Below are 508,514 nucleotides of genomic sequence, written 5' to 3'. Positions count from 1 at the left end.
TGCCCATGCCTCCCCCGTTATCTGATTCTCACCCCCTCCCCTTACCTTCTTCACCTCTCCCTTCACTATTTATTTGCGTATCCATCCCTCTGTCCTTCCCTGTCCCTCTGTCCTCTTCTGTGTGTCTGTGTGTGCCCTACCTGTGCTGTATCCATGGCTGTGGTGTGTGTGTGTGTCTTCTCTGTGCTCACACAGCAGCGAAGGAAAGGGAGGCAGCGTGGAAATAACCTCAGTGTATGTACCCTGTCTTCCCCATCTCTCCCCCTTTTTTTCTCTCTCACTCACTGATTCACTCCCTCACGATAACCATTTCTCTCTTTCTCTGTCTGTCTCCATCTCTGCCTCTCTCTCCTCATGTCATCTCCTAACATGCTTGTGAATTTCTAAGTCAGTTAAACACAAGGTTCTTAGTTGATTCAACTGGATTTCATAAGTTCAGACAATTTGATTAATTATAGTCATCTGAACTTTTTTTGTCAACACAGCAGTTATGTTGCTTCAGTTGATTTGACTTCATGGTTGTGAATTTCTAAGTTGAGTTCACACATAGTGCATAGCCGATTCAACTTAAAAAAATTGCAACTCAACAAAGGTTGTTGACTTGGCTATATACAATTAGTCATTTTGACTGAATCTCAATATGTTTTTGTACAGTGTATGTCTCCCCCTCTCCCTCACCTCTCTCTCTCTCTCTCTGTCCTCTCTCTGAGTTTATCCATGTACAGTGCCTTGCGAAAGTATTCGGCCCCCTTGAACTTTGCGACCATTTCAGGCTTCAAACATAAAGATATAAAACTGTATTTTTTTGTGAAGAATCAACAACAAGTGGGACACAAACATGAAGTGGAACGACATTTATTGGATATTTAAAACTTTTTTAACAAATCAAAAACTGAAAAATTGGGCGTGCAAAATTATTCAGCCCCCTTAAGTTAATACTTTGTAGCGCCACCTTTTGCTGCGATTACAGCTGTAAGTCGCTTGGGGTATGTCTCTATCAGTTTTGCACATCGAGAGACTGACATTTTTTCCCATTCCTCCTTGCAAAACAGCTCGAGCTCAGTGAGGTTGGATGGAGAGCATTTGTGAACAGCAGTTTTCAGTTCTTTCCACAGATTCTCGATTGGATTCAGGTCTGGACTTTGACTTGGCCATTCTAACACCTGGATATGTTTATTTTTGAACCATTCCATTGTAGATTTTGCTTTATGTTTTGGATCATTGTCTTGTTGGAAGACAAATCTCCGTCCCAGTCTCAGGTCTTTTGCAGACTCCATCAGGTTTTCTTCCAGAATGGTCCTGTATTTGGCTCCATCCATCTTCCCATCAATTTTAACCATCTTCCCTGTCCCTGCTGAAGAAAAGCAGGCCCAAACCATGATGCTGCCACCACCATGTTTGACAGTGGGGATGGTGTGTTCATGGTGATGAGCTGTGTTGCTTTTACGCCAAACATAACGTTTTGCATTGTTGCCAAAAAGTTCAATTTTGGTTTCATCTGACCAAAGCACCTTCTTCCACATGTTTGGTGTGTCTCCCAGGTGGCTTGTGGCAAACTTTAAATGACACTTTTTATGGATATCTTTAAGAAATGGCTTTCTTCTTGCCACTCTTCCATAAAGGCCAGATTTGTGCAAAATACGACTGATTGTTGTCCTATGGACAGAGTCTCCCACCTCAGCTGTAGATCTCTGCAGTTCATCCAGAGTGATCATGGGCCTCTTGGCTGCATCTCTGATCAGTCTTCTCCTTGTATGAGCTGAAAGTTTAGAGGGACGGCCAGGTCTTGGTAGATTTGCAGTGGTCTGATACTCCTTCCATTTCAATATTATCGCTTGCACAGTGCTCCTTGGGATGTTTAAAGCTTGGGAAATCTTTTTGTATCCAAATCCAGCTTTAAACTTCTTCACAACAGTATCTCGGACCTGCCTGGTGTGTTCCTTGTTCCTCTGAGACTATCACAGTGCAGGTGCATTTATACGGAGACTTGATTACACACAGGTGGATTGTATTTATCATCATTAGTCATTTAGGTCAACATTGGATCATTCAGAGATCCTCACTGAACTTCTGGAGAGAGTTTGCTGCACTGAAAGTAAAGGGGCTGAATAATTTTGCACGCCCAATTTTTCAGTTTTTGATTTGTTAAAAAAGTTTGAAATATCCAATAAATGTCGTTCCACTTCATGATTGTGTCCCACTTGTTGTTGATTCTTCACAAAAAAATACAGTTTTATATCTTTATGTTTGAAGCCTGAAATGTGGCAAAAGGTTGCAAAGTTCAAGGGGGCCGAATACTTTCGCAAGGCACTGTGTGTGTATCTTGTCTTTCCTCTCATTTCTCTCTTTTCTCAAACAATAGCTGGTACTCCTCCCCTCCTATTTGTCTTTGACAACCCTGTTTGTTGACACATAAGACTGACTGATTGCAGGGTAGGAGCTTCAAGCTCTGATTCTTCCACTAACTGATTTCAATTCAGTTTGAATCAAATGTGTTTTATGGCATGATTACTCAAATGCTAAATCCCAAATTGACCCCTATCCTCTAATGTAGATCTTATCTGAAAAGATTGGTTACTGTATGTACACTGAGTATACCAAAAATGAGGAACACCCAGTGGTGGTTTTAGAATGTCAATCTTGGTGGGAGTATGTTTGTTTATTTTATTCATGCCAGCAAAGCCACTACACAACACAACACTAAACAATACATTCATTGCGCTATAACGGTGACAAACGGTGCACACAAACTGTTAGGGCCTACATAAAGCTGTTCCAACAGCAGAGCTTTCTTTTCAGCACCATGGAGTGAATCCTTACCACTGCTACACTTGGCTATCAGTAGTGCCTTGTCTAGCAGCGAAACAGTTCATTCAGCCTCATTTACTGCCTTTTAAAAAACATAACTGACATGGCAGACTTGCTTAAATAAATGTGGTTTCTACTGGTAATTGAGAGGTACAAACTATGGCATAAGGGGACGATGAGAGGCAATCCGTAATTTTGATTCCGACATTAATGAGCTAGCTAAGACGGACGTAGCCAATATAACTATTTGTTCAGCGACAGAAATGTACACCGACAGAAATCAGAACAAGAGCCGTTCTTACATTATTCTCCCTGTACACCAAGTCAGAACCGTAGGAAAAATAAAGGGGGCATATAAGCCTAGTTAAATAAAGGTTAAATAAAATAATAAACAAATAAATAAGCAGACAATTATGATGACATTTCTCTAAAACAGGCTATAGGCTACATGTGCACCACCAAGTCAGAACAGTAGGCTAAGTTATGAGAGGGAAAGGGACAAAATTATTAAAGTGAGGCACATGGGCTACTAACAGCTTACTACACAACATACACTTAGTATTACTTCATTAGCTACAGTATACATTTCTCCCTGGCATATTACATCATTTATGCAGCAGCATACAATACATTTTTGGACTCACCGTTCTGCTGTGCTCACTTGAACAGGAAGGTGGCTCGGTGGTCCTTCTTGTGGGCAAATTTTGTCATGAAACATTGTCATCAAAGTCTGGCTTTCTCTGGATTTATGGTGCTTTCAAGACAACTGGGATTCGGCAAAAACAAGGCAGAATCATGACGTCAGTGATCTTCAGGTCTGAGCTCTAGAAAGAGGCCCGAGTTCCCGACTTGGAATTCTGAGTTGGATGACCGTTCAAAACGTATTTTCCCAGTCAGAGCTCCTTTTTTTCCAGAGTTCCCAGTTGTCTTGAACTCACTGAAATCTGACATTTCGGGGTTCCGAGTTGCCAGGTGTTTTGAACGCGGCAGAAGTCATGCTGGACTGACAACATGGCCAATGTATTCAACCTTTTCTGGCCCAGGGTGTTGTGTGTGAATGTTTATCCTTTTAAGCTTGAAAAAGAGACCCTTAAACCCAGACTTGGCCCACACACCCTTTCCACCGAATAGCAGGCAGAGGAAGCAAAATAGTAATTGGTTTGCAACATTTATATTTAGCCACTGATTCCTTCCAAACCTCTCATTGTTGAATTTGTGATTTCCAACTTGTTGTGTAATGTTTATGTCCAATGGCCAATGAGCACAGATACATTTTATCTATAATTTCTCTTCATATGACAAAGATTGAAAAGGATTTGCCTGTAGATTGTCGACGTGATTCATGATGATGACTGCTTGTCTAACTTGCTAGCTAAGACTTTGAAAGCATGACGTTGACATGATCAGTCCATTCAGCTACGGTAGATATAACGTGATTTGACGTAATTTTATCTGTGGCCAATGACCTTGAGCCTTCTTGGATGGGCACTTCTAATGTAGATCTATGGCAGCACCCAAGGCGGCTTGAACTTTCTAGGTCTTCCTGTAGATTTTGCGGTGACGTAGTGTCCCCATGAGTGACAGAACACTAAGCCAATCACAGCGCAACTGGAGAAGATTGCCAACCCCTATGCTCTGTATTTTCCGCTGGCTGCCCCACCCCCACAGAAAGCACTGAGCTAGGCTGAAACATCTGCTGTGTTTTGGAGCTGCCTTACTCAAGAAAGCAAAAAATAAACCATGTTTGTATGTGGCTTTATTAAATCAATAAAATATTTTTTTACATTGTTTGCAAACTGATATGTGACATGTATTAATTCCAAAAGAACATGCAGAACAGGCAAAAAATATAGAAATATATATATATAGATGGGGCTCAAAACAGGTGGGGCTCTGAGTTGGACCCCCTTTTTTGTTCTTGACCCAAACTGGTGCGCCTGGCACCTACTACCTTACCCCGTTCAAAGGCACTTAAATATTTTCTCTTACCCACCCTCTAAATGGCACACTTACACAATCCATGTCTCAATTGTCTCAAGGCATAAAAATCCTTTAACCTGTTCCCTCCCCTTCATGCACACTGATTGATGTGGATTTAATAAGTGACATCAATAAGGGATCCTAGCTTTCACCTGGTCAGTCTATGTCATGGAAAGAACAGGTGTTCTTAATGTTTCGGATACTCAGTGTCTATGCAAAATATAAGCAATATGGCAATAGCTCCACCCTGCCCTCTGATAAGCCAGATGGATTTTTTCCATAATACTTACATCTTGCCTGGTGAATGTGATTATGCGAGGTCAGGATGTTGGAACACGGCTAATTTACTTACCTCTCTAGTCCTTGTGCCAAGCGGTTAGGGTCAAGGTGTTGATTTGAGATTGGCAAACTCTGCACCCTCTCTCTGTCTCTCTCTCTTCCTGCTGCTGCTGCTCTGTGTTGGGTGTGCCATGTGTGTTGCGTGTATCATGCCTGTGTGCTTGTCTGTGCTGATGTATTGGTGTTGGTGTTGCATGCATGCCAGGAGTATGTGTGCCCTTGTTGGAGTGATTTTGTGCGTGTGTGCATGCATGTGTGTGTTTGCCTGTGTGTGAATGCTTGGTGAGTGTGTTTGTTGTGTGTGCTTGGTGTGTGCTTGGTGTATGTGTCTCCATGTGTGTTTGTGTGTGTGAGGGTATCCTAGCTACACACTGTCTGGTGGTTTCAGTCCATTATCATCTATTCTGGTTTCAACCTGGAATACCAGGGGAGTTAACTCTACATCCAAATGATCCCTTCTTCAATAAAGAATTGGAAACCAGCAGACACTGGTGGACTAGTCCTTAGCAGGCCTGGTATATACAGTATGCAGGTGTGTACCAGTAGCATTATAGGCACTGTCCTGGTGTCCAGCAGCCCTAGGAGGTCAGAGCGGCTCCCCGTGCCCCAGAAAGAGAGCTTCTGAGTGGGGCTGAGGACTCGGGACAGCTCCTATGTGAACGCTGGCAGAGGGGGCTGGCAGAGGATTGTGTTATGATTTTGGGGTAGGGATTGGGTGGGGATGGGGTGGGTTAGTCTTTTGGGGGTGATTAGGAGATACTGACCTATCTTTCCAGATGAAGTCCTGGGTGCATGTCAGGCATGGCCTATTGCCTCCCTTTCATCTCCCTTTCTTCTTACTTTTACTGTTGTTTGTCTTCTTCCTCTTCTCTTTTTATTCTCTCAATCTCTCTCTGTCTCTTTTTTTATCTCTCTCTCTCTCTCTCTGTCTCTCTCTCTGCCTGAGGCAGCATGATGTATATATGATACTAATACAGGCATGTGTGTGAAACAGTATGGGGGTGTTATCATGGGTTACCTGGTGCCCACCTCTACAAGGTTATACTGTATATGGTAGGAATGTAGAAGCACACACATGTAAAAGTCAGGTAAACAACTATACAGTATATACACACACACACAGGTCGACACACACACACACACACACACATACACACACACACACACACACACACACACACACACACACACACACACACACACAAGTCCCTTCGTTTCCCCATTATGTCTGGAGACTAGAAAGGAGACATGAGGAAAGTAAACCTGAGAAGCCTGCTGTGTGACTACTCTTCTCCTCTCTGTCCACTCTCCCATCATCCCTCTCTCTCTCTTTCTCCATCCCTCTCTCTCTCTCTTTCTCCATCCCACTCTCCCATCATCCCTCTCTCTCTCTTTCTCCATCACACTCTCCCATCATCCCTCTCTCTCTTTCTCCATCCCACTCTCACATCATCCCTCTCTCTCCATCCCACTCTCCCATCATCCCTCTCTCTCTCTCTTTCTCCATCCCACTCTCCCATCATCCCTCTCTCTCTCTCTTTCTCCATCCCACTCTCTCATCATCCCTCTCTCTCTCTCTTTCTCCATCCCACTCTTCCATCATCCCTCTCTCTCTCTCTTTCTCCATCCCACTCTCCCATCATCCCTCTCTCTCTCTTTCTCCATCCCACTCTCCCATCATCCATCCCTCTCTCTTTCTCTATCCCACTCTCACATCATCCCTCTCTCTCTCTTTCTCCATCCCACTCTCCCATCATCCCTCTCTCTCTCTCTTTCTCCATCCCACTCTCACATCATCCCTCTCTCTCCATCCCACTCTCCCATCATCCCTCTCTCTCTCTTTCTCCATCCCACTCTCAATCCCACTCTCCCATCATCCCTCTCTCGCTTTCTCTTTCTCCATCCCACTCTCCCATCATCTCTCTCTCTTTTTCCGTCCCACTCGCCCATCATCCCTCTCTCGCTCTCTTTCTCCATCCCACTCTCCCATCATCCCTCTCTCTCTCTCTTTCTCCATCCCACTCTCCCATCATCCCTCTCTCTCTCTTTCTCCATCCCACTCTCACATCATCCCTCTCTCTCTCTTTCTCCATCCCACTCTCCCATCATCCTTCTCTCTCTTTCTCCGCCCCACTCTCCCATCATCCCTCTCTCTCTCTCTTTCTCCATCCCACTCTCTTATCATCCCTCTCTCTCTCTCTTTCTCCATCCCACTCTCCCATCATCCCTCTCTCTCTCTTTCTCCGCCCCACTCTCCCATCATCCCTCTCTCTCTCTCTTTCTCCATCCCTCTCTCTCTCTCTTTCTCCATCCCACTCTCCCATCATCCCTCTCTCTCTCTTTCTCCATCACACTCTCCCATCATCCCTCTCTCTCTTTCTCCATCCCACTCTCACATCATCCCTCTCTCTCCATCCCACTCTCCCATCATCCCTCTCTCTCTCTCTTTCTCCATCCCACTCTCCCATCATCCCTCTCTCTCTCTCTTTCTCCATCCCACTCTCTCATCATCCCTCTCTCTCTCTCTTTCTCCATCCCACTCTCCCATCATCCCTCTCTCTCTCTCTTTCTCCATCCCACTCTCCCATCATCCCTCTCTCTCTCTTTCTCCATCCCACTCTCCCATCATCCATCCCTCTCTCTTTCTCTATCCCACTCTCACATCATCCCTCTCTCTCTCTTTCTCCATCCCACTCTCCCATCATCCCTCTCTCTCTCTCTTTCTCCATCCCACTCTCACATCATCCCTCTCTCTCCATCCCACTCTCCCATCATCCCTCTCTCTCTCTTTCTCCATCCCACTCTCAATCCCACTCTCCCATCATCCCTCTCTCGCTCTCTCTTTCTCCATCCCACTCTCCCATCATCTCTCTCTCTTTTTCCGTCCCACTCGCCCATCATCCCTCTCTCGCTCTCTTTCTCCATCCCACTCTCCCATCATCCCTCTCTCTCTCTCTTTCTCCATCCCACTCTCCCATCATCCCTCTCTCTCTCTTTCTCCATCCCACTCTCACATCATCCCTCTCTCTCTCTTTCTCCATCCCACTCTCCCATCATCCTTCTCTCTCTTTCTCCGCCCCACTCTCCCATCATCCCTCTCTCTCTCTCTTTCTCCATCCCACTCTCCCATCATCCCTCTCTCTCTCTTTCTCCGCCCCACTCTCCCATCATCCCTCTCTCTCTCTCTTTCTCCATCCCACTCTCTTATCATCCATCTCTCTCTCTCTTTCTCCATCCCACTCTCCCAGACTATAACAGATAATAGTCCTATGAAGCGCTCGGCCTCCTCCCTTGGTCACAGTCGATCTGGGAGGGGCCAGAGGGAAAGGGGAGGGGCCGATGATTATGCAATGGAGTATGTGATCCCCGAGGAGGGCGGAGCACCGAGGCACAGCCACCGACGCCGCGACCGAAGCCACCGGGCCTCCGAGCGGTCACTGTGTCGATATACAGACGCAGATACAGGTCAGAGACAGAATGAGTGTGCATGCGTTGGTCAGGAACGGTTCAGAATGTGTGTGAGTCAGAGAGTGTGTGAGAAGAACGTGCTTAGTTCCCTGAGTTGCTACTGTATCAAAGTGTGTTTGATGTTGTCATGTTGTCATGGTTACAAAGACACTAGAGATACCATGATGACAACAATAACTGGCCTCCATTCCAGCAGGACTGGGCACAGACTTGAGCACCACCGCTCAGTCAGGTGACCTGCCACCCAAGGAGAAGGACCGTGACCGCGACAGAGACCGCGGTCGGCAGAAAGACCGCAAACACCACCACCATCACCACCACCATCACAGCGGCTCTGTGGACAAGGAGCGCTACACACCAGACCGTGCCGACCGCGCCGACCGGGGGGGAGAGCACGGTGGTCACAGACAGCCCCGAGGAGACAGAGACCACGACCGGGATAGGGAGCACGACCGTCGCTGGTCACGGTCACCCAGCGAGGGCAGAGAGTGCATGACACACAGACAGGTGGGCTTCTATGATGTGTGTCAACATTGAACCACCTTCCTAACTGTTTTAGCCTCAGGTTCTCCTTTTAGTTCTACCTTGAGTGTCTCCCCCATCTCCTTGGCCTAAATATCTTTAGGCGGCTGACTTTCCCTTTTTGACACTTCCATACATTGTCTATTCATTAACTATTGTTGTTTATAGGATTCAGCAGTTTAGACACACACTTACACACAGAGGTGATTGGTTAACAACCTAGATTCAGATAAGAGACAGACTGAACAAGGCAACAACATTGAAAGAGTGCATTGTGGGAACCTTCACAATCACCATTTTGAGGCCTACTGTGTCAGATCTGATCTCTTCTTTTCTTTTCTCCTGTTGTTTTTGTGTCCTCTCTTTATTCTTCATGACTCATCGCTTTTCTCTGTTTTCTACGGTGTATGCTGACTCCCATCATTTTCTATATATCTCTTCTCTTTCTTTCTTGCTTTTTTATGTCTTTCTTTTCCCGGGATGCTTCCTTCCCCTCACACTCTCCTGATTGCTCTCTTCTTCTTCTTCTTCTTCTTCTCGTTGCTGTTGTTGTTCTTGTTGTTATTGTCTGTTGTTCTCTCTCTCCCTCTCTTTATTTATTTCTCCTTGTATTTCTCTTTCTTTCTTTTTCTCTCTCCCTTTCTTTTCCCTCCCTCCCTCTCTCTTCCTCCCTCCCTCTCCCTCTTCCTTCTTACCTCCCACCCTCCCTCCCTGACTCCCTCTCCCTCTTCCTCCCTTTCTCTCTTCCTTCCTTCCTTTCTCTCTTCCTCCCTTTCTCTCTTCTTCCCTCTCTCTGTTCGTGTCGTCGTTAATTTTATGGTTCTTTTTTTATTTGCCTTCAATGTTCGTGTAGGGCAGTAGTTCGGTGAGCGAAAGTCCCGCTCCCTCTACCTCGGGGACCAGTACCCCGAGACGAGGCCGTCGGCAACTCCCTCAGACCCCGGCAACGCCCCGCCCACACGTCACCTACTCTCCTGTTGTCCGTAAAGCCATGGCCACACCTCCCGGGGCCCAGCCCCAGGTGCGCAATTCCGCCCCCGCCCCCGCCCCTCACCGCTTCTCCCCTGAGCCCCCCCAGGGACCTCCCCCGCCCCACCATGGCTCACCCAACCAAGCCTGCCACCCCCCTCCCCGCTGGGGGGATGGGGGAGGAGGAGGAGGAGAGAGTGGGTCGCTGGAGGGCGACGGCTGCTTCTACAACCAGGACTACCAGGATTACGACCGTGAGCACCACAAACCGCCTCCCTACGAGCAGAGCCCCACACAGGGCAACCCTCACAAGCCTCACCCCCTCAACCACCCTACTCTCCCCGTGCTAAACCATCCCCCAACCCCACAGCAGCAGCACCCTATCAACCCGCACCCAAACAACCCCCACCCCAACAACCCCCACTCCCGCACCTCGCCCAGGACTTCCCGCCACGCGCCCCCACCCAACACCACCCCCACCCCCCAAGGGCAGCAGCCTCCCCCCACTCGACGCATCCCCAACGGCTACCGTGCCTCCTCCCCCTCCTCGCAACACCACCACGGCCCCACCCACCCCGGGCCCCACAAGGTCCCCCCTCCCCAGCCTAGAGGGCCCCGCACTAAAGACCTGCACGAACCCTACAACAACATGGATGACAACAGGTGCTAGCCTCTGGAGACTATGGAGGGATGGATGGATGGAGGGAGGGAGGGCTCAACCACACTGTCTGAGTTATCAGTCCCTACCTCCCAGCCCAGGAAAACACACAGCCAGATCACTGATCACCATGAGACAGGGGAAACCAAGGCATGATTCTTTCTTTCCTTATTTCCGTTTGTTTTTCTTTTCGTTTTTTCTGCTGCTCAGTGTTTCCCGGGGATGGAGGGAGTGAGGAAGGGGTAGTTAGAATAAAGGGATGAGGAGGAGGACCACTGAAGGATGAGTGGAAATTAGTGAACAGGGTATGGAGTACAAACCAATTCCTCCTCCAAAAACTATGGAACCCAGCTCATCAGATACAAGGAGTTTTTCAAAATGGATGATTTCAAAATGGATGATATGGGGACGGATGCTTTTCTCACCGTATCATGATGCTACGCCTCTGGAAACAAATTAAAAACCGCCACAACGACCAAGACGTCATCACGTAATCAACGCAAGAAACTATGACATTGCGGAGAACTAAGTGGAGTTGCGTTAGTTGCAAAAACCAACCACCAACCCCGATGATGGGGAGATATTGATGAGTTTTATCATCTGTGTTTACTGTTAATAAGGACATCAGTGATGATGAGCCTTCCACCTGAGTGTGGTGGGGGGAGTGGGGGGGACACCGGGACACACACCCTAACTCTGAACGAGAGATGGGGTTATGTAGGCGGAATCTATCCATTCCAACCCCCCAACTCCCCAAAAAAGATTCCGCCCCAACCGAGTAGAGAAGAAACATAAAAAAGTGGATGGTGAACATAAAAAAAAAGAAACTTAAAAACAAACATTTTCTTCAGTATTTCTTCTTCTACTCCTGCGGCTGCTACTTTTCCCTCTTCCTCTTCTTCTTCTTCTTCGAAACATTGAAGCTTGATTCTTCTGTTGCACCCGCACAGCTTCGTTGGAACTTGCAGAGTTTAAAAACCTGTGGAATCCTGCATGATTGATACAAAAAAATGATAACAAAGAGAAACTACTGTAATGTGGGGGAAACTATTCCTGGGTCCTTTCTATATTAGTCTGTGGGGTTCTCTCTTTTTCCTGTAATCCCTTTGTTTCTCTCTCTTCTCCCTGAGGCGTCCCTCTCTCTCTCTCTCTCTCTCTCTCTCTCTTCCTGTGCTGGATGTATAATCAGGATAGTTAGGATGGATGGAGAGATGAGGCGTCTCTCTCTCTCTCTTCCTGTGCTGGATGTATAATCAGGATAGTTAGGATGGATGGAGAGATGAGGCGTCCCTCTCTCTCTCTCTTCCTGTGCTGGATGTATAATCAGGATAGTTAGGATGGATGGAGAGATGAGGCGTCTCTCTCTCTCTCTCTTCCTGTGCTGGATGTATAATCAGGATAGTTAGGATGGATGGAGAGATGAGGCGTCCCTCTCTCTCTCTCTTCCTGTGCTGGATGTATAATCAGGATAGTTAGGATGGATGGAGAGATGAGGCGTCCCTCTCTCTCTCTCTTCCTGTGCAGGAGGTATAATCAGGATAGTTAGGATGGATGGAGAGATGGGGCGTCCCTCTCTCTCTCTCTCTCTCTCTCTCTCTCTTCCTGTGCTGGAGGTATAATCAGGATAGTTAGGATGGATGGAGAGATGAGGCGTCCCTCTCTCTCTCTCTCTCTCTCTCTCTTCCTGTGCTGGATGTATAATCAGGATAGTTAGGATGGATGGAGAGATGGGGCGATGAGGAAGAGAAGCACAAGGTCCAAGCCTTTTTTATGCAGAGGGACAGGATGATCTATTTCCCACTTTGTTCTTATTGAAATGCTCTGTGCCAAATTATAACTGTTGATGTGGCTGAGATTGCACAGTCATTTTCAAGGAAGTAGATATTTTGTTACATGGCCTACTTTTATTTCATGGAAGGAAAGAAGGCAGGAAAGTATGAAAACGCAGACCCCACATATTATAGGTTCATATTAAAAGGGAGTTGAAACTGGGGGAGGAAGTTACAAGCACGCTCCATGGTCCTTATTGGCTCTTCATCTGCTGATGCATAGCCTCGTTCAAACCAGAGATATGTCTCTAGTCTTCCAGGGTTTGTGTTTGAAAGAGCGATGAAAAGAGAGAGAGAGAAAGAAAGGCCGATGAAAGGAGGGAACCTCTTCACCTTTCGTTTATTTGTTATTAATAGTGATAATGGTTCTATAGATACTGATAACAATACTATTGATGATTATGATAATAATGATGATGATAATAATAACGATGATAATAATGGTGATGATGATGATGACGATGTTCATGCTTGTGAGACAGAATTATTTTAGTCTTGTATTTGTGTTTGTTACTTTCGAGTCGATTGTGCTCAGCGCGTCACCATCTTTGTTTAGTGAGACGTTCTGTCTGGTTGGTGGTCCACTGGTCCGGCTGGTGGGCGGAGCTTTGTCAGAGAGGTGCATTGTGGGAACAGGAGTAATCATAGGAATGACTCTGATACAGTGTAATACGGTGGGGAAGGGAAAGGGAACTTAAAAAGGAACTTTAAAAAAAAACAATGTCAAACATCATACAGGAAATCATGTATCTGACATGTATTGGACAGTTGTTTACATATATTAATCATTTGGGTAAATATAGGGCAGCTAAATGGTCTTGCTTAGGTAACGGGGTCTACAGACTAAAGTAGACCAGATAAAGCAGTAATGAGACAGAGCTCCTCTACCAGTTTGGCCCTCTAGGTGGCACTGTATGCAATACATTGCATCCCTGTCCTATTGTATCATTGGATCACCCCTTCTATTTTGACTGTCGGATTCCAATGTTTTCGTATCTGTCTTTAAACTGGGAGCATAAGGTTAAAGTGTTGTCTGTCACTGGTGGATCACCTCCTTTGTGTTCAGGACATGTAACACAGCCAATCACAAATACACAGGACATGTATCACAGCCAATGAAAATGCATGGGAGAAACAATGACTTGGTCTTTTCTGCCAAACCTCTGTGTCCTGTTTCACCCTATTCTCTTTTTGTGTGTCTTTGTGCCCCTCAACCTAACATCCATCCTAATACCCACCACTGTCCCGTACAGTGTCTCTCTCACAGTTGCCGGACTTTGAGGATTGCCATAGTGAACCATTAATTTATGAGAATTATGTCATTATTATTCTTATTATTACACTCCATGTCAAAACCATTAGCGTCAGGTAACAGTGTTTGTTCACGGCTGCCATAGATATAGCGCAGTTAGATCTGCACATATCTGGATTCTGATGTACTGTAAAGACATATCCCATGATTCTATGTACCACACTTTGACCAGAAAGTGCACAGGCACATTGCCTTTACAGTATTCATCTAACGTAGGAATGTCATAGACGTGTATAAGTCACATCACAACACTGATAAGATAGGAATATACAGATACACTCTCAGTATGTAGCTCTTGGCTGTAGCAAGTATGCATGTACGTGCGTATGGCGTGTGTGCGTTTGCGTGTGTGTCTGTGTATGAATGCGTTCTTTTATAGCAAGAATGTGTGTGTACATTCAATGTGTGTGTGTACATCAATAGCTAGCTGTTTTCGTTGGATATTTAATTTCATTTGTTTATTTGCTTTGAATATTTTGTGATGACATTTGAGTTGGTGAGTGTGAGTGTGAGTGTGAGTGTGAGTGTGAGTGTGTGTGTGTGTGTGTGTGAGTGTGAGTGTGTGTGTGTGTGTGTGTGTGTGTGTGTGTGTGTGTGTGTGTGTGTGTGTGTGTGTGTGTGTGTGTGTGTGTGTGTGTGTGTGTGTGTGTGTGTGTGTGTGTGTGTGTGTGTGTGTGTGAGTTAGCCTGTGTTTGTGAGCGAGTGTCAGAATGTTTGTGTGTCTGTGTGCAAGATGAAATAAGATGTCAATCACCCTACAATTGAAACTATGAGAGGCCCTAACATTCACTGTCAATCATTGTGTCCTGTACTGACCAACCATCCACTAACAACACATATTCTAAATAACCCCACTGTTACTTCAAAAAGCAATGTATGAGCTGCTATGGAAAACATAGAAATAAAAGCATTTTAAGTACCAAAAAAATACCAAAAAAAGGGAAAATATCTACTTCCAGAACTGCATGTGCTATGTGCATGCCACACCGTGGGTGAACAGTCATCTTCAGGAATCAAAAAATAAGAATATGAATTCAGATTTTAAAAAATATATGAATATAGATAGATGTTTTTACTAAGCAACATGTTTTCTTTTTTCCTTCTATTTTTGAGAACAAAAAAGGTTTAAAAAATCTATTTAAAAAAAAAATGTCAAAAGAGCGACATGATGACTTTGGTGAGAATCAAAGTTGGTTTGTTTATTTATGTTGCCAGCTGTTAACTGTAAACATGGAGGTGAGACAATACACAACCATGTTCAGGACACTACAAAAAAAGAGAACTCCTGTTTTTAAAGAAGAGAATCAAATTAAAAGAGATGGGGATATCCCTGCCTACTTTTGGGTGGGGCCAGGAGCCAGCCAAATCTGATGATGTAACCCTTAAAACTCTGGCTGTGGGATCTTTTATCTCTCACTCACTCCCTCTCTATTTCTCTCTCACTCTTATCTCTCACACTCTCAACCTATCTCACCGCTATTTCTACCCGTGCATTTTGTAATTCCAGACAGAATTCTTCCTAATGAATAAAAACCAGAGAGAATGCACACTGTTGGTCTGGAGAGACTTCCGTTTCTTTTTTTGTGTGTGTTTTCAAGTGTATGCTTGAATGTGTGCGTATGTTTGAGTGAAAAGGTGTATTATAGTGAGAATGAGAGTGTGTTTGCGTTGGGGTTATAGATTTGGAGAAGTAGAGACATTTGATGTGTGTAACGGAGTGTATTGTTATGTGTAAGGTAGTGTGTATAAGTGCATTTAGAAGTGTAAATATTGTGTCTCTGCTATCTCCCTCTGCTTCTAGTGTTCCCCCTGCCTGCCCTGTCCCACTGGGTACAGACATCAATTCAACCTCTATTCCAACTGAATTCAATTGAAATGACATGGAAACAAAGTTGATTCAACCATTGTGTGCCCACTGGTCTGTTTCTATTGTTCCTCCAGCCTTCCCTGTGTGTTCTGGTCTTTTTCTAGTGTTCCCCCTGCCTAGACTGTGTGTTCTGGTCTGTTTCTAGTGTCCCCCCAGACTACCCTGTAGGTGCTGGTCTGTTTCTAGTGTTCCCCCTGTCTACCCTGTGTGTTCTGGTCTGTTTCTAGTGTCCCCCCTGTCTACCCTGTGTGTTATGGTCTGTTTCTAGTGTCCCCCCTGTCTACCCTGTGTGTTATGGTCTGTTTCTAGTGTCCCCCCTGCTTGCCCTGTGTGTTCTGTTTACTTTAGAGAGGACAGCTTCAGATCAGATTGCTGCCGGAAACATTAGCAGTACAATCAATGGGCCGGATGTCACATTCCACACCTCTACTCCCCTCCTATTCTCCACTACTTCCACCTTTCCCTAAAACCCCCACATTCTTTCCCTCAACCGGCCGCTCTCTGCTCCCCCAATGCCCCCAATCTCTTCTCTCCTCACACATTCCTCCACTGCATTCCTCCTTTTTTTCTCCACTGTACTTCCTCCCTCCTGTCTAAAAACATGTATCCTCTCTGTTCACCTTTTCTCTCCTCTCCTCACATTTCAGTTCATTCTGCTGTTGCATGATGCACTCATCTAAAAGTGAATATGTAGGTGACAACCGTATTAAAAGCCTTATAGTAAGACATCATAAAAACGTATGCATGTGTATAACAAGTTATAAAGCAGTATGCAGACTTTCAGTTGTTACCTATATTTTATTGAGACATTGTCTGTACATCAAATGGAAGAACACAGGAATAAATACTGTGCAGGTGAGATGGAAACCCTGAAACTGGCTCATAGAAAACCCTCCAATAATTGATAGGAAAAATCTGTATTATCAGGATAACTAACAAAAGTTTTATTTCACTCTGCTTCCTTTATTAATCCAATTAGCTGTGCTACTGACATGTCATGTAACTGCCAAAGGTACACAACCCCTCGCTCTCTCCCTCCTCTCCATCCCTCCCTTTTCCTGGTGCTGCCTGTTGGCCAGATGTGAGCCAGGCGGATGTGTGAGGTGTTCTGTTCTAATGTCTGTTCTATTTATAACACCCTAATACTTCACTCCTCCCTCCCTCCCACACACACACACACACACACACACACACACACACACACACACACACACACACACACACACACACACACACACACACACACACACACACACACACACAGACACACACACACACACACACACACAGACACACACACACGTCCTCCCCCGCATTCTGCTGCCAGCTCCACTTCCTGTATCCTGCCCCCCTCTATTTCCCCCGCTCTCTCGCTCCCCCTCCCTCTCTCCTTCATTTCTCTCCCCTACTTCTTCCACACCCGGGCCAGACCAAAAACACAGCTAGGGTGGAAGGCAGATTTAACAACATTGTTCACACCCCACGGGCTAGTATAGCCTACTCTCCAAGGGGCCGATTCCGATATAGGAAATATATACCTTTCCTACGCACACCTTTCAAATCAAATCAAATGTTATTGGTCACATACACATATTAACAGATGTTATTGGTCACATACACATGTTAGCAGATGTTATTGGTCACATACACATGTTAGCAGATGTTATTGGTCACATACACATGTTAGCAGATGTTATTGGTCACATACACATGTTAACAGATGTTATTGGTCACATACACATGTTAGCAAATGTTATTGGTCACATACACACATTAACAGATGTTATTGGTCACATACACATGTTAGCAGATGTTATTGGTCACATACACACATTAACAGATGTTATTGGTCACATACACATGTTAGCAGATGTTATTGGTCACATACACACATTAACAGATGTTATTGGTCACATACACATGTTAGCAGATGTTATTGGTGACATACACACATTAACAGATGTTATTGGTCACATACACATGTTAGCAGATGTTATTGGTCACATACACACATTAACAGATGTTATTGGTCACATACACATGTTAACAGATGTTATTGGTCACATACACATGTTAGCATATGTTATTGGTCACATACACACATTAACAGATGTTATTGCAAGTGAAGTGAAATGCTTGTGTTCCTAGCTCCAACAGTGCAGTAGTATCTAACAATTCACAAAAATACACACAAATCTAAAAGTAAAAGAATGGAATTAAGAAATATATAAATATTAGGACGAGCAATGTCGGAGTGGCATTGACTAATATACAGTAGAATAGAATACAGTAAATACATATGAAATGAGTAAAGCATGTAAACATTATTAAAGTGACTAGTGTTCCATTATTTAAATGGCCAGTGATTCCATGTCTATCTATATAGGGCAGCAGCCTCTAAAATAAAATATAATAAAATGAAATTGTATTTGTCGCATGCGCCGAATACAACAGGTGTAGACATGACAGGGAAATGGTTACTCACAAGCCATTAACCAACAATGCAGTTTCAAGAATATATATATATTTTTAAATAATAATAATTAAGGAGCAACAGTAAAATTACAGTAGCAAAGCAATTTACAGCAGGTTCCGGTAGAGAGTCAATATGGAGGCTATGTACAGCAGATTACGGTACAGTCAATATGGAGGCTATATACAGCAGGTTCCGGTACAGAGTCAATATGGAGGCTATATACAGCAGGTTCCGGTACAGAGTCAATATGGAGGCTATATACAGCATGTTCCGGTACAGAGTCAATATGGAGGCTATATGCAGCAGATTCCGGTACAGAGTCAATATGGAGGCTATATACAGCAGGTTCCGGTACAGAGTCTATATAGAGGCTATATACAGCAGGTTCCGGTACAGACTCAATATGGAGGCTATATACAGCAGATTCCGGAACAGAGTCAATATGGAGGCTATATGCAGCAGATTCCGGTACAGAGTCAATATGGAGGCTATATGCAGCCGATTCCGGTACAGAGTCAATATGAAGGCTATATACAGCAGGTTCTGGTACAGAGTCAATATGGAGGCTATATGCAGCAGATTCCGGTACAGAGTCAATATGGAGGCTATATACAGCAGGTTCTGGTACAGAGTCAATATGCGGGGGCATATTGAGGTAATTGAGGTAATATGTACATGTAGGTGGAGGTAAAGTGACAATGCATGGATAATAAACAGAGAGTAGCAGCAGCGTAAAAATGGGGCGTGGGGTGGGGACAATGCAAATTGTCCGGGTAGCCATTTGATTAACTGTTCAAGAGTCTTATGGCTTGGGGGTAGAAGCTGTTGAGAATCCTTTTTGACCTAGACTTGCCGCTTCGGTACTGCTTGCCATGCAGTAGCAGAGAGAACAGTTTATGACTAGGGTGGCTGGAGTCTTTGGCAATTGTTGGGTCTTCCTCTGACACCGCCTGGTATAGAGGTCCTGGATGGCAGGAAGCTTGGCCCGAGTGATGTACTTGCCGTACATATTACGCTCTGTAGTGCCTTGTAGACGGAGGCCGAGCTGTTGCCATACCAGGAGGTGATGCTCTCGATGGTGTAGCTTTTGAGGATCTGAGGACCCATGCCAAATCTTTTCAGTCTCCTGAGGGGGAATAGGCATTGTCCTGCCCTCTTCGCGACTGTCTTGGTGTGTTTGGACCATAATAGTTTGTTGATGTGGACACCAAGGAACTTGAAGCTCTCAACCTGCTCCACTACAGCCCCGTCGATGAGAATGGGGGCGTGTTCGGTCCTCTTTTTTCTTTAGTCCACAATCATCTACTTTGTCTTGATCACGTTGAGGGAGAGGTTGTTATCCTGGCAGCATATTGCCAGGTCTCTGACCTCCCTATTGGCTGTCTCGTCATTGTCAGTGATCAGGCCTATCCCTGTTGTGTCATCGGCAAACTTAATGATGGTTTTGGAGACATGCTTGGCCATGCAGTCATGGGTAAACAGTAAGAAACAGAAGGGGACTGAGCACGCACCCCTGAGGGGCCCCTGTGTTGAGGATCAGCATTGCAGATGTGTTGCTACCTACCTTACCACCTGGGGGAGGCCTGTCAAGAAGTCCAGGATGCAGTTACAGAGGGAGGTGTAGTCCAAGGGTCCTTAGCTTAGTGATGAGCTTAGAGGGTACTATGGTGTTGAATGCTGAGCTGTAGTCAATGAATAGCATCCTCACGTAGGTCTTCCTTTTGTCCAGGTGGGAAAGGGCAGTGTAGAGTTCAATAGAGATTGCATCATCTGTGGATCTGGTGGTATCCAAATTGGAGTGGGTCTAGGGTTTCTGAGATAATGGTGTTGATGTGAGCCATGACCAGCCTTTCAAAGCACTTTATGCTACAGGCGTGAGTTCTACAGGTTGGTAGTCATTTAGGCAGGTTACCTTGATGTTCTTGGGCACAGGGACTATGGTGGTCTGCTTGAAACATGTTGGTATTACAGACTCGGTCAGGGACAGGTTGAAAATGTTGATGAAGACACTTGCCAGATGGTCAGCACATGCTTATAGTACATGTCCTGGAAATCCATCTGGCTATGTGGCCTTGTGAATATTGACCTGTTTAAAGGTCTTACTCACATCGGCTACGGAGAGCGTGATCACACAGTCATCCGAAACAGCTGATGCTCTCATGCATGTTTCAGTGTTGCTTGCCTCGAGTGAGCACATAAGTTATTTTGCTCACCTGGTAGGCTTGTGCCACTGGGCAGCTTGCGGCTGTGCTTCCCTTTGTAGTCCCTAATAGTTTGCATGCCCTGCCACATAAGACGAGCATCAGAGCCGGAGTAGTATGATTCAATCTTAGTCCTGTATTGACGCTTTGCCTGTTTGATGTTTCGTCGGACTGCATAGAGTGATTTCTTATTAGCGTCCGTGTTTGAAAGTGGCTCATTGTTTAGCTCATTGCGAATGCTGCCTGTAACCCATGGTATGTACGTATGGTCACTGTGGGGATGACGTCATCGATGTACTTATTGATGAAGCCAATGACTGATGTGGTGTACTCCTCAATGCCATTGGAAGAATCCCGGAACATATTCCAGTCTGTACTAGCAAAACAGTCCTGTAGCTTAGCATCTGCGTCCTCTGACCACTTCCTTATTGAGCGAGTCACTGGTATTTCCTGCTTTACTTTTTGCTTGTAAGCAAGAATCAGGAGGATAGAGTTATTGTCAGATTTGCTAAATGGAGGGCGTGTGTGTAGTAAAGGTGGTACAGTGCCCCCCCCCCCCCCCCCCCCCTCCCTGATTGCACATTTAACATGCTGGTGGAAATGAGGTAAAACAGATTTAAGCTTGTCTGCATTAAAGTCCCCGGCCACAAGGAGCGCCGCCTCTGGATGAGAATTTTTCTGTTATCTTACGGCCCTATACAGCTCGTTGAGTGCCATCTTAGTGCCAGCATTAGTTTGGGGTGGTAAATAGACAGCTACGAAAAATATAGATGAAAACTCTCTTGGTAAATAGTGTGGTCTACAGCTTATCATGAGATATTCTATCTCAGGTGAGCAAAACCTTGAGACTTCTTTAACATTAGATTTCGTGCACCAGCTGTTATTTACAAATAGACACAGACCGCCACCCCCTGTCTTAGCAGAGACAGCTTTTCTATCTTGCTGATGGACCAAAAACCCCACCAGCTGTATGTTATCCATGTCGTCATTCAGCCACGACTCGGTGAAAAACATAGGATATTACAGTTTTTAATGTCCCGTTGGTCGGATATCCTTGATCTGAACTCATCCATTTAGCTATCCAATGATTGCACGTTGGCTAATAGGACTGATGGTAGAGGGGTTTAACTCACTAGCCTACGAATTTTCAGAAGGCAGCCCGACCTCGGCACCCTTTTTCTCTGTCTTTTCTTCACGCAAATGATGGGGATTTGGGCCCGTTCCAGACAGAGCAGTATATCCTTCCGTCGGACTGGTTAAAGAAAAAATGGTTGTCCAGTTCGAGGTGAGTAATCGCTGTTCTGATGTCCAGAAGTTATTTTTGGTCATAAGTGATGGTAGCAGCAACATTATGTACAAAAAAATAAAAAATAAGTTACAAACAATGTGACAAAACAAACAAAATAGCACAGTTGGTTAGGAGCATGTAAAATGGCACCCATCCCCTCTGGCACCATTCTCTAAGGTGCAGGGTTGAGTAACCGGGTCTCCCATACGGACTCGGGAGATGTGAAGGTTGAGAGCCATGCTTCCCCCGAAACACGACCCCTCCAAGCCGCACTGCTTCTTGACACACTGCTCGCTTAACCCGGAAGCCATCCGCACCAATGTGTAGAAGGAAACACCTTACAGTTGGCGACCGAAGTCAACGTGCATGCACCCGGCCGCCACAAGGAGTCTCTAGAGTGTGATGGGACAAGGACATCCCAGCCGGCCAAACCCTCCCCTAACCCGGATGATGCTTGGCCAATTGTGCACCGCCTCATTGGTCTCCCGGTCCCGGCTGTCTGCGACAGAGCCCGGGATTGAACCCGGATCTGGAGTGATGCATCTAGACCGTTGTGCTACTCGGGAGGTGGGGTCGTTTATATCATTGATGATATTTTTGGCCTTCCTGTGATATTGGATGCTACAGGTAAGGTAATGTGCCCCCGGTGATGTGTTGGGCAGACAGCACCACCCTCTGGAGAGCACTGCGGTTGCGGGCGGTGCAGTTGACGTACCAAGCGGTTATACAGCCCGACAGGATGCTCTCAATTGTGCATCTGTAAAGGTTTCTGAGGGTCTTAGGGGCCAAAGCAAATTTCTTCAGCCTCCTGAGGTTGAAGAGGCGCTGTTGCGCCTACTTCACCACACAGTCTATGTGTGTGAACCATTTCAGATTGTCAGTGATGTGTACACCGAGGAACTTGAAGCTTTCCACCTTCTCCACTGCGGTCCAGTCAATGTGGATAGGGGCGTGCTCCCTCTGCTGTTTCCTGAAGTCCATGATCAGCTCCTTAATTTTCTTGACATTGAGGAAGAGATTATATTCCTGGCACCACTCCGCAAGGGCCCTCACCTCCTCCCTGTAGGCTGTCTCATCATTGTTGGTAATCAGGCCTAATACTGTTGTGTCGTCTGCAAACTTGATGATTGAGTTGGAGGCGTGCATGGCCACGCAGTAATGGGTTGACAGGGAGTACAGGAGGGGGCTGAGCACGCACCCTTATGGGGCCCCTGTGTTGAGGATCAGCGAAGTGGAGGTGTTATTTCCTATCTTCAACACCTGGGGGGGGGGGGCCCGTCAGGAAGTCCAGGACCCAGTTGCACAGGGCTGCATTTTGACCCAGGGACCTGAGCTTAATGATGAGCTTGGAGGATACTATGGTGTTGAAAGCTGAACTATAGTCAATGAACAGTATTCTTACATAGGTATTCCTCTTGTCCAGATGGGATAGGGCAGTGTGCAGAGTGATGGCAATTGCATCGTCTGTGGACCTATTGGGGCGGTAAGAAAATTTAAGTTGGTCTAGGGTGTCAGGTAAGGTTGTGGTGATATGATCCTTGATTAGCCTCTAAAAGCAGTTCATGATGGCAGAGGTGAGTGGTGCGGGGCGATAGTCATTTAGTTCAGTTACCTTTCCTATTCAATTCTCAGTAGTTGATATTCAGACTTACCTTATGCAGGTGTGTAACGGGCTTTGCAGGTGTGGTTCCCTTGACTACATTTCATTCAACCTCTGAAAACCCTCCCACTTGCTTGCAAACAGATTTTCTTGTGGAGGTTTCATTCAATAGTGTTATCAGTACATTTATCTTAAGCCGTCCCTTTAAATACGGTGTACCTTTAATTTGAATTTTGTTAACTGACTCACTAGATTACATTGAGAATAGAATACAATGGGTTCAGAATATAGGGATCAATGAAAGAAACCCACCAAATACTGTATATGCATATTTGACTCTGTTTCAGCAACTGGTAGATTTCAAAATACTCTGATCTTGTATTTTTGGGGTTAGGAGAGCCTTTACACATGAAATATATTGATTAATCCAAATACATTGGTTTGATTCATCCTGAAAGTTGTCATATCCAAGGTCAAACCATGAGCTATTGGAAGGTGGAAACAAGTGTACAATAAGGGTTGAACAATAGTCCTTGTGATGGCCACTCCAATACCGTGACTTTGTTGTCCTTAAGCCATTTTGCCACAACTTTGGAAGTATGCTTGGGGTCATTGTCCAATTGGAAGACCCATTTATAACCAAGCTTTAACTTTCCGACTGATGTCTTGAGATGTTGCATCAATATATCCACATAATTATCCTCCCTCATGGTGCCATCTATTTTGTGAAGTGCACCTGTCCCTCCTGCAGCAAAGCACCTCCACAACATGATGCTGCCACCCCTGTGCTTCACGGTTGGGATGGTGTTCTTCGGCTTGCAAGCCTCCCCTTTTCCCTCCAAACATTACAATGGTCATTATGGACAAACAGTTCTATTTTTGTTTCATCAGACCAGAGGACATTTCTCCAAAAATTACAGTCTTTGTCCCCATGTGCAGTTGCAAACCGTAGTCTGGCTTTTTTATGGCAGTTTTGGAGCAGTGGCTTCTTTCTTGCTGGGCGGCCTTTCAGGTTATGTTGATATAACTTCACAAGGTCATTTCCTGTTGTTCTGGGATTGAGGGGATCTCTAGGAGACAGAACGCGTCTCCTTCCTGAGCGTCATGACGGCTGCTTGGTCTCATGGTGTTTATATACTTGCGTACTATTGACCCACTGGAATTGTGATACAGTGAATTATAAGTGAAATAATCTGTCTGTAAACAATTGTTGGAAAAATGACCTGTGTCATGCATTAAGTAGATGTCCTAACCGACTTGCCAAAACTATAGTTAACAAGAAAATTGTGGAGTGGTTGAAAAACAAGTTTTAATGACCCCAACCTAAGTGTATGTATACTTCTGACTTCAACTGTATGCTGAGCACTTGTTGGCTGCTTTTCCTTCACAAAGAAAGTAGAGGTTTTTACACTTGGAACCGGCAGGTGTGCTCGACCTTATTTATGGTTTCCTCGCACATAAAAGTGGTGGAAATGAGGGAATTAGTGAAGGTCATTATACAGAATATCTGCAAAAACACCTCCACCACACCTTCATTTCTTACATCTCCACCCATAATGAATTGCAGGTGCTATTCTCATTCAATTCAAGGTCAGAAAAAGCATAGAGAAAAAAGTGCATACAAAGGGAATTCCATTCCATTTACATGCCCTTAACTTGGTTCGGAATCGGCCCCCAGCAGCGAAAAAACAAACACCCATTTGTAAACCCTCATGAAAGCAGCTCCAGGCAGCCCCTTATTGCCGTTTCACACTGTCTTTTTGTCTGATTATCTGACCAGAATCTTGGTCCAGATGCATGGGCCAGTCGTGCAGTCATGCCCAGATTGTGATTGGGGTGGTCAGGGCCGATGCCCCTGCATGCCACTAGGAGAACAGTGTCCCATGTCTGACTGTACTACACAGCTGCCAGGGTGGCACAATAGACCCTCTCTCTCAATTTTCCCTAGGTGAAAAACAAAAGTGATACATTGTACCCATTCCTAACGTAATTTCATGACCGGGAAATAGTGTTTGTCCTGCGTCCCATTCTTTACAGCAGCGTAACCTCCTGGAAATATAACCTGTGTGTGTGTGAGAGAGAGAGAGCAAGAGAATAGCGATGACACAGCGTGCTTCCGACTCATCACACCCATTGCTGTTTCCTCCCCACACACTCCACGGGGCAATATTCTTACTACCCTTGTTTCTTTAATCACGCGGACTCCATACCACACCCACATCCGCCCAACCACTGGGTACAGATGTCAGCTTAACGTTCATTTTTTATTTACGTTTGGTTGAGTTGTCAACTAACGTGAATTCAACAAAAATGTGACCATGTCATCAGGATTTAAGTTAAACGTTGTGTATAAAAAAAATCCAATCAGTCTTCCACGTTAAAACAGATTTTTTGGGGGTTGAAATGAAGTGGAAACAACGTTGATTCAACCAGTGTGTGCGCAGTGGGCACCCATGTCATGATGAAGTTTCCACAGGGCTACAACAAGTTAAAAGGAAACAAGAAAAGGTTGAAGTTCATTATAAAACGTTTTAATAAATAAAACTGAGGTAGTGTCATTGGAATGGTTTGTTTCACAGTTTTGGTTATCAGTGTCCATACAATTCATTTAGGTTCCTATGGAAGAAAAGTTCCACAAAAGTTCCAATTAACGTACAATTTCAAATTAACTAAATATACATGTGAATGTATCATACGGTAGAACATTCAGAACATTTAATGGATCAATTTATGTAATAGGTCAAATGTTTAGATTACTAGGACCCACGGCAGTGATTAATAGCAAATGGTTGGTCTAGTATTTCCAGCATCATGGCGCACGTGTAGGCTATAAAAGTCCTTGTAACCAGCACTATTCAGTCGGTTTAGGCTTGTGCTGTGTATAGTATGCAGTCCTTTTCGACCAGGCCCAGCCCTAGAAAGTATTAGACCAAACAATGTTCTTCCATCTCCCTCTTTTGGCGCACAGCCAGCAGGGAAAGTCACAGCGGGAGAGCATGAACTCTTTTACTGTAACGATCAGTCACCTCTTTCACAGAACAAGCTCCAATTTTCCAAGAAATCTCCACTGAGTTCCCGGGACAGCCCCGTTTCCAACATTAGAGACCTATAGTGTCTGAACGCATATGCTGCCTCCTGTCTCTCTACCCGGCTCATACACGGATAGTTTTGCCCATGACGCATTCCTCCTGCTCGGTCACAAAATTGTATTTATGAACCCAAATCAAAGCAAACTCTTCATTGTCCCTTCAAAACGCTGCAATGGCTCTTAACATGGGCACCGGTGTAGCCAATGAGTCCCCACCGACACGGTAGCAGTTCACAGAGCTCGGTATGACGGTATTTCTCCCTTGCTCCATTTTCGCTTTCTTGCAGGGGAGGAAGTCTGGCTCCGCGGCCGCCTTGCCCCGTCTCTTCCTGACGTTACGGTCAGGCCTCGACGGGCCCCGGTTCTCCTTGTCTTCTCTACCTGCTGTTACACTGCAGTGCAGCGGGTGAGAGTTCGTTTCGTCCTCGGAGGATACTGCAATCTCCTGGGGCTGGGGGGTCGCGGGTAGTCCAGACAGAGACGAGGAAACCTCCCTCTCCAAACGATCTCCAGTTGTTTCCTCCATCGGCGACTCTTGCTGGATCGGCTCTGCTGCTGTCGTGGTTTCACAACTGGCCTGCGATGCGTGGTAGATATCCCGGGCGGACTGCATTACGAGCGTGAGCAGCAGGCTCCGGTGGAGACGGTGTCCCCCGCGCTGGGCGCGCGAGCTGTATAGTTTGCCTAGAGCGTGGACCATAATCCTCTTGGCCTCAGCGCTGACCTCCATGTTGTTGCTTATTATTGATCTTAAGACGTTTAGAGACTCTTTAATTTGATTGCCACAACTTTGGACCTTCCTTTACCGTTAGGGCCTAGATTCTCCAAACTTCACACACACAGACATGAACGTGCCGCTTTATTATAACTTCGCTGACGTCAGTGGCTCGCTGTCATCTGAGAGGTGTAAATTATTCCATGAGCTCCTCCTATTCCAAAAGCCCCACAAGAGCTGCGGATAACATGTAGTAGCCTCCTACACTACTATTTATGACCAGACATGTGTAGGTTGTGTTGAGGCTGTGTTAATTTGTACCACATTTGTTTGCATAATTGTGTAATTTGAACAACCGAATATGAATGCAAATCTGACTACTGTCAACAGGTCATATACACTGTACACTAGGCTAATGAAAAAACAGAAACTGAGAAACCAATGAAATTCATAAAATATCAGTGCCGTTTAGTTGTTGCATTGTCTTACTATCACTAGGCTAATTGTGTGTGTGTGTGTGTGTGTGTGTGGCATCTATTATTAAGTGGAAGGGCATTGCATTTAGTTTTCTTGTGTAAGTGGACTGCTGCTTTCTTGAACATGTCTCTCTTGCAAAATAGATTAGCCTCTAGGCTAATTAAAGGTTACATTTAAAAAAATGCATTTGAGACTGTTCCAAATTTTTTAATGAATCCTTTGAACAAAAATGATATGGCTAAAAGAATAACAGCCATGCCTCAATAGCCTTATATTTAGCTACTGGTATCAGGTCAAGACCACCAATCAAAGACATTATATCATGATTTTCTTCTTGGAAAAGCTATGTTGATAAATTACACTTGAATCTTCATGTTTTTCTTGTTTCACATTACTATAACATTACTCCCACGGAGGCTGTTTTTCAGAGAGGTTATCAACAGATGCCCAAAAAAGTACATCCGACGGGTAACCGAGGCGCGCGCACTGCCGTGGAAAACCCATGACGCCTAGGAGACCCTCGCTTCCATTGGCCATATAAAGTGTGAACCATTAGGGATTGCGTCAGAACACATCTCCTTATTTGGTGTTGTCAAGACTGTGCGCTCTGCTTCCCTGTGCCCAAATATGGGCATCGGGAGCGCGCTTAATCCAGTGGTGGCGCGTTTTGGGGTCAACTCAACTCATCTATTTTGGGATGCACATCTGGCAGCAAGGATGCGGCTGGAAATCTGACATTGATGAAAGGAGCAAGCAAGCCATGCTTCTCAGTGCTAATCAAACTATCAGTCAACTGTCTCTGGATTGGCAAAGAAAACGTTCTCCCTCAGCAAGCTTTCATTCATTTCACAACTTGTTCTCAACTGGCCTACCTGGTTAAATAAAGGTGAAATATATATATTTTTTGCATGACTTTTACATGGTTTCTTCAAGACCTAATACTTTATATTACATGAAAGGTAAACCAAACACTGAAATATAATGGTTCAGTTTCATATATGTTCATCCATGACAATGACAGACCTATGCTGTGTTCTATTAATACAGAAAGACCAGTTCAGACTGTGTTATTGTAATTTAGAGACTTTGTTTTGTATCCCATCAATCCAAAATCACACCTCTAGTATTTCCTGTCCTATCCTCCATCTGGACTCTTCGGTTCAATATGTCCCTGTCCAATAGAAGTTGTATGCATCATTTCTAAGTCAAGGTCCAAATGGAACCAAGAAGCATTCATTTGATGAGCTGTGATTTGATTCACTTACTATGCACTCCCTTGCCCACATTCCATTTAGTGCTCACTTTAAATGGCCCATCTTCATTATTGCCAAAATCACCACAACAGAGTGACCTTTGATCATGTCTAATTACAGCAGGTCGCAAACCTATAATTTACAAGTCAATCTTGTCAGTGGTACAAATATTTGGGAAAAAAGGAGCAAGGTCACAAATAATTTGTTACAAACCTTTTATTAAGATAGTTTTTTTTTAATCCATGTTGACATTTATCTTCATGATTTTTCTTTACAGTAGTTAATGTGCAATTACCTTGAATAATATTGGGTCACAGTTAAGGGGTTTCACAAAGTTATTGGCACTTGGAAAACAATGAGAACAGAATGAGCACTGGCGCTACAGGGTCACGGAGGGCAAGGAGCAGGGGCAGAGACATTGGGGACACTACTGCACTGGTTTCAATAAGCGGTGTGTGGGTATATACCTCATGCTGAGAGTGCACGACTAACAATTCAACTTTAGTGCCTCTATGTATAATATACAGTATATATCTATACATATATTCATATTTATATATGTATATGTGAAAAAGGTCCTTCTCCAAGCCTATATACACCACACTGGATACTGCCTTTGTTTGTCCATCCTGTTGAGATGTGTATGTTGGGGGAGGAGGGACATCTACCTGTAGGGATGGAGGATGGATGAGCTTGAACTGTCCTGTCCCACACAAACAAACATTCCTTTCTGTTCCTATAGTCTTGTGCTTCAGAGCTAAGAGAAGTAACCCTCTCCAAAACACACAAAACTGAACTTTGATCACTTAGTAACCAACTCAGTCATTGACTATGGTCGGTGGGGGAAATACTGTCATCTGGTGGTGGCTCCAGTACCACATGTGAACAGCAGGATGGTGAACAAGACTGGATCTGACCTTGTCCATAATATCATGGGATCTGTTCAGCAGGGTGAAATCAGACCCTGGTGTATAGGTTCAATAACAGGTGCAAAGTTTGTAATTCAGACCTCTATAGCGCCACACACCCACTACTACCCACCCACCTCCCCAAAAATCATTCCTACCAATAGACAAGAGACAGAACAGTGCCCTAGTCTTCCCATCACCCCTCCTGGAAGAACCTCTCATGGAACCCTCATCACAAACAATGAAAAAAATATACAGTTCTCTGTCTAGCTATCGGTGCTCTGTCTAACTATCGTACAGTTATCTTTCTTTCCTTTACAATTTTTTCTTCAGCAAGAAGTTGGTAAATCATTCACCACCTTCAATTAGTAGCATTTCTTTAAGGTCTTTACAGTACACGTTTCTTTAAAGAAAACAGAAAACATTAGCAATACAAGAAAACAAAGAAGAAAAAAACATAGTAAAAATGAACATTCTGATGGAGAGACAGTCTACAGCCATGACACCTATCTCCCTCCCTTCAGTCACACCAACTCAGTAGCACATTAGGCCAAAGCAACCATCATCATCCTCCTCCTCCTCTGACCTGTAGGCCAAATGCATGCTGGGAGCTCACACACACACACACACCAGTCTCCATGACATCTCGACAACACGCGAGACCAAGTAAAAAATAAAAAATATATTAAAAAAACAGTCCTCTTTCATCGCTTCCACACTGTTACACAATCACCCTACATAGGAAATCGCTAGACGAGCGTAGAAAGAAAGTCAGCTCAACGGTCCCAATATTTACAACAGGAGTCATCCCAGTGCATCCCACATCCACAGATCTGAGACGCAGGCTATGTTCCTATACTCTCTAAATGCACCCTTAAGTCCCTTCCCTGAAGTGCTTACATCAAGGAAAGGGAGGAAGGATGCCACTTAAAAGTATTTGAACAAGGCCATGCCTTTGCATGACCCTTGGGTTGATTCTCCACACAACACATCAAAACCCTTTATCAAAGGTGCAGGAAACATGGGTTCATCCCATTTAAAAAGGTGCTTCACCCCGCCTTTAACATATCCACCATTGTCCATTTTGGATTTACCAAGCGTGAGAGAGTGTTAAACAACAGCAATCAGGACAGAAATGTCATGCATAGAGTGGACCTGCTTCTCTGCCGTATGGAGAAAAGTGAATTGTGTCCGCTCTATACATCACTTTTCTATCTGAAGGTGTCTCACATCTTTTGGATTGCAAAGGTGTATGGAAGATGGTGTAGGTCATCGTTCACAAAGACAAGTGTCCCAGCAGAGGGAGTCTTAAACCAATCCAAAAGACTACCAGGTGGAGGACACACACACGTAAAAGCACACTCACTCACACACACGCACATCCACGTAAAGCGCACTCACACACATCAATCGCACAGGAACAAATATACTTTTCAGTCACATTCAAGGAATGAACACAAATGCTTGCTCTCGCACATATATGAGACTGTTTAAAACACACCAACATACTCCACCGGAATGCCAAACCCCCTGACCTCACCCCATCTCTCTTTGGAACACGTGTGTGTGTGTGTGTGTGTTACAACTCTGTCTCAAGCTGAACGACCTGCCACCTTTTAAACCCCATTCTACTCCCTCCTTCCCAACATCAACATAAGCAGGACCCACCCCTGCATATCCATGTCGATTAAAAAAGGCACATTCCATTATTCCAAAATGTTTTGCGGTCATTGAATCACCACCTCATGATGTGTAATGATGTCAGTAGTCTGCTTCAGAGCAAGTCACTAACCAACAGAGGGGTTAGCTAGCTAGCACGATAGTTGCAGCAGTCGACCAGTTGATTCAAGCTGTGCATTTTTACATTTAGCTGTGACTTCCGAGTAAGCAGTTTAGCTAGCATAGTAACGTCGCTAGCTCGCTAGCAAGCATAACAAAGTCAGTCATTGTTGTGAAAAGCCACATAGGTAGGCTTCCTTGACAATTTCCATAGAGAAAAAGGACAAGAATAAGATAATAAGCTATATTGGATTGCCGCAGGTAGAAAGTGCCCAGTTCTGTCTTAAAAACAGATATTTTTCAGTTCAATAGTTTGTCAAAACAAAAAACTCAAAAGGCCCTACGTTAAGACTTTTCTGGCCACTTGATCAATACCATATTTCTATGCAAAAATAGCACTTTTATTTATTTGCTTTTAAATCTTATTTTTCGGCGCAGGACTTTCTTTGCAAAAACAGCTGTTCAAAATACAATAAAACAACAGATTTAAAACCAATCCCTCTCTTTCTCTCTGTACACACCCACGGTTGTATAAATACATATTCAAAAAAAATATGACCGTCTTTTTCTGTTCCCCTTGGATTTCTTTACAATTATGGTACAACCTGTAGTCCTCATCTCTGGATCCATCGTATGTTACAAACAGACAAACGAGCTGTGATCAGAAAAGCTACAAGAAGAGAGACAGTACATTAAAACTGAGGGCATAATCATTTTGTTCTGGTCACAGAAGGGTGTGGGGTTGGTGGGTTAGGGGTCTTTCTATCGCTCCCTCTCTCCCCTTTTCTCTTTCTCTCATTCTAGAGAGAAACTACAGTCTCTCTCATATCCATAGAGTAGTTATCTTTCTGTCGGTTTGTTTTTCCTCAAGAGGTTGGGATACAATCGTTCAGACTGACATTGTGCAATGCTGCTGACATCTACATTCAAAACCAGGGGAATGTGTTTTGATATGGTGAGGCAGGAATTTGGTTAATCCCCCAAAAATACTGCATCCCCACAAACCCATCACCCTTTCTCTACCCCCATACTAATATACAGCAGAAACCATATTGGAAGTTACGATTGCTTGGACTCTCGCTTTCAAAATTAAAGCATAGCTTCCTGGTTAACATCCAGGTAACAACCCCTGTTTCCCCTAGCAACGTTTCAGAGTCACATGTCGGAGGTGGAGGATCAAAAGGCCAAAGGGTCAGGGGGATGGGCCACACCACCAGAGGAGAAGAAAGGAGTACAGGGAAATATAGGTATTCATCATCATCATCATCGTCTTCTAAACACTTCTGTACTCCACCTCCAGATCTAAAACAAAGTGCCTCCGTCGCTGCCCACCCCCTGCAGCGACTCGCCGGACGAGCCGCCCGTCTCGGCGCCCTCCAGGGAGTTGGGTTCAAAGGTTGGCTCCGCCCCTAGGGCGTCGGCCTCCATCTTGGCGTCGGGGAGGAAGGCGGAGTACGCGTCACCCTCGGCCATGAGCAGCTTCAGCTTGGGGATCCAGCTCTTGCGGACGACGCGGCGGGCGTTGGTGCACATGTCCGCCGCGATGGCGTTCATCTCGCTCTCCTTGAAGCTTGTGGCGAAGTTCTGGCTGTAGACTGATGGAGGGAGGAGAGAGAGGGGAGGAAGGAATGAGGGAGGGAAGCAGGGGAATATAGAGAGAATAAGAGAGAAAAGAGGAAAAGACCAGAGAGTTAGGATTGATGAGCCCAATCATAAATCAGCCGTTCATTTGTACTAACAAAAAGGCACTTGTGTTTAAGTGAAACACTCACATTTGACTGCGTGCAACACTCTGTTGTCCAGGGGCTTGCGGCTGGGGTCGTTAGTGGAGGAGCGGATTCCTGTTCCACAGCTGTTAGCCAGAGTATTCCTGACAGGGAGAGAGTATAATGATACCTTTATAAACATACAGACATCCATCAACTGTTAACACACACACACACACGTCAGACGTATAAATACACGGTGGCAGGCAGGCAGGCACACACACAAGTATAAACATACACACACATCAGACGTATAAACACACACACACACACACAGTCAGACGTATAAACACCACTTGTCAGACGTATAAACACCCACACTTGTCAGACGTATAAACACCCACACTTGTCAGACGTATAAACACCCACACTTGTCAGACGTATAAACACCCACACTTGTCAGACGTATAAACACCCACACTTGTCAGACGTATAAACACCCACACTTGTCAGACGTATAAACACCCACACTTGTCAGACGTATAAACACCCACACTTGTCAGACGTATAAACACCCACACTTGTCAGACGTATAAACACCCACACTTGTCAGACGTATAAACACCCACACTTGTCAGACGTATAAACACCCACACTTGTCAGACGTATAAACACCCACAGACACGTCAGACGTACAAACACACACAGACACGTCAGATGTGTGAGAGAGAGAGAGAGAGAGACACACTAACCTGTCGAAGAAGGCAGCCAGCAGCCTCCTGAGCAACACCTTGTGTCTGGTCCCTGCACTCACATGACAGTTCATCAGCTGGGCTCGAGATATGAACACACACGTACCTGCAGAGACACACACGCACACACACTAGTGAGAATCATCAACAAAAACAAAAACACAGAACAGTGTCACCATGGACTACTCCAGACACTACCCCTATTGAAATTCTACACACACAAACCTGGATATACCCCTCAAACACCACACACACACCATCTGTAAAACACACACAGACACGTCCTGTTTCAAAGAAGAACACACACACTGAAACATAGACCCAAACACCCATCCTGGGTCTGACTCGGCATAATAAACAAACAAGCAGCAGGCCAAACAGATGGGAATACTTGACTGTAGTCCACATGTAGACTGACAGTGTACTCTAGGACAAGGTGGCAGTGGAACGTAACATAGGCTCCCAGAGAGGCCTCGACGTGGCTAATATTAACCACACTGACACATGCCTCATCTCTTACATACAGTCATCTCACAGTAAGGACCACTCTCAGTGTACTGCAGAACCAGGCCATGTCCCATTTCACTAGTCATGTAAGGACCACTCTCAGTGTACTGCAGAACCAGGCCATGTCCCATTTCACTAGTCATGTAAGGACAACTACTACAGTAGACTATAGTAAACACTAAGAGTACCAAACATTATGAACACCTTCCCAAATATAGAGTTGCAACCCCCTTTTGCCCTTTTGCTCAATTTGTCGGGACAAGGGGTCAAAAGTGTTCCACAGGGATGCTGGCCCATGTTGACTCCAATGCTTCTCACAGTTGAATCACGTTGGGTGGTGGACCATTCTCGATAGACACAGGAAACTGTTGAGCATGAAAAACCAAGCAGTGTTGCAGTTCTTGACCCAAACTGGTGCCCCTGGCACCTACTACCATACCCCGTTCAAAGGCACTTAAATATGTTGTCTTGCCCATTCACGCTCTGAATGGCACACATACACAATACATGTCTCAAGGCTTAATTATGCTTGTTCAACCCATCTCCACCCCTTAATCTACACTGATTGAAGTGGATTTAACAAGGGACATCAATAAGGGATCATAGCTGGTCAGTCTGTCATTGAAAGAGCAGGTGTTCTTAACGTTTTCTACACTCAGTACACTGCTTATACCCTATCTTCATTTGATCACTGTTGTTGCAGAGAAGATGCAAACTAGTGTTTGTTTCCTTTAAAAAGGCTTCCATTTTAACATTTCAGACTAGATTCACCCTAACGGAAAATCTATCAACCCCTACAACATGTCCATTCATTATAATCCTCATAATAATTCACATTTCCTGTTGGTGCAGGATTAGTTTCCTGCTGTTCAAATTAAGATCTTTAACAAGGCCACAATCCACTTCGGTCCCTAGACCCTTCTCTGACCCTTCTCCTACTCCAGTTCTGAAATGACAGAATGGATCCACACACACTGACCTGAGACAAGCTCTAGTTTCTCTGCGGGGTCCCCCTCCTCGTATAGTTTGGGGTGGCAGCGGTTGCCTATCTGTGTGATGAGCTCAGCGGGGAGAGACGACAGGTCCTGGCGACCCCGCATACGACCCCGGGTCTCTGAGTGGTCCGGCAGGGCCTCCACACGCTCACCAGCTACCAGAGGGAGAAAGACGTGTGTTAGATCTGGTCTGACCTTACACACACACACACACACACACACACACACACACACGTCGGTACCTGCGGCACCCACGTTGAGCATGCTGTACATGGTGTACATGTTACAGATCTGCCTGTACTGCTCCTCCGTCTGCTCCTCCGTCACCTCCTCCTCTTCCTCCTCGTCATGGTAACTGATAGGCGAGTCACTGGTGTAGGCGCTCATCGTGCCCGGGCTGGCGCCCTCCGATGCCACGTTGCTCATGGAGACCACACTCCCGTTGGACCCGCTGCCGTGACCCCCAACCCCTGATCCTATCCCCGCCCCGCTGGCCCCCATCCCCATGGCCAGTGCCAGCGCCCCCGAGCTCTGGATGGCACTCCCTCGCACGGACTCCTGGGAAAAGCGGGCGGCCTTCCTGGACCCGCCTCCACCTGAGCCCCCTCCACCCCCGTCTCGGCTGCTGCCGCCCTCCCACAAGCGCTTGGCCACAGGGGTGCACACCACCGAGTAGGGCGAGGCTTCTGATTGGTTACCCTGCTGCTCTGTCTTCACCCGCATTACGAGGGGGAGGGGGGTAAGGCAGGAGGCGGGGCGACTGCCAGTCCCCGCGGCAACAGTTTGAGTGACGGGGCTCTGGGGTTCGGAGGGCGGAGCCTCCTCGGCTTGCAGGCCCTGGGAGTCACAGCTGGGCGAGGAAACCTGGAGGAGGAATATGGAGAGAATACATTTATCAATAGTTTATTATGGAAATATAAATATACTGTATATGCAAATACTTGCAATGATTGTGATAAGTGGTTGTTTACGCATCTCAGTTGAGTGTACTGTCGCTCTGTAAACGCCTGGTAGAGTTCTGCTAAACACGTTCAAAATGTATCAGGGTTTCTGAACATGTGGCGCCGGACACTTGATCAGCAACATTTTCATTTACCGGAAACATTTGCATTTGGTGCATAGCGTGATTAGGGCGTCCACCCACGGTGCTCAGAACGACAGCAATCACATTTAGAATACGGTCATTCATATTAACAGAACATGCAAGTCGAGGATGCAACGATGTGCGGTCCTTCTGATGTGCACTTCAAACACATTTACTTTTCCTCAGCCAACAAGATGAGTAACCAACAGCAAAATCACTAGCTTGTGTCAATCTACTATAGTAAAAATGTTTAGGCTACCTACCTATTCTATTGGTCAGCTTGTTGAGAATAAATAGCCTATTTTAAACAGACTCTGGGCCAGTTGTGGGCCGAAATTCATCAGTAGGCCTAAGCTACATAAAACGCAATGAGTCTGAGACAACAGATCACAACGTTTAGTTTAAAATGTCGATAAACTATTATTTCTTCACATTATAAGCGCAGCACTGTGCACAAGGCAGTAGGCTATGCACGAATGTTTGTTCCATAACGCAATTAGCAGGAAAACAGCATTATCAAAAGGCCACTACACATGCGAGCGGTTTCATGTAACAGATGAAAATATCCGTTAGAAATTTAGAACGAGAGGAGATCTAATAGGCTACTTTGAAGCAACGTAAGACATGCCGAAATGTGTATTAAAACATTCAGGTTTCAAACAATTAAGTATATATTTTCAAAATGCATACTGCCTCCAGCTCATTGCAAAGTGGTGTGTGACGCGCTGATGAAGCCTGCCTTCTGTTGCCGTGTGATGCAGCGTTCAAAGCAACTGAGAAATCTCTGACTTCTGACTTCAGTGCGTTCAAGACAACTGGGAACTGGGGAAAAAAACAAGCTCTGACTGGGAGAAGAGTTTTGAACAGTCATCCAACTCGGAATTCCAACTCAGGAAATCAGGCCTCTTTCCAGAGCCCCGAAGTCGTAATAATTTGACCTCGTATTTTAAAGATACTGTACATACAAATATACTGTACACACGTACCAATTTACTTCCACTAAATTATGCAGATTACCCAATAGACCGATAAGCATGACCCGTCAAATGTATTTCCATCAATAAATAGGCTGAAAAGCATTATTTCACAATTGGATTTTCTCTTCTCCCTAGCAGTTGGCCGACGCAAATGTTATTTATCTGCATTATTTTTTTTATACGGACAAAAGCAATCTATTACAGGCTAACAGAAACCCTGGTATGTATGTGCGTATTATTCTAAGACCTCTGAATAAAGAGCACAGAATAACGGCACAACCTGTGGTCACTGTGTATGATTGTGATGCAGGACAAGGCTCCCCTTTGAAGGAGGCCTCCTACCCTTAAAGGAAAACTCCACCCAAAACCAATATTTTGGTAAAATGTTTTGCAGCCGGTATCACATGATGCAAAATGCATCATAAAGTCTGTATTTCTGTATTTTGAAAGTTATATATCTTGAAAAGTTGATTGCTGACATGCAAAACATTTCTGGACTATATCAACAATGGACTAATGAAACAAATACCAAAATATCGTTTTTGGGTGGAGTTTTCCTTTAAACATGCTTGGGTTGTTAAAAAGGCTATATAAAACCCATGTATTATTACCTTGAGGAAGAACTCTGTGCCCTTCTCCATGATCTGCTGGATCTGCAGGAAGCCTGCGGTGTACATGAGGAGGAACTGGTCTCCCACTGTCATGCTGAGGCGGCCTGTGTAGCAAAAGGCCAGGATCTGCTGGAAGCTCTGGGGCTGGACGGCCGGGGGGAGTTCCACCACTGTGGGGGTCTTGGAGCCGCTGCCTCCCCCAGTGCTGAAGAGGTCCCGGAAATAAGAGCTGCTGGCCGCAAGCACGGCACGGTGAGCCTGGAGGAGAAGGAGGGAGGAGTAAGAAGATTCTATAGAGTTATGAGTTATATAAGGAATGTTTCCTTTGTTTGAACGATACATTTATTTTAAAACTGTGTGGTTGATCTTTTGGGAGGTGCAAAATGTCATGATTCTGATCATTCAGATTCTGATTCAGTGAATCGATTTTCTCTGTTATTTTTCTAACATCAATAAATGTTGACCAATAATGGCAAGTCATGAAGGGCAACGGGATAATAAACTCATAAAAATCAATCCGTTACCGCCGGGATAGACCCATAGATAAATAATGGGTCTTGTACATCAGAACACTAAAAAACGAAATGTACATTATAGTACACAATCTACGTAATTCACACAGTAATATCCCACCTTGAAGGCGTGTCCCTTGACGACCACGGAGACGTCGCAGTAGAGCCCCTGGAGACGCTGCTCGTTCAGACACTCCAGGACGTTGTTGCCAAAGTTAGGAATCGCCATCTGAAGGGTCTGGGCCATGGTGCGCTACGCACACCACCACAGGGTCTGGAGGGAGAGAGAGATATCAGCAACATATTTTAAAAGAGCCAATTAAATCAGTTACCAATCTTCTGCATGAGGCTGACCCATTTGTCCCCAACCTAATGAAGCAACAAACAGTAATGCCCTGTACTTAACCTATATCATGGATTCCGGCACCATTGGTACAATGAACAAAAATATAAATGTAACATGTAAAGTGTTGGTCCCATGTTTCATGAGCTGAAATAAAAGATCCCAGGAATGTTCCATACTTACAAAAAGCTTATTTATCTCAAATGTTGTGCATCATTTTTGTATGTCTCTTAGTGGGCATTTCTCCTTTGCCAAGATAATCCATTCACCTGACAGGTGTGGCATATCAAGAACCTGATTAAACAGCATGACCATTACACAGTTGCACCTTGTGCTGGGGACAATAAAAGGCCATTTAAAATGTGCAGTTTTGTCACACAACACAATGCCACAGATGTCTCAAGTTTGGAGGGAGTGGGCAATTGGCATGTTGAATACAGGAATGTCGACCAGAGCTGTTGCCAGATAATTGAATGTTCATTTCTCTACCATAAGCGGTCTCCAACGTCGTTTCAGAGAATTTAGCAGTACGTCCAACCAGCATTACAACCGCAGACCACATGTAAACACGCCAGCCCAGGACCTCCACATCTGGCTTCTTTACGTGGGGGATTGTCTGAGACCAGCCACCTGGACAGCTGATGAAACTGAGGAGCCTTTCTGTGTGTAATAAAGCCATTTTGTGGGGAAAAACTGATTGGCTGGGCCTGGCTCCCCAGTGGCTGGGCCTGGCTCCCCAGTGGCTGGGCCTGGCTCCCCAGTGGCTGGGCCTGGCTCCCCAGTGGCTGGGCCAATGCCCTCCAAGGCCCACCCATGGTTGCACCTCTGCCCAGTCATGTGAAATCCATAGATTAGGGCCTAATTTATTTATTTCAATTGACTGATTTCCTTATATAAACTGTAACTCTGTAAAATCTTTGAAATTGTTGAGCTCATATTTTTGTTCACTATAACAAGTAACATGGTACTAGTGGTGCATGTTACAATCAATGAGAAACCACTAAGAAGGAGGGCCTAATTATCAAGTAATTTAACTACTATTACCATATCATTTCTAAGGAGACCAGGTAGATAGAGGGCTGTAAAATAATGCCCAACCATAGTACCCATCATACGGAGAGGAAATCCTATCAGCTCATCACTGACCTTAACACTAACAGACAGCACCCTCCAATGGACAAAACATGTTTAGTGATGATACCCATTTGGAAGCAACTGAAGTGAACCTAACGCTTTCATTTGTCATTCAGACAAAGTAAACCATTTCACAGTGTGTTTTGAGCAGAAAGGAGACCCTTAAAATACTATTTGAAAAGCCTACTTTTCCATATGTAGCAAATGTCAATTCCCATACACACCTACACACGTCTTATTATTCTGAAAAGTGAAAGCATATCACTTCTATCTGCTATATATATAGGCCTAAAACTGTCTAAAACCAATTCAGAGATGTTATTTGATTGTAAAATGTGTGTTTACATCTGTGTAAATATCCTACTCCTACAGTACTACCATGTGGGTTTGTTTGAATTGCCCATAACCTATTCTCTCAAACATACAACAACCTAAACCTGCAGCCCACTAATATTTCATAGGCCTATGCTCTAAAGTCAATAGAAATTAAAGGTCTGTCATTCCTCTCGACAACATCATATAGAATGGCGTGTGTGGATGAAGAGGAGGAGACAAAGACAGTGAGCCACTCTGAACTATTAAGATACACTGAACTTTTTAAGGGTGCAGGCACCTCCTCTCCCCTCCCACTATCTCTGAAGCTCAGCACAGACATCCACCTCAGCTAACCCCATAACAACCATAAACAGCACAGACATCCACCTCAGCTAACCCCATAACAACCATAAACAGCACAGACATCCACCTCAGCTAACCCCAAAACAACCATAAACAGCACAGACATCCACCTCAGCTTACCCCAAAACAACCATAAACAGCACAGACATCCACCTCAGCTAACCCCATAACAACCATAAACAGCACAGACATCCACCTCAGCTAACCCCAAAACAACCATAAACAGCACAGACATCCACCTCAGCTTACCCCAAAACAACCATAAACAGCACAGACATCCACCTCAGCTAACCCCATAACAACCATAAACAGCACAGACATCCACCTCAGCTTACCCCAAAACAACCATAAACAGCACAGACATCCACCTCAGCTAACCCCATAACAACCATAAACAGCACAGACATCCACCTCAGCTTACCCCATAACACGGGCATGGGGCCACCCATACTGAATGTGTCACTGTCAACTAGTCACTTTTCATAAAAGCATCTGATTCGCTAACTGATGCTATAGGCTATTATTGCATACATTACACATGCATGTTCTAGCATGCATCTATGAACCCACACGCAGTCACCTGCTTATAGACACACACACCATTGACGGGGTGGATACTATGTGGCAGCATTAACAGACCGTTAGAATCTTCTCACCTAGTGAAACACAAGATTTACAAGAAGTCTGACTAACATATTAAAGGTGAAGTAAGCGGCCCAACATATAAGCCTCGTTTTGGGATCCAGCCAGCCACACTGGTAAAAGAAACACCGTCTTTGTCTCCATCCCTCTCTCTTATGCCCTCTCGCAAAAACACAGATGCGCACTCACACACACCAACGCAAACAAACACACACACATTCACACACACACACTAAACAATACTGCCTGTTTACAGTTTGGCAGGACACACACACAGAATAGAATAAAGCCTGGGTGTGTTTGTGGAGTTTGCACTGAGAGAGCGACCAAGGAGGGTAGGAGAGGGGCCTGAACAAGGGCTGTGCCCAGAAAAGGGGTCATGTCAGGCACAGCAGCCAGGTTAGAGGGCAGAGGAGGAGAAGTTCAGTTCACCCACTGCCTCACATCTCATACCGGGCAGTGGAGTCAGTCACAAAACTAGGTCACACAGTGTCAACATAAGTGCCAGTCTTTTCACAGGAGCCTCAAGAATGTTTTACCAGCATTTAAAATGCAGCCACAGCTTATGTGATGTTGTGATGGACCAAGGACCGACGTATTTGTGATCTTATAGAAAGTAAAAATATTTTCCAGTTTATCCACACTCCTAGACGATAGTCTGTGAAAACACCAACTGCTAAATTAATTTAGATTGCCTTACAGATTATTAGAGAGGGTTGCATGGGTGGTGGCCAGCAGCATACCACCCTGCATCCCACTGTTGGCTTGCCTCTGAGGCTAAGCAAGGTCCTGGTCAGTCCCTGGATGGGAGTAGGGGGCACTACTGCCTCTGGTTGAAGGAGATCCCAATGCCCCAGGGCAGTGATTGGGGACATTGCCCTGTGTAGGGTGACATGTTTCAAACGGGACATTAAGCAATGACTCTCTGTGGTCACTAAAGATCCCATGGCACTTATTGTAAGAGTAGGGGTGTTATGTTAACCCCGGTGTCCTGGATACATTTCCAAACTGGCATCACCAGCTTTCACACATTCACACCTCCCCTCTCCTCTTTAACAATATCCAGGTCATTGCTTTAAATTAGAACGTGTTCAGTCAATTTACCTGGTAAAATAAAGGTAAAAAAAATAAGGTGCTGGCACAACTATTTTATAGGCATTTCCTGGTTTCAAAACCCATGTCTACTGTAAGGATATAGCTTGCCTGCTATAAATGTTGCCTACACACAATGCAACTATCAATTCAATGTTTACTTTTCTTATTGAAGGGCTACTGATCATCATTGAAATACATTATTCATCGTTTCAATGAATTCGAGTAGCATGCAAATTGATATAGGCATGCTCAAATTGATCACATCGAAAACTGTTCCCGAACCACATTCATTAAATACCAATTAAATTAAACAGTTCAAAGCAAACCTCTTAAGTGATAGCTAGCTGTTACTAGCTATAAATTGTATCTCCAGCGAGTTGCGTTTTGACCAGGATACAAGATCAAACCGCGGCGATAGCTGTCTGTGTACGGAGGTGACCGCCGCGCCGTGTGCCAGTCTGCCCGCTCGGAGTGCTCCACTGGCACGGGCCGGGGGGCGACAGAGAATGGCAGTGACTGCAGCAACACGCGATCCAGGAGCGCCACGGCGTTTGCCAGCTGTCAAAAAAGTATACGGATATAATAACGAACTTTAATCAGTTTGAAAAGGTCCACATCTTTCGCTTTTAGTCCCGTCTTTCATTGCAATATACGCATCCCATCCGCAGGCCTGTGAATCGGGTGCCTGTCAGGACTAGCTAAGCTAGCTAAACTAGCAAGCTAACATAGCACTGCTAAAATATTTTGGGCTCGCCCCAGCGCACCATCCACCTCATGCACTCAGACAACCGCACAGTATCCGCTGCTTCCGCGATTACCCACGAATTAAAAACAACAGATTGTCACAAACTGTATCGATGAGGTTGACAGTTGTCCCACGGTGTCAGCTATCGATTCCAAATCGTATTTATTTAAATATTTTGGGGATGGGGAAATGACTCCCACTGCTATACTCCATTTTACCGACATCAACAGGTCATCTCAGGACACGCAGCAGCTGAGGGCGAGCCAGACGGAACCAGGGCGGCACAGAACAGGGGTGTTTCAAGTCGGTAGACAAGACATCTATTTAACCACTTCTCACCAATGTGATAGATGGCCAAAATATTTGTCTCTGAAACGTACAATTATTTTAATCGTTTAGCTCACGTAAATTCTTACAATTGACGGTACATAAAAATATTTGATCGTGCACTGTAAAAAGTTTTCGATCATATGCCGAGGAGAAAGTAGCCACAAAGGCATGTGGGGCTCGGAAGTCGCAAACCGGTGAGGTGTTTAAAGTTTGTGATGGTGCCATCCTCTTACCAACCCATCCCCCATCGCACACCTTTCCCAAAACAATAGTTTACCCCCACGAAACATTCCGAACCCATCTGATATCTGCCCCAAACCGCGGTGCCAACTAGGGACACCGGTCTAGCCCCGGCGTCGTAGCCCACCGCCCCAGCATCCTCGTACGACCCCAACAGACATCCTCATTCTCCAGCAGATACTCACCCCCTAGCTGGGAAACTGATCCAAAGCGTTTCAATGGAGGATTCGATAGTCCTCTCCCCGCAATATCTTGCTACAGGCAGCCAGCCATTCGTTGTGAGCAATGGCGAGACGCCGATCGCAGAGCTATCGAGGGCGGAACAGTGTCCCAGGGGATTGCGGAGCTCCGAGTCACCGATCGCGCAGAACAGAAAGACAAGCATGACGCGCTCATCATTCAATCGCATGATCGTCTCAAGCACAGCCTCAATTTGGGGAGACCTATCCCACGGCGTGATGTGTTTGCGCATTGGCACAGCAGCGTGCAGAAACCGCCTCTCTCCCTTCTTCCTGTGCTGTGTGTGAGATAGAAATGGGAAAGTAAGCTGTGTGTGTGCGTGCGCTTGTGTCTAGACTACATTCATTTAGGTGAACCCAGTGCGTGCAAATAATAAATAATCATGCCTGCAAGTAACGGGTACGGGGAATCAAATAAAAACACATTCTGCTTAGAGAGAGATGGAGCCCTGAGTTCTACCATTGCATGGGGAATATATATGTTTTTTTTGGGGGGGGGGGGGGGTTCTTCGTATCGTTCATCCCCTATAGTTGTATTGGCAGTCAATCATATTCAGGCTACCTACACTTTAAAAAGTCACTGGCTAACTCATTAATGAAAATGAGTAGTGGCTACTCAAACATCTCCAACCCTCAGTAGAACTCAAATCATAAAAGTGGTACTAAATCGTGTGTCAATAAGATTTCATATAATTTCATGTTTTTGAGTACTGTTAACAAATATGAACTTACTGAGTAAATAACTGTATTTATTTGTGTTCAGCTAATGTAAAGTTAATGATTATTTAATATTTTAAAGTCAATTGAACATTTCTTAAATAAGTTAATCTTACTTGATTCTATTATGTTTTGTATCTTTACTTAAATGATAAGAGGCTGCCAGCCCTCTTTTAAGGTCCTAACTACAGTGTCTATTCCAGATGCGTAGGAGTCAAAATAAGAATACTGTCGAAAAAATAAATAAATGTCTTAAAATATCAAAGTAGTAGTCAGACACGTTGATATTTGAGTAAAAAACACTTGATTTATCTGTGTTTTGCTGATATAGAATTATTACGTTTCTGCAAGTTATGTTTTTTGTTGTTGAATTTAGGATACTTTTACACAATGTTGTATGCATGTTTGAAGAAAGAAAAGTAATGAAGGTAAATAATTAAGTAGAAGCAATCCTGCATGTTTATGTTCAGTACATCACATAATGTTCAGGTAACTTCAATCGTTAATTTTCAGAATACATAATACAATTTAGTGTTAAAAAGTCAATAGAACACAAAACAGTTAAGTATTTAGAACTTAAAAAGAACCATATGGTTGGTGATGTCACTTTATTACTTTAAGTCTTGAACACTGTAATACTTTGGGTTACTCAAATGGTTCTAGGCAATGGGTTTCCTCCAAAAAATGTAGTTAGCTGAACTAATAACTTTTTACAGTGTGGGACATATGCTTCAGCCTATACCAGCATTTCCCAAACTCGGTCTTCGGGACCCCAAGGGGTGCACGTTTTGGTTTTTGCTCTAACACTACACAGCTGATGCAAATGATCAAAGCTCGACAATTTGTTGATTATTGGAATCAGATGCGTAGTGCTAGGGCAAAAACCAAAACATGTCCTCGGGACAAACCCACTGTCGCTGGACCAGAGGACCAAGTTTGGGAAACCCTGGCCTATACTGTTACCTGTCATCTCCCCCAACATGATCAATAGAGCACTACAGACCTTATACAATGTAAATGTTTTTACTAATATGGAAGCCATCAGTATGAAGGGTGTAATGTAAAAAATGATTCACAGCACCAGATATATCTCAAAGTGAGTTTGCCTCCATTTTCACATGTAGTCCTATGTATTTTCAGGTCTGTATTAACATACAGCTCCACAACGCATTTATGTATGCATTCATACATGTTTGTATGTCTGCACACACATATATATATTCATCATTATGTTCATGCATACATATTTTCATACACATATACGAGCATGGATGCACACCCTGCAGATAGGCCTACAGTCATCATACATAAACTCAGCAAAAAAAGAAACGTCCTCTCACAGTCAACTGTGTTTATTTTCAGCAAACTTAACATGTGTAAATATTTGTATGAACATGACAAGATTCAACAACTGAGACATAAACTGAACAAGTTTCACAGACATGTGACTAACAAAAATTGAATAATGTGTCCCTGAACAAAGGGGGGGTCAAAATCAAAAGTAACAGTCAGTATCTGGTGTGGCCACCATCTGCAATAAGTACTGCAGTGCATCTCCTCCTCATGGACTGCACCAGATTTGCCAGTTCTTGCTGTGAGATGTTACTCCACTTTTCCACCAAGGCACCTGCAAGTTCCCAAACATTTCTGGGGGGAATGGTCCTAGCCCTCACCCTCCGATCCAACAGGTCCCAGACGTGCTCAATGGGATTGAGATCCGGGCTCTTCGCTGGCCATGGCAGAACACTGACATTCCTGTCTTGTAGGAAATCACGCACAGAACGAGCAATATGGCTGGTGGCATTGTCATGCTTGGGTGTCATCTCAGGATTAGCCTGCAGGAAGGGTACCACATGAGAAAGGAGGATGTTTTCCTTGTAATGCACAGCGTTGAGATTGCCTGCAATGACAACAAGCTCAGTCCGATGATGCTGTGACACACCGCCCCAGACCATGACGGACCCTCCACCTCCAAATCGATCCCGCTCCAGAGTACAAGCTTCGGTGTAACGCTTATTCCTTTGGCGATAAATGCGAATCCGACCAACACCCCTGGTGAGACAAAACCGCGATTCAACAGTGAAGCACTTTCTGTCAGTCCTGTCTGGTCCAGCGACAGTGGGTTTGTGCCCGTAGGCGACGTTGTTGCCGGTGATGTCTGGTGAGGACCTGCCTTACAACAGGCCTACAAGCCCTCAGTCCAGCCTCTCTCAGCCTATTGCGGACAGTCTGAGCACTGATGTAGGGATTGTGTGTTCCTGGTGTAACTTGGGCAGTTGTTGTTGCCATCCTGTACCTGTCCCACAGGTGTGATGTTCGGATGTACCGATCCTGTGCAGGTGTTATTACACGTGGACTGCCACTGCGAGGACGATCAGCTGTCCGTCCTGTCTCCCTGTAGCGCTGTCTTAGTATGGACATTGCAATTTATTGCCCTGGCCACATCTGCAGTCCTCACGCCTCCTTGCAGCATGCCTAAGGCACGTTCACGCAGATGAGCAGGGACCCTGGGCATCTTTCTTTTGGTGTTTTTCAGAGTCAGTAGAAAGGCCTCTTTAGTGTCCTAAGTTTTCATAACTGTGACCTTATTTGCCTACCGTCTGTAAGCTGTTAGTGTCTTAATGACCGTTCCACAAGTGGATGTTCATTAATTGTTTATGGTTCATTGAACAAGCATGGGAAAGTGTTTAAACCCTTTACAATGGCGATCTGTGGAGATATTTTGATATTTACGAATTATCTTTGAAAGACAGGGTCCTGAAAAAGGGACATTTCTTTTTTTGCTGAGTTTATTTCATGTATGAATACACAAACAATACACAACACATGAATAACATGGAAGTCTGCATTTAATGCATTTATTAATAGATTACTGAGATGAGTGACTCCATGCGGGAATTTAAGGACGAGACAATACGAGTAGAATGCATGACAGTGAATGGACATGGCACAAATACTATATGCCATCAATCTGGATATAGCCTACTGTAAACATTGTCATGGAAATTCTACAGAGGGACACTGGAAGTCAATCTTAAATGAATCATTCTTTACTATCAGCGTGCTGGAGAGGTTCCAACCAACTCAATGCACCAAGTACACATGTCAATCAGGTGCTCTACTGGGGCAGTCCAGTTAGTTCTCTTATATACAGACACGTTATATTTGAATGATTTAGCTTATTCATCATTCATAATTAATTAATCATTAACATTTGCTTCATTTATGTGACCGTCATATACTGGGTCATGCACGTGACAGACCAATACCTCACGAGGCTTCTTCTCTCTAAGATGAGACCTTGAAACTGAGATATCTTTTGTTCTCAAAACAAGAGTCTGGGCGTACTAACAAATTGCAGATACTGCGAGTGAGGATTCGTTCAATCAATCACTTGCATGAACACAGAAATTGATTATTAGAAAAGCACAAACATAGAACACAAAAATGGGTTAACCTCTTTCAGCTAGGGGGCACTATTTTTATGTTTGGAAAAATAACGTTCCCAAGGTAAACTGACTATTTATCAGGCCCAGATGCTAGAATATGCATATAATTAGGATAGAAAACACTCTAAAGTTTCCAAAACTGTCAAAATATTGTCTGTGAGTATAACAGAACTGATTTTGCAGGCAAAAACCTGAGGAAATCCAACCCGGAAGTGCCTTTTATTTGGAAAAATCCCTGTTCCATTGCTTCCCCATCCTCCATGTAAAGGGGTAATAACCAGATTCATTTTCCAATGGCTTCCTCAGGCTGTGACCAGGCTTTAGACATAGTTTCAAGCTTTTATTTTGAAAAATGAGCGAGATTTATCAAAACGCATCAGGTGTCCTTTGATTAGTTTATGCGCCCGAGAGGTATAGCTCGACATTTTCTTTCTCTCTAGTATTGAATAGTTTACCGTCCGGTTGAAATATTATTGATTATGTAAATAACCTGAGGATTGATTATAAAAAATGTTTGACATGTTTCTACGAACATTACGGATACTTTTTGGAATTTTCGTCTGCCCTCGTCTGCCCTTCAGGACCGGGACGAACATGTGGTTTCTGAACATAACGCGCAAACCAAATTGAGGTTTTTGGTTATAAAAATAATCTTTATCGAACAAAAATAACATTTATTGTGTAACTGGGAGTCTCGTGAGTGCAAACATCTGAAGATCATCAAAGGTAAGCGATTCATTTTATTGCTTTTCTGACTTTCGTGACCAAGCTAATTTGCGGCTAGCTGTTCTTACTGTTTTGACTAGTGATTGATAAACTCAACGCTTGGATTGCTTTCGCTGTAAAGCATATTCTCAAAATCTGACACGATAGGTGGATTAAAAACAAGCTAAGCTGTGTTTTGGTATATTTCACTAGTGATTTCATGATTATAAATATATATTTTATTTGTATTTTTTATTTGGTGCTCTGCAATTCAGCGGTTGTTGACGAAAATGATCCCACTAAAGGGATCCGTGCGTCAAGAAGTTAAAAGAAAAGCACAAACATACCATTTTTTAAAATCACGTTCCCTCCTTGTATCACTCAATCTGTGATAATTATCATTACAAATTAAGCATTATATTATAACTTCTATCAAAAGGTCTATTAAAGTAAGGGAAATCAACACATAAAACCAGACACTTCATCATTTCAAACCCTTCATTCTGGGTTGTACAATCCTTTTTGTAAAACCATGATTTATTAACTTCTTCGAGATAGGGGGCAGCATTTCCACTTTTGGATAAATAGCGTGCACAATTTCAACTTCCTGCTACTCATTCCAGGAATAAATTATATGCATATGATTAGTAGGTGTGGATAGAAAACACTCTGAAGTTTCTAAAACTTGTTCAATCATGTCTGTGACTATAACAGAACTTATGTAGCAGGCAAAACCCCAAGGAAAAACTGTTCAGAATATATATATATTTTCCTCTGGCAGTTACCTCAGTTGTCTTTGCCAAGGGAAATTAGATAGCACCCATTTTACAGTTCCTACGACTTCCACAGGATGTCACCAGTCTTTGGAATTAGGTTGAAGTTAATCATTGGTGAAATGAAGAAGAGGCACATCCTGGAACAACGTTACACTGTTGATAGTTACGCAAGAGGGAAAATGGTGCATGTTTTGTTTACTTTCTCTATTGAATACAGTTTGTCCCGTCTACAATATGATCGATTATTAACGTTTAAAAATACGTAAAGTTGTATTACAAAAGTAGTTTGAAATATTTTGGCAAAGTTTATAGGCAACTTTTGAAATGTTTTGTAGTGACGTGTTTTGGAAAGCTGTTTTTTTCGGATCAAACCTGCTTTATAAATGGACATTTTGGGTATACATGGACGGAATTAATCGAAAAAAAGGACCAATTGTGATGTTTATGGGACATATTGGAGTGCCAATAAAGAAGCTCGTCAAAGGTAATGCATGTTTTATATTTTATTTCAGCGTTTTGTGTAGCGCCGGCTACGCTAATTATTTTGTTTACAACTCGTTCAGGTGGTTCAGGGGGGTGCATGCTATCAGATAATAGCTTATCATGCTTTCGCCGAAAAGCATTTTTAAAATCTGACATGTTGGCTGGATTCACAACGAGTGTAGCTTTAATTGAGTACCCTGCATGTGTGATTTAATGAAAGTTTGAGTTTTATCGTATTTTATTTGAATTTGTCCCTATGCATTTCCCGAGGCTATTGGCCACTTGAGACGCTAGCGTCTCACTATCCCTAAGAGGTTTTAACCTCTACGGGATCAGTGTGCCCCCATGGGACGGTTGAGCTAACATAGGCTAATGTGATTAGCATGAAGTTGTAAGTAAAAAAAATTATCCCTGGACATAGACATATCTGATATTGGCAGAAAGCTTAAAGTATTGTTAATCTAACTGCACTCTCCAATTTACAGTAGCTATTACAGTAAAATAATATCATGCTATTGTTTGAGGAGAGTGCACAATTTTGAACATAAAAATATATTAATAAACTATTTAGGCACATTTGGGCAGTCTTGATACAACATTTTGAACAGAAATGCAGTGGTTCATTTGATCAGTCTCAAACTTTGCACATACACTGATGCCATCTAGTGAACATAATTTAAATTGCACATGGGCTGGAGTAATACATCATGGCCTTTCTTTTTAATTTTTTTCATCCACTTTGAACATCCTTTCATCTGCACAGATGTGAAATACCTATTGCTTCCACATATCTTGTGTGCTCAGATCTGTTCAGGTTATTAATGACAAATCAGTATTTCAACGCATTTCTAGTCTAAAGTGATATACATTTCGCAGTGTGGAGACCTCCACAATCAACCTGAGAGAGAATAAAGTAGATGGCACACGTCAAATGTATGGTTTATGACCCTATGTCAGGAAGACGTGTGCACGCCCATATTTGGGCATCCGGTCAGGACATCCTGTTCCTGTTCTCACGCCTTACAGGGCGCGTGAAATTATGTATGTGATCACGTGCTCTAGGGAATGCCCATATTTGGGCATCCGGTCAGGACATCCTGTTCCTGCACGCCTTACAGGGTGTGCTAATTTATGCATATATTGTATTTATTCCTTTGAAGTAGTCATGATGATTGATGTGTAGGGACCTGGTTGAACTGGTTGAATTGTGGTTGAATCTGTGTTTGAACATTTGAAAGAGAAGGGCCCCACACCCCTATTTTAGTGCCCTTAGGGTTGTTATCTATGAAGCAGGAATGTCTGGGAGGGTGATTGTGTGTGTATGTCTCTGCCTGGGGTGTTAGAAACAAGGTCTCTTCGCATTGTGTACATTTCAAGCTTTCAACAACAATAAAACAGCCATCTAAATAATGTTTCTTGGCCTAACACACTGTTGAGTTTCCTATTTAGTTGTCTTTATATGTACATGCACCGAGCTCCAGGTGGCTCCAGCCTATGGATGTTCGGTGCATGTACACCGGGGGGATCAAAAGTGTATAATCTACACACATGTTTATTGACTTTTAAAAAGACCACAGTAACATGACAGATATAGTGGAGATGCAACAACAATCTGCTAGTGGATATTCAATGTACAACAGTAGTCTTTGTTAACAAGCAATACGTGTTAAATATGTGTCACAGTCAATCATGACAGCCTCTTTATGAAAGGACCTTACTTATGACTTAAACAGATGAATTTTCTACCCATTTTATTAATTAGGACCTACATGCCGGACAGATTATCTACCCATGGAGGGAAAACTTACGGAGCTTTGATGGAGCGTGCAAGAATGTCATGGCGTAGGGGGAATTGGAAACGGATGCAGGTCAGGGCTAACCAGTCCCTATATCTGTAAGAAAGGAATAGTAAAAAGGTTTAATTATGGCATGCTTTAAACTGTATGTACTTAATATTTTGAATTAAATAAATGGTATCTCACCCTTTAACGAAAGGGGATCTCTTGTTTTCTCTCGCCCGGTCTGTCGTGGAGAAATGTAATGTCTTAAAAAAACGATGTAATATTTTATAGTCTTTCCTACAACGGTATGTTATAAACATTAAAGGTTATTCAAGTTTAGTACTGGGGTGTTGTAATGATGTACAACTGTAGGCTGCCAATGTTTTTACATAAAACACTTGTGCATGTTTAAATATTGCGCAGTAAGATTGGGTCATTAATTCTAACATGTCTTAAAGTTTGTACTAAATATTTTGGAATTAATAAAAGGAATTTAGAACAGTATCTCACCTTGTTTTTTTTTTGTTTTTTTTGTGTTTTTTTTACCCCTTTTTCTCCCCAATTTCGTGGTATTGTTGTAGTAGCAACTATCTTGTCTCATCGCTACAAAGTTTGAAAGTCATGCGTCCTCCGATACACAACCCAACCAAGCCGCACTGCTTCTTAACACAGCACGCATCCAACCCGGAAGCCAGCCGCACCAATGCGCCGGAGGAAACACCGTGCACCTGGCCACCTTGGTTAGCGCACACTGCGCCCAGCCCGCCACAGGAGTCGCTGGTGCGCGATGAGACAAGGACACCCCTACCGACCAAGCCCTCCCTAACCCGGGCGACGCTAGGCCAATTGTGCGTCGCCCCACGGACCTCCCGGTCGCGGCTGGTTACGACAGAGCCTGGGCGCGAACCCAGGAACTCTGATGGCACAGCTGGCGCTGCAGCGCCCTTAACAACTGCGCCACCCGGGAGGCCCAGTATCTCACCTTTTAACGATAGGAATATGTCCTTTCCATCTATCACCCCAGTCTGTCCGAAGAAAAAGACTTAGGGAAAGCCATGTGCGTGTGCGGACACCCCCCAAGGTGCTAACCCTGAGGATGCAGGAAATCAAAAAGCAATACATGCATACAAAATGTGTGTGCGTGTGCCGGGACAGGGGGAGTGTGTGTTCCAAAAACAAAAGGGGTATTGGGGTGTGTGTCTCTGTAGGGATCGTTTGAATTCAAGGCTCGCACTATCATGCATACTTTATGTCCAGATATCTGCCTACCCCCCCATCAGAAAGTGTGTGACGGCGTCTCTTAAAATGGGCACTTTCGATTCATTAACACATAGGTCTTTCAAATCCAAATTTCTCACCCCAGAGGATGTGGGGGGGGGTAAACAGTCAAACACCCCAGAGGATGTGGGGGGCTAAAAAGTCAAACACCCCAGAGGATGTGGGGGGGTAAAAAGTCAAACACCCCAGAGGATGTGGGGGGGTAAAAAGTCAAACACCCCAGAGGATGTGGGGGGGTAAAAAGTCAAACACCCCAGAGGATGTGGGGGGGTAAAAAGTCAAACACCCCAGAAAGAATACAGTATTTTTTTATTTCACCTTTATTTAACCAGGTAGGCTAGTTGAGAACAAGTTCTCATCTGCAACTGCGACCTGGCGAAGATAAAGCATAGCAGTGTGAACAGACAACACAGAGTTACACATGGAGTAAACAATTAAAAAGTCAGTTCGCAGTGGTGGGTGGTATAAGGTTCTTTAGTGACAAAACGGATGGCACTGTGATAAACTGCATCCAGTTTGCTGAGTAGAGTGTTGGAAGCAATTTTGTAGATGACATCGCCGAAGTCGAGGATCGGTAGGTCAGTTTTACTAGGGTAAGTTTGGCGGCGTGAGTGAAGGAGGCTTTGTTGCGGAATAGAAAGCCGACTCTAGATTTGATTTTCGATTGGAGATGTTTGATATGAGTCTGGAAGGAGAGTTTACAGTCTAGCCAGACACCTAGGTACTTATAGATGTCCACATATTCAAGGTCGGAACCATCCAGGGTGGTGATGCTAGTCAGGCGTGCGGGTGCAGGCAGCGAACGGTTGAAAAGCATGCATTTGGTTTTACTAGCGTTTAAGAGCAGTTGGAGGCCACGGAAGGAGTGTTGTATGGCATTGAAGCCAAAAAGTCAAACACCCCAGAGGATGTGGGGGGGTAAAAAGTCAAACACCAAGAGGATGTTGGGGGGTAAAAAGTCAAACACCCCAGAGGATGTGGGGGGGGTAAAAAGTCAAACACCAAGAGGATGTTGGGGGGTAAAAAGTCAAACACCCCAGAGGATGTGGGGGGGTAAAAAGTCAAACACCCCAGAGGATGTGGGGGGGTAAAAAGTCAAACACCCCAGAGGATGTGGGGGGGTAAAAAGTCAAACAACCCAGAGGATGTGGGGGGGTAAAAAGTCAAACACCCCAGAAAGAATACAGTATGTCTAGACCGACCCCCGGGGTCAAACATTGATATTTCTAATGAGCGCCCGTGCCCCCACCCCGGTCTTTAAATTTACATCGGACACCCCCCAAGGTGCTAACCCTGAGGATGCAGGAAATCCATCCTAATGGAGCTTTCTGAAGGTGAGTTCGTGAAAAAATATATTTTAAGATTTGGACTCGGGAATTGTTTGAATATTATGGATATTATTGTAATATTAAACAGGAGTTGTGTTTTAAACCGATGACAGATTTATTTTTAATGTAAAATGCCCATATTCTTGTAATTTAAAAAATGTGCATATATATCGTATAACATGTTAATATTATCTAACGTTCGCAGGATATCCAGAGGCTACCGGACATAATTGATTGGGAAGCGACAGTTAGACGGGGATAGACGGGGATTCTCAGAAGCAAACTGCGCCTGGTCCTTTACGTAGCCCTTCAACATCCCACTATTTTCGGCGTTTGTCCCAAAAAATAAAATCCATAATAAAATGTATACATTGAAAACAGAAAGTGTGCACCCTATTTTAAAAGCTGTTTTTGTGTTTACAGCGGACAGCCAACAAACAGGGATACATGCAGTATTAGGGACTCTGAACGACTTCGGAAGAGCAGATGAAACAGATGCTATTCTACGTTTTTGTACTAACGGCCTTACCCGAACTCCAAAACACGATAATCGGGGAATCCTTCCTTCCTCAAGGAACTTTTTGAAGGGGAGTTGAATATCCAAGGTGATGTTTGTATATAGATATATATTATTTAAGAGCGATAGGTATTAATTCTAGGCATTTACATGTATGTTTTAAAAAATGAAGGCTATTTATACAATGAAACTTTGTTTTTATTCATACTGTTTGTAAACAATAGCTTCTGCCCTCTTAGGGTCTACTTAACCCGCTTATTGATTAGAAAGTATGATTAGAAACCAAGGCCAACTATATTCAATCTGTGATTAGAAACGATAATTAGAAGCTATGACAAAACTATGATAATAAACTATAAACAACTATGAAGACAGGACTGTGTGTGCGTGAATGATGACCTATTATTTAAGTGTGGAATATATTCTCTCTCTCAGGCTATGAAAAAGACAAAAGATAGGACATTGACTCCTGAGTGTTGAACTTATGTCCACTCTACAGCAACCCTGGTTGTTATATGACCCTGAGGGTCATCTACGAACGTTGGAACATCTACAACTAATGAAGATGCAAAAAGGGGTTTTCAGAAATACATTTGGTTTGCAGATATGTATTATTATAAAAAAGAATATAACATTATCATAATCTTTAGTATTATTATGTTACATGCGAGACATAACCAGACATGTTAACATAGACAATTTACAAGAATGTGTTTACCAGGCTGTGATGAAAACACTTTTCTAATTCAATCATGCAAGGATATATATTTGATACAATTTCCCACTTTAAAACTGTTGCTGCAATATCACTTCTCAATGTGTACATTTCAAGCTTTCAACAACAATAAACCAACCATCTCAGTAATGTTTCTCGGACTAACACACTGTTGAGTTTCCTATTTCCTAAAGAACAACCACTAAGACAAAACACAAAAAGTTGTAATATAATTTGTATACATGTCATTCTATACGGAAAACAGGTACATTCTGAAAGATTATGATGTTGATGTGATTTTTAATTAATCTCTCAATTCAGGATAATCCTGTTTATTTTATTTAGAAGTGGTTAAATATACATTTTTATCATCTCTGCTCAAAAATTCTAACGCATTAACAAGAGATGAGAGCAAGTAAGCGCACCACCACATTGTCTGTCCTAGTGGGGAATTAAAAACAAGAACACTTCCCTGTCATCAAACACTTCCCTGTCACTTCCGTGTCACTTCCCTGTCACCAGCTACAGGAAACCGTAAGTAATTAAATCTATGCACGTTCTAAAGAAACGTGTTGTGATTTGATAAGAAAAGGTTGAAATAAATGGTTTCATTTCCAGTTGAACTCCGAGGGATCCATCATATAGTGTCCTGAAGTCATCAGGAAGTGTCCTGAAGTCATCAGGAAGTGTCCTGAAGTCATCAGGAAGTGTCCTGAAGTCATCATTTTGTCTGAAAAAAAAATAAAAGAAAAAATAGGTAAGTATAAGTTGTGAAAAACTTTATAATCAAAATGTAACTGTGGCTTAACCAGCAATAAAATGTGAGTACGTGTGATAATGAGGTTGCAGTGACATACAAAATACAAAAAAACAACAACATATAGCCTAGGGGTAGACCCATTAGATTTATATTGAACATGAAGATAATCTGAATACCCTCTGTGTTGTATGACATTCGATGTCTGAAACTCAACAGGTGCTTCAACAGGTCATCAATGCAGTAAAGACACACTGGGACATAAGAATGGATTCTTATATTTATTGTTTTACGCTAATCGCATAAACATATCTTGCACTTCAAAGCTAAGCAGTGAAAACCTGTGAGGTGGTTATATCCTCCCTCTCACCTTGACCAGAGTGACTGTGAAGCTGTAGAGGAGGGAGATGAGGAAGAGGGTCCGCCAGAATGGGATCAGACCTGTTCTCGTCAAAGAAGACCTCAAGGAGCTCTACTCAAAATGAAAGAGGAGATTGTCAGTGAGAAAAAGTTGCAGAAACAGGCTAGCCTGGAATCCAAACTGTAATGCTCTACTACAATGATGAAAGAGGCTAGAAAGAGGCTAGCACCAGGAAAATGTTATTGTATCAGAATTGAGTGAACAGGCAGACAGACACCTGGTTTGGATATGTTCAGGGCCAGAGTCTGGGTGGTGTGGGTCACCCTGCAGGTGTAAACAGCCCCCGGTGTCAAATCCTGGTGTGTCAGGCTCAGGTGGCTCCTGATGCCGAACTTACCTCCTGGTGCCCTGTAGGGGGTGCTGGTGTTGTTGTTCCACAGCTCTGTGACGTTGTCCAGCAGCCAGGTGATGTTGATGTCTGAAGGGCTGAATCCAAGCACTAAGCAGACGAGGTCACTGGGACCCTGGAGCAGGGTTGCTGTTGGTGCGGAGGGGGTCACTGAGCCTGGAGAGAGAGAGAGATAGTGAGAGTCATGGAAGGAGAGACTGGAGTGGATGAGACTGGGGAGAGAGGGGGCTGTATGACTGATAGTCTGGAAGAGAGACTGGGTGGATAGAGGGGGGGGGGCTGCATGACTGATAGTCTGGGAGGGGAGAGAGGGGGCTGCATGACATAGTCTGAGAGAGAAACTGAGTAGAGCATGGATGCTGGATCAGGACAGGAACTCGGGTCATGGTATTTGATCATGGGAAAACTAGGTTGGAGTCATTCAAACTTGTTTTTCAACCACTCCACACATTTCTTGTTAACAAACTATAGTTTTGGCAAGCTGGTTCGGACATCTACTTTGTGCATGACACAAGTAATATTTCCAACAATTGTTTACAGACAGATCATTTCACTTATAATTCACTGTATCACAATTCTGGTGGGTCAGACGTTTACATACACTAAGTTGACTGTGCCGTTAAACAGCTTGGAAAATTCCAGAAAATGATGTCATGGCTTTAGAAGCTTCTGATCATTTGAGTCAATTGGACGTGTACCTGTGGATGAATTTCAAGGCCTACCGTCAAACTCAGTGCCTCTTTGCTTGACATTATGGGAAAATCAAAATAATCAGCCAAGACCTCAGAAAAACAATTGTAGACCGCCACAAGTCTGGTTCATCCTTGGGAACAATTTCCAAAAGCATGAAGATACCATGTTCATCTGTACAAACAATAGTACGCAAGTATAAATACCTTGGGACCACGCAGCCATCATACCGCTCAGGAAGGAGACGCGTTCTGTCTCCTAGAGATGAATGTACTTTGCTGCGAAAAGTGCAAATCAATCCCAGAACAACAGCAAAGGACCTTGTGAAGATGCTGGAGGAAACAGGTACAAAAGTATCCATATCCACAGTAAAACGAGTCCTATGTCAACATAACCTGAAAGGCCGCTCAGCAAGGAAGAAGCCACTACTCCAAAACCGCCATAAAAAAAGCCAGACTATGATTTGCAACTGCACATGGGGAGAAAGATCATACGTTTTGGAGAAATGTCCTCTGGTCTGGTGAAACAAAAATAGAACAGTTTGGCCATAATGACCGTCGTTACGTTTGGAGGAAAGGGAGTTGGGAAAGCTGCCGTTACAGTCGTATTGCGAGATCTTGGCCAACAACCTCCTTCCCTCAGTAAGAGCATTGAAGATGGGTTGTGGCTGGGTCTTCCAGCATGACAACGACCCGAAACACACAGCCAGGGCAACTAAGGAGTGGCTCCGTAAGAAGCATCTCAAGGTCCTGGAGTGGCCTATCCAGTCTCCAGACCTGAACCCAATAGAAAATATTTGGAGGGAGCTGAAAGTCCATATTTCCCAGCGACAGCCCCGAAACCTGAAGGAACAGGAGAAGGTCTGTATGGAGGAGTGGGCCAAAATCCTTGCTGCTGTGTGTGCAAACCTGGTCAAGAACTACAGGAAACGTATGATCTCTGTAATTGCAAACAAAGGTTTCTGTACCAAATATTAAGTACTGCTTTTCTGATGTATCAAATACTTATGTCATGCAATAAAATGCTAAATAATTACTTAAAAATCATACAATGTGATTTTCTGGATTTTTGTTTTAGATTCCGTCTCTCACAGTTGAAGTGTACATATGATACAAATTACAGACCTCTACATGCTTTGTAAGTAGGAAAACCTGCAACATCGGCAGTGTATCAAATACTTGTTCTCCCCACTGTATGTACATGTTTATAATCCACATAGTGTGAATATTGTTTTCCATAAAGTTAATAACCCCGTAAACCGAAATATGACATTTTGGATCCTTTATGATCTTTCTTACCCCCTATTACTTTTATGGTTCTAAATCTCCCTCGTAAGGCTTACTAGTTATGTCAAATGTTAGGAAGACCTGTTGGTTGTAACAAAAACAAAACATAGAACTTACATTTGACCCCATCTTTTCACATACTTTTTATATGGGTCTTTTTTAATTTAGCATGTTGTATGGCTCCAGCCACTTGGCGGCTCGGTGCATGTACAAAGAAAAAGTACCCAACTCAGCCATTGCTGTATGTTAACTGAAATAATGGCAATGCATGTAGTCCTGCTAAGGTTTTCATTGTTTTCTTGTCAGAGTTTTATGGTTTTGCATACGACTGTGCATTATACTCTGTCGTAATAGGGTTGACGATCAGATCAAGCCTATTGGGCATTCTTGATCAATTATTGATCCAAAAAAGACACACACCGGTTCTGGGTTAATTCCATAGCTGTTTGCATGGCTTGGTAGTGTATTAGCCTGGTATGAGACATGATAAATAACACAATTTAAGTAAAGTATAAAATAAACATTATTATCCTAAATTGAGAGATGAATTAAAAATCACATCAACATCATAATCTTTCAGAATGTACCTGTTTTCCGTATAGAATGACATGTATACAAATTATATTACAACTTTTTGTGTTTTGTCTTAGTGGTTGTTCTTTAGGAAATAGGAAACTCAACAGTGTGTTAGTCCGAGAAACATTACTGAGATGGTTGGTTTATTGTTGTTGAAAGCTTGAAATGTACACATTGAGAAGTGATATTGCAGCAACAGTTTTAAAGTGGGAAATTGTATCAAATATATATCCTTGCATGTTTGAATTAGAGCTCCTTTAAAGTGTTTTCATCACAGCCTGGTAAACACATTCTTGTAAGTTGTCTATGTTAACATGTCTGGTTATGTCTCGCATGTAACATAATAATGCTAAAGATTATGATAATGTTATATTCTTTTTTATAATAATACATATCTGCAAACCAAATGTATTTCTGAAAACCCCTTTTTGCATCTTCAATAGTTGTAGATGTTCCAACGTTCGTAGATGACCCTCAGGGTCATATAACAACCAGGGTTGCTGTAGAGTGGACATAAGTTCAACACTCAGGAGTCAATGTCCTATCTTTTGTCTTTTTCATAGCCTGAGAGAGAGAATATATTCCACACTTAAATAATAGGTCATCATTCACGCACACACAGCCCTGTCTTCATAGTTGTTTATAGTGTATTATCATAGTTTTGTCATAGCTTCTAATTATCGTTTCTAATCACAGATTGAATATAGTTGGCCTTGGTTTCTAATCATACTTTCTAATCAATAAGCGGGTTAAGTAGACCCTAAGAGGGCAGAAGCTATTGTTTACAAACAGTATGAATAAAAACAAAGTTTCATTGTATGAATAGCCTTCATTTTTTAAAACATACATGTAAATGCCTAGAATTAATACCTATCGCTCTTAAATAATATATATCTATATACAAACATCACCTTGAATATTCAACTCCCTTTCAAAAAGTTCCTTGAGGAAGGAAGGATTCCCCGATTATCGTGTTTTGGAGTTCGGGTAAGGCCGTTAGTACAAAAACGTAGAATAGCATCTGTTTCATCTGCTCTTCCGAAGTCGTTCAGAGTCCCTAATGCTGCTTGTATCCATGTTTGTTGGCTGTCCGCTGTAAACACAAAAACAGCTTTTAAAATAGGGAGCACACTTTCTGTTTTTAATGTATAAATTTTATTATGGATTTTATTTTTTAGGACTTACGCCGAAAATAGTGGGATGTTGAAGGGACCAGGCGCAGTTTGCTTCTGAGAATCCCCGTCTATCCCCGTCTAACTGTCGCTTCCCAATCAATTATGTCCGGTAGCCTCTGGATATCCTGCGAACGTTAGATAATATTAACATGTTATACGATATATATAGACATTTTTTAAATTACAAGAATATGGGCATTTTACATTAAAAAAAAATATGTAATCGGTTTAAAACACATCTCCTGTTTAATATTACAATAATATCCATAATATTCAAACAATTCCCTGAGTCCAAATCTTAAAATATATTTTTTCACGAACTGACCTTCAGAAAGCTCCATTAGGATGGATTCACAGACTCTTTTTATCTGTCCTGGCCGATAGATATTCGGGGCTGTTGACCTGTTGGCTTGTAGCTGCGCTAAAGCGGTGCTAACAGGGTGGGAAAGTATATGCTTCACTAGACTCGTTCGCGGTCATGGCTCAAAAGGAGAGAAAGTACGGAATTAGTTTACGGGGCATTGTGGTGACGTTTTTTTCGGGCGATATCATGTATGCAACACCCTGTATATTTGGTTTAGAGAACAAAGGCAGTGTATCCAAACAACAGGAGGGGTGACGAGACACTTTGTATGCATGTATTGCTTTTTGATTTCCTGCATCCTCAGGGTTAGCACCTTGGGGGGTGTCCGCACACGCACATGGCTTTCCCTAAGTCTTTTTCTTCGGACAGACTGGGGTGATAGATGGAAAGGACATATTCCTATCGTTAAAAGGTGAGATACTGGGCCTCCCGGGTGGCGCAGTTGCGCTGCAGCGCCAGCTGTGCCATCAGAGTTCCTGGGTTCGCGCCCAGGCTCTGTCGTAACCAGCCGCGACCGGGAGGTCCGTGGGGCGACGCACAATTGGCCTAGCGTCGCCCGGGTTAGGGAGGGCTTGGTCGGTAGGGGTGTCCTTGTCTCATCGCGCACCAGCGACTCCTGTGGCGGGCTGGGCGCAGTGTGCGCTAACCAAGGTGGCCAGGTGCACGGTGTTTCCTCCGGCGCATTGGTGCGGCTGGCTTCCGGGTTGGATGCGTGCTGTGTTAAGAAGCAGTGCGGCTTGGTTGGGTTGTGTATCGGAGGACGCATGACTTTCAAACTTTGTAGCGATGAGACAAGATAGTTGCTACTACAACAATACCACGAAATTGGGGAGAAAAAGGGGTAAAAAAAACAAAAAAAAAACAAGGTGAGATACTGTTCTAAATTCCTTTTATTAATTCCAAAATATTTAGTACAAACTTTAAGACATGTTAGAATTAATGACCCAATCTTACTGCGCAATATTTAAACATGCACAAGTGTTTTATGTAAAAACATTGGCAGCCTACAGTTGTACATCATTACAACACCCCAGTACTAAACTTGAATAACCTTTAATGTTTATAACATACCGTTGTAGGAAAGACTATAAAATATTACATCGTTTTTTTAAGACATTACATTTCTCCACGACAGACCGGGCGAGAGAAAACAAGAGATCCCCTTTCGTTAAAGGGTGAGATACCATTTATTTAATTCAAAATATTAAGTACATACAGTTTAAAGCATGTCATAATTAAACCTTTTTACTATTCCTTTCTTACAGATATAGGGACTGGTTAGCCCTGACCTGCATCCGTTTCCAATTCCCCCTACGCCATGACATTCTTGCACGCTCCATCAAAGCTCCGTAAGTTTTCCCTCCATGGGTAGATAATCTGTCCGGCATGTAGGTCCTAATTAATAAGATGGGTAGAAAATTCATCTGTTTAAGTCATAAGTAAAGTCCTTTCATAAAGAGGCTGTCATGATTGACTGTGACACATATTTAACACGTATTGCTTGTTAACAAAGACTACTGTTGTACATTGAATATCCACTAGCAGATTGTTGTTGCATCTCCACTATATCTGTCATGTTACTGTGGTCTTTTTAAAAGTCAATAAACATGTGTGTAGATTATACACTTATGACCCCCCCGGAGTACATGCACCGAACATCCATAGGCTGGAGCCACCTGGAGCTCGGCGCATGTACATATAAAGACAACTCAATAGGAAACTCAACAGTGTGTTGGGCCGAGAAACATTATTTAGATGGCTGTTTTATTGTTGTTGAAAGCTTGAAATGTACACAATGCGAAGAGACCTTGTTTCTAACACCCCAGGCAGAGACATACACACACAATCACCCTCCCAGACATTTCTGCTTCATAGATAACAACCATAAGGGCAATAAAATAGGGGGTGTGGGGCCCTTCTCTTTCAAATGTTCAAACACAGACCCCCCAGTTCAACCAGGTCCCTACACACCAATCATCATGACTACTTCAAAGGAATAAATACAATATATGCATAAATTAGCACACCCTGTAAGGCGTGCAGGAACAGGATGTCCTGACCGGATGCCCAAATATGGGCATTCCCTAGAGCACGTGATCACATACATAATTTCACGCGCCCTCTAAGGCGTGAGAACAGGAACCGGATGTCCTGACCGGATGCCCAAATATGGGCGTGCACACGTCATCCTGACATAGGGTCATAAATCATAGGTTTGACGGGTGCCGTCTACTTTATTCTTTCTAACCTGATACCTCTGGGGACTCATTCTTCTGGTGTTTCTGTTCGTCCTCCCAATGGCACATGTTCAAAAAAACAACGCTGCCTGTTAAATCAAAATAACAAATACAATTAGAATTACAACCCTTGATCACTCCATCTTAACTTTATTGTATCACATAAGGTAATTCAATAAATAGTCAAATAGACTAGAGACAGGTGTCCCTCAGTCAGGGCCAGCACTCGCTCTCTGTCCTTCTCGTGGTTCAAATCACATAGGACTATTGCTAAATTATAAACTTCTTCTAATTATTAGTGTTTACATAGCCCATTTAAATCTCAACCAATGTCTCTAGTCTTTTTAGTGAGGGTGATCAGTCCTCTCCAGAAAGTCAAAAATGATTTAACGATATTTCAAAAATGACAAACATTTTGTGTATCAGGTTTACATTGGGTTTTAAATGACAGAATTTGCATGTGTGCAACCAAAACTCAGACAATAGATACTTCAGAACATTTCATTTGTGTGCCCTTTAAGGTGCATCATTTCTAACCTGTGAAAAACCCACTCAAACCAAAATAAAAGACCCCAAACAATAAATCAGTTTTTTACACTATTAAAAAACATTCATAACAGGTAAAAACGAACAAAATGGCCAAGCCTTACTTAATTTGGGCCTCCTTCAACAGCCAACTTCAGGAACCTTTATACTGTACTAACTCCCAAGGCACCCGTGTCACGATCGTCGTATGGAATGGACCAAGGTGCAGCATGGTGAGCATACATTTCAGCGCACTGAAATAAACAATACACTGTGGCAGAGTAGCGCAGCATCTGGGTAGAGGATAGTTATGATGATGATGGTGGAGCTGACAACAAAGTTGAAAATGATTTAGTTACTGTACACTTTGGAAAAATAGTTCCAAAATGGTTCTTTGCGGAGGGATAGGGTTCTACCAAGAACCATTTTGATCAGAACAACTGTTTTTTGGAAGACAATTGTTTGTAAAGTAAAGAGTTCTACCTAGAATTTAACATCCCAATAACTGTTTTTGTAACAAAGGGTTCTTTGATGATTATTTGGAAGACATGAAGGGTTCTACATAGAAACATATAATATTTCCCAGCTCGCTCTATTGCAGGGAGATGCCAGAATTAGTTGTTTTAATGTGATATCTGTGTTTTTGCATGTACACTGAACAAAAATATAAAAGCAACATGCAACAATTTCAAAGATTTTACTGAGTTACAGTACATATAAGGACATCACTCAAATAAAATAAATGCATTATGCCTTAATCTATGCATTTCACATAACTGGGAATACAGATATGGATCTGTTGGTCACAAATACCTTTAAAAAAAGGTAGGGGATTGGATCAGAAAACCAGTCAATATCTGGTGCAAGGACCATTTAACTCATGCAACGCGACACATGTCCATCGCATAAAGTTGATCAGGCTGTTGATTGTGGCCTGTGGAATGTTGTCCCACTCCTCTTCAATGGCTGTGCCGAAGTTTATGGATATTGGCGGGAAATGGAACATACTTTAGTACAAGTTGATCTCGAGCATCCAAAACATGCTCAATGGTTGATATGTCTGAGTATTGTGACATTTGACCCCGCGTTATCACGCTGAAACATGAGATGATGGCACCGGATGAATGGCACTACAATGGGCCTCAGGATCTCATCACAGTATCTCTGTGCATTCAAATTGCCATTGATAAAATGCAATTGTGTTCGTCGTCTGTAGCTTATGCCTGCCCATACCATAACCTCACCGCCTCCATGAGGCACTCCGTTCACAACGTTGACATCAGCAAACCACTCGCCCACACGGCACCATACACACTGTCTGCCATCTGCCCAGTATAGCTGAAACTGGGATTCATCCGTGAAGAGAACACTTCTCCAGTGTGCCCGTGGCCATCGAAGGTGAGCATTTGCCCATTGAAGTCAGTTACGATGCCGAACTGCAGTCAGGTCAAGACCCTGGTGAGGATGATGAGCATGCAAATGAGCTTCCCTGAGACGGTTTGAGACAATTCTTCTATTGTGTAAAACCACAGTTTCATCAGCTGTCCAAATGGCTGGTCACAGACAATCCCGCAGGTGAAGAAGCCGGATGTGTACTGTAGTGTCACAACAGCCTTTGCTTTGTTGGTCATTGTAAATGTTACTTGTTTTCCTGAGAGGAATCTCTCCCACCATTTCCTGAGTACTTTTTTGCACTTTGGGTTCGCCCTGTGCCTATTTGATATATGATGCTTAAATAAATTCAGAAGTTCTAAACTTTTGACTGCTTCCTGCCTACTCCTATCTACACCAGTGACATGTAGGTCCTGGGATGGCATGATTACACATGAGGCCGGTTGGGTGTACTGCCAAATTCTCTAAAATTACGTTGGAGGCTGTTTATGGTAGATAAAGGAACATTCAATTTTCTGGCAACAGCTCTGGTGGACATTCATGTAGTCAGCAGGTCAATTGCACACTCCCTCAAAACTTGAGACATCTGTGGCCTTTTATTGTGTGACAAAACTGCACGTTTTAGAGTGACCTTTTGTTGTCCGCAGCACAAGGTGCACCTGTGTAATGATCATGCTATTTAATCAGTTTATTGGTATGCCACACCTGTTAGGTGGATGGAATATCTTGGCAGGGGAGAAATGCCCACTAGGAGGGATGTAAACAAATTTGTGCTCAGAATTTGAGAGAAAATATGCTTTTTTTTTGTGAGTATGGAATATTTCGGGGATCTTATATTTCAGTTTATGAAACAATGGACCAACACTTTAAATGTTGCGTTTATTTTTTCAGTATACATTGATTGGTTGATATATTTTTATGTTACACAATAATAAATAACCCTTCCCTACCCTAGCAATCATTCTAAATGCAGGCTGCAGGTGATTAACAATTCCACTTGTTGGACATCCTAACTCTGGCTGGATTCCAATAGGAATTACACATCAATTTTCAAGCCAGTATAATGTGACTTGCAGGCCTGATGTGGCCTGTAAACCAGGTGATTCCTAACACCACTGTGTTTGGGTATAGCGCTTAAACAAAGGCCTTCTGATATGTTTTTTTTATTCTTTTAAATTTTATTTCACCTTTGTTTAACCAGGTAGGCAAGTTGAGAACAAGTTCTCATTTACAATTGCGAACTGGCCAAGATAAAGCAAAGCAGTTCGACACATACAACAACACAAAGTTACACATGGAGTAAAACAAACATACAGTCAATAATACAGTAGAAAAATAAGTCTATATACAATGGGAGCAAATTAGGTGAGATAAGGGAGGTAAAGGGAAAAAAAGGCCATGGTGGCGAAGTAAATACAATATAGCAAGAAAAACACTGGAATAGTAGATTTGCAGTGGAAGAATGTGCAAGGTAGAGATAGAAATAATGGGGTGCAAAGGAGCAAAATAAATAAATAAATAAATAAATACAGTAGGGGGAGAGGTAGTTGGCTAAATTATAGATGGGCTATGTACAGGTGCAGTATTCTGTGAGCTGCTCTGACAGCTGGTGAGTGAAGCTAGTGAGGGAGATAAGTGTTTCCAGTTTCAGAGATTTTTGTAGTTCGTTCCAGTCATTGGCAGCAGAGAACTAGAAGGAGAGGCGGCCAAAGGAAGAATTGGTTTTGGGGGTGACCAGAGAGATATACCTGCTGGAGCGCCTGCTACAGGTGGGTGCTGCTATGGTGACCAGCGAGCTGAGATAAGGGGGGACTTTACCTAGCAGGGTCTTGTAGATGACCGGGAGACAGCGGGTTTGGCGACGAGTATGAAGCGAGGGCCAGCCAACTAGTGCTTACAGGTCGCAGTGGTGGGTAGTATATGGGGCTTTGGTGACAAAACGGACGGCACTGTGATAGACTGCATCCAATTTATTGAGTAGGGTATTGGAGGCTATTTTGTAAATGACATCGCCAAAGTCGAGGATCGGAAGGACGGTCAGTTTTACAAGGGTATGTTTGGCAGCATGAGTGAAGGATGCTTTGTTGCGAAATAGGAAGCCAATTCTAAATTTAACTTTAGATTGGAGATGTTTTATGTGAGTCTGGAAGGAGAGTTTACAGTCTAACCAGACACCTAGGTATGTGTAGTTGTCCACATATTCTAAGTCAGAACCGTCCAGAGTAGTGATGTTGGACAGGCAGGCAGGTGCAGGCAGCGATCAGTTGAAGAGCATGCATTTAGTTTTACTTGTATTTAAGAGCAATTGGAGGCCACGGAAGGAGAGTTGTATGGCATTGAAGCTCGCCTGGAGGGTTGTTAATACAGTGTCCAAAGAAGGGCCAGAAGTATACAGAATGGTGTCGTCTGCATAGAGGTGGATCAGAGACTCACCAGCAGCAAGAGCGACATCATTGATGTATACAGAGAAGAGAGTCGGTCCAACAATTGAACCCTGTGGCACCCCCATAGAGACTGCCAGAGGCCTGGACAACAGGCCCTCCGATTTGACACACTGAACTCTATCAGAGAAGTAGTTGGTGAACCAGGTGAGGCAATCATTTGAGAAACCAAGGCTATCGAGTCTGCCGATGAGGATGTGATGATTGACAGAGTCGAAAGCCTTGGCCAGGTCAATGAATACGGCTGCACAGTATTGTTTCTTATCGATGGCGGTTAAGATATCGTTTAGGACCTTGACCGTGGCTGAGGTACACCCATGACCAGCTCTGAAACCAGATTGCATAGCGGAGAAGGTATGGTGGGATTCAAAATGGTCGGTAATCTGTTTGTTGACTTGGCTTTCGAAGACCTTAGAAAGGCAGGGTAGGATAGATATAGGTCTGTAGCAGTTTGGGTCAAGAGTATCCCCCCCCTTTGAAGAGGGGGATGACTGCAGCTGCTTTCCAATCTTTGGGAATCTCAGATGACACGAGAGGTTGTACAGGCTAGTAATAGCGGTGGCAACAATTTCGGCAGATCATTTTAGAAAGAAAGGGTCCAGATTGTCTAGCCCGGCTGATTTGTAGGGGTCCAGATTTTGCAGCTCTTTCAGAACATCAGCTAACTGGATTTGGGAGAAGGAGAAGCTGGGAAGGCTTGGGCGAGTTGCTGTGGGGGGTGCAGTGCTGTTGCCCGGGGTAGGGGTAGCCAGGTGGAAAGCATGGCCAGCCGTAGAAAAATGCTTATTGAAATTCTCAATTATAGTGGATTTATCGGTGGTGACAGTGTTTCCTATCTTCAGTGCAGTGGGCAGCTAGGAGGAGGTGTCCCAGAACTTTTTTGAGTTTGTGTCGCAGGAAGCAAATTTCTGCTTGAAAAAGCTAGCCTTGGCTTTTCTAACTGCCTGTGTATATTGGTTTCTAGCTTCCCTGAAAAGTTGCATATCACGGGGGCTGCTAATGCAGAACACCATAGGATGTTTTTGTGTTGGTTAAGGGCAGTCAGGTCTGGAGAGAACCAAGGGCTATATCTGTTCCTGGTTCTAAATTTCTTGAATGGGGCATGCTTATTTAAGATGGTGAGGAAGGCATTTAAAAAAAATAACCAGGCATCCTCTACTGACGGAATGAGATCAATATCCTTCCAGGATACCCTGGCCAGGTCGATTAGAAAGGCCTGTTCGCTGAAGTGTTTCAGGGAGCGTTTGATAGTGATGAGTGGATGTTGTCTGACCGCTGACCGATTACGGATGCAGGCAATGAGGCAGTGATCACTTAGATCTTGGTTGAAAACAGCAGAGGTGTATTTAGAGGGCAAGTTGGTTAGGAGGATATCTATGAGGGTGCTTGTGTTTACGGCTTTGGGGTGGTGCCTGGTAGGTTCATTGATAATTTGTGTGAGATTGAGGGCATCAAGCTTAGATTGTAGGATGGCTGGGGTGTTAAGCATGTTCCAGTTTAGGTCGCCTAGCAGCACGAGGTCTGAAGATAGATGGGGGGCAATCAGTTCACATATGGTGTCCAGAGCACAGCTGGGGGCAGAGGGTGGTCTAAAGCAAACGGCAATGGCAAGAGACTTGTTTTTAGAGAGGTGGATTTTTAAAAGTAGAAGTTCAAATTGTTTGGTTACAGACCTAGATAGTAGGACATAACTTTGCAGGCTATCTTTGCAGTAGATTGCAATTCCCTCCCCCTTTGGCCGTTCTATCTTGTCTGAAAATGTTGTAGTTAGGGATGAAGATTTCAGAATTTTTGGTGGTCTTCCTAAGCCAGGATTCAGACACAGCTAGAACATCCGGGTTGGCAGAGTGTGCTAAAGCAGTGAATAAAACAAACTTAGGGAGGAGGCTTCTAATGTTAATATGCATGAAACCAAGGCTATTACGGTTACAGAAGTCATCAAAAGAGAGTGCCTGGGGAATAGGAGTGGAGCTATGCACTGCAGGGCCTGGATTCACCTCTACATCCCCAGAGGAACAGTGGAGGAGCAGGATAAGGGTATGGCTAAAAGCTATGAGAATTGGTCATCTAGAACATCTGGAACAGAGAGTAAAAGGAGATTTCTGGGGGCGATAAAATAGCTTCAAGGTATAATGTACAGACAAAGGTATGGTATGATGTGAAAACAGTGGAGGTAAGCTGGATAACTCCCTCGGGCAGATAAAGTTGGTAGTCCAGTTGTGAAGGTCTGGTGGGGCTCCGCATCGCCAGTAAAACGGGTCCGGATAGGTGATTGTAGCCCAGGAGTGGCTGATGGAACTCTTCAGCTGGCTAGCTCCGGAATAATTGATGTTTGCTCCGGGATCGACGTAAGCCAATAGTCACACGGATAGCAGCTAGCTAGCTGCGAGATCCAGGTGTAAATGTCCAGAGCTTGCGGTTGAAATCCGAGGATATGGAGAGAAAAATAGGTCTGGTATGTTCTGGTCTGAGTCGCGTTGTACAAAACTGCCGATAGCTTTTCGAGCTAAAGGATAGCTGATGACCACAAACCGTGGTTAGCTGAATACTAACGTTAGCCAGTAAACTGGTTAGCTTCTGGATAGCTTCTGGCTAGCTAGGCGGGTTGCAGGAGAGTGTTTTGAAGTTTGAAAAGAGAATATATAAAAGATATGCGAAGAAAGGTGTAAATATATATATACACGGGACACGACAAGACGAGGACAAAGGACGTCTGACTGCTATGCCATCTTGGGTAATAAATATATATGTAATATATTGTCATAAATAATTATAATTTAAAGGCTAATAAGGCTGTTGGAACTGTTCATAGAGTGTTCTAGGAAGAACCCTCCCAAAGATAAGGGTGTTCTCGGGTAGAATCCTTCATAGACAGTTCTAGAAAGAACCTTTAGATGATAGAATTGCTCTTGTTAGAACCCTTCAAAGAGTTCTAGGCAGATCCATTCATAGAGGGTTCTAGGTAGAACCATATTCAGGGGGTTCTTTGAAGAAACCTACATAAAGGGTTCTATATTGAACCCTCTACAAAGGGTTCTATCCATCACTGAAAAAGGGGTACCCTATGGCAGGGGTGTCAAACTCTGTATGGTTCTACTTAGCACCTTTTTTCCAAGAGTGTAGGTGGTAATTATTACGGTCATCACTGTGCTTACCAATGAGATGCTGATGTGGTCGATTATAACAAGCCTTATTATACAGCTAAATGGCTGTCATTTCTCTGTGCCCTATTGAGTGAGGATGTTCGCTGGTTATTTCTCCATGGTTGGTGATGGAGACTGGGGAGAGGGTCAGATGGAGAAAGAGGTGGTCAGACAGGGAGATGCTGCTAGATGGACAGCCTGCTGGGCATTGTGCCCTCCTCTCCCCTGTCGCCAGCCCCTTGGCACGTCAGTTGGCAACATGCTGTGACTCCGTCCCGGCAACAGTGTCACAGCGTTGGTCTTCAGCCACGGCGGTCTGAGCCAATCAGAGCACTTACGATGCCAGATTACACGAGAGCCAGCCAATTGGGAGGCTGGGTGAACTCAGTCTCTTCCCTCCCAGATGTGAATTCCTTCAAACCCTCCAGACATACACACACACACACTCACAGATATTCTTGCTGACATATGCAGACATTTTGAGAATAACTGTCTCTTCCTCTGTATTCGTGGGGACCTTCCCTGAATGCAGCCAGCTAATATTTTCAGTTGTTTTCCGAACTGTGAGCATCTGCATACAGACCAGTGACCACTGCCACACATGACTGGCCTTTCACATGGGAAATGTACCAGCCCACAGTCAGATGCACCCCAGACTTGTGGCGTCCTCTAGTGGGCAACAATGGTGATACAGTGATGAAACAAGGTGCATGACAGCAAACGGGGGAAATAAGATATTGTATTTAATTAACACAAGCTGTCTCTGATCTGGTTGTGCGTGTGTGTGTTGGGGGGCTCACCTAAGCCAGGGGAGGCTGATCTACAAATACTATTCCCTGCCAAATAATAGGCTTTGTGTGATTAAGATTCACAGAGATATGCCTCCCCTGGCTAAGGTGAATCCCCCCACCAAATACACACCGCACAACAAGACTGTGATTGATTGATTGGAGAAATCTTGTATCAATTAAATAACTTTTCCTAGTGTTTTCTACCAGCAGCAAACCCAGTGTATCATGCTGGAAATTCTAGTAAAAAGTACCAGAAAAACAACAATCAAAAAGCATGGTCCTACTTATGTGGTCTTTTAATGTTGTTCTCTATATGTATTTATATCAGATCACATATGAAACATGATTTTTATTCTTATTAATGGTATATACGTTTTAAGATCATTTAAAAATGATAAACGACAAATAACACACAAGAGGGAGGAGGACAAAGTAGGTTGTTTGAAATAATGTTTTATTATCAGCAGATAATTCAGCAATAACTGGTGTCTAAATACTTCATTATAGAGAGTAATGGTCGGCCTTATTTAATAGAGGTTAAACATCTTTTTTTTTATATCTGCTCAAAAATTCTATAACGCATTAACTGTTCAAAAATTCTATAACGCATTAACTGTTCAAAAATTCTATAACGCATTAACTGTTCAAAAATTCTATAACGCATTAACTGTTCAAAAATTCTATAACGCATTAACTGTTCAAAAATTCTATAACGCATTAACTGTTCAAAAATTCTATAACGCATTAACAAGAGATGAGAGCAAGTAAGCGCACCACCACATTGTCTGTTTTTGTGGGGAATAAAAACAAGAACACTTCCCTGTCATCAAACACTTCCCTGTCACTTCCCTGTCACCAGCTACAGGAAACCGTATGTAATTAAATCTATGCACGTTCTAAAGAAACGTGTTGTGATTTTATAAGAAAAGGTTGAAATAAATGGTTTCATTTCCAGTTGAACTCCGAGGGATCTATCATATAGTGTCCTGAAGTCATCAGGAAGTGTCCTGAAGTCATCAGGAAGTGTCCTGAAGTCATCAGGAAGTGTCCTGAAGTCATCATTTTGTCTGAAAAAAAAGAAAAGAAAAAATAGGTAAGTATAAGTTGTGAAAAACGTTATATTCAAAATGTAACTGTGGCTTAACCAGCAATAAAATGTGAGTACGTGTGATAATGAGGTTGCAGTGACATACAAAATACAAAAAAACAACAACATATAGCCTCGGGGTAGACCCATTAGATTTATATTGAACATGAAGATAATCTGAATACCCTCTGTGTTGTATGACATTCGATGTCTGAAACTCAACAGGTGCTTCAACAGGTCATCAATGCAGTAAAGACACACTGGGACATAAGAATGCATTCTTATATTTATTGTTTTACGCTAATCGCATAAACATATCTTGCACTTCAAAGCTAAGCAGTGAAAACCTGTGAGGTGGTCATATCCTCCCTCTCACCTTGACCAGAGTGACTGTGAAGCTGTAGAGGAGGGAGATGAGGAAGAGGACCAGGAAGATGCAGGCCATGTTCCAGTTCTCCTCTGCAGTGTCCGCCAGAATGGGTTCAGACCTGTTCTCGTCAAAGAAGACACCCTCCACCTCAAAGAGCTCTACTCAAAATGAAAGAGGAGATTGTCAGTGAGAAAAAGTTGCAGAAACAGGCTAGCCTGGAATCCAAACTGTAATGCTCTACTACAATGATGAAAGAGGCTAGAAAGAGGCTAGCACCAGGAAAATGTTCTTATATCAGAATTGAGTGAACGGACAGACAGACACCTGGTTTGGATATGTTCAGGGCCAGAGTCTGTGTTGTGTGGGTCACCCTGCAGGTGTAAACAGCCCCCGGTGTCAAATCCTGGTGTGCCAGGCTCAGGTGGCTCCTGATGCCGAACTTTCCTCCTGGTGCCCTGTAGGGGGTGCTAGTGTTGTTGTTCCACAGCTCTGTGACGTTGTCCAGCAGCCAGGTGATGTTGATGTCTGAAGGGCTGAAGCCAAGCACCAGGCAGACGAGCTCACTGGGACCCTGGAGCAGGGTGGCTGTTGGTGCGGAGGGGGTCACTGAGCCTGGAGAGAGAGAGATAGCGAGAGTCATGGAAGGAGAGACTGGAGTGGATGAGACTGGGGAGAGAGGGGGCTGTATGACTGATAGTCTGGAAGAGAAACTGGGTGGAAAGAGGGGGGGGGGGGGCTGCATGACTGATAGTCTGGGAGGGGAGAGAGGGGGCTGCATGACATAGTCTGAGAGAGAAACTGAGTAGAGCATCAGGACAGGGGTCATGGTATTTGATCATGGGAAAACTAGGTTGGAGTCATTCAAACTCGTTTTTCAACCACTCCACACATTTCTTGTTAACAAACTATATTTTTGGCAAGTCGGTTCGGACATCTACTCCGTGCATGACACAAGTTATATTTCCAAAAATTGTTTACAGACAGATTATTTCACTTATAATTCACTGTATCACAATCCCAGAACAATAGCAAAGAACCCTGTGAAGATGCTGGAGGAAACAGATACAAAAGTATCTATATCCACATTAAAAAGAGTCCTATATCAACATAACCTGAAAGGCCGCTCAGCAAGGAAGAAGCCACTGCTCCAAAACCGCCATAAAAAAGCCAGACTACGATTTGCAACTGCACATGGGGAGAAAGATCATACTTTTTGGAGAAATGTCCTCTGGTCTGGTGTAACAAAAATAGAACAGTTTGGCCATAATGACCATCGTTACGTTTGGAGGAAAGGGAGTGGGAGAGCTTCCATTACAGCCGGGGGGGGGGGGGGGGGGGGGGGCTGTGCATATTTGTAAACAAAAGCTGGTGCACGGAATCTAACGAAGTCTCTAGATGTTACTTGCCTGAAGTAGAGTATCTTGTGATAAATTGCAGACCACACTGTCTGCATAGAAAGTTTTCAGCTATACTTTTGGTGGCTGTTTAGTTACCACCACAAACGGATGCTGGCACTAAGACCGCACTCAGTCAGCTGTATAAGGAAATAAGCAAACAAGAAACCGCTCACCCAGAGGTGGCGCTCCTAGTGGCCGGAGACTTAAATTCAGGGAAACTTAAATCAGTTCTACCTAATTTCTATCAACATGTCAAATGTGCAACCAGAGGGAAAACAATCCTAGATCATCTGTACTGCACACACAGAGACGCGTACAAAGCTCTCCCTTGCCCTACATTTTGTAAATCTGACCACAATTCTATCCTCCTGATTCCTGCTTACAAGCAAAAATTAAAGCAGGAAGCACCAGTGACTCGGTCTATAAAAAAGTGGTCAGATGAAGCAGATGCTAAACTACAGGACTGTTTTGCTATCACAGACTGGAACATGTTCCGGGATTCTTCCGATGGCATTGAGGAGTTCACCACATCAGTCCCTGGCTTTATCAATAAGTGCATCGAGGATATTGTCCCCACAGTAACTGTACGTACGTACCCCAACCAGAAGTCATGGATTACAGGCAACATTCGCACTGAGCTAAAGGGTAGAGCTGCCGCTGTCAAGGTGCGGGACTCTAACCCGGAAGCTGATAAGAAATTCCTCTATGCCCTCTGATGAACCAACAAACAGGCAAAGCGTCAATACAGGGCTAAGATTGAATCGTACTACACCGGCTCTGATGCTCGTCTTATGTGGCAGGGCATACAAACTATTTAGACTACAAAAGGCGCCAGGTGCCCAGTGACACGAGCCTACCAGACGAGCTAAATCACTTCTATGCTCGCTTCGAGGCAAGCAAAACTGAGGCATGCATTAGAGCATCAGCTGTTCCAGATGACTGTGTGATCACACTCTCCGTAGCCGACATGAGTAAGACCTTTAAACAGGTCAACATTCACAAGGCTGCGGGGCCAGAAGGATTACCAGGATGTCTGCTCCGGGCATGTGCTGACCAACTGGCAGGTGTCTTCACTGACATTTTCAACATGTCCCTGATTGAGTCTGTAATACCAACATGTTTCAAGCAGACCACCATAGTCCCTGTGCCCAGGAACACAAAGGCAACCTGCCTAAATGACTACAGAACTGTAGCACTCATGTCCGTAGCCATGAAGTGCGTTGAAAGGCTGGTCATGGCTCACATCACCACCATTATCCCAGAAACCCTAGACCCACTCCAATTTGCATACTTCCCAAACAGATCTATGGATGATGCAATCTCTATTGCACTCCACACTGCCCTTTCCTACCTGGACAAAAGGAACACCTATGTGAGAATGCTATTCATTGACTAAAGCTCAGGGTTCCACACCATAGTACCCTCAAAGCTCATCACTAAGCTAAGGATCCTGGGACTAAACACCTCCTTATAAGCTGAATCCTGGACTTCCTGACGGGCTGCCCCCAGGTGGTGAGGGTAGGTAGCAACACATCTGCCACACTGATCCTCAACACTGGAGTCCCCCAGTGGTGCGTGCTCAGTCCTTTCCTGTGCTCCCTGTTCACTCACGACTGCATAGCCAGGCACAACTCCAACACCATCATTAAGTTTGCAGACGACACGACAGTGTTAGTCCTGATCATGGACAACGACGAGACAGCCTATAGGGAGGAGTTCAGAGACCTGCCTGGTGGTGCCTTTATAACAACCCATCCGTCAATGTAACCAAGACTAAGGAGATAATTGTGGACTACAGGAAAAGGAGGACAGAGCACACCCCCATTCTCATCGACGGGGCTGTAGTGGAGCAGGTTGAGAGCTTCAAGTTCCTTGGTGTCCACATCACCAACAAACTTGAATGGTCCAAAGACACCAAGACAGTCGTGAAGAGGGCACGATAAAGCCTATTTCACCCCAGGAAACTAAAAAGATTTGGCATGGGTCCTCAGATCCTCAAAAGGTTCTACAGCTGCAACATCAAGAGCATTCTGACTGGTGGCATCACTGCCTGGTACAGCAATTGCTCGGCCACCCACCGCAAGGCACTACAGAGGTTAGTGCCTATGGCCCAGTACATCACTGGGGCTAAGCTGCCTGCCATCCAGGACCTCTACACCAGGCGGTGTCAGAGGAAGGCCCTAAAAATTGTCAAAGACCCCAGTCACCTCAGTCTTAGCCTGTTCTCTCTACTATAGCATGGTAAGCGGTACCGGAGTGCCAAGTCTAGGACAAAAAGGCTTCTCAACAGTTTTTACCCCCAAGCCAATAGACTCCTGAACAGGTAATCAAATGGCTAATCGGACTATTTGCATTGTGTGCCCCCGCCCAACACCTCTTTTACGCTGCTGCTACTCTCTGTTTATCATATATACATAGTCGCTTTAACTATACATTCATGTACATACTACCTCAATTGGCCCAACCATCAGTGCCCCCGCACATTGGCAAACTGGGCTATCTGCATTGTGTCCTGCCACCTGCCACCAGCCACCCACCACCCGTCACACGCCAACCCATCTGTTACGCTACTGCTACTCTAAGTTTATCATATATGCATAGTCACTTTAAACATATCTACTTGTACAAACCTCCTCAATCAGCCCGAAAAACCGGTGTCTGTATGTAGCCTCGCTACTGTTATAGCCTCACTACTGTTATAGCATCGCTACTATTATAGACTCGCTACAGTTATAGCCTCGCTACTGTTATAGCCTCGCTACTGGTATAGCCTCGCTACTGTTATAGACTCGCTACAGTTATAGCCTCGCTACTGTTATAGCCTCGCCACTGTTATAGACTCGCTACTGTTATAGACTCGCTACAGTTATAGCCTCGCTACTGTTATAGCCTCGCTACAGTTATAGCCTAACTACTGTTATAGCCTCGCTACTGTTATAGCCTCGCTACTGTATATAGCCTCGCTACTGTTATAGCCTCGCTACAGTTATAGCCTCGCTACTGTTATAGCCTCGCTACTGTTATAGCCTCGCTACTGTATATAGCCTCGCTACTGTTATAGCCTCGCTACAGTTGTAGCCTCGCTACTGTTATAGCATCGCTACATTTATAGCCTCGCTACTGTTATAGCCTCACTACTGTTATAGCCTCGCTACTGTTATAGACTCGCTACAGTTATAGCCTCGCTACTGTTATAGCCTCGCCACTGTTATAGACTCGCTACTGTTATAGACTCGCTACAGTTATAGCCTCGCTACTGTTATAGCCTCGCTACAGTTATAGCCTAACTACTGTTATAGCCTCGCTACTGTTATAGCCTCGCTACTGTATATAGCCTCGCTACTGTTATAGCCTCGCTACAGTTATAGCCTCGCTACTGTTATAGCCTCGCTACTGTTATAGCCTCGCTACTGTATATAGCCTCGCTACTGTTATAGCCTCGCTACAGTTGTAGCCTCGCTACTGTTATAGCATCGCTACATTTATAGCCTCGCTACTGTTATAGCCTCGCTACTGTTATAGCCTAGCTACTGTTATAGCCTCGCTACATTTATAGCCTCGCTACTGTTATAGCCTCGCTACTGTATATAGCCTCGCTACATTTATAGCCTCGCTACTGTTATAGCCTCGCTACTGTTATAGCCTCGCTACTGTACATAGCCTCGCTACTGTTATAGCCTCGCTACTGTTATAGCCTCGCTACTGTACATAGCCTCGCTACTGTTATAGCCTCGCTACTGTTATAGCCTCGCTACTGTTATAGCCTCGCTACTGTTATAGCCTCGCTACTGTTATAGCCTCGCTACTGTTATAGCCTCGCTACAGTTATAGCCTAACTACTGTTATAGCCTCGCTACTGTTATAGCCTCGCTACTGTTATAGCCTCGCTACTGTATATAGCCTCGCTACTGTTATAGCCTCGCTACAGTTATAGCCTCGCTACTGTTATAGCCTCGCTACTGTTATAGCCTCGCTACTGTACATAGCCTTGCTACTGTACATAGCATCGCTACATTTATAGCCTCGCTACTGTTATAGCCTCGCTACTGTTATAGCCTAGCTACTGTTATAGCCTCGCTACATTTATAGCCTCGCTACTGTTATAGCCTTGCTACTGTACATAGCCTCGCTACATTTATAGCCTCGCTACTGTTATAGCCTCGCTACTGTTATAGCCTGCTACTGTACATAGCCTCGCTACTGTTATAGCCTCGCTACCTCGCTACTGTACATAGCCTCGCTACTGTTATAGCCTCGCTACTGTTATAGACTCGCTACTGTACATAGCCTCGCTACTGCTATTTTTCACTGTATTTTTAATGTTGTTTTTCTTTCTTTACTTACCTATTGTTCACTGAATACCCTTTTTGCACTGTTTGTTAGAGCCTGTAAGTAAGCATTTCACTGTAAGGTCTACTACATCTGTTGTATTTGACGCACGTGACAAAAACTCTGTTTTGATTTGATTTGCTGTGTTGTCATGTGTTGCTGCCTTGCTATGCTGTTGTCTTAGGTCTTTCTTTATGTAGTGTTGTGTTACCTCTCTTGTCGTGATGTGTGTTTTGTCCAATATTTCTATATTATTTATTTATTCATTTTGAATCCCAGCCCCCATCCCCACAGGAGGCCTTTTGCCTTTTTGGTAGGTCGTCATTAAATAAAGGTTCAATAAAATAAAATACAAATATATGATCACAAAGTTCCATGCTAACCTTTAACATTTCTGGTCTTCTCTGTGGAGTTGAAGCAGCGATGTTCAGCTCTGCATGTTATTGTGTTCAGGGTTTTCCATTGGCTTGAGGGAAGAGTCAGGTTACTGCTGATGCTCTGAGTTGTGCTGCTGGCCTGGTTCACTGGGGTCCTACTGGTTGGGTCTTTTCCATCCAGAAGCCAGGACACTTTGGCATCATACGCAGAGTGGACAACACATGTAGCTGTTACCTCAGTCTGTGTCATCACTGTCCTGAATCTGGGGGTCTCCAGGTGGAGGGATGGAGTAGACGAGGGAAAAGCTGAGAGCAAAACAGATGAGTGTGGAGATAAAATCGTAAAATAGTTTTTTATACTCCAAGGTAATTAGGTTATGATTTATGACTTTTGAAGCAAAACTTTAAACAGGTAAGGCGCGTCTGTAAGTTTACAAACTACCTGTGCATAAACTGGTGCTCTTCCTGACAGTTTTCTGAAGGTCTTTGTCATCTACCTCACAGATGAAGTCCTTCCCCTCATTCCACTCCTGCTGTGTTACTGTGATATGACTGGTTAGTGCCACATGTCCGTCTTCCCCCATCCTTATCTCATTGTCTGCTGCAGACTTCTGTTCAGACCCAGAGAGCCACTTGATCTTAGGGTTGAAGCCCCACCCAGAACACATGAGTTTCTGGGTCCCTGAGCCAGACGACTCCTCACTGGGGACTAGAAGGAGTTCCATGGACAGTTCACCTGGAAAGAACACCATTTCCTTTTTCAATTTTAGCCCTGGAGTGTTGAATGAATATCATGCAACAAACAATGGAAACATAATTTCATGTTGGTAGGCCTTTCTACATTTTCAAGCATTTGAGAAGGTATAATTGGGTCAGATGAGAGAAGTTCACTCACCAAAAAGCTTGATTTTGGAGCTAGACACCCAGCTGTTGGAGTAGCCTTGGTTCACTTTACAGGTGAAAGTGTTGTCTGTCTTCCAGTGTGATTTGGGGATAGAGAACCGTTTGGTGAGTGAATGGGGGCCATTGGAGGCAGGCAGATCCACATACTGTTTCTCAGGGAAATCAACCCCATTGGCCTGAAAGGTGACGTAGAGGTCACTGGAGGAGAGTTGTGTGATGGCACACTCCAGCACAGCACTGTCTCCCTTCAGTAACTCTGGGAGAGACCTCCTGATCAGAACTGTGGTAGTGCTGCTCACTGCAGGTCCTGGAGAACACACGCACACAGAGGAGAGGGGTAAACAGGAGAAAGGAACACTGATCTGGCTTCAGTGTCAATAATCTCTACTTTTTATGGGGGAGGACAGAAGAATACTGCATGTTTTGCTGTACTTCTCTGTATATATCTTCATTCAAAGACTCAATCATGGACACTCTTACTGACAGTTGTGGCTGCTTTGTGTGATGTATTGTTGTCTCTACCTTCTTGCCCTTTGTGCTTTTGTCTGTACCCAATAATGTTTGTACCATGTTTTGTGCTGCTACCATGTTGTGTTGCCACCATGTTGTTGTTATGTTGTGTTGCTACCAATGGCGCAGGAAGAAATGGCTGCTGTTTTACAGGCGCCCAACCATTTGTGCTATTATGTGGGGATTTTTCGCGTTATTTGTAACTTATTTTGTACATAATGTTTCTGCAACCTTTTCTTACGGCAAAAAAGAGCTTCTGGATATCAGGACAGCGATCACTCACCTCGGATTAGACAAATAATTTTTCTTCAACAAGCAGGACGCACAGGACATTCTCAGAACACCCGACAAGGCCAACATCCCAGTTATTTGCAAGAGGAAGAGACGCAGGTATAGAGGACACAGAGCGGGGTGCCTCGTAAGGATCCGCAGAAAGCGAGTGGGAAAGCTGCCATTACCATCCATATTACTTGCCAACGTGCAAGCCGGGGGGGGGGGGGGGGGGGGGCTGGGCATATTTGTAAACAAAAGCTGGTGCACGGAATCTAACGAAGTCTCTAGATGTTACTTGCCTGAAGTAGAGTATCTTGTGATAAATTGCAGACCACACTATCTGCATAGAAAGTTTTCAGCTATACTTTTGGTGGCTGTTTAGTTACCACCACAAACGGATGCTGGCACTAAGACCGCACTCAGTCAGCTGTATAAGGAAATAAGCAAACAAGAAACCGCTCACCCAGAGGTGGCGCTCCTAGTGGCCGGAGACTTAAATTCAGGGAAACTTAAATCAGTTCTACCTAATTTCTATCAACATGTCAAATGTGCAACCAGAGGGAAAACAATCCTAGATCATCTGTACTCCACACACAGAGACGCGTACAAAGCTCTCCCTTGCCCTACATTTTGTAAATCTGACCACAATTCTATCCTCCTGATTCCTGCTTACAAGCAAAAATTAAAGCAGGAAGCACCAGTGACTCGGTCTATAAAAAAGTGGTCAGATGAAGCAGATGCTTAACTACAGGACTGTTTTGCTATCACAGACTGGAACATGTTCCGGGATTCTTCCGATGGCATTGAGGAGTTCACCACATCAGTCCCTGGCTTTATCAATAAGTGCATCGAGGATATTGTCCCCACAGTAACTGTACGTACGTACCCCAACCAGAAGTCATGGATTACAGGCAACATTCGCACTGAGCTAAAGGGTAGAGCTGCCGCTGTCAAGGTGCGGGACTCTAACCCGGAAGCTGATAAGAAATTCCTCTATGCCCTCTGATGAACCAACAAACAGGCAAAGCGTCAATACAGGGCTAAGATTGAATCGTACTACACCGGCTCTGATGCTCGTCTTATGTGGCAGGGCATACAAACTATTTAGACTACAAAAGGCGCCAGGTGCCCAGTGACACGAGCCTACCAGACGAGCTAAATCACTTCTATGCTCGCTTCGAGGCAAGCAAAACTGAGGCATGCATTAGAGCATCAGCTGTTCCGGGCGACTGTGTGATCACACTCTCCGTAGCCGACATGAGTAAGACCTTTAAACAGGTCAACATTCACAAGGCTGCGGGGCCAGAAGGATTACCAGGATGTCTGCTCCGGGCATGTGCTGACCAACTGGCTGGTGTCTTCACTGACATTTTCAACATGTCCCTGATTGAGTCTGTAATACCAACATGTTTCAAGCAGACCACCATAGTCCCTGTGCCCAGGAACACAAAGGCAACCTGCCTAAATGACTACAGAACTGTAGCACTCATGTCCGTAGCCATGAAGTGCGTTGAAAGGCTGGTCATGGCTCACATCACCACCATTATCCCAGAAACCCTAGACCCACTCCAATTTGCATACTTCCCAAACAGATCTATGGATGATGCAATCTCTATTGCACTCCACACTGCCCTTTCCTACCTGGACAAAAGGAACACCTATGTGAGAATGCTATTCATTGACTACAGCTCAGGGTTCCACACCATAGTACCCTCAAAGCTCATCACTAAGCTAAGGATCCTGGGACTAAACACCTCCTTATAAGCTGAATCCTGGACTTCCTGACGGGCTGCCCCCAGGTGGTGAGGGTAGGTAGCAACACATCTGCCACACTGATCCTCAACACTGGAGTCCCCCAGTGGTGCGTGCTCAGTCCTTTCCTGTGCTCCCTGTTCACTCACGACTGCATAGCCAGGCACAACTCCAACACCATCATTAAGTTTGCAGACGACACGACAGTGTTAGTCCTGATCATGGACAACGATGAGACAGCCTATAGGGAGGAGGTCAGAGACCTGCCTGGTGGTGCCTTTATAACAACCCATCCGTCAATGTAACCAAGACTAAGGAGATAATTGTGGACTACAGGAAAAGGAGGACAGAGCACACCCCCATTCTCATCGACGGGGCTGTAGTGGAGCAGGTTGAGAGCTTCAAGTTCCTTGGTGTCCACATCACCAACAAACTTGAATGGTCCAAAGACACCAAGACAGTCGTGAAGAGGGCACGATAAAGCCTATTTCACCCCAGGAAACTAAAAAGATTTGGCATGGGTCCTCAGATCCTCAAAAGGTTCTACAGCTGCAACATCAAGAGCATTCTGACTGGTGGCATCACTGCCTGGTACAGCAATTGCTCGGCCACCCACCGCAAGGCACTACAGAGGTTAGTGCCTATGGCCCAGTACATCACTGGGGCTAAGCTGCCTGCCATCCAGGACCTCTACACCAGGCGGTGTCAGAGGAAGGCCCTAAAAATTGTCAAAGACCCCAGTCACCTCAGTCTTAGCCTGTTCTCTCTACTATAGCATGGTAAGCGGTACCGGAGTGCCAAGTCTAGGACAAAAAGGCTTCTCAACAGTTTTTACCCCCAAGCCAATAGACTCCTGAACAGGTAATCAAATGGCTAATCGGACTATTTGCATTGTGTGCCCCCGCCCAACACCTCTTTTACGCTGCTGCTACTCTCTGTTTATCATATATACACAGTCGCTTTAACTATACATTCATGTACATACTACCTCAATTGGCCCAACCATCAGTGCCCCCGCACATTGGCAAACTGGGCTATCTGCATTGTGTCCTGCCACCTGCCACCAGCCACCCACCACCCGTCACACGCCAACCCATCTGTTACGCTACTGCTACTCTAAGTTTATCATATATGCATAGTCACTTTAAACATATCTACTTGTACAAACCTCCTCAATCAGCCCGACTAACCGGTGTCTGTATGTAGCCTCGCTACTGTTATAGCCTCACTACTGTTATAGCCTCGCTACTGTTATAGACTCGCTACAGTTATAGCCTCGCTACTGTTATAGCCTCGCTACTGGTATAGCCTCGCTACTGTTATAGCCTCGCTACTGTTATAGCCTCGCTACTGTTATAGCCTCGCTACTGTTATAGCCTCGTTACTGTTATAGCCTAACTACTGTTATAGCCTCACTACTGTTATAGCCTCGCTACTGTTATAGCCTCGCTACTGTTATAGCCTCGCTACTGTTATAGCCTCACTACTGTTATAGCCTCGCTACTGTTATAGACTCGCTACAGTTATAGCCTCGCTACTGTTATAGCCTCGCCACTGTTATAGACTCGCTACTGTTATAGACTCGCTACAGTTATAGCCTCGCTACTGTTATAGGCTCGCTACAGTTATAGCCTAACTACTGTTATAGCCTCGCTACTGTTATAGCCTCGCTACTGTTATAGCCTCGCTACTGTATATAGCCTCGCTACTGTTATAGCCTCGCTACAGTTATAGCCTCGCTACTGTTATAGCCTCGCTACTGTTATAGCCTCGCTACTGTACATAGCCTTGCTACTGTACATAGCATCGCTACATTTATAGCCTCGCTACTGTTATAGCCTCGCTACTGTTATAGCCTAGCTACTGTTATAGCCTCGCTACATTTATAGCCTCGCTACTGTTATAGCCTTGCTACTGTACATAGCCTCGCTACATTTATAGCCTCGCTACTGTTATAGCCTCGCTACTGTTATAGCCTCGCTACTGTACATAGCCTCGCTACTGTTATAGCCTCGCTACTGTTATAGACTCGCTACTGTACATAGCCTCGCTACTGCTATTTTTCACTGTATTTTTAATGTTGTTTTTCTTTCTTTACTTACCTATTGTTCACTGAATACCCTTTTTGCACTGTTTGTTAGAGCCTGTAAGTAAGCATTTCACTGTAAGGTCTACTACATCTGTTGTATTTGACGCACGTGACAAAAACTCTGTTTTGATTTGATTTGCTGTGTTGTCATGTGTTGCTGCCTTGCTATGCTGTTGTCTTAGGTCTTTCTTTATGTAGTGTTGTGTTACCTCTCTTGTCGTGATGTGTGTTTTGTCCAATATTTCTATATTATTTATTTATTCATTTTGAATCCCAGCCCCCATCCCCACAGGAGGCCTTTTGCCTTTTTGGTAGGTCGTCATTAAATAAAGGTTCAATAAAATAAAATACAAATATATGATCACAAAGTTCCATGCTAACCTTTAACATTTCTGGTCTTCTCTGTGGAGTTGAAGCAGCGATGTTCAGCTCTGCATGTTATTGTGTTCAGGGTTTTCCATTGGCTTGAGGGAAGAGTCAGGTTACTGCTGATGCTCTGAGTTGTGCTGCTGGCCTGGTTCACTGGGGTCCTACTGGTTGGGTCTTTTCCATCCAGAAGCCAGGACACTTTGGCATCATACGCAGAGTGGACAACACATGTAGCTGTTACCTCAGTCTGTGTCATCACTGTCCTGAATCTGGGGGTCTCCAGGTGGAGGGATGGAGTAGACGAGGGAAAAGCTGAGAGCAAAACAGATGAGTGTGGAGATAAAATCGTAAAATAGTTTTTTATACTCCAAGGTAATTAGGTTATGATTTATGACTTTTGAAGCAAAACTTTAAACAGGTAAGGCGCGTCTGTAAGTTTACAAACTACCTGTGCATAAACTGGTGCTCTTCCTGACAGTTTTCTGAAGGTCTTTGTCATCTACCTCACAGATGAAGTCCTTCCCCTCATTCCACTCCTGCTGTGTTACTGTGATATGACTGGTTAGTGCCACATGTCCGTCTTCCCCCATCCTTATCTCATTGTCTGCTGCAGACTTCTGTTCAGACCCAGAGAGCCACTTGATCTTAGGGTTGAAGCCCCACCCAGAACACATGAGTTTCTGGGTCCCTGAGCCAGACGATTCCTCACTGGGGACTAGAAGGAGTTCCATGGACAGTTCACCTGGAAAGAACACCATTTCCTTTTTCAATTTTAGCCCTGGAGTGTTGAATGAATATCATGCAACAAACAATGGAAACATAATTTCATGTTGGTAGGCCTTTCTACATTTTCAAGCATTTGAGAAGGTATAATTGGGTCAGATGAGAGAAGTTCACTCACCAAAAAGCTTGATTTTGGAGCTAGACACCCAGCTGTTGGAGTAGCCTTGGTTCACTTTACAGGTGAAAGTGTTGTCTGTCTTCCAGTGTGATTTGGGGATAGAGAACCGTTTGGTGAGTGAATGGGGGCCATTGGAGGCAGGCAGATCCACATACTGTTTCTCAGGGAAATCAACCCCATTGGCCTGAAAGGTGACGTAGAGGTCACTGGAGGAGAGTTGTGTGATGGCACACTCCAGCACAGCACTGTCTCCCTTCAGTAACTCTGGGAGAGACCTCCTGATCAGAACTGTGGTAGTGCTGCTCACTGCAGGTCCTGGAGAACACACGCACACAGAGGAGAGGGGTAAACAGGAGAAAGGAACACTGATCTGGCTTCAGTGTCAATAATCTCTACTTTTTATGGGGGAGGACAGAAGAATACTGCATGTTTTGCTGTACTTCTCTGTATATATCTTCATTCAAAGACTCAATCATGGACACTCTTACTGACAGTTGTGGCTGCTTTGTGTGATGTATTGTTGTCTCTACCTTCTTGCCCTTTGTGCTTTTGTCTGTACCCAATAATGTTTGTACCATGTTTTGTGCTGCTACCATGTTGTGTTGCCACCATGTTGTTGTTATGTTGTGTTGCTACCAATGGCGCAGGAAGAAATGGCTGCTGTTTTACAGGCGCCCAACCATTTGTGCTATTATGTGGGGATTTTTCGCGTTATTTGTAACTTATTTTGTACATAATGTTTCTGCAACCTTTTCTTACGGCAAAAAAGAGCTTCTGGATATCAGGACAGCGATCACTCACCTCGGATTAGACAAATAATTTTTCTTCAACAAGCAGGACGCACAGGACATTCTCAGAACACCCGACAAGGCCAACATCCCAGTTATTTGCAAGAGGAAGAGACGCAGGTATAGAGGACACAGAGCGGGGTGCCTCGTAAGGATCCGCAGAAAGCGAGTGGGAAAGCTGCCATTACCATCCATATTACTTGCCAACGTGCAAGCCGGGGGGGGGGGGCTGTGCATATTTGTAAACAAAAGCTGGTGCACGGAATCTAACGAAGTCTCTAGATGTTACTTGCCTGAAGTAGAGTATCTTGTGATAAATTGCAGACCACACTATCTGCATAGAAAGTTTTCAGCTATACTTTTGGTGGCTGTTTAGTTACCACCACAAACGGATGCTGGCACTAAGACCGCACTCAGTCAGCTGTATAAGGAAATAAGCAAACAAGAAACCGCTCACCCAGAGGTGGCGCTCCTAGTGGCCGGAGACTTAAATTCAGGGAAACTTAAATCAGTTCTACCTAATTTCTATCAACATGTCAAATGTGCAACCAGAGGGAAAACAATCCTAGATCATCTGTACTCCACACACAGAGACGCGTACAAAGCTCTCCCTTGCCCTACATTTTGTAAATCTGACCACAATTCTATCCTCCTGATTCCTGCTTACAAGCAAAAATTAAAGCAGGAAGCACCAGTGACTCGGTCTATAAAAAAAGTGGTCAGATGAAGCAGATGCTTAACTACAGGACTGTTTTGCTATCACAGACTGGAACATGTTCCGGGATTCTTCCGATGGCATTGAGGAGTTCACCACATCAGTCCCTGGCTTTATCAATAAGTGCATCAAGGATATTGTCCCCACAGTAACTGTACGTACGTACCCCAACCAGAAGTCATGGATTACAGGCAACATTCGCACTGAGCTAAAGGGTAGAGCTGCCGCTGTCAAGGTGCGGGACTCTAACCCGGAAGCTGATAAGAAATTCCTCTATGCCCTCTGATGAACCAACAAACAGGCAAAGCGTCAATACAGGGCTAAGATTGAATCGTACTACACCGGCTCTGATGCTCGTCTTATGTGGCAGGGCATACAAACTATTTAGACTACAAAAGGCGCCAGGTGCCCAGTGACACGAGCCTACCAGACGAGCTAAATCACTTCTATGCTCGCTTCGAGGCAAGCAAAACTGAGGCATGCATTAGAGCATCAGCTGTTCCGGGCGACTGTGTGATCACACTCTCCGTAGCCGACATGAGTAAGACCTTTAAACAGGTCAACATTCACAAGGCTGCGGGGCCAGAAGGATTACCAGGATGTCTGCTCCGGGCATGTGCTGACCAACTGGCAGGTGTCTTCACTGACATTTTCAACATGTCCCTGATTGAGTCTGTAATACCAACATGTTTCAAGCAGACCACCATAGTCCCTGTGCCCAGGAACACAAAGGCAACCTGCCTAAATGACTACAGAACTGTAGCACTCATGTCCGTAGCCATGAAGTGCGTTGAAAGGCTGGTCATGGCTCACATCACCACCATTATCCCAGAAACCCTAGACCCACTCCAATTTGCATACTTCCCAAACAGATCTATGGATGATGCAATCTCTATTGCACTCCACACTGCCCTTTCCTACCTGGACAAAAGGAACACCTATGTGAGAATGCTATTCATTGACTACAGCTCAGGGTTCCACACCATAGTACCCTCAAAGCTCATCACTAAGCTAAGGATCCTGGGACTAAACACCTCCTTATAAGCTGAATCCTGGACTTCCTGACGGGCTGCCCCCAGGTGGTGAGGGTAGGTAGCAACACATCTGCCACACTGATCCTCAACACTGGAGTCCTCCAGTGGTGCGTGCTCAGTCCTTTCCTGTGCTCCCTGTTCACTCACGACTGCAAAGCCAGGCACAACTCCAACACCATCATTAAGTTTGCAGACGACACGACAGTGTTAGTCCTGATCATGGACAACGATGAGACAGCCTATAGGGAGGAGGTCAGAGACCTGCCTGGTGGTGCCTTTATAACAACCCATCCGTCAATGTAACCAAGACTAAGGAGATAATTGTGGACTACAGGAAAAGGAGGACAGAGCACACCCCCATTCTCATCGACGGGGCTGTAGTGGAGCAGGTTGAGAGCTTCAAGTTCCTTGGTGTCCACATCACCAACAAACTTGAATGGTCCAAAGACACCAAGACAGTCGTGAAGAGGGCACGATAAAGCCTATTTCACCCCAGGAAACTAAAAAGATTTGGCATGGGTCCTCAGATCCTCAAAAGGTTCTACAGCTGCAACATCAAGAGCATTCTGACTGGTGGCATCACTGCCTGGTACAGCAATTGCTCGGCCACCCACCGCAAGGCACTACAGAGGTTAGTGCCTATGGCCCAGTACATCACTGGGGCTAAGCTGCCTGCCATCCAGGACCTCTACACCAGGCGGTGTCAGAGGAAGGCCCTAAAAATTGTCAAAGACCCCAGTCACCTCAGTCTTAGCCTGTTCTCTCTACTATAGCATGGTAAGCGGTACCGGAGTGCCAAGTCTAGGACAAAAAGGCTTCTCAACAGTTTTTACCCCCAAGCCAATAGACTCCTGAACAGGTAATCAAATGGCTAATCGGACTATTTGCATTGTGTGCCCCCGCCCAACACCTCTTTTACGCTGCTGCTACTCTCTGTTTATCATATATACACAGTCGCTTTAACTATACATTCATGTACATACTACCTCAATTGGCCCAACCATCAGTGCCCCCGCACATTGGCAAACTGGGCTATCTGCATTGTGTCCTGCCACCTGCCACCAGCCACCCACCACCCGTCACACGCCAACCCATCTGTTACGCTACTGCTACTCTAAGTTTATCATATATGCATAGTCACTTTAAACATATCTACTTGTACAAACCTCCTCAATCAGCCCGACTAACCGGTGTCTGTATGTAGCCTCGCTACTGTTATAGCCTCACTACTGTTATAGCCTCGCTACTGTTATAGACTCGCTTCAGTTATAGCCTCGCTACTGTTATAGCCTCGCTACTGGTATAGCCTCGCTACTGTTATAGCCTCGCTACTGTTATAGCCTCGCTACTGTTATAGCCTCGCTACTGTTATAGCCTCGTTACTGTTATAGCCTTACTACTGTTATAGCCTCACTACTGTTATAGCCTCGCTACTGTTATAGCCTCGCTACTGTTATAGCCTCGCTACTGTTATAGCCTCACTACTGTTATAGCCTCGCTACTGTTATAGACTCGCTACAGTTATAGCCTCGCTACTGTTATAGCCTCGCCACTGTTATAGACTCGCTACTGTTATAGACTCGCTACAGTTATAGCCTCGCTACTGTTATAGCCTCGCTACAGTTATAGCCTAACTACTGTTATAGCATCGCTACTGTTATAGCCTCGCTACTGTTATAGCCTCGCTACTGTATATAGCCTCGCTACTGTTATAGCCTCGCTACAGTTATAGCCTCGCTACTGTTATAGCCTCGCTACTGTTATAGCCTCGCTACTGTACATAGCCTTGCTACTGTACATAGCATCGCTACATTTATAGCCTCGCTACTGTTATAGCCTCGCTACTGTTATAGCCTAGCTACTGTTATAGCCTCGCTACATTTATAGCCTCACTACTGTTATAGCCTTGCTACTGTACATAGCCTCGCTACATTTATAGCCTCGCTACTGTTATAGCCTCGCTACTGTTATAGCCTCGCTACTGTACATAGCCTCGCTACTGTTATAGCCTCGCTACTGTTATAGCCTCGCTACTGTTATAGCCTCGTTACTGTTATAGCCTAACTACTGTTATAGCCTCACTACTGTTATAGCCTCGCTACTGTTATAGCCTCGCTACTGTTATAGCCTCACTACTGTTATAGACTCGCTACAGTTATAGCCTCGCTACTGTTATAGCCTCGCTACTGTTATAGCCTCACTACTGTTATAGCCTCGCTACTGTTATAGCCTCGCTACTGTTATAGCCTCGCTACTGTTATAGCCTCACTACTGTTATAGCCTCGCTACTGTTATAGACTCGCTACAGTTATAGCCTCGCTACTGTTATAGCCTCGCCACTGTTATAGACTCGCTACTGTTATAGACTCGCTACAGTTATAGCCTCGCTACTGTTATAGCCTCGCTACAGTTATAGCCTAACTACTGTTATAGCCTCGCTACTGTTATAGCCTCGCTACTGTTATAGCCTCGCTACTGTATATAGCCTCGCTACTGTTATAGCCTCGCTACAGTTATAGCCTCGCTACTGTTATAGCCTCGCTACTGTTATAGCCTCGCTACTGTACATAGCCTTGCTACTGTACATAGCATCGCTACATTTATAGCCTCGCTACTGTTATAGCCTCGCTACTGTTATAGCCTAGCTACTGTTATAGCCTCGCTACATTTATAGCCTCGCTACTGTTATAGCCTTGCTACTGTACATAGCCTCGCTACATTTATAGCCTCGCTACTGTTATAGCCTCGCTACAGTTATAGCCTCGCTACTGTACATAGCCTCGCTACTGTTATAGCCTCGCTACATTTATAGCCTCGCTACTGTTATAGCCTCGCTACTGTTATAGCCTCGCTACTGTACATAGCCTCGCTACTGTTATAGCCTCGCTACTGTTATAGACTCGCTACTGTACATAGCCTCGCTACTGCTAAAGGGAAGCACAGCAGTGAGCTGCCCAGTGACACGAGCCTACCAGACGAGCTAAATCACTTCTATGCTCGCTTCGAGTCAAGCAACACTGATGCATGCTTGAGAGCATCAGCTGTTCCGGACGACTGTGTGATCACACTCTCCGTAGCCGACGTGAGTAAGACCTTTAAACAGGTCAACATTCACAAGGCTGCGGGGCCAGAAGGATTACCAGGACGTCTGCTCCGGGCATGTGCTGACCAACTGGCAGGTGTCTTCACTGACATTTTCAACATGTCCCTGATTTGAGTCTGTAATACCAACATGTTTCAAGAAGACCACCATAGTCCCTGTGCCCAAGAACACGAATGCAACCTGCCTAAATGACTACAGAACCGTAGCACTCACGTCCGTAGCCTTGAAGTGCTTTAAAAGGTTGGTCATGGCTCACATCAACACCATTATCCCAGAAACACTAGACCCAGTCTAATTTGCACACCGCCCAAACAGATCTACGGATGATGCAATCTCTATTGCACTCCACACTGCCCTTTCCCACCTGGACAAAAGGAACACCTATGTGAGAATGCTAGAATGCTAGGAGAATTCAACACCATAGTACCTTCACAGCTCATTACAAAGCTAAGGATCCTGGGACTCAACACCTCCCTCTATTACTGGATCCTGGACTTCCTGACGGGCTGTCCCCAGATGGTGAGGGTAGGTAGCAACACATCTGCCATGCTGATCCTCAACACTGGAGCCCCCCAGGGGTCCGTGCTCAGTCCCCTCCTGCACTCCCTGTTCACCCACGACTGCATGGCTAGGCACAACTCAACACCATCATTAAGTTTGCAGATGACAGAACAGTAGTAGGCCTGATCACGGACAACGACAGCCTATAGGGAGGAGTCAATTTAACCATATCTACATGTACATACTTCCTCAATCAGCCCGACTAACCGGTGTCTGTATGTAGCTACGCTACTGTTAAAGCCTCGCTACAATTTTTTTTCTCTGTCTTTTTACTGTTATTTTTCTTCCTTTACTTACCTATTGTTCACTGAATACATTTTGTTGCACTGTTTGTTAGAGCCTGTAAAATACAAATATGATCACAAAGTTCCATTCTAACCTTTAACATTACTGGTCTTCTCTGTGGAGTTGAAGCAGCGATGTTCAGCTCTGCATGTTATTGTGTTCAGTGTTTTCCATTGGCTTGAGGGAAGAGTCAGGTTACTGCTGATGCTCTGAGTTGTCCTGCTGGCCTGGTTCACTGGGGTCCTGCTGGTTGGGTCTTTTCCATCCAGAAGCCAGGACACATTGGAGTCATACGCAGAGTGGACCACACATGTAGCTGTTACCTCAGTCTGTGTCATCACTGTCCTGAATGTGGGGGTCTCCAGGTGGATGGATGGAGTAGACGAGGGAAACGCTGAGAGGAAAACAGATGGAGAAGTCACAAGACCTGCATATATGGATTGTTACTATGTTTTTCAATTGTACACTTTTCTATACCCATCCTCTGGCCCAATACATAGTGCCGTCACTGAAACCCACCTGAGCAAATGCTGGTGGTCCTGGAGACTGGTGTTCCTGTAGGTGGTCCTTGTGCTGCATTGTGGGTGGCCTTGCATGTGACCTCTGACCCTTGAGTCCATTGGCTCTGGTCCAGCTCCAGCTGGCTGTTCAGGCTGAATATTTTCTCTACACCTTCTACACTCTGCAGCTTCTGCTGGACTGGAGATGTGGTCACAGTCTTGTCATCTAGCAGCCACTCCACACTCAGCTTGTCAGGGTCGAACCCACTCAGGATGCAGAGGATTCCCACCTTCGATCCTACCTCCAGTTCCTCCCAGCGAGGATACAGTGTGATATTTGGAGGAATGACCCGCTGCACTAATACAAAGTGGAAGGAGGAGGGAAATTCAAGGCCACTTTTTGACTTTTACATTTTTTTCCAAATTGGTGATTAACAAGATGTAAACCAAACTTTTAATCAAATTCTTCATACCTTTTTATATGCAGTTTAAAGTAACCCCAGTCTATGAAAACCAGGCCTGGGCTGAGTGTAATGACTTTCAACATAACCTAGATGGCGCTATGGACCTATTAGGTAGCTGGCTGGCTGGCCACTGAGAACTGGTAATGGTAGTGGTCAGATGTGGAGTTGGAGGGTTGTGAATCACAGGTGTTAGAGCAGGACAGGCCTCAGCGAACAGGGAATGCAGCAAGCGGAAGCGTGGGGTAACACCCTGGTCCCAAAAAAGCATCCCAAAAAACAGAAGTGAAACATGTTGAGCAACCGTGTGTATTAGAAGCCAGGTGTGAGGTCTACTTCTGCTTAAGGAAATCAGTTGCCATTTGCATGTTTCTGAGCTATCTGCATGAAGAGTTCTCTTCTACATTTCTGTTATGTAACTTCTTACCACTCGGTGTTACACTTTCGTTGTTTTGACAACCCATCAAGCTATTTCTGAATAGTTTGCATACCAAGTTTAGCAAGGCCCACTGATTCCAGATGTGTTCATGCAGAACCCAGTGCACAAACAGCATCCAGCAAAAATAAGATGTAGACTACTTACTGTAGATTCATCCACACATCACAACAGCCACGCAGTTCTAAAATAACTTTAAAAAAACGTATACTAATGTAACCGTAATTAATAAATGTGTTTCTTCAATGTTTATAATATATTAGAACGCATCATTCTAGCTGCATTTTCTTTGTAATGAATGGAGAAATGCTAAGGGAAGAACAATACACTGTTGTTCACTTCAGTTACACTTTATTATCTTAATAGTTTAAAAAGGCACAATGAAATATTTACAAATCTAACCTCTACAGTTGAACTATTCAAACAAAATCAACAATAAAGACAAGCAGGAGAACAGTTACATGTATTGTATCCATTCATATACTGTATTGTAAGTATGAAAAGTAATATCTTCTTCAAGTACTTCAAACTCAGTTTCTTCATTTCACCTGAAATAAGAAGCAAACATTTGTTCACTTAAATTACTTACAATAATTGTGACATCTATTTAGATGCAATTATTATTTTTGTTAGCTGACACTTCAAAAAAATGACTTGTGTAATTAACTATACTTATATATAATATAACTATTAGGCCTATATAATAATATAGTTATAATGTAAGTTATATATAATATATTTAGGTTATTACTGTACTCCCTCTCACTAGTATGCCTCTTGCAGAGAATTGCAACACACAAAATAGGCCTATGTGTACATTCATGTCTTGCTAGAATCTGTTCATGTTGCTACTGAAAGTTCTACCACGCATACATGGATTGTTTGATTGAATGTGGATCCATACAAACTATGGAACTTTCAAAACCAAAATGTCTTCCTTTCCCACTACTCTTCCCACACTACGGTCATGGCTAGAAGGGATACAGCTTTTGTCAAGTTAACTTTATTTTTGCATTTTAGCTAACCCTAACCTCTTTCCTAACCATATCCTAATTATCCTAACCTGCTATGTTAATTCTCCTAACCTGCTGCGGCAGGTAGCCTAGTGGTTAGAGCATTGGGTCAGTAACCGAAAGGTTGCTGGTTTGAGTCCCTGAGCTGACAAGGTAAAAATCTGTTGTTCTGCCCCTGAGCAAGGAAGGCAGCTAACCCACATTTCCCTCAGATCTGAAAATGTGGATGTTGATTATGGCAGCCCCCTGCACCTCTGATTCAGAGGGGTTGGGTTAAATGTGCAAGACAACTGACTAGGTATCCCCCTTTCCCCTAACCTGCTACAAAAAAGTCAAATCTGACAAAAGCTTATCCCATTTAGTAAAAAACCCAGATTCCCAACAAGGCATTACCTTGATGGCAGTTGCTCCAACGCCATACAGCAGAGTTATGAGGAAGAGTATGATGAAGGTGAAGGCTGTTTTTCCCATGCTGTCCCTGTCGGTTTCCATGGTGTTGCTGCATGGACAGTCAGTCAACACTAGACAATCTGCATGTGGATATGAGAACAGTGTCAGTAGGCAGTCAAAACGGTTACTCATCACTCTGGTGCCCAGTCTGAAACCCAATCACAAACCCCAACTTCTGGACACTTCTTGATGGCTCCTAAGAAATCTGAAAGTATTTGTTATGGATCTTAGTTCTGCCATCGCTCCAGCCATATTGTTAACAAGGGGGAGTTTTGCATGTAGCCTACCCTTACTGTTCATTGCAGATCTAAAGGGGCTATCAATAAGTGTCAAACGGTTGGAATGGGTATACTTTCAACTGTTTTATGGGAAACCGTGCATAGTACAGCTGTCTCCGGTATCAGTCATAGATAATACTGTCTCCGGTATCAGTCATAGATAATACTGTCTCCGGTATCAGTCATAGATAATACTGTCTCCGGTATCAGTCATAGATAATACTGTCTCCGGTATTAGTCATAGATAATACTGTCTCCGGTATCAATCATAGATAATACTGTCTCAGGTATCAATCATAGATAATACTGTCTCCGGTATCAGTCATAGATAATACTGTCTCCGGTATCAGTCATAGATAATACTGTCTCCGGTATCAGTCATAGATAATACTGTCTCCGGTATCAGTCATAGATAATACTGTCTCCGGTATCAGTCATAGATAATACTGTCTCCGGTATCAGTCATAGATAATACTGTGATATTCGGTAGGACGTGAGAAAAAAATCTAAAGCATACTTTGTCTATTGGACTTGAGCATGTTTTTTCTGCCTCACCCACCCCTATGACCTTTCATCAATTACTGAGTTATTACTTAACAAATACAACACATTGAAAATCTAAAACATGAGGATGTCAAACCAGCAGTGAAGGTGACCCTGACTTGCTTTGGCCAAACGGCACACTTGCCGATCAATGGGGACTTCCAACTTCTACTTGGCTTGGCTTGCTTCTTGTGAACGAACCCTAGTCATATCTCATCCATTTCCAAACCCAATACTGTGATATTCGGTAGGACGTGAGAAAAAAATCTAAAGCATACTTTGTCTATTGGACTTGAGCATGTTTTTTCTGCCTCACCCACCCCTATGACCTTTCATCAATTACTGAGTTATTACTTAACAAATACAACACATTGAAAATCTAAAACATGAGGATGTCAAACCAGCAGTGAAGGTGACCCTGACTTGCTTTGGCCAAACGGCACACTTGCCGATCAATGGGGACTTCCAACTTCTACTTGGCTTGGCTTGCTTCTTGTGAACGAACCCTAGTCATATCTCATCCATTTCCAAACCCATGGTGGTAGACTTGAATCAATAGAACAGGCATATAGCATTTCTATAGGTGAGACCCAGTAGCGGGAACAGAAGCACACAAAGCCAAACAACAAGAAGACAGGACAGCCTGATTAAGTTCAATGCACTATATCTGATTACACCAAAAACATGAGGAGAATATCTGAAACAGCAGATAACTGGGTTGCTAATGCTAGAGCTACACTTCCATAGTTCATTCCTGTCATCAGGGGAACATTTTAACAATGTGCGTGTATATCACTTCTCTATTGTGTACAAGACTATAGCTCAGTGTGCAAAATAAGCTTTATACTAATACATTATTCAGTGTCCACCATTACTGTATTACAGATAAATTGCATGGTAATTTGGCCTGATTGCAAATTTGAAGCATCAGTACTTTGCTTGACTTGTATTGTCACTTTATCATTAGTTTTAGTAGTCTGAGAGTTGACATTTTCCCCAAACAGAGATACTGAAGCTATGCACAAAAGTGGGGAGACGGGACAGACATGAGTAGGAACTGCATGACATACAGTACATCAACAGGATTAATGATTTAAAGTTTTTATTTGGATTTTGATTCTGCACTTAAAAGACACACAACATGTTATGTCACTGACACAAACAGCAGAGGTAACACGCAGCAACACACATCAACAAAACACAATACAACCTCTACTGGGCCTTGCAGCTCTGAGGCACATTCAAGCTGAGGTTAACTAAGTTGGGTTGGTTTGAGGTTCTATCAATGGTTCTCATAATAATGTTTGTGGACTTGATCATGCTTTCGTGGTAAACTACACAGCTATACACCACTTCTTCGTTCTTCCACAAGTCATTGCTAAATGTGAGCTGACTGTAGACAGAGTAGGTCCTTCCTGATTGAATCTGACTAGTGGTGTTGAATTGGTACAATGCTGAACTGCTCGTTCTCTCCACCAGCTCATCGTCAACAAGCCAAGCCACTAAAACGTCCTTGGGGTAGAAGTCTTTGACGTAGCAAGTCAGGGTCACCGTATTATCACTAGTTTGTTCTGCTGGAGCCAGCAGAAAGACAGATGGACGCTGTGGAACTCCTCCTGGAAGCATGAGAGAACAGTCAGGGCTTCTCCCCATGCAAGTACTTGGCAAACAATTTACATTTAGCTAAATGCTGCCTATATTAAGCCAATCAAACAATGTCTTCCCTCACAGGAGTTTCGTCTTGAGAGGCCAAAGGGACCCTTCATAGACAAGCATTTTGTAATTTTGCAGTCAGTCATCATCTGATTTAATCAGATCAAATTGCTATCAGCTCCATTTGGTTCCTTGCAACTCTGACAATTAAAGTCACTTTTCACTAGTCTACACAATCTCCTATCATAATTTTTAATTCCCACATGATGGACAATTGGATATCTGTTTAATAGGTTTTGAAACATTGTAAATATGAAATCCCAATTAAGTAAAAAGAAAAGTGAGGGGGAAACCAAAGCAGTTTGTCTTACCGGTCTCCCTCTTGTAGGCTAACTTTACCAAGGACCCCAGGTTTTCCATGTGATCTACAGCGCAGTAGAATACTGTCCCATTGCTCCAGTCCTCATAAGTGATGTCAAGTATGGCAATTTTGTCAGTGACACCCTTTCGGCTGGTTAAGGTCTTTCCATTGTCATTTTCCCATTTGACGCTCACGAAGCCAGGAACTAGTTCATTGACATCACACACAAGCTGCGCTTTTTTGTTCATAAGCATATCCTCAAGAGACGGCTCGATGATCGTAATGACTACTGAATGTCCATGGACTGGACCTGCTGAGAAAGGATGTAAGGAATGTTCACCAAGCTGTTTGTGACAACAGCAATTAAAATGTAAACAGTTTGTATGTTTTGGATCAATGTAGGCTATTCTGTTTTCCCTCCAGCTGGCTGGTCACAATCAATCCCTTTTCATGCATGGGCTATTTTTATGCAATTTAAGAAAAACCTTTAAGTGCTAATTAGAAAAATGTGCTAACTTTTCAATCTGGCCTAGAGCTCTGTCACAAAAGCCCTGCTTCTTGATGCTCCTTTAATGAGATACCAAGAGAAGATAATCTGATGTATTTTACTCACCATCTGATGAAGTGTAGCCCACAGTTCTCCTCACAGTTCCAGCTTTGTTCTCAAACACGCAAGTGAATGTTACTTCTTCACTCTTCCACTCACTCTCATTGACTCTGAGATAGCTGGTTGTGCTGTACAGAGTTGTCTCACTCTTCTTCTCACTCTCACAAGAACTCTTGAAATCAGATACAACTTCTTGTTCTGTTCCTTTTTCCATCCTCATCCATTTGATTGTGTGTGTACGGGGTGAAAAGTCATTGGCAAAGCAGGCGAAGGAAGCCGTCTTATTTTCTGACATCTCCTCTTTAGAGGGGGTCATTACGTAAAGAGACGGCTGCTGCAGATATTCCGCTAAAAAACAAACATACATATATATATATATGCAGAAGCAGAGTGAAAACAACATACATTTGCAGAAGCTGGCATAGGCTACACATGCGCAGTAAAGATGAATAGAACAGCTAAACAGCTTATGGGAAATGTCATGGTAACAGAGTGACAGTGAGACTCCGATATTTCACTTCTAAAATGTTTTTCAAACTAAAATCAGAGATTGCAAAGTTAAACAAACCATGCAACTCTATCCACAAGGACTCATTTTTACAATTTCCACAGAAAATTTGACAAAAACACATTTACTTGAAGAACAGTGAAGACACAAAATTTGGTAACAGAATGACGGTTTGTGCTGTCATTCTGTTACCAAACTTTGAATCGGTACTATTCAAGTAAATATTCTTTCATTTTTAAAAAGTGTATATCAAAGTATATACCGTCTTAGACTGTGGACATAGAATAATTATGCGGGCAGACGAAAGCAAAAAGAGCTCAACACTGTTTGATGCATGTCTTCTTAGGGGAGATGACTTAAATAGTCAGCAACTAAAGGGGCAAGCTACAGCCACTCCAACCAACCCTCATCCTAGTGCCATAGCACATTCACCACAACTAGACTGACACCTATCAATGTTTATACCTTGGCCTAAATGGTTTATTCTACAGTGGGTGACAGTGACACACATGTTGATTGTTACAGTGAACGGCAATTAGCAATGACTACGTTTTAATGCATTTATTGTTTAATTTGCGGAAGGTGTCGGGTAATTTAGGTGTTACTAAATGATTTAGGTGTTACTAAATTACTGCATGTGCGTTGATAACAATTGTAATATGTAGGCATCAAAATTATTGTACCCTAGGCTGTATAGTCCATAATTTCAGCAGTGGAATTTTCCAGCTAAAACATGTGCAATGTTTAAGTCTTATTCAGATTTCATACGCTTATTGTCTTCAATATTTTGATTTCTAAAAATGTGTCTTTCAACAAAACTAAACATAAAATTACCAGCAAATTATGATTATCACAGAGGCTGTTTTTTACGAAATTAGTAGATTAATAGGCTACATGGATATAAATACATTAAACTCAATAATATATTATTATTATTTTTTGTGACATATGTTATTAAATGGATAAACAAATACATCTTACGTTGTTTTTTCACTGGTACTTTCTTTGATCCAGCAGAATGTTCCACGGCGCATTCAAATTTTTTACTGTCCCAGTCTGCTCTCTTTACACGGAGTTGACTGACTCCCATGTAGCTTCCACCGGTTTGGACCGCAGGGTACTGAACGAAATCAGTCAGGGAATTCCCGCCTTCGTCATTCCATTTGAAGGTGAGGGAGGCAGGCGTGAAGCCAGTGGCAATGCAACCCAGAGTCATCATATCTCCGGTCCCGGAGCCACATTGCGCAAGAGGGAACAAAGTCGGAGCAGTTGATGAGGCTGTAAGATAAATAATGTGTTACAAATACTCCATAAAGCCCAACAGTATTATAGAATACACCATTAAAAAATAAATACATAAATCAACCAACACTGACCAAATAAAATAGTTAACAATTCTAAGGACCTGTTCTATTTTACATTGACGGGTTATTTAACATTCATTAAGTAGGCTAGGTTTAATACAGGATGATTTTTTCAGGGTAGGATATTGTTCAATCCAAATACATGCACATAGGTTACACCGAGTTGAATGTGTTATCAAAAACGTAAAATACAATATCCACTGTTAAAAGACAGGTAGTTAAGACTGTAGGCTATATACGTGTTGATTGATTAAACATAAATATTTGTATTGATTAAATATTTGTCCTTAAATTTAAGCGATCATTTTCCACTATGAACTATACCTTGCATCAACCAAAATTAGATTCTTACCTGAAACGGTTACTATTGTACCCTGACCCCAGGAGTCAAAAGCAGCGTAGCACTGTGTTCAATTACCTTGACAAGTGGTATAAAAAGCATTCTCCCCAGGTTCTATACCCTCTTATTCCCATTCTTAACCAAAATGCGCAAAAGGAACACAATTATGTTGTATCCTTTCTGATATTTACGTTTACTGTAATGTTAGGTTTTACTTGAAGTTCGTTTGGCACACTTTACTTCAAATAGGCTTCATTATAGACATGTATCTTAATTCCATTGCAGATTAAAAGTGACAAACCTTTAATATAATAACCTAAAGCAGAAGAATATAAACGGCTTCAAAATGTATTTGTAAGATTACAGCATTTTCAATTGAAAGTCTCACCTGATGAAACAGTAACCATTGTCCCTTTCCCCCAGTAGTCAAAACTGTAGTCACAGTGCAAATAACCAATACAGGCTATGCACAAAAACCTGTGCCAATGTAGTTCGATATTTAATATCATCCATCATACTTTTTAAAGGTTCGTTTTAAAATCACATCAATGAATTTCAGTTGTTTTTGTCCAGAATATGAATATGCCTTTGTTATAGAGTAGGCCTACCGTTACTGTTTTTGATCCTCAATTCAATTTAGCAAATTGACAAAATGAAGCCTAGAATCGAGTTGTATAAAAACCACATGTATTTGACTTTTCGAATGATCACTGACACATTTGATGAAATCATAATGCTTTTTCTTACCTGATGAAACGGTAACCATTGTGCCTTTTCCCCAGTAGTCAAAAGCATTGTCACAGTGCAATCTTTCAATACGTGCAACGCACAAAAACTACCGCAAGTGAAGACCAAAAATAAATATTTCAAGCCTTTAGGAGAGAGGGACTTTTAACTCAAAGTCCAACCTCAATAATAATGCAAAAATAAACAGAATATGCTTTTGTTTTACCTGTGGACACGGTCACCATGGTCCCTTTCCCCCAGTAGTCAAAGTAGTTGTCACAGTGAATGGTCTGACCAATACTTCGTACAAAATCAGTCAAAATAACCTGAATAGTCACTAGTTATGTGTCAATAATTAAATCACTTCTTGAGGTCTGAATGTTAAGGCTACTTACCAGAAGTTATCGTGACTTGGGTCCCTTTCCCCCAGTAGTCGAAATAGTAATCACAGTGATAATTGTTTATCTGCCCCTAAACTAAAAACCCAATTCATTTCAAACTATTGCTTCATGAACTTTATTTTGTGGCATCTTGATGGTTGGCTCCTTCCCTGGGGAGATGCACTTCCCATCAAAACGGAAGTGTTGCATGAAGTTAACTTTGGATGAAAGTGTGAGCATATTTTTATTCCTGTCCTTTTAGAGAAAACAGGGGCTCACTCTCAATCTGTTGTGAATGTTGATGTATGGGAAGCATCTTGAGCATCATCTTGATAGTTATTAATCCTGATAAGGTGTTACAGGAATTAAATTCCTACATGTTTTAATACCCAATTAAAATGAAACACTGTCAATTCCTAAGAATTTGTAAGGCTCTTATTTGCATAAAATGGACAGAGACCAGTCTCAAAATCAATCAGCAGCATTTATTCTGGAGAGTACTTGTCACACCCTGACCATAGTTTACTTTGTATATTTCTATGTTTTGGTTGGTCAGGGTGTGAGCTGAGTGGGCATTCTATGTTTCATGTCTAGTTTGTCTAGTTCTATGTTTGGCCTGATATGGTTCTCAATCAGAGGCAGGTGTTCGTCATTGTCTCTGATTGGGAACCATATTTAGGTAGCCTGTTTGGTGTTGGGTTTTGTGGGTGATTGTCCTTAGTGTCTTGATGTCCTTGTTCTGTGTGTATGTACACAAGTATAGGCTGTTTCGGTTTTCGTTACGTTTATTGTTTTGTAGTGTTTGTGTTTAGTGTGTTTTTTTCATTAAACATGAATCGCAATCGACACGCTGCATTTTGGTCCAACTCTCCTTCTCATACAGAAAACCGTGACAGTACTGAACATGATACAGTTTACCACAGGTTATAAACTGAAAATGACGTCATTCGTTTTCGAACTGTCCCGTCTCTTCTTCACCCCGGTACAAAGGCTGTATAGTTCTCAAGCCTTCCTACATCGTCTCTCCTAATTTAGATCATTTATGACCCGAGCCAAGGTCTCCCTGTGTAGATAAGCATTCTAGCCAGTCTGGCGATAAGTTCATTCATTTCTACCAAGGAACAGACAGTCATTGTTCTACTTCTTGATTATAATTACACACATTATATTCAGTACTAGGATAAAAAGAAAATTCATACATCTATACAGTAACATAATAGTATTCTGATTAGTCAGTCCTGATTGAAATCTATACATAATTAGTCATTATTGATAAAAAAAAATCCCTTAACATAGGGCTATTTAATTCCAGATACTTTGGGTGTGATACCTTGGTGACACACAGGATTGACAATCATTGGTCAAAATCTCTGTTCCTTGTTTCCACACATTTGCTGGTAGTTAGTCGTGAGTGGTGGCCATCATTCCCGAATTTGATATGTATAATTTAGGTCAACGCTTAACACAGACATTAGGCCAAAAAACATTCATGGCCGACCATCACTTAATTGGTCGTCTCTATAGAATCAATTAGAAGACTACAATCATTCCAGTGCCCAAGAAAACCAAGCTGACATGCCTAAATGACCCCGTTGCACTCACCCCTGTCATCATAAAGTCCTTTGAAAGGCTGGCATACATCAAGGCCAGCATGCCAGACACATTAGACTCACTCCAATTTGCTTAACACTCCAACAGATCCACTCAAGATGCCATCTCCATTGCAATCCATACAGCTCTATCACACCTGCACAAGAGGAACACCTATGTGAGAATGCTGTTCATTAACTAGAGTTCAGCATTCAATACCCATGTTCCCTCCAAGCTCGGGCCCTGGGTCTAGACTCCGTCCTTTGCAACTGGATACTGGACTTCCTGACAGGCAGACCACAGGCTACAACAGCTGAGGATTGGCAACAACTCCTCCACTACACTGACTCTCAAAAATACCTCCACTACACTGACTCTTAACACGGGGCCAGACACGACACCAACTCCATCACCAAGTTTTCAGATGCCACCACGGTTGTAGGCCTGATCAACAACAGTGATGAGACAAGGGAAGAGGTAAGAGACCTAGCAGTGCGTTTCCAGAACAACAACCTATCCTTCAATATCAGCAAAAAGAAAGAGGTGATTGTCAACTTCAGGAAGCAGGGAGAAGGATATGCCCAATCCACATCGATGGGACTGCTGTGGCAAGAGTCAGTGACTTCAAGTTCCTCTGCATCCAAATCACAGAGAACCTGACATGGACACACAACACCATCACTCTGGTCAAGGAGGAGCAACAGCTCCTCTACTTCATGGACACACAACACCATCACTCTGGTCAAGGAGGAGCAACAGCTCCTCTACTTCATGGACACACAACACCATCACTCTGGTCAAGGAGGAGCAACAGCTCCTCTACTTCCAAAGGCAGATGCAGAAACTTGGCATGTCCCCCTGGATACTCTCCAACCTCTACTGCTGCACCACTGAGAGCATCTTGACCGGCTGCATCACAACCTGGTATGGAAACTGCTCCACTCTCGACCACAAGGACCTTCAACAGGTGGTGAAGACGTCCCTGTCCATCACTGGTGCCGTGCTCCCACCTGTTAAGTACATGAACTTCAAGCGGTACCTGAGGAAGGCACATAACATCATCAAGGACCCCACATACCCAGCCACAGACTGTTCAGGCCTTTACTGTTTGGCAGACGGCATCGGAGCATCGAGTCTCGGGGCTCAGAGACAACTTTTACCCACACGCTATCAGACTGCTGAACACCTGAACCAGGACGACCACCTCTACACCAACAGTTTATTTGCATGGACTTTTCACAACCTTTGAAGACATGCACTCGCTCACACATCCACTCACATGCCCACACAGTCTGTTTTTTCCTGCTACCGAACGGCAAGCGTACCAGAGTGCCAAGTCTGGGACCAAAAGGATCCTGAGCAGCTCTACCACAAAGCTATGAGACTGCTGAACAGTTCATTAAACAGCTTCCCAGACTTTCTGCTTTTCACCACCTACCTACATGTAGATAATACTTCAATCAATCACCTAACCAAACCTACATGTACATATTACCCTTAATAATCAATCACCCCAACTATCTTGTACCCCACTACACTGACTCGGTACTTGTACTCGTTGTATATAGCCTGTTCTTATTGTGATATTATATTGTGTTACTATTTTCTTTTGATCTATTTGTTAATTTTCATACTTTTTAACTGCTTTGTTGTGAACGCGCTTGTAAGTAAGCATTTCATGGTAAAGTCTACACTTGTTGTATTCAGCACATGTGACAAATTTGATTTGATTTGATATGCACAAACCCACAAACCATGACTACTGCTTTTGGACTTGTAAAATTATTGCACAAACTTACTGCATAATTCAACACTTTTCTCTCCGTACTCACCCTCCCCAGCACATGTAAATATCCTACTGTAAATTGTTTGTGCCTTTCTTGAATTTATATTTCTGCTAATTGTATCATATTTATATTCCATTGAGCTTTTGTTTTTTGCATACTTACTCCTATTCTTATTACTGTCGTATAGAACTGCCAAAGGGGGAGGAGTTGCAGTCTACTGCAGAGATAGCCTGCAAAGTAATGTCATACTTTCCAGGTCCATACCCAAACAGTTCGAACTACTAATTTTGAAAATTACTCTCTCCAGAAATAAGTCTCTCACTGTTGCCGCCTGCTACCGACCCCCCTCAGCTCCCAGCTGTGCCCTGGACACCATTTGTGAATTGATCGCCCCCCATCTAGCTTCAGAGTTTGTTCTGTTAGGTGACCTAAACTGGGATATGCTTAACACCCCGGCAGTCCTACAATCTAAGCTAGATGCCCTCAATCTCACTCAAATCATCAAGGAACCCACCAGGTACAACCCTAACTCTGTAAACAAGGGCACCCTCATAGACGTCATCATGACCAACTGGCCCTCCAAATACACCTCCGCTGTCTTCAACCAGGATCTCAGCGATCACTGCCTCATTGCCTGTATCCGCTACGGAGCCGCAGTCAAACGACCACCCCTCATCACTGTCAAACGCTCCCTAAAACACTTCTGTGAGCAGGCCTTTCTAATCGACCTGGCCCGGGTATCCTGGAAGGACATTGACCTCATCCCGTCAGTTGAGGATGCCTGGTCTTTCTTTAAAAGTAACTTTCTCACCATTTTAGATAAGCATGCTCCGTTCAAAAAATGCAGAACTAAGAACAGATATAGCCCCTGGTTCACTCCAGACCTGACTGCCCTCGACCAGCACAAAAACATCCTGTGGCGGACTGCAATAACATCGAATAGTCCCCGCGATATGCAACTGTTCAGGGAAGTCAGGAACCAATACACACAGTCAGTAAGGAAAGCTAAAGCCAACTTCTTCAGGCAGAAGTTTGCATCCTGTAGCTCCAACTCCAAAAAGTTCTGGGACACTGTGAAGTCCATGGAGAACAAGAGCACCTCCTCCCAGCTGCCCACTGCACTGAGGCTAGGTAACACGGTCACCACCGATAAATCCATGATTATCGAAAACTTCAACAAGCATTTCTCAACGGCTGGCCATGCCTTCCGCCTGGCTACTCCAACCTCGGCCAACAGCCCCCCCCCCCCCCCCCGCAGCTACTTGCCCAAGCCTCTCCAGGTTCTCCTTTACCCAAATCCAGATAGCAGATGTTCTGAAAGAGCTGCAAAACCTGGACCCGTACAAATCAGCTGGGCTTGACAATCTGGACCCTCTATTCCTGAAACTATCCGCCGCCATTGTCGCAACCCCTATTACCAGCCTTTTCAACCTCTCTTTCATATCATCTGAGATCCCCAAGGATTGGAAAGCTGCCGCAGTCATCCCCCTCTTCAAAGGGGGCGACACCCTGGACCCAAACTGCTACAGACCTATATCCATCCTGCCCTGCCTATCTAAGGTCTTCGAAAGCCAAGTCAACAAACAGGTCACTGACCATCTCGAATCCCACCGTACCTTCTCCGCTGTGCAATCTGGTTTCCGAGCCGGTCACGGGTGTACCTCAGCCACGCTCAAGGTACTAAACGATATCATAACCGCCATCGATAAAAGACAGTACTGTGCAGCCGTCTTCATAGACCTTGCCAAGGCTTTCGACTCTGTCAATCACTGTATTCTTATCGGCAGACTCAGTAGCCTCGGTTTCTCGGATGACTGCCTTGCCTGGTTCACCAATTACTTTGCAGACAGAGTTTAGTGTGTCAAATCGGAGGGCATGCTGTCCGGTCCTCTGGCAGTCTCTATGGGGGTGCCACAGGGTTCAATTCTCGGGCCGACTCTTTTCTCTGTATATATCAATGATGTTTCTCATGCTGCGGGCGATTCCCTGATCCACCTCTACGCAGACGACACCATTCTATATACTTCCGGCCCGTCCTTGGACACTGTGCTATCTAACCTCCAAACGAGCTTCAATGCCATACAGCACTCCTTCCGTGGCCTCCAACTGCTCTTAAACGCTAGTAAAACCAAATGCATGCTTTTCAACCGTTCGCTGCCTGCACCCGCACGCCTGACCAGCATCACCACCCTGGATGGTTCCGACCTTGAATATGTGGACATCTATAAGTACCTAGGTGTCTGGCTAGACTCTAAACTCTCCTTCCAGACCCATATCAAACATCTCCAATCGAAAATCAAATCAAGAGTTGGCTTTCTATTCCGCAACAAAGCCTCCTTCACTCACGCCGCCAAACTTACCCTAGTAAAACTCACTATCCTACCGATCCTCGACTTCGGCGATGTCATCTACAAAATTGCTTCCAACACTCTACTCAGCAAACTGGATGCAGTTTAACACAGTGCCATCCGTTTTGTCACTAAAGCACCTTATACCACCCACCACTGCGACTTGTATGCTCTAGTCGGCTGGCCCTCGCTACATATTCGTCGCCAGACCCACTGGCTCCAGGTCATCTACAAGTCCATGCTAGGTAAAGCTCCGCCTTATCTCAGTTCACCGGTTACGATGGCAACACCCATCCGTAGCACGCGCTCCAGCAGGTGTATCTCACTGATCATCCCTAAAGCCAACACCTCATTTGGCCGCCTTTCGTTCCAGTTCTCTGCTGCCTGTGACTGGAACAAATTGCAAAAATCGCTGAAGTTGGAGACTTTTATCTCCCTCACCAACTTCAAACATCTGCTATCTGAGCAGCTAACCGATCGCTGCAGCTGTACATAGTCTATTGGTAAATAGCCCACCCATTTTCACCTACCTCATCCCCATACTGTTTTCATTTATTTATTTTTCTGCTCTTTTGCACACCAATATCTCTACCTGTACATAACCATCTGATCATTTATCACTCCAGTGTTAATCTGCATAATTGTAATTATTCGCCTACCTTCTCATGCCTTTTGCACACAATGTATATAGACTCCCCTTTTTTCTACTGTGTTATTGACTTGTTAATTGTTTACTCCATGTGTAACTCTGTGTTGTCTGTTCACACTGCTATGCCTTATCTTGGCCAGGTCGCAGTTGCAAATGAGAACTTGTTCTCAACTAGCCTACCTGGTTAAATAACTTCTTGACCATACTTGAGACGCAGACGTCTCAAGTATGCCCCTGGAAATGCAAATGCGCTACGCTAAATGCTAAATGTACTCGTTACAACTCAATCTTTGATCAAAATTCACAAGCAGGGTATTGAATTAAAGCTACACTCGTTGTGAACCTAGCCAGCAAGTCAGATTTTTAAAATGCTTTTCGGCGAAAGCATGAGAAGCTATTATCTGATAGCATGCACCCCCCAAAATGCCAGCACGACACGTAAACAACAGATTTTGCGGTAGCCGGCGCTACCCAAAACGCAGAAATAAAATATAAAACATTCATTACCTTTGACGAGCTTCTTTCTTGGCACTCCTATATGCCCCATAAACATCACTATTGGGTCTTTTTTTCGTTTAAATCGGTCCATATATACCCAAAATAGCTTTGTATGGAAGCTGTGTCATTCAGAAAAAATCATCGTTTTTAAACGCTGCGTTATTTTTTAAAATTAAAAAAGTCGACGATAAACTTTCACAAAACACTTCGAAATCCTTTTGTAATCCAACTTTAGGTATTAGTAAACGTTTATAATCTATCAAAATGATTACAGGGCGATGTCTTTTCAATAGGTCTTCACTTGCAAAACAATGGCTTCTAATATCTTCCTCAACTGCATCCGGGTGAAGACTGGGAAAATGGAGGTCAGATAGATGGATTTTCCAACAATTAATTCAATTGAAAATGAGGACAATGGCGCCATCGTGCGGAATTTGTATGAATTTCAGGCAGATCGATATTAAATTCTGTTCTCTTTTAACAACTGGTGGAAGTGACTTATGGAAATTATTTTTAGCTTTCAGAGAGCAGTTTTTCTTGCGTTTTTCAATGAAACACACGATCTGTTATAGTCACAGCCGTGATTTAACCAGTTTTATAAACTTCAGAGTGTTTTCTATCCACACATACTAATCATATGCATATACTATATTACTGGCATGAGTAGCAGGACGCTGAAAAGTTGCGCGATTTTTAACAGAATTTTCGAAAAAGGAGGGGGTAGAAGTAAGAGGATAAAGGTGAAATAAAAAATAAAAAAAAATAAAAAATAAAAAAATGTCGTATTGTTGATAGGTGAACCTGCAAGTAAGCATTTCATTATACTGTGTACCATTTGTATCCTGTGCATATGACAAATCAACTAGGGTCTATTTTTCTGAATTTCCACCTGACTGAAGTGGCCAAAGTTAACTAACTACTGTTACTCAGGCCCAGAAGCCAGGATATGCATATAATTGGTAGCATTGGATAGACAACACTTCGAAGTTTGTATAAAGGTTTAACTAATGTATGAGACTATAACACAATTGATATGGTAGGAGAAAATCCAAAGAGAAACCAACCAGAATCTTTTCTTTTTAGGTACCAGGCGCTTATAATGTAAATCTATGGGTCCTATGCATTTCCAGCTGCCAGATTGCAATTCCTATGGCTTCCACTAGATGACAACAGTCTTTGTTCAAGGTATCAGGCTTGTTTCTTCCAAAACTAGTAAGAATTTGGAGTTTTGGTACAAAGAGTCACAGTGGAAAATCAGTCTGTGGACACGCACTTCCTAATTTTACTTTTCTATTGAACATACTTCTTTCCGTATGAAATATTATAGTTTATTTACATTTTAAGGTACCTGAGGATTAAATAGAAACATAGTTTGACTTGTTTGAACAAAGTTTAGCGGTAGCTTTTTGCCATTCCTTTGTCTGCATGTTGAACAAGTGGATTACTGAAATCGATGGCGCCAACTAAACAGACTTTTTGGGATATAAAGAAGGATTTAATCTAACAAAATTACTATTCATGTGTTAGCTGGGACCCTTGGGATTGCAAACAGAGGAAGATTTTTAAAAAGTAAGTGATTATTTAATCGCTATTTTTGATTTTATGAAGCCTGTGCTGGTTGAAAAATATGTTGTGGGGCGCCCTCCTCAAACAATCACATGGTATACTTTCGCTGTAAAGCCTATTGTACATCGGACAATACAGTTAGATTAACAATTTAAGCTTTTAATCGATATAAGACACTTGTATGTTCATAAATGTTTAACATTACTATTACGACACAACACACGACACAAAACGCAGAAATAAAGATATATTTCATGCCTTACCTTTGACAAGCTTCTTCTGTTGGCTCCCCAAAATGTCCCATAAACATCACAAATGGTCCTTTTGTTCGATTAATTCCGTCGATATATATTCAAAATGTCCATTTATTTGGCGCGTTTGATCCAGAAAAACACTAGTTCCAACTCGCGCAACATGACTACAAAATGTCTCATAAGTTACCTGTAATCTTTGTCCAAACATCTCAAACTACTTTCCTAATACAACTTTAGGTATTTTTAACGTAAATAATCGATAAAATTGAAGACGGGATGATTTGTGTTCAATACCGGAGGAAAACAAAGTGGAGCGTGCATTTCAGGTCACTCACCTTTTTCAAAGAGTACACTTCTCTCTACCCTCATTCTGAACAGTGTTACTTCTTCATATCTCAAAGGAAAAACCTCAACCAATTTCTAAAGACTGTTGACATCCAGTGGAAGCGATAGGAACTGCAGGAAAGTTGATTAGAAATATGGATTCCCAATGAAAACCCATTGAAAAGAGAGTGACCTAAAAAAAAAGAGATCTGGACGGTTTGTCCTCAGGGTTTTACCTGCCAAATCATTTCTGTTATACTCACACACATGATTAAAACAGTTTCAGAAACTTCCGTGTTTTCTATCCAAATCAACTGATAATATGCATATCTTAGCTTCTGGGTCTGAGTAGCAGGCCGTTTACTTTGGACACGCATTTCATCCGGACGTGAAAATACTGCCCCCTGTCCCAAATTAAGACTGCATTGTTGGTTATGGGCTTGTAAGTAATCATTTTACTGTACCTGTTGTTTTGTGACCACTATGTGAAAAATACAATTTTCTTTTCCTTTGAGATCAGCAATGATGGACGTGACGGGGGCAGACTATTTTGTTTGTGTCAGAATCCTTACGGCACTGTTTTGGATGAGCTGTAGTTCATGAATTAAATTTGCAGGCAGGCCCCCCAGTAAATGCATGTATTAGCTTTTCTGCATCAGATGTGGTGAGAGTCTTAATTGGGAAATGTTCTTCAGTTGAACGAATGACATTTTACAGAAGTGACTTATGTGGGCATGGAAGGAGAGAGACGGGTCGAATTTTACACCAAAATTAGGGATGACTGATGTGAGTGGGATGATGTGGCCATCTATGGCAGGGCGGATGCTGCAGGAGTTGGTGATCTGCTGGGGTGTGCTTATCAGCATTGCTTATGTCTTGCTGCTGTTGAGTTGGAGGAAGTTGTTCTGCATCCGATATTTGACCCCTTCCAGACAGTTGGACAATGTTGACAAAGCAGATGATGTGTCAGGATTTGTTTAAATGTTCACCTTTGTGATGTCTGCATAGCAGTGGAAATGGACACTGTGTTGTCTGAAGATCTGGCCAAGTGGGAGCATGTAGAGCAGGAAGAGGATAGGTCCTAACACCTACCCATCTGGGACACCGCAGAAAATGGTGGAGTCCCCTGATCTTGCCCCACAAAGTGTGACGTACTGCTTGCGGTTAGTGAGGTAGGAGTTGAACCAATGGTACCTTGTTGTCCGAAAGTCTCTCCACTTTGCTTAATTCAACATAGTTACAATAGCTACTGAATTACTGTAGCAAGCTATCCCGAATAATGTGCAATACTTTAAGATGGTTAGCGTTCTGCTTCATGTAATGTAGGTTCAAAGATTGTTGAAATGCAGCTTTTAGCACTACCAAAGCACTCATGACTCAAGCTTGGACTCGAGGACTCTGACTCGATCACTAGGGACTTTACTCGGACTCAAGGTTTAGTGACTAGACTACATCGCTGCTGCAGGGAAGAGGGCTGGTTTGCTTATACCTAGCCCTTCTTAATGTCAGTCAAACATGAAATTCATGGAAAATATTGTGTATTGTGTTGACTAATTATGTGGACTGAGGGAGGGGAGGACATGTTGCCACTTTGTGACAGATGTTTACACAACATTGTGGTGCCATGTAACTTTTCTAGTTCCAGAGCTGTATGGCATGTAGTAAAAGGGTATCCAAGTCCTCAGGCTGCAGTATCTGCCAGTTGTCATCCTTGCCTTCAGGGACTGAGTTCATCGGTGGGCCAGGAATTTACATTCTCTACCTAAATAATGAGTCAATTGATCAATTAACTCAGAAGCAAGAATTTGGTTGGTATTTGTTGTAGGACTAATGTTGAAAAAAACATTTTATATTCACTTTTCCTGTACTTTTCCTGAAAAACAGGCTAAAGACTGAATGCTTGTTGATTTAGAAAGTGACATTTGCACACACTGTTTCATAACATAGTGGTGGTTTCTGAGGGCGCTCTATGCACCCTCAGTCCAGAGGAGGTTTCAGTTAGTGTGCCTGTGTTATGAGGAAGCACTTGCTCCTCTCAGTGTGGTGAATGACATGGCTGGTTTCCTGTCTGTTACCTCTCATTACATAAATCATATCCAGTGTGGATACGCTCTACCTCAAGACCAAAATGTTCCCACTATGTCTGTTATTTTAGTTTAATCATCATTCATTTGTACGATTATCTACAGTATGTTTCTGTCCATCCATACATCAACTCATATCAACATCAGTTTTATGACGAGCGATATGACACTGTAAACGATAATGGCAAATGTAGGTACCAGTGTTCAACACATGATTAAAGACCTAGACCTTTCATTGCTACATTGCTTAGCAAATTTCATGCAAATATTTTCAGACTACATAGGTATAGCTCTCAGCTAAGAAAGGTGCCAACCTTTGATATTTTGATATTATCTTTGTAGGTGTCTTGTCACATGATTTAACTAAAGAAAACAAAATGTGTTTTATGTATGACTATGGCATTAGGTCTGTGTAATGCAAAGTTGGGTATCACTGCACTAAATATGCACTAAATCTATTTGGATTGGTCAGGTATTGTGGTATAAGCAGCCACTTGGCACAGAGTCTGCTGAGGTTTCAGTAAGTACAGTGGGGCAAAAAAGTATTTAGTCAGCCACCAATTGTGCAAGTTCTCCCAAGTAAAAAGATGAGAGAGGCCTGTAATTTTCATCATAGGTACACATCAACTATGACAGACAAAATGAGAAAAAAATCCAGAAAATCACATTGTAGGATTTTTAATGAATTTATTTGCAAATTATGGTGGAAAATAAGTATTTTCTAAAAGCATCTCTGAAAAGTATCTTAACATGATACATATCACCTTTCACATCACCAACCAAAAGAAGAGTTTACTGCATTACTTAGGTCCATTCTCAGTTTGTTCAACATTGGATGATTGGAAGTAGTTTAGGGGTCCGTATCAGTAAATGTGCTTCCCGATAGGGCTATTTGGTTTGTTTTCAATATAGTCAGGACTAAGAGTCACTGATGTAGAGAGGAGTAGGCAGTCACAGGTTTAGAACTACTAAATGTGTTTAATCACCATAGATCAAAGTCGGACGAAACCCAAATGCTGTTGTGCTCAAAATATATATTCATTAACAAAAAGTCACAGGGCGATCCCAAAGTGCAAAATATAAAGTATTCAGGAAATGGTAGGAGAGATTCCTCTCAGGAACACAAGTAGCATTTACAATGACAGACAGAGACAAATGACAGAGGGAGTAGATATACAGTGATAGAGTGGGGATTGGAACCAGGTGTGTAATTGTAACCGATGTGAAATGGCTAGCTAGTTAGCTGTGGTGCGCGCTAATAGCGTTTCAATCGGTGACGTCACTTGCTCTGAGACCTTGAAGTAGTGGTTCCCCTTGCTCTGCAAGGGCCATGGCTTTTTTGGAGCGATGGGTAATGATGCTTCGTGGGTGTCAGGTGTTGATGTGTGCAGAGGGTCCCTGGTTCGAGCCCGGCGAGCGGATGGACTAAAGTTATACTGTTACATAATGATGATGAGACAAGTCCGGGGTTGATGAGTGAACTGCGCTTGCCTGCAGTAAGTTCGGTAGCAGCTAGAAGGCCGGCGACGCAGAACGCCTGTGCTGGACAGGAAAAGACTACTCTGGACGGTTCTGACCTAGAATGTGTGGACAACTACAAATACCTAGGTGTCTGGTTAGACTGTAAACTCTCCTTCCAGACTCACATTAAGCATCTCCAATCCAAAATTAAATCTAGATTCAGCTTCCTATTTTGTAACAAAGGATCCTTCACTCATGCTGCCAAACTTACCCTCGTAAAACTGACTTTGGCGATGTCATTTACAAAATAGCCCCCAACACTATACTCAGCAAACTGGATGTAGTCTATCACAGTGCCATCCGTTTTGTCACCAAAGCCCCATATACTACCCACCACTGCGACCTGTGTGCTCTCGTTGGCTGGCCCTCACTACATACTCGTCGCCAAACCCACTGGCTCCAGGTCATCTAAAAGTCTTTGCTAGGTAAAGCCCTGCCTTATCTCAGCTCATTGGTCACCATAGCAACACCCACCAGTAGCAAGCGCTCCAGCAGGTATATTTCACTGGTCACCCCCAAAGCCAACACTTCCTGTGGCTGCCTTTCCTTCCAGTTCTCTGCTGCCAATGACTGGAACGAATTGCAAAAATCACTGACGCTGGAGTCTTATATCTCCCTCACTAACTTTAAGCATCAGCTGTCAGAGCAGCTTACCGATCACTGTACCTATACATAGCCAATCCCCAGGATCTCTACTTGCACATCATCATCTGCACATCTATCACTCCAGTATTAATGCTAAATTGTAATTATTTCACCTCTAGGGCCTATTTATTGCTTACCTCCCTACATTTGCACACACTGTACATAGATTTTTCTATTTTTTTTCTATTGTGTTATTGACTGTACATTTGTCTATGTGTAACTCTGTGTTGTTGTTTTTGTCGCACTGCGTTGCTTTATCTTGGCCAGGTCGCAGTTTTAAATGAGAACTGGCCTACCTGGTTAAATAAAGGTGAATTTAAAAAAAAAAAGGCTGTTGTGACACTAAGGTTAATTTGTTATTGACTGAATACTGTAATCACCTTACATGGTCCGTTTTCTGTTGTTTAGCTGTTTAAATAAAGATGCAGTCATTTGTCACAGAGGTAAAAGACCCATTGAAATATACATGATATTCTAGAACAGTGTTCAGGAGGAATGCGTGTGACATATGGTGTTTGGTACAGATGCATTTGAGTTAAATGTTGAGATTTGACCCATTTTCCCAGCTATGTAAACCCCCATTGCCTTTTCATTTGAGTCATTCCTATTCCTTTTGTTTTTAGTTGCATGATAACTGTGATACCACCTCACCTCCAATAAACTTTTTTTTTTTAAATACAATTTTACCTTGTTACTGTGAAAAAACACCACCTACGTCCAGATAGCTAGAAAAAGCCAAAAGACCGTAAGTATCTAAAATTACTTTTAATCTATTGGTATATCATTAGAATCCCCATTAACTGTTGTGAATGCAGCAGCTACTCTTCCTGGGGTCCACATTAAACATGACATGATACAAAACATTTAACAAGAACAGCTCAAGGCCTGAACTACACATCTGTGGTGAAGTGTCAGTCATTACAATCATTACTTATGTAAATGTATTAGAAAATGTCTTACAATACTGAGACACGGGCTTTCAAGAACACATCAATTTAGTGCAGTTGAAGGGATTTACTTCTAACATTCCATCAAAGTAACATCTCACCACTAATCTTCAGAGAAAAGGTACATTAAATTGAATACAAACATAAAAACACAGAATTTGAATTTTAGATGGATTAATATCATCAGTTACTATCATCTCTGTTAGTGCATACTTTACATTCTGTATATCTGGAGTGTTTCTGGTTCACACAAACGAACATGACCTTAGTCACAGACACTAGCTCCCACTTTTCAAATGGTCCACAGATTTTAAACTTAAAAGACTGACCTGTTATTAATCCTATGTGGATCAAAACTAGAGGAACACATTTAAGAAAAATTTTTGGCAAATGTACAATATGGATTATAGCATACTGCACACATTGGTCCAAAATATTTTATCTGATTTTATTTGAAATATACATTCTTGAATACAATGTAGCAGTAACATGTATATTATTTGCAGTACTACCTGGTCATTTGTCATGTTTTAAATGGGCTTTGTTTAACAACAAATCATTTCTACCATTACAGGTGCTTAATCCCTTCTCCATTGCAAATGATAAGGACAAATAAAAACCACAGTACATTCATTGCATATAACATCTGACATACAGACTAGCAGATTGTAATTCAACTGTGTCAATCATGTATAACATATACATCTTTGCCTGCTTTAAAATGTCCAACAGTCTGAACAACCCTGAAGTTATCTGGAAGGGAGTTCCATAAGTATAGTATGAGAGAGGAAAATGCACAGTCCCCCATTGTGAGGAGCCTGGTCCTGGGGGCATGAAGGAGTATAAGCATGGTTTGAATGTAAGGTGCGTGGAGGTTCATAGGGGGAGAGCAGGTCTGACAGGTAGGCGGGTCCCCGATGCCATTTTGGGGTTTGTAGAGGAGCAGGAGGAACAGGTAGCCAATGGAGATCAACAAGGATGGGAGTGATGTGGGCAGATCTTTTAGTTTGTGCCAGTATCCTTGCGGCACTGTTTTGGATGAGCTGTAGTTTATGAATTAAATTTGCAGGCAGGCCCCCCAGTAAATGCATGTGTTAGCTTTTCTGCGTAAGATGTGGTGAGTGAGGGTCTTAGTGGGGAGATGTTCTTCAGGTGAAAGAATGACGTATGACATAAGTGACTGCAGGAGTTGGTGATCTGCAGGGGTGTGCTTATCAGCATTGCTTCTGTCTTGCTGCTGTTGAGTTGGAGGAGGTTGTTCTGCATCCGAGATTTGACCTCTTCCAGACAGTTGGACAATGTTGACAAAGCAGATGATGTGTCAGGATTTGTTTTCATGTTCACCTGTGTGACGTCTGCATAGCAGTGGAAATGGACACTCTGGTCAAGTGGGAGCATGTAGAGCAGGAAGAGGATATGTCCTAACACCAACCCAAGTGGGACTCGCTGGTTATGGGGACTCCTCTGAACTTGCCTCACAAAGTGTGACGTACTAATTGCGGTTATTAAGGTAGGAGGTGAACCAATGGTGTGTTTGTTGTCAGAAATTCTCTTTCCTTTGCTTAATTCAACATAGTTACAGTACAGTAGGTCCTGAATTAGCTTAACATCCTGACTGATTTGCAATGCCGATTTCCGTATTGTAATTCCGTATTACTCGACTTTGAACTCAAGGACTCTGACTCGAACTCGAGAGACTCGACTTGGACTAAAGGTTTAGTGACTTGACTACATCACTGCAGGGAAGAGATCTTTAGCTTATACCTAGCCCTTCTTAATGTCAGTCAAACATGAAATGGCAAATATTGTGTTGTGTGTTGACTAATAATGTGGGTTGAGGGGGGGGAGGACATGTTAGCACTTTGTGACAGTTGTTTTGATCACACTGCAGTGCCACATAACTTTTCTAGTTCCAGAGCTGTACGGCATGTAGTAAAATGATATCCAACTCCGTAGGCTGCAGTATCTGCCAGTTGTCATCCTTGCCTTCAGGGACTGAGTTCAGTGGTGTGCCAGGCGTGTGGACTCTCTAGCTACATAATGGCATACATTTTCTCAAAAACAAGAATTTGGTTGTTATTTGAATGACAGGTAGCCTAGCAGTTAAGATAATTGGATCAGTAACCAAAAGGTCACTGGTTCAAATCCCCAAGAAGACTAAGTGAAAAGTCTGTCAATGTGCCCATGAGCAAGGCACTTTACCCTAATTGCTCTGGATAACTGTGCCTACTAAAAACATTTGATAGAAATATATTTAAGATTAACTTTGACAGTACAATTGAAGACCAACCCTGTGAGGCTAAAGTCTGAATGCTTGCTGACTTAGATTAGTTAGTTTCATTACTTAGTTTCATAAAATAGTGGTTGTTTCAGAGGGCTCTATCTACTCTCAGTCCAGAAAAGATTTCAGTCAGTGTGCCTATGTTATGAGGAAGCACCTGTTCCCTCATGACATGGCTGGTTTCCTGTCTGTTACCTCTCATTACATAAATAATATCCAGTGTGGATACGTTCTACCACAAGGCCAAAATGTTCCAACTTTGTCTGTTATTTTAATTTAATCATCATTCATTTGTATGTTAATCTATGTTTCTGTCCATCCATACATCAACATCAGTTTATGACAAATGATATGACAATGTAAACAATTATTGCAAATTTAGTTACTTGTTCAACAAATTATTAAAGACCTACCACTGCTACCTCTTATTGTGAATATGACTGAGCAAATTATAGGCAAATATTTTCAGATCGGCGTAGCTCAGCTAAGAAAAGTGTCGACCCATTGGTATTTTGATATTACAGTTGTAGTTACCTTGTGTCATACAGTTGAATTCGGAAGTTTACATACACCTTAGCCAAATGCATTTAAATTCAGTTTTTCACAATTCCTGACGTTTAATCCGAGTACAAATTCCCTGTTTTAGGTCAATTAGGATCACCACTTTATTTTAAGAATGTGAAATGTCAGAAAAATAGAGAGAATGATTTAATTCAGCTTTAATTTCATCACATTCCCAGTGGGTCAGAATTTTACATACACTCAATTAGTATTTGGTAGCATTGCGTTTAAATTGTTTAACTTGGGTCAAACGTTTTGGGTAGCCTTTCACGACCTTGACCACAATAAGTTGGGTGAATTGTGGCCCATTCCTCCTGACAGAGCTGGTGTAACTGAGTCAGGTTTGTAGGCCTCCTTGCTCGCACACGCTTTTTCAGTTCTGTCCACAAATTTTCTATAGGATTGAGATCAGGGCTTTGTGATGGCCACTCCAACACCTTGACTTTGTTGTCCTTAAGCCATTTTTCCACAACTTTGGAAGTATGTTTGGGGTCATTGTCCAATTGGAAGACCCATTTGCAACCAAGCTTTAACTTTCCGACTGATGTCTTGAGATGTTGCTTCAATATATCCACATAATTTCCTTTCCTCATGATTCCGTCTATTTTGTGAAGTGCACCAGTCCCTCCTGCAGCAAAGCACATCCACAACATGATGCTGCCACCCCCGTGCTTCACGGTTGGGATGGTGTTCTTCGGCTTGCAAGCCTCCCCTTTTTTCCTGGTCATTATGGCCAAACAGTTTTATTTTTGTTTCACCAGACCAGAATACATTTCTCCAAGCAGTTTAAAGGCACAGTCAACTTAGTGTATGTAAACTTCTGACCCACTGGAATTGTGATACGGTGAGTTATAAGTGAAATAATCTGTCTGTAAACAATTGTTGGAAAAATTACTTGTCCTAAAAATTTGATGTCCTAACCAACTTGCCAACACTATACTTTGTTATCAAGAAATGTGGTGGAAAAACAAGTTTTTATGACTCCAACCTAAGTGTATGTAAACTTCCAACTTCCACTGTAACTAAAGAAAACAATAAGTATGTTTAAAAGTATGTATAACTATGGTATAAGGTCTGTGTAATGCACAGTTGAATATCAGTATTTGATATTTGTAATCAGTAAATCGGCACTACATATTTTTGTATTAGGCCAGGTTTTGTCTTATAAGCAGTCCGCTAAGCAGTCACTTGGCACAGAGGCTGTTGAGGTTTCAGTAAGTATGTGCTGCCATGACCAGTACATGGGCTGAGGTTTTCGTAGTGGTGTGTATCACTGTGGCTGCCCCCATACACAGTGACTCACATCATTACAAAAACCCACGTCAAATGCTCTCACAGTAAGGATAATGTATTTATGCGATTTTTTTTTCTTCATTTGCAGTGAAAATTTGACATTTGTCGAAACATCTATATGTGACAAATAGTTTTACTTTAAAATGTCAATATGTTACTTTCTTAAGTCCAGACAATTCATTGTTTTTCCAAATATGATGATTAAAGTCATGAACATAATATTTAAAAAAAAATGCGAGATGCGATGTGAGAATGTTTAAAAGTGCAGACAGAATTCAATGGTTGTTCCTAGGCTGTCATTGAAAATAAGAATTTGTTCTTAGCTGACTTGTCTAGTTAAATAAAGGTCAAATATAAGGTGTATTTTGAACATTCCAATATGATCTGTCATGAGAGGTAACCACTTGTGATGAGGTTTTTGTACTGGTGTATATCATTGTGGCTCCCAGTGTACACAGTGATACATGCCAGTACAAAATCTCATGCCACATAGCAACTCCCTCAATAAAACTATGTTATTTTATCTCCAACATTGACACCATAGTTTCCCCCCAATAAACTTTCATTAACAATCAACCTTAAAAAATCTATCATAATAGAATTGGAAATCATGTTTATGCATAAACTGGTTTTCCACTTCATACCAACTTTATGTCCAATTCTCATCGATAAATGTTTCTCCATAATTAACAGGTGATAAATATGTTGATAAAACAGTATAATTAAAGATACAGTAACTACCTATGAATATATCAACCATGCTGAACCAAACGTATGAGAAACACACACTACACTCTTCACCTAGTTTCTGCCCTAACACACACTCTAACCCCAGCATCTGCATCAATGGGGAAGAGTTTTTGTCATGGGCTATATCACTGTGGCCGTTATTCTGCACTGTGATACATCCCTGTACAAAAACCACTCTCCTGTCTAGACTGGGAATTTACACTGTCGTGAGGGTGGCTGTGTGAAACATCAGACATCGATGCCTTTTCTCTCAATATCAAAAGGAAGCATCTGTTGAGTTCTGTACAACACTGTTTCCCAACAATTGATTATGAACAATGTGGTTACAACGTCTTTATGGAGGAAACATAAAAGCATCATCATCAATCAATCCTTGATGTAGCCTACCAACTAAACTCAGATGGAGTGCATCGCTATACCTGTATATCAGTAGTTGGCGATATAGAATGTTTCTAAATGATGTTACAGTAGAAGGAATACTCTTTGGACTAAGGCAGTATTTATTATGACTATAATAGGAGACTTGGCATTTGATACCTCCTGTAAATAAAGCTGTATGTCTGGACAACGTCATAACCATGATTGTTACATCTGAAATGTCAGGACTGACCACCTTTAAAGAGTGCTACTGTATATTTATATGGACAGGCATGTCAGAAAAACAAACATGGTTGTCATACAACATTTTGGCTAAAAACAGCACAGTAGGAATCAGTATGAAATCAGAAACATTGGACACAATAGCATAATAGCAACCAATACTGGAACGGAGAAAATGAAGATTAGAATATGACCATTCAATTTCATAGCAGTGAAATGATCACCCATATGGCTCCAGAGTGAAGTCAGTGTTTGCACAGTACAATGCTGTCAACCCTCATGTCCATGGAGAGGTTTTTGTATTGATGTTTATCACTGTGGCCACTCCCATACACAGTGAATCACACCATTACAAAAACCCATGTTACATACAGCCACAGAATCCTCCGTTAAACTCACTGAAACCTCCAATGTCTCCATGTGGACAATGTTTTTTCCAATCCTGTCATTTACAACAACTATTGAAGCTCAATTCAAGCAAATGTTTTGAACACATGATTTACAGCATACAGAAAATAGTTGTTCATCAGTGTATGTCTGTTTTAAAGTTTTTAATGTTGAGATTTCTTTGTCTGAAGTAGGCCTAAAGAGTATGGACATTTGTTTGAGTTGATAATGTGTAGAAATGTACCAGCATGTTTAGGTTAGCTGCCTATAGACAATCAGAATGTATATGTGTCTGTGTTCCTTAGGTGTCAGCACTCTCACACTCCGTGCTTGGTAGAGGTGGTAGGTTTTTGTCATGGACTGTATCATTGTGACCCCGCTATATGGCACAGTGGTTTAACCCTGTACAAAAACCTCCCCACCACTCTGTGCAGGGCCAAATCTGGAATAAACATGTGTAACTTTTCACAGCAACCACAACATGATCTATTGATTTTGATCTCATGAACAGAATGTCAAATTATGTTTTACTACTTATTAATAACACTTAGTTTGGGCTTTCAGATTTTGCTCTGTCAGGCATTTTGATCATAACAAGGATTAAAGAATCTTGCTGGGACAGTTTTATAGACAGTGATTAAGTTCATTTTTAGTTCTTATTTAAATAAAAAAAATACAGCTTTTTTAATTTAAAACAAATATATTCTGTTGTCGGAATCCAACAGTTGGAGTAGATGTTTAAATGTTTATCTTGTAATTGCGTATGAGATGAAGTAGGTAGCCATTTCCACTACAGTGGTTTTTGTTATGGTTTGTAACACTGTGCCCCCGTTGTTATCACGATGACACACACCCATACAAAAACCTCTCCACACACCAGAGACCAAGACATCTATCAGGTACCTGTCAAATTTCCCTGGAGTCATCACAAATCTCTCTGATTCAATAAATTATCTTATTTTTACCTTGGGAATGTGTCTTTAGCCAGTAGAGTTGATCTTGTCAGATTTTATAAGAAATGAATGAAGAAATGAAGAAATGCCAATCCGTTCTCACCGTCCGTTGTGGATGAAGGATAGAGTGCACAGATGAGCATATATAATTATAAAACTTAAAGAGTGAGTTGTGCATCATCTCTTTAGATTGTAAAATAAATGGTCTTTGCACTACAGGAATATGAATGAGAATTTGTAAGAATGTGGAGTGTTACATAAAATAGTACAGTATTGGGACATCATACTGTAGAACAGTGGTATTCTAAGAAGGGGCAGTGACCCCTAGGTTGTCCAAAGAGGTATTGCATGTGCATATGTGGCATAGTTTTGACTGGTTTGGTGCAACTGCCCCAGCAATTTCAGTCACATTGCCTCTCGAGCACAATAATAAACAGCAGAGTGTTCTGATCTCAGACTCTTGGCCTCTAAGAACTAGGTGCTTGTGGAGACATCCTCAGTCAGGATGAACTGGCCTTTCAGGGATTCTGAGTAGACTGGAGCATCTGTTGAACCAGAGTTAATTCTCCCAATCCACTCCAGAGCTTTGCCTGGTTTCTGTCTTATCCAGGTCATATAGTAGTCTGTCATATCAAACGCAGAGATTTTACTGAACAAATTTAACAGTTTCACCTGAGAAGGTGACTGATCCATCTAATCACAGCAAACTCCTGCAAACATTACGGCGGTCATTCAATAAATTGTTAATTCAACAAATGCAACTTTCCTGGTGAAAATGTACTGGCTTCATACTCACCCAATATTCATGCTAGTGTAAAAAATAACAAACCCACAGGTATTCATAATCTGGTTTCTGAAATATCATATAACTGGTAACTATTGTATGAGTTGAATGATGAGTTGGCAACATGCTGCTTTATATACAGAGGAGGAAGGAAGTAAGTTTGCATAGCTCGCCCTCTGGAGGTTGGCCACAGCTGGCACTGGGCTATTAACCTTATCTCCTGTAGGTTCACTTAAATATCACTTCAATTGTCTTACCATTTATTACACAATGCTGCATAGGATCGACTTTTTCCATGTTATCCATCATCCATCATCCATTTCATTCCATATTCAAAAAGAGTGATATTGAATAGCAATAGAGATCAAATCAAAGTTGCCATAACACCTGAAATGTCACACCCTGATCTGTATCACCTGTCTTTGTGATTGACTCCACCCCCCTCCACTTGTCACCCATCTTCCCCATTATCCCCTGTGTATTTATACCTGTGTTTTCTGTCTGTCTGTGCCAGTTAGTATTGTTTGTTCAGGCCTCGCCAAACTACCCTCGGCCAAGGAGAAGGCTCAGCTTATGGTGCAGGACGTCCTCCGGATCCAACCCTTCACTGCCTAGGCTTGAACAAACAAGATGAACTGGCACAGACAGACAGAAAACACAGGTATAAATACACAGGGGATAATGGGGAAGATGGGCGACACCTGGAGGGGGGTGGAGACAAGCACAAGGACCGGTGAAACAGATCAGGGTGTGACATGAAAATTGTATATGCGACCAATAAACTTTGATTTGATCTCCAGCACTATTCAACATAATTTTCTCAAAATAATAATGACTGTATTATATGTGGCAGAGATGAGGGCCAGTCTCTTATTACGGTAAAACAATACTTCCTTCACGGTGTGACTTCAGATTTCCACTAGATGATAGTGTTTAGCTGGTTTACAGGAGCTGCTGTCCTCAAGCTCCCTGTAGTTATTAGCAGTAGTAGCATCATGCGCTGAATTCTGGTGTTGCTGTGACTAGCGGCTTTGATGCCTGGCATCCTGTTAGTCTCCAGTAGCAATTACACACATAGAAAGTGACCTGTATTGAAGTCAGTGGTTCCCCAATTTTTTTTTACGTGGTACACCTTGATGGGATATAAAATTCTGCGGCACACCTAAAACTTCCCTATTGATTTATTTAGTGGTAATAACCTCTCTCATGATCCATACTGCAAAAAATTTATTTTCTGTGACAAATGTTTTCTATCGACGAAATAGCGTTTGTTTGAAATATTTTTCAGTTTCTTACTCATGATGGTGAATTTGTGTGTACCCCTTTAAAATCCTTAATCGATTGACCTGTGTGTCAATGTAATTAACATAATACAACAATCTAAATCTGTCAGTTTAAAAAAGGAGGGAATAACTACACTGTTTGTATTCTGCCATATTCCCAGTCACCTTGCCATGGTTAAATGCAATAGTTTGCGCTTTCAGTTTTGCGTGAATGTTACCATCTATCCACGGTTGTAGAATAATAGTGAAGACATCAAAACTATGAAATAACACATGGAATCATGTAGTAACCAAAAATGTGTTAATCAAATCAAAATATATTTTAAATTCTTGAAAGTAGCCACCCTTTGCCTTGATGGCAGCGTTGCACACTCTTGGCATTCAGTCAACCAGCTTCAGGAGGAATGCTTTTCCAACACTCTTGAAGGAGTTCCCACATATGCTGAGCACTTGTTGGCTGCATTTGCTTCACTCATCGTTCATCCCAAACCATCTCAATTGGGTTGAGGTCGGGTGATTGTGGAGGCCAGGTCATCTGATTTAGCACTCCATCACTCTCCTCCTTGGTCAAATAGCCCTTACACATCCTGGAGGTGTGTTTTGGGACATTGTCCTGTTGAAAAACTAATGATTGTCCCACCAAGCTTAAACCAAATGGGATGGAGTATCACCGCAGAATGCTGTGGTAGCCATGATGGTTAACCCTTGTGTGGTGTTCATGTTTTTGTTATTCATCCAATGTTCGCAGGTCTGATGGATCCACAACATTTTTTTTTCGGTTTTTAAAACAATATAGCCACAACAATTTACATAAAAATACTCAATTCTTAATACTTAGATGTTGATTTATATCAATTTCCAGCAATACCGACAGCATACATGGTTAATATTTGCCATTTACATATGCTAGATCACATTTAGCAATAAAAGAGCTATTCGTTCTACATTTTCTTACATACAATGTTTTATGAAAATTATAAAATAGCTCCATTGAATACAAATTAAAGCCGGTCTACACACCACGTAAGGGACAGAGTTTGTGTGTGTTGCAAATGCATTTCTTGTACTTGATGCATGTTTACGGTGTCTTCCTGTCCTTCTTGGGTCCACACACATCACAGCGCTTCTTCTTGTTGCTACCAGCTGCAATCTAGACTGATGAAAACACTTAGTTCAGGAATTTGACTAACATTGCACTCACTCACATATACAGTTACAGCAGGCCAAGGTAGGAGAGTCAGACATACACACATGCAACATCACTCACACTTGCTTCCGGTATTGGAGTTGTTGGTTCTGTGGGTCGGGCAGATGGGGAACCAGCATCCTCCTCCTGAATCCTCCTCACGGGCGGCCTTGTGATATGTTGCCTCCTCTGGATTTGAGATCTTACCAATGCCTTGCCCAGCTCCTCAAGAAAGAGTTGTCTCTTCTGGAGATTCCCTCTGTTCCAATCTGGGTTCAACGCCATCCAGATGACAATTGCGTTGTACGCTGAGATGTCCAAGGTGTTGAATATCTCAAGTTGCCAGTGTGGGGTTCTTCTTTTGCAGCTGCAGCCAGTCACCAGCTTATGTAAATTGTCCACTCGACCTTTTGTGGCATTGTAATCCATTATGATTTCTAGTTTTTGATGTTCCTGGCCACAGATTCTCCCATCCCTATGCAGCGTACTCATAAATACCACATTTTTGCCTTTCTTTGGCATGTAGAACACTATGGACATGTCGGTCTTTAACACAAACGTAGAGGAATTGATAGGTCTGTTCCGTATATTCAACAGTTGAGGTAGTGTTCCTACCATTGTCAGCTTCCTCTTAAGGAGATCTTGTCCCAGCTTGTGCGAAATAAAAAAGTTATCACGTGTTGTTGTGGCCAGAGTCCCTGTGTCACGTCCAGGAAAACCCACATCCTTTGGTCCTTCTCAGGGGCTCCTCCATCTGACTTTCCCTTATACACTTACAAGTTCCGCACATATGACGAAGCAGCATCACAGACAGCCCAGATATTGATTCCACATTTTGCGGGTTTAGACGATATGTACTGCCTGAAGAGGCAGCAGCCACTAAATGGCATAAGCTGCTCATTAACAGTACCGTTGGGCCCAGGGTTGTAAAACAGAGGAAGGCGGTCCACCGAATTATTCCACACTGACCTGATTGCAGCTAGCTTGTCTCTCTGCCGCCGAGCTGGTCTGGTGTCTTGGTTTTTGAAGCGGGTAATCCTGGAAATAATGTGGAAGTTTTCCAGAGACATTGTTGCACGGAAAACTTCTCTGCCAGTGTCACGACTTCCGCCGAGGTCGGTCCCTCTCCTTGTTCGGGCGGAGTTCGGTGGACGACGTCCCCGGTCTTCTAGCCATCGCCGATCCACCTTTCCATTTGTTTTGTCTTGTTTTCCCGCACACCTGGTTTGCATTCCCACATTACTCGTCTTGCATATAACCCTCTGTTTCCCCCCATGTCTGTGTGTGGAATTGTTACGTGTAAATGTATGTGTACTCCAGGCTGGTTTGCGTGTGTGTGTTTAGTTTGAGTGCCATGTTTTGTTCGCCTCAATAAAGGGCTCCGTTTGCTACACATTTCTGCTCTCCTGCACCTGACTTCCTGCAGCCAGTTACACACTCCTCTACAGCCAGTGTATTCTGTGGATTCCCCATTGGATCTGAAAACACCAGCAGCGATAAGAACACCAAAGTATGCATTTAAATGAGTTTGGTCCATCTCCTTCCATCTCTCTCCAAAAACACGTCTTCCCTGCAAATTAGTGCAGTCCAGAGTGATTTTCTGCATGGTGTCTGGGAAGAACAGTTCAAAAGAAGACTTTATGTCCTGAACATGAGTAACCACCATCCTCATTGACCCTGGTTACATCCTTATCACATTGGCAGCCATGTGGGGTGGCTCATTCCTTGGGCAAGAAGAGCATTCAATTTCACAATTTTTTGACATCCATATTTCTCCTCCTGCAGGTTGTTGATGAGCTGGTTGCTGACAGGCTGGTCCTGGGGCTGGCGGAGGGTCAATCTCATCCTCTTCTTCCAACTCACTGTCAGACTCCAAATTGACAGATACATGATCCTCGTAGTCAGAAAGTGGAAGATGCTCCTCCCACACAGACTTCTCTCCACACTGGATTCTCTATCCCTTTTGCCATACTGATTGATTGTGGTAAGGAGCCACACATGCAAAGCTAGTTATTTGTTGTTTCGCTCCCCCAATTTGCACCTGGGTGGGGTAGAGTGTGGGAAAATACGGAATTGTTTACAATGTATCGAAATAATGTATTGAAATAACATTGTGCAGGTTCCCACAAGATATTGTGTAGTTTCACACACTACAAAGGGTAAAGAGTACAAGAAAAGCGGGAGACAGGCAGGGAGACAGACAGGTTCTTGGTGCTGTGTTGAAAAAGCAGGCCCAGGGAAGAGTAAGACAGAGTGGAGGCACACAGCAAATATTTTCGTGAACTTTTTACTTGTTTTCACCTACACACACACAATTTTCCACTCTTTTAGAAACCTTGGGTGCAGTGGACCCAAACACCTCATGTGTAATATACTGTAAATATGTGTAGGGGGGTTGAACAGTGTGCATTAAATGAAAATGTGTTATTTTACGTTCGCACATCTGAGCTATCTTTTTTGCAGGTGCAGTGTAACAGTTGAATAAAATGAGAAAAAATAAGAAACCCGCACACTGCTCTTGATAGTATCACTGCTCTTGATAGTATCACTGCTCTTGATAGTATCACTGCTCTTGATAGTATCACTGCTCTTGATAGTATCACTGCTCTTGATAGTATCACTGCTCTTGATAGTATCACTGCTCTTGATAGTATCACTGCTCTTGATAGTATCACTGCTCTTGATAGTATCACTGCTCTTTGATAAGCTTTACATGTCAGCCTCACAGCCTTCGTCAGAGCTTTTGTGAGTTAAAAAAAAAACATCCTTATGTAGACCTAGCCCCACCTAGCCCCACTGGTACTGTATACAGCTGTGTTTGTCAGACAAGTAGACATCCCAAAAATCACATAGCATCCCAATGGATTGGCTACAAGATGAGACTCTCATAAACAGCATTAACACAATGGTGTTTTCCATTTGTTCTACGACGCCCACAAGTCTCACACAGGTAACCTGGTACCGGTTACATGTTTTTTATGGAAGTATGGAACTATTGTTGTGCCAACAAAAACAAAAGGGGTTAAAAGTAAAAAAAAATATATATATATAAATAATTATGAGCTTTCTTATACACTATATATATATATATATATAAAAGTATATGTACACCCTTCAAATGAGTGGATTTGGCTATTTCAGCCACACCCTTTGTTGACAGGTGTCATGATGTTGCCCTTGGGGTGTAAATCGTGCCCCCCCTCTCACTCTCCTCACCATAAGTGTAATGACTTTACGACAGGTCATAAATACCTGGCAGAAACTGCCATGCAGTTTTGAGGGAGAGAGTCTACCAGCACAAAGAGCTTCTCTTTGTTCAAAACTCCTAATTCCCAAAATGGGAGAACTAAACAATATTTATAATTTTGAGAATGTGGGAATGGTACGTGGACACTTAAGGGACAGTCATGTCGACTGTGTTTCATTTGGTGACATCATGAAGGACAGCAAACACACATCACTATGTCTCTTAAAGTGTACATTTCCCAGTTGTCAGGTTTACATATAAATACTGTGAAACTTATTTGTGAAAAGATGTAATGTAAAGTTAACCTAAAGGAGAGTATGGATTTTCATATAAAGATTAACTAGTCATTGGCCACACCCCTGTGAGCCCAGACATCACATTAGGCGTTATAGAACCACTCCTTTTCCCACAGAGTATAAAACCCATTTCCTACAAAATATACATTGAATCAGAGAACGCCGGGACAGAGTCCCCACGTTGGTTTGGCTACAATTCTATAGACCATTAGACCATTCAGCTGTAGTTTTGGCTACACGGCTGGAAATGGTTAAACTCTGAGACTATCGATTCACTACAGAAGGAGAAAATTCTAGACGGCACAAATTACTAGTCTGCAGCTAGAAATTACGCAAACCTAGAACAAGAATACCGACAACCACCAAAGTATCTAACCTATGATAACATTTCCGAATGATACTCTGAAGTATCCATTCTAACCACATACAACCACGAAAGACATTGTGACTTTTGGGAAAGTTAACCAGAGACTATTCTGTCGACTCTCTCCAGCAGATGGACCGGTGACCACAGAGAGAGACAGCAAGACATACACTCGTAAATATGTCAATTGCAAGTTATTTTTGAATGAGCAGTCGTTCATGTAAAGTATTAGCAATTCCTATGAGTGTAGTTATCCATGATGTATTTCCCGCTCTTTCTCAGTCCCCACCCCTTTCCTTTGACGACCAAGCTGTCATATTGGCTTCATCCGCAAGGGACTTTTTTATTTAGTAACCAATATCTACTGTTTGTTTGTAATGTTTTTCTGTGATTATTTAGTTAGTTAGTAAATAAATAATTAAGCCAATTTGTATGTTGCTGATTCATTATGGAAACTAGGGTTCGTGCAGATAAACAAGAATTTTTACGACATTTGGAATGAGACTAAAGAAGGTAACAATTCATATTTATTAATAATGGAAGACTGTAATTGATAAAATATTAAAATATCTGAAGAGTTAGTTTCGGGAAATTATAACTCTAACTCTATACATTTTCCCGTCGTGCCCTGACTTCCTAGTTAATTAACATTGTCATGACGTTGGCCTCTTTGTGTATAGCAACCCCCCTCTCCCTGCCCTTCCCCTTTCCTCCTTCAACTAGGCTGCTGTGGTCTGAGGTCGAAAATTCCTCAGAAGACCTCATGGACATAGCTGGTCCGTTTGTCACAACTTGGGAAGCTCATGGGAGACGGTGTGGCCACATTACTATAACGCTGTTTATATAATAGCCCCAGATATAAGGTTTACATCTAATTGTTGTATAAGATGAATGAGTGAGTATGATACTGTTTACACAATTTTACAATGTGATTTTGGACTGTTTAATGAAGGAAAACTCAAAAAGGGAATTGGATTTGAACTAAATCAGAGGACCGCCCCTGAGCCCAGTTAGGGTCAGACATCCTGGGACAGCCCTTTTCTTCCATTCCGAATAAAACCCAACTTAGAGAAATTATCACTAGACCATGTTTTTCTCCATTAGGAGGGGGACAAAGGTTGTAGACCGAGCTTACCTAAATTACGAGATGGCTAAAGGTTGCAGACCATTGCTGAATCTTTTAACCATACCATGTGGTTAAACTCTTAGACTATCGATACCGACAGAATGAGAACAAGTCTTTGATATGAATTACTAGTCTGCAGCTAAGAATTCGGTATCATTGAACGCCAAGAACGACAACCGCCGAAACATCCATTCTATAACGAACGTCACTCTGAACTATCCCCTCTAACCAAGACAGAGAGAGAGAGGGAGAGACGGAAAACTCGATGAAAGACAAACTTTTCACCAGCGATCAAGACGACTCACTGAGCGTAAATATAAATATTGATTGCAATTGTTCCCGAATGAGTGAGTGTTCATGTGTAAAGGATTAGCATTTTAATTGTTATAATTAACTCTGTAGTGACTTCTTAGTCGACCCCCCATTTCCCCTTTTTCTAACAAGCCGCCATGCTAGTTCAGCCCACTAGGGCACATTTTCCTATCCTTTCATGTAACCACATTTACTATGTTTGTTCATTACTACTGGCCGGGAGCAAAAGTCTGCGCATCCTGTGCCTCCCTCTCCAGAACATGGAGTATGTGACCACATATCACAACCACATTGAGACTTCTCAGTGACCTACTTCCTTTGGTGAAGCTAATGTCCTGAATGACCGGTGTGACTTCACCTCTCTTCATGGCAGAACACTGGACTTTGTTCACATTGGTCCACTCTGTCTGGTCTATGGTCAGAGTACTGACCCTGCTGTTCAGGTTGCTGTTTTACTTGTCTTTGTGATTGTCTCCACCCCCCTCCAAGTGTCGTCCATTTTCCCATTTACCCCCTGTGTATTTATACCGATGTTCTCTGTTGGTCTGTTTCCAGTTCGTCTTGTTTGTCAAGTCAACCAGCATTTTTGTGTCTCAGCTCCTGCTTTTCACAGTTTCGCTGTATCTCGCCCTCCTGGTTTTGACCCTTGCCTGTCCTGACTTTGAGCCTGCCTGCCTGACCACTCTGAGCCTTCCTGCTGACCTGTACCTTTGCCCCACCTCTGGATTATTGACCCCTGCCTACTCTGACCCTGAGCCTACCTGCCGTCTGGTAGTGTTGCCCCACCTCTGGTGTACCGAACCAGGTCTGGTTTGACCTGTCCTGCCCCTGTTTGATTATTAAACCATTGTTAATACGGCTACAACAACTTCCGATGAAATTGGAGGGTGTGCAATTCAAATAAATAATCATAACAATTATGGATATTAAACATTTAGGGTCATACAAGTATCTTATATTTGTTAAAAGCTTAAATTCCTGTTAATCTAACTGCATTGTCCGATTTACAATAGGCTTTATAGCGAAAGCATGACGTGATTGTTTGAGGACGGCGCCCCACATCAACATATTTTTCAACCAGCATAGATTTCATAAATTCCCAAATAGCGACTAAATATTCACTTACTTTTTGAAAATCTTCCTCTGATTTGCAATCCAAAGGGTCCCAGCTACAACATGCAGTGTCGTTTTGTTAGATCAAATCCTTCTTTATATCCCAAAAGTTTATTTGGCGCCATCGATTTGAGAAATCCACTTGTTCAACATGCAGAGAGAAGAATCCAAAAAGCTACCGCTAAACTTTGTTAAAACAAGTCAAAATATGTTTTAATTTAATCCTCAGGTACCCTAAAATGTAATTAAACTATAATATTTCATACGGAAAGAAGTATGTTCATTAGGAAAGCGATATTAGTAGCTGCGCGTCCTCTTCATTGCGCGCACACAGACTGATTTCCAACTCTGTGTTCCTGTATCAAAACTCAGAATTCTTCCTTGTTTGGGAAGAAACAAGCCTGAAACCTTGATCAAAGACTGTTGACATCTAGTGGAAGTCATAGGAATTGCAATCTGGGAGCTGGATTTAACCCTCTTCCTATACGTTCTAATGGAAGAGCATGGACTCTCAAAAAAAATGTCTGATGGTTTTTCTTTGGTTTTTCTCCTACCATATATATTGTGTTATAGTCATATACATTATTTTAACATTTAACATTTCTACAAACTTCAGAGTGTCTTCTTTCCAATGGTACCAATTATATGCATTTCCTTGCGTCAGTCAGGCAGAAATTCAGAAAAAAGGACCCTAGCCCTAACAAGAGAACTACTTCGGGATCGCTGTCCCTTCCACGGGATGGTTGAGCTAACGTAGGCTAATTCGATTAGCATGAGGTTGTAAGTAACAAGAAAACTTCCCAGGACATAGACATATCTGATATTGGCAGAAAGCTTAAATTCTTGTTAATCTAACTGCACTATCCAATTTAAAGTAGCTATTACAGTGAAATAATATCATGCTATTGTTTGAGGAGAGTGCATCATTTTGAACATAAAAAGTTATTAATAAACATATTAGGCACATTGTGAACAGCAATGCAATGATTCATTGGATCAGTCTAAAACGTTGCACATAAACTGCTGCCATCTAGTGGGCAAAATCTAAATTGCATCTGGGCTGGAGTAATACATTATTGCCTTTCTCTTGCATTTCAAAGATGGTTGTTTTTTTCATTGTATTATCTTCTACCAGATCTATTCTGTTATTTTCTCCTACATTCTTTTCACATTTTACAAAGTTCAAAGTGTTTCCTTTTAAATGGTACCAAGAATATGCATATCCTTGCTTCAGGGCCTGAGCTACAGGCAGTTAGATTTGGGTAGGTCATTTTAGTCGAAATTTGAAAAAGAGGGGCGTATACTTAAACCTTTCTTTCATAACTATATCAAAACAAATTTGGGATAACTATGCCAGATTTTAATATTCCATTTTTATTGTACAAAGCTAGACTGATACTAGTGAGTAATAGTTAACCCACTGGGCACAGATATATGTATCAAACCAATGAATTGTCAGAAGGCCCCAGTTTTTTAGGTTCACTGTACATTTTTGTTGATTATGTATATGTTGTTATACAGAGAACTATTCAGAGGGGTAGTGAGCCATAGCATTAGGAATTAGAATACTTGAATGGACATTAACCTTCTTATGATGGGCTACAAGTCAGCCATTTTGGTCAAGGACTTTGTCAACTTTGGTTTGCCATAAGGTATTTTGTAAAACAATGAATATGAATAATGTATCTGCACATGTGTGTTATCTTGGAGCCAGACAGTTTTAGAGGAAGAATTAAAAATAATTATGATATCAACTGCCAATAAGCCAATAAGCCAAAGTCATATCAGTTAATGATAGGATTGATACAAGTTGGAAATGCAACAAGTACTGATATTGTATCATATAATAGCACTCACAGATTTCCAAGAAAACAAAAACTGAGGCTGTTTATAAATATTTTAGAGGCTATTTATGAATAACATTGGTATAAAACCCATATGAACTGTATTTCTGATAATATTACAATATTTTAGGTTGACTATAATTCCATTACACAATTTATAATACTTCACATGCCTTTCTTTTATTTTCCTGCATAAGTATAAGCAGAAAATGCATCACCTATACCTCGACTGCCATTCATTCCAATTAGACTGGTTTTTCAATTACTGTCAAGACTTCAAAGTCGGCTCCTCTCCTTGTTCGGGCGGCGTTCGGCGGTCGACGTCACCGGCTTTCTAGCCATTCTAGCTCCATTTTTCATTTGTTTTGTCTTGTTCCCTGCACACCTGGTTTTCAGCTGGTTTTCAGGGTAGCCTAGTGGTTAGAGCGTTGGACTAGTAACCGGAAGTTCAAACCCCCGAGCTGACAAGGTACAAAACTGTCGTTCTGCCCCTAAACAGGCAGTTAACCCACTGTTCCTAGGCCGTCATTGAAAATAAGAATTTGTTCTAAACTGACTTGCCTAGTTAAATAAAGGCAAAATTAAAAAATTAAAAAACACAATTCCCCAATCACACTACATGTGTTTATTCCTCTGTTCCCCTCATGTCTTTGTGTGAGATTGTTTTGTGTTACGTGTCTATGTTGATGCACTTTACTGGTATGCGTTTATTCCGTGTTTTATTTCACGAGGTATATTATTGTGACTGTTTGCGTGTTTGCACTTTGCATTGGCTGTTGGTTTCTCCTGCCTAAATAAAGTACGCGTCTGTTCACAACTCTCTGCTCTCCTACACCTGACTCCGTTCCCAGTACACACACCTTTGACAATTACTAAAATGGCTGCCTTTTTCTCCCCATTATGGAACTTTTAGGATTCATGACATAACCCCTCTAGTAATTTAACAGGATCTGTATGTAGTGAACCAACTCTTATAGGAGAAGGAACTCTTTAAAGCGGTTAGGAAAAACACACTATTAGAAAAACATGCTAAGGATATGTGCTTGCATTTTTCTATTCTTATTAATATCCAACAAGGGATTATGTAAAGTGTATATCCTGAGATAGCTTGTGATAAATGGGGAAGTGGTTTTTGCGGGACTCCCCTACCACTCTCTCTCACTGTGTGTACCGGGCACAGTAATACACTGCTGTGTCCTCACTCTTCAGGCTGTTCATCTGTAGGTACAGCTTACTGCTGGAGTCATCTCTGGAGAGGGTGAATCTACCCTGAAATGACTGGGAGTAATATGTAGTAGTACCATGTATATAACCAATCCATTCCAGTTCTTTCCCAGGAGCCTGTCTGATCCAACTCATCCAATAGTCCTTGAACGTGAACCCAGAACCTGTACAGATCAGTGTGTGGGATTCTCCAGGCGTTTTAATTACTGGTCCAGACTCAGTCAATGTCTGACCCTGAACAGCTGTTAAAAAGAAAGCACACATGTTGTCACAATGAAATCTTAAACCTAATGGGGCAATTTATTTATAATAAACTTTTTTTTTTAAATCCAGAGAGACTCACAGGAGGCAGCTGCCAGCAGCAGCAGTAGAGATGCAGGGAACATGGTTTGTGTTGAAGCTGAACTGCTGGGAGTTTATCTTCGTTACTCTACAGGATTCAGAAAGAGATATATGATTCACACAGAGAGACTGTTTATATAAGGCAGAGGAAGAGAGATGAAAGAGAGGAGCTATTTGTAATTTGCATAAGAAGGCAGGTACAGCATGACAGGGATAAGAATTTCAGAAAACTCTGTGAACCATATTGACTCTTGATGCTTCATTTATGGGATGGAACTCTATACTACAGTGTTTAGAAAAACAGCCGTAGGACTTTTTGTTTTGCAATCGTAATAATAAAACAATTCAGGAAACTCTGAACCAGATTGACTTTTGACACTTCAACTAAAGGGAGGGGACTCTATAGAATGTTTACAAAAACAGCCATAGGACTCATAATATTTTACCGTTTACAACAACAAAAATAATACTGCCGTATTTCATTCATCAGTGTTAACTTAACTCTGGGAGTGTTGCATTTATGACCATAGAGTGTTCAATTTAGAGTCAAATAATTTAGCAATCAACACTGCAACTTTCACACTAAAAAATTGACAAGACAATTTAGATCTTAAAGCTGACATCCTATCAAATCAAATGTATTTATATAGCCCTTCGTACATCAGCTGATATCTCAAAGTGCTGTACAGAAACCCAGCCTAAAACCCAAAACAGCAAGCAATGCAGGTGTAGAAGCACGGTGGCTAGGAAGAAACCTATAGAGGAACCAGGCTATGAGGGGTGGCCAGTTGTCTTCTGGCTGTGCCGGGTGGAGATTAGAACAGAACATGGCCAAGATGTTCAAATGTTCAAATTGACCAGCATGGTCAAATAATAATAATCACAGGCAAAACAGTTGAAACTGGAGAAGCAGCACAGCCAGGTGGACTGGGGACAACAAGGAGTCATCATGCCAGGTAGTCCTGAGGCATGGTCCTAGGGCTCAAGTCCAACGAGAGAGAGAAAGAGAGAATTAGAGAGAGCATACTTAAATTCACACAGGACACCGGATAAGACAGGAGAAGTAGTCCAGATATAACAGACTAACCCTTGCCCCCTGACACATAAACTACTGCAGCATAAATACTGGAGGCTGAGACAGGAGGGGTCAGGAGACACTGTGGCCCCATCCAATGATACCCCCGGACAGGGCCAAACAGGAAGGATATAACCCCACCCACTTTGCAGGGCCAAACAGGCACAGCCCCCACACCACTAAAGGGATATATTCAACCACCAACTTACCATCCTGAGACAAGGCCGATTAAACCCAAAAAGATCTCCGCAACGGCACAACCCAAGGGGGGGGGGGGGCAACCATATTCGGGTATTCTTACAGTAGGCTTTATGTTAGCATGGTGTTTTGTCCAGGTCTTCCATTGAGCTGTTGCACTGTGCCTCCAGTTTTTGCACAATAATACACAGCTGTGTCCTCAGCCTGCAGACTGGTGAAGTCTAAGTAGAGTACATTACTACTGTCTCTGGAGATGGTGAATAACACAATGGGAACACAACTGACTAACACAATAGTAAAACAACTGACTAACACAATGGGAAAACAACTGGCTAACACAATGGGAAAACAACTGACTAACACAATAGTAAAACAACTGACTGATACAATAGTAAAACAACTGACTAACACAATAGTAAAACAACTGACTAACACAATGGGAAAACAACTGGCTAACACAATAGTAAAACAACTGACTAACACAATAGTAAAACAACTGGCTAACACAATAGTAAAACAACTGACTAACACAATAGTAAAACAACTGACTAACACAATGGTAAAACAACTGACAAACACAATGGTAAAACAACTGACTAACACAATAGTAAAACAACTGACAAACACAATGGGGAAATAACTGACTAACACAATAGTAAAACAACTGACTAACACAATAGTAAAACAACTGACTAACACAATAGTAAAACAACTGACTAACACAATGGGAAAACAACTGACAAACACAATGGTAAAACAACTGACTAACACAATAGTAAAACAACTGACTAACACAATAGTAAAACAACTGACTAACACAATGGTAAAACAACTGACTAACACAATAGTAAAACAACTGACTAACACAATAGTAAAACAACTGACTAACACAATGGGAAAACAACCGACTAACACAATAGTAAAACAACTGACTAACACAATAGTAAACCAACTGACTAACACAATAGTAAAACAACTGACTAACACAATAGTAAAACAACTGACTAACACAATAGTAAAACAACTGACTAACACAATGGGAAAACAACCGACTAACACAATAGTAAAACAACTGACTAACACAATAGTAAAACAACTGACTAACACAATAGTAAAACAACTGACTAACACAATAGTAAAACAACTGACTAACACAATGGTAAAACAACTGACTAACAATGGTAAAACAACTGACTACAATGGTAAAACAACTGACTAACACAATAGTAAAACAACTGACTAACACAATAGTAAAACAACTGACTAACACAATAGTAAACCAACTGACTAACACAATAGTAAAACAACTGACTAACACAATAGTAAAACAACTGGCTAACACAATGGGAAAACAACTGACTAACACAATGGGAAAACAACTGACTAACACAATGGAAAAACAACTGACTAACACAATGGGAAAACAACTGACTAACACAATAGTAAAATAACTGACTAACACAATAGTAAAACACCTGAGAAACACAATAGTAAAACAACTGACTAACACAATAGTAAAACAACTGACTAACACAATAGTAAAACAACTGACTAACACAATAGTAAAACAACTGACTAACACAATAGTAAAACAACTGACTAACACAATAGTAAAACAACTGACTAACACAATGGGAAAACAACTGACTAACACAATAGTAAAACAACTGACTAACACAATAGTAAAACAACTGACTAACACAATGGTAAAACAACTGACTAACACAATGGTAAAACAACTGACTAACACAATGGTAAAACAACTGACTAACACAATAGTAAAACAACTGACTAACACAATGGTAAAACAACTGACTAACACAATGGGAAAACAACTGACTAACACAATAGTAAAACAACTGACTAACACAATGGGAAAACAACTGACTAACACAATAGTAAAACAACTGACTAACACAATGGTAAAACAACTGACTAACACAATGGTAAAACAACTGACTAACACAATGGTAAAACAACTGACTAACACAATGGTAAAACAACTGACTAACACAATAGTAAAACAACTGACTAACACAATGGTAAAACAACTGACTAACACAATAGTAAAACAACTGACTAACACAATGGTAAAACAACTGACTAACACAATAGTAAAACAACTGACTAACACAATGGTAAAACAACTGACTAACACAATGGTAAAACAACTGACTAACACAATGGTAAAACAACTGACTAACACAATGGTAAAACAACTGACTAACACAATAGTAAAACAACTGACTAACACAATGGTAAAACAACTGACTAACACAATAGTAAAACAACTGACTAACACAATGGTAAAACAACTGACTAACACAATAGTAAAACAACTGACTAACACAATGGTAAAACAACTGACTAACACAATGGTAAAACAACTGACTAACACAATGGTAAAACAACTGACTAACACAATGGTAAAACAACTGACTAACACAATAGTAAAACAACTGACTAACACAATGGTAAAACAACTGACTAACACAATAGTAAAACAACTGACTAACACAATGGGAAAACAACTGACTAACACAATGGTAAAACAACTGACGTAACACATTGTTTGGTGTCCTGTAGACAAAGAGACAAACATGTATGAATGGCTGTGGGTTGTATTGATGTATTGATGCATTACATCTATAACTGGACACAACCTAAGCCAGAGACCCTCTATCGGTTATCTTTTTGAATGTGAAGGGGGGATATGAAACACTACATTCAAGTATTAGTTAATACTTGAGGTGAATGAAACATATTTAAGACACTTTACTTTCATTTTGACAAACTGTAAAGTATATTTAATCAACATCCATATTATATATTTTTTTCCTGTAATAAAATGAAATAGCAGACCCTTCATCAGTACTGATCTTTATTTTAATCATATGGAGAGAGAGGGGCCCCTGTTGGTGCATCAACAACACTAGCACCATGTATTTAACAGGTGTATCATTGTGTTATTATTTAATACATAATTAGAATTGTTCCTCATGTTTCCCCTTGTCATGTGTTTGTACACGTCCTTCCTTTCTCTACCAGATGTTTTTTGTACAGCTATTCTCATTAGTTTAACCATAGTGAGTCTCTAGCACAGTAATACACTGCAGAGTCCTCTGGCTTCAACTGGCTCATGTGGAGATAGAAATTAGTGCTGTCCTTCGATCCTGTGAATCTACTCTGTACTACCTGGGCATTGCTCTTGTCACTGTCAGAATAATAGTAAACGATCCATTCAAGTCCTTTTCCAGGTGCCTGGCGGATCCAGTACATATTAGTGCTGCTTAGAGTAAATCCACTACAGGCACATGTGAGTTTGAGGGATCCCCCGGGGCTCCCCTGGACTGACTGTTCAGCCTGTGTGAGTACGACCTTACAGTGGACACCTGAGGAAGGAGAGGAATGACAGGTCAGATCAATCAAGGAGTCACGTCACTAAAATAACAACTCAGGTTATACTGATCAGACTACAGGCAGGAACTCACAGGAGGCAGCTGCCAGCATCAGCAGCAGAGATGCAGGGAACATGATTTGTGCTGAAGCTGAACTGGTGGGAGTTGCTCTTCTCTACTCTCCAGGACTCAGAGGGACGTGCAGGGATTCTCAGATACAGAGAGGTTTTATATAGGAGGTAGAGGGAGAGAAAGGAAGAGAGGCTGGGTAGAATTTGCATAAGTAGAGGATATATATAATTAATGGGAATATCTGGAGGGGAAAAAATACGTAATAGCTGTGCAAGCTATACATAGTCTAATGTGTTCTCCGTGAAAAAAACAGACTGATACTGGAGGATAATGTTAAGCAGGACTCTTATACATTGAGCTTTACACTCTGACAATATTTTTTGTATCATAACCAATTAGTGTCAATTGTCCGCAGTCTTTATATTGTTGCATATATCTGTATTTATATCATAATACTTTGCATATTTTTGATACCACAGAACTTAGACCTTCTTGTCCGGTACTGGACAACTTTATCATGTGAATGATTAAAACATTAAAGTAATGAATCATGAATGAGTTCATTGAACGTTTGATAGACATCAATTAGAATACCTTCAAGTCACATCAGGAGTATAATTGGCAAACAACTCAGATATACATTCCCAGCTCTGCTAATGATGGGCTTATATTCGTTTACATATTTCATATTGAGAAACATCTATGTTCTATTTATTTGAATTGGTCCTGTTATACAATGAATCCCTGGAAAATATGTTTTTGTACATCTGTGGTTGTGGTTTGTATCACTGTGTCTCACAGACACAGTAATAAACAGCTGTGTCTTCAGTCTGGAAGTTGTTCCCTTGTAGAAACGCTGTACTGCTGGAGCTGTTGTATATAGAACTGATCTTGATCTTCACAGAGTCTACAGTGGAGGTACTACTACTGCATGGTTAACCATCATATTCCAAAACGTTGCTTTCAGCTTGTCATATCCAGCGAGGACATTGAGAATACAATGCTGAGACTCTCCTGGTTTTCTAACCACTGGACCAGACTGGATAAGTTCAACAACACAGTAGCCACCTGTAATGAGGAACACACACCAATACACAGCATTGTCAGTTTTAGAAATGATCATTTCAGAGCTGTAATACAGTACAGTATATATGTTTACAAGGGAGAGGGAAAGACATTGTTAAGACAACAAAGACAGTCAGGTCTAAAAGGACTGGAAATATCATTGCAAAAAGGGGGGAAATGGGTGAGTTCTTCACAGTGAACCTCTGTAGACAAAGCATTTACAATGAAACTCACTACAATAAAATCATTTTAAAGTTTTAACAAAGCTGAAGCCATTGCTAATTGTTTTGTCTGCCCCCCAAATCTAGTTATACTCACAGGAGGCAACTGCCAGAAGGAGCGGAGATGCAGGGAACATGGTTTGTGTTGAAGCTGAACTGTTGTGAGCTGCTGAGGGACAGGGAGAGAGAGAGTTAGATCACATTAGCAGAATCAAGATAATCAGGTATAAAGGATTGGGAGCATCAGTTCAAAATGGGGGGACATTCTGTGGTAATGTGTCAGTTTCTATCACTACACTTATGGGAGATGAAACTCTAAGATGGTTAATCTTTGTTTTCTTATTATTGATAATCCTACTGTATACTATATGTATCAAGTAATTTTGTGAAAACAAATGTACAGTGGTGCTTGTTAACATTTAGCTATTAAAGCATTGATCAAAAATAAATGAGGTTGTCTGTGCTGAATGGGGAAGTGCTTTTTGTACGGCTTCTCCCATTAGTTTACCACTGTGACTCTCTAGCACAGTAATACACTGCTGTGTCCTCACTCCTCAGACTGTTCATCTGTAGGTACAGCTTACTGCTGGAGTCATCTCTGGAGATAGTGAATCTACCCTGGACTGACTGGGAGTAATATGTAGTAGTACTATAACTATAGGCAATCCACTCCAATCCTTTCCCAGGAGCCTGTCTGATCCAGTTCATCTCATAGCTACTGAATGTGAACCCAGAACCTGTACAGGTCAGTTTGTGGGATTCTCCAGGATTTTTAACCACTGGTCCAGACCCTGAACACCTGTTGAAATAAAAAACAGAGATCTTGTTGAAGTTGAAACTAAAACCTGATGTCAACTTGTCTATTTGATAAACAGTCAAATTAAACATACTGTATCCTCACCTGTTAGATAGACTATCATTAAGAGTATTCCTGTGGTAGAAAACATGGTGAACTGTGTAGTTCTCTAAAGGTAGTTGAGACAGTCCTCAGCAGAAAAAGCCTTCAACAGAGACATTAATAAAGATAGAGGACTGGAGAGTTTTGCATGAGCTCCTCCTCACTGGGAGGACCAATCACAAGAGAATATGATAAATAACTACAGTTCAACTGGTATGAGGTCATTTTGAGATGCTCATTTATGGAACATAACATGGACCTGGGAACGACTTAAAATTAGTATTTGTATCTTTTCTGCGTCATCAAAGTATGTCAGAATGAAACCATCTGAATCCCTCAATACTAATTTTGGTGAAGACATTTTTTATTAAGCTTTATAATAGAGATGGTATTCCATTATAGCTGTTTGTGATTTCATCCTGTGATATGTAATGATGACAAATTCAGGTATGTTTATCCCCGTTTCATTCCGTTTGCTTCCATTTAATATATTTTTTTTCAACAGAATCGGCGGAATTAATACAACCCTGATCACACGCAAACATAGTTAATTTTCATAGCATCCTTGAAAAACCTCCTAGATCACCCTGCTCATTGCACATATAATTATGTGGAATTTATCAAGTTGTTCAAAACTGTTAAAATATTGTCTTTCTTTTTCTTTGAGTCAACTACTCACCACATGTTATGCACTTCAGCGCTAGCTAGCTGTATCTTATGCTTTCAGTACTATATATATATATATTTTTTTATTTCACCTTTATTTAACCAGGTAGGCTAGTTGAGAACACCTTTATTTAACCAGGTAGGCTAGTTGAGAACAAGTTCTCATTTACAACTGCAACCTGGCCAAGATAAAGCAAAGCAGTGCGACACAAACAACAGAGTTACACATGGAATAAACAAATGTACAGCCAATAACACAATAGAAAATGTCTATATACAAATGTATGCAAATGGCGTAAGGAGGTAAGGCAATAAATCGGCCATAGTAGCGGGGTAATTACAATTTAGAAAATTAACACTGGAGTGATAGATGAGCAGATGATGATGTGCAAGTAGAAATACTGGTGTGCAAAAAAGCAGAAAAGTAAATAAAAACAATATGGTGATGACGTAGGTAGATTGGATGGACTATTTACAGATGGGCTATGTACAGCTGCAGCGATCGGTTAGCTTCTCAGATAGCTGATGTTTAAAGTTAGTGAGGGAAATATAAGTCTCTAGCTTCAGCGATTTTTGCAATTCGTTCCAGTCATTGGCAGCAGAGAACTGGAAGGAAAGGCGGCCAAACGAGGTGTTGGCTTTGGGGATGACCAGTGAGATATACCTGCTGGAGCGCGTGCTACGGGTGGGTGTTTTTATTGTGACCAGTGAGCTGAGATAAGGCGGCGCTTTACCTAGCATAGACGTATTGATGACCTGGAGCCAGTGGGTCTGGCGGCGAATATGTAGTGAGGGCCATCCGACTAGAGCATACAGGTCGCAGTGGTGGGTGGTATAAGGGGCTTTGGTGACAAAACTGATGGCACTGTGATCGACTGCATCCAGTTTGCTGAGTAGAGTATTGGAAGCTATTTTGTGAATGACATCGCCGAAGTCTAGGATTGGTAGGATAGTCAGTTTTACAAGGGTATGTTTGGCGATGGTGGCTTTGTTGCGAAATAGGAAGCCGATTCTAGATTTAATTTTGGATTGGAGATGTTTAATATGAGTCTGGAAGGAGGGTTTACAGTCTTGCCAGACTCCTAGGTAATTGTAGTTGTCCACATATTCTAAGTCAGAACCGTCCAGAGTAGTGATGTTGGTCGGGCGGGCGGGTGCGGGCAGCGAATGGTTGAAAAGCATGCATTTGGTTTTACTAGCGTTTAAGAGCAGTTGGAGGACACGGAAGGAGTGTGGTATGGCACTGAATCTCGTTTGGAGGATAGTTAACTTCTTACGGATCGGTAGGGCGCTGGTGGCAAATTCAAAATAAAAAATTATAATATTAAACATTCATTTAAATACAAGTGTCATACATGATTAGTTAGCTTAGAATCTTGATAATCTAACAGCGTTGTCAGATTACTAAAAGGCTTTACGGCGAAAGCATAGCATTCGATTGTCTGAGGTCAGCACCCCCACATTAGCATAGCCTACAAACCAGCACAGGTGTCACAAAATAACAAATAGTGATAAAATAAGGCACTTACTTACAAGATGCATACAAAGGATCCCAAGAAGTTACCATCAAAGTTTGTCCAAACAACTGAAACAATGTTTATTATTAATCCTCAAGATGTCTAATATCTAAATAAACAATAATATTTCAACCAGAGAGAACTATGTCCAATACCAAAGCAAAAGAAGGCAACGCGCGCCCTCGTTCAAGCGCGCAAAAAGCTAATACACTATCCACGGAAAAACAACAAGTACTTTTCAGAAAAACAAGCCTAAAACCTTGTATAAAGACTGTTGACATCTAGTGGAAGCCATAGGTACTGCAATCTGGGAGGAGGAAAATAGATTTTTCAATAGGATTGCATGAGAACTCATTGGAAGATCCAAAAGGTTTATTTTTTTCAGGATGGATTATCCTCGGGTTTTTGCCTACCATATCAGTTCTGTTATATTCACAAACATTATTTTAACAGTTTCGGAAACTTCAGAGTGTTTTCTATCCAAATCTACCAATTATATATACATATCCTAGCTTCTGGGCCTGAGAAACAGGCAGTTTACTTTGGGCATGCCAGACTATCCAAACTTCTGAACACTGCCCCATAGCCCAAAGAAGTTAACCTCCACATCACCCGAGGAACAGAGGAGGAGTAGGATGAGGGTACGGCTAAAGGCTATCAAAACTGGTCGTCTAGTGCGTTGGGGACAGAGAATAAAAGGAGCAGATTCATGGTGTGGTAGAATAGATTCAGGGCATAATGTACAGACAAGGGTATGTTGGGGTACGGGTACAGTGGAGGTAAACCCAGGCACTGAGTGATGATAAAAGAGGTTGCATCTCTGGACGCGCTAGTTATGCTGGGTGAGGTCACCGTATGTGTGGGAGGTGGGACAAAAGAGGTATCTGAGGCATTTTGAGTGGGACTAGGAGCTCCACAGTAAACTAAAACAATGATAACTAACCTAAACAACAGTATACAAGTCATATTGACATTAGAGATACACAAGGGTGCGTTCTGAGCCCTCTCCTGTACTCCCTGTTCACCCACGACTGCGTGGCCACGCACGCCTCCAACTCAATCATCAAGTTTGCGGACGACACAACAGTGGTAGGCTTGATTACCAACAACGACGAGACGGCCTACAGGGAGGAGGTGAGGGCCCTCGGAGTGTGGTGTCAGGAAAATAACCTCACACTCAACGTCAACAAAACTAAGGAGATGATTGTGGACTTCAGGAAACAGCAGAGGGAACACCCCCCTATCCACATCGATGGAACAGTAGTGGAGAGGGTAGCAAGTTTTAAGTTCCTCGGCATACACATCACAGACAAACTGAATTGGTCCACTCACACAGACAGCATCGTGAAGAAGGCGCAGCAGCGCCTCTTCAACCTCAGGAGGCTGAAGAAATTCGGCTTGTCACCAAAAGCACTCACAAACTTCTACAGATGCACAATCGAGAGCATCCTGGCGGGCTGTATCACCGCCTGGTATGGCAACTGCACCACCCTCAACCGTAAGGCTCTCCAGAGGGTAGTGAGGTCTGCACAACGCATCACCGGGGGCAAACTACCTGCCCTCCAGGACACCTACACCACCCGATGTCACAGGAAGGCCATAAAGATCATCAAGGACATCAACCACCCGAGCCACTGCCTGTTCACCCCGCTATCATCCAGAAGGCAAGGTCAGTACAGGTGCATCAAAGCTGGGACCGAGAGACTGAAAAACAGCTTCTATCTCAAGGCCATCAGACTGTTAAACAGCCACCACTAACACTGAGTGGCTGCTGCCAACACACTGACACTGACTCAACTCCAGCCACTTTAATAATGGGAATTGATGGGAAATGATGTAAATATATCACTAGCCACTTTAAACAATGCTACCTTATATAATGTTACTTACCCTACATTATTCATCTCATATGCATACGTATATACTGTACTCTATATCATCGAATGTATCCTTATGTAATACATGTATCACTAGCCACTTTAAACTATGCCACTTTGTTTACATACTCATCTCATTTGTACATACTGTACTCGATACCATCTACTGTATCTTGCCTATGCTGCTCTGTACCATCACTCATTCATATATCCTTATGTACACATTCTTTATCCCCTTACACTGTGTACAAGACAGTAGTTTTGGAATTGTTAGTTAGATTACTTGTTATTACTGCATTGTCGGAACTAGAAGCACAAGCATTTCGCTACACTCGCATTAACATCTGCTAACCATGTGTATGTGACAAATAAAATTTGATTTGATTTGATTTGATTTGATTTGAAGCGAGGCATAAAGCAATCACAGGTGTTGATTGGGAGAGTTAGCTAAGACAACAATGGGTAAGACAACAACAGCTAATCAGCTAAGACAACAACAACAGGTAAAAATGCTATGAATGGGCAGAGAGGGTCGGTTAACTACACACAGGGCCTGAGTTCGAGGCTGGGGCCGACAGATAGACAAAAATAAACTAAATGGAGTACCGTGATTAACTGGAGAATGAGATTCATTCTCTGATCCTTTGATTGGGTGGACAATGTGTCAGTTCATGCCGCATGATCTCTGATAGGTTGGAGGACATAAGTAAGTAAAGCAGTTGTAATTACAGGGTGGATATGACAGCAGCCAGGGAAAACACTGGAGTGGATTGAGATCATCTGGGGTGGTGGATCCATCATCTCTGGAGCCTCTTTTAAGAGCAGATTCACCATCTCCAGAGACAGTAGTAATGTGCTGTACTTAGACATCACCAGTCTGCAGGCTGAGGACACAGCTGTGTATTATTGTGCTCTCTACCCACAGAGATAGAAACCAGCACCAGACCTGTACAAAAAATCCCCTACCCCATAAAAGGTTGGAGTTATATGTACACATCAGTAGTGGACGATCTTAGCCTTTACATGAAATACATCCTACTATGATCTGATGACTGTATGAACTACATGTAGTATCAGTCTCTAGTCGTAACGTAGGTGTTACGGTGAGTGAATGAGGACCCAAAAGCGAACTAACTTAAACAGAGCTTCTTTAATAACCAAACATAGGTAGGCTCAGATAGACCGGCAGATTCCGACAGGACAGGACAAGGTTACAGCAAACATGACGATAGTCTGGCTCAGGCATGAAACACAACAAACAAGAATCCGACAAGGACAGGAACAAAAACAGAGAGAGATATAGGGACCTAATCAGAGGGAAAAAGGGAACAGGTGGGAAACGGGGTGAATGGGTAGTTAGGAGGAGACAAGGCACAGCTGGGGGAAAGAGGGGGAGAAAAGGTAACCTAACAACGACCAGCAGAGGGAGACAGGGTGAAGGGAAAGGACAGAAACACACAACATGACAATACATGACAGTACCCCCCCACTCACCGAGCGCCTCCTGGCGCACTCGAGGAGGAAACCTGGCGGCAACGGAGGAAATCCTCGATCAGCGCACGGTCCAGCACGTCCCGAGAGGGAACCCAACTCCTCTCCTCAGGACCGTACCCCTCCCAATCAACGAGGTACTGGTGACCACGGCCCCGAGGACGCATGTCCAAAATCCTGCGGACCCTGTAGATGGGTGCGCCCTCGACAAGGATGGGGGGGGGGGAAAGACGAGCGGGGGCGCGAAGAACGGGCTTAATACAGGAGACATGGAAGACCGGGTGGACGCGACGAAGGTATCGCGGAAGAAGAAGTCGAACTGCGACAGGATTAATGACCCGAGAAATACGGAACGGACCAATGAACCGCGGGGTCAACTTGCGAGAAGCCGTCTTAAGGGGAAGGTTCTGAGTGGAGAGCCAAACTCTCTGACCGCGACAATATCTAGGACTCTTAGTTCTACGCTTATTAGCAGCCCTCACAGTCTGCGTCCTATAACGGCAAAGTGCAGACCTGACCCTCTTCCAGGTGCGCTCGCAACGTTGGACAAAAGCCTGAGCGGAGGGGACGCTGGACTCGGCGAACTGAGATGAGAACAGCGGAGGCTGGTACCCGAGGCTACTCTGAAAAGGAGATAGCCCGGTCGCAGACGAAGGAAGCGAGTTGTGGGCGTATTCTGCCCAGGGGAGCTGTTCTGACCAAGACGCAGGGTTGCGAAAAGAAAGACTGCGTAAGATGCGACCAATAGTCTGATTGGCCCGTTCTGCTTGACCGTTAGACTGGGGGTGAAAGCCGGAAGAGAGACTGACGGAAGCCCCAATCAAACGGCAAAACTCCCTCCAAAATTGAGACGTGAATTGCGGACCTCTGTCCGAAACGACGTCTGACGGAAGGCCATGAATTCTGAAAACATTCTCGATGATGATTTGTGCCGTCTCTTTAGCAGAAGGAAGCTTAGCAAGGGGAATGAAATGAGCCGCCTTAGAGAACCTATCGACAACCGTAAGAATAACAGTCCTCCCCGCTGACGAAGGCAGTCCGGTGACAAAATCTAAGGCGATGTGAGACCACGGTCGAGAGGGAATGGGAAGCGGCCTGAGACGACCGGCAGGAGGGGAGTTACCGGACTTAGTCTGCGCGCAGACCGAACAAGCAGCCACGAAACGACGCGTGTCATGCTCCCGGGTGGGCCACCAAAAACGCTGGCGAATGGAAGCAAGCGTACCCCGAACGCCAGGGTGGCCGGCTAACTTGGCAGAGTGAGCCCACTGAAGAACGGCCAGACGAGTAGGAACGGGAACGAAAAGAAGGTTCCTAGGACAAGCGCGCGGCGACGGAGTGTGAGTGAGCGCTTGCTTTACCTGCCTCTCAATTCCCCAGACAGTCAACCCGACAACACGCCCCTCAGGGAGAATCCCCTCGGGGTCAGTGGAGGCTACTGAAGAACTGAAGAGACGAGATAAAGCATCAGGCTTGGTGTTCTTAGAGCCCGGACGATAAGAAATCACGAACTCGAAACGAGCGAAAAACAGCGCCCAACGCGCCTGACGCGCATTAAGTCGTTTGTACGGATGTACTCAAGGTTCCTATGGTCAGTCCAAACGACAAAAGGAACGGTCGCCCCCTCCAACCACTGTCGCCATTCGCCTAGGGCTAACCGGATGGCGAGCAGTTCGCGGTTTCCCACATCATAGTTACGTTCCGACGGGGACAGGCAATGAGAAAAATACGCGCATGGGTGGACCTTGTCGTCAGAGAGGGAGCGCTGAGAAAGAATGGCTCCCACGCCCACCTCTGACGCGTCAACCTCGACAACGAACTGTCTAGAGACGTCAGGTGTAACAAGGATAGGAGCGGATGTAAAACGATTCTTGAGGAGATCAAAAGCTCCCTGGGCGGAAACGGACCACTTAAAGCACGTCTTGACAGAAGTAAGGGCTGTGAGAGGAGCTGCCACCTGACCGAAATTACGGATGAAACGACGATAGAAGTTCGCGAAGCCGAGAAAGCGCTGCAGCTCGACGCGTGACTTAGGGGCGGGCCAATCAATGACAGCTTGGACCTTAGCGGGATCCATCTTAATGCCTTCAGCGGAAATAACAGAACCGAGAAATGTGACGGAGGAGGCATGAAAAGTGCACTTCTCAGCCTTCACAAAAAGACAATTCTCTAAAAGGCGCTGGAGGACACGTCGAACGTGCTGAAGATGAATCTGGAGTGACGGTGAAAAAATCAGGATATCGTCAAGGTAAACGAAAACAAAGATGTTCAGCATGTCTCTCAGGACATCATTGACTAATGCCTGAAAGACAGCTGGAGCGTTAGCGAGGCCGAAAGGAAGAACCCGGTATTCAAAGTGCCCTAACGGAGTGTTAAACGCCGTCTTCCACTCGTCCCCCTCCCTGATGCGCACGAGATGGTAAGCGTTACGAAGGTCCAACTTAGTGAAAAACCTGGCTCCCTGCAGGATCTCGAAGGCTGAGGACATAAGAGGAAGCGGATAACGATTCTTAACTGTTATGTCATTCAGCCCTCGATAATCTATGCAGGGGCGCAGAGACCCGTCCTTCTTCTTGACAAAAAAAAACCCCGCTCCGGCGGGAGAGGAGGAGGGGACTATGGTACCGGCGTCAAGAGCTACAGACAAATAATCCTCGAGAGCCTTACGTTCGGGAGCCGACAGAGAGTATAGTCTACCCCGGGGGGGAGTGGTTCCCGGAAGGAGATCAATACTACAATCATACGACCGGTGTGGAGGAAGAGAGGTGGCCCTGGACCGACTGAACACCGTGCGCAGATCGTGATATTCCTCCGGCACCCCTGTCAAATCACCAGGCTCCTCCTGTGAAGAAGAGACAGAGGAAACAGGAGGGATAGCAGACATTAAACATTTCACATGACAAGAGACGTTCCAGGAGAGGATAGAATTACTAGACCAATTAATGGAAGGATTATGACAAACTAGCCAGGGATGGCCCAAAACAACAGGTGTAAAAGGTGAACGAAAAATCAAAAAAGAAATGGTTTCGCTATGATTACCAGAAACAGTGAGGGTTAAAGGTAGCGTCTCACGCTGAATCCTGGGGAGAGGACTACCATCCAGGGCGAACAAGGCCGTGGACTCCCTTAACTGTCTGAGAGGAATGTCATGTTCCCGAGCCCAGGTCTCGTCCATAAAACAGCCCTCCGCCCCAGAGTCTATTAAGGCACTGCAGGAAGCTGACGAACCGGTCCAGCGTAGATGGACCGACAAGGTAGTGCAGGATCTTGAAGGAGAGACAGGAGTAGTAGCGCTCACCAGTAGCCCTCCGCTTACTGATGAGCTCTGGCTTTTACTGGACATGAAGTGACAAAATGACCAGCAGAACCGCAATAGAGACAGAGGCGGTTGGTGATTCTCCGTTCCCTCTCCTTAGTCGAGATGCGGATACCTCCCAGCTGCATAGGCTCAGCTCCCGAGCCGGCAGAGGAAGATGGTAGTGATGCGGAGAGGGGGGCAACGGAGAACGCGAGCTCCTTTCCACGAGCTCGGTGACGAAGATCAACCCGTCGCTCAATGCGAATAGCGAGTTCAATCAAGGAATCCACGCTGGAAGGAACCTCCCGGGAGAGAATCTCATCCTTTACCTCTGCGCGGAGACCCTCCAGAAGACGAGCGAGCAAAGCCGGCTCGTTCCAGCCACTGGAGGCAGCAAGAGTGCGAAACTCAATAGAGTAGTCTGTTATGGATCGATTGCCTTGACATAGGGAAGACAGGGCCCTGGAAGCCTCCTCCCCAAAAACAGATCGATCAAAAACCCGTATCATCTCCTCCTTAAAGTCCTGATACTGGTTAGTACACTCAGCCCTTGCCTCCCAGATTGCCGTGCCCCACTCACGAGCCCGTCCAGTAAGGAGAGATATGACGTAGGCGACACGAGCAGTGCTCCTGGCGTAAGTGTTGGGCTGGAGAGAAAACACAATATCACACTGGGTGAGGAACGAGCGGCATTCAGTGGGCTCCCCAGAGTAACACGGCGGGTTATTGATTCTGGGCTCCGGAGATTCGAAAGCCCTGGAAGTGGCCGGTGGATCGAGGCGGAGATGGTGAACCTGTTCTGTGAGGTTGGAGACTTGGGTGGCCAGGGTCTCAACGGCATGTCGAGCAGCAGACAATTCCTGCTCGTGTCTGCCTAGCATCGCTCCCTGGATCTCGACGGCTGAGTGGAGAGGATCCGAAGTCGCTGGGTCCATTCTTGGTCGGATTCTTCTGTTACGGTGAGTGAATGAGGACCCAAAAGCGAACTAACTTAAACAGAGCTTCTTTAATAACCAAACATAGGTAGGCTCAGATAGACCGGCAGATTCCGACAGGACAGGACAAGGTTACAGCAAACATGACGATAGTCTGGCTCAGGCATGAAACACAACAAACAAGAATCCGACAAGGACAGGAACAAAAACAGAGAGAGATATAGGGACCTAATCAGAGGGAAAAAGGGAACAGGTGGGAAACGGGGTGAATGGGTAGTTAGGAGGAGACAAGGCACAGCTGGGGGAAAGAGGGGGAGAAAAGGTAACCTAACAACGACCAGCAGAGGGAGACAGGGTGAAGGGAAAGGACAGAAACACACAACATGACAATACATGACAGTAGGTCTACTATAGGAGAAGGACAGATCTAGAAATGACGCAATACCCTCACTATTAAACATTTATTAAAATGTTATTCAAATATTGTGTTATTGATCACGAGAGATGTAAGAAACATGTTTCTCTGTTCGATGGTAGACAGTGTGTGTCTGGTTACTGACAGACAGAGTTTTTGCAGTGATGAAGGTTGTCTGTGACTGTGTGTGTGGCTGCCTTTCAGAGCTGGTCATTGATATACCGTTCATAGCAGAGGAGCTTATTTGCATATTAGAGAAGAGTCAATATTGAGGGTCTAGGATCCAGAAAATATACATATGCTGTACAGTTTTCCATACAAGCATCACTAACTTTACAATGCTTACAGTAGGAAATTAAGTGATCAACATCAGATACAACCTACTGGACAACAAAGTCAAGGCCCTTAAGCAGTGTCAACTCTAGCCTTTTGGGGACAAAATAACATCTAGACATCTAACAGCCCTATTCATGAAGCATAGACAGTGTTTCTAAGGTAAAGACATCTCATAGCATATGGTTGTTTACCCCAGCTGTTTGCAGAGGAGGGTTAGTGAAGTGTGTCAGGGGAGAACAACAGTGTGTACATGTTTCACCTCCTGTCGGAGGAGTTTTTGAACAGATCCACCACACATTCACATCACTGTGTCCAGCATGCACAGTAATACACAGCAGAGTCCTCTGCCTTCAGACCAGACCGTTTCAGATGTGTCATGCTCACTGAGCTGTCTTTGGTCAGTTCAATCTGTCCCTCCAGTGATTTGGCATAGCCTGCTGCTCCAGTATTGGTGTTGATCCAGCCCATCCATTCCAATGGTTTCCCTGTAGGTGAATACAGTTCATACCAGAGCTTGTAAAGGTGTACTCAGTTGAGAGTTTCTCCGCTCTGCTGCCAGTTAGATTCTCTGAGGGGTTTTTGTACAGATCCTCCACTCACTCACACCACTGTGCCTCTCTTGCACAGTAATACACAGCAGAGTCCTCTGCTCTCAGACCAGACAGCTTCAGATACACCATGCTGTTAGAATTGTCTCTGGTGACTTCTATCCGTCCTTCAACACTTTTTGCATATACAGTTCCACTAGCATCATTCCATATAATGCCTATCCATTCAAGTGTTCTTCCTTCAGGTTGACGTATCCAGGCCATGTTGTAGCTACTAAAGGTAAAGCCAGATCCCTTACAGGAGAGGCTGAGAAGTTCTCCAGGCTTTTTCATGACTGGACTGGAGGGAATGTCCTCCAGACTCTGACTATACACCCCTGATAGAGAAAAGAGAATGAAGACAATAAATCACAAATATGTTAACTCAATGGATATTATAATTATCTGGGAAACGTAAAACACTTTGTTCCAATAAATTGCTAGATTGAGTACATACTACAGAGGCCCAGCAAGACCAGGAGGAGGTGTAGTTTGCCTGTCATCTTTTCAGGATGGAAGACAATGAATCTATGAGAGGATACATCACATAAGTACACAGACTTGGGAGTCAGAATTTGCATGACATCCATGGTTGGTTGATAGCATGTCACATGCATATAAAAGGGTTTCAAGGCAATTCATTCTAAGACAAAGCCAGACATCATCAGCAAACATTTTCTGTATTGTTTAAACAGTAAAGTACTATTTTTTTCAAATCTCTCAAACAAACATTGATTAATGTATTAAGAAGCTATGAAATTATTTATATTAAATCATATTACATTTTTATATTTCCCACAACAATATCACCAACACATTCATACAAGTGGCCCCTGTAAGAAATTGCGGTATGTTGTCTCATACGTTTTCTGAAAAGTTTTGAATCCGGCCTATTCCCCTTGACACAACTTTCATCACCGTAATCCTTTCTCTCTATATGTTCAATAAAGTCAGAAAATACCTTACAAATGTTTGTTTTTTAAACAACACACACACACAAAAGCAATAATGAACAATTCACATCCTGAAGTACTGTACCCTAAAATGCAATTATAAACAAACAAATAAATGGCTAAACATCACTCGATTACTTTTTCAAATCATGTGTCATTTTCTCCCACATCTGCAGTACATCACTGTTTTGTGTTTTTATATATATGTTACTGCACTTTTACAATGATACTGTTCATTGGTCTTTTTTTAGGGTTAATCAAGATACTATTTCAGGGAAATGGCTTGATCTGAGTGCAGGTGCATCCTGGGTAGAAGTCATGCTTTGGTAGCTTTGAACTATTGCACCAAACACTCATTTTGATAGACCAGCCTTAAAAAACACGTTCTTAAACTCTCACCCCTATACACAATTATAACGAAGACATAGTAAAGTATTTAGGGGGAGAACAGCTATGAGAAACCAAAATAGAGCAATTTGTTATTTTAGTTAAGGACTCATTGTTCAATGCAATTCTTGAAAAGTGTGTTATATTTATTACAAACACAAACCATGAATATGGTCTGTCAATAACATTGTGTGTGATGATTATCAGTGAATGATTGAAAATATTAAATTATATAAGTAATACAACTGTTAGCAAGGTCTATAATATAAAATAAATAGTGATTCAATGGTCTGATTCTTTGATCCATTTCACAATTTATTCAAACCAAATGCTAATCGTGTCCATGTGGTTGAAACATTGTATGGTTACCAGACACCAGCTGACTCATGCAAAAAGACAGTTTCTCCTCAGTTGAAACAATGTAGTGAGAATTAGATCATGAAAGTGTTTAGGGACAGTCCCTACAGTCCCTGCAGTCTCTGGACTACTTAAACTGTCTATCTGAATCATCAGAGATGCTAAACTAGGACCCTGAAACACCCAGGTTTCAGACTGGAGTTCACCAAGCGCGGTGCCACACAGCTGTGAGGGTCACAGAGGGGAAGAGAGAGGGGTGGGGTGTGTGAGAGAAACAGACACAACTGATAAAAGCAGAGCAGGACCGGTGTGGAACAAAAACAACTTTTGACCTCTGTCATTGCCAACAAAGGGTATATAACAAAGTATTGATATAAACTTTTGTTATTGACCAAATACTTATTTTCCACCATCATTTGCAAATAAATTCATTAAAAATCCTAGAATGTGATTTTCTGGAGGTTTTTTTCTAATTTTGTCTGTCATAGTTGAAGTGTACATATGATGAAAATTACAGGCCTCTCATCTTTTTAAGTGGGAGAACTTGCACAATTGGTGGCTGACTAAATACTTTTTTGCCCCACTGTAAATGTACCAGCACGTTTAGGTTAGCTGCCTATAGACAATCAGAATGTCAATGTCTGTGTTCCTTAGGTGTCAGCACTCTCACACTCTGTGATTGGTAGAGGTGGTAGCTTTTTGTCATGGACTGTATCATTGTGACCCGCTATATGACACAGTGGTTTAACCCTGTACAAACCCCCCACCACTCTGTGCAGGGCCAAATCTGGAATAAATATGTGTAACTTTTCACAACAACCACAACATGATCTATTGATTTTGATCTCATGAACAGAACGTCAAATGATGTTTTGCTACGTATTATTAAATCTTGATTAGTTTGGACTTTCAGCTTTTGCTCTGTCAGGCATTTTGACTATAACAATGATCAAAGCACCTTACTAAGGTCATTTCTTTACACAGTACATTTTTTTTGTCATTATTGAAAGTTGAAAATATTTTTTTTTACTTAAAATGAACACATTCTGTTGTCAGAATCCAATAATTGGATAATTGGAGTAGCTGTTTTAGCCAGTAAAGTTAATCCTGTCAGATATTATAATCTAAATGTATATGAAGAGATGCCAATCCATTCTCACTGGCCATCATGGCTATAGGATAGACTGCACAGATGAGAATGGATAATCATACAACTTAGTCATAATCATACAACTTAAAGAGTGAGTTATACATGTATTTTAGGGTTGTAAAATACATGTATAATACAAATACATTTGCACAACAAGAATATAAATGTGTTCTTGAACGTAGCCCTAGATGACAGTGTTTAGCTGGTTTACAAGAGCTGCTGTTCTCAAGCTCCCTGTAGTTGTTAGCAGAAGTAGCCTCATGCGCTGAATACAGGTGTTGCTGTTGATGGCAGCTCTGATGCCCTGGCAGCCTGCTAGTCTCCAGTAGTTGTAAAGTTCTGCTTTCTTTTCTTAGTCAACATTGTGTTTTTTATCTTTGTGTTCTTGAACGTATCCCTGTTTCTTTGTGTTCTGGAACCTAGCCCTGTCTTTCATTTTTGTTCATTGATTTCACCTGTGTTCGTTTCTCACCTGGTCTCATCAGCTCCCTATTTAGTTCAGTTCTTTCTGTTTGTATGGTTGTGAGGTATGGTTTGTTTTTGACTGCCATGATACCTGCCTTCTGCTAAGGCATAATAAACATCTGCTGTGCTCTGCGTGTGAATCTACACCTTTTTCTCCCTGAGTATTCATTACAGTAGTATTTACACACATAGAAAGTGACCTGTATCTAAGTCAATGGTTCACAACTGTGATGGGATATAAAATTCTGTGGCACACGTAAAATGTCCCTATTAATGAATTTATTTAGTTGCAATGATCACCTCTGATCCATTCTGAAAATCATCTATTTTATGTGACAAACATTTGTGTCAATAAATTATATAGGGTTTATTTTAAATATGTTAATAGTTTTCATAGTTTCTTACTCTTGAGCGTTAATTTGTCTTTAAGAGTCGATTGGTCCGGGGTTAACAATCTGTCAGTTTAATTTTTAATTAATTAATACTTTTTTTATGGGCTGCCTTTGGCATCTACGGTGGAAAGGCGCAGAGCTACAGTGCTGTTTGCCAGACCAGGAGACATCTAGAAAGTCTGTCTTCTCATGAATATCTGCAGTGTCTGAATGGATTGGCCAACAAGATGAGACTCTCACAAACACAATGGTGTTCTCAGTTTTGTCCTACAATCCCCACCAGTGTCATAAAGGTAACACGGTACCAGTTTAAAAAAGGATGAAAATCCTGAGCTTTCTCATATCTCCTAGATATAGGACAGACAATTCAAAACCAGATTTATTTTGATAGATGTGTATGTTTTGCCATTTATAAATGTGTTATTCAATGCATTTCTGCGGACTTGCAGTAAATTCAATATTTTATTAAATACTGTAATTTGTTTATATATTTTTGTTGAATCCTAAAGGAGTCCTAAAATTCAAAATCAAATAGATAAATGATCCATGTATTGACCATCTTTAAACAATGACATATGTTCACTTAGTGGAACCCTCCTTTGTTACGTGCCCCTCAACAGCCTGAGGGCACTGGACTTGAAACAACATTACAGATGTAACCATGTTCCATTTAATGTATCATCTGACCGCCACTAGAGCTCCCAAGTCACAACTCCATGTGCATTCATTTTTTGAGTGTTCCATTTTTAAAATCCAAATCAGGAAATGTTTCAAAGCACACCTGACAGTTTCTCAACTCACACCAGTGTGCGGCGCACGTCGGGTGGTAACCATTGATCTAAGTTACCAAATAATCAACAACTATAATAATCATCATCAAAGCACTGAAACATACAGTATATGTGTGTGTGCTGGTGTGGATGTGTGGGTGTGTTGCTTTGGTACATGCAGTGTTTCTCTTCTTTCAAAGAAGTGGTCCTGGCAGTTGCTGGACAGTTTCAGTGCCACAGGTGTGGTATCAAGGGGATAGAGAGAGAGGAAGCTGCTTTTGCATGACACTATTATTAGACAAGTTAGAGAACCAAGAAACCACCTCAGATCAACTGATAACAGAATGTTGAAGTCTTAGTTGAGTATTACAGATATAGCCTAACGTTGTTTTAATCTGTCCTGGGAGGGAATACAGCTGTAAATAGGCTCCATAGATAACTGCCAAACAGAAACATCTCAGTAGGCAATGTCTTTTTTATTTTACCTTTATTTAACTAGGCAAGTCAGTTGAGAACAAATTCTTATTTACAATGACGGCCTAGGAACAGTGGGTTAACTGCCTTGTTCAGGGGCAGAATAAACGTTACTGGTCCAACGCTCTAACCAAAAGGCCATCTGCCGTCCCAAACACAATATAGGATGTGTCCTTCTCCCAGCATTAGCATCCAGTGGATGTGTCAGTAAAACGACAAGGACTAGCTAAAAGTTAGACTTTATTAAAGTGAAAAAAGACACAGACTTCACAGGATACTCTTATATTTAAAGATACTGTACAATAGAAATCAATCAATGAAAAATAACACATCACTACAATGCTTGTATAATAGTGAGAACACCAATACTAATCAATCAAAATCAATAATGTATAGGATATATACATAACATTATTACTGAAGAACACTACTATACTCCATAACCATCCCAGACCATTATCTTTCTAATCTAGACACATCTATCTCTTTAGTCCATCATGTGTTCTTCACTGCTTCATCTGAAAAGAGGCAGAGACAGATACAGGTTATTACAATAAACAGACAATAAACAAACAAACACTTGATACCTTATTCTTTCATTTAAAATCGTGACCTTTCAGCTGCCAATGGCCTTCATCAGAAGTCTACAATCACATAAAATAAGTGATGTTTGTACCTTGACCAGGCTGAGTACTGTGCTGTAGGTGAGGGAGAGAAGGAAGAGGATGATGAAGGAGGAGGTGGTGGACCACAGGCTGCTGAACTCATCCTCAAAGTTGTCCGTGCAGCTCAGAGCAAAGCCCGCCTCAGGCTCAGTCAGTAGGAAGTTCTCTGAGAACAGGGAGAGAGACAGGTGGTGAGGAACGGACATACATTTGTGTCTGCGTGTGTGTGTTCATGTGTGTCTGCTTGTTTGTGTGTCTGTGTGTCTGTATATTCATGTGTTCATGTGTATTGTACACCTGTATTCGTCTTTATCGTATTCTAACAAATACAGCTACAAATTATATGTACACACACAGACACACACATCAACACACAAAGAACACATGAAACTGACCTGTGCAGACTATCTTGTCCAAATATTAACATGCACACCCACTCACATTATATCAAGCTACACTAAATAGTACATCCATGTCCACCATACTGGGGGCATAGTACTACTACAGTACATATCTTCTGCAGCTGTTGTGTCTTTTCATGCCAAAAAACAATTGTCTTCATTTTGTTTTATATTTACAATAGACCAGTATATTTTCTAAGACTTGAAGTAATTGATATACGAACACCAAACCATGTGATCTCATATGCGGTATTGTTTATTAGCCAGCCTCCACAATTGGAAGACACATTGAACAATGACAAAAGACAACAATGGCAACACAAGACTGTGCAATAGGACAGAAATCTTATAACACAGTAGACTGGACAATATCACATTAGACAATATACACGTCTACAGTCAACAAAACAATGACAAACAATGACACTAACATGTTAACTTTAACTCAAAGAGGACAACAGGGGTGTTCTAATTGACTATTCTGACCCACAGAGGAGTCAATAAGAAGACACAACGACACAACACACACATATTAATATCACTTGTCTTCACATGAGTTACCCAAGGACTTCGACACACTCCTCCCCTGAGGTGTGGTATTGTTGTCCGAGCCGAGGTGCTTGACGGCGCATGTGAAAACCGAGTTTCCCTCCCACTCCTTCTTGGTGGTGGTGAAGACGCTGGTGACAGAATAGTTGCCTTTCTGGGTTTTCTGAGGAGGGCTGGTGGCCCCCTCCTGGTAATCACCGCTGTTCACCTGCCACATGATGTAGACGTCACAGAGAGACGGGCTGACCACCAGGCACACGAGAGTCACTTCCCCCTCCTTCTTGGTGTCTTCCTCTGGGAGAAGGTAGACGGACACTGAAGGGGCTTCACCTGCAGGAGGATTGATTTGAAGTAGAAACGTTACACTCATGTACATGTAGGTACACATGAAAACCAGTATGTGAATATCAGTTTAAAATCAACCTAGTGGTCCTTAACCCTGGTTCTGGAGCAACACAGGGGTGTGCAGGTTTTTTTTCTAGTCCAGCGCTAACACACCTGATTCAACTAAGCAAAGATTATGATTAGTTAATGATTAGTTGATTTGCTGACTCAGGTGTGTTAACGTTGGGCTGGAGCAAATGTCTGCACATCCTGTGCCTCCCTCTCCAGATCCTGGAGTAGGTGACCACTAATCACAACCACATTGAGATGTTTCAGTGACCTACTTCCTTTGGTGAAGCTGATGTCCTGAATGACCGGTGTGACATCACCTCTCTTCATGGCAGAACACTGGACTTTGTTGACATTGGTCCACTCCGTCTGGTCTATGGTCAGAGTACTGACCCTGCTGTTCAGGTTGCCCTTTGATTCAATATCTTTCAGATCGATGCCATCCACCTCATCCAGTCCATTGACCTGCCAGGTGATGTTGGTACCAGACACTGTGTCCTGGTCTGTACCACTGATGACACATTCCAGCACTGCTTGGTTGTCCAAGAACACCTCTCTCACACGCGGTGGGTTCAGAGTCACCGTCAGTGGTTCTGAAAGGGGAGAGAAGCAGTGTGAAAGCAGGACATGTTAATGTTCCTGATGAGGAACTACACTAAATAATAGAGATCCTGTGTGTGAACTTGACATCAATTGTAGTACAGTCTACTCCTATGTACAGACCTGTTTTGGAGATCGTCTCGGTGGTGGGTTGTCCCTGGTGCTGCACCACACAGCTGTACTTGACCTTGTTGTTCCAGTCAGTGTTGGTGACCTTCAGCAGACTGCTGGCTGAGTAGAGGCCTGATGGCTGTTGGCCTACAGTAGGGGTCTGGCCCTCCACCTCCATGTCATTCTTCTTCCAGGTGACAGTGACTTTCTTGGGGGTGAAATCTTCAATCATACACATCAGGTACTGGGTGGTGCCAATGGGTGCAGACAGCAAAGACACTGTTGGAAGCTTTGAGACTGAGTAGTGGGAGGTAAAAAAAAATTCTGCAAGTTAGTTTAACCACTGATATTTTAAAGACATCCAGGGTTAATGCCAAGTATCATTTTATAATCAGGTTTTCTAAACAGAGATAGTTTACATCACAAACATTAAAATGCAATCTTTAGAACTTCATAGAGAAATACAATATAATGTCCACATCTTACTTGGTCTATTGATGACTGCTGACTTTACATCTCCAGCATGATCCACAGAACAACTGAAAGACTTTGAGTTTTCCCAGACATTCTTAGCCACGCGGAGCTGACTGACTCCTGTGTAGGTTTCCCCGCTCTGGACTGCTGGGTACTGGACAAAGTCCGTCAGCGCTTTCCCACTGGCGTCTGTCCATTTGAAGGTGTGTGAGGAAGGCGAGAAGCCTTTAGCGATACAACCGAGACTGTAGATGTCGTTAGAAGGGGTTCCACAGTTCATAAGAGTGAGTAGAGTAGGGGGGGCTGTGGCTGCTGCAAGAAAGAAATATTGAAATAGAGAAAGGTAACACTTGATTTGAATGTACAGAAATGACCAGGTAACTACTAGGAAATACCATGGTAAAATAGTCATTACACAGTTGTAACCTAATAACTACTACTTAATTTAATCTGGCACTATAAGGCACCATTTAATTCCATGTAGTTGGTTGTCTTGTAGTCTTCGATGTGTAACGACCACTACATGTCTAGTTTTATTAGTTGTATGTACAGGATAGGATACAAATACACAATCTAAAAAAACGTACTTTCAGGTTCCTTCTCAACAACGCAACAACAATAAGAAATACTAAAAGATAAGAATACGAACATAAAGTAACTGGCTCAGTAGAATAGAATAAATATTTTAGAAAAGGTATAATACAGGAAGGCACAATTAAATACACATTAACACATTAAATTGCAGACAGATTTACCAGTGAAAACAGAACTGTAAAATAAAACAATGTTCCTCTAATAAAACATATGAATGTAATTATTTGTATGGATTAAGGTGATGTAAATTAACACTCAATTCAATATAGGCTAAGATGGAATCTTATTCTTATACCCTATAATCGGTTTATGTGTTAGACTCCCATATGAATAGCCTACATTTTAATTTTCACATGGTAGTTTTTGACCTAAAGCAAAGCCTACATAGTCATCTAATTAAACATCAACCGCAAAAAGTGAAAGACGTATGTGGAGAGATAAACAAACACTATACTGCTTTTTCTAGGTGTGCTACACTAACAACATTATCCAAGTAATAATGTCTACTTTTCTCCGTAAAACAATGATTATCTACAAACTACAACAATTTGATTGCATTAAAAAAACACTCAAAAACAATGGCTTACCTGATGAGACTGTGACCATTGTCCCTTTCCCCCAATAGTCAAAGTAGCTATACACAGCGTGACAAGGGCATATGCCAAGCAATACAAAAACGGCCCTCTTTACAGCAATCAGTTTTAACTAATCTTGATAACTCCATCACTAAACCAAAGTAAATTGGTTTGTAAAAAAAAATCTGAATAGATGCCACATTCTAACAGTCGCACTTCCTCAACAATATGGATCATTTTCTGTTATTTTTTTCTGAGGAACAAATGGGTTTCTATTTATAAGACTTTAGGAAACAAACGTTTGCATTATTCTACAACAGCAGAACCTAGAAAATGAGGAACTATTTGACTTTCAAGGAAATAAGCAAATTGAGGTAAACCATTTCTTTAGTGGAACAGGTCGATTTAAGGACATTTTGCATCTGAAAAATGCAAAAGATATATGTTCTTTCTACACTCTACATAGAATGGGAAAATTAAACATTCTATGGATATAATACATTTAAGTTTACCTGCTTACCTGTTGAGACGGTGACTTGTGTCCCTTTACCCCAGTAGTCAAAAGCATCACAGTGCTCTGTCTCCATTCACTGACTGTACAAAAACCCTGCACCTAAATAGGTCGCTTTAAAGTCATGATAATGAATCCAATAAACATTCAAATAAATGCAATATTGTAATACTATCATACACCTGAATCCATAAGGACAGATGTTGTGAATTCAGTTTTGAATACCTTTTAAAAACTCATGCTCAGGTCCATGTCATGACATGGGGTTATATCAACATCAGATGGTCATTTGAAGAATATTGTATGGTTTCTCCCCATTGTTCCAATCCTCATGCAGATATAATGCAGGTTTTGTCTCTGAGGTTTTTGTACAGCCTCATTTCACAGTGCCCCCCAGCCCATACCACAGTGATATACCCCAGCACAAAAACACCCCCTTCACATCTCCGTAGGGATTCCATATGACTCTGCTCTGAGGTATAACAAGCTAAAGAATCTTACAGAATTATATTCTGTATGAGTTGGTGGATTAATCTTCAGTTAAGTTTCATTAGGTTTACATTGGTTCCATTGTCCTGGGGGGTGATTATTTCACCTGTTCAGTGTTGATGTGTCCATACAGGAGCAAAGGGTTTTTGTACAGCGTAATATCACTGTGGCCCCCATATAGTCACAGTGATACACACCATAACAAAAACCTCCCACCAGTACCACACACCTGCTCTATGAGGACAGCAACAAAATCAGATGGTTGTGGATAGGTGATAATACACACATCTATTATTTATTTTAATATATTTTAATATCTTAACCATCAGTTAATTAGAACATGTTACCTAAATCCTGTAGGTACAATGCTTTTTAACTGTAACAGACATGTATGAGCCTTCCTTATAATAAGGTTTATAATATTATAATTTTCAACTCATTCAAAGCAATTTATTAATCATTAGAATGAATGGTTTAACCTTTATTAATAGCTGTTATTTAGTCAGCATCATTATAAATGGTTTAACATGTAATAGTTATTATTTAGTCAGCATCATTATGAATGGTTTAACCTTTAATAGTTATTATTTAGTCAGGATCATTATGAATGGTTTAACCTTTAATAGTTATTATTTAGTCAGCATCATTATGAATGGTTTAACCTTTAATAGTTATTATTTAGTCAGCATCATTATGAATGGTTTAACCTTTAATAGTTATTATTTAGTCAGCATCATTATGAATGGTTTAACATGTAATAGTTATTATTTAGTCAGCATCATTATGAATGGTTTAACCTTTAATGGTTATTATTTAGTCAGCATCATTATGAATGGTTTAACATGTAATAGTTGTTATTTATTCAGCATCATTATGAATGGTTTAACCTTCAATAGTTGTTATTTAGTCAGCATCATTATGAATGGTTTATCCTTTATTAATAGCTGTTATTTAGTCAGCATCATTATGAATGGTTTAACATGTAATAGTTGTTATTTATTCAGCATCATTATGAATGGTTTAACATGTAATAGTTTTATTTAGTCAGCGTCATTATGAATGGTTTATCCTTTATTAATAACTGTTATTTAGTCAGCATCATTATGAATGGTTTAACATGTAATAGTTATTATTTAGTCAGCATCATTATGAATGGTTTATCCTTTATAAATAGCTGATATTTAGTCAGCATCATTATGAATGGTTTAACATGTAATAGTTGTTATTTATTCAGCATCATTATGAATGGTTTAACATGTAATAGTTGTTATTTAGTCAGCGTCATTATGAATGGTTTATCCTTTATTAATAACTGTTATTTAGTCAGCATCATTATGAATGGTTTAACATGTAATAGTTATTATTTAGTCAGCATCATTATGAATGGTTTATCCTTTATTAATAGCTGTTATTTAGTCAGCATCATTATGAATGGTTTAACCTTTAATAGTTGATATTTAGTCAGCATCATTATGAATGGTTTAACATGTAATAGTTGTTATTTATTCAGCATCATTATGAATGGTTCAACCTGTAATAGTTATTATTTAGTCAGCATCATTATGAATGGTTTATCCTTTATTAATAGCTGTAATTTACTCAGCATCATTATGAATGGTTTAACATGTAATAGTTATTATTTAGTCAGCATCATTATGAATGGTTTAACATGTAATAGTTGTTATTTATTCAGCATCATTATGAATGGTTTAACATGTAATAGTTGTTATTTAGTCAGCATCATTATGAATGGTTTAACATGTAATAGTTATTATTTAGTCAGCATCATTATGAATGGTTTAACCTTCAATAGTTGTTATTTAGTCAGCGTCATTATGAATGGTTTATCCTTTATTAATAGCTGTTATTTAGTCAGCATCATTATGAATGGTTTAACATGTAATAGTTGTTATTTAGTCAGCATCATTATGAATGGTTTAACATGTAATAGTTGTTATTTAGTCAGCATCATTATGAATGGTTTAACATGTAATAGTTATTATTTAGTCAGCATCATTATGAATGGTTTATCCTTTATTAATAGCTGTTATTTAGTCAGCATCATTATGAATGGTTTAAAATGTAATAGTTATTATTTAGTCAGCATCATTATGAATGGTTTATCCTTTATTAATAGCTGTTATTTAGTCAGCATCATTATGAATGGTTTAACATGTAATAGTTGTTATTTAGTCAGCATCATTATGAATGGTTTAACATGTAATAGTTGTTATTTAGTCAGCATCATTATGAATGGTTTAACATGTAATAGTTATTATTTAGTCAGCATCATTATGAATGGTTTATCCTTGATTAATAGCTGTTATTTAGTCAGCATCATTATGAATGGTTTAACATGTAATAGTTGTTATTTAGTCAGCATCATTATGAATGGTTTAACATGTAATAGTTGTTATTTAGTCAGCATCATTATGAATGGTTTAACCTTTATTAATAGCTGTTATTTAGTCAGCATCATTATGAATGGTTTATCCTTTAATAGTTATTATTTAGTCAGCATCATTATGAATGGTTTAACATGTAATAGTTGTTATTTACTCAGCATCATTATGAATGGTTTATCCTTTAATAGTTATTATTTAGTCAGCATCATTATGAATGGTTTATCCTTTAATAGTTATTATTTAGTCAGCATCATTATGAATGGTTTATCCTTTAATAGTTATTATTTAGTCAACGTCATTATGAATGGTTTAACCTTTATTAATAGCTGTTATTTAGTCAGCATCATTATGAATGGTTTAAAATGTAATAGTTATTATTTAGTCAGCATCATTATGAATGGTTTATCCTTTATTAATAGCTGTTATTTAGTCAGCATCATTATGAATGGTTTAACATGTAATAGTTGTTATTTAGTCAGCATCATTATGAATGGTTTATCCTTTAATAGTTATTATTTAGTCAGCATCATTATGAATGGTTTATCCTTTAATAGTTATTATTTAGTCAACGTCATTATGAATGGTTTATCCTTTATTAATAGCTGTTATTTAGTCAGCATCATTATGAATGGTTTAAAATGTAATAGTTATTATTTAGTCAGCATCATTATGAATGGTTTATCCTTTATTAATAGCTGTTATTTAGTCAGCATCATTATGAATGGTTTAACATGTAATAGTTGTTATTTAGTCAGCATCATTATGAATGGTTTAACATGTAATAGTTGTTATTTAGTCAGCATCATTATGAATGGTTTAACATGTAATAGTTATTATTTAGTCAGCATCATTATGAATGGTTTATCCTTGATTAATAGCTGTTATTTAGTCTGCATCATTATGAATGGTTTAACATGTAATAGTTGTTATTTAGTCAGCATCATTATGAATGGTTTAACATGTAATAGTTGTTATTTAGTCAGCATCATTATGAATGGTTTAACCTTTATTAATAGCTGTTATTTAGTCAGCATCATTATGAATGGTTTATCCTTTAATAGTTATTATTTAGTCAGCATCATTATGAATGGTTTAACATGTAATAGTTGTTATTTACTCAGCATCATTATGAATGGTTTATCCTTTAATAGTTATTATTTAGTCAGCATCATTATGAATGGTTTATCCTTTAATAGTTATTATTTAGTCAACGTCATTATGAATGGTTTAACCTTTAATAGTTGTTATTTAGTCAGCATCATTATGAATGGTTTATCCTTTAATAGTTATTATTTAGTCAGCATCATTATGAATGGTTTATCCTTTAATAGTTATTATTTAGTCAGCATCATTGAATGGTTTATCCTTTAATAGTTATTATTTAGTCAGCATCATTATGAATGGTTTAACCTTTAATAGTTGTTATTTACTCAGCATCATTATGAATGGTTTATCCTTTAATAGTTATTATTTAGTCAGCATCATTATGAATGGTTTAACATGTAATAGTTATTATTTAGTCAGCATCATCATGAATGGTTTAACATGTAATAGTTATTATTTATTCAGCATCATTATGAATGGTTTAACCTTCAATAGTTGTTATTTAGTCAGCGTCATTATGAACGGTTTAACCTTTAATAGTTTAACCTTTAAACCATTCATAATGATGCTGGAAAATGGCAACTGTTCCTCCTCTCCGCACTCACCCTGAGGTGTTCTCAGCCCGGTACCACCAGGTCCGGCACCACGCACCAGGCCTCCAGTGCGCCTCCAGAGTCCAGTACGTCCTGTTCCTCCTCTCCGCACTCGCCCTGAGGTGCGTGTCCCCTGCCCGGTACCACCAGGTCCGGCACCACGCACCAGGCCTACAGTGCGCCTCTAGGATCCAGTATGCCATGTTCCTCCTCCCTGCACTCCCCCTGAGGTATGTGTCCCCAGCCCGGTACCACCAGTTCTGGCACCACGCACCAGGCCTACAGTGCGCCTCCAGAGTCCAGTATACCCTGTTCCTTGAGGTATGTGTCCCCAGCCCGGTACCACCAGTTCTGGCACCACGCACCAGGCCTACAGTTCGCCTCCAGGGTCCAGTACACCCTGTTCCTCCTCCCTGCACTCGCCCTGAGAGCTGCCAGAGTCGCCCTCCTGTCCGGAGCTGCCAGAGTCGCCCTCCTGTCCGGAGCTGCCAGAGTCGCCCTCCTGTCCGGAGCTGCCAGAGTCGCCCTCCTGTCCGGAGCTGCCTGCGACGGTCCCCAGCCCGGGGCCTCCAGCGACGGCCCCCAGCCCGGGGCCTCCAGCGACGGTCCCCAGTCCACGCCCTAACCTTAGTGATCTTTGTTTTCTTTATTGTTTTGGTTAGGTCAGGGAGTGACGAGGGTGGTATGGGCGTTTTTGTCTTGTCTAGGGTTTTTTGTTTGTCTATGGGGTTTTGGTACTGTCTAGGTAATGTAGTTCTATGGTGGCCTGAATTGGTTCCCAATCAGAGACAGCTGTTTATTGTTGTCCCTGATTGGGGATCCTATTTAGGTTAACATTTTCCATTTTGGTTTTGTGGGTTATTGTCTATGTGATGTTGAATATCAGCACTAGTGTCTTATAGCGTTCACAGTCGTTTTGTTATTTTTGTATAGTTTGTTCAGTATTCTTCATTATAAAAAAGAAGATGCATTATCATCACGCTGCGCCTTGGTCTCCTCACTACGACGATCGTGACACCAGTCTAACTTCAACATAAACATGTTTCCTGCGACGCTGCTGCTGCTGGCAAGGGCCTCCAGTGAGTTTCTATGGACCGATACATGGACAAAAAACTGTGGAGGAATATTCTGTCAAATCAATTGGATAACATGATTCACTAAAAGTTCTATACTGTGTTTTTGTTTGGTTTTAGAGGTGTGTTTTTTCAGACTGAACTCACACAGCCAGGCTCTATGACCCTGCAGCCTGGACAGTCCCTAACCCTCTCCTTTAAGGTCTCTGGATATTATTTAACCCCCTAGAGTCGATTGACACACTAGACCCCTGGACTTTTTCACATTTTATTACATTACAGCGTCATTCAAAGTTGATAAAATTGCTTTTTTTCCTCAATCTGCACAAAATACCACATAATGACAAAGCAAAACTTTTTTTTTTGGAAATATATGAAATCAAATGGAAATATCACATTTACATAAGTATTGAGACTCATTACTCAGTGCTTTGTTGAAGCACCTTTGGCAGCAATTACAGTTACAGCCTTTAGTGTTCTTGGGTGTGACATTGCTATCTTGGCACACCTGTATTTTTGGGGAGTTATTCCTATTCTTCTCTGCAGATCCTCTCAAGCTGTCAGGTTGGATGGGGAGTGTTGGTGCACAGCTACTTTCAGGTTTCTCCAGAGATGTTTGATCGGGTTCAAGTCGGGGCTCTGACTGGGCCACTCAAGGTTTTCATCAAGGATCTTTTCCTTGATCCTGACTAGTCTTCCAGTCCCTGCCGCTGAAAAACATCCCCACAGCATGATGCAAATCAAATAGCTAAATTATCCATAGTATGAAGGTCTTAAAACAATTCCATATGTCTAAAAATGTTTCCAGTACCAGCTACTGTACAGGTAGGATACGACCACCTGCAGGAAAAGCAGTTCAGTATCACCAGAGACTCTGACAGCAGCACAGTGCTCAAAGACCCCACAGTGATACAAACCAGGACCGGACCTGTACAATAACTGAAGACCCATGTGAATCAAACAGAAGTGCCACATATGGCCGCCATTGATTCAATATAATATAATAATATCAATCAAAGAACTGCTCCATAAAATAAAACTTCTTATTGATACACTGGCACAATAAGTGGCTATGTCACTATTACATCTACACCTTGAGTTTTCACCAAAACTTTTCACAACAGTACTAGTATACATAGTATTTTAGACCACTAGATCTACGGGGAGAAACATGTACACCATAGAGATGCAAATGTGTTTCTGTTCACATAGACCCAAGGTCTCCTCCCATTTAAATAGTCTGATATAACTGCCCTCCACAGACCATCTCCCTTAGTCACGACGACCCCTCCCAGTCTGTGCTTCTTTTACAGAATTTTAGATCCGTAACACAATGAGAGTTCTAGAATGCATGTTCCTCCTGGCTCTCATCTCAGGTGAGTTATGTGTTTCCAGTGTAGGAGACAGGAAAGGAGCTGTTCTAATTGGCTGGTGGGTGATAGTCATCTAAACTCTGTTTGTTTTTCAGTTGTTCAGGGGCAGTCACTCACCTCCTCTGAGCCAGTCGTGAAGAGACCTAGTGAGTCAGTAACACTGTCCTGTACTGTGTCTGGATTCTCCATGGGTAGCTACTACATGCACTGGATCCGTCAGAAACCAGGGAAAGGATTGGAGTGGATTGGATTCATTGACACTGGAGCCACTGCTTATTATGCCCAGTCTCTCCAGGGCCAGTTCACCATCACCAAAGACACCTCCAAAAACCAGCTGTACTTAGAGATGAAAAGTCTGAAGACTGAAGACTCTGCTGTTTATTATTGTGCCAGAGACACACAGTGACACAGGAGGCTGCAGCACCGTACAAAAACTGATCGACACTGATCACTGTATGAGAGGCAATGAGGCGCATCTGTTGCTCAGACAGAATTCAATTAATGTGATCAGCAAACAGAAATATACTGAAACTAAAAACAGTAATGGAACAATTATAGGTCCTTATAGGAACTCCCCATAGATTCACAAGAGGGTTTAGCAGTAAGAGATATATCTAATTCAATACAACTTGTATTGTTCCACATAGGGAAATGGTCTTGTTTTTGTGCAGTTGTTCAGCACTATATAATATCAAACATATCTAGTCTGAACATCCAAAATGTAAAATCTGAAATTCAGCGAGCAGAATAAAGGACAGGAAGGGGAGATAATGAAGAAAGGTATTTCTGTTTTTAAATTTGATAAATATCTGTTTTCACTTTGTCATTATGGGGTACTGTATGTAGATTGTTGAGGGGAAAAAAATCATTGTATAATTTTTAGAATAAGGCTGTAATATAACACATTGTGGAAAAAGTAAAGGGTTCTGAATACTTTCCGAATGCACAGTATATAGCGCGTTTCAAGGATCCAAAACTTCTTATTGATACACTGGCACAATAAGTATCTATGTCACTATTACATGAACACCTTGAGTCTTCACCAAAACTTTTCTCAACAGTGCCAATATACGTAGTATTTTAGTCTGATATAACTGCCCTCCACAGACCATCTCCCTCAGTCACGACGACCCCTCCCAGTCTGTGCTTCAACTTTTATAGAATTTTAGATCCATCCCACAATGAGATTTCTAGAATGCATGTTCCTCCTGGCTCTCATCTCAGGTGAGTTATGTGTTTCCAGTGTAGGAGACAGGAGAGGAGCTGTTCTAATTGGATGGTGGGTGATAGTCATCTAAACTCTGTTTGTTTTTCAGCTGTTCAGGGACAGTCACTCACCTCCTCTGAGCCAGTGGTGAAGAGCCCTGGAGAGTCAGTAACACTGGCCTATGCTGTGTCTGGACTACCCCTGAGCTGGTTACACTGGATCCATCAGAAACCTGGGAAAGGTCTAGAGTGGATTGGGCTCATTGACAGTGGCACTGGCACTATATTTGCCCAATCTCTACATGGTCAGTTCACCATCACCAAAGACAGCTCCAAAAACCAGCTGTACCTCGAGGTAAAAAGCCTAAAGACCAAAGGCTGTTTATTATTGTGCCAGAGACACAGTGACAAAGAAGCTTGTATCGCCATACAAAAACGGGCAATTAGCGTATCAGTTCTTTAAGCACACACACACACACACACACACACACACACACACCCACATACACACAAACACTACTCAACAGCAGTGGAAAACACAATGTCCACTGATATCAATGTTATCCACATAAAACATCCACACACATTATAAACAGTGAAAACATACTATTTACAATTACTCAGAAGTACCTTTTATGCAACTCAGACTTCATATTAGCTATTATGTTTTGAGCATCTTTCTCAGACAGAATTATATTAATTTGATCATCAAACAGAAATACACTCAAACTAAAAACAGTAATGGATTAATTATAGATCCCTGGGGAACTCCACAACAGATTCCCAAGAGGGGATGAGCAGTAAGAGATACATATATTTCAATACTAATTGTATTGTCCCACATTGGGAAATATTCCTGTTTCTTAGCTCATTCAGCATTGTATAAGAAGAAAAAACACACATCTAGTGTGAATACCGCTTATGAAAAATCTGAAAAACAGAGAGAAGAATGAAAGATGGAGGGGAGGGAGGGAACCAAGGAGTAGAACAGAAGATATCTCTGTCTTAGTCTCCATTTAAACCTCTAGAGGGCGTTCTATGCAAAGTCTCCCTCCCCTTTATACCTTTATAATCAGACACAGCTCTGGAATATTCATTATAGCCAGCTTGGACTGACATTACAACAAGTCCTGCACTAACCTGACTATCACTGAACAATGAGGACTGTCTGGAGTTTAGTAGTCACATACAGTAAGTTAAACATTACAATGAGCCCTGCGCTAACTAATACTGAACAATGGAACTGATGAGCCTCTGGAGTTTAGTTGTCATGGTGATGTCCATGGACAGTAAGGTAAAACACTACATGGTGACTGAAGAATGTCTGAGAATCATGGTTAAACTCAATATATTAGTGTAAATGCCACATCTTCAACTGAATATTAAAATGTTTTTGTTTTGCAGGTGTTTGTTGTGATGTCAGACTGGATTAGTCAAGGAGACCTGCTCAGACTGCCTGAAAGGCTGGTTCACCCTGACTGAGGATGTCTCCATAAACACACAGTTCTTAGAGGCCAAGATTCTGAGAGCAGGGGACTCTGATGTTTATTATTGTGCTGGACAGACACAGTGACTGTACAAAACCCTCAGCTCCAGTCTCTGTTAACATCAATCCCATGGCCCCACCAACACTATAGGATGGAGTAAACACATCCTACTGTAAATTATAACCCAAATATAAAAAATATATGTATAACTTGAAAAGCATAAAATATTCCTGGCAACCTGTCCAGATAACTGTATGAATATCATGATGAAACTTTAACTGAAAACTTTATAGCCATTCAAAGTGAGTTGACAATGTCAAATAAGCCCACAACAGTTTTAGTATATGCAGTCAATCTGCCATATATTTATAAATCTCTAGCAGCTAAAACCATTAATTTAGTCATGTCTTTCAATTTGGGGAACTTAATTGCGTGAAACCAGATTTCAAATTTCAGGAAACAGAATTAAGTTACGTGCACAAGAACAGTGTAATGCCTTTCTTGCAAGCTCCAAACCTAACAATGCAGTAATCAATATCATTGTAGCAAAAACACACAAGATATAAAAACAAGGATTATGAAGATCACAGGAAAGAAGAGAAGCTACTGTATATACAGTAAGTTCCAAGACCATATTTACAATGTGCAGGGATACTCTAGGCATTCTGTTAGCTATTTAGCAATCTTATGGCTTGGGGATAGAAGCTGTTCAGGAGCCTGTTAGTGTCAGACTTGGTGCTTCGTTGCTGCTTGCCAAGCGGAAGCAGAGATACCAATCTCATGGCTTGGGGATGGAAGCTGTTCAGGACCGTGTTTGTGTCAGACTTGATGCATCGTTACTGACTGCCAAGCGGAAGCAGAGAGAACAATATGTGGCTTTGGTGGTTGGAGCATTTAACAATTTATTTTATATATTTTCCAGGCCTTCTTTTCACAGAGGTCCTGGATGGCAGGGGTCTCAGCCCCAGTAATGTACTGGGCTGTCCAAACCACCCCCTGTAGCACCATGCGATCAAGGGCGGTGCTGTTGCCATACCAAAAAGTGATGAAGACAATCAAGATGCTCTCATATAGAACAGCGATGATCATTTATGTTAAAGAGCAATGGAACAAGTATGGGACAAGTTTATTGTATTAATCCCAATAGATTCTGTCATTCTGTGCTGTTCTGAGAAACATGCTGCCAATATAAACCTTATAAGAATATCTCTCCCTCTTAGTCTCTATTTAAACCTCCAGAGGGCTATTAAAAGTCTTCCTCCCCTTCATCCCTTTATAATCAGACAGTCAGCTCTGGACTTCTCATTATAGGCAGCTTGGACTGACATTACAGAGGGCCCTGCACTAACTATCACTGAATAATGGAACTGACGAGTCTGGAGTTTGTCATGATGATACAATACTGATACATTACTGTCCATACACAGTAATAATAGACATGTACATGTAAGTTCAAAAATGTTTAATGTTTATAATAAGGTTAAAAGAGCTGAAGGGATTTTCAAGGGCCTCCTCATTCCAGACGCTCTCAGCGGTGAAGGTGCCACTCACATGCCATCTCAGCAACACAATGGGGGCCTTGACGGAGGGACAGGAGTCGTTTAGCGGCATCCTTACCACAGACCGGGTGGTCTAAGACTTTCTTCATCTCCTCCGTGAATCTGGAGTAAGAGATGCGGATGGGGGACTGTCTCTCCCACACCGCTGTGGCCCAGGAAAGTGCTGCTCCACTGAGGCAGCCAATCAGAAAGTAAATCTTGGCCCGTTCGAATGGCATAAGAGTAGGGCTGTTGCTCAAATACTACTATGAACATTGAACCAAAAAAGCTCTGCACACTCCGAGGTTGCCATCGTAATGCTCGGGAGTCGGAACAAATGGCTCCCGGAGCGGAGGAGAAGGACTTGGAACTGGTCGTGAGCTCTGTGCGAAGGGTCGGCCCTGTAGGTCGTACAAGCTCTTTGAAAACTTCTTGATGTTTTCCAGAAGGGTCTTCAGGGCTTGGTCATGTTGCTCGAGCAGGGCGCCTTGGTTGACGAGGGTTTGGTAGAGAGTAGCAGAGTCTGCTGGGTTAATCTTTTTGGCCCGGTCATACTGTTACGCAGAGTGGAACAGGGGAACCCAAGAGCAGACTCAGAGGAGGAGACAAGGATGAAGTAACCAAGGTATTTATTGAGACACAGGGGGAGATGGAGTGCAGGTCATGGGAAGCTCGGGCGGGTTGTTGGAAACCAGGAGCGGAGGCTGAGGCTGGAGCGAGAGGGGTTGAGACAGGGTAAGCAGGTCTTTAAGGGAATCCAATGGAGTAGTAGAATGGGGAATCCAGGACAGAGTAGCAGGATGACGAGAAGTGGGACTGGAAACAGGGACCAGAGTCAGAGTGGGCAGAACTGTAGAGGAGAGGAAAAGGGAAAACGGGTCCAAACGGATAACAGGATCTGAATAGTAACAAACGGCTAGGACCGTAGACAGACTGATTACAATCTGGCAGTGTGGAAGTGGCAGGACTGTAGAGGTCTTGATTATGTAGAGGTCTTGATTATGGAACAGGTTGCAGCTGGTGGGGATCTGCTCTGACTCCAGCACACCTGTCTCTGCCCACACAATCACAGAGGGAGAGGGAGAGGGAGTACTGGGGGAGTGGCGGCAGGTAGATCAAAAGAGTCCATATTAATAAAGGAAATTGAAGGAATAACAGTACATTTAGATAGCAATAAAAACTGGCCTATAGAGGCACAAAAACTTTACAAAATGCAGGAACTTATTCAAGAAATACCCAGTGTAATATATTATACAAATAAAGCGAACTGGATGGAATATGGGGAAAAATGCACCAAATTATTTGTCAATCTTCAACACAGAAATGCTTCCAAAATTATTTTGCAGTTTTGGAGCAGTGGCTTCTTCCGTGCTGAGCGGCCTTTCAGGTTAGTCGATATAGGACTCGTTTTACTGTGACTATAGATACTTTTGTACCTGTTTCCTCCAGCATCTTCACAAGGTCATTTGCTGTTGTTCTGGGATTGATTTGCATTTTTCGCACCAAAGTACTTTCACCTCTAGGAGACAGAACGCGTCTTCTTCCTGAGCAGTATGACGACTGCATGGTCTCATAGTGTTTATACTTGCATAATATTGTTTGTACAGATGAACGTGGTACCTTCAGGCATTTGGAAATTGCTCCCAAGGATGAACCAGACTTGTGGAGGTCTACAATTTTATTTCTGAGGTCTTGGCTGATTTCTTTTGATTTTCCCATTATGTTAAGCAAAGAGGCACTGAGTTTGAAGGTATGCCTTGAAATACATCCACAGGTACACCTCCAATTGACTCAGATGATATCAATTAGCCTAGCAGACGCTTCTAAAGCCATGACATCATTTTCTGGAATTGTCCAAGCTCTTTAAACTTGTTAGGGATAGGGGGCAGCATTTTCACATTGGATGAATTGCGTGCCCATAGTGAACTGCATCCTACTCTGTCCTAGATGTAAATATATGCATATTATTATTACTATTGGATAGAAAACACTCGGAAGTTTCTAAAACTGTTTGAATTAGGTCTGTGAGTATAACAGAACTCATAGGGCAGGCAAACTTCCAAACAGGAAGTGGAAATTCTAGGGCTGGTCGAATTTCAAGTCATCGCCTATCCACATCCAAACAAGATATGGATCTGTTCGCACTTCCTATGCCTTCCACTAGATGTCAACAGTCAGGAGAGCGCGGAATGAAGCCTTTAGTGTGATGTATGACCGGATGGGAGGGGAATGAGTCAGTGGACTGTCAGAATGCCAGTTCCTGGTTGCGCAAAGTACTGTTGATGCGTTCCATGACTCTGCAGACAAAAACGAATGCTCCGGTTGGAACGTTATTGGCTATACAGTGGGGAGAACAAGTGTTTGATACATTGCCGATTTTGTAGGTTTTCCTACTTACAAAGCATTTTGAGGTCTGTTATTTTTATCATATGTACACTTCAACTGTGAGAGACAGAATCTAAAACAAAAATCCCATTTTATTAATCTGTAGGGCATAAATCTGTTGTTATTGAGTTATAATGGTTACAATTAATACTAGTTGAAAAAGCCTGTTTGAGAACAATTCTAGTGGACAAAACAGACTCACACACATACCGTGAATGAACACCAACATAAGTATTAAACTATAGAGTCCTCATTGTTCAGTATTAGTTAATGCAGGTCTTGCATTAACGAATACTGTTAATAATGCAGACAACACTGATAAGCTGAGAGGGCATTGAACAGAGAGCAAAGTTGCACATGGCCAAATCAATTCCAATAATTAATGAAATAATTATATGTTTACTATGACACTTCACCACCCACCAATAACACTTTAGGTCATGACTGATACTTTAAGAAAGGCTGCAGTAGGGTATTGGCCCAAAACATTATTAACACACATTATCACTGCATATTGCCTATGCTTGAATTGCCCTGCCAATATTGTTCTTCTCATATCATTTTGAAATTAGGTACCAGTCAAATGTTTGGACACACCTAGTCATTCAAGGGTTTTTCTTTATTTTGTACCATTTTCTATATTGTATAATAATAGTGAAGACATCAAAACTATGAAATAACACATGGACTCATCTAGTAACCAAAAAAGTGTTGGCATTCTCTCAACCAGCATCACCTGGAAAGCTTTTCCAACAGTCTTGAAGGTGTTCCCACAAATGCTGAGCACTTGTTGGCTGCTTTTCCTTCAATCTGCAGTCAAAATAATCCCAAACCATCTCAACTGGGTTGAGGTCTTGTGATTGTGGAGACCAGGTATTCTGATGCAGCACTCCATCACTCTCCTTCTTGGTCAAATTGACCTTAGACAGCCTGGAGGTGTGTTGGGTCATTGTCCTGTTGAAAAACAAATGATAGTCCCACTAAGCGCAAACCAGTTGGGTTTGTGCATCACTGCAGAATGATGTGGTACTGTAGCCATGCTGGTTAAGTGTGCCCAGAATTCTAAATATATCACAGACTGTGTCACCAGCAAAGCACCCCCACACCATCAAACCTCCTCCTACATGCTTCACGGTGGGAACCACACATGAGGAGATCATCCGTTCACCAACTCTGCTTCTCACAAAGACACAGCGGTTGGAACAAAATAAATCAAAAATTTGGACTCATCAGGCCAAAGGACATATTTTCACCAGTCTAATTTCCATTGCTCGTGTTTCTTGGCCCAAGCAAGTCTCTTCTTCTTATTGGAGTCCTCTAGAATTGGTTTCTTTGCAGCAATTTGACCACGCAGGCATGAATTACTCAGTCTTTTCTGAACAGTTGATGTTCAGATGTGTCCCTTACCTGAACTCTGTGAATCATTTTTTGGGCTGCAATCTGAGGTGCAGTTAACTCTAATTAACTTATCTGCTGCAGCAGAGGTAACTGAGTCTTCCTCTCCTGTGGCGGTACTCATGAGTGCCAGTTTCATCATAGCGCTTGCTGATTTTTGTTACTGCACTTTAAGAAACTTGAAAAGTTCTTGAAATTTTCGTGTTGACTGACCTTCATGTCTTAACTTAATGATGGATTGTCATTTATCTTTTCTTATTTGAGCTGTTCTTGCCATATTTTGGACTTGATCTTCTTCCAAATAGGGCTATCTTCTGTATACCACCCCTACCATGTCACAACACAACTGATTTGCTCAAAAGCATTAAGTAGAAAATAAATTCCACAATTAACTTTTAACAAGGCACACCTGTTAATTGAAATTCATTCCAGGTGACTACCTCATGAAGCTGGTTGAGAGAATGCCAAGAGTGTACGAAGCTGTCATCAAGGAAAAGAGTGGTTACTTTGAAGAATCTCAATACTAAAATATATTTTGATATGTTTAACACTTTTTTGGTTACTACATGATTCCACATGTTTTATTTCATAGTTTTGATGTAGAAAATTGTAAAAAAATAAAAAAAATAAAGCCAAACCCTTGAAATAGTAGGTGTGTCCAAACTTTTGACTGGTACTGGATATATAATTATTAATCATATATAATAATTGAATATACCAATTATTGGTGTCACTCAAGGATCTACACCGAACAAATATATAAATGCAACATGTAAAGTGTTGGTCCCATGTTTCATGAGCTGAAATAAAAGATCCCATAAAATCAATGTTCCATAAGTACAAAAAAGCTTATTTCTCTCAAGTTTTGTGCACAAATTTTAGTGAGCATTTCTCAATATCTTTGTATTACTATGCAAGTCAGTTAAGAAGAAATTATAATTTTCAATGACGGCCTAGATCAGAACAACAGATTTGTACCTTGTCAGCTCTGGGATTCAATCTTGCAACCTTTCAGTTACTAGTTCAACACTCTAACCACTAGGCTACCACCTGCCATGTGACGTGTGTGGCATATCAAGAAGCCTATTAACCCATTACAGTCTAAGTGCTGGCTGGGGGAATGGGTGAGGGGTTGTACTATAGTTTGCCATCAGATATTCTATTTAATTTTGATTCACATGATTACTTTTATGACCTTTTCTTCATATTTTTTATCCAAAAATGGTAGGTATGTGTTTTTATATGTTTTCATGGTTTATCATTTTAGATTTAATTGAAAATCTGATGTCGACCAGTGTGTGTAGTTGATGCAAATGGTGTTGAATTGAGTCTATTAGAAACTTTCATAGTTTTGTACAGCACTGCACAATAATAAACAGCAGTCGTCAGTCTTCAGATTGTTCAACTGGAGATACACCTGCTCTTTGCTATTGTCTCTGGAGATGGTGAACCGCCCCGAACAGAATGGGAATAGTAGATGTAACTACAACCACTGCTAATATAGGACACCCACTCCAGTCCTTTCCCAGGAGCCTGTCTGATCCAAGCTGCATCAATGTTTCCACCAAACCCGTTATATGTACAGGTCAGTTTGTGGGAATCCTGATGCTTTTTAACCACTGGCCCAGACTCAGTTAGTGTCTGACCCTGGACAGCTGTGGAAATGAAATACCCAAAACTTTAGAATGCAAACATTCATACACATGAACAGTGATGTCTTTAAACATGTCTATATACATAATTTTCGAGAAAAATTACTGAAAATGATGGAACATTCATTCTAGTGAACACAGAATATTGTAACTTACTTTTTACAGGGACCAACATGAGTACTAAACTCCAGACAGTCCTCATTGTTCAGTGACAGTCAGGTTTTATGCCGTGCTTGCTACAGAATCAATCCACACTGCCTATAATGAGAAGGCTGAGTGTCTGATTATAAAGGGATAAACAGGAGGGAGACTTTGCATAGACCGCCCTCTAGAGGTTTAAATATCCTGACAGGGAGAGATCTTCTGCTCTATTCCTTTATTCTCTCTCCTCTCTGTCCTTTGTTCTTCTCTCTGTAGCTCAGATTCTACTTATGAGACGTGTTGACTATAATGGCTCTAGAATGATGTGTTGACTATATATAATGGCTTTAGTATGATGTGTTGACTATATATAATGGCTTTAATATGTTGTGTTGACTATATATAATGGCTTTAGTATGATGTGTTGACTATATATAATGGCTTTAGTATGATGTGTTGACTATATATAATGGCTTTAGTATGATGTGTTGACTATATATAATGGCTTTAGTATGATGTGTTGACTATATATAATGGCTATAGTATGATGTGTTGACTATATATAATGGCTTTAGTATGATGTGTTGACTATAAATAATGGCTTTAGTATGATGTGTTGACTATATATAATGGCTTTAGTATGATGTGTTGACTATATATAATGGCTTTAGTATGATGTGTTGACTATATATAATGGCTTTAGTATGATGTGTTGACTATAAATAATGGCTTTAGTATGATGTGTTGACTACATATAATGGCTTTAGTATGATGTGTTGACTATATATAATGGCTTTAGTATGATGTGTTGACTATATATAATGGCTTTAGTATGATGTGTTGACTATATATAATGGCTTTAGTATGATGTGTTGACTATATATAATGGCTTTAGTATGATGTGTTGACTATATATAATGGCTTTAGTATGATGTGTTGACTATATATAATGGCTTTAGTATGATGTGTTGACTATATATAATGGCTTTAGTATGATGTGTTGACTATATATAATGGCTTTAGTATGATGTGTTGACTATATATAATGGCTTTAGTATGATGTGTTGACTATATATAATAGCTTTAATATGATGTGTTGACTATATATAATGGCTTTAGTATGATGTGTTGACTATATATAATGGCTTTAATATGATGTGTTGACTATATATAATGGCTTTAGTATGATGTGTTAACTATATATAATGGCTTTAGTATGATGTGTTGAAGATCAGCAACACGGGGACAAAAGTCTGCATGGTTTAAACGCTTTTGGTAAGGTTACTTAATTCAATTATAATTTGACCATTTTTGAGACTGAGCATTAGTCTTAATATGTTGATATCTTGTTGTGGAGCTGTATATTATGTTGTGCTTGCATCATTCTCACATGGGTATCTGGGAATTTGTTCAGGTCTGGTGCTGGTTTGTATCACTGTGGAGTGTAGCGAACAATGTAATACACAGCTATGTCTTCAGGTTGCAGGCTCTGCCTTTTAAAAGACACAGAGTTGCTGGAGGCAGCTCTTGAAATGCTGAACATGTTATTCAGTGCATAATTTATGTAGATATCTCCATCATCCCATATATGGGAAATCCACTCCATAGATTTCCCTGCAGGCTTTCGAACCCAACCTGTGGCAAAGCTTGAGCTGCTATCACTAACAGAATACCCCGAGCCCTTACAGGTGATGCTCGGAGACTCTCCAGACCACCACAGTACACATCTGTGGGAAAAACAATTAGTCACATGTTACATAGTATAGCTCAGTATGACTGTTAAGGATATTGTTAAATCATATTTTCTCAATATATTTTGTTGAGCATCAACCCATTCCTTCCCCGAAATCTCGAGAGACTTACAGGAGGCAGCTGCCAGCTCTTCTCTACTTCAACTGACTCTCACATTTCTTTACAGTGTGTTACTATTATCATTATTATTATCACTTCCATTGCTATTGTCATCACTGAATAGCTCTAAATTAGAACATCGTAATTTAATTTTGGGGGGTTCTCAAGGATCTTTCCTTGGTCCTTTACTGATTTTAGTTTACATTCACATCTATATTCGTATCTAAAAGCATATTTGAAGAGTTTCATTCCTAAAACACACTATTCTCATCCATATTCAGAAATCTTGGTAAATTATCTTTTATTGTTTAAAGAACTTTTGAATGAGAATAGTGTGTTTTTCACTATTTAATCATTGCATGGGGTTGTTCAATGACAGACATGTACAGTATTTGTTCAAAATCATGTGATGGTTTCATTTCAGAGACACAAATAATATATAGTTTTTGCAAAATTCTATATATCTGTCTCACTCTTAGCAAAATAAGTAGTACATAACTACATGTTTTTATAAAGAACTGTACAAATTAAACCACATTTTTCAAGACATGAGTATGAGATCTGTATGTAAAACTTTTACATTTGGCATTATAGTAATTTAGCAGATGCTCTTATCCAGAGTGACTTACAGTAAGTGCGTTCATCTTAATATAGCTAGGTGAAACAACCACGTATCAGTCAAATGCAGTACCAGTCAAAAGTTTGGATACAGCTCATTCAAGGGTTTTTCTTTATCTTTACTATTTTCTACATTCTAGAATAATAGTGAAGATATCAAAACGATGAAGTAACACATACAGAATCAGGTATCAACCAAAAAAGTGTTAAACAGATCAAAATGTATTTTATATTTGAGATACTTCAAAGTAGGCACCCTCTGCCTTGACAGCAAAGGGTAAACATTCCAGGTAAACAGAAAGTGTTCAGATAAAAAAAAAAGTGTTCAGATAAAGATATTTCATAAATATTAGATGACGCTTACCCAGACACACTTGTGTAAATTGATGGGTCATGTGAAATAGATGTTATAACCCCCAGCCACAACCAGTGGTGAAAAAAGTACTAAATTGTCATACTTGAGTAAATGTAAAGATAGAAAATGACTGAAGTAAAAGTCACCTAGTAAAATATTACTTGAGAAAAAGTCTAAAAGTGTTTGGTTTTTAAAATAGTTAAGTATCAAAAGTAAAAATATAAATAATTTGAAATTCCTTATATTAAACCACACAGCCCAAATGCACTTTATATTTATTGGCAGATAGCCAGGGGCACACTCCAACACTCAGACATAAGTTACAAACAAAGCATTTGTGTTTAGTGAGGCTGCCAGATTAAATGCAGTCGGGATGACCAGGGATGTTCTCTTGATAAGTGTGTGAATTGGACAATTTTCCTGTCAAAATGTAACAAGTACTTTTAAGTGTCAGGGAAAATGAATGGAGTTAAAAGTACATTATTTACTTTCGGAATGTAGTAAAGTAAAAGTTGCCCAAAATATAAATAGTAAATTAATGTACAGATACCGTCCCAAAAATACTTAAGGAGTACTTTAAAGTATTTTTACTGAAGTACTTTACACCACTGCCCAAATGCCTTCACACCAGCACATTAGCATACTTTATATACTGTTACACTTGCACTTATCACACAGTATTCCATACATAAGTTAAGGATATACAACCTCAGTTAAAACCTGAATGAGGTGCACATGCACAGTATATAAACAGATGCATGCACCATATATTTATGTGGTGGACACTTGATACGGTCCCAGGTTGTGAGGGTAGGAAACATCTCCACCTCACTGATCCTCAACACTGGGGTCCCACAAGGGTGCGTTCTCAGCCCTCTCCTGTACTCCCTGTTCAACCATGACTGCATAGCCATGAACGCCTCCAACTCAATCATCAAGTTTGCAGACGACACTACAGTGGTAGGCTTGATTACCAACAACGACGAGTCGTCCTACAGGGAGGAGGCGAGGGCCCTCGGAGTGTGGTGTCTGGAAAATAACCTCTCACTCAATGTCAACAAAACAAAGGAGATGATCGTGGACTTCAGGAAACAGCAGTGGGAGCCTCCCCCCCATCCACATCGATGGGACAGTAGTAGAAAAGGTGGAATGTTTTAAGTTCCTTGACGAACATATCATGGACAAACTTTATTGGTCCACCCACACACACAGGGTGGTGAAGAAGGCGCAACAGAGCTTCTTCAACCTCAGGAGACTGAAGAAATTTGGCTTGTCAGCTAAAACACTCACAAACCTTTACAGATGCACAATCAAGAGAATCCTGTCGGACTGTATCACCGCCTGGTACAGCAACCGCTCCGCCTACAACTGTTCTCCAGAGGGTAGTGCGGTCTGCACAATGCATCACCGGGGGCACCTCATGTCACAGGAAGGACAAAAAGATCGTGAAGGACATCAACCACCCGGGTCACTGCCTGTTCACCCCGTTATCATCCAGAAGGCTAGGTCAGTACAGGCGCATCAAAGCTGGGACCGAGAGACTGAAAAACAGTTCTATCTCAAGGCAATCAGACTGTTAAACAGCCATCACTAGCACATTAGAGGCTGCTGCCTATAGGCATAGACTAGGAATCACTGGCCACTTTAAGTACCACCGCATATGTTCAATTGGTCGGATTACCAGAATATAGTTCATTTTCTCCCCACCTTCTGATGTTCCCAGAATCTCTATGTTAACCAAGGGTTTTGCAAATGTAACATCAGCAGGGTAGAGAGAGGAAAAAGGGGGGAAGAGGTATTTATGACTGTCATAAACCTACCCCCAGGCCAATGCCATGACACCCCTCACGACCCTGGTAAATATTAGGTCACACAACATTCCTGTGTCCCCTCAATATGGAGAACCACCCTCAGAACATTAAACATCCAATAAAGGGCCTTTGGAACAATGGTTTCCCTCAGCCACAATGGTGGTCATGACGATAGATGGAATATGAAAATGTATGTCATTTTTGTTTTGTTATTAAAGGTTAATAGATGACGTTATTATGAAAACATTGTAACGTCAACAGTTTTCCAAGTATATGTTTGATTTTTATACATTGTACGCTGTGTGGAAATTGTCCAAATCAAAGAGAACGTTTTGGTAAAGATGAAATGTGAAGTTTGTTGTCTAAAATTGGATTTGAGTAAAATCTAGACCTTGCTCTTAACTTGGTACGCCCAGAGAATTGCCCTAAAGGCAATTACGCCCACTTCTGACCTGAGGGTATAATTACATCATTATATTCTGACCCATAAGAGCGGCAGTTTGGGGCAAGGCTAAGGTTAGAATAAGCATAGCTGACAAATTCACCCAAATGTATATTTCTCCTGTGTACTTTCTCTTTTTCTCTCTTTTAAATCCCCATTTTGAGTAACACGCGCCATAGTCTAGTGACTCCCCATCCCGCATGAGGGAGCGTAATCATCGACTGACACTAATTAGCATATCGCAACAGACATAAATATTCCTAGAAAACATTCCTATTCATGAAAATCACAAGTGTAATATATTGAGACACAGTTTAGCCTTTTGTTAATCACCCTGTCATCTCAGATTTCAAAATGCTTTACAGCCAAAGCTAGACAAGTATTTGTGTAAGTTTATCGATAGCCTAGCATAGCATTTTGTCCAGCTAGCAGCAGGTAACTTGGTCACGGAAATCAGAAAAGCAATCAAATTAAATCGTTTACCTTTGATGAGCTTCGGGTGTTTTCACTCACGAGACTCCCAGTTACGTAGCCAATGTTTTTTCCAAAAATATTATTTTTGTAGGCGAAATAGCTCCGTTTGTTCTTCATGTTTGGCTGAGATATCGCCCGGAAATTGCAGTCACGAAACGCCAAAAAATATTCCAAATTAGCTCCATAATATCGACAGAAGCATGGCAAACGTTGTTTATAATCAATCCTCAAGGTGTTTTTCAAATATCTATTCGATAATATATCAACCGGGACTGGTGGCTTCTTAGTAGGATAGACAGAAACAATGGCCGCATTTGTCCTTTACACACCACACACTCTGAGAGACTTCAGTTGACCACTGACGCAATGTTGACGTTCAGGCAAATTTTTCAAAATAAAAGCCTGAAACTATGTATTGTGACACTAGACACATTAGGGAAGCCATAGAAAAAGGCATATGGTTGATATCTCATTCACTGCTTAATAGGGACGTATAGGAACGCAGAGCCTTCTAAATAAGAGTCCCTTCCTGTTTGGATTTTTCTCAGGCTTTCGCCTGCAACATCAGTTCTGTTATACTCACAGACAATAGTTTTACAGTTTTGGAAACTTTAGAGTGTTTTCTATCCTAAACTGTCAATTATATGCATACTCTAGCATCTTGTCCTGACAAAATATCCCGTTTACTACGGGAACTTTTTTTTTCCAAAAATGAAAATACTGCCCCCTAGTCACAAAAGGTACAATAGGTTCTAATCAATAGCCTAGAATGTGTTTTTGTGATTGTGTATCTTTTATCATTATTTTAGCTTTCTAGTAAATTAATACTCAACTAAGATTGGTGTGGTACGAACTCATTGAGACCCGGGTCCATGCAGATTCCCGGATTATGCGACGTTCAGAACGAGACTGTGGAGGTAACTGATTAATTAGCGGCTGTTGTAAAATCGATATTCTGATATTCTTTGAGTTAATTTGGGAAATAGAAACTCAATAAAACCAATTTTCCCATGATTCCCCAGGTTAATGAGTTAATAATTGCTTGATTCAGTTAATCACGCAATTAGAAACCTTTAATTATTCGATGAGCAACAGTCGTCACATTAACTAATACAACGTCACGACAGTACCTTGTGAGGTTGGAACTTGTGGTTAATTATTATATTATGGAGAAGGTTGGAGCTATATATTGAGCAAAAATATATATTATGTCGAAGCAAATCCTTTTTTATAATTTCAAAGATACCAACGTAGTATAAACTAAATGAATCAATCCATCGTGGATTTGACTTAAGGTTAATATCACCCCACTTGATTGATACCTTACCATGTATCTCCAAATGTTTAAAGGATGAGTGATTTTTTTGTACCTGTCTGGCCCTGGTTTGTATCACTGTAAGTCTCAGGCACAATATTAAACAGCTGTGTTTTCAGTCTGCAGGTTCGGCCCTGTTATAGTCATTATCTTGTTAGAGGAGTCTAAAGTGAGGCTGACCTTTTTTTCAGTGAATCCTTGTAGACTGTTTCCAGTATATATTTGCCCAATCCACTCCAGTCCTTTCCCTGCAGGTTGTCGGATCCAAGCTGTCCAATAGCTAGATAAAGAGTATGAAACTTTACAGGAGGTGGTCAGTGGTTGACCTGGCTGAACAGTCATAGAGGCTGGCTGAGTGAGTTATTCACAGTGAACACCTTTGGGATGAGAAAGAAGGAAGAGATAATTACAAGCTACAAATAGTGTCAAATTATATCAGTCTAATTCAATTTTCATTAATGTGTTTTTTCCCCCAGATCCAAAGAGACTCACAGGACACAGCTGCCAGCAGCAGTAGAAATGCACTGAACATGGTTTGTGTTGAAGCTGAACTGGTTCTCTGGAATTGCACTTCTTTCCTCTCCAGGACTCGGAGGGACGTACTATGGGACAAAAAATGAGAGAATGTTTGTATAATAGAGAGATGGAGAGAGTGAGAGGCGTCGAGCGACAAGTGATATTTGCAGGAATATAATAACTCCCAATATTAGTAGAACATGGTCGGGGTTAGAAAAGGCCTTGGTTGTGGGACATATGACATTGATAGTTTATTGCATTGTTAGTAATCCTAATATCTTGAACACAATTATTTCAATTATGGTCTTTGCTAAAATGCATTTCCATGGTTGTGCTTGTGAACATTGTCATTCTACAACATTAATCTGAGGGTATTGATGCTGCTTGTGTTGAATGGGGAAGTGGTTTTTGTACAGCTCTCTCACCACTCTCTCTCACTGTGTGTACCGGGCACAGTAATACAATGCTGTGTCCTCACTCTTCAGACTGTTCATCTGTAGGTACAGCTTACTGCTGGAGTCATCTCTGGAGATGGTGAATCTACCCTGTATTGACTGAGAATAGAATGGACTCGATCCACCAGTGTGTATAAAGGCAACAAACTCAAGTCCTTTCCCAGGAGCCTGTTTCATCCAAGCCATGTGGTAGCTACTGAATGTGAACCCAGAGGTGGTACAACTCAGTGTGTTGGATTCTCCAGGCGTTTTAATCCCTGGTCCAGACTCAGTCAGTGTCTGACCATGAACACCTGTGGAAATATAAAGCAGAGATCATGATGAAGTAAATACATCCTGATGTGTTGACTTATTCATTTGATTAACGTTGTTAATATCCTCACCTGTTAGATAGACTGTCAGTAAGAATACTCCTGTGGTAGGAAACATGGTGATCTGTGTAGTTCTCTAAAGGTAGTTGAGACAGTTCTCAGCAGAAACAGCCTTTAAAAGAGACAATAATAAAGATGGAGGACAGGAGAGTTTTGCATGAGCTCCTCCTCACTGGGAGGACCAATCACAAGAAGCTTTGATAAATAGATCACGTGGTATGAGGTCATCTTGAGATGCTCTGTAATGAGGAAGAAATCCTGCTGTTTTTATTTAAATGTATCTATTTAATAGTTATTATTTAGTCAACAACGTAATGAGTGATTTAACCTTTAATAGTTATTATTTACAGTGTTGTCCCATTGCTGCTAATCGCGAAACAGACTCAGGAGAGGCAAAGGTCGAGAGCCATTTGTCCTCTGAAACACGACCCCAAGCCACACTGCTTCTTGACACAATGCTCGCTTAACCCGGAAGACAGCTGCACCAATGTGTTGAAGGAAACACTGTACAGCTGGTGACCGAAGTTAGGGTGCATGCATGCGCCCGGCCCAGCACAGGGAATCGCTAGAGCGCGATGGGGCAAGGACATCCTAGCCGGTCAAACCCTCCCCTTACCTGGACGACGCCATCTCATGGCTCTCACGATTAAAGGTTAAACCATTCATAATGATTATGAATGCTTCTGTTCTGCTCATTGTTTACAGTATGTTACCATAATTATTATCATTGATGCTTTGAAGAATTGCACAAAAGGCACAGATGGTGAGAATTGAACTATTGGTATCCCCAAAGATACAGCATATACTTGGACAATTAATATTTTGAGTTAAAAGTAAGTCTGTTATATAATGTAATATAATAATATAATATATATTTAATTATGCTCAATGAGGACATTCATCAATACCTACCAGGAATCCAAACTCTTATTTGGATTAGGCTGACATACAGGTGAATGTAATTAAGATGATATTTACTGATCAAAGTGGCCAGAGGAGTGGATTGACCCTCCACTGAACGCAGCTCACTTTCCAGCTCACACTCTCAAACACCTAGATCCCCTGAACGCAGCTCACTCTCCAGATCCCAATCACCTGAATTCTAATCACCTGTTCACACACCTGTATGTCATTATCACACACTATTTAGTTAAGTTCTTTGCGCCCAATCACTGTGAGGTATTGTTTGTTTTGTGACACATGGCTTTCTGAGTGCTGGGTTTCCCGTGAGTGACTCCTCCCTTGTATGATAGTTTTTGCCTGCATCACTAATGACCTTTTGCCTATTCCCTGCCTGTACTTTAGCTTGTTGGATTTCCTGTTATCTACCTATTGCCTGACCTCCCGGACTACGTTACTAGCCTTTTCCCTGCCTGTACTGTTCCCTTTTGGACCCCCTGTGTATGACCACCTGCCTGCCCCTGGGCCCAGCTACCTGCCTCCTCCTGTGTATGACCTTCTGCCTGCCCCTGGACCCAGCTACCTGCCTCCTCCTGTGTATGAGCTTCTGCCTGCCCCTGGACCCAGCTACCTGCCTCCTCCTGTGGTCCTTTACAATAAACACCTGCTGCACCCTGCGCTTGAAACCAGCACTCTGTCTCCCATCGTGTTCATTAGAATGAGGAATGATGGGGGCGGCAGGGTAGCCTAGTGGTTAGAGTGTTGGACTAGTAACCGAAAGGTTGCAAGTTCAAATCCCCGAGCTGACAAGGTACAAATCTGTCGTTCTGCCCCTGAACAGGCAGTTAACCCACTAGGCCGTCATTGAAAATAAGAATTTGTTCTTAACTGACTTGCCTAGTTAAATAAAGATAAAATGATATGCTTTGAATTAACTTAGAATTGATCCAGGATCCTCAATTTGTCTGTCACACTTCCATTTGACTCTGCCAGTGAGAGAAGTACTTGATCAGTTGTTGTACGGCCATGCAGACTCCTGTGTCACTATCTCTCGCACAATATTAAACAGCAGAGTCTTCAAACTGTTCATCTAGAGAGACACCTGTTTCGTGCTATTGTATCTGGAGATGAGAAACCGACTCTGACCAGACTGTGGGTGCTTCTGCTGTCATGGGTAGTGTAGAGTATTTCAAATTTGAAGAAAAGCTTACACACAACCATCTGTTGAAAGTAACAACAAAGTGACAGTTGTATAATCAGTAGCAGATGATGTGGGACAACAAGAAAGCTTGACCAGACAGGGTAGGAGTTGGAATGTTAGATACTTGTTCATGTGACAACAAGTAAGATTGACCAGACTGGACAGGATATCATATTTTTGTGTAGTTTGAACGTTAGAGGCGTGGAGTCTTTTATTGTGTAGTGCTTTGTGATATTGTTGTATTATTTACAGTAATGATACTCAGTATTATTATGGTGTGACACAAAGAGAGGAAGCGGTACACCAGCTAGCCTTTTTGTTAGGGTTGTTTTTGTACAGCTGCTTCAACAGCTTCAGTCAGTGTGTCTCTCGAGCACAATAATAAACAGCAGAGTCCTCTGAACTCAGACTCTTGGCCTCTAAGAACTGTGTGCTTGTAGAGACGTCCTCAGTCAGGCTGAACTGGCCTTTCAGGGAGTCTGCATAGATAACATCTGTTCCTGAACCAGTGTTCATTCTCCCAATCCACTCAAGTCCTTTCCCTGGTTTCTGCCTTATCCAGTGAATGTTATATCTAGTCATTGAATAACCAGAGATTATACAGGACACTTTAACAGAGTGTCCAGGTATCTTCACCTGAGAAGGTGACTGATCCAGTCTGATATCACAACAAACACCTGCAATATAAAACATGTCAACACTCTTGAATATGTGGTATTTACACACATTTTGAGTTTAACTATGATACTCAGACATCCTTCAGTCACCATGTAATGCTTTACTTACTGTGTATGGACATTACCATGACAACTAAACTCCAGACAGTCATCAGTTCCATTGTCCAGTGATAGTCAAGTTAGTGCAGGGCTTGCTGTAATGTCAGTCCACGTTGCCTATGATGAGAAGGGCAGAGCTGAGCGTCTGATTATAAAGGGGTGAAAGGATGGAAGACTTTGCATAGAGACTGAGAGAGAGATGTTTTTTGACAGTTGATAATGTCAGCATTGATTCTCAGAACAGCACAAGATAACAGGATCTATTAGGATCCCAGAAGATCTATATTTGTTCCAATTCTGTTTAACATTAATGACCTTCATAGTACATATATTCAATATTGTATTAATTGTTTGATGAAATTTGACATCTGGTTTCATTTAAATAAGTTCACCAAATTGATAAACATTACCAAATAGGCCAAAATGGTTTTAGCTCCTAGAGATATATAAATCATTTTACTAAGTGACTGCATTTATTATTGATAATGTTAGTTATTTCCTATTGTCAACTGACTTGGAATGGCTTTAAAGTTTTCAGTTAAAGTTTCAATAGGACATTCATACATTTATCTTACTAAGATGACAGGCATGTTTTACTCTTTGAGTAATTATGGTTCAAATTTAGAGAATGATGTGTCTATTCTTTCCTATAGTGTTTATGGGGCCATAGGTTTGCTGTCGACAAAGACTGGAGCACAGAATTGTCTCACAGACCCTCACAGTAAGGGAAGTGTGCATTCATGTGAGCATTCATGGGCAAAGGATTAGCATTTCAATTATTATAATTATCAACTGTGTCGTGACTCTTGTCCTTCCTGCCCTTCTCAGTCTACACCCACTTCCCTTTGTCCACCAAGCCGTCATATCGGCTTAGCCCACTAGGGAACCTCCCCTATCACTTCCTTGTAACCATATCTACTGTTGTTTGTTTATGCATTTCTGTGAATATTTAGTTAGTTAGTCAATAAATGATTAAGACAATTGATGTATGGCTGATTCATAGTAAAGGCTGGGTTCGTGCAGATAACCAACAATTTATGATGTTTGGAATGAGACTAACGTGAGGTAAAGAATAATTAATTAATTAGAAGACTAATTGATCCGATATTAAAATACCTGAAGAGTTATATTAGGAAAATTGTAACTTTGTAATCTGAAGATCCCCCAATTTACATGGCAAGAATGCCAGGAGGAGTAGAGATGTAAGAAACATGTCTGTCTGGTTACTAACAAACAATGTGGTTGCTGTGATGAAGGTTGTATCAGAACAGGGCATTGATATAGCAGAAGAAGGGTGTTTTTTGCATTCTGCCTGTCCTATAAAGACAGGTGTCTGATACATCACTGGATGCATTATGTATGCATAATGTAATCATAATATATGCACATACTGTACATACAGTGCATTCGGATAGTATTCAGACCCCTTGCCCTTTTCCACATTTTGATACAATACAGCCTTATTGTAAAATGGAGAGAGAGGGGCCCCTGTTGGTGCATCAACAACACTAGCACCATGTATTTAACAGGTGTATCATTGTGTTATAATTTGATACATCATTAGAATTGTTCCTCATGTTTCCTCTTGTCATATGTTTGTACACGTCCTTCCTTTCTCTACCAGATGGTTTTTGTACAGCTATTCTCATTAGTTTAACCATAGTGAGTCTCTAGCACAGTAATACACTGCAGAGTCCTCTGACTTCAACTGGCTCATGTGGAGATAGAAATTAGAGCAGTTAATCAACCCTTTACATCCGGGGCATTGCTCTTGTTAGTGTCAGAATAATAGTTAATGATCCATTCAAGTCCTTTTCCAGTTGCTTGGCGGATCCAGTACATATTAGTGCTGCTTAGAGTGAATCCACTACAGGCACATGTGAGTTTGAGGGATCCCCTGGGGCTCCCCTGGACTGTTCAGCCTGTGTGAGTACGACCTTACAGTGGACACCTGAGGAGGGAGAGGAATGACAGGTCAGGCCAATCAAGGAATCATATCAGTATCACAGCCACACAAGTTATACTTATCAGACTACAGTCAGGATCTCACAGGAGGCAGCTGCCAGCAGTAGCAGCAGAGATACAGGGAACATGGTTTGTGTTGAAGTTGAAATGGTGGGAGCTGCTAATTTGCTATTAAATCATTAATTTCTGCTGAATGGGGAAGTGCTTTTTGTACGGCTTCTCCCATTAGTTTACCACTGTGACTCTCTAACACAGTAATACACTGCTGTGTCCTCACTCTTCAGACTGTTCATCTGTAGGTACAGCTTACTGCTGGAGTCATCTCTGGAGATGGTGAATCTACCCTGGACTGACTGAGAGTAAGAGATTGGACTACTATATATGCCACTATAAGCAACCCACTCCAGTCCTTTCCCAGGAGCATCTCTGATCCAGCTCATCTCATATCTACTGAATGTGAACCCAGAGGCTGTACAGGTCAGTTTGTGGGATTCTCCAGGCGTATTAACTACTGGTCCAGACTCAGTCAGTGTCTGACCATTAACACCTGTTGAAAGAAATGACAGATGTTGTTAAAACAGAATCTGAAACTTAAATAAATATATTTTTAAAGAGACTCACGGGATGCAGCTACCAGCAGCAGCAGCAGAGATGCAGGGAACATGGTTTGTGTTGAAGCTGTCATGTTCTGACCTTAGTTCCTTTGTTTTGTCTTTGTTTTAGTATGGTCAGGGCATGAGGGGGTGGGCAGTCTGTTTGTTTTTCTATGTTGGTTTCTGTGTTCGGCCTAGTATGGTTCTCCATCAGAGGCAGGTGTCGTTAGTTGTCTCTGACTGAGAATCATACTTAGGTAGCCTTTTTCCACCTGTGTTGCGTGGGTGTTTATTTTCTGTTCTGTGTTTTGTTGCACCGGTCAGGACTGTTTGTTTTTGCTTCAGTATTCATTCTTTATTAAATTACAATGAATACTTACTGCGCTGCATCTTGGTCCTCTCTTTCTCCCGACGACAACCGTTACAGAAGCTGAACTGGTGGGAGCTGTTCTTCTCTACTCTCCAGGATTCAGAGGGATATGCTAGGACTCAGATACAGACAGGTTTTTATAAAAGGAGGAGGTAGAGAAGGGAAGAGGGGCTAGGTGAAATTTGCATAAGGAGAGGAAATATACTGTATAATTAATTGGAATGTCAGTGGGGAATCTTTTCTTAAATAACTGTGCAAACTATAGATACTCTGTATTGTCCATGTAAAAAGACAGACTTATACTGTGGGATGATGTTAGGCAACACTGTGATACAAAAAAATTATAACAGAGTGTAAATCTCATTGTATCATAACCCAGGAGCGTCAATGGTCCCCAGTCTTTAATATTACAATCAAATTGTATTAGTCACATGCACCGAATACAATAGGTGTAGTCCTTACAGTGAAATGCTTACTTACGAGCCACTAACCAACAATGCAGTTAAAAAAATGGATTAGAATAAGAATTAAAAGTAACAAGTAATTAAAGAGCAGCAGTAAAATAACAATAGCGAGACTATATACAGGGGGGTACCGGTACAGAGTCAAAGTGCGTGAGCACCGGTTAGTTGAGGTAATATGCACACGTAGGTAGAGTTATTAAAGTGGCAATGCATAGATGATAACAACCAAGAGTAGCAGCAGTGTAAAAGAGGGGGATGGCAGGGTAGGCAATGCAAATAGCCTGGGTGGCCATTTTACTGGATGTTCGGGAGTCTTATGGCTTGGGGGAAGAAGCTGTTTAGAAGCCTCTTGGACCGAGACTTGGCACTCCGGTGCCGCTTGCTGTGCAGTAGCAGAGAGAACAGTCTATGACTAGGGTGGCTGGAGTCTTTGACAATTTTTAGGGCCATCCTCTGACACCCCCTGGTATAGAGGTCTTGGATGGCAGGAAGCTTGGCCCCAGTGATATATTGGGCCATTCGCACTACCCTCTGTAATGCCTTGCGGTCGGAGGCTGAGCAGTTGCCATACAAGGCAGTGATGCTCTCGATGTTGCAGCTGTAGAAACTTTCAGGATCTGAGGACCCATGCCAAATCTTTTCAGACTCCTGAGGGGGAATAGGTTTTGTTGTGTCCTCTTCACGACTGTCTTGATTTGCTTGGACCATGTTAGTTTGTTGGTGATGTGGACAACAAGGAACTTGAAGCTCTCAACCTGATCCACTGCAGTCCCCGTCAATGAGAATGGGGGCGTGCTTGGTCCATTTTTCCTGTAGTCCACAATCATCTCCTTTGTCTTGATCACGCTGAGGGAGAGGTTGTTGTCCTGGCACCACACTGACCTCCTCCCTATAGGCTGTCTTGTCATTGTTGGCAATCAGGCCTACCACTGTGTCATCGGCAAACTTAATTATGGTGTTGGAGTCGTGCCTGGCTGTGCAGTCATGGGTGAACAGGGAGTACAGGAGGGGACTGAGCATGCACTGCCCCTGTGTTGAGGATCAGTGTGGTGGATGTGTTGTTACCTACCCTTACCACCTGGGGGCGGCCCATCAGGAAGTTCAGGATCCAGTTGCAGAGGAAGGTGTTTTGTCCCATGATCTTTATAAGCTTTATTGATATGCTTATAGAGGGCACTGTGGTGTTGAACGCTGAGCTGTAGTCAATGAATTGCATTCTCACATATTCCTTTTGTCCAGGTGGGTAAGGACATTGTGGAGTGCAATAGAGATGGCATAATCTGTGGATCTGTTGGGGCGGTATGCAAATTGAGTGGGTCTAGGGATTCTGGGATAATGGTGTTGATGTGAGCCATGACCAGCCTTTCAAAGCACTTCATGGCTACAGACATAAGTGCTATGGGTTGGTAGTCATTTAGGCAGGTTGCCTTTGTGTTCTTGGGCACAGGCACTATGGTGGTCTGCTTTAAACATGTTGGTATTACAGACTTGGACAGGGAGAGGTTGAAAATGTCAGTGAAGACACTTGCCAGTTGGTCAGCACATGCTCGCAGCACGGGTCCTGGTAATCCGTCTGGCCCTGCGGCCTTGTGAATGTTGACCTGTTTAAAGGTCTTTCTCACATCGGCTGTGGAGAGTGTGATCACACAGTCTTCCGGAACAGCTGGTGCTCTCATGCATGTTTCAGTGTTATTTGCCTAGAAGTGAGGATGGAAGTAGTTTAGCTCGTCTGGTAGGCTTGTGTTGCTGGGCAGTGCTTCTCGGCTGTGCTTCCCTTTGTGGTCTGTAATTGTTTGCAAGCCCTGCCACATCCGACGAGCATCAGAGCCGGTGTAGTACGATTCGATCTTAGTCCTGTATTGTACGCTTTGCCTATTTGATGGTTCGTTGGAGGGCATAGGAGGGTTTCTTATAAGCTTCCGGGTTAGAGTCCCGCTCCTTGAAAGTATCAGCGCTAGCCTTTAGCTTAGTGTGGATGTTTCCTGTAATCCATGGCTTCTGGTTTGGGACGATGTCATCGATGCACTTATTGGTGGAGCCAGTGACTGATGTGGTGCACGCCTCAATGCCATCAGAGGAATCCCGGAATATATTCCACTCTGTGCTAGCAAAACAGTCCTGCAGCTTAGCATCTGCTTCATCTGACCACTTTTTCGTAGATCTAGTCACTGGTGCTCCCTGCTTTAATTTTAGCTTGTAAGCAGGAATCAGGAGGATAGAATTATGGTCAGGTTTGCCAAATGGAGGGCAAGGGAAAGCTTTGTATGTGTCAGTTTTTTTTCTCCTCTGGTTGCACATCTAACATGCTGATAAAATTTTGCTAAAATGGATATAAGTTTCCCTACATTAAATTCCCTGGCTACTAGGAACACCGCCTCTGTTTGAGCATATTATTGTTTGCTTATGGTGGAAATTAAGTTGCTTAACTTAAGGCTCGGATCCCGTGAGCGATTTGACAACATCCGGTGAAATTGCAGAGCGCCAAATTCAAATGACAAAAGTCGTAATATTAAACATTCATGAAAAAACATGGTTCTTTAGCTTAGAATCTTGGTAATCGAACCGCCTTGTCAGATTTACAATAGGCTTTACGGAAAAAGCATAGCATTTGATTGTCTGAGGACAGCGCCTCACATACTTCCTGCATTAGCATAAATCCATAACTTGCACAGGTGTCATAAAACTCAAAAATAGCGATAAAATAAATCACTTACCTTTGAAGATCTTCCTCTGTTGGCAATCCAAAGGGTCCCAGCTACACAATAAATTGTTGTTTTGTTTGATAAAGTCCCTCTTTATATCCCAAACACTAGGTTTGGTTGGGGCAATTTGTTCAGTAATCCACCTGCCCAAAGGCGTCCAAACATGCAGACAAATATATCCTAATTGTACCGGTAAAGTTTGTTGAAACAAGTCAAACGATGTTTCTAATTAATCCTCAGGTTATCAAATATCTATATAAACGATAATATTTCAACCGTAGAACAGTGTGTTCAATAGAAACGAAAAATAACAAAGACTGCACACACAGTCACACGCTCAAAACAGTAGTGCACATTTCTATAGACACTTCCCAATTTCTGTGATTCTTGGTTTGATTCTTGGTTGTTTTTCAAAAAACAAGCCTGAAACCATGTCTAAAGACTGCTGACATCTGGTGGAAGCTATAGGAACTGCAATCTGAGCGCTAACAATCTGCAATCTGAGCGCAACAGCCTTTCAATGGAAAAACACAAACAAATCACATATTCTGGATGGATTCTCCTCGGGTTTTTGCCTGCCATAGCAGTTCTGTTATACTCAGACATTTTGAGCGGGCTGAAATTCCACAACATACGGTGCTCGCTACATAAATAGTCATATTAAACATTCATGAAAATACAAGTGTCTCACATATATCGAAAGCCTAGAATCTTGCTAATCCAACTGTGTTGTCAGATTTAAAAAAGGATTTACTGCGAAAAAATGCGATGCGATTATCTGAGCATAGAGCCCCATTAAAAAAAAATAAGCACACGGGTAACATATTCACAAACTGCATTACCTTCTTGTGACTCAAACCGAGATCCGGGAGCGTAATCATTGCCTCAAACTAATTAGCATAACTCAGCGGACATAAATCTTCCTAGAAAATCTTCCTATTCATGAAAATCACAAATTAAATATATTGAGACACAGCTTAGCCTTTTGTTAATCACACTGTCATCTCAGATTTTCAAAATATGCTTTACAACCAACGCTAGACAAGCATTTGTGTAAGTTTATCATGGCATAATGCTATGCTAGGCTCTGCTAGCAGCAAGCAACATTTTCACGAAAATAAGAAAAGCAATCAAATTAAATAATTTACCTTTGAAGAACTTCGGATGTTTTCACTCAGGAGACTCACAGTTAGATAGCAAATGTTCCTTTTTTCCAAAAATATTATTTTTGTAGGCAAAATAGCTCCCGTTTGTACTTCACGTTTGGCTGAGAAATCGACCGGAAAATGCGGTCACTACAACGCCAAACTTCTTTCCAAATTAGCTCCATAATATCGACAGAAACATGGCAAACGTTGTTTAGAATCAATCCTCAAGGTGTTTTTCACATATCTATTCGATAATATATCCGTCGGGACAATTGGTTTCTCATTAGAAGCGATTGGAATAATGACTACCTCAGTACTTTATGCAAGATTTTCTGCGGGAGCCATCATGTGACAACTTGCTCAATGTGGTCCCTTACGGCTATTCTTCAACATAAATGCGTGAAAAGACGTCACAATGCTGTAGACACCTTGGGGAATACGTTGAAAGCGTAAGCTTATTCGTAGCCCATTCACAGCCATATAAGGAGTCATTGGCATGAAGCGCTTTCAAAAAATGCGGTACTTCTGATTGGATTTTTATCTGGGTTTCGCCTGTTACATCAGTTCTGTTGCACTCACAGACAATATCTTTGCAGTTTTGGAAACGTCAGAGTGTTTTCTATCCAAAGCTGTCAATTATATGCAGAGTCGAGTATCTTGTTGTGACAAAATATCCCGTTTAAAACGGGAACGTTTTTTATCCAAAAATGAAAATACTGCCCCCTAGTCACAAAAGGTTAAAATAAATTGTTTACCTTTGACGATCTTCGTCTGTTTGCAATTCCAATCCTCATTGTTACACAATGAATGAACTTATGTTTGATAAAATCCGTTTTTATAGCCTAACACGAAACATTTTGTGAACCGCTTGTGTAGTGAATTCCGTCTCATTCCATTTTCGATGACACATTCCAGGTAAATCACCCACACAGAACGTGACTTTTCCAGTCATGTTTGGTTTCACTGCAATCAACTGGTTTGTGTGTAACACAATCAAACGTGATGGGCCATTTCGCGGGACGTATTGACTGAAAGAAACCGATTTGAAGACAACAAGTCATGACATCATTGTGCACCACCGTTGATTGACTGTCTTTTAACCCAATGACCACTGATCGTCTTGAAATCTAGCTGGGTAGATAGCCAATGAGCTGAGCTAAACGGCAATACGCCATGTTTATGTGTTGCAAGACCAACCCATGTAGTAAGCTCCAGCCTAAAGAGAGTCATGTGGTATTGAATTTTCATACCGGAAAAAGCTATGCATATTACGCACTGTATTGTTTGGTGAATGCGCAGATTTAGCTGTTTATATATCAATCATTATGGCGACTAAGTCAGGGAAAGCTAATTCTAAGTCTAGATATACAGATGTACACACAACTTTAGAATAAATTGATTGGGAAGGTGAGACAGAGATTGTTGTAGGACGATTCATTTAGCGATTGTGGAGGAATATTTTTTGAACGGGAGAGGACATTGTTTTGGACTGGTAAGTTCTTATCATGCTAATGCCCTTGTTTGAAATTAATAATATAAAATATTATTTGTGATTTATTTATTTTAGAAGCAATATATAAACATTTAATGTCATGAAATGTGAGATGCGTGTGTCTGTCGCCCCACCCCAACCCACATGAAATAGCCTATTTGTGGCTGTTGAGGAGAGGGCAGGACCACATCAATAGCCAAAGTGAAATGGAGACAGTAGATACAGCTGGTCTGTTGTAATATAATAAAGACAGTAATATAATAAAGACAGTAGATCTAGCTGGTCTGTCATAATATAATAGAGACAGTAGATCTAGCTGAAATGTCATAATATAAAAGAGACAGTAGATGTAGCAGGTAATAATAATATAATAATATATTCAACCTTTAACTCTCTATATACATCTGTTTATTATACCTGTTGATACAGGGCTCATATGTGAAACTATTCTAACTGAACATTTTCTTTCACAGTGACACTGACTCCGAATGGGAGTCCTATCCGGTGTCCTGTGTGAATTTAAGTATGCTCTCTCTAATTCTCTCTTTCTCTCAGGGGACCTGAGCCCTAGAACCATGCGTCAGGACTACCTGGCATGATGACTCCTTGCTGTCCCCAGTCCACCTGGCCTTGCTGCTGTTCCAGTTTCAACTGTTCTGCCTGTGGCTATGGAACCCTAAACTGTTCATTTTTACTCTTGAGGTGCTGTCCTGTTGCACCCTCTACAACCACTGTGATCTCCACCTGGCACAGTCAGAAGAGGACTGGCCACCCCTCATAGCCTGGTTCCTCTCTAGGTTTCTTCCTAGGTTTTTGCCTCTCTAGGGAGTTTTTCCTAGCCACCGTGCTTCTACACCTGCATTGCTTGCTATTTGGGGTTTTAGGCTGGGGCTATATAAATAGATTTGATTTGATAGAAGACTGAGGGTCATCCAAATATTGAAAGTGTGTAAATAGTTAACCATGTTATTTTGTAAATGCATATATATTATTTTTTCATAATTATTTTTAATCAATAATTATATATATTTTTTCATTTTTTTTTCTCAATTTGATTTCGGGGGGGGGGGGGGGGGTGTTAGAATACCATTTTGGCATTTTGTATATAATTATGTGTTTCAAAATGTATACCTTCACCAATTTGGCCACTTGGGTGCATTTGGGCTACTTGTGTGGGACACCTGGGTGACTTCATGATAAATGTCATGTAGCACACTCATTTTGGAAGTTATCATCCTGAAACTTTGAACAAGTACTGTTGCCCTCTTATATTTTTCACTGAAATTGTACCCATCATCCTATCTGAATGTTTGTTTTATCTTGTTCATTTTAAAGATGATAGAAAAAGAAAAAACATGTTTTTTTTCATTGTTTTATCTAAACCAGATCTATTGTGTTATTCTCCTACATTCAATTCACATTTACATAAACTTCAGAGTGTTTTCTTTCAAATGGTACCAAGAATAAGCCCATCCTTGGTTCTGTGCCTGAGCTACAGGCTGTTAGATTTGGTTATGTCTTCATATATATATGTATATGGATATATATATATGTACACACAAGAGACCCCACAATTCTACATAGAGAGAGACCTAAGACAACAACGCAGAAACACATGACAGCATGGTAGCAACACAACATGGCACCGGCACAACATGGTAGCAGCACAAAACATGGTACAAAAGGATTGGACACAGACAACAGCACAAAGGGCAAGAAGGTAGAGACAACAATACATCACGTGAAGCAGCCACACGTGTCAGTAAGAGATAATTGAGTCTTTGAATGTAGAGATGGAGATAAAACTGTCCAGTTTGAGTGTTTTTTGGAGCTTGTCCCAGTCGCTAGCTGCAGCGAACTGAGAAGAGCGACTCAGGCAGTGTTTAATTTGTAAATCGAGAGGTGGCGGAACAAATAGTGAGCAGAGAGGGTGGTTACCTGGGGAGTTCCGGAATGCATGAAAATATAAATCTCCTTTGTAACAAAGCATTCCATTCATATCATCACATTTGCGTAGTGGCGTAAAGCAGTAGAATAGGGGCACCTATAGAAGTTGCACACATGGGGTACATTTTTAATAGCATAATGTCATGGAAAATGTTGGCCTTTTATAAACGCATTGCATGCAATTCTATGTAATTTTACATGACTGGAGACTTCGGCAGAATCTTTGTTAATACCACTCAAATGATCGAAGTAGCTGGCTACTTTGATACTGAAAAACTTAGAATCAGAGATCAATAAAAATGACCTTGTCTTGAATCCATCAATAGCCTATAAGCCTATAAGCATATTTTAGGCTACAATATGAGGAGAAAATTATAGTCGTAAAAATGCTTTCCAGTTTCACTGACTCACCCAATGATACGCAGCTCACTCACTGGTGATAGCCGATGCACTCGAGCCAAAAGCCTCTCTCTTTCTCTCTTCTGTAAAACAATATTTGGAAGTTGATCAAATATTTTGGTAGTCTTCAGCATAGAGTCTAAAGAAATGATTAAGTGCAACTCTTGAGAGATGAGAGTTCAGGTTCATGTCTATCGGAGCAGAGAGGGAGAGAGAGCATAGAAAGTAAATCTCATTCCAGTTATGTGAGAGATAGTGGCGCTCTTCTCACACAGCCAACGTCACGAGTTGGCCACACGTTGGTCTGAAACATATACTATGCCCACATGCTATAGTATAGCTGTGGGGCTTACCATTTAGAGAATTTAGCCTAATTTTCAAGACATCAATGTACAGCAACATTTTTAATAAGAGTCACTGCAGGACACCCTCCATATGCATAGGAACACATACTCAGCTGTGGGGCTTAAAAGACTCAAATGTCATATAATTTAAGGCATCAATGTAGCAGTAGAACAAACATATCACAATAATTTGATTTGATATCAGAATGTACTTCAAATAAAATAAATCAATGTAGGCTACAGCAGAACACATATTATAGTATATAGGCCTCCTGCCTATATGAAGCGCATATTCAGAATAACTTTACAGTACAAAACAAGTTTGAAAAGGAAAAAATATGTTCCTACCTTAGTTTTCTAAAACCTTCCACAACACAGCCATTTCCTTGTGTGTCTTCTCCTTATTTCTTGTTTTGCTCCTGATGTCTGTGACACATCAGTGTCCTTTAGCAATCCATGACCTCACATAGGGGACTGGGTTGAATTTGGTCAGGGGTGGGCCAACAACGTCCAGAAAGAGTAGTCCTGATATGGTGGAGATATGCAGAGAAACACAGGTTGAGGTACAAATCAGATTCATTTGAGAAAATCCTCGCTCACATTCTGCACTGTAGATAACGATGGTGCTGACCACCATCACCAGCTGGAATCCATGTGGAATGTCGCCTTTATCATTATCATTAGTGTCCCACCCGTTGCTGACAGGTTGTAAGGCCCAATGCAGGAGATGAGAAGCAGGTACAGGGAGTGAACCATTTAATATAGACGGACATGCAACAGAACAAGAACTGAGTCTGAGATAAACATGACAATACAAACAATGCTACTACAGGGAACAGCACAGAGGAGCAGACATATTTGCAGGGGAAATCAACAAAGTGAGGGAGTCCAGGTGGTCCAATGACCACAGCTGCGAGCAATGTTGGTAACAGGTGCATATGATGACGGGTAGCCTGGCGCCCTCTAGCGACAGGGAGGGGGAGCGGGAGCAGGCGTGACAGTACCCCCCCCCCCCCCCCCTCCTCATCTGGGCGAGCCGGATGGGCCGGCTGAGGCGTGACAGCCCGACGAGCCAGCTTAGGCACCCCCGTTTCCATCGGAAGCGGAATCCAAGCCCAACATCACCAACAAAAAAAGAACACTCATTGGCCGGCTGAGGCATAGGAGTCCAACGAGCCAGCTTAGGCATCCCCGGTTTCATCGGCGGCGGCCCCCAGGTCCAACGTCACCAAAAAAACAAAACCCTAAAAAACTCCCCGATGCTTCTTGAAAAGGTTTTCTGTAAGGCCCATTCTGTAAGGCCCATTCTGTAAGGCCCATTCTGTAAGGCCCATTCTGTAAGGCCCATTCTGTAAGGCCCATTCTGTAAGGCAGGAGATGAGAAGCAGGTACAGGGAGTGAACCAGTTAATACAGATGGACATGCAATGGAACAGGGACAGCATCTGGACATAAACACGACACGTCAAACAATGCTACTACAGGGAACAACACGGAGGAGCAGACTCCATAGACAAACAATGGCAGTAGAAAGGCCTTAATGAAGAGCTCAGTGACTTTCAACGTGGCATTGTCATAGGGTGCCTCCTTTCCAACAAGTCAGTTCCTCAAATTTCTGCCCTGCTAGAGCGGCCCACTGTCAACTGTAAGTGCTGTTATTGTACTGTTAAGTGGAAACATCTAGGAGCAACAATGGCTCAGCCGTAAAGTGGAGCATGACATGCTTTGGGCATTGTCCTTAGTTCTCTCAAGGCATCCACTAATGCTGTTGGCATATGTTGCTTCACCAGTATCTGTTCTCACACATCCTATCCACTCCAGTCCTTTTCCTTTTGGTTGTCGTACCCAGTGCACGGCATGGTTTCCAAAAGTATACCCAGATCCTTCACAGGAGAGATTGAGAGTTTCTCCAGGCTTTTTCATGACTGGACTAGAGGGAATGGACTCCATACTCTGACCATGTAGACCTGATGGAGAGAAAGAGAGAGGGGGGATGATGATGATGAAATGAAATGAAAGAATAGACCAATACATTTCAAGGCATGGCCCAACAGTAAGCGTAACCACCATTGGTAACGACTAAAACCAAGCAGAACTCACAGGGCAGACAAAGAAAGAGCAGTAGAAGGGAGAGTTTGTCAGTCATACTGAGGGTGGAGATATGATCTCAGCTGCTCCACACAAGACAACAAGTGTTGTTTTCTTTAAACAACACACAAAACTAAATAACTAAACAACAATAGTAACGAACAATTAACATCCTGAAGTCCTGTTCCCTAAAATGCAACCATCAACAAACCATTAGATGGTTAAACTTCACTCAATTACTTTTAAAAATGATCATGTGTCATTTTCTCTCGCATCTGCAGTACATCACTGTTGTTGTTTTTTTATATGTTACTGCACTTGTGCAATGATACTGTACATTGGTCCTTTTTTAAGGTTAATCAAGATATTACATCTGGGAAATGGCTTTATCAGAGTGCAGGTGTATCCTGGGTGGAAGTCATAATTGGGTAGCTTTGAACTATTGCTCCCAACACAAACTTTGATAGACATGCCTTATAAAACACATTCTTAAACTCTCTTCCCGATAAACAATTATAATGAAGACATAGTAAAGTATTTAGGTGGAGGTGCCCACGTTTGTTATTTCCGTTGAGGACTCATTGTTCAATGCAATCTTGAAAAGTGTGTTATAATTATTACCAACATTACCATGAATATGGTCTGTCAATAACATTGTGTGTGATGAGTAGCAGTAAATTACTGAAAATAGTGAATAATACAATTAATACAACTGTTGACAACAGTCTAACATAAAATAAACATTGATGCAATTGTTTGATTCTTTGATCCATCTCAAAATGTATTCAAACCAAAACATGTGGTTGAAACATTGTATGGTTACCAGCCACCAGCTGGCTTATGTAACAGACAGTTTCTCCTCAGCTGAAACAAGACAGTGAGAATTAGATCATGAAAGTGTATAGGGACACTGCAGTCCCTGGGCTACCTAACTGCTTTAATTGTCTATCTGAATCATCAGAGATGTTAAACTGGGACCCTGAAATACCCAGGTGACAGACTGGAATTCACCAAGCATGGTGCCACACAGCTGTGAGGGTCACAGAGAGGGAAGAAAGAGGGGTGGGGTGTGTGAGAGAAACAGACACAACTGAGAAAAGGAGAGCAGGGCCTGTGTGGAACTTAATGGACTATCAAACATAAATCCTTAGACTATGGAATGGATGCGTTAATAGTTACTTCTCATACAGTTTGACCAATATTATGGAAAATAGGTTGATTCTGTGTGACTTAAAGCTTAATAATTATGACAAAAGTAGCTGTAAATATGTTTATTATAAGTATGCACGTATTATTAAATATTCTGTTTATATTGATATATTCAGTAAATTTGGTCAGAATTTGTGACTATCCTACCTGACTGCTTGTACATTTTACCACTTAAAAATTACATTGAAGTCATCTGTTCAAAATGATCTGTTCATTTATCCGTTTTGACACTACATGTGATGATGTTGAATCAATGTGGAAAACTTATTGGATTTGCAAAAAGTCATCAATGTATTTTTTTCACCCAACTTTTAACCTAAATCCAATGACATGGTGACAGTTGTTGTTGATGTCATGATGAATTGACAACTCCTCCAAATGGAAATCAAAACTAGACATTGATCTGACATCTGTGCCCAGTGTCACACTGAATCAATCCCACAATTTACATTTGTGAATAACATTTTAGTAGTGACGGTATTCCATTATACCTACCCAAGCGAGCATTTTTTAAATATATTACAAGTATACTAAAGTATACTTAGATATACTATATATTCTAATAATATACTTCAAATACGAGATGTACTTTTCTTGTACAATACCAGTCAAATGTTTGGGACACACCTACTCATTCAAGGGTTTTTCTTTATTTGTACTATTTTCTACGTTGTACAATAACAGTGAAGACATCAACAACTATAAATAACACATATGGAATCATGTAGTAACCAAAAAAGCCCCCCTTTGCCTTGATGACAGCTTTGCACACTCTTGGAATTCTCTTAACCAGCTCACCTGGAATGCTTTTCCAACAGTCTTGAAGGAGTTCCCACAGATGCCTTTACTTCACTCTGCGGTCACACTTATCCCAAACCATCCCAATTGGGTTTAGGTCGGGTGATTGTGGAGGCCAGGTCATCTGTGCAGCACTACATCACTCTAACTCCTGGTCAAATAGCCCTTACACAGCCTGGAGGTGGAATGGCTCATTGTCCTGTTGAAAAACAAATGATATTCTGACGAAGCGCAAAACAGATGGGATTGCGTATCGCTGCGTAATATTGTGGTAGCCATGCTGGTTAAGTGTGCCTTGAATTCTAAATAAATCACTGATAGTGTCACCTGCAAAGCACCCCCACACCATCGCACCTCCTCCTCCATGCTTCACAATGGGAACCACTCATGCGGAGATCATCCGTTCACCTACTCTGCGTCTCGCAGTTGGAACAAAAATCTCAAATTTGAAGTCATCAGACAAAAGGACTGATGTCCACCGGTATAATGTCCTTTGCTCATGTTTCTTGGCCCAAGCAAGTCTCTTATTGGTGTCCTTTAGGAGTGGTTTCTTTTCAGAAATTTGACCATAAAGGCCTAGTGGGGTAGCCTAGTGGTTAGAGCGTTGGACTAGAAACTGGAAGGTTGCAAGTTCAAATCCCCGAGCTGACTAGGTACAAATCTGTCGTTCTGCCCCTGAACAGGCAGTTAACCCACTGTTCCTAGGCTGTCATTGACAATAAGAATTTGTTCTTAACTGACTTGCCTAGTTAAATAAAGGTAAAAAAAAAAAAAATCAATTCATTCAGTGTCTTGTTGATGTTGATGTATCTGTTACTCTGTGAAATCTGAGGTGCAGTTAACTCTAATGAACTTGTCCTCTGCAGCAGAGGTAACTCTGGTTCTTCATTTCCTGTGGCGATCGTCATAAGAGCCAGTTTCATCATAGCACTTGATGGTTTTTGCGATTGTACTTGAAAAAACTTTCAAAGTTCTTGAAATGTTCTGTATTGACATGTCTTAAAATAATGATGGACTGTCGTTTCTCTTTGCTTATTTGAGATGTTCTTGCCATAATATGGACTGGGTCTTTTACCAAATAGGGCAATCTTCTGTATACCACCTACCTTGACACAACACAACTGATTGGCTCAAACACATTAAGAAGGAAAGAAACACTTGTTCATTGAAATGCATTCCAGGTGACTACCTCATTAAGCTGGATGAGAGAATGCCAAAAGTGTGCAAAGCTGTCATCAAGGCAAAGAGTGGATACTTTGAAGAATCTAAAATATATTTTGATTTGTCTAACACTTTTTTGTTTACTACTTGATTCCTTATGTGTTATTTCATAGGTTGATGTCTTCACTAATATTCTACAATGTGAAAAATAGTAACAAATAAAGAAAAACACATGAATGAGTAGGTGTGTCCAAAACGTTTGACTGGTACTGTATATCTTAATTGTACTATAACACACTTATAAAAAAGTGTATTTTAAATTCATAGTTTTTTCATTCACTATCACTACAGTCAAACACACTCACTGTAATTTAGCATTTTTATTCAAATACACTTGGAGTTGCTTTTTTGTTGAAGCATTGTTTTAGTTTTTTTCTTGAAACTGTTTGTTAGTGATCAAGTACACAGTAAGTATAGAAGTACCTCCAGAATTCCTATTCAGAAGAGTGCAGAGAACGTTGACAATGATACGGTAACATGCACCGCCATGGAACATGGAGAGTGTACTTTACACATGTCAAGAATATATACTTCAATGAACTTTTTTAAAAGTATACTTAACATGTCCACAAAAAATATTTAAATTATGCTTTTGCATATTACCCAGCATCCTTTTTCTGCATCTGAAGTTTTTATTTATGATATGATATTGTTCCTAATATTCAAATCAAATCAAAATTAAATCAAATCTCATTGTGGGGAAGTTCTAAGATTCTAGAAGCAAATTAGTGGCCTGGAGTGGCAGTTGTGACTGAGAGAGATGGTCCACGGGTTTTGGATATTATAGCAGACTAGCAGGAAACCGTGGCTCTTGGTACACAGACAACATGTCCATCTACATGGGGTTAAATGGCACCCATAGAATTATTGGATGAAATAATTCATCTTCATCTTGAAGTTATTAAATATTTTAGACTTGGTGGAGACTCATGGTGTTGACTGCAGTGTATTAGTGTGCCAATGTATCAGTAAGAATATGATACATTTTGTTTTGTAGAATATGTTATTACTTCTCTTGATTCAAACAAATACTGTGTTGTATGTCTCCACTGGTGGTTAATAGGTGCCATACTGTCAGAGTATATCTAGAAGATAGCGAAGGAGTCAGGCGCAGGACAAAGGTAAGAGTAAAAAACACTGTATTTACTCAATCAAAGAACGTAACAAATATCCCGTTAGAAAACAAGAACAAAACAGGACTCGAACTCCAACACACGAAAGACAATCACGCACTAAACAGAAAGGGAAACCAGAGGGTAAAATAAGGAACATAATTATGAGATGGGAACCAGGTGTGTAAACAGACAAAACAAAAGGAAAAATGAAACATGGATCGGTGGCAGCTAGAAAGCCGGTGACATCGACCGCCGAACGCCGCCCGAACAAGGAGAGGGAACAAATTCGGTGGAAGTCGTGACAGTACCCCCCCTTGACGCGCGGCACGAACAGCGCGCCAACACCGGCCTCGGGGACGACCAGGAGGACGAGACGCAGGGCGATCCGGATGGAGTCGGTGAAATTTCTGGAGTAACGATGGGTCCAGGATGTCCCCCACCAATACCCAGCATCTCTCCTCCGGGCCGTACCCCTCCCACTCCACGAGGTACTGAAGGCCTCTCGCCCGACGTCTTGAATCCATGATGGCTCGCACTGTATACGCCGGGGCCCCCTCGATGTCCAGAGGGGGCGGAGGAACCTCCCGCACCTCAGACTGCTGGAGAGGACCAGCCACCACCGGCCTGAGGAGAGACACATGGAACGAGGGGTTAATATGGTAATCAGGGGGAGCTGTAACCTATAGCAAACCTCGTTCAGTCTCCTCAGAACTTTGAATGGCCTCACAAACCGCGGACCCAGCTTCTGGCAGGGCAGGTGAAGGGGCAGGTTCCAGGCATTGCTCTTGTCACTGTCAGAATAATAGTAAATGATCCATTCAAGTCCTTTTCCAGGTGCCTGGCGGATCCAGTGCATATTAGTGCTGCTTAGAGTAAATCCACTACAGGCACATGTGAGTTTGAGGGATCCTGCAGGAGTCCCCTGGACTGACTGTTCAGCCTGTGTGAGTATGACCTGACAGTGGACACCTGAGGAGGGAGAGGAATGACAGGTCAGATCAATCAAGGAATCACATCACTATAATACCAACACAGGTTATACTGATCAGACTACAGGCAGGAACTCACAGGAGGCAGCTGACAGCAGCAGCAGCAGAGATGCAGGGAACATGGTTTGTGCTGAAGTTTAACTGGTGTGAGTTCCTCTTCTCTACTCTCCAGGACTCAGAGGCACGTACAGGGACTCTCAGATACAGAGAGGTTTATATAGGAGGTAGAAGGAGAGAAAAGAAGGGAGGATGGGTGGAATTTGCATAAGGAGAGGATATATATAATTAATGGGAATATCTGTAGGGGAAAAAATATGTAATAATAACTATACATAGTCTAATGTGTTCTCCATGTAAAAAGCCAGACTGATCCTGGAGAATAATGTTAGGCAGCACATTGAGCTTCACACTCTGCCAATATTGTCGATATCATAACCCATTAGTGTCAATTGTCCCCAGTCTTTATATTGTTGCATATATCTGTATTCATATCATAATACTTTGTATCTTTTTGATAGGAAAGAACATAGACCTTCTTGTTCGGTACTGGCCAACTTTATCATGTGAATGATTAAAACATTCAAGAAATGGATCATGATTGAGATCTGTCGTGGAAATTTCCTCTATTTACCAAATCATGAGCGCAAACCACACACAAGTCAGAGTTAGTTATCAAAGTCCATCTTTAATTATATGAGCTCTATCACAACCCTGTGACTCTCAGATCAATTCAGTGTCTATCAATGAATTCTCTGAGAGCCCCCCCTACATTGCAACTGAGATCCTTTAATAGCAAATATCCACCCCCCCTAGACGACATGACAAACCACAGGTCTTAGGAACTTACACAAAGAAAATACTTTACTTCAGAGAGGAGTATTCCCTAGCCAGACAGAGTTGGCTATAAATTATCGTTCAGTTTGGTCTCCTAAACAAAGCTCTTATTTCGTCCTTGGTACAAAATGGTACCAAGACATTACCCCCACCCTATGATATATATCAAATTGTCATTTAGATACAACCAATTCTAAATACAACCAATCCTCCATATCAACAGGCATATATCAAATCCATCCTATCTTGACAAGATCACAGAGACACACTGACTAGCACACAGACATTGTGGAGCCAAGAGATACACGCTTGACCTCTCCCCTCTCTCCGGCCCAAACAACTTAGTCCTGACATAGAACAGATACTGCAACCCCGCCACAGTATTATACAAAAATAACATTCTGATGAGAAGTAACTTACAAACATATGATGAATATAAAACATCTTACATATGTTACCAACCAATTCTGATTATTCCCCAACAGATCATTGAATGTTTGAAAGACATCAATTAGAAAACCATCAATTCGTATCAGGAGTATAATTGTCAAACAACTCCGCCAATGATAGGCTTATATTCATTTACATATTTGATATTGAGAAACATCTCTGTTCTATTTAATGTAATATGTCCTATTATAAGTTACAATGAATCCCTGGAGGAAGGGTTTTTGTACAGCTCTGGTCATCTTTTGTGTCACTGTGTCCACCGAGCACAATAATACACAGCTGTATCTTCAGGTTGGAAGTTATTCCCTTGTAGAAACACTGTACTACTGGAGCTGTCATAACTAGAACTGATCTTGATCTTCAGTGAATCTACAGTGTAAGTACTACTACTGCATGAATAACCAACATCCTCCAAAGTTTTGCCTTCAGCTTGTCATATCCAGCGAGGGCAGTAAGAAGATATAAAAAACCCAGAGCATTTCAGGAGATGCTGAAAGACTGTCCTCATTTTATAACCACTGGACCAGAATGGATGAGTTCAATATCACAGCAGACACCTGGAAGGAGAAACACACATCAATACACAGCATTGTCAGTTAAAATGTATATATATGTATATGTATATATGTTTATAAGGGAGAGGGTAAGAGAGGGTTAAGACAACATTTTCATAATGAAGACAGTCAGGTCTAAAAGGACTGGAAATATCATTGCAAAAAGGGGGGAAATGGGTGAGTTCTTCACAGTGAACCTCTGTAGACAAAGCATTTACATTGAAACTCACTACAAGGCTAATAATTGTACATTTTTAACAAAGCTGAAGCCATTGCTAATTGTTTTGTCTGCCCCCCAAATCTAGTTATACTCACAGGAGGCAACTGCCAGAAGCAGCAGAGATGCAGGGAACATGGTTTGTGTTGAAGCTGAACTGTTGTGAGCTGCTGAGGGACAGGGAGAGAGAGAGTTAGATCACATTAGCAGAATCAAGATAATCAGGTATAAAGGACTGGGAGTATCAGTTCAAAATGGGGGGACATTCTGTGGTAACGTGTCAGTTTCTATCACTACACTTATGGGAGATGAAACTCTAGGAATGTTAACCTTTGTTTTCTTATTATTGATAATCCTACTGTATACTTTATTTATGAAGTAATTTTGTGAAAACAACTGTACAGCGGTGCTTGTGAACATTTAGCTATTAAAGCATTGATCAAAAATAAATGAGGTTGTCTGTGCTGAATGGGGAAGTGGTTTTTGTACGGCTTCTCCCGTAATTTAACCACTGTGACTCTCTAGCACAGTAATACACTGCTGTGTCCTCACTCCTCAGACTGTTCATCTGTAGGTACAGCTTACTGCTGGAGTCATCTCTGGAGATAGTGAATCTACCCTGGACTGACTGGGAATAAGAGATTGGATTACTCTGTGTGCTAATATACGCAATCCAGTCCAGTCCTTTCCCAGGAGCCTGTCTGATCCAACCCATCCTATGGCTACTGAATGTGAAGCCAGAGGCTGTACAGGTCAGTTTGTGGGATTCTCCAGGCTTTTTAACTACTGGTCCAGACTCAGTCAGTGTCTGACCATGAACACCTGTGGAAATAGAAAGCGGAGATGTTGTTGAAGTTTAAATTTATACCTGATGTCAGATTGTTCATTTGATGAACAATATAAATAAATATACTGTACCTGTTAGATAGACTATCAGTAAGAATACTCCTGTGGTAGGAAACATGGTGATCTGTGTAGTTCTCTAAAGGTAGTTTAGAAAGTCTTCAGCAGAAAATGCCTTCAACAGAGACATTAATAAATATGGAGGACTGGGAAGTTTTGCATGAGACCCTCCTCACTGGGAGGACCAATCACAAGAGAATATGATAAATTCCTACAGTTCAACTGGTATGAGGTCATTTTGAGATGCTCATTTATGGAACATAACATGGACCTGGGAACGACTTAAAATGAGACATTTAAGAATGACTTATTAAAGTAGAGTATTTGTACCTGTTCCTGCGTCATCAAAGTATGTCAGAATGAAACCATCTGAATCTCTCAATACTAATTTTGGTGAATAAATGTTTAATTAAGCTTTATAATAGAGACGGTATTCCATTATATCTGTTTTTATACTGTGATATGTAATGATAGGGCCTGTTACAGGTTGTGGTTTCTCCATTTATGTTTTGAGGTTGGACTTTTTGCACGTGTAGCACATGTGCGCTTAGGGTGCACTGATTGTTTGTCACCTCGTTAGTCAGTATGCGTTATACATGTGCTGGTTTCTATCTCATTAGTGGGAAGGTGTTTTAACTGTGCTGGCCCAGGTGCTATTTAAGAGTGGCTGGCCCAGTGCTACAGTTGTCTTGAGAGATGTGGAGGATCAACACCTTTAGTTGACTCTCCCTATTTGATTTCTAGAACAATATTTATATGTCTGATTAGTGTTTTTTTGGTTTGCTTTCTGTCGAAGTTTGGAGTGGGTTTTTCTTTTGTGTGCCTCTTCTTGGGCAAATTAAGTTGGCACTCATGTTGGGTGTCTTTTAGGCTCCAGTTGTTGTTGCTTGTCAACTTTCAGTGGACACCCCCATGAGTGTCTTTCAGAACCCCTCCTCAACCCCACCTGTTTCGTTTTGGTTGTTTGTCATTGACTCTTTGTTAGTTTCCCCCTTCTGTTTGAATGACATTTTTTGTTTTCTTGCTGGGGAACATAACAGGGCCTACTCCATCTAGGTCAGGGCAAAGGCCGGCTCGGGGGCTCTATGCGTCCCGTGACCTGATTAAATACAGCCTGCGGAATCATGCTCAGATCACAAAGAATTTGCGAGTTAAAACTTTGAAAAACGTATTTGTTATTCAAATTAAAAGCCCAATGAATACTCGCCTTTATGTAATGATTTAACTCCCACCGCTTGTGCAACATTTATTTTGAAGGCATGAATAAATAACAACTGCATGAGGACAGACAGTGACTGACAGGCTGACACACATGTCACAGTTACAAATAGTAGCTAGCAAGAAATTGCGCAAAAAATAGTTTTTCAAAGATTTCAAAGAAAAGGAAAGTAGACAATGAATGTAGGGTGTTCCATTAAGAATGGACATCGACATTTTTATTTATTGAGGTATAAGGGAAATCTGTGTGCTTAGTGTGCAAAGAGAGCATCACTGTCTTGAAAGACTACAACTTGTCCCGACACTTCCAGACGAAGCATGCAGAGAAATATAGGAATATGTTTTCTGAGCAGAGGGCAAGTGCATCAAAGAGTTGCATTCTCATTTGCAAAAGCAGCAAGGACTTTTAACAAAACTGCATTTAGCAAACAACAGAATTGCGAGAGCCTGCTATGTACTGTCCCACAAAATGTCTTAACATAGCAAGCCATTCGCTGAGGGTGAATTCATTAAAGAATGTTTAATTGACTCTGCAGCAATACTTTGCACAGACAAGAAAGAGCTGTTTGAAAATGTTTCCCTGTCAAGACGAACAGTGACACTGCGTGTTGAGGACATCGCAGAGAATATGGAACAACAGTTGAAAGACAAGGTAAGGGATTTCACCTATTTCACCTTGGCCCTGGATGAGAGCAGTGGTGCACGTGACACAGCGCAATTGTTGATATGCTAACGATGTCACCCACCTTCCAACACAACTAGTCTGTTTGCTATCAGATGACCAGCGGGAGAAGTATACATCGATGCTGCGTGCTTTGAACTGTGAGTTTTCTTATCATTTTGAGGATTTCAAAGTGTTGGAAAATGACATGCTGTTGGTTTCCTCTCCTTTCACCTTCAATGTGGATAACGCTTCCACTGTAAAGGGTTGCGCTGATCGAATCTGGTATCAGGATAAGTATGACACTGAGTCACCGATTTTATACTATGTACTTTTTATTAGCTAAGCAATAAGTGGTAAATGCAATTTTCGTATATACGGGTCCGCTGTCACACAGCGCAGGGTAGAACAGAGAACTGGCCAACACCCTAAAGATATATTTTTTAAATACTCTGACAGTGGTAGTTCCTGCTTCCGAGCTGCCCTGTCAGAGTAGAGATCAAGTGTGGTTTAAACTTACTCAACCTATGTTGATTGTTGGCGCCCGAACTGGTCCCAGCCCCCGGGCGGTCCCATTGGCAGGTGTAGTTGTTGCTGGGCAGAATATCTATGCGCTCATGCCCTAAATACCGTTATCTCACATCTGGTTCTTGTTACTGCTAAGTTTGAGTTCTAACAAAAGACAGTCTGTTTAACTGCCTACGTGCTGTACGTGTCTCCCACAACTCATGATAGCTGCCTATACCTCAAGGCCAGCCACAGCCTTTCCGCTAGTCACATCATATGTTGCAAAATGTTGCTTTTAACATACACAGACACGCTCATGATAGGCCAAGCATATTTTCAATCCTCACAATCCCCCGTTTTACACCCCTGTGGGGTGTAAATAAAAATTCAGCAATGAATCATATAAAAGCTACAAAATACCTTCATGTCCTCCATTCGATCCCACCATGTACTAGGTTGGCTACCAGCCACCTAGGAACTTAAAACCCTCATTTCAAAAGAGAACATCAGCTCATTTAAAAACACAATAAAAATGGTGCTAAATTTGAGTCCTTCTTTTGACACCCCCTAGGGTGTCACTCATTATCCAAAGATTAAAAGAAACACACATTTATTGTATAAAGAATAAAAACCCTCTTTTCCACCCTATGACTAAATCTTATACATCCAATCACACCTCTATTTTTATTAGAATATTAAAAAGGCACACATCTATTTTTATTAGAAATATTTCTTGTTATCCAAATACAACCTAATAGAAACCAATATATGCATTTACACTGGCTGCTGTAGACCTACATCAGAATCATAACTCTTCTTATCAGGATTTTCGTCACCATCTTCATCAAAGAAACATTTTAGCATCAAAACAAGAAACAACCTAAAATCTCCAAAATTCAAAATGGTCTCATCAAATATAGGCTTCTCGGTGTGAAGGATACGGATTCATTCATCATTCTACTGGTCAGATCTTGGAATCAGTCCATATCTCACCATCTGTTGTCTCATTGATTTCTCCAGAGTCCTAGAAATAAGAACCTTTCACACCGGAATCATCCGCACAAAACTAACACAGTCACACAGGTGAAGGTAGCCCACAATACAGTGATCATGACATTTTTCAATTTTCCAAACATACTGTCAATCCAATTAGTCAGAGAAGTATCCACCCCAGAGTTTTCTGCTAGCTAGTGAGCTAGGTTGGTCAAACCAGCCAGGCTTTGGTCACTGATCCGTCCGGAGCTGTGTTATCTGGGATGAAATCACAACATTCTGCTCAGAACCTCATACAGCCCCTGACCATTTTCTGCCAGTAACATATCCAAGACTATTCTATTCTGTCATCCCATCAACCTAGTTGCAGCTGTTATCACCAGAAGATGCTTGACTCCTATCCAGAACTCAACAGGTAAACCCTTGGAACTCCACTGCTATCAATGTAAACTCTATTGTCAAAAGATCCTGACTGAGCACTCCTTCTCTCTTCTACCTGGCTCCAGGTAAGAGTAAATACTATTTCCTATGGCAAGTTCTATGTTCTTACTTCCCCTACGTCTGTGTGTGGTGTAGCGAGCCATACAATAATAATATCCTCCTGTAAACTGTGAAAGGAGGAAGTCTGGATGTAATCGGCACCTGGGAGCACAGATATCACAGATCAATGCAACTGTCATTGTTCAGCTCCCTGCCCTATTGAACAGCTTTACCATACAGGCCATTCCCCTAGGTGAACAATTCCATCAAATGGAAAGGGAATGGTTATGAACTGAGGTTTTGCTGAGGCACAGGCCTAACATTCTTCTTTCGCTACTGATCTGGCTTTATACTGAATCCATTCTAACCATAGGTTTGAATCACCATAACCAGTATCCACCTCAATCACTTCCTTAATAACCTCTTAGAGCTACCCCCTACTTTTTTCAATTTCCGCCTGAAGACATACCCAAATCTAACAGCCTGTAGCTCTGGCCCAGAAGCAAGGATATGCATATTCTTGGTACCATTTGAAAGAAAACACTCTGAAGTTTGTGTAAATGTGAATTGAATGTAGGAGAATATAACACAATAGATCCGGTTTAGATAATACAATGAACAAGATAAAACAAACATTCAGATATGACGATGGGGACAATTTCAGTGAAAATATAAGAGGGCAACAGTACTTGTGCAAAGTTTCAGAATGATAACTTCCAAAATGAGTGTGCTACATGACATTGATCATGAAGTCACCCAGGTGTCCCACACAAGTAGCCCAAATGTACCCAAGTGGCCAAATTTGTGAAGGTATACATTTTGAAACAAATAACAATATACAAAATGCCAAAATGGTATTCTCACCCCCCCCCCAAAAAAAAATGGAGAAAAAAATATGAAGAAAAAAAATGAGAAAAAAAGTATATACATTTACAAAATAACATGGGTAACTATTTACACACTTTCAATATTTTGAAGACCCTCAGTCCTCTATCAAATCAAATTGATTTATATAGCCCTTCGTACATCAGTTGATATCTCAAAGTGCTGTACAGAAACTCAGCCTAAAACCCCAAACAGCAAGCAATGCAGGTGTAGAAGCACGGTGGCTAGGAAAGACTCCCTAGAAAGGCCAACACCTAGGAAGAAACCTAGAGAGGAACCAGGCTATGAGGGGTGGCCAGTCCTCTTCTGGCTGTGCCGGGTGGAGATTATAACAGAACATGGCCGAGATTTTCAAACGTTCATAGATGACCAGCAGGGTCAAATAATAATAATAACAGTAGTTGTAGAGGATGCAAAAGGACAGCACCTCAAGAGTAAATATGAACAGTTCCATAGCCGCAGGCAGAACAGTTGAAACTGGAACAGCAGCAAGGCCAGGTGGACTGGGGACAGCAAGGAGTCATCATGCCAGTTAGTCCTGGTGCATGGTCCTAGGACTCAGGTCCTCAGAGAGAGAGAAAGAGAGAATTAGAGAGAGCATACTTAAATTCACACAGGACACCGGATAAGACAGAAGAAGTACTCCAGATATAACAAACTGACCCTAGCCCCCCGACACATAAACTACTGCAGCATAAATACTGGAGGCTGAGACAGGAGGGGTCAGGAGACACTGTGGCCCCATCCGATGAGACCCCCGGACAGGGCCAAACAGGAAGGATATAACATCACCCACATTTAAAAAAATATATATATATTTCATCTATAAGTACCTAGGTGTCTGGCTAGACTGTCAACTCTCCTTCCAGACTCATATCAAACATCTCCAATCTAAAATCAAATCTAGAGTCGGCTTTCTATTCCGCAACAAAGCCTCCTTCACTCACGCCGCCAAACTTACCCTAGTAAAACTGACTATCCTACCGATCCCCGACTTCGGCGATGTCATCTACAAAATAGCTTCCAACACTCTACTCAGCAAACTGGATGCAGTTTATCACAGTGCCATCCATTTTGTTACTAAAGCACCTTATACCACCCACCACTGTGACCTGTATGCTGTAGTCGGCTGGCCCTCGCTACATATTCGTCACCAGACCCACTGGCTCCAGGTCATCTACAAGTCCATGCTAGGTAAAGCTCCGCCTTATCTCAGTTCACTGGTCATGATGGCAACACCCAGCCATAGCACACGCTCCATCAGGTGTATCTCACTGATCATCCCTAAAGCCAACACCTCATTTGGCCGCCTTTCGTTCCAGTTCTCTGCTGCCTGTGACTGGAACGAATTGCAAAAATCGCTGAAGTTGGAGACTTTTATCTCCCTCACCAACTTCAAACATCTGCTATCTGAGCAGCTAAACGATCGCTGCAGCTGTACATAGTCTATCGGTAAATAGCCCACCCAATTTTACCTACCTCATCCCCATACTGTTTTTATTTATTTACTTTTCTGCTCTTTTGCACACCAATATCTCTACCTGTACATGACCATCTGATCATTTATCACTCCAGTGTTAATCTGCAAAATTGTAACTATTCGCCTACCTCCTCATGCCTTTTGCACACAATGTATATAGACTCTCTTTTTTTCTACTGTGTTATTGACTTGTTAATTGTTTACTCCATGTGTAACTCTGTGTTGTCTGTTCACACTGCTATGCTTTATCTTGGCCAGGTCGCAGTTGCAAATGAGAACTTGTTCTCAACTAGCCTACCTGGTTAAATAAAGGTGAAATAAAATAAAAATAATAAAAATGTAATCACATCATTTCATCACATTTCATTTTTATATAATGCTTCTAAAATTTAAAAAAATCGCAATCACAAATAATATTTTATATCATTAATTTCAAACAAGGGCATTAGCATGAGTAGAACTTACCAGTCCAAAACGGTGACATTGTTCCTCTTCTGCAGGCACCATTACAGATTATACACAGTGGCTGCCAATGGTGTCCTCTCCGTTCAAAAAATATTCCTCCACTTGGGAATCGCTAAATGAATCGTCCTACAACAATCTCTGTATCACTTTTCCGATAAATTTCTTCTAAAATTGTGTGTACATCTGTATATCTAGACTTAGGTTTAGCTTTCCCTGACAGTCGCCATACTGATTGATATATAAACAGCTGAATCTGCGAGTTTACCAAAACAATGCAGTGCGTAAAATGCGTAGCTCCTTCTGGAATAAAACTTCAATAGCGAATGACTCTCTTTACGCCTGAGTTTACGACATGGGTTGGTCTTCCAACACACAACCATTGGATATTGACGTTTACCTCAGCTCATTGGCTATCTACCCAGCTAGATTTCAAGACGATCAGTGGTCATTGGGTTAAAATACAGTCAATCAACGAAACGGGCAAATCATTGGTGCACAATGATGTCGTTACTTGTTGTCTTCAAATCGATTTCTTTCAGTCAATACGTCCCGCGAAATGACCCATCAGGTTTGATTGTGTTACAAACAAACCAGTTGATTGTAGTGAAACCAAACATGACTGGAAAAGTCACGTTCTGTTCTGTGTGGGTATTTACCTGGAATTTGTCATCGAAAATGGAATGAGACGGAATTCACGACACAAGCGGTTCACAAAATGTTTCGTGTTAGGCTATAAAAACGGATTTTATCAAACAAAAGAACATTCACTGTGTAACAATGAGCATTGGCATTGCAAACAGACGAAGATCGTCAAAGGTACACAATTTATTTTAATACAGTTTGTGATTTTGTAAATCCTGTGCAGGTTGAAATTGTTGTTTTTATGGTCTCTATCCTCAGATAATCGCATCGTATTCTTTCGCAGTAAATAATTTTTTAAAACTGACAACACAGTTGTATTAGCAAGATTCTTGGCTTTCGATACATGTGAGACACCTGTATTTTCATGAATGTTTAATATGACTATTTATGTAGCGATCACCGTATGTTGTGGAATTTCAGCCCGCAACCGGGTTCCATGCTCAGAGGTTAACTAACCTCCAGACAAGCTTCAATGCCATACAACTCTCCTTCCGTGGCCTCCAACTGCTCTTAAAACAGAAATAAAACTAAATGCATGCTATTCAACCGATCATTGCCCGCACCTGCCCACCCATCCAGCATCACTACTCTGGACGGCTCGGACTTAGAATACGTGGATAACTACAAATACCTAGTTGTCTGGCTAGACTGTAAACTCTCCTTCCAGACTCACATTAAGCATATCCAATCTAAAATTACATCTAGAATCGGCTTCCTATTTCGCAACAAAGCATCCTTCACTCATGCTGCCAAACATACCCTCCTAAAACAGACCAACCTACCGATCCTCGACTTTGGCGATGTCATCTATATAATAGCCTCCAACACTCTACTCAACAAATTGGATGCAGTCTATCACAGTGCCATCTGTTTTGTCACCAAAGTCCCATACACTACCCACCACTGCGACCTATACGCTCTCGTTGGCTGGCCCTCGCTTTATACTCATCGCTAAACTCACTGGATACAGGTTATCTACAAGTCTCAGCTAGGTAAAGCCCTGCCTTATCTCAGCTCGCTGGTCACCATAGCAGCACCCACCCGTAGCACGCGCTCCAGCAGGTGTATCTCACTGGTCACCCCCAAAGCCAATTCCTCTTTTGGTCACCTTTCCTTCCAGTTCTCTGCTGCCACTGACTGGAACGAACTGCAAAAATCACTGAAGCTAGAGATTCCCATCTCCCTCACTAGCTTTAAGCACCAGCTGTCAGAGCAGCTCACAGATCACTGCACCTGTTCATAGCCCATCTGTATACAGCCCATCTATCTACCTCATCCCCATACTGTATTTATTTATTCTGCTCCTTTTGCACCCCGGTATCTACATTGCACATCCATCTTTTGCACGCCTACCATTCCAGTGTTTAATTGCCATAATTTAAATACTTCGCCACCATGGCCTATTTATTGCCTTAACTCCAGTATTTGACCTAATTTGCACTCACTGCATGTAGACTTTTGTTTTCTACTGTATTATTGACTGTATGTTTTGTTCATTCCCTGTGTAACTCTGTGTTGTATGTGTCAAACTGCTATGCTTTTTTCTTGGCTAGGTCGCAGTTGCAAATGAGAACTTGTTCTCAACTAGCCTACCTGGTTAAATAAAGGTGAAATGTTTAAAAAAATAAAATAATTGCTATATTTTTTATGTCAAGGTGGGATATGAAACAGTACATTAAAATTTTACTACTTGTGGTGGATGAAACATATTTAAGACACTTAAGCAGAGCCTTCATCAGTACTGGTCTTTATTTTTTCACATGGAGAGTGACTGTCCCCTGTTGGTGCATCAACAACACTAGCACCATGTTTTTAACAGGTGTATCATTGTGTTATTATTTGATACCTCATTAGAATTGTTCCTCATGTTTCCCCTTGTCATGGTCTACAGGTCCTACCATACGTGTGTCTGTGTGTTTGTGCAGGTTCTTCCTTTCTCTACCAGATGGTTTTTGTACAGCTATTCTCATTAGTTTAACCGTAGTGAGTCTCTAGCACAGTAATACACTGCGGAGTCCTCTGGCTTCAACAGGTTCATGTGCAGATAGAAATTAGTGCTGTCCTTCAACGCTGTGAATCTACCCTGTACTACAGGGGCATTGCTCTTGTTACTATCAGAGTAATAGTAAATTATCCATTCAAGTCCTTTTCCAGGTGCCTGGCGGATCCAGTGCATGTAACTGCTGCTTAGAGTGAATCCACTACAGGCACATGTGAGTTTGAGGGATCCTCCAGGGGTCCCCTGGACTGACTGTTCAGCCTGTGTGAGTACGACCTGACAGTGGGCACCTGAGGATGGAGAGGAATGACAGGTCAGATCAATCAAGGAATCATATCAGTGTCACAGCAACACAAGTTATACTGATCAGACTACAATCAGGAACTCACAGGAGGCAGCTGCCAGCATCAGTAGTAGAGATGCAGGGAACATGATTTGTGTTGAAGCTGAACTGGTGGGAGTTTATCTTCGTTACTCTACAGGACTCAGAGGGACGTACTAGGACTCTCAGATACTGGAAGTTTTTTATATAGAGGGATAGAAAAGAAGAAGGGCTAGCTGAAATTTGCATAAGGTGAGGATATATATAGTTCATGGAAATATCAGTGGGGCAAAAAATATTTAATACATGTGCAAGCTATGTAAAGCTCTGTGTTGTCCATGTAAAAAGCCTGACTTAAATTGGAGGATAATGTTAGGCAGGACTGTGATACAATGAGCTTTACACTCTGTCAATATTGTTTGTTTCACAACCCATTAGTGTTTATTGTCTCCAATCATTAAAGTTTTAATCATTCATATGATAAAGGTGGCCAATATCGAACAAGAAGATCTAAGCTCTGTACTATCAAAAAGATACAAAGAATTATGATATAAATAACATATTATTGTTGCATATATATTTTTTAGATCATGTTTCTTTGTACAGTGCTTTGATCTTCATGAATGAGTTCATTGATTGTTTGATAGACATCAATTAGAATACCATCAAGTCGTATCAGGAGTATAATTGGCAGACAATGGGCTTGTATTTGTTTACCAATTTGATGCGCGCAGCGTGGTCAGTGTTCAACATGTTTAATAAAGACCATAGACGTGAACACTACAAAATACCAAAACAACAAATGTGAAAAACCGAAACAGTCCTATCTGGTGCATAGACACAAAGACAGAAAGACATGGATATAGATATAGATAATCACCCACAAAGTACCCACAGAATATGGCTGCCTAAATATGGTTCCCAATCAGAGACAACGATAGACAGCTGCCTCTAATTGAGAACCATCCAGGCAACCATAGACATACAAACTACCTAGAAAGGATACAGCCCCATAAACATACAAAACCCCTAGACAAGGAAAAAACACATACATCACCCATGTCACACCCTGACCTAACCAAAATAAAAAGGAAAACAAAGAACACTAATGTCAGGGTGTGACAACATTCAGCTTGTTGTATCCAGAGCAGGTGAGTGTTAGAAGCAGAAGTTATGCTTGGGTAGATTTGAACTACTACGCCCAACACTAATTTTGATAGACACACCTGATAAAAACACATTCTTAAACACTCTCCCCTATAAACAATTATAATCAAGACATACTAAAGTATGAGAAACCTGATAGAGCAATTTGTTATTTTAGTTAAGGACTCATTGTTGAATGCAATTCTCGTAAAATGTGTTAATATGTATTACCAACACAGACCATGAATATGGTCTGTCAATAACATTGTGTGTGATGAGTAGCAGTGAATGACTGACAATATTAAATAATATAATTCATACAACTGTTGACAAACCAATAATTAAAATTAAATGATTTGATCCATCTCACCATTTAATCAAATTCAAATTGTGTTCATGTGGTTGATGCAAAAAAGCTTTTTATCCGCAGCTGAAATAAGAGAGTGAGAATCAGATCATGAAAGTGTTTAGGGACAGTCCCTACAGTCCCTGAGATACTTAACTGCCTATCTGAATCATCAGAGACGCTAAACTGGGACCCTGAAACACCCAGGTGACAGACTGGAGTTCACCATGCGTGGTGCCACACAGCTGTGAGAGTCACATATGAGAAGAGAGGAGTGGGGTGTGTGAGAGAAACAGACAACATTGTGAAAAGGAGAGCAGGACCAGTGTGGAACAGAGTGGATTATCAAACATAAATCCTTAGATTATGGAATGGATGCATGAATACTTACTTCTCATACAGTTTGACCACATTATGGGAAAAATGCTGTTTCTGTGTGACCTGACAACTTTATTGAATAAAATTGTGGAAAGCTTTTCAGTACAGGGCAAATGCTTAACTTCTTTCGGATGCTAGCTTCCCACCTCGACAACATCAGGTGAAATTGCAGAGCACGAAATTCAAAATAGAACATTTCGTAATATTAAACATTCAAAAAAATACAAGTGTTATACACCATTCTTTAGCTTAGAATCTTGGTAATCGAAACGCTTTGTCCGATTTATAATAGGCTTTACGGCGAAAGCATAGCATTTGATCGTCTGAAGACAGTGCCTCACCCACTTCCTGCATTAACATGAATTCATAACCTGCACAGGTGTCACAAAACTCAAAAATAGCGATAAAATAAATCACTTACCTTTGAAGATCTTCATCTTTTTGCAATCCAAAGGGTACCAGTTACACATTGAATGGTCATTTTGTTCGATAAAGTCCTTCTTTATATCCCAAATATGTCTGTTTTATTTGGCGTGTTTGATTCAGAAATCCACCTGTTCTAACTCGCCCAACATGCCTACAAAGAAATCTAAAAAGCTACCTGTAAACTTATTCCAAACAATTCAAACAATGTTTCTAATCCAACCTCCGGTACCCTAATATGTAAATAATCAATACCATTTTAAATGGAATATACTGTATTCAATACCAGAGAAAAAGAACAAGGAGCGCGCACTCATTCACGCGCACCAAAAGACTAGAGTCCTTCTGAGGGATACTTCGAAAGAATACGAATACTTCTTCATTTTTCAAAAACCAAGTATGAAACCATTTCTAAAGACTGTTGATATCTAGTGGAAATCATAGGAACTGCAATCTGGGTTAATTATTAGACTTTCCCACAGAAAAGCATTGAAAAGTCCAATGACCTCAAAATGTTTTTTCCAGGATGGATTGTCCTCGGGATTTTGCCTGCCAAATCAGTTATGTTATACCCACAGACAATATTTTAGCAGTTTTAGAAACTTCAGGGTGTTGACTATCCAATTCTACCAATTATATGCTTATCCTCCCTCTGGGCCTGAGTAACAGGCAGTTTACTTTGGGCACGTTTGTCATCAAAACTTCAAAATACTGCCCCCTAGCCCAAAGTAGTTAGGTCCCAAGGAGGTTTTTCTCTGCGAGAGCCAGGCTAATATATGTGAAGAGTAGGTTCCTTTAACAATAGGTCCCAAGTGGAGGTTCTCTCAGAGAGCCAGGCTAATATAAGTGAAGGGTAGGTTCCATATAGGTGTCACGTTCGTTTAATGGAGGAGACCAAGGCGCAGCGTGATATGAATACATGATACTTTTAATAAAGATGGACACTAAACAAACTATACAAAATAACAAAACGAACGTGAAGCTGGAATATAAATGTGCAGACACAGGCAACTAGACATAGACTATAACCCAGGAAATACCCAAAGAAGATGGCTGCCTAAATATGGTTCCCAATCAGAGACAACGAAAAACAGCTGCCTCTAATTGAGAACCAATCTAGGCAACCATAGACATTCATAAACACCTAGATAGTAAACAACCCCCAGAAACATACAAAACCCCTAGACAGTACAAAAACACATACATCACCCATGTCACACCCTGACCTAACCAAAATAATATAGAAACAAAGAATACTAAGGTCAGGGCGTGACAATAGGATAGGTCCCTAGTGGAGGTATTCCCCTGCGAGATCTGTAAAAAGGACAAAAGTCCCAGTTGCAGTGAGTTTTTTAGTTTAAGACGAGAGTTCTAGAAGATATTGAGTTAAAAAAACAAAAAGAAAATATAGGATATTCGAACACTGTTTGATTTACGTGTAGCAGCAGTATCAATATGGAGAGAGGCTGGTTTATGCCCTATGGGGAGAGGGCGCGATGAGAGATGATGTGGGTTATCAATAATAGTGATTTTTGAGGAAGTACTGGAATAGGACATAAAGTCCGTTTTCTCAAGTAATAGATTCGAAGACGTTTATGGTATCGGTTATAATACAAGGTATTAAGTGCAGTGACCAATTCATTATTATCAGGGGAAGTGTGTAGTGCTATCTTAGAAAATAGTTAATAGAAAGTGTGTACAGTCGTGGGCAAAAGTTTTGAGAATGACACAAATATTAATTTCCACAAAGTTTGCTGCTTCAGTGTCTATATATTTTTGTCAGATGTTACTATGGAATGCTGAAGTATAATTACAAGCATTTCATACGTGTCAAAGGCTTTTATTGACAATTACATGAAGTTGATGCAAAGAGTCAATATTTTGCAGTGTTGACCCTTCTTTTTCAAGACCTCTGCAATCCGCACTGGCATGCTGTCAATTAACTTCTCAGCCACATCCTGACTGATGGCAGCCCATTCTTGCATGATCAATGCTTGGAGTTTGTCAGAATTTGTGGGTTTTTGTTTGTCCACCCGCCTCTTGAAGATTGACCTCAAGTTCTCAATGGGATTATGGTCTAGGGAGTTTCCTGGCCATGGACCCAAAATATCGATGTTTTGTTCCCTGAGGCACTTAGTTATCACTTTTGTCTTATGGCAAGGTGCTCCATCATGCTGGAAAATGCATTGTTCGACACCAAACTGTTCCTGGATGGTTGGGGGAAGTTGCTATCGGAGGATGTGTTGGTACCATTCTTTATTCATGGCTGTGTTCTTAGGCAAAATTGTGAGTGAGCCACCTCCCTTGGCGGAGAAGCAACCCCACACATGAATGGTCTCAGGATGCTTTACTGTTGGCATGACACAGGACTGATGGTAGCGCTCACCTTGTCTCCGGACAAGTTTTTTTACGGATGCCCCAAACAATCGGAAATGACTTTACCCCAGTCCTCAGCAGTCCAATCCCTGTAACTTTTGCAGAATATCCGTCTGCCCCTGATGTTTTTCCTGGAGAGAAGTGGCTTCTTTGCTGCCCTTCTTGAAACCAGGCCATCCTCCAAAAGTCTTCGCCAAAGGTCTTCTTATGAATTTTGAACGAGTGAAACCGGTGGATTACTGAATAAATCATGCCAACTAAACAGACTTTTTGGGATATAAAGAACGACTTTATTGAACAAAACGAAAATTTGTGATGTAGCTGGGACCATTGGGATTGCAAACAGAGGAAGATCTTCAAAAGGTAAGTGATTTATTTCATCGCTATTTCTGACTTTTGTGACGCCTCTGCTTGTCTGGAAAATGGTTTTAATGCTTTTGTTCCCGGGGCACTGTCCTCAGATGATCGCATGGTATGCTTTTGTTGTAAAGCCTTTTTGAAATCTGACAAAGCGGCTGGATTAATTGATCCTACTTGGGACGCAGACGTCTCAAGTAGGCACCTGGAAATGCAAATGCGCTACGCTAAATGCTAAATGTACTCGTTAAAACTCAAACGTTCATTAAAATACACATGCAGGGTATTGAATTAAAGCTACACTCGTTGTGAATCTAGCCAACAAGTCAGATTTTTAAAATGCTTTTCGGCGAAAGCATGAGAAGCTATTATCTGATAGCATGCAACACCCCAAAATGCCTGAAGGCGACGTAAACAAAAGAATTAGCGTAGCCGGCGCTACACAAAAACGCAGAAATAAAATATAAAACATTCATTACCTTTGATGATATTCTTTGTTGGCACTCCTATATGTCCCATAAACATCACAAATTGGTCTTTTTCCAGATTAAATCCGTCCATGAATGCCCAAAATATCCATTTGTATAGCCTGTCTGCATCAGGAAAAAAGCTCTCTACCAACACGCAACGTCATGTTTAAAAATTATATAAGTTGCCTATATTCTTTGACAAAACACTTCAACCTACTTTTATAACCCAACTTTAGGTATTTGTAAACGTTAATAAGCGATCAAATTGATCACTGGGCGATCTGTATTCAATAGCAGCTACTCAAGAAAACAGTGTCCATTTTTCAATCTTCCAAAATCGATTGAGGTAGGCTGGATGGAATGACGGATCTATTGGTAATGTCTCAAAGGATTTATGTCAATGAAAATGACGTTTTTGGCGACATCGTGTGGAAGCTGGAGGAATTGCATCCGTCTCCATATTAAATTTGGTTTCCTTTAAACAATCCATGAAAGGTGAAAGGGGCGCATGGATACTTTTTTCAGATTTCAGTGACCAGTTTTTCGTGCGCTTTTCGATGAAACACACGCTCTGTTATAGTCACAGCCGTGATTTAACCAGTTTTAGAAACTTCAGAGTGTTTTCTATCCACACATACTAATCATATGCATATACTATATTCCTGGCATGAGTAGCAGGACGCTGAAATGTTGCGCGATTTTTAACAGAATGTTCGAAAAAGGAGGGGGTATGATGAAGAGGTTCAGAATAGCCGCATGTGTGCACTCCCTCAAATCGTTTGGAGAAAATATCCTTTCTATTTAATTCAGCTTTGTTCAATTCTTCATACTATAAAATAATACCACGTAATTCTAAGCAAATCTTGTCTGCTAAATGAGCTAGTGTAGCCCACAGCCATTTGGCATGGCCAGATCAGGACCTAACAAGAAAAACTCAAAGTATGCTATTCTGTTCATCTGGAAAAGACTACACTTTCTTCATATCATGTTCCTTTACACCTGTCTAAAATAAATAATGGATTCGTTGTGATGGTGTGGGATTTATTACATGAATTCATTAGACTTTTTAAAATGTAGATGTTCCAAAGGTCTGCATCGGTGGCTTGTATGGAAGCCAGGAGATGCTAAATGTGTTTATATCAATTCACAATCATTTACTGTGAGACAGTTATTTTCTTGACAACATTTTGTGACCGCCACAGCCCTAGGTCTGTGGAATGTTGTCCCACACCTCTTCAATGGCTGTACGAAGCGGCTGGAACTGGAACATTCTTTCATTTCAGCTTATTAAACATGGGACCAACACTTTACATCTTGCGTTTTTATTTTTTTCCATTGTATATTTCAGTATGCTCAATGAGGACATTAATTTAAACCTACCAGTAATTCAAACTCTGAATTGGATTAGGCTCATATACAGGTGAATGTAAATAAGATGTCATCAAAAATATATAAAGTGGAGCCAGTTCAGAAGGGAAACCAGATTGTGGTGACTTTAGCTGATTATATATCGGAGCCAGTTCAGAAGGGAAACCAGATTGTGGTGACTTTAGCTGATTATATTTCGGAGCCAGTTCAGAAGGGAAACCAGATTGTGGTGACTTTAGCTGATTATATATCGGAGCTAGTTCAGAAGGGAAACCAGATTGTGGTGACTTTAGCTGATTATATATCGGAGCCAGTTCAGAAGGGAAACCAGATTGGGGTGACTTTAGCTGATTATATATCGGAGCCAGTTCAGAAGGGAAACCAGATTGTGGTGACTTTAGCTGATTATATATCGGAGCCAGTTCAGAAGGGAAACCAGATTGTGGTGACTTTAGCTGATTATATATCGGAGCCAGTTCAGAAGGGAAACCAGATTGTGGTGACTTTAGCTGATTATATATCGGAGCCAGTTCAGAAGGGAAACCAGATTGTGGTGACTTTAGCTGATTATATATCGGAGCCAGTTCAGAAGGGAAACCAGATTGTGGTGACTTTAGCTGATTATATATCGGAGCCAGTTCAGAAGGGAAACCAGATTATGGTGACTTTAGCTGATTATATATCGGAGCCAGTTCAGAAGGGAAACCAGATTGTGGTGACTTTAGCTGATTATATATCGGAGCCAGTTCAGAAGGGAAACCAGATTGTGGTGACTTTAGCTGATTATATATCGGAGCCAGTTCAGAAGGGAAACCAGATTATGGTGACTTTAGCTGATTATATATCGGAGCCAGTTCAGAAGGGAAACCAGATTGGGGTGACTTTAGCTGATTATATATCGGAGCCAGTTCAGAAGGGAAACCAGATTGTGGTGACTTTAGCTGATTATATATCGGAGCCAGTTCAGAAGGGAAACCAGATTGTGGTGACTTTAGCTGATTATATATCGGAGCCAGTTCAGAAGGGAAACCAGATTGTGGTGACTTTAGCTGATTATATATCGGAGCCAGTTCAGAAGGGAAACCAGATTGTGGTGACTTTAGCTGATTATATATCGGAGCCAGTTCAGAAGGGAAACCAGATTGTGGTGACTTTAGCTGATTATATATCGGAGCCAGTTCAGAAGGGAAACCAGATTGTGGTGACTTTAGCTGATTATATATCGGAGCCAGTTCAGAAGGGAAACCAGATTGTGGTGACTTTAGCTGATTGCTTCAGCAGATATTACACCAATTGGATTCACAATCTAATTACATGCGGTATATTTAAGTTGACCAGTTCTACACATGCTTCCTACACTATAAGTCAGATGTCAACGCGCCCATGCGCTGGTGTCTCTTGCTGCTCTCCTGCTGTAACTAGCAGTTACTCTTTATGCTTGCTGTTTCTGATATCCCATCACCACCCCAGCCTCCACCTGTGGGTTCTGTGTTTCTTCCTTCAGGGGATTTGATATAGCATATCGTACTCACTGCCTGTAGTTCTATTACCATCTTCATATGATTCTTCACTCTGGCAGTTAGATACCCTGAAGGAGCAGAGCCTAACGCCAAGACTATGCATTGTAATCTTTTCGAATAAATGGTTAAATGTACACATGGTGTCTCCTTTTGAAAGATATTGACTGCAGTTTCCTGTGTCACTGTCTCTGGCACAATAATAAACAGAGGAGTCTTCAGTCTTCAGACTGTTCATCTGGAGATGCAGCTTGCTATTGTCTCTGGAGATGGTGAATCAACCCTGAACTTATTGGGATTAGTAAGTGATACCACCATCACTGCCAGTAATAATTGCAACCCAGTCCTATCCCAGGAGCCTGTCTGTTCCACGTCATCCAGTCGTTGTTTATGTCTAAACCAGAGGCTGTACATGTCATTTGGTGGGATTCTCCAGTCTGTTTAACCATGGGGCCAGACTCAGTATCTCACCCTGAACACCTGTTGATAAAAATAGAGTATTTCAAACTTGAACAAAAGCTTTTAAGTACACACAACCATCTGTTGAAAGTAAAAACAAAGTGTTTTTCTGACAGTCCTAGAATCAGTAGCATGTATCCCTATTATGTCATCTTTGTTAAACATGTTAGACTATGATCAGTGTAACACTCAGTCTAGTCGTCAGTCCTTCTCCTCCACTCTGCAGTGAGATAAGTAGTGATGGATGTCTCGTTGGTATGAAGGGTCAGGAGACAGTTGCAGAAATGCGTAATATGGTTTTATATTTCAACCAAATGACAGCGTCACATGTAAAGGCACAGGGACGAAGATCAAACAAACATGTATACAAAACACAGGGTTGAACCCAAACAAAGAGCGAGGAGTACCTCTAATGCATACACGTGGCGAGATCTGTAATAAATACACGGGACGTGACCTGAAAACACAAACGCATAACACGCAGCACGAGAGCCAAAACAAGCACAGTTACTCACACGACCAACGGACAATGGAACAATAATAGACAAGACAATGGTGAACAAAGGGCACACTTATACAGTTACTAATCAAGGATATGGGGACCAGGTATGTGTAATGACAGTTCCGGAGGGACAATGAAAGAGCTCAGAGTTTTGCATTGACTCCTCCTCCCAGGGTGGGAAGATCACACAGAGATTAAATAGAGAATTCAGAGATGAGGAACAGGTTCATATGTTCTGAATACTTTGTTTATGAATTTTTTTATGTGACATCAAGAAAGCTTGACCAGACTAGGCAAGAGGTAGTTTGAATGTTAGAGGCTGGACCCTTTTATTGTGTAATTCTTTGTGATATTGTTATTGAATTCTTTACAGTAATGCTATACACAGCATTATTCTAGCGTGACACAAAGAGAGGAAGTAGTACACCAGCTAGCCATATTGTTAGGCGGTGTTGGGGTTTTTGTAGAGTCCTCTGCTCTCAAACTCTTGGCCTCTAAGAACTGTGTGCTTGTGGAGACATCCTCAGTCAGGATGAATAAGCTTTTCAGGGAGTCTGCATAGATAACATCTGTGCCTGAACCATTCTTCATTCTCCCGATCCACTCCAGTACTTTCCCTGGTTTCTGCCTTATCCAGTGAATTGTATATTTTTTTTTTTTTTTTTTTTTTTTTTTTTTTTTTTTTTTTTTTTTTTTTTTACCTTTATTTAACCAGGCAAGTCAGTTAAGAACAAATTCTTATTTTCAATGACGGCCTGGGAACAGTGGGTTAACTGCCTGTTCAGGGGCAGAACGACAGATTTGTACCTTGTCAGCTCGGGGGTTTGAACTCGCAACCTTCCGGTTACTAGTCCAACGCTCTAACCACTAGGCTACCCTGCCGCCCATATCTAATCATTGAATAAACAAAGATTGAACAGGACAATTTAATTGTGTCTCCAGGTCTTTTCTTCTGAGAAGGTGACTGATCCAATCTGATATCAGAACAAACACCTGCAAAACAAAAACATTTAAACATTCAGTTGAAGATGTGGTATTTACACTAATATTGACTTTGACCATGATACTCAGACATTCTTCAGTCACCATGTAATGCTTTACTTACTGTGTATGGACATCACCATGACAATTACAGTGCCCTCAGATATTATTCATACCCCTTGACTTATTCCACATTTTGTTGTGTTACAGCCTGAATTCATTAATGGATTAAATATAGTTTTCACACCAATCTACACACAATACCCCTTTAATGGCAAAGTGAAAACATTTTTGCTAATTATTAAAATTAAATTAAATACAGTAATGTCTCATGTACATAAGTATTTACAACCCTGAAATAATACATATTAGAATCATCTTTAGCAACGAGTACAGCTGTAAGTCTTGCTGGGTATGTCTCTAAGAGCATTACACACCTGGACTGTACAATATTTGCACATTATTCATTTAAAAATTGTTCAAGCTCTGGTTGTTGATTGTTATTAAACAGACATTGCCACAGCTTTTCATGACAATTATGTCAAAACTGTAACTAGGCTACTCAGGAACATTCAATGTTGTCTTGGTAAGTAACTCCAGTGTATATCTTGCCTTGTGTTTTAGGTTATTGTCCTGCTGAAAAGTGAATTTGTCTGTTGGAAAGCAGACTGAACCAGGTTTTCCTAGAGGATTTTGCCTGTGCTTAGCTCTATTCCGTTTCTGTTTATAAAAAAATGAAAAATTCCTAGTCCTTGCCAATGACAAGCATACCAATAACATGATGCAGGCACCACCATTCTTTAAAATATAAAGAGTGGTACTCAGTGCTGTGTTGTGTTGGATTTGGCTCAAACATAACGCTTCGTATTCAAGACAAAGTTAATTTCTTTGCCACATTTTTATGCAGTTTTACTTTTGCGCCTGATTGCATGTTTTGGAGTATTTTTTGTTCTGTACAGGCTTCCTTCTTTTCATTCTGTCATTTGTGTTAGTATTTCGGAGTAACTACAATGTTGTTGATCCATCCTCAGTTTTCTATAATCACAGCAACCAAATTATGTTACCTTCTTCTACGGCAACTGAGTGAGGAAGGACACCTGTATCTTTGTAGTTACTAGGTGAAAACCATCCAAAGTGTAATTAATAATTTAACCATGCTCAAAGGGATATTCAATTTCTGCTTTTTTTTTGTTGCCATCTACGAATAGGTGCCCTTCTTTGCGAGGCATTGCAAAACCTTGCTGGTCTTTGTGGCTGAATCTGTTTGAAATTCATTGCTCGACTGAAGGAACACACAAATAATTGTAAGTGTGTGGTACAGAGAAAAGGTAGTCATTCAACAATCATGTTAAGGACTTTCATGTGATATCTAAATGTACATTTGACGAGTTTCATTCCAAAACTCTTTTCAGAAATGTTGGAAAATTAGCGTTTATTGTTTAAAGAAAATATGAATGAGATTGTGTGTTGTTCAATGACAGACATGTTTTGTTTCAAATCCAGCACTTGATGGTTTCATATCAGAAAGACAAATAATCATGCTTTTTTGCTATGTATCCATCTGACTCTCATAGAAATAAGTAGTACTGCTAGTTAACACAGTCAAATTAAACATATAACTCCCTATTTTAATAAATAACTGTGGAAGAAATAAGAAACCCCCACACTGCTCTTGCTACAGCAGTATCACTACTCTTGATTAAGCGATACATATCGACCTCATGGCCTTCGTTGGAGCTTTTGTGAGTGTTTTTAATTTGAACCCTTGTGTGGACATTGTTCTACCCACATCTGCTCAATGGATCGAATGGGGTTGGATTCGAGGGAAAATATACATGTGTTACCAAAAATAACAATGTGCATTTCATAAGTATTCTAACAGTGTACACAAAACGTATTAAACACGTCTGTAAAACTACAATGAGAACATCGACCTGTCAAGTACGTTTTCATAAATCATTGGGTGCAGTGCAAGTAAAAACGTCAGAGTAGGCAGAAGTGGTGGCAGTTCATGTTCACATTTACAACATTACATGCATGGGCATCATTACAAGTCATGTTTTTGGTCATTAAAATGTACTGCGTTTGGATCATCCCTGTCCTTTCTGCCCATGCAACTTTTATGTTCACTAATTCTCTGTTTGAGAGAAAGAGAGGTTTTACTTGCATAACACAGCCCACATGGACATTTAATCATGTACAGTTGAAGTCGGAAGTTTACATACTGTCAGGACTTCTGGAAGTTTACATACGGTCAGGACTTCTGCCGAAGTCGATGCCTCTCCTTGTTCAGGCGGTGCTCGGCGGTCGACGTCACCGGTCTTCTAGCCATCATTGATCCATTTGTCATTTTCCATTGGTTTTGTCTTGTCTTCCAACACACCTAGTTCCAATCGCATTCATTTCATGTTGTGTATTTAACCCTCTGTTTCCCCTCATGTCCTTGTCAGAGATTGTTTGTTTGTATGCTCGTGTATTATGGATTGGTGCGTGATGGGTTCTTGTACCCACTTTTATTTATTATGTACTTTGGTTTTGGAGTTTTGTTTAACTTTATTAAACAACTCCATTTATACCAAGTTCGATTTTCCTGCGCCTGACTTCCCTTCCACCTACACACACGACATTACACATACACTTACATGCTGACCAGACCAAACACGTCGCGTGCGCGAGTGTCACAAAATACATTTGAAATCCATGTTATTCAATTATTGCACCCACACTGCTCGCGTGCGCCAATGAGCGTCTGCGTTACCATGGGCTAAAATAGAAGTCATTCCTATTTCTGACGCAGATCACGCTGGAAGTCCTGCCTCTCACCTTGTGAAGATGCTGGAGGAAACAAGTACAAAGGTATCTATATCCACAGTAAAATGAGTCCTATATCGACATAACCTGAAAGGCCACTCAGCAAGGAAGAAGCCACTGCTCCAAAACCGCCATAAAAAAGCCAGAAATGTAAACTTGAGTGTATGTAAACTTCTGACCCACTGGGAATATGAAATTAATAATTCTCTTTACTTTTATTCTGACATTTCACATTCTTAAAATAAAGTTATGATCCTAACTGACCTAAAACAGGGCATTTTTTAGTAGGATTAAATGTCAGGAATTGTGAAAAACTGAGTTTAAATGTATTTGGCTAAGGTGTATGTAAACTTCCGACTTCAATTGCAGGTGCTCCTTTTGTCTAGGTGGGAAAGGGGCAGTGTGGAGTGTAAGTCTGTAGGGTTGATATCTGATTGGAGGTTAACTTTACAGTAATGCCAATGGTCAACAACTCAGATTCTGAATCCAAACAAGTCAGATGTTATAAAAGGGTCTTGGGTTCATTGTCTCTTTCTTTTTTGTTCCTGACCTGCTGTAGTGAGATATACACTGTCTCCCTTCCTTTCCCTCTCATATGAGCTATAGGCCATGGCACAAGCCATGGTTTCTTTGTCTCTCTCTCTCTCTGATCATGCTTAGAATAATGCTTGGTAATGCGTGTTAAACCCCGTGGACCCCGAGCAAGACCTAACCCCCGGTGAACATGGTTTGTGAGGAAGCAGAACTGATGGGAACAATACTTATTTACTCCAACTGAGTGAGAGAGACTCTTTTTATACAAAGAAGGGAATTGATTTGCATCAAGGTCAGAGATTCAGGATTACGTACAGATTACAAATTACTAGTATCACAGTGACGTTGAGTAGAACAATTATTTATCATAATAATAATCCAAAAATCTCTTATGGAATGCATTGTGCAGCATTATGAATGGTTCTGTTCTGCTCGTTGTTTACAGTCGTTGATCAAATTAAAGTTGGAGCCAGTTGAGATTCCAGAATATGTACAGGTCAGTTTGTGGGATTCTCCAGGCATTTTAGCCACTGGTTCAGACTCAGTCAGTTTGGCCCTGAAAACATGTAGAAATTCAAAATCACAAACAACATTTGGCAAACTATGAAATAAAAATGTTACTTTGAAGTTCGAACACCTCCAGTCGCTTTAATCTGTAGGTCATAATTCTGTAATTTGTTAGTTAAAGCTGTCACAATAAAAACTATTTTAAAAGTCTATTGTCTGAGAGTGATTGTAGTGGACACAACAGACTCACATATGAACACACCTTGTATGAACACAGCCATAAGTATTAAACTACAGACAGTCAGGATTAATTTATAGGGATAATATTGATATCAGTGTTTTTTTTCACTACTGTTGAGTAGTTTGTGTGTTTAAAGAACAGACATACCTTTTGCCACACACTGAGATCAGTGTTAATCAGTTTGTGTATGGCACTGCAGCATCCTGTGTCACTATAATAACACTCAACAGTCTTCATTCTTCAGGCTTTTCACCTTGAAACACAGCTGGTTTTTGGAGCTATGTTTGGTTATGGTGAACTTCCCTGAAGAGACTGGGCAAGTATAGTGCCAGTGCCCCAATCAATTTGCCCAATGCACTCTTGTCCTTTCCCAATCTACTCTTGTCTTTTTCTGATGTAGCCATTGCATCCAGTACCTACCCATGGAGAATCCAGAAGCTGTACAGGACAGTGTTACTGACTCTCCAGGTCTCTTTCCGATTGGCTCAGAGGAGGTGAGTGACTGACCCTGAACAGCTGAGAAACAAACAGTTTAGATGACTGTGACCCTCCAGCCTAATAGCACAGCTCCCTTCCTCTCTCCTACACTGGACAGAAATAACTCCAGTTAACTCATCTGAGATGAAAGCCAAGAGGAACACACATTCTAGAACTCTCATTGTGGGGAAGTTATAAAAATTCTGGAAATAAAAGAGGAGACTGGAAGGGGATAACATGAATGAATGACCCCATCTCTGTACCCAACACATTCAATTAGTAGTGAATTTCAAGCACAGATTCAAGCACAAAGAACAGGGAGGTTTTTCAATTACACATATTTTCAAGCGTGGTGGAGGTTGCATCATGTTCAAATGAAATCATATTTATTGGTTTCATACATGTGTTTAGCAGATGTTATTGCGGGTGTAGCGAAATGCTTGTGCTTCTAGCTATGACAGTGCAGTAATATCTAACAAGTAATATCTAACAGTTTCACAACATATACCCAAAATACACATAAATCTAAGTAAGGAATGGATTGCACATATATTGTCACGAATATAACCGAAGGTGACTCCCCTTCTTGTTCGGGTGGCGCTCGGCGGTCGTCGTCGCCGGTCTACTAGCTGCCACCGATCCTTTGTTCTGTGTTCGTTTGGTTTTGTCTAATTGGTTTCACCTGTTCCTTGTTTGGTTGTTAGGGTGGGGTTATTTAAGTTCGTTCAGCACGCTTCTGTTTGTGCGGGCTTGTTCATCTGTATGTTGTAGAGTGGTTAGTGTTTTCATTTGGGTTTCTCGCTGTCCTTTTATTTTTCACGATATGGTACTTTTGTTCTGTAGTTATACCTGGTTTGGTATACTATTTTTGTTCCTGTGATTATTTCTGGACATTAAAGCGTGTTTTTCCCGCATCTTTTGCTCTCTGCGCCTGACTCCACACCTATTCACTCATTGAGCGTTACATATATAAATATATGTCAGAGCGGCATTGGAGATATTGTGGCATAGTATAGAATACAGTATGTACATATGATATGGTTGATGCAGTATTTAAACACAATTAAAGTGACTGTTAACTGTATGCTTGTCATCGGCAAGGATTAGTGGGTTAATATATTTTTTTTTAGCAGAATGTAGCTATAAGCACAGGAAAAATGCTAGAGGAAAATGTGATTCAATCTGACCTGACCAAGGCTTTCGACTATGTCAATCACCACATTTTTATCGACAGACTCAACAGCCTTGGTTTCTCAAATGACTGGTTCACCAACTACTTCTCAGGCAGAGTTCAGTGTGTCAAATCGGAGAGCTTGTTGTCTGAACCTCTGGCAGTCTCTATGGGGGTGCCACAGGGTTCAATTCTCGGGCCAACTCTTTTCTCTGTATACATCAATGATGTCGCTCTTGCTGTTGGTGATTCTCTGATCCACCTCTACGCAGACGACACCATTCTGTATACTTCTGGCCCTTCTTTGGACACTGTATTAAATAACCTCCAGACGAGCTTCAATGCCATACAACTCTCCTTCCATGGCCTCCAACTGTTATTAAATGCAAGCAAAACTAAATGCATGCTTTTCAACCGATCGCTGCCCACACCTCCCCATCCGTCCAGCATCACTACTCTGGATGGTTCTGACTTAAAATATGTGGACAACTACAAATAGTTGGGCGGCAGCGTAGCCTTGTATTTAGAGCATTGGACTACTAACCGAAATGGTTGCAAGATCAAATCCCTGAGCTGACAAGGTACAAATCTGTTGTTCTGCCCCTGAACAAGGCAGTTAACCCACTGTTCCTAGGCTATCATTGAAAATAAGAATTTGTTCTTAAAACTGACTTGCCTAGTTAAATAAAGGTTATATAAAATACCTAGGTGTCTGGTTAGACTATAAACTCTCCTTCCAGACTCACATTAAGCATCTCCAATCCAAAAATGTAATCTAGAATTGGCTTCCTATTTCGCAAACAAAGCATCCTTCACTCATGCTGCCAAACATACCTTAGTATAACTATCCTACCAATCCTTGACTTCGGCGATGTCATTTACAAAATGGCCTCCAACACTCTACTCAGCAAATTGGATGCAGTCTATCACAGTGCCATCCGTTTTGTCACCAAAGCCCCATTTACTACTCACCACTGCGACCTGTATGCTCTCGTTGGCTGGCCCTCACTTCATATCTGTCGCCAAACCCACTGGCTCCAGGTAAGTCGTTGCTAGGTGAAGCTCACTGGTCACCAGCATGTATATCTCACTGGTCACCCCCAAAGCCAATTCCACCTTCGGCCGCCTTTCCTTCCAGTTGACTGGAACAAACTGCAAAAATCACTGAAGCTGGAGACTCATACAGTATCTCCCTCATTAGATTTAAGAACCAGCTGTCAGAGCAGCTCACCGATCACTGCACCTGTACATAGCCAATCTGTAAATTGGCTGTGCAACTACCTCATCACCATCCACCATCCAACTATTTCATCACCATATTGTTATTTATTTTGCTCCTTTGCACCCCAGTACAGCTACTTGCTCACTCATCTTCTGCACATCTATCATCTCAGTGTTTAATTTGCCATACTGTAATAATTTCACCACTATGGCCTATTAATTGCCTCATCTCCCTTATCCCACCTCATTTACACACACTGTATATAGACATTCTCTACTGTATTATTGACTGTTTGTTTTTTCAATGTGTAATCCTGTGTGGTTGTTTGTGTCACAATAAAAAAAAGGCTATAGTGACATCGCAGCTTAACATGCTAATGTATCAATAATACGTTTTATGTCATAGAGCAGTTCTTTGACTGGGAGGCGTATGTTTCACTGCATTACTCACATGCATATTCCGTTTTTGTACAGGTTCTGTGTTGGTTTGTATCACTGTGGTCGTCGAGCACAATAATATACAGCTGTGTCTTCAGTCTGCAGACTCTGTCCTGTTAAAGTCACTGTGCTGCTGGAAGTGTCTCTGGAGATACTGAATTTGTTTTTCAGCTTATCACTGTAGTATATGTTACCACTGCCACACATGTCTCCAAGCCACTCCAGTGCTTTTCCTGCAGGCTGTCGTACCCAACCTGTACAGTAGCTGGTACTGGTTAAAGAATACCCAGAGACCTTACAGGAGAGGGTCAGAGGCTGTCCAGGCTGCAGGGTCAAAGAGCCTGGTTGTGTGAGCTCAGTCTGACAGAACACACCTGTAAAACAAAACAAAAAAAACAGTATACAACTTTTAGTGAATCATATTTTCAAAATAATTTGACTGACTATTCCTCTGTTGTTTGTTCATTTATCGCTCCCAGAAACTCACAGGAGGCCCCTGCCAGCAGCAGCAGATATGCAGGAAACATTTTTTGTGTTGAAGTTAGACTGGTGGGAGCTGCACTTGTTTATTCCAAATGAGTGAAAGACAGGTACACACTTTTCTTTATATGCAGAGAGAAGAGGGGTGGAACTTTGCATACAGCTGAGAGAGTTGGTATAAGAAGAGAGAGAATCAAGTAGTATCACACTGACATGTTGAGTAGATTGATTGGTATGAGCTGCAACAACCTGCATTACAAATTTGGAATCTCACTTTGTTTACAGCATCTTATTACTTTAAAAACAATTATTATTGTCATCAATGTTTCTTGCAATAGCACAGAATATAGCAATCTAACTGTTGGTGTCCGTCAAGGATCTATACTCGGCCAATTACATTTTATCTGTGAGATATTTATATTATTTTCAAAAAGTACATGTTTTTAATATTTCATTATTTTAGACATAATTGAGCGTATGACATGTTTGTGAGAGTATGGTATGTGTCGACCAGTGTGTGTGTTGTTGATGACATGGAGTTGATGCTGACAGAGGGGACCATGGACTCATTTTAGAGACATACTGAGATCAGCGTTGACCAGTTTTGAATGGCAATGCAGCCTCCTGTGTCACTGTGTATCTGGATGTTCATCTGGAGATACACCTGTTTCATGCTATTTTTCCTAGAGATGGTGAACCGACCCTGAACTGACTGGGGGTAGTAAGTGCTGTCACCATCACTTCCGCAATCCACTCCAGTCCTTTCCCAGGAGCCTGTCTGATCCAAGTCATGTAGCAGGCATTTATGTCTTAACCAGAGGCTGTACATGTCAGGTGGTGGGATTCTCCAGACTCAGTCAATGTCTGACTCTGAACACCTGTTGAAGGAGAGTAACATTATAGCTTTTAGCTGGACTCGGAAATACACATTGTAACAATATGAAGGTTTTATTCTAACAATCTTAATGTTTCCACCTGTCAGACCTATTATCATCAGTAGAAACACGGTAGTACATTTCATGAACTCTTCTTATAATGTGTCTCTGTTCCTCAGTCTAGTCAGTGTGACTTTCATCCACTCTGCAGTGAGATAAGTAGTGATGGAAGAGCTCAGAGTTTTACATTGACTCCTTCTCACTGGGAGGGAAGATGACAAAGAGTTTAAATAATTAATGTATTACTTCACTACTCAAGAGGTGCTGTATTGTAATTTGCAGATTATAAATGTTTATCATATTGCTTAAATATTCTTACTATAGGGCATTTTGACCAAGTGCTCTTTTAGTGTGGGAATTCTGGCCATACTGGATTTATACGGATACTGCCTAATTAAACACCTCATGTTCTTCTCACAAGTATGAAATGATACACTGAATGCACAAAACATTATGAACATATGCTCGTTCTATGTCATAGACTGTCCAGGTGAATCCAGGTGGAAGCTATTGATGTCCCTTATTGATTTTACAGGCTAAATCCTTAAGAGTCTATTGATGCACCTGTGCGTCAATCTAAGTAACACAATAAAAACATCCCCACAAGTGTCAAGGGTCTTGTCTGAAGTCAGTAACGCTGATGTGCCAACTTCTATATGTAGTGTCCGAACCGTTTGGGCCACAAACTAATATTTCCCCACTGTGGAAAGGGGAGACTCTCACCAACAAAAAGGACTTGTCTGAAGGTAACCCATACAGATGAATGGAAGCATGGAGGGGTTAAATATGTGTCCAAAAAACACAATATTTCCTGGGATTTCTTAGATATCTCCTAGATATCGGACAGACACTACAAAACCTTATTCCTTTTGATAATTTTTTTACCGTTTGATTTTTTTTACATTCATAAATGTGTTATTCAATGCGTTTCTATGGGCTATAGTGGGAAAGGTCAAATTCAATATTTTATCAAAAACATTATTGAAATATATATATATTTTTATACCTACAGGGGTCCTAAAATTCTAAATCAGATTAAAACAATTCCATATGTTAGCTTAGTACCTTAGAGGTTAAAGAAGGATTTTTAAGCCTTGAGACAGTTGAGACATGGATTGTTATTGTCACCACGCTGCTAGCAGGGTCTTTGGAAACACTGAACTTGTTTGTCAGGTAATCTTTGAATCTAATTGCTCCATCCCGGTGTGTAGGGTGTTGGATCCAAGCTGTTGCTTAGTTATCATTAGTCAAGGAATACTCAGAGACCTTACAGGAGAGGGTCAGAGACTATCAGGCTCTATAGCCATTGGGCCTTGCTGGGTGAGCTCCAGTGCATATCTGTGAAAAAACAAAACAATTGATGATGTTTCAAAGTAATAATAATAATAATAATAATAATACATGGGACTCATATAGCTCTTCCAAGGACCCAAAGTCACTTTACAATTTTAGAAGTGAAACAAAAAAACAGGAGTCAACATTAAACTGAACAAGAACATGAGCAAAGAGAGGGATGGGCTCAAGGAAGGAAATGAGTGGGATGTACAGTATCAGTGTATGGGTAGGGTAGGGTTTGGTTTTCAATACGAGCCCGGTTTAGGGAAGGGTTTGTGTTAGGTGGTGCTCAGTATGGTGGAGAGAAGAGTGTCTATGTAGTGCATTAGCTTGTCTCTATGTAGTGCATTAGTGTGTGTGTGTGTGTGTGTGTGTGTGTGTGTGTGTGTGTGTGTGTGTGTGTGTGTGTGTGTGTGTGCGCATGGGGGGGGGGGGATTCAGAGTCACGGATGGCTGGAGGAAGGGAGTTCCAGATCCAACTCTGTTGAAGGCCCTGCAGCCGAAGCTCTGGAGCTTGGACCTGGGGATGACAAGGTGGCCAGCTGTGGAGGAAAAGCATAACTCAGCGTTACTAATTAGCTGGGCTTTTGAAATAGTATCCCCCCATATGGATAGAAAGTCACAGGATGCAGCAGCAGTAGCAGCAGAGATGCACAGAACTTATGGATCTCTGGATCTCCTTTGGCGTCTGCCAAGGCAGCAGTTACTCTTCCTGGGGTCCAGACACATTAAGGCACATCAGACAATAAACAAACACAAACATTAAATAAAGCAGTACATCATATAACATCAGTACACCACTACACATCTACAACACAACATGTGTTATACCACTGTGCAACATTCTTAAAATGTGACTGTATCGAGTGTGTGCTAGCGTGTGTGTGAGTATGCGTGTGTATGTGCCTGTGTGTGTGTGTGTCTCTTCATAGTTCGCGTTGTTTTATCTGTTTTAAATCTGATTTTACTGCTTGCATGAGTTACTTGATGTGGGAAAGAGTTCCATGTAGTCATGGCTCTGTGTAACACTGTGCATTTCCCTGAGTCTGTTCTGGACTAGGGCACCTGGTGGCATGTTCTGGGGTATGCATGGGTGTCTGAGCTGTGTGCTAGTCATTTGAACAGACAGCTCACTGCTTTCAACATGTCAATACCTCTCACAAAGACAAGTAGTGATGCAGTCAATCTCTCCTACACTTTGAGCTAAACTGAAGTTAAACTGGTGGAAGCTGCACCTGTCTACTCCGACTAAGTGAAGATGCTCTTGTCTACTCCGACTAAGTGAAGATGCTCTTGTCTAGTCCGACTAAGTGAAGATGCTCTTGTCTAGTCCGAGAGATTGAATATGCTCTTGTCTACTCCAACTGAGTGAAGCTGCACTTGTCTACTCCAAATGAGTGAAGCTGCACTTGTCTACTCCAACTGAGTGAAGCTGCACTTGTCTACTCCAACTGAGTGAAGCTGCACTTGTCTACTCCAACTGAGTGAAGCTGCACTTGTCGACAGATAGACACTCCTCTTTACATACAGAGAAAATCTCATGTTTCATTCAAAACTGATATATGATTGTTATAAACTGCATCAACCTGTAATCCTGACTGAAATGAATTACATTTTTTTTTACAGTATGTTATCATTTTTAACTACATTGTTATTGTTGTCAGTGTTTCCTGGAATGTCACAGCACATAGGACTGTGGTGTATTTCTAACTGTTGGTGTCTGAAGGATCTATACTCAGCTCATTACGTATTCAAAATAATGATTTTGTATTATTTTAGATATCATTTAGATTATATATAACCTGTGTATGACAGTATGATATGTGTAGACCAGTGTACAGTATGTTGTTGATGCCATGTGGTAGTTGATAGTGTGGAAAATAGACTCCTAGGTCTAGTTTCCCAGATACAGATTAAGACTAATCATAGACTGAAAATAACTTCTCATGCCGATTCTCCATTGAGCTCTCCATTTAGTTCAGGACTAGGCTTCATTTTATTCTGGAGAAACTGGTCCCTAGAGACTTTCATATCAGTCTGTAGTCACTGTCTAACCATGAACACCTGTGGAGACAAAGTTACATTAGAGAACATTCCTGGACTCAAAACCCAACTGAACAATCTGTTCAAGTAAAATCAGTCTGAAACTGGTCACCTGTCAACCCTACAATCATCAGTAGTAAAGCAATAGTGTATTTAATCATGGACTGTCAGAAGTTATGGTGTGTCCCTGTTCTTCAGTCTAGTCAGTGCTTCAGTCCTCTCCTCCACCCTACATTCTCAGTGTCAGAAGAAAAAATACAGTCAGATTGGCCTGTTAATGTGCCTTTCGAGACCTTATAAACTGTCTAGAGTAGACAGACAACTGATCCAAATGGAATGAAACATTCAAACCACAAAGCTTTTGTGCAATTATTCAAATGACATTTTCACAGCAGCCAAGAGTAGAATTTTGCCAGTCTAGGTAAGAAAATTATATTGTCCCTTAACAAGATCAATAGGGGTGCTTTTTGTGCTGCTTGTCTCATGTCTTCTTCCTTCATGCTCAATGATGCACCTGGCTTCTCCGCTGCCTATCAGCTATTCCTGTTTGTTCTTATGGATTCAAATGAATGCTTTTATGTGTGCCATGATTGCTATAGCCTATTGCAGACCTGGACAAATGAACCACCTACCACTATTGTCACTATGAAAGGTGGAGAGAGGGCTGGATGGACCATAAGACTGGTAGAATATATTGACCTGTGGTATAGTAAAAGTTAGCACAGATTAAAGCGCAGTGCATAAGGAAAGTACCAAAACACATTTATATAGGGGAGGTAGACGCAAGCAGATGAGGACATTTTCTCGGATGGAAGAAACGATATAGTAAAACCTGCAAAAGAGCGAACGTGAACCAGAGAAAAGAGCACTACCCCCCCACAATCTGAGGGCCAGATTGTCCAGGCTCTATGGCCGTTGGGCCTTGTTGGGTGAGCTCAACTCCATAGTTCACTCCTGTGAAAAAGAAAATAACTGATGAAGGTCCAAAGTAACTCAGCATTAATAATGAATTGGTCTTTTGAAATAATAACAATAATAAATGTATGTGTATTTGTATTCACCCAAGAGGAACTCACAGGAGGCAGCTGCCAGAAGCAGCAGAGATGCAGGTAACATGGCTTGTGTTGAAGATAAACTGGTGGAAGCTGCTCTTGTCTACTAAAAACAGATTGTGTATGGTTGTTATAAGCTGCACCAACCTGTATTACTGATTAAAATTCTATACAAAATGTTGTTAACTGAGTTGATGTTATCAATAAACAAATCCCCATAAAAATCCATCAGTTTAAACTAGAGATATCTGACAGGGATCATCAACTAGATTGAGCCAAGGTCTGCTTTTTCTTGAGCAGATGGTCAGGGGCTGGAACATAATTACAAATCATTTGTAGACTGCAAATTGACCTCAAGAAGCCCAAACAGACATAATATTTGACTACATTTGACTACATTACATTTGTATACGATCAAATACAGTATATATCTCTATTAAGCTTGGGAATACTTTGGAGAAGATGTTCAAAATTAAAATGACTTGGAGCTGATTTGTGTTTCTTTTTACAGTCTTTCATGTTCAAAAAACTACAATTCGTAATTTTTAAAATAGTTTTCTATCTTTTTTTGCTCAGAAAATATGGGGGGACAAATATAATCACCTGCAATTCATCCTGAGGACAGCCAGTTGAGGAACCCTGCTGTATATATAGTAAGTTTACATACTGTATAGTACTGCATTTAGCTATTTAAATTATATTGCCTATCTATCTATTACATTTTACTGTGGACTATTGTTCTGATTATAGATGATGTATCAGTCCCAAAAACTCACAGGAAGCAGCTGCCAGCAGCAGAAAAGCAAAGAACATGGTTCGTGTTAAAGCTGAACTTATGTGAACTGGACTTGTTAACTCATACTGAGAGACAAATATTCATTTTTATAGACAGGGAGGCGAGACATTTTGCATAAAGGTGAGAGAGTTGGTACTGTAAAAGAGGAAAAACAAAAATGTACTTTCAGTAGATTGATTAAGTATGACTGTTATACGCTGCATTAACCTGCAATATGAAAACTGAAATGAATTACAAAATGTATCTAATTCTGGGTTCTCTTTTTTGTTTGCTGAACTCTATTATTATTAACACTATTATTGTCTTCAATGTTTCTTCGAATGGCACAGAATAGCACTCTGTTGGTGTGCCTCAAATGTATATACATATTTAGTATTTCAACTTGTATTGCTGAGTTTCATGACTCTTTTCATATTCCTATATAACAATGGCAGGCATATCTTTAATATATTATTTTAGATATAAGTGAGTGTATAACCTGTCTATGTGAGTATGTTATGTGTAGACCAGTATGTGTTTTGTTAATGCCATGAGGTTGATGCTGACACAGAGTGGAGCACAGACTCATCTCATTGCTTCCAATATTGAGATCAGTGTTGTCCAGTTTTTATACAGCGCTGCAGCCTCCTGTGTCACTGTGTCTCTGGCACAATAATAAACAGCAGAGTCTTCAGTCTTCAGACTGTTCATCTGGAGATACACCTGCTGCTTGCTGTTGTCTCTGGAGATGGTGAACCGACCCTGGACTGACTGGGAGTAGTAGATTTTAGCACTATCATATTTTATAATGGCAATCCATTCAAGTCCTTTCCCAGGAACCTGTCTGATCCAAGCCATCCAGTAGCTACTGAATGTGAACCCAGAAGTTGTACAGGTCACTTTGTGTGGTTCTCCAGTTATTTTTACAACTGGTCCAGACTCAGTCAGTGTCTGACCATGAACACCTGTGGAGACAAATTATCATTAGATAAAATTCCTCCAAACCTCAGCTAACATTCTTTTACAAATATAATCAGCCTAACATTGTTCACCTTTCAAGCCCATTGTCATCAGAAGAACCACAATAGTAAACGTCATGATGAACTATTAGTAGTTATGATGTGTCTCTGTTCATCAATCTGGCCAGAGCTTTAATCCTCTCCTCCACTCTGCAGTGAGATAAGTAGTGATGGAAGAGGTCAGTTTTGCATTGACTCCTCCTCAATGGTTGGGATGATAAACAGGGATTAGATAGAGTCTGAGATAGGGAGGAGGTTCATATGGCCTAAATCATTTGTTGAATTTGAAATAATTCCTGGGTAACTATTAAGAACCATACTGTGATTGTTTTCAATGACAACTGTATAAAAAAAGGAGCTTTAGTGGTTAGAGCGTTGGACTAGTAACCGGAAGGTTGCAAATTCTAACCCCCGAGCTGACAAGGTACAAATCTGTTGTTCTGCCCCTGAACAGGCAGTTACCCACTGTTCCTAGGCCGTCATTGAAAATAAGAATTTGTTCTTAACTGACTTGCCTAGTTAAATAAAGATAAAAATAGCAATTTATCAAGCAAGAATTTTGCTAGGACTGTCTGGGAGTGGTCTGAGTGGGGAGGGGAAAACAGAGAATGTGCTATTATTGGCAGAGAGGTTTGCAACTCTCCTTCTTATCGGTGTATTAACTCATTTACTGCATGGTGATGTCACCATGGAAGGTAAAAACTTTCTCCCGCCTAAACAGGCTGGAATTTCAGCTGTTTTTTTCCCCCCAAAACCTTACACTAACATGGCATTATCATGATTTTCACAATTTCAAAGTATTATTCCAAACTCAGTGTGGAAATATATAAAACACAGAGTAATCTAGTTTTTGACTGCACTGGGTCTATAAAAACGTGTTTTTGTGACAAAAAGGGCAAGAGACACCTGGGATGTTAGAGGCTGGAGTCTTTTAGTGTGTAGTTCTTTGTGATATTTTTGTATTCTCTACAGTAATGATACTCAGTATTATTATGGTGTGACACAAAGAGAGGAAGTAGTACAACACCTATCCATGTTGTTAGGGTGGTTTCTGTACAGATGATTCACCAGCTTCAGTCAGTGTGTCTCTCGAGCGCAACAATAAACAAGAGAGTCCTCTGATCTCAGACTCTCGGCCTCTAAGAACTGTGTGCTTGTGGAGACGTCCTCAGTCAGTCTGAATTGGCCTTTGAGGGAGTCTGAGTAGTCTGGAGAATTGCTATTCATTCTCCCGATCCACTCCAGTGCTTTGCCTAGTTTCTTCCTTATCCAGTGCAAGTAGAAGCCTGTCATTGTAAACCCAGATGTTTTACACGACAATTTAACAGTGTCTTCAGGTCTTTTCACATGAGAAAGAGACTGATCCAGACTGAACACCTGCAAAACAAAAAATATTTCAACATTCAGTTGGATTTTTGGTATTTACGCTCATTTAGAGTTTAACCATGATACTCACTCATCAGTCACCATGTAATACTTTACTTACTGTGTATGGATCACCATGACAACTAAACTCCAGACGGTCATCAGGTCCATTGCACAGTGATAGTAGTGCAGGGCTTGCCAGTCCAAGCTACCTATAATGAAGAGGCCATAGCTGCCTGTCTGATTTTAAGGGATGAAGGGGAGGTAGACTTTGCATAGACCGCCCTCTACTGGCTTAAATAGAGACTGAGAAGGAGGTGTTCTTTCAGTGTTGATATTGGCAAAATTGTTTCTCAGAGCAGCACAGGATGACAATCTATTGGGATTAATACAATATACGTCTTCCATCTAAACTTGTTCCTTTTATACTTGTTCCATCAATATTTGTTATATCTCAACTTGTTCCATCTCAACTTGTTCCATCTATACTTGTTCCACCTAAACTCTTTCCATCTAAACTTGTTCCATCTACAGTATACTTGTTCCATCTTAACTTGTTCCATCTATACTTTAACAATACTTTAACATTATTGACTCACTTTGAATGGCTTTAAGGTTTTCGGTTAAGGATATTCATACAGTTATCTTGACAGGTTGTCATGTATATGTTTTATGTTTATAAAGTAATCATGTATATTATGGGTATAATTAAGAGTATGATGTGTCTACACACCTAGTGTTGATAGGGCCATGGGATTTATGTTAACAGCGACTGGAGATCAGAAAAACAGACTCTCAAAGTGAGAGAAGTGATTGATCAGTCTTTGTGCAGCCCTGCAGCCTCCTGTGTCACTGTGTCTATGGCACAATAATAAACAGCAGAGTCTTCAGTCTTCAGACTGTTCATCTGGAGATACACCTGCTGCTTGCTGTTGTCTCTGGAGATGGTGAACCGACCCTGAACTGACTGGGGGTAGTAGAACAACTACCACTGCTAATATAGGAAACCCACTCCAGTCCTTTCCCAGGAGCCTGTCTGATCCAAGCTGCATTCATATTTCCACCAAACCCAGAATATGTACAGGTCAGTTTGTGGGATTCTCCAGGCTTTCTACCACTGGTCCAAACTCAGTTAGTGTCTGACCCTGAACACCTCTGGAGAAAAAAAAGTACTATTTGAGATCAAACCTGGACTCAACACCTCAGCAAACATTCTGTTACAAATACAATGGTCTAAAAGTGTTCCTGTCGAGCCTATTGTCATCAGTAGAAACACAATAGTAAATGTCATGATGAACTCTTAGTACAGTATGTCTCTGTTCCTCAGTCTAGTCAGTGCTTCAGTCGTCTCCTCCACTTTTCAGTGAGATAAGTAGTGATGGAAGAGCTCAGAGTTTTGCATTGACTCCATCTTATAGGGCAGTAGGGAACGGGAAAATATAATATATAGTATAACGTACAGTGGGGCAAAAAAGTATTTAGTCAGCCACCAATTGTGGCTGACTAAATACATGTACATCAGTAATACTTGTTAATGCTGTTGATAGAATTGCTTCTATTATAAATATAATTTTCTTTGTCATCATTTCCTTCCATCCCCAGAATAACTGTCAGGATACAGCTGCCAACAGCAGCAGTACTGTAACAGTCGAGAAGCAGGTGGTAAGTTTAAGTTTGTCGAAACGTTGGTTATTAGGTTATTAAAATATTGCATCTGAGCTCCTAGAGTATGCGGCTCTTCTTTTCTTTTGTAAGTTTAATATAAAGATACAATGTAGGAGTAGCGTCTAGACATGAACAACAAACAACACTGCCTGGGGAAGGAAACTAAGGGAGTGCCAGATAAAAGGGGAGGTAATGGAGTCCAGGCGTGCGTATTGATGAAGCGCAGTTGCGCATAATGAAGTTTCCCAGGACCGGTGGTTCGAAAACCAGCAACGTGGAAATCACAGATGATGTTGGGATCCAGAATGTCCTCCACCGGAACACAACACCGCTCCTCTGGGCCATACCCCTCCCAGTCCACAAGGTACTGCAGCCGACCCCCACAACATTGGGAGTCCTGTAGGGATCTGACTGCATAGGTGGGAGCTCCCTTGAGGTCCAGGGAGTCCGAGGGGTGTCGTGGGGACAAGGAACCAGTGACCTGAGAAGGGAGACATGAAAAGATGAGATACGGTAGTCACTGGGAATCTGTGATCTATACGTCACCTCATTGACCCTCTTCTGAATAGCATACGAAGTGCCGACTCATGCCATCCCCAGCTGCTAGTGTCTGGAAGGTGAGCACGCACTCGGCAGTCATCTGCTCACCCCCTCTTTGCTCTCCGGTGGATGATCAAAGATACCTCTTAACCGAGCCATGAACCACTCATACGAATCCAGCTCCTCCTCTCTCCCAGACAACTCCTCCTCTCTCCCAGACAACCGTGGTCCTTTCCTACGCCTGCCCAGTCATCAGAGAAATAACGGAGGCAACCTTCAACCTCTCAGTGGTAGGAGCTCCCATCTGTTGCGCAACGTATAGGGAACACTGTAGTCGAAAGCCACGGCATTTAGATGGGGTGCCATCATATTTATCCGGTAAGGACAAGTGGTCATCGCTGAACAGGGCAGGTTGCTGAATGGGCTGGTGTGCTGGCTCGCTGGATCGACTGGTGGTAGAGTATCCTCCACTAGTTGAAGGCAACGCCTCTCGTAACGACGTTGAACGCTGGATGGGAGGAGTGGGAGTAGACTTGACAAGTAGAGATGAAAGGATCACGGTTTGTTTTGAAGCTAAACTAGTGGGAGCTGTACTGTACTTGGTTCATGACAATATTTAAATGAATAACCCTTATATGCTACCCAAAAGTATGTTCATTCTTCTGTTTACTGATGTAATACCTCTGAATTGCATACATTTGAAATCTGATTTCATTCAAATAAGCTTACCTAATTGAAAGGCATTACAAAACAAATGGTTTGAGCTGCTTGACATTGATTATAATTTTACTAAATGACCACATGTATTATTGATACTGTTGGTTATTTGACATCACATGAATATATTTCTGTCCGATAAAGATGTTCAAAAAAGAATAGCTAATATGAAGTCTGAGTTGCAAAAAATGTACTTCTGTGTTCACGTAAATAGTGTGCTTTTCACTGTTCATAATGTGTGTGAATGTTTTATGTGGATAACATTGATATCAGTGGACAGTGTTGTAGTGTGTGTGTTTAAAAAACGGATGCGCCTCATTGCCTCTCATACTGTGATCAGTGTTGATCAGTTTTTGTATGGCGCTGCAGGATCCTGTGTCACTGTGTGTCTCTGGCACAATAATAAACAGCAGAGTCTTCAGTCTTCAGACTTTTCACCTCTAAGTACAGCTGGTTTTTGGAGGTGTCTTTGGTGATGGTGAACTGGCCCTGGAGAGACTGGGCAAATACAGTGCCAGTGCCACCGTCAATGCGCCCAATCCACTCTAGACCTTTCCCAGGTTTCTGACGGATCCAGTGTAACCAGCTCAGGGGTAGTCCAGACACAGTACATGACAGTATTACTGACTCTCCAGGTTTCTTCACTACTGGCTCAGAGGAGGTGAGTGACTGCCCCTGAACAGCTGAAAAACAGACAGAGTTTAGATTACTGTGACCCTCCAGCCAAGTAGCACAGCCCCTCTCCTGTCTCCTACAATGAACAGAAATAACTCCTGTTAACTCACCTGAGATAAGAGCCAGGAGGAACACACATTCTAGAACTCTCATTGTGGGAGTCTTCTAAGGTTATGTAAAAGTAGGAGCACAGACTCAGAGTGTTTGTCTTGGCTGAGGGAGATGGTCTGTGGAGGGCAGTTATATCAGACTACTGAAATGGGAGGAGAACTTGGGTATACATGAACAGACACACATTTGCATCTCCCACGTATTATTATTTTGGATCCTTGAAAAGCACTAAACTCAGCAAAAAAATAAATGTCCCTTTTTCAGGACCCTGTCTTACAAAGATAATTCGTAAAAATCCAAATAACTTCACAGATCTTCATTGTAAAGGGTTTAAACACTGTTTCCCATGCTTGTTCAATGAACCATGAACAATCACCTGTGGAACAGTCATTAACACACTAACAGCTTATAGACGGTAGGCAATTAAGGTCACAGTTACAAAAACTCAGGACACTAAAGAGGTCTTTCTACTGACACTGAAAAATACCAAAAGAAAAATGCCCAGGGTCCCTGCTCATCTGCGTGAATGTGCCTTAGGCATGCTGCAAGGAGGCATGAGGACTGCAGATGTGGCCAGGGCAATAAGTTGCAATGTCCGTACTGTGAGATGCTTAAGACAGCGCTTCAGGTAGACCGGATGGACAGCTGATCGTCCTCGCAGTGGTAGACCACGTGTAACAACACCTGCACATGATCGGTACATCCGAACATCACAACTGCGGGACAGGTACAGGATGGCAACAACAACTGGCTGAGTTACACCAGGAATGCAAAATCCCTCCATCAGTGCTCAGACTGTCCGCAATAGGCTGAGAGAGGCTGGACTAAGGGCTTGTAGGCCTGTTGTAAGGCAGGTCCTCACCAGACATAACCGGCAACAACGTCGCCTATGGGTGCAAACCCACCATAGCTGGACCAGACAGGGCTGGCAAAAAGTGCTCTTCACTGACGAGTGGCAGTTTTGTCTCACCAGGGGTGATGGTCGGATTCACATTTATCGTCAAAGGAATGAGTGTTGCACCGAGGCCTGTACTCTGGAGTGGGATCAATTTGGAGGTGGAGGGGCCGTCATTGTCTGGGGCGTTGTGTCACAGCATCATCAGACTGAGCTTGTTGTCATTGCAGGCAATCTCAGCTCTATGCGTTACAGGGAAGACATTCTCATCCATCATGTGGTACTCTTCTTGCAGGCTCATCCTGACATGACCGTCCAGCATGACAATGCCACCAGCCAAGAACTGGCAAATCTGGTGCAGTCCATGAGGAGGATGCACTGCAGTACTTAATGCAGCTGGTGGCCACACACGATACTGACTGTTACTTTGAAATTGACACCCCCCCCCCCCCCCCCCCTTTTGTTCAGGGACACATTACTCAATTTCTGTTAGTCATGTCTGTGGAACTTGTTCAGTTTATGTCCCAGTTGTTGAATCGTGTTATGTTCATACAAATATTTACATATGAAAACAAACACAGACACTGTTGAAAACAAACACAGTGGACAGTGAGAGGACGTTTATATTCTTGCTGAGTTTATATAAGTCCCATGTATTATTTCTATTATCATTATTATTGTTATTATAAGTAGTGGTAGTATTACCATTTCCACCCACCCCTATGTTTTAGTTATCTGTTCTTAATAAGTAGTTCTAGTGAACATAACACACAATATGTTAACTGTTCTAGTGAACATAACACATGCCCACTTGCTGTGTATGGACATCTCCATGACTACTAAACACCAGACAGTCATCCGTTCCATTGTTTAGTGATAGTCAGGTTAGTGCAGGGCTCACTGTCATGTCAGTCCAAGCTACCTATAATGATAAGGCCAGAGCTGAGTGTCTGATTATAGAGTTAAATGGGAGGGATACTTTGCATACACCACCCTCTAGAGGCTTAGAGACTGAGAGGGAGATATCTTCTGCTCTATTCCTCGATTCTCTCTCCTCCCTGTCCTTTATTCTGCTCTCCGTTATTTTCAGATTTTACATATGGGATGTTCAGACTAGATTTGTTTGATTTTATACAATGCTGAACTACACTGAAACAAGTACATTTCCCTATGTGCGACAATACAAGTTGTATTGAATTAGTGTTATGGGATTTTTATCAATAATGACTAAATTAGGTATACTGTACTATAACTGGCGAGAATTCTACCCTGTCTTTCTTGTAGTATTAAATAATGTTTGTCCATTAGGAAGGGGTTATATGGCATGTACCTAGAAGAAAGGAATGTATGTGGAGATAAGAGAGGCCAGGGAGGGCTCCTCCAGAGTTATGGTGTTTGGGGGAGCCTAGAACTGTCAGTTGAGGGGTTATAAACTGTGGTTAGACTCATGTGAAAATCCATGTTTGTGTGTATGTATGTGCGTAGTTTAGAAATTATATAAGGACTGTAATTGTGAAAACTTGGGAGCTCTCGCAAATTAATTGGAACCTGATCAATTGTGAGCTGGGAATTCTGTCTGTTTTATTTAAGACCAGAACTTTACAAACTCTGGGTATCAGACAGATAAATGTAATTGGAGTTTATGAACACTGATGAAATAATTATTTGACAATTAGATGTATCTCTTACTTCTTATCCCTTCCTGGGAATCTATTGTGGAGATCCCCAAAGATCTCTAAATAGTCCATCACTGTTTTTAGTTTTCATACGTTTCTGTTTGCTGATCACGTTAATATAACTATGTCTGATAAAGATACTGAAAACTGAATAGATAATATGAACTCAATTCATGTAAATTCATGTAAATCATGTGCTTTTCACAGTTATCTTGTATGTGGATTATTTTATCAGGATAATCTTGATATCAGTGTTTTTTCCACTCCTGTTTAGCACTTCTGCTCTCTCATAGAGAGTGTGTCTGAACAACAACATTGCCACTCATTGCCTCTCATACTGGGATGTGTTGATCCGTTTTTGTACGGTGCTGCAGGATTCTGTCTCAATGTGTCTCTGGCACAATAATGAACAGCAGAGGCTTCAGACTTTTCACCTCTAAGTACAGCTGGTTTTTAGAGCTGTCTTTGGTGATGGTGAACTGGCCCTGGAGGGACTGGGCATAATAAGCAGTGGTTCCAGTGTCAATGTGTCCAATCCACTCAAGTCCTTTCCCTGGTTTCTGACGGATCCAGTGGAGATTCCAGACACAGTACAGTGTTACTGACTCTCCAGGTTTCTTCACCACTGAGTCAGAAGAGATGAGTGACTGCCCCTGAACAGCTGAAAAACAGATGACTGTGACCCTCCAGCCAAGTAGCACAGCTCCCCTCCTGTCTACTACACTGGAAAGACATAACACACCTGTGATAACACACCTGTGATGAGAGCCAGGAGGAACACACATTCTAGAACTCTCGTTGTGGGAGGGATATAGAATTCTGTAAAAGTAGGAGCACAGACTGGGAGTGGTTGTCTTGAATGAGGTAGATGGTCTGTGGAGGGCAGTTAAATCAGACAACAGAAAAGGGAAGATGACTTGGGTCTATGTGAACAGAAACTTATTTGCATCTCTATGGTGTTAAATGCTTCTCCCCGTAGCTCTAGTGTCTAAATGCTACATACCTTGGCACTGTTGAGAAATGTTTTGGTGAGGACTGAAGGTGTACATGTTATAGTGACATAGACTTATTGTACTAATGTATCAATAAGGAGTTGTATTTTGTAGAGCAGTTCTTCAATTCATATTATTATATTATATTGAGTAATGGAGGGCCAAATGTTGCACTTGTGCTTGATTCGCCATTACATTCAGTTTTTGCACAGGTCCGGTCCTGGTTTAGAAAAGAGACCAGACGAGAAATCAGTGGTAAAGGATAAACATAATACTTTACTGAGAACCGGTAAACAAAGTATCACAGTAACACCACTGGGAAAACAACAAACACACAGTCTCAAACACACTCATGAGACAGACACACCCTATTCAAGCTTCTGCAAGGGAAAACAGAACACATACCTCTTTTAACAGGGAATCATAATGAGTCAATAGAACACACCTGAGTGTCATCAATATCTCTAGGATGGTCTCTGCCGCCCTCTGGTGACCGGTGGAACCATGACGTACTCAGCTTATGTTAACACTGCTACATATATATCCAACCCACTACAGTGCTTTTCCTGTAGGATGCCGTACTCAACCTGTACTATAGCTGGTACTACTTTAGAGTCGAAGACGCTGGGGAAGGGTGGGGGTGCTAAGCTGACATATTGAATTGTTTTAAGACGGTCAAACTATGGATCATTTCACTATTTGATTTGGAATTTTAGGACCAATTTAGGTATCAAAAAAATATATATAAAAAAATGATTTGATAACATTGATTTTGCTTTTATTACTAAAGCCCAAAGAAACGTATTGAATATCACATTCAAAAATGGCAAAAAGGAGAGTCAAAAATGTATCATAAGAAACAGGGGTTGGAAGTGTCTGTCCTAAATCTAGGAGAAGTAAGAATATATGTATATATGTACACTACCGTTCAAAAGTTTTAGAACACCTACTCAGTCATGTGTTTTTCTTTATTTTTTACTATTTTTTACATTGTAGAATATTAGTGAAGACATCAAAACTATGAAATAACACATAAGGAATCAAGTAGTAACCAAAAAAGTGTTTAACAAATCAGAATATATTTTATATTCTTCAAATAGAAAATAGTAATTTTCATCATAGGTACACTTCAACTATGACAGACAAAATGAAAAAAATCACACTGTAGGATTTTTAATGAATTTGTTTGCAAATTCAGACTGCTGGACAGTCTGTGGTGCAACGTGGCGTTGGTGGATGGAGCGAGACATGATGTCTCAGATGTGCTCAATTGGATTCAGGTCTGGGGAACGGGCGGGCCAGTCCATAGCATCAATGCCTTCCTCTTGCAGGAACTGCTGACACACTCCAGCCACATGAAGTCTAGCATTGTCTTGCATTAGGAGGAACCCAGGGCCAACCGCACCAGCATATGGTCTCACAAGGGGTCTGAGGATCTCATCTCGGTACCTAATGGCAGTCAGGCTACCTCTGGCGAGCACATGGAGGGCTGTGCGGCACCCCAAAGAAATGCCACCCCACACCATGACTGACCCACCGCCAAACCGGTCATGCTGGAGGATGTTGCAGGCAGCAGAACGTTCTCCACGGCGTCTCCAGACTCTGTCTCGTCTGTCACGTGCTCAGTGTGAACCTGCTTTCATCTGTGAAGAGCACAGGGCACCAGTGGCGAATTTGCCAATCTTGGTGTTCTCTGGCAAATGCCAAACGTCCTGCACGGTGTTGGGCTGTAAGGACAACCCCCACCTGTGGACGTCGGGCCCTCATACCACCCTCATGGAGTCTTTTTCTGACCGTTTGAGCAGACACATGCACATTTGTGGCCTGCTGGAGGTCATTTTGCAGGGCTCTGGCAGTGCTCCTCCTGCTCCTCCTTGCACAAAGGCGGAGGTAGCGGTCCTGCTGCTGGGTTGTTGCCCTCCTACGGCCTCCTCCACATCTCCTGATGTACTGGCCTGTCTCTTGGTAGCGCCTCCATGCTCTGGATACTACGCTGACAGACACAGAAAACCTTCTTGCCACAGATCGCATTGATGTACCATCCTGGATGAGCTGCACTACCTGAGCCACTTGTGTGGGTTGTAGACTCCCTCTCATGCTACCACTATAGTGAAAGCACCGCCAGCATTCAAAAGTGACCAAAACATCAGTCGGGAAGCATAGGAACTGAGAAGTGGGGTGTGGTCACCCCCTGCAGAACCACTCCTTTATTGGGGGTGTCTTGCTAATTGCCTATAATTTCCACCTGTATTCTATTCCATTTGCACAACAGCATGTGGGCAGTTTAATTTCACAGAAGTGTGATTGACTTGGAGTTACATTGTGTTGTTTAAGTGTTCCCTTTATTTTTTTGAGCAGTGTATATATATATATATATATATATATATATATATCTGGTCACCCCCAAAACCAATTATTTCTTTGGCCGCCTGTCCTTCCAGGTCTCTGCTGCCAAACTACAAAAATCTCTGAAACTGGAAACACTTACCTCCCTCACTAGCTTTAAGCACCAGCTGTCAGAGCAGCTCACAGATTACTGCACCTGTACATAGCCTATCTATAATTTAGCTCAAACAACTACCGCTTCCCCTACTGGATTTATTTATTTATTCATTTTTCTCCTTTGCACCCCATAATTTTTATTTCTACTTTGCACATTATTCCACTGCAAATCTACCATTCCAGTGTTTTACTTGCTATATTGTATTTACTTTGCCACCATGGCCTTTTTTTGCCTTTACCTCCCTTATCTCACCTCATTTGCTCACATCGTATATAGACTTGTTTCTACTGTATTATTGACTGTATGTTTGTTTTACTCCATGTGTTGTTTTACTCTGTGTTGTTGTATGAGTCGAACTGCTTTGCTTTATCTTGGCCAGGTCCCAATTGTAAATGAGAACTTGTTCTCAACTTGCCTACCTGGTTAAATGAAGGTGAAATAAATAAAATAAAAATAAATAAATCCTCTCAACCAGCTTCATGAGGTAATCATCTAGAATGCATTTGAATTAACAGGTGTGCCTTCTTAAAAACCTGTAATGACTCCCCATCCCGCATGAGGGAGCGTAATCATCGACTGACACTAATTAGCATAACGCAACGGACATAAATATTCCTAGAAAATATTCCTATTCATAAAATCACGTGAAATATATTGAGACACAGTTTAGCCTTTTGTTAATCACCCTGTCATCTCAGATTTCAAAATGCTTTACAGCCAAAGCTAGACAAGTATTTGTGTAAGTTTATCGATAGCCTAGCATAGCATTTTGTCCAGCTAGCAGCAGGTAACTTCGTCACGGAAATCAGAAAAGCAATCAAATTAAATCGTTTACCTTTGATGAGCTTCGGATGTTTTCACTCAGGAGACTCCCAGTTAGATAGCCAATGTTCCTTTTTTCCAAAAATATTATTTTTGTAGGCGAAATAGCTCCGTTTGTTCTTCACGTTTGGCTGAGAAATCACCCAGAAATTGCACACGAAAATATTGCAAATTAACTCCATAATATCGACAGAAACATGGCAAACGTTGTTTATAATCTATCCTCAAGGTTTTTTTCAAATATCTATTTGATAATATATCCACCGGGACAATTGGTTTTTCAGTAGGACCGATTGGAATAATGGGAGAACGCGAGAATCACTCTGGGAGCCATCAGGTGACCAGTTGCGCAATGTAGCCGCTTACGGGTATTCTTCAACATAAATGCGTAAAACTACGTCACAATGCTGTAGACACCTTGGGGAATAGTGAAAAAAGTAATCTGGTTGTTAGCCCATTCACTGCTCAATAGGGACGCATTGGAACGCAGCGCTTTCAAAACACGAGGCACTTCCGGATTGGATTATTCTCAGGCTTTCGCCTGCAATATCAGTTCTGTTATACTCACAGACAATATTTTTACAGTTTTGGAAACTTTAGAGTGTTTTCTATCCTAAGCTGTCAATTATATGCATATTCTAGCATCTTGTCCTGACAAAATATCCTGTTTACTACGGGAACGTTATTTTTCCACAAATGAAAATACTGCCCCCTAGTCACAAAAGGTTAAAATTTATTTTGTGGAATTTATTTCCTTCTTAATGTGTTTGATCCAATCAGTTGTGTTGTGACAATGTAGGGGGGTATACAAAACATAGCCCTATTTGGTAAAAAGCCAAGTCCATATTATGGCAAGAACAGCTCAATTAAGCAAAGAGAAACAACAGTCCATCATCACTTTAAGACATGAAGCTCAGTCCATGCGGAAAATGTCAAGAACTTTGAACATTTCTTCAAGTGCAGTTGCAAAAAACATCATGCGCTTTGATGAAACTGGCTCTAATGAGGACCGTCACAGGAATGGAAGACCCAGAGTTACCACTGCTGCAGAGAATAAGTTCATTAGAGTTACCAGCCTCAGAAACTGCAGCCTGTCTGTTATGAGACGCGGTGTGGGTGAATGGATGACCTACTCATGTTTAAAGCATGGAGGAGGATGGTGCTTTTCTGGTGACGCTATCTGGGATTTAATTTGAATTTAAGTCACTCTTAACCAGCATGGCTACAACAGCATTCTGTAGTGATTCACCATCCCATCTGGTTTGCCCTGATGTAACCGGTTCTGCACCGGTACCTTTCTGCGTTGTGTTCTGGTAAGGTGTAGGTGGAAGATAAGGCTCTGGACACAATTCTGCCAGTTGTCTCTCTTTTAATGACTGTGTGGAATATATACAAATACAAGGCAAATGTAACTGCTTCAGTCTGGACTCCATACAAGTATATTTGCCTCTCCTCATCACGCTCTGAGCAAACTGTAGTGTAAGAGTATCAACAAAAAGTACATTGTACAAAATGTACCTGTTCATATTTCCAAAAGACTCATTACATTTTATAAAATGTTGTCCACCAATACACTAATAAATTGCTAATAAGTGTAAAATAATTCTTAGAGCGTGTGTTATTGTACCATTATACCTGAAGCATACTAATGGAATAACAGCGCCATTTTTGACATTCCCGGGAAAGTAACAAATGAACAACAGCGAACTAGGCATATTAAACATGAAATACAAAATCATCACATTTCACAACATACCTGCATGGAATGGATACAAATACAAAGCAAAAGTTACTACTGCAGTCTGGACTCCATTCAAGTATATATGCCTGATAAAAGACAGTGCAGAAAACCAATGAGAATATAATAGAAAAACTCACGATGTCTGCACCTGAAAGAGACCCCCTCCCGCCACAAAGCTAATGATAGTTGAGCTAGCTTTGCAAAGTTGCACTCGAACATTATCCACATTCACATGAATATGTATTCCTATAAACAGTAATGCAACACTAAATTAGTGACGATATAACTTTTGATTGTCTCATCTTGTGAATTTGTGAACATTTGCGAACATGTGCATTCAAAAGACCGGAGCATATGTAACCCCTACCTCTCCTCATCATGCTCTGAGCAAACTGAGGAGTAAGAGCCTGGCTCCTGTTGATGACATCACAGCATTAACACAATTTAGAAAATAAATCAAACAAAATAATTCACTCTTGAAAGTAATGTAATACATCTTAAAATAACCTTAAAATAATAAATTAAAATACATTTTAATGATTTTCGGTGAAATACATCAAGTATATTTTACACATGTTACATTTAGTGGGACTATCATTCGTTTTTTCAATGGGAAAATGACCCAACACACCTCCAGGCTGTGTAAGGGCTATATGACCAAGAGGGAGAGTGATGGGGTGCTGCATCAGATGACCTGCCCTCCACAATCTCCCGACCTCAACCAATTTGAGATGGTTTGGAATGAGTCAGACCGCAGAGTGAAGGAAAAGCAGCCAACAAGTGCTCAGCATATGTGGGAACTCCTTCAAGACTGTTGGAAAAGCATTCCAGGTGAAGCTGGTTGAGAGAATGCCAGGAGTGTGCAAAGATGTCATCAAGGCAAATGGTGGCTATTTAAATAAAATATACTTCGATTTGTTTAACTATTTTTTGGTTAATACATGATTCTATGTGTGTTATTTCATAGCTTTGATGTCTTCACTATTATTCTACAGTGTAACAAATAGTAAATAAGGGATGATTAGTTAATCTGCACTCTCCACACGAAAAGACAGAATACAACAAACAAATGAAGAAGGGAGCGTGACACTAATACTTTGAGCAGATTTGATGGAAATCGTAGTAACACAGTAGTAACACAGTAATTGTGTATAAAGTATGTGTGTTTTAATTGTTTAAAAGTTTGTATTCTAGTGTCATGTTTAGTGTTTGGATACCTTTATATTCATATGAATGTCATGGAGTTTTCGTACCGGTTCTGCATTGGTTTGTATCAGTATGGATGACGAGCACAATAATACAGAGCTGTGTCTTCAGTCTGCAGACTCTGTCCTGTTAAAGTCATTGTGATGCTGGACATGTCTCTGGAGATACTGAATTTGTTTTTCAGTTTATCACTGTAATATGTCTACCATCGTGACAAATGAATCCGATCCACTCCAGTTCTTTTCCTACAAGTTGGTGATTCACTCCTGTACAGTAGCTGGTGCTGGTTAAAGAATACCCAGAGGCCTTACAGGAGAGGTTCATTCTAACAGAACACACCTGTAAAACAAAACAAACAAAACTAATAATGTTGCTAATTACATCTCCAAAACTCTATTACTCCCTAGTACACCAAGGTTGATGTATCAGTCCCCCAAAACTCACTGGATACAGCTGCCAGCACCAACAGCAGAGATGCAGGGACCATGGTTTGTGTTGAAGCTGAACTGATGGTAACTGCACTTGCTAAGTGAAAGCAGGAGAGATATTCCTCTTCATACAAGAGAGGAGAGTTGCTTTGCAGTGAAAGAGTCATAAAAAAAGAGGAAGGGACGTGTATCATTATGACATGTTATACACAGAATCAGTATCAGAATGTAATGATTATATTTTCAGTGAAGTATTGATGGTTAACTATAGCTAGCTAGTATGAACTCTGAATTTCATTGAGAATTGGCACATCTTATAGAGCAAATAAGATACAACACATCATGTAGAGTGAAATGTACAGAGGAATGATTTGAGCATTACTTGTGTGTGTTTAAACACTTGATTTGCAATGTACAGTAGACATCTATAAATGTTATTTCTTGTGGGGGAAATACAATATGATTGAGTTTGTTTTCTACTCATGGCTGTTGAGATTGTTGTACACATTTTGTGCTTGTTTGTATCACTGTGGTAATGAGAACAGTTATACACAGCTGAATCTTCAGTCTGCAGACTGTCCTATTAAAGCCACTGTGCCTCTTAAAATGTCTCTGGTCAAGCTGAACTTGTGTTTAAGATAATCTTTGTAAGCTGTGCCTGCATCGTGAAACAGTAGATGTTCCCAACCCACTCTGTTATAATGCCTTCAGGTTGGACCCATGATACTCTATAGAGGTTGGTGCTATCAGTCAGAGAATACCCGGAGACCTTACAGGTGATTACCAAAGACTCCAGAATTTATAACCATTGAACTCGGCTGGGTGAGCTCCAGACCACAGTGTACACCTGTTAAGAAACATCATAATATCATGTAGAACAATCTCAAAGTACAACTATTTTAAAGCTATGTAATCATTAATTACACAATATATTCCTTTAAACATGTTATAAGTCTGTTAATTAAACACCCAAATCCTGAGAGACAGGAAACAGCTGCCAACAGCAGCAGCAGAGAATCAGTGAACAGGCTTTGTGTTGATGCTGAACTGATGGGAGAGAGATACTGTATGATTCACACAGAGAGACTGTTTTATATAAGCTAGAGAGAGTGAGATGAATTAGTAAAAAAATTAGAAAGCTATGTGTAATTTGCACAAGGCAGGTACATTGTGATTATTTTTTATTTGACTATTTACGTCAGTTAAGAACAAATTCTTATTTACAATGTTGGCCTACACGCCTGGCCAATTGTCCACCGCCCTATGGGACTCCCAATCACGGCCGGATTGTGATACAGCCTGGAATCAAACCAGGGTCTGTAGTGACACCTCTAGCACTGAGATGCAGTTCCTTAGACCGCTGCGCCACTCGGGAGCCGATAGCAATTAGAAATTTCAGAAAACCCACTGAACCATATTGACTTTTCACGCTTCACTTATAGGATGGGACTCAAAAGTATGTTTAGAAAAACAGCCATTGGACTGTTTTTTAGAAATCCTTATTTGACCAAAAAAAGGTGTATTTATCAGCATTAAATTAACTATAGGAGTGTTGAATTCATGACCATGGAGTGTGCCATTTAGAGTCAAATCGTTTAGAAATCAACACCACAACTTTTAAACTGAAAAGAACCTACACCCAACTTGCTCTGTATTTGTTGAAAATTAGTATGTAAGATGTTTTTGTCCAGGTCTTCCATTGAGCTGTTGCACTGTGCCTCCAGTTTTTGCACAATAATACACAGCTGTGTCCTCAGCCTGCAGACTGCTGATGTCTAAGTACAGTACATTACTACTGTCTCTGGAGATGGTGAATCTGCTCTTAAAAGAGGCTCCAGAGTTGATGGATCCACCACCCCAGATGATCCCAATCCACTCCAGTGTTTTCCCTGGCTGCTGTCGTATCCAACCTGTGCCATAGTCTGTCAGGACATAGCCAGAGACTTGGCAAGATAGTTTCACTGAATCTCCAGGAGGTTTGAGTTGAGCAGGGGAGGAGGTCAAACTAATGCTGTGTATATCTAAAAGAGAGCAGGAATGTAGAGAAAGACAGATGAGAGGAATTCCCCAAAAACTGTCACAATGGCAACAAAACAACTGACTACAACTGACTAACAAAATGATAAAACAACTGACTAATACATTGTTTGGTGTCCTGTATACAAAGAGACTAAAATCCCCCCCACTTACATGGCAGGACTGCCAGGAGGAGTAGGGATGTAAGAAACATGTTTCTCTGTTGGATCTCTGGCAGTGTGCGTCCGAGTACAGACAGGGTGGTTGCAGTGAGGAAGGTCAGAACAGGTCATTTATATATCAGAGGGAGGGGGTTTATTTGCATACTGTATGTCCTGCAAAGACAGGTGTCACTGGATGCATTCTATATGCATAATATACTCATAATATATGCACATACAATACAATACATTCAAATACCTACATACATACCTTTTGTAAATGTAAATAATTACTTCCAGTCGTGGCAGTGATGAAGTATGGAGTCATGGCACCATATTCTGGCCAAGGAAGATGAATGGCTGTGTCCTATAGCTTGTCATAATGTTGTATAATTTCAGTAATTGTGGTATGTTATCCCATGTATTCTTACAGAACCTAGTGGTAAGGCTAGTCAATCTTTTTTATCACCATTTAGCATAAGTTGTCCCGTTATTTCAGGTGCATTTCGTATATTGACTATAACTCCTCTGATTTATTTACAAAGGAGATGGGCTAGACATTCTTACTGAGCATTTTATGGATAAAACATTTATTTTTAATACAATTGGTGGAAAAGAGGAGCATTACATAGCTGCTCTTCAGCTTCCATATTCTATACAGTGTCTCCCAAGAGGATGGGTTTTTATACAGCTCTGGTGCTGGTTTATATCACTGTGAGGGTAGGCACAAAAATACACAGTTGTGTCATCAGTCTGAAGGTTCTGCCCTTTTAAAAACACAACATTACTGCTAGAATCTACTGAGAGGCCGGACATGTTGTTCAGTGAATCCTTGTATTGTGTGTCTCCAGAATATGCATTTCCATTCCACTCCAATGCTTTTCCCTGCAGGTTGTCAGATCCAAGCTGTCCAATAGCTACCAACAGAAGAAGAGACCTTACAGGAGATGGTCAGTGGTTGACCTGGCTGTACAGTCATAGAGGCTGGCTGAGTGAGTTCATAACTCTGTACACCTGGGAAAGAAAATAATGAACAACATTAAATACACAAAATATATACTATATACATTCTAGTAGCTAGTTACGTTGAAGCCTGTTTTATACTACAGGCAGATTTCTTTGGTATGTTTATTTTATTTTGTTCATAACATGACATGTGAAGTGACACGGACAAACTATGTACCCGTGCCTTAACCAGGGCAAAGAGCTTTTCCTGCTCAGGTCAGGGAGGTTGGTAAAACTGTAGGGAATCTTGGAGGATGATTTTCTAAATATTTATAGAAATACTTCTCCATTGGGGTTAATACTCTGACCATGCTGTTATAGAATCAAAGGGGGGACCAACTCCACATTAATGCCAATGATTTTGGAATGAGCTTTTTGACGAGCAGATGTCCACATACTTTTGGTTATGTACCATGTGTTGACGTACAAGTAGTTCTGTAGTTTTGACCCTTAAGGGAATATTATACTTCATTAGATACTCTGTTGTACTGACGCTCTATTGCCCTCTGTTGACTCTGTTGTACTGACGCTCTATTGCCCTCTGTTACTCTGTTGTACTGACGCTCTATTGCCCTCTGTTGACTCTGTTGTACTGATGCTCTACTGCCCTCTGTTGGCTCTGTTGTACTGACACTCTATTGCCCTCTGTTGACTGCTGCCAGTTAGATTCTCTGATGGGTTTTTGTACAGATCCTCCACTCACTCACACCACTGTGTCTCTTGCACAGTAATACACAGCAGAGTCCTCTGCTCTCAGACCAGACAGCTTCAGAGTCATCATGCTGTTGGAATTATCTTTTGTCGTTTCCATGTGCCCTTCAAACTTTTTAGCATGGTAACCTAGGCCTAATCCAGAGTAACCCATCCACTCCAGGGATATTCCAGCTGGCTGTCTTATCCAGTGTGTGTTGTGGCTGTCAAAGGTGAATCCAGATATCTTACAGGAGAGACTTATAGTTTATCCAAGCTTTTTCAGGACTGAACTGGAGGGACTGGGATCCAGACTCTGACCATTTAAACCTGATGGAGAGAGAGAATAAAATACGAAGAACATGTTAGAGGAAAGCAGCAGAAAAATGTAAGGATAGCAAGAAAAGAGAGTTTACAAAAAACATTGTCCATGTTCAGTCATTCCACAAAAAAATTGTTGATGGAGTACTGCAGAACTCACAGGGCAGACAGAGAGAGAGACCAGCAGAAGGTAGAGTTTTCCTGTCATACTGAGGGTGGAGATATGTACTCAGCTGCTCCACACAAGACAACAAGTCAGCAGGAGAACATAAGTATATATGAACTCTGAGGGATCTATATTTACATCATGATGTCATGGGCGAGGGGCTGTTGAATGAGGTCAGAGGTGAATTTTTGAGTCATCAGTAGGACCAAGAGTTTATTTAACCTTTATTTTTGACTGGGAGTCATGTTGATATCAAGGTCTCTTTTTCAAGTGAGCCCAATAAAAATAAAAAATCAGATTAAAAATAGAAATACAAAGCACGATACAAAAAAACAGTTCTAAAACCTGGGTCTTGAGTCTGTCATTGGGTGGACTGGTTCTATTCATCAGACATCTGGACTGACTCAGCAATTGGAGGAACTTTGGGAAACCTTGGTGGATGATAAAAAGCTTCATCATGATTTAAATGGCAGATAAGACATCTTAAACACAGTGTAATGCAATTCTCCCTCTCCTTACTACACCTCTCCTCAGGGAAATGTGTACTTTGTATTGATGTACAAGTAGTTCTGTTGACAAGTCTTTTTTGGCTCCCAGGGGAATATAATACTTCAGTAGATGTTACACTGTTGTACTGATGCTCTACTGCTCTTTGTTGACTCTGCTGCCAGTTAAATTCTCTGAGGGGTTTTTGTACAGATCCTTCACTCACTCACACCACTGTGTGTCTCGTGCACAGTAATACACAGCAGAGTCCTCTGCTCTCAGACCAGACAGCTTCAGAGTCATCATGCTGTTGGAATTATCTTTAGTCGTTTCCATACGTCCTTCAAAGCTTTTAGCATGGTTACCTAGGCCTAATCCAGAGTAACCCATCCATTCCAATGCTTTCCCAGCAGGTTGTCTAATCCAATGTGTGTTGTAGCTACTAAAGGTATACCCAGATCCCTTACAGGAGAGACTGAGAGCTTCTTCAGGCTTTTTCATGACTGAATTGGAGGGAATGGACTCCAGACTCTGACCATTTAAACCTAATGGAGAGAGAGAGAGAAAGAAATAGGAAGAATGTGTTACAGGGAAAGCAGCAGAAAAATTAAGGATAGCAAGAGAAGAGAGTTTACAAAAAACATTGTCAATGTTCAGTCATTCCATAAAAGACAGCTAATTAAGTACTGCAGAACTCACAGGTCAGACAGAGAGAGAGCAGCAGAAGGGAGAGTTTTCTCGGCATACTGAGGGTAGAGATATGAACTCAGCTGCTCCACGCAAGACAACAAGTCATCAGCAGAACATAAGTATATATGAACTCTGAGAGATCTGGATTTACATCATGATGTCATGGGGGAGGGGCTGATAAATTAGGTCAGAGGTGAATTTATGACTCATAAGTAGGGCCAGGAGTTGTCCTTTATTACATGACCTGACCAGGAACAGAGTTTTTCCTGATCAGGTCACTTATTCAAAAAAAATCCAGGTTCTATTCACCACACACAACTGACTCAAGGACTGGAGGAACTGTGGGGAACATGATGATTTTCTAAATATTGATCATCTTCATGAATTCATTTAATTGTGGGTTCATTGAAATGGCATATACATCCATTTGTCAAGGAAATAATTAACATGTATATACAAAAAGGCCATTGGTGCCAAAAACAGTACACCAGTATTCACAGGATATGTTTTCAATGTGATAGTAATTGGAAATTGCCAAAAAAAATAGTGTTTTACATTTATACAGCAGAGTCCTCTGTTCTCAGTACATACAGCTTCGATACACCATGCTGTTAGTGTCACACCCTGATCTGTTGCACCTGTCTTTGTGATTGTCTCCACCCTCCTCCAGGTGTTGCCCATCTTCCCCATTATCCCCAGTGTAGGTATACCTGTGTTCTCTGTTTGTCTGCTGCCAGTTCGTTTTGCCCTTTTGAACCCTATCTGGCTCACATGTCACATGTGCAACCAGGGGAAAAAAATTCTCGACCACCTTTACTCCACACACAGAGATGCATACAAAGCTCTCCTCGCCCTCCATTTGGAAAAATCGGACCACAATTCTATCCTCCTGATACCTGCTTACAAGCAAAAACTAAACAAGGAAGTACCAGTGACTTGCTCAATACGGACGTAGTGGTCAGATTACATGGATGCTACACTACAGGGCTGTTGTGCTAGCACAGACTGGAATATGTTCTGGGATTCATCCAATGGCATTGAGGAATACACCACCTCAATCATCGGCTTCATCAATAAGTGCATCGATGACGTCATCCCCACAGTGACTGTACGTACATATCCCAACCAGAAGCCATGGATTACAAGCAACATCTGCATCGAGCTAAAGGCTAGAGTTGCCGCTTTCAAGGAGCGGGAGACTAATCCGGATGCTGAAAAGTAATCCCGCTATGCCCTCAGACGAACCATCAAACAAGCAAAGTGTCAATACAGGATTAAGATTGAATCCTACTAAACCAGCTCTGACCCTCTTCGGATGTGGCAGGGCTTGACAACTATTACGAAGGGAAACCCAGATGCGAGCTGCCCAGTGACGCAAGCCTACCAGACGAGCTAAATTCCTTTTATGCTTGCTTTGAGGCAAGCAACACTGAAGCATGCACAAGAGCACCAGCTGTTCCGGATGACTGTGAGAACGCTCTCGGTAGCCGATGTGAACAAAACATTTACTCAGCATTCACAAAGCCACTTGGCCAGACAGATTACCAGGACGTGAACTCAAAGCTTGCGGACCAACTGTGAATTGTCTTCATTTACATTTTACAGAGTCTGTAATACCCACATGTTTCATGCAGACCACCATAGTCCCTGTGCCCAAGTAAACGAAGGTAACCTGCCTAAATGATTACCGCCCGGGGCACTCATGTCGGTAGCCACTCCACAGTATTGTTCCTCATGTATCCCCTTGTCATGGTCTACTGGTCATACTATACGTGTGTCTGTGTGTTTGTGCACGTCCTTCCTTTCTCTACCAGATGGTTTGTGTACAGCTATTCTCATTAGTTTAACCATAATGAATCTCTAGCACAGTAATACACTGCAGAGTCCTCTGACATCAACTGGCTCATGTGCATACATTAGTGCTGTCCTTCCATGCTGTGAATCAGCCCTGTACTCCAGAGGCATTGCTCTTTCTACTCTCTGAATAATCAGTCCAGGTACCTGGCAGATCCAGTACATATAATTGCTGCTTAGAGTGAATCCACTACAGGCACATGTGAGTTTGAGGGATCCTGCAGGGGTGCCCTGGACTGATTGTTCAGCCTGTGTGAGTATGACCGTTAGACTGGACACCTGAGGAGCGAGTGGAATGACAGGTAAGATCAATCAAGCGGTTAACTGATGAAACTACAGTCAGGAACTCAAAGGAGGCAGCTGCCAGCAGCAGCAGCAGAGATGAAGGGAACATGGTTTGTGTTGAAGCTGAACTGGTGGGAGCTGCTATTCTCTACTCTCCAGGACTCAGAGAGACGTACTACACTATTATATATTTTTTTAGCTATCTAGAACCTAAAAGGGTTTGTCGGCTGTACCCATAGGAGGACCCTTTTTGATTCCAGGTGAAACAATTTTGGGTTCCATGTAGGAATATTTTCACAGACGGTTCTCAATGGAACCCAAAAAGGTTCTGCATGGAACCAAAAAGTTTCTGCATGGAACCAAAAAGGGTTCTATTGTTATAATATTATTTCTAAGAGTGTAGGACAGACAAACATAGAGCCCATTTATGTAACGGAGAGGTAGAGGGAGAGGACGTGAGGGGTAAGATTATATTTATCTATTTAAAATTATCTGCCGAAATTGTTGCAATCCCTATTACTAGCCTGTTCAACCTCTCTTTCTTGTCGTCTGAGATTACCAAAGATTGGAAAGCAGCTGCGGTCACCCCCCTCTTCAAAGAGGGAGACACTCTTGACCCAAACTGCTACAGACCTATGTCTATCCTACCCTGCCTTTCTAAGGTCTTCGAAAGCCAAGTTAACAAACAGATTACCAACTATTTTGAATCCCACAGTACCTTCTCCGCAATGCAATCTGATTTCAGAGCTGGTCATGGGTTCACCTCAGCCACGCTCAAGGTCCTTAACGATTTCATAACCGCCATCAATAAGAAACAATACTGTGCAGCCGTATTCATTGACCTGGCTAAGGCTTTCGACTCTGTCAATCACCACATCTTTATCGGCAGACTCAGCAGCCTTGGTTTCTCAAATGATTGCCTCGCCTGGTTCACCAACTACTTCTCCGATAGAATTCAGTGTGTCAAATCGGAGGGCTGATTGTCCGGGCCTCTGGCAGTCCCTATGGGGGTGCCACAGGGTTCAATTTTTGGGCCGACTCTCTTCTCTGTACAAATCAATGATGTCGTTCTTGATGCTGGTGAGTCTATGATCCACCTCTACGCAGACGACACCATTCTGTATACTTCTGGCCCTTCTCTGGACACTGTGTTAACTACCCTCCAGACGAGCTTCAATGCCATACAACTCTCCTTCTGTGGCCTCCAACTGCTCTTAAATACAAGTTAAACTAAATGAACGCTCTTCAAACGATCGCTGCCTTAACCTGCCCGCCCGTCCAGCATCACTATTCTGGACGGTTCTGACTTAGAATATGTGGACAACTACAAATACCTGGGTGTCTGGTTAGACTGTAAGCTCTCCTCCCAGACTCACATCAAACATCTCCAATCCAAAATTAAATCTAGAATTGGCTTCTTATTTCACAACAAATCATCCTTCACTCATGCTGCCAAACATACCCTCGTAAAATTGACCATCCTACCGATCCTCGACTTTGGCGATGTCATTTACAAAATAACCTCCAACTCTCTTCTCAACATATTGGATGCAGTCTATCATGGTGCCATCCGTTTTGTCACCAAAGCCCCATATAATACCCACCACTGCGACCTGTACGCTCTCGTTGGCTGGCCTTCGCTTCATACTCGTCGCCAAACCCACTGGCTCCAGGTCATCTACAAGACCCTGCTAGGTAAAGCCCCGCCTTATCTCAGCTCGCTGGTCACCATAGCAGCACCCACCCGTAGCACGCACTCCAGCAGGTATATCTCACTGGTCACCCCCAAAAGCCAATTCCTCCTTTGTACCCCTCTCCTTCCAGTTCTCTGCTGCCAATGACTGGAACAAACTACAAAAATTACTGAAACTGGTGACTCATATCTCCCTCACTAACTTCAAGCACCAGCTGTCAGAACAGCTCACAGATCACTGCACCTGTACATAGCCCATCTGTAAATAGCCCAAACAACTACCTCATCCTCTACTGTATTTATTTATTTATTTTGCTCCTTTGCACCCCAGTATTTCTACTTTGCACATTCATCTACTGTCAAATCTACCATTCCAGTGTTTAATTGCTATGTTGTATTTACTTCGCCACCATGGCCTATTTAGTGCCTTACCTCCCTTATCTCACCTCATTTGCACACATTGTATATAGACTTGTTTTTCTACTGTGTTATTGGCTGTACATTTGTTTACTCCATGTGTAACTCTGTGTTGTTGTATGTGTCGAACTGCTTTGCTTTATCTTGGCCAGGTCGCAGTTGTAAATGAGCACTTGTTCTCAACTTGCCTACCTGGTTAAATAAAGTTTAAATAAATAAATACATACAAATATTTGCACAACGAAGATAATCAGCTATAAATCAGGTATCTTATTTTATTTTTTATTTTTAAGCCCCCATTCCCACAGAAGGCCTTTTGCATTTTGGTAGGCCATCATTGTAAATAAGAATTTGTTCTTAACTGACTTGCCTAGTTAAATAAAAACAATTTTTAAAGTGTTAGTAACAGAAGAAGAGACCTTACAGGAGATGGTCAGTGGTTGACCAGGCTGGTCAGTCATAGAGGCTGGCTGAGTGAGTTAAAAATAACTCTGTACACCTGTTGAATGAAAAGAACGAACAACATTAAATACACAAAATAGCAACATGTTACACTACATGCATTCTAGTAGTTATGTTGAAGCGGGTTTTATACTTGAGGCAATTTTCTATGCTTTCCTCCAAAATCCCTAGAGACTCACAGGAGGCAGCTGCCAGCAGCAGCAGAGATGTAGGGAACATTGTGTGTGTTGAAGCTGAACTGGTGGGAGCTGCTCTTCTCTACTTTCCAGGACTTAGTAGGATGAACTAGGACAGACAGATACAGTTTAAGTAGGGAGAGAACCAGGTTTGCATTGACATAAAAGGGGAGGGGATGTAAAAGATGGTTAGAAACACTGCAGGACCATCTCCACTATTACTGGACACAACCTTTACATTCTGATAACTCAGAGACCCTCTTTAGATTACCTTTTTGAAAGGTGGGGTGGTGGGGCGGGTTGAAACACTACATTTACCTCCTTGGTTTATACATGTGGTTGGTGGATGAAACATATTTAAGACACTACTTTCGTTTTGACACACTAAACCATTTTGAATCAACATCCATATTATACATTTTTCCTGTAATAACATTTATTATCAGAGCCTTCATCAGTACTGGTCTTTATTTTAATCATATGGAGAGAGAGGGGCCCCTGTTGGTGCATCAACAACACTAACACCATGTATTTAACAGGTGTATCATTGTGTTATTATTTGATTCATTATTAGAATTGTTCCTCATGTATCCCCTTGTCATGTGTTTGTACACGTCCTTCCTTTCTCTACCAGATGGTTTTTGTACAGCTATTCTCATTAGTTTAACCATAGTGAGTCTCTAGCACAGTAATACACTGCAGAGTCCTCTGGCTTCAACTGGCTCATGTGCAGATAGAAATTAGTGCTGTCCTTCGATGCTGTGAATCAGCCCTGTACTACCTGGGCATTGCTATTGTTACTATCAGAGTAATAGTAAATGATCCATTCAAGTCAGGCATTGCTCTTGTCACTGTCAGAATAATAGTAAATGATCCATTCAAGTCCTTTTCCAGGTGCCTTGTGGATCCAGTGCATATTAGTACTGCTTAGAGTGAATTGACTACAGGCACATCTGAGTTTGAGGGATCCTGCAGGGGAACCCTGGACCGACTGCTCAGCCTGTGTGAGTACAACCTGACTGTGGACACCTGAGGAGGGAGAGGAATGACAGGTCAGATCAATCAAGGAGTCACATCAGTATCACAGCAACACAGGTTATACTGATCAGACTATAGTCAGGAACTCACAGGAGGCAGCTGACAGCATCAGCAGTAGAGATGCAGGGAACATGGTTTGTGCTGAAGCTGAACTGGTGGGAGCTGATCTTCTCTACTCTCCAGGACTCAGAGACATACTACACGCTTGGAAAAAAAGGAGCTATCTAGAACCTAAAGGTGTTTGTTGGCTGTCTCCATGGGAGAATCCTTGGAAGAACCCTTTTTGGTTCCATGTAGGACTATTTTCACAGAGGGTTCTAAATGGAACCCAAAAGGGTTCTAATATGGGTACAGCTGAAGAATCTTTTTGGAACCTTTTTTTCTAAGAATGTGGGACATTATATAACGGAGAGTGAGAGGAAGTGAGGGGTGAGATTATATTTGCAAAATGAAGATAATCAGTATTAAAGCACTGGGAATATCAATGCAAATGGTGGTAAAATATTTATAATGTGTCAGTTTCTAACACTACACTCTAGAATGGTTCAACATTGTTTTCTCATTATTGGTAATCCTATACTACATGTATACAGTTATTATTGTAAAAACAAATGTATTGCGGTGCTTATAAACATATTGCTATTAGCGTTCATCAGAAATAAATAAGATGATGTGCTGAATGCGGAAGTGTTTTTGTACGGCTTCTCCCATTAGTTTACCACTGTGACTCTCTAGCACAGTAATACACTGCTGTGTCCTCACTCTTCAGACTGTTCATCTGTAGGTACAGCTTACTGCTGGAGTCATCTCTGGAGATGGTGAATCTACCCTGGACTGACTGGGATTAAGAGATTGGATTACTCTGTGTGCTAATATAAGCAATCCACTCCAGTCCTTTCCCAGGAGCCTGTCTGATCCAACCCATCCTATAGCTACTGAATGTGAACCCAGATGCTGTACAGGTCAATTTGTGTGATTCTCCAGGCTTTTTAACTACTGGTCCAGACTCAGTCAATATCTGACTATGAACACCTGTGGAAATAGAACGCAGAGATGTTGTTTAAGTTGAAACTAAAACCTGATGTCAACTTGTTTATTTGATAGACAGTATAAACACCTGTTAGATTGACTGTCAGTAAGAATATTCCTGTGGTAGGAAACATGGTGATCTGTTTAGTTCTCTAATGGTAGTTGAGAGTCTACAGCAGAATCCTCCTTCAACAGAGACATTAATAAAGATGGAGGACTAGAATGTTTTGCATGAGCTCCTTCTTACTGGGAGGACCAATCACAAGAGGCTTTGATAGATACCCACAGATCACCTAGTATGAGGTCATCTTGAGATGCTCTGTTATGAAGAAGAAATCCTTCTGTTTGTGTTTCTATGTATTTATTTTCCCAGGTAAATTGATGGAGAATACATTTCCATTACAACACAAACCCGAGGAGGAGTTGTAAGGACCGTTTCAGAATGAATGTACAAATTATTACTCATGACAGTAAAGTAATATTGGTACATGCTGCCATCATGTTGTCATAGCATGATAAAGGAGCAAACTTCTGAAACATCCACTGAATCAATCCCACAATATGTATTTGTTGAATAACATTTTAATCAATGGCACAAAGTACTTAAGTAAAAATACTTTAAAGTACTAATTAAGTAATTTTGGGGGGTATCTGTACTTTACTATTCATATTTTTGAGTACTTTTACTTTTAATTCACTACAGAAAATAGCGTCATTTTTACTCCATACATTTTCCCTGACATCCAAAAGTTTTCATTACGTTTTTAGTGCTTAGCAGGACAGGAAAATGGTCCAATTCGTGCATTTATCAAGAGAATATCCCTGGTCATCCCTACTGCCTCTGATCTGGCGGACTCACTAAACACACATGCTTCATTTGTAAAGGATGTCTTAGTTTTGGAGTGTGCCCCTGGTTATCCGTAAATAAAAAGAAACAAGAAAATCGTGCCGTTTGGTTTGCTTAAAAAGGAATTTGAAATTATTTATTATTTTACTTTTACTTTTGATACGTAAGTATATTTGAGCAATTACATTTACTTTTAATACTTAAGTATATCTAAAACCAAATACTTTTTGACTTTTACTCAAGTCATTTTCTATATCTATACTTGTACTCAAGTATGTCAATTGGGTACTTTTTCCACCACTGATATTAACACATGTTTAATAGTGAGGGTATTGTGTTATGTTGGAGGAAATTATAGTTGAAATTATTAATTATGTATACATTTATTTAAGAACCATTTATTTTAATACTCTTGTGTTATGGTATGAAATGTATGGGTTCTTGGTTAAGCTGTTACTGAAAATGTAAGTAAAACTAATTAATTGTCTGTACCTTGCGGGTTTAAGGGAGAGGGATGGCATATATCTTCTCAGACAGATGAGAATGTTTGTTTGATGTTCCATTAGTGGAGAAAAGTATATATTTTAGACAGATTGGAATGTTTGTTTTATGAGGGGAGTAGTAGACAGTCTCCAGACCTGAAGACACTGCGCTATTGTGTGAATCGGAGAGAGTGTGAGAAACTGATGATGTCATTTTATTTTCTCTCCTTAAAATGTAATGTTCTTTGTATTTTGAGTCAGTACTCATCAATAAAAAATGCTGAACTTGTTTTTAAGACTGGTCCCTTTCTATTTCATGCAAAATGATCAATTTAAAACTTATTATGAAATAGATAGAGTGTGAATTTGGTATTGGCTACAAAACATATAGGAATTTAGAATTCCTCTAACAATATATCTGTTCATATCCTACAGTAGTCCTACGTTATGACTAGTGACTGATACTACATCTAGTTCATACAGTCATCACATCATAGCAGGATATTTCATGTAAAGGCTAAGAACGCCCACTCTTGGTGGGTACATATAACTCCAACCATTTATTGGTTGATGAGTTTTTGTACAGGTCTGGTGCTGGTTTGTATCACTGTGACCACCGAGCACAATAATACACAGCTGTGTCCTCAGCCTGCAGACTGGTGATGTCTAAGTACAGTACATTACTACTGTCTCTGGAGATGGTGAATCTGCTCTTAAAAGAGGCTCCAGATTCAATTGATCCACCACTCCAGATGATCCCAATCCACTCCAGTGTTTTCCCTGGCTGCTGTCGTATCCAACCTGTACCTTGGCTTGTCAGGGCATAGCCAGAGACTTGGCAAGATAGTTTCACTGACTCTCCAGGAGGTTTGAGTTGAGCAGGGGAGGAGGTCAAACTAATGCTGTGTATATCTGAAAGAGAGCAGGGAGAACAGAGAGACAGACAGGAAACTTAATCTGATGAAAGAGAATAAATTACTTTTTCCAACCATCTACGTCTTTATACAAAAATTAACACATGGGCAAAAACAACCTTATTTACCAGATTTACTCTACAATCTTGTTTTGTACTCTGTATTTGAAGATATTAAAATTACCTCACTTACCTGGTAGGAAGGACAGGAGGAGGAGAGATGTAAGAAACATGTTTCTCTGTTGAATGGCAGACAGTGTCTGTCTGGGTACTGGCAGACAGGGTGGTTGCAGTGATGAAGGTTGTGTCTGTGTGTGTGTGTGTGTGTCTGTGTGTGTGGCTGCCCCTCAGAGCTGGTCATTGATATACAGTTATTATCAGAGGGGATTATTTGCATATTCTCCGTCTTTTATTTACAGAGTAAACAGGAGTCAATATTGAGACATCAACCTAGGTTCCGGAAAAAATGCTTATATTGTACAGATTTCCATGCAAACATTCATGACTAACTCAACAATACTGTTCTACAGTGATCATGGAGGATTAAGAGTTTTTCCCCCCGTGTGGGACCACAGACTGTGAGAGACTAAGATAGTATTAATAAAGAAGCTGTCTATTACATCAGGAGATAGTGCTGCTGTTGGGTAGGTGGGGGTTTTGACTACCACAGATTTCATGGTCAGTTGTTCTAGGTCAGATAGTTAGTTTGCTCGATGCGTCATTCACCACAGAGATTTGGAACATTACACCATTCTGCAAATCTTGTGCAGCAAGAGATAGTGTTAAATGAGAGAAAATGGTGCTGTGGTTGAAGGAGGGATATACAGTCTCTACTTAGGAATGTGTAGCTAGTTCACACCCCATGTTACAGACGTTAAGCATCAAGTGTATGAGATACATGTCATACAGTGTATGAGAGGGAGAGGGAATTGGAGAGATACCTGGCGAAACCTTTAGTTCAGCTCAACATTAATGTCATTTGGACAGTCATGGAGGAAGGATTTGATTTTGATATGCCTGAAGTGCAGTTTGATTTTGGTGAAGCGGACCTAGAGATGGATCACTATGGTGATGTTGAAGAGGAGGGAGAAGAAGAAGAATAGGAAGAGAAGGGAGATCGTGGACGCTCAGGCCGGCCCAGACGACCCCGACAGCCACAACAGCAATGGGCTCTAAGACACATAGGAGTCCAGATTAAAGACTACCTCTGTTGCTCTGTGTTAAACACCATGTTCTGAAACTTCCTCTTCCTAGTGCTCCTGGCCCTGCTCTGCTCTTATCAGGTAAGATGTCTGACATTGATTGGATCATGTCATAACAAAGCACTAAGAAATAAGATGGTTGTCATGGTGAGCTGTGTGGGTACAATGATGGCTCCAATCTACCTAGGCACTTTGTTATAGGTTTAAGAGTTTTAAGCCAATCAGGGATGAGACTTTTAGGTCACTTAACCGCCATTGTGTAATTCAAGAGTTATACAATGCACTTTCTTCAGTTATTGTTGGTCTAGCATGAGTAAAATGTGACCAGTTAAGCTGGCATTTTAATGACTTTGAAATCAGAAATGTACAAAACCCTTTATTCCCCTGTCTATGTCCTTGTTTTTCACCTCTCAGGTGAGGAAGAGGATGGCGAAGAGGGGCCTGAAGGGGGCGCGGCAGTGCAGTGGTCATGTTTACAGGACCAAAACAGATGCTCTGGCGGTGACCCTCTGTGGCCTGGCCATTTTCTTCCTCTGTCTATATTTTGGTCATTTTCTTTCTGACACAAGCGTGCCATATGAAGGATTGTCATCATATTTGAATAGTTATGATGACCTCAAAAGCTACCGCCCCCCCAAGTTCTGGCCGCAGCCCCAGTTCCGGCCACCGGGCGAGTCCAGGAAGATGCCCCAGGGGGAGAGAATAGGGTCAGAAAGAGGGAGTCAGTACACATTAATAATACTACACTTAATAGCCAGGGACGTTAATGCTACAGGCCTATAGCCGTTTAGCACAAATGGGTTTGTTGAATTGGAGATGGGTACTAAAGTAGAGCTTTTTCATAGCATACAGTAGGTACATGTTGTTGATCCAAAGAGGAGTGAAAGAGAAAATATAAAATACCAGCCAGTTCCTCTGCTCAGTGCCTTAAAACATGACCACAGTTGTTGTCTGGATGGATACATTCATGGTTATCTTGGTGTCACATGGGACATTCAAATGAATGCATTACCATTTAGTAAGCTCTACTGATTGCCTCAGAAAAGTAATAATGTATAATCATATAGCCTATGAAGAGACCATGGATTGTATGCATCAATGCAGTGTGCAGAATAATACTGATCCATCACTACTCTTTCTAAGAGAGGTCTTGGTGGGACCCTGCTTGGTGGTCTCTGAGTTTTGCATTCAACATAGTTTTTACTCTTTACCCTGTCAAAAACCTTTCTGCAGAATCCATGCTCAGCTAATATTTCTGTGTGATTTTACAGAATCGTAGTACTATTATTTCAAATTGACTAACTAAAAAGTCGTACATTAGCTACACATAGTATTATGGAATGTTGTCAAATATCACTTTGATATGAAATAAAAATTATTTTTCACAATTCAATATCCTTACTGTTAAGACACTGTTAAGTGTTAAGTCAAAGTCGGCGAACCCTCTTCTTTTGGACAGTCAAGGTCCTTATGTCCTTAATGTATTTTCTGCTCTTTCTGAAAAGGAGACAGGTCACAACATAAGGAAAACCTCAGAGAGCTTTATTCATGAAGCATGGACATTGTTTCTGAGGTTCGGGACATTTAATTAAAGTATAAGGTTGTCTATTCCCGCTGTTTGCAGAGAAGACTTAGTCAATGTTCCACAGCCTGTCTCTATATACTGAACAAAAATATGTAAAATGTTGGTCCCATGCTTCATGACCTGAAATAAAAGATCCCAGAAAGGTTCCATACACACACAAAGCATATTTTTCTCAAATTTGATGCACAAATTTGTTTACATCCCTATTAGTGAGCATTTCTCCTTTGCCAATATAATCCATCCACCTAACAGTTGTGGAATATCAAGAAGCTGATTAAAAAGCATGATCATTACACAGATCCACCTTGTGCTGGGGACAATAAAAGGCAACTCTAAAATGCGCACTTTTGTCACACAACACAATGCCACAGATGTCTCAAATTTTGAGGGAGCGTGCAATTGGCATGCTGACTGCAGGAATGTCCACCAGAGCTGTTGCCAGATAATTTTATGTTAATTTCTCTACCAAAAGCCTTGGAGGCCAAGGTCGTTTTAGAGAATTCAGCAGTACATCCAACCTGGCTCCACAGTGGGTGGGCCTGTGTCCTCCCTGGCCCACAATTGGCTGCATCCCTGCCCAGTCATGTGAAATCCATAGATTAGGGCCTAATTAATTTATTTCAATTGAACGATTTCTTTATATGAACTGTAGCTCAGTAAAATCTTTGAAATTGCTGCATGTTGCGTTCATATTTTTGTTCAGTATATGTCTGAGGGGTTTTTGTACAGCTCCACCACTCACTTCACTGTGTGCCATCCCAGGACATAGACATATCTGATATAGGCAGAAAGCTTAAATTCTTGTTAGTCCAATGTACAAATCAAATCAAATCAAATGGTATTAGTCCCACGCGCCAAATACAACAGGTACAACTAAATACAACCTTACAGTGAAATGCTTACTTACGAGAATAATAGACCAAAGTAACAAGTAATTAAAGAGCAGCAGTAAAAAATATCAATATATACAGAGGGGTGCTGGTACAGAGTCAATGTGTGGGAGCACCGGTTAGTTGAGGTAGTATGTAAGTAGAGTTAATTAAAGTGACTATGCATAGATGACAACAGAGAGTGGCAGTGTTGTGGAGAGGGGAGGGGGGTCAATGCGAATAGTCTGGGTTGCCATTTGACTAGATGTTCAGGAGTCTTATGGCTTGGGAGTAGAAGCTGTTTAGAAGCCTCTTGGATCTAGACTTGGCGCTCAGGTACCGCTTGTCATGTGGTAACAGAGAGAACAGTCTATGACTAGGGTGGCTGGAGTCTTTGACAATTTTTAGGGCCTTCCTCTGACACCGCCTGGTAAAGAGGTCCTGGATGGCAGGAAGCCTGGCCCCAGTGATGTACTGGGTCGTTCGCACTACCCTCTGTAGTGCCTTGCGATCTGAGGCCGAGCAGGACCCATGTCAAATATTTTCAGTCTCCTGAGGGGGAATAGGTTTTGTCGTGCCCGCTTAACGACTGTCATGGTGTGCTTGGACCATGTGAGTTTGTTGGTGATGTAGACACCAAGGCGAGGGAGAGCTTTTTATGCATCTCGGTGTGTGGAGTACAGGTGGTCCAGAGTTATTTTCCCTCTGGTTGAACATTTAACATGTTGATAGAAATGAGGTAAAACTGATTTAAGTTTCCCTGCATTAAAGTCCCCGGCTTGTAGGAGCTCCACCTCTGGGTGAGCGTTTTCTTGTTTGCTTATGGCAGAATACAGCTCGTTTAATGCTGTCTTAGTGCCAGCCTCTGACTGTGGTGGTATGTAAACAGCTACAAAGAATATAGATGAAAACTCTCTTGGTAGGTAATGTGGTCTGCAGCTTATCATGAGAAACTCTACATTCCTTTCACATGTTCACAAACTTCAAAGTGTTTCCTTTCAAATGGTATCAAGAATATGCATATTCTTGCTTCAGGGCCTGAGCTACAAGCAGTTAGATTTGGGTATGTCACATGACTCTGTTGTACTGATGCTCTACTGCCCTCTGTTGACTCTGTTGTACTGATGCTCTACTGCCCTCTGTTGACTCTGCGGTACTGATGCTCTACTGCCCTCTGTTGACTCTGTTGTACTGATGCTCTACTGCCCTCTGCTGACTCTGTTGTACTGATGCTCTACTGCCCTCTGTTGACTCTGTTGTACTGATGCTCTACTGCCCTCTGTTGACTCTGCGGTACTGATGCTCTACTGCCCTCTGTTGACTCTGTTGTACTGATGCTCTACTGCCCTCTGTTGACTCTGTTGTAGTGATGCTCTACTGCCCTCTGTTGACTCTGTTGTACTGATGCTCTACTGCCCTCTGTTGACTCTGTTGTAGTGATGCTCATCTGCCCTCTGTTGACTCTGTTGTACTGATGCTCTACTGCCCTCTGTTGACTCTGTTGTAGTGATGCTCTACAGCCCTCTGTTGACTCTGTTGTACTGATGCTCTACTGCCCTCTGTTGACTCTGTTGTACTGATGCTCTACTGCCCTCTGTTGACTCTGCTGCCAGTTAGATTCTCTGAGGTGTTTTTGTACAGATCCTCCACTCACTCACACCACTGTGTCTGTCTTGCACAGTAATACACAGCAGAGTCCTCTGCTCTCAGAACAGACAGCTTCAGATACACCATGCAGATGGTATTATCTCGGGTAATCTCAATCCGCCCTTCAACACTCTTTGTGTATGTACCAGTATACCCAATCCATTCCAGTGATTGTCCTGCAGGTTGTCTTATCCAGCTCATACCATAGTTTCCACATTGTCTGTACCCAGATCCCTTACAGGAAAGGGTAAGAGTTTCTCCAGGCTTTTTCAGGACTGGACCAGAGGGAATGGACTCCATACTCTGACCATTTAAACCTGATGGAGAGAAAGAGAATGAAGAAGTGAACATGAGAGGGAGAACAGTACAAATGGATCAAAACAAAGAATAAAACAACCAATTGAAAATATTCAAATGTTAGCTCATATTTTAGTGTAAGCACAGTAATTAAAGGAGTAGGTGGCTGCAGAACTCACAGGTCAGACAGAGAGAGAGCAGCAGAAGGGAGAGTTTTCTCGTCATACTGAGGGTGGAGATATGAACTCAGCTGCTCCACACGAGACAACAAGTCAACAGCAGAATATAAGTATATATGAACTCTGAGGGATCTGGATTTACATCATCATGTCATGGGGGAGGGGCTGATGACTCTGAGGTCAGAGGTCAATCTATGGCTCATCAGTAGTGCCAGGAGTTGTCACATGACCTGACCAGGAACAGTGTTTTTCCTGATCAGGTCACTTAGTCAGAAAAACCTACAGGCCCTTCTCACCACACGCATAACTGACTAGATTTAATTTAATTGTGGATTATTTTAAATATGAGATAGACATCCATTTGTCAAGGAAAGACTCCTTGTTCATCATGATGAACACAGCTTAATGAGGTTCAACACCTCACATAAAATGTGAGTGATTTCCTCTTTTTAGTTAATGCATACAAAACCAGTTTGTGTCAAAAACTGTCAAAAAAAAAAAACTGAGTTTTTCAGACTCAACAGTTTCCCATGTGTCTCAGGAATGGTCCACAACCAAAAGGACATCCAGTCAACTTAACACAACTGTGGGAAGCATTAGCTACAACATGGGCCAGCATCTTTACATTAGCGAGAACATTAGCAACAACATGGGCCAGCATGTTGTACTGTAATGTTCACTCCATCTACCATGGACTGTTACTTTTCAAACAGTCATTATGCTATCGTGCAAAAATACAGAAAGGATGAACATGCTCATGTTTTCAGCTACAGTTGTGGTCTGTAGCATCACCAAGGACCATTCTCTGATGATGTAGACCCTCTGATAAAACGGAACCAGAAGAACTTTACCTCATTAGAATCTGACTTTCTGGGCCTGAGATATTGTAACTTGAAGGTCATTTTTAAGAGGTAAAATGTATAAGTAGAAAAATTGATTCTGACCAAATTGACCGAACATATCAATATAAACTGATTATTTAATCGTACATACTTAGAGTACGGAAAAACATATGTATAGTTACTTTTGTCATAATTATTATGCTTTAAGTCACAGAAACATATATTTTTTTCCATCCCGTTGGTCAAACTGCATCCATTCCATAGTCAAAGGGTTCATGTTTGATCATCTATTCCGTTCCACACCGACCCTGCTCTTCTTTTCTCAGTTCTGTCTGCTTCTCTCACACACCCCACCCCCCTCTCGTCCCCTCTGTGGCCCACACAGCTGTGTGGCACCACGCTTGGTGAACTCCAGTTTGTCACCTGGGTGTTTCAGGGTCCCAGTTTAGCATCTCTGATGATTCAGATAGACAGTTAAATTAGTTAAGTAGCCCAGGGACTGCAGGGACTGTTCCTATACATTTTCATGATCTAATTCTCACTACCTTGTTTCATTTGAAGATAAACTGCCTTTCTTATAAGCCAGCTGGTGGCTGGTAACCATACAATGTTTCAACCACATGAACACGACTGGCATTTGGTTTGAATAAATGGTGAGAATGATCAAATAATCTAACAATTTATTCACGGTTTCATTTATATGATAGACTTTGTTAACAGTTGTATTAATTATAGGATTTCATATTTTCAGTCATTCACTGCTACTCGTCACACACAATGTTATTGAAACGCCATATTCATGTTTTGTAGAAAATATAACACACTTATCAAGAATTGCATTGAAAAATGAGTCCTTATTTATCTAAAATAACAAATTGCTCTGTGGTTTCTCATAGCTGTTCTGGGCATCTCCCCCTAAATACTTCATGTATTGATTAAAATTATTTATATGGGGTAGAGTTTAAGAATGTATTTGTATCAGGCGTGTCCACCAAAATGAGTGTTGGGCTTAGTAGTTCAAAGCTACGCAAGCATGACTTCTAACCAGGATGCACCTGCACTCTGAAAGACATTTCCCTGGTATAGTATATTGATTAACCCAAAAAATGACCAATATATCATTGTAAAACTGCAGTAACACATTTAAAAACAAAATATAAATAATATATAAATAAGCAAGCCCACATAACAGACTGAATAACATACAAACAATTACTCACAAACATACATGGGGAACAGAGGGTTAAATACTGAGAAAGTAATTGGGGAATTCAAATCAGGTGTGTAAGACAAAGACAAAACAAATGGAAAATGAAAAGTGGATCGGCTATGGCTAGAAGGCCTGTGACGTCGACCGCCGAACGCCGCCCGAGGAGAAGGACCGACTTCGACAGAAGTTGTGACATTCTGGGAATGTTCTAAAGTCCAAAAGTTATGGTCAGAGTTGGAAAGACGGCTGTCAGAAGTATTACAATGTAAAGTTACTTTTTATTTGTATGTCTGCATATTTCAAGACATGGCATATGAGTCTGCAGTGAGACACCTGGTGGTTTGGAAAATGCTTTTCTCATCAATCATCTTTAAAAAAAAAATACATAATACATTTAAAATCAACCAATCGTCCGTTGTTCACGCAATGCAAATGTCAAATGCTTTTCTATCTAAATATTGAAAGTGCATGGGCAACGGAGAGAAACAAAATCATGCAGTTTGAGGCCATGTGGCAGGAAGTGATACGGGTACCACTGGAGTTATGGGTGAGGGCTAGTGTGTCTGGGCAGGTGTGATGTTGTTGATGTTCGTATGATGTCATTGTATGTGTTATATTGTTGATAAAAGGTAGAATTAAATCTGGCCACATTTTTAGGTTACTGTAACTATACATGTATTCTTATGTAAACATTTAAAGCGTGCATGTTCAAGAGGTCTGTGGAGATCTTCACAATTGTTGTAACAATCTGTGCAAAATCTTCAATGGCATGGATCACTTACACCATGCACATTTAATGTAATATCAACTGCAAACCAGGTCATTTGGTTCTGCTAATAGATGAAACATAGAGAAATCATCTTCATCTGTTCTATAAATAAACAGAATATCTGAGATTCTATTTCCATTTGAATTTTGCTCTGATTTTGAATGGTTGAAAGAGCAGTGTCCCTTTGGGTGACAACCAAACCAAAAATATGACACATTGGAAATCCAACAAACTTTTGGCTGCCTTTTTGAGGGGGTGAATATAGGTTGTAATCTCATTCATGAACGTCTCATCCAAATATTACTCAATTATCCACTATGAAATCACGTAGAGTGCCCAGTGGGTAGCCATCTAAGGCAAGTTGTTTGGCGACAGTTGCTGACCATGTAATGTTGAAACAATGGGAACACATTTTAGGGTACAGTACTTCAGGATCTGAATAGTATTTATTTTTTGGCATCTTCTTTTAACCTGTTGTGACTAGGGGGCAGTATGGAGCAAAGGGAGGCTATGGAACATGGAGTTTTCAAAAGAGAAGCCACTTCATGGTTTGATTTTCCTCAGGGTTTCGCCTGCAATATCAGTTCTGTTATACTCACAGACAATATTTTGACAGTTTTGGAAACTTTAGAGTGTTTTCTATCCAATACTAATAATAATATGCATATACTGAGACTGAGGAGCTGGCCGTTTACAATGGGCACCTTTTCATCCAAGCTACTCAATACTGCCCCTGCAGCCATAAGAAGTTTTTAAGGACTTGTTGTTCAATGCAATACTTAAAAAAGTGTGTTATTTTTATTTCCAACACAAACCATGAATATAGACTGTCAATAACATTGTGTGTGATCAGTAGCAGTGAATGACTGAAAATATTAAATAATTAATACAACCGTTAACAAGGTCTATCATATAAATGAAATAGTAATTAAATTGTCTGATTCTTTGATCCATTTCATAATTTATTCAAACCAAATGCAAATTGTCTATCTGAATCATCAGAGATGCTAAACTGGGACCCTGAAACACCCAGGTGACCGACTGGAGTTCACCAAGCGTGGTGCCACACAGCTGTGAGGGTCACAGACGGGAAGAGAGAGGGGTGGGGTGTGTGAGAGAAACAGACACAACTGAGAAAAGTAGAGCAGGGCCTGTGTGGAACAGAATGGATTATCAAACATAAACCCTTAGACTATGGAATGGATGCATTAATACTTACTTCTTATACAGTTTGACCAACAAGATGGAAAAGATGGTGTTTCTGTTTCATACTCTAAGTATGTACAATTAAATAGTCAGTTTATATTGATATGTTCAGTCAATTTGGTCAGAATCTATTTTTCTACTTATACATTTTACCTCTTAAAAATGACATTAAAGTTTCAATATCTCAGGCCTAGAAAGTCAGATTCGTACGAGGTCAATTTCTCCTGGTTCAGTTCTCAGAGGGTCTACGTCATCGGAGAATGGTCCTTGGTGGCGCTACAGACCACAACTGTACCTGAAAACATCTGCATTTTCATTCTTTCTGTGTCACACCCTAATCTGTTTCACCGGTCTTTGTGCTTGTTTCCACCCCCCTCCAGGTGTCGTCAATCTTCCCCATTACATATACTGTACACCTGTGTTCTCTGTTTGGCTGTTGCCAGTTCGTTTTGTTACATCAAGCCCCGGTTTATCGGCCCTTTATCGGCCCATCTCCAAGATTATTACCCCCTCTGCTGTTCATCTTCTGTTGCCCCATACCCTGTGTATACATCCCACTTTTCATGTGTCTAGGATCAAACCTATGTCTCAGCTCTTTGTCTCCTGTTTTTATACCGGTGTTCTGTTTGGCTGTTGCCAGTTCGTTTTGTTTCATCAAGCCTACCAACGTTTTTCCCCGTGCTCCTGTCTTCCTCTAGTTCTCCCAGTTTTGACCATTCTGCCTGCCGTTCTGTACTTTGTGGACTCTGATCTCGATTACTGAGTTCTGCCTGCCCTTGACCTATCCCATTTCAGTAATAAACTTTTGTTACTTCAAAAGTGTCTGCATCTGGGTTTTATCCTGAAACATGAACTTCTGTATATTTGAATGTCTTAAAGCATAATAACTGTTTGAAAAGTAACAGTCCACAAAATGTCCCTATTGATTTATTTTGTGGTAATAACCTCTACGACTTCTGATGAAGGACCACAGGCTGCTGAACTCATCAACGTTGTCCATGCAGCTCAGAGTGAAGCCCACGTCAGGCTCAGTTAGTAGGATGTTCTCTGAGAACAGGGAGAGAGACAGGTGGTGAGGAACAGACATACAGGTGTACAATACACACAGACACAAGTGTATTGGTCTTCATCATATTCTAACAAATACAGCAAGACTTGTAATTGACATACGAACACCAAACCATGTGATCTCATATGCGGTATTGTTTATTAGCCAGCCTCCACATTAGGAAGACACACTGAACAATGACAATGGACAACACAAGACTGCAGTAGGACTGACATCTTACAACACAGTAGACTGGACAATATCACAGACAATATACATGTCTACAGTCAACAAAACAATGACAACACTAACATGTTAACTTTATCTCAAGAACAACAACAATGAGATCAAAGAGGACAACAGGGGACACTCCTAGTCATGGGCTATTCTGACCCATAGAGGAGTCAATAAGGAGACACAATGACACAACACACACAGATTAATATCACTTGTCTTCACATGAGTTACCCAAGGACTTCGACACACTCCTCTCCTGAGGTGTGGTATTGTTGTCCGAGCCGAGGTGCTTGACGGCGCATGTGAAAACCGAGTTTCCTTCCCACTCCTTCTTAGTGGTGGTGAAGACGCTGGTGACAGAATAGTTGCCTTTCTGGGTTTTCTGAGGAGGGCTGGTGACCCCCTCCTGGTAATCACCGCTGTTCACCTGCCACATGATGTAGACGTCACAGAGAGACGGGCAGACCACCAGGCACGCCAGAGTCACTTCCCCCTCCTCCCTGGTGTCTTCCTCCTGGAGAACGTGGACGGACACTGAAGGGGCTTCACCTGCAAGAGGATTGATTTTAAGAAGAAACGTTACACTCATGTACGTGTAGGTATGTATGAAAACCAGTATGTGGATATCAGTTTAAAATCAACCTAGTGGTCCTTAACCCTGGTTCTGGAGCAACACAGGTGTGTGCAGGTTTATGTTCTAGTCCAGCACTAACACACCTGATTCAACTAAGCAAAGGTGATGATTAGTTAATGATTAGTTGATTTGCTGACTCAGATGTGTTAGTGCTGGGCTGGAGCAAAAGTCTGCACATCCTGTGCCTCCCTCTCCAGAACCTGGAGTATGTGACCACTTATCACAACCACATTGAGACGTCTCAGTGACCTACTTCCTTTGGTAAAGCTGAGGTCCTGAATGACCGGTGTGACATCACCTCTCTTCATGGCAGAACACTGGACTTTGTTTACTTTGGTCCACTCTGTCTGGTCTATGGTCAGAGTACTAACCCTGCTGTTCAGGTTGCCCTTTGATTCAATAGGTTTCAGAATGATGCCACTCGTCTTGGCCTGTCCGTTGACCTGCCAAGTGATAGTGGTACCAGACACTGTGTCCTGGTCTGAACCAGTAATGACACAGTCCAGTACTGCTTGGTTGTCAACGAACACCTCTCTCACACGTTGGTTCAGAGTCACCGTCAGTGGTTCTGATAGGGAGAGAAGCAGTGGGAAAGCATGACATATTGATGTTACTGATGAGGAACTACACTAAATAATAGAGGTCGCATCCAAGATGTCGTAGCAGTGTAGACGTGTTTTGTAGTTGTCCCATGCAAATTCAGTATTTTTCGTTTTTTTTTTTTTGGTTATACAGTGAAAAATATTGAAATCTCTTTTTCCATTTTTCAATTAAATATACCTTCCGGCAACCCGCCTCACCCAAAGTGATACGGATCTGCAATTTTTAGACCTTACAGCTATAACCTCCATCAGAACCTAGCCATCAGATGCTAACCAGCTAATTAGTTACCAGCTATTTAGTCATTGTTAGCCACTGCTAGCGGTCTTTACCTTTATCTCAGACACCAGACACTTTTAGCCCAGATAATACCCGCCAGTCTGCACAGCGCGATATCAACCCTGAGCATACCGGACTGCTTTTCTCCACTACATCACCAGATTCCTGCCGTAAGCTCTGGACCATTACTCCAGATCATTGCAGCTAGCTACCTGCTACCGAGTTGCCCAGCCCTGAAGCTAGCCTTGAGCCAGGCCCATCTCCCGGCCTGCTCAGTGGACCCTATGAACACTCGGCTACACAGCTGATGCCTCCTAGACTCTTCACTAACACGACTAGGAAGCCACTACATCACCCGATTCCTGCCGTAAGCTCTGGACCTTTGCATCGAATCATCGCAGCTAGCTAGTTGCTACCGAGTGGCTATAGTGGCTAACGCCCTTGTCCTGAAGCTAGCACCAGTTAGCCTCGAGCCAGGTGCATCTCCCGGCTAGCAAATTAAATTACTCCCGCTACAATACCTATTTTGCCAATTGGCCTGGACCCTTTGTCGACACGGAGCCTCGCCGATCCATTACGACTGGTCTTCCGACCAATCCCGTCCGATGTTGTCTCAACCGGCATTTGTCGGACGTCGGTGAAGATGCTTCTGCTAGCCCCGGCCTGCTAACTTTATGAACGCCGTGTCTCCTGATTGATAGCGTAGTAACGACTACCTATCGGCTTCCCTGTTTCATCAATTGCTGTTCATTGGACCTTACGATCACCTGGCTACATACAGTTGAAGTCGGAAGTTTACATACACCTTAGCCAAATACATTTAAAGTCAGTTTTTCACAACTCCTGACATTTAATCTTAGTAAAAAATCCCTGCCTTTAGTCAGTTAGGATCACTACTTTATTTTAATAATGTGAAATGTCAGAATAATAGTAGAGAATGATTTATTTCAGCTTTAATTTCTTTCATCACATTCCCAGTGGGTCAGAAGTTTACATATACTAAATTAGTATTTGATAGCATTGCCTTAAAAATTGTTTAACTTGGGTCAAACGTTTCGGGTAGCCTTCCACAACCTTCCCACAATAAGTTGTGAATTTTGGCCCATTCCTCCTGACAAAGCTGGTGTAACAGAGTCGGCCTCCTTGCTCGCACACGGTTTTTCAGTTCTGCCCACAAATGTTCTATAGGATTGATGTCAGGGCTTTGTGATGGCCACTCCAATAACTTGACTTTGTTGCCCTTAAGACATTTTTCCACAACTTTGAAAGTATGCTTGGGGTCATTGTCCATTTGGAAGACCCATTTGAGACAAAGCTTTAACTTCCAGACTGATGTCTTGAGATGTTGCTTCAATATAGCCACAATTTTCCTGCCTCATAATGCCATCTATTTTGTGAAGTGCACCAGTCCCTTCTGCAGCAAAGCACCCCCACAACATGATGCTGCCACCCCGTGCTTCACGGTTTGGATGGTGTTCTTCGGCTTGCAAGCTTCTCCTTTTTCCTCCAAACATAACGATGGTCATTATGGACAAACAATTATTTTTTTCCCTCATTAGACCAGAAGACATTTCACCAAAAAGTATGATCTTTGTCCCCATGTGCAGTTGCAAACAGTAGTCTTGCTTTTTTTTATGGCGGATTTGGAGCAGTGGCTTCTTCCTTGCTGAGCGGCCTTTCAGGTTGTCGATATAGGACTCGCTTTACTGTGGATATAGATGTTTTTGTACCTGTTTCCTCCAGCATCTTCACAAGGTCCTTTGCTGTTGTTCTAGGATTGATTTGCACTTTTCGCACCAAAGATTGTTCCTCTATAGGAGACAGAATGCGTCTCCTTTCCGAGCGGAATGACGGCTGCGTGGTCCCATGGTGTTTATACTTGCGTACTATTGTTTGTACAGATGAAGATGGTACCTTCAGGCGTTTGGAAATTGCTCCCAAGGATGAACCAGAATTGTATTTTCTGAGGTCTTGGCTGATTTGTTTTGATTTTTCCCATGATGTCAAGCAAAGAGGCAGTGAGTTATAAGGTAGGCCTTGAACATATCCAAAAGGTACACATCCAATTGACTCAAATTATGTAAAATAGCCTATCAGAAGCTTCTAAAGCCATGACATTATTTTCAGGAAATTTCCAAGCAGTTTAAAGGCACAGTCAACTTAGTATATGTAAACGTCTGACCCACTGGAATTGTGATACAGTGAATTAATCTGCCTGTAAACAATTGTTGGAAAAATTACTTGTGTCATGCACAAAGTAGATGTCCTAACCAACTTGCCAAAACTATAGTTTGTTAACAAGAAATTTGTGTAGTGGTTGAAAAACAATTTTTAAACTTCCGACTTCAACTGTAGCTGATGCCTGCTAGACTGTTCATTAATCACGATACTCCATTTTTGTTTATATTATCTGTCGGTCCCAGCCTCGAACTCGAACTGTGTGTAGTTAACTGATCGTCTCTGCCCATTCATCGCCATTTTACCTGTTGTTGTCTTAGCGGATTAGCTGTTGTCTTACCCATTGTCTTAGCTAGCTCTCCCAATCATCATCTGTGATTGCTTTATGCCTCTCTCTCTGATGTCAATATGCCTTGTATATTGTTGTTTAGGCTAGTTATCATTGTTTTATTTTACTGCGGAGCTCTTTTGTCTCACCTTCCACACATGCGGTGACCTCACCTAGCATAACTAGTGCCTCCAGAGATGCAACCTCTCTTATCGTCACTCAATGCCTAGGTTTACCTCCACTGTACCCGCATCCTACCATATCCGTCTGTACATTATGCCTTGAATCTATTCTACCACGCCCAGAATTCTGCTCAAGTTATTCTCTGCCCCCAACGCCTCATCCTACTCCTCCTCTGTTCCTTGGGTGATATAGAGGTTAACCCAGGCCCTGTGTGTCCCCAGGCGATCTCATTTGTTGACTTCTGTAACTGTAAAAGCCTTGGTTTCATGCATGTTAACATCAGAAGCCTCCTCCCCAAGTTTGTTTTACTCACTGCTTCAGCACACTCTGCCATCCCTGATGTCCTTGCTGTCCCCAGTCCACCTGGCCGTGCTGCTGCTCCAGTTTCAACTGTTCTGCCTGCGGTTATGGAACCCTGACCTGTTCACCGGATGTGCTACCTGTCCCAGACCTGCTGTTTTCAACTCTCTAGAGACTGCAGGAGCGGTAGAGATACTCTTAATTATCGGCTATGAAAGGCCAACTGACATTTACTCCTGAGGTGCTGACTTGCTGCACCCTCGACAACTACTGTGATTATTATTATTTGACCAAGCTGGTCATTTATTTGAACATCTTGGCCATGTTCTGTTATACTCTCCACCCGGCACAGCCAGAAGACAACTGGCCACCCCTCATAGCCTGGTCCCTCTCTAGGTTTCTTCCTAGGTTTTGGCCTTTCTAGGGAGTTTTTCCTAGCCACCGTGCTTCTACACCTGCATTGCTTGCTGTTTGGGGTTTTAGGCTGGGTTTCTGTACAGCACTTTGAGATATCAGCTGATGTACGAAGGGCTATATAAATACATTTGATTTGATTTGATTTGAATCCTGGCTTAGGAAATCCACAAAAAAATCAGAGATTTCCATCCACAACTACATTTTCCGTCAAGATAGAATTGCCAAAGGGGGCGGAGTTGCAATCAACTGCAGAGATAGAACTTTTCAGGCTGTCATACTTTCCAGGTTTATGCCCAAACAGTTCGAGGTTCTAATTTTAAAAATGAATCTCTCCAGAAATAAGTCTCACTATTTCCGCCTGTTATAGACCCCCCTCAGCTCCCAGCTGTGCCCTGGACACCATATGTGAATTGATTGCCCCCCTTCTATCTTCAGAGTTCGTTCTGTCAGGTGACCTAAACTGGGATATGCTTAAAACTTTTTATGGCTGAAATCCCATTAACAGGATCGATATGACAACAGCCAGTGAAAGTGCAGGGGGCTAAATTCAAAACAACAAAAATCTCATAATTAAATTCCTTAAGCATACAAGTATTTTACACCATTTTAAAGTTAAAATTCTCGTTAATCGAGCCACAGTGTCTGATGTAAAAAATACAGCGAAAGCACCACAAAAGATTATGTTGGTTCACCATCAAGCCACAGAAAAACACAGCCATTTTCCCAGCCAAAGATAGGAGTCACAAAAAGCACAAATAGAGATAAAATGAATCACTAACCTTTGATGATCTTCATTAGATGACACTCATAGTACTTCATGTTACACAATACATGTATGTTTTGTTTGATAAAGTTCATATTTATATAAAAAATCTTTACATTGGAGTAGTTCCACATCCAGTGATTTTGCATAGCCACATCAATTTACAGAAATACTCATCATAAATGTTGATGAAAATACAAGTGTTACACATTGAATTAGAGATCTACTTCTCCTTAATGCAAGCGCTGTGTCATATTTTAAAAAACTTTATGGAAAAAGCAAATCATGCAATAATCTGAGAAGGAAGCTCAGAAAAAAATATATATATCCGCCATGTTGGAGTCAACAGAAATCGGAAATAACAATATAAATATTCACTTACCTTTGATGATCTTCATCAGAATGCACTCCCAGGAATCCTAGTTCCACAAAAAATGTTTGATTTGTTCGATAATGTCCATCATTTATGTCCAAATAGCTACTTTTGTTAGGGTGTTTAGTACACAAATCCAAACGAGCGTGCAGGTCCAGCCAAACGTCGGAGGAAAAGTTACAGAAGCTATATTACAGATCGTAGAAACATTTCAAACTATGTATAGAATCAATCTTTAGGATGTTTTTATCATAAATCTTCAATAACGTTCCAACCGGAGAATTCCTAGGTCTGTAGAACAGCAATGGAACACAGGTCGCTCTCATGTGAAATGCGCATGACCAGTGCGTGGCTCTCTGCCAGACTCCTGACTCATTCAGCTCTCATTCAGCCTCACTTCACAGTAGAAGCCTCAAAACAGTTTCTAAAGACGGTTGACATCTAGTGGAACTAGAAGTGCAACTTGACCCATATCCCACTGTGTATTCGATAGGGGCTAAGTTGAAAATCAACTAACCTCAGATTTCCCACTTCCTTGTTTGAATTTTTTCTCAGGTTTTTGCCTGCCATATGAGTTCTGTTATACTCACAGACATCAATCAAACAGTTATAGAAACTTCAGAGTGTTTTCTATCCTCGAAATGTACTAATAATATGCATATATTAGCAACTGGGAGCAGGCTGCTTACTCTGAGCAGTTTATTCATCCAAGCTACTCAATACTGCCTAATGCCATAAGAAGTTATCACCCGGGCCGTCCTACAATCTAAGCTAGATGCCCTCAATCTCACACAAATTATCAAGGAACCCACCAGGTACAACCCTAAATCCATAAACATGGGAACCCTCATAGATGTTATCCTGAGCTACTTGCCCTCCAAATACACCTCTGCGGTTTTCAAATCAGGATAACAGCGATCACTGCCTGCAGCCATTATGGGTCCGCGGTCAAACGACCACCCCTCATCACTGTCAAACGCTCCCTAAAACACTTCTGTGAGCAGGCCTTTTAAATCAACCTGGACCGGGTATCCTGGAAGGATATTGACCTCATCCCGTCAGTAGAGGATGCCTGGTTATTCTTTAAAAGTAATTTCCTCACCATCTTAAATAAACATGCCCCTTTCAAAAAATGTAGAACTAAGAACAGATATAGCCCTTGGTTCACTCCAGACCTGACTGCCCTCAGCATAAAAAACATCCTGTGGCATACTGCACTAGCATCGAAGAGTCCCCACAATATGCAACTTTTCAGGGAAGTTAGGAACCAATACACAGTCAGTTAGGAACGCAAAAGCTAGCTTTTTCAAAGAGAAATTTGCATCCTGTAGCTCTAACTCCAAAAAGTGGGACATGGGACATTAAAGTCCATGGAGAAAAAGAGCACCTCCTCCCAGCTGCCCACTGCAATGAGGCTAGGATACACTGTCACCACCGATAAATCCACGATAATCGAGAATTTCAATAAGCATTTCTCTACGGCTGTCCATGCCTTCCTCCTGGCTACCCCAACCCCGGCAAACAGCTCCGCACTCGCTGCAGCTACTTTCCCAATCTGTACCCTCTCTTTCTAAAATTATCCGCCGCCATTGTTGCAACCACGATTACTAGTCTGTTCAACCTCTCTTTCGTATCGTCCGAGATCCGTAAAGTTTGGAAAGCTGCCGCGGTTATCATCCTCTTCAAAGGGGGTGACACTCGAGACCCAAACAGTTACAGACCTATACCTATCCTGCCCTGCCTTTCTAAAGTCTTCGAAAGCCAAGTTAACAAACAGATCACTGACCATTTCGAATCCCACTGTACCTTTTCCTTTGTGCAATCCGGTTTCCGAGCTGGTCACGGATGCAACTCAGCTTGGTTTCTCAAATGACGGCCTCGCCTGGTTCACCAACTACTTCTCAGACAGAGTTCAGTGTTTCAAATCGGAGGGCCTGTTGTCTGGACCTCTGGCTGTCTCTATGGGGGTACCACAGGGTTCAATTCTCGGGCCGACTCTTTTCTCTGTATATATCAATGATGTCGCTCTTGCTGCGGGTGATGTGGACGACTGTAAACTCTCCTTCCAGACTTGTATTAAGCATCTCCAATCAAAAATTAAATCTAGAATTGGCTTCATATTTCGCAAGAAAGCCTCCTTCACTCACGCTGCCAAACATACCCTCGTAAAAATGACTATCCTACCGATCCTCGACGATGTAATTTACAAAATAGCCTCCAACACTTTAGTCAGCAAACTGTATGCAGTCTATCACAGTGCCATCCGTTTTGTCACCAAAGCACCATATACCACCCACCACTGCGACCTGTATGCTCTCGTCGGCTGGCCCTCGCTACATATTTGTCGCCAGACCCACTGGCTCCAGGTCATCTATAAGTCTATGCTAGGTAAAGCTCCGCCTTATCTCAGCTCACTGGTCACCATAACACCCACCCATAGCACGCGCTCCAGCAGGTGTTTCTCACTGGTCATCCCCAAACAACTACTTTGGCCGCCTTTCCTCCCAGTTCTCTGCTGCCAATGACAGGAACGAATTGCAAAAATCACTGAAGTTGGAGACATATCTCCCTCACTAAATTTAAGCATTAGCTATCGGAGTATCTTACCGTTCGCTGCAGCTGTACACAGCCCATCTGTAAATAGCCCATCCAACTACCTACCTCATCCCCATATTGTTTTTATTTACTTTTTTGCTCACCAGTAGTTCTACTTGCACATCATCATCTGCACATCTATAACTCCAGTGTTAATTTGCTAAATGGTAATTACTTCGCTACTATTGGCCTATTTATTGCCGTATCTCCTTACTCCATTTGCACACACTGTATATAGATTTTTTCCATTGTGTTATTGACTGTACTTTTATTAATACCATGTGTAACTCTGTTGTTTTTTGACATACCGCTTTGCTTTATCTTGGAAGGGTTGCAGTTGTAAATGAGAACTTGTTTTCAACTGGCCTACCTGGTTAAATAAAGGTGAAATAAAAATATGAGCATGACATCAATTGTAGTACAGTCCTCTATGTATAGACCTGTTTCGCAGTATGCTTCAGGTCATTGTCCATCTGCACTGTGAAGCGCCGTCCAATGGGTTTTGAAGCGTTTGGCTGAATCTGAGCAGATAATATAAATCTAAACACTTCAGAAACCATCCTGGTGCGTTTGTCAGCAGTCACATCAATAAATACAAGGGAACCAGTTCCATTGGCATCCATACATGCCCACGCCATAACACTACCACCAACATGATTCACAGATGAGGTGGTATGCTTCACTCCATACTCTCCTCTTCCCATCATTCTGGTACAAGCAGATCATTGTCTCATCTGTCCATATGATGTTGTTCCATAACTGTACAGGCTTTTTTAATGCTGTTTGGCAAACTCTAATCTGGTCTTCCTGTTTTTGAAGCTTACCAATGGTTCACATCTTGTGGTAAAAAGTCAGTATTTACTCTGGTGAAGTAATCTCTTGAATGTTCTTGATCTGGCCAACTGTTGTGAAGGGGTTTTCTCCAACAGGAAAATAATTAATAACGAAACGAAACAGTCCTGTCAGGTGTAGACACAAAACAGAAAACAATCACCCACAAAACACAGGTGGAAAAAGGCTACCTAAGTATCATTCTCAATCAGAGACAACGAACGACACCTGCCTCTGATTGAGAACCATACCATACCAGGCCAAACACAAAACCACAACATAGAAAAAAAGAACATACACTACCCACCCAACTCACGCCCTGACCATACTTAAACAAAGACATAACAAAAGAACTAAGGTCAGAACGTGACACCCTTGGGTATTGGCTTATTGTTCTTCAGCCATGTAATCTCATGATCTTTGGGTGAAAAGTCCCTTGCTAAGCAGGTGAAGGAAGCTGTTTTGTCATGCATCTCCTCTTCTGAGGGGGTCATTACAAAAAGAGACGGGGAGACGGGCGGATGCTCAACTGAAAAACAAACAAACACGAACAGTGGGGAGAACAAGTATTTGATACATTGCCGATTTTGCAGGTTTTCCTACTTTCAAAGCATGTAGAGGTCTGTAATTTTTATCTTAGGTACTCTTCAACGGTGAGAGACAGAATCTAAAACAAAAATGCAGAAAATCACATTGTATGATTTTTAAGTATTTAATTTGCATTTTTTTCCATGACATAAGTATTTGATCACCTACCAACCAGTAAGAATTCCGTCTCTCACAGACCTGTTAGTTTATCTTTGAGAAGCCCTCCTTTTCTCCACTCATTACCTGTATTAACTGCACCTGTTTGAACTCGTTACCTGTATAAAAGACACCTGTCCACACACCCAATCTCTCCACAATGGCCAAGACCAGAGAGCTGTGTAAGGACATCAGGGATAAAATTGTAGACCTGCACCAGGCTGGGATGGGCTACAGGACAATAGGCAAGCAGCTTGGTGAGAAGGCAACAACTGTTGTCGCAATTATTAGAAAATGGAAGAAGTTCAAGATGACGGTCAATCACCCTCGGTCTGGGGCTCCATGCAAAATCTCACCTCGTGGGGCATCAATGATCATGCGGAAGGTGAGGGATCAGCCCAGAACTACACGGCAGGACCTGGTCAATGACCTGAAGAGAGCTAGGACCACAGTCTCAAAGAAAACCATTAGTAACACACGGTGCCGTCATGGATTAAAATCCTGCAGCACACACAAGGTCCCCCTGCTCAAGCCAGCGCATGTCCAGGCTCATCTGAAGTTTGCCAATGACCATCTGGATGATCCAGAGGAGGAATGGGAGAAGGCCATGTGGTCTGATGAGACCAAAATAGAGCTTTTTGGCCTAAACTACACTCACTGTTTTTGGAGGAAGAATAAGGATGAGTACAACCCCAAGAACACCATCCCAACCATGAAGCATGGAGGTGGAAACGTAATTCTTTGGGAATGCTTTTCTGCAAAGGGGACAGGACGACTGCACCATATTGAGGGGAGGATGGATGGGGCCATGTATCGCGAGATCTTGGCCAACAACCTCCTTCCCTCAGTAAAAGAGCATTGAAGATGGGTCGTGGCTGGGTCCTCCAGCATGACAACGATCCGAAACATACAGCCAGGGCAACTAAGGAGTGGCTCCGTAAGAAGCATCTCAAGGTCCTGGAGTGGCCTAGCCAGTCTCCAGACCTGAACCCAATGGAAAATCTTTGGAGGGAGCTGAAATCCGTATTGCCCAGTGACAGCCCCGAAACCTGAAGGATCTGGAGAAGGTCTGTATGGGGGAGTGGGCCAAAATCCCTGCTGCAGTGTGTGCAAACCTGGTCAAGAACTACAGGAAACGTATGATCTCTGTAATTGCAAATAAAGGTTTCTGTACCAAATATTAAGTTCTGCTTTTCTGATGTATCAAATACTTATGTCATGCAATAATATGCAAATGAATTACTTAAATCATACAATGTGATTTTCTGGATTTTTGTTTTAGATTCCGTCTCCCACAGTTGAAGTGTACCTATGATAAAAATGATAGACCTCTACATGCTTTTTGTTCCCCCCTTTGTATATGAATGCAGATGCGGATGAAAAAACATCCCTGCACACAGGTGTATGCAGAGGCTGAGAGGAAGAAGTACACTAGAATGGAATAGTGTTAATATGGCTTCCATCTGGGCAATCAATTGCTGGGAATCAAGTTCTGCACTTTGTGCACAATGCGCCTACTAACTTTTAAACTATACACTTTGATAGCCTATTTTGCTGTTATACTATGTGTGTGTGTGTGTGTGTGTGTGTGTATGTGTGTTATTCGGGAGTGTTAGTGGTGGAGATGGAAAGGTCAAAACTCTGTCCATAAAGTGACTTGAATTGTGTCACTTGCTTATGGACTAAAGTATCATGTCTCAAATCTGTCGACCAATCAATGTATAGGCCCACATGATTAAATTATTAAAATGATCAAGCAGTTAAGACTCTAGACATCACAGGATTATGCATGCAGAGAAAGCAAAGCACTCAACACTATGTGCTGAGTAGACATAATAATAATTGCTCCCACAGTTGATTTCTTCAAACCAAGCTGCTTACCTATTGCAGATTTAGTCTTCCCAGCCTGGTGCAGGTCTACAATTTTGTTTCTGGTGTCCTTTGACAGCTCTTTGGTCTTGGCCATAGTGGAGTTTGGAGTGTGACTGTTTGAGGTTGTGGACAGGTGTCTTTTATACTGATAACAAGTTCAAACAGGTGCCATTAATACAGGTAACGAGTGGAGGACAGAGGAGCCTCTTAAAGAAGAAGTCACAGGTCTGTGAGAGCCAGAAATCTTGCTTGTTTGTAGGTGGCCAAATACTTATTTTCCACCACAATTTGCAAATAAATTCATAAAAAATCCTACAATGTGATTTTCTGGATTTTTTTCTTGTCATTTTGTCTGTCATAGTTGAAGTGTACCTATGATAAAAATTACAGGCCTCTCTCATCTTTTTAAGTGGGAGAACTTGCACAATTGGTGGCTGACTAAATACTTTTTTGCCACACTGTATGTCTGTCTATTTTGCCAAATCTCTCGCAATGTGTATATTTAGATTGCTTGAAATTGGACACCATTTTAAATATGAGAATCTCCTCTTTCCAATTATGTAAGGCTGGAAAGCGTACTCCGTTGTCATCAAACGCTAGGCTCCGAAATATCTTTTGTCCCCCATTGTATTCCTATGGAGAGGCATGCTGGTATATTTCGCAATGTATATTTCGCAATGTGTATTTTTTTTTTCAAGTCTGACACAATTTAAAATCGGAATAATCTCCTCTTTCTAAGTACATAAGGTTGGGAACCGTACTATGCTGTCATTGACTGCTATACCAGAATGTCAAAAGTTACAATGTTTTCCCTACTTACTCATCATGCAGACATAAGCGCACATTTTTGAGTTTCTTAGTGGTAAAATAAAAAGGGATACATTTTCTGGTGCATTTAGGCGAAATGTAATTCTAGGCGTTACTCCAGTCAAAACAGGCTCTGCAACGTTCAATTCCATTAATTTGCTATGGGCTCACACTAGTGGTCCAGCTTAGCCAACGTTCTTTTGCCATTTCTCAGGGTGAATTTTGACTCGTTCTATTGTCCAGCCTATCATTAAACGAAAAAAAACCGTGGTGGCCAGTAATCACTGTTCTGATTTGTAGAAGTTATTTTCGGTCACTAAGAGACAGTAGCAGCAACATACAAACAAAATAAATGAACAAATTAAAGTTACAAACAACACAAAAAAAACATAGTTGGATAGGAGTACGTTATAAAACAGCAGGGAGCGGGTCTCGAACCTTCTAGCCAGAGGTCGGCGCGCATTCGACAAAAGCATGCTCGAGCGGCAGAGTCGATTTCCACGCTTATCAACCCAGGGTCGTTACACTATGGTATTTACACAGATTTGGAGTTTAACCATGATACTCTGACATTCTTCAGTCACCATGTAATGCTTTACTTACTGTCTATGGACATCACCATGAGAACTATACTCCAGACAGTCATCAGTTCCATTTTTTCAGGAATAGTTAAGTCTCGCTGTAATGTCAGTCCAAGCTACTGTTGTGGAAAATATTGAATCAAATACTACTCAGATACTGGAGCTTGTGAATTCAATTAGACTTTAATTGCAGAGAGCAACAAAGCCGAGCACCTCCATGGAAGTAATGCCTTCTCATTCTTAGTGCTTGGCTTTTATACATTTTTACCTTTACATAATGTAACTCCCCCATTTGCTTTGTTACATAGTTTCCATGAATCGTGGCAATGTTGGTTGCAATGTTGGTTCCTGTTTCAGTCATCTCCTTGGTCACGTTTGTGTGGGTCAAACAAAAACACCCTAATGATTTGTTGACAATAGAGCCTACCACAATGCAAGTGATGGCTGCTGTAGGAAGCTGGTGGAGATCAACTGCAGAAACTTGTAGTCATCTGCAGTCAAAACTTCATGAGCTTAGATCACTTTTTTTCATGCAGTTGACATGTGGAACAATTTTTATCCCCGTAATGCAACATACATTGAAAAGCGGTGACCAACAATGGCTACCGACTTGATAAAAGTGGTCCACTCCAACACTCACAGTGTCAACATTGTTTCAAAGAACAAATATATTGAGGTATATATTTGTTACATTACTGTTTAACATTAATGACCTTCATGGCACATGTACAGTATTCAATATTGTATTAATTGTTTGCTGAAATTGTACATCTGGTTTCATGCAAATAAGATCAACAATTGATCAAAATTGAAAGACACTACCAAATAAATTGTTTTACCTGCTGGAGATAAATAATTAATTTGACTGAATGACTGCATATATATTTGAAAATGTTTGGAGTTATTTGCCATTTTCAACTGACTGAACGACTATAAATGTTTCAGTGAAAGTTTTCTCAGGAAATTCATAGTTAGCCTATCCTACAAAATAGGATAGGTGTGTTTTATGGTTTTAAAGTAATTAGGATAATAATTTAGAGTATGATGTGTCTACTCTCTCCTATAGCGTTGGTGGGGCCATAGGATTGATGTTGACAGAGAGCACAGAATTATTTCACAGACTCTCACAGTAAGAGAAGTGCTTGTAAAAGTGGAAACATTCATACACATGAACAAACAGTGACATCTTTAAACATGCTGATAGACACCTTTTGTAGCAGTTAATTTCTGAAGAATTCCTGAAAATGATGGGACATTCAATCTACTGGACACAATATTGTCACTTACCTATTACAGACACTGCCATGAGCACTAAACCCCAGACAGTCCTCATTGTTCAGTGCTAGTCAGGTCTGTGCAGGACTTGTTGTAATGTCAGTCCAAGCTGCCTACTATGAGAAGGCCAGAGCTGAGTGTCTGATGATGAGTGTCCTCTAGAGGTTTAAATAAAGACTGAGAGGGCGAGATCTTTTCCTCTATTCCTTTATTCTCTCTCCTCTCTGTCCTTTGTTCTTCTCTCTGTACTTAAGATTTACACTTATGAGACGTGTTGACTATATATATAATGGCTTTAGTATGATGTGTTGACTATATATAATGGCTTTAGTATGATGTGTTGACTATATATATAATGGCTTTAGTATAATGTGTTGACTATATATAATGGCTTTAATATGTTGTGTTGACTATAATGGCTTTAGTAAGATGTGTTGACTATATATAATGGCTTTAATATGATGTGTTGACTATATATAATGGCTTTGGTATGATGTGTTGACTATATATAATGGCTTTAGTATATGATGTGTTGACTATATATAATGGCTTTAGTATGATGTGTTGACTATATATAATGGCTTTAGTATGATGTGTTTACTATATATAATGGCTTTAGTATGATGTGTTGACTATATATAATGGCTTTAGTATGATGTGTTGACTATATATAATGGCTTTAGTATGATGTGTTGACTATATATAATGGCTTTAATATGTTGTGTTGACTATATATAATGGCTTTAGTATGATGTGTTTACTATAATGGCTTTAGTATGATGTGTTGACTATATATAATGGCTTTGGTATGATGTGTTTACTATAATGGCTTTAGTATGATGTGTTTACTATAATGGCTTTAGTATGATGTGTTTACTATATACAATGGCTTTAGTATGATGTGTTGACTATATATAATGGCTTTAGTATGATGTGTTGACTATATATAATGGCTTTAGTATGATGTGTTGACTATATATAATGGCTTTAATATGTTGTGTTGACTATATATAATGGCTTTAATATGTTGTGTTGACTATATATCATGGCTTTAGTATGATGTGTTGACTATATATAATGGCTTTAGTATGATGTGTTGACTATATATAATGGCTTTAGTATGATGTGTTGACTATATATAATGGCTTTAGTATGATGTGTTGACTATATATAATGGCTTTAGTATGATGTGTTGACTATATATAATGGCTTTATTATGATGTTTTGAAGCAACACAGGGACAAAAGTTCAGCATTTTTATTTGGGTTTACATTTCTTTAACTTTTAATGATGTATGGTTTTAACACTTTTTTTAAAGGTTAATTTATTTAAAAAAATGTAATTTGACAGTTTTTGAGACTGAGCATAAATCTTAAATATCTTGATATCTTGGTGTGGAGATACATTTATATTATGTTGTGTTTGCATTCTTCTCACATGGGTATCTAGATATTTCTTCAGGTCTGGTGCTGGTTTGTATCACTGTGGAGGGTAGCGAGCACAGTAATACACAGCTGTGTCTTCACGTTGCAGGCTCTGCCCTTGTAAAGACACAGAGTTGCTAGAGGCATCTCTTGAAATGCTGAACTTGTTTTTCAGTGCATAATTTTTGTATATACTGTATCTCCATTATCCCATATATGGGAAATCAACTCCATTGCTTTCCCTGCAGGCTTTCGAACCCAACCTGTGGCAAAGCTTATGCTGGTATCACTAACAGAATACCAAGAGACCTTACAGGTGATGCTCAGAGACTCTCCAGACTTTACAACCATTACACTTGGCTGGCTGAGTTCAAGACCCCCGCAGTACACATCTATGGGGAAAAAACATAATTAGTCATATGCTATACAGGATAGCTAAGTATGACTGTTAAGGCTATTGTTAAAATATTATTTTATTGCGCCTCAATCCATTCCTTCCCCCAAATCCCGAGAGATTTACAAGGAAGCAGCTGCCAGCAGGAGCAGCAGCAGAGATACAGGGAACAGGGATGATTTGTGCTGTAGCTGAACTGGTGGGAGCTGCTCTTCCCTACTCCAACTGACTATGAGACAAACAGTCCACGTTTAATACAGAGGAGTGGTGTGTTAGGCTCCTTTGCATATAGAGCTGGTATAAAACAATATACTGTTTTAAACTGGGTTGACCTGCATTATGACCAGTAAAAATGAAATACAAAATGTCAACTTTGGATTGTCATTTTCTTTACAGTACAGGGTAGCCTAGTGGTTAGAGCGTTGGACTAGTAACCGGAAGGTTACGACATATCTGTCGTTCTGCCCCTTAACAGGCAGTTAACCCACTGTTCCTAGGCCGTCATTGAAAATAAGAATTTGTTCTTAACTGACTTGCCTAGTTAAATAAAGGTAAAATACATTTAAAAAATAGTCATCACTGAACAGCTCTGAATCTGAACATAATAATTTTGGAGGTTTCTCAAAAAATAATATTTTAAATCATCACTGATTTAAGCTTTAGCTTAAGGACTTTCATCTGTTATTTAAAAGCATGGTAAATTAGCATTTATTGTTTAAAGAAAATATGAAAGAGATTGTGTGTTGTTCAATGACAGACACGTTTTTGTTTCAAATCCAGCACTTGATGGTTTCATATCAGAAAGACAAATAATCATGCTTTTTTTGCTATGTATCCACCTGACTCTCATAGAAATAAGTAGTACTGCTAGTTAACACAGTCAAATTAAACATATAACTCCCTATTTTAATAAATAACTGTGGAAGAAATAAGAAACCCCCACACTGCTCTTGCTACAGTAGTATCACTACTCTTTATTAAGCGATACATATCGACCTCATGGCCTTCTTTGGAGCTTTTGTGAATGTTTTTAATTTTAACCCTTGTGTGGACATTGTTCTACCCACATCTGCTCAATGGATCGAATGGGGTTGGATTCGAGGGAAAATATACATGTGTTACCAAAAATAACAATGTGCATTTCATAAGTATTCTAACAGTGTACACAAAACAGTTCTTTGCCATATTTTCTATCTGTTGATCCAGACCTGGACCAGAAGTAGCTCCTTGCGAGCAGATTAATTTTGACAATTCCCACATTACCTTCATGTAGTTGCTGCAAAACCTGATGTTGGCATTTCTGGGGTATCATGACTCTCATTCGCCACATCAAACATCCTTGGTACGTTGTAATTTTGTTTCTCTGCTGTAAATACGGAGTCAGCTTCTTTCTGCCAGTAGCTGGCCATCCTGACATGGTGTAAGTGTACACTTTTGACAAGGTCACATCTTTCCTTGTCTCCCATTTGATAACTGTGCTTGTGACCGGTAGTGCCTCGAGCTGAGCGGTATGGAACATGTCCACTGCATCCACCCTCCTTTGTCTTTCTCTTGTACACGGCAGTCTGGATAATCCATCTGCATTTGTGTGGAGGGACGACGGCTTAAACTCAATGTCATACATTTGACTGGCGAGGAACAAGGCGTATCGCTGTAACCTGGCTGATGTCATTGCCTTAATGCCTTTTATTTGCACTGAAAATGGAAAGCAACGGCTGGTGATCTGTAACCAGTGTGAAACGCTTGCCATATAGGGATGTTATACATTTCTTGATGCCCCACACTAGCGCCAGTGCTTCTTTGTCAGTTTTGTGAGTAGTTCTTCTCTGCATCATTCAATGTTCGTGACGCAAATGCAACTGGCCTCTCTGACCCGTCTTTCTGTGTGTGTGAAAGGACGGCCTAAGCCATAAGGGGACGCATCACAAGCCAACTTCACTGACAGTTCAGGGTCGTAATGCATCAGGACCTGTTCAGATGTGATGAGCCATTTTGCCTCAAGAAAAGCATTTTCACAATGTTCTGTCCACTGCCATGTCCTATTCTTTTCCAGGAGCTGATTGAGAGGCTGGAGTACTGCTGAAAGGTTTGGTAGGAATCTTCTGTAGTAATTGATAAGTCCCGTGAACGATCTCACTTCTGTGATATTTTGTGGTCGTGGTGCCTGTACCACTGCATCGATTTTGTCCTGTGTTTTGTGCAATCCATTGCGGTCGATTTCATGTCCACAGAAGACAATCTTGTCTTTGAAGAACTCACACTTCTTTAAGTTTGAAGGAGTATGGACTACAGGCAGTCTTTTCAGGACCTCTTCCAGGTTAGCCAGGTGCTCTTTGTCGGTACGTCCTGTTATGATAATGTCATCCAGGATACACTGGGTTCCTGGGATTGCTTGCAAAATCTGGTCAATAGTTCGTTGCCAAATGGCTGGGGCTGATGCAATGCCAAATTCCAGGCGGTTATACCTGTATAGACCTTTGTGTGTGTTTATTGTCAGGTACTGTTTGGAGCTCTCTCCAACCGGCAGCTGCAGTTAAGCCTGTTTCAGATTGATTTTACTGAAGTGTTTTCCACCAGCTAGATTTCATACAGATGTTGCAGGGGGTATTGGTCCACATGCAACATTGAAGTCACAGTTACCTTGAAGTCCTCACACATTCTAACAGACCCGTCTTTCTTTTCAATAGGAACTATGGGTGTGGCCCATTTGCTTCTGTCCGCTTTCGTCACAATCCATGTATCCTGCAAGCGATCGATTTCCGCTTCCACCTTTGGTCTCAGGGAGTACGGAACAGATCTGGCTTTGCAGAATTTTGGGGTTGCGTCATCTCTCAGTACAAGTTTTGCGGTGAAGCCTTTTACTGTTCCCATCTGATCACTGAAAACTGTGTTGTATTTCCACAAGTGTTCCAGTGTTTGGTCTGTGCCTTTCTCTTTGGACTGGAACGTGTGGAGCATTTTCAAGTCACACCAGTTCAGCTTTATTTTTGAAAGCCATTCCCTACCAAATAATGGGGGGCCAGTTCCAGGCAGCACATACAGCTGTAACTGCTGTGTTTGCTCCCCATAACTCACTCTGACCTGCAATGCCCCCATTGGAATCAATCTCTCTCATGAGTATGTCTTCAGCAATACATTTGTGTTGGAAATTATTAACAGTCATGGAAATTATAGACATTGCAGATCCTGTGTCCAGCTCCATTTTGAGGGGTTTGCCTTCGATTTCTAGTGTCACCCATATTATGCTACTGCTGGGAGAAGTCACTGTGTTAAACTCCATTGTACCATTTAATCGTTCATCTGAATCACTGCCACTGTTCTCTGCTAGTGCATTCACAGATCCTTTCATTTTCTCAGGTTTCCTGTTGTGACTGAATTTTGCTTTGCATGCTCTTTGAATGTGCCCCCTTCTATTGCATTTCTGCCAAATTTCGTCTTTGAAACGGCAGTCCTCTGCTCTGTAACCACCTCTGTCACACCTTTTGCATTGTTCGGCCACATGGGGGGCGCTGTCAGGTGCGTGAACTTGTGCAGGGAAGTTTGTGTAAGGTCAGTATTTATTTTCCTTTGCAACTCAATTGCATCTTTAGTCACGATTTACATAGCCACAGCAATTTCAACAGCCTTTGCAAAAGTGAGATCTGATTCTGTGAGCAAACGTTTTTGAATGTGTTCATGTTTCAGTCCACAAACCAATCTATCCCCTAATGTGTCATTTAGGTTCTCTCCAAACTGACAATGTTCAGACAGTTTCTTCAATTCTGCTACACATGTATTAACACACTCCCCCTCATTCTGATCTCTCTTGTGGAAACGAAAATGTCACGCGATAATGAGTGGCTTAGGTGATAGATGATTTTGAAATATCTCCACAATCTCTGTGAATGTTTTATTGGATAGCTTCAGAGGGGCAGTCAGATCTCTTAACAAACTGTATGTTTTTGGGCCAGTTAAACTCAACAACGCCGGTACTCTCTTGTTATCAGCAATGTTGTTTGAAATGAAGTACTGTTCCAGTCATTCAATGTAGTTTTCTTGCGTGTCATCAAACACATCTATTTTCCCGATGCTAGCCATTCTTTTTACCTCCGGCTCCACGGGTATTTGATCTGCCGCCTCGTTCTCGTCAGCTCTCCCCTCGTCGTCACTGCTTGCTATCTGTTGTGCTACAGGATCAAAGTCTTCCTCTCTTCCTACGAGCTGCATCTGCATTCGTGATGCACACTGCAGGTAATCATCCTCTTTGCCATTGTAGTGTCTTAGCTCTTATTACCTATTTATATAATAATTAAGACTCAGAATACAAGGAAAGGAACAGGAGCTTCACATTTAATAAAATGTGTTAGTACCAGAACAACAAAGAGCAACACTGCGCATGACTAAGGGTTCGCCATTCTTAAAGGAGACATCAGTAATTAACAGAACATAACAACTCCAATGACAATGAAACCAGAAATAAGATCAGATTCGAGTTCCACGTTAATGAAAGGAATTTTCATGCAACCCATCTCCACGCCTTGTACTAACACACTGTAACCAGTGTCAGACAAAGGCAAACCCCCTTCCAAAAGGAAGGATTCGGCAGTGTCTCACAGTATCTCCACCGGCTGCTTAAGGAAGTAACTCTGGGTCTTCCATTCCTGTGGCGGTCCTCATGAGATCCAGTTTCATCATAGCACTGATGGTTTTTGCGACTGCACTTGACGAAACTTTCAAAGTTCTTGAAAAGTTCCGTATTGACTGACCTTCATGTCTTAAAGTAATGATGGACCGTCATTTGTCTTCTCTCTACTTTGTTCTCGCCATAATATTGACTTGGTCTTTTACCAAATAGGGCTGTCTTCTGTATCCCCCCCCCCCCCACCCCCCACCTTGTCACAACACAACTGGTGGCACCTTAATTTGGGAGGACGGGCTCGTGGTAATGGCTGGTGTGGAATTAGTGGAATGGTATCAAATACACCAAACACATGGTTTGTATGTGTTTGATGCCATTCCATTTGTTCCGTTACAGACAATTATTATGAGCAATCCTCCCCTCAGCAGCCTCCACTGGTATGTTGTAATTATTATATCATAGGATGTTTGATATTTGTATTTAGATTCAGAGTCAGATCGCCCCCTCCTGGAAGATACTTCTAACTTTAACAGTACACGGGAGGAGTGAGTTTTACTACAGGTCTGCTGCTGGTTTGTATCACTGTGGAGGCGAGCACAATAATACACAGCTGTGTCTTCAGTCTGCAGACTCTGTCCTTTTAAAACAATGTGTTGCTGGAAGTGTCTCTGGTTATGCTGAACTTGTTTTTAAGGGAATCTTTATAAGCTGTGCCTCCACCACTACTAATATATCCAATCCACTCCAGTGTTTTCCCTACAGGTTGTCGCATCTAAGCTGTCCAAGTGTTAGTAACAAAATAACAGAACTTACAGGTCTCTGTATGTATCAGTTATTATTGTAAAAACAAATGTACGGCGGTGCTTGTGAACATTTAGCATTTAAAAAATTCATCAACAAGATATGAGGTTGTTTGTGCTGAATGGGGAAGTGGTTTTTGTGCGGCTTCTCACTTAATTTAACCACTGTGACTCTCTAGCACAGTAATACACTGCTGTGTCCTCACTCTTCAGAATGTTCATCTGTAGGTACAGCTTACTTCTGGAGTCATCTCTGGAGATGGTAAATCTACCCTGGACTGACTGGGAATAATATGTAGCAGTACTATAACTAGAAGCAATCCACTCCAGTCCTTTCCCAGGAGCCTGTCTGATCCAAGCCATGTAGTAGCTACTGAATGTGAACCCAGATGCTGTACAGGTCAGTTGGTGGGATTCTCCAGGCTTTTTAACTACTGGTCCAGACTCAGTCAATATCTGACTATGAACACCTTTTGAAAGAAATTACAGATGTTGTTAAAACAGAATCTAAAACTGAATTAGTCAATTTATTCCCCATAAATCATTTAAAAAAGAGACTTACAGGAAGCAGCTACCAACAGCAGCAGCAGAGATGCAGGGAACATGGTTTGTGTTGAAGCTGAACTGGTGAGCTGCTCTTCTCTACTCTCCAGGACTCAGAGGGACGTACTAGGACTCTCAGATACAGAGAGGTTTTTAAATAAGAAGGAGGTAGAGGGAGTAAAAGGAAGAGGGGCTATTTGAAATTTGCATAAGGAGAGGATATATTTTTTATTTCATTTGTTTATTTATTTAACCTTTATTTAACAAGGCAAGTCAGTTAAGAAACAATTCTTATTTACAATGACGGCCTACCAAATGGCAAAGGCCTCCTGCGGGGACAGGGGCTGGGATTTAAAAAATTAAAAAATTAATGCAACATGAATATAGGACAAAACACACATCACAACAAGAGAGACAACACAACACTACATAAAGAGAGACCTAAGACAACAACATAGCAAGGCAGCAACACATAACACAACACACACAGCATGGTGGCAACATAACATGACAACAACATGGTAGCAACATAACATGGTAGCAGCACAAAAACATGGTTCAAACATTATTGGGCAAAGTCAACAGTACAAAGGTCAAGAAGGTAGAGACAACAATACATCACACAAAGCAGCTACAACTGTCAGTCAGAGTGTCCATGATTGAGTCTTTGAATGAAGAGATTGAGATAAAACTGTCCAGTTTGAGTGTTTGTTGCAACTGGTTCCAGTAGCTAGCTGCAGAGAACTGAAAAGAAGAGCGACCCAGGGATATGTGTGCTTTGGGGACCTTTAACAGATATACGGTCCCACAGTTGATAGTGCATGTCAGAGCAAACACCAAGCCATGAGGTCGAAGGAATTGTCCGTAGAGGATTGTGTCAAGGCACAGATCTGGGGAAGGGTACCAACAAATGTCTGCATCATTGAAGGTCCCCAAGAACACAGTGGCCATTCTTAAATGTAAGAAGTTTGGAACTACCAAGATTCTTCATAGAGCTGGTCACCCGGCCAAACTGAGCAATTGGAGGAGAAGGGCCTTGGTCAGGAAGGTGACCAAGAACCCGATGGTCACTGATAGAGCTCTACAAACCTCTACAATGTTCTCCTGTTCTCCCATCTCTGTGGAGATGGGAGAACCTTCCAGAAGGACAACCATCTCTGCAGCACTCCATCAATCAGGCTTTTATGGTAGTGGGCAGACAAACGCCTCTCCTCAGTAAAAGAGACATGACAGCCCGCTTGGAGTTTGCCAAAAGGCACCTAAAGACTCTCAGACCATGATTCTCTGTAGTAATGAAACCAAGATTGAACTCTTTGGACTGAATGCCAAGCGTCACATCTGGAGGAAACCTGGCACCGAACCTAAGCACACAGCCAAGACAACGCAGGAGTGACTTTGGGATGAGTATCTGAATGTCCTTGAGTAGCCCAGCCAGAGCCCAGACTGAACCGGATCGAACATCACTGAAGAGACCTGAAAATAGTTGTTCAGCAACACTCCCCACCCAACCTAACAGAGCTTGAGAGGATCTGCAGTGAAAAATTTGAAAAACTCAAGCTTGTAGCATCAGACCCAAGAAGACTCGAGTCTGTAATCGCTGTCAAAGGTGCTTCAACAAATTACTGAGTAAAGGGTCTGAATAATTATATAAATGTTATATTTCCGGGTTTTTATTTTTAATAAATTAGCAGAAATGTCTTAACCTGGTTTTGCTTTGAAATTATGGGGTATTGTATGTAGATTGATGAGGGGGAAAAACAATGTAATCAAATTTAGAATAAGGCTGTAACCTAACAAAGTGTGGAAAAAGTCAAGGGGTCTGAATACTTTCCGAAGGCACTGTACATACTTACATTTTGGATCAGTAAAGAATGACTTCCAGTCGTGGCAGTGGTTACCTGTGTTGTCATGGCACCATCTTTTGGCTCGGGAAGATGAACGGCTGTGTCCTATAGCTTCTCATAATGTTAAAACATTTCAGACATTCTGTTGGGAAAATTATGATTAAATGACTGAACAAATCATTTTAAATGGAACTGTAACTAAGTAAAACTTATACTCTGTTTTATTATATCTGATTAACAATATGAGTTCATAAGAAGGGATTGTGAGACACGGACAAGGAGTAATTAAAGTTAATGAACACCATTCCAACTAGGAAGAAACTAATGGGTTGTGGACTGTGTAAACACATAAGGTCGTTAACCTATGGTTGAACCTACAGAACTGAGCTCTGGGTTTTTTAGATAAGACAGTGAGTGCATTCTTAGGTTTTCTGTTAATTAGAACTGTCAGCTCAGTGTTGATCGATAATGTTGAGGGGTCAAAAGTTACCTGGGAATGTGTTAGTAAGTTAGAATGAACTTTTCACCTCACTTTGTCCCGGTCGAGAGGAGGGGATTCTGTTAAAACAATGAAATGACGCCATGATTTGTACATAAACTGTTGCTCGTGGTGAAGTGGGAGCGCGCTCCGAGAATAAATTCTGTTACCTAATCATTGAAAAGACTGATCTCCGTCTATTTTATGCAAACAAGAATCTTACAAATTCTCATAAAATAGATTAAGGGTTTTCAATTAATGAAAACACATTGGCATCATTAAATTACAGTAACACATTCTCATTTGAGTATTTTATTGATAAAATATTTATTTTTCAATAAAATGAGTGGAACTGAGGAGTATTACATCTAATCTTCAGCTTCCATATTCTATATAGTATCCCAGAGGATGGGTTTTTACACAGCTATGGTGCTGGTATGTATCACTGTAAAGGTAGTCACAATAATACACAGCTGTGTCTTCAGTCTGCAGGTTTACCCTTTTAAAAACACGATATTACTGCTAGTCTACTGAGAGGCTGAACTTGTTCTTCATTGAGTCCTTGTATTGTGTGTCTCCAGATAATACATTTCCAATCCAATCCAGTGTTTCCCCTGCAGGCTGTCGGATCCAAGTTGTCCAAGTGTTAGTAACAGAATAAGAGACCTTACAGGAGACGGTTAGTGGTGACCTGGTTGGACAGTCAGAGAGGCTGGCTGAGTGAGTTCATAACTCTGTACACTTGTTGAAAGAAAATGAGGGGCTCTGGCGCCTCTGGGCTGAGGGGCTCTGGCGCCTCAGACTCCGGCAGCAGCGCCGGACAGGCGGGAGACTCCGGCAGCAGCGCCGGACAGGCGGGAGACTCCGGCAGCAGCGCCGGACAGGCGGGAGACTCCGGCAGCAGCACCGGACAGGCGGGAGACTCCGGCAGCAGCGCCGGACAGACAGGACCACCTGCAGGGAGGAGACAGAGAGACAGCCTGGTGCGTGGGGCTGCCACAGGAACCACCAGGGTGGGGAGACCTTCAGGAGGCTTGGTGTTAGGAGGAGGCACCTGAAGGACCGGGCTGTGGGGGAGCACTGGAGCTCTGGTGCGCAACCTTGGCACCACTTTCCCAGGCTGGACAACCACTCTAGCCCGGACCCTCCAGAGTGCAGGCACAGGTTGAACCGGACTTGTGAATCTAACAAGCCAATGTAAACTCAGATTTTTTTATATAAATATGAACTTTATCAAACAAACATGCATGTATTGTGTAACATGATGTAGTATGAGTGTCATCTGATGAAGACAATTCAAGGTCAGTGATTCATTTTATCTTTATTTCTGGTTTTTGTGAATGCTATATTTTGCAGGAAATGGCTGTGCTTATTGTGGTTTGGTGGAGACCTAACATAATCGTTTGTAGTGCTTTTCCCTGAAAAGCCTATTTGAAATCGGACACTTTGGTGGGATTAACAACGAGAAAATCTTTAAAATGATATAAGACACATCTATGTTTTAGGAATTGTAATTATCAGATTTCTGTGGTTTCAATTTGGCACCCTCTATCATCAAATCAAAATCAAATCAAATGTATTTATATAGCCCTTCGTACATCAGCTGATATCTCAAAGTGCTGTACAGAAACCCAGCCTAAAACCCCAAACAGCAAGCAATGCAGGTGTAGAAGCACGGTGGCTAGGAAAAACTCCCTAGAAAGGCCAAAACCTAGGAAGAAACCTAGAGAGGAACCAGGCTATGTGGGGTAGCCAGTCCTCTTCTGGCTGTGCCGGGTGGAGATTATAACAGAACATGGCCAAGATGTTCAAATGTTCATAAATGACCAGCATGGTCGAATAATAATAAGGCAGAACAGTTGAAACTGGAGCAGCAGCACGGCCAGGTGAACTGGGGACAGCAAGGGGTCATCATGTCAGGTAGTCCTGGGGCATGGTCCTAGGGCTCAGGTCCTCCGAGAGAGAGAAAGAAAGAGAGAAGGAGAGCATTAGAGAACGCACACTTAGATTCACACAGGACACCGAATTGGACAGGAGAAGTACTCCAGATATAACAAACTGACCCTAGCCCCCCGACACATAAACTACTGCAGCATAAAGACTGGAGGCTGAGACAGGAGGGGTCAGGAGACACCCCCGGACAGGGCCAAACAGGAAGGATATAACCCCACCCACTTTGCCAAAGCACAGCCCCAACACCACTAGAGGGATATCTTCAACCACCAACTTTCCATCCTGAGACAAGGCTGAGTATAGCCCACAAAGACCTCCGCCACGGCACAACCCAAGGGGGGGTGGGCACATCAGTGAATCAACCCACTCAGGTGACGCACCCCCTCCAGGGACGGCATGAGAGAGCCCCAGTAAGCCAGTGACTCAGCCCCTGTAATAGGGTTAGAGGCAGAGAATCCCAGTGGAAAGAGGGGAACCGGCCAGGCAGAGACAGCAAGGGCGGTTCGTTGCTCCAGACCCTTTCCGTTCACCCTCCCACTCCTGGGCCAGACTACACTCAATCATATGACCCACTGAAGAGATGAGTCTTCAGTAAAGACTTAAAGGTTGAGACCGAGTTTGCGTCTCTAACATGGGTAGGCAGACCGTTCCATAAAAATGGAGCTCTATAGGAGAAAGCCCTGCCTCCAGCTGTTTGCTTAGAAATTCTAGGGACAATTAGGAGGCCTGCGTCTTGTGACCGTAGCGTATGTGTAGTTATGTACGGCAGGACCAAATCAGAGAGATAGTTAGGAGCAAGCCCATGTAATGCTTTGTAGGTTAGCAGTAAAACCTTGAAATCAGCCCTTGCTTTGACAGGAAGCCAGTGTAGAGAGGCTAGCACTGGAGTAATATGATCAAATTTTTTGGTTCTAGTCAGGATTCTAGCAGCCGTATTTAGCACTAACTGAAGTTTATTTAGTGCTTTATCCGGGTAGCCGGAAAGTAGAGCATTGCAGTAGTCTAACCTAGAAGTGACAAAAGCATGGATACATTTTTCTGCATCATTTTTGGACAAAGTTTCTGATTTTTGCAATGTTACGTAGATGGAAAAAAGCTGTCCTTGAAATGGTCTTGATATGTTCTTCAAAAGAGAGATCAGGGTCCAGAGTAACGCCGAGGTCCTTCACAGTTTTATTTGAGACGACTGTACAACCATTAAGATTAATTGTCAGATTCAACAGAAGATCTCTTTGTTTCTTGGGACCTAGAACAAGCATCTCTGTTTTGTCCGAGTTTAAAAGTAGAAAGTTTGCAGCCATCCACTTCCTTATGTCTGAAACACATGCTTCTAGCAAGGGCAATTTTGGGGCTCCACCATGTTTCATTGAAATGTACAGCTGTGTGTCATCCGCATAGCAGTGAAAGTTAACATTATGTTTTCGAATAACATCCCCAAGAGGTAAAAATATATAGTGAAAACAATAGTGGTACTAAAACGGAACCTTGAGGAACACTGAAATTTACAGTTGATTTGTCAGAGGACAAACCATTCACAGAGACAAACTGATATCTTTCCGACAGATAAGATCTAAACCAGGCCAGAACTTGTCCGTGTAGACCAATTTGGGTTTCCAATCTCTCCAAAAGAATGTGGTGATCGATGGTATCAAAAGCAGCACTAAGGTCTAGGAGCACGAGGACAGATGCAGAGCCTCGGTCCGATGCCATTAAAATGTAATTTACCACCTTCACAAGTGCCGTCTCAGTGCTATGATGGGGTCTAAAACCAGACTGAAACATTTCGTATACATTGTTTGTCTTCAGGAAGGCAGTGAGTTGCCGCGCAACAGCCTTTTCAAAAAATGTTGAGAGGAATGGAAGATTCGATATAGGCCGATAGTTTTTTTTTATTTTCTGGGTCAAGGTTTGGCTTTTTCAAGAGAGGCTTTATTACTGCCACTTTTAGTGAGTTTGGTACACATCCGGTGGATAGAGAGCCGTTTATTATGTTCAACATAGGAGGGCCAAGCACAGGAAGCAGCTCTTTCAGTAGTTTAGTTGGAATAGGGTCCAGTATGCAGCTTGAAGGTTTAGAGGCCATGATTATTTTCATCATTGTGTCAAGAGATATAGTACTAAAACACTTGAGCGTCTCTCTTGATCCTAGGTCCTGGCAGAGTTGTGCAGACTCAGGACAACTGAGCTTTGAAGGAATACGCAGATTTATAGAGGAGTCCGTAATTTGCTTTCTAATAATCATAATCTTTTCCTCAAAGAAGTTCATGAATTTATCACTGCTAAAGTGAAAGTCATCCTCTCTTGGGGAATGCTGCTTTTTAGTTAGCTTTGCGACAGTATCAAAAAGGAATTTCGGATTGTTCTTATTTTCCTCAATTAAGTTAGAAAAATAGGATGCTCGAGCAGCAGTAAGGGCTCTTCGGTACTGCACAGTACTGTCTTTCCAAGCTAGTCGGAAGACTTCCAGTTTGGTGTGGCGCCATTTCCATTCCAATTTTCTGGAAGCTTGCTTCAGAGCTCGGGTATTTTCTGTGTACCAGGGAGCTAGTTTCTTATGAGAAATGTTTTTAGTTTTTAAAGGTGCAACTGCATCTAGGATATTGTGCAAGGTTAAATTGAGTTCCTCAGTTAGGTGGTTAACTGATTTTTGTCTTCTGGCGTCCTTGGGTAGACAGAGGGAATCTGGAAGGACATCAAGGAATCTTTGTGTTGTCTGTGAATTTATAGCACGACTTTTGATGTTCCTTGGTTGGGGTCTGAGCAGATTATTTGTTGCAATTGCATCACTGGTAGTTGTCATATCAATCCCGGTATCGGGATTGCAGCCGTAACAGGTTAAGAAATATTACAGCTTGATTACATTTTAGGGTATCTGAGAAATCAATAGAAACGTATTTTGTAATTTCTGTTGACTCCAACATGGCGGAGAAATATTGTTACGTCTTAGCGCCGTCTCAGATTATTGCATGGTATGCTCTTTTCGTAAAAGATGCTCGACTATGCATATAATTGACAGCTTTGGAAAGAAAACACTCTGACGTTTCCAAAACTGCAAAGATATTGTCTGTGAGTGCCACAGAACTAATGCTACAGGCGACACCAAGATGAAATTTCATACAGGAAGTGAGCCAGATTTTGAATGCGCTGTGTTCCAATGTCTCCTTATATGGCTGTGAATGCACCAGGAATGAGCCTACACTTTCTGTCGTTTCCCCAAGGTGTTTGCAGCATTGTGACGTATTTGTAGGCATATCATTGGAATATTGAGTTGGTGTCCGCTCGGTGTCCTCCGTCGAAACTATTGCGTAATCTCCAGGTGCGCGCATTTTTCCATTTTGAACAGAGGAGAAACCAAACTGCCACGAGTGATTTATCATCGAATAGATATGTGAAAAACACCTTGAGGATTGATTCTAAACAACGTTTGCCATGTTTCTGTCGATATTATGGAGTTAATTTGGAAAAAAGTTTGCCGTTGTAATGACTGAATTTTCGGGGTTTTTTCTTAGCCAAACGTGATGAACAAAACGGAGCGATTTCTCCTACACAAATAATCTTTTTGGAAAAACTGAACATTTGCTATCTAACTGAGAGTCTCCTCATTGGAAACATCCGAAGTTCTTCAAAGGTAAATTATTTTATTTGAATGCTTTTCTTGTTTTTGTGAAAATGTTGCCTGCTGAATGCTAGGCTTAATGCTATGCTAGCTATCAATACTCTTACACAAATGCTTGTGTAGCTATGGTTGAAAAGCATTTTTTGAAAATCTGAGATGACAGTGTTGTTAACAAAAGGCTAAGCTTGTGAGCCAATATATTTATTTCATTTCATTTGCGATTTCCATGAATAGTTAACGTTGCGTTATGCTAGGGGGCAGAATTTTCACTTTTGGATAAATTGCGTGCCCAATTTCAACTTCCTGCTACTCATGCTAAGAATATAAGATATGCATATTATTCATAGATTTGGATAGAAAACACCCTGAAGTTTCTAAAACTGTTTGAATCATGTCTGTGAGTATAACAGCACGTATGTAGCAGGCAAAACCCAGAGGACTAACTGTTTAGAATTGTTTTTATTTTCCCATCTCCCTTCCCTTTATTGTCTTTGCCATTGGATATTTAATAGGAACCTATTTTCAGTTCCTACCGCTTCCACACGATGTCGCCAGTGTTTGGAATATGGCTGAGGTTATTCCTTTGTCTTATCAGGAAGTAGGCCACCTCGGAACAGGGGACACTTTTGTGAGTTGCGCAAGACGTGAAGAGCAGAGCTTTTTTCTTTTCGTTCATGTATTGAATACAGATTGCCCCGTCTACAATTTGATCGATTATTTAAAAATACCTAACGTTGTATTACAAAAGTAGTTTGAAATATTTTGGCAAAGTTTATAGGCAACTTTTGAAATATTTTGTACTGACGTAGCGTTTTTCTAAACTGTTTTTTTACGGATCAAACACACTTTATAAATGGACATTTTCGATATATATTGACGGAATTAATCGTACAAAAGGACCAATTGTGATGTTTATGGGACCTATTGGAGTGCCAACAAAAGAAGCTCGTCAAAGGTAATGCATATTTTATATTTTATTTCAGCGTTTTGTGTAGCCCCTGCTAGCGTTAGCTCCTTCGTTAAGAAATATTATAGTTTGATTACATTTTAGGATATCTGAGGAGTCAATAGAAAAGTATTTTGACTTGTTTTAACAAAGTTTAGCGTTAGATTTTCAGATTCCTTTCTCTGAAAGTTGAACGAGTGGTTTACCAAATCGATGGTGCCAACTAAACTGACTTTTTGGGATATAAAGAAGGATTTCATCTAACAAAACGAAACAACACTATATGTTATAGCTGGGACCCTTTGGATGACAAATCAGGAAGATTTTCAAAAAGTAAGTTAATATTTAATCGCTATTTGTGAATTTATGAAACCTGTGGAAAAATATTTTGATGTGGGGCGCCGTCCTCACACAATCGCATGGCATGCTTTCACTGTAATGGCTACTGTAAATCGGACAGTGCAGTTAGATTAGCACAATTGTAATCTTTCAACCGATATAAAACACTTGTATGTACCTAAATGTTTAATTTCCATAATTTTTGTAATTATTTATTTGAATTGCGCACCCTCCAGTTTCACCGGACGTTGTCCCGCTAACAGGACGCCTAGCCCTTAACTTATTTTAAGCCTAGGTGTCCCGCATCCTGGGAAGTAGAATTGAGTATTCACCTTATACTGGCCATTGGAAGGGCATAGTCTCTCTCAAAAATACATTTCTGGTTGGTTTTTCTTTGGATTTTCTCCTACCATGTCTATTGTTTTATACTCTCCTACATCATTTTAACATTTCTACAAACTTCAAAGTGTTTTCTGTCGAATGGTACCAACTATATGCATATCCTGGCTTCAGGGCCTGAGTAACAGGCAGTTTACTTTGGGCACGTCATTCAGATAGGAATTGGAGAAAAAAGGAGCCTTGTAGACGGACATGCAACGGAACAAGAACAGCGTCTGGACATAAACACAACACAACAAACAATGCTACTACAGGGAGCAACACAGAGGAGCAGACATAAATGCAGGAGAAATGAACAAAGTAAGGGAGTCCAGGTGAGTCCAATGACCGCAGCTGCGATCAATTATGGTAATAGGTGCATATAATGACGGGTAGCCTGGCGCCCTCGAGCAGGGAGGGGATGCGGGAACAGGCGTGACAGTACCCCCGGATGGGCCGGCCGAGGCGTGACAGCTCGACGAGCCAGCTTAGACACCCCCGGTTCCATCGGAGGCGGAATCCAAGCCCGACGTCACCAACAAAACAAGAAAACTCATGGGCCGGCTGAGGCATAGGAGCCGAACGAGCCGGCTGAAGCATGACGTGGAATGGGATCCTGCCGAGTCAACCGGGACAAGGAAACCTCTCCAGTCAGCTAGGGCATGACAGCCCAACGAGCCAGCTTAGGCATCCCCAGTTCCATCGGTGGCAGCCCCCAGGTCCAACTTCACCAAAAAACAAAACCCTAAAATACTCCCTGATGCTTTTTGTGATGGGAGTAACATTCTGTAAGGCCCAACACATGAGATGAGAAGCAGGTACAGGGAGTGAACCAGTTAATACAGATGGACATGCAATGGAACAGGGACAGCATCTGGAGATAAACACGACACGTCAAAGAATGCTACTACAGGGAACAACACAGAGGAGCAGACTCCATAGACAAACAGTGGCAGTAGAAAGGCCTTAATGAAGAGCTCAGTGACTTTCAATGTGGCACTGTCATAAGATGCCTCCTTTCCAACAAGTCAGTTCCTCATATTTCTGCCCTGCTAGAGCTGCCCACTGTCAACTGTAAGTGCTGTTATTGTATTGTTAAGTGGAAACATCTAGGAGCAACAACGGCTCAGCCGTAAAGTGGTAGGCCACACAAGCTCAGAGAATGGTACCACCGATCGTCTTTCCTCGGTTAAAACATTCACTACCTAGTTATAAACTGCCTCTGGAAGCAATGTCAGCGCAAGAACTGTCCGCCTGGAGCTTAAGATCACCATGCGCAATGCCAAGCACCGACTGGAGTGGTTAAATGCTCACTGCCATTGAACTCTGGAGCAGTAGAAACATGTTCTCTTGGTTGATGAATAACACTTCACCATCTGGCAGTCCGACGGACGAATCTGGTCTCGGCGGAGGCCAGGAGAATGCCACCTGCCCGAATGCATGGTGCCAACTGTAAAGTTTGGTGGAGGAAGAATAATTGTCTGGGGCTGTTTTTCATGGTCGGTCTAGGCCCCTTAGTTCCAGTGCAGGGAAATCAAAACTCTACAACATACAATGGCATTCTAGACAATTCTGTGCTTCCAACTTTGTGGCAAAAGTTTGGGGAAGGCCCTTTCCTGTTTCAGCATGACAATGCCCCCATACACAAAGCAAGGTCCATACAGAAATGGTTTGTTGAGATCAGTGTGGAAGAAATTGACTGGCCTGCACTGAGCCCTGACCTTAGCCCCACCTTTGGGATGAATTGGAAGGTCGACTGCGAGCCAGGCCTTCTCGGCCAACATCAGGGCCCAACAACACCAATGCTCTTGTTGTTGAATGGAAGCATGACCCTGCAGCAATGTTCCAACATCTAGTGGAAAGCCTTCCCAGAAGAGTGGAGGCTCTTATAGCAGCAAAGGGGGGACCGACTCCACATTAATGCCCATGATTTCGGAATGAGATGTTCGATGAGCAGGTGTCCACATACTTTTGGTCATGTAGTGTATGTACCTTGTGTTGATGTACAGGCAGTTATGTTGTTTTGTCTTTCAGGGGAATATTATACTTCAGTAGATGTGACTATATTGTACTGATGCTCTACTGCCCTCTGTTGACTCTGCGGTACTGATGCTCTACTGCCCTCTGTTGATTCTGTTGTACTGATGCTCTACTGCCCTCTGTTGACTCTGTTGTACTGATGCTCTACTGCCCTCTGTTGACTCTGTTGTACTGATGCTCTACTGCCCTCTGTTGACTCTGTTGTACTGATGCTCTACTGCCCTCTGTTGACTCTGTTGTACTGATGCTCTACTGCCCTCTGTTGACTCTGTTGTACTGATGCTCTACTGCCCTCTGTTGACTCTGTGGTACTGATGCTCTACTGCCCTCTGTTGACTATGCGGTACTGATGCTCTACTGCCCTCTGTTGACTCTGCGGTACTGATGCTCTACTGCCCTCTGTTGACTCTGTTGTACTGATGCTCTACTGCCCTCTGTTGACTCTGCTGTACTGATGGTCTACTGCCCTCTGTTGACTCTGCGGTACTGATGCTCTACTGCCCTCTGTTGACTCTGTTGTACTGATGCTCTACTGCCCTCTGTTGACTCTGTTGTACTGATGCTCTACTGCCCTCTGTTGACTCTGTTGTACTGATGCTCTACTGCCCTCTGTTGACTCTGTTGTACTGATGCTCTACTGCCCTCTGTTGACTCTGTTGCACTGATGCTCTACTGCCCTCTGTTGACTCTGTTGTACTGATATTCTACTGCCCTCTGTTGACTCTGCGGTACTGTTGCTCTACTGCCCTCTGTTGACTCTGTTGTACTGATGCTCTACTGCCCTGTGTTGACTCTGCGGTACTGATGCTCTACTGCCCTCTGTTGACTCTGCGGTACTGATGCTCTACTGCCCTCTGTTGACTCTGCGGTACTGATGCTCTACTGCCCTCTGTTGACTCTGCGGTACTGATGCTCTACTGCCCTCTGTTGACTCTGCTGCCAGTTAGATTCTCTGAGGGGTTTTTGTACAGATCCTCCACTCACTCACACCACAGTGTCTGTCTTGCACAGTAATACACAGCAGAGTCCTCTGCTCTTAGACCAGAGAGCTTCAGATACACCACGCTGTTAGAATTATCTCTGGTGACTTCTATACGTCCTTCAATATTTTTTGAATAGATTGTTTTGCTGGCATCATAGTAGATTAATCCCATCCAGTCCAGTGCTTTTCCTGCAGGTTGTCGTATCCAGTGCATGCCATAGCTACTAAATGTAAAGCCATCTCCCTTACAGGAGAGGCTGAGAGTATCTCCAGGCTTTTTCAGGATTGGACCAGAGGGAATGGACTCCATACTCTGACCATTTAAAGCTGATGGAAAGTTAAAGATACAGTAGAAGAAGAGGGTAAAAAAAATTAGGTTGTAACAAACTAACGTCAAAGTTCAGTCATTCCTCATTATGACAAGTTGATAAGGAGTAAAATCAAGCAGAACTCACAGGTCAGACAGAGAGAGAGCAGCAGAAGGCAGAGTGTTCCCGTCATACTGAGGGTGGAGATATGAACTCAGCTGCTCCACACAAGACAACAAGTCAGCAGCAGAACATAAGTATATATGAACTCTTAAGGGATCTGGATTTACATCATGATGTCATGGGGGAGGGACTGATGACTCTGAGGTCAGAGGTCAATTTATGGCTCATAATTAGGGCCAGGAGTTGTCCTTTATCACATGACCTGACCAGAAAAAAGTTGGTCAGTTCACTTAGTCAGAAAAACCTCCAGGGCCTACTCATCACACACATATGCAACTGACTCAATGACTGGAGGAACAGTGGGGAACATGATGATTTTCAAAATGTTGATAACCTTCATGATTTCATTTAATTGTGGACTCGTATGGCATATATATATATATTATTTTTTACCTTTATTTAACTAGACAAGTCAGTTAAGAACAATACGTAAAGGGCATGGGTGACAAAAACAGGACATTAGTATTCACAGGACCTGTTTCCAATGGGGCAGTTAAGCAAAATCAATAATTTAACAACAAGGCCATTTTACGATTATACTTTCTGTCATGAATGAACACAGCTTAATGAGATTCAACACCTCACATACCCTGTACTTTTTTTGTTTATGCATACATGTATATAGATGATGTAATTAATCAATAAGGCACAAGAGGGCGTGCTATGTGCTCAGTACAGTGACAGGTATTTGGCGTTGTTCGACCCAAAGCGTTAGCCCAGGTGTTGCTGAGGCTTTCAAATCTTACAACGCCCTGATAGGTAAAATACCTATCAGCTAACCACATTGTCTGTTATAGAAATCTGCATAGAATTAGGAATTAGTCATTTAATAGGATCTCTATGGAAATCTGTCAGTCGATGACACAGCCGATGACGTGGCATGCAACCATTGGTTGATGTATGCAACATCTGAAAGGGGGACGTGACCTTTCTCTCTACAGGGGAATTTAAATTTCAAAAGTTAAACAAATCTTCTGAGGTCTGATAGGCAGACAGCAAGGCTTATTTTAACCCCCGCTATAACAAACTAAGTGTTGGGCTAGAAGCAATGGGAAATAAAGTGCGAGGTGAGATAAATATAAGAGATGATTCGCACAGCAACATGAACATGATATTGTTATGGAGGTGCAGTGATCATTTTCAGATGGAACATTTTCAGATGGGCATTGGTATGTCTGTGACGGCCAACACAGCACGGCTTGGAACGCTGCTCGTCCAATCAACATTCAGTATCCAAACAACCAGTTTTATAATGTATTATAGCTCATAACAAATTACATACTGTACTATGTTTGCATATGATTGCCTACAATGTCTCAAAACTCTGAGTGGTCCATAATGTGGTTCTGCATTTTGTATTGTCAATGAATGTACTGTGGAGTGACACTTTCATCTATGTTTCTAACTCTCTACTTTTGCCTGTAGGACAATGCTCATGTTAACAGCAGTTCAGTTTATGGTTTACTGGTTGATTTGGTTCTCAGTGGAATGTGTGCAGTTTTTAGTCTGCTGTACTGATGCTTTACTGCCCTCTGTTGACTCTGCTGTACTGATGCTCTACTGCCCTCTGTTGACTCTGCTGCTTGTTAGATTCTCTGAGGGGTTTTTGTACAGATCCTCCACTCACACCACTGTGCCTCTCTTGCACAATAATACACAGCTGAGCCCTCTGCTCTCAGACCAGACAGCTTCAGATACACCATGCTGTTAGAATTGTCTCTGGTGACTTCTATCCGTCCTTCAACACTTTTTGTATATACAGTTCCACCAGCAAATCAAATCAAATCAAATTTTATTTGTCACATACACATGGTTAGCAGATGTTAATGCGAGTGTAGCGAAATGCTTGTGCTTCTCGTTCCGACAATGCAGTAATAACAAGTAATCTAACTAACAATTCCAAAACTACTGTCTTGTACACAGTGTAAGGGGATAAAGAATATGTACATAAGGATTAATGAATGAGTGATGGTACAGAGCAGCATAGGCAAGATGCAGTAGATGGTATCGAGTACAGTATGTACAAATGAGATGAGTATGTAAACAAAGTGGCATAGTTTAAAGTGGCTAGTGATACATGTATTACATAAGGATACAGTCGATGATATAGAGTACAGTATATACGTATGCATATGAGATGAATAATGTAGGGTAAGTAACATTATATAAGGTAGCATTGTTTAAAGTGGCTAGTGATATATTTACATCATTTCCCATCAATTCCCATTATTAAAGTGGCTGGAGTTGAGTCAGTGTCAGTGTGTTGGCAGCAGCCACTCAGTGTTAGTGGTGGCTGTTTAACAGTCGGATGGCCTTGAGATAGAAGCTGTTTTTCAGTCTCTCTGTCCCAGCTTTGATGCACCTGTACTGACCTCGCCTTCTGGATGATAGCGGGGTGAACAGGCAGTGGCTCGGGTGGTTGATGTCCTTGATGATCTTTATGGCCTTCCTGTGACATCGGGTGGTGTAGGTGTCCTGGAGGGCAGGTAGTTTGCCCCCGGTGATGCGTTGTGCAGACCTCACTACCCTCTGGAGAGCCTTACGGTTGAGGGCGGTGCAGTTGCCATACCAGGCGGTGATACAGCCCGCCAGGATGCTCTCGATTGTGCATCTGTAGAAGTTTGTGAGTGCTTTTGGTGACAAGCCAAATTTCTTCAGCCTCCTGAGGTTGAAGAGGCGCTGCTGCGCCTTCTTCACGATGCTGTCTGTGTGAGTGGACCAATTCAGTTTGTCTGTGATGTGTATGCCGAGGAACTTAAAACTTGCTACCCTCTCCACTACTGTTCCATCGATGTGGATAGGGGGGTGTTCCCTCTGCTGTTTCCTGAAGTCCACAATCATCTCCAGGAAACAGCAGCATCACTTCATATAATGCCTATCCATTCAAGTGCTCTTCCTACAGGTTGATGTATCCAGGCCATGTTGTAGCTACTAAAGGTAAAGCCAGATCCCTTACAGGAGAGGCTGAGAGGTTCTCCAGGCTTTTTCAGGACTGGACTGGAGGGAATGTCCTCCAGACTCTGACTATACACCCCTAATAGAGAAAAGAGAATGAAGACAATAAATCACAAATATGTTAACTCAATGGATATAAGAATTATCTCTATTCGTAAAATACTTTGGTCCAATAAATTGCTAGATTGAGAACATACTGCAGAGGCCCAGCAAGACCAGGAGGAGGTATAGTTTTCCTGTCATCTTTTCAGGGTGGAAGACAATTAATCTATGAGAGGAAACACAAACTACAGTGAGACAGAGAAGTACACAAACTTGTGAGACAGTATTTGCAAGACAACCATGGTTGGCTAGTAGCATGTCACATGCATATATAAGGGGTTTCAAGGCAATAAATACATTTTAAAACAAAGTCAGACATCAGTGATCACTGTCAATCAGCAAACATTTTCTGTACTGTTTAAACAATAAATTAAATGTTTTTTTCTTCTTCAGGTCTCAAATTCGAACATTATGTTTCATGTATTAAGAAGAGTCATGAAATAGTTGATATCAAATCATATTACGACAGCACAATATTTAAAAAAACAAGAACAAACAACAAGTAATGTACCCTAAAATGTATTCTCATTGTTTCAATGTCACATGGTCAACAACTTTCACCAAACTACTTCACTTAGATGGCTAAACTTCACTCAATGACTTTTTCAATTAATAATTTTTCATTTTCTCCCACATCTGCAATACATCACTGTTGTGTGTTGTTTTTAAATGTGTTACTGTACTTTTACATTCATACATTGGTCCTTTTTAGGGTTAATCAAGATGCTATATCAGGGAAATTCCTTTACCAGAGTGCAGGTGCATACTGGGGCAGAAGTCATGCTTGGGTAGCTTTGAACTACTGTGCCCAATGCTCTGTTTTGATAGACACGACAAATAAAAACGCATTCTTGAGCATATTCTCCCCAAGACATACTAAAGTATTTAGGGGGAATTTCCCAGGGCAGCTTTGAGAAACCACATTGTTCAATGCAATTCTTGAAAAGTGTGTTATATCTATTACAAACACAAACCATGAATATGGTGTGTCAATAACATGGTGTGTGATGAGTAGCAGTGAATGACTGAAAATATTAAATCATGTAATGAATACAACTGCTAACAAGGTCTATAATATATATTTAATGGTGATTCAATTATCTGATTCTTTGATCCATCTCACCATTTATTCAAACCAAATGGAAATTGTGTTCATGTGGTTGAAACATTGTATGGTTACCAGCCACCAGCTGGCTTATGCAAAAGGCAGTTTCTCCTCAGCTGAAACAATGTAGTGAGAATTAGATCATGAAAGTGTTTAGGAACAGTCCGTACAGTCCCTGGGGTACTTAACTGCTTTAACTGTCTATCTGAATCATCAGATATGTTTAACTGTGACCCTGAAACACCCAGGTGACAGACTGGAGTTCACACAGCTGTGAGGGTCACAGGGGGGAAGAGATGGGTGGGGTGTGTGAGAGAAACAGACACTACTGAGAAAAGGATTATGTGTGGAACAGAATGGATTATCAAACATAAACCCTTAGACTATGGAATGGATGCATTAATACTTACTTCTTATACAGTTTGACCAAAATGATGGAAAATATGCGTTTTCTGTGTGACTTAAAGCTTAATAATTATGACACAAGTAACTATATGTTTATTCCATATGTGAGACCTTACAGGAGATGGTCAGTGGTTGACCTGGCTGGACCGTCATAGAGCCTGACTGAGTGAGTTCTTCATAGTAAATACTTGTGGACAAAGAATTTAAAATGTAACTCACAACAAATGAAATCATATTAAAGTTTTAACAAAAGCAAAGCCATTGCTTATTGTTCTATCTTTCCCCCAAATCCAGAGAGACTCACAGGAGAAAGCTGCAGCAGAGATGCAGGGAACATGGTTTGTGTTGAAGCTGAACTGGTGAGCTGCTCTTCTCTACTCTCCAGGACTCAGAGGGAAGCACGAGGACTCTCAGATACAGAGAGGTTTTATAGGGACGTATTATGACACACATATAGAGCGAAGACAGTCAGGTATACAAGGACTGGGAATATCAATGCAAAATGGGGGGATATTATGTGATAACGTGTCAGTTTTTAACACTAGACTTATTGGGGATGAAACTGATATGATATGTAGTAACTCCTTAGAATGGTTAAACATTCTTTATGGGACTCAAATGACATGGGTGCTTTTTATTGGTAATCCTGTCCGTGTCCCTTCTCTCTGAGGCTCTCAGGGGAATGGAATATAAAGGGAAAAAACACATTTCCAATACAGCATGACAAATATAAGTACCCACCTAACCATTATATTTATCAATTATATACTGTATGTATGTATGTATGTATGTATGTATGTATGTATGTATGTATGTATGTATGTATGTATGTATATGTATGTATGTATGTATGTATGTATGTATGTATGTATGTGTTTAAAGTATGGCTGAGCTTCTGCTATTAAACCATTCATCATAAATACATTTGGTTGTCTGTGTTCCATGGGGAAGTGGTTTTTGTACAGCTCTCTCACCACTATCTCTCACTGTGTGTACCGGGCACAGTAATATACTGCTGTGTCCTCACTCCTCAGACTGTTCATCTGTAGGTACAGCTTACTGCTGGAGTCATCTCTGGAGATGGTGAATCTACCCTGAAATGACTGGGAGTAGTCAGCAGTAGTACTATAACTATAAGCAATCCACTCCAGTCCTTTCCCAGGAGCCTGTCTGATCCAGTTCATCCCATAGCTACTGAATGTGAACCCAGAGCCTGTACAGGTCAGTTTGTGTGATTCTCCAGGATGTTTAACCACTGGTCCAGACTCAGTCAGTGTCTGACCCTGAACACCTGTTGAAATACATAGAATGTTGAAGAGGGTTTTGAAGCTAAAAGCTAATGTGTCGATTTATTTCCTTGATACGCTTATAATTAGGCTGCATATCCTCACCTGTTAGATAGACTGTCAGTAAGAGTATTCCTGTGGTAGGAAACATGGTGATCTGTGTTGTTCTCTAAAGGTAGTTGAGACAGTCCTCAGCAGAAACAACCTTCAACAGAGACATTAATAAAGAGGCAGGACTAGAGTATTTGCATGAGCTCCTCCTTACTGGGAGGACCAATAACAAGAGGCTTTGATATACACCCATAGTTCACCTTTGATATTTTTTGATGTATCTTTATTTTACTGGGTAAGTTGAAAAACACTCTCTCTTACAACAACGATATGTGGAAGGGATGCAATGTCAAATTATGAAAGTGGATCAATGTTTCTTTACCATCTGTCACTGAAATGTACCAGAGAGAAACCATGTTCTCTGAATCAACCCTTGAAGAATATCTTTATTGAATAACATTGTGGAAAGCTTTTCAATACAGGGGAAATCCATAAGTGCCTCCTAGAGTGTGAAATTGGAACTAAAGGTCACATCTCTGCTCTTCATGTTCCATGTGTCCCCAGATAATGGGTTTGTACTGCTCTGGCCATAGTTTGTATCATTGTGGGAATTGAGAGCACAGCTGTGTCTTCAGTCTGAAAGTTCTTCCCTTGTGGAAACACTGTGCTACTGGAAGTGTCAATTTGTGTAGCCAATTTTGCTCTTAAGTGGGTCTATTATGCTGGTGCTCCCACTGCCAGTTCCACAAACCCCATAACCAATCCACTCTATGGTTTTGCCCTCATAATGTCATATCCAGTAGTACAATAGCTAGCAAGAGTATAACCATAGGTCTTACAGGAGATAGTAAAGGTGTAATGAATACTCAGGGAGAAAAAGGTGATTAACGCACAGAGCAGGTGTTTATTTCGCCTTTGCAGAAGGCAGGAATCATGGTCACAGGAAGGCAATGGTCATACACAGGAAGGCAAACAGGCAGGTGAATCAAAACTAGGACTGAAGGCTATAACTGTTTTTTTACAAACGAGCCAGGAAAAGGCTTAGTAGAGTCAAAATGATCAATACCTCACAAAGGTACAAACAGAATGAACTGAACTAAATAAGGAGCTGATGAGACCAGGTGAGTAACTAACACAGGTGAAATCAATGAGCAAAAATTATAGACAGGGCTACGCGCAAGAACACAAAGAAACAGGCATATGTTCAAGAACACAAAGAAACAGGGTTACGTTCAAGACCACAAGGTTGACTAAGAAAATAAATACAGAACCTTACAAAGGATTCTCCTGGACTTACAACAATTGAACCAGGCTGCGTTAGCTGTGTTAGTGTGACATCACAGTAAATACCTGTATGGATAAAACACACAAATATATTAACATTGTTCACAAACAACCTTAAAGATACATTAGAAATGTTTATATTTCTGCCTATCCAAAAATGTGTCGAGTTCCTCCAAAATCCAGAGAGACTCACTGGATGCAGCAGCAGCAGACATGCAGGGAACACGGTTCATTTTGAAGCTGAACTGATGGGAACTCAGGACTCAGAGGGACACACACAGAGATTGTTTATATAAGGGAGAGGTGGGGAGGAAGAGAGGAGTGTGGTACAATCTGTATAGGGAGAAGAGGCAGGTGTGGGAGGAATGGGAATAGCAGTAAACCTTTCTTTCATAACTATATCAAAACCTTTCTTTGACAACTATGCCATATTTTTATATTCACTTTCTATTGTACTAAGCTAGATTGTTACTGATGAGTAATAGTTAACCACTGGGCCCAGATGTCAGTTTAATAATGTCTCGTTTTGATTAACATTAGATTCAGTTGTCATCTAACGTGAATTCAAACACAAACAAAAAAATAACACCGTTTTGGGATTTTGGTTAAAAGTTGGAAGAAAATACACATTGCAGAAATTCCTTTACATTGATGGCTTCTTGCAAATCCAATCAGTTATCCACCTTGTTAAATGTCAACAGATGGAAAAAAAATAATATTGTTTTAAACGAAGTGACGTGGAAACCACGTTGATTCAGACAGTTTGTGTCCAGTGGGATGACTCTTGATACTAGCAAACACCTATTGCCAATATGATTTCACCACAAGACAGAAGTGATAGTGGTCTCCAGTTTTTAATTACATTAGTAGTCAGATATTAATTTCCTGGTCGTTAATAGATGATCTTGTATGTCACCAGTGATGAGGATGAGTTTCATACAGTGCGGGAACGTTTTGCTCATAATGGAAGGAAACAGATGATGCACCTGTTTTACATATTTCCTATGTACAGTATACTTTCAGGAACATTGAACTGCAACTGATAATTAACTAAATCTCTGTGTTTATGAGTCCCTTCACATCATCTTCCCAGAAGGTGGGTTTTTGTACAGGTCTGGTGTTGATGTGTATCACTGTGGAGGGGAGCACAATAATACACAGCTGTATCTTCAGTCTGCAGACTCCTTTTGAAAATAATGTGATGCTGTTTTTCAGTGAATCTTTATAAGCTGTGTCTCCAGCATTATTTATATATCCAATCCACTACAATGTTTTCCCAGCAGGCTGTCGAATCCAGAATGTAGTAACAGTAGTAACTGAATATGAGACCTTACAGGAGATGGTCAGTGGTTGACCTGGCTGGACAGTCATAGAGATTGGCTGAGTGAGTTAAAAATAACTCTGTACACCTGAGAAAGAAAATAATGAACAATGTCAAATACACAAAATAGCAACATGTTACACTTAAACTATATCAAGTCTTGTAGTTGTGTTGCAGCCAGTTTTATACTACAGGCAATTTCTTTGTTTTGTCTTTCCTCCAAAATCCCTAGAGACTCACAGGAGGCAGCTGCCAGCAGCAGCAGAGATGCAGGGAACATTGTGTGTGTTGAAGCTGAACTGGTAGGAGCTGCTCTTCTCTACTTTCCAGGACTTAGTAGGATGAACTAGGACAGACAGATACAGTTTAAGTAGGGAGAGAACCAGGTTTGCATTGACATAAAAGGGGAGGGGATGTATAAGAGGCTTAGAAACACTGCAGGACCATCTCCACTATTACTGGACACAACCTTTACATTCTGATAACTCAGAGACCCTCTCTGTTATCTTTTTGAATGGGGTGGGGGTGGGGGAGGGGTAAATATGAAACACTACATTTACAGCATTATTTCATACTTGTGGTGGATGAAACATATTTAAGACAATACTTTTGTTTTGACAAACTAAACTATTTAGAATCAACATCCAAATTATACTTTTTTCTTGCAATAAAATTAATTATCAGATTCTTCATCAGTACCGGTCTTTATTTTAATCATATGGAGAGAGAGTGCCCCCTGTTGGTGCATCAACAACACTAGCACCATGTATTTAACAGGTGTATCATTGTGTTATTATTTGATACATCATTAGAATTGTTCCTCATGTATCCCCTTGTCATATGTTTGTACACGTCCTTCCTTTCTCTACCAGATGGTTTTTGTACAACTATTCTCATTAGTTTAACCATAGTGAGTCTCTAGCACAGTAATACACTGCAGAGTCCTCTGACTTCAACTGGCTCATGTGGAGATAGAAATTACTGCTGTCCTTTGATGCAGTGAATCGACCCTGTACTACAGGGGCATTGCTCTTGTCACTGTCAGAATAATAGTAAATGATCCATTCAAGTCCTTTTCCAGGTGCTTGGCGGATCCAAAACATATTAGTGCTGCTTAGAGTGAATCCACTACAGGCACATGTGAGTTTGAGGGATCCTGCAGGAGTCCCCTGGACTGACTGTTCAGCCTGTGTGAGTACGACCTGACAGTGGACACCTGAGGAGGGAGAGGAATGACAGGTCAGATCAATCAAGGAGTCACATCAGTATCACAGCAACACAAGTTACACTGATCAGACTATAGTCAGGAACTCACAGGATACAGCTGACAGCATCAGCAGTAGAGATGCAGGGAACATGGTTTGTGTTGAAGTTCAACAGGTGGGAGCTGATGTTCTCTACTCTCCAGGACTCAGAAGGACGTACTAGGACTCTCAGATACAGAGGTTTTTATATAAGGAGGAGGGAGAGGGAGAGAAAGGAAGAGGGGCTCAGTGAAATTTGCATAAGGAGAGGATATATATTATTAATGGAAATATCAGTAGGGAAACAAAATGTAATAACTGTGCAAGCTATAAATACTCTAGTGTGTTCTCCATGTAATAAGACTTATACTGGAGGATAATGTTAGACAGGACTGTGATACAATGAGCTTTACACTCTGCTAATATTTTTTGTATCACAGCTCAATAGTGTGAATTGTCCCCAGTCTTTATATTGGTGCATATATGTGTATTTATATCTTAACACTTACGTGTCTTGTTGATACTATAGAGCTTAGATCTTCTTGTTCGGTACTGGCCACCTTCATCATGTGAATGATTAAAACATTAAAGTGTTGGATCATGAATGAGTTCATTGAACCTTTGATAGACATCAATTAGAATACCATCAAGTCATTTCAGGAGTGTAATTGACAAACAACTCAGATATACATTTCCAGCCCCACCAACGATGGGCTTGTATTCATTTACAAATTTGATGTGGTGAAGCATCTCTGTTGTATTTAATTTAAGGAGTCCTATCATACAATCAAACACTGTACTGCTAGAGCTGCCATAACTAGAAGGGATCTTCAGTGAGTCTACAGTAGAAGTACTACTAATACATGTATAACCAACATACTCCAAAGCTTTGCCTTCAGCTTGTCGTATCCAGCGAGGGCAGTAAGAATATTGATAAAACTCAGAGAATTTACAGGAGATGCTGAAAGACTCTTCTCGTTTTATAACCACTGGACCAGAATGGATGAGTTCAATACCACAGCAGACACCTGGAATGAGAAACACACATTAATACACAGCATTGTCAGTTTTCATCAGAAATGAGAAATTATCAATTCATAGTTGTAATAAATATCAATTTGTATGAACAGAGAAACTCACAGGATACAGCTGCCAGCAGCAGCAGCAGAGATGCAGGGAACATGGCTTGTGTTGATGCTGAGCTAGTGGGAGCTGCTCTTCGCTCCAGTTCTCATAGAGGCCTCTAAGGACAGACAGACACTGTTTAAGTAGGGAATCAGAGGGAGGGTTTGCATTGACTTGGAGAGATGGTGGGAGATACAGTATATAAGAGACACTTCAGGACCTCCACCACTATTACTGATAGTACAGGAAGGCCATAAAGATCATCAAGGACAACAACCACCCGAGCCACTGCCTGTTCACCCCGCTATCATCCAGAAGGCGAGGTCAGTACAGGTGCATCAAAGCTGGGACCGAGAGACTGAAAAACAGCTTCTATCTCAAGGCCATCAGACTGTTAAGCAGCCACCACTAACATTGAGTGGCTGCTGCCAACACACTGACTCAACTCCAGCCACTTCAATAATGGGAATTGATGGGAATTGATGTAAAATATATCACTAGCCACTTTAAACAATGCTACTTAATATAATGTTTACATACCCTACATTATTCATCTCATATGTATAGGTATATACTGTACTCTATATCATCTACTGCATCTTTATGTAATGCATGTACCACTAGACACTTTAAACTATGCCACTTTGTTTACATACTCATCTCATATGTATATACTGTACTCGATACCATCTACTGCATCTTGCCTATGCCTTTCTGTACCATCACTCATTCATATATCTTTATGTACATATTCTTTATCCCTTTACACTTGTGTGTATAAGGTAGTAGTAGTGGAATTGTTAGGTTAGATTACTCATTGGTTATTACTGCATTGTCGGAACTAGAAGCACAAGCATTTCGCTACTTCTCGCATTAACATCTGCTAACCATGTGTATGTGACAAATCAATTTGATTTGATTTGATTTGAATACAACCTTTACAATGTGAAAACTCACATACCCTCTTTAGATTATATTTGTGATTGTGCCACATACAACTAAATAGCTTAGTCAAAAACTATTCGGGATACATACATCGGCAACAAAAAGTAGATAAGGAAGAATGACAAATGGTCAAAAGAAATTAAGCAGCAGCTGCATTCATGTTTTTATTCTAAAATAAAACTTATAGAAGAATGATCCTTATGAACTGAAACATTACATGACACTTCAAAACATTGCAGATCCTCCATCAATTAACTAAAGTATTGAGACATCAGTAAAATAAAGATAATGGGATATCTCTTGGTGTATCAACAACACTATACCAACATATCTAACAGGTGTGTTATCTCTGTGTCACTGTGTGATGATACGGTATCTGAACATTGGCCAGCTAATGTTTGTGCATACACTTGGGCAAGTACATCCTTTGTATTCCAGATGTTGTTTGTACAGCTTCTCCCATTAGTTTTACCACTGTGACTCTCTAGCACAGTAATACACTGCTGTGTCCTCACTCTTCAGACTGTTCATCTGTCAGTACAGCTTACTGCTGGAGTCATCTCTGGAGATAGTGAATCTACCCTGGACTGACTGGGAGGAAGAGATTGGACTACTAGATGTGCCTATATAAGCAACCCACCCCAGTCCTTTCCAAGGAGCCTGTCTGATCTAACCCATCCTATAGCTACTGAATGTGAACCCAGATGCTGTACAGGTCAGTTTGTGTGATTCTCCAGGCTTTTTAACTACTGGTCCAGACTCAGTCAGTGTCTGACCATGAACACCTGTGGAAACAGAAAGCAGAGATGTTGTTGAAGTTGAAACTAAAACCTGATGTCAACTTATTTATTTGATAGACAGTATAAACACCTGTTAGATATACTGTCAGTAAGAATATTCCTGTGGTAGGAAAGATAGTGGTCTGTGTAGTACTCTAATGGTAATTGAGAGTCTACAGCAGAATCTTCTTTCAACACAGACATTAATAAAGATGGAGGACTAGAATGTTTTTGCATGAGCTCCTCCTTACTGGGAGGACCAATCACAATCAGCCCCTCCCCCATGACACCTACAAACAAGCAAGATTTCTGGCTCTAACAGACCTGTAACTTTTTCTGTAAGAGGCTCCTCTGTCCTCCACTCGTTACCTGTATTAATGGCACCTCTTTAACTTGTTATCAGTATAAAAGACACCTGTCCAAAACCTCAAACAGTCACACTCCAAATTCCACTATGGCCAAGACCAAAGAACTGTCAATGGACACCAGAAACAAAATTGTAGACCTGCACCAGGCTGGGAAGACTGAATCTGCAATAGGTAAGCAGCTTGGTTTGAAGAAATCAGCTGTGGGAGCAATTATTAGGAAATGGAAGACATACAAGACCACTGATAATCTCCCTCGATCTGGAGCTCCACCCCGTGGGGTCAAAATGATCACAAGAACGGTGAGCAAAAATCCCAGAACCACACGTGGGGGACCTAGTGAATGACCTGCAGAGAGCTGGGACCAAAGTAACAAAGCCTACCATCAGTAACACACTACGCCGCCAGGGACTCAAATCCTGCAGTGCCAGACGTGTCCCCCTGCTTAAGCCAGTACGTGTCCAGGCCCGTCTGAAGTTTGCTAGAGAGCATTTGGATGATCCAGAAGAAGATTGGGAGAATGTCATATGGTCAGATGAAACCAAAATAGAACCTTTTGGTAAAAACTCAACTCGTCGTGTTTGGAGGACAAAGAATGCTGAGTTGCATCCAAAGAACACCATACCTACTGTGAAGCATGGGGGTGGAAACACCATGCTTTGGGGCTGTTTTTCTGCAAAGGGACCAGGACGACTGATCCGTGTAAAGGAAAGAATGAATGGGGCCATGTATTGTGAGATTTTGAGTGAAAACCTCCTTCCATCAGCAAGGGCATTGAAGATGAAACGTGGCTGGGTTTTTTCAGCATGACAATGATCCCAAACATACCGCCCAGGCAACGAAGGAGTGGCTTCGGAAGAAGCATTTCAAGGTCCTGGAGTGGCCTAGCCAATCTCCAGATCTCAACCCCATAGAAAATCTTTGGAGGGAGTTGAAAGTCTGTGTTGCCCAGCAACAGCCCCAAAACATCACTGCTACTGCAACAGTGTGTGAAAACTTTGTAGACTTACAGAAAACGTTTGACCTCTGTCATTGCCAACAAAGTGTATATAACAAAGTATTGAAATAAACTTTTGTTGACCAAATACTTATTTTCCACCATAATTTGCAAATAAATTCATTAAAAATCCTACAATGTGATTTTCTGGATTTTTTTTTTCATTTTGTCTGTCATAGTTGAAGTGTACCTTTGATGAAAATTACAGGCCTCTCTCATCTTTTTAAGTGGGAGAACTTGCACAATTGGTGGCTGACGAAATACTTTTTTGCCCCACTGTATATGGACGGAATGAATCGAACAAAAGGATCAATTGTGATGTTTATGGGACATATTGGAGTGCCAACAAAAGAAGCTCGTCAAAGGTAAGGCATGATTTTATATTTTATTTCTGCGTTTTGTGTAGCGCCTGCAGGGTTGAAATATGCTACCCTCTTTGTTTACTGTTGTGCTATCGTCAGATAATAGCTTCTTATGCTTTTTCCGAAAAGCCTTTTTAAAATCTGATTCACAACGAGTGTAGCTTTAATTTAGTATCTTACATGTGTGATTTAATGAAAGTTTCATTTTTATATCATTTTCTTTGAATTAGCCACGCTGCATTTTCCCTGGCTTTTGGCCAAGTGGGACACTAGCGTCCCCTATCCTAGAGAGGTTAAGAGGGTTGGCGCACCGATCCCTTTAGCGGGATCATTTTCATCAACATCCGCTGAATTGCAGAGCGCCAAATTCTAATTAAATGACTAAAAATATTTAATTTTCATGAAATCACAAGTGCAATATATCAAAACACACCTTATCTTGTTGTTAATCCACCTGGCGTGTCAGACTTCAAAAAAGCTTTACAGTGAATGCAAACCAAGCGTTTATATGAGGACATCTCTCTCAGCCGAAAAAACATTACAAACAGCTAGCAGCAAAGTAGGTTGGTCACGAAAGTCAGAAAATAAATAAAATTAATCGCTTACCTTTGATCTTCGGATGTTTGCACTCCCGAGACTCCCAGTTACACAATAAATGTTTTTGTTTTTTGTTCGATAAAGATTATTTTTATATCCAAAAACCTCCATTTGGTTGGCGCATTTTGTTGAGTAATCCACAGACTCGTGCAGGTCACGACGGGCAGATGTAAATTCCAAATAGTATCCGTAAAGATCGTAGAAACATTTAACATGTTTTTTATAATCAATCCTCAGGTTGTTTTTACAATAAATAATCGATAATATTTCAACCGGACGGTAGCGTTTTCAATAGAAGAGAGAGAGAAAAGATCTCGCTCCAGTGGCTCACGCATGCACAAGTCTGGGGACACCCAACTATCCACTAACGTGATGTGATCATTCGCGCTCATTTTTCAGAATAAAAGCCTGAAACTGTCTAAAGACTGTTCACACCTTGTGGAAGACTTAGGGAAAGGAATCTGGTTGATATCCCTTTAAATGGAGGGTTAGCATACAATGGAACAGAGGTTTCAAAATAACAGCACTTCCTGGTTGGATTTTCCTCAGGTTTTCTCCTGCAATATCATTTCTGTTATACTCAGACAATATTTTGACAGTTTTGGAAACTTTAGTGTGTTTTCTATCCTAATCTAATTATATGCATATTCTAGCTTCTGGGCCTGAGAAATAGGCAGTTTCGTTTGGGCATGTTTTTCATCCAAACATCAAAATACTGCCCCCTAGTCTCAAGAAGTTTTAATTGATCAGCAACTGTCACAAAACCAATACATGGCTAAACGACACTCAATTACTTTTCAAATCATAATTTGACATTTTCTCCCACATCTGCAATACATCACTGTTGTGTGTTTTTACATGTGTTACTGCACTTTCACAATGATACGTCGGCCCTTTTTAGGGTTAATCAAGATGCTATATCAGGGAAATGTCTTTATCAGAGTGCAGGTGCATCCTGGGTAGAAGTCAAGCTTGGGTAGCTTTGAATTACTCCACCCAACACTCATTTAGATACACACCTGATAAAAACACATTTTTAACTCTCTCCCCTATAAATAATTACAATCAAGACATATTAATGCATTTAGGTGGAGGTGCCCAGGACAGATATGAGAAACCACATGTTGTTGTTTTTTGTCGCACTGCTTTGCTTTATCTTGGCCAGGTCACAGTTGCAAAAGAGAAATGGATCTCAACTCACCTACCTGGTTAAATAAAGGTGAAATAAAAATAACTAAATAAATATGGACATTTGTTATTTTAGTTAAGGACTCATTGTTCAATGCAATTCTTGAAAAGTGAGTTATATGTATTACAAACACAAACCATGAATATGGTCTGTCAATAACATTGTGTGTGATGAGTAGCAGTGAATGACTGAAAATATTCAATAATAAAATGAATACAGCTGTTGACAACGGCTTCTAATATAAATGAAGTTGTGATTCAATTGTCTCATTATTTGAACCATCTCCCCATTTATTCAAACCAAATGCAAATTGTGTTCACATGGTTGAAACATTGTATGGTTACCAGCTACCGGGTGATTTATGTAAAAGGCCGTTTTTCCTCAGTTGAAACATGGTAGTGAGAATTAGATCATGAAAGTGTATAGGAACAGTCCCAACAGTTCCTGGGCTACTTAACTACTTTAACTGTCTATCTGAATCATCAGAGATGCTAAACTGGGACCCTGAAACACCCAGGTGACAGACTGGAGTTCACCAAGCGTGGTGCCACACAGCTGTGAGGGTCACAAAGGGGAAGAGAGATAGATGGGGTGTGTGAGAAACAGACAACATTGTGAAAAGGAGAGCAGGGCCTGTGTGGATCAGAGTGGATTATCAAACATAAGCCCTTAGACTGTGGAACGGATGCATTAGTAGTCACTTTTCATACAGTTTGACCAAAATGGAGACTCTTGTCTCCCTCACTAACTTCAAGCACCAGCTGTCAGTGTAGCTCACAGATCATTGCACCTGTACATAGCCCATCTGTAAATATCCCATCCAACTACCTCATCCCCATACTGTATTTATTTATTTTTCTCCTTTGCACCCCTGTATCTCTACTTGCGCATTCAGCTTCTGCACATGTATCACTCCAGTGTTTAATTGCTATATTGTAATTACCTCGCCACTATGGCCCATTTTATTGCCTTACCTCCCTTATCTTACCTCATTTGCACACACTGTATATATACTTTTTCTATTGTATTATTGACTGTTTGTTTATTCCATGTGTAACTATGTTGTATGTGTCGCACTGCTTTGCTTTATCTTGGCCAGGTCGCAGTTGTAAATGAGAACTTGTTCTCAACTGGCTTACCTGGTTAAATAAAGGTGAAATAGAAAATAAAATATATATTTTTTTTAATGATGGAAAATATGGTGTTTCTCTGTGACTCAAAGTATAATAATTATGACACAAGTAACTATAAATGTGTTTGTTCCATACTCTAAGTATGTACAATTAAATAGTTAGTTTATATTGATATGTTCATTAAATTTGGTCAGAATCTGTGACGCTTTGGCTACTTCTACATTTTACCTCTTTAAAATGACTAAAGTTTCAATATCTCAGGCCCAGAAGATCAGATTCTTACGAGGTAAAGTTCTCATGGTTCATGGTTCATGGTTTAACTGTTTGAAAAGTAACTATTAGTACATCCATTCCAGAGTCTAAGTGTTGGTTTGAGAATTTAAAAAAAATCATTTGTAGCTCCCAATGTTGGTGGACGTGCAGGAGCTAGAAACAGCAGACTCCTGCACGTCCACCAACATTGGGAGCTAGAAACATCAATGGTGTTTCTAGTTCCCAATGTTGGTGGATGTGCAGGAGTCTGCTGTTTCTATGGTGTTTCTAGCTCACACAGTGTTGGTGTGTGTGCAGGAGTCTGATGTTCTAATCCAGGAGGAGATTTTTGGTCCCATCCTGCCCCTCCTAACCATAGTCTCTGGAGGAGGGCAAAGAATATCAATCAGCACGAAAAAAACCCACCAAAACAGGTTGAAATTTCAAGAAACCTTTTCAAACAGCTCTTACACTAAAAGTGCATTATCACCATGTTCACAATCTCACAGTATTCCTCTAACCTCGTAGTCTGGAAATATATATAAAACACAGAAAAATCATGCTTTTGACTGCACTGGGTCTTTAAATACTTTTTAAATACTTATGCTTATTAGCCTCTTATTGACAGTTCTTCATTAACAAATCATTTCTTCTAAATAACAACCAGGTGAATTCGTATGACTTGATATCTGAATTTAGCAGTAACATATAAAGTAATAACAGGTTTTTACAGTTTTCTTACCTGGTCATTGCAGTCTTATTTACCTGTAGTTTCCTATTGACGTTACCCTGTTATTTCAGCACTGTAAACTGAAGTGATACCAGCCTTTAATCCAGGGAATCACCACCCATCAACAAGGCATGTTGAGATGGGGGTGCAGCCCAATATCCTAGATTGGATTCCTCTCCTTGTCTCCTTCCCTTAACCTGTACAAATCTGAGCACACGGGATATGTGGAAACAATATGGTGGAAACTTATTTCTGAAGGTTCATCTCTGTGCATTTCACATCTGTGGAGAGGAAGGAAGGAGAAAAGGAGTGGAAGCCACTTCAGTCTATTGGGACACATCCTGGCAGGGATTACATCTCCCTCTACTGATCCATACAGAGTTAAAGATCCAGTACACAAACCACTAACCAGCGCACTGAAATAAACAATACACTGTGGCAGAGTAGTGCAGCATCTGGGTAGAGGATAGTTATGATGATGATGGTGGAGCTGACAACAGTGTTGATGTTGATTTAGTTATGTTGGTGATCACGGTGGTGACAAAGGACCTGCTGATGATAAAATGGTGACTATGCGGCTAAACGGCTGTCATTTGTCTGTGCCCTATTGAGTGAGGATGTTCACTGGTTATTTCTCCATGGTTGGTGATGGAGACTGGGGAGAGGGTCAGATGGAGAAAGAGGTGGTCAGACAGGGAAACGCTGCTAGATGGACAGCCTGCTGGGCATTGTGCCCTCCTCTCCCCTGTCGTCAGCCCCTCAACACGTCGGTTGTCAAAATCCTATGACTCCGTCCCGGCAACAGTGTCACAGCGTTGGTCTTCAGCCTCGGCGGTCTGAGCCAATCAGAGCACCGACGATGCCAGATTACACAAGAGCCAGCCAATTGGGAAGCTGGGTGAACTCAGTCTCTTCCCTCTCACGTGAATTCCTTCGAACCCTCCAGATATACACACACACACACAGATATTCACGCTCACACTTTCATTTTTTTCTTGCAGACATATGCACACATTGTGAGAATGCAACGGTCTCTTCCTCTGTATTCATGGGGACCTTCCCTAAATGCAGCCAGATAATATTTTCAGTTTTCTGAACTGTGAGCATCTGCATACAGACCAGTGACCACTGCCACACATGATTGGCCTTTCACATGGGAAACGTACCAGCCCACAGTCAGATGCACCACAGTCTTGTGGCGTCCACTAGTGGACAACAATGGTGTTACAGTGATGAAATGAGGTGCATGACAGCAAATGGGTGGGTTTGCTGTGGGTAGAAAATCCTAATAAATTATTTTTAATTGACACAAGCTGTCTCCAATCAATTAATGTCTGGTTGTGCGTGTGGTCTGGTGGCAGTATCGCCTAAACTAGTGGAGGCTGATCTACAAATAGTATTCCCTGCCAAATAATAGGCTTTGTGTGATTAAGATTCAAAGATCTACGCCTCCCCTGGCTTCGACAAATCCCCCCCATCAAATAAACAAAACAAGACTTTCATTGATTGATTGATTGGAGAAAGCTTGTGTCAATTTAATTAAATTTCCTAGGTTTTCTAGCAGCAGCAAACGTAGCTTATCATGCTGGAAATGTCAGTAGAAATTGCCAGAAAAACAACAACCAAAAAGCATGGTCCTACTTATATGCTTTTTAATGTTGTTGTCTATATGTATTTATGTCAAATCACATATGCAACCATATTTATATTCTTACTAAAGGTATATAAAACGATTTAAAAACGATTAACTACATATAACACACAAGAGGGAGAAGTATGTAGTTTGAAATCATTTTTTATTACCAGAAGATAATTCAGCAATAACTGCTATGGTGTGCTTTATTTAGTAGTGGTTAAATAAAATGTATCATCTCTGCTCAAATTCTATAACGCATTAACAAGAGATGAGAGCAAGTAAGCGCAGCACCACATTGTCTGTTTTCGTGGGGAATAAAAACAAGAACACTTCCCTGTCATCAAACCAGCTACAGTAAACTGTAAGAAATTAAATCTATGTAATGTTCTAAAGAAACGTGTTGTGATTTTATAAGAAAAGGTCTCATTTCCAGTTGAACTCCTAGGGATCCATCATATGGAAGTGTCCTGAAGTCATCATTTTGTCTGAAAAAATAAAGAAAAAGGAAGTAAGTTTAAGTTGATGTGAAAACCTTGGAATGTTTGTTTTACATTCAAAATGCTGAACAGGATGTGAGAACACCAAGTGTAGCTGTGGCTTAGCCAGCAATACAATGAGAGTAAGTGTCAAAATGAGATTGCAGTGACAGATACATAATGCAAAGAAACAAACATAGCCTTTGGGGAGACCAATTTGAATAATATTGAACATGTAGATAATCTGAATCCCCTCTGTGTGGGATGACATGTGATGTCTGAAACTCAACAGGTGCTTCAATAGGGAATTAAAGTAGTGAAGACACACTGGGATAAAAGAATGCATTCTTCTTCTTAAAAAAAGGCAAACCGCACAAATATATATTTGCACTTCAAAGCCAGGCAGTGAAAACCTGTGAGGTGGTTATATCCTCCCTCTCACCTTGACCAGAGTGACTGTGAAGCTGTAGAGGAGGGAGAGGAGGAAGAGGACCAGAAAGATGCAGGCCATGTTCCAGTTCTCCTCTGCAGTGTCCGCCAGGATTGGATCAGACCTGTTCTCGTCAAAGAACACACCCTCCAGCTCAAGGAGCTCTACTCAAAATGAAAAAGAGGAGATTTTCAGTGAGAAAGAGTTGCAGAAACAGGCTAGCCTGGAATCCATACTGAAATGCTCTGTAACAATGGTGAAACAGAGCATATGAGGCTAGAAACAGGCTAGCACCAGGAAAATGTTCTTGCATCAGAATTGAGTGAACAGAGAGACACCTGGTTTGGATATGTTCAGGGCCAGAGTCTGGGTGGTGTGGGTCAGCCTGCAGGTGTAAACAGCCCCCGGTGTCCAATCCTGGTGTGCCAAGCTCAGATGACTCCTGATGCCGAACTTTCCTCCTGGTGCCCTGTAGGGGGTGCTAGTGTTGTTCCACAGCTCTGTGACGTTGTCCAGCAGCCAGGTGTTGTTGATGTCTGAAGGGCTGAAGCCAAGTACCAGGCAGACGAGCTCACTGGGACCCTGGAACAGGGTGGCTGTTTGTGCGGAGGGGGTCACTGAGCCTGGAGAGAGAGAGAAAGTGAGAGTCAGGGAAGATAGACTGGAGTGGATGAGACTGGGCAGAGAGGGGGCTGCATGACAGAGTCTGGGAGAGAAAATGGGTGGATGGAAAGGGGGTAATCACGTGCGATAACATCAACAAAACTGTGTACGTGAACAATAAACTTTATTTGTTTCTATATGTATGAGTGATGATGACTGAATAAAGGATGTACATACTTTGAGGCCTGGTGCTGAAACTCCATGTACCCTAAAATGCTATACATTCTTGGGGCATTGTTTGCATCTTACTGACTTGTATAATTCATAGAGTCTCGCTGCAGTCTGCAGCCATAAACTATGATGTTGTAGCTACAGTATATCTACTTTTTCAAAACCCTTTTCGACTGCAAATCCAGAATCCGCTCCTTGACAGCTAGCAACACAGATTATTATTGGTGGTGGTGGTGTTGTATCATTGACACTAGGGTTTGCATTTGCATCGGTTCTGTCCTTTCTAGACGGTACGTTCAGACTCACGCGGCACTTGACCGCAAGTGACTTTGGCACCAAAACTTCAGAACCTTGGAGTTGAGAACTTGCTAAGAAGAAAGGATATCATCAGTACGTCCTTTTAACTACTCAAATAGCTACATTTTTACATGTTTTCACTTATAATGAATTGGCTAAATGTGGAAATATCTACTTGTATTGTTTTGCTTCTTAGAAAAATTTGCAAATTAATGCACTAGATAGCGTAACAATATAGCTTAGCTAGCTGAGTTAGCCAGCTAGATAAACATAACCAGCGAGCCAATTCGATTTTAGTTAGCAAATCCAACAGAACTGATAATTTGACTAATTTAGCAATATATTGAGTAAATGTTATTCTGAGGTGTTTATAGAAATTGTACTAATGAAAATGGTCTGAGGTCAATTCTAAATTCAACTCAAAGAGTGGTCTGCTGACCTAGCCTACATTTCTGTCATGATGACATTTCTTTTACACAATGAGGGGTTTGGAGGGTTGAATAGCCTGTCCGTAGACCTACTATAGGGCATGAAAGACAGAGTTGGGATGGGCATTGTGCACTACAAATCATTTTTATTGGGAGACACACTAACCACATATCTCTGGTATTGTTCTCATCTAAACTCTTCAAGTCATTAGACAACATTATCAACCAACAGTTTTACTATTCATCAGTACATGTTATTACAATCTAATCCATGGCACTGTTCAAATCAACAGTCCACTCACCAAATACATTCTCTATTGTGCTGGGGATAAGTCTCTCGGGACGACTCATGTCTGACAGCACAAGAGTAATTGTAGTTCTGATTCCACTCTGACCTGGGCATGATGAGTCTACTGTTCATGGAGTAGGTGCGCTCCCTGCATAAAGAACTGAAGGGCTACTGGAGTAGCGAGATAAAGGTAGTCGACTGCCAGCCTTCTCCCAATTCACTATTACATCAGAGGGGAAGAACCCAGACACTAAGCAAAGCAGTGTGCCATCATTTGACCCCCATAGATCAGAATCTGGTGGTCTCACTATCTTTAGTGAGGGTGGCTTGGGATCTGGAGGGACAAAGCAAATGAACAGGAAACGGATTAGTTATTGGATTTTGGGCCTATTCAGTCAAATGTAACATTAACATATTGTTTATTAATATCTCAGATTGGCACCGACATAATAGCATGCACAAAGATGTATGTATGTATCAAAAATCAGCATTCTGGGTTATGTGTACCACATGAGTGTTGAATTTGTCCACCTCTGCATTTGGTGATATGCTCCTCCTGGGCTTGGCTGGAGCAGCGCTGCTTCACCTCACAAGACACACGTTTGTGTGCATGCCAGTCCCTCGCAGACACGTTAAACATGATCTGCTCAGTCTGTGTCCCATTTGAATGATCCTTGGGGGTCGTTGTGACCCCACCTTGAGAAGCCACAACCCCATCGACCTTCCAGCTGACAGAAAAGTCCCCAAGGCTGAGACCCACCAGCAGACAGGTGACAGGCACCGGAACGGTGTCTGTCCTCAGCTCTTGAAGAGTGGGTTCCAGTAAGTAAACCCCCACTTTCTGAGATGATATTGGAGTCACTGAGAGGAAGGGGAATTGAGTGTCTTAAGCCACGTTCAGATAAAGAATTCCTACATTACTAAAGGAGGGTTAGGCCTATAATCACTGCTCCAGGACAGTATATGTCATAATAGCAAAAACTACCTGCACATATATTGATGCTCTTCCTGACTTTCTGAAGATACTTGTCAATGACCTCACAGGTGAAGACCATACCCTGGTTCCACTCCTGCTGTGTTACTGTGATATGACTGGGTACTGACACATGTCCGTCTTCCCCCATCCTTCTCTTATAGGCTGCTGCAGACCTCTGTTCACACCCAGAGAACCACTTGATCTGAGGGTTGAAGCCCCACCCAGAACACATGAGTTTCTGGGTCCCTGAGCCTGACGGCTCCTCACTGGGGACTGGAAGGCGCTCCAAGGATGGTTCACCTGGAAACAACACAAACACTTTCCCATTTTAGACATGAAGTGGTAAATTAAGATTATGCAACCAACAAAATAAACCTAATTTCATGTTGTTAGGCCAAATACCATTAAATTGTTTTTTTTGTTCGAGAGTTGGTGAATAAGGCGCTGGAGAATGCGGTAACTCAGCAGATGGTGAGGTTTGGACCAATTCCAGATTCCGACCAATGGGATGAATGCTACATGCCTCCGATCATTCGATCCTGATGACCTACAATTAGATAAAACTTTTTAGTTCTGAAGTGTGAAGGTTGTAGTGAAAATCATAAAAAGTGAAGAGCTATTGTAATGGGAGGAGACATTGGCTCTTGGTACACAGAATATATTTGCATCTCCATGGGGTTAGCCTGTTATGGCTGCAATCCCGATACCGGGATCGATATGACAACTACCAGTGAAAATAGAGGGCGCCAAATTCAAACCACAGAAATCTCATAATTACAATTCCTAAAACAAACATGTGTTTTATATAATTTTAAAGCTATTCTCGTTGCTAATCCCACCAAAATGTCCGATTTCAAATAGGCTCTTCAGCAAAAGCACTACAAACGATTCTGTTAGATCTCCACCAAACCACAATAAGCACAGCCATTTTCCAGCAAAATATAGCATTCACAAAAAACAGAAATAAAGATAAAATGAATTACTGACCTTGAAATGTCTTCATCAGATGACACTCATAGGACTTCATGTTACACAATACATGCATGTTTTGTTTGATAAAGTTCATATTTATATCAAAAAATCTGAGTTTACATTGGCGCGTTAGATTCACTAGTTCCAAAAATTTTGATTTTGCATAGCCACATCATTCAACAGAAATACTCATCATAAATGTAGATGATAAGACAAGTTATATACATGGAATTATAGATATACCTCTCCTTGATGCAACCGCTGTGTCAGATTTCAAAAAAACTTTACGGAAAAAGAAACGCATGCAATAATCTGAGACTGCGCTCAAAAGTAAAAACACCACAGCCGCAAAGATGGCGTCAACATAAACAAGAAATTACATGATAAATATTCCCTTACCTTTTATGATCTACATCAGAAAGCACTCCAGGAATCCCAGGTCCACAATAAATGTTTGTTTTGTTCGAAAATGTCCGTTATTTATGTCCAAATACCTTCTTTTGTTAGCGCGTTTGGTATACATATCCAAACGCTAATTCTGGTCAGCGTTATATCGGACAAACTTTAAAAAGTGATATTACCGGTCGAAGAAACATTTCAAACTAAGTACAGAATCAATCATTATTTTAACATATAGCTTCAATAAAGTTCCAACCGGAGTATTCCTTCTTGTCTTTGTGAGCAATGAAACTCAAGTAACTACCATGAGGAAAAAGCACGATCACAAAATGGCTGCTTGATGGACATCTGATATATTCTGCTCTCATTCACTCCCACAACAACATAGAAGCCTCATTATAATTTCTATTGATGTTTGACATCTAGTGGAACCCCTAGGCAGTGCAACATCATTCATACCTCAAGGGGATTTCTTTGGGGAGAAGCTCAGATTTCTGACTTCCTAATTTGAATATGAGTACTGTTATACTCACAGACATCATTCAAACAGTTTTATGAATGTCAGAGTGTTTTCTATCTAATACTAATAATAATATGCAAATATTAGCAACAATGACTGAGGAGCAGGCCGTTTGATATGGGCACCTTTCATCCAAGCTACTCAATACTGCCCCTGCAGCCATAAAAAGTTGAACTTGTTTCATCTAAACTTGTTCCATCTATACTTGTTCCATCTAAGCTTGTTTCATCTAAACTTGTTCCATCTATACTTGTTTCATCTATACTTTAACGTTATTGACCTTCATGGTTCTGTATTACATATTGTACTAATCCTGTTTGCTGAAATTTGACATTTGGTTTCATTCAAATAGACATTACGAGGTAAATGGTTTTAGCTGCTAGAGATTATAATTGAATGGTTGTAAAGATATTTATGTTTTTATCTTACAAAAATGACAGGTATGTTTTATGCTTTTCAAATAATAATGGTTATAATTTAGAGTAGTATGTGTCTACTCTCTCCTAGTGTTGGTCGGGCCATGGGATTTATGTTGACAGAGACTGGAGCTCAGAAATATTTCACAGAATCTCACAGTAAGAGAAGTGCTTGCTTAATAAGTTTTTGTACAGCGCTGCAGCCTCCTGTGTCACTGTGTCTCTGGCACAATAATAAACAGCAGAGTCTTCAGTCTTCAAGCTGTTCATCTGGAGATACACCTGCTGCTTGCTGTTGTCTCTGGAGATGGTGAACTGACCCTGAACAGACTGGGAGTAGTAAGTGCTGCCACCATCACTGCTGGTAATAGCTGAAACCCACTCCAGTCCTTTCCCAGGAGCCTGTCTGATCCAAGCATTCCAATTGTTGCCACCAAACCCAGAATATGTACAGGTCAGTTTGTGGGATTCTCCAGGCTTTTTAACCACTGATTCAGACTCCGTCAGTGTCTGACCCTGAACACCTTTGGAAATTAAATTACAAATAATCGGTTAATCTTTCTAGCAGTTCATAAAAATAAAAACACACATGAAAATGATGGTACATTCATTTTAGTTGACAAATAATATTGTCACTTACTTTTTACAGACACCACCATGAGTACTAAAGTCCAGGCAGTCCTCATTGTTCAGTATTTGTTAGTACAGGACTTGTAATGTTATAATGTCAGTCCAAGCTGCCTATAATGAGAAGACCAGAGTTGAGTCTCTGATTATAAAGGGATGAAGGGGAGGGATACTTTGCATAGACCGCCCTCTAGAGGCTTAAATAGAGACTGAGAGGGAGAGATCTTCTGCTCTATTCCTTGATTCTCTGTCCTCCCTGTCCTTTATTCTGCTCTCTGTAGTTCATATTTCCATATGGGATGTTCACACTAGATATGTTTTGTATTTTATGCAATGCTGAACAGCACAAAAACAATAATATTTCCTTATGTGGGACAATACCATTAGTATTGAATTGGATTTATCTCTTAGTCCCCAATTCCAGAACAAATTCAAGAATGCTTACAGTATTGTATAGACCCATTATTGCATGGAACTCCCTTCCATCTTATATTGCTCAAATCAAAAGCAAACCTGGTTTGAAAAAAGCAACACCTGCCGGCACAACGCCTCTCCCCTATTTGACCTAGATATGTTGTGTGTATGTACTGATATTTTGGCTAAATGTGCCTTTATGTGCCTTTTTAAATGTGTGTAGTTATGTCCTTGAGCTGTTCTTGTTTATTCATGTTCTGTGTTATGTCATGTTTCATGTTTTGTGTGGACTCAAGGAATAGTAGCTGTTGCCTTCGCAACAGACCTGTGAAGACAATAGTTCAGACCTGTGCAGACAATAGTTGTATGTTGTAGTTTATTTGGTAATACCAACATTTAACATTATGTTGAGGTGATTCCATGTCCCTCACAGGTGCGTCAATCTAAGTAACATAATAAAAAAATCCCCATTGAAATCCGTCAGTTTAAGACCTGTCTTTTTGCATGGGATGCGTCTCAATCCACCACACCCGCCTATGGCGGCCTTCTGCATCTGCGGTAGAAAAGTGGCCGAGCCAAAGCGATGTTGTCAGAACATGAGACGTCCCTAGGATCGTTATTTTCGTGAAAATGTCTGTAGCGTCCAAACGGTTTGGCTAACTAATATGATCAATTTGACCAAAATATGTGTCCAAAATATATATACATATTTCCTGAGGTTTCTTATATCTCCTAGATAAAGGAAAGACACTTCAAAACCTTATTCCTCATGATTAATTTTTTACTGTCTTTTTTTTCCATTAATGGATGTGTTATTCAATGCATTTCTATGGGCTACAGTAGATACCCAAAGGAGTCCTAAAATTCGAAAACAAATAGCTAAATGTTCCATGGTACAACCATCTTAAAACAATTACATATGTCATCTTAGAACCCTTAGAAAATAGTTGCCTTTCATTGAAACATCCGAAATATAATGATGCAGCTTGGATCAGACAGGCTCCTGGAAAAGGACTGGAGTGAGTTTCTTATAATAACAGTGGTAGTTGTTCTGCTACCCCCAGTCAGTTCATGGTCGGTTCACCATCTCCAGAGACAACAGCAAGCAGTAGGTGTACAGTGCATTAAGAAAGTATTCACATTTTAAGATACAGCCTTATTCTAAAATGGATTAAATTCATTTTTTCCTCATCAATCTACACACAATACCCCATAGTGACAAAGCGAAAACAGGTTTATAGAAAATATTGCACATTTATTCAAAATAAAAAACACAAGTATTCAGACCCTTTTCTATGAGACTCGAAATTGAGCTCAGGTGCATCCTGTTTCCATTCATCATCCTTGAGATGTTTCTACATCTTTATTGGAGTCCAACTGTGGTAAATTAAATTGATTGGACATGATTTGGAAAGACACACACCTGTACATATAAGGTCCTACAGTTGACAGTGCATGTCAGAGCAAAAACCAAGCCATGAGGTCAAAGAAATTGTCTGTAGAGCTCCTAACAGGATTGCGTTGAGGCATAGATCTGAGGGAAGGTACAAAAATATTTCTGGAGCATTGAAGATCTCCAAGAACACAGTGGCCTCCATCATTCTTAAATGAAAGAAGTTTGGAACCACCAAGACTCTTCCTTGAGCTGGCCACCCGGCCAAATTGAGCAATCGAGGGAGAAGGGCCTTGGTCAGGGAGGTGACCAAGAACCCGATGGTTACTCTGACAGAGCTCTAGTTCCTCTGTGGAGATGGGAGAACCTTATAGAAAGACAACCATCTATGCAGCACTCCACCTATCAGGGCTTTATGGTAAAGTGGCCAGACTTCTCAGTAAAAGGCACACGACAGCCCACTTGGAGTTTGCCAAAAGGCACCTAAAGACTCTCAGAACATGAGAAACAAGATTCATTGGTTTGATGAAACCAAGATGGAAATATTTGTCCTGAATGATAAGCGTGATGTCTGGAGGAAACCTGGCACTATCCCTACGGTGAAACATGGTGGTGGCAGCATCATGATGTGGGGATGTTTTTCAGCAGCAGACTAGTCAGGATGGAGGCAAAGATGAACGGAGCAAAGTACAGAGAGATCCTTGATGAAAACCTACTCAAGAGCACTCAGGACCTCAGACTAGGGCGAAAGCTCACCTTCCAAAGGGACAACAACCCTAAGCACACAGCCAAGACAATGCAGGAGTGGCTTCGGGACAAGTCTCTGAATGTCCTTGAGTGGCCCAGCCAGATTCCGGACTTGAACCCAATCTAACGTCTCTGGAGAGACCTGGAAATAGCTGTGCAGCAATGCTCCCCATCCAACCTGACAGAGCTTGATAGGTTCTGCAGAGAAGAATCAGAGAAACTCTCCAAATACAGGTTGTCAAGCTTGTAGTGTCATACCCAAGAAGACTGCAGGCTGTAATTGCTGCCAAAGGTGCTTCAACAAAGTACTGACTAAATGTTTTATTTTTCATAAATTAGCAAACATTTCTACAAACCTGTGTTTGCTTATTCATTATGGGGTATTGTCTGTAGATTGATGAGTGAAATTCTTTTTTTTTCCATTTACGAATAATTCTCAAAATGTGGAAAAGTCAAGGGGTCTGAATACTGTACATTAATGCAATGTCAATTTTATGCACTTCAAAGGCTATTATGTTTTGAGCATCTTTATCTAAAAAAATTATGCAAAGTCGTATGTAACAACAATGTTGCTATTGTAATAATCACAAAAATACCACACGTATAATAACTTGATGCCAAGTGTTCCCGTATTACCTTATGTCTCATTCCTTATGAAAATATATTTGATAGTCATCTAGAAGCTGCAAAAGTGGTCTACTCTAATGTTGAGGTGATTCCATGTCCCTCACAGGTGCGTCAATCTAAGTAACATAATAAAAAAATCCCCATTGAAATCCGTCAGTTTAAGACCTGTCTTTTTGCATGGGATGCGTCTCAATCCACCACACCCGCCTATGGCGGCCTTCTGCATCTGCGGTAGAAAAGTGGCCGAGCCAAAGCGATGTTGTCAGAACATGAGACGTCCCTAGGATCGTTATTTTCGTGAAAATGTCTGTAGCGTCCAAACGGTTTGGCTAACTAATATGATCAATTTGACCAAAATATGTGTCCAAAATATATATACATATTTCCTGAGGTTTCTTATATCTCCTAGATAAAGGAAAGACACTTCAAAACCTTATTCCTCATGATTAATTTTTTACTGTCTTTTTTTTCCATTAATGGATGTGTTATTCACTGCATTTCTATGGGCTATAGTAGATACCCAAAGGAGTCCTAAAATTCGAAAACAAATAGCTAAATGTTCCATGGTACAACCATCTTAAAACAATTACATATGTCATCTTAGAACCCTTAGAAAATAGTTGCCTTTAATTGAAACATCCGAAATATAACTCTATACAAACTATATTTGACTTTCTTGAGTATTTTAAATGTAAAATACCAAAAACTTTAGAGTGGAAACATTCATACACATGAACAGTGACATCTTTAAACAGGTTGATAGACACCGTTGTAGCAGATGATTTTGAAAGAATTCATGAAAATGATGAGACATTTATTTTAGTGGACGGAATATTGTCATTTACTTATTACAGACATCACCATGAGAACTAAACTCCAGACAGTCCACATTGTTAATGACCAGGTCTAAGTGTCTGATTATTAAGGGATGGAGGGGAAGGAGGCTTTGCATAGACAGCCATCTAGAGGCTTAAATAGGAACTGAAAGGGGAGAAATCTGCTCTTTACCCTGATTCCCTTCCTCCCTGTCCTTCATTCGGTTCTCTGTTTTTCATACTGTAATTAGAGCAGTAAAAAATGTATAGTCATACACGGTGTACGTGTCAGCATTCAGGGATCAAACCACCCAGGTTATTTATTTTACCTTTATTTAAACAGGCAAGTCAGTTAAGAACAAATTATAATTTTCAATGACGGCCTAGGAACAGGGGCAGAACGACAGATTTGTACCTTGTCGGCTCAGGGATTTCAACTTGCAACCTTTCGGTTACTAGTCCAACACTCTAACCACTAGGCTACCCTGCCGCCCCATGGACAGGTAAAGAAAGACAAGTAAAGACAAGTATATGGTAAAGAAAGTATTCTCTTTCCAGTCTTTTCGGTCCTCTGAAGCAACAGGTAGTCAGCAGGTTGTCCCTGTCAAAAACACTGTCCTTGGAGAGCAATTCTGAGGTAATGATTTTGTGCAGACTGAGCAAGCGTTCATACGGTGAAAGAGAACTAGAACTGCCCGGTATCCTCCCTCCTTCACGGCCGCTACGAGGTAAAATAGAGCCAAGCACCCAGCATAGCAACGGACGCTTTGGTTCATTACGTAATCCGGTGAGAATGTTGCAAGTTCTGGCAAGTGTCAACCAGTTTTTGTACAGTGCAGCAGCCTCCTGTTACACTGAGTCTCTGGCACAAAAATAAACAGCAGTCTTCATTCTTCAGGCTGTTCATCTGGAGATACACCTGATGCTTGCTATTGTCTCTGGAGATGGTGAACCGACCCTGAACTGACTGCCACCATCACTGCTGGTAAAAGCTGCAACTCATTCTAGTTCTTTCCCAGGAGCCTTGCTGATCCAACAATTCCAAATGTGGCCACATAATTCAGTATACGTGCAGGTCAGTTTGTGTGATTCTCCAGGTTTTATAACTACAGATTCAGACTGAGTCAATGTCTGACCATGAACACCTGTGGAGATAAAGCAACATAGAGATAATACCTGGACTAAAAACCTCACATAACAATATGTTTACATAAAACTAGTCTTAAAGTGTTCACCTGTCAAACCCTACAATCATCAGAAGTAAATCAATAGAATAATTCATCATGAATTGTCAGAAGTTATGGTTTGTCCCTGTTCTTCAGACTAGTCCGTTTCAGTTCCTCTCCTCCACTCTGCAGTGAGATAAGTAGTAATGGATGAGGTCAGAATTTTGCAATGACTCCTCCTCCCAGGGTGGGAAGATCACACAGAGATCATATGGAGATTTAGAGATGGGGAACAGGTACATTTGACCTGAAAACTTAACTTATGATGAACTTGAGTTCATTTACATTTTAATAAAGGGGAATGGATTTCAGTATAATGATACCTTACTATAAAAAACATTTAGTTCACCTAACCTAGCTCGGATACATAAAAACGAGGAGTGGAGCGTGATACTAATACTTTGAGCAGATTTGATGGATGGAATGTCACTGCTAAGGAACTGTAGTAATACAGTAATTGTGATGAAAGTATATGTGTTTTAATTGATATCTTCTTGGGGATAGGGGGCAGTATTCGGAGGTTTGAATGACTGACATGCCCAAAGTAAACTGTTTGTTACTCAGGCCCAGAAGCTAGGATATGCATTTAGAAAACACTCTGAGGTTTATAAAACTGTAAACATGTTGAACCTATGGGGGCGCTGTGTCATTATTGGATAAAAAGACGTGCCCGTTTTAAGCGCAATATTTTGTCACGAAAAGATGCTCGACTATGCATGGAATTGACAGCCTTGGAAAGACACAACTCTGACGTCTCCAAAACTGCAAAGATATTATCTGTGAGTGCCCCAGAACTAATGCAACAGGCAAAACCAAGATGAAGTTTCATACAGGAAATGCCCCGGATTCTAAAGGCGCTGTGTTCCAATGTCTCCTTATATGGCTGTGAATGCGCCAGGAATGAGCCTGCGCTTTCTGTCTATTCCCCGAGGTGTCTGCAGCATTGTGACGTGTTTGTAGGCATATCATTGGAAGATTGACAATAAGAGACTACATTTACCTGGTGTCCCGCCCGGTGTCCTGTGTGCGTAATCTGTAGGTCCATGCGCGTTCAATTTCTTCAGAATTGAAAGTAAACTGCCACGATGGATTTTATCGTCGATAGATATGTGAAAAACACCTTGAGGATTGATTCTAAACATTGTTTGCCATGTTTCTGTCGATATTATGGAGTTAATTTGGAAAAAAGTTCGCGTTTTAATTACTTTTTTTTTCCCTTACTGGAGGAATGGACATGAGAGGAGATCTTGGAAGGAAAGGGACCCTGGGCAAAGGCTGGAGAGTATCAGTGTCCAAGGGAGGAGATAGAGGTGGCGAAAGCAGAGTGGCGACAATACGAGGAGTTGGCACAGCGGAGCAAAATCGAGAGGCAGCCCCCCCAAAAAAAATATTTGGGGGGCTGCCTCTCGTGCCTGCTCCGCTGTGCACACGAGGAGATTGGCTGAGTCAGGTTGGAGACCTGAGCCAACTCCTCATGCTTACCGTAGGGAGCGGGGTACTGGTCAGGCACCGTGTTATGTGGTGGAGCGCACGATGTCTCCAGTGCGCGGTCACAGCCCGGTGCGCTACATTCCAGCTCCCCGCATTGGACGGGCTAGAGTGGGCATCCAGCCAGGACGGACGGTGCCGGCTCAGCGTGCCTGGCCTCCAGTGCGTGTCTTCAGCCCAGGATATCCTGCACCGCCTCTGCGCACTGTGTTTCCGGTGCGTCTGCACAGCCCAGTGCGTCCTGTGCCAGCACCCCACATTTGCCGGGCGAAGGTAACCATCCAGCCAGGACGGGTTTTGCAGGCTCTACGCTCAAAACCTCCAGTGCACCTCCACGGAACAGTGTTTCCGGTGCCTACTCCAAGAACCAAGCCTCCAGTATGTCTCCCCAGCCTGGTGAGTCCTGTGCCTGCTCCCAGAACCAGGCCTCCTGTAAGTTCTCCCCAGCCTGGTGAGTCCTGTGCCTGCTCCCAGAACCAGGCCTCCTTTATGTCTCCCCAGCATGGTAAGCCCTGTGGCAGCTCCACACACCAGGCTGCCTATACGTCTCCTCACTCCAGCGATGATCCATGGCATGAAGCCTCCAGCGATGATTCATGGCACGAAGTCTCCAGCGATGATCCATTGCACAAAGCCTCCAGCGATGATTCATGGCACGAAGCCTCCAGCGATGATTCATGGCACGAAGCCTCCAGCGATGATCCATGGCACGAAGCCTCCAGCGATGATCCATGGCACGAAGCCTCCAGCGATGATCCATGGCACGAAGCCTCCAGCGATGATTCATGGCACGAAGCCTCCAGCGATGATCCATGGCACGAAGTCTCCAGCAAGCCATAAGATTGCTAAATAGCCAACAGAATGGCTAGAGTATCCCTGCACATTGTAAATATGGTCTTGGAACTGACTGTATATACAGTAGCTTCTCTTCTTTCCTGTGATCTTCATAATTCTTATTTTTATATCTTGTGTGTTTTTGTTCTACCATATGTTATTTTTTGTGCTACATTGATATTGATTACTGCATTGTTGAGTTTGGAGCTTGCAAGAAAGGCACTACACTGTTCTTGTGCACATAGCTTAATTCTGTTTGCTGAAATTTGAAATCTGGTTTCACGCAATTAAGTTCCCCAAATTGAAAGACATGACTAAATTAATGGTTTTTGCTGCTAGCGATTGATAAATATATGACTGCATATACTAAAACTGTTGTGGGCTTATTTGACATTGTGAACTCACTTTGAATGGCTATAAAGTTTTCAGTTAAAGTTTCATCAGGATATTCATACAGTTATCTTGACAGGTTGTCAGGAATATTTTATGCTTTTCAAGTTATACATATATTTTTTATATTTGGGTTATAATTTACAGTATGATGTGTTTACTCAATCCTATAGTGTTGGTGGGGCCATGGGATTGATGTTAACAGAGACTGGAGCTGAGGGTTTTGTACAGTCACTGTGTCTGTCCAGCACAATAATAAACATCAGAGTCCCCTGCTCTCAGAATCTTGGCCTCTAAGAACTGTGTGTTTATGGAGACATCCTCAGTCAGGGTGAACCAGCCTTTCAGGCAGTCTGAGCAGGTAGCAGAGCCTGAACCATAATTATACCAATCAACTCTAGTCTTTTTCCTGGTTGCTGCCTTATCCAGTTTATATAATAGTCTGTCGTTGTAAACCCAGATGTTTTACATGATAATTTAACAGTCTCCTTGACTGATCCAGTCTGACATCACAACAAACACCTGCAAAACAAAAACATTTTAATATTCAGTTGAAGATGTGGCATTTACACTAATATAAACTTTGACCATGATACTCAGACATTCTTCAGTCACCATGTAGTGTTTTACCTTACTGTCTATGGACATCACCATGACAACTAAACTCCAGAGGCTCATCAGTTCCATTGTTCAGTATTAGTTAGCGCAGGGCTCATTGTAATGTTTAACTTACTGTATATGACTACTAAACTTTGAGACTTTGCATAGACCGCCCTCTAGAGGATTAAATGGAGACTAAGACAGAGATATCTTCTGCTCTACTCCTTGGTTCCCTCCCTCCCCTCCGTCTTTCATTCTTCGCTTTGTTTTTCAGATTTTTCATAAGCGGTATTCACACTAGATGTGTGTTTTTTATTTTCATACAATGCTGAATGAACTAAAAAACAGGAATATTTCCCAATGTGGGACAATACAATTAGTATTGAAATATATGTATCTCTTACTGCTCATCCCCTCTTGGGAATCTGTTGTGGAGTTCTCCAGGGATCTATAATCCATCTATTACTGTTTTTAGTTTGAGTGTATTTCTGTTTGATGATCAAATTAATATAATTCTGCCTGATAAAGATGCTCAAAACATAATAGCTAATATGAAGTCTGAGTTGCATAAAAGGTACTTCTGAGTAATTGTAAATAGTATGTTTTCACTGTTTATAATGTGTGTGGATGTTTTATGTGGATAACATTGATATCAGTGGACATTGTGTTTTCCACTGCTGTTGAGTAGTGTTTGTGTGTATGTGGGTGTGTGTGTGTTTGTGTGTGTGTGCTTAAAGAACTGATACGCTAATTGCCCGTTTTTGTATGGCGATACAAGCTTCTTTGTCACTGTGTCTCTGGCACAATAATAAACAGCAGAGTCTTTGGTCTTCAGGCTTTTTACCTCGAGGTACAGCTGGTTTTTGGAGCTGTCTTTGGTGATGGTGAACTGACCCTGTAGAGATTGGGCAAATATAGTGCCAGTGCCACTGTCAATGAGCCCAATCCACTCTAGACCTTTCCCTGGTTTCTGACGGATCCAGTGCGTCCAGTAGCTAGCCATGGAGAATCCAGACACAGTACAGGACAGTGTTACTGACTCACTAGGTCTCTTCACTACTGGCTCAGAGGAGGTGAGTGACTGCCCCTGAACAACTGAAAAACAGACAGAGTTTAGATGACTATCACCCACCAGCCAATTAGAACAGCTCCTTTCCTGTCTCCTACACTGAAAACACATAATTCACCTGAGATGAGAACCAGGAGGAACATGCATTCTATAACTCTCATTGTGGGATGGATCTAAAATTCTATAAAAGTTGAAGCACAGACTGGGAGGGGTCGTCGTGACTGAGGGAGATGGTCTGTGGAGGGCAGTTATATCAGACTATTGAAATGGGAGGAGACCTTGGGTCTATGTGAACAGAAACACATTTGCATCTCTATGGTGTTACATGTTTCTCCCCGTAGATCTAGTGGTCTAAAATACTATGTATACTGGTACTGTTGTGAAAAGTTTTGGTGAAAACTCAAGGTGTACATGTAATAGTGACATAGCCACTTATTGTGCCAGTGTATCAATAAGAAGTTTTATTTTTATGGAGCAGTTCTTTGATTGATATTATATTATATTGAATCAATGAGGGCCATATGTGGCACTTGTGTTTGATTCACATGGGTCTTCAGTTATTGTACAGGTCCGGTCCTGGTTTGTATCACTGTGGGGTCTTTGAGCACTGTGCTGCTGTCAGAGTCTCTGGTGATACTGAACTGCTATTCCTGCAGGTTGTCGTATCCTACCTGTACAGTAGCTGGTACTGGTTAATTATTTAGACACATGGAATTGTTTTAAGACCTTCATACTATGGATAATTTAGCTATTTGATTTGCATCATGCTGTGGGGATGTTTTTCAGCGGCAGGGACTGGAAGACTAGTCAGGATCAAGGAAAAGATCCTTGATGAAAACCTTGAGTGGCCCAGTCAGAGCCCCGACTTGAACCCGATCAAACATCTCTGGAGAAACCTGAAAGTAGCTGTACACCAACACTCCCCATCCAACCTGACAGCTTGAGAAGATCTGCAGAGAAGAATAGGAATAACTCCCCAAATACAGGTGTGCCAAGATAGCAATGTCACACCCAAGAACACTCAAGGCTGTAACTGTAATTGCTGCCAAAGGTGCTTCAACAAAGCACTGAGTAATGAGTCTCAATACTTATGTAAATGTGATATTTCCATTTGATTTCATATATTTGCAAAAAAAATAAGTTTTGCTTTGTCATTATGTGGTATTTTGTGCAGATTGAGGAAAAAAAGCAATTTTATCAACTTTTGAATGACGCTGTAATGTAATAAAATGTGAAAAAAGTCCAGGGGTCTAGTGTGTCAATCGACTCTAGGGGGTTAAATAATATCCAGAGACCTTAAAGGAGAGGGTTAGGGACTGTCCAGGCTGCAGGGTCATAGAGCCTGGCTGTGTGAGTTCAGTCTGAAAAAACACACCTCTAAAACCAAACAAGAAAACAGTATAGAACTTTTAGTGAATCATGTTATCCAATTGATTTGACAGAATATTCCTCCACAGTTTTTTGTCCATGTATCGGTCCATAGAAACTCACTGGAGGCCCTTGCCAGCAGCAGCAGTAGCGACGCAGGAAACATGTTGAAGTTAGACTGGTGTCACGATCGTCGTAGTGAGGAGACCAAGACGCAGCATGATGATAATACATCTTCCTTTTAATAATGAAGAATACTGAGCAAACTATACAAAAATAACAAAATGACAGTGAACGCTATAAGACACTAGTTGTTGTTCTGATTAAAGAAGCAATAAAACTGACCTTTTTTAGACTGCGAGGATCCGCAGTCCAGAGCCTCCGATGATCCACGGGTCTGTGCTACAAGAGCGGACTTGGTGTAAAGAAGGGGGGTGGCGTCCAGAACCGGAGCCACCACCGAGGTTAGATGCCCACCCAGACCCTCCCATATAGGTTTAGGTTAGTGACCGGTTAGAGGTTAGAGTCCGCACCTTTGGAGGATGGGGGGGGGGTACTGTCACACCCTGACCTTAGTTATCTTTGTTTTGTTTATTATTTTGGTTAGGACAGAGTGTGACGAGGGTGGAATGGGTGTTTGTGTCTTGTCTCTTATTTTTTGTATATCTATGGGGTTTTGGTATTGTCTAGGTAATGTAGGTCTATGGTGGCCTGAATTGGTTCCCAATCAGAGACAGTTGTTTATCGTTGTCTCTGATTGGGGATCCTATTTAGGTTGCCAATTTCCATTTTGGTTTTGTGGGTTATTGTCTATGTGATGTTGCATGTCAGCACTAGTGTCTTATAGCGTTCACTGTCGTTTTGTTATTGTTGTATAGTTTGCTCAGTATTCTTCATTATTAAAAGGAAGATGTATTATCATCATGCTGCGCCTTGGTCTCCTCACTACGACGATCGTGACACCAGTCTAACTTCAACATAAACATGTTTCCTGCGTTTCCCCCCCCCCCCCCCTCTCTCTCTCTCTCTCTCTTCCACCACAGTTTAATGACAGTCATAAATACCGGCAGGAACTCTCTCTCTCCAATACAATGAAAGGGAAGTGAAAAATCTCTTTGTTACAACAGGGAGAGGTTTTGTAGTAGTGTGACATAAAAAGGTTGAGTAATGAAACAATATCTCTGTAATCCATACAGTTGGAATGGTCCGTGGGTACTTAACTTCTCTAGGGTATACCACCTCGTCAACAGCCAGTGAAACTGCAGGGCGCCAAATTCAAAACAACAGAAATCCCATAATTTAAATTCCTCAAACATATAAGTATTTTACACCATTTTAAAGCTACACTTGTTGTAAATCCAGCCAAAGTGTCCGATTTCAAAAAGGTTTTACGACGAAAACACACCAAACGATTATGTTAGGTATGAGCTAAGTCACAGAAAATAAATTCCAGCCAAAGAGAGCAGTAACAAAAAGCAGAAAAAGAGATCAAATTAATCACTAACCTTTGATGATCTTCATCAGATGACACTCATAGGACTTCATGTTACACAATATATGTATGTTTTGTTCGTTAAAGTTCATATTTATATTAAAAAAATCGGAGTTTAGGCAGGACGTTACTGTCTCACCTGGCAAAAAGCCTGAGAAAATGCAGAGCGCCATATTCAAATTAATTACTATGATAATTACTATAAAATCAAACTTTCATTAAATCACACATGAAAGATACCAAATTAAAGCTACACTGGTTGTGAATCCAGCCAACATGTCAGAATTCAAATAGGCTTATCAGCGAAAGCATACGATGCTATTTTCTGAGGATAGCACCATTGTAAACCAAGAGAGATAAGCATATTCCAACCTTGCAGGCACGACACAAAACGCAGAAATAAAATATATAATTCATGCCTTACCTTTGACAGGCTTCTGTCGTTGCCACTCCAATATGGCCCATAAACATCACAAATGGTCCTTTTGTTCGATTCATTTTGTCGATATATATCCAAAATGTCAAAAACACAGGTTCCAACTTGCCCAAAAGTGACGACAAAATATCTCAAAGGTTACCTGTAAACTTTGCCAAAACATTTCAAACTACTTTTGTAATACAACTTTATGTATTTTTAACATTAATAATCAATACAATTGAAGACGGGATGATCTGTGTTCAATACAGGATTAAAACCAACCGTAGCATGCCTTCTGCTCACGCGCTTCGATCAAACAGGACACCTAGAGTGACTCGACTTCAAGATGGCCGTATTTCTTCATTACACAAAGGAATAACCTCAACCAATTTCTCAGAACTGTTGACATCCAGTGGAAGCCGTAGGAATGGCAAGCAAGTCTTTTAGAAATCTAGTTTACCAATGAAATCTAATTGAAAAGAGAGTGACCTCAAAAAAAAATCTGAATAGTTTGTCCTCGGGTTTTCGCCTGCTAAATACATTCTGTTATAGTCACAGACATGATTCAAACAGTTTTATGAACTTCAGAGTGTTTTCTATCCAAATCTACTAATAATATGCATATCTTATTTTCTGCAAATGAGTAGCTGGCAGTTTAATTTGGGTATGCTTTTCATCCAAACGTGAAAATGCTGCCCCATACCCTAGAGAAGTTAAAGAAAAATTCTGTTGAATTTGTTACTAATTTGTGAGGTAAGTAAGGACATTATAAGAACATTTATTTAAATTTGTATTTATTTATCCGTTATTTTACCAGGTAAGTTGACTGAGAACACCTTCTCATTTGCAGCAACGACCTGGTGAATAGTTACAGGGGAGAAGAGGGGGATGAATGAGCCAAACTGTAAACATAACATATCTCTGAATGTGTATATTTCCCAGTTGTCAGGTTCACAACCAAATGTTGGGGAACTTATATGATTAAATATGAAACTATTTGTGAGAAAATGAAATGTGATCTTAGCCTTCTAAATTAAAGAATTGTTTTTCATGTAAAGTTTTACCCAGTCAGTAACCATGCCCACATGAGCACAGGCCTCGTGGCAAAGTGCCTAACACAGCCCTCCAAGGCAAGTGCTTAAAAGCCTTGTGAATAATTAACATATCAAACCAAGCGGGCAGACGGTGTTGAACCGGAGGTCAATAATAGTTAGACTCCACCAGACCAGTTACATGCAGCGCCAGCTGAATATGTTACAAATGTTTAAGAAAATGTACATTAGACCAAAACATGCCAGGGTGTTGCCAGTGTGTGAAGTGGTTCCAGCTGAATACATTATAAAGGGTTTTAAAACTGTAAGACTACACATTCACAGTCTGCAGCTGTATATGTAAAATAGTCTAGTAAACTCGACCGAAGAAGAGAGGCAAATAATTATTTCCTCTCACCACTCTACTCTAACGAACAGAGCCCGCTGAACAAGCTACAACTACGAAAGACTTTGATCTCTGGTGGACAAACTAGAGGCTTCTGTATAATTTCTCCCCAGACAGACCGGTGATGTCAATAGAGAGACAACAAATATATATGATCGTAAATATGTGTTGCATTTCCAAATCCGAATGAGCGGTTGTTAGGGTGCTAAATATCCATATTTACAATGGGCTTATTTTCCACATGTATGTACAATAAGCCCACTCTCTGTCTCTCCCACTCTGTTTTTCCCGCTCTTTCTCTTTCTCCACCCCTTTCCATTGTCTACCAAGCCTTCATATCAGGTTAGTCCACTAGGGACATTTCATTGCATTGTGTAGTAATCAATGTATAACCTATCCTGTTTGTGTGTTTATGTAATTCTGTGTGATTATTTAGTTAGTTAGGAAATAAATAATTAAGCCAATTTGTATATCGCTGATTCCTTATTTATGCTATGGTTGGTTCTTGAAGATTTATAGGATTTTACGACGTTCATAATGAGACTGAGATATGATGAAATCATAAATAATGGATGACGGAGATGATAACGATATATTCTGATATTGAGTGAATTCGGGAAATGGTAACTCATTATTTAACTTGCTGACGCTACCCATCCCGGCAGCGGGATAATTGTCATCAGCAAACGCTGAATAGCATAGCGCCAGAGTCAAATAATATTACAAAAAAATATTCATATTCATGAAATCACAAGTGCAGCATTGCAAAACACAGCTTAGCCTTTTGTTAATCCACCTGTCATCTCAGGTTTTGAAATGATGCTTTACAGCAAAAGCAATCCAAGCATTTGTGTAAGTTTATCGATAGCATAGCATAACATAATGTACACTAAGCATTAAGTAGCTAGGTCATGAAAATCAGAAAAGCAATCAAATTAATCGTTTACCTTTGATCTTCGGATGTTTTCTCTCACGAGACTCCCAGTTACACAACAAATGTTCCTTTTGTTCCATAAAGATTATTTTTATTCCCAAAATACCGACGTTTGTTTGTCGCGTTATGTTCAGAAATCCACAGGAAACAGCGGTCACGACAACGCAGACGTATATTCCAAATAATATCCATAATGTCCACAGAAACATGTCAAACGTTTTTTATAATCAATCCTCAGGTTGTTTTTAAAATACATAGTCGATAATATATCAACCGGGTGTGTAGGTTTTTCAATAACTCCGGGAGAAACAATGGCCGCTTTACTCTGTAGCTTAAAATCACTCTGAGCCCCCACCTATCCACTTACGCAATGTGATCTTTCACGCTCATTTTTCAAAATAAAAGCCTGAAACTATGTCTAAAGACTGTTGACACCTTAGGGAAGCCATAGAAAAAGGAATCTGGTTGATATCCCTTTAAATGGAGGATAGGCATGCATAGGAACAGAGAGGTTTCAAAATAAGAGGCACTTCCTGATTGGATTTTCCTCGGGTTTTCACCTGCAATATCAGTTCTGTTATTCTCACAGTAAATATTTGGACAGTTTTGGAAACTTTAGAGTGTTTTCTATCCTAATCTGACAATGATATGCATATTCTAGTTTCTGGGGCTGAGAAATAGGCAGTTTCAAATGGGTACGTATTTTAGCCAAAAATTAAAATACTGCCCCCTACACGCAAAAGGTTAAGAAGCTTTATATAAAAAAATTGTGGCTTCTTACATAGAAATAGGTCAGGCCTCTTGCTCAATAGTACAAAGCAGATTATTCAAGCTATGTTCTTACTGTTTCTAGACTATGTTGAAATAATATATATGAATGCAGCTGCCACTTCATTAAAAACTTTAGATGCATTTGACCGTAGATCATTTCGTTTTATAATGGGTACATGTTAAGTACACATCCCTGCATTCTCTATTATAAAGTAGGCTGACCGTCTTTGAGGTCACGTAGGTCAATTTGTTGCACTCGTTGCCTTTATGCAGCTCTTTGACCTACTGTAAACTGCCTCTGTTGTTAACATCTACAATAATCATTAGACTTACGCGTCAGAGTTATCATACCCAGTGTTAGGGATTGCCAACTCTGGAAAATCCTTTGGTCTGTACAAAGTTAGGTAAATCACCTCTTTGCCTCTTACATGGGGAAAATCTCCAAGCTTCTCTAAACATTGCTGTTTTTGGTGTCTAGGTTAATCTCTAGACTGTTGAATGAGGCCTGTTACAACTTACTTACAAAACTTTTAAAATTAGTTTGTGAAACCATTCAGTCATGGTTGTATGTAAACATATTTAACACGTATTGCTTGTTGCAGAAGACTACTGCTGTACATTCATCCCTCTTGATGTGATTGCTCTCTATGTCTGTACATGTTTACAATCCACATAGTGTGAATAGTGGTTTCCATAAAGTTTTTAACCCCATAAAACCAGAATATGAAATTACCTTTATGATCTTTTTTACCACTATTACTTTGGGGTTCTAATCTCCCTCTTTCAAAATCCCCACTGTGTACATACACCGAGCATCCAAAGGCTCCAGTCATTGCTGGCTGGTTGCAAGTAGTCATGTTTATATTAATACATTGCAAGTGTCATTGTTTTCTAGTCAGAGTTTTATGGTTTTGCATATTACTGTCCATTATATGATGTCGTAATAGGGAAGAGGATCAGATCAAGCCTATTGGTATTCTTGATCAAGTATTGATCCCAAAAAGACACACACCGGTTGTGGGTTAATTCCACAGCTGTTTGCATTGCTTGGTTGTGTATTAGCATGGTATGAGACACGATAAATAATACAATTTAAGTAAAGTATAAATAAACAGTATTATCCTAAATTGAGAGATGAATAAAAACATGTGTTATCACATCAACCCCCAAAAATCTTTCAGAATGTATCTGTTTTCAGTATGGAATGACATGTATACATATTATATTACAACTTTTATGTGTTTTGTCTGAGTGATTGTTCTTTAGTAAATAGGAAACTCTACAGTGTGTTAGTCCGGGAAACATGAATTAGATAGTTGTTGTATGTTTGTGAAACCTTGAAATGTACACAATTAGAAGTGATATTGTAACAACCGTTTAACGGGGTAATTGTATCAAATATATATCTTTGCATGTTTGAATTAGAGCTCGTTTAAAATGTTTTCATCACTGCCTGGTTCTCGGTATGTCTTGCATGTAAGAAAGTAGTACTAAAGATTCTGACAATAATATTATTATTATTTTTTATAATAATACAAATCTGTCAAACAAATGTATTTCTTAAAACCCCCTTTTTGCATCGTCAATAGTTACACCCGTTAATGTTGGATGCCCCCATATCAATTATTCCCTGTCTCAGCTGAGTATCCAATGGACGTTTTAAATAATTTAAAGATTATTGGAATCTGTGCTGGTAGCTGGACAGGTAGTATGACTGACAAAGGCGAACAGGTTCCAGAGGAATGGATGAGACTGAGGCAGGAATCCCTTTACCCATAACGTGGTATATTTACTGAGTAATCTGTGCTGCATAACAAAGGAAACAGAATAACAGGTATCCAAGCAAATTCATAATAACAAAGATCAAATCATAACAATCGTTATTAGCATACTTAGGGAATTCAACATGCCGGTTTATTAAGAAGTCAATAGGTAGCATCCTTGAGTCATTTATGCTTGTGACTATTTATCATAAGAAGAATAATACATACAGTGATCGGTTGGCTATTCCATCTATAATACCCATTAGTTTGATGTTAAAATCGGTCAGTTCCGCAAACAATGCCGTTTCATATTTCACCCTTTCAGGTGTCTTCATGTGTACATGTAATTTCATGACATATTGACCATATAACTTTGGTATAATTGGCCTGTGATGATCCGTAGCGTCTTGATCATTGACCAAATCACATTACACGTTAGATTTGAAGCTTGCGCTCCAAGTCGCCCTCCGCGGTAATAACTATAAACCAATAACTGATTGCCCACCCCTGCCGATCGCAACGGAAAGTTCAGATGAAGGGTACCCTATGCGATGGACTTACGTGGATTTATGGACGCACAGAACTTCTGGATTAGTCGGAGTTAAGGATGAGAAAGCAGCGAGATCTGGCTATGGCTGTTTCCTCATTTTATGGGATGAGATCTGTTGTACATTTCCACCCGACCTAAATAAGGCATCCCCTGGCACAGCTGAGTATGAGGCCTTGAATTAATGGACGTTTCCACCAATGTCCTTGGGCTTTTCTACAATAGTATTCAACTATATTTATACAAAATATATACACATTTTATAATAAAAAATACATACAATTGACATATAGATATTAAATAAATAGTTGTCTTCCAGTTTTAGAATATCTTGACTGTGTATTGTTTCTATCTCAGAGTTGTCCTTATCATGTTGTCTGTCCATTTTCAGACAACCGCAAATCAACGACCTCCGAAATTAAAATTATCCAAATGAATTGGTTTTACACATTATGTTCCGGGGTGCCCCTTCCGTCTCAACCATGTCCTCTCGTGGTGTAGGGCCTTTGGTGTCGGTAATACATTTTATCATAGAAAATACATACAGTTGACATACACAGTGGGGAGAACAAGTATTAACCTGAAAAATCGGCAGTGTTTCCGACTTACAAAGCATGTAGAGGTCTGTAATTTTTAATCATAGGTACACTTCAACTGTGAGAGATGGAATCTAAAACAAAAATCCAGAAAATCACATTGTATGATTTTTAAGTAATTCATTTGCATTTTATTGCATGACATAAGTATTTGATCACCTACCAACCAGTAAGAATTCCGGCTCTCACAGACCTGTTAGTTTTTCTTTAAGAAGTCCTTCTGTTCGCCACTCATTACCTGTATTAACTGCACCTGTTTGAACATGTTACCTGTATAAAAGACACCTGTTCACACACTCAAACAGACTCCAACCTCTCCACAATGGCCAAGACCAGGGAGCTGTGTAAGGACATCAGGGATACAATTGTAGACCTGCACAAGGCTGGGATGGGTTACAGGACAATAGGCAAGCAACTTGGTGAGAAGGCAACAACTGTTGGCGTAATTATTAGAAAATGGAAGAAGTTCAAGATGGTCAATCACCCTCGGTCTGGGGCTCCATGCAAGATCTCACCTCGTCGGGCATCAATGATCATGAGGAAGGTGAGGGATCAGCCCAGAACTACACGGCAGGACCTGTTCAATGACCTGAAGAGAGCTGGGACCACAGTCTCAAAGAAAACCATTAGTAACACACTACGCCGTCATGGATTAAAATCCTGCAGCGCACGCAAGGTCCCCCTGCTCAAGCCAGCGCATGTCCAGGCCCGTCTGAAGTTTGCCAATGACCATCTGGATGATCCAGAGGAGGCATAGGAGAAGGTCATGTGGTCTGATGAGACAAAAAAAATATAGCTTTTTGTTCTAAACTCCACTCGCCGTGTTTGGAGGAAGAAGGATGAGTACAACCCCAAGAACACCATCCCAACCGTGAAGAATGGAGGTGGAGGTGTTCTTTGGGGATGCTTTTCTGCAAAGGGGACAGGACGACTGCACCGTATTGAGGAGAGGATGGATGGGGCCATGTATCGCGAGATCTCGGCCAACAACCTCCTTCCCTCAGTAAGAGCATTGAAGATGGGCCGTGGCTGGGTCTTCCAGCATGACAACGACCCGAAACACACAGCCATGGCAACTAAGGAGTGGCTCCGTAAGAAGCATCTCAAGGTCCTGGAGTGGCCTAGCCAGTCTCCAGACCTGAACCCAGTAGAAAATCTTTGGAGGAAGCTGAAAGTCCGTATTTCCTAGCGACAGCCTCGAAACCTGAAGGATCTGGAGAAGGTTTGTATGGAAGAGTGGCCAAAATCCCTGCTGCAGTGTGTGCAAACCTGGTCAAGAACTACAGGAAACGTGTGATCTCTGTAATTGCAAACAAACGTTCTGTACCAAATATTAAGTTCTGCTTTTCTGATGTATCAAATACTTATGTCATGCACTAAAATTCAAATTAATTACTTAAAAATCATACAATGTGATTTTCTGGATTTTTTTTAGATTCCGTCTCTCACAGTTGAAGTGTACATATAATAAAAATTACAGACCTCTACATGCTTTGCAAGTAGGAAAACCTGCAAAATCGGCAGTGTATCAAATACTTGTTCTCCCCACTATCGATATCTCGTAAAAATCTGTGTCCTCCAGTTGCTCCTCTGAATCCTCATCAGGGATAGTTATAACAGCTGACGTTGGATGATCCAAAGCATTTTTCCCCGGGAGCAGTTAACGCAATGTTGGTTATCCTACAGACGTTAGATAATATTAACATGTATTTATATGAAATATATACACTTTAACTTAAAAAAGTACATGCATTTTGGGTCTAAATACATAACTAATAAATAATTGTGAATATCTGTAAAAAAAATAAAATAATTAAAAACACATACTGTATAACGTCTGTTTAATATTAGAACAATATCAAATTGTAATATCCAAACGATTCCCAGACAAAATACCTAAAGCATCCAAATTGAATATATTATTATCACTAACTGACCTTCAAAAAGCTCCATTGGGATGGAGTCACAGATTATCTTTTAGCTGTTCGTTCTTCCTCTGTTCTAGGCAGTGGTTTGGAGTTGCGTTAAAGTCGTCCATACAGAATGCTAGAATACTGTCTTTTTCACCAGGTCCTCTGTCATGAACAAGAGATAGTAGGGAATGAGTTTACAGGTCGGGGTGACGTTTTTTCAGTCCACCATCCTGTATGCAAAATAGACCGGTAGTACCCTGAATGTTTAGAGACCAACAATTATTTAAAACAGGAGGGTGTCTCGAAATATTCTGTCTGGCTGTATAGCCTTTATGCTTCATAGCACCTCAGGGGTAAACAGGTTGGGGGGTGTCCAATGTAAAGTTACAGACCGGGGTGGGGGGACCGTTAGCATGGGTGCTGATTAGATATAACAATGTTTTTAACCCCAGGGGTCGTTCGAGACATGCTATATTCCGGCTGTGGGTTGACGTTTGAGCCCCCACATCTTCTGCGGATCAATAAAATTGGCTTTGAAAGGCTTATGTGTTAAGTGCAAAATGCCATGGTATTGTTGAACACACACCCATTTGTTTTTGAACACACACATACACGCACGTCTTTCCTTAAAGCCTTTTTTTCCTCTGGGACAGGCATGTTGATAGAGCGAAAATACATATTCCTTTCGTTAAAAGGTGAGCTACTGCTTTTAAATCCCTTTATTTAATTCAATATTTAGTACTAACCTTTTAAAACATGTTTATAATTATTATTATTTTAAATTCTGCGCAATATTTAAACATGCAAATGTTTTGTGCATAAACATAGTTGGACTACAGTTGTACATCATTACCACACACAGTACTGCACTTTAATAACCTTTTAAATATTTATAACAGGCTGTTGTAGGACTGTATTCGTATAATATAATTGTAAGAAACTTTGTTCATTGTTCTGAAATGCACAGACCCATTTTCTCAGAAAAGCTTTTTCCCGCAAGACAGAAAACGACCGAATCCCGTTCGTTAAAGGGTGAGATACAATTTTAAAAACATTTATTTAATTCAGAATGTTTAGTACAGACCTTTTAAAACATGGTATAATTAAACAATTGTACTATTCCTTTCTTACAGATAAAGGGCCCGGGTTATAGGTTTATACACCCGTCCGTTTCCAATTCCCCATCGTCAAGACAGACTCTCTTGCGATATCCCACACAAGCCCTGCTCCATACGTTCTCCTGTTTTTTTTCTAAGTATCCATAAATTCTCCTGTTTTTTTTCTAAGTATCCATAAATTTTCCTGTTTTTTCTGATGTATCAAAATACTTACATCATGGAATAAAATCCAAATTAATTACTTAAAAATCATACAATGTGACTTTCTGGATTTTTGTTCTGTCTCTCACAGTTGAAGTGTACCTATGATAAAAATGACAGACATCTACATGCTTTGTAAGTTGGAAAACCTGCAAAATCGGCAGTGTATCAAATACTTGTTCTCCCCACTGTACAGTCTAGTAGCTAGTTACGTTGAAGCCAATTTTATACTACAGACAGATTTCTTTGTAATTATCCCCCAACTACAGACTCACAGTACACAGCTGCCAGCTGCAGCATACAGTGCCTTTGCGAAAGTATTCGGCCCCCTTGAACTTTGCGACCTTTTGCCACATTTCAGGCTTCAAACATAAAGATATAAAACTGTATTTTTTTGTGTAGAATCAACAAGTGGGACACAATCATGAAGTGGAACGACATTTATTGGATATTTCAAACTTTTTTAACAAATCAAAAACTGAAAAATTGGGCGTGCAAAATTATTCAGCCCCTTTACTTTCAGTGCAGCAAACTCTCTCCAGAAGTTCAGTGAGGATCTCTGAATGATCCAATGTTGACCTAAATGACTAATGATAAATACAATCGACCTGTGTGTAATCAAGTCTCCGTATAAATGCACCTGCACTGTGATAGTCTCAGAGGTCCGTTAAAAGTGCAGAGAGCATCATGAAGAACAAGGAACACACCAGGCAGGTCCGAGATACTGTTGTGAAGAAGTTTAAAGCCGGATTTGGATACAAAAAGATTTCCCAAGCTTTAAACATCCCAAGGAGCACTGTGCAAGCGATAATATTGAAATGGAAGGAGTATCAGACCACTGCAAATCTACCAAGACCTGGCCGTCCCTCTAAACTTTCAGCTCATACAAGGAGAAGACTGATCAGAGATGCAGCCAAGAGGCCCATGATCACTCTGGATGAACTGCAGAGATCTACAGCTGAGGTGGGAGACTCTGTCCATAGGACAACAATCAGTCGTATATTGCACAAATCTGGCCTTTATGGAATAGTGGCAAGAAGAAAGACATTTCTTAAAGATATCCATAAAAAAGTGTCGTTTAAAGTTTGCCACAAGCCACCTGGGAGACACACCAAACATGTGGAAGAAGGTGCTCTGGTCAGATGAAACCAAAATTGAACTTTTTGGCAACAATGCAAAACGTTATGTTTGGCGTAAAAGCAACACAGCTGAACGCACCATCCCCACTGTCAAACATGGTGGTGGCAGCATCATGGTTTGGGCCTGCTTTTCTTCAGCAGGGACAGGGAAGATGGTTAAAATTGATGGGAAGATGGATGGAGCCAAATACAGGACCATTCTGGAAGAAAACCTGATGGAGTCTGCAAAAGACCTGAGACTGGGACGGAGATTTGTCTTCCAACAAGACAATGATCCAAAACAAAGCAAAATCTACAATGGAATGGTTAAATAATAGAATGGCCAAGTCAAAGTCCAGACCTGAATCCAATCGAGAATCTGTAGAAAGAACTGAAAACTGCTGTTCACAAATGCTCTCCATCCAACCTCACTGAGCTCGAGCTGTTTTGCAAGGAGGAATGGGAAAAAATTTCAGTCTCTCGATGTGCAAAACTGATAGAGACATACCCCAAGCGACTTACAGCTGTAATCGCAGCAAAAGGTGGCGCTACAAAGTATTAACTTAAGGGGGCTGAATAATTTTGCACGCCCAATTGAGTTTGATTTGTTAAAAAAGTTTGAAATATCCAATAAATGTCGTTCCACTTCATGATTGTGTCCCACTTGTTGATTCTACACAAAAAAATACAGTTTTATATCTTTATGTTTGAAGCCTGAAATGTGGCAAAAGTTCGCAAAGTTCAAGGGGGCCAAATACTTTCGCAAGGCACTGTAGATGCAAGGAACTGTCACACCCTGACCATAGTTATCTTTGTTTTCTTTATTATTTTAGTTAGGCCAGGGTGTGACGAGGGTGGGTATGTTGGGTTTTGTATTGTCTAGGGGGTTTTGTATATCTAGGAGTTTTTGTAAGTCTAGGTAATTGTATTCTTTGGTGGCCTGAATTGGTTCCCAATCAGAGGCAGCTGTTTATCGTTGTCTCTGATTGGGGACCATATTTAGGTAGCCATTTTGCCTAGGGTTTTTGTGGGTTCTTGTCTATACTACTCGGTTATATAGCGTCAGGATTCTTTTTTGTTAGTGTTCATTCGTCTAATACGACGACCGTGACAGGAACATGGTTTGCGTTGAAGCTGAAATGGCGTGAGGTGCTCTTCTCTACTCTCCAGGACTCAGAGGGCCTCTAAGGACTGACAGACAAACACTGGTTAAGTAGAAACAGGACGGGGGGGGGGGTGATGTATTGTATCTATAACTGGACACAACCTTTGCCATCTGAGAACTCAGAGACCCTCTATCGGTTATCTTTTTGAATGTAAAGGGGCAGATTTGAAACACTACATTCAAGTATTAGTTCATATCTGAGATGGATGAAATATTTTGATAAACTGTAAAGTATTAATCAACATCCACTTTCCTTTTTTGTAATACAATTTAGCAGAACTGTTAAGTAATTTGTTATCAATGTTCATAACTGGAATTTCTTTATCTGTCTGATACCCAGAGGTTGTAAAGTTCTGGTCTTCAATAAAACAGACAAACAGAATTCCCAGCTCACAATTGATCAGATCCCGATTTTATTTGCGAGAGCTCTCAAGTTCACATACATTCCTTTAATACCATCCTAACCTACGCACACATACACACCTACATATGGATTTTCTCATGAGTCTCACCACAGTTTATAACCACTCAGCTGACAGTTCCAGGCTCCCCCAGATACTAGAGCTCTGGAGGGGCTCTCCCTGTCCTCTCTAAAGATTTACATCCAGGTCGGTTCCAACAGGTTAATGCTCCTCTCCGTTCTCTTTCTACCCCATGTTATAAATCCCTTTTGGCCCGACAGTCTAGGGGAGATGGTAACGAGACCCGTAACATAACTCATGCAAATTAAAGTGAAGTGAGAACTAAATAACTAAATTACCGTCACACATGGTTTATTAGAAAACACGTTAATGGGGGGGGAGCAGGAAAAGGGGCTGAGCTGGACCCAAGGAAAAAAACAAGCATCTAAAACACCCCTAACCTAGACTAGCCTATTTCAACAGCTAACTAACCAAAAATACAGTGGGTGGTCCGCCCAGTTCTAACTAGTATTAAAAGTTTACCTGTGGGTAGTGTATGCCCATGGGCAACTTGTCTTGGTTCCCCCTTTTCCCACCAATAAACAAACACCATAACCAATACAATACTCACAGGTGATGACAGTGATATGGAGGTGCTCAGAGAGCTCAATACATAAAGAGCGATAGAGAGACATAGTAGTAGAGGGTGAAACAGCGCGATCTACAGAGATATAGTATTTACAGAGAGATTGAGCTCTAGAGCAAACAACTGACAGGGTTTTTAAACCAAGGGAGAGGAAGTGTGATTGGGTAGAAAACAGGAGGAGGTGTGTCTTCTGATTGATGATTGATTGTGGAGTGATGATTTTCACCTGTGAGGGGAGAAGGAGAGAAAAGAACACAGGATACAGACACACACACACACCCACAGGATACCTGTATCCGTAACACCCCACATACATTCCTTTCTTCCTCGGTACATGCCATATAACCCCTTCCTAATGAACACACATTATTTAACACTACAAGAAAGACAGGGTAGAATTCTTGCCAGTTATAGTGACGTATACCTCATTTAGTTATTATTCGTAAATCCCATAACAAGGGCCTTCATCAGTACTGGTCTTTATTTTATTCATATGGAGAGAGAGGGGCCCCTGTTGGTGCATCAACAACACTAGCACCATGTATTTAACAGGTGTATCATTGTGTTATTATTTAATACATCATTAGAATTGTTCCTCATGTTTCCCCTTGTCATGGTCTACTGGTCATACCATACATGTGTCTGTGTGTCTGTGTGTCTGTCCTTCCTTTCTCTACCAGATGGTTTTTGTACAGCTATTCTCATTAGTTTAACCATAGTGAGTCTCTAGCACAGTAATACACTGCAGAGTCCTCTGGCTTCAACTGGCTCATGTGGAGATAGAAATTACTGCTGTCCTTTGATGCAGTGAATCGACCCTGTACTACAGGGGCATTGCTCTTGTCACTGTCAGAATAATAGTAAATGATCCATTCAAGTCCTTTTCCAGGTGCCTGGCGGATCCAAAACATATTAGTGCTGCTTAGAGTGAATCCACTACAGGCACATGTGAGTTTGAGGGATCCTGCAGGAGTCCCCTGGACTGACTCAGCCTGTGTGAGTACGATCTGACCATGGACACCTGAGGGAGAGGAACGACAGGTCAGATTGATCAATGAGTCACATCCCTATCACAGCAACACAGGTTATACTGATCAAACGACAGTCAGGAACTCACAGGATACAGCTGCCAGCATCAGCAGTAGAGATGCAGGGAACATGGTTTGTGCTGAAGCTGAACTGGTGAGCTGATGTTCTCTACTCTCCAGGACACAGAAGGACGTACTAGGACGCTCAGATACAGAGAGGTTTTTATATAAGGAGGAGGGAGAGATAGAGAAAGGAAGAGGGGCTAGATGAAATTTGCATAGGGAGAGGCTGTATACAGTATATGAAAGCAATGGGAATATTAGTAAATTAAAATGTATTTATTTAATAACTGTGCAAGCTATATATACTCTGTGTTGTCCATGTCAAAAGTCAGACTTATACTTGGAGATAATGTTAGGCAGGAGTGTGATAAAATGAACTTTACATTGTGCCAATATTTTCTGTATCATGACCCAGGAGTGTTCATGAGTTTATGTGGTATAGAGCTACAACTAGAAGTTACTTTTCGTAGCAGGTTAGGGAAACGAACTAACATGTTAGGAGAATTAGGTTACGGTTAGGAAAAGTGCTCTCCTAACCTGCTATGAAAAGTCACTTCTGGTTGAAGCTGTACACCATCTAGTCACAACCATGTTAAAGGTCTCCAGGTTTTTTGTTGTATATATTTTTATAACATATTATTTGTTCTTTGTGTCTTTTGATAATACAGAGCTTAGACCTTATTGTTCTGTACTGGTGAGGTCACCGTTATTATATGAATGGAGTTCATTGAATGTTTAATAGACATCAATTAGAATACCATCAAGGTCTAGAGTCTTATCAGGCTAGAATGAGTATAATTGGCAAATAATTCAGGTATTAATTTCCAGCACCACCAGTCATAAGTACTGTAGGGCTTACTGTATATTAATTTACCAATTTGATATTGAGAAGTCTATTTTCTATTTAATTTAATGAGTACTTATTATACAATAAATCACTGAGGTTCAGATTTTATCACTTTGTCCACCGAACACAATAATCCACAGCTGTGTCTTCAGTCTGGAAGTTTTTCACTTGTAGAATCACGGTACTGCTAGAGCTGTCATATCTAGAACTGATCTTCCATGAGTCTACAGTGGAAGTACTGCATGTATAAAATATATCCTGCATTGCTCTTCCTTGCAGCTTGTCGTATCCAGTGAGGACAGTGAGAGGATATGGAAAACTCAGAGAATTTGCAGGAGATGCTGAAAGACTCCTGGTTTTATGACCACTGGACTAGACTGGATGAGTTCAATATCGCAGTAGACACCTGTATAGAGAAACACACGTCAATGAACATCATTGTCAGTTTTCATCCAAACATAGAAATTACCATTCTGTATGAACAGATTCTCACAGAAGGCAGCTGCTAGCAGCATTAGGAGCAGATATGGAGGGGACAAGGTTTGTGTTGACTGTTGGGTGCTGCTTTTTTCAGGAAGTCAGACAGACACTGTTAATTAGGGAAATAATCAGAGGGAGGGTTTGCATTGACATGGAGATGGTGGGGGAGACAGTATATAAGAGGGTATATAAGACACTTCAGGACCATCACCACTATTAATGGACACAACCTTTACAATGTGAAAGCTCACAGACTGTTACGGTTTTCTTCTATCTCCTCCTCTGACGAGGAGGTGTAGCAAGGATCAGACCAAAATGCAGCGTGGTAATTTTGATACATGTTTAATAAAGAAAGAATACAAACAATACAAGAAACGTGAAAACCTAAACAGCCTATCTGGTGAAAACAAACACAGAGACAGGAACAATCACCCACGAAAAAATACTCAAAGAATATGGCTGCCTAAATATGGTTCCCAATCAGAGACAACGATAAACACCTGCCTCTGATTGAGAACCACTTCAGGCAACCATAGACTTTTCTAGAAAACCCCACTATACCACAATCCCAATACCTACAAAAAAACAAGACTAAACACACCACAGGATAAACCCATGTCACACCCTGGCCTGACCAAAATAATAAAGAAAACACAAAATACTAAGACCAGGGCGTAACACAGACCCTCTTTAGATTATATTTGTGTTTATACCACGTGAAAGTAAATCATTTAGTTAATCCACCTAGTCATAAAACTCTTCGGGTACATACATCGGCAAACAAAAAGTAGATAAGGACGAATGACAAATGGTTAAAAATGTAAGCAGCAACTACATTCATGTTTTTATTAGAAAACTTCTAGAAGAATGATTCAATATTACATATTAATTCAACACATTGAAGATCCTCCATCAATTAACTAAAATATTGAGACATCAGTAAAATTAAGATAATGGGATATCTATTGTGCATCAACAACACTATAACAACATATCTAACAGGTGTGTTATCTCTGTGTCACTGTGAGATGATACTGTATATGAACATCTATGTGGGTCTCATTTCCTTATCACAGCCAGATGATGTGTGTGCATGTACTTGTGTAAGTACATTCTTTCTACTACAAATGTTTTTTTGTACGGCTTCCCTGGACTGATTGGGAGTAAAATATTGATTGCCGTGCTAGCTGTGTCTACATAAGCAATCCACTCAACTCCCCCAGAAGTCTGTATGATTCAGTTTATTCCATAGCTACTGAATGTGAACCCAGATGCTGAACAGGTCAGTTTGTGTGATTCCCCAGGCTTTTAAACTACTGGTCCAGACTCAGTCAGTGTCTGACCATGAACACCTGTGGAAATAGAAAGCAGAGATGTCGGCGTTGAAATTAAAACCTTATGTCAAATTGTTCAACCTGTTAGATATACTGTCAGTAAGAGTATTACTGTGGAAGGAAACGTGGTGATATGTGTAGTTCTCTAAAGTTAGTTAATACAGTCCTCAGCAGAAACAACCTTCAACAGAGACGTTAATAAAGTTGGAGGACTAGAGAATTTGCATGAGCGCAACCTCACTGGGAGGACCAATCACAAGAGGCTTTGATAAATACCCCAAGTTCACCGTTTAAATACTTTCTATATAATTATCCTTTAATTTACTGGGTAAGTTGATGAACACATTCTCATTTACAACAATGACATGGTGAAGATATGCGATGTCAAAATGTTGAATAGTTATGTGAGTGGATCAATGTTTCTGTACTATATGTTACTGAAGAGTACCAGAGAGAAACCACGTTCTTTGAATCAACGTTTGAAAAATATATATTTTTAAATAACATTGTGGAAAGCTTTTCAATACAGGGCAAATCCTTATTAACTAAGCCTGCCCCCTATAGTGTGAAATTGGAACTGAAGGTCACATCTCTGCTCTTCAGTTTCCATGTACTATAAAGTATGTCCCCAGAGAATAGGTTTTTGCACAGCTCTGGCGGTGGTTTGTATCACTGTGGGGGTAGCGAGCACAGTAATACACAGCTGTGTCTTCAGTCTGGAAATTCTTCCCTTGTAGAAACACTGTGCTGCTGGAGGAGTCAACAGTGAAGCTGATTTTGCTCTTTAATGAGTCTGTTGTGCCACTGCTACTACTACTACACAGGTATCCAATCCACTCCATAGCTTTTCCTTCAGAATGGCGAATCCAGTTGGTGCAAGTGCTAGTAACAGAATAACCAGCAACCTTACAGGGGATGGTGACAGACTCTCCTGGACTTACAACCATAGAACCAGGTTGGGTTAATGTGATATCACAGTAAATACCTGTAAGAATAAAATACACCAATATAGTAACATTGTTCACAAACAACCTTAAATATACATTAGAATTATTTATATTTCTGCCTATCCAAATACGTGTAGAGTCCCCACGCCCCCCCCCCCCAAATCAAGAGAGACTCACAGGAGGCAGCTGCCAGCAGCAGCAGCAGAGATGCAGGGATCATGGCTAGAAGCTGAACTCGTGGGAGCTGCTCTATTGTCCAGTACTTAGAGGGGCGTACTGGGACTAACATGCATAGACGGGTTGCTTTATATAAGACGGAGGTAGGGGTAGAGGTGGGAACTCAGAAATTTGCATAGGGAAAGAAGTGCATGTATGAAGAGATCAGGAATAACACTGAAAACAAGAGTACTGTCCTTATTAAAGCTGTCAGTTAATGACACTACATTTATCAGAGATGGAACTCTTAAATTATTTGAAAAACATTCACTTTGGGACACATGATTATATGGATATGTGCTTGCATTCTTTAGTAGTCTACTCTATAAATGCAGTTTTTTTTTCAATTATACAGTATGTATGTACATTTTGTCAAATGCATTTCCATGACTGACATTTGTGTGAACATTGTCTTTCTAAAACATTCATCTGAGGGTATTGATGCTGTGTGTGCTGAATGGAAAAGTGGTGCTATGGCCTCACTCTTCAGGATTTTCATATGTAGGTACAGCTTACTTCTGGAGTCTTCTCTGGAGATGGTGAATCTATCCTCTTATGACTGGGAGTAGTAAATATTACCACCATGAATATGACCAATCCACTCAAACACTTTCCCTTTAGCTCATCTGATCCAATGTATTCATCATAAATGTTTTACAAATCCAGAGACACAGACAACAGCTGCCAGCAGCAGCTGCAGAGATGCAGGGAGCCATGGTTTGTGATGAAACTAAACTGGTGGGAAATGCTCTTCTTTACTCTCCAGGGCTCAGAGGGCCTCTAAGGACAGACAGACAATGTTTATAAAGAGAAAGAACCAGAGGGTGGGTTAGCATTGACGTAGAGAGATGTAAGGAGGGGTCGAACTGTAGAGGTGAGTGAAGGACTTATCATAATAGTCTTAATAAGAAGGTCCACAGTTTGGAACTTGTGAGGTTGTGTAATGCCTGATTCCAACTCAGACCCTCAAACACGAAGATCCCCTGAACGCAGCTCACTCTCCAGATCCCAATCATCTGAATTCTAATCACCTGTTCACACACTATTTAGTTCAGTTCTGGGCACCCCATCACTGTGAGGTATTGTTTGTTTTGTGACACTTCTTTTGGAGGTTTGTTTTTCCCGTGATTTACTCCTCCCGTGTATGATAGTTTTTGCCTGCCTCACTAACGACGCCTTTTGCCTATTCCATGCCTGTACTTTATCGGATTTCCTGTTACCTACTTGTTGCCTGATCTCCCGGACTACGTTACTAGCCCTTTCCCTGCCTGTACTGTTCCGTATTTTGGACCCCCTGTGTATAACCTTCTGCCTGCCCCTGGACCCAGCTACCTGCTTCCTCCTGGGGTCCTTTGCAATAAACACCTGCTGCGCCCAGTGCTTGAAACCAGCTCTCTGTCTCCCCTCGTGTACATTACAGAATACCTCACTAAAAACGGCAGATGGATTTAGCGGAGCTACAGCTATGTCTTGCCCGACAAGAGGAACGAATCTATGAACTCTGCGACCTTCTTCGCCAGTCCATTCCTGCTTCACCAATATCATGTTCCACAGCCTCCTCTCGTTCATCTCCCCCATATCCATGCTTAATCAATACGGTGGATCTCCAGGGAAATGTCAAGGATTTCTCATGCAGTGTAACCTGTACATTGACCATCACCGCGCTGACTTTACCTCTGACAAAGACAAGGTGGACTTTGTCATCTCCCTACTCACAGGCAAAGCCCTGGATTGGGTCACAGCCCTGTGGGCTGCTCATAGTTCTGATCTGTCCTCCATGCGCTCTTCAAGGAGGTGTTCGACAATTCAGTTTCAGGTCGTCAAACCGGGTACCTGTTATGTGAGCTGCGACAGGGCCATCGCTCCACCACTGAGTATGCCCTTGAGTTCCGTACCATGGCTGCCGGCAGTGGATGGGGTGAACCAACTCTCCTTACAGTCTACCGGAGGGGTTGAAATTGGGAGTTACAGACCGAACTGGCCTGCAGAGGAGACTTAACGGACCTAAACCAATAAATCCAGAAGTCCATATCCATTGGCAACCTACTGGTGGACCGCAGACCAATACAGTCGCCCATGGCCTGTGAGTCTTCCATGCCCTTCTCTCGTCCACCACTGTCCAATAGTCCAGAGCCCATGCAACTCGGCCGCGCCCCTCTTACGCCTGCCGAGAGACACCGGAGGTTACGTGAAACCCTGTGCCTCTATTGTGGAGAGAGTAACCACCTACTCAATAGCTGTCCGATTCGCTCCATGACCGAAAGTATCACCCTTCAGATTGGCATTCTTTACTCTGAGGTCATTCGGTTAACTTCTTTCAGATCAGTAGCGTCCCACCTCGACCACATCTGGTGAAATTGCAGACCACCAAATTTATATTAAATTACTGTAAATATTTAACTTTCATACAATCACAAGTGCAATACACCAAAATGAAGCTTAAAACCTGTTTGGGATAGGGGGCACCATTTTCACGTTCGGATGAAAAGCGTGCCCAGAGTAAACTTCCTGCTACTCTGGCCCTGATGCTAATGTATGCATATTAGTTGACTGTTGACGAGGTGGGACGCTAGCATCCCACATACCCTAGTGAGGTTAACCCACTGTTCCTAGGCCGTCATTGAAAATAAGAATTTGTTCTTAACTGACTTGCCTAATTAAATAAAGGTCAAATAAATAAAGAGTCTGTGTGTCCCTCTGAGTCCTGGAGAGTAGAGATTAACGCTTGCGGAATCCCTTGCCAACAGCCAATGAAATTGCAGGGCGCCAAATACAAATCAACAGAAATCTCATAAATCAAATTTCTCAAACATACAAGTATTAGTTACCATTTTAAGGATACAATTCTTGTTAATCCAGCCACAGTGTCTGATTTAAAAAATGCTTTACAGCGAAAGCTCCACAAACGATTATGTTAGGTCACCACCAACTCACAGAAAAACCCAGCCATTTTTCCTCCAAAGAGAGGAGTCACAAAAAGCACAAATAGAGATCAAATGTACCACTATCCTGTGATGATCTTCATCACATGACACTCATAGTACTTCATGTTACACAATACATGTATGTTTTGTTCGGTAAAGTTAATATTTATATCCCAAAATCTTATTTTACATTGGCGTGTTACGTTCAGTAGTTCCAAAACATGCAGTGATATTGCAGAGAGCCACATGAATTTACAGAAATACTCATAATAAATGATGATCAAAATACAACTATTATACAAGGAACATTAGATACACTTCTCCTTTATTAACTTCTTGCATCGAGCAATCCCACATCCGGGAGCGTAATCATCGCCTCAAGCTCATTACCATAACGCAACGTTAACTATTCATGAAAATCGCAAATGAAATGAAAGAAATATATTCACTCACAAGCTTAGCCTTTTGTTAACAACACTGTCATCTCAGATTTTCAAAATATGCTTTTCAACCATAGCTACACAAGCATTTGTGTAAGAGTATTGATAGCTAGCATAGCATTAAGCCTAGCATTCAGCAGGCAACATTTTCACAAAAACAAGAAAAGCATTCAAATAAAATAATTTACCTTTGAAGAACTTCGGGTGTTTTCAATGAGGAGACTCTCAGTTAGATAGCAAATGTTCAGTTTTTCCAAAAAGATTATTTGTGTAGGAGAAATCGCTCCGTTTTGTTCATCACGTTTCGGATCAAGGAATCAGGTATTTTCATTTTTATGATAGACCTTGTTAGCAGTTGTATTAATTATATTATTTAATATTTTGAGTCATTCACTGCTACTCATCACAAACAATGTTATTGACACACCATATTCATGGTTTGTGTTTGTAATAGATTTAACACGCTTTTCAAGAATTGTATTGAATCATGCGGTTTCTCAGAGCTGCCCTGGGAAATTCCCCCTAAATACTTTAGTATGTCTTGGGGAGAATATGTTTAAGAATGTGTTTTTATTTGTTGTGTCTATAAAAATGAGCATTGGGCACAGTAGTTCAAAGCTAACCAAGCATGACTGCCACAGGACGCACCTGCACTCTGGTAAAGGCATTTCCCTGATATAGCATCTTGATTAACCCCAAAAAGGACCAATGTCTAAATGTAAAAGTACAGTAACACATGTACGTGTTACGGTGCGTGAATGAGGACCCAAAAGCGAATTAACTTAAACAGAGCTTCTTTAATTACCAAACATAGGTAGGCTCAGACGGACCGGCAGATTCCGACAGGACAAGACAAGGTTACAGCAAACATGACGACAGTCTGGTTCAGGCATGAAACACAACAAACAAGAATCCGACAAGGACAGGAACAAAAACAGAGAGAGATATAGGGGACTAATCAGAGGGAAAAAGGGAACAGGTGGGAAAAGGGGTGACGAGGTGGTTAGGAGGAGACAAGGCACAGCTGGGGGAAAGAGGGGGTGGAAAGGTAACCTAACAACGACCAGCAGAGGGAGACAGGGTGAAGGGAAAGGACAGAGACAAGACACAACATGACAGTACATGACAGTACCCCCCCACTCACCGAGCGCCTCCTGGCGCACTCGAGGAGGAAACCTGGCGGCAACGGAGGAAATCCTCGATCAGCGCACGGTCCAGCACGTCCCGAGAGGGAACCCAACTCCTCTCCTCAGGACCGTACCCCTCCCAATCTACGAGGTACTGGTGACCACGGCCCCGAGGACGCATGTCCAAAATTCTACGGACCCTGTAGATGGGTGCGCCCTCGACAAGGATGGGGGGGGGGGGGGAAGACGAGCGGGGGCGCGAAGGACGGGCTTGATGCAGGAGACATGGAAGACCGGGTGGACGCGACGAAGGTATCGCGGAAGAAGAAGTCGAACTGCGACAGGATTAATGACCCGAGAAATACGGAACGGACCAATGAACCGCGGGGTCAACTTGCGAGAAGCCGTCTTAAGGGGAAGGTTCTGAGTGGAGAGCCAAACTCTCTGACCGCGACAATATCTAGGACTCTTAGTTCTACGCTTATTAGCAGCCCTCACAGTCTGCGTCCTATAACGGCAAAGTGCAGACCTGACCCTCTTCCAGGTGCGCTCGCAACGTTGGACAAAAGCCTGAGCGGAGGGGACGCTGGACTCGGCGAACTGAGATGAGAACAGCGGAGGCTGGTACCCGAGGCTACTCTGAAAAGGAGATAGCCCGGTCGCAGACGAAGGAAGCGAGTTGTGGGCGTATTCTGCCCAGGGGAGCTGTTCTGACCAAGACGCAGGGTTACGAAAAGAAAGACTGCGTAAGATGCGACCAATAGTCTGATTGGCCCGTTCTGCTTGACCGTTAGACTGGGGGTGAAAGCCGGAAGAGAGACTGACGGAAGCCCCAATCAAACGGCAAAACTCCCTCCAAAATTGAGACGTGAATTGCGGACCTCTGTCCGAAACGACGTCTGACGGAAGGCCATGAATTCTGAAAACATTCTCGATGATGATTTGTGCCGTCTCTTTAGCAGAAGGAAGCTTAGCAAGGGGAATGAAATGAGCCGCCTTAGAGAACCTATCGACAACCGTAAGAATAACAGTCTTCCCCGCTGACGAAGGCAGTCCGGTGACAAAATCTAAGGCGATGTGAGACCACGGTCGAGAGGGAATAGGAAGCGGCCTGAGACGGCCGGCAGGAGGCGAGTTACCGGACTTAGTCTGCGCGCAGACCGAACAAGCAGCCACGAAACGACGCGTGTCATGCTCCCGGGTGGGCCACCAAAAACGCTGGCGAATGGAAGCAAGCGTACCCCGAACGCCAGGGTGGCCGGCTAACTTGGCAGAGTGAGCCCACTGAAGAACGGCCAGACGAGTAGGAACGGGAACGAAAAGAAGGTTCCTAGGACAAGCGCGCGGCGACGGAGTGTGAGTGAGCGCTTGTTTTACCTGCCTCTCAATTCCCCAGACAGTCAACCCGACAACACGCCCCTCAGGGAGAATCCCCTCGGGGTCAGTGGAGGCTACTGAAGAACTGAAGAGACGAGACAAAGCGTCAGGCTTGGTGTTCTTAGAGCCCGGACGATAAGAAATCACGAACTCGAAACGAGCGAAAAACAGCGCCCAACGCGCCTGACGCGCATTAAGTCGTTTGGCAGAACGGATGTACTCAAGGTTCCTATGGTCAGTCCAAACGACAAAAGGAACGGTCGCCCCCTCCAACCACTGTCGCCATTCGCCTAGGGCTAACCGGATGGCGAGCAGTTCGCGGTTACCCACATCATAGTTACGTTCCGACGGCGACAGGCGATGAGAGAAATACGCGCATGGGTGGACCTTGTCGTCAGAGAGGGAGCGCTGAGAAAGAATGGCTCCCACGCCCACCTCTGACGCGTCAACCTCGACAACGAACTGTCTAGAGACGTCAGGTGTAACAAGGATAGGAGCGGATGTAAAACGATTCTTGAGGAGATCAAAAGCTCCCTGGGCGGAAACGGACCACTTAAAGCACGTCTTGACAGAAGTAAGGGCTGTGAGAGGAGCTGCCACCTGACCGAAATTACGGATGAAACGACGATAGAAGTTCGCGAAGCCGAGAAAGCGCTGCAGCTCGACGCGTGACTTAGGGACGGGCCAATCAATGACAGCTTGGACCTTAGCGGGATCCATCTTAATGCCTTCAGCGGAAATAACAGAACCGAGAAATGTGACGGAGGAGGCATGAAAAGTGCACTTCTCAGCCTTCACAAAAAGACAATTCTCTAAAAGGCGCTGGAGGACACGTCGAACGTGCTGAACATGAATCTGGAGTGACGGTGAAAAAATCAGGATATCGTCAAGGTAAACGAAAACAAAGATGTTCAGCATGTCTCTCAGGACATCATTGACTAATGCCTGAAAGACAGCTGGAGCGTTAGCGAGGCCGAAAGGAAGAACCCGGTATTCAAAGTGCCCTAACGGAGTGTTAAACGCCGTCTTCCACTCGTCCCCCTCCCTGATGCGCACGAGATGGTAAGCGTTACGAAGGTCCAACTTAGTGAAAAACCTGGCTCCCTGCAGGATCTCGAAGGCTGAAGACATAAGAGGAAGCGGATAACGATTCTTCACTGTTATGTCATTCAGCCCTCGATAATCTATGCAGGGGCGCAGAGACCCGTCCTTCTTCTTGACAAAAAAAAACCCCGCTCCGGCGGGAGAGGAGGAGGGGACTATGGTACCGGCGTCAAGAGCTACAGACAAATAATCTTCGAGAGCCTTACGTTCGGGAGCCGACAGAGAGTATAGTCTACCCCGGGGGGGGGTGGTTCCCGGAAGGAGATCAATACTACAATCATACGACCGGTGTGGAGGAAGAGAGGTGGCCCTGGACTGACTGAACACCGTGCGCAGATCGTGATATTCCTCCGGCACCCCTGTCAAATCACCAGGCTCCTCCTGTGAAGAAGAGACAGAGGAAACAGGAGGGATAGCAGACATTAAACATTTCACATGACAAGAGACGTTCCAGGAGAGGATAGAATTACTAGACCAATTAATGGAAGGATTATGACAAACTAGCCAGGGATGGCCCAAAACAACAGGTGTAAAAGGTGAACGAAAAATTAAAAAAGAAATGGTTTCACTATGATTACCAGAAACAGTGAGGGTTAAAGGTAGCGTCTCACGCTGAATCCTGGGGAGAGGACTACCATCCAGGGCGAACAAGGCCGTGGGCTCCTTTAACTGTCTGAGAGGAATGTCATGTTCCCGAGCCCAGGTCTCGTCCATAAAACAGCCCTCCGCCCCAGAGTCTATTAAGGCACTGCAGGAAGCTGACGAACCGGTCCAGCGTAGATGGACCGACAAGGTAGTGCAGGATCTTGAAGGAGAGACAGGAGTAGTAGCGCTCACCAGTAGCCCTCCGCTTACTGACGAGCTCTGGCCTTTTACTGGACATGAAGTGACAAAATGACCAGCGGAACCGCAATAGAGACAGAGGCGGTTGGTGATTCTCCGTTCCCTCTCCTTAGTCGAGATGCGGATACCTCCCAGCTGCATGGGCTCAGCACCCGAGCCGGCAGAGGAAGATGGTAGTGATGCGGAGAGGGGGGCGACGGAGAGCGCGAGCTCCTTTCCACGAGCTCGGTGACGAAGATCAACCCGTCGCTCAATGCGAATAGCGAGTTCGATCAAGGAATCCACGCTGGAAGGAACCTCCCGGGAGAGAATCTCATCCTTTACCTCTGCGCGGAGACCCTCCAGAAGACGAGCGAGCAAGGCCGGCTCGTTCCAGCCACTGGAGACAGCAAGAGTGCGAAACTCAATAGAGTAGTCTGTTATGGATCGATTGCCTTGACATAGGGAAGACAGGGCCCTGGAAGCCTCCTCCCCAAAAACAGATCGATCAAAAACCCGTATCATCTCCTCCTTAAAGTCCTGATACTGGTTAGTACACTCAGCCCTTGCCTCCCAGATTGCCGTGCCCCACTCACGAGCCCGTCCAATAAGGAGAGATATGACGTAGGCGACACGAGCAGTGCTCCTGGAGTAAGTGTTGGGCTGGAGAGAAAACACAATATCACACTGGGTGAGGAACGAGCGGCATTCAGTGGGCTCCCCAGAGTAACACGGCGGGTTATTGATTCTGGGCTCCGGAGATTCGAAAGCCCTGGAAGTGGCCGGTGGATCGAGGCGGAGATGGTGAACCTGTTCTGTGAGGTTGGAGACTTGGGTGGCCAGGGTCTCAACGGCATGTCGAGCAGCAGACACTTCCTGCTCGTGTCTGCCTAGCATCGCTCCCTGGATCCCGACGGCTGAGTGGAGAGGATCCGAAGTCGCTGGGTCCATTCTTGGTCGGATTCTTCTGTTACGGTGCGTGAATGAGGACCCAAAAGCGAATTAACTTAAACAGAGCTTCTTTAATTACCAAACATAGGTAGGCTCAGACGGACCGGCAGATTCCGACAGGACAAGACAAGGTTACAGCAAACATGACGACAGTCTGGTTCAGGCATGAAACACAACAAACAAGAATCCGACAAGGACAGGAACAAAAACAGAGAGAGATATAGGGGACTAATCAGAGGGAAAAAGGGAACAGGTGGGAAAAGGGGTGACGAGGTGGTTAGGAGGAGACAAGGCACAGCTGGGGGAAAGAGGGGGTGGAAAGGTAACCTAACAACGACCAGCAGAGGGAGACAGGGTGAAGGGAAAGGACAGAGACAAGACACAACATGACAGTACATGACAGTACGAGCTTCTTTTGTTGGCACTCCAATATGTCCCATAAACATCATAATTGTTCTTTTGTTAGATTCATTCCGTCCATATATATCAAAAATGTACATTTATTTGGCGCGTTTGATCCAGAAAAAAAACAGCTTCTAAAATGCGCAACATCACTACAAAATATTTCAAAAGTTGCCTATAAACTTTGTCAAAATATTTCAAACTACTTTTATAATACAACTTTAGGTATTTTTAAACGTTAATAATCAATCAAATTGAAGACAGGTCTATCTGTGTTCAATACAGGAAGACAACAAACCAAGCTACTTTTCAAGTCTTGCGCAACTCTCAACAGTGTTACGCAGTTCCTAACAAATTCCAGAGACTGGTGACATCCAGTGGAAGCGGTAGGAAGTGAAAACAAGTTCCTAAGAAATATCGTTAGCCAATGAGAAATCACTGAACACACAGAGACCTAAAAAAAAAAAATGAACGGTTAGTCCTCTGGGTTTTTTCTGCCACATAAGTTCTGTTATACTCACAGACATGATTCAAACAGTTTTAGAAAGTTCAGAGTGTTTTCTTTCCAAATCTACTAATGATATGCATATCTTATATTCTTGGCATAAGTAGCAGGAAGTTGAAATTGGGCACGCTATTTATCCAAAAGTGAAAATGCTGCCCCATCTAGTGACTCCTCATCCCGCATGCGGGAGCGTAATCATCGCCTGACATTAATTAGCATAACGCAACAGACATAAATATTCCTAGAAAATATTCCTATTCATGAAAATCACAAATGAAATATATTGAGACACAGCTTAGCCTTTTGTTAATCACCTTGTCATCTCAGATTTTCAAAATATGCTTTACAGCCAAAGCTAGACAAGCGTTTGTGTAAGTTTATCGATAGCCTTGCATAGCATTTTGTCCAGGTAGCAGCAGATAACTTGGTCACGGAAATCAGAAAATCAATCAAATTAAATCGTTTACCTTTGAGGTTCGGATGTTTTCACTCACGAGACTCCCAGTTAGATAGCAAATGTTCCTTTTTTCCAAAAATGTTAAAATTGCAGTCACGAAAACGGCAAAAAATATTCCAAATTAGCTCCATAATATCGACAGAAACATGGCAATTGTTGTTTATAATCAATCCTCAAGGTGTTTTTCAAATATCTATTCGATAATATATCCATCGGGACAATTAGTTTTTCAGTAGGACCGATTGGAGTAATGGCTACCTCTGTATTTTAGGCGAGAGTCACTCTGGGGGCATCAGGTGACCACTTGCGCAATGTAGCCGCTTACGGGTATTCTTCAACATAAATGCGTAAAACTATGTCACAATGCTGTAGACACCTTCGGGAATACGGAGAAAGAGTAATCTGGTTGATAGCCCATTCACTGCTCAATAGGGACTCAATAGGGATTTGAACGCAGCGCTATCAAAACATGAGGCACTTCCGGATTGGATTTTTCTCAGGCTTTCGCCTGCAACATCAGTTCTGTTATACTCACAGACAATATTTTCACAGTTTTGGAAACTTTAGAGTGTTTTCTATCCTAAGCTGTCAATTATATGCATTTTCTAGCATCTTGTCCTGACAAAATATCCCGTTTACTACGGGAACTTTTTTTTTCCAAAAATGAAAATACTGCCCCCTAGTCACAACAAGAAGTTAATGGCACAGTCAATTTAGTGTATGTAAACTTCTGACCCACTGGAATTGTGATACAATTAATTATAAGTGAAATAATCTGTCTGTAAACAATTGTTGGAAAAATTACTTGTGTCATGCACGAAGTAGATGTCTTAACTGACTTGCCAAAACTATAGTTTGTTAACAAGAAATTTGTGGAGTAGTTGAAAAACGAGTTCTAATGACTCTAACCTAAGTGTATGTAAACTTCCGACTTCAACTGTATGTCTGTATTGTATTGTACGAGCATATTTGATGAGTACATTATGCATATAGAATGCATCCATTGATGTATCAAACAATTGTCTTTGTAGGACAGACAGTATGCAAAATGTACCCCCTTCCAATGCTATATAGATTACCTGTTCTGACACAAACTTCCTCACTGCAACCACCCTGTCTGTTAGTACTCAGACAGACACTGCCAGAGATCCAACAGAGAAACATGTTTCTTACATCCCTACTCCTCCTGGCAGTCCTGCCATGTAAGTGGGGGGGATTTTGTCTCTTTGTATACAGGACACCAAACATTGTCAGTTGTTAGTCAGTTGTTAGTCAGTTGTTTTACCACTGTTAGTTGGTTGTTTTACCACTGTGTTAGTCAGTTGTTTTACCACTGTGTTAGTCGGTTGTTTTGCCATCGTATTAGTGAGTTATTTTGCTATTGTGACATACTGTCGTTTTTGGTGAATTTCTCTCATCTCTCTTTTTCTACACTCCCATCTCCTTCAGATATACACAGCATTAGTCTGACATCCTCCCCTGCTCAACTCAAACCTCCTGGAGAGTCAGTGAAACTATCTTGCAAAGTCTCTGGCTATGCCCTGACAAGCCAAGGTACAGGTTGGATACGACAGCAGCCAGGGAAAACACTGGAGTGGATTGGGATCATCTGGGGTGGTGGATCCATCGACTCTGGAGCCTCTTTTAAGAGCAGATTCACCATCTCCAGAGACAGTAGTAATGTACTGTACTTAGACATTACCAGTCTGCAGGCTGAGGACACAGCTGTGTTTTATTGTGCAAAAACTGGAGGCACAGTACAACAGTTCAATGGAAGACCTGTACAAAAACATCATGCTAACATCCAGCCTACTGTAAGAACAACAGAGTGTGATAGAATGACAGCTTTAAGAGCTGTTCAAAAGCACAGCCAGTGAAATTCAATATTCAACAAATACACATGAAGTTGGGCGTAGATTATTTCAGTTTAACTTTTTATGGCTGCAGGGGCCGTATTGAGTAGCTTGGATGAAAAGGTGCCCATTGTAAACTGCCAGCTCCTCAGTCTCAGTTGCTAATATATGCATATTATTATTAGTATTGGATAGAAAACACTCTGAAGTTTCTAAAACTGTTTGAATTAATTCTGTGAGTATAACAGAACTCATATTGCAGGCAAAAACCTGAGAAATTACACTTCCTGTTTGTATTTTTTCTGGGTGTGGCAGATTTTCAACCAAGCTCTCATTGAAATTACAACGAGATATGGATGAGTTTTTACTTCCTACGCCTTCCCCTAGATGTCAACAGTCAAAGGAACTTTGTCTGATGACTCTAATGTGAAGGGGGGTCGAATGAGACAGGAAATAGTCACCACTGCCATGAGTTGATCATGCTTTCACTATGTGCGTTCACATTCTGTATACTTCCGGCCCGTCCTTGGACACTGTGCTATCTAACCTCCAAACGAGCTTCAATGCCATACAACACTCCTTCCGTGGCCTCCAACTGCTCTTAAACGCTAGTAAAACCAAATGCATGCTTTTCAACCGTTCGCTGCCTGTACCCGCACGCCCGACTAGCATCACCACCCTGGATGGTTCTGACCTAGAATATGTGGACATCTATAAGTATCTAGGTGTCTGGCTAGACTGTAAACTCTCCTTCCAGACTCATATCAAACATCTCCAATCTAAAATCAAATCTAGAGTCGGCTTTCTATTCCGCAACAAAGCCTCCTTCACTCACGCCGCCAAACTTACCCTAGTAAAATATCCTACCGATCCTCGACTTCGGCGATGTCATCTACAAAATAGCTTCCAACACTCTACTCAGCAAACTGGATGCAGTTTATCACAGTGCCATCCGTTTTGTTACTAAAGCACCTTATACCACCCACCACTGTGACCTGTATGCTCTAGTCGGCTGGCCCTCGCTACATATTCGTAGCTCCGCCTTATCTCAGTTCGCTGGTCACGATGGCAACACCCACCCGTAGCACGCGCTCCAGCAGGTGTATCTCATTGATCATCCCTAAAGCCAACACCTCATTTGGCCGCCTTTCGTTCCAGTTCTCTGCTGCCTGTGACTGGAACGAATTGCAAAAATCGCTGAAGTTGGAGACTTATCTCCCTCACCAACTTCAAACATCTGCTATCTGAGCAGCTAACCGATCGCTGCAGCTGTACATAGTCTATCGGTAAATAGCCCACCCAATTTTACCTACCTCTTCCCCATACTGTTTATATTTATTTACTTTTCTGCTCTTTTGCACACCAATATCTCTACCTGTACATGACCATCTGTTCATTTATCACTCCAGTGTTAATCTGCAAAATTTTTATTATTCGCCTACCTCCTCATGCCTTTTGCACACAATGTATATAGACTCTCTTTTTTTAAATTATTTTTTAATTATTGTTATTATTATTTTGTTATTATTATTATTTTTCTGTGTTATTGACTTGTTAATTGTTTACTCTATGTGTAACTCTGTGTTGTTGTCTGTTCACACTGCTATGCTTTATCTTGGCCAGGTCGCAGTTGCAAATGAGAACTTGTTCTCAATTAGCCTACCTGGTTAAATAAAGGTGAAATTAAAATTTTAAAATTTAAAAAGGGGAAGGACCTGCGTTCCACCGGTCATCTGAAGTCATTCTAATTCTCCGGTTGTAATATTATTCAGGATATATGTAAACGACATTCTAAAGATTGATTCAGTACATCGTTTGACATGTTTCTACTGACTGTTATGGAACTTTTGGACATTTCGTCACGTTATAGTGGACGCGCTTTGTGACTTTGGAATTGTTTACCAAGCGCGCTAACCAAAGTAGCTAATTGGACATAAATAACAGACATTTTCGAACAAATCAAGCATTTATTGTGGACCGGGATTCCTAGGACTGCATTCTGATGAAGTTCATCAAAGGTAAGGAAACATTTATCATGTATTTTCTGGTTTCTGTTGACTCCAACATGGAGGATAATTTGGCTTCTGGTCTGAGTGCCATCTCAGATTATTGCATGGGTTGCTTTTTCTGTAAACTTTTTTTGAAATCTGACACAGCGGTTGCATTAAGGAGAGGTATATCTATAATTCCATGTGTATAACTTGTATTATCATCTACATTTATGATGAGTATTTCTGTTAAAACGATGTGGTTATGCAAAATCACTTGATGTTTTTGAAACTAGTGAATCTAATAAGCCAATGTAAACTCAGATTTTTTAAAATAAATATGAACTTTATCAAACAAAACATGCATGTATTGTGAAACATGAAGTCCTATGAGTGTCATCTGATGAAGATAATTCAAGGTTAGTGATTCATTTTCTCTATTCTGCTTTTTCTGAATGCTATATTTGCTGGAAAATGGCTGTGCTTATTGTGGTTTGGTGGAGAGCTAACATAATCGTTTGTAGTGCTTTTGCTGAGAAGCATATTTGAAATCGGACACTTTAACAATGAGAATAGCTTTAAAATGGTATGAGACACATGTACAGTGGGGCAAAAAAGTATTTAGTCAGCCACCAATTGTGCAAGTTCTCCCAATTAAAAAGATGAGGCCTGTAATTTTGATCATAGGTACACTTCAACTATGACAGACAAAATTAGAAGAAAAAAATCCAGAAAATCAGATTGTAGGATTTTTTAATTAATTTATTTGCAAATGATGGTGGAAAATAAGTATTTGGTCAATAACAAAAGTTTATCTCAATACTTTGTTATATACCCTTTCTTCACAAGGTTTTCACACACTGTTGCTGGTATTTTGGCCCATTCCTCCATGCAGATCTCCTCTAGAGCAGTGATGTTTTGGGGCTGTTGCTGGGCAACACAGACTTTCAACTCCCTCCAAATATTTTCTATGGGGTTTTCAATGGGGTTGAGATATGGAGACCTTGAAATGCTTCATACGAAGCCACTCCTTCGTTGCCAAGGCGGTGTGTTTGGGATCATTGTCATGCTGAAAGACCCAGCCACGTTTCATCTTCAATGCCCTTGCTGATGGAATACGATACATGGCCCCATTCATTCTTTCCTTTACACGGATCAGTCGTTCTGGTCCCTTTGCAGAAAAACAGCCCTAAAGCATGATGTTTCCACCCCCATATGCTTCACAGTAGGTATGGTGTTCTTTGGATGCAACTCAACATTCTTTGTCCTCCAAACACGAGTTGAGTTTTTACCAAAAAGTTATATTTTGGTTTCATCTGACCATATGACATTCTCCCAATCTTCTTCTGGATCATCCAAATGCTCTCTATCTAGCAAACTTCAGACGGGCCTGGACATGTACTGGCTTAAGCAGGGGGACACGTCTGGCACTGCAGGATTTGAGTCCCTGGCGGCATAGTGTGTTACTGATGGTAGGCTTTGTTACTTTGGTCCCAGCTCTCTGCAGGTCATTCACTAGGTCCCCCCGTGTGGTTCTGGGATTTTTGCTCACTGTTCTTGTGATCATTTTGACCCCACGGGGTGAGATCTTGCGTGGAGCCCCAGATCGTGTGAGATTATCAGTGGTCTTGTATGTCTTCCATTTCCTAATAATTGCTCCCACAGTTGATTTCTTCAAACCAAGCTGCTTACCTATTGCAGATTCAGTCTTCCCAGCCTGGTGCAGGTCTACAATTTTGTTTCTGGTGTCCTTTGACGGCTCTTTGGTCTTGGCCATAGTGGAGTTTGGAGTGTGACTGTTTGAGGTTGTGGACAAGTGTCTTTTATACTGATAACAAGTTCAAACAGGTGCCATTAATACAGGTAACGAGTGGAGGACAGGGGAGCCTCTTAAAGAAGAAGTTACAGGTCTGTGAGAGCCAGAAATGTTGCTTGCTTGTTTGTAGGTGACCAAATACTTATTTCCACCATCATTTGCAAATAAATTCATTAAAAATCCTACAATGTGATTTTCTGGATTTTTTTTCTCATTTTAACTGTCATAGTTGAGGTGTACCTATGATGAAAATTACAGGCCTATCTCATCTTTTTAAGTGGGAGAACATGCACAATTGGTGGCTGACTTAGGAACTTCACAGTTCCTAAGTTCCTTGCCTTTTACTTGAAAGAGGAGTATCCCATAGCCAGATAGCTATACATTATCGTTCAGTTTGGTCTCTTAGACGAGGTTTTACTTCTCGTTCTTGGTACTTCATAGAACCAAAACATTACCTCATCCAATGGCATATATCAATTGTCAATTCTAGATACTCCCATCTCAAATACCACCCTCCTGTACAAGCTCACAGAGGGGAGTGAGCCTCTAGGTCATATACTAGGTCAAGAGAAGGGCAACATTAGAGGGGATAATACAATGACTCCAGACACTGCCATACCCCTCCCCCCAATGGGAAAAGGAGAGAATGACTGTAGTACAGACACAGTGGAGCCCTTCGCATGGTTTCACATATATATTCATTATGAAGACAATGTTCAAACCTGACTTCTCCCTTTCTGATATTATGCCTATTACCAGTCATGTAAAAGACAAGCCTGACCTCTCCCCTCTCTGGGCCCCAAGTGACTTTCCCTAGAGGAGATAGGGAAATGCAACTGCCAACAGTATAGTCCAAAAGAAGACATTCAAATGACAAGTATAAAATAAATAAAACATGTTATTTATCTATGTTCCCTAACTAATTCTGATTCAGCTACAACATTTGCCTCTCAAGGGACTCTGTCCCTTCTGGAGAATCAGAACAGTAACTTTACACCTTACTAACAGTAGTTACAGAGTATACAAATTAAAAAGTTCATCAATATAAAAAAAATAAAGAATCAAATCCCTTCAATGTCAAGTACCTTAGCTTATATGTAAGCTTTCTCCCTTCTGAAACGAAGTTTACAACCTTTATTCTACAACACAGACTTGCACAGGTGTAATCACACAGAATAATCCATTGTTGAGAAATATTTTTAAAAAAACAGAACATAGAAATGCTCCCTAAGTTACATGAGAACTAGTATCTAAACACAGGCCTCATCACAACGTAACTTCTTGATACTACCCACCCCGCATGCTGGAGCGTAATCATAGTCTCAAACTAATTAGCATAACGCAGCGTACATAAATATCCCTAGAAAATGTTCCTATTCATGAAAATCACAAATGAAATATATTGAGACACAGCTTAGCCTTTTGTTAATCACACTGTCATCTCAGATTTCAAAATATGCTTTACAGCCAAAGCTAGACAAGCATTTTTGTAAGTTTTTCATGGCATAATGCTATGCTAGGCTCTGCTAGCATCAGGCAACATTTTCACGAAAATAAGAAAAGCAATCAAATTAAATAATTTACCTTTGAAGAACTTCAGATGTTTTCACTCCTTGAGACCCTCAGTTAGATAGCAAATGTTCCTTTTTTCCCAAAATATTATTTTGGTAGGCGAAATAGCTCCCGTTTGTTCTTCACGTTTGGCTGAGAAATCGACCGGAAAATGCGGTCACTACAACGCCAAACTTTTTTCCAAATTAGCTCCATAATATTGACAGAAACATGGCAAACGTTGTTTAGAATCAATCCTCAAGGTGTTTTTCACATATCTATTCGATAATATATCCGTTGGGAGAATTTGTTTCTCATTAGAAGCGATTGGAATAATGGCTACCTCAGTACTTTACGCAAGATTTTCTGCGGGAGCCATCATGTGACCACTTTCTCAATGTGGTCCCTTACGGCTATTCTTCAACATGAATGCGTAAAAAGACGTCACAATGCTGTAGACACCTTGGGGAATACATAGAAAGCGTAAACTCATTCGTAGCCCATTCACAGCCATATAAGGAGTCATTAGCATGCAGGGCTTTCAAAATATGGGGCACTTCCTGGTTGGATTTTTATCAGTTCTGTTGCACTCACAGACAATATCTTTGCAGTTTTGGAAACGTCAGAGTGTTTTCTATCCAAAGCTGTCAATTATATGCATAGTCGAGCATCTTGTTGTGACAAAATATCCCGTTTAAAACGGAAATGTTTTTTATCCAAAAATGAAAATACTGCCCACTAGTTACAAAAGGTTAAAGGACAGTCATCCCTCTCAGTCCTTATGCTCAGAATAGAGAATAGGTCAGGGAAATAATTCATATTCCAAATCATAATTAAAAACCCAACAAATTTTCCAACCAAAATTTACAATGACATTCCTCAGTGATTCAAATTGGTCTTATCACTCAAAGTAAAAAACTCATCCTCTTAGGGATAGTGAGACGCTAGCGTCTCAAGTGGCCTATAGCCTCGGGAAATGCATAGCGCCAAATTCAAATAAAACGTGATAAAACTCAAACTTTCATTAAATCACAAATGCAGGGTACTCAATGTCACGAGTCCGACCGAGGGTGGCTTCCCTTCCCGGTCGGGTGGCGCTCGGCGGCCGTCGTCACCGGCCTATTAGCTGCCACTGATTGTCTTTCCTCCCCCTCCTTGTATGTTTATTGGTAGCACCTGTTTGTAAATGATTAGTTGGGCTTTATTAGACAGCCGGCCCGCCTGTTTGTTGTGTGGGATTAATTATTGTGACCTTCGGCTCTGTAGTAGAGGAACGTGTTTGTTCCTGGTCGTGTGTTTCAGTTGTACATTTTTCATTCCCCGTGTTTGAGGCCGTTATTATTGTGAGCACCCTGTTGGTGCATTAAAGAGCACAGCATTGCACACTCTGTCTCCTGCGTCTGACTCCACACCCACGACACCCGGAGCATTACACTCAATTAAAGCTACACTCGTTGTGAATCCAGCCAACATGTCAGATTTTAAAAATGCATTTCGGCGAAAGCATGAGAAGCTATTATCTGATAGCATGCACCCCCCCTGAACCACCTGAACGAGTTGTAAACAAAATAATTAGCGTAGCCAGCGCTACACAAAACACAGAAATAAAATATAAAACATGCATTACCTTTGACAAGCTTCTTTGTTGGCACTCCAATATGTCCCATAAACATCACAATTGGTCCTTTTTTTCGATTAATTCCGTCCATGTATACCCAAAATGTCCATTTATAAAGCAGGTTTGATACGGAAAAAAACAGCTTTCCAAAACACAAAGTCACTACAAAACATTTCAAAAGTTGCCTATAAACTTTGCCAAAATATTTCAAACTACTTTTGTAATACAACTTTAGGTATTTTTAAATGTTAGTAATCGATCAAATTGTAGACGAGACAAACTGTATTCGATAGAGAAAGTAAACAAAACATGCACCATTTTCCCTCTTGCGTAACTATCAACAGTGTAACGTTGTTCCAGGATGTGCCTCTTCTTCGTTTCACCAATGATTAACTTCAACCTAATTCCAAAGACTGGTGACATCCTGTGGAAGTCGTAGGAACTGTAAAATGGGCGCTATCTAATTTCCCTTGGCAAAGACACCTGAGGGAACTGTCAGAGGAAAAAAATATATATTCTGAAAAGTTTTTCCTTGGGGTTTTGCCTGCTACATAATTTCTGTTATAGTCACAGACATGATTGAACCAGTTTTAGAAACTTCAGAGTGTTTTCTATCCACACCTACTAATCATATGCATATAATATATTCCTGGCATGAGTAGCAGGAAGTTGAAATTGTGCACGCTATTTATCCAAAAGTGGAAATGCTGCCCCCTATCTCTAAGAAGTTATCTTGCAACGAGCAATCCCGTATCCGGGAGCGTAATCATAGCCTCAAGCTCATTACCATAACGCAATGTTAACTATTCATGAAAATCGCAAATGAAATGAAATAAATATATTGGCTCACAAGCTTAGCCTTTTGTTAACAACACTATCATCTCAGATTTTCAAAATATGCTTTTCAACCATAGCTACACAAGCATTTGTGTATGAGTATTGAGTATGAGTATATAGATAGCTAGCATAGCATTAAGCCTAGCATTCAGCAGGCAACATTTTCACAAAAACAAGAAAAGCATTCAAATAAAATAATTTACCTTTGAAGAACTTCGGATGTTTTCAATGTGGAGACTCTCAGATAGCAAATGTTCAGTTTTTCCAAAAATATTATTTGTGTAGGAGAAATCGTTCCGTTTTGTTCATCACGTTTGGCTAAGAAAAAAAAACGAAAATTCAGTCATTACAACGGCAAACTTTTTTCCAAATTAACTCCATAATATCGACAGAAACATGGCAAACGTTGTTTAGAATCAATCCTCAAGGTGTTTTTCACATATCTATTCGATGATAAATCATTCGTGGCAGTTTGGTTTCTCCTCTGAACCAAATGGAAAAATGCATGCAGCTGGAGATTACGCAATAATTTCGACGGAGGACACCAAGCGGACACCTGGTAAATGTAGTCTCTTATGGTCAATCTGCCAATGATATGCCTACAAATACGTCACAATGCTGCAAACACCTTGGGGAAACGACAGAAAGTGTAGGCTCATTCCTGGTGCATTCACAGCCATATAAGGAGATATTGGAACACAGCACATTCAAAATCTGGCGCACTTCCTGTATGAAATTTCATCTTGGTTTCGCCTGTAGCATCAGTTCTGTGGCACTCACAGACAATATCGTTGCAGCTTTGGAAACGTCAGAGTGTTTTCTTTCCAAAGCTGTCAATTATCTGCATAGTCGAGCATCTTTTCGTGACAAAATATCTTGTTTAAAACTCATCCAAAAATGAAATACTGCCCCCAGAGTCCCCCCCCCCCCCCCCGTTCAGCTGAAAAGGTGGCGCAGTGAATGCAAAAATATTCTTTAGAAATATTTAACCTCCACACATTAACAAGTCCAATACCTCAAATGAAAGATAAACACCTTGTTCATCTACCCAGCGTGTCAGATTTTTTAAATGTTTTACGGCGAAAACACAACATTTATGTTAGACCACCACCATTCCAAAGAAAAAACGTAGGCATTTTTTCCTGCAAAAGATAAAAATCACAAAAGCATGATTTTTTTAAAAATCAATCACTAACCTCTTGAAAATATTCATCAGATGACAGTCATATGACATGTTACACAGTACATTTATGTTTTGTTCGAAAATATGCATTTATATCCATAAACCTCGGTTTACATTGACGCCATGTTCAGAAAATCCTCCAAAATATCCTGAGGAATTATAGAAAGCTATGCCAGATAACAGAAATACTCATCATAAACTGTGACTAAAGATACATGTTCTACATATAATTAAAGATACACTGGTTCATAACCCCTTAGTGTTTCTCCACTGGATGTACAACCAGAACCAGCGCCTAATGCGTTGGGCCTTTATTGTGCAAATTTATAATTTGGAGATACGGCATAAAAAAGGTTCTGAAAATGTATTAGCAGATGCTTTGTCTCGTGTGTAAAAAAAAAAGACGATTTTTGTATGGTTTGTAAGGTTGACTTTGTTGTTGATCTTGTGGGTATTCATTGTAATACTTTGGTCGCAATCCCCCCTAGGGTTGCTCTTTTAAGGGTGGCAGTGTTACGGATGCAGGTATCCCGTGTGTGTATCCTGTGTGTGTATTTCTTTTCTCTCCTCCTCACAGGTGACAATCATCAGTCATCAATCAGTCGCTAATCAGAAGACACACCTTCTCCTGTTTCCATTACCCTATCACATTCCCTTTCCCTTGGTTTAAAAACCCTGTCTGTTGTTTGCTCGAGATCTCTCTGTCAATGCCATCTGTCTGTAGATCTCGTTTGGTTTTTGCAACGACATGTCACCTTGTGAGAATTGGTTTTGTTATGGTGTTTGTTTGCCGGTGGGAAAAGGGGGTACCAAGATAAGTCGCCCATGGGCACACATTACCCATAGGAATACTTTGTATAAAAACACTAGTTAGAACTAGGCGGACTGATGCCCCCCCCCCAGCAAATACACAGAGAGAATCTCCTCCAACCCTTAAGTCACAGACTTATTTTAGTATTAATTGGAATGCCATCAGAGGATGGACTGTTTAAAGTAAGACCGGAATGGAGCCCAAGCCTCATCAAACAGTTTGGGGTTCCCACGTGAATTGAATTGAATTTGTTGTAGTTTCAGAGAGCACAACACATCCCTCACCCAATATTTATAAGATGGGGGAGCTACCATCTTCCCGTTCTGTAGTATTAGCCGTCTAGCTAAAAGAGTTGTGTAAGCAACTGTGTCCGACTGGATTCTTGATAGGGGGGTACCCATGGGCAGTACTCCAAAAAGGGCTGTAAAGGGAGACGGATCTATAACAGTGTCATATATATCAGAGAAACATTTAAATATTAATTCCCAGAAACCTGACAGTTTATGACAGCCCCAAAACATATGCAATAGTGTGGCTGGTTCCACCTTACATCTGACACAGGTAGGATCAAAATCAGAGAATATTCTTCCAAGTTTGGCCCCCGACCAGTGGATACGGTGAACCACCTTGAATTGAATGAGGCTGTGTCTAGTGCTAAAAGAGGACGAGTGCACCCTGCGCAGCACAGAATCCCAGGCGTCTTCCCCAAGTTCCTCCCCCAAATCCTTTTCCCATCGAGTCTTTAAAGGCACCAAAGAAGGGTTCTGTAAGTCATGAATGATTGCATATACATCTGAAATTGCGCCTCTAGGAAGCTTGTTCAGCTCCAAGATGCTCTCTATAGCTGTATTCGCAGGCCTATTGGGAAATCCAGGTGTGTTAGCCCTGACAAAGTTTCTAGTCTGGAGATAGCGGAAAAAGTGGGATTGGGGGAGATTGAACTTTTCCTGCAGCTGAGAAAAAGAGGCAAATGTATCATCAAAGAATAATTGGGCTAGCGAGGAAAGGCCTAGTGAGTGCCAAATGCCAAAAGCCCCACCATTCAAAGATGGAGGAAATAAAATGTTCTGATTGATTGGGCCTGATAGAGAAAAGCCTCTGAGGCTGAAGGCTAAACGGAACTGATTCCAAATTTTAAGAGACTGCTTTACAATTGGGTTGGCACACCTTTTGCCTAGGGACACTGGGAGAGACGAGCACAGCACAGAAGAAAGTGCTGCAGGTTTACACGATTCAGACTCTATCTGGGCCCAGAGTGGTCTAGGGCCAGTAGGATCAGTCTGCAGCCAGTACAGAACGGCTCTGAAATTTGCAGCCCAGTAGTACAGTGCCTTGCGAAAGTATTCGGCCCCCTTGAACTTTGCGACCTTTTGCCACATTTCAGGCTTCAAACATAAAGATATAAACTGTATTTCTTTGTGAAGAATCAACAACAAGTGGGACACAATCATGAAGTGGAACGACATTTATTGGATATTTCAAACTTTTTTAACAAATCAAAAACTGAAGAATTGGGCGTGCAAAATTATTCAGCCCCCTTAAGTTAATACTTTGTAGCGCCACCTTTTGCTGCGATTACAGCTGTAAGTCGCTTGGGGTATGTCTCTATCAGTTTTGCACATCGAGAGACTGACATTTTTTCCCATTCCTCCTTGCAAAACAGCTCGAGCTCAGTGAGGTTGGATGGAGAGCATTTGTGAACAGCAGTTTTCAGTTCTTTCCACAGATTCTCGATTGGATTCAGGTCTGGACTTTGACTTGGCCATTCTAACACCTGGATATGTTTATTTTTGAACCATTCCATTGTAGATTTTGCTTTATGTTTTGGATCATTGTCTTGTTGGAAGGCAAATCTCCGTCCCAGTCTCAGGTCTTTTGCAGACTCCATCAGGTTTTCTTCCAGAATGGTCCTGTATTTGGCTCCATCCATCTTCCCATCAATTTTAACCATCTTCCCTGTCCCTGCTGAAGAAAAGCAGGCCCAAACCATGATGCTGCCACCACCATGTTTGACAGTGGGGATGGTGTGTTCAAGGTGATGAGCTGTGTTGCTTTTACGCCAAACATAACGTTTTGCATTGTTGCCGAAAAGTTCAATTTTGGTTTCATCTGACCAGAGCACCTTCTTCCACATGTTTGGTGTGTCTCCCAGGTGGCTTTTGGCAAACTTTAAACAACACTTTTTTTATGGATATCTTTAAGAAATGGCTTTCTTCTTGCCACTCTTCCATAAAGGCCAGATTTGTGTAATATACGACTGATTGTTGTCCTATGGACAGAGTCTCCCACCTCAGCTGTAGATCTCTGCAGTTCATCCAGAGTGATCATGGGCCTCTTGGCTGCATCTCTGATCAGTCTTCTCCTTGTATGAGCTGAAAGTTTAGAGGGACGGCCAGGTCTTGATAGATTTGCAGTGGTCTGATACTCCTTCCATTTCAATATTATCGCTTGCACAGTGCTCCTTGGGATGTTTAAAGCTTGGGAAATCTTTTTGTATCCAAATCCGGCTTTAAACTTCTTCACAACAGTATCTCGGACCTGCCTGGTGTGTTCCTTGTTCTTCATGATGCTCTCTGCGCTTTTGACGGACCTCTGAGACTATCACAGTGCAGGTGCATTTATACGGAGACTTGATTACACACAGGTGGATTGTATTTATCATCATTAGTCATTTAGGTCAACATTGGATCATTCAGAGATCCTCACTGAACTTCTGGAGAGAGTTTGCTGCACTGAAAGTAAAGGGGCTGAATAATTTTGCACGCCCAATTTTTCTGTTTTTGATTTGTTAAAAAAGTTTGAAATATCCAATAAATGTCGTTCCACTTCATGATTGTGTCCCACTTGTTGTTGATTCTTCACAAAAAAAATACAGTTTTATATCTTTATGTTTGAAGCCTGAAATGTGGCAAAAGGTCGCAAAGTTCAAGGGGGCCGAATACTTTCGCAAGGCACTGTATGTCTGAAAATTTGGTAAAGCTAAACCCCCCAACGACCTAGGCTTCTGTAAACGTTTTCTACCAATCCGTGGTACCTTGCCATCCCAAATAAAATGCATGAATGTTTGATCCAGTGAAATAATACTTATTCATTTTATACAATAATTAGACGCAAATCTCATAATGGTGGCTCCTGTATAAACAGAGTTATGGTAATGTGGCTGTATTGTCTTCCATGAGGTCACAAACATGAAACAAAACAGACCGGGTCGTAGCTGGCTTCTCCACGGACCATTTACACGTTCTCCAAAACATGGATATTGGTCAGTTCTCAAGTTCTGGGATGTAGAAGAAGTTCCTTTGTTCTCTCTCTCTTTCTGCATGGCCAGGGGGATAGAGTCTCCTCCAGGAATTTACAACCTGAGATAACAGAACCTGGGTGTAAGAGAGGGGGAAGCCACTAGCTATACCCAAAGAGGGCCACGTCATGACACTCTGCGGCGCCTTGAGGTCGGAGGTCGAGCAGTTGCCATGCCAAGGAAGTGATGCAACCAGTGGTGGTCGATGGTGCAGCTGAAGATAATTTTGAGGATCTGAGGACTCATGCCAAGTCTTTTCAGTCTCATGAGGGGGAATAGGTTTTCTCGTGCCCTCTTCACGACTGTCTTGGTGTGCTTGGACCATGATAGTTAGCTGGTGATTTGGACGCCAAGGAACTTGAAGCTCTCAACCTGCTCCACTACAGCCCCGTCAATGAGAATGGGGGCGTGCTCGGTCCTCTTTTTCCTGTAGTCCACAATCATCTCCTTTGTCTTGATCACTTTGAGGTAGAGGTTGTTGTCTTGGCACCACGGCCAGGTCTCTGACCACCTCCCTATAGGCTGTCTCGTTGTTGTCGGTGATCAGGCCTACCACTGTTCTGTCATCGCCAAACTTAGTGATGGTGTTGGAATCATGCCTGGCTGAGCAGTCATGAGTGATCAGGGAGCACAGGAGGGGACTGTTGAGGATCAGCGTGGCGGATGTGGTGTTACCTAACCTTACCACCTGGGGGCAGCCTGTCAAGAAGTCCATGATCCAGTTGCAGAGGGAGGTGTTTAGTCCCAGGGTCCTTAGCTTATTGATGTGCTTTGAGGGCACTATGGTGTTGAACGCTGAGCTGTAGTCAATTAATAGCATTCTCACATAGGTGTTCCTTTTGTCCAGGTGGGAAAAGGCAGTGTGGAGTGCAATAGAGATTGCATCATCTGTGGATCTGTTAGGGCGGTATGGAAATTGGAGTGTGTCTAGTGTTTCTGGGATAATGGTGTTGATGTGAGCCATGACCAGCATTTCAAAGCACTTCATGGCCACAGATATGAGTGCTACGGGTCGGTAGACAATTAGGCAGGTTCAACTTAGTGTTCTTGGACACAGAGACTATGGTGGTCTGCTTAAACTCCAGACCAAAGAACAAATTTCCACCGGCCTAATGTCCATTGCTCGTGTTTCTTGGCCCAAGCAAGTTACTTCTTATTGGTGTCTTTTAGTAGTGGTTTATTTGCAGCAATTCAACCACGAAAGGCTGATTCACACAGTCTCCTCTGAACAGTTGATTTTGAGATGTGTCTCTAACTTGAATTCTGTGAAGCATTTATTTGGGCTGTAATTTCTGAGGCTGGTAACTCTGAACTAATCTTCTGCAGCAGAAGTAACTCTATGTCTTCCATTCCTGTGGCGGTCCTCATCAGAGCCAGTTTCATCATAGCACTTCATGGTTTTTGCGACTGCACTTGAAGAAACTTAAAGTTCTTGACATTTTCCGTATTGACTGACCTTCATGTCTTAAAGTAATGATGGACTGTCGTTCGTCTTTGCTTATTTGAGCTGTTCTCGCCATCATATGGACTTGGTCTTTTATCAAATAGGGCTATCTTCTGTATACCACCCATACCTTGTCACAACACAACTGATTGGCTTAGATGCATTAAGAAGGAAATACATTCCACAAATTAACTTTTAAGAAGGCCCACCTTTTAATTGAAATGCATTCCAGGTGACTACCTCATGCTGCTGGTTGAGAGAATGCCAAGAGAGTGCAAAGCTGTCATCAAGGCAAAGGGTGGCTATTTGAAGAATCTCAAATATAAAATATATTTTGATTTGTTTAACACTTTTCTGGTTACACAATGATTCCATGTGTTATTTCATAGATTTGGTGTCTTCACTTTTATGTAGAAAATAGTAAAAATAAAGAAAAATCCTTGAATGAGTAGGTGTTCTAAAAAACTTTTAACCGGTAGTGTATGTTGCACAGGTTGGTGGCACCTTAATTGGGGAGGACAGGCTCATGGTAACGGCTGGAGTGGAATGAGTGGAATGGTATCAAATGCATGAAACATATGGTTTGCATGTGTTTGATGCCATTCCATTCGATCCACTGGTATGTTGTAGTCATTAGATCATGGGATGTTTAGTATCTAGATTTAGATTCAGACTCAGATCTCTCCCTCCTGGTAGATACTTCTAAATTCAACTGAACAAGGGAGCAGTGAGTTTTAGTACAGGTCTAGTGCTGGTTTGTATCACTGTGGAGGCGAGCACAATAATACACAGCTGTGTCTTCAGTCTGCAGACTCTGTCCTATTAAAAACAATGTGTTGCTGGGTAATGATGCTTCGAAGGTGACTGTTGATGTGTGCAGAGGGTCCCTGGTTCGCGCCCGGGTATGGGCGAGGGGACGGATTAAAGTTATACTGTTACATTGATGCTGTTGACCCGGATCACTGGTTGCTGCGGAAAAGGAGGAGGTCAAAAGGGGGGTGAGTGTAACGGATGTGAAATGGCTAGTTAGCGGTGGTGCTCGCTGGTAGCGTTTCAATTGGTGACGTCACTTGCTCTGAGACCTTGAAGTAGTGGTTCCCCTCGCTCTGCAAGGGCCGTGGATTTTGTGGAGCGATGGGTAACGATGCTTTGTGGGTGTCAGTTGTTGATGTGTGCAGAGGGACCCTGGTTCGAGCCCGGATATGGACGAGGGGACGGACTAAAGTTATACTGAGTCTTTATAAGCTGTGCTTCCACCACTATTAATGAATCTAATACACTCTAGTGTTTTCCCTGCAGGTTGTATAAAAGCTACTAACTGAATATGAGACCTTACAGGAGATGGTCAGTGGTTGACCTGGCTGGACAGTCAAAGAGGCTGGCTGAGTGAGTTCATAGCTCTTTACACCTGTTGGAAGAAAAAATGGAACAATATTAAAACTCCAGATAACATGATATTTCAACTACATTTAAGTCTGATGCAGTTCTCATTATTGTGTCTGTCCCCCCATAGACACTCACAGGAGGCAGCTGCCAGCAGCAGCAGAGATGAAGGTAACATGGTTTGTGTTGAAACTGAACTGGTGGGAGCTGATCTTCTCTACTCTCCAGGACTCAGAGGGACTCTTTATATAAACCCTAACAATAAGGGGGAGGTAGATAGAGGGAGGAAGAGAGAGGCATGGTTCTCTTTGCATATGGTGAGGAGGGAAATCTGAAAGATCTTAGAATATCAATGAAAATTGTGAAAACTTCTATCAGCTTTACTACTCCAATGTATTGTCGTTGTAAAATACACTTCAGTAAATTGGCAGATAATGTTATTTGATAGAATGAACAAAAACATTTTGCCAATATCTTCCCTATACAACAGTGTTATTGGAATATGAAAATTAAAACAAAGTATAAACAAAGTTCAAGTAAATTCATAGAATGCTTCATAAACCGGAAATGATTACAATAATATTTCTATGCAAATGAGAGGAATTTATTTACATACTTCTCTGTGTTACAAAACATATCATCAAGCACAACAGGTGGAGATTTAATTAACCACCCTGAAGAAGGCACTGAAATGTTGGTTATTATGGTTACCCATCAAATTGTTGAGAGCATATACAGTATGAATGTGACTTTCTTTTTTTAATTTCATGGAGATTTAAGCAATAACATATATATTATATACAGACGGTCCCCACTATTCTCATTAGTTTAACCATAGTGAGTTTCTAGCACAGTAATACACTGCAGAGTCCTCTGGCTTCAACTGGTTCATGTGGAGATAGAAATTACTGCTGTCCTTCGATCCTGTGAATCAGCCCATTACTACAGGGGCATTGCTCTTGTCACTGTCAGAATGATAGTAAATGATCCATTCAAGTCCTTTTCTAGGTGCCTGGTGGATCCAGTGCATATTAGTGCCGCTTAGAGTAAATTCACTACAGGCACATGTCAGTTTTGGTGTCCCCTGGACTGACTGCTCATCCTGTGTGAGTATGACCTGACAGTGGACACCTGAGGAGGGAGAGGAATGACAGGTCAGATCAATCAAGGAGTCACATCAGTATCACATCAACACAGGTTATACTGATCAGACAATAGTCAGGAACTCACAGGAGGCAGCTGACAGCAGCAGACATGCAGGGAATATGGTTTGTGTTGAAGCTGAACTGGTGGGAGCAGCTCTTCTCTACGCTTAGAAAAAAAGGGGCTATCTAGAACCTAAAAGGGTTCGTTGGCTGTCTCCATGGGAGAATCCTTGGAAGAACCCTTTTTTGGTTCCATGTAGGACTATTTTCACAGAGGGTTCTAAATGTGGGGACAGCTGAATAATTATTTTGGAACCTTTTTTTCTAAGAATGTAGGACAGACAGACAGAGCATTATATAACAGAGAGTGAGAGGAAGCGAGGGGTGAGATTATATTTGCATAATGAAGATAATCAGTATTAAAGCACTGGGAATATCAGTGCAAATGGTGGTAAAATATTTATAATGTGTCTGTTTCTAACACTACACTCTAGAATGGTTAAACATTGTTTTCTCATTATTGGTAATCCTATACTATATGTATACAGTTATTATTGTAAAAACAAATGTATCGCTGTACTTATAAACATATTGCTATTAACATTCATCAGAAATAAATAAGATTATCTGTGCTGAAGGCGGAAGTGGTTTTTGTACGGCTTCTCCCATTAGTTTACCACTGTGACACAATAATACACTGCAGAGTCCTCACTCTTCAGGCTGTTCATCTGTAGATACATCTTACTGCTGGCGTCATCTCTGGAGATGGTGAATCTACCCTGGACTGACTGGGAATAAGAGATTGGATTACTCTGTGTGCTAATATAAGCAATCCACTCCAGTCCTTTCCCAGGAGCCTGTCTGATCCAACCCATCCTATAGCTACTGAATGTGAACCCAGATGCTGTACAGGTCAGTTTGTGTGATTCTCCAGGCTTTTTAACTACTGGTCCAGACTCAGTCAGTGTCTGACCATGAACACCTGTGGAAATAGAACGCAGAGATATTGTTGAAGTTGAAGTTAAAATCTGATGTCAACTTGTTTATTTGATAGACAGTATAAACACCTGTTAGATATACTGTCAGTAAGAATATTCCTGTGGTAGGAAACATGGTGATCTGTTAAGTTCTCTAATGGTAGTTGAGAGTCTACAGCAGAATCCTCCTTCAACAGAGACATTAATAAATATGGAGGACTAGAATGTTTTGCATGAGCTCCTTCTTACTGGGAGGACCAATCACAAGAGGCTTTGATAGATACCCACAGATCACCTAGTATGAGGTCATCTTGAGATGCTCTGTTATGAAGAAGAAATCCTTCTGTTTGTGTTTCTATGTATTTATTTTACCAGGTAAATTGATGGAGAATACATTTCCATTACAACACAAACCCGAGGAGGAGTTGTAAGGACCGTTTCAGAATGAATGTCCAAATTATTACTCATGACAGTAAAGTAATATTGGTACATGCTGCCATCATGTTGTCATAGCATGATAAAGGGGCATACTTCTGAAACAACCACTAAATCAATCCCACAATATGTATTTGTTGAATAACATTTTAATCAATGGCACAAAGTACTTAAGTAAAAATACTTTAAAGTACTACTTAAGTCATTTTTTGGGGTATCTGTACTTTACTATTTATATTTTTGAGTACTTTTACTTTTAAATCACTACAGAAAATGTCATTTTTACTCCATACACTTTCCCTGACATCCAAAAGTTTTCATTACATTTTGAATGCTTAGCAGGACAGGAAAATGGTCCAATTCATGCACTTATCAAGAGAATATCCCTGGTCATCCCTACTGCCTCTGACCTGGCGGACTCACTAAACACACATGCTTCATTTGTAAAGGATGTCTGAGTGTTGGAGTGTGCCGCTGGCTATCCGTAAATAAAAAAACGACAATTGTGCCATCTGGTTTGCTTAAAAAGGAATTTGAAATTATTTATACTTACTTTTGATACGTAAGTATATTTGAGTATTTACATTTACTTTTAATACTTAAGTATATTTAAAACCAAATACTTTTTGACTTTTACTCAAGTCCTTTTCTATATCTATACTTGTATGTCAATTGGGTACTTTTTCCACCACTGATATTAACACATGTTTAATAGTGAGGGTATTGTGTTATACCTATATCTGTTCATATCCTATAGTAGTCATATGTTATGACTAGTGACTGATACTACGTCTAATTCATACAGTCATCAGATCATATTAGGATTTATTTCATGTAAAGGGTAAGATCGCCCACTCCTGGTGGGTACATATAACTCCAACCGTTTATGGAGTAGGTGAGTTTTTGTACAGGTCTGGTGCTGGTTTCTATCTCTGTGGGTAGCGAGCACAATAATACACAGCTGTGTCCTCAGCCTGCAGACTGGTGATGTCTAAGTACAGTACATTACTACTGTCTCTGGAGATGGTGAATCTGCTCTTAAAAGAGTCTCCAGAAGTGATGGATCCACTACCCCAGATGATCCCAATCCACTCCAGTGTTTTCCCTGGCTGATGTCGTATCCAAGCTGTGCCATAGTCTGTCAGGACATAGCCAGAGACTTGACAAGATAGTTTCACTGACTCTCCAGGAGTTTTGAGTTGAGCAGGGGAGGAGGTCAAACTAATGCTGTGTATATCTGAAAGAGAGCAGGGAGAGAGCGAGAGAGAGAGGGGAAACTTAACCTGACGAAAGAGAATACATGACTTTTTCCATATATCTATGTCTTTTTATGTCTTTTTATTTAACTCTACAAACTCATGGGCAAAAACAACCTTATTTACCAGATTTACTCTACAATCTTGTTTTGTACTCTGTATTTGAAGATATTAAAATGACCTCACTTACCTGGTAGGAAGGACAGGAGGAGGAGAGATGTAAGAAACATGTTTCTCTGTTGAATGGCAGACAGTGTCTGTCTGGGTACTGGCAGACAGGATGGTTGCAGTGATGAAGGTTGTGTCTGTGTGTGTGGCTGCCCCTCAGAGCTGGTCTTTGATATACAGTTTATATCAGAGGGGATTATTTGCATATTAGACACATGTCAAAATTGAGGATCTAGGATCTAGGAAATATGCTGTACAGCTTTCCATGCACACATACACAACTACCTCTACCATGCTTGAGGTAGGAAACTACTGTAAGTGATCAACATCAGATATTACCTACGCTACAGTGATCATGGAGGATTTAGGCTTTTTTTCCCCACAGGGACCAAACTGAGAGAGTATTAATAAAGTACCTATCTAGTTTGTCAAAAGATAGCAGATCAAACCACCACCTACCCACAGCAGCACTACTTTAGATTGCATGGTCAGATGTTTTCGGTCAGATAGTTAGTTAGCTCAATGTATCATTCACCACAGAGATTTGGAACAGATTTTGTGCCTGCGGAGAGAGTCTCATTTCATACAAGCACATTTCTGTCCATGTTCCTTCTCCTCGCCACATCTCCTCGATTTTTTACCTATATTTTTATTTATTTAACTAGGCAAGTCAGTTAAGAACAAATTCTTATTTTCAATGACGGTCTAGGAACAGTGGGTTAACTGCCTGTTCAGGGGCAGCACGACAGATTCGTACCTTGTCAGCTCGGGGTTTTGAACTTGCAACCTTCCGGTTACTAGTCCAAAACTCTGTGAAACATAGTCCTCCCTGCCGCCCCTTTGGCCTTAAAAAAATGCAAGAACGACCCATTTGATTAAATAAAATGCATTATTACAATTCAGAGGTTGTTGTTTAAGCGTTGTGAACATATGTAATATGTAATATGTTGGGTGTGCAGGCTTTTACACAAACACATCTGATATTGACAGTCTAGGCCCTTATGCAGTGTCGCCTCTAGCCTTCTTGGGACCCTAAGCCAAATATGGTGGTCACCCCCCCTTGCCATGACTTATGACATGTTTATATGATATCTGTATGATAGTGACTAACAAAATCAACGGGGTCACCTTGGGGATTAGGGACCCTGTGCTCTTGCCCTGTGCACACAGTCAGTCATTTGGTTCTGATAGCCGGTTATATTACCTTACCTAGCAAACAAAATAATGGTAGCTGACATGGGCTTATTGAGTTACTGACATATCAAGTGGAAAACTGCTGATGCCCTACCAAAAAAATGTTTTAATTGGTTGGGCGCCACCTTGCGGTCGCAGTCTGCGTATAGGAAAAGGCGATAAGGTGTCCTTATCATCAGCATATTTAATTTAGATGTGTTAGATCAGGTGTGTTAGCAAAATCCTGGTCATTGTGAAAGATGACTCCTACACATGATGACCTGTGCATGTTTATTGTCTTATTTTTCTAACCCTCCTCAAAAGAATATCAAGAAAAACTCAAGGCCCTATTCATGAAGCATAGACAGTGTTTCTAAGTAAGGACATCTCATTTTAAAGCATATGGTTGTTTACCCCAGCTGTTTGCAGAGGAGGGTTAGTGAAGTGTGTCAGGGGAGAACAACAGTGTGCACATGTTTCACATTTTGTATCTATCCATGTCTGATGGGTTTTTGTACAGATCCACCACACATTCACATCACTGTGTCCAGCGTGCACAGTAATACACAGCAGAGTCCTCTGCCTTCAGACCAGACAGTTTCAGATGTGTCATGCTCACTGGGCTGTCTTTGGTCAGTTCAATCCGTCCCTCCAGGGATTTGGCATAGCCTGCTGCTCCAGTATTGGTGTTGATCCAGCCCATCCATTCCAATGGTTTCCCTATAGGTTGGCGAATCCAGTTCATACCATAGCTTGTAAAGGTATACCCAGTTCCTCTGCAAGAGAGGTTGAGAGTTTCTCCTGGCTTTTTCTGGAGTGGACTGGAGGGAATGGATTCCATAGTTTGACTATTTAAACCTGAAGGAGAGAAGGATAGAGAGGAAACAGGGGGAGGAGAAAGGAGACAGGGTGGAATATTGAGTGAAAACAATGGAAAATTGTCTTCAGTCTTTGCTCAGATGAAGAACAGTTGATAAGGAGTAAAACCAAGCAGAACTCACAGGTCAGACAGAGAGAGAGCAGCAGAAGGTAGAGTGTTCCCGTCATACTGAGGGTGGAGATATGAACTCAGCTGCTCCACACAAGACAACAAGTCAGCAGCAGAACATAAGTATATATGAACTCTGAGGGATCGGGATTTACATCATGATGTCATGGGGGAGGGACTGATAACTCTGAGGTCAGGGGTCAAGCTATGACTCATTGGTAGGGCCATGAGTTTTCGTTGATAACATGACATGTCGAATGACACGGATAAACTCTGTCCCCATGTCATAATCAGGGCCTAGAGTTTTTCCTGATCTGGTCAAGGTGTTTGGTAAAACTGCAGGGAATCTTGGAGGATGGTTTCTGAGTATTTATAGAAATAATTCCCCATTGTGGTTAATTTACTATAAATGTCAGATTAGGAATCAATCTATCAAGGACAGTCACCTTGTTTAACAGGAATAAACACAACTACAGTATGTAGGCCTGTATGTGATTCCTCTTTATTTTCTATCTCTCTCCTCAGGGAAATATGTACCTTGTGTTGATGTACAAGTAGTTCTGTTGTTTTGGCTCTTAGGGGAATATTATGCTTCAGTCGATGTTACTCTGTTGTTCTGATGCTCTACTGCCTTCTGTTGACTCTGTTGTTCTGATGCTCAACTGCCCTCTGTTGACTCTGTTGTACTGATGCTCTACTGCCCTCTGTTGACTCTGTTGTACTGATGCTCTACTGCCCTCTGTTGACTCTGTTGTACTGATGCTCTACTGCCCTCTGTTGACTCTGTTGTTCTGATGCTCTACTGCCCTCTGTTGACCCTGTTGTACTGATGCTCTACTGCCCTCTGTTGACTCTGTTGTATTGATGCTCTACTGCCCTCTGTTGACTCTGTTGTTCTGATGCTCTACTGCCCTCTGTTGACCCTGTTGTACTGATGCTCTACTGCCCTCTGTTGACTCTGCTGTACTGATGCTCTACTGCCCTCTGTTGACTCTGTTGTACTGATGCTCTACTGCCTTCTGTTGACTCTGTTGTACTGATGCTCTACTGCCTTCTGTTGACTCTGCTGTACTGATGCTCTACTGCCCTCTGTTGACTCTGTTGTACTGATGCTCTACTGCCCTCTGTTGACTCTGTTGTACTGATGCTCTACTGCCTTCTGTTGACTCTGTTGTACTGATGCTCTACTGCCCTCTGTTGACTCTGTTGTACTGATGCTCTACTGCCTTCTGTTGACTCTGTTGTACTGATGCTCTACTGCCCTCTGTTGACTCTGTTGTTCTGATGCTCTACTGCCTTCTGTTGACTCTGTTGTACTGATGCTCTACTGCCCTCTGTTGACTCTGTTGTACTGATGCTCTACTGCCCTCTGTTGACTCTGTTGTACTGATGCTCTACTGCCTTCTGTTGACTCTGTTGTACTGATGCTCTACTGCCTTCTGTTGACTCTGTTGTACTGATGCTCTTACTGCCCTCTGTTGACTCTGTTGTACTGATGCTCTACTGCCTTCTGTTGACTCTGTTGTACTGATGCTCTACTGCCTTCTGTTGACTCTGCTGTACTGATGCTCTACTGCCTTCTGTTGACTCTGTTGTACTGATGCTCTACTGCCTTCTGTTGACTCTGTTGTACTGATGCTCTACTGCCCTCTGTTGACTCTGTTGTTCTGATGCTCTACTGCCCTCTGTTGACTCTGTTGTTCTGATGCTCTACTGCCCTCTGTTGACTCTGTTGTTCTGATGCTCTACTGCCTTCTGTTGACTCTGTTGTTCTGATGCTCTACTGCCTTCTGTTGACTCTGTTGTACTGATGCTCTACTGCCTTCTGTTGACTCTGTTGTTCTGATGCTCTACTGCCTTCTGTTGACTCTGTTGTTCTGATGCTCTACTGCCTTCTGTTGACTCTGTTGTACTGATGCTCTACTGCCCTCTGTTGACTCTGTTGTACTGATGCTCTACTGCCTTCTGTTGACTCTGTTGTACTGATGCTCTACTGCCCTCTGTTGACTCTGTTGTTCTGATGCTCTACTGCCTTCTGTTGACTCTGTTGTACTGATGCTCTACTGCCCTCTGTTGACTCTGTTGTACTGATGCTCTACTGCCCTCTGTTGACTCTGTTGTACTGATGCTCTACTGCCTTCTGTTGACTCTGTTGTACTGATGCTCTACTGCCTTCTGTTGACTCTGTTGTACTGATGCTCTTACTGCCCTCTGTTGACTCTGTTGTACTGATGCTCTACTGCCTTCTGTTGACTCTGTTGTACTGATGCTCTACTGCCTTCTGTTGACTCTGCTGTACTGATGCTCTACTGCCTTCTGTTGACTCTGTTGTACTGATGCTCTACTGCCTTCTGTTGACTCTGTTGTACTGATGCTCTACTGCCCTCTGTTGACTCTGTTGTTCTGATGCTCTACTGCCCTCTGTTGACTCTGTTGTTCTGATGCTCTACTGCCCTCTGTTGACTCTGTTGTTCTGATGCTCTACTGCCTTCTGTTGACTCTGTTGTTCTGATGCTCTACTGCCTTCTGTTGACTCTGTTGTACTGATGCTCTACTGCCTTCTGTTGACTCTGTTGTTCTGATGCTCTACTGCCTTCTGTTGACTCTGTTGTTCTGATGCTCTACTGCCTTCTGTTGACTCTGTTGTACTGATGCTCTACTGCCCTCTGTTGACTCTGTTGTACTGATGCTCTACTGCCCTCTGTTGACTCTGTTGTTCTGATGCTCTACTGCCCTCTGTTGTACTGATGCTCTACTGCCCTCTGTTGACTCTGTTGTACTGATGCTCTACTGCCCTCTGTTGACTCTGTTGTTCTGATGCTCTACTGCCTTCTGTTGACTCTGTTGTACTGATGCTCTACTGCCCTCTGTTGACTCTGTTGTACTGATGCTCTACTGCCCTCTGTTGAGTCTGTTGTACTGATGCTCTACTGCCCTCTGTTGACTCTGTTGTACTGATGCTCTACTGCCCTCTGTTGAGTCTGTTGTACTGATGCTCTACTGCCCTCTGTTGACTCTGCTGTACTGATGCTCTACTGCCCTCTGTTGACTCTGCTGTACTGATGCTCTACTGCCTTCTGTTGACTCTATTGTACTGATGCTCTACTGCCCTCTGTTGACTCTGTTGTACTGATGCTCTACTGCCCTCTGTTGACTCTGTTGTACTGATGCTCTACTGCCCTCTGTTGACTCTGTTGTACTGATGCTCTACTGCCCTCTGTTGACTCTGCTGCCAGTTAGATTGTCTGAGGCATTTTGTACAGATACTCCACACACTCACACCACTGTCTCTCTTACACAGTAATACACAGCAGTCCTCTGTTCTCAGACCAGAAAGCTTCAGCGTCATAATGCTGTTGGAATTATTGTTAGGCGTTTCCAGGCCTAGGTAACAATGCTAAAAGATAGAGTGTTTAAAAAATCCATTGTCCATGTTCACGAATTTCACTAAGAGCAGCTGATTAAGTACAGCAGAACTGACAGGTCAGCCAGAGAGAGAGCAGTAGGAGGGAGAGTTTTCCTGTCATACTGAGGGTGGAGATATGAACTCAGCTGCTTCACACAAGACAACAAGTCAACAGCAGAACATAAGTATATATGAACTCTGAGGGATCTGGATTTACATCATGATGTCATGGGGGAGGGGCTGATGAATGAGGTCAGTGGTCAATTTAGGGCTCATAGGTAGGGCCAGGAGTTGTCCTTTATCACATGACCTCAACAGGAACAGAGTTTTTCCTCATCAGGTCACTTAGTCAGAAGAACCTCCAGGGCCTACTCACCACACACATAGCTGACTGAAGGACTGGAGGAACTGTGGGGAACATGATGATTTTCTAAATATTGATAACCTTCATGATTTCATTTAATTGTGGGTTCATTTAAATGGTATATACTGTAGAGACATCCATTTCCCAAGGAAAGAATGTATTGAAAAGTGTTTCCATTAAGGTCATGGGTGACAAAAACAGTATAGTAGTTTTCAAAGGACGTTTCCAATGAGGCAGTTAAGAAAAATCAATAATAAACAAAAATAGGCCCTTTTACATGTATACTTTCTGTCATGAATGAACACAGTTTAATGAGATTCAACACCTCACATAGCCTGTACTTGGTTTTGTTTCTGCATACATGTGTATAGATGATGGAATTAAGCAGTAAGGTACAAGAGGCCGTGTTATGTGCTGAATACAGTCACAGGTTACTGACGTTGTTCAGCACGAAGTGATAGCCCAGGCGTTGCTGACGCCTGTCAAATATTACAGAACCTGGATAGGTATTTTACCTATCAGCTAACCACATTGTATGTTATAGAAATCTATATAGAATTAGGAATTAGTGATTTAATAGGATCTCTATGGAAATCTGTCGGTCGATGACACAGTCGATGAAATGGCACACAACCATTGATTGATGCATGCAACGTCTGAGCAGGGGAACATGAAAATTCTCTCTACAGGGGAATTTACATTTCAAAAGTTAAACAAATCTTCTGAGGTCTGATAGGCAGACAGGAATGCTTATATTAACCCCCGCTATACCAAACTAAATGTTGGACTAGAACCTAGGGGAAATATTGTGCGAGTTGAGAAATATACAAGAGATGATTCGCACAGCAACATGAACATGATATTGTTATGGAGGTGCAGTGATCATTTTCAGACGGAACATTTTCAGATGGGCATTGGTATGTCTGTGACGGCCAACACAGCACGGCTTGGAACGCTGCTCGTCCAATCAACATTCAGTATCCAAACAACCAGTTTTATAATGTATTATAGCTCATAACAAATTACATACTGTACTATGTTTGTATATGATTACCTACAATGTCTCCAAACTCTGAGTGGTCCACATTGTGTTTCTTAAATCTGCATTTTGTAATGTCAAACAATGCATCAGTATATATTGTGGAGTGAAACTTTCAAAAATTGTTCTAACTTCTAACTTTCTACTCTTGCCTATAGGACAATGCTCATGTTAATAGTAGTTCAGTTGATGGTTTACAGGTTGCTTTAGTTCAGGAAACTGATGCTCAACTGCCCTCTTTTGACTGTGCTGTACTGATGCTCTTCTGCCCTCTGTTGACTGTGCTGTACTGATGCTCTTCTGCTCTCTGTTGACTGTGCTGTACTGATGCTCTTCTGCCCTCTGACTGTGCTGTACTGATGCTCTTCTGCCCTCTGACTGTGCTGTACTGATGCTCTACTGCCATCTGTTGACTGTGCTGTACTGATGCTCTACTGCCCTCTGTTGACTGTGCTGTACTGATGCTCTACTGCCCTCTGTTGACTATGCTGACAATTAGATTCACTAAGGGGTTTTTGTACAGATCCTCCACTCACACCACTGTGCCTCTCTTGCACAGTAATACACAGCAGAGTCCTCTGCTCTCAGACCAGACAGCTTCAGATACACCATGCTGTTAGAATTGTCTCTGGTGACTTCTATCCGTCCTTCAACTATTTTTGCATATACAGTTCCACCAGCATCACTTCATATAATGCCTATCCATTCAAGTGCTCTTCCTTCAGGTTGACGTATCCAGGCCATGTTGTAGCTACTAAAGGTAAAGCCAGATCCCTTACAGGAGGCTGAGAGGTTCTGCAGTCTTTTTCAGGACTGGACTGGAGGGAATGTCCTCCAGACTCTGACCATATATCCCTAATAGAGAAAAGAGAAGGAAGACAATAGATCACTAATATGTTAAATCAATGGATGTTATAATTCTCTATATGTAAAATACCTTGTTCCAATGAATTGCTAGATTATTGAGAACATACTGCAGAGACCCAGCAAGACCAGGAGGAGGTGTAGTTTGCCTGTCATCTTTTCAGGATGGAATCCAATTAACCCATGGTAGGAAACATCACAGAAGGACTTGGGAGACAGAACTAACATGACAATCATGGTTGGGTGATAACCCTTTTTTTTTGCATGTGACAGGCTTTCAAGACAATCAATTCTAAGACAAAGCCAGACATCAACGATCACTGTCAATCAGCAAACATGTTCTGTAATGTTTATACAGTAAAGTAAGTTGCTGCTCCAGCCACAGCTGTGTTTTTTTCACGTCTCTCATTCAAACCTTTATTCATGTATTTAGAAGAGTAATTAAATCATTGATAATAAATCATATTACATTTTGATATTTCTCACAACAATAAGAAATTGTGGTATGCTGTCTCATACGTTTTAGGCATAGTTTTGAATCTGGCCTACTGCCCTTTGGCACAACCTCTATCTTTCATAACTGTCATCCTTTCTCTCTATCTGTTCAATAAAGTCAGAAAATACCTTACAAATGTATTTTTTAAAATAACACACAAAACAAGTTAATTTTAAAAAATTAACCATTCACATCCTGAAGTACTGTACCCTGAAATGTGTTCCCGTTGTTTCTATGTCCAATGATCAGCAACTGTCACCAAACCAATACATGGCTAAACGTCACTCAATGACTTTTTCTAATCATAATTTGACATTTTCTCCCACATCTGCAATACATCACTGTAGTGAGTTGTTTTTAAACGTGTTACTGCACTTTCACAATGATATATTGGTCCTTTTTAGGGTTAATCAAGATGCTATATCAGGGAAATGCCTTTACCAGAGTGCAGGTGCATACTGGGGCAGAAGTCATGCTTGGGTAGCTTCGAACTACTGTGCCCAATGCTCATTTTAATAGATACGCCTGATAAAAACACATTCTTAAACTCTCTCCACCATAAACAAGTTCAGTTAGCAAGATACACTAAAGTATTTAGGGGGAGGTGCCCGGGAACAGCTAGAAGAAACCACAAAGAGCAATTTGTTATTGTAGTTAATACTCATTGTTTTATGCAATTCTTGAAAAGTTTTGTTATATACATTACCAACACAAACAATGATAATGTGTGATGAGTGGCAGTGAATGACTGACAATATTAAATAATTGAAGTACTACTGCTGTGAACAAGGTCTATAATATAAATTAAATTGCGATTAAATTCTCATTATTTGATCACTCACCATTTAGTCAAATCAAATTAAAATTGTATTCATGTGGTTGAAACATTGTATGGTTACCAGCCACCAGCTAGCTGGCTTATGCAAAAAGGCAGTTTCTCCTCAGCTGAAACAAAGTAGTGAGAATTAGATCATGAAAGTGTATAGGAACAGTCCCTGCAGTCTCTGGACTATTTAAACTGTCTATCTGAATCATCAGAGATGCTAAACTGGGACCCTGAAACACCCAGGTGACAGACTGGAGTTCACCAAGCGTGGTGCCACACAGCTGTGAGGGTCACAAAGGGGAAGAGAGATGGGTGGGGTGTGAGAGAAACAGACACCTGAGAAAAGGAGAGAAGGACCGGCGTGTGTGTTTACTTCAAGATATCTACTACTGAATAAAAATATAAACTCAACATGTAAAGTATTGGTCCCGTGTTTCATGAGCTGAAATAAAAGACCCCAAAAATGTTTGATACACACAACAAGCTTATTTCTCAAAAATGTTTGTTTCCATCCCTGTTAGTGAGCATTTCTCCTTTGCCAAGATAATCCATCCACCTGACAGGTGTGGCATATCAAGAAGCTGATTGAACAGCATCATCGTTACACAGGTGGACCTTGTGCTGGGGCAATAAAAGACCACTTTAAAATTTACAGTTTTGTCACACAACACAATGTCACAGATCTCAAGTTGAGGGAGTGTGCAATTGGCATGCAGTGCAGGAATGTCCAACATAACTGTTGCCAGAGAATTGGATGTTAATTTCTCTACCATACGACGCCTCAAACGTAATTTTTGAGAACTTATCAGAACATCCAACCGGCCTGACAACCGCAGACTTTGTGTAACCACGCCAGCCCATGAGCTCCACATCCGGCTTCTTCGCCTGCGGGATCATCTGAGGAGGGGTAGAGGGGGTGCTGACAGTATAACTGTCTGTAATAAAGCCCTTTTGTGGGGAAAAACTCATTCTTGATTGGCTGGGCCTGGCTCCCCAGTGGGTGGGTTTATGCCCTCCCAGGCCCATCCATGGCTGCACCCCTGCCCAGTCGCGTGAAATCCATAGATTAGGGTCTAATGAATTCATTTCGATTAAATTATTTCCTTCTATGAACTGTAACTCAGTAAAATGTTTGAAATTGATGCATGTTACATTTATATATTTTCTTGAGTATACATCTCCTATTCATACAATTAAATGATGCTGCTTGCAAGATAATGGTCTATACATAAATATACGCAATGCATTATATTCAGTAGGCTAGTGTATGGCAACTAAAACAGTCTGCCCACTTGAACCTGAATTTGATTCCAGGGATTTGATTTGATACCAGGGATATTCAAATATTACCCAATGAGGTCTGGATTAACCTACTGCTGTTTTTTGTTGTACCTAATAATTCATTTATCCTACCTGGTGTCCCTGATCATAATCATTCCCTGATTAGAGGGGATAGAATAAGAAACTAAGCAGCGGAACTGGCTTTGGGTCCAGAGTTTAATTTGAAGGGCCTTTAGTCTATGGATACGCATGTTTTTCTTCAGCCCCAGACAGGTTTACAGGCTTGTTTTTCAAGTTCTACCAAAAATCTATTCTGCTTTCCAGATTAACTAGCCGCGTTGGTAGGAAAACCACTAGCACCCGGAAATGCGCCACTTTCTTCGGGTTCCCATAACAAGTCAAAGCCACCGGCAAATTGGAATGTGATTTATCTGAGTTCAGAGACAGGTCTAAGAGTGGCTCGACAGGGCAACATACGACCATTTAGGCTACCTTCGGGCAGAATCAGGTGCGTTTTAACTTTTTAATTTCCTCAAATTCCGACTAACATTTTGTTAGGCTTCAGTTTATTTTTATTCATCAGCAGCATCTATTTACGGGAAAATTCAGGTAGGACTTCACAACTTCATCCATCCTGAAAAGAGTGCAGCTTGTACAGTATCCTAACAAAGAGGGTTTCCGACGTAAACTGTTTTAATGTGTAACAATTTGATACTCTAGTTTAAAATGTTAAAGTTGCATCATCCATGCCTGTCACTATTGACATCCCGCCCACGCGTTCACATAATTATTGAAGGTTTTGCCGCGTTCATTCAAATTACCCGTAACACAGCTGTGAGCAACAAACCGTGAATAACTTGCATCAAGGTCTGATTTTCACCTTTTTATAGCCCATATAACGGACCGCATATTTTGTCATCTTACCTTCTTAGCCTGCCTTTTTGCATTTTCTACACTTGACCTGAGCCAGGTGGTTCTAAAGATGAAGCCGTGCCCTGGGTGTAGGCCTATCCATACACCTATTTTGCAACGAAAACGAGAATTTCTATTGGACACTTTTCTAGGTCCCTCCCGTTCCGTTCTTAAATGGTAAAAGGTTTCTGTTAAAATATAATGAATACACCCCTGGATTCATCATGTGTTCTCAATGCGCAACAAATGTATCTTGACTGAAAATATAAAACAGTGTTCAAGGCTACTTCATGTGGGCGTTTTTAAAAGATCACTGAAGTTTAGTCAGACAATGGCCAAGACCAGCAGCCATTGATGTCTGGAATTTACAACTCTATATTGCTATTGGCAAAGTGAATGTCCAATAGCCAGGCTCTTCTCTCATCACTGGTTATTTTGGTTGTGTGGTGTCTCAATCCTGTTTTACCAGGTGACATTATCCACTAACTCACTTTGTGTCTGTCTGTTGGGTGGACAGAGATGGCCAGCCAGAGCGAGGTGATTGACAGGTTGAGGGCTACGTTCCGGTCAGGTGTGACCTTTCCAGAGCAGTTCCGTATGACCCAGCTCCAGAACCTTCTCTCCCTGGTCGAAGAAAACGAGCAGTTGATACAAGATGCTCTCCACAAGGACCTCCATAAGGTACTAGCATACACTCAGACACGCGCAGACTGCTGTACACTCAGACACGCGCAGACTGCTGTACACTCAGACACGCGCAGACTGCTGTACACTCAGACACGCGCAGACTGCTGTACACTCAGACACGCGCAGACTGCTGTACACTCAGACACGCGCAGACTGCTGTACACTCAGACACGCGCAGACTGCTGTACACTCAGACACGCGCAGACTGCTGTACACTCAGACACGCGCAGACTGCTGTACACTCAGACACGCGCAGACTGCTGTACACTCAGACACGCGCAGACTGCTGTACACTCAGACACGCGCAGACTGCTGTACTGTACACTCAGACACGCGCAGACTGCTGTACACTACACTCAGACACGCGCAGACTGCCGTACACTCAGACACGCGCAGACTGCCGTACACTCAGACACGCGCAGACTGCCGTACACTCAGACACGCGCAGACTGCCGTACACTCAGACACGCGCAGACTGCCGTACACTCAGACACGCGCAGACTGCCGTACACTCAGACACGCGCAGACTGCCGTACACTCAGACACGCGCAGACTGCCGTACACTCAGACACGCGCAGACTGCCGTACACTCAGACACGAGCAGACTGCCGTACACTCAGACACGCGCAGACTGCTGTACACTCTGCATGTCCTCTGCCTCCCTCTCCCCTCTCATTATTTCCTCTGTCACCGCTCTCTTTCACCCCATCCTCTTTCCCTGTCCCTTTTTCTTCACCTTGAATCTTTCGTTGTCCTGTTCCCTCTCTCCCTCGATCATTTCACCTTCTCCCCTCTCTCTCCCCCTTCAGCCCAAGTTTGAGTCGGTCCTGTCAGAGATTCAGATAACCCTGAATGACCTGTACTTCGCCATGGAAAACCTCAGGACCTGGATGCAGCCGGAATACAACATTGGCAAGAATCTGGTACAGATTCCATCAACATTCACTGTCAACTGTTTGACTCTACCACCTTTTACTATGGCTCAACATGTAAACACACACAATTGGAATATTATTTTACTGACTTATGTAATAATTGTCCAACCATCTACTTTCCTCTCTCCATCTTGTTCTAGGCCACTAGGATGGATGACTGTTTCATACGCAGGGAACCGTTGGGGGTAGTTTTAATCATCGGGGCGTGGAACTACCCTCTACATCTTATTCTCTTACCTTTGGTTGCTGCAATTGCTGCAGGTACACATCTATCATGCCTTTGTATACCTAGAGGCTTTGTTAATAGTAAGGGATTGGATTTATAGCGTTTTAACAGTAGCTCAAAGCATTTTACATCCACCACCAATGTTGCCTTATCAGTAATGTATGTGTAACGTGAATGCTGACTCTGTTGGCATTTCATTATTGATTAGGTTTGATTTTGTGACGATGACATATGTATTCCATGATGTCGTGAACCAGGAAACTGTGCCATTCTGAAGCCGTCAGAGATCTGTCAGGCCACCGAGCAACTCCTGGCAGAACTCATCCCCAAATACCTGTCTCAGGTAGTACACACACACACCTATATGTGCTTTAATTTCCCCCTGCTTCTGTTACCTGTTGTGGATCATCAATGGAATGAAGGCCAACAGTGCCATATTTGCTCTATACCTGCCCACTTATTGTTTGTTTTTAATGTTTTGAGTTTTGCCATCTGACTATTGTAGGACTGCTATGCAGTACTATGTGGTGGAGCAGAGGACACCAAGTCATTGCTGAAGAATAAATTTGACCACATTTTCTACACAGGTAAAGCCTAACAGAGAGGACTCCTTAGACCAATAATATGTATTAGCTCAATCCCTCTTTTTAGTATGTTTTGTGTTTTAAAATTTCGGCCTTATGCCCCTTTTATCTCACCTCTGCCATATCACCTCTATCGCACACTCTTGCATACCCTTTCCTTCTCCTCTTCCTTTCCCTTCACCCTTCCCCATCTCCTTCCCAGGTTCCCAGGTGGTGGCCCGCTCCATCCTGCTAGCGGCGGCGCCTCACCTGACCCCCGTCACCCTGGAGCTGGGTGGCAAGAGCCCCTGCTTCATCTACGGCCATATCGACATCCATAAGGCCGCCAAGCGCCTGTGCTGGTCCAAGTTCTTCAACACTGGCCAGAGCTGTGTGGCACCCGACTACGTCCTCTGCACAGCCCAGACCCGGGACGCCCTACTGCCCGCTCTCCGGGAGACCCTGCGGACCTTCTACGGGCCGGACCCCGGAGCGAGTCTGGACATGGGGCGCATAGTCACCCCACGCCACTGGAGACGCCTGATGGACATGCTAGAGAAGTCCAAGGGGAAGGTGGTGATCGGAGGGGAGAGCCGCGAGGAGGACAGGTATATTGGTGAGTTTAGGGGGGTACAGGAAAGGACGATGAGATGCAGGCAGTGGTGTTGAGTTTGGTTTGTATACTGCTGCCACCTTGTGGGTGTGAATGCAAGTTGAAATATGTTGAGGTGGTAGCCTTGCTGTTAAAGTGGCTTTAATTTCAAATATGAGTAACTAATCAGGCATATAGAAGCTAATTCTTGCTGATCAAGTGGTGTTTCTAGCTCCCACAGTGTTGGTGGACGTGCAGGAATCTGATGCTCTAATGCAGGAGGAGATCTTTGGCCCCATCCTGCCCATCCTAACCATAGAGTCTCTGGAGGAGGGCATAGACTACATCAACCGGCAAGAGAAACCCCTGGCCCTCTACGTCTTCTCTGACGAGACCTCGGTAAGACCATGACCTACATTACAGCACATAGATGTTTCTTCTCATATCTATTTTCTTATGTTATAGTCATGGTGGTGTCCTCCACAGAGCTATAGTTTAAAAGTATGTAGTTCTATGGCTGCCTCTGCCTTCACTGTGGCTCCACTCTTATGGAAGAAATGCACATTCCTCCCCTCTCTCTGTCAGGTGGTGACCACAGTGTTGAACAACACCAGTAGTGGTGGTTTCTGCGGCAATGATGGTATAGTACACATGGCCTTGCCAGGCCTGCCCTTTGGGGGAGTAGGTAAGTGTGTATCTGACAACGTAAATAAAATAGTCATTATCAGAAGAAAAGCACTAGGCATGGATCTGATCATGGTGCCCTGTCATCTTCCTCTACCCTCCAGGTGCCAGTGGGATGGGTAGCTACCACGGCCGCTGGGGCTTTGAGACATTCAGCCACAGGCGGGGCTGTATGAACCGGAGCTGGTTACTGGAGAGGGTCAACGTCCTGCGCTACCCGCCCTACAGCGACTACAACCTGGGCTGGTTGCGCTGGGCCACCACCTTCAAGAAGAACAGCTGGGGAGGCTGCTCAGTCATGTGAGAGTGGCACCCGGTGCGTGCCTGACTACTTCCAAAGCCGATGGGCTTTTCTTAAAGGTCCAATGCAGCCGTTTTTATCTCAATGTCAAATCAGTTTTGGGGTAACAATTAAGTACCTTACTGTGATTGTTTTCAATTAAAATGGCCAACAAGTAACATCTTCTTAGCAAAGAGCAATTTGTCAAAAAATAATTTAGCTAGGACTGCCTGGGAGTGGTCTGGGGGGGAGGGGAAAACTAGCTGTTGGCAGAGGTTTGGATCTCTTATTGGTCCATTAACTCATTTACCGCCTGGAGTTGTCACCAGGCATTCCAAGAGTCCCTTCCCACCTAAATGGGCTGAAATTTCAGGCAGTCTTTATAAACTGCTCTTACACTAAAAGGGTATTATCATTTTTCACAGTATTATTCCAACATCATAGTGTGGAATGTATAAAACAGTTTTTTTTTACTGCACTGGGCCTTTAAAGTATCTGTCCAGTGTTCCAGATTTCTATTAAATAATTTACCTAAAATGTAAAACATATATAATTAAGGATGTTAAAAAACAGCTTATCTCTGTGGCCTGATTGGAAATAGTGGTTGGGTGTACTCTGGTTAAAAAATAAAGAAAAAAGCGCTGACATGCCAGCTCAGCCAATGAGATGCACAAACACTTGGATATTCAAATTAGCTACCAACGCCATGTGGGGCAGTGCTGTATGCACTGCCTAGCAGGCTTGCTTTCTTTTTTGGGGGGCCTTGGCTGTGTATAGGTTGCCTGCCCTGTCCGCTAAGAATCCGAGTCACATTCTGCACATGTTATTTTACGCACACTACGGAACTGCTGCTCACACTCCCCTTCCTTTACGTTTCTCTCTTTACTCACCCCTTCTGAACTATGATGATGATGATCTCTGCCTTGTTTCTGAACAGCTGAAATAAAATAATAACTGCAAATTGATCGAACATTCCCCAAAAATATTTTGAAGGCTAAACAACCTTCTCGGTTGTAACAGATATTTTAGTTGCACAAGCAGGACTCATTAAACTATCAGCGTTTTGTGTGATGTAGGCCCACCCATACTCAACTAGTGGACCGGATCGGTCGGGCTTCGATCCCTGGTATCATATAAACACACAGGACATGAAAGAATGCATAGAATTGCAGAATATTTGCTTTAAAACGGCAAAAAATAATATTTGCCCCAAACAAAATGTGTAGAATTGCAGGAAATTAGCTATAAAACTGCAACATTTTCAAGATGGGTGTGAACAGATTGAGGTCGCATGGGTTGTGAGGTGGGGGTTTGTTACTACATCGATAAATGACATTATCCATCTGGACCACTTCGGAAATGTGTGTGTGACTGGACCTTCTCAAATAGTACTTGAGTACCCCTGATTAGGCTAATCTTCATAGTTACTGTCATATTGTAGTAGTACTGTAGGAGAATACAGGAGAAGTACAGTAGTAAAGTTCCTGGAAAAATAATGCAACTCCCCACTTAGAGTTTTGCATAGGAACTCTCTGTGTTTTCCACACACAGGCCCTACTAACTGCTATTTCGCTTTTCAATGATCATGCAAGTACAGCATGAGTAGGGGTTCCACCTCTAGGCAGCCGAGCATGTGAATCCGGACCGGTAACCTCAGTCTGACAATGGGCGAGTTCATTCTGTGGTGCACGTGCGCTATTATCTCTTATATCGTTTGTCAACTACTGCCTACTATACTGAACAAAAATATACACGTACATTTTTTTACAATTTTACTGATTTACAGTTCATATAAGGAAATCAGTCAATTTAAATAAATTCCTTAAACCTTAATCTCTGGATTTCACATGACTGGAGGGCATATTCCCACCTACTTGGGAGCCAGGCCCAGCCCATCAGAATGAGTTTTTCCCCATAAAGGGCTTTATTATGACAAATACTCTGCAGTTAATCGGCTGTCCAGTCCTGGGCTGGTTGCACGTGCGGTTGTGAGGCCGGTTGGATGTACTGCCAAATTCTCTAAAATTACGTTGGAGGCGGCTTATGGTAAATAAATTAACATTACATTTTCTGGCAACCGCTCTGGTGGACATTCCTGCAGTCAGCATGTCAATTGCACGCTCACTCAACTTGAGACATCTGTGGCAATGTGTTGTGATTACAACTGCACATTTAGTGGCCTTTTATTGTCCCCAGCACAAGGTGCACCTGTGTAATGATCATGCTGTTTAATCAGCTGTCAGATGGATTATCTTGGCAAAGGATAAATGTTCACTAACAGGGATGTAAACAAATTTGTGCACAATTTGAGAGCAATAAGCTTTTTGTGCGAATGGAAATATTTCAGAATCATTTATTTCATCTCGTGAAGCATGGTACCAACACTATACATGTTGAGTTTTATATTTTTGTTAATTATATTTGATTATAATTGTCATAGTTATGCTGCCATATCGTAGCAAGAGTTGCTGCAAACATTGGCTATTTATTTTTTCAATGAGAAAATAATTGCTATTTTGACTGCCTGTATATCGTACGTGTTGATGTACTGTTACAACAGACAAAGTTTGTAGGAACATGTCGATCATGTTTTCTGTGTACAACATGATAGCTGCATGTTAGCCTAACACCCTCCTGAAAAAATAACATGAAATTGCACTTCAGGCATGGAATGCATAGTTTGAACATGCCCACCATATCTTTAGTGTACAACACAACGTTTCCCCCTCCATGTTAAGGAGGAAGTAGCGGCAGCAGAGCATGTTAGCTTATTGCTTCTAAACAGCCAGCAGGCCAACTTACAAACCCCAGATTTTGAAATGGAAGTGACTGAGTTGTTGTATAGGCTTACTCCTTTTTGCTAACACAACCTGTGGATTGCTTGTGTGCTGCAGTGTGCCCTCTCCATTAACTGTTTGTCACAAGTCAGTTTCAGTGGGCCTGTTTGGTTTGAGTACTTGAAAAGAAGGCTGTACTTGTATAGGGCCATTGAGTCAGCAGAAAAGAGCTGTGAGAAAGGGGGAAAGAGGTGCTACCTGTGGTTCTGGTTTAACCAGGTTATTCAAGGGAGGGACACAGGCTGCATCTCAAGTCGTGATTGGCTTCCTTCCCTTGTCTCCTCTCCTTTACCATGAAATGGAAAACTGAAGAAAGGTGAAAGTAATGTGGTAGATACCAATGGCTTTCACCTGTCCTGTTCTTTCAATCTTTGCAACTGAAGGGAAGGAGAGCCGCTATTGCAATCCACCCAGGGTGTGGTTTCAGTTCTGTGTGTTCACTGCTACAGCACAATGGTCTAAACCTGCTTCTTCCACTCGTCTTGCTTTGACCCATCAGATCAGATCAGAATAGATGAGTGGAAGCCACTATATTGAAATGTTTCCCCAGATTTTGAAATGCACTGGCTACCAGGGTCTGCAGAGGTAAAGGGTTTTTAGCACTGTTGCACAAGACCCCCATTGTTCACCATGGGGTTAGTATAGTTCACTGAACGGTCTTATGTAACAATTTTACTAGGTTTTGTTAGACTCTGTGTGACATATTAGGTGGTGGATGTTTTTGATTTTAAAAGTTTTGTTCAGAAGACATTAACTAATAAAACCTTACTTTACATGAATATATTTGTTGGCTTATACTTTAAGTGTCAATTGTACTGTTATTGCCCCATTCTCCCTCATCCCAGCATGTTGCTTTTCTTTGCAAGTCATTGCATCATTAGTGCTTTACTCAATTACTTTTTGAATTTAAGGTGACTGACAAACTTTTCAATATCATTGAGACAAAATCCCACTCTTTAAACATTTCCATCATGACTTGATTAAAACTCACTCTTACAAGATGGGCTTTATCTCCAAAATCCCCCTAGTCACTGACAGTGAGGCACTCTAGGCTTACACAAGTCGCATGTACAGTTGAAGTCGGAAGTTTACATACACTTAGGTTGGAGTGATTAAAATTCGTTTTTCAACCACTCCAAAAAAAAATATTAACAAACTATAGTTTTGGCAAGTCGGTCAGGACATCTACTTTGTGCATGACTCAAATCATTTTTCCAAAAAGGTGTTTACAGATTATTTCACTGACCCACTGTATCACAATTCCAGTGGGTCAGAAGTTTACATACACTAAGTTGAGTGTGCCTTTAAACAGCTTGGAAAATTCCAGAAAATTATGTCATGGCATTAGAAGCTTGATAGGCTAATTGACATCATTTAAGTCAATTGGAGGTGTACCTGTGGATGTATTTCAAGGCCTACCTTCAAACTCAGTTCCTCTTTGTTTGACAGCATGGGAAAATCAAAAGAAATCAGCCGAGACCTCAAACAATTGTAGACTTCCACAAGTCTGGTTCATCCTTGGGAGCAATTTCCAAATGGCAGAAGGTACCACGTTCATCTGTACAAACAATAGTACGCAAGTATAAACACCATGGTACCACGCAGCTGTCATACCGCTCAGGAAGGAGACGCGTTCTGTCTCCTAGAGATGAACGTCCTTTGGTGTGAAAAGTGCAAATCTATCCCAGAACAACAGCAAAAGACCTTGTGAAGATGCTGGAGGAAACCGGTACAAAAGTATCTATATTCACAGTAAAAATGAGTCCTATATCGACATAACCTGAAAGGCCGCTCAGCAAGGAAGAAGCCACTGCTCCAAAACCTCCATAAAAAAAGCCAGACTACAGTTTGCAACTGCACTTGGAGAAATGTCCTCTGGCCTGATGAAACAAAAATAGAACCGTTTGGCCATAACGACCATCGTTATGTTTGGAGAAAAAAGGGGGAAGCTTGCAAGCCGAAGAACACCATCGCAACCGTGAAAAACGGGGGTTGCAGCATGTTGTGTGGGTGCTTTGCTGCAGGAGGGACTGGTGCACTTCAAAATTGATGGCATCATGAGGATATATTGAAGCAACATCAAGACATGAGGAAGTTAAAGCTTAGTCGTAAATGTGTCTTCCAAATGGACAATGACCCCAAGCATACTTCCAAAGTTGTGGCAAAATAGCTTAAGGACAACAAAGTCAAGGTATTGGAGTGGCCATCACAAAGCCCTGACAATCCTATAGAAAATGTGTGGGCAGAACTGAAAAAGCATGTGCGAGCAAGGAGACCTACAAACCTGACTCAGTTACACCAGCTCTGTCAGGAGGAATGGGCAAAAATTCACCCAAGTTATTGTGGGAAGTTTGTGGAAGGCTACCCAAAACATTTGACCCAAGTTAAACAATTTAAAGGCGATGCTACCAAATACTAATTGAGTATGTACACTTCTTGGCTAAGGTGTATGTAAACTTCTGACTTCTGTATATTGCAAAGGAAAACGGCTCAGTTGATCTCATCACTGAGGCAATCAAAACACTACTTGTTACAGACTCAAATCACGCGTTGATACAATTATAATCCGTTTTTACAGCAGAGCCTGTATTCGTAAAGCATTAAGAGTAGGAGTGCTGATCTAGAATCCGTTTTGCCTTGTCTGTCACAATGAATAAGATTGCATGGACAGGAGGAACTGATCCTAGATCAACACTCCTACTCTTAGATGCTTTATGAGTACAGGCCAGGTTGGGTGTGTGACTCAAAGAAAATGTATTTTATTCCAGTTCGTAAAAATCAACATCACAATTGTGTCATGGCTTGTACAAATGGGGGCTATATTGTTTCCTTCACTATAGAGATCTGCAGTCTTTGTTTGTGGTAAATACAGTGTGCATATTATGGGGGACAATACAAATCTGAGATTGGTCAAAAATTATCATTTTTAAATGTAAATATTCTAATACTGCTGCATTTTGCCTCCTCTCCCAGAGGTTTATCCAGCACAAAGGTATACAATGCAGGTCCTTTGTTCCAAACCGACCCCTATCCACCCAGAGCACTTCTGTAAATTAAAGGATTGGACAGTTATAAGCAATATAGTAATAGCTCCACTTTGCCATCTGGTAGGCTACGCTGTAACTTCTCGCAGATTAGTATCCACTCGAATACATTTGGATTTACGGGACATCAGCATATGCTTACACCTGTCCAATCCATTCCGATCTACAGAAGTGCCTTTAGGTGGTTAGAAGATAGAGGATGGCTTGTGATTGGTGTGGGACTGCTTCCTGGTAGTCTGAGGTCAGGGTTCGGGTTTGTATGAGGAGGGGGGGTTGGTCCCGGGGGGGCTCTGCTCGGGGGCGGAGGCTGGCGAGGGGCAGATGGCGGTAGGGGGCTCCTTCTGGACCAGCTCTGGGTCATCCTGGCCCGCCTGGGGAGGATGCACCAACACTCGGTCGATGATCCCAAAGTCCTGTGCCTCAATGGGGCTCATGTAACGATCTCTCTCCATCACACAATCTGGGAGAAAGAAAACAGAAGGGAATAATTGTATGGTTACGAGTTTTGGTGAAAATGTGCGACACATTGGTGGTGGCTGAGGTGAGTTCACTCTTACAAAGTGCTTTGAGTGAGGAAGGACTCAATCATCAAATCACTTAACCTTGAAATAGTGCTTGGATTTAGTTAGGAGTCACTAATTCATATGTGACTCAGAGGCTATGGTACATTTTCCATCAGACAATATTAAGACATTTTGAAGTATTTTTTATTGGAATATTACTGTTGCATGTTGGGATGTGCTTGGAAATACACTTAAGTACTGGCACGTATTAGAAAACACAAAACAAGTATAATTTCATGCATTTGAACCCAGGTCTGTGTGGCCCTACGGGTATTTGAAATAAGACTAAACGATTTAATCAAACCGTCCCGCCCCCCTGGATGCCTTTTCCCCAGAGCTAAACAACCAAATCAAATTCTGTGCATATTGTGTTAGTCTCTGCCTCATCTTTATGAGCAGCTGAAATAAAAACCCTGCAGCGACTTAAAGCCAGACTACTGAACTGGATGCCTTAGCTACTTACCTATATGCGCCAACAGCTGGCCAGTGTGTTTAGCGTAGAGTTGATTGATCTGTTTCTTTAGCTTCATGATCTCCTCAGCCTGAATGGCGATGTCTGTAGCCTGACCCTAATAACACACAGGAGAGAGAAGACAGATGTTATGTAAAGCAACTGACAACTGAGGTGTTAAAATACTTCACTCCTATTTACATGCCCAATCACAGGTCTGGCTTTTGATGGCAACACAAGCTCAACCAACACCTGTACCAGGTTCTCAAACCCCCCCCCCCCCCCCCTCATCCCCTTACCTGCCTGACTTCAACCTGTCCCCCCCAGCTATTCCTGCTGCCTCCCTAGTCCCATTACCCCTTTCCATCCTTACCCTGGCTCCTCCGGAGGGCTGGTGCACCATGATGCGGGCGTTGGGCAGGGAGTGCCTCATGCCGGCCGTGCCCGAAGCCAGGAGAAGACTGCCCATGCTGGCCGCCTGGCCCACACACCACGTGGAGATTGGGTTGAGGATGTACTGCATGGTGTCGTAGATGGCTAGGCCTGCCGTCACAACACCGCCTGGGGGGGGAAAAGAGGATAGGAGAGGAACATCATGGTGAACCAGGATTAATGGTTTGTTGGATTTAGTTCATCGATGTTCCTCTTCTCCCAGACTTTTCTATCTCTCCATAAAGCTGGAATCCATAGCGGTGAACCTGCCATGTCCATTTGCGATATTACAACAAAGACGTTACCTTCAAACAAACACTTTTTTCCATCTGACATCATTGCACGCACAATAGAACCAAGTATGTACGATTTTTTTTTTACCACAATGCTGGATGCTCATTTCCTCAAAACAATAATAAATGCGCCTGGGGCTGTTGCGCCTATCATGGATCTCAGCTTTAACGTTAACCTGATGAAGTTCATTTGAAGTCTAGGTAAAAAGAGTTTCTGACTGCACCCTTTATCTCCTATTACTGTCATCTGATCCATATGTCACTTGTGTTCTCTCGGTCTCTTTCCCCTCCAAGAAAGTGTTCCCCTCCAAGTGTTGCCACCCCTATTACTAGCCTGTTCAACCTCTCTTTCGTGTCGTCTGAGATTCCCATAGATTGGAAAGCAGCTGCGGTCATCCCCCTCTTCAAAGGGGGGGACACTCTTGACCCAAACTGCTACAGACCTATATCTATCCTACCATGCCTTTCTAAGGTCTTCGAAAGCCAAGTCAACAAACAGATTACCGACCATTTTGAATCTCACCATACCTTCTCTGCTATGCAATCTGGTTTCAGAGCTGGTCATGGGTGCACCTCAGCCACGCTCAAGGTCCTAAACGATATCTTAACCGCCATCGATAAGAAACATTACTGTGCAGCCGTATTCATTGATCTGGCCAAGGCTTTCGACTCTGTCAATCACCACATCCTCATCGGCAGACTCAACAGCCTTGGTTTCTCAAATGATTGCCTCGCCTGGTTCACCAACTACTTCTCTGATAGAGTTCAGTGTGTCAAATCGGAGGGTCTGTTGTCCGGACCTCTGGCAGTCTCTATGGGGGTGCCACAGGGTTCAATTCTTGGACCGACTCTCTTCTCTGTATACATCAATGAGGTCGCTCTTGCTGCTGGTGAGTCTCTGATCCACCTCTACGCAGACGACACCATTCTGTATACTTCCGGCCCTTCTTTGGACACTGTGTTAACAACCCTCCAGGCAAGCTTCAATGCCATACAACTCTCCTTCCGTGGCCTCCAATTGCTCTTAAATACAAGTAAAACTAAATGCATGCTCTTCAACCAATCGCTACCTGCACCTACCCGCCTGTCCAACATCACTACTCTGGACGGCTCTGACTTAGAATACGTGGACAACTACAAATACTTAGGTGTCTGGTTAGACTGTAAACTCTCCTTCCAGACCCATATCAAACATCTCCAATCCAAAGTTAAATCTAGAATTGGCTTCCTATTTCGCAACAAAGCATCCTTCACTCATGCTGCCAAACATACCCTTGTAAAACTGACCATCCTACCAATCCTCGACTTTGGCGATGTCATTTACAAAATAGCCTCCAATACCCTACTCAACAAATTGGATGCAGTCTATCACAGTGCAATCCGTTTTGTCACCAAAGCCCCATATACTACCCACCATTGCGACCTGTACGCTCTCGTTGGCTGGCCCTCGCTTCATACTCGTCGCCAAACCCACTGGCTCCATGTCATCTACAAGACCCTGCTAGGTAAAGTCCCCCCTTATCTCAGCTCGCTGGTCACCATAGCATCTCCCACCTGTAGCACACGCTCCAGCAGGTATATCTCTCTAGTCACCCCCAAAACCAATTCTTTCTTTGGCCGCCTCTCTTTCCAGTTCTCTGCTGCCAATGACTGGAACGAACTACAAAAATCTCTGAAACTGGAAACACTTATCTCCCTCACTAGCTTTAAGCACCAACTGTCAGAGCAGCTCACAGATTACTGCACCTGTACATAGCCCACCTATAATTTAGCCCTATCAACTACCTCTTTCCCAACTGTATTTAATTAATTTATTTATTTTGCTCCTTTGCACCCCATTATTTTTATTTCTACTTTGCACATTCTTCCATTGCAAAACTACCATTCCAGTGTTTTACTTGCTATATTGTATTTACCTTGCCACCAAGGCCTTTTTTGCCTTTACCTCCCTTCTCACCTCATTTACTCACATTGTATATAGACTTGTTTATACTTTATTATTGACTGTATGTTTGTTTTACTCCATGTGTAACTCTGTGTTGTTGTATCTGTCGAACTGCTTTGCTTTATCTTGGCCAGGTCGCAATTGTAAATGAGAACTTGTTCTCAACTTGCCTACCTGGTTAAATAAAGGTAAAATAAAATAAATAAAAAAGAAACATGCTTTTTAAAGTAACCATCCCTATTCCACCAACCATCCCCTGCACCACCAACTGTTCCTCTTTGTGGGAGGTCCCCCTCTATTCTCCTCCCCTATTCTCTTACCAGGACTGTTGATGTACATGTGGATGGGTTTGTTGTTGCTCTCTGACTGCAGAAAGAGTAGTTGAGCAATAACCAGACTGGCCACAGAGTCATCAATCTGAAAAAAGGCAGGGAGAGAGGAGAGAGATTAACAAAAGAATCTTAACTGCAACAGCAGACTCAGAAATCCAGATGTTTTAATCGGTGTGGGCTTACTTCGATTATGACCTTGCGCCGATAAGCAGAGTAAGTTGTATACATTTTATTTTTTTACCTTTTATTTAACTAGGCAAGTCTTAAGAACAAATTCTTATTTACAATGACAGCCTAGGAACAGTGGGATAACTGCCTTGTTCGGGGGCAGAACAACAGATTTTTACCTTGTCAGCTCGGGGATTCCATCTAGTAACCTTTACTGCCATAATCAGTTTCATATCGAATTATTAGTGTGCATGTAAACATACCCAATGTCTCCTGGTGTAGGTTTTGAATCCCAAACTACTACACACACAGACTTACTGGCCATATTACACCGACAGTGACACACAACAAGACTTACCGGCCCCATTACACAAACGGTGACACACAGCTAGAATTACCGGCCCCATTACACAGACAGTGATACACAGTGAGACTTACCGGCCCCATTACACAGATGATCCTCTCCCTCAGAAGACGAGAGTAGATGTCATACGCACGCTCTCCTCGACCCTAGGAAAGAAGAGAAAGACAAGGAAAAGGAATGAGGGGAAGAAAGAGGAAGATCTTTGAACATTGGAAAGCAGCTAGAATAGCAAGGACCAGGAACTGACAGGTGAAAACCACTAACTAAACCGTTCCAAACCAAGAGTGAATCAAGTTGCATAGAAATGTTGCAGTCCTACATAGAACTCTGTTGGGGTTCCAATTCTTACCGTCTGCTCCACAACGATAGGTACGAGAGGACTCCTCCATTGTGCACTGTGGTGAATGGTCCTGCGTGACTTTAAAGCTGTCACTCCACATTGTAACACCCTCTAAGAGAGTGGGATAAAGAGAAAAAGTTAACATTTGTCTCTAAGATCTTAACCTAAGTGTTGGGCAGGTTATTTCAATAATTATATTTTAAAGTTACATTCAGAGATAGCATGGTTATTTTTTTTCCACTCTGGCCCCTTGAAGTGTGTTCAAGACAAAGCTATCAAATGTATTATGATCGTATTACATCAACTCTGAACATTACACACACTTTAGGAAATGCTACAGTTACTCATGATTTCACATTAACAATTAGGAAAATGTTGACAGTGGTTTCCTTAGAAATTAGTAATTAAATTTAGCTAGCTGGAGATGGGAATGAGTTAGGTTAGCTACACAATTTTGGTCAAGTTACACAAGTGTGGCTAGCCAGCTAGCTTTAATCGTCGCAGGTGCATGATGCATACTATTCATCTGATTCGAGAATGCACCGCTGAGACAGCTAATAAACATTTGCACATTGTAATCTATATAGTTTACAACACAAACGATGCATTTCCAAAATATGTTTTCACCCTTTATCTCCAATACTTACTCGTATAAGCATTGTGATGTCTTGTAACGTGCAATCCCCTTTGTTTGACCCCAATTTAACCGGAAACAATTCTAATTTGAGCGTCGAACTGTTCCTGAAGTCGCTGAGCAATATTCCTCTGTCATGTGACGAGTTTGTGTTTACAGCCTCGAATATGACGGCGCTAGATGGCAATGGTGCACGAGCAAAATCCACTAACATAATACTACAGTATTGCTTACCGTTGCCTTGATAGTTTTCAGATACCGACTATTTTTAAAATACAAAAGCCTACTTGATATATAAATAATTATACTATTGAATAATAATGTGACGATTAAAGTTTAAAATTAAATGTCATTAAAATATAGAAATGTGTGTTGAAGAGCCAAAACTCGTGACATTGTAGATGGGGGTCTCTATAAATAAATATTTTTAAAAAGGAGCACATGACGAGACTGTATTTCGCTAATGATATCCTCGTGGTTCTGGGGTTGTTTAGAAAAAAGTTTCTTTATACAAAAGAGCGCCAAGACCATTCTAATAAAATACGTTTCCTTTGATTTACTTCACCATAGCCTTCTGTAGGCCTAGAAACCAGTGTATTATTGGCGACACAATATAAAACCCAAAGGAACATTTCATTTTCAGAAAATAGCCCATTCATTTGTTTAACTGACTGGTCTATTATTATTATGTGGTTGTTGTTGTTGTTTTTTACATGTACACATAAGTGCCTCTACTGATAACCATCTTTAACTAGGGGCCATTCTGAAAGCAGTGGGGAGAACATTGCGCAAAAAAAGCGGTGCGTTTTTTCAGAGAGAGGGGGAGCACTTGAGTCGCAGCGGCCTCATCAGAAAATCTCGTTCTTTCAAGTGATAGCCGGACACTTTCACTTGGCCGTTGGACAGACCTCGCAGACATGTCGAATAACAGCGCAAACAGCAGCAACTTGGTTATCGCTCAGAAGGTGGTAAAACAACTTCGCCTAGAGGCGAGTGTTCGCAGGATCAAGGTAAAGACATTACATTCAGAAAGACTGATCAAAAACTGTTCTGCATTTGGTGTGACTGGCTGACTTGTCAACATGGCCCTTTGGTAACTATTGAAAAGCTATAGATTATGTAAAGTTTGACTATTTTATGGGAAGCATCGCGTTATTTGTTACAAAATGCTGTTCCACTGGAACTATGCCATCTGTTTGCAGAATTGTAACTAACTGCAGCGCTGTCCCGCAAACTAACGGAGTAGCCCGTAAATTGACGTGCTCAATCGAGCGCCGCCTATCACCTGTCATGTTACGGAAAGAAAAACGTAAGATTATAATGCGGTTCTAGTATTGCTGTATTCATAGGTGTTATGGCAAGTCTAGGCTACTCATCAGCTCTTCAGTTAGTTTAACGCCGTTTTGAATGGATGTATTTAAGATATATTTAGAAGTTAACGATGTGCTGTTAATTGTGCTCTAAATTAATCGTGTGAAATATGAAGATTTCCTGCAGTAGGCTGTGTTGTCCGGAGAAAGCAAACAGCTCGTAGGTTAGTTTCCGCGAATGGTGCAGCACAGTGGTGGCCTTTGTTGATTGTGGCTGTGACAGTAGTGCGATTGTTGGCCAAATTACTCCTTTTAGAGGAGAAAGCCAGATTAATCCGCAGACCTTAAACCACCCTGTAGCACTCAAGCATACTGTGCTTTGAAGGGCATATGAGAATGCAGAAAAAAATATAGGATTTTATCTATAGCCTATGAGATACGTTTATACCATATTATCAACTAACTAGATAAATAATAAACTCAATGCATAGCCCATTTGTGACTTGGTCCTAAAGTGCCATCTTGTGTTAATGGGGACAATGTTATGACAACTGTTATAGACTTCACCCATGAAACAACCCTCTAGTAAAGTACCAGATCATTATGCTATTGCTGAGTCAAGTCCTAGGTAGGGACTTTAGGAAAATAGCTGATCATTGCTCAGTTTCTCTCACAGTGTGAGCTTGGAGCATATTACTTTAGGTTCAGTAAACTGAGTATCAGTAGGAGTTTTGTGGCAGAGTGAAAGTGTTGGCCCCTCTATTTATTGATGCGTGGACCAGGTCTCTCTTGAAAAGCTGAGTTAAAACAAGTAGAAGCTAAGTAGAGCAGGATTGAGCTCAATTTACTTGGAACTTCTTTATAGAAAACGCTGTCACTGTCAATGATGACTCGTTCTCATGAATGCCTATGACATTGATATGTCATCTTTACTGCAGTCTTATGTAGCCTTTATGACACAGAATTAAAGTATAATGGAATTGACAGTGTCTCTGTTTCCACTCTCAGGTGTCCCAGGCAGCAGCGGACCTGAAGACCTTCTGCCTGCAGAACGCCCATAAAGACCCTCTCCTCATGGGGGTGCCCTCCAGCGACAACCCCTTCAGACCCCCCAAGTCCTGCGCCCTCTTCTGAGGTGAGATGACAGTCTGATGTGGTAGAGTAGGCTTCAACTAACTCCCTCTCTATCTCTCTCTTCTGTCTCTCTCACACACACATGTGCATGGACACACACACACTCTCTCTCTCTCTCTGTCTCTTTTTGTCCTGCTTTCTTTCTCTACCTTCCCTCTACCTGTTCCTCACTCTCCTTTTCTCTCTCTGTTTGCTAACCTTTGACCCTTCTGGCTTTGATTGTTACAAAGAGAATGTAACCAATGGCAGCCATATCTCATCTAACTCCTGTGCCAGTGATCTGATCGGACTCTATGCTTTCTCACTGCAGGCGATGGTGATGATGGAGGCTTGTAAAACACGTCTGAACATTCCCCAAGGATGCCTTTCAGTTCCAAGCCCCTGGCGTCTCCTACACCCTTCCCCACCACGTCCAGTCACTGAAGACCTCAAGGCCAGAACACAATCACAAGCATTAACCCTATGCTGAGTGAGTTTTGACATGTGTTCTGTTCTGTTCTACAGCTCAATAAGGATAACATTTGCAGTCCTTTGTGTGTTGAGATCATTAGAATGAAAGCACTCCTCAAAGTATAAATATGGCAGTCTCAACCCCAACTCTCCCTGTAGTCTCTACCTTTTGTTACTTTTATTTTACTCAAAGTGAAATTGAACTGTATTAGGTTTTACACATTGTTGTTGGTGAGTCTTTTAAAGTGGTTGACCCAGTGCCATTACATGAGTATAGCCTACCGTATCATTGTTGTGAAGCTATGTTCAACACACTACAAGATATTACACCCGAGTTTGATCTCAGAGCTTGTTTTTCAAAATGGTGCTCAGTTGGTTGCAAACACAATGCAAAGTTCCACACAAACTCGCCTTAACACTGTCACTGTGATTTTTGTCAGATGAAATTGTGAAGCATTTCAATAAGTGTAATTTATGATACTCTGCTAAAAGTGTGGTGACTCCATGAGCCTCAAGAGAATTTAGTCTTTTGACAGAAATTTTGTGCGCATTCTCATGTGTTAAACACTCGACTACACTGTTAAGATCCTCAGTTGACAGTTAAACCACTGTGATGCAAAATGTAATTCAAAAGAAAATGGTGTTACTATGTCTTGAAAAGAGTGACTCAGATGTTAGAGGTTTCTTATGGGTGTTGGCATATAGAGATCTCAAACTCAGGTCATGCAAAAGATCTGTTTCAATGCTGGTTTTGTGGTGTTGCTCAGTCAACATCAGAATAATGATATGAAGGATCATAACAAGAATATTAGGATTACTGTACTGACACTATAGATAAGTATAATTGCTGTGTATCATCATTATAAATAAGCCTGATCTCTGGACACTCAGTGGAAGGAGACTGCTACTCCATTGGTGCATCTACGTTAAAGTAAGGACACATTCTAAATGGTTTAAAGTCATTTTTCGGGTTCCCCACCCCTTTTACCTTTTACACTTTGCGTACTGCTTCAAACTAATGTGCCTTAGTATGTGCCAAACCTCTGGTAATCTAACTGCCCCGGTTTTAACACGAGACCTGTTGAGGCCTAAATCTGCATTTACTTTCCCACTTGATTAATCAGAAACACTTAAATAGGACCTGAAGAAGTTGAAAAACAACACCAGAGAATGAGTCATGTTTAGGAACCATACTGTGTTCTTATTACAACATGAAGTGTTGCTAAAAACTGGAGAACAGCCCTTCAACATGTTCCAATACCCAGAAACATGTCTTCAATAATGTCCTCAGACTTGACCACTGATAGGTGAAAGGACTAGGCCTACATAGATGTTCACAGTACTATTAGTCTTGCCTACCAAGTCCTTTCAAATCAGTGGCCATGCAGGAAAGGAGATGGAGGAACGCAAGCTCTTTTCACTATGGTGACAGAGACTGAGCTCTGAATTCCTCTGACGTTATAATAAAGTGAACAGAGAACCTTTGAGGACTACAGTGTCCATAATGCATGGGGAAAGCAGAGCACCTCTTTTTACAAATATTAGTCACTGAAATGCTCTGGTGGATGGATTCATACATGTGGAAAACACTGTCATCCTGTTGTGCCTTAACGTTTCTTTTGTGTGTATTTGTCTTAGAATGGTACCATGACATGTATTGACTGAAAAATTTAATAAAATGTATAATTTCACCTTCAACATCGCCTTGAGTCTCATGTTTTATCAAGGAGTTTGTTAAGAGTGGCCCCCTTAAGCTGACTGGCCAGAACACACAAGAGTATCAGGGGTAGGCAACTCCTGTCCTGCAGGGACCTGAGTGTCTGCTGCTTTTCTCTTTCGCCTGGCACTTAATTCATCCACTGATGCCATACCTGGTTTATAAATCAGATGCTGATTTGGAGAGAACAAAAGACAACAGACATGCACTCAGGCCCCTGTGGACCAGACTTGCTCATCCCTGTCACATAGAATGCTGCTCAAGTAATACCAGTGCATATTTGCCAATAGTCTGCCAGATAAACTGTATTTAGCCACTGCCCAAAGTTGTAGGTTTTGGTACTTGCTGCATGACATGTTACACAGCAGAACCAATATTATTCACACAGATTTAACAGACCAGGATACGAAACGCATTTTTATTTAATTCAAATGATTATTCAAGATTCCTTATTTCTCTCTTTGTCCAACTAACTGTACTGTCTTTGCTGAAACAGTGTACAGCAGTGACAACAGAAGTCAGTGCAGTCTACTGTATTTGCACTAAGCAGTTTGCCTCTCGGCCACAGAGTGGCAGTAGAACTGTGTGTATCCCGTTTCCTGTCGTGAGTGTACGTCCAACGCTGGATGTGAGGCCACAGTGAGCTGTCTCTTCCCACAGATCGAAGATGGCGGTGTCGGTGTTTCCCGGCGTGCGGCTCCTCTCTATCGGAGACGCAAACGGAGAAATACAGCGTCACTCCGAGCAGCAGCCTCTACGACTGGAGGTGAAAGCCACACAAGACGCGGCCCTGATCAACCTCTCCAACGGTGAGTGGACTTGAGACAGCTCTTCCATATCCCGGTTCGGCCTGGGCTCCTTGTTAACTGACATTACCCTGGCTAACTAGCCAGAGCTAAATGCTAAAAAGATAGCTAGCTAACCGATGCGAGTGCCTGGTCTTGCACGTGTGTGCGGGTTCCACTTCAAAACCGACTGGTTCCACCTATAGAATCCAACGTAATGGGGACTGTTTTCGCTTATCGCTATTAGCTAGCTAGCTAACATAACTTAGTTAGCTAAGGTTACTTCTCCAGCACCACGACAGCGCACTGTTGGTAGCTTAGCTAACTATAGGTGGTTAGCTTTAGCACGCTTACTGCGCTCATTTCGTGGTTTGTGGACCACGTTTTTTCTTACCTATCTATTTGTCTTGAGGAATATTCTTTAAAGTATTCATTTGATGCGAAGTAGTCAGTTTTAGCTCACACGAGACGTTTCCAGGACAGCAAGCTAAGTGTGACCAAGCACATTAGATACCTACCCTGTTTACTCATTTCAACTTGCTAACAATTTAGCGCCAGATTGCATTTCAGCTCGCTACACATTGACGCAGGTAGCCAAAGCTAATTGACATGTTAACGTGCTCTTTCATTTTTGCCCCAATAAGCTATCAGCCATACTTCGCAATGGTTTGCCCTTAATGCCACAGAGTTCTAACAGTTAAAACAAACTGCGTCATATGAGCATTGCCCTCTTTATTAGCTAGTTAGATAGTTATGATAATGCAAGATAGCATTTGACCCTTTGAGATGGGTATCTTAAAAGTGTGTTTTGTTTCGGAACGTCGTCGTCTTTGCGCACAGATCATACTAGTAGCGGTGCAAACAAGCAAGCTAACCCCATTGGCTCGCGCGTGCTACTTTATGGTTATCTAATCTACTGTAGATGCCTAGCTGAGTGAATAAATATCGATAAACGAAATCGTTTTTTTTAAGGCTAAATATGAATTCTTGTGTTTCGATGAGCTAAACCAGGCTCGTATTAGTTATTCATCTTTGTTCTCCCCTGAACAATAGCCAGCTAGTCCCCCACCTCCCTACTCCCCTGCCGATCACTTGTGTGCTCGCGCTGAGCGCTTGCAGCTTTTGTTACACTGAGGCACAGATGGGATGTCCCTTTCAAGAAGCCGTGATGTCCCTAGTTTTGATACAGTCAAGCTTGGGCTGTGGGGAAAGTAGAAATGTATGTGTGGCAGGGTGTTTTTCAAGGTGTCCTATCAAAGTTTTATGATATGTGTGATTGCCTGGTCCGGTCCATAGGCCCAACAGCCGTTTCCTCTTCCAACATTCCCATGATGATGGAAGATAAATGTTTCCACACCGGGCAGGAATGAACTCCCGATTGAATTGCTACATAGAGCAGCACGACTGAGTCTAAAGTAATCTGACCAATTTTATGTTTTCCACTTGGAAAAATAACCTCAGTGTCTTGCCACACAATCATTTTATTTCTGCTTTATTATAGACACAAAAGCACCTCAATCAAACACAGCACACTAGTAATGTCTGTATCGTGCTGGAATGGGTGTATTTACATTGTCCATGAGGGGCAATGCCTTGGCCCAGCAAAAATAGCACAATTTTGCTCTTCACTTTGACAAGTGTCTATTATGACCTGACATTATCCTGTTAGAACATTGACGTGACTATCATCTGGTTGTTACATATCTGTAACAGGTCCTTGTCTCCATCATCTGTCATTGTCGTTTCCCACAATGTTCAGCTGAAGGGCCTTGTAGACAGGCCAGGTCTAGTGGAGGGAGATGGTTGTAGCCTCCATATTTTAAAGCATGCACTCTATCTCTCAGTCCTTGCATCGAACACACACTTGTTAAGCAACACACACACTCCTGCTCTCATATTTATCGCTGGTTAATCCGGTGTCAGTCGGTAGTTTGGTCTGTTAATAAAACATGCTGCATCTGGCTAATAATCTAAGTAACAGCGCTAGTCTTAATCCCATCACAACTGCTGGATTAAACCACAGATTATCTCACTGCCATGCAGGCACAGCACTAGACCTACCTTGCCAATATATTGCTTTCACAAATCCAGTCTTTAAAACTGTCATCTTAATCATCCAGGAGTGTGTGTGAAATAGATTCAATAGAAGAAATTACTCGCTTTCCCTCGGCTAAAGGAGGTTAAAAATAGCTCTTTGCTTGCTGCTATGGTTGAGATGCTTTAATGCTAATTGAGTCAATAAAGCGCTGTGTGTGATCAGGCCAGTTCTGTTAGCATGTTGTTCTTCGTGTTGTGTGACCTACGGTAAGCCACGTACTCCTGTGCCATGCTTATTCCATGAATGACCTGTTGTAGGAGTGTTGCTGGGCCCTAACTATTGTATGACTCCTCTCACAGCAGAGGAGACTTGTGTGTTCAAGTGTTCGGTCTCCAGGGACACAGAGTGCAGTCGCGTGGGGAAACAGTCGTTCATCATCACGCTGGGCTGCAACAGCGTCCTGCTACAGTTCACCTCACCTGCAGGTAGCTAACCCCCGGCAACCACCGCCGCTATGTCTCAGAGGATGCTGTCATTGTCTGTCTGTTTTTTCTGTCTGTCTTTGACTGCCTGCCAGTAGGCTATATCTGTCTCTGTCATTGACCCTCTGTCTCCTGTGTGTCTGTGTCTTTGACTCCCTGTCCTAGTGCACATGTTCCTGTCCTCATAAAGAGATTCTTATTGTTTCTCATACTTGTCTTGCCTCTGTCATCCTTGTGAACTGTTATAATTGGTTATTATTATTGTTTGATTTCTCCCCATTATGACTGGCTTAAGACCGTTTATAACTTATGTCTGATTTGTCCTGCTTATAACCTGTTATGACGATCTCCTCAGAGTTCTCATCGTTCTATAATCTCCTGAAGAACTGCCGCGGCCACAGTGGAGAGCAGTCGGTCTTCAGCGACAGGACAGAGGAATCATCCGCAGTACAGTACTTCCAGGTGCACACGCAGAATCTGCCATGCATTGCAATAAATCATTTATTCCAACCTTTATTAGCTCAGTGACAATATTAAAACACCTCGTGAAAAATAAGCTGTTCTGTCACTTTATTTTCCTCTCACTCCCTTGTTCTCTCTCTCTCCTTCACTCCTCCAGTTCTATGGCTACCTCTCCCAGCAGCAGAACATGATGCAGGACTACGTCAGGACAGGAACCTATCAGAGGGCCATCCTCCAGAACCACACTGACTTCAAGGACAAGGTGCTGATGCACTGTCCTGGCACTTAAATATAGCTTGTTCTGAATTGAGTCCTTTGCTGTATTTGAAGCTAAACTGTTGTTTAGTTGGTTTGGGCAGTAGACACTGCTGGATTTCATTGATGTCTTTATCAGGGAAGAATTAGAGTCCATTCCTCTCTCTCTAGGTGGTGTTGGATGTGGGCTGTGGTTCAGGGATTCTGTCGTTCTTTGCTGCTCAGGCTGGGGCCAGGAAGGTCTACGCTGTGGAGGCCAGCACCATGGCCCAGCATGCAGAGGTAACAGACACACTAAACTATGTCAATTAAGTGACCTATATATTTCCAATTAACTGCACTTTTTCTGGCCCGCAAATTGATTTTGACAAACCACCCCTGCTCAAACCCTATCCTCTTCTTGACATGCTATGTAGCCATAAATCTGGCAGATGTATCAGCCTCCCTCTAATACACACACACACACACACACACTAACCCTCCACTAGGTCCGGGTGACCTCTAACCCCCTGGTGTCCCCTCCACTAGGTCCTGGTGAACACTAACCCTCTGGTGTCCCCTCCACTAGGTCCTGGTGAACACTAACCGTCTGGGGGACCGTGTGGTGGTGATCCCTGGTAAAGTAGAGGAGGTTACGCTACCTGAGCAGGTGGACATCATCATCTCAGAGCCCATGGGCTACATGCTCTTCAACGAGAGGATGTTGGAGAGCTACCTCCACGCCAAGAAGTTCCTCAAGCCTAGTGGTGAGACAGAGGAAAGGTTGGAGGGAGAGCATAGAAAGGGGTAGAGTAGGGGGGAAGGAGAAAGGGAGAAAATGTCAAAAGGTCTAAAGGTTATTTTAAAGCCCAAGCAGTAAATAATATTAAAGTCTACATTTTAAAACTGAGAGACATATTCATCATGACTAGCCACTGGTGATTGTACCATCATTAACTGACTTCACGTGTGTCGCAGGTAAAATGTTCCCCACCATCGGTGACGTGCACCTGGCCCCCTTCACAGACGAACAGCTCTATATGGAGCAGTTCACCAAGGCCAACTTCTGGTGAGTAGGAGGGGAGGGAGGAGAGAAACGGGGAGTAGGAGGGGAGGGAGGAGAGAAACGGGCAGTAGGAGGAAGGATGGGGTTGGAGGGACAGGGGGAAATGGCAAGAGAAGAAGCTCTGGGAGTAGAAGCAGTGAATGTACGGAGATATCAGTCACTTTTCATTGGGCTGCTGTAGTTGATGGGATTGAGTTGATGATGATGATTCTCTCACTCCCTCATTCAGGTACCAGCCTTCCTTCCATGGTGTGGACCTCTCAGCCCTGCGAGGAGCAGCGGTGGATGAGTACTTTCGCCAGCCCATTGTGGTACGTAGAATTCTCAGTTGTATGTCAGACTCTTGAACACCTATCTTCTGACATTGCCTGCCCCGCCCACCATGTTGGTTAAAGCGATACCCCCCAAGATGATTGGGGTGCAGGGGGGCGGTTAACTAGGAAATGTTTATGGGAGGGGTGTTTAAGGCCTGAAATAGTCAGGGGTTATGTGGGGACAAGAGCTGTTTGTGGAAAATTGGGTTGCATAGTACGGACTGGCCTGTGTGTTTGTTTATGTCTAAGGGTGGTACATGAGGTGTGTGTGTTTATGGGCAAACGCTGATGCAGGATAGGAGATTGACTGTATGGGAGTGTGTGTTTGTGGTAGAAGATACCACCGACACACTGTGTGTTATGACGGCTGGAACAAATAAGTTAGATGCGGATTGAGTTTAGGATCCCAATGTTTACGCCCAGTCCAGCTCCCCAGTCTAACACCACAGAACCAACAGTGAGGTTTCAACAGTACTATCACTGCTTATAAGGGGTATTCATTGAATTAATCTCAACCCTTTTATCACACACAGCGACACACCACACACACCGTCAACGACACACACACATCATTTTCCAGCGGTAGTCAGCTGGGTAGGCCTCCTCCGTGCCTGCTCCTCTGTCACTCTGCTGGGAGAGCCGGGCCCGGCCGGAGGGCCTGGTTCTGGGTACAGCCTCTGTTCTAGATCATAAAATTAAGGCATAGACCGTCTCCGTACCCACTCTAGCCAATGCTGCCATAAAACATTTCTACTTCACTGGGACTTACCTGGATACTCTTGCTTCCCTCTTCCCCGTCTCTCTCCTTCCTCCTTTTTCTTTCCCTCCCCCTCTCAGGACACATTTGATATCCGTATCTTGATGGCCAAGTCTGTCAAATACACAGTCAACTTCCTGGAGGCCAAAGAGGAGGATTTGTACAGGTCTGTGTGCCGTCTGTCTGTGTCTGTTATTCCCTCATATATTTATTATTTAATTGTTATTCATAGATTGAGTTGAGAATTGAGATGCGTAGATACATGTTACTGAATGTAGGGATGTCCTACTTCTCTAATATGGGGCTACTTCCAATTTTGAATTTTCTACATCAGCAAAAATACTACATAATTCCTTCTAGTGTCTAAAAATAACCTTAAAGCAGCAATCAGAAGTTGAAACAATAACAAAGCAAATTCCCCGCCCTTTATGTAAAAAGCTGAGGGATGGGGCTGGAGAAATGTAACCACTCTCAAATTCATAGACTGAGCTATGGATGCAAGGATTGACCATCCATGATATCAAAATTATAATTTTAACCATGTTTTGATGATATATATATTGTTTACATTTACTTTCTTTACAAACATTGGAGTAAAACAAACTTATATTTTGGGTTCTGATGGGGTATGGCAGTTGAACTAGGGCGGCAGGGTAGCCTAGTGGTTAGAGCGTTGGACTAGTAACCGGAAGGTTGCGAGTTCAAACCCCCGAGCTGACAAGGTACAAATCTGTCGTTCTGCCCCTGAACAGGCAGTTAACCCACTGTTCCCAGGCCGTCATTGAAAATAAGAATTTGTTCTTAACTGACTTGCCTGGTTAAATAAAGGTAAAAAAAAAAAAAAAAAAAAAAAAAAAAAAACTAAGCTCATGAGGTATTTATAAGTTATATTCTTCAAGACATAATGGCATAATATCATTCATTTATAAGTCCAAAAAATGGATGTAGCAACAGCTGATTGCCCCTTTAACTAGACTAACACTTATCCCACTCTTTTCTCTCTTTCCCTCTCGCCTTTCCTTCTCTCGCACTCTCTTTCAGGATAGAGATTCCCTTTAAGTTCCATATGATGCACTCAGGGCTGGTGCACGGCCTGGCCTTCTGGTTCGACGTAGCGTTCATGGGATCAATGTAAGTTGGCCTGAGCTGCCTTAACCAGGGCTGAAGTGTGTGTATGGTCAGGAGTAAAATCACTTGATCCAGGACTACATGGATCCTGACTACAGCTACACCGTCACTTTCCTTTTTCTTTCATCACTTGTTTTTTCTCACAGACATTGTAATAAACACAAAGACAGAAAGTGGGTGCAACTTAAAAGCAATACAATATAGTACAATACATTCACTATAGAAACATTTCACAATAAGTTGTAAAGGGCTGTTCCTACCGAATATCTGACCATGCTTGTACTGGAGTAGGATGACCTCTAACCCCCTCCCTCTCTCTGCAGGGTGACAGTGTGGCTCTCTACAGCCCCCACAGAGCCCCTGACCCACTGGTACCAGGTCCGCTGTCTGCTCCAGTCACCCCTCTTCACCAAGGCAGGAGACACACTTTCCGGCACAGCACTGCTTATCGCCAACAAGAGGTGAGAGGCTGTAGAGGGATCTACTGGGAGTCTGTTGGGGAAGGGAGGCTTTGGTGTTAGTGTGTTGCCATTCACCTCTAGGCCCAGGCTTGTGTTATATTATGACAGTTCTGAATGAATGTGTGTGTAGGTGATATACAGTGAGCTCCAAAAGTATTTGGACAGCGACAATTATAAAGAAAATTGCCTCATACAATGACTATGGGGATGAAGTGCAGACTGTCAGCTTTAATTTGAGGGTATTTTCATCCATATCGGGTGAACCATTTAGAAATTGTTTCCAATTATTTTGTGCCCAATTGAAATTGATGGTAAATAATGAATTGTCATTTTTGAGTCACTTTTATTGGAAATAACAATAGAATGTTTCTAAATACTGTGGATGCTACCATGATTACATAATATCCTGAATTAATCGTAAATAATGAGTGAGGAAGTTAGTGTAAGGGTTCCTTCCATGTTTACACTGTAACCTCATTCTAACCTCTCCCCACTACAATAACAGGGGAGGTTAGCATTTGGTGGGGTGGGGGGTTGTGGATGATATGTGCGTCTGCAACCTCATGTATCAAAACAACAAAATGTCTCACTGCCTCAATACTTTTGGAGCTACCCAGTGCATTTGGAAAGTCTTCAGATCCCTTGACTTTTTCTACATTTTGTGAGGTTATAGTCTTACTCTAAAATGTATTAAATAACAAAAATCCTCAGCAATTTACACACACCAGCCAATAACGACAAAGCGAAAACAAGTTTGTAGAAATGTTTTCAAATTTATTTAAAATACATAAACTTACCTTATTCACGTAAGTATTCAGACCCTTTGCTATGAGACTCGAAATTGAGCTCCGATGCATCCTGTTTCCATTGATCATCATTGAGCTGTTACTACAACTTGGTTGGAGTCCACCTGTGGTAAATTCAATTGATTGGACATGATTTGGAAAGGCACACACCTGTCTATATAAGGTCTCACAGTTGACAGTGCATGTCAAAGCAAAAACCAAGCCATGAGGTCGAAGGAATTGTCCGTAGAGCTCCGAGACAGGATAGTGTCGAGGCACAGATCTGGAGAAGGGTACCAAAACATTTCTGCACCATTGAAGGTTCCCAAGAACACAGTGGCCTCCATCATTCTTAAATTGGAAGAAGTTTGGAACCACCAAGACTCTTACTGGAGCTGGCCTCCCGGCCAAGCTGAGCAATCGGGGGAGAAGGGCCTTGGTCAGGGAGGTGACCAAGAACCCGGTGGTCACTCTGACAGAGCTCCAGAGTTCATCTGTGGCGATTGGAGAACCTTCCAGAAGGACAACCATCTCTGCAACACTCCACCAATCAGGCCTTAATGGTTGTGGTCAGATGGAAGCCACTCCTCATTAAAATGCACATGACAGCCTGCTTGGAGTTTGCCAAAAGGCACCTAAAAGACTCTCAGACCATGAGAAACAATATTCTCTGGTCTGATGAAATCAAGATTGAACTCTTTGGTCCGAATGCCAAGTGTCACATCTGGAGGAAACCTGGCACCATCTCTACGGTGAGGCATGGTAGTGGCAGCTTCATGCTGTGGGGATGTTTTTCAGCGGCAGCGACTGGGAGACCAGTCAGGATCGAGGCAAAATGAACAAAGCAAAGTTCAGAGAGATCCTTGATGAAAACCAGCTCTAGGGCAAAGGTTCACCTTCCAACAGGACAACAACTCTAAGCACACCGCCAAGACAACGCAGGCGTGGCTTCGGGAAAAGTCTCTGAATGTCCTTGAGTGCCCAGCCAGAGTCCAGACTTTAACCCAATCAAACATGTCTGGAGAGACCAGAAAATCATATCAAATTGTATTTGTCACATGCGCCGAATTCAGCAGGTGTAGACCTTACCGTGAAATGCATACTTACAAGCCCTTAACCAACAATGCAGTTTTAAGAAAATACAAATAAAAAAGTATGACATAAGAATAACTAATAATTAAAGAGCAGCAGTAAATAACAATGGCTCCGTACCAGTACAGAGTCAATGTGTGGGGGCACCAGTGTCAAGGTAATTGAGGTATTATGTACATATAGGTAGAGTTATTAAAGTGACTATGCATAGATAATAACAGAGATTAGCAGCAGTGAAGGGGGGGGGGTGCAAATAGTCTGGGTAGCCATTTGATTAGCTGTTCAGGAGTCTTATGGCTTGGGGGTAGAAGCTGTTTCGAAGCCTCTTGGACCTAGACTTGGCGCTTCGGTACCGCTTGCCATGCGGTAGCCGAGAGAATAGTCTGACTAGGGTGGCAGGAGTCTTTGAACATTTTTAGGGCCTTCCTCTGACACAGCCTGGTATAGAGATCCTGGATGGCAGGAAGCTTGACACCAGTGATGTACTGGGCCGTACGCATTACCCTCTGTAGTGCCTTGCGGTCATACCAGGCAGTGATGCAACCCGTCAGGATGCTCTTGATGATGCAGCTGGCAGCTTGTAGAACCTTTTGAGGATCTGAGGACCCATGACAAATCTTTTCAGCCTCCTGAGAGGGAATAGGTTTTGTCATGCCCTCTTCACGACGTCCTTGGTGTGCTTGGACCATGTTAGTTTGTTGGTGATGTGGATGCCAAGGAACATGAAGCTCTCAACCTGCTCCACTACAGCCCCGTTGATGAGAATGGGCGTGTGCTCAGTCCTCCTTTTCCTGTAGTCCACAATCCTCTCCTTTGTCTTGATCACATTGAGGGAGAGGTTGTTCTCCTTGCACCGCACGGTCAGGTCTCTGACCTCCTTATAGGCTGTCTCAACGTTGTCGGCTATAATTGGCTAGGCTATAATTGCTGCCAAAGGTGCTTCAACAAAGTACTTAGTAAAGGATTTGAATACTTATGTAAATGTCATATTTCAGTTTTTTTTTAATGATATAAATCAGGAAAAATGTCTAACTTGTTTTTGCTTTGTCAATATGAGGTATTGTGTTTAGATTTTTTTATTTTTTTTTAATCTATAACAAAATGTGGAAAACGTCAAGGGGTCTGAATACCTTCCCGAAAGCACTGTATATATGTGTATTACAGATGTGTGCTTGCTGAATCTGTGCTTCTCTGTCTGTCTGTGTTGGTCTGTGTTAATCTATCCACCTCCCTTCTCACCTCCTCCCATGCCAATCCCTGGCTCTCTTCCCTCCTCACAGACAAAGCTACGACATCAGTATTGTCGCCCAAGTGGACCAGACAGGCTCCAAGTCCAGCAACCTCCTGGACTTGAAGAACCCCTTTTTCAGGTGAGTTGGTCTGTTCCGCTGCCCTCGGCCTGTGCCATTCAGGATAACGAGGGGGGAAGGGGAGCTCCCTCTCATGGCGTGTATGTTGTTGTGTATGTGTGTGTTTTTGTAGGTACACAGGCAGCACCCCCACACCCCCTCCTGGGTCGCACTACACCTCCCCCTCTGAGACCATGTGGAACACTGGGGGGGCCTACAGCATGAGCCAGGGCATGGCTGTGTCAGGTAAATACACACACATAGAGGACACTGGTAGAGGACACACACACAGAGGACATACCCACACACACACACACTGCATGAGGCAGAACAATGCTGTGTCAGGTAAACACACAGACGATACAAACACAATCTGACCCATGATAGCATCATCAGGCAAAAGCATCCATACAGCATCACCACCAAATGTCTTACTAAACTGTAGGGATATCACAGAATAGATCAGGCTAACAGAGCAGCTGATAGATGGGGGATGCATGCTCTCTCTGAGGGGAAAACGGTGTGTGAGAGAGAAAGGATGCTTATGTTTCTCCTGTGCTTTATTCCCATTTCGCTCCCTTTCTCTCCCCATCTCTCTTGTTCTCTCTCCTCCCCTCTTGTTCTCTCTCCTCCCCATCTCACTCTCTTCCCCGTCTCACCCTTTCATCTCTCTCTCTCTCTCAGGGATGCCTACAGCCTATGACCTCAGTACAGTCATGGGCAGCGGCTCGACGGTGTCCCACAACAACCTCATCCCCCTCGGTAGGATACTATGGACTGATGGACTGACTGACAGACAAGCACAGACAGTGTGACTGACTGTGTGTTTGCACGTTTGTGTGTGCGTTAATACAGTTTCACTATTTCCTCTGTTCCCGCCCTCAGTGAACACAGGGATAGTGAATCACACCCACTCCAGGATGGGCTCCATCATGAGCACCGGAATCGTCCAGGGTACGTCTCTTTATACACTATACAAGAGTTTCCTAAACTCGGTCCTGATTTAAATAATGACCTCCTCATCGAGCTTTGATTATTTGTAGTGCTAGGGCAAAACCAAAACGTGCACCTGGGGGGGGGGGTCGTCAAGTTCCCTAAACGCCTATCATTTGTGTAAATGGAGGGGATGGATTCTGAAGTGTGTGACATAGTTGGCCCACAACCAATCAAGGGAAGGTGATAACACTCTTTCCCATTTTCTCCCCCTCACTCCAGGAGCTTCTACTGGCCAATCAGGTCCTAGCAGCAGCAGCAGCTCTAACCAGCAGCAGCATTATCCCGTCACCAACCAGTTCACCATGGGGGGACCCGCCATCTCCATGGCCTCTCCCATGGCCATCCCTAGCAACACCATGCATTATGGGAGTTAAGACCTCGTCACCCTTCACCTCCGAACCCCTGCATGACCTCTACTAGCCCCTCCTCCTGACCGACCACAGCCAGAACCAGAATACCAAAACCAGTGCTGTCGTGTTGTCCCTTCAGCACCTTCCTTTCTCCTTTACTGTCCATCTCTCTATCACTGGAGTTATTCTCATATCCGTCCCTCCCCGCCGCTCTCTCCGCTTTGAGAGCTGTTCCCCATCTCCCCCCTCTCATCATCGTGCAGCAGCTATGATATCACCAGTCCAGCCAGAGGGTGGCAGCACCTCTACGTTCAACTGACAGACTGATCAGCACAAAGAATTGGCAGTTTCTCTGAATGGAGAGCGGAACTGAACTTTGTTTGACTGGACCTTTTTATGCTTTACAGACACATGTACACCTACACATACACATTGAACACAGAGACTTTTGTTGCAAAGAATAACTCATTGCACGACTGTACAGCAGGTATCATCTCCTTTATCCGGGTTCCCTCCCTTTTGGACATTTCGCCTCCCCTAGTGCCAGTGTGATGCCCCACCCTTCCCCCTCCTCCACCAAACACACACCCAACCCCATCCACTACAGCCAGTCGCTATCCCCCCTCCCCTTATCGCTGGATTGGATGTCCCCCACTACAGATCTGCACTGAAAGGACAGGGGGCTTTCCTGTACAGTAGAACACTATGAACACCCCTCACTGATGCCATTTTGTTTTCATATCGAGGCACTTCTCCACCTGCCTGTAGAGCCTCTCTCCTTAAACGGCCCCATTCCAGAGCGATAGCTAGCTCCCCCCAAGGTGTTTGTCTGGTCATCCATAGTGGTAGTCTTTAGCCCAGTAGACCTAGGCTATCTCAAAAGACACCCTATTCCATATACAGTGCTCTACTTTTGACTAGAGCCACATGGACAAATGAAGTGCACTGTATAGGGACTAGGGTGTCATTTGAGAGACAGCCTAGATGTGAGTGTGTAGGAGAACGCTGTAGAACGTGATCTTGAAAAACACCAACTCTGGAACTCTGTTATAACCTCACCTCCGATTGAGGTGTGTTGTCCAAAGCCAATGAGCTTCGAGGACACAGCAGCAGACCCGGCCCCCCACTCTTCATAGCCAATCAGGATTGCAGTGAGCCGATGGTATTGGTGGAAGCAGGATGAACCCACAGAAAGACAGACTGGACCAAGGACACTGATGTTGGCCGTTGGAGCAGCTGAATCCTAGTTTACATTCTTCCCCGGTTTCCTTTTCTTCATTTTGAGACTGCGGTGGGGAGTTCGGGATAGAGGGAGTCACCTCTTTCCCTCCTCACTACCTATGATATATCTAAACCTCTCCTCCCTCCTTTCCCGGGCAAGTCGATTGCTCAACCTTCAGACAAAGACTTAATGGACATGTATGCATTGCTTCCAGTCACAATTTGTGGACTGAGTTTAAATTTTGATTTAGCAAGTTTTATGAAGAGAAAATGTCTTGCTAGTTTGTAGGGTTAACTTTTCAGTTGTCTTTATTTGTTTTATTTCTTTCACAGAAAAGCAACAAACAAAAAACAAGTATAAAAGGAGTAAATTAAATGTTGGTGGAGAAGTCCCCCAAAAAATCTTTGGATCAGGTCTTATTATTGATATTACAGTTAGAATTTTAACACCAATGTTGTGATAGTTGCTAGCTTAGCATTCAAACACTACTTTTCTCTGGGACCTCAAGGGACATCTATTGATGGAAAGTGCATCAGGAAGACTCCTGTTTGTATTGCTCGAGGTAATAAATTGCCCCTGACAATTAGCCACAGATCTAGGATCGGCTTTTCCAAACCAAAACCAGCAGTTGGGGACGACTAATGAAATCTGATTTTATAACGTCATCTTGAGCCTACATGGTCAGCAGACATTGATGTGCCCAAGGAATATAGCTGTAAATGTGTGTTCTCCAAGCGCACACACAAAGCAACTACCTCAAATCTCAGGGATCATTGCTGAGCTTAGACCCTGAGGCTTCAGGACAAACAAGAATACATGTTTTCAAAGTACAGTAAGCTGAGGGCTGGAACAAATGCTGCATACCTGGGATCTCTATACTTCCTCATGTAGATGGTGGATATTTCGCAGCCTTTGTCCCAGCCCAATACCTACCAACTAATTAAACTAATATTCATTTAAATCAGATGTGGTAGTGCTGGGCTGGAACAAAATCCTGCCAAGACAGCACTCCAGGACCAGCATTAGACCCCTGCCCTCAACACCAAGAAGACGAAACAATTGACTGGAATGACAGTTTAATCACAAACCCAGGAGTGTGAACAAAGAATAAATAAATACACTGACAAACCCTTTCCTTAATTTACAAGTATCTACAAAAAGAAAAAGTGGTGTGGATACATTAGTCAGCACAGTACTACACGTTCCAGGTCATAGGAGTGGTTTGAGTTCTAGAACAACCCTTTTCCATCTCGGAGGTATACAACCTCACCCACAGAGGGCTGGTGTGGGTGTAGTAGGCCTTGGTTCCAGCCAAGCTGTAACATACCTGTTGATCCAACTCGTCTGATGGTAGAATCAGGTGTTTTTGCTTGGCTGGAACAAAAGCATGCACCTTTATGGGTAAGGTTGGCCACCCCTCTATTAGTACATTAGTTAAACATTCATACAGCATTTCCCTTCAATAGGTTCATCTCAAGATCAGACTGCAGCTGAGGATTTCAAGTCTAAAAATAATTCCTTTCCTTGTCTCCATCTGCACTGACAGAACTGAGCTGGTTAGAGCAGATCTCATGCTTCCTCCTTTCCTATGTTTTTTAGTGCAGATAAAATTAGATAAGAGGAAGTCTCCCGACTAATTGAGGTACACCCACCTTCTCCATGATAAATATTGATTTATTACAATATACAAGTGCGGAATCATTTCTGCAGCAGAAGCAAAACATTTCCCCCCAATGCAATCCTCATAACCCATAACTTGTTTATACTCATAGGCCTCTATCCTTGTCCCTTCTCTTTGTAATAACATTTGTAGTCAATTACACAGTACTTTAATGGGCTGCTGATCCAGTTAAGTCCATAATGTACTAGAGTAGGATATCTCACATATCCAGAACCTCCAACACAACGTTATGGATACCTTTCTGACCACTTGTCAGTCCTCTATCCTTATTATTGGTTAGAGCATCGGAGTACGCAGGCGCCTAAACCTTTTATCTAGTCCTTTCAGATTCCCCAGTGGTCTCAAACATTGACACATCTCCCTCCCTCTGGTTCCTCTTGGTCAGTGGGTCTTGTTGGTCAATATTGCTGCTGTCTGGTTGGGTGCAAGTGTAGGAACTGGTGTGCGAGTCGCTGTCTGGAAGAAATACATCTGAAAGATAGCATAGAGGGACATGTGTAAAGGGTTAGAAACTTAATGAAGAATGAGGGACGTGAGGTTTATAGATAGACTGAAGTAGGGTGTTGGACATGAAACATTTCCCCTGAGACATTCCCATTTAGATTATGATTAGGGCCTGGTTCAAACATTTTTTGTTTAAGTAAAATGAGGACTAATTTCTATACAAATGTCAGACCATGATCACTGCCATTCTTCTTCAAATTATTTGAACAGGGCCTAGGAGGATGGGGCTAGGTAACTATTGCCCATAGCACTCTTATAGTGGGCTCTTACCTTGCAGCCAATTGATAGCAGTGCATGGAGAACGACGATTGTTGCCACGATGGCAAAAGCAGTCACCTTGGTGTCATCGCGGACGACAGGCCAGAAGGTGAGCACCAGGACCGACCCAGAGATCACCATGGCGACCAGGATGAGGAGCCATCGGAGCCATTCGAATGGTAAGATCCACAACACCTGAGAGGGAGGTGATTGGTTTGTTACTTGAGAACAAAATGTTTGGATTGGGTCCCAATCAGATAGAAATATACTATAAAGGAAAGGGTCATATTCACTAGGCACAAAAACTATGAAACCGTAAAGTAGGTACCACCTGAACTTCATTTTCCATTGCAAAACATTTAGCTAGGGGATTCATATGTTTTGCTAGCTGAATTACAACCCAAACATTCACTAGTGTGTCTGCTGACTCACTGAGGTGGGGATGTAGATGAAGAGGGAGTAGCCGTAGACACACACTGTCTCCAGGAAGGAGTAACCACTCTGCTGCCTCTCCTCCCTCTGCCTCCAGGTCAGGAAACCCCATACACCCAGGGGCACCAGCCAGGCATACAGGAAGATCACTACTGCAGCTATCGTCACTGAGGGAGTGAGAAAAAGCAATCAACATCAACACTGCTATTGCATGTAATATAACATGGTCTTGAAAAAGGCCTCTGTGCTGAAAAGTAAAGATAAAACAGTCAACAATCCCCTTTGTTTACATAGCAAATCTCACATGAAACCATTGATAAGGAGCCAAGCTGTAACCCCCAGGTACCATACCTCTGTGGAACTGGGGTCTGTAGTGGTAATGGGGGCTCCCCAGAGATTTCAGGAAGGTGGACAGGTTTCCACTGATGGCCAGAGAGAACACCAGCGTCACGCAGATCCAGAAGGGACCTGGACATACGGGGAACCAGGAGGTAAGGTTAGTCTGGGTAGAGGTGGTTCACATTACAACCTAAGATATGCAGAGTTTGGCAAACTGTCGTCCAGTTTTACGGCAATAAAAGTTAACATTCTAAGGTCCATTCTAATTCAGATCTAACTATCTAGGAACAATTTGATCTACGCTATAGTGGCGATTTGTGTCCCATTACCATATAAATCCGGACTCGACTGGAGGGTATGTTTGATAAAGTGCCGTCCTGGTAAAGGCATCACCGACCCCTTGACCCTGTCCAGCACCTGCATCCCATGACAGGAAGTCAGTCAACCAATGGACATTGTACAGCAACTAACACCACTACATTTACAGTTTCTATATGGCAGATGTTAAACAGCAACATATAGGCCAGCCTCATGAGTGCAGATTAAACTGTTATTTCAAGCATATTGTACCTGCATTGTATCCACATTGAAGAATGACTGGTAGTACTCAAAGGTCCAGAAACCGCTAGTTTGTTTCTCCCCTCTTAGGAGCTGTAAACAGTAATGTCAATCAGTTATCCCCATATTGCTTGGTTTTTGGCTGTTTGTGCAAACATCATTACAAAAGCAAAATTTCAGATTATCAATGGAGCGATGTGATTGGACTCATTCATTGTCCTGACCTCTGAACTCTCCTCCTGTCCCTCATCATCGGACATGTCCAGTTTGATGTCCCCAGTGGCACCGGCCGGGAACGTACTGCTGGAGCCAGACATACTGAGGGTGGAGGCCCCAGGGTCTGCTAACAGCAGGTCAGTGGCCTCCTCAAACTCTAGAGGAGAAGACAGAGGAGGTTAGAGTGAGGGAATGAAGGAGGGACCGAGAGAGGAGGTGCGGGACAGTGGCAGTGAGAGATGAAGAGACAAGGTGAGAAGTGAAGATGAGGTGAAAGGGGATAAACAGAGAGGAGGATGGGAGCCACTCCATGCGCCTCACCTTGGAACTTCAGATCATCTGGACTCGCCATGGTAACTCTGGAAAGATGACCACCTCATGCAAGACCTGGAAGGAGATGAGAAATGTACTCATAACTGTAGAGTCGGACGTATGGCAACAGTCTGTTCTTCTCCCGGATAAGGTAGCATGCTAGCTTTTGCTACATATGGACAAGATGTTCTCTTTGTTGGCTGCCTTCTAAAGCATACGTAACAGCATCATGTGTAGGCATGCGACATCGAATATGCAGGTGCAATCTTTTAATCTGACAAATGACAGATTGTGTTGATCTGTTTGGCAGGCAAGCAGTCTGTGTGTCATGTTTATGCCTATAGTTACTGTAACTCTAGCTAGCTAGCTTCAGATTTATAGTCATACGTTGGCCGTCGTGATCCGAGATTTACCTGTTTGTCGCAGGAGGTTCTGTTGTGTTTTATCCGCAATGCGAGCCAGTCAGCTATGTTAGCAGTGCTGACACGACCACCTCGCTAGCCTGACAGCTGTCGAGCTAGCACTGTTTTCTCGCTTTATATCTCAATATCAACTCACCTAACAACAGCAGCACATAGTTAAATCTTTTTTTAAACGTGTACTGCGTTGGATGTCTGAATAAACTAGCTAGCTAATGGTGTTAATTTCAACCACGGTGCACTAAATTCACATTATCACTCGCCTGTTCCACGTCACCTTATGTACACAACCATCCAGTGTTGGCTCAAGACGGATCAGCGTGTTCACGTGACCAGGTACAGACGGAAGATAAATGTGCCAAATGTGTTTTCTTTGTAATAGGGATGTTACCCGAATGTAAAAAAACGAAAAAACATTTGTACTTACATTATATTTATTAGTTTCTAATGATATTACAGGGATTTAATAACATTATTTTTAAGCAGAACTGGATATTAGATATTAGTTTTTTTACGGGAAAAATAATAATAATACAACTTTTCACTGACATGCCATTTTGTCTCAATAAAATATATTTTTTAAATTCCCATTGGAAATTAATGTATTTTCCGGTCCGCTGTGTTTTTCCGGTCCGAGCCAGTCCGAATGTGAACTTCCGGAACGATCGGCTTCTGTCTGACGAACATGGCTGCCTCGTGGGTGCTCAGGAGATGGTGCTCCACCTCTATAGCAGAAGTAGGAGCAGCACCCGTCAATGGCACCCGATGGGAGAGGTTGAAAAATAGCAAATTGGGTAAGAAATCGATCTATCTCTTGGTTGCCGTGTTAGCCCACCACGCCTTTACGAACCTGAACGAACGCATGATCTTTCTTGCTTAACTGTCTTGCCAAAGTCATTCATGGGGTTATCAGATTATGTGACATTAGCTTCAAACAAACTGTATCACTTTGTGGTTTTTACACAAGTTAGATTTGAAAATGTACTTCATACACGTCTATGTAAAGGCATTGTTAGCTTTTGATCCTTTACAGTTGCCCCTGCTTGCAATCACAGGGTGGAGGAAGGCACGTGACTGAAGTTATTGCTGTGACCTCTCTCTGAGACAATCCCTGTCAGTTTGGAGATGCAATACAATACAATACAGTGTTGGCACACAAAACATTATAATTGTGTGCATGCCTCACTACCATGTCTAGGGATATTGTGTTAGTCTGTTTTGCCATTGTTTTCATCTATCTTATCTCGTGTGAATGCTGTCTGTCTTTTTCTCACAATTCTCTCCCCTCTCAATCAGGTGTGTGGTTTAGCGGCATGTCCAGAGACTACAAGGAGGCGTGTCGTGAGATTGTGGTGGGCGCGTGGGAGAGGCCAATCAAAGCTTCCATCTACCTGAGCCTTCTGGGTGGAGCCGGCACCTGCATCTACACAAACCCCGACGACGCCTCCTTCGAGACCACCGTCCTGGATACAGCCAATCAGCTCGGGCTCCTGACGCCGTGGATACGCAGTGGAACATCGGATGGGCACGTGCAGAAGCTGACGAAGCTTCGTAACGAGGGAAGGTTACGTCACCTCAGCCTGGGAGTGGTCTCACTCACCTACTTCGCCGATTACAACCCGGACGCCAGTCTTTACGAGGCCCAGTGCTCCAACCTCTCTATCCCCTGGAGGGAGCTCCACACGCGGGTACTGGACGTTGGCTTCGCGGGTCGCTGGTGGATCCTGGACCATAAGATGAAGGACTATGATGTGAACGATGAAGAGTTCAAGCACCTGCCGCCTGCTATGGCCGCCACAGTGCCCCCTGGTGTCCAGGGGGTGGAGAATAACGAGAGGCTGCACAAAGAGTCATGGATGCCTCTGAAGACGGAGGAGAATGAGGAGAAGGAAAAGGCATCGGCAGCCGTAGAGGAGGAGGGGGGCATTGTAGAACAGATAAAGATGGACAGTTTAGATCTTGTAGAAACAATAAAAATAAAGACAGGCGTTGTAGCTCAACCACAGGAGATAGCTGACCCAGAACCACAGGAGCTGACGCTGACAGAGACGGAGACACAGGAGTAGCAGACACAAGCTCAAGCAAAGGCCTAATGTGTCATGGACCAATGGACTCACACTAGCAGGACAATGACTGCTGGACACATAATGAGATGGCTGAACAAGAATCTCTAAAAGGATATATTTATTGGATGTTGACAAGATGATATGTGTGTATAAGAGTACCTTCTGCACTGTTTAACGTGTTATATAGCGCCCAAGCCTATTAACACTCTGGACTATAGCTACACATGACATGATGTTAAAGGGTCTCCTTTATAGAATATATTACTGTTAACAGTTTATTAATGATACTGATTTGGTATGTAGTGCTCTATACTGAGATATGATAATTGATGCCATGGTCAGCAACCGAGATTCTCTAAACAGCCACTACAAACTTCAAATAACTTGATATTCTCTGGCACTTTTGAATTCATTTTAGCCAGTAGTTCTGAAAGTAGAGCTCACGAGCTAAAAGTGGTCCCCGGAAATGGCGTACTACGTCACATGTGCACCATGTCATTGCTCTCGCTCTGCTGTGTGCATCTTGTTAGCTGCCACTCAAATGGTAAGGGGCTGAAGCTCATTAGCTAGAACTAGAATTGTTAGGGGGCTGGCCCAGGTGGGGGAAAATGTAGGAAAATGGCGAAGCACAGCTTCCAGGAAAACAGTTGCTTTCAAACTAGGGATTTCGTGGTTAATTGAGGTGAAACAGTAATTGTGCTCATAGATTATGCCTGTATGAACTACACATTGACACATCCAGCCCAAAGCGGGAGGTTTAAAAAATATTTAGAAGTCGCCAAAGTTCCGGAGCACGTCTTTAACAATACAATAAACCTCCTCTAAATGGTCTGGATTTATTCATTATGAATTATTGTCAAATTAAAGTACTATTGGAATGAATTTGAATTTTGTGATGATCATTTCCTCTGAATACCTCCCCATGATTTGATCTTAGACAAAGCAAGCAGAGGCACTATCCAGGGAAGAATATACCAAGATATTCAAATTAAGTGGAACGGGTAGCCATTTTTTATTCCTCCAGTCCAGACTGTTTTTCAATACTTTCCTCCTCAGGACTAATATCACAGTAGCATTAATTCTCAGTGTGTGACTTCTTCCATAAGAAGTGCATGTTTGTCTCCCTGAGGTAAGTCAATCAGTATTTTTGCTGCCGCCTCTTCCTGGGATTATAGAAGCTGTGTATTGCTGTGCTGCCCTTCAGGCAGATAGAATGGGCATCCTTTCTTCCTAACGTTTGAGAGTAATTATTCCGTTAATCATATTGCCTTTGACCAACCTCCCTTATCATTGTGGAGCTTAACTCATTTTGTGGAAAAATCCTCTCCAGATTAATCTCTCTCATACCCTTCTAGCTCTCTCTTTCACTTCATCTCTCTTCTCTCTCTGTTCATGTCTGTTATTGATCCTGCTGTTGTCTTGACACTGATCCTGCTTTGGCTCCAGTTACTGATCGCCATCTGATCTTTAGGACAGGATCATTCATCCTGATCAGGGGCCATTCACACAAGGACGGGGAGCTATTGAGGTCTGCAACACAAGTCAAGGTGGACTAATAGTCTCTCACACAAACAACTAGACTCTCAAACATGCTCAAACAGAACTAGACTCTCAAACATGTCTAGACATATACACAGCCTACATCTCACTCAGCGCATGCCAGATGTGCATGATATCTCTGAGCAGCTCAGCAACATTATTGTATCTGGATGATGGCTACTTGCAAATACTCAGAAAAACATACACACTAACAAAGGCAGCAGTTATCAGAGTACGAGTTTCAAAAGGTGACTGAGGGCCTGCCCTGAAGTTGGCCCCCTTTTGGATCTCGACCCCTGAGGTCCTGATTCTTTGTAACCCAACCCCAGGATGGAACCAAAGACTAACCTGAAACTGACTTTTTTTTTAACTAGGCAAGTCAGTTAAGAACACATTCTTATTTACAATGACGGCCTACCCCGGCCAAACCCAGATGACGCTGTGCCAATTGTGCGCCGCCCTATGGGACTCCCAGTCATGTCCGGATATGATCTAGCCTGGATTCAAACCAGGGACTGCAGTGCCGCCTCTAGCACTGAGATGCAGTGCCTTAGACCTCTGTGCCACTCCGGAGCCCAAAGGGGCCAAGAGGTGAAACAATTGTCATTTACAAACCACTGGTGAGGACGGTCGAATGTCACCTACGAGAGACAGGTGTTCTGGATCAGAACTGCCTGAGCCCTCTCCTGTACTCCCTGTTCACCCACGACTGCGTGGCCACGCACGCCTCCAACTCAATCATCAAGTTTGCGGACGACACAACAGTGGTAGGCTTGATTACCAACAACGACGAGACGGCCTACAGGGAGGAGGTGAGGTGTGTGGTGAGGTGAAGTGTGGTGTCAGGAAAATAACCTCACACTCAACGTCAACAAAACTAAGGAGATGATTGTGGACTTCAGGAAACAGCAGAGGGAACACCCCCCTATCCACATCGATGGAACAGTAGTGGAGAGGGTAGCAAGTTTTAAGTTCCTCGGCATACACATCACAGACAAACTGAATTGGTCCACTCACACAGACAGCATTGTGAAGAAGGCGCAGCAGCGCCTCTTCAACCTCAGGAGGCTGAAGAAATTCGGCTTGTCACCAAAAGCACTCACAAACTTCTACAGATGCACAATCGAGAGCATCCTGGCGGGCTGTATCACCGCCTGGTACGGCAACTGCTCCGCCCTCAACCGTAAGGCTCTCCAGAGGGTAGTGAGGTCTGCACAACGCATCACCGGGGGCAAACTACCTGCCCTCCAGGACACCTACACCACCCGATGTCACAGGAAGGCCATAAAGATCATCAAGGACATCAACCACCCGAGCCACTGCCTGTTCACCCCGCTATCATCCAGAAGGCGAGGTCAGTACAGGTGCATCAAAGCTGGGACCGAGAGACTGAAAAACAGCTTCTATCTCAAGGCTATCTGACTGTTAAACAGCCACCACTAACATTGAGTGGCTGCTGCCAACACACTGACACTGACTCAACTCCAGCCACTTTAATAATGGGAATTGATGGGAAATGATGTAAATATATCACTAGCCACTTTAAACAATGCTACCTTATATAATGTTACTTACCCTACATTATTCATCTCATAGGCATACGTATTTACTGTACTCTATATCATCGACTGTATCCTTATGTAATACATGTATCACTAGCCACTTTAACTATGCCACTTTGTTTACATACTCATCTCATATGTATATACTGTACTCGATACAATCTACTGTATCTGCCTATGCTGCTCTGTACCATCACTCATTCATATATCCTTATGTACATATTCTTTATCCCCTCACACTGTGTACAAGACAGTAGTTTTGGAATTGTTAGTTAGATTACTTGTTGGTTATTACTGCATTGTCGGAACTAGAAGCACAAGCATTTCGCTACACTCGCATTAACATCTGCTAACCATGTGTATGTGACAAATAAATTTGATTTGATTTGATTTTGATTTTTAGAAGGATTAATATTTTATGGTTCAAAACCCCTTGTCAAACCTAATGCTCATGAATAATACAAATTATTCAAACCAAACAGCCTTGTTTTGGGATGGATGCAGGTACTCATACACTCTGTTTATGTGTGTCAAGTCCACTTAACTAGAATGAGATTCTATTTCTATGGTCAAGTAAATCCCGTTAGTGATAATACCAGTCTACAATCTCTTAGACATAAATGGGTAAGAACATGAAATGTACTAAAACTGTTTTAATCAGTGTGGAATTCCTGTCATCCATCATCACTCTATTATCTTACATCCTTCCACCCAGCCGTCTCTCAATCCCCTTTCCCCTCCTCTCATCCTTCCACCCAGCTGTCTCTCAATCCTCTTTCCCCTCCTCTCATCCTTCCACCCAGCCGTCTCTCAATCCCCTTTCCCCTCCTCTCATCCTTCCACCCAGCTGTCTCTCAATCCCCTTTCCCCTCCTCTCATCCTTCCCCGATGCCCCCTTTCGACCATGACTCCCAACCCCATCCCTCTCTCCTCCATTAACTGCTGATGGTCATTCTCTCTACCAGAGGGGTCAGTGTTGTCATTGTCAGTTTGTGTGGTCTATCAGCAGATGACCACTGCTGGTCAATCAGGCTGGTCTCATAGACTGGACATTACATAGTAAAGGAACATCTGGGACACTCAAATTAGTATGACATGTTACTTTTGGTTTATTTCTGTTATGTGTCACATGTTATGTAACATGTCACATGTTTGTGGAACTTGTTCAGTTTATGTCTCAGTTGTTGAATCTTGTTATGTTCATACAAATATTTACACATGTTAAGTTTGCTGAAAATAAACGCAGTTGACAGTGAGAGGACATTTCTTCAAATCAAATCAAAGTTTATTTGTCAGGTGAGCTGAATACAACAGGTGTAGACCTTACAGTGAAATGCTTACTTGCAGACTCTAACCAATAGTGCAAAAAAGGTATTAGGTGAACAGTAGGTAGGTAAAGAAATAAAACAACAGTAAAAAGACAGGCTATATACAGTAGTGAGGCTACATACAGACACCGGTTAGTCAGTCTGATTGAGGTAGTATGTACATGTAGATATGGTTAAAGTGACTGCATATATGATGAACAGAGAGTAGCAGTAGCGTAAAAGAGGGGTTTGCTAGGTGGCACACAATGCAAATAGTCCGAGTAGCCATTTGATTACCTGTTCAGGAGTCTTATGGCTTGGGGGTACAAACTGTTGAGAAGCCTTTTTGTCCTAGTCTTGGCACCCCGGTACCACTTGCCATGCGGTAGTAGAGAGAACAGTCTATGACTGGGGTGGCTGGGGTCTTTGACCATTTTTAGGGCCTTCCTCTGACACCGCCTGGTGTGGAAGTCCTGGATGGCAGGCAGCTTAGCCCCAGTGATGTACTGGGCCGTACGCACTACCCTCTGTAGTGCCTTGCGGTCAGAGGCCGAGCAGTTGCCATACCAGGCAGTGATGCAACCAGTTGCTCTCGATGTTGCAGCTGTAGAACCTTTTGAGGATCTCAGGACCCATGCCAAATCTTTTTAGTTTCCTGAGGGGGAATAGGCTTTGTCGTGCCCTCTTCATGACTTTCTTGGTGTGTTTGGACCATTCTAGTTTGCTGTTGATGTGGACACCAAGGAACTTGAAGCTCTCCACCTGTCCATTACAGCCCCGTCGATGAGAATGCGGGCATGCTCGGTCCTCCTTTTCCCGTAGTCCGAAATAATCTCCTTAGTCTTGGCTACGTTGAGGGATAGGTTGTTATTCTGGCACCACCCGGCCAGGTCTCTGACCTCCTCCCTATAGGCTGTCTCGTCGTTGTGCCTACCACTGTTGTGTCGTCTGCAAACATAATAATGGTGTTGGAGTCGAGCCTGGCCATGCAGTCATGGGTAAACAGGGAGTACAGGAGGGGACTGAGCACACACCCCTGGGGAGCTCCAGTGTTGAGGATCAGCGTGGCAGATGTGTTGCTACCTACCCTCACCACCTGGGGGTGGCCCGTCAGGAAGTCCAGGATCCAGTTGCAGAGGGAGGTGTTTAGTCCCAGGATCCTTAACTTAGTGATGAGCTTTGAGGGTACTATGGTGTTGAACGCTTAGCTGGAGTCAATGAATAGCATTCTTACGTAAGTGTTCCTTTTGTCCAGGTGGGAAAGGGCAGTGTGGAGTGCAATAGAGATTGCATCATCTGTGGATCTGTTTGGGCAATATGCAAATTGGAGTGGGTCTAGGGTTTCTGGGATAATGGTGTTGATGTGAGCCATTACCAACCTTTCAAAGCACTTCATGGCAACGGATGTGAGTGCTACAGGTCTGTAGTCATTTAGGCAGGTTGCCTTTGTGTTCCTGGGCACAGGGACTATGGTGGTCTGCTTGAAACATGTGGGTATTACAGACTTAATCAGGGACATGTTAAAAATGTCAGTGAAGACACCAGTGCCAGTTGGTCAGCATATGCCCGGAGCACACGTCCTGGTAATCCGTCTGGCCCCGCAGCCTTGTGTATGTTGACCTGTTTAAAGGTCTTACTCACGTCAGCTACGGAGAGCGTGATCACACAGTCGCCTGGAACAGCTGATGCTCTCATGCATGCCTCAATGTTGCTTGACTCAAAGCTGAGTTTAAAATTGTGTTTACCCCTACCCCCCCCCCTCTTCGGAGGACAAATATCTTAGTTTTTTTTACAGGTTTTTGGCTACATATACATACATGTTACATACACATTTTACATACATGGTACTTTTATATAAAGCAATCACATAACAATAACACATTACCAAACATAAGCTCTTTAATACCAACCCTCACCATAGACCACCCCTCAGCCTCTCTCAGCCCATCCCACCTATCACCATAGACCACCCTCATTTGGTTTCCATGTGCCAAATATATTTCAATTGTGCTGTGGTGTTTTACAAAATGTTTGAACCTTTCTAATCATATTTTATCCACAGGTTGTGAGCTTAAGATGAAAACCTTTCCTATGAGTATTATTATATTATTTATTGACTATGGCTTTCCAAATCGCCCAACGTTGCTATTTGTAAGGTTCATTTTAATTGCATGTTGTGATTTTTTTTAACCATTCCTGAACCTGTGACCAGAAACAAGCTACATCGTGGCAATACCAGAATAAATTAACTATTGATTCTGTCTCTTCGCAGCAAAATCTACAGAGCTGAGATTGTTGTATGCCCCATATACAGTGGGGCAAAAAAGTATTTAGTCAACCACCAATTGTGCAAGTTCTCCCACTTAAAAAGATGAGAGAGGCCTGTAATTTTCATCATAGGTACACTTCAACTATGACAGACAAAATGAGGAAAACAAAATTCAGAAAATCACATTGTAGGATTCTTTATGAATTTATTTGCAAATTATGGTGGAAAATAAGTATTTGGTCACCTACAAACAAGCAAAATGTCTGGCTCTCACAGACCAGTAACTTCTTCTTTAAGAGGCTCCTCTGTCCTCCACTCGTTACCTGTATTAATAGCACCTGTTTGAACTTGTTATCAGTATAAAAGACACCTGTCCACAACCTCAAACAGTCACACTCCAATCTCCACTATCAGATGAAACCAAAATATAACTTTTTGGTAAAAACTCAACTCGTCATGTTTGGAGGACAAAGAATGCTGAGTTGCATCCAAAGAACACCATACCTACTGTGAAGCATGGGGGTGGAAACCTCATGCTTTGGGGCTGTTTTTCAGCAAAGGGACCAGGACGACTGATCTGTGTAAAGGGAAGAATGAATGGGGCCATGTATCGTGAGATTTTGAGTGAAAACCTCCTTCCATCAGCAAGGGCATTGAAGATGAAACGTGGCTGGGTCTTTCAGCATGACAATGATCCCAAACACACCGCCCGGGCAACGAAGGAGTGGCTTCGTAAGAAGCATTTCAAGGTCCTGGAGTGGCCTAGCCAGTCTCTAGATCTCAACCCCATAGAAAATCTTTGGAGGGAGTTGAAAGTCTGTTGCCCAGCAACAGCCCCAAAACATCACTGCTCGAGAGGAGATCTGCATGGAGGAATGGGCCAAAATACCAGCAACAGTGTGTGAAGACTTACAGAAATTATTATTGACCATTATTGAAATTACTATTGACCAAATACTTATTTTCCACCATAATTTGCAAATAAATTCATTAAAAATCCTACAATGTGATTTTTTTTGATTTTTTTTTCTCATTCTGTCTGTCATAGTTGAAGTGTACCTATGATGAAAATTACAGGCCTCTCTCATCTTTAAGTGGGAGAACGTGCACAGTGGCTGACTAAATACTTTTTTGCCCCACTGTATATAGCATTCTATTGGTGGCAATAATTTTATATAATAATTTAAATTGAAAAACTAAGTGTTGAATCAAGTGTAGTTTTTTGTACCAGTTCATAAACCATATGCCATGGAATTGGTACCAAAGTTCCTCCTATTCATGTTGCACCCTGTATGGTGCAACTGTCAACATTTGTCCTCAGATGAAACTGGTATATTATTCTATTTATGCCAGTTCCTTTCAGCCAATTTGTATCTTTAATATATGGCAGGCAAACAAGTTCCCTACCTTCTAAGTTTTCCACTTGCCTCCTCCAGTTTTGTGGTAGTGCTGCAATCAATTGGTTGTAAGTTTGGATTGAGCAGATATGCAGTTATCGAAAATATATGGGAATGTGACAACTCCTCCGTTTCTATTTATAACATGAACAAATATAATACCATATTTAAACATTTTATTCCATAAAGAATGTTTTTTTATTAATCAGTATATTTTAATTTAATCATAACATTTGTTGTAATATTAGTTCTCTCTTTTCTGGAGGATAAAACTGAAATTGTATGGCTTGTGTAACGGTATTCGTCGTCGGAAGACGAGGAAACATCGGACCAAAGCGCAGCGTGGTAAGTGTTCATGCTTACTTTATTAAAACTGAACACTAACAACAAAATAACAAAGGGAATCACCGAAACAGTCCTGAAAGGTGCAAAACACTAAACAGAAAAGAACTACCCACAAAAACCCTGTGGGGAAAAAGCTACCTAAGTATTGTTCCCAATCAGAGACAACGATAGACAACTGTCCCTGATTGAGAACCATACCCGGCCAAAACAAAGAAATACAAAAACATAGAAAAAAGAACATAGAATGCCCACCCAAATCACACCCTGACCAAACCAAAATAGAGACATAAAAAGCTCTAAGGTCAGGGCGTGACAGCTTGTTTAAGAAAGGGCGATACTTTAAACACAATTTCATTTTCAATTAGTAGGAAATGAGAAGTTGTAATCTGTACAAAGGCAAAAGGCCATTTTAACAAAGGATGATCCTTTCTTAATAATCTACTTGAAAACCATTTTGGGTTTGTCATATTAATTTTAATTCATAACATATTATACAAATTGTCATTTGTAACATATCATACAAAATGGATGATGGACATTCACAAATGAATACATACCATACCTGTCACGTTGGCATAAATGATTCGGGAGACAGACACAGGAACGCGTAATAAGGTTTTTTATTAAGCCCCAAATTATGGCGTACCATGTAAAGGCACGGGGACGAAGACCAAACAAACACGGAATAAAAACACAGGGTAGAAACCCAAACAAAAGAGAGAGGAGTACCTCTAATAAATAACACACGCACACAATGATTAACACACTGGATACGACCCGTAATCATCTGCGCAATCCACAATGGCATGAAGGCCAAAACACACAGCACAGGTACTCACACGCACCAACGGACATTATAACAATAATCGACAGCCCAATGGGAACCAAAGGGCACACTTATACAAGTAATAATCAGTGGGTATAGGGGACAGTTGTGCGTAATGAAAGTTCCCGGAGGGATCCGTGACAATACCAAACATAACATATCATACTAATTTCAGTGGCCCGGATTTTCATTTACTATGTTACGCCGACCCCTCAGTCCAAGTTGCAGGTCTATAGGATTAGGACAGGACCAGACATACAGGACATTCAGCCTCATATTCTATACATGGATCGGGAGAGGACGACCATGATGTCATAGACTAAAGCGATGTTCCTCTGCTGCTCTTTTGGTTTGCCAGATTGTTATCTTATACAGATTTAGTGAACTCTCAAGTGTTTGTTGCAATGTAAGTGGTCCACAAAGAAGGAACAGCAATATCATGTCCGGTCCCGCATGGCCCAAGGTTGAGAGACACTGGAACAAGGAAAAGCTCTTATCCAGTTCCACTCACCAGTACAGGAATAGTCTCCGGAGAATGTTGGCATTGTTGTCCCATGTCTTTTTCACATAATTCTATAGCTGATTTCAATGTGCATGCCTGGCTTCTGCATGAAGAGAGAGGAAGAGAGAGGGAGGGGGTTGTCTGGCCACCATGTTGACCTCAATGACCACAGCAGCACCAGCCCCATACACACAAACTAATCAATATGTAACTAAGGAAGGAGAGCGGATGATGGAGAGAGGGGTAGAGAGCAAGAAGAGTAGAGGAACAATGATATTGGAGGAGAGGTTTATCAATAACGCGGGGGAATTGTTCTGTTTTTAGGTTTATCAATAACGCGGGGGAATTGTTCTGTTTTTAGGTTTATCAATAACGCAGGGGAATTGTTCTGTTTTTAGGTTTATCAATAACGCAGGGGAATTGTTCTGTTTTTAGGTTTATCAATAACGCAGGGGAATTGTTCTGTTTTTAGGTTTATCAATAACGCAGGGGAATTGTTCTGTTTTTAGGTTTATCAATAACGCAGGGGAATTGTTCTGTTTTTAGGTTTATCCCACAAACAGCAAGCTTATTTTTCATTTGTGTTCGGCTTTGGTTAGTTTTATTTCATGCAAATTACATTCATAAAATTTGAACCAATGCATCCATCCAAACTCTATGGAAGATACAAAACACAAGTAACAGTATTTGTTTCACTTGCCATTTTTTGGCACATGGCTAAATTTAGATTTGTTTTAGTTTCTTTATCAAAGTAGTACGACTACAAAAGGAAACATCATAGCTCCAAATATCTCCCAATAAATAATGACATGCCTGTGAGTCTATAGTCTTTCAGTTACAAAAGACTGTGAATAGAGCAGCATTTACTGTCACGATTGTCGTAGTGAGGAGACCAAAGCGCAGCGTGGTGTCAATACATACTTTTAATGAATGACAAAAAAAAAACACGAAGCACACTAAACAAACAAACAAAATAGCAAAATGAACGTGACCGCTATCAACACCACATCAACACCACAAAGTACACTAAACAAACAAACAAACAAAATAACAAAATAACAAAATAACAAAATAACAAAATAACAAAATAACAAAATAACAAAATAACAAAATAACAAAATAACAAAATAACAAAATGACCGTGACCGCTATCAACACTGAGTGCAAACATGCAACATCACATAGACTATAGCCCACCAACCACAATACAAAACAGGCTACCTTAATATGGTTCCCAATCAGAGACAACAACAAACACCTGCCACTGATTGAGAACCATATCAGGCCAAAACACATAGAAACAGACTAACTAGACATGCAACATAGAATACCCACTCATATCACACCCTGACCAAACAAAACATAGAAACAAACAACGCAAATAAGGGTCAGATTGTGACATTTATATGATAGTATTATACAAAGATTATACAAAGGGGGTTAATAAATACAGTGTGTGTGTGTGTGCAAGAGAAAGAAAGAAAGAATAAAGATAGTGGAATGACAGGGATTAAGGGTGGCATGTGTATAAATATAAATGGAGTGTGAACATTTTTGAAGGTGGGAGAGAGAGTATGCAAGCACACACTAGAGGAAGAGAGAGACAGGGTGGAGGAGGGGGAGAGGGGGAATAGGGAGAAGCAGAGCGTACACAATATTCATTCAAACTGACACAGGCTGCATGGTCTGGTTTGCACTTCCCTCTCTCTCTCTCTCTCTCTCTCTCTCTCTCTCTCTCTCTCTCTCTCTCCCTCTCTCTCTCACTCTCTCTCTCTCTCTCTCTCTCCCTCTCTCTCTCCCTCTCTCTCTCACTCTCTCGCTCTCTCTCTCTCACACACACACATAGGCACAGAAACATCAGACAGTCTGCAGTTAAGTTTACAGCAGCAGGAAGAAGACATTGGAGAGGTGAAGAAGGAGAGAGAAAGAGACCGGGGAGGGGAAGGAAGAAAATACAAAACAGGGAGAGGCACTGGGGGGGGGGGGGGGGTGGGGGGGGACGGATGAGTGAGAATAGAGAGAGAGAAAGAGAGGGCAGAGTTTGCAAACGGGGAGAATAGAGGATGTAAAGAAGAGGGGGTAAAGGAAGGGATAGACAGAGATAGAGGAATGCGGGGCGAGGGAGAGAAACGGGGCTTGGCGTACGGAGGGGGCAGAGAGGAAGAGAGAGAGACAGAGTGTCTGGCTGCATGTGTCGGGGCTGGACACAGGAGGACAGAGGGTAAGTGCATTCTACCTGCAATCTATCTTAAATCATTACAGTCATTTACTATTTTTATATCCTGCTTATAATGTTGTATATAAAGTACATTTCCATGTTGTAAGGAAGGACATAGCACTTTCATAGATCTGGATATAACATCTGAGTGCATTGTCATCCTATGGAAGAGTTTCTTACAACCAGACATAAATATGATGTGACAAATGTGTCACAAGGTCTGTTTGTGTGCTTGGACATTAATGCATGATGCAGCTACTGGGGGCTATTTAACGGAGGCTTGCATGGCTAGTGTTTTAATATGCATCTATGTAGTCATGCATGGAGAACATTTTCACAATAGTATGAGTTCCAGCGAGTGAATTTATTTGTGGTGAGTGATTTCCATTCACACCTCAGAGTGTTATATGATAGTAGTAGTGACAGTGCATGTTGTCGTCTCACCCATGTCGGTATGATAGTACTAATTGAAACCATGCCACTGAATGTGTGTCTGTTTTAGAGTGTTAGGCATAATACATTAACGTGTGTGTTGTGAGGGTTATTGATGAAGATGTCAGAGGTAATGGGAATGGTGATGGACCTTCCCCCTCGTCTGGGTGACTGAGTCTGTGTCTACCTGCCCCAGACTGGATCAATACTTTAATGCAATTGCCATTCACTTCAATTGGGACTGGTTCACACACACACACACACACACACACACACACACACACACACACACACACACACACACACACACACACATACACACACACACACACACACACACACACACACACACACACACACACACACACACACACACACACACACACTGACCCTGACATAGCAGTTCAGCAATATCAGACAGAGACAGAGTAAAACCCTCGCTCCCCCTTCGCTCTGTGTGTGTGTGGACTTGAGCGTACGTAAGTGCATGTGTGTTTGCGTGTGAGGGTCAATGCTAAATGTTTATTTTGGTTGTTGTTAGCAGAGAGTTGTGCTAACAGTGGAGTGTTAAGTGTCCCCACTCCATCACTGTCTGTGTGGGTGCAATTAGCATGCTCTCTCTGTCTGCAATTTGTGTGGTTTTGTTTTCCTATCCTTGTGGGGACCAGAAGTCTGGGACCAGAAGCCTTCACAAGGATAGTTAAACAAGTACAATTCAGACATTTGGCCAGTCCCCACAAGAAAAATGTTTTTTTAGGTTTAGGGGTTAGGTTTAAGGTTAAGGTTAAGATTGGGGCTAGAATTAGGGTTAGGGGTTACGTTTAGAATGAGGGATTAGGGAACATAGGATTTTGAATGGGAATCAATTGTTTGGTCCCCACAAGGATAGTACAATAAATGTGTGTGTTAGACAAGTGGCTAAAACATTTTACTTCAAGCCCTGTATATATGTAGCCTACCAATATATACGTGCATGTGTGTTTGTTTATGTGTGCAAATATATAAATAGCCTAGATGTTTTGGATATATGTATATGTTTATGTCCGTGGGTAATTATACATGTATAACGTGGGTTTTAATAAGTGTATAGGATACAGTTGTGTGTGTAAGTGGGGGTGTGCATGGGTGTTAGTATCTATTTAGATGTTTGTTGCTGGCGGTATGTCCATGTGATCTTGTTATGTGAGCAGCCAGCCCAGCCCCATGCAGGAGGAGTGAGGGAGTAGACAGACAAACACACGCATGGCCAAACCAGACAGACACACACAACCTCTCTTTCATAGGAAATGAGACCAGGTGACCTCTGACCATTCAGCCTGTCTGGAAACGCCAAGCCTGGAATCGATCAACACCCCCCTGCCCAGACAGCCTCCCTCCCTTCCTCCACCTCTACTCCTTCCAACCCATTCCTCCTCCCCCCCCCCCCCCCCACTTTCTCTCTACCCGATGACCCCCCTCACCCTTAACTCACTCCCCTCCCCCACAATCAGATGATCAACCCCACAGTGGCTATGCTATACCTCACTCAGCAGCACAGCAACCTCCAAACACTGAACAAGACCTACCGCTCCCTCTCTCTTCTTCTCCTCCTCTTTGCTGGGTCTGAACCTCTGACCAAACACTGCACAGGACCCTGCTATGTTCCCAAAACATAAGGTAAGAGGAGGCAAGTCTTTATTTATTTTTTACCTTTATCTAACTAGGCAAGTCAGTTAATTAAGAACAAATAATTTTTTACAATGACGGCCTACACCGGCCAAACCCGGACAATTGTGCGCCGCCCTATGGGACTCCCAATCACGGGCCGGTTGTGATACAGCCTGGATTTGAACCAGGGTGTCTGTAGTGACGCCTCAAGCACTGAGATGCAGTGCCTTAGACCGCTGCACCACTCGGGAGTGTGTGTGTGAAATAGATGGCAATTTATGAGTTGTCATCTATATATGTCATTCTACATGCAAGTTACATTTGGGATTTCCCACTGTACTTTGTTCAGTCAAATGTATTTTATAAAGCCATTTTACATCCGCAGTTGTCACAAAGTGCTATACAGATACCCATCCTAAATCCCCCAAAGAGCAAGCAATGTTTTTGATCATTATGTGTGTACAGGTGTATGTAATCCGGATTGTGTGTTATGTTACATTCTATATGGGGGTTTTATGTGTACAGGTGTATGTAATCCAGATTGTGTGTTATGATGTGTGTTATGTTACATTCTATATTGGGGTTTTATGTGTACAGGAGTATGTAATCCAGATTGTGTGTTATGATGTGTGTTATATTACATTCTATATTGGGGTTTTATGTGTACAAGTGTATGTAATCCAGATTGTGTGTTATGATGTGTGTTATATTACATTCTATATTGGGGTTTTATGTGTACAAGTGTATGTAATCCAGATTGTGTGTTATGATGTGTGTTATATTACATTCTATATTGGGGTTTTATGTGTACAGGTGTATGTAATCCAGATTGTGTGTTATGTTACATTCTATATTGGGGTTTTATGTGTACAGGAGTATGTAATCCAGATTGTGTGTTATGTTACATTCTATATTGGGGTTTTATGTGTACAGGAGTATGTAATCCAGATTGTGTGTTATGATGTGTGTTATGTTACATTCTATATTGGGGTTTTATGTGTACAGGAGTATGTAATCCAGATTGTGTGTTATGTTACATTCTATATTGGGGTTTTATGTGTACAGGAGTATGTAATCCAGATTGTGTGTTATGTTACATTCTATATGGGGGTTTTATGTGTACAGGTGTATGTAATCCAGATTGTGTGTTATGATGTGTGTTATATTACATTCTATATTGGGGTTGTATGTGTACAGGTGTATGTAATCCAGATTGTGTGTTATGATGTGTGTTATGTTACATTCTATATTGGGGTTTTATGTGTACAGGAGTATGTAATCCAGATTGTGTGTTATGATGTGTGTTATATTACATTCTATATTGGGGTTTTATGTGTACAGGTGTATGTAATCCAGATTGTGTGTTATGATGTGTGTTATGTTACATTCTATATTGGGGTTTTATGTGTACAGGAGTATGTAATCCAGATTGTGTGTTATGTTACATTCTATATTGGGGTTTTATGTGTACAGGTGTATGTAATCCAGATTGTGTGTTATGTTACATTCTATATTGGGGTTTTATGTGTACAGGAGTATGTAATCCAGATTGTGTGTTATGATGTGTGTTATATTACATTCTATATTGGGGTTTTATGTGTACAGGTGTATGTAATCCAGATTGTGTGTTATGTTACATTCTATATTGGGGTTTTATGTGTACAGGTGTATGTAATCCAGATCGTGTGTTATGATGTGTGTTATGTTACATTCTATATTGGGGTTTTATGTGTACAGGAGTATGTAATCCAGATTGTGTGTTATGATGTGTGTTATGTTACATTCTATATTGGGGTTTTATGTGTACAGGTGTATGTAATCCAGATTGTGTGTTATGATGTGTGTTATGTTACATTCTATATTGGGGTTTTATGTGTACAGGAGTATGTAATCCAGATTGTGTGTTATGTTACATTCTATATTGGGGTTTTATGTGTACAGGAGTATGTAATCCAGATTGTGTGTTATGATGTGTGTTATGTTACATTCTATATTGGGGTTTTATGTGTACAGGAGTATGTAATCCAGATTGTGTGTTATGTTACATTCTATATGGGGGTTTTATGTGTACAGGTGTATGTAATCCAGATTGTGTGTTATGATGTGTGTTATGTTACATTCTATATGGGGGTTTTATGTGTACAGGTGTATGTAATCCAGATTGTGTGTTATGATGTGTGTTATGTTACATTCTATATTGGGGTTTTATGTGTACAGGAGTATGTAATCCAGATTGTGTGTTATGTTACATTCTATATTGGGGTTTTATGTGTACAGGAGTATGTAATCCAGATTGTGTGTTATGATGTGTGTTATGTTACATTCTATATTGGGGTTTTATGTGTACAGGTGTATGTAATCCAGATTGTGTGTTATGATGTGTGTTATGTTACATTCTATATTGGGGTTTTATGTGTACAGGAGTATGTAATCCAGATTGTGTGTTATGATGTGTGTTATGTTACATTCTATATTGGGGTTTTATGTGTACAGGAGTATGTAATCCAGATTGTGTGTTATGTTACATTCTATATTGGGGTTTTATGTGTACAGGTGTATGTAATCCGGATTGTGTGTTATGTTGCATTCTATATTGGGGTCTTTTTTTTCCATATTTACTAAATAGCACCAGGTTACTGGTTTGCACCTATTACACATAGTAAAACAGGTTATGACACAGTAGGCTGTATGCAGGTCTGATAGTCAATCTGTCTATAGCATTCAAGTCCCAGTGAACATTCAACGCTGTCGGTGAGTTTGTGACTTAGAGAAACCATCGAGTGTTGAGTGTACCCTGCCTCTTGAGTTCACATCTTTGCACACACACTTGCACTAAAACACACGCATGCACGCATGCACGCGCGCACACACACACACACACACACACACACACACACACACCTCCTCTGGATTAGAGTACACACTGTAGCGCTTACCAAGATGGCTGCCAACGAGGTCCTTCAGTGAGCAGTGATGTTGCTATGAAAAGGCCCTATCTCTTCACCCGCTATGATGTCATAAGGAAAAGACTCTATCTCTTCACCAACTCTCACAGAGCAGGGTCCCGGTTCACATTCATCGCTGTCGGTGGGTTTCAATGCTTTGACTCGCCCGATGATGAATGACAACTGTGGCCAAGCCTGACCTAATTTCCCCCCGATGAAACATCCTTCATGTCTGCTGTCTGGATCTATCTGTCTGTCTTCCTGTCTGAAGGGATTAGTTATTACCCGTATAAAAATTGTGATTTTGTCAGAGGTGAGATTTACTTTTCAATAAACCCCCTAAAATGTATAACCTGAGAATTCTCATGTTGTATTTTATGAAATGTCATGATTTCACAGTATTCGCACACAAAAAAGGCTGGGTAAGGACATCAATGCAACACCTGTTTTTTCATGTGATGGTTACTCATAATTCATCCATGGAGTTTAAGTGAAGAGTCATTTTTACAGTACAGCCCTGTAAAACAGATAGAGATAAAGAGAAATTGAGATAAGAAGTTGACATAAAAAGTGTAGATGAAGAAAAGGAGAGTCTCCCTCAAATGAGATAAGAAGAAGAGAGGAGAAAGAGGAGGAGCCATGTTTTAACCTCCAGACAGCTCCAGTATACACTATATACACACACTCAAACACACAACACTTTCACTCTTACAAACCCATCAAATTCACATGCACTACATATGCACACAAACACTAGGCTACCCTGCCGCCCCAGGGTTAGAGCGTTGGACTAGTAACCGGAAGGTTGCAAGTTCAAACCCCCGAGCTGACAAGGTACCAATCTGTCGTTCTGTCCCTGAACATGGCAGTTAACCCACTGTTGCTAGGCCGTCATTGAAAATAAGAATTTGTTCTTAACTGACTTGCCTAGTTAAATAAAGGTAAAATAAAAAATAACAAACATAAGCATACCGATGCCAGACAAGCATACGGTACACACACACACACTTTCACACTCACATGCTGCTGCTACTCTGTTCTTTTCCTTATTCTTATTATTATCTATCCTGATGCCTAGCCACTTTACCCAGCCTTCATGTACATATCTACCTCAAATCCCTTGTTTCTCTGCACAGTGATATGGTACTGGTACTCCTTGAATATAGCTTCATTCTTTGTATTTTATTCCTCTTGTACTACTATTTTTATAGAATTGGATTGATTGATTGTCTATATGGCCTCCAGACAGCTCCAATATGAATGTATAGCCTCCAGGCAGCTCCAGTATGACTGTATGGCCTCCAGACAGCTCCAGTATGACTGCATGGCCTCCAGACAGCTCCAGTATGACTGTATGGCCTCCAGACAGCTCCAGTATGACTGTATGGCCTCCAGACAGCTCCAATATGACTGCATGGCCTCCAGACAGCTCCAGTATGACTGCACGGCCTCCAGACAGCTCCAGTATGACTGAATGGCCTCCAGGCAGCTCCAGTATGACTGTATGGCCTCCAGACAGCTCCAGTATGACTGTATGGCCTCCAGACAGCTCCAATATGACTGCATGGCCTCCAGACAGCTCCAGTATGACTGCACGGCCTCCAGACAGCTCCAGTATGACTGAATGGCCTCCAGGCAGCTCCAGTATGACTGTATGGCCTCCAGACAGCTCCAGTATGACTGTATGGCCTCCAGACAGCTCCAATATGACTGCATGGCCTCCAGACAGCTCCAGTATGACTGCACGGCCTCCAGACAGCTCCAGTATGACTGAATGGCCTCCAGGCAGCTCCAGTATGACTGTATGGCCTCCAGACAGCTCCAGTATGACTGTATGGCCTCCAGACAGCTCCAATATGACTGCATGGCCTCCAGACAGCTCCAGTATGACTGCACGGCCTCCAGACAGCTCCAGTATGACTGAATGGCCTCCAGGCAGCTCCAGTATGACTGTATGGCCTCCAGACAGCTCCAGTATGACTGTATGGCCTCCAGACAGCTCCAATATGACTGCATGGCCTCCAGACAGCTCCAGTATGACTGCACGGCCTCCAGACAGCTTCAGTATGACTGAATGGCCTCCAGGCAGCTCCAGTATGACTGTATGGCCTCCAGACAGCTCCAATATGACTGCATGGCCTCCAGACAGCTCCAGTATGACTGCACGGCCTCCAGACAGCTCCAGTATGACTGTATGGCCTCCAGACAGCTCCAGTATGACTGTATGGCCTCCAGACAGCTCCAATATGACTGCATGGCCTCCAGACAGCTCCAGTATGACTGCACGGCCTCCAGACAGCTCCAGTATGACTGAATGGCCTCCAGGCAGCTCCAGTATGACTGTATGGCCTCCAGACAGCTCCAATATGACTGCATGGCCTCCAGACAGCTCCAGTATGACTGCATGGCCTCCAGACAGCTCCAGGATGAATGTATAGCCTCCAGGCAGCTCCAGTATGACTGCATGGCCTCTAGACAGCTCCAGTATGACTGCATGTCCTCCAGACAGCTCCAGGATGAATGTATAGCCTCCAGGCACCTCCAGTATGACTGCATGGCCTCCAGGCAACTCCAGTATGACATGCTGAGCACTTGTTGGCTGCTTTTCCTTCACTCTGCGGTCCAAATCATCCCAAACCATCTCAATTGGGTTGAGGTTGGATGATTGTGTAGGCCAGGTCATCTGATGCAGCACTCTACCACTCTCCTTCTTGGTCAAATAGCCCTTACAAAGCCTGGAGGTGTGTTGGGTCATTGTCCTGTTGAAAAAGAAATGATATTCCCACTAAGCGCATGTCAGATGGGATGGTGTATCGCTGCAGAATGCTGTGGTAGCCATGCTGGTTAAGTGTGCCTTGAATTCAAAATAAATCAATCACTGACAGTGTCACCAGCAAAGCACCCCACACCATCACACCTCCTCCTCCATGCTTCACGGTGGGAACCACACATGCGGAGATCATCCGCTCACCTATTCTGCATCTCACAAAGACACGGAACCAAAAATCTAAAATTTGGACTCAACAGACCATAGGACAGATTTCCACCAGTCCAATATCCATTACTCATGTTTCTTGGCCCAGGCAAGTCTCTTCTTCTTATTGGAGTCCTCTAGTAGTGTTTTTTTTGCAGCAATTCGACCATGAAAGCCTGATTTTGTATACGTGTTTGTTTGGTCTTTGTCCTCGTGCCTTTACATGGCACGCTGTAATTTGGGTAAAGAAATGTAAAAAACTATTACACATTCCTGTGCCTGTCGCCCGATCCTTCACACAACGTGACTCTTCTTGTCTTAAAGTAATGATGTACTTTCGTTTCTCTTTGCTTATTTGAGCTGTTCTTCCCACAATATGGACTTTGCCTTTTACCAAATAGGGCTATCTTCTGTATACCACCTCTACGTTGTGACAACACAACTGATTGGGTCAAACAAATTAAGAAAGAAAGAAATTAGACAAAATAACTTTTAACAAGGCACACCTGTCAATTGAAATGCATTCCAGGTGACTACCTCATGATGCTGGTTGAGAGACTGCCAGAGTGTGCAAATCAAAATCAAATCAAATCTTATTAGTCACATGCGCCGATACAACAGGTGAAGACCTTACAGTGAAATGCTTACTTACGAGCCCCTAATCAAGAATGCAGTTTAAAAAAAGAATACGGAAAAGAATAAGAGATAAAAGGAACAAGTAATTAAAGAGTAGCAGTAAAATAACAATAGCGAGACTATATACAGGGGGGTACCAATACAGTCAATGAATAGACTGACGGGTTTCAGAAGAAAGATCTTTGTTTCTGGCCATTTTGAGCCTGTAATTGAACCCTCTGATGCTCCAGATAATCGACTAGTCTAAAGAAGGCCAGTTTTATTGCTTCTTTAATCAAAACAACAGTTTTCAGCTATGCTAACATAATTGCAAAAGGGTTTTCTAATGATCAATTAGCCTTTGAAATGTATACATTTGGATTAGCTAACACAACGTGCCATTGGAACACAGGAGTGATGGTTGCTGATAATGGGCCTCTGTACGCCTATGTAGAAATTGTATTAAAAATCAGCTTTTTCCAGCTACAATAGTAATTTACAACATTAACAATGTCTACACTGTATTTCGGATCAATTTGATGTTATTTTAATGGACAAAAAATGTGCTTTTCTTTAAAAAACAAGGGCATTTCTAAGTGACCCCAAACTTCTGAACGGTAGTGTATATTGTACACAATAAAGAAAATAAATTACGGTTCAACAGCTGAATATTGCTCCCAGTGTTGATCAAAGCTCAGAACGCTTATATTCTTGACCTGAGTTTTAATCGCGCCTGCCTCTTTGCGAACAAGTGGAGTAATGAAGAGTGATTTGTTCGCTATGTTCACCTGCATTCCCCGGATTTGCCTCCTGGATTTTCCTTTATAACAGCGCGTTCACCACCCGGCCTGCTCCGCCCTCTCGCAGCTCAGGCCAATGTCCTGAGACATAAAACAAACTACCCTAGCTCGCAGTCAGCTCAAGTAGGTGAATAGAGACACTGCTGATGTGAGATGCCGGACAAAAGGCAATTTTTAAAAAACTTCTCCAGACTCCCGCCGTGTCAACAGACATCCCCCAAACAAACAAAAACTCTCGGAGAATGACCGAACAAATAGTAGTTTATAGATATGTCAGTCAGTAAGGTGGCTAGCTGCTGGCATAGACTTCTATTGCAGTAACATTGAAGGGTTCTGGTTAGTATTACTTAGCCAGCTAGAAGAATGAAGTATGAAGCTAAAGTTAAACGGAGTCTACCTCAGCAGGAGCAAAAAATACACTACTAGGTTCTCATAATAACCTTACTTTACAAAGAGTAGGATACTGAGACAGACAATGATGTGGTGCTGAGTGGTGAGGCTGAGCCAGGCTGCAATGCATGCAGGAGGAAGCACAGGAGACAGAGAGAGGAAGGAAGCAGTAAGAGAGGTTGGTACAGTGGTTCCCAAACTAACAGTGGTTCCTAAACTAAACCCTGCTTATGGCCCTGAATAGGATGTCAAATGTAGTGCACTAGTACAGGTAAATGGCTGTCATCTCTGAGGCAGCACCTGTCAAAAGCTATACCACAAAACCCTGAGCTGTAGTGGTAAGTGGTGGGGGTGACAGTACTTCAGGTCCCAGGGTAGGTTGATGTAACTGTGGTAATGTCACTTAAAATAGTTGTCATTTGCTTCGGTTACTCCATAGAAGCCTCTCCAAGCCAATGAAACAACAGAGGCAAACATCCCCACCAATCAGAGACACACTTGAGGGGTCTTTGGGTTCTATATGAGCTTCTCCTTCAAACCACAAGCAAAAAAATGAGGGGCGGCGCCTGAGGAGGCTTCAATGTATGAAGTAACCTGTTCCAGGGCGTATCTCAATAGAATAGTCTGAAGTGGCTTCCTCTCCTTGTCCCCTCTCCTTAATCTGAACTGATCTAAAAGGAGAAGACATCTGAAAACATTAGGGTTTAAGCCCACACAACGGACCTTCTCCTTACAAGGTCAATGCATACAAAAGGAGAGAGAGCAACTTCGGACAATTGACAAACACAGCATTTCCTGCAAAGCTGACTGCCTCCACACGCAGTCTAGTCCTCTTTGACCCCCATGACCTATGACCCCTGTTCATTATCTGAAGCATCTTCTGCCACGGGGGCTCAGAATAAATTAGTGGAGCTGCAGTGATCATACATAACACTATAACTGACTTGGATTGGATCTGTACAGCCCTAAGAGAGAGAGAGAGAACTGTGATGCCAAGGATTGGATTGAGAGAGCGAGAGAGAGACAGAAAGAGAGACAGAGAGAGAGAAATGTCATGCTAAAAATTGGATTGAGAGAAAGAGGCCCCAGACTCCACTGATAAGCAGACACGCTAGCTAATGTGAAAACAGCAGGTCTGTGCCTGTGTGTGTGTCTCTTTACAGTCCCTGCTGTTCAATAAGGTGTATTTTTATCTGTTTTTTAAAATCTGATTCAACTGCATCAGTTACCTGATGTGGAATAGAGTTCCATGTAGTCATGGCTCTATGTAGTACTGTGCACCTCCCATAGTCTATTCTTGACTTGGGGATTGTGAAGAAACCTCTGGTGGCATGTCTTATGAGGTAAGCCTGGATGTCCGCGCTGTGTGCTAGTAGTTTAAACAGACACCCGTTTGCATTCAGCATGTCAACACTTCTTACAAGAACAAGTAGTGATGAAGTCAATCTCTCCTCCACTTCGAGCCATGAGAGACTTACATGCATGTTGTTAATGATAGTTCTCCATATACATTTAAGAGCCAGCTGTGCTGCCGTTCTGAGCCAATGTTCCTGAGTCCCTCTTTGTGGCACCTGACTACACGACTGGACAGTAGTCTAAGTGTGACAAAACTAGGGCCTGTAGGACCTGCCTTGTTGACAATGTTGTAGCTTAGCTACTCTTGCATTAACATGTTTTGACCATGACAATTTACAATCCAGGGTTACTCCAAGCAGTTGTAACCTCAACTTGCTCAATTTCCACATTATTCATTACAAGATTGAGGTTAGTTGAGGTTTAGGGTTTAATGAATGATTTGACCCAAATACAATGCTATTAGTTTTTTAAATATTTAGGACTAACTTATTTATTGCCAACCATTCTGAAACTGACTGCAGATCTTTGTTAAGTGTTGCAGTAATTTCACTTGATCTAGTAGCTGACGTGTGAAGTGTTGAGTCATCCACATACATAGACACACTGCCATGTCATTAGTAAAGATTGAAAAAAGTAAGGGACCTACACAGCTGCCCTGGGGAATTCCTGATTCTACCTGGATTATGCTGGAGAGGTTTCCATTAAAGAACACCCTCTGTGTTCTGTTAGACAGGTAACTCTTTATCCACAATATACTGTAGTGGGGGGTGTAAAGCCATAACACAAGTTTTTCCAGCAGCAGACTATGATCGATAATGTCAAAAGCCACACTGAATACTAACAAACATTATCATAAATTTCTCTCCGCTAATCATCAGTCATTTGAATGTCCATCGTGCATGTTGAATGTCCTTCCCTATAAGCGTGCTGAAAGTCTATTGTCAATTTATTTACTGTAAAATAGCAATGCATCTGGTCAAACAATTTTTTCACAAAGTTTACTAAGGGTTGGTAACAGACTGATTGGTCGGCTATTTGAGACAGTAAAGGGGGCTTTACTATTCATGGATAGTGGAATGACTTTTGTTTCCCTTTAGGCCTGAGGGCAAACGCTTTCTTGTAGGCTTAGATTGAAGATATGGCAAATAGGAGTGGCAATATCGTCCGCTATTATCCTCAGTAATTTTCCATCCAAGTTGTCAGACCCAGGTGGCTTGTCATTGTTGATAGACAACTGCAATTGTTTTACCTCTTCCACACTCACTTTTCGAGTGAATTCAAAATTACAATGTTTGTCTTCCATAATTTGCTCAGTTATACTTGGATGTGTAGCGTTGGCATTTGTTGCTCACATGTCATGTCTAAGTTAGCAGATTTTGCCAATGAAAAATCATTAAGGTAGTTGGCAATATCAGTGGTTTCTGTGATGAATGAGCCATCTGATTCTATGAATGATGGAGCTGAGTTTGTCTTTTTGGCAAAAAATGTATTTAAGGTGCTCCAAAGCTTTTTACTATCATTATGGTTAGTGACAGAGACAGGGACTGGCTGGTTGAAAGCTGCTTTTTCATTAGCTTTAAGGCGTGGGTCTGTGGAGTCTAGGGCATCTCTCTTTTCCCCTCTCTCTCTCTCTTCCTTTTTCTCTCTCCCATGCACAGGCCTACTCCTGTCCCTCTGCAGTCAGTCGAGTGTAAATCACAGTGAACACATGCTCATAAACCAGCGATATGAGGCCACACCTCACCCTACTCCTCTACACCAACCCACAGCCTTCCTTCCTCTCTTTCTCTAATAACGCCTTCAATCTCGCTACCATCTCCTTTCTCTCTCTCTCCCTCGCTCTCTCACAACTCCTCATATCCTCTTCACCTTATGATGTATCAGTCTTGTTACCCTTTTTCCACACCTCACTCTCACATCTCCTTCACTCACAGCCTCTGTCACTCTTCTGCCTCACTCCATCCCTTCCACACAACTCTCTCTGTCCTTCTCACCCGCTCCCACGCTATCTCTCTATGTCTCCCCCATACCTATGTCTCTTTTGCTCCCTCCCCATTCTCCCTATCGCTCTCTGCTCTCTGCCTCCCTCTCTCTCTCTTTCTCTCTCTCTCTCTTCCCATCTCTCTCTATCTCTTGCCTCCCCCCCTCTCTCTCTCTCTCTGTATCTGTCTCTATCTTTCTCACTCCAACCAGCCTTCCCTTCCTTCCTCTCTCTCTCTTTCCTGCAGTTTTATGATCTTCAGCTGGGAGGTCAGTCACAGTACCAAGAGCACAAGTAGAGGGCAAACGAGTCAAAGCCAGGATCAGCTGCTTTGGCTACTTCTAGATTTCCTAGTCTTTTAAAGGCGTTCTTTGTTAATAGAATAATAACGGAGTGCTTGAGAATTCTGTAAATATGTGTGCATGTTGTTGCATTGCAAGACTGGTAGTGGTATCTTGTAACTGTGTTTTTTTAGGCCTACAGTATGTGTGTGCTCTCCACTAAGAGCAGGAGAGGACAACCCCACAGTCAACATCCATGTAAACACTCCTAAACAACACACACCATCAAAGCTGCCACCATCTCCCCTAAGCTGAAACACAAGCCATTCATACCCAACTGAGATGATGATTTATGTCCTGGGACTATACCTGTTTTTCCAGTGATCCCCTTAGGAACCAGTTCAATGGCTTCTAATTTGGAATCGGAAGGTTTGTCAATTCAATCTACTGATCTCCAACTGCCACCCAACATGGGGGGGGTGAAACTCTTGTGACCTGTCGTCACAAACACACAAAGTACACAGATACAGTGTACTCACAAGTGACAGTAATACAGCACTCCAAATTCAGTCTAAGAGTGTTCACTATGGCAGCAAAAAAGAAAATACTCCAAAAAGGAAAAACCATGGCAGCAGAAATGGGAAAGAGAGAGTGTGTATATCTGACGGTGAGAAAAAGAGAATGTGTGTGTGCAGTATAGACAGGGGCTTGTGTGTGAGAGAAACACAGGTCTGCAAGAGAGAGGAGCAGACAGGTGATAGAGAGAGAGAGAGAGAGAGAGAGAGAGAGGGGAGCAGACAGGTGAGAGAGAGAGAGAGAGAGAGAGAGAGAGAGAGAGAGGGGGGGGGAGCAGACAGGTGAGTGAGTGAGAGAGAGACAGAGAGAGAGAGAGAGAGAGAGAGAGAGAGAGAGAGAGAGAGAGAGAGAAAGGGAGAAGCTGAGATTATGTACAGTACTTTGGTCATCCCCAGTCTGCACACGCACAGGGGACCTGCATCACAGAGCCAGGAGAGCAAAGTCATAGCTCATCTCATAGCCCACCAGTGTGCTGGGGGGGTTGTCTGGGAGGAAAACAATACATACTGTATGGATGCTGTGAGTCTGAGACTGGGATGTGACTCTCATACCAAATGTACGTTTTTAGCATACAGTAAAATGGTCTATTATGAAAACACCCTCTGTTATTCTGAGTGAAGAGATATCGATTCAAAGTCCACCACACCCCTGTTGTTGATACATGCTAGGCCACCACCACATATACAGTGACTTCAGAAGTATTCATTATCCTTGACTTGTCCTGAATTCGGACCAGGATGTCCTGCTCCCAGGCAGACTAAATAACTTTTTTGCCCGCTTTGAGGACAATACAGTGCCACTGACACGGCCTGCAACTAAAACTTGCGGTCTCTCCTTCACTGCAGCCGAGGTGAGTAAGACATTTAAACGTGTTAACCCTCGCAAGGCTGCAGGCCCAGACGGCATCCCCAGCCGCGCCCTCAGAGCATGCGCAGACCAGCTGGCCAGTGTGTTTACGGACATATTCAATCAATCCCTATCCCAGTCTGTTGTTCCCACATGCTTCAAGAGGGCCACCATTGTTCCTGTTCCCAAGAAAGCTAAGGTAACTGAGCTAAACGACTACCGCCCCGTAGCACTCACTTCCGTCATCATGAAGTGCTTTGAGAGACTAGTCAAGGACCATATCACCTCCACCCTACCTGACACCCTAGACCCACTCCAATTTGCTTACCGCCCAAATAGGTCCACAGACGATGCAATCTCAACCACACTGCACACTGCCCTAACCCATCTGGACAAGAGGAATACCTATGTGAGAATGCTGTTCATTGACTACAGCTCGGCATTCAACACCATAGTACCCTCCAAGCTCGTCATCAAGCTCGAGACCCTGGGTCTCGACCCCGCCCTGTGCAACTGGGTACTGGACTTCCTGACGGGCCGCCCCCAGGTGGTGAGGGTACGCAACAACATCTCCTCCCCCCTGATCCTCAACACTGGGGCCCCACAAGGGTGCATTCTGAGCCCTCTCCTGTACTCCCTGTTCACCCACGACTGCGTGGCCACGCACGCCTCCAACTCAATCATCAAGTTTGCGGACGACACAACAGTGGTAGGCTTGATTACCAACAACGACGAGACGGCCTACAGGGAGGAGGTGAGGTGTGTGGTGAGGTGAAGTGTGGTGTCAGGAAAATAACCTCACACTCAACGTCAACAAAACTAAGGAGATGATTGTGGACTTCAGGAAACAGCAGAGGGAACACCCCCCTATCCACATCGATGGAACAGTAGTGGAGAGGGTAGCAAGTTTTAAGTTCCTCGGCATACACATCACAGACAAACTGAATTGGTCCACTCACACAGACAGCATTGTGAAGAAGGCGCAGCAGCGCCTCTTCAACCTCAGGAGGCTGAAGAAATTCGGCTTGTCACCAAAAGCACTCACAAACTTCTACAGATGCACAATCGAGAGCATCCTGGCGGGCTGTATCACCGCCTGGTACGGCAACTGCTCCGCCCTCAACCGTAAGGCTCTCCAGAGGGTAGTGAGGTCTGCACAACGCATCACCGGGGGCAAACTACCTGCCCTCCAGGACACCTACACCACCCGATGTCACAGGAAGGCCATAAAGATCATCAAGGACATCAACCACCCGAGCCACTGCCTGTTCACCCCGCTATCATCCAGAAGGCGAGGTCAGTACAGGTGCATCAAAGCTGGGACCGAGAGACTGAAAAACAGCTTCTATCTCAAGGCTATCAGACTGTTAAACAGCCACCCCTAACATTGAGTGGCTGCTGCCAACACACTGACACTGACTCAACTCCAGCCACTTTAATAATGGGAATTGATGGGAAATGATGTAAATATATCACTAGCCACTTTAAACAATGCTACCTTATATAATGTTACTTACCCTACATTATTCATCTCATATGCATACGTATATACTGTACTCTATATCATCGACTGTATCCTTATGTAATACATGTATCACTAGCCACTTTAACTATGCCACTTTGTTTACATACTCATCTCATATGTATATACTGTACTCGATACCATCTACTGTATCTTGCCTATGCTGCTCTGTACCATCACTCATTCATATATCCTTATGTACATATTCTTTATCCCCTCACACTGTGTACAAGACAGTAGTTTTGGAATTGTTATTAGATTACTTGTTGGTTATTACTGCATTGTCGGAACTAGAAGCACAAGCATTTCGCTACACTCGCATTAACATCTGCTAACCATGTGTATGTGACAAATAAAATTTGATTTGATTTGAATTCACCCATCTACACACAATACCCATTAAAGACAAGGTGAAAACGTGTTTTTATGAATTTTTTCAAATTTATCGAAAAGGAAATACAGAAATATCTAATTTCCCTACGTATTCACATGCCCGAGTCAATACTTAGTAGAAGCACCTTTGGCAGAAAGTACAGCTTTGAGTTGTCTTAGGTATGTCTATATCAGCTTTGTGTTGTCTTAGGTATGTCTATATCAGCTTTTAGTTGTCTTAGGTATGTCTATATCAGCTTTGAGTTGTCTTAGGTATGTCTATATCAGCTTTGAGTTGTCTTAGGTATGTCTATATCAGCTTTGAGTTGTCTTAGGTATGTCTATATCAGCTTTGTGTTGTCTTAGGTATGTCTATATCAGCTTTGAACATCTGGATTTGGGCATTTTTCCCCATTCTTCCATGCATATTTTCTCAAGCTCCATTAAGTTAGATGGGGAGCAGCGGTGAACAGCAATCTTCAAGTTGTTCTACAGATTTTCAATGAGATTTAAGTCTGGGCTTTGGCTGGGCCATTTAAAGACTTTCACATTCCTGTTCTAAAGCCTTTTCAGCATTATTTTGGCTGTATACTCGGGGTCATTCACCTGTTGGGACATAAATCTTCGCCCCAGTCTAAGGTCATTTGCACTCTGAAGCAGGTTCTCATCAAGGATTTGCCTGTATTTGACTCCATTCATTTTCCCCTTTATCCTCCTCTTATCCTTACCAGTATCCCAGTCCCTGCTGCTGAAAACCATCCCCACAGCATAATGCTGCCGCCACCATGTTTCATGGTAGGGATGATTTTTGACGGATGATGACCTGTGCCTGGTTTTCTCCAGACATAGCGCTTTGCATTCAGGCCAAAGAGTAAAAATATTGTCTCATCAGACCACAGAATATTTTGCCTTATTCTCTGAGTATTTCATGTGCCTTTTTGCAAGCTCCAGGTATGCCGTCATGTGCCTATTTCTCAGGAGTGGCTTCTGTCTGGCCACTCTCCCATAACGCCCAGATTAGTGTTGTGCTGTAGAGACTGTTCTGGCAGGTTCTCAAATATCAGCCGAGGATCTCTGTACTTCTGTCAGAGTGGCTATCAGGTTCTTGATCACCTCCCTGACCAAGGTCCTTCTTGCCCAGTTGCTCAGTGTGGTCAGATGGCCAGCTCTAGGCAGAGTCTGGGTAGTTCCATTTCCCAATGACAGAGACCACTGTGGTCCTGGAAACTTCCAACACTCTAGAAATAGTTTTATACCCTTCCCCAGATATATGCCTCATCATAAATCTATTTCGTAGATCTACGGATAGTTCCCTGGACTTGGTATAGTTTCTTCTCTGACATGCACTGTCAACTATGGGACCTTATATAGACAGGTGTGTTTCTTACTAAATCATGTCCAAACAATTTAATTGGCCACAGGTGGACTCCAATCAAGTTGTAGTGACATCTCAAAGATGATTGGAAATTGGAGCTCCATTTGGAGTTTTATTCCAAAGGGGGGTGAATACTTATGTAAATTAGATATTTCTGTATTTTATTTTCAATATATTTGCTAAAATTTCAAAAAAACATGTTTTCACTTTGTCATTATGGGGTATTGTGTGTAGATGGGTGAGAGAAAAAAACGATTTAATCCATTTTGAATCCAGGCTGTAACAAAAGAAAATGTGTAATAAGTCAAGGGGTGTTAATGCTTTCTGAAGGCACTGTATGTAGTTACATGGTTATAAACCGTTTTGCTTTTTGTTTCCATCGTTCATGTCATCATGGTGCAGGAACATAAGTGAAGGCTCTCTAGTCTGTGACAAGTATCTGGACCTTTATGGCACACATGAAGTAGTTATAGTGGTGTGGGGGCTGTGCTTTGGCAAAGTGGGTGGGGTTATATCCTTCCTGTTTGGCACTGTCCGGGGGTGTCCTCGGATGGGGCCACAGTGTCTCCTGACCCCTCCTGTCTCAGCCTCCAGTATTTATGCTGCAGTAGTTTATGTGTCTGGGGGCTAGGGTCAGTTTGTTATGTCTGGAGTACTTCTCCTGTCCTATTCGGTGTCCTGTGTGAATTTAAGTGTGCTCTCTCTAATTCTCTCTTTCTTTCTCTCTTTCTTTCTCTCTCTCGGAGGAGAGAGGAGGAGCCCTAGGACCATGCCTCAGGACTACCTGACATGATGACTCCTTGCTGTCCCCAGTCCACCTGGCCGTGCTGCTGCTCCAGTTTCAACTGTTCTGCCTTATTATTATTGGACCATGCTGCTCATTTATGAACATTTGAACATCTTGGCCATGTTCTGTTATAATCTCCACCTGGCACAGTCAGAAGAGGACTGGCAGCCCCACATAGCCTGGTTCCTCTCTAGGTTTCTTCCTAGGTTTTGGCCTTTCTAGGGAGTTTTTCCTCGCCACCGTGCTTCTACACCTGCATTGCTTGCTGTTTGGGGTTTTAGGCTGGGTTTCTGTACAGAACTTTGAGATATCAGCTGATGTACGAAGGGCTATATAAATACATTTAATTTGATTTGATTTGAAGTAGTTCACTGGGCTGGCTAGATGCAGTGGCTGTTCCAGCCTGTGGACTCTTCCTCTAAACATTAAACAGATGCTTTAATCCAGAGTTGACAGGCCAGGCCTGTATAGAGATTATAACGTATAGAGGCTATATAATAGCATACATTTTATTGTTAAAATATTAGGTTCAACTCACTTGCTGCAACCAATGTATATATAAATCATCGGCTGCGACCCGCAACATGCAGCAGAGAGACAAAAGGACGATGTTCATTTCAGAAGTCTCTATGATTGGTTGTTCGTGTTACCATTGGAAACAGTGAGAAGGAGGAAGTCAGTTTCCAATTTTCCTTAACCTTTTCCCTCACCTCGACATGGTAATGTTATGATTTTTTACAGACATGAGAATTTCACATCATTGTATTCGGTGCATACAGCTGACAAGAACAGACACATACTGAAGATATCCTAATATTACGTATTCATGGTGTGTTTGACAAAGGTGAACTACCTGATATAGTCTTACATGGCTAGGTGTGTTAAATTACACATCAAGTAGACTGGGGTTACACTAGCATGAGGCGTAATAGGTTTACCTTTATATAGTGGTCTATAGGGGCCATTTACAATGCAAAACATTTACAGTATGCTGTCTATGAAGGACTCATAAATTATCAGAAAGAGTCAGAGAGAGAGAGAGATTGACATTTGTTTTCCAGAGAATGTCATTAATTTGCTCCACCATTTTATGAAATGTTTCGAACAACTTTGGGCAGAAGTGTCTAGGAATGAGATTAGGAATAACCAAATATCTGACATCATGTTTTGTTTACAGGTACTGCACATTCTGATCTGACTCTGATTGGTCAACCATGAGTGACAGCAGGGAGGACCCTCCTCCTCAGACACAGGGTTCTGGAGGAGACAGAAAGGTAAGCTAGGCTAACATGAGTAGGATGATGCTGATATGCTAACATGAGTAGGATGATGCTGATAGGCTAACAGGAGTATGATGATGCTGATAGGCTAACATGAGCATGATGATGCTGATAGGCTAACATGAGAAGGATGATGCTTAGGCTAACATGAGTAGGATGATGCTGATAGGCTAACATGAGTAGGATGATGCTGCTAGGCTAACATGAGCATGATGATGCTGATAGGCTAACATGAGTAGGATGATGCTGATAGGCTAACATGAGTATAATGATGCTGATAGGCTAGCATGAGTAGGATGATGCTGATAGGCTAACATTAGTATAATGATGCTGATAGGCTAACATGAGTAGGATGATGCTGATAGGCTAACATGAGTAGGATGATGCTGATAGGCTAACATGAGCATGATGATGCTGATAGGCTAACATGAGTAGGATGATGCTGATAGGCTAACATGAGTAGGATGATGCTGATAGGCTAACATGAGTATAATGATGCTGATAGGCTAACATGAGTATAATGATGTTGATAGGCTAACATGAGTAGGATGATGCTGATAGGCTAACATGAGTAGGATGATGCTGATAGGCTAACATGAGTAGGATGATGCTGATAAGATCAGTTTTGGTGAATTGATACTGGCTATAGTCTGTGTGAAATTAGTTATTAGTTACTGAGTAATAACGTGTAATTACCAAAGAGAGAGACAGTCTCAGCAGTTTGTTGCGTCACTCCCCTGGGACTCTGTCTGGTGACTAACACACCATTAATAGTGTATAGACCAATCAGCACACCTTTGTTAACAGTGTCATCATAAGTGCAGTTTTCTACCCACCAAATCCAGCTCCTACATTTGTGTGTTACACCCCCTCGGATGCATTTACACCAGCTCACCCTATTACACAGCGGCCTCCAGTCTTGGTGTCTGGCTACCTTTCTTAGAGGGGTCCCAAAATCCCAACCTTAACCCATAGTGGATGAATGAGCAATATTGACCCTGTGATTATGGAACTTTCATGTACTCTAACCCAGCATGGACTCGGCTGTTTGCCCACGGTAGCGCCTCTTTTAATGGGTATAATGAGGCAGCCTCCATCTGTCATTATGATGGAAATAAGACTGTGTGTAGAGCCAAGAGGCTCTTGTCCAACAGGTGTTTCATACAAGCACAGCCACCGCCAATAAGTTAGGAGCACTAATGAAAAATCTTTCATAGAATATTCAGTCCTCTGTATTATCACAGATGGGCAAAAGGCGTCTATCCCTCCTTCTCTCTTATCCTTCTCTCCATCCCTTTCTTCTCCAACAGCATCACACCCTTCTCTTCTTCCTCATCCATCCTTTCTCCTCCTCCATCCATCTCTCAGCTTGACGTGCAGAGGGTGGAACCTGTAGTCGATGTTGAGGTTCAGACAGCAGGTGAAAGAATGCTGAGGGTGAGGCAGGTGAGACATAATGACCTAATACTGTTCACAGTATTGAAGAAGTGCCATGAGACTCTCAAATATCAAATCAGTCAATTGCAGGCCTGTGTGATCAAGAAAATTCCATTGAGTATCGGTGGTGTTTCCTCTCAACCTAGGTCTGTGGCTCAAAGTGCACTCTAAGGCCACCGTTGTACGACAAGAGTACGAACAGGCCCTGTTGTATATGCAGGAGTCCAGTGAAGAGGAGGAGGAGGAAGGAGGAGAGGAACTGTGGGATCTAGAAGCAGACACAGAGCTTGTGGTAAGGAACTGTTACTAAGGGTCTGGTGAGACAACCTGGATCAAAAAGAGACACAGCCATAAACCCACTCAGACACGGATGGACAGGCAATGGCTAAACTAAACTTGAGATCTGTGCACATGACATGTTTTTTCATGCAAAGCGCCTATTGACATTAACATCACATTGCAATCATGTGTTCAATTTACCAGGCAGAGTTGAAGAAGATAATGAGGGAGTGGAGTACAGAACCATGCAAGTTTGACGACCAATCCAATGTGCTCTCATGGCCTCTGTCTCCTATTGGCTCGTCTCCTTTGGAGCCCCTCCTCATTGAGAGGATTGACATGTATCGTGACACCCTCCTTGTTACCTTGGAGGATGGGTTAGGGCAGAGCAGTAGAGAACACGGGTTGTTACCTTGGAGGATGGGTTAGGGCAGAGCAGTAGAGAACACAGGTTGGTACCTTGGAGGATGGGTTAGGGCAGAGCAGTAGAGAACACAGGTTGTTACTTTGGGGGACTGGTTAGGGCAGAGCAGTAGAGAACACAGGTTGTTACCTTGGAGGATGGGTTAGGGCAGAGCAGTAGAGAACACAGGTTGGTACCTTGGAGGATGGGTTAGGGCAGAGCAGTAGAGAACACAGGTTGTTACTTTGGGGGACTGGTTAGGGCAGAGCAGTAGAGAACACAGGTTGTTACCTTGGAGGATGGGTTAGGGCAGAGCAGTAGAGAACACAGGTTGTTACCTTGGAGGATGGGTTAGGGCAGAGCAGTAGAGAACACAGGTTGTTACCTTGGAGGATGGGTTAGGGCAGAGCAGTAGAGAACACAGGTTGTTACCTTGGAGGATGGGTTAGGGCAGAGCAGTAGAGAACACAGGTTGTTACCTTGGAGGATGGGTTAGGGCAGAGAGGCAGAGAACACAGATTCATAAGAGCAGACCAGATGAAGAGGGTGGAACGAATAGATAGATACTCAATATAGATCATCACAAATATGTATGCACATTGTCATATACTGGCATTTTACGTCAAGCCTTTCTGAAACAAATGCAAAGAATGTAATTGAATTCATATAAGAACTACACACATTACCTCTGAATGGTTGAGTCTTGTGTTTTTTTTTGTTGCATAATATATATATATTTTTACCAATAGATCAATAAAAACGAATTGCATGATGTGAATTGAATGGCCATAAATCAACATAATCCATATAACTGAATTAATATGTTTAATATTGTGAATGGTGCTCATTGACATTTTTCATTCATTCTTTATAGACCCTTCAATCCTTTATTGTCTTTTAGACCCTGCTGTTGGCCACTGTAAAATGGGACAAATGAATCAATAAGGAGGTAATCCCACCACATGTAGCCACAGGCCACAGCAACCCTGTCATTCAAGTCCCTGGTGAGGAGCAGGGTTATCACTCGCCTCCATCTACTACCTCAACCAATGACAATGCTGTGTTGAGCCAACCCCCTCTGACACGCCCAGCCAACCAGAGCTCAGTCATTCATGTACAAGAGTGCATATTGTCAACTAACTAAGTATTGTGTAGATGACAGAGTGGGACTAGGAAGACACACACACACACACACACACACACACACACACACACACACACACACACACACACACACACACACACACACACACACACACACACACACACACACACACACACTCACCTAACTCTCAGACTCCCGCGCCAGAATTAGACACACACACTTGGCACCAGCATCTCTAGGCTCCACCCAACCACAACCCAAGCCTGAGTTGTTACTGCATCTCCAAACCCGACAGTCAGTTCTTTATCATCAATACTATTAAACCGTGGCCTTCTCTTAATGAGATTTATAGGCGTGGCTTTCACAACGTGATCTGCCCTCTCAGTCTGCTGTGATTGATCACTGTGTGTGGGTCCCCTTCGTCTCCACAGACTGAGAGTGAATTAGCTATTGATCCCGACCTGGGCTCACTGTGTGTTATAGGACAGGACTGGAAGTGTGGTTTGTGGGGTGTGAAGACACTCCTACTGCTTAAAGTCATGGAATGATAGTTTCCTCTTAGTGTTAATGAGGAGATGATGAATTATATAACAGAGGAAATATTGGAAGCCACTGTATGTTGGTTGACTGTGGATCAGGGATGGATGCTCTTCCACTGGCTACTACAGTATACAGTGGTGGTGATATGGATGTGTGTGTTCATCCAGATCCTCAGGGCTTGGTCCTGAGCAGACAGAGAGTACAGAGTGGCAGCAGTCCAGGCCAAGCGGGCAGGAGACATGGAGCTAGCCAGACGTTACTATCGGACAGCAAAGGTACCACACACACCACTCATTCACTCTCACCTGACTAAGGCGAGTCACACACCACATGCCCAAACATGACACACAGCCAAGATGCCACCAGCGTGCAACCAACCAGCGACTTGGCAAACACTGCTCTGCCCAGTGGAGCCAAACCCAGATGGGCATCTTTACTGCCATCCTTCCCTGTGCCCACCAACCAACCAGGGATCTGGGTCACAGCCATACAGTATATTCTGCCCGGGCAGACGTCTATCATAACTCTCCTCAGGATAATGTGTGTGTGTGTATATGCCATTTAGCAGAAGCTTTTGTGTGTATGTGTGTGTGAGTACACAACAGTCAGTCTGATAGATGGCCTCAGCAGCATGCAATATAATAGAGTCAATAATGAGGGTCATAAGTCAAGTTAATGTTTTGTTTGCTTGCTTGTGTGTATTTGTGTGTTTCTCTCGCTCTCTTCTACCCTCTCCTCCTTCCTCCTCCTCCCCTCTTTTCCTCTCTCTCTCTCTCCCTCTCTCTTCTACCCTCTCTCCTCTTTCCTCCTCCTCCCCTCTTTTCCTCTCTCTCTCTCCCTCTCTCTTCTACCCTCTCTCCTCCTTCCTCCTCCTCCCCTATTTTCCTCTCACTCTCCCTATCTCTTCCTCTCTCCTCCTTCCTCCTCCTCCCCTCTTTTCCTCTCTCTCTCTCCCTCTCTCTTCTACCCTCTCTCCTCCTTCCTCCTCCTCCCCTCTTTTCCTCTCTCTCTCTCCCTCTCTCTTCTACCCTCTCTCCTCCTTCCTCCTCCTCCCCTCTTTTCCTCTCTCTCTCTCCCTCTCTCTTCTACCCTCTCTCCTCCTTCCTCCTCCTCCCCTCTTTTCCTCTCTCTCTCTCCCTCTCTCTTCTACCCTCTCTCCTCCTTCCTCCTCCTCCACTCTTTTCCTCTCTCTCTCTCCCTCTCTCTTCTACCCTCTCTCCTCCTTCCTCCTCCTCCCCTCTTTTCCTCTCTCTCTTTCCCTCTCTCTTCTACCCTCTCTCCTCCTTCCTCCTCCTCCCCTCTTTCCCTCTCTCTCTCTCCCTCTCTCTTCTACCCTCTCTCCTCCTTCCTCCTCCTCCCCTCTTTTCCTCTCTCTCTCTCCCTCTCTCTTCTACCCTCTCTCCTCCTTCCTTCTCCTCCACTCTTTTCCTCTCTCTCTCTCCCTCTCTCTTCTACCCTCTCTCCTCCTTCCTCCTCCTCCCCTATTTTCCTCTCTCTCTCTCCCTCTCTCTTCTACCCCCTCTCCTCCTTCCTCCTCCTCCCCTCTTTTCCTCTCTCTCTCTCCCTCTCTCTTCTACCCCTCTCCTCCTTCCTCCTCCTCCCCTCTTTTCCTCTCTCTCTCTCCCTCTCTCTTCTACCCTCTCTCCTCCTTCCTCCTCCTCCCCTCTTTTCCTCTCTCTCTCCCTCTCTCTTTCTCTCTCTCTCTCAACCCCTCTCATTCATTCTCTCTCTCTCCCTCTCTCTTTCTCTCTCTTTCTCTCTCTCTCAACCCCTCTCATTCATTCTCTCTCTCCATCCATCTCATGCCCTCCCTTTCTTCTTCTCTCAGAAATTAGAGGTGATGGTTGAAGAGGCATCTGAGAGGAGTGAGTGGTCATCAGCTCTATACCACCCCTCCTGGTGAGTCCTTATCATTACACCACAATGGGAACTGGCAGTAGTGCTGGATCTCAGACTACTACTCCATCGATTACTGCTCTCTCCCCAGTAACACCAATGTCGTTTTTTTAGTGCATAATAGTGCCCCCATATGTAGTTCATATACTCCAATGAAGCTTCAAGGGTAGCTAGTACAGACAGTGGTCTGGTAATTAATAACAGCTTTTTGAGAGAACTTCAAACAAAAAAGGTCCGTCTCCCTCTCATTTAATTTTTCTTCCCCCTGTCATTCTTTATCTGAGGGCTTGATCTCTATAATGGGAGTAGGCTAATGAAGAGGGCTAATGAGGGAGTGAGAGGAAGTCGCTTACTAATTCTCTCTCTCCTGAGGCGGACTGGTTGTTTTCATCTCCTCCTCCCCCAGACGAACCACTCAAACAACAGACAGAGACAGACGCCAGCCTCAGTCACATGACTTGTCCTGCCAGTAAGAAGGAGCCTCCTGGCAGCATGATCATGGTATAGATCCTCTCCTCTCTAGCCGCTTCAAGTCATCCTCTATGTTTTCACCTCCACCACTGTGTTGTCATTCTAGATGTCAAGAACAGAAGACAAGGTACAAGTCCACTCCCAGCCCCTCCCAGCCCCTCCTGGAGCCTCAGACCAGTACAACCAGCTGATAGAGGTCCTCACACAGCAACAACAGGTTACTATAAAACTTCCTTTATTACACACTGAATTACACTGGTTATCACAGTACCCTAACTGACTCTGTGCCTCTCCTCCCTCCATCAGAAGTGTTTGTGCCAGCAGTTCACCCACATGGGGGAGATCACTGAGACAACTAGGTCTGTGCTGGCCCTTTTCATTACCTCTTGTGCATTGATAAACGATATATAAGTCATATAACGGATAGCAGACAGGTGGACATGTGCTGCCTTAGGACAGGTCAGACACGCAGAACGACACTGTTGATGTGAGAATGTGTATTGTTTGGACAGGTTGGAGGTGCTGTCAGAGGGGTGTAGGAGACACCTGGAGGTAGTGAAACAGGTACAGAGTAGAGGACACCTGTTACCCCCATACACAGAGGAACGCACCTTTAACACATACAGGTACACTACCAACACACACCTCACGCACACCTCACACAACACACCCAGTCACAAATGACACATAGAGGAACTCACCTTCTACACGTGCAGGGGCTTGTTACAAGTGCATTGAGAGACCAGAGCTATGGCCCTCTAGTGGTGGTGTTGTGATATAGCCATTCAGTTCAGTCCTGGGGTTCGTTTCTGCTAGTGCAATGTGAGGTAAGTACAGCCAGACAACCCTATGGCTTTTTCCAGTTCCAGGCATTGAATAAGAATGATTTCCCTGAAACGTTTGTGTGTGCATGTGTGTGTCCACGGCCGACAGATGGCTGCATTGACTGTCCCTGACAGAGACTGAGGCATAGAGACACTGGCCCTATCTTTTCATCCACCCTCTTATTGATTAACTGATTTACTGATCCATGCCAATGCCCAGAGGCTGATAGATATACTGGGCCGAGCAGCACACACACACCCTACATCCCCCAATTCCTTGTGTTTCTATCCAGTAGTATCATCCCCTCGCTAACAGGTGGTGACCATAGTGAAGGGCATCAAACTCCCGGTCCCTACAGGTATGAATAACTTAATCATACTGTAGGATTATATCCCCCGTTCTCTCAGGAGGAAGCGCAGAGGGATCAAACCCGCTCTGTGAGAAGCACTACCTGTCCAGGTACCTGCTCTATAACACTCCTCAAACACTACCTGTCCAGGTACCTGCTCTATAACACTCCTCAAACACTACCTGTCCAGGTACCTGCTCTATAACACTCCTCAAACACTACCTGTCCAGGTACCTGCTCTATAACACTCCTCAAACACTACCTGTCCAGGTACCTGCTCTATAACACTCCTCAAACACTACCTGTCCAGGTACCTGATCTTTAACACTCCTCAAACACTACCTGTCCAGGTACCTGCTCTATAACACTCCTCAAACACTCCAACACACCCTTACGCGCATCGTTGTCCCAATGATGCTAGTCTCCATAAGACAGTTCTGTTTGAGGTTTTTGAATCCTTACTCATTCTACATTCTAACTGGCGTCTGTCGTTTTGATTGTTGTTTCTCTGTGTCAGTAGCTGTCTTCTCTTTCTGTAATACTTTCATATTTGTGGATCTTTGTCTGTCTCTGTTTTTTTGATTGTTTGTTTGTATCACTTTCCTTTTCTTCCTCTCTTATTCCATCTCGCTCACCCTCCCTCTCCAGTCTCTCTCTCTTTCTGCAGTGGGCTGTTTAAGACTGATAAAGGGATTGACAGTGCTGGTATGAAGCTGGACTCTCTGGAAAGGCAGTGTGAGAGCAAACAGCTAATTAAGGTGAAATCACACACACACACACCAAAATAGCATTCCAAGCTAATGTTGAGGTGTGTGTGTATGGTTGTGTTTGTACGGTATGTGTACACATGTCAGCCGGCTGACCATATCTGGCCTGCCGGCAGACAAATCCCATCTGGCCGGCCGACTGGTACTATCTGGCCGGCTGAACAGACTGGTCCTTTCTGGCCGGCCGGCTGACTTGTACTATCTATCTATTCTTTGTGTTTTGAGGGTGGACTGACGGTATTATTTGGCATTAATAGACTGGTTTTACACTCAACAATTTTCTATCATAGCTGGGAGAGAGCGTGAGGACGGCTCATGTCATGCAGGTTCATGTAGCCTATACAAGACAGTTATATATTATAAAATATATATATATTGGTAGCTGATTAGTATGCTGTTACATCGAAAATTTATTTTACAATCTGCAACGTTTGAATTTCACTAAGAACACATTGAGAACACCTTCCTAAACCCCCCACCCCCACCCCCATCCCTTTGCCCTCAGAACAGCCTCAATTCGTCGGGGCATGGACTCTACAAGGTGGCAAAATAAGTTCCACAGGGATGCTGGCCCATGTTGACTCCAATGCTTCCCTCAGTTGTGTCAAGTTGGCTGGAAGTCCTTTGGGTGGTGAACTATTGTTGATACACACAGGAAACTGTTGAGCGTGAAAAACCCAGTAGCGTTGCAGTTCTTGACACAAACTGGTGCACCAGGCACCTACTACCATAACCTGTTCAAAGGCACTTAAATCTTTTTTCTTGCCCGTTCACCCTCTGAATGGCCCACATACACAATACATGTCTCAATTGTCTCAAGGCTTAAACATCCTTCTTTAATCTGTCTCCTCCCCTTCATGCACACTGATTGAAGTGGATTTAACAAGTGACATCAATAAGGGATCATAGCTTTCACCAAGATGCACCTGGTCAGTCTATGTCATGGGTTTGTCCACTCAGGGTATATCTGTGTGTCGCCCCCCCTCATCCATTCCTCACCTGTCCTATGTCCATTGCAGAGGCTGCCTCCTACCAGTGTCTGTAGGGCAGAGTGTCTCAACTGCTATCTACTCGGCCCTCTTCGGCCCCCGGGCATGGCCAGGCACGGGCATCACCTCCAATGCAGGTTCCTCCTGCCTCTGCCTCTCTGCCTAGACCAGCACCCAGAGACCACCACCACCTCACAGCCCGGTCCAACGCAGCCAGGCCGCTGGGGAAATAAGAACAGAGGAAAACATCGTCAAAACAACAATAATAAAAACAGGCCACTAGAGAGACAGACAGAGAAGAAGTCAATAAAGGACAGGGTAATGTTCATAAGTTACAACATAAGAAAACACAGTGAAACAGGTTGAATACCATCTGAACTTATACAATATCAAATGCTTATGCTTCTTGTTTTTTTCATTGCAACATATTTTGTTATGGTGTGTGCTCAAATGAACACAACCCGGTTTCAGTAAAGAACATGTTCAAATGAATAGAGGACAGCATCAACAGGGTTGAGTATAGGTGGATGAAAATGTACACGTTTAGTGATTGTATGTGTGTAAATGAACAGACAATGGAGGAGCATCCTAGGCTGGATGCCTGGCTAGACGCACTGTAAAAGTTTGTGGGAACAGTACACATACACACAGCCTCTTGATTGAGTGGATACAACACAATGGAGTTAGTGGGAGGCACGCAATGGACACCACAAAACAAAGCCAGGTAGCTAGCTAGTAGGCCTATTCCTTTATTACTGAAGGAGCGGGGAATTGGATGGAAGGGTGCCACCACAGCCACACTCAACTTAGAATAGCAAGTTAATGAGAACTGTGCAGTGGTAAACTAG

General features: G+C 42.0%; 10 protein-coding genes, 1 long non-coding RNA gene, 1 pseudogene and 4 gene segments (V, D, J or C); 5 read left to right on the top strand and 11 right to left on the bottom strand.

Moving 5' to 3' along the window:
- Positions 1 to 15,600, top strand: part of LOC139365086 (voltage-dependent P/Q-type calcium channel subunit alpha-1A-like) — a 174,695-nt gene extending 159,095 nt beyond the window's left edge. The window contains exons 47-50 of the mRNA XM_071102459.1: positions 196 to 234; positions 8,376 to 8,592; positions 8,792 to 9,102; positions 9,971 to 15,600. Coding sequence (XP_070958560.1) covers positions 196 to 234; positions 8,376 to 8,592; positions 8,792 to 9,102; positions 9,971 to 10,756 — 1,353 coding nt within the window. The 3' untranslated portion in view covers positions 10,757 to 15,600. The remainder of the gene's footprint in view (positions 1 to 195; positions 235 to 8,375; positions 8,593 to 8,791; positions 9,103 to 9,970) is intronic.
- Positions 15,601 to 25,826: 10,226 nt separating this feature from the next.
- LOC139365085 (immediate early response gene 2 protein-like) lies at positions 25,827 to 27,255 on the bottom strand. The gene has a single exon (XM_071102458.1). The coding sequence runs from the start codon at positions 27,133 to 27,135 to the stop codon at positions 26,566 to 26,568; it is 570 nt and encodes a 189-aa protein (XP_070958559.1). The 5' UTR covers positions 27,136 to 27,255; the 3' UTR covers positions 25,827 to 26,565.
- Positions 27,256 to 29,051: 1,796 nt separating this feature from the next.
- LOC139365084 (nucleus accumbens-associated protein 1-like) lies at positions 29,052 to 44,306 on the bottom strand. Of its 2 annotated transcripts, none has more exons than XM_071102457.1 (8): positions 44,074 to 44,306; positions 38,803 to 38,955; positions 38,170 to 38,427; positions 35,740 to 36,361; positions 35,482 to 35,652; positions 33,996 to 34,101; positions 33,310 to 33,407; positions 29,052 to 33,132 (listed from the first exon to the last, which is right to left on the bottom strand). In XM_071102457.1, the coding sequence occupies exons 2-8, from the start codon at positions 38,926 to 38,928 to the stop codon at positions 32,840 to 32,842; spliced, it is 1,674 nt and encodes a 557-aa protein (XP_070958558.1). In that variant the 5' UTR covers positions 38,929 to 38,955; positions 44,074 to 44,306; the 3' UTR covers positions 29,052 to 32,839. The 2 variants fall into 2 exon arrangements, with proteins under 2 accessions (XP_070958558.1, XP_070958557.1); XM_071102456.1 differs by lacking the exon at positions 44,074 to 44,306 and adding an exon at positions 42,900 to 43,545.
- Positions 44,307 to 55,343: 11,037 nt separating this feature from the next.
- On the bottom strand, positions 55,344 to 57,105 carry LOC139424129 (uncharacterized). The gene is made up of 2 exons (XR_011635906.1): positions 57,004 to 57,105; positions 55,344 to 56,606 (listed from the first exon to the last, which is right to left on the bottom strand). It is a non-coding gene; the product is annotated as an uncharacterized lncRNA (long non-coding RNA).
- A 128-nt stretch (positions 57,106 to 57,233) lies between these two features.
- Positions 57,234 to 63,800, bottom strand: LOC139423582 (Ig lambda chain C region-like). The segment is given in 2 exon segments: positions 57,234 to 57,559; positions 63,743 to 63,800. Coding segments are annotated over 2 exon segments (384 nt in total).
- Positions 63,801 to 72,460: 8,660 nt separating this feature from the next.
- On the bottom strand, positions 72,461 to 254,433 carry LOC139365082 (uncharacterized). Its single transcript, XM_071102453.1, has 15 exons — positions 254,329 to 254,433; positions 253,926 to 254,226; positions 164,017 to 164,063; positions 100,658 to 100,954; positions 93,386 to 93,724; positions 92,961 to 93,260; positions 86,381 to 86,695; positions 85,928 to 86,221; positions 85,492 to 85,791; positions 80,479 to 80,793; positions 80,026 to 80,319; positions 79,590 to 79,889; positions 73,805 to 74,092; positions 73,436 to 73,638; positions 72,461 to 73,090 (listed from the first exon to the last, which is right to left on the bottom strand). The coding sequence occupies exons 1-14, from the start codon at positions 254,369 to 254,371 to the stop codon at positions 73,469 to 73,471; spliced, it is 3,603 nt and encodes a 1,200-aa protein (XP_070958554.1). The 5' UTR covers positions 254,372 to 254,433; the 3' UTR covers positions 72,461 to 73,090; positions 73,436 to 73,468.
- On the bottom strand, positions 159,866 to 362,387 carry LOC139365083 (Ig mu chain C region membrane-bound form-like). The segment is given in 9 exon segments: positions 159,866 to 160,160; positions 160,319 to 160,473; positions 161,270 to 161,587; positions 161,926 to 162,243; positions 162,374 to 162,658; positions 162,848 to 163,147; positions 164,525 to 164,581; positions 361,872 to 362,176; positions 362,269 to 362,387. Coding segments are annotated over 6 exon segments (1,356 nt in total).
- LOC139424160 (Ig heavy chain V region 914-like) lies at positions 264,232 to 266,873 on the bottom strand. The segment is given in 3 exon segments: positions 264,232 to 264,366; positions 266,306 to 266,613; positions 266,783 to 266,873. Coding segments are annotated over 3 exon segments (483 nt in total).
- Positions 290,315 to 292,113, bottom strand: LOC139424159 (Ig gamma-1 chain C region-like). The segment is given in 3 exon segments: positions 290,315 to 290,963; positions 291,302 to 291,677; positions 292,060 to 292,113. Coding segments are annotated over 3 exon segments (771 nt in total).
- Positions 311,010 to 350,640, bottom strand: LOC139424158 (Ig gamma-2A chain C region-like; annotated as a pseudogene).
- A 63,248-nt stretch (positions 362,388 to 425,635) lies between the features above and the next one.
- On the top strand, positions 425,636 to 433,753 carry LOC139365080 (aldehyde dehydrogenase family 3 member B1-like). 2 transcript variants are annotated; one of them, XM_071102449.1, is made up of 10 exons: positions 425,636 to 425,770; positions 426,692 to 426,855; positions 427,671 to 427,784; positions 427,937 to 428,057; positions 428,280 to 428,365; positions 428,528 to 428,609; positions 428,809 to 429,201; positions 429,410 to 429,576; positions 429,763 to 429,862; positions 429,966 to 433,753. In XM_071102449.1, exons 2-10 carry the CDS (start codon positions 426,694 to 426,696, stop codon positions 430,163 to 430,165), a joined length of 1,425 nt encoding a protein of 474 aa, XP_070958550.1. In that variant the 5' UTR covers positions 425,636 to 425,770; positions 426,692 to 426,693; the 3' UTR covers positions 430,166 to 433,753. The 2 variants fall into 2 exon arrangements, with proteins under 2 accessions (XP_070958550.1, XP_070958552.1); XM_071102451.1 differs by having other exon boundaries at positions 425,732 to 425,871.
- Positions 433,754 to 433,967: 214 nt separating this feature from the next.
- On the bottom strand, positions 433,968 to 441,700 carry LOC139365081 (ATP-dependent Clp protease proteolytic subunit, mitochondrial-like). The gene is made up of 7 exons (XM_071102452.1): positions 441,558 to 441,700; positions 440,920 to 441,021; positions 440,645 to 440,716; positions 440,027 to 440,123; positions 437,410 to 437,597; positions 437,049 to 437,154; positions 433,968 to 436,482 (listed from the first exon to the last, which is right to left on the bottom strand). Exons 1-7 carry the CDS (start codon positions 441,567 to 441,569, stop codon positions 436,265 to 436,267), a joined length of 795 nt encoding a protein of 264 aa, XP_070958553.1. The 5' UTR covers positions 441,570 to 441,700; the 3' UTR covers positions 433,968 to 436,264.
- Positions 441,701 to 442,343: 643 nt separating this feature from the next.
- LOC139365079 (guanine nucleotide-binding protein G(I)/G(S)/G(O) subunit gamma-5-like) lies at positions 442,344 to 446,136 on the top strand. Of its 2 annotated transcripts, none has more exons than XM_071102448.1 (3): positions 442,344 to 442,554; positions 443,863 to 443,989; positions 444,299 to 446,136. In XM_071102448.1, exons 1-2 carry the CDS (start codon positions 442,462 to 442,464, stop codon positions 443,986 to 443,988), a joined length of 219 nt encoding a protein of 72 aa, XP_070958549.1. In that variant the 5' UTR covers positions 442,344 to 442,461; the 3' UTR covers position 443,989; positions 444,299 to 446,136. The 2 variants fall into 2 exon arrangements, with proteins under 2 accessions (XP_070958549.1, XP_070958548.1); XM_071102447.1 differs by having other exon boundaries at positions 442,345 to 442,554; positions 443,863 to 444,010.
- Positions 446,137 to 446,727: 591 nt separating this feature from the next.
- On the top strand, positions 446,728 to 460,802 carry LOC139365077 (histone-arginine methyltransferase CARM1). 2 transcript variants are annotated; one of them, XM_071102445.1, is made up of 16 exons: positions 446,728 to 446,964; positions 449,341 to 449,463; positions 449,816 to 449,922; positions 450,080 to 450,184; positions 450,349 to 450,459; positions 450,746 to 450,923; positions 451,135 to 451,225; positions 451,452 to 451,533; positions 452,374 to 452,459; positions 453,335 to 453,424; positions 453,745 to 453,882; positions 457,040 to 457,129; positions 457,242 to 457,354; positions 457,793 to 457,870; positions 457,994 to 458,062; positions 458,324 to 460,802. In XM_071102445.1, the coding sequence occupies exons 1-16, from the start codon at positions 446,823 to 446,825 to the stop codon at positions 458,476 to 458,478; spliced, it is 1,758 nt and encodes a 585-aa protein (XP_070958546.1). In that variant the 5' UTR covers positions 446,728 to 446,822; the 3' UTR covers positions 458,479 to 460,802. The 2 variants fall into 2 exon arrangements, with proteins under 2 accessions (XP_070958546.1, XP_070958545.1); XM_071102444.1 differs by having other exon boundaries at positions 446,741 to 446,964; positions 449,338 to 449,463; positions 458,324 to 460,779.
- Positions 460,736 to 464,714, bottom strand: LOC139365078 (protein YIPF1-like). The gene is made up of 9 exons (XM_071102446.1): positions 464,390 to 464,714; positions 463,986 to 464,051; positions 463,673 to 463,821; positions 463,461 to 463,541; positions 463,220 to 463,307; positions 462,903 to 463,019; positions 462,552 to 462,718; positions 462,132 to 462,314; positions 460,736 to 461,828 (listed from the first exon to the last, which is right to left on the bottom strand). Exons 2-9 carry the CDS (start codon positions 464,014 to 464,016, stop codon positions 461,739 to 461,741), a joined length of 906 nt encoding a protein of 301 aa, XP_070958547.1. The 5' UTR covers positions 464,017 to 464,051; positions 464,390 to 464,714; the 3' UTR covers positions 460,736 to 461,738.
- Positions 464,715 to 465,061: 347 nt separating this feature from the next.
- On the top strand, positions 465,062 to 467,346 carry LOC139424044 (mitochondrial import inner membrane translocase subunit Tim29-like). Its single transcript, XM_071175732.1, has 2 exons — positions 465,062 to 465,189; positions 465,692 to 467,346. Exons 1-2 carry the CDS (start codon positions 465,081 to 465,083, stop codon positions 466,459 to 466,461), a joined length of 879 nt encoding a protein of 292 aa, XP_071031833.1. The 5' UTR covers positions 465,062 to 465,080; the 3' UTR covers positions 466,462 to 467,346.
- The last annotated feature ends 41,168 nt before the right edge of the window (positions 467,347 to 508,514 follow it).

This window comes from Oncorhynchus clarkii, chromosome 13 (genome assembly GCF_045791955.1).
Source record: "Oncorhynchus clarkii lewisi isolate Uvic-CL-2024 chromosome 13, UVic_Ocla_1.0, whole genome shotgun sequence".
Lineage (NCBI taxonomy): Eukaryota > Metazoa > Chordata > Actinopteri > Salmoniformes > Salmonidae > Oncorhynchus > Oncorhynchus clarkii.
The sequence above is the reverse complement of the archived record's forward strand: the minus strand, read 5'-3'. Positions and strand labels throughout refer to the sequence as shown.

Excerpts from the sequence above, each read along its gene's own strand:
- LOC139365085 (XM_071102458.1), bottom strand. The coding sequence starts at position 27,135 with ATGGAGGTCAGCGCTGAGGCCAAGAGGATTATGGTCCACGCTCTAGGC.
- LOC139365084 (XM_071102457.1), bottom strand. The coding sequence starts at position 38,928 with ATGGCCCAGACCCTTCAGATGGCGATTCCTAACTTTGGCAACAACGTC. Across the intron at positions 38,428-38,802 it reads TCAAGGGACACGCCTTCAAG|GCTCACCGTGCCGTGCTTGC; the intron begins GTGGGATATTAC and ends CTTCTCCTCCAG. Across the intron at positions 33,408-33,995 it reads CTGGCTGCCTTCTTCGACAG|GAATACTCTGGCTAACAGCT; the intron begins GTTAGTGTGTCT and ends TCTCCCTGTCAG.
- LOC139365082 (XM_071102453.1), bottom strand. The coding sequence starts at position 254,371 with ATGAGAGTTCTAGAATGTGTGTTCCTCCTGGCTCTTATCTCAG. Across the intron at positions 254,227-254,328 it reads CCTCCTGGCTCTTATCTCAG|CTGTTCAGGGGCAGTCACTC; the intron begins GTGAGTTAACAG and ends TCTGTTTTTCAG. Across the intron at positions 85,792-85,927 it reads GAGCACCAGTTTATGCACAG|CTTTTCCCTCGTCTACTCCA; the intron begins GTAGTTTGTAAA and ends TTTTGCTCTCAG.
- LOC139365080 (XM_071102449.1), top strand. The coding sequence starts at position 426,694 with ATGGCCAGCCAGAGCGAGGTGATTGACAGGTTGAGGGCTACGTTCCGG. Across the intron at positions 428,366-428,527 it reads TCCCCAAATACCTGTCTCAG|GACTGCTATGCAGTACTATG; the intron begins GTAGTACACACA and ends TGACTATTGTAG. Across the intron at positions 429,202-429,409 it reads CGAGGAGGACAGGTATATTG|CTCCCACAGTGTTGGTGGAC; the intron begins GTGAGTTTAGGG and ends TGGTGTTTCTAG.
- LOC139365081 (XM_071102452.1), bottom strand. Across the intron at positions 440,124-440,644 it reads TCATCTGTGTAATGGGGCCG|ATTGATGACTCTGTGGCCAG; the intron begins GTAAGTCTCACT and ends GCCTTTTTTCAG. Across the intron at positions 437,598-440,026 it reads CATGTACATCAACAGTCCTG|GCGGTGTTGTGACGGCAGGC; the intron begins GTAAGAGAATAG and ends TTCCCCCCCCAG.
- LOC139365079 (XM_071102448.1), top strand. The coding sequence starts at position 442,462 with ATGTCGAATAACAGCGCAAACAGCAGCAACTTGGTTATCGCTCAGAAG. Across the intron at positions 442,555-443,862 it reads CGAGTGTTCGCAGGATCAAG|GTGTCCCAGGCAGCAGCGGA; the intron begins GTAAAGACATTA and ends TTCCACTCTCAG.
- LOC139365077 (XM_071102444.1), top strand. The coding sequence starts at position 446,823 with ATGGCGGTGTCGGTGTTTCCCGGCGTGCGGCTCCTCTCTATCGGAGAC. Across the intron at positions 451,226-451,451 it reads TTCACCAAGGCCAACTTCTG|GTACCAGCCTTCCTTCCATG; the intron begins GTGAGTAGGAGG and ends TCCCTCATTCAG. Across the intron at positions 451,534-452,373 it reads ACTTTCGCCAGCCCATTGTG|GACACATTTGATATCCGTAT; the intron begins GTACGTAGAATT and ends TCCCCCTCTCAG.
- LOC139365078 (XM_071102446.1), bottom strand. The coding sequence starts at position 464,016 with ATGGCGAGTCCAGATGATCTGAAGTTCCAAG. Across the intron at positions 463,020-463,219 it reads GTCGAGTCCGGATTTATATG|GTCCCTTCTGGATCTGCGTG; the intron begins GTAATGGGACAC and ends CCGTATGTCCAG. Across the intron at positions 462,719-462,902 it reads CAGACCCCAGTTCCACAGAG|TGACGATAGCTGCAGTAGTG; the intron begins GTATGGTACCTG and ends TCACTCCCTCAG.
- LOC139424044 (XM_071175732.1), top strand. The coding sequence starts at position 465,081 with ATGGCTGCCTCGTGGGTGCTCAGGAGATGGTGCTCCACCTCTATAGCA. Across the intron at positions 465,190-465,691 it reads GTTGAAAAATAGCAAATTGG|GTGTGTGGTTTAGCGGCATG; the intron begins GTAAGAAATCGA and ends CCTCTCAATCAG.